Source organism: Gopherus flavomarginatus, chromosome 1 (genome assembly GCF_025201925.1).
Source record: "Gopherus flavomarginatus isolate rGopFla2 chromosome 1, rGopFla2.mat.asm, whole genome shotgun sequence".
In the NCBI taxonomy this organism is placed as follows: domain Eukaryota; kingdom Metazoa; phylum Chordata; order Testudines; family Testudinidae; genus Gopherus; species Gopherus flavomarginatus.
This window is the reverse complement of record NC_066617.1, coordinates 243,114,810-243,691,525: the sequence shown is the minus strand read 5'-3', so window position 1 is coordinate 243,691,525 and position 576,716 is coordinate 243,114,810. Positions and strand designations below refer to the sequence as shown.

The window sequence follows — 576,716 nt, the reverse complement described above, 5'->3', positions numbered from 1 at the left end:
TCGTAGTGTGGACGGGTGTAGCGTTAAATAGGTTTAACGCTGCTAAAATCGGTTTAAACACGTAGTGTAGACCAGGCCATAGGTTTATATAAAATTACATCTGAGGTTTTGAATTGGAAGCCAACAAACCTTCGTCATTACTAGTTTTTTAAATGTACTATGCTGTATATAAATGGGGAATTATGGTTTATGTTGATGTCATGGTCATGAGAGAATTTTTGAGAAAATCTGTTGTTATAACAAGGCTATGGTTGAGGTGCTTTGGGTATACAGTATATAAAAAATTCTACACAGATTAGAGTTTGCTACACACATTTCTGAGACAAATTGGATGCTGGAATATTTTAATTAAAATGAATGCAAATCACATTTTATTTTAGGGACGTTCTATGGCCTGTGTTGTAAGGAGGTCAGACTAAATGATCACAATGGTTCCTTCTGGCCTTGGAATCTATGAAACATATTTATAAATAATAATCAAAATAACTAGAAAGGGGGAAGGGATAGGTGAAACAGTGATTTAAAGCATTAGCCTTTAATCTTTGCATCACCTGTGCAAAGTGAGTATAAAACGTTACGGTTGTGGTTTGGCAGTGCTTGTAGGCACTCTGCACTCATGTCAGTGACAAAACAAGATGCAAGTGGATACGTAGGCCTATTTTGTTAATCATTTATAGTTCACTATCACCATCAGGCCCCTACTCAGAATTGGAGCCCCATTGTACTGGGTAATATGCAAACATAGAGTAAGAAAAAGTCTCTGTCCCAAAGAGTTGGTGACAGACAGGAAAAAGGATTATTATCTCAATTTTGCAAATGGAGGACTGATCTATAGAGAGAGATAGACCCAAATCCACAAAGCGTCACAGTGCTTCACTTTTAGGGGCCTAGCTACCAAGTGGAATCCACAGAGCGTGAGTTAGCCTATACGATGCATGGGAAAAAATAGGTATCTAAGAATGGGATCCACACAAGCCAGCATACTAGGCAGGGAGCCACCTAAGCTAGCCAATAGCAGATGGTGAAGAGAAGGGTTTATCCTAAGTCTGGCCCCTCTCAGGGAGTTAGATGCCTAAGGTTACATCTAGACAACAGCTGGGAGGCGTAATTACCCACTTTAGTAAACACATGCACTAGGTCTGCTTGAGCTAGTGCCTAAAAATATCAGGGTGGCTGCTGCAAGCAGCACAGGTGGCAGTTCGGATCTCTGCCTGAGGTTGGGTGGGATTGTATTCAGGTAGCTAGCCAGATCAGCTGCAGCCACACTACTAACATGCATGTACATCTACGGAGCTGGGAATTACACCTCCCAGCTGCTGTGGAGACATATATTTTATCCAGGCTGGAGGTCGGTATTTTATGTTTGCTTAGGATCTACAGCCATGAGCCCTCTTCTGGAGTCTGGGACCTAAACTGTCTTTTTGCAAGAATGGCGGCGGTGCCTGCCTAACTCCACACAAAATGGCTAAGGAGGGAGGGGCAGGGAGCCTCTCTTATATCTTGTAGCCCAGCAGCTGGCAGGCAGGACACTCCAGTTCGGTTTTCCCCTCTACTCGATGAGAAGGGATTTAAACAGGGGTTTTTCCATCTCCGAGGTGAGTTCCCTTAACTACTGAATTATAGAATCATTCTTACTCACTCTTTGACATCATGGATATCATTCTTACTCACTCTTTGACATCATGGATATGTACCCAGAGTGGAACAGTTTCAACTGGAGATATTGAGAGAGGCCCACATCAGAATATCCCATAGACCAGTGGTTAGGGCACTCACAGGAAAGATGGAAGACCCCTGCTAGAATTCCTTCTCATCAGGCAGAATGGAGGTCTCTCACATCTCAGCCGAGTTCCTTATCTACTAGACTAAAGGATATAAGGGGTGATAGTTGCTGCTTCTTGCTCTGAGAACACCTACCAGATTTGGCCCACCAGTGTGAGGATCCTGCTGGGTTTGAGTGTGCGATAGGGGCCCAGGTTCCTAAACTGAGGTAGCAGAACACATGCCCTGAAGTAGAAACCTAGGGGACTTTGACAGCAGAAACTTAATTAGGCAGCAGCATAGCCAGGATTTTAAGGAGCTCAGTGGTGCCTAAATTTTGGACTTAGACATCTAACTCCCAGTTTAGGTGGCTAAGTCCTTTTGTGTATCTAAGTGACTTGCTACGGTAGTCTGTGATGTACCTGAGAACTCAACATGGGTCTCCTGAGTCCCAGGTTGGTGTTTAAGCACAAGACTTCTTCTCTTAAAACACAGAATCTGGACAGCCCATGTAAATTTATATGAAGGGCACTTAAGTAAATAATACTTAAATTCATGCTCATGGGAATTTCTCCTTCACATATTGGCTGTCTTGACACTTTCACGTCAGTTGTCTTTTATTTTTGTACTTCCTCTACCCCATTTTCAGTCAGCATTCTCTGCTGATGTACTTACTAGCTTCTGTTATTGTATATTTAAACAGCCTGTATTAGTGATATTGGCTTGTTTTAAGTTACAAGAGAAAGCAGTATTGTATGGCTGAACCAGGGCTTACACGAGACAGGAGTAATTGATGAGTAAGGCCCATAAGACTGTAATGAAAATGATTTGTAATCTTTATCCTGAGGATGGATTGTCAGAATTTGATTAGCCTGTACACAGTATGTAAATCAGAGTCTGAAGTGCTACTTTTAACAGTCTCAGTATTATATGTGGGGATTAGCGAGCCCTAGTCGTTTCATTTTTCTCACTGGTTGCCATGGCTTTATAATGGAGAATATTAATGTCCACTCAATCAAATTAGATTGTAGGAACAGTGAAAATATCAGACTGCTGATTTTCAAAAATGTAAAAGGAATTAAAAACCTCTTTCTTGAAATGACTATAAAGAGAATAGAAAAAGGGACTGCATAATAATCCATTCTTAGGCTAATAAGTGGAAGCAGAATAAGAAATGTTAGCAGCTGACCTGCCTACCTAGATTTTATACCAAACCCTTCTCTAAAATATCTGAGTACACAAATCTCATGCTGACAAGCATCTTCAAATACTCAGAGATTATAATGTAAACAGAACTCAGTTTTGTCAGGCTAAACTATATTATTGGGCAGATAGAAGATAAAGGAAAATATCTCAGTGGGACATATATATATAAAGAGGTGTCCCCTAGAAAAGGCCACATCTTGAACTCCTTTTTCAGGCAATACTCCTGTGGAAGTGAAGGTGAGTTTTACTTACCTGCATAAGGAGGTCACAGTCAAGCACAACACTCAGAAAAGAAAAGAAAATTCAGCTGTATTGTTTTTGTAATTCAAACACAGGAAGGCATAACACTAATCCAGAAGGAATCTACACAGGCCGTGGAGTACATTTCCTGATATCATGTTTACATTGTGCCTGAAGGACAAACCATTTCGAAGCAAACCATGGTTGTCTCATTGCATGGAAGAACTAGAGCACCGCACTTGTAGGGTGTGGAGGAAATTGGAAGAACAGGAAAAATTATTTTATTGATTTCTATAGCACTTGATGCTGTGGCAGCCAAACCAAAGGAAAGTGTCCTCAATTTAAAAAGCCAAACTGCAGTCCATGGAGTGTTTATATTTTAAAGTTCTGAAAGCAAACACTTGCAGGCTAACTTTTAACTCGTGCAAAAAGAGGTTGAGCGGGTAGCGGTCAGATGTCTTTCATATGATACAGGGCTTTATTAGATCATCACCAACACCTTGAATTGAACTCAGAAGTGAACAGGAAACTGATGCATGACTTTCATTCAGATGGTTTAGGATCATTTCCTAAGTCGTGTGGGCATCTGTGTTTTTGCATTACCTCAGGGGTGGCCAACCTGTGGCTCCAGAGCCATATGCGGCTCTTTAGAAGTTAATATGTGGCTCCTTGTATAGGCACCGACTCTGGGGCTGCAGCTACAGGCGCCAACTTTCCAATGTGCCGGGGGGTGCTCACTGCTCAACCCCTGGCTCTGCCACAGACCCTGCGCCCGCACCCCTTCCTGACCCCTCCCCTGAGCCTGCCATGCCCTTGCTTCTCCACCCGCCCCCAGAGCCTCCTGCACACCACGAAACAGCGGATTGGCAGGGCTGCTGGTGGGTGGGAGGATCTGTGAGTGGGGCAAGAGAGAGCTGATGAGGAGCTGCTGATGTATTGCTGCGACTCTTTGGCAATGTACATTGGTAAATTCTGGCTTCTTCTCAGGCTCAGGTTGGCCACTCCTGCATTAGCTAGAGTTTCCTGAATGACTGCAATGGTGGCTGCTGGAATATGATCTATTTAGAACTTAGGCTGCTAGTGTCATAGGAATGGACGCATGTTACATAGTCTGCATTTCAAAGACATGGCCACAGTCTCCTGGCCAGATGTAAATGTTGAAAATACTCTAGCTAGGAATCCAGAACCTGCATTGTATCCAGAACCTGCAAACCATTTTGGCAAATGTAGGATATGCATACATGGTACAGGAAAGCTTCTATCAACCCCTAAATACGTTCTTCCTACTAAAAAGTTATATTTCTGGGGGGTTTTTTTGTTTTGATTTTGGTTTTTTTTTTTTAGTTGAGTCACAGCTAGTTGGTTTTCATCAAGATCTCATCCTTATCATATTGGGAAACTAAAATGATCTTATACATATATTATCTTTTAAGATAAATCTAGCTGTGTTGCACAATTTGAAATCTCCCTCTAAAGACTCAGGAATGGGGAAAAATAAAAGTAGACTGTTCTGCACTTCCTTGAAATTCAATCAAAATTCAGTTGTAACTTTATCAGATGTTAGTTTAAGATTCATTATAGATTACATGGTACCATCTTATTTTAAGTGTGTATCAAGAAGCTTGCTGAACGACAGAACACCTATGGGAATGGATGTGAATTCCACATGGATACCAGATGAGTTTATGATCACTACTATTATGCCGAACATGAAATAAATTCATAATGGCCAGTCATTTGAAGCATGCCTGGATAAAGACTGCCCAATACAACAGAGTGAGGCTTTTGTCAGCGCAACCAGAACAAAATATATACTCTATGTTAAGTAAAGACTAATTCATACAGAATGGAACTTGTAACAAACTGTCTTTTTTTTTGTTATTCTTCTGACTTTTACACTGCTTAGCAAGATTTTCACAATTTTAGTACAATTTAAAGTAAATTCTAAAGTGTTGATTGTAATCTGTAAGATAGTCCTCATCATTGACCCTCTATTGCAGACAGCAAAGAGCCAAAGGAGTGAGATGGGAAACAACGAAAGGGATACTAGCTTCCCTGAATAGCAAAATATACTCAAGTCTGGGTGTACTATGGGGTCACTCCAACTCAATCCTGGTTTTAAATTTTCCCACCTGAAATATATGTCCAGTACTGTCCAGCCATCTCCTCGACCATACAAATATAGAATCAAAGAATCATAGAATATCAGGGTTGGAAGGGACCTCAGGAGCTCATCTAGTCCAGCCCCCTGCACAAAGCAGGATCAATCCGCAACTAAATCATCCCAGCCAGGGCTTTGTCAAGCCTGAACTTAAAAACCTCTAAGGAAGGAGATTCCACCACCTCCCTAGGTAAGCCATTCCAGTGCTTCATCACCCTCCTAATGAAAAAGTTTTTCCTAATATCCAACCTAACCCTCCCTACTGCAACTTGAGACTATTACTCCTTGTTCTGTCATCTGGTACCACTGAGAACAGTCTAGACCCAGCCTCTTTGGAACCCCCTTTCAGGTAGTTGAAAGCAGTTATCAAATCCCTCCATATTTTTCTCTTCTGCAGACTAAATAATCCCAGTTCCCTCAGCCTCTCCTCATAAGTCACGTACTCCAGCCCCCTAATCAATTTTGTTGATCTCTGCTGGACTTTTTCCAATTTTTCCACATCCTTCTTGTAGTGTGGGGCCCAAAACTGGACACAGTACTTCAGATGAGTCCTCACCAATGTCGAATAGTGGGAAATGATCATGTCCCTCGATCTGCTGGCAATGCTCCCACTTATACAGCCCATAATGCTGTTAAGCCTTTTTGGCAACAAGGGCACACTGTTGACTCATATCCAGCTTCTCATCTACTGTAACCCCTAGGTCTTTTTCTGCAGAACTCCTGCCTAGCCACTTGGTCCCTAGTCTGTAGCAGTGCATGCGATTCTTCCATCGTAAGTGCAGGACTCTGCACTTGTCCTTGTTGAATCTCCTCAAATTTCTTTTGGCCCAATCATCTAATTTGTCTAGGCCCCTCTGTATCCTATCCATACCCTCCAGCATATCTACCACTTCTCCCAGTTTAGTGTCATCTGCAAACTTGCCGAGAGTGCAGTCCACGCCATCCTCCAGATCATTAATAAAGATATTGAACAAAACCGGCCCCAGGACCGACCCTTAGGGCACTTCACTTGATACCGGCTGCCAGCTAGACATGGAGCCATTGATCACTACCTGTTGAGCCCAATGATCTAGCCAGATTTCTATCCAGCCTATAGTCTGTTCATCAAGCCCATACTTCTTTATCTTGCTAGCAAGAATACTGTGGGAGACTGTATCAAAAGCTTTGCTAAAGTCAAGGAATAACATGTCCCCTGCTTTCCCCTCATCCACAGAGCCAGTTACCTCATCATAGAAGGCAATTCGGTTAGTCAGGCACGACTTGCCCTTGGTGAATCCATGCTAACTGTTCCTGATCACTTTCCTCTCCTTGAAGTGCTTCAAAATTGATTCCTTGAGAACCTGCTCCATGATTTTTCCAGGAACTGAGGTGAGGCTGACTGGCCTGTAGTTCCCCGGATCCTTCTCTTTCCCTTTTTAAACTATGTTAAGTACATTTAAGTATGTTAAGTCCATTATTTCTTTAAGATAATAATATGCCAGCTTATTATTTCAAATAGTTCTTTAGACTCTTCAATTTAAAAACACCAGATTACATAAAACAGTAGAACAAGTTTATGAACTACAAAGAGAGAGAATTTAAGTGAATACAAGCAATGAGGCATAAAAGTAAAAATGGTTATAAGAAAAATAAAGATAAAACACAACTAGTGCCCAATTTAACAAACTATATTAAATTCAAAGCAAAGTTTTTTCTCACCGCATCACATGCTCTCAACAGTCTTACTGGCCAAACGCCTTAGTACAGGACCTCGTCTTCTGTTTAGTGGCTACTTTCTTTGTCCATTCTCATGAAGGAGAGAGAGAGGGAGAGGGAGATACTGATTTGCAGCTGAAATTCAGAAGACAGAGTGTCTATATGTAAGGATATTCCCTGCTGGTTTTCCTCACCTGTTTGAGATTTCTTTGTCTACCCGTCCTGCTTGATGACTGTTTACTACTTAAATGAAAATTAAGCAGAGCACACATTCCTTTGTTTGAGACAGAGCTGTTTGCCAACCTCTGTTTGGAACATGTGTTAATAACATCCTACAGGAAACTCTTATAACATCACATACAATGCTGCCACACATATTTGATCAGGACAATACTGACCAGCAAATTATGAGTCTTCCAATGATACCTTACAAGACAAAACTTGTCCAAATATTATTACAATAGTGTGTAGGGTATGGATATGGGTATATTCTGTCACAGTGAGATATCTCTTAAATGATAGGATTTGCTGCCTAAAATTCAGATGCTATAATTACAATTTATGACAATGCCTAATGAGCTTACTCCAGTGTAATTCAATTGACATCAACAGAATTACATCTGTGTCAATTTTTGTGGAATCAGAATCAGTACAAAGCTGTATAATATTATGTACAAGAAGAGAAAAGAAACATGAACCACATTTGAGAACTGTTATACATAAGTAGAAAAATATGCGTGTGTATAAGTGAAGCAGCTAAGTGATATTTGCTGTCTCTCCACTTTTATTTTCCTTTTTTCCCTTAAAGTTTGATTATATTGGTTCTTAGAACTGAGCAACTAATTTGATTAAATCATTATTTAAATGATCAAATTAAACCTCTTTTGTGGACTGCCCATGAGCAAATTGTGATTTCCTCAGATGTATCCATTATTCAATTAATACATTTGATTTTGCTTACTCTGGGGTTAATCACAAAATTTGAGTTATGGTGCTTAATTATGGTGGATCAGATAGGTCATCTGGTATTTATTCCTTGATTGGATGAGCAGGCTAAAACTTCTGCAGCATAAACTTGAATGTGTGCATGTAAAATTTGATTTCAGTGGATACACGCAAATGTGACACTAAATTAATTTTCTGCAAACATTTTTGATAATAAAAAAATTGATTGAACATTTAATCCTATCTGGTTCTTTCAGTTCTTATTTAGCTTCCTTAGTCCTTGTCAGTGAAAAAACCTGTCCAGGCTTTATGTGACACACATAAGGTATCAAATACATCACTATGGTGCATCCACAGACACGCTGACAGAACAGGTATCCTCTACTTGCACTGACAGATGTCAGTACTTGAACGATGGCTAATTACCAGTGAGAAACCCAAGACTAAAGTTGAGGGCTGGTGCTGGGAAGAATGAAGGATCATGAAAAGAGATGTGCAGTGTCAGAGTACAACACTCAAGGCAGCATCGATTGCAAGTTTAGATACATGCTACTACTTGGACAAAAAAATGTGTAAATAAGCCCTGGGTTTTCTCCCTCCAGGAAGTATGATATCGGTATGTCCAATGCTGGTTCATAGTTTGTGGTTGGGAAATTTTTTGACAAGAGGAGAGAAATGCTCTCTATTCTTTCCCATCTAGCTGGCAGTAATTAGCCACAGCTGAGTAAGAGACATTTATTACTGAAGGCACTGGTACTCAGAAAACTTGATATAGTTTTTTCCTCTTATGACAGAGGAGTTATGCCTTCTAGTCCTAGAAATGTATTAAGGTTTATTAATTTTGACAATGTTTGCAGTATAAATGTCTTCTTTAAACATGAACATGAGCAATAACCACTGTATAGAAGAGAAAGATTTCCTGTGAATCTGTGATCAGGTACCTGTTTCTGTTAACTGGTGTAACAGTGACTCAGACCTGCAAAGGAGCAGGCATTTACACGTCATCTGCTGAAACAAAATGCTGAAGAAAGGTTTAAGGAATTGTTGCTAATTGACTTTGAGCCAAACAAATAATCTGGCTAGAATGGACAGTGGTGATTACAAATACTTTTAGTTTCTTTGGTTGTACATATTTAAATGAGGTGTACTGAAAACTGTGTTAAAATTGTAAAAAGCCACTTTAAATATCAGGGGTTTTCCTGGCCTTGCTTGCAGGCTGTGGGGCTCTGTAGGAAGTGTGGGCTCTGGGACCAGAAGCAGACAGTCTGCAGACAGACTACCTCAGTAAAACAGGGTGGGTGGTGGATCTCTGTTTGAGGGAGCAGCCCGCTTTGCGTATCTCTATTTTTTGGGTTCTTGTTGCATTTTCATTCTGAATGCTAAGAAATAAAGTAATGTTACACTGCAACCTTCCAGCCAGAGTATGTATGTTTGTATCATGTTTGTATCTAACTTTTCTCTATGTGTGCTGAGAACATAACATTAAACAAGCAGGGGCTGGTTAATCAGATGGGCTACTTGGTCCTGTGCAGATGGGGAGGTGGGATAGACCTAGAAGGCACAAGAAAAGCTCTTTCTTCCACCCGGTCCCCAGCATAGTTGCTGGGCATGATGCTACTGGGGAGCAGAGACAATGCTCCCAGCAAGTATGGCTCATGGAAGTAGAATTCCGCCACTGTGTGCACCATTTGGCAGAGCTGAGCTGATGTTGAAGGAGGCACACACCTCACTTTGATGGACTGAAGGAGCTGCTAATGCAGCATGTGCTCCCCTGGAACCCCAGAAGGAATTTTCATGGTCAGTCAGCATTGCTCCTGGGGACTCCTGTGCACCCTCACCCCCATACATGCAATCTGTTATGTGGTGTTATACGTTATGTTTTATTTCCAGTGTGACAGAAGGACTTCAATAGCAGTGAATTGTCTCCAGAGAACAAACATACATTGTTACTGCCTGGAGCTAAAGGGAGAACCAAGCCAATGAAAACATAAGAAAGGAGCAAACAATTTAAAAACTCCAGGAACTATAAAGCTTTTCTTCAGACAAGTAGTTCCACACACATCAGGAACTAGTTGAATGAATAAAGATAACAGGATTTAACTTCAAAACAGTAGCAACATTTTGAAACTTGGAATGCAGATTTGCAAGCTTCCCTTCCTGCTAGAAGAGTGCAAGGTGAAATAATTCTTGATTATGAATTTTTATCCAAAGAGAGTAGGCTCTTTAGAAAGCAATACATAGTCCCAAAATCTAAAACCCAGATTCTACAGCACTTACTCATGCTGAGCAGAATCTATGACAGACTGAAAATATCCTGCCATATCATGGACAAACCTTATGGAATTAAGACAAACTTTACTGGATTATGTTAAACCTTATTGAATTAGGTTTAATACCTATGGGGGCCATTGTATTAAAAATACAATTATCATGGAATCATAGAACTGTCAGACTGGAAGGTACCTCAAAAGGTCATCTAGTCCAGTCCCCTGCACTCAAAGCTGGGATAAGTATTATGTAGTACAGTAGAACCTCAAAGATATGAGCACCAGAATTATGGACTGACTGGTCAACCGGACACCGTGGGGAACCAGAAGTAATCAGGCAGCAGTGGAGACAAAAAACCTAAATAAACAGCAAATACAATACAGTAATATACTGCAGGCAGAAAGTGATGGGAAAAAAAATCGTGATCGGCAGCAGCTCCACCGCGCCGCTTTCTTCTTCTGTGTCAATTCGGCGACAGGTCCTTTCCTTCGAGAGGGACTGAGGGACCTGCCGCCAAATTGCCGCCAAAGAGCCCGACATGCCACCCCTTCCCCTTGACCAACCCAAGCACCTGCTTGTTCAGCTGGTGCCTGGAGCTGACCCTGACTGCAGGGGTTCTCACTCTTTTTCAGTCATGGATGATTGGGACTGCAGCCACAGGGGGTTGGGGGGTCATGGTTTTGGGTGGGGGTGGGGGCAAGGGGCTTCTGACCCTCAAGATGCCGGGACTCTGGTGGTGGGAGTTGTTCAAGGCTTCTGCTTCACAGGAGCACTCGGGCTCCGGGCTTTAGACCGGGGGCAGGGCTGGGGCTTGGGGCTTTAGGTATAGGGGGAGCGCTAGGGCTCCCTGCGGTTCTGCTCCTGGTTTCAGTCTTGACGCTCCCCCCCATAGCTCAAGTCCTGAGCCCCAGCACGCACACATCCCAGCTGAAACCGGGAGCAGAGCCATGGGGAGTCCCAAGCCCCGGCACCCTCTGTGGGGCTGAAGCCAGGAAGGGAGCCACAGGGATGAAGTCCTGAGCCCTGGTGCCCCCCATGAGCCTGAGACTGGGAGCAGAGCCATGGGGAGCCCCGAGCCCTTGCACCCCCATAAGGCTGAAGCCAGGAGGGAAGCCATGGGGCTCAAGCCCCAAATCCCAGCGCTCCCTCTGGGCTTAAAGACCTGACCCCCGGTGCTCCCATGGGGCAGAATCCCTGAGCCCCAAACCTAGAGCCTTGAGCCCTGAGGGTCAGAAGCACCTGCCCCTCCCCCAAGGTCTGGAACTCTGACCTGCCCATGGTTGCAGTCCTAACCTCCCTGTGGCTGAAGTCGGTGACTTTTTGTTCAGAGTTACAGACAATCTCCATTCCCGAGCTGTCCCTAACTCTGAGGTTCTACTGTATGTGTTATGTGTTCTCTGTGTAACTCCTCTAGGAGGAGGGGGATGCTAATGTACTACTTCCATTATTAGCCCTTTGAAGCCACCCTGCTGGAGTGGTGCACATAGACTAGTTCAAATTGCATTTTCCAGGGACCAACAGACAATGAAAGGATTTTTGGATAAATAGCCTGGTTTTAAACAGGTTCAGGGCTTTCTTCTTGATCCAGCAAACGGATGGAATCTCTGGTCCACGGAAGTCTAGGTTTACTTGGTCCTGCCTTCATGCAGGGGGCTGAATTTGATGACTTCTCAAGGTCCCTTCCATTCTCACATCTCTGTGATATTGAGGCCCTATAAAACTACGTGCTTGAAACCACAAGGAAACCCCTTGGATGGGGTACTGAAGGACTGCTTCTGCCAGAGCCCATGTTAGGGTTGGAGTTGTCACCAGTAAGCTTATTACCATGCATGTAGGTTCTTTTATTGGTTTTAATATGTTTTCTTCTAAATCCTTTTTATTTTTAGGGAGAACTGTGTGGTAATTTACAACTGTGTGCCATCACAAGTAACTGTCTTTGCAAGAAAGCAAGCAGAGGTGCTTGGAAAGCCTGTTTCTGTTGGGAATAACATAGTGAAGGCAGGGAACTGTTCAGCCTGGACATACTCTGGTCAAAAGAAAGAGAGACACAGGTCTCCACCCAAGAGAGGTGACCAGGGAGCTGGATGCCTGGGGGTGGGTGCCTGGCTGTGCCACAGTGGGGAAATACAGGTGCAGTTGCCCTGGACTGTGGCATTATCTATCTCCACAAACAGTTCAGGGAGACTGTTTGCCAGGGCAGGCTCTAGGCGCCAGCCCTCCAAGCATGTGCTTGGGGCGGCACTTTCTAAGGGGCAGCACTCCACCCCCCCCTTTTTTTTTTTTTTGCTTGGGGCGGCATTGCCGGGAGCCGGCCCTGGTGCAGCCACTCGCCCTGTCAGCGCGCAAGCCGGGATCTGCGCCCCCTGCCTGGCCCGGTGGCGCTCTGAAAGCCCACTCGGGGAAACGCCGCGCCGCCCTGGGGAGACTCGGAGTGGCAGCGGCAGCAGGACCCCTCCTCCCTCCCCAGCTTGGTGGCGAGAGGGGCTCCCAGAGTTTGTGAGGAGCCGGGGAGGCGGTGTCCCCTGCAGCTGAGCCCGAGCTGCGGCGGCAGCGAGAAGGGCTCCCAGAGTCAGGGCCGCCAGGAGGGGGAGCAAGTGGGGCAATTTTCCCCAGGTCCCGGGCTCCGCAGGGGCCCCCAAGAGTATGTCGGAAGCTCCCCCAGCCGCCATCTTCCCTCATCCTCCGGGGTCCCAGCTGGCAAGGGGGCGGGGCTGTGAGCTGCAGCCGAGCGGCGGGAACTCAGGCCCCCCGGAAGAGGGGGTAAGCGGCATGGTAAGGGGCCAGAGCTGGGCACCCCCCCGACCCCATCCTCCTCAGCCCCTCTGAGCTGGGCACCCCCCCGACCCCATCCCCCTCACAACCCAGACCCCCAGCTCTGAGACCAGCCCCTCTGAGCCAGATTCCCCTCAACTCCATTCCCCACAGCCCTGACCCCCAGTTCCGAGCCCAGCCCCTCTGAGCTGGAAACCCCCCGACCCCATCTCCCCACAGCGCTGAGTCTAGTCCCTGTGAGCCGGGCACCCCCCAACCCAGAGCCCAGCTCCCCACCCAGCCCTGGGCAATGGCAGCACCACCCCCAGGCAACGACAGCCCATTGGCACCAACCAGCACCATCACCCAGCAACAGCCCATTATGTAATTGCAAATGTATACATACTATTAAAGCTTTTAATGTTTTTAAATAATGTATTTAGTGTATTTTCAAATTATTACAAATTAATTTTTAAATGTATTTCACTAGTTATTTTTTACATTTCCAAATACATGTTACTATAGTATTGCAACTTTTTTTTATGGAAGGGCTCCCCGAAATTGCTTTGCCACAGGCCTCCTGAATCCTCTGGGCGGCACTGCCCAGAGTGTGTGAGGAGCAGGGGAGGAAGGGAAGCAGGGTCCCCTGGAGCTGAGCCCAGGCTGCGGTGGCGGCGAGAGGGGCTCCCGGAGTGTGTGAGGAGGTGAGTGGCCGGCTGGGCTCGTCGATGCTGAGCAGGTAGCCCCGCAGCCAGAGATCCTCGCCTTCCCACCCGCCGGGGCTGGGTCAGGGCACTGTGAGGCTGAAGAGCAGCAGGTCTGGGGGGCTCTCCAGGTCCTCAGCCACCAGCAGCGCTGCAAAGCCCAGGGAGGGAGCTCTGTTCTCCGCGCCGCCCCGCAGCCTCACCACCACCTGGAAGTACTCCCGCCCCACGCCGCCCAGAAGCTCCACCCGCATGGGGACGGAGTTGCAGCTGGGCCAGGGCTCGACTGCCATGTGTTGGTAGCAGATCCCATGTTTGGGGGGGGATCCCAGTGCTGGGGTGGCAGGGGGTGTGGGTGCGGGGTGGAAGAGAGAGCCCAGTGCTGGGGCGGCAGCATAGCTCAGGGTTGGAGGGGGCAGCCAAAAATTTTTCTTGCTTGGGCGGCAAAAAATCTAGAGCCGGCCCTGGGTAGAGGCTATTTAAATTTTGGACCTGGATTCAGACCCAGAATCCTGCGAAACTAGGTAATTTGTTAATCTGTTCCATCTCCACAGTACACCATTCTGTTGTGGAAGTTCTCCATCTGTTCATTTTGAAAATACTGCTACAAAAGTGATTTTCTTTTTTATTCTGCATTTCAGATCATCCCACTTCTATTAACTATGGCCCCTATTATTCTCCCTATGCCGGTCTCCTCTGCACCCTCCAGAGGCCATTCTGTGAGGCTGCTCAAGAATGAAAGCAATCAGCTTGACTTTCATATCCCTTTTAGGATTTGCAGTACTTGCAGTTAGAAAAAAATATATATCATTTTACTTGTAAACTGATCACATTTGATCCAGAAATCACTGAGATGCAATAAGCATGTAATCCTGTGTTACCATTTTTTACTGAATCACTTTTCAGAGGAGACCACAGTTTAAGTCCTAAAGACACCCAGCAACATTTATGGTTTAATGAAATTTTGGGCGTATGAGTCTTATTAATTTTAACTTAAACCCTTACAGATGCATTCAATTTTTATTATAATTCATATGGATTTGACAGCCTATTAACAATATTGTGATTGACAGACAATTTCATCAATGAGTAACATTATAAATAATACGTATATAATATACTGCATACAAATTGAACCTTTAAAGGCTGAAAAGCCAAAAAGAAAAAAAAACCACACACACAAAACCTTCACTGCTTCTATTTGATATATAAAGTTGGCCTCAGAGTTTTCTAATAGTTTCTTTCCATCTGCACCCCATTAGAAATATCTCACACTAGCTTCCCTGTTGTGTTTTAGTGGGGCTTCACTTGAATAATTAACCTCCAATTTTTCCCCATTGAAATATATCTGAAAATAGCCTTTAAAGGCTCCTGCAGTTTCCACTCATTGAAGTGTTGAGTGAATTTCCCTTTGTTCCACTGTGTCTTTCTGCCAAAATGGCAGCCTCTAAGTGCTTTGATATGTTTCAGTTATGAAATTAATTACAATGAAATATATAAGATGATGATGTAGTTACTTTTAAACACAAAGTTAAATTAACCTGGGAGTTCTGAAAAACACAGGCAAGTTCTAATACTTTCATTGGCAGTAAAATTGGAGGGTAGTGTTTGCTGTAGTATTATTTTAAGTGGAGAAAAGCCCCAAGGAGCTGTCTTCTGAAATGTTTCAGCACTCCCTTAGTACCTGGCCCGTCTTGTAATCACTGAGATAGGGTTCTTTCTCTATAGTGTTCTCTCTATATTTTTCTACAATTCTGAATTAGCTATATGTATGTACAGGGCATGTTGCATAGTGGATTGACTAGTCGAGTAGCAGTATTATCTAGTCAATAAAGAACTGGACTGGGACTTAGGAGACTTGGGCTCTGGGCCTGGCTCAACCACTAGCCTGCTGGGTGACCCCTATGTGCCTCAGTTTTCCCATCTGTAAAATGGGGTGCTGGTACTTACCTCATCTGTAAAATGCTTTGAGATCTACTGATAAAAACCACTATATAAGAGCTAGATTTTATTATTATTTTCTTTACAACAGTGAGAGCTAGTTATTAAAAAGTGCCATCATTGCTAAACCATTACTGCATGTTTCTGAACTAGTAGTTTCAGAACTTCGTAAACTAGAAAAATAAAAAAACAATTTTCATTGTTACACTGAAAGGCGCATTTTTCAGAGTTAGTTCCCAGCAAGATTTGAACTTTCTAATTCCACATACTTGGTGTGATGCCATCTCCAAAAACCATTACAGAAAACTTTTTGAAGCAGTGCATTTTTTCCATACTCTTCATTCTCCCAAATGTCTATTATGCTATTATGCTTTTTCCTTAAACTATAAGGAAAAAAACATGCAAAAACCAAGCCTAGAAAATCTTGCATTAGAAAAAGGGGATTAGAATTGAAACATTTAGTCAACCTTAACTACAGCTGTTACTTAGGCACTGTTGTAATAATTGGGCCTACAAATTTACCCTAATTTTAAGTTCAACTTTAAAAAGTACTTGAAAGTTCATAACATGTCATAATGATGGGAAAAGATACAAAAGGGAGACAGACTAAATTAGTCCAAATAAAAAGGCCTAATGATATAACTCAAGGACTGTGTTAAGTAACACAAGAAAACAAGAAAAGTGTGGACCGAGAAACCAGTGAACCAAAATTGGCATGTTGGAAACTAAGCCTAAATGGTGGACAAAATATTGAGGGGATGGGCTATTCCAACCACTACTCCCTTTTGGGGCCCTTAAAGGAAGAGAGTTTGGGGAGAAAAATTGGCTACTGAAGAGAATTTCACTATCATGCAAAAAGAACAGGAGTACTTGTGGCACCTTAGAGACTAACAAATTTACAAAGCCCATGAAAGCTTATGGTCAAATAAATTTGTTAGTCTCTAAGGCACCACAAGTACTTCTGTTCTTTTTGCGGATACAAACTAACACGACTCCTCTGAAACCGTTCACTATCATGGTTTCCACCACACCAGAACAGGCCAGAGAGAGGGGCCCAGATGACACTGACACTTCCACTGGCTCCACCTGGGTTGAAACAGGATTGGACTTTAACAGCAACAACAGCTCCATCCCATCTCAACTAACCTCTTTTCCCTAAAAAGGATAGTTACTGCCATCTTAGATACTATCAAAAAGACTGTCATACAAGTGTTTTTTCCTTCTAAAAACACTCTCCAGCTACCAGGAAAGGTGGAACAAGGGACATTGTTAAAATGAAAGCCTTATTTAATACTTTACCTTTCTAATGCTTTAACTGTTTTCTTTCTTTTCTTTAATAGAAGGTTAAAGGACTTTTAATGGTGTGTTTGCCATGGTACTAAGCAGGCTGTATATTAAACCTCTAATCTTGTTTAACATTGTTTAATGCTGGACAACGACTGGATTATGTTAATACCTTTGGCCTTTTTATTTCATCTAAATTATTACAACAGCACTTGCTATATTAAACTGTCCTTTCTTATTTTTTCTGCAGATGCTGTTTTTTTAAATGAGGAGCCTAATTCAGCTGTTTTGTAAGCAGGCACAGCAGCTTTCTCTTCAGTAAGAGATACCACCTACTTAGACCAGGGCTGAATTTGGTCCAATGACTGCAATACAGAGGCCAGGATTAAAATTACAGAATGATTTCTTCATTCTATTATTTCACTTTTCAGCTGGAAGACAGCAGACTATTTGTGATGAATTATTCTTCCAGTGAATTTGACATTTTGTTTCTAGTTGTGAATTATCCATGCATAGACTTTGATTTTTATTAATTTACTCCTTATTTATAATTGCTGGGCAAACATATTTCAAGCTATAGATTATTTGCTTGGATTGTATAAAACTTGCTCCTTGCACAACTACCTCATCCTCCCCATCTACCAGACACCTCTCCCAGTCAGTGTTTGTTTTGTCCGCTTCATCCAAACAAAGATTGCAAATTCTTTTAGGTCATTTAGGTCATTTAGGTCACAGGGATCAAATGTCCCGATTTTATAGGGACAGTCACGATATTTGGGGCTCTCTCTTATATAGGCACGCATAGCCTCCCACCCCCTATTCCTAATTTTCATACTTGCTATCTGGTCACCCTAGACCTTACACAAGGGAACCTCGAGCCCTGATCTTATGCATGTGAATCACATGAAATATGAAGCACATGAAATAAGAAACTGATTTATTATAACATTGTAGAATACATCTGTTATAATCTTAATCACATTTCTTATATTGTATTCATATTCAGTTAAAATTACAAAAAGGTAGATAAAAAGCAATTCTGGCTTTCTTGAGTTAACAGTTTTGATCTTATCTTCTTTATTGGAAAATTTCATTCAAAAACATAATGTAGTTCCTTTCAAATACACCTCTACGCCGATATAACACGAATTCGGATATAATGCAGTAAAGCAGCACTCCGGCGGATCAAAGCAAGTTCGATATAATGCAGTTTCACCAATAACATGGTAAGATTTTTTGGCTCCCAAGGACAGCGTTATATCGGGGTAGAAGTGTACCATAGCTTTTTCTGCATAATCTCTTAGTGCACTAGTATATATTTCTGTCCTGTATAGTATAGTGCACTAGTATATATTTCATTTCAACATTTGCCAAAAACACTTGTTTAATGATTTCAGTTACTGTTAGCTTTCTGTAAGGGCTCATATTGAGCGAGATGCCTTAATCAATAATTTATTATCTCTTGGTATGAAGTTTGCTTTCCTTTAGTGCAAGCATGTCTGATTATCCAGAAAGGATGCAGCAAGCAAAACGCAAATGTATGGACACAATCATGTTAATTTCAATTAAATTGTGTTGTGCTGACACAAACAAAGGCTCAGACATGCAGCTAAATATTCCCATGTCAGTTCAAAGGGTTATTTTATAAATGAATAAATACCATAGGGTTGCATTCTGTGAAGTTAGTGTTCTCTTTGGGATAGTCTTGACATAAGAACTACGAAACAAAGATTTGTGATTTTTAGTACCTAAATGCACAAAGAGAAGACTCTCTTGGCAGTCTTTTCTGCCTTCCATACATTCATGTAACTTCCACTCTCGTTAATGCTAATGGGACTTAGTCAATCCAGGAGAAAATAGATGAAAATTATGGCTTTGTGAACTCTGGGGACACTGGTTGTGCATCAGAGTGCCCTAATATGACGAAAGGACAAAAATCCTTTAACCCAGTAGCACAAAACTTGGAGAAAGAAAGTGCATGTAAATTAAAACAAAAAGTGTAATTGAATTCAAGATGCTTAACTGCTTTGGTGGATCGGGGCCGGAGTGCTTAGAACCTTGCACAATTGATTCCTAAAAGACAATAACCAAGGAATCCCAAAATGTCATTTTTTACAGCTTCCTTTTTTTCCTGAGAAGAATTTAAAGTTCTGCCTCGGTTGACTCAGCATCAGTCATTCAGGAAAATACTCACCTCCTCCTCTGCCCTCAGTGCTGGGATGTTGAGGGGGATTCATCAAGTATGAATGAGACCTCCAATTTGCTTGCCATGAGCTATGAGATTGGAGACAATAACACCTGCTCCTGGAAGGAATAATCTCATTCTCTTGCTCTCTCTCCATATATTTTGAGGGCATTTTTTAATAATGAAGAGTCGAGATGTAGTTAAAAATTGAGCTGAAAATGAATATCAATATCAATTCTCGAGGTCAATTCTTGGATTACACTGCTGAAGCCTTCTCTGGGCATAATAACAGCATTTACACATGTGACAGACTGAATATATCTGTCAATAAAGTAATATTTACCAACCAAGAGAAGTGAGCAAGTGAGAGTCAGCTATAGAAATATCCCACCCAGCCAGGAAAAACGACCTTCCTGCAGTATGTATATGTAATGTTTAAGGCCATGTCTATTCTAGATGCACTTTACCAGTGTAGGAATCTTGGTATATGCTGCCAAAGTGCTATGAGTGTGGGGATGCAGCTCTACTGGCAAAATTGTACTTTGCACCTGTATAATACATCCACTGCAAAAGAAGCTATACGTGTAAAAGCTTAGTTTTGGCTGTATAGCTGCATCTAGAGTAGGGACTTCTGCTGGCACAGCAATGTTGGTGAGGGATCATGCTTTGACACTTCCCAACAGACATAGCTGTGCCAGCAGAAGTCTGCAGAAGACATGACCCAAGGGTCTCTGAAATGAAGTCATTAAGCCTTTGAAAGGCATCATTTAAAAGTTGTTATGTATTCAGTGGGTCAACTTGAAGACCTAGACCAGACAAAGCCATAGGACAGGTCTTTGCTACAGACATCTGCAAGCACAGCTATGTCACTTAGGTATGTAAAAAGGTGTGATTCCCTGACCAACTCAGCTGTGCTGGCAGAAGCTCCTAGTCTAGATGCAGTTATACTGACAAAGCTATGCTTTTGCTTATATAGCTTGGTTTTCTTGTGGGGGGTGGTTTTACTTGCCAGTGCAAAGCCCAGCGTTAGCAGTATAGCTGTGTCCACACTAGGAAGTCTGTGCAGTTATAGTATATGGTATTCCTACCTCACAGAGCCCTCCTAATGTAGACATTTCTTTAGAGAAAGCAATAAGATCCGAACTATAGTGTGTGTGTGTGTGTGTGTGTGTGTATATATATATATGGGGAAACCTTTTTATGAAAATAGGGGAGGATGCATTAAATGATGATGTCTGGACTGGCAAATGGACCTAAAGTGATGTCTGTTGGGGAGTGAGAACTCTGAGGTCTGCGAAGGGAGGCTCCCTGTCTCTGGGAATAGAGTAGAGTTTAGAACTCCAGTGTGGCTGGAGATTTTGTTATGGAACATACGAGCATTTGCATTTCCTTTCTGTAGCAGAGACTTCCTTGTCTTGTGCAAAGTGTAAATGTAGGTATGTTTAGCAAACTTTCTTTTTGGTTTTATTCAGTTTTCTCCCTTCCTCATAAACATAAGAATATAACGTAAGAATGGCCCTACTAGGTTAGATCAAATGGCCATCTAGCCCAGTATCCTATCTTCTGACAGGAAGATCCTATCTTCTGACTTCTATCCTATCTTCTGATCAATGCCAGGTGACCCAGAGGGAATGAACAAAACAGGTAATCATCAAATGATCCATCCCCTGTCATTCATTCCCAGCTTGTGGCAAACAGAGGCTAGGGACACCATTCCTGCCCATCCTGGCTAATAGCCATTGATGGACCTATCCTCCATTAATTTATCTAGTTCTTTTTTGAACCCTGTTATGGTCATGGTCTTGGCCTTCACCACATCCTGTGGCAAGGAGTTCCACAGGTTGACTGTATGTTGTGTGAAGAAATACTTCCTTTTATTTGTTTTATACCTGCTGCCTATTAATTTCATTTGGTGACCCCTAGTTCTTGTGTTATGAGAAGTGATAAACCACACTCTTTATCTACTTCCTCTACACTAATCATGATTGTATAGACCTTAATCATATCTCTTTTCCAGTCTTATTTATCTCTCCTCATATGGAAGCTGTTCCATATCACTAATAATTTTTGTTGCCCTTTTCTGAACCTTTTCCAATTCCAATATATCTTTTTTGAGATGGGGCAACCACATCTGCATGCAGTATTCAAGATGTGGGAGTACCATGGATTTATATAGAGGCATCATGATATTTTATGTCTTATTATCTATCCCTTTCTTAATTATTCCCAGCATTCTGTTTGCTTTTTTGACCTCCGTGCACATTGAGTGGATGTTTTCAGAGAACTATCCACAATGGCTCCATGAGCTCTTTCTTGAGTGGTAACAGCTAATTTAGACGCCATCATTTTATATGTATAGTTCGGATTATGCTTTCAATGTGCATTACTTTGTATTTATCAACATTAAATTTCATCTGCCATTTTGTTGCCCAGTCACCCAGTTTTGAGAGATCCTTTTGTAGCTCTTCACAGTCTGCCTGGTCTTAACTATCTTTAGAAATTTTGTATCATCTTCAAATTTTGCTACCTCACTGCTTACCCCTTTTTCCAGATCATTTATAAATATGTTGAATAGGACTGATCCCAGAAGAGACTCCTGGGGGACATCTCTATTTATCTCGCTCCATTCTGAGAACTGACTATTTATACCTACTCTTTGTTTCTCATCTTTTAACCAGTTACCAATCCATGAGAGAACCTTCCCTCTTATCCCGAGACAGCTTACTTTGCATAAGAGCCTTTGAAGGACCTTGTCAAAGGCTTTCTGAAAATCTAAGTACACTATATCCACTGGAACCCTTGGTCCACATGTTTGTTGACTCCCTCAAAGAATTCTAGTAGATTAATAAGGCATGATTTCCCTTTACAAAAAAGATGTTGACTATTCCCTAACAAATTATGTTCATCTATGTGTCTGACAATTTTGTTCATTACTACAGTCTCAACCAGTTTGCCCGGTGCTGAAGTCAGGCTTACAGGCTTGTAATCCTGGGATCCCCTCTGGAGCTCTTTTTAAAAATTGGCATCACATTAGCTATCCTCAAGTCATCTGGTACTGAAGCTGATTTAAATGATAGGTTACAGACTACAGTTAGTAGTTCTGCAATTTCACATTTAAGTTCCTTCAGAACTCTTGGGTTAATACCATCTGATCCTGGTGACTTATTGCTGTTTAGTTTATCAATTTGTTCCGAAACTTCCTCTAATGATACCTCAATCTGGGACAGTTCCTCAGATCTATCACCTAAAAAGAATGGCTCACGTTTGGGATTCTCCCTCACACCCTCAGCCGTGAAGACCGATGCAAAGAATTTATTTAGTTTCTCTGCAATGGCCTTATTGTCCTTGAGTGCTCCTTTAGCACCTCGATTGTCCAGTGGCCCCACTGGTTGTTTAGCATGCTTCCTGCTTCTGATGTACTTAAAAAAATGTTTTGCTATTACTTTTTGAGTCTTTGGCTAACTGTTCCTCAAATTCTTTTTTGGCTTTCCTAATTGTATTTTTATACTTCATATGCTCCTTTCTATTAACCTTTTTCTTATTAAGAAAAGTGTGTGTTTGGTTGTTTGTTTTGTTTCACCCAATCTGTCCCCAAAGAAGGAAAAGCATCCTGCAACCTCAAAAGAGAGGAACAGGAGGGAAAAGTGGTTCTGGAACCCAGCCCTCATTCTCATCTTAGTCAATAAGTCATGGCTGAAGGGCTCCTTTCCCCATCAGATGTGTTGCAAACAACTGTGGTGGGCAAACACCCAGGCAGCTGCCCACAGGACCAAGAAGGAGATGAGAGTTAGAGGTGCGGGTCAAGCAACAGGTTTTAAAAAAAATCTTACTGATAAATTAATTCACACAAATCTCAGGTACATTTTAGTTTCTTTAAATATCACAGTGGTGCATTTATTTTAAAATACCTGGCAAAGTATCTTCCTAGAACAGGAGCAAAAGAATTTTCTCCCTATGAGCCAATCATTGCTATGGATATCCCGCCATTCTGAAAGCAGCATGAGATGGGTCATGTTCAAATAAGAAAACTCTGGGGAGCCGCAATAAAATAAGAGCAGATTATCAGTTGGAAAGAAGGCAATAATTCAGCCTATACATTATGTCTCCAGTCGTTATCTTCTGTGTTTGATTTGCTCCTGGGGACAGTGACTGTGTTTGTATGATACAGAGCTCACTGACAGCACTCAGGAAATCAGAAGTGACAATAACAAAATATTGTAATTAAAGTATTAGACAGTTAATGCAATTTGAATACAATTTACAAATTCCAGACACACACAAGTATGATGGTAGAGTAGATATCCCACAGCCCCACAGTATCTGAAAATAAAGCCCCTTATCTGAATGAACCATAACATTGTTCTAAAGGTCAAATGCAAAACTTAAGAGGCAAAAATACTCCAAATGTATTCACATATTAGCTATTGAGAATTTGTGTTGCACAGCAGTTGCCTAAGGATATCTTGCAGTCCTTGGAAAGTCAAGAAGCAAACAGTTTGAAAATGATTAATATTGATTTTGTGGAATACTCTGCAGTTCTGTTGGAATTTTTTCAGTCTACAACAGAAAAATATGTTCATTGTTTTGGACACAGGACAATTAATATAGTAAAAGAGACCCCAGAAATATTGATCTAGACTGTTTCCCTTTCTGAAATTACTCCAGATATTAGTGCTCAATTGGTATTACGAGTGTAGCTGAGAATAACTATTACACTTGGCAATCTCATTATTGATTCAGTAAAGGTTCAGTCAGCTACACGAACTCATCAAGGAACAATATGGAGGAAATAGCATAGATTCCTTAGTTCGATAGTGAAGATTCCATCTGTTCCTTCTGTTAGATTAAACTTTCCATTGCAGAGATTCAGAACGCAGGTCAGATTACCTATTAGACTATTCCAGTCTTTTATACATTATTAAGAGCTCTTTATCAGAAAATGGGTATTAATTTAGGTCAAGTTGCTCGCTTCTGCTTTCGAGAAGAGAGAAGTGCAAAATAGTGGATCCAGGTGGATGGACCAGGTCTACAAAATGCTGTCGTCTTCCCCTCAACCTGTCCTTAGAGGGTCCTATCACAAGTTTACACTGTTGGGATCAGCACTAATTTGTGCCAGTCTCCCACCTGCAAAGGCAAGCCTCCACAAAGAGAAATGTGGACGCACTGGCAAGCAGGGTGGGTTTGGCAGCAAGCCATGCTGTTAGAGAAATGAAGGGGAGGCAAGGACTCCATTAGATTTCAGGAGAACATAGATTTTATCAGGCCAAATCCTTATTGGTTGGGGGCTGTGATGGGATGTACAGATCAGTACTGTATTTTGGGACCCCAGTGCCAGAACTTGCCTTTTCCCAGCGATCCTTTTAGTAGGAGACACCACTGAGCCAGATAGGAGCCCGAAGTTTGGGGTGATCAGTTCCCAAGCAAGGTTCATATTAGTCCAGGAAGATGCTCTCAAATAGGAATTAATTATGTGTAGCTCTTCTTACAATGAATCTCGTGCAGGCTCTTGGTCTTGTTTACTACTGTTGGGGGTCTGATGCAATGGTCTACTCTGTAGGGCTGGGCTCTTACTGAAGTTGCCACTGTCCAACCTCCTGACTTGCCTGGGACACAACCGTTACTCCTGCCATCTTGATTCTGATGGCAGTCACAGAGTTGTAGTTGCTGGTTCAGTACTGAGGCAGAGGGAAGAGGGCAATCCACTGAATTAATCAAAACCTCTATATGCTTTTTTAATCTTGGAGGTTTCCCATCCAAATTCTGATTTAACCTAAGAGTGCTTAGTTTGTCCTAGCTAATAGGATCACAGCTTAACGTGTTATGCTTTGAGACAAACATAGCCCCATTATACATTTCTCATTAACAATCTTACTTTCTAGGGGGAAAGGTCTCCATCTCTCTTGGCTTCTTCAGTACTTCTATTTCTTTGTAGCTGTGTTTGAACTGATTTCTACAGGACAGATGCACAGATGACAATCTCATTAAAATAACTTAAATTATGTTTTCACAGTTGCAACACACAAGGTAACAACTTTTTGAGTTCTTTGCTTGAAATACCAGAAATGAAAGACTTTTCACAGGTAGAAAATCTGGTTTTCACACAAAGCAAAAATTGCTAGTTTCACACAGCTCTGCTCTGGGATAGATGGAGCAAATATTTTCCAGTGATTGACATCATTCTTGCTTGCACGTTGCAGTAGAAGTAACATTTTCAATGTTGTTTTGCAAATGTCCAGAGGAACCATGCATGATACCTTGTCATTATTTTTTATGTTTATTGTAATTAATTGATAGTTTATAATAATAGCTTGACAGCCCTAAAAACACACACACATACACATAGACATATATATAAGGGCTGTCAAGCCATTAAAAAATAATCACAATCACGTGATTAAAAAAATTAATCATGATTAATCGCACTGTTAAACAATAATAGAATGCCATTTATTTAAATATTTTTGGATATTTTCTACATTTTCAAATATATTGATTTCAATTACAACACAACATGCAAAGTGTACAATTTGCAGGAGATAATATGGTCTGCTTCTTGTTTACAAGGTCACTTGAAAGTGAGAACAGGTGTTCACGTGGTACTGTTGTAGCTGGCTTTGCAAGAGATTTATGTGCCAGATGTGCTAAAGATTCATATGTCTCTTCATGCTTCAACTACCATTCAGGGGGCATGTGTCCATGCTGATGATGGGTTCTGCTCGACAATGATCCAAAGCAGAGCGAACCAACGCATGTTCATTTTCATTATCTGAGTCAGATGCCACCAGCGGAAAGTTGATTTTCTTTTTTGGTGGTTCAGGTTCTGTAATTTCTACATCTGAGTGTTGCTCTTTTAAGACTTCTGAAAGTATGCTCCACACCTCGTCCCTCTCAGATTTTGGACAACACTTCAGATTCTTAAACCTTGGGTCGAGTGCTGTAGCTATATTAGAAATCTCACATTAGTACCTTCTTTGTGTTTTGTCAAATCTGCTGTGAAAGTGTTCTTAAAATGAACAGGTGCTGGCTCATCATCCGAGACTGCTATAACATGACATATATGGCAGAATATGGGTAAAACAGAAGAAGAGACATACAATTCTCCCCTCAGGAGTTCAGTCACAAATTTAATTAATGCATTTTTTTTTAATGAGCATCATCAGCATAGAAGCATGTCCTCTAGAATGGTGGCCGAAGCATGAAGGGGCATACTAATGTTTAGCATATCTGGCATGAAAATACCTTACAATGCCAGCTGCTAAAGTGCCATGTGAATGTCTGTTGTCAATTTCAGGTGACACTGTAAATAAGAAGCAGCCAGCCATAGCTCCCGTCAATGTAAACAAACTTGTTTGTCTTAGCAATTGGCTGAACAAGAAGTAGGACTGAGTGGACTTGTAGGCGCTAAAGTTTTACATTGTTTTGTTTTTGAGTGCAGTTATTTTTGTACATAATTCTACATTTGTAAGTTCAACTTTCACGATAAAGAGATTGCACTACAGTACTTGTATAAGGTGAATTGAAAAATACTATTTCTTTTATCATTTATACAGTGCACATATTTGTAATCAAAATAAATAAAGTGAGCACTGCACACCTTGTATTCTGTGTTGTTCTAGAAATCAACATATTTGAAAAAGTATAAAAACAGCCAAAAATATTTAATACATTCCAATTGGTAGTCTCTTGTTTAACAGACTGATTAATCACAATAATTTTTTTGAATTGCAATTAATTTTTTTGTTAATCATGTGAGTTAACTGTGATTAATTGACAGCCCTAATATATATATATATATACACACACACACACATGCTGTCATATATATTTATACATACACACACACACACACACACACACACACACACACATGCTGTCATAAAGAGATAGTTAAGGGTTAATGCCTCTTTTACCTGTAAAGGATTAAGAAGCTCAGTAAACCTGGCTGACACCTGACCAGAGGACCAATAAGGGGACAAGATACTTTCAGATCTTGGTGGAGGGAAGTCTTTTGTTTGTGCTCTTTGTTTTTGGGGGTTGTTCGTTCTTGGGACTAAGAGGGACCAGACGTCAATCCAGGCTCTCCAAACCTTTCTGAATCAGTCTCTCATGTTTCAAACTTGTAAGTAACAGCCAGGCAAGGCATGTTAGTCTTATTTTTGTTTTCTCAACTTGTAGATGTTCCTTTTTGCTGAGAGGAGTTTACCTCTGTTTGCTGTAACTTTGAACCTAAGGCTAGATGGGGTTCCTCTAGGCTATATGAATCTGATTACCCTGTAAAGTATTTTCCATCCTGATCTTACAGAGATGATTTTTACCTTTCTTTCTTTTTAAAAACCTGATTGATTTTTCCTTGTTTTAAGATCTAAGGGGATTGGATCTAGACTCACCAGGAATTGCTGGGGGAAAGGAGGGGAGGAATGGTTAAATTCGCCTTGTGTTAAGATCCAAGGGGTTGAATCGGTGTTCACCAGGAACTTGGTAAAAAAGCCTCTCAAGGCTGCCCAGGGAGGGGAAGGTTTTGGGGAGACAGGAAGTGTTCCAGACACTGAAATTTCTGGATGGTGTCAGCGTTACCAGATCTAAGCTAGTAATTAAGCTTAGAAGTGTCCATGAAAGTCCCCACATCTGTACCCTAAAGTTCAGAGTGGGGGAGGAACCTTGACACACGCACACGCTTACTTTCTCCCCCCCTCATTTTTCAGCTAAACTTGTAATCTCATCAATTTTCCATAAACACATGTTAATTAGCGTCCTAAGATCTCATCTTAATGTTGCTGCTGTAAGTTAAAATAGTAAGTCATGTGTTAATATTGTATTATTTTTCTGATCATGTTTTAAGAAAAGGGAAAATAAGCTACTAAGTAATATTAAAATAATCACTTTAAAAAGGCGATCAAGAAGTGCTGTGGACTTCTTGCCAAGTGAATTATTTTTGCAGATGGATAACAGTGGAAGTTTGAACATGGGAACATTTAGCAACTCATAGCACTGCAGCAGCAATTTTTGGAATGTAACGGTGTATAGTACTTCATTTGCTGAGAAAAGGCATTACAAATTAAACAGCAATAGGGTATTATTAGAGAAGGTATCACCAGGTGGCACTATTACTCATGATGTTCCAAGTTTGTTTTTTTTCCTTAGTGCCTGAACAAATGTTGAGTCTTGGAAATACCTGCTGGGTGATGGTGGTAGTTTTTACTATGCAAAAATCTGGATAAAGGCAATGGTCCTTGGACAGACATCTGTGCAAGCAGCAGGAGATTCTGCTCTCGAATTAGAGTCAATTCTTGAGGAAGAGTTTCTCTCTGGGAACCAATCATTTGAGTAGTGCTGAGATTCCTGAAAGAAGGGATTGCCCTGCAGGCTGTTTAACCATCTCTGTTCCAATGGTATATATGTGTAAACAAACAAAAAATTAGGATATACCAAGACCCTGCTCCATGATTTTTTTTCCTCTGGGAAGTCAACATAAATGGCCCTGGACTATTTCTCGACAGAGGGGAGATGCAGGTTTCAGAATAGGGCAATGGTGTCATAAGAAGGGGTAGCAGAACTTTATTGCAAGTATTTCCGTGTGCAACTCCCACTAATAGTGAGGAGAGCTGCATGCATAAATTTCCACAACCTGATATGAGGTTATCCTCCCTGGCTTGTGTGATCTCTATTATGAAACCTATTTGAAAGTAAATGGGAGTGTTCATCCAATGTATTCTGTATTTTAAGCCCTTACAGCCAAACTGAAACTAGCATGCAACTGAGAGAGTGACAACAGTGTGTATTATTGCATGAGTAAGTGAATAGAACAGCTTCAGCTTTCTGATCATCCAAGACAAGCTGTTTATCATTCCTTTCCCTGAGTCTGAGTAATTCATCACTGCAGTAGTGAATGGCTTACTCTGTTCCAAGAAACTCATTTGTTTCCTCATTATTTTGCTGTTTCCCAAAAGGAAATCTTCACTGTGATACCAAACTTTGCTAATGGCCAATAAGTGATATTGTCTGAAACATAAATTTAGTCTACATTGAGGCTGCCAAGCAGATTTTGCCTAAAGAATAGGGAACCTAAACTCTCCTCTGTAGGTGATGATCTTTGCTTAGTTCATGCATATTTAGTATGAAACTGCGGAATTGTACTGTTAAATCCTGTGCATTTTAGGATGATCTTTCCAAGGAATAAAATGAGTTTTAGAAAATCTAATCTGAGGTAAATATGGCAGTGTAACATGAAGTCTCATCCAGAAAAGAGATGACTTTTTGTAGGCTTTACAGTTTTCTGTTTGGTAACTTTCACTTTAACTCTGTTGTATTTTCTGTGCCTTTAAGAGATGCAGCATGGAACTTGCACTCTAGGCGAGTGATTTAAGACACCTTTGTGCCCTTCCAATCCTGGGCTGCTTCAGGGGCTGGAGAAGCCCCTAGCATAAGACAGTCTCTTCTTCCAATGGATACAAGTTTCCCTGAAGGCAAGCTCAACCCCGAAGTTTTCCATCATTTCTTTGGCAGCAGTGATAGCAGCTTCAAATCCATTGTCTCCGTAGACCTCAATGAAATCAATACAGCTTCTCATGAAAGTACTAGTAGTCATGATGTCCACCGACTGAGTTTGTAATGCCTTGCTTACAACATTTACTTGGAACAAGATATTGTGACAAACCACAATTGAGATCGGAAATTTGCAGTCAGTGATCTGGTTTGCCAAGTTTGCGATTTCGGCCTCTGCTTTACTCAACTGTGCCAGTTCCATCACAGTGTCATAAACCCCAGTCACTTAGTATCTCACTGGCCTAACATTGCCAATACCGCACTCCCAGCAAGTGTCATTTAGTGGCTTTATGGTCAGATTTGTAACACTGACCATGAGGCTCTTCCACCTGATAGCTGATGCTGAAAACAGGATGTATTTCCTTAGCAATACTCTGAAGAGAGATACTGAATCTAAAGAAGATGACACTGCACCTGACACAACCAGGTTGAGGGGATTGCACCCACAAGGCATGAAGAAAGCTCTTGGATTCAGCGCAAGGATCCTTGCCAGGACATCACTGTTTCTTCCCTTCCCATTGTCATAGCCTTGGCTTCAGCAGTCTTGAAGCTTTATTTTATTCTCATTCAAAACGTTCATAAACACTTCTGTTAGCTTTTTCCAGTAGAGTTGTCCACAGAATAGAAACAGATTAAGTGCTCCTTTATGTGGATACAGGCATCCTTGTCATCAACAAATCTTACTGTAAATGACATCTTTTCACTGTGACTAATGTTGGGTGTGCAATCCATTATTACAGCGTAGTACTTCGCTTTGCCAAGATGCATCAATATGTTATCAAGTACTAGGGTCAGCTCCAAGTTTTTTACCGCCCCAAGCAAAAAAGTTTTCCCTTGCCCACCCCGCTCTCCCCAACTTCACCCCTTCCTGCCCCATTCCAACCCCTTCCCCAAATCCCCAGCCCCACCTCCTCCCCCGGGCGCGCCACATTTTTCCTCCTGCCCCTCCCTCCCAGGCTTGCCGCAAAACAGCTGATTCATGTGGCAAGCCTGGGAGGGAGTGGGGAGAAGCAGAATGGCAGCACGCTCAGGGAAGCAGGCGGAGCGGAGGTGAGCTGCGGTGGTGGAGGGCACGGGGAGGGCCACAGGAAGTAACCCTGGGGGGAAGTAGAGGAACCACTCACCCCACCCCCAGCTCACCTCCGCCTCCTGAAACATTTTACTTCAAACATTCTATTTCCCCTTTTGTTGCTAACAACAAAAACAGCACCCTGAGCCTGGCACCCCCCAAACCCGGCACCTTAGGCAGTTGCCTGGGTCACTTGCCCCTAAATCCAGCCCTGCCTGGGGCTGCCCTATGGCCTGCAGTGCTGCCAGAATCAACCTACCAGTGTGTGCTGTGACCTGCTTCTGACACACACCTCCAAGCCTCAGCCCTACCCCCGCCAACTCCCTACATCAGGGCTAGCAAAGGGGTCCTTGGGGGACAGACTTAACGCTTTGTTCCACAGTACCTGCACTCTCAGATACAGTGCTTTTAAGGCCCCTTCATGCTGCTCCAGCCCTTTTACCTGCCATAGTGGGCATTCCCCTCTATTCGACATTGGTGAGGCCTCATCTGGAGTACTCATCTGGAGTACTGTGTCCAGTTTTGGGCCCCACACTACAAGAAGGATGTGGAAAAATTGGAAAAAGTCCAGAGGGCAACAAAAATGATTAGGGGGCTGGAGCACATGACTTATGAGGAGAGGCTGAGGGAACTGGGATTGCTTAGTCTGCAGAAGAGAAGAATGAGGGGGGATTTGATAGCTGCTTTCAACTATCTGAGAGGAGATTCCAAAGAGAATGGATCTAGCATGGAGTGAGAATCTATCCCTTGGTATTTTTGAGCCAAAGTGGGATGCATTGGAAGTCACGAGAGAGACCACAGATTGCTTCATAGGTAACTGACTTCGTAATCCATTACATGGATACAGCCTTCTCCATCTTTAGAGGTAGCTGTAATTCCTGTGCCAGCTTTTTGGTGGGGAAAGAGTTAATTTTAGGAATGATGGAAAATTTAAGGTGTTTTGTCCTTAGGAACTCTGTAAACACAGCTTGCTTGTCTATATCTTATTTTCTGCATGCAGTCACTCTGAGTCAGTTCTTTTATATATATTGTGATAAAGTTCCTCTTCTACCTTGGTGGGTCCTGCGCTTATTGGCAGATTTGCTCACCTCAGTGATCTTCCCCTCTTGTGGAACCCACAGTCTGGGTCAGCTCCTCCTGTGTCTGATCAGGAGTTGGGAGGTTTGGGGGGAACCCGAGCCCACCCTCTACTTTGGGTTCCAGCCCAGGGCCCTGTGGATTGCAGCTGTCTATAGTGCCTCCTGTAACAGCTACATGACAGCTACAACTTCCTCAGCTACTTCCCCATGGCCTTCTCCAAACACCTTCTTTATCCTCACCACAGCACCTTCCTCCTGGTGTCTGATAATGCTTGTCCTCCTCAATCCTCCAGCAGTACTCTCTCTCACTCTCAGCTCCTTGCCCTCTTGCTCCCAGCTCCTCACACACGCTCCTTCTCCTCTGGCTCCTCCCTGCCTGACTGGAGTGAGCTCCTTTTTAAACCCAGGTGCCCTGATTAGCCTGCCTTGATTGGCTGCAGGTGTTCTAATTAAAGTAGCTATCTCCACTGCCTTCTAGAAAGATCTTAATTGGCCGCAGGTGCCTTGATTAACCTGGAGCAACTGCCATTTGGTTACCAGGGAACTAGGGATTTGTTTAGCCTGGGGCTAACATACCTGTTTCTCAGTACTTTATTGTAGCCATCTGGCCTTGCCCCATCACAATATATATAAAATTGAGAGGGCCCTTTTTAGTGGCTTCAGGAAATTTAGCTTGAGACTCTTCCATTTCAGTAGATAGTGCTTTAACCTTAGAGACCTGATATCCCAGGAAGGACAGGACCAGTGCAAGGATATTTCATGCCCTAGGAGAAACTTCCACCTTGCACCCTCCCCCATCCCCGAGCCCCCGCCCTGAGGCACCCCCCTCTGCAGCTTCCCCCCTCCGCCCTGAAGCACGACCCCTGTGGCAACTCCTCACCCCCCACCCTCCACCCTGAGGAACCTCCCTGCACCCCAGCTCACCCCTGCTCCACCTCCACCCCGAGCACACCGTGGCTGCTTCACTTCTCCTGCCTCCCAGGCTTGCAGCACCTAAGCTGATTGGCTCTGCAAGCCTGGGAGGCGGGAGAAGTGAAGCAGCCACAGTGTGCTCGGGGTGGAGGCGGGGCAGGGGTGAGCTGGGGCGGGGAGTTCCCCTGAGTGCCGCCTCCCCGCCTACTTGCTATAGGTGGCCCTCCCCGTGCTCCCCTGCCCCAGCTTCCTCCACCTAAATGCCGGCGGCGACCGCGGCGGCCGAAGATCCGGCCACCACAGTCACTGCCAAAGAAAATGGAGCCCCCCAAATCCTAGTGCTCTAGGTCACCTAAATGGTTGCACGAGCCCTGTGGAAGGATATTCTGACCAAAGAAGATCCTGCTTGCCTCACTTACTTTCTGTATTTCTCACCCTATTTTACTTTTTCCTAGGTACACTTACATGAAAAGTATCTTTGATGCTTAGGACTTCATGATCCTTGTCTGAAATCCCAGTTAATTGCAATTGAGATGGTATGATGTCATTAATCAAGGCTTATGGCTTCATCTGTTTCTGCTGTTTATCCCTTGTTCAAAGTTGTTCTCCTTTGTTTCTGACATTGCAATCATAGGAACTAATTGTGATCTCAAACAAAGGCTTATTAGTTCCTAAGCAACAAAGTTGCTATTTCATGCAAATTTTCTTTTTAATAAAAAACGAAGACAGATGATCAGGATATAATACATCAGCAGATTTTTTTCAAAAAAGAATGTATTCCAAAGTTTCCCATGGGGCATTGGCATAGCAGTAAATGTGGCATGTATAGTTTTAAGACCCCCATAAAAGGCAAAGACTATACAATAGAACAGTAATAAAGTTAGAATCCAATCCTGAGTGCTGCTGAGACCCTCTCATGATATATCTTTTAGCCAACTTCAAATGTGAATCTTGCTGCTTTTCCCAGATCATTTTAAGATACTGCCTAACTCAGTGTTAGCGTGTAAGAAAGAGATCCTGGGGTCTTTGTGGCTAGTTCTCTGAAAACATCCACTCAGTTTGCAGTGGCAGTCAAAAAAGCTTACCATATATTAGGAACCTTTAGGAAGGGATAGATAATAAGACAGAAAAGACACCCATACCGTGAATACTGCATACAGTTCTGGTTGCTCCATCTCCAAAAAGGATATATTAGACTTGGAAAAGGTACAGAGGAGGGCAACAAAATGATTAATGATAGGAACAGTTTTCATTTGAGAAGAGATTTAAAAAACTGGGACTGTTCACCTTGGAAAAGAAACAACTAAGGGGGAATATGATAGAGAGTTATAAAATCATGAATGGTATAGAGAAAGTGAATAAGGAAGTGGCACTTACCCCATCACATAACACAAGAACCAGGGGATACCTAATGAAATTAATAGGCAACAGGTTTAAAAGAAACAAAAGGAAGTGCTTCTTCAAATAATGCAAAGTCAACCTGTGGAACTCATTGCTAGGGGATGTTGTGAAGATCAAAACTATAAATGGGTTAAAAAAAGAATTAGATAAGTTCATGCAGGATAATTCAATCAATGGCTGTTAGCCAAGATGATCAGGGCTGCAACCCCATGTTCTGGGTGCCCTAAGTCTCTGACTGCCAGAAGCTGGGAGTGGACGGCAGGGGATGGATTACTTGATGAATACTTGTTCTGTTCATTCCCTCGGAAGCACCTGGCATTGGCCGCTGTCGGAAGACAGGATACTGGGCTAGGTGGACCATTAGTCTGACCCACTGTGTCTGTTCTTATGATAAGAGGCTGGTTGCTGTTTCATGGCTCATGACATGGGTCATGGTTATAATAAAGCGGCAAAGAGTTCTGTGGCATCTTATAGACCAGGGCCAGCAACCTCTGGCACGCGACTCACCAGGGTAAGCACCCTGGTGGGCCAAGCCAGTTTGTTTAGCTGCCACATCGGCTGGTTCGGCTGATTGTGGCTCCCATTGGCCGCAGTTCGCAGTCCCAGGCCAATGGGGGCGGCGAGAAGTGCCGCGGGTCATGGGAAGTGCTGGTTATAATAAACTAATTCCCATATCAGTTTAATAGGTTAATTCTCCTATTAGTATCCACTGATTCCAGGTGGGCATCTTTGCTATTTTTATTTGTTCCTGTAAATATTGTTGCCCTGTCCTGACATCAGCATTTCACCTCTGCTGAAAGGCAGTAGATGTTCAGGGCCTTGCACATTGGCTTTCTAGGAGAGACAAAATCAGTGATGTTGTGTTCTACATGTACTGAGTGCAACCAGCTCTGGAAACAAAGATGGTCAAATAGCATGCAGGTAATCCCTTCTGTCAGGAATGTCAGCCCAACACCAATACCAGATTCCCACAGAGCAACTCTGCCTTGAGAAATTAATCTAATCAGAGACCAAGGCAGAAAGAAAACTCTCCTGCTGCTTGCACAGCTGCATGTCCAGAAGTTGCTTCTACAGATAACCTTGTATACAAAAAGGTAACAATAATACAGTATGTCTTCCCAATACTGAACATTTGCTCACATGCTAAAAATTGTTTTACATATCTATGTGTTACACTATCCAGTGATATCTGCCATAAAAATATTATGCAGTAGGGACAGAAACATGATTTTTTTTTAAAGATATAGGACTTCTTATTCAAAACACAACCATCACTGGAAGTTTCAATTGAGTATGCAGAGCAACATCATGCCCTTATTATTATTATTTTATTTATTTACTTACTTATTGTAGCACAATATATAGGGTCACCCATCCTGGACTAGCATCCCATTATTATAGGCACATTACAAACACAGAACAAAAAGATTGTCTCTGCCGCAAGAATCTTATAATCTAAGTATAAGACAACAGACAACAACTGGATACAGACAGACCAACGAGCAAAAGTAAACAATAAGACAAGATAAGTCAGCAACATAGGCAATGGTCTCTGTACACCAGCAACCTGTTACCACATTGCAAAGACAAACCGTTTTATATACAACAGATGTTGTTCAATTATGTGAGATGACTTAAAAAAAATAACTAATTACAAAAATAGTTTCTTGTCATTAGTGGGGCTCTTAAGTCAATTCAGTTAGTTAAATGAAAATCTTAGTTGTATGTAAACTTCTGATAATTAAAACTCCAGTTTTTTCTCATGTACAGTGATGTGTACCGTCCTTCTATAGTAGAAAACATATAGTACTTGATGACTTTAGAAAAGATTAACAAACATACATTGGCAAGCTCAAGCCAAAGGATTCAACAAAAATTGAGTGAGCTTAAAAGGGAGAACTACTACTTGACCCTCAGCTGAATTTCAAGCAATGATGGACTTCATCATTCATTTCCATTGCTTTTTATGGACCTGCTTTTTGGGCCTAACTCCTGTGAGCTAGGGTGAAAGTCTGCCACAATGTGTCTGATACCAAGCAAATGTGTTTGCTTTTTAATACTAACGTAATATCTTTCTTGTTTTGTAATGAAAACTCCCTTAGACCAAAGTTTCTGTCCTCTTGATTTCATTGTGAATGTTCTGTTTTCCCAGGAAGATATGTCCCAGTTCTGACAGCTGCTCATTTTCATTCCCTCCATTCTAGTATGTTTTTTTAAATACACGTATCTATTATTTTTGCAAGCTGCATGTTTAGCACTAGGAATCTTAATGTTAGAATGGTATGTTCCCTTTAGAGATAGATAAAGCAATTTAGATAAAATAGGAACTTTGTCTGTATTTGAAACCTGAGCTTTTGAGTTTGAAAAAAATTGATTACTTTTTTATCATGGCATTTTCACATGTCTTAGTGCTTCCAGAAATATCAAAATATAGGGAGGGAGATGAATTTTCTGGAGCTGCACCAGACATGATTTTAGCATATGGTATTTCTAATTCAATGAAACCACAAAGTCACTTAACTCTCAGCAGAAATGTTGTCTAGCAGGATTTGAGGTTAATTACCTCCAATTTGTCCAATAACAGCTAATAGGACTCACTTTTGTGAAGCAATTAACACTTTAAAATTCCTCTGATAGAAAACCGTGGATGGAATTACTCTGTAAATCCATGAAGTTACCATGGAGCTGTTTCCCAAAATTTCCCAAATTTGTTTCTCAAAATAGTCTTAAGAAAAAGATCCTATGGCCTATTTATTCTACAAATAAACTACCTCAAAAATAGTCAAGAAATTCAGACTAAACTATATATCCTATCTTTATTTGTGATTCAAATGTGCTTCTACAGGATCGCCCCACTGAGCCACCATAGCTCATGCAGCCAATCTTGTCATAATCCTTTTAAAGTATGAAGCTGTGTTGCATGCTATCCTTTCATCACCCTTTTGTCTAAAGATTTTTTTTAGTGGAGCAGTTCTAGCCAAATCAAGTATAATGCTAGCAAATGGAAACATTATATGTCTGTAAACCCTGATATGCAGCAAATAGCCAAACATTTATTCAGAGTTAGTTAATAAATAGAACTAAAAGATCTTCAATTTATAATTTGTGAACCTATTCCCCACACTCAGGAAAGAGCATTCTTAAATAACACAGTATAATTTTTTTGCCCATAAATCATTAAAATCCGCATATCAATGAGCCACTGCAGCATGTCTGTTGAGAATCAAGATGATTTCTCTTAAGAAGCAGGGCAACTTTTTTTGCAGTATTACCATCACATAGTCACTTTAAAATTCTTTCTGTCAAATCAAATGCTGAGGAGAAAATCAGTGTACTCTTCTTTGTAAATGCTGCTGGCACCTGAAGTATGACTCACTAAAATGTCCCCACCAAAACTGAGAACATTCTATTTCCAAAGGAAGAAGAAATATGTACAAAGATGATTCACTAACAGTTCCTGAGGGAGCAAACAATTGCTTCCGACTATTTCATCCTTGCTCAGTAAATTTAAGCAAAAGTAAACTAAGAAATAGCTCAAGCTCACAAGTGATTTTTCCAAAGTAGCAAAAATAAGCATTTTTTATAAAACAGGGATGTTTTTATGTTTTGGAGAAAGAAAAGTAAATTTAGCACTTGTGAAAGTTCCTGAATTGACAACTCTGGAGAATAAAGAGCTTTGTATAATCACAACATAGGCAAAACATAGACTGGGGAAGTGCACGCTGTCCTATTCTGCTCAGCCCTGTCCCTTCATCTGAGTGGCAACAACTAGGAATGAGAGCATAGTATGATGTCCAGGTTAGTCCTTGGTTTCTGTGCTGAAAGTCTTGGGATGCCAATTGTGCTGTTTTTGTGATGCTGATACCTGCCTGCCTATTCATGAATAATTGACCTGAGACCCATCAACCAATTTCACATAAACTACCAAATATCAGATGGCAACAACTTTCACTTTGGCCTACAATGTCTATTGACTCCATCTCCCTCTTATTTAAATTTGGGAGTGGGGAAGCAGTTTGCTAGCTGTAACTATGGAAACTAAACTGTTGGAAGGCTTCTATTCAAGAAATCGTCTCTTGATGTGGACAGTCTTGTTAATGACTGAGCTGTATTCAGACTCCTGTTGTTTTCTGTGGAAAGGAGGAAGAGACAGTGGTAACGGTTGGAGTACAAAGATTTCCTTGAGCCCACTCAAGTTTTAATCCTGAGTATGGGACACAAATTGCACTAGTATTGACTAGTTACCTCATCATGGCAGCTGTGAATAAAGTCTCTAAGCTAATTGTTTTAGACCTGTATGTTGCCTTACCATTGTGTATGAGGTGGTGTTGATGGCCCCAAACAGGAGGAAGGAGTCACTGTTGAGTGGCTCCTTTCTTTTCTTTGTGAGAAACCCTGAGAGTAGCTCTGGGTAACTACTCCTACAACATTCTAAGTTGTCAAAACTCATGTTCTACCTAGGCAAAAGCCTATTATAAAGGTCAGTAAAGAGACATTGGCTTCAATGTCTTCTGTATGCTAATGATATCATTTGGTACAGTGGAACAAGTGACCCAAAGTCTGGATGGGACTGAATCTGGTTAGCTGTCTTCAGTTTATTTCAGATAGGCCTGATCATAAGTATGCGGGAAAGGTTTTCAGTTTGAATGATCTTAGCTGTGGAGTTCATGTCTCTCGTTTGTATTTTAATATTTTTATTTCTGTTTGCATTTTGTACTTTAAAACTATTTCTAAAGGCATCCGTGGCTAGACATCTTTTATAAATAAAACACCTAAATGAATAGATAAAAATAATATATCACTATTACTCTATGTCAACATTAATTAATCCTTAAAGCATAATGATTATATGGTAGGCCAGGCCCTGTTCTTACTGAAGTCATTTAACATCTTACTGAAGTTCTTTCTGAAGTCATAATTCAATGTTGCTTATGTAAAGGCCCAGTAAGTCTTTACAAGGATCTCTTGACAGCATAAAACACTCACCTGAGACAGAAAGAGCTAAAAAGCTATCTACAGGGAAAAGCCCAGTGGATGAAAAATGCAGAACTAAGGCAAGGGCAAACATATCCATGAATTACTTAACTGATTTATTGTTAGCACTAAGAGGAGTTAGCATCACTAACTTTAGTGACCAAATACAGTATGTCCCTGAAGGGCTTACTGTAAGCAATGCAACTGAAGTCTCTGAGCAACACTGTGCTCATTGCCAAAGTCATTTAAATGTTTTTAGAAATAAACACTGGCTCTTCCTTGTCAGTGTCATCAGGAGAGAGGAGGACATGAGGCTTGTAGCTTTATCATCTCAGTTAGACTGCAAATGGTAGTGTAAGACAAAGCTTTATCATCAGCTATTTCACTTACAGTCCACAGGGGAATGGGGTATGCAGTACACAAGTTGCTAGGAGAACAAAGTGCTAGAATTTTTAACCCCATCTCCCTGTCACTATCAATTTGGATATTTTTCCTGAGCTCAGATGACACTTCGATTATTGTGACTGAAATAGGTGATCTGAGTTTACCAGATTGTATAATCTACCTTAATGGCTCAAAAGAAAGCACTCAGGTACCACAGTGATGGATATGGTATAAAAACCTGTATAGATACAAGCAGGGGGTGCTGACCTCCATTTTTAAAACTGCCTCTGAATTTCCCAAAATATATAGAGATGTTCCAAAATTTGGGCTTTAATAATGATAAAATTGTACTATTTTTATGAACTGAATGAACCAACTCAACCAATTCAATGTACTAAGCTGATTTGTGATGATATGCAAGTGAGTCATACAGCACGCATTCCCATTACACCATCTCTCTCCTCCGCTTTCCAGCCCAATTTTTATAAAACAGGCAGATTGACACTTTAACACTACACAAATCTCAACAATGCCGCTATCTTAAATAGCATCCTTTAAAGAGACTTATAGATCCATTCCTACCAAGTGTCACTCAACTGGCATGTCCATTTGCCCTTGGTGTCACACTCACTCATCCATCACTTATAAGGAGGGCTGCAAGTGGTAAACAAGGTGTAGCCCTCAGCATACATAACTTGACATAAGTAACCTGCCTCATTTTTTAGTGGGCATGAATGGGAAGGTAAGTGGATCAGTAAACTAGAGACAGGATGTCAGTACTTGCTGAGATAAAGGGGAACACCTTGGTACCGTTTACAATGGGTAAGATAACAATGGATAAAATAAACCTGGAAAGCAAGATAAGGTGAAGAGTGAGTTGTGTGTGCAGTGTGTGGACAGAGCGTACTGTACAGAGGTTGGTTCCTGCAGACTAACCGAGCCAATCCAGAAGCATGAGATGCAATGTATAGTTAAAAATGCATAATAAGCAATGTATATAAGGAAAAGTTTTGCTGTGTGTTGTGGTTGTGGGTATGCCCAATATCCATTCCTGTGCTTGAGTGTGATGAACTCAGAGTAGCTTTGTTCTATGTAAAATAAGGGAATCTGACTGACGCGGCTGGAACTGAGCTAAGCTCTTGGGGAACTAAGTGGATGAGGTCTCAGGGGAACCACAACAAAAGGTCCTCTTCAGTTTTTTCTCCCAATTATTATATCCTGCTGCTGGGGCTCCTATTGAGTTCCACACATCTAAAGGCCCCTCCCTAAGCCGATAGGGAGGAGTTGCCAGAGCCAGGTCTCAAATAAATACAGGGGGCAACACATGAGAAAACAGGAAAGGAGTGAGATCATAGCGTCAAAAACGGGGATCCAGACAGGGACACCAAGCAGATAACTCCAGACAGTGCCCGCTGCTCCTCGAAGGCATCCAGGGAGCCAGTGGATGCAGCCCAGAGGAACTGGCTTCAGATGTGACTTCAGGGAGGAGCAGAAATAGACCTCACAGTTGCAAAGCGCCTTCCCATCCAGCTTCCTTCTCCAGGTTTGGTGAATGGCCACCTTGGCCAGTGCCAGGAGGAGGTTGACAAGGAGGTCTCATGGATTCATGGGGCCATGGATGTGGTCCGAATATCAGGCGGTGTGGGAAAAAGTGCAGCCAGAACCTGAGGAGAATTTTCTGGAGGAGTCGGAAAAGGGCTGCAACCTGGCGCACTCGAGGTAGATGTGCACCAGGGTCTCCCTCATGCTGCAGAAGGGGTCAGTTTTGTGGAGGGGAGTAAACCGTGCCAGGTACATGCCCATGCTCACGGCTCCATGAAGGAGCTGCCGACTAATATCCCCAGAAGACCAGGGTAGAATATGGACTAGCCCACCGGGGCCCCTCACCCTCCATGACTGGTATCGCGCCACACAGTGTCAGGTCAGGACATGAGGGTGAGGAAACAAAGGGTATGGAGCACTAGTGCATATGGTTGTTTCCTAGGCACGGTTCAGAACTGGGCTAGCTGCAAGTCACACAGATGTCTCAGGTGTTTGGGAGGGGACAGCTGGGGGGGCTCATGGGGAAGGTGCCCAATAGCAAGGTCCAGAGGGCCAGGGGTGAGGGGCAGGCAGGGACTACCTTCCCAAGGGGCCTGCTCGAGGAAGGTCCAAGAGGCAGCAGTAAGGCTGCCTTCACATCCTGGAGTATGCAATGGAGGACACCTGCTGCTGGGGCTGCTGAACAGGCAACTATAAGGTGATGGGTAAGGAGGAGAGAAGAAAGAAGGAGAATGAAAGAGCAAAGAAAAAACAATGAAGGAAAAACAGGGGAAGGATAGTCTTGTAGGCAATACACAGGACTGGGAAACAGTAGAGGTGGATTCTATTTTTAGCTGTGTTACTGCCTTTCTATGTGACATGGAGCAAGTTGCATAACTTTGTTTTGCCTTAGTTTCTCCATTTGTGAAATAGGGATGAAAACATTTCCCTTTCTCACAGAGAAGCGAAAACACTTAAGATCCTTGGATGGAAGTAATATAAATGCCAAGATCTTTGGATCAAAGTAATATAAATGTCATGTGGAGCTGATTAAAATGTTTTTAATTTTTTTCTAAGCTATTCAACATTTTCCCACGAGTTTACAGAGTGATTGATTGATTCTTTTTGACAATTCAAAATCTGAAAGAAAAATATCCACAGCATGTTTTAAAAGTTTTCTTCCCACCCCCTTTAAAATCTGCATTTTTGTACCTTCTCTAGAGCCACGTATACTCACTGTCATATTCTTACTGTATTTATTTATTATAAAATGTGTAGACACACAGAGGCAGAACTCAGTTCACTTGCATTCCTGAAAACTCAGCAGCTATGTGCATTGGGGGTTCTCACTTTACAGAGAGATTCTATTGGATGTTGTCTGCTCCGATTTGTAATAGCACAGACTACCTTCTCTCCCATTTATGATCAGTGCATAATACCCCAGGGGCCACTACTGTAATTGTTTACAATTGAATTGCAATTGAAAATATTAGGGAAACATATAATGCATTTTTAGCTGTCTTTTAAGGAGAGTTAGCATCTGGAAACAAGAAGGAAAACCAGCATCATAGACCTGATATTCAGCAGAGATCATTACCAGCCACTACCATTGTTCTCCAATGGTTGGAAGCTGCTAGATGCTGAGGCTATCTGAAAATGTGACTACTTCATTGAGGTATCTATATGGAGAATGAGCACTTTTGTTTTTAGATTAGTTTGTTACTGATTTTCAAAAACAGACCAAAAAAAGTACAATAAAGTAAATGACTTACAGTTTGTATTGTTTCCAAGTACCACACACCTCACAGGATCTCCAAAAGGATTATGGAATTACGCAATTGTACAACTTGTCAAAGCTGCAGGACCAGACAGCACAAAAGCAGACAGTACTACATAGACATAATGTCTTAGGGTTGGGGTAATGGTAGAAGAAATACATTAATAGTAAGAGTAGGGAAAGAGGTGGGGAGAGGAGGGGAAAAATGTGGGGTTAGGTGGAATGAAGATCTGGCATTCTTTCAGACATCTCAACATTTTTTCTCCAAATGTTTGTAGAAATGGGGTTCAAATCTCCAAATCCACACAATTGCTCTCTCCAGCTCTTTCACTGCTAACTCAGGTCAGAATACCACTCCTCCATTCTGGGCATAAGCCTACTCTGCCCATTGTTGTAAAATCACACACTTGGGCCTGGATGCACAAAAAATGTTAGCTGCCTAAATTCCTGTTTTAGGCTCCTAAGTCTCATTTTTGATCCACTATGATCAGGCCTGCCAACAGGAGGGGGCAAAGGGGGGAACTGCCTAGGGGCTTGGGTCATTTAAAAGGGTCCAGGGGCCTCCAGCCGCTGCTACTGCTGCAGTAGCAGCAGTGGCCAGGAGCACTGGGCCCTTTTAAATCACCCAAGCGGGCCGCAGGGAGCCTAGAGATTCAAGAGCACTCCGGGCCCTGTGCTTTGGGGGGCCCTGTGGACCAGTGTGGGCAGTCCCTGGCCCTGGGGCCCAGAATTTCTGTCAGCAGGCCTGACTGTGATGCACAGAACTGCTGCTGGAATCTTGTATGCTCCTAAACTCATTCAGAGCCTAAGTTTATGCAGAAAAAGTTTCCTCTGCGCCTATATCTCTGACACTGAGCATGTGCACTGCGGCCTCCTTATGCGCCTTTTGATCAGGCAGTCCTTGGCGTTCATTGAAGCCCTCAAGAACCAAAGTGGTTGGTAAACCCAGTTGAAAACCTGACCACAAGTGACTAGCCCAGTCTCTGTCAACCACTCACAAGTGCTCCACAGACTACCAGTGGTCTGTACATCTCAGTATGAGAACCTCTGATGGAAAGCATAAAATAGAATAGACAATTTCATTGTAACTCAGATGTCCTCAGATGTACGTTGTGCAAATGAATTCAACGCAAAGATTCTTCCAAACAATAGCAGGGGCAGACGTACAAGGGTTAGAGTTTTTTATGGCTGGAGTAAAAAGTTTTGATTCCATTAAAGTGATTCTTGCAGAAACTAATTTTAAAAACAAACAGATATATTCCAAAACTTTAAAAATACTTGGAACACCCAGCTGTGAAAGTCTCTCATGGTATTTGATTTTGAAAATAAGTGACGATGACAGTAGCAAAGTATAAATCCAAATCCACCTTCCAAAAGTTAGTCTGCAATCTGTCCCAAAAGATATTCTTAAAGGAGAGCAAACTTCTCACTATTGGACAGACTCACATATATACTTTGCACTAATATAAGATTAGGAAGGCAGAACTGTCAACATCACCAGTTTGGCTATTCCTATCCTGGCTTTTGAAATCTATTCTTGTTGTTCAGTCCTTATGAATTTTGAATTTTTAGGAAGTTCTAACTTTGAATTTCTAAGGACAAACCCTCGTGTGCGTTTTTACAGACCTAATAGTCACAAAAGCATTCCATATGATTTCTCTTCTACCTACTAATTTAGCAAATCAGTTTTTAATCAAGATCAGAGAATGCCCAAGTAGCTTCTTCTGCCTAAGTGTGTTAATGTCAGAAGTTAATGTAATATCAGTGATACTCTGTGGTCCTCAGTGTCTAGTGCAACATGAAATATGCAGAGGGCAGAATGCTCAATCAAAAAAGCCTGAGACTTTTTCCAGAATCTTGATTAAAAAGTAGATGTAACCATTCCAGAGTCAAATTTACTGGAATTCAATACATACCAGATTTTACTTAGCTTTTCATTTACTTAGTTTTTCATTTATACCCATTTTCTTGGTGCTTTGAAGGAAATTTCTCATCAGTTTCTTAGCTCAAATCTCCATTACTGAATAGTAGGAATTTTGCATGTTTGTCTTTCAGAACATCTGGCAGAAGCCTGAGTTCAATATAGTTAAAGCGTATGCAGAAAAGTTAAATGAGTTTTAGACTGTATATTGTGAATACTGAATGACATGACTTTGCTTCTTCTTTATTAATTATGTTTTGTTATATGTTAATGCCTAGATACCTATTTTTAATTACATTCCTATGAGTATGAAAAGTATGGATAGGAAATGTAATTAAAAATAGGTATCAGCCAGTCTGTGAGTGACCTGTTACAATTAATTTTCATGTTTCTATGGAGCTAGCATCTTGAAATTTGGAATTATCATTCACCATTGAGGGGGTTTTTTTAAGTGGCACATGGGAAACTTGACTCATCTTGATTTTTATCAGATACTTGAAGTACCCTTACATGCATATTAAGGGTTTATGAGTTACACACTTTTTTTTTTGTATATGGTGGTCTTGTTGGGCGTGAGACATCCAATACAGGGAAATGAAAGTTGTCTGAGCTCAGCTATTCTTATTGACTTATTGGCTTCGAAGGCTGTGTTATGGAAATCAGCACCATGTGAAGGGGTGGTGGAGGAGGCTTCTCCCTTAGTCCCATGTCTCTGTTGTTTAGGGGCTCCCACATGCTTCTGCTTCAGTTAACCAGGCAATGCTGTACAATGAAGCAGCAGCGATATCGTAGCTGTGCTCTGGAGAGCGTCTCAAGCACTGATACACAAGGCAGTATGCAGCCATGGAGCTTTTAAAGAGGTTTGACAACTGAGCCAAGGAATCTTTGTGTCCAGTCCACTGACCCATAACAATCAACAGAATTGTTACATGCAGATTAGCTGCAGGTAGCTGGTGATTGGTTGAGTTACCTCTGAAATCACATTGGTCCAACTTCAGACTTACCTGACCTGTTGACATGATCTTTCCTGTTGTCTACATTATCAATACAATTGTTAACAACTTCCTTAATTACAATCTTTTTTTTCAAATATAGCATATGCACAAAATGTTAATTAACTTTAATTATAGGGAAAGTTAGAGTCTGTGTTATTCCATTGTTAAGATCATTCAGGGCAAAAAAGACTTGACACAAACATGACATTTCTGAAAGGACCAATTTTTAAATGAATTTTAATTCATAAACAAATTCATAAATTGGCTTTAAAGTACCAGAAAATGTATTTCATACACAGAGAAAAAGTTCTCTAATTTGAGGAGATATGTGGTATTTTTGATACATAATTAAGGGACTGAATCCATGCTTTAAGTGCAAAACAGAATTCTGCCTTAACTATAAAACCAAAACTGGTGCCTTCATAATATATATGTGTATATAAGATCAATAAGTCATGAAACAAATACGCCAGACCCCGTAGTTTTTCATTATTTTTGAATATTTCAAACCAAATTTGAATTTCTCCTCCTGGAGAGAAAACAAGCTTTGGGGTTTGTTTGTTTTGTGTGTGTATGTGTGTGTGTTTGTTTGTTTTAAATTGAACTCTGTTGCATGATTTCCAGTCCTTGAAACCTAAGACTTGTTTTATTTGTTTGTCTATTGTTGTGATTATTAATTTTCCTAAATATACAAGTATCCTTTTACAACTTTGCAATTCAAATGCATTGTAACTAGTTCTCTTTGCAGACAACTTTGGTAGTTCAGTTTAATGAGGCTTCAGATTTATAATGGTTTATTTTCAAGCAATAAAATTTTAATGATTGGGTTCATTACACTGAATTTTGAAATATGGCATGTTCCTAGGGCCTAAAGCCTAGCCAGAGTGCTTCAGCTTCATCTCTGACTTTCCAGAAGCAGACATGATAGATCTTTTGATGTGAAACCAGAGGGAAATGACTATCTAGGTCACTTGAAAAACTTAAATGGGCAGTATACACAAGGAATATCAATACTTTACAAGTATCAGAGGGGTAGCCGTGTTAGTCTGGATCTGTAAAAGCAGCAAAGAATTCTGTGGCACCTTATAGACTAACAGACGTTTTGGAGCATGAGCTTTCGTGGGTGAATACCCACTTCTTCAGATGCATGTGGTGGAAATTTCCAGGGGCAGGTATATATATGCTAGCAAGCAAGCTAGAGATAAGGAGGTCAGTTCAATCAGGGAGGATGAGGCCCTGTTCTAGCAGTAGAACTGCTAGTTCAGTAGAACTAGTTCAGTAGTAGAACTGCTAGAACAGGGCCTCATCCTCCCTGATTGAACTGACCTTGTTATCTCTAGCTTGCTTGCTAGCATATATATACCTGCCCCTGGAAATTTCCACCACATGCATCTGAAGAAGTGGGTATTCACCCACGAAAGCTCATGCTCCAAAACGTCTGTTAGTCTATAAGGTGCCACAGAATTCTTTGCTGCCAATACTTTACAGTTAGATCAGGAGCTCACATAAGAGTGCACTGGAAAAAAATTACTTTATACCACTAAAAGCTACAATGCACTCTTTGCATCGTGTTATCTAATTACAGCTGTACATTCCTTATGCTGGCACACAATAAAAAGTTCATTTGTTTCAGAGACGTGTAACATATTCAGTATCTGCAGCTTGCATCTAGCCCACACACTGCTTTTTTCCCACTCTTCTGACCTATCATTCTTATGGCTTCCTGCCTGGAAAAGGACCATATAAAGTGATACTTTTAAAAATCACTTTGCACAGGCAGTGAGTCATAATTTGTATTGCTGTATTATTTTTACAAGGAACATAGCAACTATGAATGTATAACGCTGATAGACCTGGGTCATTGGCAGGTAGGATCAAACCTGGGACTTCTAGAGTTTAGTGCTTGAGTCTCTACCACACGAGCTAAAAGCCTGCTAGCTTGGAGCATAGGCTATAGCGCAGACTCATTTAACTCTCTCTAAGTGGTATTGGTGCCATTAGATGGAACAGAACACCACACCCAGAAAGTATGTGGGTTATATATGCATATGGTGCTATAGTTCCAAAAATGGCAGTCAGAGCAGTGAGATGCATGCTGTTGCTTCTTCAGGAAACAGTAGGGTAAACAGAAAAGTTTCCCCCCAACTTACAGGTCAGTGAGAACCCCCTATATTAAGGCTTGATCTGCACACAGTGTTTTTACAGGTTAAGGATGTGATTTTGGGGGGTAGGGGTTGTTTAACCAATATAACAATACCCGTACAAGTGCTAGTACGAATACAGTTATAAAAGATATAAAGGTGCTGAATACTGGTCTGTCTTAAACCCATATGGGAATACATTTTACTCATAAAGGAAATTTATACTGATATAATAACATGCTTACTGAGGGGGGTGGGAGGGACGGGGGTAGTGCTTTGTCGTATGGCAGTAAAACTTGTATGAGTAGACAAGGCCTTTGTCTGTCTGTAAGACTTCAAATACTGGTGGTGAGAGCGACAAGCACTTCTTGTCTGAACTGCAGAAGAGCTCTGTATAGCTCAAAAGCTTGTCTCTCTCACCAACAGAAGTTTGTCCAATAAAAGATATTACCTCACTCACCTTATCTTGCTAATATCCTGGGACCAATGTGGCTACAGCAATACTGCATGTAAGACCCTAACACATTTTAATTACTCCAGCAGTATAATGATCATTTAAGCTGCTTCACAGCTGTCCCCAAATCATTTAGAAAACCTGGTGCAATGCAAAAAATTCCCTTGTAAGTAACTGATAGAGGCATATGATTAATATTTCATGATTCATTTCTTAAGCTGTAAGATATACTTTCAAGAACCCTTAAACTCAGCTGTAATTAATTATAAATTGGAATATGAGTGCCTTATAGTTGCCAAGTATTGGGCATATTCCATTTTCTTCATTATATGGAGTAATAGACTGCACTTAGACAAGTCAGAATGCATGCTTGGGATAGATTTTTAACGTCTTTTAAAATCATGGATTAGGAGATTGTCTGACAAATACGAAAATCTGAGGTTCTAGAAAACAATGTGAGTTAGTCAATAATCAAATGGAAACAAGTACTGTGGGAAGATTAGTGGCACGAGAAGAAGTGAGAAAGAAAAGAAAATTTCTATGGTACTAGTTCAGATTTGACCCTAATCAGTGCTAGTGACAGAAAGTTGTTACCATCTGACAGGTGTTTATGATCTGTGTGAAATGAGCCAGTGAGCACAGTACCTAATGTGCCCACATCACAAAAATCATCACTGCTACAGTTAGCACTAATTGGTAGCATCTTTGCCAGCAATCTTGGCAAAGAAGTCCAGCACTGAATGTATCTGGAGACTGCCTATATCCTCTCTCCCAAAAGGTGGTTCTTCCAGTTTAGAACAGAGGCAGCTTGCATAGTACATATTATGTGGATCAAAAGAGTACCTCATTTTTAATGCTGTTAGACTGATGCCTTTGTAGACCCTTAAAAATTAAAATGAGGTAATAAACATAAAGGCCTGGAGCTGAAAGAGTTGCTCAGAACACAGGGCTATGAAGTAGAGGCGCGATAAGACATTATTGCTGGAAGTCAATGGAGAAGAGTCCCAATGTTTAATATTAATGAAAGGATAAAATTGAGTAAGTCCAGTTAGAGACTGGAAGGGGTATTGCAAGTTAGTTTAATCATTTGAGCTGTTCAGGGATGGGTTTTTATGACCACTAGAACAGGTCAAAAATTGGAAAAACAATTTTATGAAAAATATTGAAGTTGTTCCTATTTCTCATGGCTTCAAAATATAACAATTTCACTTAATTTTTATGTTTTTATTAAATACTGTTTTGAAAATTTTTGAATTTTCTCAACCCCCATCTTGATATTTTTTTATTTCCCTGCCCCCCTTTTAGCCTCTGAGTGCAATAAAAGGAATGATGTCTAGGCTTTCCCCTCCCCACTTTTCCTTTGGCTACTCTGTCACTTTCAAATACTCATGCAATATTGAAAAAGTTGCAGAGTGGCAAAGGGAATAATAATTTTGCCAAATTTTGATTGATTGAGCAGAAAATTTCCAAATTTAATGTAAGCCTTACACTGAAAAATTTAGAAAGTTTCTGGGCAAATGGTTTAACCACTTCCAAGAACGAAGCTAATGAAAACTAGGAGGTTTTCAAATGTTAATTTCCTCCAGCTGTTTTTTTGAGAACTCTGATGTCTTCATGCTCTGACATAAGAACTTGAAATGTGGAAGGGAAAGTGCTCCTGGAGTCAGATGTGTGCCTATTGCTGTCTCCATAAAAGTGCACTGAGATCTGGCTGAATTATAAGCCTCTGAAAATTGCCATTTGAACATGCTCAGTGGCACTTGTCTACAAAGGAAACCAGCACAGTTCTGCTACCAGTTACTGCTTTATCTCAAGTGGCAGAGGTGCTATGGATTTAAAAGTCTGGGATTTCACACCTGCTGATCATCCATGTTGGGGATATATGAGTCCACATAGTGGGATTTTGATTATTTGTGTTTGTTTGTTTTACAAAACATCTGGGAAATTAGTTTGCACGGTCAAAAATTCAAAAGGTAAGGAACTCCAGAACTGCTTGCTCTAGTTCCTGACCTCTGGCTTGGTCTGTGACTTTTGGCTTTGGCTTGAACCTCAGCTCCAGTATCCTGTCCTGCTCTCTGGTTTTACCCTTGGCTCCAGTTTCTAACTACTGACTCTGGTTTTGACCCCAGTCCTTGGTTCCTGATGCCCACTCCAACCATTGAGCTAGACCACCCTCCTCCCAGTCAGCTGACAATGGGGCCGAGACTTGAAAGAAGAGAGAATGTTGTGTTTAAGGCCCTGAAATGGATTCTATCTCTGTCTCTGCCATAGACTTTCTATCTGATGTTGAGCAAGATTTCATAATGGGCCAAATTAGCACTACAAGCACAATCTTAATTCTGGAATTTCCTAACTTTTGAATGCTTGACCTTGCAACCTTAATGTTCTTTTATCATAGGGTTTTTTTGTAGGTAATGTTTTATATGAGAGATTATACTGTATTTTTTAATAAAGCTGCAGCTTTTCAAGTTTGGGAATGTTTCTATTTTTGATATTACTGAGTTTACAATGATAACTTTCTATGTAGAATTTGATTATTATTTTTCTTCATATACCTTATATGATGGGGGGATAGCTTAGTGGTTTGAGCATTGGCCTGTTAAACCCAGGGTTGTGAGTTCAGTCTTTGAGGGGGCCAGTTAGGGATCTGGGGCAAAAATCTGTCTGGGGATTAGTCCTGCTTTGAGCTGGGGGTTGGACTACATGACCTCCTGAGGTCCCTTCCAACACTGATATTGTATGATATAGTTATGCTTACAGAGTCTGATACACAGTTATTATATGACAGAGAAGTATTTTTAAGGCTCAGATTAGAAACTGAAAGATTCCATGTCTTCCATAGGGCCATTTTTTTCTCATCTGTTGGAAAAGAACAAGATCATTTTCAATCTCTGGTAACAAGTGACAAGTGCATCCCATTTGTGTCAAGATATGCCATGGGAACTGACAGTCTGCATCCCAACTTAAGCTTACTGTCTTGTGATGTTCCTGCCCCACTGTGTCAAAGATTCAATGCATGTGTTCCTTTTTATAGTTCAAGTGCACCTTGATGGAGAAGAGTAATTTTTAAAAAAAAATTACGGGGGAGGTTTATGTTATCAATTGCCTGGATTTTGTAAAATGCTAAACTGAGGTTTTGATACTCAGAAACGTGAATTTGTTTCAGTATAAAACTAAGTATTAATAAAGCATAAATAAATCAAGAATGTTAGCTACATTAATTTCATATGCCACAGAACAGAACATAAGTATTCCATATGTCATGTGAACTTTATTTTCCTGGGTAGTACAGGAAAATATTTCCCTATTTTTATGGTGACACTGGAGTTAACACTTACAAATGCCATTATTTAAATATTGGATTTAGTTCATTGTAGGCCAGTGTGGCTTGGAATGGAAAATCACATTGCATTATACTAGCTCGATAAAACTTGTCACCATAATAGGAAGTGGTAGTTACTTTTCAGTAATCTCAAGGTGTTAACAAGATGTCTGCCAGGGCTGTGATAAGATGTTCACATCCAATAAAGCCTCACATCTGGGGTGTAAGGATTATATGGGCTACACAGTGTTACACTAACAGCTTTTGCTGTGATTGAAGATACATCACCTTTACCGTGGCTAGGAGTATCGCTGATAAACTGTCACCAAAAGTTGTTCTGACCAACACCTTGTAGCATAAATTACCTGGGAAGTTTCAGAATGTTCTGGTGTGTGAAAAACAGGACACCATAGATAACTTTTCTTCCTTCTGAAAGTATATCACTTCTGCAAAGCATTTGCACCCAGTTGTAATTTCCACTAAGGTCCCTTTACACCACTCTGACCTTGTTAGTGACAGTTATGCTCACTTTAAAGTCCTCTATGCTGCCAGAGTGGAGTAAGGAGCTTTTTGTGTCAGAGCTATTTCATCATCTGCCTGAGGCCTAAGACAACAGATATGTTTATAGTCTTAGTGTGATACTAAAATTTTTCAGATGTGCAAGATCCCACTGTTTGTCAGTGAGGGGGAGCAGAGAAGAAAGGGATGGTGCAAGGAGGCTTCTGCTCTGCTACATATCTCTCCATTCCTGTGCATGATCATGATTCTGATGCTACCTTGAGCACAATGTCAACGGTAATCTAGTGGCAATGAACTTTCAGAACAAACTATTGCTCTGTCCTCTCCCCCATTCATCAGCAGGATAAGGCAGAGAGTTAGAGTATGTGCTGCATTCTCTTCAAAGTTGGTGCCACTTCCTGCTCCCTACTGTTCCCTACCTCAGTCTGTAACTTAATGTCACAATCAAACCCAAATAATTCCAGTGGCAAACAGGATTCAGTCAACATGCTGTCTCAGGCTTGGCAGTTCAATGGTGAAAGCTTATTAGAGTCATAGACTTTAAGGTCAGAAGGGACCATTATAATCATCTAGTCTGACCTCCTGCACAGCGCAGGCCACAGAATCTCACCAACCCACTCCTGCAACAAACCCATGCCCCACGCTGCAGAGGACAGCAAAAAAAACCCCAGGTCCTCTGCCAATCTGCCCTGGAGGAAAATTCCTTCCCACCCCCAAATATGGTGATCAGCTAAACCCTGAGCATATGGTCAAGATTCACCAGCTAGACTCCCAGGAAAGAATTCTCTGTAGTAACTTAGATCCCAACCCATCTAACATGTCACTACAGGCCATATTTACCAGTAATAGTCAAACACCAATTAATTGCCAAAATTAGGCTATCCCATCATACTATCTCCTTCATAAACTTATCAATCTTAGTCTTGAAGCCAGATATGTCTTTTTCCCCCACTACTCCCCTTGGAAGGCTGTTCCAGAACTTCACTCCTCTGATGGTTAGAAACTTCCATATAATTTTAAGTCTAAACTTCCTGATGGCCAGTTTATATCCATTTGTTCTTGTGTCCACATTGGTACTGAGCTTAAATAATTCCTCTCCCTCCCTGGTATTTATCCCTCTGATATATTTATAGAGAGCAATCATATCTCTCCTCAGCCTTCTTTTGGTTAGGCCAAACAAGCCACGCTCTTTGAGTCTCTTTTCATAAGACAGGTTTTCCATTCCTCAGAACATCCTAATAGCCCTTCTCTGTACCTGTTCCAGTTTGAAGTCATCCTTCTTAAACATAGGAGACCAGAACTGCACACAATATTCCAGATGCAGTCTCACCAGTGCCTTGTATAACAGTACTAACACCTCCTTATCTCTGCTGGAAATACTTCGTCTGATGCATCCCAAGACCGCATTATCTTTTTTCATGGTTATATCACATTGGCAGCTCATAGTCATCCTGTGATCCACCAATACTCTGAGGTCCTTCTCCTCCTCTGTTACTTCCAACAGATGAGTCCCCAACTTATAACAAAAATTCTTGTTATTAATCAATAAATGCATGACCTTGCACTTTTCACTATTAAATTTAATCCTATTACTATTACTCCAGTTTACAAGGTCATCCAGATCTTCCTGTATGATATCCCAGTCTCTCTCTGTATTGGCAATACCTCCCAGCTTTGTGTCATCCACAAACTTTATTAGCACACTCCCACTTTTTGTGCCAAGGTCAGTAATAAAAAGGTTAAATAAGATTGGTCCCAAAACCGATCCCTGAGGAACTCCAGTAGTAACCTCCCTCCAGCCTGACAGTTCGCCTTTCAGTATGACCCATTGTAGACCCCCTTATTATTATTTAGTATGACCCGTTATTAGTACTCCTGAAGGGTCTTCCTAACCATAGGTGCTGGAACTAGGGTGGGGGAGGAAGGTAGGGGGCACAGCTGTCCTAGTCCTCCATCCTTGGCTCCATGTCTCAATTCCAGTTTTCCCAACGCTCACCCTCCTTGTTTCTTTGGCCCAGTCTTCCACTCACCCCCTCCAAGCTCAGCTTTTCACTAGTCTCCCTTCAAGCCATCTCCTCCTGCACGCTACCTAGGCACCAGCCAGGGGAGCATTGAGAGCACAGGAGAATCAATCCCCCTGTGCACAGTTCCTGTAGGTGGCACCACAGCCACCCTGTGCTGCTGAGAGCAGCAATTCCAGAGAAAGTCCTGCTCACATCCCCTGCAGAGCCAAGCTGGAGCATGCTCAGTACAGATAGAATCTTCAGAACATTTAGCTGCTAACCTGAGTTTTTTCGTAGGTTTATAACTTAATCAAATTTGGGTGTGGTTTTTTACCCTCACAAAAATAGCAAAAGACACATTCCTGATGACAGAGAGACCTTCCCTCCCCAAGCCAAATTTCAAGGCCCTGCTCCAATCACACAGGCACAAGAATATTTCAACTACACAGTTTTAAGTGTTTTTTTTTAATAAGGACAAACTAATGCATTTTCCAACCTCATTCTGGGGAATGGCTGAACCATTTTTATTAAAAATTTCTAAAAATATTCAACCTGAGTCAGACACCCAGCATGGGAAATTTCAGCTGACATGGTACAAGTTTTGCAGAGTAATAAACAACTGAAAGTCAGGTTTTTACAATGGCAGATGACAGGCAACCTTAACTATAGGTGTTGCTACCTGCACCATCATAATTAGTTTATAGATCAACTGTTGATAATATAGAATCAGTACTGCTTGCTGAAAATGGCTTCCTCTTTGCAGCTCTTAACAGTAGATTACCTTACTAACATGGGCAATTAAATTCTGCCTGCCCACTGCAGTTTCAACTGAATTTGGAAAGCTAACTTCAGATCCTGATTGGTTGATAAAATTAATAGTATTGACATAAATACTTAGATTTCTGTAAGGCATTTGACTTGGTCCCGTGACATTTTGATTAAAAAGCTTAAATAATATAAAATTAACCTGACATATATTAAATAGATTAAAAGCTTACTAACTGATAGGTCTCGAAATGTAACTGCAAAGCGGGAAATCATCATGGAGTGGATCTTTTTCCAGAAGGGTCCCACAGGGATCAGTTCTTGGGCCTATGCTATTTAACATTTATATCAATGACCTGGAAGAAACCATAAAATACCACTGATGAAGTTTACAAATGACCCAAAAATTGGGGAAATGTAAATAATGAAGAGTATAGTTCACTGATTTAGAGCAATTTGGATAGTTTGGTAAACTGAGTGCAAGCAAACAATATGCATTTTAATATGGCTAAATACAAATGTATATATCTAAGAAAAAAGCAATTAGGCCACACTCACACAGTGGGGGACTCTGAAAAAGGTTGACAGATAATCAGCTGAACATGAGCTCCCAGTGTGATACTGTGGCCAAAACAGCTAATGTAATCCTGGATGCATAAAGAGGGGAATCTCACAGAGATGTAGAGAGGTTATTTTACCTCTGTATTTGGCACCTGTGTGACCACTGCTGGAATACTGTGTCCAGTTCTGGTGCCCATAATTCAAGAAGTATGTTGATAAATTGAAGAGGGTTCAGAGAAGAGCTGTGAGAATGATTAAAGGATTAGAAAACAGGCTTCATAGTGATAGACTCAAGGAGCCCAGTCTATTTATCTTAACAAAGAGAAGGTTAAGGGTTACGTGATTACAGTCCATAAGTGTCTACATGAGGAACAAATATTTAATAATGAGCTCTTTAATTTAGCAGAGAAAGATATAAGATGTTCCAATGACTGGAAGCTGAAGCTAGACAAATTCAGACTAGAAATAAGGTGTACATTTTTAAAGAATAAGAGTAAGTAACCATTGGAATAATTTACCAAGAGTTATGGTGGATTCTCCATCACTGACAATTTTTAAATCAAGACTAGATTTGTTAAAAAAAGACATGCTCTAGGAATTATTTTGGAGAAATTCTATTGTCTGTATTATACAGGAGGCCAGACTAGGTGATCACGGTGTTCCCTTCTGACTTGAAATCTGTGAATCCTACACAGTTGTATAGTGCTGCTATACATTGTTTAACAGTTATCGCTTTTCACCCCAGAGTTTGTAGCAGCATGGCTGAAGTAGCATCCCCTTGTGGACCTTCCAGGCACCCTGATACAGCTATAATTCCTGCCCTGGGGCAGGGGAGGGTATGAGTCTCTATTTCCAGTATTCACTCAGGATGAAGTTCAATAAAGACAGGATGAAGTTCAATAAAGATAAATGCAAAGTGCTCCACTTAGGAAGGAACAATCAGTTTCACACATACAGAATGGGAAGAGACTGTCTAGGAAGGAGTATGGCAGAAAGAGATCTAGGGGTCATAGTGGACCACAAGCTTAATATGAGTCAACAGTGTGATACTGTTGCAAAAAAAGCAAATATGATTCTGGGATGCATTAACAGGTGTGTTGTAAACAAGACACGAGAAGTCATTCTTCCGCTTTACTCTGCGCTGGTTAGGCCTCAACTGGAGTATTGTGTCCAGTTCTGGGCACCGCATTTCAAGAAAGATGTGGAGAAATTGGAGAGGGTCCAGAGAAGAGCAACAAGAATGATTAAAGGTCTTGAGAACATGACCTATGAAGGAAGGCTGAAGGAATTGGGTTTGTTTAGTTTGGAAAAGAGAAGACTGAGAGGGGACATGATAGCAGTTTTCAGGTATCTAAAAGGGTGTCATCAGGAGGAGGGAGAAAACTTGTTCACCTTAGCCTCCAATGATAGAACAAGAAGCAATGGGCTTAAACTGCAGCAAGGGAGATTTAGGTTGGACATTAGGAAAAAGTTCCTAACTGTCAGGGTAGTTAAAAACTGGAATAGATTGCCTAGGGAAGTTGTGGAATCTCCATCTCTGGAGATATTTAAGAGTAGGTTAGATAAATGTCTCTCTGGGATGGTCTAGACAGTATTTGGTCCTGCCATGAGGGCAGGGGACTGGACTCGATGACCTCTCGAGGTCCCTTCCAGTCCTAGAGTCTATGAGTCTATGAGTCTATGCTGTGGCCCACCGGCTAATTGACCCTTCAGTCTTGTCCTCTTCTGAGTGGGATCGAGGACTCAGCCCCAAAATGTTCTATAACAAAAAGTAAAAACATAAATCAATATTGGGACATCCCTCAGTCTTCCAGGGGGCATTCCTGCCCTTTCCTTCAGGTTTTGCTTGGATCCCTAACAGTCTTTTATTCATGCATTGCTCACTCTTTGGGGTCTAAGGGCTGCTTCAATGAGTAGGCCCATCTATCCACAACACTGCAGGTGAGGGTTCCTTCAGGAAGAAAGGCAAAGCTCCACCCTCCTTCCTGGCCAGTCAGCCCTGAACAAAGCCAGGGTCCTCCCCTTGTATTCTCTCTCGAGGCTTGGCATTGGCTGCAGGTATAGAAGTGTGAGCCTAGGTAGGCCCACTGGCTCTCCTTACCCCCTTCTTTGCTGGTGGGGACTTCTCTGCCCCATCACAATGTTATTTACCTACCTATAGATGCTGTTGGGAATTAAGTATAGTGAAGTCCTGTACAGCATTTCAACAATATTTGCAAATATATGGGGCTTCAATATACCGGTTATTATGGAGGATGTTGTCTTAAATCACTGTCTCATCTCTGAATTACTGCAGGCATAAAAGTTGATTGCTAGATGAGCTATTTGTATGGAAACCAATTTCAGAACCCCAAATTGATGCAAGTGAAACACTAGGATTATTACAGGTTCAGGTTTCTAATAAACCACATTTTACTAAGTGCTGTGCTACAGTGTAATTGTCTTTTTCAGTGAATGTTGCATAATATTTATAGAACTATCTTAGTTGTGCAATAGGTCTGACTGTGCCTTGTCCTAGTCACAGAAAAAGAGCATGCCTGAGGGCGTTGCAATTACCATTCTTAGTATTCTGCCAGATCCGTCACTTTAAATACAAGTGCATTTTCCCTTGTATTTCATTTACGTTTTGTTTACGAGATGTTATTCTGATAGTACTTTAACTAGCGTTGGGCTCAAAATGGAACATTGAATCAAGTGATTACATGAAGGACGAGGGAACAACTATGCTGGGCTAGACTACAGAAGTAACTGTGGGGCAGGGATCAGCTCTTCCTTTGGTTTTGTGTTGCACCTAGCACAAAAACATTCCAATTCTGACCAGGGCCTCAAGGAGCTATTGTAATATAACGATTAAATAATACCTGTCTTAAGCATTGGGTATGCCTAGTGTGACCTAGAAGTGTCCAGGTGCCAGGACTGATTCAGACTGAGCCAGGTGGTTAGGCTGTTGAAGTGCCTTCTGACATACCTGACTCCTGAGTGCTTATTAGACATTTCAGGGCCTTTCACTGGTTTTGTTAAGTTGTACATGTTGGTCAGCTAAAGACAACTAAAAGAATTCAGTACAATACTGGCACCCAATTCTGCCATGAAGATACAGATGAAACTCAGTGACTTCAGTGGGGATCTTGCATGTGTAATGATTTCAGATTTGGACCTTGGAATGATAATGGAAAAATATACCTTCCCTTTAGTTCTCATCTTTCTTCCTCTGGCACTGATGTCAGCAGCACTCAGACAAAAACATAGGCCACAGGTGACTCTTTGTCTGAATGTCTGTCATCACACAGTTTTCTTTTAGTGCTGCCATCTGGATCCTTTGACAGTTCCACAGGCAATCATGTTGTTGGCTCTAGGGATGCCTCTGGGGCTCTCAAGTGGCTAAGATGCCTTGTCAGCTCAGATGTCATTTATCTTTTGACTTGACTTTGATTTTTAGGAGTTTGTGCAAAATTATCTGCTGGAGGAAAAAAATGTTTTTGTAACTTTCCACATTGATATGTGCATGAAGGATTTTTAAAGGAAGAAAATGAGGCTCAGTCTCTCTATCTACACATAGTTATATTGTACATATTGTATTGCGTTCGATAAATATGTTTTTAACGTATAAATAAGACAACACATCCATCCTCAATCTCTGTGTACAGATTTCTAGCCCCTTGTTTGTTGCATGATACAGAATATTTTATGTTGTTTTTACATTGTTTAACAGGTGCCAGGACTGGCACCCTGCAGAAATACTGAAATGTTACTCCACTCCCATTAGTTTTTAATAGGGCATTCACATTTTTCCAATAAGGAGAAAATTGTATCATTCCCACTGGCAAACATCAGTGTTCCTGATATGTCTAATGCTATCTCTAATTTGTTTTTGTGAAGCAAACTCAAATTTTCCCCTTTATATCTTCAAAGTCACGTGTGAGGTTTTAGCATGCTATTCCCTTAAAGTGGATGGAAATCATATTGCTAAACACCAGCTTAGTGCTTTAAGTATTTGAAAGGCAAAATTAGAAGGTAAGTTTAGGTTAGAACAAACAAAATGGTATGATTCTTTGTAAGCCAATGTTTAAACCAAACTATTTGTATGTATTAATTTTCTTGTCACTTTAGTTTACTAAGCTGTGTGTGTGTGTGTGTGTGTGTGTGTGTGTAGGTAGCCCATCTTGGGTTTACACCATTGAGTTTCTGGGGGCTATGGTTTACTGCACCTTTCTGCTTACCACTCCCACTGGATGATCCTACCTGTAACAAAGATGATACTGGAAAAGGAAGTACTGTGAGTTTTCCCCAAGTTAAACTTGTTCCTTTTCTTGAGAGCAGGAAATGCAAGTGATAGAAACATGCTAAATTTTGAGCTGGTATAAGGGACTGGTTTCTAACCTAAGTTCATTGAAGCAGATCCTCAGCCAGTCGTGTTGAAACAATTTGGATAGTGGGGGTGCTGAAAGCCATTGAACAAAATTGTAAATTCTGAATATGATGGAAACTACTTCAAGCCAGCACCCTTAGTTCTAGCATCCCTTTCCTCAGTTGATGTACATTGTCATAATTCCATTGACTTCAATGAAGGTATGACAATTTACATCTGCTGAGGATCTGCCTCAGTTTTAGAGAGACAAGGTAGGTGAGGTAATATATTTTATTTGACTAACTTCTGTTGGTGAGAGAGGCAAGCTTTCAAGCTTACACAGAGCTCTTCTTCAGGTCTGGGAAATGTATGCATTATTTTGTACATTAATCATATCTTTTTATTTTTCTACTGTAATGCAGCACCTAGAGTTCAAAGGGGCGGTCAAGCTGTCTTAAATGGCTTCAACAGACGCATGATGTCAGCTAGCCAGAGTTGGGTTATGTAGTCATTGATTTGGCATCTGATCTTGGTTATTCCCAGGACATCTTCACAGATAGCCTGTAGACATGTGGACTCACCCCTGCGGCTCCTCCTGCTGGTTACTTCTGGGAATTAGCTCAGTTCCAGCTCTGGAGTGCCCTCGCAGGCCGGTGATCCACCTATTCTCTGGCCCCATGTCCCTCCCTGGACCCGGTGCCCTTTTATGTGGGGTGCTGCCCCCAAGCAGTCACCCCTTTCTCTGAGGGTTTCCCCTTCTCCACCCTCTATCCCCACTTTGCCTCAGTATAGGCTACTGCCCAGTCTCCACCTAGCCCCTGTTCACTGGGGCAGACTGCAGTATCAGCCACTCATCATAGGCAAAGGGCTTTGGACCTGCTGCCTTTGCCTATCCCTGGGTTGCTCCCTGCAACCCTCGGTATCTCTTGGCCTAATGCTAGGAGGCAGCCTGGGGCTTTCCAGGCAGGAGCTCCCCAGCTCCTCTGCCTGTCCCCAGCCCTGCTCCCCTCAGGTACTTTGTCTCTAGCTCCCGGTAGCCAGGCCCATCTCCCTCTACAGCTAGAGAGACACTGTCTGCTTCTAGCTCCCCCTGGCCTCTTTATGAGGACCCGTTGCTCAGTTTGGGGCATGGCCCCAGCTGCAGCCACTTCCCCAATCAGCCCAGCCTAAAGGCTGCCTTCTCCAGCCACAGCCCCTTCCCAGGGCTGTTTTCACCCCTTCAGGGCAGGAGCAGGGTCAGCACTCTGCTACCGGGAGCGCTCTCTACGCTTGGGCTGCCCTGCTGGCTGGAGTGCTCCCCCTTCTCTGGCTGCCTTGCTGGCTAGAGCCCCTTCTCCCTTCCTGGGCTGCTGCTGCTGGCTGGAGTGCTTCTTTGCTGGACTGCTGCTGCTGCTGCTGCTTGCTGCCACTGCTGCTGGGCGAGGCGGGGTGGGGGGGCCTTGCTGGCCAGCCCCCACTCCTCCACCTCCGGGGGGAGAAGCCAGGACCCCATCATCACCACCACCACCGCTGCTACCACCTACGTGGGGTCCTTCCTGCCTGGCCACCAGGGTTGCTGGAGAAGGAGCTGCTGCTGCTGCTGGAGCTGTGTTTGCCTGGGAGCTGCTGGAGCCTGGAGGAAGGTGAGGACTGAGAAGACCAACGGCGGCCGGGGGAGCGCACAGGAAGACTCTGGAGACCACTGTGGAGGGGGCCCTCAGGAACTGAGTAACTCTTTGACTGTGCTCTAGTGGGGGGGGTGTAGACTGTGTTTGTGGGGGGCACGGGGGGTGTGGTGTGGAGCCTGCCCCCTGGTCCGTCTGTGCCCCCCCCCAACCCCCCCCCCACCACCGTTGCCCCCTCCACCGCCCCCACGGACTGCTTACCATCTGCCTCGGTCCCCACCTCTGGGACTCAGCTGCTTGCCTGGCCAGCCACGCCCTTTTGCCAGCGTTTGGGCCTCCAGCAGCAGCCAGCCACCCCTATTGACTTTGCACAAGTGTTCGTGGGTGCATGCACCCCCCCCTCCCCTGGACTGACCCCTTCCCCTCTGCAACAGGCCCCCTAGCTTTGCCCCTTGTTGCCTGCCCCATTGCCCCTTGTAGCATTTCCCCCCCCCAGCTTCAGTTTGTTTGCCTGCCCCGCCCGTCTCCCTTTGCAGCTTTGTTTGTCCTGCCCCAGCCCTGAAGCTAGCCCCTTGGTCCCTCTGCCCCACTCCCGGCCTGGTTGCTCCCCTTCCCTACGGCCCCTTGGTCCTGATCTGCCCCTCCCCTTGTGCGCCCAAGCCCCTTTAGTGCGCTTGTGCTCCCCCCGTTTGAGTTTGCCCCTCTTGCACTGCACCCCCCAATTGCTGTTGTATCCCTCCCCTCCCCTAGTGCAGCTAGAGGAGCCGGATTTCAATCTTGTATCGGTGCCTGACCCCACCCCCAAAGTCCTTGATAGTCCCCTTCTCTGCCCCCCTCCCCCATTTTGGCACCCTCTTCCCCTGCCTACAGCCTAGCAGGGAGGAGTGGTTGACCTGCTTTCCCTCCCCTCCCCTTCTCGGGTCTTTCCCCCTCCCTCCCTACTCACCATGGCGGGAGATGCGGCGGGTGGGATTCCTGGGACAACCCCTGTCGCCCCTCCCCCGCCTGCTCTGCCCCCAAACCCCCCAGTCTCAGCCTCAACCGCCGCTGCCGGACCGCTTGCCACCTCTCCCGCTACAGCGCCAGCAGCGCCTGGCACTGGGGTGACCTCCACTGCTGCCACGTCCCTCGCCCCCTCCGATTCTGGGGAATCCCCCCCAGCTGGCAGAAAGGGCCAGGGCAAGAAGAAGGGGAAGGGTCCCGCTCGGAAGACTAAGCCCTCCATGGCAGTGGCTGCCACCGCTGCCGCGGCTCCGCCATCGGCCGCGGCGCCCCTCCCCGCTGTTCCCTCCACCAGCTCTGCGGGTGCCCCTCCTCCGGCCCCCAGGGCATACGCCCAGGTGGCTGCGGCCCCCCAGCCCGCCGCTACGTCATCTCCCCCTACCACCTACGGCGGCCGGGGCCCGTTCCCCACCTTGACCAGGAAGCACGGCGTCCGTTGCCTCCTGGTGCCCGCCTCGCCCCACGTGGAGACCTACGTGCGGGCGTTGGCAAGGGTGGTGGGGCCCACGGCCATTGTGGCAGCCTCCAAGATGTATGGCAAGGTGGTCTTCTTCCTTGCCTCGGAGGCTGCCGCCCAGGAGGCGGTGGAGAAGGGCCTGGCGTTGGGGGGCGTGTTCGTCCCCCTAGAGCCGCTGGAGGACCTGGGTGTCCGTGTTGTTCTGACGTCCGTCCCTCCCTTCCTTCCCAATGCCGCCCTGCTACCCGCCCTCTCGACTCTGGGGAAGCCCATCTCTATCGTGAGCCCTCTCCCCTTGGGCTGCAAGGACCCCGCCCTCCGTCACGTCCTCTCATTCCGCCGGCAGGTGCAGCTTCAACTGCCGCCGGCGGCGCGTGGCGGAGAGGCGCTCGAGGGGTCCTTCCTGGTCCCCTATCAGGGGGCCCATTACCGGGTGCACTATTCTACGGGGGAGGCCCGGTGTTACCTCTGCCGGGCAACGGGGCACGTCCGGAGGGACTGCCCCTTGGCCCAGCTCGGAGTAGCACCCGGGACCCCCGAGCCCCGGCAGACTGCCGGCCCCGTCATCGCCGGCGTGCCTGGCCGCCCGGAGCCCAGAGCCGCCCCTCCTCCTCTTCAATCCATCACTGCTCCCGCTCGGGCTGCAGGGGTACCTCCCTCAGCATGCCCAGACGAGCGGGAGAGCCCCGCCTCCGATGCCTGCGCCCTGGCGGGGCCTGTGGAGGAGGCTGCAGTAGGGGTACCGCCGGCCGTGGGAGAGGGCCCTCCCCAGGGGGTATCTTCCCTTCCTCCAGCTGTCCCACCAGTGCCCCTCCAAGTCCGCGAACCAACATCCCTGCCCTCCGACCCAACCCCTGTCGACCAGCCCGCAGGTGACGCCATGGAGGGCTGGACCCTAGTACAGGGTAGGCGGGGAAAGCGGAAGGCTCGGGCTCCGCTCGCGCCATCTAATGCAGAAGCCCCCCGTAAGACTAGGAAGGAGGCCGCAGACACCGAGCCTTCCGCCATGCCCACGGGATCGGACCATATGCCAGTCCCAGCTGGGGAAGACGTGGCAGCACTGGAGAGTACCACTGTCCCTCCTCCGCAGTCCCTCCCAGCGGAGGCCCCTGATGAGTCCTCTCCTATCCCCGTGCCGCCTGTGCCCCCTACAACACCCCTGGTGAGCGTCACCTCGGGTGCGAGTGGGGACGACCCCGGGGTGGTGAGCGGTGAGCTCCCCTCCCTCTTTGAGGAGATCGAGGCCCTGGGTCTGACCCCGGTTACCCTGGGGGAGATCGACCCTCTGTCAGCGGGCCCCGACCTAGCCAACCTCACCCCGGATTCCCCCTCCCTGTGCCCTATCGCCCCGACTGCTGCGTCCACTCCCGCCTCCGGGGGCCCCCTGGACTCTTCTGCCTGCCCAGCCGCGGAGGGCACCCCGCTGACGGCCGCCGAGCCTGTTGAGGCGAGGGCCGGTGCCTCACGGCCGGGAGGCGAGCCACCAGGGGGATCCCTCGGTGGCGCGGGGCAACCGGTTTCCTTCCTGGGCGGGGGCCCCACTGAGGGTTCTGCATCCCTCGCCGCTGAGGCTGCCCTGCCAGCGGTTGAGCCTGAACCCGGTGTCCCCGGGGACCCCCTCCCTACCCCTCAAACCCCTGCGCCTGGCTGTGAGGAGCCGCCTCCTGACGTTTCAGCTCTTGCGGCCCAGAGTCCCATGTCTGCTCCTCCTCCCGACCCTGCTCCTGACCCCAGCCCTGCCCTTACTCCTGACCCCGTCCCTGTCTCCTCCACCTCCCACGCTGTTATTGCCGCCCCTGGGGCTGTCTCCTTCCCTTTCCCGCAGGGAGACCCCCAGGGAGCGGCCTTTACGTTTCACAGCCCCGACCCCCTTGGGACTGCACTCTTCCCCCCGCCGCCCCCCATCGAGCCGGGGTCTGGGGCGGAGCGCGTGGCGTCGGCCCATCGGGCGCCACGTCGGGGGTCCGCCCCTTGCCTCCCCGTCCCCGTGGGCCACGAGGCTGTCCCAGAGGCCCCACTGGTGGGTCGCCAGGGGCCAGTGACCCCACCCCCCCACGTGCTGCGAGAGGAGCTGCGGGAGTTCCTGGAAGACGTCAGGGGCTCCCGCAACAAGGTGGCGATAGCTCTCCAGCGCTGGGGGGATTTTCATCAGATCCTCCGGGCCGCAAGGGCCCTCATGGGGGAGGGCAAGAGGACCGGGAAGCAGGGTGCCGCGACTTACTACCGGGTCCGCAGCTTCCGTGACTCCTTGCTCACCTTCGGGGTGGGTCACGGATTGCTGCGCGGCCCACTGGGAGCCGTGGGCGTCCCTGCCGGCGAGGATCCCCCCCAGCCCTCTTCATGGCGCCCATCATCTTTGCCACGTTGAACACCCGGAGCTGTAGGGTGGGTTTCCGCAGGAGCCAGGTGCTCTCCTTCCTTCGGGAGGGGGGGTACTCTGTGATTTTCCTGCAGGAGACCCACACGGATCCGGCCGCCGAAGCCAGCTGGCGGCTGGAGTGGGGGGACGGGGTCTACTTCAGCCACCTTACCACCCATAGTGCTGGAGTGGCTACCCTGTTCTCCCCCGACCTACGGCCGGAGGTGCTGGGGGTTGCCGAGGCTGTGCCGGGTCGCCTGCTGCACCTCCGGGTCCGCTTGGAGGGGCTCGTGGTGAACCTCGTGAACGTCTATGCCCCGACATCGGCCCCGGAGCGGTTGCCGTTCTATCAGCAGGCGTCCGCCTTCCTCGGCTCCCTGGATCCTCGTGAGTGCCTGGTCCTGGGCGGGGATTTTAACGTCATCCTGGAGGAGCGGGACCGCTCCGGGATGGAGCAGAGCCAGGCCGCCGCGGACGTCCTCCGGGAGATCGTCAACCATCACTCCCTAGTTGACGTCTGGCGCGACCACCACCCAGACGATGTCTCTACTTTCACCTATGTCCGGGTGGGGGCCCATCGGTCATGCCACTCCCGGTTGGACCGCATCTACATGTCGCGATTCCACCTTTCACGGGCCCAGTCCTCCAGCGTCCGGCCGGCCCCCTTTTCCGATCACCACCTCATCACCGTAACGGCCTCCCTCAGTGCAGAGAGGCCGGGGCCGGCCTATTGGCACTTCAACAACAGCTTGCTGGAGGATGCGGGCTTCGTGGCGTCCTTCCGGGAGTTCTGGCTGGCCTGGCGAGGGCAGCGGTGCGCCTTTCCCTCGGCATGGCGCTGGTGGGATGTGGGGAAGGTGCGCGCCCGGCTCTTCTGCCGTGACTACACCCGGGGCGTCAGCCGACGGAGGGATGCGGCGATAGGGCAGTTGGAACGGGAGGTCTTAGAGCTGGAGAGGCGTCTGGCCGCCAGCCCCGAGGATCCATCCCTTTGCGGAGTGTGCCAGGAGAAGCGGGAGGAGCTCCGGGTCCTCGAGGACCATCGGGCTCGGGGCGCCTTTGTTCGCTCCCGCATCCGCCTCCTGCGGGAGATGGATCGCGGCTCCTGCTTCTTCTACGCCCTGGAGAAACGGAGGGGGGCCAAGAAGCACGTCACCTGCCTTCTGGCGGAGGACGGCACCCCCCTCACGGATCCGGCGGAGATGTGCGAGAGGGCCCGGACCTTCTACGCGCACCTTTTCTCTCCGGATCCTACCGATCCTGCCGCTCGCAGAGTGCTTTGGGACGGGCTCCCGACGCTCAGCGCGGGCGCCCGGGACCGGCTAGAGCTGCCTCTCTCTCTGGCCGAGTTCTCGGACGCCCTCCGTCGCATGCCCACCAACAAGTCTCCGGGCATGGACGGGCTGACCGTGGTGTTCTACCGCGTGTTCTGGGACGTCCTCGGCCCAGACCTGGCCAGCGTCTGGGCCGAGTCCTTGCGGGGCGGGGTCCTCCCTCTCTCGTGCAGGCGAGCTGTGCTCGCCTTATTGCCGAAGAAGGGGGACCTCCGCGATTTACGGAATTGGCGTCCCGTCTCGCTCCTCAGCACGGACTACAAAATCATCGCCAAGGCCATCTCGCTGCGGCTGGGGTCCGTGCTGGAGGACGTGATCCACCCAGACCAGACCTACACCGTCCCGGGCCGTAGCATCTTCGATAACCTCTATCTGGTCCGGGATCTCTTGGAGCTTGGGTGCAGGGATGGTCTGTCGTTCGGCCTCCTGTCCCTGGATCAGGAGAAGGCGTTCGACAGGGTGGACCACGGGTATCTCCTGGGCACTCTGCGAGCGTTGGGCTTCGGGTCCCAGTTTGTGGGTTTTCTCCAGGTGCTGTACGCTTCCGCAGAGTGTCTGGTCAGGCTCAACTGGACCCTGACCGAGCCGGTCAGCTTCGGGCGGGGAGTGCGGCAGGGGTGCCCCCTCTCGGGCCAGCTGTACGCCCTGGCCATCGAGCCCTTCCTCTGTCTCCTCCGCAGGAGGTTGACGGGGTTGGTGCTTCGGGAGCCGGAGCTGCGGCTGGTCCTGTCGGCGTACGCCGACGATGTGCTCCTCGTGGTCCAGGACCCGGGCGACTTGGCGCGGGTGGAGGCTTGCCAGGCGGTGTACTCGGCGGCCTCCTCCGCCCGGGTCAACTGGGTCAAGAGCTCTGGCCTGGTGGTCGGGGACGGGTGGCAGGCAGGCTCCCTCCCACCCGCGCTTCAGGCCATCCGGTGGAGCGCGGGTCCGCTGCTCTATCTCGGCGTTTACCTTTCCGCCACGCATCCGTCTCCGCCGGAGAACTGGCACAGTTTGCAGGGCAGGGTGGCGGAGCGGCTCCGGAAATGGACAGGACTCCTCCAGTGCCTTTCCCTTCGAGGGAGGGCACTGGTGCTCAACCAACTGGTCCTGTCCATGCTCTGGTACCGGCTCAACACCCTGGTCCCGGCCCCGGGTCTCCTGGCCGACCTCCGGAGGGTGGTTCTGGAGTTCTTTTGGCCAGGACTGCACTGGGTCCCTGCAGGGGTACTCCACCTGCCCCTGGAGGAGGGAGGGCAGGGCCTGAAGTGCCTGCGCACTCAGGTCCACGTCTTCCGCCTCCAGGCACTGCAGAGGCTCCTTTATGGTGCGGGTAGTCCAGCGTGGAGAGCCCTGGCGCACGCCTTCCTGCGCCGCTTCCGAGGGCTCCGATACGACCGGCAGCTCCTTTATCTCGAACCGAGGGGTCTTCCGCGAGACCTCTCCGGGCTGCCGGTCTTCTACCAGGACCTCCTCCGGACCTGGAAGCTGTTCTCTGCGACCAGGTCCGTGGCGGCCACTGAGGGGGCCGACCTCCTCGCGGAGCCCCTGCTACACAATCCCCAGCTTCGTGTGCAGGTGGCGGAGTCCCCCGCGGTGCGCCGGAGGTTGGTCCTGGCGGAAGCTACCAGGGTCGGAGATCTCCTGGACTATGACCGGGGAGGCTGGCTGGATCCCCTGACGCTCGCTCAACGCATGGGGCTCTCCAGACCTTGCACTCCCCGGCGCATACTCCAGGAGGTGGAGGCCGCTTTGCCGCCCGCTGCTCGGGCCTACCTCGACCGGGTCCTGCGGGAGGGCACGCCCCGCCCAGCCCCTACCCCAAGCCCTCCGGACCTTTTCATCGGGCCCCTGCCCCGTAGGCCAGACTGGCCCCCCTGCCCCTTCTCCGCAAGCCGGCTGCACGATCTGCAGCCAGTCCGTTTCCAAACCGCGCCTCGGAAGCAGCTCTACGCGCTCGTGCTCCACACCCTTCACTTCCTCACCCTCGTGTCCCGCCCCGATACAAAGTGGAGGGACCTCCTGCCACCTCTGGAGGGTGAGGAGCCCCGGTGGGTCAGCCTCTACTCCACCTTGGTCCCAAGGCCCACTGGGGATATCAGTTGGCGGCTCCTTCATGGGGCCGTGAGCACGGGCGTGTACTTGGCGCGGTTTACCCCTGTCCCGGACACCTGCCCCTTCTGTGGCTTGAGGGAGACCCTGGCGCACATTTACTTAGAGTGCGCCCGGTTGCAGCCCCTACACCGGCTCCTCATTAACATCCTTTTACGTTTCTGGTTACACTTTTCCCCTCACCTCCTTCTCTACGCACTCCCTATCCGTGGCCCCACGAAGTCCCGGGACCTCCTGGTCAACTTCCTCCTTGCCCTGGCAAAAAAGGCCATCCACGCGACCAGAGAGAGGAGGTTGGCCGATGGAGACCCCGGCGACTGTGGGGCTTGTTTCGATCCATGGTCCGTTCACGCATCCGGGCGGAGTTCCTCTGGGCGGCGTCCACTGGCTCCCTTGACGCCTTCGAGGAGCAGTGGGCGCTGTCCGGGGTTCTCTGCTCGGTGTCCCCGTCAGGTTCCCTTCTTATGACCCTTTGACCTCACTCCTGTCCCTGTTCTTTTATTAGTTGTCCCCCGAACTCAGTGGGTTCTGTGGTCCTGTGGGTCCTCCCTTTAGGCTGAGGGGGGATCCTTTAGCAGTGGGCGGGCTTCGCCCGCCCACTTCCCAGACACCCAATAGATACATAGCCATGGTGTCCTGTAGAATTCTGGGATCCACAGGATTGTAAAGGTGGAACTACTGCTCATTGCAAGCCAGTCCCAAGCAAAATAATGTAGGGAGAATGTCCATGGGATCTAAACAGATTTTTTTCCCTTTCATGTGTATGATTGTGGGAGGGGATAAGCTGAGGTCCACTGAAACAAAGGTAATTTTATTATCTACCCAATAAACATATTTATTGAAAATTCTGCAAAATACAATGGATAAAACTGTTGTTGTCTGATGATCCTTTCTCTCATTGGAGGTTTCATACCTAACTAGATCACCATACAGAACAAATTAATATATTTTTGTAAATTGTAACCCTCTCATGCTGTACCAAGGTTGAAATCTGATAAAAACAAAGAGAGAGGTCAAAATTAGACCATGTTTAACGTTCTTTTTTTATTCAGTGGCTCTTTAACAAGGTTTTGTCTGATCTGGCATCAGACTTCATTGCTGCCTCAATTTCCCCAAGCTGGTTGTCTCTTGGTTTTTTAAACAATTTAGCCTTTCAGCCCTTTCAGGGGGTAGACAAAAAATCTAACAAAACAAAACAGATATCCAGCCGCCTCATATTATGTCTTCCCCTGTTTGATCAGAGTGTTCCTCCTCAGGGACACACAATATTTTCATTCTTGCTGGTCCATGATTCCTCCTCTTACCCCTCCCGGGTTGAACAGTCTATTTGTATGTTGGTGCAGGGGCCACAGAAGGGGAATTTCCTCCCACCCTTGCTGGACCCAGCCTAGACCATTAGCAACCATGAGTGTCAATTCCCTTCAACACCCATCAGCATATCCTGTTCAGGCTACTTTCTTCTAGAAATACCCTTCTAATTTCTTTTGAATCAGGGCTCTTTCAACCACTCTGATATCACTCTTGGTGAGGGGAGCCGATGTATCATGGGGAATGGAGTACAACTGGGGAGTATGGCACATGGAGCTGAATGGAGATGTGAGACAAATGAACTATGACTCCCAGGATGCACCATAGTGGCTTCTTGACCAACATATTTCTGTTTTCTTCTGCGAAAAAAAAGGTTTTGTGGTGTTTGGGTTATTAATGAAAAATTAAACATTTCCACAGAGAGCACATGTTTAGTTGCAAACCCAATTTTTCCACTGAAAAATGGTTTTAATGGTAAATGTTCAACCAGCCCTAATTCTAACTCAGAAGGAACATAGAAATCAATTGCCAGTCATTGAAAAATGGCAAGAAACACTATAATGTAGGGAAAAAAACAAGGATTCCTTGTGGTACCTTAGGGACAAACAAATTTATTTGGGCATAAGCTTTTGTGGCTAGAACCCACTTCATATATCTGATGAAGTGGGTTCAAGCCCATGATAGCTTATGCCCAAATAAATGTTAGTCTCCACAAGTACTCCTCTATTTTTTTTTCTGATACAGACTAAGACGGCTACCACTGAAAACTATACTGTAGATTGTCTATCTATACACACACACATATTCACCCACTCACCCAAGTGAGTGTATTCCTGTGCATGTATGTGTAAACTGCATATATAAAATACAAAGATTAAAGTTATGACAACCTTGCAATAATTTTTATGCTTTATTATTTACATACAAAATAAGCACAGTAAATTTGGATTGGGATCTGTGTTGAGAAATCTTTTTTATCCTAGGTACTTTGCACACTTTCTAATCAAACTTAGTAAAAACTTTAATACCAAAACAAACAAAAAAAGAACAAAAGAAAATCTTCCAGAATGTTTGAATTGAATAATGATGGTACTAATATATCATACCAAAGTGAACTAATTATTTCTATGGGGGAGGAAGGAGACCCTCATTTAGAGGAGTAATTTGCAAGTCATATGGGAGCGTTTGATCTCTTCATGTGAAAACGTTAGGACTGTGTTAATTTCAAGCAGAGACTATCACAATTAATTTTCCCAGCAGGAAAACAAGGTTCATAGTACAAGTCTGTGTGAAGTGTTAGTGCTAAACAATAACCTCTCACATCTGAATTTACACTATTATAATTACAGGGTCAGCTCAGAAATGCTCTGCAGTTGCTAAGTAAAACTTAAAGAGATAGCACTTCTTCATTTTTCCAAGTGCTATTCAATACAATGGTTCCTGATCTTAGGTTCTGTTCTTTCCATCCAGACAACATTTGCATCTATCACTGCACATACAGCCTTTGTTAGAGCATAAGTGCTAAAATTTTACAAAAATTTTACAGAATTGTCCCAGAAGCTGCCCAGGAAGAGGGAGGCATTTGCCTAGGGAATTTAGATTATTATAAAAAGCTATCTCCACTCTCAGGGTTACAAAATGTTGAGGGCTCAGCTAAAAATTAGAACTAATTGAAGAGGGACAAACATTTCTTTCCTAATAGCCTCACCTCCAATAAATGACTCCCACTTACCTGCAGTTGCCTTCTTTTGGGAAACCCAGATGTCTGCAGTTCTCACACAAGTACAACATATTTGGGGAGAAGCAGCAGGCCTATTATCCTTTATTTCTTCATTTCCCCCCATTTTCTCCTTGTGTGTTCCCAATTAATGAGAAATCACTTCCCCAAAATTAATTCTTCCCCAAAATGGTTATTCTCCTCAAAGTCCCCATTTATTTAGTACAATAACTGCCCTGCTACAGCAGGAATTCTGAGTATTAATAAAGCTGCTACCCTCCACTGAAATTCCCACCAACCTCTTAGGACCCTGCCATAGCTACTGCTGACTGCACAATGCCCCCAGGGACAGAGACTCAGTTAGTCTCTCTCTCATGCCCTTGGGTATCAGGCCCATTTGTGAAAAGCTTCCACACTGGGACTGTTTGCAGCTATGCCCTAGCTGTGGCAATGTTAGATTGGCCATGTCGAATTTCCAGCTATACTTTTTTCAGTTATTAGTTTTGAGGTGGTTCACATGATCCATAGCAGTAGACTCAGCAATGTCATATTATTTTTGTATGTGCTGTTTTCTGAGCAAGAGTTCTTTTTTGCATTTTCAAAATTGCACATCTGAGACTTCTTTGAAGACTGAATCCTTTCCTCAAATCCCCAACCTGGCCTAAATGAAAGGACTGCAAAGTGTAAACAAAGAGATAAGTAAAGGTGCTTATTTTCTGAGGAACAAAGCTGTGAGGCAATTCAAGCTGGAGGATGTTACAATTTGAGGGACATTCTGTATTCTCTCTCTTGTGCAGACAGTTTAATATTTGTTCTTCATTTGTTTTGCCATAATCTAAACTGTAAGGGAAAGACCTGTTTTTCTGTAGGGAACAAATAAAAGTTCAGAACCGATACTATTGTGTAGCTCTGACTGGCCAGATTTTCAAAAGAGCTCCTCTGCCATTTGGGCACTTAAATGGAATGAGCAGATTTTAACAAGCTTTTAGTGCTCAGCATCCCTCATTGAGAACAATAGGCATTTTTGAGTGCTAAGCACTTGTGAAAATTTGGCTGCTTCTTTCAAATACCTAAGGGTACATCTACAGTGAAAAAACCCTGTGATAGTGAGTCTGAGCCTTGGTCAATGGACTTGGGCTCATGCTGTGGGGTGAAAAATAGCTATATATCTATTCCCACTCAGGCTGGAGCCTGGCCTCAGAGACCTGGTGAGGCAGGAGGGTCTCAGAGACCAGGCTGCAGCCCCAGCAGGAACATCTACACTGCTATTTTTCATACCTGATAGCACAAGCCCCACAAGCCTGAGTCAGTTGACCTGGGCTCTGAGTCTTTCTATTGACTGTAATTGAACCTGAGCTCTTCTGAAAATCTAGCCCAGTTTTTACATCTACCAGCTGACCATCAGCAATTGGATACTGGGAGGATTCCTCCCAGATGCTGCACCAACAGACACACAAAGAGCTATTCACCCATCTCGCTAAGTTTGCTCATTGTCTCCCTTCTACCAAACACTAAGTGACCACAGGCCTGACACAAACCCAGTTTAAGTAATTGAAAATACTCCCAATGCCTTCAATAGGCTCTGGACCAGCCTCTGAGATAGCCTTATGTAAACTACTCTGTGTTATTTACAATAGTACCGACACACAGAAAAAACAAAAGGAAGGCTAAGATGTTCAGCTTGGAATTTGATTGGAAAATCAGACGGCATAGTGCTGAGTGACTTCTACATGTTATAAGAGACTCGGTTCTTCATTATATCTACATCAAGCCTAATGACGGTCGAGTTTAGTAGAAGTTGAGAAGAATGAAGAAATGACCCTTTGTTGCTATTCTATATCTTCATGCTATAGGGTGTTCTTTTGCTGGAGAGTGCCAGTAGTTAGCAGTAACAGCAGACAGTGAGTAGGGCAAAAGCATGCCCCTTTAACTCAGCACTGGGTGGAGTTACACAGCCTGAAGGAACGGGATCCATGTCAATGCTCATTAACTTTGTCCTTTGTGATCATACCTTTTTCCATATGTATTAGCAGGCTAAGTCATTGGGTTGAGAAGATAAGACTTCACTGAGATAGCAGCCACATAAAAATCATGACAAACTGCAGTGACAAGAGAGTATTGGTAGCTTGGAAAAGAGTAACATAAAATCTTACAGAAAACAGTTCAAAGAGCAGCTCTACTTAAAGCTGTTAGCACCACAGAACGACCTCACACATCTGATTTTTATACCAGCAAATGCAGACAGGGCTATGTTCTGTGCTGTAGGCATTGGGCAGGTTGTCAAGCTGAATCAGGAAGGAGCAGAGGGGAAAGAGGGAAGACTGAGGCAGATTATCACTGCTACATCTGCTGTCTGATCTCAGGCTCCCAAATAACTGACCCATTTTATGAAAAAAAAGGTATAATCAAAATGGAAATGGGAAACATGACAGTATTTGACAAATTAATGGTGCTGTAGCTTTGGAATGGTGGAGAAAAGGAAAAACTCACAAGTGACAGAGCCAGTGTTGGCCTGTGCTTGCGAGGGTGGTTCAATACATTACTTTAAAATTATAACTGGCATCCAACAACCAACCACCTGCCACTCCCTAAGCCCCCCACCCATAACTCAGCAGCTGTGTTAGTGGAATTGCTTTTAATGTCTCTTTCTTCTTCTCCATCCAAGACACTTTGAAACAATCATTTTAGTCAAATTTAAAAATAAATGACACCACAGATAGCCCAGTAATACTTCTCTCTTCATCAGGGAAAATAAAATGGAAAGTGGCATAAACAAACTGTGGAGGAACTGGAGTGGTTGACTGCAGTGCTGCTTTAATTAATAAATGCTTTGCCTTTCCAGGCACAATGTGATAGGTATTGACCCTGGAAAGAAATAGAACTGTCCTGTGAGTAATACAGTGCTCATTAGTGCTGCAGACATGTCTAAGATAGCACTTAGCTGGGCGAGGGAAGGGGGGAGGTTTGGAAGGGGACAGGTGGTTGTGTTTTGTTTACGGCTTTTATTCTGGTCATCGTTTGCTGTGAATTATACTGTCTAAAACAGAAGGCTGGTTAATGGGGAGGTTTCTGTGTCTGTTACAGCGATGCAGGGGTTACAGTATTTCTGCCCTATCTACAGTGCATTCAGCAACCAGGCTCACTCACTTTGAGTAAAGGTCAGCCTAGTACAGACAGTCCACATAGAGCCCTGTGTGCCAATTAAGCAAGTCTAAAGCCTGAGTAAAGGATTTAAGGGAGCTTCAAGTGGTGCACTGGGCCTTGCCCAAACTCTTTACTTTAGACCAGGGGTTGGCAACCTCTGGCACGCGGCTTGCCAGGGTAAGAACCTTGGCAGGCCGGACCAGTTTGTTTACCTGCCACGTCCGCAGGTTCAGCCGATCATGGCTCCCACTGGCCGCGGATAGCTGCTCCAGGCCAATGGGGGCTGCAGGAAGCAGCATGGGCCATGTGCCAGAGGTTGCTGACCACTGCTTCAGAGTGAATTTCATTATTACATGGGGCTTAACTGGTACGTATTATGGTCTTGTGCAGCTCTCCCTTTACTGAGGGTTAAATTGGGTCCTCACAAGGTCCTATACACTTCAGTTCTTTTCTAGTGCATACCATATAGGTCTTCATACTGCCCTCCTTACTGTGTTATCTGAACATCTTCCAACAGTGCATTAACTGATCTGATTGGAACTGGATGGGAAACAGGTTTCCCATCTCATGAATATTTTTGAGAGCTTGACATTTTTTTCCATTTAGAATCAGTATGAAAAATCAAAATCTTGAAAATATTTGCACACAGAAAAGCTGAAAAAATAGTTTGGGTCAATCAAAACATATTTAATAATTTAAAAACATTTCAGGTTAATTTCAACCTTTTTCCTGTAACCTTTTCTTTGTTGGTTTAATTGGCTTAAATTGCTAAATGAACAGTCAATTTGAACTGGCATGCCAGAATTTTCGATTTTGAACATATTAAAACAAAATATTTTGACAATTTCAAAATGTTTTTCCCAATTTTTTTTGAGTTAGGAAGTTTGTTGAACCCCTCTCTGCTTGGCAAATAGTTTTGGTTTTGACAAATCGGCATTTTTCAATGAAGAAACAAAGGGAAATTACCAACCAGCTCCTATCTGTAACTAATATCTGTCAGATATGGTTTGTTCTCTCTCATGTTGAAGACTTACGTGGTGCATATGGCCTCATGCATATGGCAGTGAAGGAGGTTTAGGTTTATTAGGAAAAACTTTTTCACTAGGAGGGTGGCGAAGCACTGGAATGGGTTACCTAAGGAGGTGATGGAATCTCCTTCCTTAGAGGTTTTTAAGGTCAGGCTTGACAAAGCCCTGGCTGGGATGATTTAGTTGGGGATTGGTCCTGCTTTGAGCAGGGGAATTGGACTAGATGACCTCCTGAGGTCTCTTCCAACCCTGATATTCTACTGTTGCTTTATAAAAACAAATTGTTTTATTCAAAATTAAAGATTCAATTGTGCAGCTCTTACTCACAACTTGTGTGAAGATTGCTATTTGTGAGGGTTAAGGTCACAGAACTAAGACCCAGGTTCCAAAGGTCCTTAGGCACTGAACTCCCATTGATTTCACTGGGAATTAAGCATCTAAATCCCTATGAGGGTCTGGACCTACACCCTTAAAATGTGTATTACTGAAACTTTAGAACTGCACAATTTTAGTCACATAGTGAGGTAGGGGAATCAATATTTTCATGGTGTAATTTCACTGAAATCATCAACATGGATTAATTTGGACCAAGAACTGCAAAAACTGAAGTGCAGTTCTGCCCTAAAAATTAATTCTGTTAAACGGTGTTGTGGTTTTCCATAATCAATGTGTCACTGATTTTTCCATGTTGCATTTGCTCTTTTTAGAAAGGAAAAAGGTGCTTTCTAACTCCCAGCCCCATAAACTCACCCTGGCCTCCAACAGTTATGCTGAGTTCTTTCCAGTTCACACATCTGTTGTACTCAAATTTTGAGAAGGACCAAATTTCACCCTCCACCATCGCTGACAACCACCCATTGTCTGCAGATTGTGTCATAATTCCTGTGAAAATCCTCACTCAGCTAGTAGGAGGATGGGAGTTCTACTCAGGGATCACCGGAGGTATAATGGGAAGACAATGTTTGCATACATGTAATAAGACATAATTTGACCTATAGATGATGCACGAGATAGAAAGAACCCAGCTTGACAATCAAAGGCCAGGATGAAGCTGTGAGGTAGAAAAAAAGCATCTTTTTACTTCCAAACTGAGCAAGTGGGATAGGGAAATCAGTGAAACACACAAAGGTGAAGTATGTGTTACTGAAATTTTCCACTTGGTATGCTCAGTTCCCCATTTTCAAACATTCATAATATTGTTAATTTTCAATCACATTTCCCTGAGGAACAGTCCCCTCCTTGAGGAATATCATTTTGTCTAATTCTGAGGTTTAACTGTTGTTGAGTTATCGCGGTTAAATAAAAAATATATTTCTTTTCACACTTAAAAAATAAATGACTGCACAAAATTTTCCTCAAACTTACAGTTGTTTGGAAAATTAGGAATGATTACAAACAGGGAGATTGAAACCAATTTGTAAAAGCAGCAAAGAATCCTGTGGCACCTTATAGACTAACAGACGTATTGGAGCATGACCTTTTGTGGGTGAATACCCACTTCGTCAGATGCATGTAGTGGAAATTTCCAGGGTCAGGTATATATATGCAAGCAAGCTAGAGATAATGAAGTTAGTTCAATCAGGGAGGATGAGGCCCTGTTCTAGCAGTTGAGGTGTGAAAGCCAAGGAAGGAGAAACTGGTTCTGTAGTTGGCAAGCCATTCACAGTCTTTGTTTAATCCTGAGCTGATGGTGTCAAATTTGCAGATGAACTGAAGCTCAGCAGTTTCTCTTTGAAGTCTGGTCCTGAAGTTTTTTTGCTGCAGGATGGCCACCTTAAGGTCTGCTATAGTGTGGCCAGGGAGGTTGAAGTGTTCTCCTACATCTGCAAATTTGACGAAATAGGTATTCACCTACGAAAGCTCATGCTCCAAAACCTCTGTTAGTCTATAAGGTGCCACAGGATTCTTTGTTAGAGTGATATTTCAGCAAACACTTGACTACTGTTGATTGTAACAGGCATCTTGATGCTTCTTTGCTATCAAAGGAAGGCAGCAATAGTGCAGTTAGAGTAGAGGGTCAGCAGCAAAACAGTTAATTGTAATATTGAATCTTAGGAAAAACACTGTAAATCAAACTTTATTCCCTAGACAAAAGCATGTCAAACAATGAGAACAAACAAACAATTTTAATATTTTCACAAATTAACAGTTAATTAGTGATTGTTATGCCAATGAGCCACTTCTCATCATGTGTCATGCCTCCCTTTGGTTTTAGTAGGAATGTCTGCGGAGAAAAAACAATTTGCTTGAAGGCTGGCATACTGATTTCCAAATGACAGATTACTTGATACACATTCATTCAAATCCCTGCAAAGGACCTCAAATGAGAGGAGGTGTCCAAAGCCCAGTCCACTCCCGCAGTAAGCTGTGCCTGGCTTCAAGTATGTAGTGGGGGGCATGGATCAGCTTACATGTCACGCTGCTAGTCCGCACCCAGCCCAGGCCTGGGAAAGCTAGTGATCCAACCAGTAGACTGAATTCAGTGATGAATCCTGGTCATATGTCACTTGAGGCATGTTACACATCTGCTAAGAAGAAGTATGTAGTCAGATATATTCTTCCTTGTGGAAGAGAGGAAAGGAAAGTACTTAAAGTGTCAAAAATGTCCTAGGCCAGCTTTACTCCAGCTATCTGTCTTTGTCTAAAATGCTACCCAGTTCTCCCTAATCAGAATCAAAGCTCCAATGGTTTCTTTGGGAGCCTCCTGTTTATAAAAGTTAGGACATCTAATCAGAGAACAGAAACAATACCATGTGGCATAGGTGGCCATTCATAAAGTCAGCATATAAATTCCAAATAGCCTAATAAATAAATAAATAACATGAACAAAGTATCCATTTTTTTTGGAATAACACACTAATTTATAAACTGCAATCCATTTACAGACAATCTGAGAACAGGAAAAATGGTAAAAGTTGATGGATAAATTGCATGCAACTAATACTTCTACCATCTCTAAGTAAAAATGTGTATTTAACCCCCCATTTGCAATTATAAAATTCCATATGAGGAAGCATGTTTAAATCTTGTTGGAACCAATGTTTATTCTGAATTGGTGATGGCAGTAGGAGTTGTAGAATGGAAAGTGGCTTTTTACCCCTTGTGGGTATAGATATAGTAGATTCAATGTAACATTACACTTTGGGTTTTGGCAGAAATAATAGCAGAGCAGGTCATTTAATAGTTCAAGCAAAATATATTTCTGCGAGGATGGACCTACAATTGCCAAGCTGTATGAAAACTCTGTTTTGTGTTACCAGTTAAGAAAGGCTGGGCATTGCAGGAAGGTGGTAAGGTAGTCAGGACAGGAAAGAACAAAATGAAATAGAAAATAATGTAAGAAGCAGGAAGAATGCAACAGAAAGAGAAGGAAGAAAAGAGGCACTAAAGAGGGAAAGAGTTGAGGGTAGAATCAATGACACAAGGGTAATTCTCCTCAATGACTGGGAGGGAAATGCTGAAACACAAAAGCAGTTTCTCCTCCCTTGGTGTTCACACCTCAACTGCTAGAAGAGGGCCTCATCCTCTCTGATTGAACTAACTTCGTTATCTCCAGCCTGATACTTGCTTGCATATATATATATATATATACCTGCCTCTGGAAATTTCCACTACATGCATCCGACGAAGTGGGTATTCACTCACGAAAGCTCATGCTCCAATAAGTCTGTTAGTCTATAAGGTGCCACAGGATTCTTTGCTGCTTTTACAGATCCAGACTAACGTGGCTTCCACTCTGATACTAAACATAGTGTAGTTACCCTTGGGAGGTAGAAGACTTAGGTTTTATTCCTGATTTTGCCACTCAAGGCTCCAATCCAGCAAAGCACTTAAGCATGTAATTAACTTTATGCATGTGAATTGGACCATTGATTCAGTGAAACCACTTGTGTACTTAAAGATAAGCATGTGCTTAAGTGCTGTTCTGGATAAGTGTCTGTGTGACCTTGGGCAAATCATTAAGCATTAGATTAGTATGCTTAAGGCACAGTCCTGAAGACAGGACTGTGCAAACCCACACAGCTCCAGAAGAAGCTCAGGAAGGCTCAATCCTTCCCTAAGCTTGCAGTCCATAGAGACTGTAATCTGCACCATCTAATTCCATTTGGTGCACTAGGCCTGGTCTGTGGCCTGATAAGACATGGGCCATGCTCACCTTTTCCCTACTCTTAACGCACTGTGTGCCCCGCAGAAATACAAGTATTGAGCAGTCCCTATGCCTCTGCTTATGTAGTGCTTGTTTTGTGACTGGCCCTTGCAGAGGAGTTGAAGGTTTCTTGTGCCCTATCCTACTTGCTGTGCATTCATGCAAGGACCAGTCACAGTCTGTACTAAACCTGGTTGAATTTTTTTTTTAGACAGAATCGTTTTCTCTCAGAAAATGCTGTTTTGTCAAAAGCAAAACTCTTTGACGTAACGTGTCAATTTCAACATTTATGGTTGAAAAATATCAAACATTTTCTTTCGACTTGTCATTTCAATTCATTCTATTTACTTTTATATTACAATATAAATGTTAATATATTACATTTATACATGCTGTTTAATATATATTACATTTAATATTATAGTATTTGGATATTAACAAAACAATTTACTCAGGGAAATTAAAAAGGTCAAAGTTTCCAAATGTTATTGTTGTTTTTACTAATTTATGTTCTACAAAAAAATTTGAAATTTGGACTTTTCATTCTGATTGAGGATGACATTTCAATATGTTGGAATTTGCCGCTGACCAGAAATTCAATTTTCTGAACAGGTTTATGCTATAAATAAGTTAATATGTTATAATAATCCGTTAATAAGTTTTTCTACCTGTGAAATGTGGATAACAGAATTTTCCTATCTTTGTAAAGTGCTTTCAGATCCAAAGTATATTGCAATATGTCCCATTGTGTGGTATCCATCCCTCTTTCCTTTGGCTGTACGTTGTCTGACTTTGAATCTGATCCAGCATCCACCAAAGTCAACAGTGAAATGCCTATTGACTTTGATGAGAGCAAGATCAAGGTCCAAGGGCCCAGAACTACAACTGATAACATGTGAGCTGGCTTCTGTACCTAAAGAATACACCACTAGCTTCAAGGGCTCTCCACTCACACATATCAGTCCACCTATGTGCTATCAATTACAGAATCATGGCTGTAAAGCTCTCTGTGAGTTCCTTGTGGCTGGAACTTGTCTTCCTGTATTTGTCTGTAAAGCAGCATAAACACTTATGATTGTATAGAAATAAAATCATCATAATGTTGGGTTTTAACCTGTGTGCACACATTTAGTTTTTCCCAATGTATTATTTATTGCATGTTTTCAACTGAGTTATGTATACTTGAATTCAAGACTCTAAGATCTACGCTGTAGTAGGGCGGACTGCCCCACTCCCTGTGAGAGTGGGCTGCGGCAGGTCAGGGGGCCTGCGCAGACCGGGGAGCCAATGCGAGAAGGGCTTGTTGTGAGCCAATCAGGGCCCAGTTTGGAGGGAACCAATCAGGGCCAGGCTCACTCATATATAAAGGCTGCCCAGAGCAGGAGCAGTCAGTCTGTCCCAGGCCTTTGACAGGGGAAGGTCAGTCTCCAAGGGGGAGACTAGCACTGTGGACAGCGCAGTGCTGGGCAGGCTCGGGGAGGCTAGAAGGCTCTAGCCCATAGCTGCCAGGCTGCAGGCCCTGAAGGGAAGGGCCTAGCGGGTGCAAGGGACCGTAGGGGAAGCGGCCGGGGCAACAGACAGAGGAGGCGAAAGAAAGAGGACAGTGAGGCTGATGCCAGAAGGTCCCTGGGCTGGGACCCAGAGTAGAGGGCAGGCCTGGGTCCCCTCCTTGCAGTACACCCAGCCATTAGCTGTAGGGAGTGGCCATTATAGACTATGCCCGATCCCTGACAAGTGGGATTAGACTTTAGGGTGTGTGGTTGCATATGGTGGCTGGAATGTCAGACTGCTGATCATCAACCCCTGGAAGGGGGTCCAGATGGATTAAGGGACACTGCCGGAGGGCAGTGGCCTCGAAGAGGATGTTGCTGAGCAGGGAGCAATGCGGGTCCAGCGACAGCAGCGGACAGCAGAGGGCAGAACAACGGACGGGAAACCACCAGGAGGGGGCGCTCCACTGGAATCAAGTTAATTCCTGAAATCACCAGCAGGAACCGCTGTGGTTGGTGAGTCCCAACCCGTTTACAGCGCCAGGAAAGATCTGCAAATTATGTCTCATTTGATCTAAATTACCTGTGCAAAGTACATACCATAAAGCTATCACATTTTAAAGCATTCAAATCCCAATGTACAATTCAATTACAATGCACTTGCTGTTAAAGTATTGGCTTATTTCATTCTGTCATTGTACGATATTGACCAGAAATTGATTTGAGAGTAGCAGTCGCTGTTCTTACATGGTTATTTACACTTTCATATTATAGTACGTGGTAATTTATTTTAAAATTGGCAATAAAATGACTGTCTTGCTCCAAAATCAAAGAATTTGTCTGGAACACAACTTGACTATGCAATCAAACTCTACTAGCATTGTTTCAATTCACAGTAAAGCTTTCCTGCCCTCTCTGTAGACCATGTAGATGCAGCCACTTTAAGAGGGATTGAATTATTGAAACAATACCCAAATCACTTTCATGCTTGGTCTGAGCCCATACCCCCACATTTTCTGATTCTAACTAATAGAAGAATCACGATTTGGGCTATTCAGTCAGGCATGCAGATACTAAAATGCACTAGAGTCCATTTTACGCAGCATAAATTGCAGAACTGGACCTTAATCTCTATACATCAAAAATGGTATCCAGCAACCATTCCAAAGCTTGGGAAAAGTGGTCTCTTAAGGAAGCTGATCTTTTAGTATAGATGGCTGTGTTTCTTAAACTGTAGATTGCCATAATTATCTCATAACAAAATTGTTTTTGATTAATACAGAATATTTTTATTTTAATTCTTGCATAAACACTTAGAATACTTAATAGATTTTATTGCATTCTGAAGATTACTTGTAAATGAAACATTTGTCTTACATTAGACATGGGTAAAAAAGATGTAATACAGAGGTCGGCAACCTTTTGCACGTGGCCCGCCAGAGTAAGCATCCTGGCAGGAAGGGCCAGTTTGTTTACCTGCCACCTCCACAGGTTTGGCCGATCATGGCTCCCGCTGGCCGTGGTTCATCACTCTGGGCCAATGGGGGCGGCAGGAAGCGGCTTGGGCCTAGAAATGTGCTGGCCGTGGCTTCCTGCTGCCCCCATTGGCCCAGAGCAGTGAACCGCAGCCAGTGGGAGCTGCTATCAGCCAAACCTGCAGACGTGGCAGGTAAACAAACTGGCCTGGCCCACCAGGGGGCTTACCCTGGCAAGCCGTGTTCCAGAGACTGCCAACCTCTGGCCTAAGCCATGCCTGTTCCAGTTAAAAACATGGATCCACCTGCTTCAGTGTGTCTCCAATGTAAATTAGAGAAGATCTGACCAAACAAAGCCATCAGGAGAGCAAGTGGGAAAAGATGAACACTTAATCTCAAGGAATGGAGACTGCACCCCCAGGGAGCCTTCCAGTCTCTTGACACAGAGTCAATGAAACTTTGGGAAGACAGCATGGCATCCACACCTTAGCAGGAGAAAGAAGGTTTGTCTGGGCTTGCCTTTCAAAGAATACATTTCAAAAGTTTACTGAGATATAAAGATGGAGGGAGAGGGGGAAAGAGGTGATCTAAACTTCAAATGATAAGTAATTGAATCAACTGATTTTATACCATATTATAAAAGTACATCAAGTAAGACCTTTTGTGAAAGCCCATGATACACTGGTGATTAATAGCATTATGAAATGTATGTATTACCTCTGTATAAGGAATTATGTATACTCACTGATATTGTGCTTTAAAATCTCTGACCAAACACAGAAAGGAAACAGGTTTTCTCCCAGTCAGGAGGGAAGGTAGCTCTATTTACCTGTCTCCAATGTAAATTAACAATTATGGAATCAAAACAATCAATCCCATGTATATACAAACCAGCAGGGGGATGGGAGCGCACAAGAAAATAAGAACAGCAGGAAGCCTTCCTGGTTCTTGAAAAAGAGAATTGACTTTGGGGTGATATAAGGGGGCAATAAGGCATTTGAGTTGTCTATCACTTGGGGAGTTCAAGAGGCCACAGCTCTTGGAATCACAGAATGTTGGATCCTTCAGCCAAGGGAGTAAAAGCCTTTGGGAACTGAATATAAGTGAAAACCCTGCTTGGGCAAAGATTGTAACTTAAGATTTAGCCTTAGACATGTAATTTTACTTTTGCTTGTTTGTTACCACTTCTGTCTTTACGCCTTATGGTTGATGTCACTTAGACCTTGTAGAAGGATGGGACCGGGGCTCAACCCTCCCTGGGGGCGAGGGGGAGCCACGCCGGCTCACCACACTCTGTCGGCCTGGGCCCGCCCTTGCTTCAGGGCTGTGCGGCGGCGGACCGTCACTGGTGGGGCTCAGACGCTCTGTTGCAGGGCTGAGCAAACAAACAGTTATTAGGTGGCTCAGGCCCTCGGGTGCAGGGCGGAGCAAACAACCACCATAAATGGCCTCATCAGGCCAGGGGAGGGGGAGTCTGCCACCCTTGAAGGGGTGGCAGGGGGAACGCAGGCCCTCCCACTCCACTGCGTTCCAGCCCGGGGCCCTAGCAGCAGTTAACACCGCTGACGGTCCGTGGGGGGATCCTGACCGAAACACACTGACATCGGCTCAGGTGACTCAGCAGCCTGACTGGAGCCGGCTGCCCCCGGGTCACTTCCAACCTCCCCCTCACTGGTACCTGCCATCCGCCGGTGTCATCCGGTGGGTCCCAGACCATGGGTTCCTCAGGATACCAGGCATCGGGAGGTCCAGCCCACTCCTCTGGGTACCGGGCGTCGGGAAGTCCCGGCCCCACTTTGGGGTACCGGGCGTCGGGAAGCTCAGGCAGTTCCTCTGGGTACTGGGCATGGAGTAGGTCAGGCCAGCCCTCCTCTGGGCACGGGGTAGGTCAGGCCAGACCTCCTCTGGGTACCGGGCATGGGGTAGGCTGGGTCCAGCAGGAGCTCAGGCACCAGCGTCTGTCTTCTCTGGCAGCCTCCTCCTAACTGAGTGCTGGGGCCAGGCTTTTATACTTCCTGTCCTGCCTCTTGACTTCTGGGGGGCAGGGACAGGCAGCATTGGCCCAGTACTTCCTGTTCCACCCATTGACTTCCGGGGGCCGGGACAGGCGGTGGTGGCTCCGCCCATTGCCACGCCTGTTTTGGCTTGTTCCTCTCAGGGGTGGCGGGGAGTGAGGCCTCCTCGCTACAGACCTATGACTCTTTGTTTAATACACTTGTTTTACTTTTACTATAAACCAATTCAGTGCTGTGATTGAAATTAGTGTTTGTCAAGTGAATTAGCTCAAAGTATTGTCTCTAAGGGCTTGTCTACACTAGGGGGGGATCGAACTAAGATACGAAACTTCAGCTATGCTATTCGCGTAGCTGAAATCGAACTATCTTAGTTCGACTTACCTGGCCGTCCTCATGGCGGCGAGTCGACTGCTGCAGCTCCCCCATCAACGCTGCTTACTCCTCCTGCTGAGATGGAGTATGGGTGTCAATTCATGGATCAATTTATCAAGTCTAGATGAGATGCAATAAATCAATCCCTGATGGATTGATTACTACCCGCCGATCTGACGGGTTGTATAGTCGTACCCTAAAGGAGTGATGAACTTAACTTCTGTGAGTGTTCCAGGAGTGTGCTGGACACTAGAGGGAGACATATCTGGGGAGCTTGAGAGTTGAGGTTCACTTTTTGTTCCCTGGAAGGCAAGATTTGGACTGGCAGAGTCCTGAAGCAAGGCAAACAAGCTGGTGTGTCAGGGACTTTAGCAGCAGCAAAGCTCTCACTTGCTGAAGCTGAGAGGGGTTACACAGGAATGCACATTTCTGGAAACCTCAGCAAATTGTGACAAAACAAGTGATTTGGGGGAAATTCAGAACTGGGAGGATGTTGGGGTCAATGTGCAGGAAGTAACAAAGTCTGATGCAAGCCAGGGTGTGAGCTGAATGCTTGTATGCTGGCTGTTGGTGTCAGGGATGAGAGCCACAGCTGCATAGCATTTAAGACACAGAATTGCAGGGCAGGAGTAACACAATCCCTTACTGGTCTGGGCTGAACCCTAAAACATCACAGAGTCTCAAAGGAAATAAGATGGCAACTATATGGAGTCAGAAAGGCTTGCAGGCAAGAAGTGTTCCTTGAAGTGCTTCTCAAGGACCCTTCATCATTGAAGTCAATGGGAGCTTTTACCATCGACTTTAGTGGTTTCAGGATCAGGCCCTAAATGCTTTACTGCAATATATATTTCTGTAAAGGTTATGTAAAAAAACAGTGTTAACTTTCCAGGATCTAATTAATTGATTCATCATGAATCCACAAGAGACTATTTCCCCAGCTGATCCATTTTCCCTCTCAGTCCTGAACCCTCTTCAGTGTTTATTTGCAAGGGTTCTTTGTACTTTCAAAATGTTTGTTAGCAATGATTTAAAAAAGATGTCATTTATCCCTCCAATTGCCTTTGACCCGTTCTACATTCTCATTGGCACCAATTATTTGTATTTTAACTTACAAAATGTCAAAGACATCTGTGTTTCTTCGTACTTTTAAAAGCAGATTTTACTCTGTGTTCTCTCAGGAATGTTCAGTAGGTTACAACTTCGTCCCTCAGATCTTTCCAAATTTACCCTATTCTGACATTCTCTTGCAAGCAAGCAACAAACTTGCTTCAAATAGCCCAAAGATTTGTCATCCTGAATTATTGTAAGCGCTTAGCTGCTGAATATTTCATTTGCCCTCTATAAGCAATAAGATCACTGATCCTTCCTAGCACTTCAAAGGATTATTCTGGGCTGGAATCAGAACCCCAAAATAAAGTATATACATGGTTGAAGGCAGACTGGCAGTCAAGAAGCTACTTGTAGTTGAGCAGGAAAGCTGGGATCAGTCAGTTAATGAGCATAGAAAAATCCCCATACTTGATAATCACTGTCATGATATTACTGAATGCAAGTTGCTATCAGTTACCAAAAACAAAGCATGATGAAGTAATATTTTTCGTGTATTATTTCACGCAATGTATTTATCAGATGTATCATTTTACCAAAATAAGGAAGTATTAACAATAGGAATTGCCATATAGACAAGGATCCACCTAATCCAGTATTATGTCTCTGACAGTGGCCAGTAATAGATGCATCACAGGAAGGTGCAACAACCCTACAATGGACATGTAGGGAATATCTTGCCCTTAGGGGAAGTTTCTTCTTAACACTCATCAGTTAGTGTTTTGCTTGTGCTCTGAATGAAGCATGAGAATTTATGATTTGAAAGTTTTGGTTAAATACTTAGCATGTATGACGTGTAGCTGTTTACACCTTCACGGTACTGCACAAATTCATAAGGCCAAATCCCTCTCATGTTAGCTTTCCTAGTGACTTCAATAGAAATTAGACAAAAAGCAAAGATGATGCATGGGAGGGCACTTAAGGTCACACGCCCTCCCCAGATTTCTGTCAGCAGCAGCCTTTTGGCACTGTGGGGGTAGGCAGGGATGGGAGCTACTTCCAGCCACAGAGGGAAGGTGGGGGAAGGGATGACCTGGCCAGTGTCTTTGCAGAGCTCATGCCCTCCTCCCACCTGTTGCTGGAAGCAGCTCCTGTCCCTTCCTGCCCACATAGCCCCAAAAAGCAGCTAACACCTCCAGGCTGCTGCTAGCCACTGACATAACCCAGTCTCCTCCTGTCCCCCAGCGGCAGAGCAGGCAGGAAAGGGTTAAGCCTTAAGGAGGCATTGTGCACCGGAGTCCTAGGAAACCTGACTGCAGGAGCTCCAGGGGCCATGGAGTCTTGCCAGAGTTGGCTCAACAGGGGAGGATACCTAGGGGACTGAGCAGCCCTGCACTCCCTGGAGCCAACAGGACCCAGAATGGCGCAGGGAGGAGTGTGAAGAGGACAAAAACGAAGTATGATGAAGTAACATTTTGCTTGTATTACTTCATGCAATCTATTTGTCAAATGTATCATTTTACCAAACTAAGGCAGTATAAAAATTGGAATTGCCATAAAGGTGCCGACCAGTGCTCTACCTAATCCAGTATCATGTCTCTGACAGTGTGGCTGTCAACCTGGAGGGCTGCTGAGGAGCCTGCAGCTTGGGCTGGAAATCACTTCCCCTCCATACTCCAGTGCTTATCTGAAGGGAAGAGAGGCTCCCTTGCCTGGTTTAGTGTCCACCTAGTGCTGCACCGGGCGGCTTTGGCACATGCAGGGCTTGGCTCCTTCTGGGCAGCACCCTGTGTAGGAGGGTCTTGGGCTTTCCCAGGGACATGCCCTGCGGGGGGGTTATGGAGGACCAGCGGGGCTGGTGGCGGGTGAAGGGGTAAAGTGGGAAGAGGACCTTGAAGAGGGGAACATGTATAGGTCTGATAAGTAGGCAGCAGAGGTGCCATGTCACATGACCCCCAACCTTTAAATTGTGTCCCTCCCCCCAATATCGACAATAAGAATATAAGAACTTAGGGCTAGGTAATCCTTAGGACTAATTCAGAGCCCTGAACTGAGGGTGGTGCGGAGTCACACCGCATGAAAGAGGATTTAAGGTGAGGATTGTGCCTAAAAGATGCTACTGAATGCTCTTTCTGGTGTGAATAGTTCACTCCACAGAGCAGTGTAGGGCATCATGGTTCTTCCTCCTCCATACCCACTTACATTCCCTTTGAGGAATGTGTGCTCTGGTTGGTGCTTGGAGGAGAAGTCCCGGTGCTCCACTGAAGGTAAGGACTGTGATTGTCCTTGGGCTGGCTGCATGAAGAGAGTGACATTCCCTTCTCCTGCCTTCCCTACACAAGGACTAGACCAATCTGGACAGTGCTATAGCAGTAATATTTTCATCTAGTTCACTTAAGGGTGAATAGATTCCCTTCTTAATGCTGGGCATCCATCACTGAACACACACAAGTTCAGCTCCTGAACAGACAGTACCAAAGCACCGTTAACATCTAGTCACTCTTGTCCTATAACAGCAATCGTATGGGGCTGATTCTATTACTCACCTTGAGTAGCACCTCACTCTGCAAGTAGTCTTTGTATGTCTATAATCCATTGCATGCATATTGATATTGAATCTACGAACAACCTGTTTAAATTAATAACAGTCAGGATCTGGGGTTTGTCACAAGTGTATCCAGAAAACAGGTCGGTAATTTAGCTTTAGTCCCTTCATGACAATTTAGCAACAGAGGAGCAAAAGCAGCAGTTGAGTAATCCCAGATGATACAGTGTGCACAGAGATAATATGAGTTGCAATATTCATTGAAGTACTGTGAACCGTCACACAGCCTTTTTCATTAACTACTTGGCAGTTCCATTGGAAGCAATGATATCTTCATGTTGACTCATGGTAACTTGACAAATACTTTCTGTCACCACTGTAAGTCAGGTTTCTGCTTAGTTGTCATTCAAGAAACAGAAGAAACATCATTATAAACTTCACCGAGCCATTCATCTCCACTACTTCATTAATATGCTGCATCATTGCCACTTCTCCAATCAACCAAAAAAACCTTGAACAGTAATAAGAGGATCAGCCTTTTCTAAAATAATTGTTTGACCAGGTCTAGAGCATCTTTTTCACCAAATGTCATTAAATTAGTTATTGGGTATAATTAAACTGGTTAGAAGTCAGAAAGAAGCAAAGCATTCCTGGAATAATAGCCTGCTAATTACCAAGTGCACAAATAAGTGGATAAATAAGAGTTTTGGTATTAAAGGACATAACAGAGCAACCTTTATTCCTCTCCAGCGTCTTGCATTTATAGAAAACAATTGCAGGACTTTTTTTTTCCAGACCTTATTGCATTCTGTATTTCATTTATACAACTATGAAGTTAGTGAACAATTTTAGTGTCACCAGTGCCTCTTCCTTTACAGTGATTGCATAGGGTGATTTTAAACAAGCATATTATGACCTGAGTTTACAGACCTGGTACTGAAATATTAGACACATAAAAACCATACTGTCAGCTGACGAGTTTTCTACTTTGCCCTTAGCATGAGTTCTGTTTCCCATGGGGAAAGCTGGGAATGCTGCTCTAATCTCTCAAATACTTTGTGAGCTGAGTTATAAGCATAGCTTATGATTTTCTCCTGTTTACCCATTCTGAGCTGCAAACTTCAGTGATAAAATCCTGACCCTATATGAATCAGTGAGAGTGTTTCCGCTGACTTCAACAGGACAAGGATTTTACCCCAAAGATTTAAAGAATGTGCCTGAAATTAGAGCAGAACTGAAGGATGGTGGGGCTTGTAAAATTTTGGTTCTAGAATGCTGGGACAGAAGGCCATGAATACATTCCCCCAATAGTTTTGAATTGTGTTTTGTCAGCTTGTTGCAGGACATGTGATCACTCAGGGTTGATCTGTGGAGGATTTGGATGTGTATCTTATGAAGAACAAAGTTACTGAAATTAGAAACCCTTTCTTCTTTTCCAATTCACAATCTGCCACTGAGTTTCTGTTCACAGTGAATTACTACTGCCCTGTAGCAGTTCTGAGTGCTTTCCCTACCATAATTTCCTGCAACTTACCGTTGTCATAAACAGATAGCTAAGGGTTAATGTCTCTTTCACCTATAAAAGGGGTAACAAACAGTGACCTGAAACACCTGACCAGAGGACCAATCAGGAGACAAAATACTTTCAAAACTGGGTGGAGGGAAGTTTGGGTCTGAGTTCTTTGTCTTGGTTCGGTGGCCCTCTCAGCTCTGAGAGTGATCTCTCTATCTCCAGGTTTTCTAATCTTCTGTTTCCAAGTTGTAAGTACAAGGATAGTAAGACAATAGGTTTATATTGTTTTTTTTGTATTTACATGTGTGTAGTTGCTGGAATGTTTTAAATTGTATTCTTTTTGGATAAGGCTGTTCATTTTTTCTTTTAAGCAATTGACCCTGTATATTGTCACCTTGATATAGAGACCATTTTTATGTCTTTTTCTTTCTTTTTATATAAAGCTTTCTTTTTAAGATCTGTTTGAGTTTTTTCACTGGTTAAGACTAAGTAACGAAGGGAGGGGGAAAATCTCTTTGTGTTAGATTTACTAAGCCTGACTTTGCATACCCTCTGGGTGAGGGGAGAGAGAGATTTGATTTCTCCATACTTGCTTCAAGTCCTTGAAACACAGGGAAATCTGAGAGGAGGTAAAGAGGAGGAAGGGAAGTGGTTTATTTCCCTTTGTAGTGAGACTCAGGGCATCTGAGTCTTGGGGTCCCCCAGGGAAGGTTTTGGGGAGACCAGAGTGAGCCAGACACTGGAATTTTCTGGCTGGTGGCAGCGATATCAGATCCAAGCTGGTAATTAAGTTTGGAGGTTTCATGCTAGCTTCTCATGTTCTGAACTCTAAGGTTCAGATCTGAGTAGGAGAGTTATGACAACCGTAAGGAGGTGAAATCTTAGTTTCTCCTCTTGGGAAAGGGTTGCACTTAGGTGGCCACTTCTGAGAGGAAAGACCTCACAGATTCCAAGGCCAGAAGGGAGCACTGTGATCATCTGGTTTGAACTCCTGTAGAACAAAGTCCATAGAATAATTGCTAGAGCATATCTTCTAGAAAAACATCGAATCTTGATTTACAATTGTCAGAGATGGAGAACCTATCATGACCCTTGTTAAGATGTCCCAATGGCAAACTGTTCCATGACCTCATGGCCCATCTTTCTTGGAATAGAGAATATATTCGAGGGGTGTTGCATCTCAGAGTTTTTTCAGGCTCTGTATCTGTACAGATTCTTATAGATTAGATGAAGCATCAGTTAGGTAGTATCTTTAATAATATTTCAATATTTGGATTTTTTTTCAGAATTCCTGATTTTAAAGTTTTGCTTAAAAAAGTGACAACATATCCAGGACAGAAAACCCCAAAAGAGACAATGTATGTAAACCATAGTTTTTAAATTAAATCATAGCATTTGCAGGATAATTTCTATACCATATACCTCTTAAGATCTCAGCATTTGATAGGGCACGTTACTGAAAACCATGACTTCCGTTGGAAAGAATAGTGTGTGGCCATAGATAAAGGCAGTTAGATGTAGACATCAAGTCACATATTTTCTTCATGCTAAAAGCCTCCTGAATGTCTGTTACTATAATTTATCTTTTTTTCCTCAGGTGTCCATGCACAGTACAATGAGTTTGACCCATACCACAAATACAAGACTTTGAAATATCTATCCATTCAAAAAAGCATGATGGATGTAGAAGCACAATTGCTTTTTTTCATTAGCTTAGATTAATTACTTTGTTCCTGCTTATTGTTTGCCTAGGAGTTCAGGTAAAAGGCAGCTCTAGAGTGTGCCAGATAAATACATCACTTTTGAAAACCCATTATTAATGCTGGCACAGAAAGAAACAACATTTTGAGTTGCAAAGAACTTTACATAAAGGCCCACATCATCTGTCCTGTCAGAGCTAGACTCAGCACACTGGGGAGGGAGAAGGGCTCAAACATAGTTTTAAAGACACTTTTTTGCCGTCACATGATTCTAGGGCCTGGTAGAACCCCTGGCATGAATTAGAGCAGCCTCAGGGTTGGTCTAACTTTTACTGGCTTGTGCAAAAATCACTAGACTGGCAGGATCGCTAGAGTTATGACATCTCCTGCCACAATTTCTCCTTCCTCCAACCTGTTCCCTATTCCAAGGAAGTGTCTTAAGGGGGATAATTCCCTTAAGGAAGCAGAATCCCCAGGTGTCCCTTTAAGGACAAGTTTATGGTCCATTTACACCACAGCACCAACACCAAGAAGCAGCATCTGGCCCATATGTTTTTCTCAACTTTCTCTCATTCTCCAGATTTTTGCATCTTGTTGCTGAGGAATCATTTTGACGACTAAAACAACCAGGTCTCTTAATGACAATGCTTTGTGTCCACTTGAATCCTTGGCACTGAATTTTACTGAATTGTTTATGTTCATAGTAGTTTAGAACTCACCATTTGCTCCCATCATCTAATTCATATTTGAAATAGTTGAAGAGTGGAAGATATGAAATACAATTCAGTCAGCAATTTCCAGATTGAACAGGTCTTGTTTACAAACTACTTTCATCATTTTGACATTATTAGTGTACTATATTATTTAACATGTAGCATATTTGGTTCAGCTGTCAGTACTCTAGGGACAACAGCAAAAAGAAACAAACAAACCCTCCTGGCAACTAGTTTTGTTTGTTCCCACTGACACACAGTATATGGTCACTAAGGAACTCCATAAACAAATTGCAGGGTGTAAATGCCCATCTCCCACATGCCATGTTACAACATCTGGCACTTTGTGGCTTGAAGTAACAATTAGCAAGGCCTAGGATGAAGAACAAGATGGCACTGAAGACTAGGAAAAATTCAAATCATATGCATGTTGACCAGGTGCATGCAAAAGCTTTACTGCCCATAGCACCGTAATGACACCATCCACAAGCTGTTGTAGTGTTTCTCCTCCTGGAGCAGTACCAAATGACCACCACAGAAAATAGTATCCTTATTTTTAACTCTCTTGCTTTTGGATTCTGACATGGAAAGCCATTTTCCGTGTAAACAGACAAGCCCTCATAACACTGAATATGTAAGAGTAAGAGCAAGTGTTCAGAGTGCACTATGGAGAAGCCACTGCGCAAGCAAACAGATGTTATGCCATCCAGCTAGGGAGCCTTACTAGTTACACTGGTCAAAGAAGGGATGTTGAAATCAAAAAACATTCTGCTCCGCTCAAATGTAACCAGATGCTCACTTCTTGTACAAACTTTAAAACAATAAATGACAGATTTGGCAGGTCTCAGAGAACTGGTTTTGACTCAAAATAGTCACCACATAATGTGTAGTGATGAAACAACAAATGCTGCATATGTACAGTATTTCTCACTGAACCAGCTGTTCAGATAATAAATGTAATAATTTAATGATTAATATTTGTTTATCACTTCACCGGCCAAATAATGGAGTTATGCCCATTTTTTAATTTAATCTCACCTCTTCAAAGCACAGTCTAGATATAACTAATGAGTCCTTCACTACATTTATGTCATAGCTACTACCAAGCTTCTCCATCCACTCCAATAGCACTGTCACAGGATGAGGAAAGTTGGCAGCAAAAATCAGGAGAGAACATTGCTAAAGTCTTGTGCCACCATAGGCAGGTGAAGGTTCTAAACGCACTTCTTGACAGGCAGACTACCACGTCTGACCGGTTTTACTCATAGACAGTGTATAGATGCTTGGGCACTGCTTGGACTACGTTGGCCAGATTCATTAAGGGAGAGCAGACAGATTTTTTTTATATATACATATTTATTTTTATTTCAGTTTATTCCTTGGATTAAATATATCTTTAAAATATTGTGTTAAGATTGTGAGGTGGTACTGTTCTTAGCCTGCCCTAAAACAAAGTCCATGCGCACACGGTGTATAGTCAAAAACTAACCTCTTTTCTAGGGTTTAGCTTTGTGAAGTAAGAAATTAATACTAAAATTCAGCTCAATCTTTCTTCACATGTTTGACGCCTCATAGAGTTTCTGCTGCAGAATTGCTCAGCCCACGCCCTAGAGCCTTTCTCTCTCTAGAACAGTGGTTCTCAAATTTTTTGTACTAGTGACCCCTTTCACACAGCAAGCCCCTGAGTGCAACCCCCCTTTTAAATTAAAAACATTTTTTAAAATATTTACTACTATTTTAAATGCTGGTGGCAAAGCAGGGTTGGGGATGGAGCTGGGGGCTCAGGCTAACAGCCCCCCCATGTCCAGGGCTGATAGCTAATGACCCCCTGTAATAACCTCATGACCTTATCAGAGGGCTGTGACCCACAGTTTGAGAACCCCTGCTCTAGAAAGTCACAACAACCTCCCTCATAGCCAGGTAAGACATGAGCCACCTGTCATCACGAGTCAGGTGAATCAATACCTGTTACCAGATTGATTTGTTCCAAGCAAACATTGCCAAATCTGTAACATCTTATAAAATAAAAAAGGCTATTTCATTGGTCTTTGGTTCATGAACAATATGCACTGTACTTTATCAAAATATAAAAATGTTTGTTATTGAAGTAAGCAGGGTCTGATTGAGCTCTCATCTGACATCTAGTGATGAGCTTGGGAAGAAGGCTTCAGAAACTGACCTTGTTTGCATAGACACACCCACTCTGCCTAGGTGCACACTGTGATGGAGCTGCTTTGCCCAAATGACTACCATTGGCTGGTATTGGGTTACAAGTCACTTTGTTATTGGGTGCACGGGTAATAAAGTGCCATCCTTGTGTGAACAGAGGGAAGCAGAACTGTGCTTGGCATGCCCTGATTGAGGGCAGTCACCCTCAACTGAAGTGCACTCACTAAGCAGAGGCTAAGGGTATCAAAGCCCACTGGAGATGAGTGAGAGTAGAAGGACAAGTGTTTGTTTTTAGTGGTATGGGCTCTACTTAAGGATCCTAGAGACCATTTGATGCTTTCTTCTACACTGTTTAAGACTCAATTAAAAGTCCTTTTTTGTAGCTCAATAGAGCTCAAATCACTGATAACCAGGTCTAACTGATAAGAGTTAGGCCTGCTTAGGGGACAGTGTGTCTGGTGAAAGAGACTGCCCAGCCTGCATTAGTAGTGAGGCTTCCTCACTAACAGCTGAAATCAGTGGAGGGCTGTATAAAGTATGGGGGGATCTCAAAACATCCTAGCCACTGTAGTAGAGAGGCAAGTGGTGGAGTGAGGCAGTGGAGCAGCCGGTGGCATAGTGAGTGATGCAGAGTGAATGATGCAGAAGCTGAGGCCTCGCTCATGGTCATATGTTGTTGAACCATGATTGTGGTTGTTTTTCCAAATTAATGCCGGGTTCCTTTCCCCTTTTAATAAAAGTTTTCTTTTCTTTTCCATACACAGACTCTGTGCTTGTGAGTGGGGAAGTATTGCCTCTTGGAGGTGTTCAGGGTGGTGTGTAGTTTTCCCAGATTATTGGGTGTGGGCTCAAGTCAATTTTGTGTTGTGTTGTCAAAAGAAACCCCTAGATAATTAATCTGGTACTTGTTGCTGAAGACTCCACCTGGCAGAAAGGTTATATTAATTATATAGTGTAAAATAATCAAAAATATGACTATAATCATATTTATTATGAACTAGACACAGAGTAGACAACATCTGGAATGAGACAAACATAACAGGAAGGAAAGTGCATGCCAGAGAAATGACTACATTTGCCAAATGGCATTGTATGCAAGAGAGACAGGATGGGTGAGGTAATATCTTTCATTGGACCAACTTCTATTGGAGAGAGAGACAAGCTTTTGAGCTACACAGAGCTCTTCCTCAGGCTCAGCACCAGCAAGCAGACTGGTCAAATCTTTCCAACCCTTCCCAGACATCCCATCTGGTTTTTGGATCAGAAAAAAGGCCCTGAGTCAGTTTCAACTCAAAGTCCATTCCTTGTCTATTGGTGAGTGAATTTGCTAACCGACCCCCACTGATCTCAGTTCCTGGAGGGCTGTGGTTCCCCCTTCCCCACAGAATTACATAAAATCCCTGACCCATAATGATACATAAGTGTTAACTTAATTCAAGTGAGGTTCATCCAGGATATTGCAGGAAATTGACATCTGTCATGAATACCACAAATTTTCAATTTGCCACATCATTTGATACTGGTAGTCTTTCCATTAACTTGAATGGGCTTTGGATCAGGCTTATTGTTCTCAGAGGACAAAGGCTCCATTTTTAGCCAGCACCTAATCAGGAACTGACAGCAATCTGGCCCACAGTGTGATGTTCTCCCAAACTGGCTGTTACTGTTTTCATTTAAATTGTTTTGCATTAGAGACATGTTTAATGTTGTATACCCTAGTTACTCTAGTTGAAATTTTGTTGAGCACAGTATGAGGCTTATTATTTTAATCATGTTAGGCTTCATTCAGAAACTGAATTGTGCACAGTTATCAAGGGCTATTTATCTCTCAGATTCAATTCCTGCACCCTTTAGGAGGATGAAAAGTTTTAATGGAACAGACTGTGAGGAATGTGTTGCAGTGGGAACTAGTAGAACGCAATTGTTTCATTTTATTGTAAAGGCCAGGTGATAATCTAATTTTCATCTCAAGAAGCACAATTATGGACCTGATTTATAGGACTTTTGTATACATGCGACCATCTCATTTGAAGTAGGAGGTCTAATCAAATTATCTTTAAAAAGCATTCAAAATGCTTGTGCTCCAGAATGGTGTAGTGATGAGGGCTGGTTGGGAAAATGTTCAGCAAAACGCTTTTCATTAGAAAATGACAACTTTGTCAAAATCCTATTGGTTTTGACAAAAACTCTCAGTTTCCAGAATGGTTTCTGGCCAAAACTGGAGAATAAGACCCAGCACACAGCCTGCTGGTTGAGGCACTAACCTGGGATGTGGGAGTCTCAGGTTCAAATTCCTACATCAAATCAAACAAAGGAGGGACTTGAGCTCAGGTCTCCTACATCCTCAGTCTGTACCTTACCCACTGGGCTATTTTGGGGTGGGTGTCCTGCTTATGTTTCTCCACAAAAAAATCTTGAAAGATCTAGTTTTTGTTCCAGCGGGGAATGAAAAAAACCATCAGTCTCAATTTTTCATGAAACAAAATTCATGTTTTCTGTCCAGCTCTAGTTGTGATTTGCAGGGCACATATGGAGCAGTCCATTGAGATTAAGAAATAATAAACAAAATAGATTAGAACCATTTATTTTCACCCAACTATCGGACCATATCATACTATAGCATTTTAAAGAAAAGTCCCCATAGTTAACTCTTCTTTAAAATCAGTGGCACAGTATAGCCCATTGAGATTTTCTCCAGTGTGCTTTGAACTGAGCATGAGTCTTTACAAAAGCACTGCCTTTGCAGAAGAGGGCTACGCTATACTCTTGTTACTCCAGTCTCAATAAAGCCAACAAAGTTGCTCCTAACTTATACTGATGAAACTTACCCTAAAGACTGTACTAGAGGAGAAGGATACAGAAGTCCAAAAAACTAATAAATATTCTCCTTCAACTGGCAAACCAATAAAATGTTAAAGAGAGAGAGATTGAGATTCTATTGAGTAGGAAGCGTTTATGTATAAGGCTGTGGGTTTGTCATGGAAGTCGTGGATTCCATGACTTTCAATGATCTCTGACTTCTGCAGCGACTGGTGTGCCTGTCTCAGGGGCTGTTCAGGCAGCCCCTACGCCAGGCACACCGGCTGCTGCTGGGGCAGTCTCAGGCCACCAGGCCCCCTTCCATAACCTCCATAATGTCCTTCTGCTCCTCCATCTCCCCTTCCTGGTATATTTTATATTCTCTCTTTCTCTGTCATGTCCCAAAGTTAAGGTGTGAACTCTTAGGGGCAGTCTGACATATTTCCCATGAAGATATTTAAGGGTATTATAAAATAAATAATAGAGTGAGAAAGGGCCACATTGGCAGTGTTCAGACCATAATGCACTGGCTTTGAGTATGAATGAATGTATGGCAGTGCCTCCTCGTGGCTGGTCCCAGAATTGAATCACACCGTACTTGAAATATGAAGAAGTTCAAATGTGCAATTCAGATTTTTACCACAGTACCAAAACTTAAAGTCACAGGGTCACAGATGACTCAAACAGAATTTCTGGCTAGAATATGTGCATGTCAGTGAGAAGGCAGTTTATATGTTGTGTAGTTTCAAATTTTGCACTAAAGCAAGAACCTAGTTAGACTCTCATACCCCAGGCTGAGGTTACATAAAGCAAGAGACTAGCTAATTGTAAGGTTCAAGGTGACTTTGAAAAACGTTCAAAAACGTGTTTAATATTTGACTATTTATTTTATTTTGCTGTTGCTATGATATCCACACCCCTTTGCTAAGTTTCTAAAATGATATTAGTAACAAAATTGGTGACAACCCACCATGGCTCTCCCAAAAAGAGTTTTAAAACATTGCATTCAAAACAGCAGAATGAGGATCCCCAATACTTTAAAAACTAGGGTACTTTGGCCTGACTGTCATTAGGAAACCAGGAGACTCATTAAAAACTAGCCACGTTTCCCAAGACTTTTGTCAAATAAATCAATCTGAAAAAGCAAACAGGCAATCTTAAAAACAATGCATTTTAAGATCATCACAGGCATTGATAATTCAACAAATTCTAGCTTCTCTGGGTCAGATTTTCAAAGTGAGGCACACACAATTGTATTTGCCTAATTTATGCATGCAAATATCTGCATGCATACACATAGATCAGATGTTTACCTCAGCATATGTCCACTAGGGCATCATGCACATGGTGAGTTATGCACTGATGGCAAAACAGACACTTCTAAGCTAAGAGACTTCAGAGAACAGGTTGGTTCCTTGGTACAGGTGATTTTCTTAATCCTGATTGGATGGATTTCTTGAATCTGGCTGTGATAAGAAAGTTTGGTCCACCGGTAGTCTGGCTGAACTATGCCTCAAGCCTCATGGGAAGATGGATTTTTAAGTCAGAGAATAGCTATTTTTGAATGGCCTTCATCAGAATTTTCTTTTCTTGGTGCTTGTTATTGAAGGGGCTAGCTGTGAGAGCCAGAGGAAAGCTGCATCCAGAAAGGCAAGATTAGGCTTTTGAGATGGCGACTTACATTTCAGCTCAGGAATGATGGCAGTCATAAATCACACCTAAAAATAAAACAGAACTACAGTGCTGTATATAAAGGAGCATAACACTGATTTATGATGCCCTACGTGAGTTACAATCACACAAAGGTGGCTGTGCTTTTCCATATATGTACCCAAACAGCAGGCCCAAAGTCAGTCAGAGAGGCTGGAATGTGACTTAGGTGACCAGTCACACACTGCATATAGCAAGTAGCCAAAATGAACAGTTTGTGTGTAAGACACAGGGGCTGAAAATTGTCCAGAAAGTTTGGATCTTTCTCACTCCTTATGTCTCAAATTTGGGGCTTGGCAGGTCAAGAGGTCTGGTGGGACAGCGTCAGTTAGCAATGGGATTAGGAGCCAGAGAAAATAGAAATGATTGTCTATTTCACATATTAGCTTGAAAAGCACATACTGGGGTTCATCTTTCCAGACAGTCCCTGGCCTTTGTACAGTAATTTACCACCTCCCTCTGGTTTTTAATGCCATGAATACCAAGCAGAGTGCCATGTATTTTAAATAAATATTTCATATCAATCCTTAAATTATTCTCCATAATATTAGCTCCTAGTTTATATGATGGATTATAAGTAACCTTCTGTCTATTTTTGGCTTTCCTCCATATTTCAAGAGATTAATATCTTGACATGTATCTGTTCTCCACAACTAAAACCTGCAATTAAAGAAGACGCAGTGATTTCTTTCTTAGATATTTTACAATCCTGGGAACTTGTTGAGAAAGTCCTGTGTTCTCAAAGCATGAATAGCTCCTGTTTTTTGCTCTGTGAGAAGATTTGGCACCAAGGATAAAGGAATTGTGATTTAGTGCTTGCAACATTAAGAAAAATCTTTTTTTAAAAGGCAGAGTAGAGGAATGTGTCATGCTTCCAACCTGGTAATGAAAAGGCCTTTATTGCTCATTTAATTTAAGGACAAGATTATGGGACAACACTGAGTGGCTTGAACTGGCATGTGTTCTAATGCCACTGGAGCATGACATTTCTAATTAAAAGACACTGGCTCTGATAAGACAATGCAATGGAACATTAGTTGGTGCACTTTGCAAAAATGAGGCTCTGTTGCTGGAGTACTTATTAACTTTCTTTTTTGTCTGCTTAATATGTAAGTCTAGGAAGAGAAGACACTAGAAAAGAGCCAAAAGTCTTTTGTAAATTATCAGGAGTAAACCAAGGGAGGGTTACAGTGATTTGAAAAAAAACTAAGACAAAAAACCCCAGGAGTTTACATAAAAGATATGGGCTTTTTACAGCAAACTTTAACCTGGATTTTCTGTAAGCATCAGTTGTGTCAGTTCCAGGCTACCGCTCATCAGTGTCTGCTGCAAATTCTGTAGATCATAGAGCTTGGAATAAAGAGCAGTTAGTGCTGCATCACAAGCTCCTGGCAACTGTTCACATTCTGACTTCAGTAGCATGCATTTTAAGGGGCAAAAACCAATCTTTTATTTTTTGTTGTTGATTGTGCTAACCTACACTTGCAATGTCCAGACTAATTTTAATCACCTAGGGAGAATCAAATCTGCATGTTTAGAGATAAAAAAAAATGTATCTCCTTGGCTTTTTGTCTGACCCTCTATTTTTGTTCCCATTTATATTCACACAGCAGCATTATCATGAAGGGTATACTAATGTTTATCTTTTATATTGGTCCACTAGAACAATTTGTCCATGTCTATTGTACAAAAATCAGACTCCATTCTCCCTGAAGAGCTTCTTTTACACCATATTCCTGAGCAATACCTAATATTGGTTTCAACTACTGTCAGGGCCGTCCTTAGGATTTGTGGTGCCCTAGGCGGGATTATTAAACTGGTGCCCCTGTGCCTGTCTTGCTCTTAGCAACACGAACATAAGTTTACATTATTGGAAAACTTGCCACATGCATGTTACTAAAACCAGTTTAACTTAATTAAGCACACTGTAATGCTGATGAACTAGCACTAAAAAGTAGCACTATAGAAAAAATTCTGATTTGACAGAATGATGCAAATAATATAATTTTTTAAATTTGTCAACATTTTATTGGAAATTTATATGAAGAGGTATTGAAACAAGGATTAGTTTTTAATTAAAAGCAATCTTTCTGGCTTTTTTAGCTGCAAAACCAGTAATAATGTCATCGTATGACAAAGACAAAGAATAGCAAGACCAGTTAAGCGTTCCTGACTCATTGTAGAGTGGAGATAGTTTTTAATGAGCTTTAGTTTTAAGAAATTCCATTCTCCTGAAGCTACTGTTACAGGAATTGTCAGTAGAATATGAGTGGCAAGTTTGCTGGTATGAATAAACTGTACAATGTCCATAATTGATTTTGCATGTAGCAACAACTCAATTCTTCATACAGTTCAAGTCCATTTAAATCAAAATGATCACCATGCTTCAGGAGGCTCTCTAGGTCAGGGGTCCCCAACGTGGTGCCCGCGGACACCATGGCGCCCACAGGGGCCTCTCAGTGCACCCGCATACTGGCAGGAGGAGGAGCATCTGCTGAAATGTCATTGAAATTCGGCAGCATTTCAGCGCAGACGCCTCTGGATGACACTGCTTGCCGCTGAATTTCGGCAGCATTTTGGCAGATGCTCGTCCGCCACCACGGTCCTTCGTCTGGCGCCCACCAGACAAAAAAGGTTGGGGACCACTGCTCTAGGTTCTTGCACTTTGTCATTAGTTGCTCTTGTTTTCCTATTTCGTTGAATTTAGTCCTGCTCAGCCCATTGCCAGCTGAGTGAATGGAACCCCAGGCTGATAGCGGGTTGAATGGCTCAGCCAGGGTCTCAGCTGCTGGCCTGCTCAGCCTGCTGCCAGCCTGGGGTTCCTTGGGGGTCTCCAGGCCACCAGCGGGTGCTGAGTGGGGCTAGCAGCTGGGACCCCGAGTGGCAATGGGGCGGCAGCCAGAACCCCAGAGCAGCGGTGGGCTGAGCCGTTCAGCCCACCGCTGCGTGTCATCAAAAATCAGCTCGCGTGCCGCCTTTGGCATATATGCCGTAGGTTGCCGACACTTGCTCTATACACTAGTAAGGAGATGAGCATATTACAGTTGTTGGAGGGCTCTATTTAGCAGTAACAGGGCTATAGGAAAGTCAGTCAACATTTTTTGTTTCTCTGATGAAAACTGGCCCACTCCCTTCCCCATACCAAACTTGCCACAAATAACTTAATTTTCTGTTTTTGGCTAAGATATTGATTTTTTAAATATATATATATATATATAAATTGAATTAAGTATTGTTAGCAAGCATTTTTGGCAAACAAATTTGCTCAATGACAATCAAAATGGCAACACAATACTGCTGTCATGCTTGGCTCACCCCCCTTGCCTGCTGGTTCAACAGCTGCAGTAGAAGAGGAGATAGGTGGAAAACTGAAGGACCCCAAAATCCACCTCTTGGGGTGCAGAGTGGCAACCGCAGCAGCAAACCCTCAGGTACGATCACACGCCAATGGGCACCACCACCAGCCCAATGGACCATGGTGAAGTTAGCACAGCATCTGATCTCAGGGACGGGGCACCCATGGAGCCACAGCAGCTCATCCTGCCCTGTGCAGCTCCACCCAGATGAGATGGATCACTGCCAGTCCGGGGGAGAGACGCGCTCCCCAGCTAGGGTGACCAGATCCAGACATCCTGATTTTATATGGCCAGTCCTGACATCTGGGGCTTTGTCTTATATAGGCACCAATTACCCCCACCTAGGGTGACCAGACAGCAAGTGTGAAAAATCAGGACAGGAAGTGGGGGGCAATAGGAGTCTATATAAGAAAAAGACCCAAAAATTGGGACTGTCCCTATAAAGGTGGGACATCTGCTCGCCGTACGCCAACTCCCTGTCCTGATTTTTCTCACATGCTATCTGGCTATTCCCAGCCCAACTGTGTGTGACCATTCCAATCCTGGCTGCCTGTGAGGAAGTAAGTTACTTTCACTGTCATTTCTCAGCAGGTAGGCAGCTAGCCTCACCTCCCCCCCAGCACCTCACCCAACACAGCCCTGACAGCCCTCACGCCGGGGGAAAGAGTCACGCTCACAGGTGAGTTCCTTCCCCCACCCCTCCCCAGAGACTTCCTAGCAGCCAATCCCTTCCCTCAGACTGTGCTGCATTCGGCTCTCTCTAGGACCCAGCAGCTCTACTCTTACATTCTCCACTGCTTCCCATCTGTCCGGGCTCCCGGCAGAGTGGTGCCCCCAGACCTAGTGGTGCCCTAGGTGGCTGCCTGTTCTGCCTGTGGCTAAGGACGGCCCTGACTACTGTCCTATTTAAAAATATAGACATGGTATAATAAGCCATACCTCACTAACCTGGCTGAGGACACTGAGGAATAAAGGTCATGGAGAACTGATACATTCTTTACATGATAGCAATTCTGAGTAGACCAGAGAAGATAATACTCTTGGGGCAAATCCTCAGCTGATGTAAATTATCTAATGAAAATTTACACCAGCTGAGGATCTGGAAGAAGGAGGCAAGTTTTACAAAAGGGAAAGGATGTAATTTACTGACCCACCAGCTATCTATTAAAGTACAAATAGCAAAAAGGGCCATGTTTTGGCAACCACCCAAAGTATCCTCAAGAGAGAAAATTCAGCTTCAGTAAAAGATTTAGGTTGGCAACATATAAGGCAGGAACTAATGTGATAATTTTCTTCAAAATGTCAGAAAATTGAGTCTTCTACTTAGTTTGGAAATGATGCCAAAGCATAAATATGCATCAGTTGTGTCATTTCATGCTCTTAGGGGAGCTAAAGGCAGCAAGCAAGGAGAGTACTTTTCCCCAGGTCGTTTTGCCCTAACAGAAGCACTATAGTGTCTTTGTGCTGTAATACACTGGCATCGACTTTACTATTCAAACAACCTATATATTAGAAATCCTACAGTTTCTCTTAATTTATCTACATGTTAATCAAAAAGAAGATTCAGGCCAGCCTATGTACTGTATGTGTCCCAGATTTCACAAGGCAAATACACATCTGTGCCTGTGTGTCTCAGAGCAGGACTCTCAACTGCCAAAGAAAGTTATGACCCTACCTATCATATTTTTCGTATTCTCTTCTTGCTTCAGTTCCTTCCCCAGACTAGATATATTCTGATTTGCCTACCTCTTCACTCTCCACCTGCAAACGGCATTAATCAGCATTACCCTAATTTACAGGACTACACAGTCTGATGTGTTCATTGCTTAAAATTGATTGCTACCCATTTGGGAACTCACTCTAGTCTTCTGCCTGGTTAGCTCCAAAGGAGTATCAGAGAATCATTATGGACAGACAACATGTGTCTTTAGTCCATCAAACCACTTCCTCTTTTTCTGAGTGAAGTCCCTCTGCCAGCCTTTAATTTTTCACATCCACTCCTTTTAATGACCATCTACACAACCAATGCAGCATTCGCAAATAATGTCATCTGATTCTTTCCAACGCAGACTGGCCAGGATTTATGTGCCATGACCAAGTCTTTCAAAAATGACTAGTGATTTTAGGTGTCTTAGTTTTGGGGGGCTCAAAATTGAGGCATCATGAAGGGGCCCAATTTTAAGCTTACACGTACTTAGAATTTTCTGAAAATAAAGCACCTTTTTGGTGTCCAGAAATTGAAGCAACTAAGATAGCGAGGCACTTTTAAAAAGCTTAGCCAGGATATGTTTGGCTTCCCAAGAATGCTCCCAAAGCATTCTCTTCCTATGTATATGGTAATCTTTCAAGAGCCACCAATGCTTTTCGGTCATGCCTAACAAAATTAAGTGCTATATATGGTAGTGATGTCATGCGCTCCTGTCCCATGTATGGGGCAGCATATAGTTTTGTGGCCCCAGGAGCACACAAGGAAGCATATTGTGATGCAAAGTCATTACCTGCCTTTCAATTCCTCCTGTTCTGGGAGAGGAAGGAATGTACACTTAGCCAGCTCTATGGCTTGTGCTGCATATATCCTAGGCAATGCAGCTGCATTGGCCAGCACCTGGGGGCAGTTCCCAGGCAGCACCCATTCCCCATATCCTCCCTATCCACATGTGTGGGAGAGGACATAGTAGCCCCAATGGAGGTTCTGCCCTCCATGTTGATAAAGGTAGCTATCGAATGGGTTTAAAAATTGGGGCATATTATGCCCTCTCATTGAAGCTGCACAGAAACTAGAATTTTTGCTTTAGGGAAATTTCTGGATTTCAACATTTCTTCCTCTCCAAAATGGAACAAAAAATGAAACTTCCAGAAAAAATAATCCAAACAAATTTTAGTTTGATTGAAATGTTTCATTTTGACAAAATTTCAATGTTTCATTCAGATTTTGACAATTCTATTTTATATTATATAACAGATAACATTTAAAAAAAATGAAATTAATAATTGTTTTGAAATAGATAATCAAAACATTCCATTCTGAAAAGTCAAACAGAAAATTTTGACCTTATCAGAATGCTTTTTAAAATTTTTCTTTCTAATATATTTTTCACTGAGGATGATGTGTTTCCATAAAATATTTCACTAGTGACACATCAGCATTTTCTGATGGAAAAATGTTCCAGTCTGGCTTGTAACTTGGAGATGGTGCTGAACAGTGGTTCAGTCAAGTAGGCAAAATACCCAGTTAATATCATAGTGTCAAAATAGTCCCTAAAATTCATCCAGAATAGCTGAGTTCTACTGCATTTTTTTTTAAAATGTGTAAAATGTTATGGCCAAGATTTTCCAAAGTGTGTGCCTTTATTTTTGGATGCTAACTGGAGACTTTAAAGGGACCTGATATTTTTCAGAGTATAATCCTCTGTATTTTCTGAAAATCTGGCCTATAGATGACACCCAAAAATGGAGGTACCCCATACCACTAGTCACTTTTGAAAAATTAGCTTGCATGGTTTTGTAATGAATCTTTCAACTCCATGCACTAAAATCCTGTGGTGGAAAACCTGCAACCAAGCCAGTGTACAGTATAGCAATTAATTAACAAGTCAACATATAATTACTACTCCCCTGCTTTTCTGCCTTGTTTTCAGTTACCATGATGCAATCTAGTAATATACTGATTAAGCAATTAATGTTGGAAGGAAGAGAAATACTGAGAGATGTGCTGAGAAACTAAACTGCAGAAGAACCTCTTGGAGTTTTATGTCTAACACGGCTCACTGCTCAGTCATTCTTACTACAAAAGTTGCCTAAGCAAAGGATGACTGCAAGGGCCTTCCACCATATCTGTGCTCTGATTCCAAAGTTCTTACTTTCTTTTTCAATGTGCATTATAAAAACCAGGACACTGTGCATGCTTTATGTGGAGAATATTGTATGATGACACATTTTGAGCATTCTGGGCCAGATCCCAACCACTGGCTCTGTCCTATTTATGCCACTCTGGGCAGTCCAAAGAGGTTAGAGAGCTGAGCCAATGGAACAACTGGGAATTGTGTTGATGTGAGGGGATTCCCTGGATGGCCACTCATTTCATGTCACCGATGCAATAGGAAATTTTGTGGGAATGGGAAGGGGCTTGTTAGGGGCATGGGGAGTGAAGCCAAAATGTAATATGCTCCAGTGATCCTCACTGCAGGCAGGATTGTATGGAGAAAGCAGCTTTCAACCGCAAAATTTACTTTAATCATTGAAACAATTTGTGTAAAGGGCCCAAACATTTTATATCCAATTTGCCAGTTATGCTTTGGGTGTGAATAACTAAGCCCAGTTCTGCTGTGTGGTTTGTTTTCCTGCCTATATTCATTTTCAGTGGTAAACTTTTTGGTAGTTATGGCCCTAATCCACTAAAGCACTTAAGTACAGCCTTAATGTTAAGTACATGAGAAGTGCCGTTGACTTCAATAGGGCTTTAGTGGGACTTCTCACATGCTTAAAGTTAAGGATGTACTAAAATGAATTGCTGCTTTTGGAGTAGGGGCTGCAAAACCTATTTTCTCAGTTTTTTAGTTTGCCCAAGAAATCTGATCTTTGCGCATTCTGCCAAATAAAATATGGTACATCACAAGAGATGGACTCTTCCTGCAAGCCAAAATAGTAATGAGAAAGCTACGTGAGCAGCTTGAGAGGATCTAGGGGATTTTGCAGTCTGGAGCATCTGGACCCTCAAGTGGAATAATTGAAATCACAGTAAAACACAGAAAAAAAATGTTTGTTTAAATGTCAGATACAATATGGTTCAAAGTCTTCACTGTGTCGCACTGCATCAGCTTCCCTGGTGTTATATAACACCACAGCACCATGCAGAAGGTGATACTTCATGATGCTAAGATGATACTTCACAGTTGCATCAGAATTTGAAAAACAACATATTATTTTCATTCCAAAACCTCTCCCCAAAATGATGAAATGTCATTACTAGCTAGAGGAGGAGGAGCAGGACAAATCTTATATGACTAAGGCAGCACTAGAAAGCATTGTCATTTTCAGATGAATCTGTTCCCAAGGAATAACATTTATTTCATCTACATAAAACCTCAGTAAAACATTTTGTGTGGGTGAAGTGGAAGGAAATCCACCCTTCAACCCAAGACCAGGACAACAACAATCGCAGCCTATAAACTGAAACATTAATAACAATGCCTCCATGCCATTTACACAGAGAGCTAAAGCCAATAGACACCTAATTTTAGTTCCCAACATCACCCTCCATGCTGTCCTATGCAGGGCCAGTACAGAGACCTGTTTATGGTGATATACCTATTGCCTAGAACTGGAAGGGACTTTGAAAGGTCATCAAGTCCCTGCCTTCACTAGCAGGACCAAGTACTGATTTTTGCCACAGATTCCTAAATGACCCATACGTTACGTTCTCTGCAGGCAGTCTACCGCACACCTCCCACCTTCAGGCTGAAATGATTTTAAGGGTTCAATTGATAGATGTGGTACAAAAAAAATTGTGGGATTTTTTTTTGAAGGAGCAGGAGGAAGAGAGGAAGAACAGAAATTTTTGTTGAAAATTATTTTGGAACAAAATCTGTTTTTGACAAAAATATCCATTTTTTAAAAAATAATGGAAACATAAAACCTATGATTTTTCAGTCCCTGAAAATCATTAAACTGAAACATATTTTTGGTTTTGGAAGTTTGGAGTTTTGCCAAAAAAAAATCCCCAAAAGAACCCCTGAAGTCAGACCTAACGAAGAGCTCTGCAAAGCTCTGTGAAGCTTGTACCTTCCACCAACAAAACTTAGTCCAATAAAAGTTATTCCCTCACCCCCCTCATCTAAAAAAAAATAAATCAAAACAAAACAAAAAAAACAAATATTGATACATTTTTATTTCATTTTTGTTGAAAAATTTCATGGGGAGGGAAAATAAGAGTAATTACCCAACCAACTGCACCAGGAAGGGCTCCCTAGGTCTGGGTGAATTTCCCGTTAGGCAAATGAAGTGCTGCAACTTACTTTTTTGATTTCTTTTTTCTTTATTTTTTTTAACTAAGATTCGTTTGATAGCAATACTGCTCAGCTGCAGCACTAAATATACAAAGCCTTAATGATGGCCAAATTACTTACAAAGCCACGGGAAATTTCCGATTACCTTGTGAATATAAGTGTCTCCTGCTGATTAAATGTTCTTCAAACTTTCTTAGACAGTTACTCATGCAGACTGATTGTTTTTCTTAGTCCCCCCCTGTACACCTGCTTGGCTCAGTAAGACATTTTGAAAATAATGTAGTCATTGGGACCTGTAGTAATATTAATGACAAAAATACAGTTCATTTGATAGTGATGTCAGGTGTACTTCTTCCAAAATCTAAGCAATATTTCATTGCACTGCTTCCTCCTAGAGTAATGTCCTTGTAACAAGGCCTGGGTGGCCTGCCTTTAAAGGCTGGAGGGCCTACAGCTAGCCAACCCTGATTACAAAAGAGCAACACAGGGGCTGGATCAGGTGGTCCCAGTATAAAAAGCAGCAGGACAGCATAGCGAAGGGGGTTATGAGACAGCTAGAGGAATGAGGTCTGGCAGCAAGCTGTGGAAGGGCAGACCCCAGAACTCAAGACCAGCAGGGTAATTGTTATGTGGTTGTTTTCAGTTTTGGTTTGCTGCATTGGGAAAATGAAAAAGGATTCACAGTCTAGCCAGAAGGGCCTGGGGCCTGAAGCCTGATCAGAAGGGCTTGCAAACTGTGAGTTTGCTATGAGTGCAAGGGGAGAGCGCTGAAGAGGGGAGGAATTGGAGCAGGGCTCAGCAGAGGCATCGCTGCTCATAAAGAGATGGCAACACAGCTGCAGTCCCCTTCCCCTGATTCCCACCTTTCTAACACAGCTCTCTATCCCACAGCAAAGGGCATTAGCTCTCCTTTTTTGTGAATAACTTGTAGGAATATTTTACTTTCTCTCTTCCTACCGCATCCAATTACCTCACCATCTTACATAATTATAAGGTGCCCATCGCCAGGGAAATTAGGCCCCATGTTACCTGTATCTGCCTCCTGACACAGTTCAGGGCAACTGCACTTCAGTTCCTCCTCTGTGATCCCTTGAGGCAACTCACTGTAGGCTGCCGGCTCCTCAGCCGTCACCTTTCCTGAACAGGATTTTTCCAGGCTGCACAGTTCCCTGCCTACACTGAGAAACTCCTGCAAGTCAGGCTGCCTAACCAGACTGGCGTCTGCACTTTGCTTTCTCTCCAGGGGTTATGAAAAGCCTAATTGCCAGCAGTTATAAGTGACCACACAGCTCTTTATAAACAAGCAAATTACTCTTAAGGTGAAAGCATTACTGCAAAAACGTAGTAAAGCAATAAAAGAACCTACATGCATGCTAGTAAGCTTACCAGCTATCACCCTAACTCCAGCAATGGCTCTGATTGAAGTCGGTCCTTCAAACCCTACCAAGTGGTTTTTCCATGGTTACAGGTTTGAAACAGCCTTAGCTCAGAACTCGCACACCCATGAATAAGTCAGTCTTTCCTTTATACAGCCTGGGTCTCTGGTACTGAGACTCCGGGAGCAGGTAATCAGTAGACAACGGTACCCTTCCCAGGGCATAGCTTCAAAAGGCTGAGTTTCTGCATAAATGAAAGTGGGCACTTTGCATTCACTCCACCTAGAGATTCAATAGGCAAATCACTTGACACTGTCCCAAAAGTTAATCTTTGTCTGAAACATTGTTCAGTATAGTCCTTTGAATTTCAGAGGGTTCACATCCCATCTTCCCCCTAAAGAGAGACATACAATTCATGCCCAGAATAATACTTAAACTACTCATATCATAGGCGCCTACTCCATGGGTTCACCAGGGCTGGAGCACCCAAAGGGAAAAATTGGTGGGTACTCTGCACTCACCAGCAGCTCCCCACCCAGCCCCCTGCCCCAGCTTACCTCCACCTCCGCTCCACCACCACCTCCTCCTGAGCTCACCACCAGGTTCTGCTTCTCCTCCCTCCCTCCCAGCGCTTGGCTTCGCTAAACAGCTGTTTTGCATGGGAAGGGGAACATGGCACGGTTGGAGGAGGAGGCAGGGCCGGGAAGGGGAAAGTTGGCGCCTATGACTCATATAATACAATGGATCCCAAACATGTTTAAACATAATTCAATAAAGTCTTCCAAGTATGTTGCAGGAAATTATCATATCTGTCACACCTATGTTTTCAACAGAGCTAATATTGGCTGTCTTCATTTTTGGGTGCCCATCTTGGGAAAACTAGTTGTTCTAAGTTGGCCACTCAAAAACTTAGTTCCTCCCTCAAAAAAAAAGGGATGCTTTTGAAACAGAAGCCCACACTGTCTAATAAATGTTTCAACAAATAGTATGAATATTACTTGTGCACAAAAATGAGGTATATATGCAGTTCAAGAATTCATGCACTACTTTATAGGGAAATCACACACACCTCTTGGAGTGCATGCGTGACATACCTGAAGGAGTATGAAGATTCAAATGAGGGATGTAAATAAATGAAAAAGAGAACAGAAAGAAAGGAAAGAACTACAGGGATGAAAGTGATACCAGAGGTGATAAATAAGATCCACTGAACCTGGGGTATTTTTTATATCATTGAGTTATAAATAGCTGGCATGCCGTAAGTTCAATGTAAAGTTGATGGGGATCTCTAGTTTTCCCCACCACAGATTGTATCAGCAAAATGCTTATTTTAAATATAACTTTATATACTGGCATCCTACTATTCATGGTTCCAGTGTGAGCTCTCACTGCAGCTGAATTCACCTCAAAGTGCTAGCCCCTCCTCCTTCTCCAGTACACCCGTATCGTACCACTAGCCAGGAAAGCAAATGAAAGGTGACCTCTAAGTCTGAGGCCAATTTGTATTCTATCAACCAGCAGGGAATTCAAGATCATCCATGTCCAGTCTCACAGAGGTCAAGCAGATCCTACCAGCCTGTACACCACTGGTACAGGGGCATGAATCTTTAGTCTGGAGCCTCCAACGAGTTTAGAATAATCCAACTTTTTGGTATTAAACAATTGCACTGTTCACCCAGAGCTTACTTTTGGTCACTTACTCTCACTCTGGCACCGTTTTTCCCCTTGTTCTCAAGCTATCCTCAAGGTGCTACACAGCTAGACTTTTGCATAGATTAGAGCACTTTGTTCCTTTATGATTCATGAAGATGTACTGGCCCATTAACATCAGTGAGGAGAAAATCCACTTTTCTTTAATTTAAATAAATCTCTCATGTCTGTATGACTGCATCAGTCTGACAACCTTAATGTGGATGTACTTTACCTAAGTACATGCAATACCAAGGCCAAAGAATATTCACAAGGACAAAATGTACAGTATAAATAGGGAACTCTGTAATTCCCCTGAATATAGACTAGCAAAATAATAATAATTAATAATAAACATCTGGGTCCACTTGAGATTTCAAGTTTGAAATTCCAATTCTAAAGTTTAGTTGATATTGATGTAATATACTTAGACTTTTGTAAGGCATGTCAGTTGGTACTATACAACCTTTTGCTTTAGAAATTAAAACAATACAAAATAACCACAGCACACATTAAATGGTTTAAAAACTGGCTAACTGATAGGTCCCAAAATGTAATTGTAAATGGAGAGTAATGATTGAGTGTGTGTGTTTCTAATGGAGTTTCACAGTGACTGGTTCTTTGCCCTATACTGTTTCACATTTTTATCAATAATCAATGAACAAAATCATTATGGATAAACTTTGGAGGTGGCAAAAGATCAAAATACTGGTTAATAACAAAGGAGACTGATCACTGATACAGAACTACTAGGATTGCTTGTTAAGTTGAGCAAAAACAATATACTTTTTGGTCATACTGCCTCATCAGGTTCGGACGATCGCAGCTCCCACTGGCTATAGCTCGCCATTCCAGGCCAATGGGGGCTGCAGGAAGTGCTGGCCACCGCTTCCCACAGCCCCCATTGGCCTGAACAAACCTGATGGAATTAAGTTAAACCTTACTGAATTAAGTCTAAATATTTTGGGAATACATTGTATTGAAAATGCAAATGTTTATGCACTATTGTGGGATTGTAAGGAACTTCTTTAGGAAGAAGAACATGATTAATGCAATGTCTGGAAAATATTAGTAACTTCAAAGGACTTTTTGGACAATATGCGGGAAATGGATTTCCTAGGAAATACTTCGGGGTAGGGGATGAGAGAAATGCAAATGACCCAGCTTGAATTCATCCTTTTGAAGCTGCACTTTGAGCAGAGACCCATTGACTGGCTGATTATGTAACCCTGGAAACTGCAGATCCAAACTATATAGAGGATGGACTAAACTTCTTAGGAAGATGCAAAAGTGATCCCTTGGGGGGCGTATGAAGTACTCATTTGCCAGAGCCCATATTGGAGATCAGTGGGGTGATTCCTGATAAGCTGTGCATGTAGGTTTTTTGTTGTTGTTTTAATACGTTTTTTTCTGCAATGAGTTTACCATGAGAATAAATATGCTTGTATAGGAAGTGCTGTGTGATCATTTATAATTTTTGGCAATTACTGTTTTATCCGTCTCTGAAGAGAAAGCAAACAGGCCTGCTTAGGCCTGCTTAGGCAGTCTGTCTTTTGCTGGGAATAACACAATGAAGGCAGGTATCTGGTCAGCCTGGAAATACCCTGATCAGCAGGGAGAGAGATGTGGGTCTCCCCACAAGAAAGGTAACAGCTGAAGATCTGGAAACCTGACAGTGGGTGGCCTGGCTGAACCACTGAGGGAAAACACAGGTGCAGTTGCCCTGAAGTGTGACAGTTCAGGGCAACTCTTCTTTTTACTGACAAAGATGTAACAAGTTCCAATGATTAGAAGTTGAAGCTAGATATTTACACTAGAAGTAAGGTTCATATTTTTAACAGCAAAGGTAATTAAGCATTGGAACAACTTAACAAGGCTTCTGGTGGATTGTTCACTGAAAACTTTTAAATCAAATTTGGATGTTTTCCTAAAATGTATGCAACAATTCAAACAGGAATTAATTCAGGAAAGTTCTAAGGGCTCCTATACAGGGGGTCGGACTAGTTGATCACAGTGGTGGTCCCTCACATCCTTTTAATGTATGAATTTATTCTAGTATGTATGAAAAGAGCCTGAGAAGCAAAGTTTAGATCAGGATCCAACCTTCTCCAAATGGAGAGGAGATATTCAGTTCTGGGATTTATGAGCTTAGGTCTTTGTAGAGCTAAGAGCCAGTTACAATTTACAAATCCAAATATGAACATCGCCTGAATTCAAGGAATTTAGGTTTAGGGGGTTGACTTGGACCTATGTCTACTTATGCAAAGAAAGAAAAAAGAAAATAAGCCTTCCTTATAATCAGGCAAAGATAGTATTTCTGCATTTACCAGGTACTGAGACCTGCGTTTGGGTATTTGGATTTTGCCAATGGCTTCAAGAATCTCCCGAACAACCTTGGGTGTTTTAAGGCCTTTTTTTTGTTTTTACTTTGTGGGTAAATTAGATTCTACAATAAATGAAAAGTCCATGTTTGTGCACAAAGGTCAGGTTCATACTATAATCTTCCTCCACAGACATCACTGGTCGACTCCTTGAAACTAATTGAAATAAGAACATAACAATGGCCATACTGGGTCAGACCAAAGGTCCATCTAGTCCAGTATCCTGTCTTCCGAAACTGGCCAATGCCAGATGCCCCAGTAAGAATGAACAGAACAGGTAATCATCAAGTGATCTATCCTGTTGCCCATTCCCAGCTTCTGTTAGAGACACCATCCTGCCCATCCTGGTCATTGATGGATCTATCCTCCATGAGCTTATCTATTTCTTTTTTGAACCCTGTTATAATCTTGGCCTTCACAGCATCCTCTGGCAAGGAGTATTACAGGTTGACTGTGTGTTGTGTGAAATATTTCCTTCTTTTTCTTTTAAACCTGCTGCCTATTAATTTCATTTTGTGACCCCTACTTCTTGTGTTATGAGAAGGGGTAAATAACACTTCCTTATTTACTTTCTACACACCAGTCATGATTTTATAGACCTCTATCATACCCTCCCTTAGTCATCTCTTTTTCCAAGCTGAAAAGTCCCAGTCTTATTAATCTCTCTCCATACCCCTAATCATTTTTGTTGTCCTTTTCTGAACCTTTTCCAAGTCCAATATATCTTTTTTGAGATGGGGCAACCACATCTGCATGCAGTATTCAAGATGTGGGAGTACCATGGATTTATATAGAGGCAATATATTTTCTGTCTTATCATCTATCCCTTTCTCAATGATTCCCAACATTCTGTTTATTTTTTGGACTGCTGCTGGCAGGGCCGGCCCCAAGATTTTTGATCCCCCCAGCCCTGCCCCAGCTCCACCCCTTCCCCACCCCATTCCATCCCCTTCCCCAAATCCCTGGCCCTGTCTCCTCCCCCAGGAACTCCACATTTCCCCTCCTACCCCTCCCTCCCAGAGGCATGAGAAGCGGAGCAGTGGTGCACTTATGGGCGAAGATGGAGGTGAGCTGGGGGGAGCGGTTCCTCTCCCCCCGGGGTTACTTCCTGCAGCCCTCCCCAGGCCCCCCCCCCCACCGCCGCAGCTCACCTCCATGCCACCTGCTCCCCCGAGCATACCGCCGCTGCTCCGCTTCCCCCAAGTCCCTCCCAGGCTTGCCTCTAAACAGCTGATTTGCACAGCAAGCCTGGGAGGGAGGGGGGAGAAGCAGAGCAGCGGTGCTCTCGGGGAAGCTGGCGGCAGTGGAGCGGAGGTGAGCTAGGGAGGGGAGCGGTTCCTCTGACCCCACCGGGTTACTTCCTGCGGCCCTTCCCGCACCCCCCACCACCGCAGCTCACCTCCACTCAGGGCCGGCTCCCAGCCTCTTGCACCCCAAGTGGGAAAAAAAAAAGGGAGCTGGAGTCCCACCTCTTGGAAAGTGCCGCCCCATGCACATGCTTGGAGCACTGATGCCTAGAGCTGGCCCTGTCTGCTGCACATTCAGTGGATGTTTACAGAGAGCTATTCACAATGACTCCAAGATCTCTTTCTTGAGTGGTAACAGCTAATTTAGACCCCATCATTTTATATGTATAGTTCCGATTATGTTTTTCAATGTTCATTACTTTACATTTATCAACATTGAATTTCATCTGCCATTGTGTTGCTCAGTCACCCAGTTTTGTGAGATCCTTTTGTAGCTCTTTGCGGTCTGCCTGGGACTTAACTCTCTTAAATTCACTCCTGAGATGAGACCTTGTGTGCCTAATTTCAAACTGAAATTAATTGTTACTTCTGAATTGTGGACCTCTTAAAGATCATGCTCTCACTTTGAAGAACTAGAAGTGAGGTCAAAGAGTACTTAGTGCCTATTCTTAAAATTGATTCCAAGGAGGTGAGGTTTAGGAGAATTCCTTGAGCAGGCAAATTTAAAGGAATGATAACAAAAACGTTTCTTCATAGTTTAAACTATTGCTAGTACTTCTGACCTTTCTCTCATCATTGAACTTTCAAGAGAATAAAAGAACGAGTCAGTCCTTGGAGAACGCCAGCCAAGTAGAAAATATTTAGAGGGCAGAATCTATTTGTGGACAACACTTTATATAGGCAGATTGACTTATTCTTAGCACAAGGCTAAAGTTTGTGGGTTATGTAAATGATGATTCACTGTTCTTGAGTTTTGCAGTTCTGCATGGCTGGGTTATATACTGGTTAGTGCTGTCGCTGTGAAATTGCTCTATGGTACCCAGAGGTAAATGAAAGGTAGACTTAGCTGTACCTGGTGTGAGAAAAGGCGGACTACATAAATGGCCTGCCTGGTTACTTGAACATGCAGTCAAAAATACCCATAAGCAGCAAGGTGACTTGCTTTGCCTGGTACTTGGAAAAGTGCAGGGTGGATGTTTAATAATTAATACCTATCTTACATGAAAATGACTGCCTTATGAAAATGCCATTTTGATATAACTTATCAGTACCCTACTTCTCCCACAAAGAACACAAGAAATATACCACAGACACATGAGGGGACTAATTGTACTACAAGTGGGAATGCTTACATGAGTAAATGTTCACTAGGGTGAACAGAGATGGAACAATCAGGTTGAGAGGTAGAAGAGATGAAATGGCACTAGTGAGGAGAATATATTTCTTTATCACAAGGCTGTGGACTCTCTCCTTGATCTCCTTTCCAGACTGCCTTACTAAGTCTATTTTATATTTTCTTTCTTTTAACTTTTCTGTGTATTTACTACTTAGGAAAAGTGCACAGCCTTGGAGACTTTTTTATCCACAGAAGAAAGTAGCATTAATGCAGACTTCCTCACACCACCAGGTTTCTGCCTGAGATTCATGTTGGAAAAACAACATCTAGGGGTGAGGGGAGATTCATTCTCCATTCCACTCAATCTCCAGCTCTCTGCTGAGACTTCCACCAAGGACTCCAATTAGTTTGTGTTGCGGTGTGATTGACATTTGTGTGCTAGAAACAAGGCTGAAACTTTCAGGGCTAGATTTGAACTAATAACTTAGAGATCAAAGAGCCTGCCCTAAGTCGACCGAGTAACAGATTGCTTGCTATGCACATGGATCGCTGAGGGTGACAGACATACAGCATGGCTATTCATATGTGGCATACAAGTGTTCTATAAAAAATTAGTTAACTACTAAGACTTCACAAAGATATTTTCACTGGGGTTTCGGGAAAGAGCTCCGACGTTTCACAGGAAGGGAGGGAGAAAGAATTTCATAACCAATGAATCAGCGTCATCAACTCAACTGCCCCTGCCCCCATCCTATCAGCTTCATCCTCTGAGGTGTAAATTAGGGATATGTGAGTGGTTTGGATAAAATAAGAATGAATGGATACAAACCTTTGGGTATCATTCAAATCAACTAAAAAAAATAGGGGCTTTAAAAAATGCTGTGTAATTTTTCTGTTGTGTGAATTTTCTCACGACTGCATTTTGCATGATTTTGGGAGGACTTAAGCTTAATGTTTTACATATTGAAATTTTTTTTGTTTGTGTGATTTCTGGCCCAGTGAGTGACAGATCACCGTCCAAACATTTGGCTTTTCACAAGAGATGACTAACATTTGGATGCTGATCTTAATCATTTAAAATTCTAGGTTTAGTCATCTCTTGTGAAAATTGGAGGGACAGATGTTTAAACCTGAAAAAAAAATCTAGATACATCATTTTAAAAAGGGAAAGATTTTTCCTAAGTAGTCTTGCCACCCACTGAAGAAATCAGAAGCACCATAATATTCAGAAATGACTTAGTTGCTGCTCCTGCTGTCCACCACTGGCTGGAGTTTCTTCTTGTGATGTCAGTGTCAACGACGTTATTTTAGCACTGTCTTTTGAACTCCATATTCTTCAAGGAGCATGACCTATATGATGAGATGTTGCAGTCTTGGACGTTAGAAAATAGGTTAATGGGGGAGGATGATAAACTGAGCCTCTATGGGAAAAAACACTGATATCAGTCCTGCCCATGTGATTGATTAACCCATGGATTAATATATATACTGGATTTTCATATATTCCACTGATTCATCTCCAGTATAAATATCATAGGTTGCCCTTATTGTATATAAAAGAATAACTAATAATAACCAAACATTAGCTTATATTGTATACTGTTATACTTCTGTTATCATATCATTAGAAAAAGAACTGAAAACATAGCACTTTCGTTTTACATTTGCATACTTCTCCTTTCAATTGAAATTAAGCTTGTAAAAGAGTTTCACAGCAAGAAGACAAATGTTGACAGATAAAATTACTAGATTTATAACTAGGCCATTGTTTCTTATTTTTACTTCTCTAAAATAAGAGAACAGACTTGTATAAATTAAATCTAAGTTACATTACATGTAATAATTAACTACCCTTTCAAGAGAAAGTGTGGGGTTTGGGCTGCTGTCACTTAGGATAAGATTATTATTATTATTATTTTTGTATATCATTCTATTGTACATTGATGTTTCATTTTTCTATAGGAACTTTTATTAAATGAGAACTACCAACTAAAGTCTTTATCAACAAGTGAAATACTTTATATACAAAGATAAATGAGCTAGTACCAAAATGATGGTGTTTGCATTTCATATATGGGATTTTATAAACTTTATGTGGACTATAGCACATAAACCTCAGTTCTGCAAATGCTTACAGATCTGCTTAACCTTAAACACGAGTAATCCCATAGCTACATTTTGAATTATGTCTCTTTCAATACTAGCCTTTCGTTAGATAAGCAAACTCAATCTCTAATCTCAATTTCTTCAGTTTTACATCTATAGAGTTGTCTTTGTGTAAAACAATTCGTGCACACAAACATTTATATAAAGTCAGACTGCAGGTATATAGAACAAAAATAATCTTCAACTGTTTGATCAGCTCTAGTCATATATTGATTTGTTAAGCTCTCCTGCTTCTCTGTTATGTACTGAGATTTAACTTACTTGTCCAGACCAAAATTGTTGTAGTGCTGTACTGATTCCTTTTATAAGGAAAACTTATATTCCATTCTTAATTGACTAGGGTCCACATCTGTCATGGTATAATTCCCCAATCTGAACCTTAGCGTCCAAAAGATGGGGTACCAGCATGAATTCCTCTAAGCTTAATTACCAGCTTAGATCTGATAGGCTGCCACCACCCTAAAATATAGTGTTTTGGGGCACTCTGGTCCCCCTAAAAACCTTCCCTGGGGACCCCAAGATCCAAATTCCTTGAGTCTCACAACAAAAGGAAATAAACCATTTCCCCTCCCCCTCCTTTCTTCCTCCCGGATCTTTCCTGCCCTGGGTACACTAGGAGATCACTGTGATTCAAACTCTTTGAATCACAACACAGAGAAATCAGGTTTTTTAAACAGAAAAACTTTTAATAAAAGAAAGAAAAAGTAAAAAATCACTGTAAAATCCAGATGGAATATTACAGAGTCTTTCAGCTTCTAAACACTAGAAAGAAGTTTCCCCCCAGCACAAAAATACCAATCAAAATCCACATTTGCAAATACAGAAAACAATCAAAAGACTATAATCGCCTTTTCTACTTAATACTCACTATTCTGAATATATAAAAGACTGTAGCAGGGAGATTGGCAAGAAACCTGGCTGCACGTCTGGTCCCTTTCAGGACCCAGAGAGAACAAAGCAAAACCCAAAAAACACAAACAAAGGCTTCCCTCCACCAAGATTTGAAAGTATCTTGTTTCCTGATTGGTCCTCCAGTCAGGTGTTTCAGGTTCCCTGTTTGGTAATCCTTTACAGGTAAAAGAGTCATTAACCCTTAACTATCTGTTTATGACAACATCATAAAAATAACCACTACAACGAGTAGCAATGTTGACAACCTTGTTGGTAACCTCAGCAGGGGGATTAAAGATTGAACTGAATAGGCACTGAGACTAATGACTGTCTCACCCTTAGCCTATGACTATACTTGCGTGCAAACCCGAGTACTGGTTTGTGTAATGCTCTCGTGTTTCCCATACCCATGTCTAAGAGTCCACACATGCTGTGCTAGACATGGGTATGGCACTGTGAACACATGCATACCCCCACCCACAGTGCTGCAGTAGGTGTGTGATGTTAGTGCTACCATTCGTTAGTATTGTTGCTTGCCTTCCCACATTTGCTGAAGGCAGTTCCTAATCATTTTGCCTTTCACTGCTACTTCCTGCAAAACTGGGTTACTTAAAAAATTAAATGTCCCTCTGGGGCTGATACACTCCACAGCACCCACTGCATGTATCTCAGATTAAAACTGGGGAAAACCATGGAGGCGAAAAGAATTTTCTCCTGGAGGCCTCAAGTAATGTCAGAGGAGCCACTCTTCAGAGTTTACTCCAGTGCAATGGCTTGGAGAAGTCTCCACACGCAGCCTTAGAAACTGTGATGATTTGAGAATCTGTACAATTTTTTATTTTTGTGTCAGATTATGAACTCACTCTACCAGAGGCAACCCATGCCTGCCCATAGTGGGGGGGGGAGCAGAGTGTGGGGGGGCAACTCTGCCCTCGACCTTGCCCCCCACGCATCCCCTCTGCACTCTACCAAACTGCAAACTCCATTTTGAATTTGGGGGTTGGTAGCCTTCTCTGTAGCTTCTTTGCTTCCATGTTGGACTCAAATTCCAAGATGTGGTCTGACAATAGAGGGTCGTTAACTTGGGAAGGTCCTCTATTCAAATTCAAACATCCTAGGCAATAGAGAGGCTCCCACTCAGAAGAAATGGTTTGGCAGGGGAGTGGTCACCTGCCAGCAGAGTCACCTAGTAGGAGTCTGGGATCACTTGAAGAGGCTGGGAATCCCCTGACAGAGGAACTGGGCTGGCTGGAGGCTTAAAAAACATATAGGATCTAGTATCAGAGGGGTAGCCGTGTTAGTCTGGATCTGTAAAAGCAGCAAAGAATCCTGTGGCACCTTATAGACTAACAGAGGTTTTGGAGCATGAGCTTTCGTAGGTGAATACCTACTTCGTCAGATGCATGTAGTGGAAATTTCCAGGGGCAGGTATATATATGCAAGCAAGCTAGAGATAATGAGGTTAGTTCAATCAGGGAGGATGAGGCCCTGTTCTAGCAGTTGAGGTATGAAAACCAAGGGAGGAGAAACTGGTTTTGTAGTTAGCAAGCCATTCACAGTCTTTGTTTAATCCTGAGCTGATGGTGTCAAATTTGCAGATGAACTGAAGCTCAGCAGTTTCTCTTTGAAGTCTGGTCCTGAAGTTTTTTTGCTGCAGGATGGCCACCTTAATGTCTGCTATAGTGTGGCCAGGGAGGTTGAAGTGTTCTCCTACAGGTTTTTATATATTGCCATTCCTAATATCTGATTTGTGTTCATTTATCCTTTTCCGTAGAGACTGTCCAGTTTGGCCAATGTACATAGCAGAGGGGCATTGCTGGCATATGATGGCATATATTACATTGGTGGATGTGCAGGTGAATGAACCAGTGATGGTGTGGCTGATCTGGTTAGGTCCTGTGATGGTGTCGCTGGTGTAGATATGTGGGCAGAGTTGGCATCGAGGTTTGTTGCATGGATTGGTTCCTGAGCTGGAGTTACTATGGTGCGGTGTGCAGTTACTGGTGAGAATATGTTTCAAGTTGGCAGGTTGTCTGTGGGCAATATAGAATCTAGTTTCTGGGTTGCCTCACAGCAGTCTCAGTGGTTAAGTTGAAGCACCTGACTGGACCTGTGAGAGAGCCCGCACTGCATGTGATGAATATGCACAGGTATTAGCTTAATAAAAATGCAAACACAGTTGTGTGTGCTCACAAAGGAGCCTGCACACTAATGGAGGCTGAGGTCTGATAACTAGGCTCTCTAGGTCCACATAAACTTCCCTCCTAGATAATCATTAGGATCTTCTTGAGATATTACCACAGAAAGCATGATTACTTCATTATATTATCTCGTTACATCCTGATTTATTGTTATCCAGTAGACTTCACCTTCTGCCCTTGATAACTTTTTCTTTCTACTGTGATCTTTAATGCTGTTCACTCAAGCTAGAACAGCAACATATTGTAAGAGTGACTATTGGAAACCCAGCTTCCCTTAACACAATTATTCCAGAGGTACATATGGGGAAGTGCATGTTTCTCACCAAAGCCTTGGTACTAATCAAAGTTTGAGTTCTAATGACAAACCTTCTGAAAAAAAGTCCATCCTTAGAGATAGTGATGCTATATTAGTGACACATGTGCCTCCTTACACTTGATTGATTACACGTCTGCCATATCAGAACGGCTGAATGCTGGAGGAATAGATGACGCAGCATTTGTGATCACCAGAATGTCAGATTGTATTTCATTGGGTGCCTAGGAAATTTGTTCAGACTCACTGAGTGTTGAAACATATTGTGCAGGCAAGCCTAGAGGCATTGTGCAGGCAAGCCCAGGGCAATCACAGCAGCAGGGGACCAGCTCAGTCTGAAAGGAGTCAAGGTCCAGACTCTGCACCAGGCCTGAGAAGTGCAAGGGATAGCTTAGTGGTTTGAGCATTAGCCTGCTAAACCCAGGGTTGTAAACTCAATTATTGAGGGGGCTACTTAGGGATCTGGGGCAAAAATCAGTGTGTGGTCTTGCTAGTGAAGGCAGGGGGCTGGACTTGATGATCTTTCAATGTCCTTTCCAGTTCTAGGAGATAGGTATATCTCCAATTATTTAAAAAAAAAAAAGTGAGGCACCCCCTGTAGTCTTGACTCATATTGTCTCTGCTTACCTATGATTGGCAGGGGAGAGAGAAGGAGGCAAAATATAAGAACTGGCATTGTTTCTGCATAAAACAGTGGATCATTTTCTCTTGGCTACAGACATCCAAAAATCTCCTGTGGAAATCAATGGGAGTTAGGTACCTAAAGACCTTGGAGAATCTAGGCCTGTTGTTCCTACTCTTTTGCCTGCTGTAGCCAAAAGAAGAGGGGGTTTCAATGGGAGTTAGGCACCAAATACCTTGGAGGAGCTGAACTAAAGAGATTAGAAACTATTGAAACTACAGGATTCAAAGTCTGGAACTGCTTGTTACCATACAAAGGTTGGATTTGTCAGGCCCCTGTACCATTAAACATGGTATCCTGCAGCTAATACTTGAAGCTTCAGAGACAGGGGGAAAGAACAATGATCTCAGCTATTGTTGTAGATTGGGGGAATATATGGGACAAAGTATTCCTGCCTAACCTCTGCGATGATGAACTTGCCCCCCTGAAGCACTGACTTGAATGGAGCTATGAGATGTACGCTAGCTGCAGTATGGGCCTTGATACATAACTATTAATGTTATTATTTGTAATAAATTATCCACCGGACATTTTGGATCAAAGACTATTTACTGTGTGAAGATATATTTCATTTTAGTTCTAAATTTAATGGCCACTAATTTAACTTGAGTGTCCCCATTGTTCTCATTTTGGGACAGTGTGAAATATATACCATTTAAGTTCTTTATGATTCTGAATATCTCAGGAAAATCTCCTTTAAGTCATCTCATTTCAGGTCTAAATTTAATCAGTAAATTGCAACATACATGTAGAAAAGTAAATGATATTGCAGTGATGGTGGATGGGACTAGTGTGCAGATCCTCAAAGGTATGTAGGTGCCCAACTCATAGAACAGAAGAATGGCCATACTGGGTCAGACCAAGGGTCCATCTAGCCTAGTATCCTCTCTTCAGACAGTGGCCAATGCCAGTGCCCCAAAGGGAATGAACAGAACAGGTACTCATCAAGTGATCCATTCCCTGTCGCCCATTCCCAGCTTCTGGCAAACAGAGGCTAGGGACATTATCACTGCCCATCCTGGCTAATAGCCATTGATGGACCTATCCTCCATGAATTTATCTAGCTCTTTTTGGAATCCCTATTAGAGTCTTGGCCTGCACAACATCCTCGGACAAGGAGTTCCACAGGTTGACTGTGCACTGTGTGAAAAAATACTTCCTTCTGTTTGTTTTATACCTGCTGCCAAATAATTTCATTTGGTGACGCCTAGTTCTTATGTTATGAGAAGGGGTAAATAGCACTTCCTTATTTACTTTCTCCACACCAGTCATGATTTTATAGACCTCAATCAGATCCCTCCTTAGTTGTCTCTTTTCCAAGCTGGACAGTCCCAGTCTTATTAATCTCTCCTCATACGGCAGCCATTCCATACCCCTAATCAATTTTGTTGCCCTTTTCTAATAGCCAGCAAGCAATAAGATGAAGTCCTGCATCAAGAAAAACAGTGACATTCTGGTTAACCTCTGATGAGGCATTGACTCAAGAGCACTAGAAATGAGCATGCGTATAAAATGATATCCGAGCAGCTGGCAGTGTTGGGGATTGACAGGACAGCAGATCAATGCAGAGAGCAGATCAAGTGACTGAATACAAACTACCAAAAATAATCAAAGATGCTAACCTCTGGGAACTCCCTGTAGTCCTCCATCTTTTATGAGAAATTCAGTCGGAGGAGAGCCTGCTGGCAGAGCATCTGACCTTGAAAAATGTATTTTTTAACCATGCTCAGACAATAATGTTAGCTGTCTCGCTCCCTTCAAGGCCCTTTCACCTTCATCAGAGCAACATAAGGGACCAGGAGGAACACATGGCAACTGGAGCCTGCATGTTCAGACCACCCTACTGCAGGGGAAGAGAAAGAGCATCTGAGATGAGCTGAGGGGAGCCCTGCTTGATAAAATGAATCAGCAGATCCAAGTCTAACAGGCCCAACTCAATAAGGATGCTCGCAGAGTGGAAAGAGAGACAGAGGCTGCACAACATGAGGAGAGATTTGGCAGATAGATTCATGGAGCATAACTGCTGGTTAACTGTGCAGGGAGGCACCCTTAACAGACAGAGTGCAGAGGAAGGAGCTGTTGCAACACTTACTAGAACTGACTTCCAGACTGCAGGCTCCAATGCAACCTTCAGCTCTTGCTCTCCTTAGTGCTATCAAGTACTGCAGAGCATCCATCCTTTGGACAATTCAGGGAGTGGCTGGACCATGTCACAGGCAAACACTGACACTTGAAATGGATAAATGAACTCTGTGCAGTGATTTATTCCAATCCAGATGCATCCTGCAGGTGCAAAAGATGCTGGAAAGACCAAGGAGAACATGGACCTATGACTGTTGGCATTTGGGGTGCGGGGTTGGACCATGTTGGCTTTTATTCTTGTACTACATGCCCTGGCAGCTTGGGGCATGGGTCACTGACAGGTTTATACTAGTGTAAATGGTGGATTCTCTATAATGTGAAGGCTTTAAATCATGAACTGAGGACTTCAGTAACTTAACCAGAGGTTAGGGGTCTATTACAGAAGTAAGTGGGCGAGGTTCTGTGGCAGCAATGTGCAGGAGGTCAGACTAAATTATCATGATGGTCCCTTCTGGTCTTAAAGTCTGTGAGTCTGGAGACCTTAGGAGTTGGAGATCCTCATTATCCAAGACCAATCCAAGCAGTGACAGAGTAAACACACATCCTACTGATTTATTCTTCTGAGTCTTGTGTCCTACAGGTTTAGAAATTGGATCCCAGCTGAATCTGAGGGAGACTAGATTGCTGGACAAGAGTGAGAGAAAATATTGGTCCTGGGGACTAGATGTCACAAAGGAGTAGTAAACAGTTAGATTTCTCCATCTTTCTAATTTTTCAACTAGACTTGGTCAATTTTTTTTAAAAAATTGACATTTCAACATTTGGTGAAAAGAAAACAATTTAAATGGCATTTTCATTTTTTTTTCCAGTCTTGCTATTTTTCGACCAACTCTAGAACTGGTGAAATGTTTCTAATTTTGAAATTTCATACTTCCAAATTTGAAAAAAAAATCAACCTTTGGAAATTTGGCTTTCAGAAAACATCACAATTCTTCCCTCTCCCCTTGTTTCCCCCTCTCAACAAGCTGTATTGGCTTGAAATTGGCCAAAAAATGTCTACCATTATTCCACCTCATTGAGTGGCACAAGGATTCCAGCACTAACAGATGTGCTAAAGGATTTACCTGATGGTTGATATGTGGTTACTTCATGCATAATCTAACCATAAGAATCTGAAAATTCACCTGGCTTGACCTAGTATTATGTTATTAGATAAACAGGCAATTTGAACATGTAAATAGTCCTAACTGTTTGCTGTAAGTAGAACTTTGAAAATTTTTCATCTGAATGATTTTCCAGTGAAAAATCCTCTAGTTGCAAAAACCAACATTTCTATGGGAAGGGATTTCCATTTTCTGGGCAGCTATATGTTTCAGTTTTGAACTAAGTGGTTTACAAGGACAACAAAGGGTTGCTAAAAAAGGGAGGGGGGATTTTGCAGTTTTGCCTGCCATCATTCAGTCAAGAAGTGTAAGAGGATTTGCTGAAATTGTGAAACCTATCTAGACTAAAGGTTAGAGATAAATTTAGAATTTGTTTTGATTCACTCTATTGAATTGTCATTCTCGTCTTTTCTAGTCTATTTTCCATAATCTGGATAAAAACAATGGCCCCAACTGACACAGCTTGCTGTTTAGCTGTTTTTCCCCTCAAAGCTGATTGAAGATGCAAGCATTCCTCTATCAGTTTTTTATCAGGATACGAAAGATATATTCCTCTGTACTGGGCAAGGGCATCTGTTTGATGGATCTGGTTTCTCATTCAGCAATGAAGTGATTAACAGGGTTAAAATCTGAAAAACATAAATAGTTAGACTCCCATTACTGTAAATTGCAAAACTCCTATTGGCTTTTAGGGGACCAGCAGCAGGCCCTTGATATATAGTTTCCTAGTTAACATTCCTTCAAGATGAGTGTGGGAAATTAATTCTTTTTTTAGTATTCTTGGTTAATTCTGTCAGGATGCAGAAATGCTTACTTTTTGCATTGTCAAGGTGACCTTTGAATATGGAAGGGCTAAAAACTTTGCAAATTTAGTGAACTCAAAAAGCTATGCAGACCTATGGGAAGACCTCAGTTCTGTGGCTTCCATGGCTTTTTGTTCAGCACAGATTTCTTCTTTATCTGTCTGTGAGTGGAGAAAGTTGTTCCCCATATGCAAACTCAATGTTCAAAAGAAACTTTTTTTTTGTATTTTTGTAGTGTCATTTCAATAATATCAAATTGAAGAGGTGAGATTAGTTCTGAAATGAAATATTAAAATCTAATCTGAGTTACTGCAGTGCAAAAACATTTTCCCTGCATTCATTAGCTGTGCACCACAAAAGCCTTGTTGCCCCTAACATTGTAGGACAGACAAAATGAAGACATATTATCAAAGGGTTGGTATAAAGCAGCTGTCTCAAAGCTAAACCATTTGTTTAATTTGTGATTAAAATCCACTGTTTACTTCTTTTATGTTAGATCAGTTTAATAAGAGCAATTTCAAAACCCTTCTTTAATCTCAGCCACCATAAGCAGTTGGATGCATCCATCTCTGCATTGTTCTAGAAATTTGTGTGCTGGGAAAAATCCCTTAGCCTAGAGGTTTTTATTTTTCTTTTCTTAATGAAACAATTTAAAAATCATTTTTGCCATGTGAACTCATGATGAAACATTAGGTCTTTGGTTTTTTATTGTATTGTACTGTATTTTTTCAGAATTGGCAGGGAGCTTCCACCCATGAGTACTTTTAATTGGAGTATCATCAAAGCACTAGAATAACATTAAATGTGCAAGATCACCCTCTTTGTGACATGAACCAAATCTTCCAGTGTGTTAGTACAGTGCCTAGCACAATAGGTCCCTGCTTGTAACTGAAGCATTTGGGTGATATTACAATATTAATACTAAATAGTTATTATTCCTAATTCTGCAGTGCTTTTCTTTTGATGGGATGCACAAAAGCTCAAAATAATCTGATGAACTGGAGTTGGGTATAAATATTGATTGCAAAGTATGTACACTTGGTCCAATATCATGTGACTCCTTGTGTACAATTACCTTGGTTGATAAAATTCATAGCAATGTGTGCCAGTCTAAACCCCACAAAAACAAGCAAATGCCAATCCACATTAATATAAATGAATAATCAAGAAGTGTACATGCCTTAAATGAAAAACCGCATGGTTTTATTATTGTGAACCTTGTCTACTTCTGTCTTACTTTATTGATTACTCTCTCGTGTTTTGGTACATCTGTGTGTAGGCCCTGGTTCTAAAAATGCACACACGTTTAGCTTTACATCTTTGAGTCATTCCATTGACTTCAGTGACACAATTTATAGGCCTAAAGTTAAGAATGTGCATAAGTGTTTAAAAGATAAGGGCCTAAGCCTGAAAGCTATTTGGGGACACAGCCCATCGATCTTTGTGTGTTTGTGAAGCATCTTACACATTTGGAGGAGTATAATAATAAATAAAAGGCCAAAATCAAGGGATGGCCTGTCATAACCTTCCTACTCAGATCTGAACCTTAGAGTTCAGAACATGAGAAGCTAGCATGAAACCTCCAAACTTAATTACCAGCTTGGATCTGATATCGCTGCCACCAGCCAGAATTCCAGTGTCTGGCTCACTCTGGTCTCCCCAAAACCTTCCCTGGGGAACCCCCAAGACTCAGGTGCCCTGAGTCTCACCACAAAGGGAAATAACCCACTTCCCTTCTGTCATAAACAGATAGCTAAGGGTTAATGTTCTTTTACCTGTAAAGGGGTAACACCAGTAACCTGAAACACCTGACCAATCAGGAAACAAGACTTTTTCAAATCTGGGTGGAGGGAAGTTTGTGTGTGAGTTCTTTGTTCTTTGTCTTGGGTCTGACCCTCTCTGCTATGAGAGTGATTTTTCTATCTCCAGCTTTCTAATCTTCTGTTTCCAAGTTGTAAGTACAAAAATAATAAGGCAATAAGGTTTATATTGTTTTCTTTTGTACTTACATGTGTATAGTTGCTGGAATGTGTTAAATTGTATTCTTTTTGGATAAGGCCGTTTATTCATTTTTTTTCTTTTAAGCAAATGACCTGTATTTGTCACCTTAATACAGAGAGACCATTTTTATGTCCTTTTCTTTCTTTGTATATAAAGCTTTCTTTTTAAGACCTGTTGGAGTTTTTCTTTAGTGGGGACTCCAGGGAATTGAGTCTGCAGCTCACCAGGGAATTGGTGGGAGGAAGAAGTCAGGGGGAAAATCTCTTTGTGTTAGATTTACTAGCCTGACTTTGCATACCCTCTGGGTGAGGGAGGAAGAGGAGAGATTAGCTCTCTCTCGGTACTTGTGTTTTCCAGGACTGGAAATAGGGAGGGTGGAGTCCCTCTGTTTAGATTCACGGAGCTTGCGTCTGTATATCTCTCCAGGAACCCAGGGAGGGTGCACCTGGAGGGGAGGAGGGGGAAGGGAGATGGTTTATTCCCCTTTGTTGTGAGACTCAAGGCATCTGAGTCTTGGGGTCCGCCAGGGAGGTTTTGGGGAGACCACAGTGCACCAGGCACTGTATAGATTCCTGGCTAGTGGCAGCTTTGCCAGGTCCATGCTGGTAACTAAGCTTGGAGGTTTTCATGCTAACACCCATATTTTGGACGCTAAGGTCCAGATCTGGGAAAAATGTTATGACACCTTCTCCCTCTTCCCCTCCAGGTGTTCCCTCCCTGGGTTCCTGGAGAGATATACAGATTCAAGCTCCGTGAATCTAAACAAAGGGATTCCACCCTCTTTAGCTCCTCCCAAATTTCCCCGCCCTGGGTACTCTAGGAGATTCCCTGCTTCAAGTCCTTGAAACACAAGTACCGAGAGATCAAATCTCTCTCCCCCCTCACCCAGAGGGTATGCAAAGTCAGGCTTAGTAAATCTAACACAAAGAGATTTTCCCCCTCCCTTCGTTTCTTAGCCTTAACCAGTGAAAAACACTTAAACAGGTCTTAAAAAGAAAGCTTTATATAAAAAGAAAGAAAAAGACATAAAATGGTCTCTGTGTCAAGGTGACAATATACAAGGTCAATTGCTTAAAAGAAAAAATGAATAAACGGCCTTATCCAAACAGAATACAATTTAACCCATTCCAGCAACTACACACATGTAAATACAAAAAAAAAACAATATAAACCTATTGTCTTACTATCCTTGTGCTTACAACTTGGAAACAGAAGATTAGAAAGCCTGGAGATTCCTGTGGTCACTCTCAGAGCCCAGAAAGAGAACAGCCCAAGAACAAAGGACTCACACCCAAAACTTCCCTCCATCCAGATTTGAAAAAGTCTTGTTTCCTGATTGGTCCTCTGGTCAGGTGTTTCAGGTCACTGTTTGTTAACCCTTTTATAGGTGAAAGAGACATTAACCCTTAGCTATCTGTTTATGACACGACCCCCAAATCGCAGACAGTGGGGAATCTCACTGGCGGCGATTTCTTCCTAGAACTCTAAAATAAACAGAGTAATACAACACATGCACCTTTACATATACCACTAAGTATATAACTAACAGACTTTTACATTTTAAGAACACTTGTTAACTACTGGATTCTGGGAAACTTTCACGAGAGAGTGCATCAGCTACTTTGTTAGAAGCTCCTGAAATGTGTTGAATCTCAGAATCAAAATCTTGGAGAGCTAAACTCCATCGAAGAAGTTTTTTGTTGTTCCCCTTGGCAGTATGAAGCCACTTTAGTGCAGCATGGTCGCTCTGTAGCTGGAACCGCCGTCCCCAAACGTATGGGCGTAGCTTTTCCAGGGCATACACAATGGCGTAGCATTCCTTTTTGACTGACTGACCAGTGACTTTCCCTCTCAGACAGTTTCTTGCTGAGAAATACGAAAGGATGGAAGTTATGATTCGTTGCTTCTTGCATGAGAACTGCTCCTATACCACGCTCAGATGCATCCGTGGTTACTAGGAATGGTTTGTCAAAGTCCGGGGCCCTTAGTACCGGGTCCTATATGAGCGTTGCCTTAAGTTGGGTAAAGGCCTTTTGACACTCATCAGTCCACTTAACTGCATTAGGTTGGGTCTTTTTGGTCAGGTCAGTCAGTGGGGCAGCAATTTGGCTGTAGTGTGGTACAAATCACCTGTAGTACCCGGCCAAGCCTAAGAAGGATTGGACCTGTTTCTTTGACTTTGGGACAGGCCACTTTTGGATAGCATCCACCTTGTCTGTAGGGGGTTTATGGTTCCTCGACCCACCTGGTGTCCCAGGTAAGTCACTCTGTTTTGGCCTATTTGACACTTTTTGGCCTTAACCGTTAGTCCTGGCTGTCTGATTCGCTCAAAGACCTTTTCCAGGTGTTCTAGGTGTTCGAGCCAGGAGTCAGAAAAGATGGCCACATCACTGAGGTAGGCAACTGCATATTTGCCCAGTCCTGCTAGTAGACCATCTACCAGCCTCTGGAAAGTGGCGGGTGCATTTCACAGCCTGAAAGGAAGGACATTGAATTCATACACCCCCGCATGGGTGACGAATGCTGACCTCTCTTTGGCAGGTTCATCTAGCGATACTTGCCAGTACCCCTTGGTTAAGTCTATTGTAGAGATGAACTGGGCACGTCCCAACTTTTCCAATAGCTCATCGGTGCGTGGCATTGGATAGTTGTCTGGATGAGTTACCGCATTTAGCTTACGGTAGTCCACCCAAAAGCGTATTTCCCCATCTGGTTTGGGTACCAGAACCACTGGAGATGCCCATGCACTGGTAGATGAGCATATTATACCCATCTGTAGCATGTTCTGGATCTGCTGTTCTATAGCAGCTTGGGCCTGAGGAGACACCAGAAAGAGAACAGCCCAAGAACAAAGGACTCACACCCAAAACTTCCCTCCACCCAGATTTGAAAAAGTCTTGTTTTCTGATTGGTCCTCTGGTCAGGTGTTTCAGGTCACTGTTTGTTATCCCTTTTAAAAGTGAAAGAGACATTAACCCTTAGCTATCTGTTTATGACATGGCCCAATTGGATAAAAAATGTTCCTAATAACATGGATATCAGCAGTTTTTGGCTAGCCAAATATATCCAAACAATTAGCAGAAAAGATTCCATTGCTGAATATTTGAAAGTCGACACATCAAAATATAGTTGGGGGTTAAAGGAAGGTTTCCAAGTCTAATTAGGTCCTATCAGTCAATCAGTGACTTAATTATCATTATTAAGCACATGAGTTATAGTATAGGATAGCTATTTTGTAGTTATTCCTTGCTTGCTTTGAATGCTGTAGGGGATTAAATCAATTTGCTGCTCACAGTCTGATGTTCCTGAGTTTCTAGAATGTGAGCAGAAGCTACTTGAACTGTCAATATGCTGTCAGTCATTTCATGTAATCTTTCTTCTATAACTTTGCAAACCCTGGTTAAGTCACAGGAGAAACAACATGTCCAAAAAAAGGAAAACAACAGCATTATCTAGCAAACTGCTACAAGTTAACGTTCTACCCAGCTTATTTTTTCTAGAGCTTAGAAGGAAGACTGCACAGAAATACTGTTTAAGAAATTTGTGATATAGTAACACTGTACTAAATTCATTTGCATTAAGACAGTATATCTAATTCTCAATCCATTCAAAGCCCAACAGGTGGTGTGTCTTCTGAATTAGTTACCTTGGGTCATATAATATAATGCAAGGAATTCAGATTCTGTAGGCAAGGGGACTAAAAAATTATCTTGTTTTGAAAAGGTTACCTGCTGTGGCAGCAGATACTTAGGCCTGGTCTATACTACAAGTTTATCTCGAATTTAGCAGCGTTAAACCGAATTAACCCTGTACCCGTCCACACAACAAAACCCTTTATTACGATATAAAGGGCTCTTAATATCGATATCTGTACTCCTCCCTGATGAGGGGAGTAGTGCTGAAATCGGTATTGCCATTTCAAATTAGGGTTAGTGTGGCCGCAATTCGACGGTATTGGCCTCCGGGAGCTATCCCATAGTGCACCATTGTGACTGCTCTGGACAGCGATCTGAACTCGGATGCACTGGCCAGGTAGACAGGAAAAGCCCGGCAAACTTTTCAGTTTCATTTCCTGTTTGCCCAGCATGGAGAGCTGATCAGCACAGGTGACCATGCAGTCCCAGAATCAAAAAAGAGCTCCAGCATGAACCATATAGGAGATACAGAATCTGATCTCTGTATGGAGAGATGAATCTGTTCTATCAGAACTCCATTCCAAAAGACGAAATGCCAAAACATTTGAAAAAATCTCCAGGCTATGATAGACAGAGGCCACAACAGCGACTCAACACAGTGCTGTGTGAAACTTAAGGAGCTGAGACAAGCGTACCAGAAAGCCAAAGAATGAAATGGACGGGAGGGGCTCACGGAGGGAGGGGAGACTGACGACTGTAGCTATCCCACAGTTTCCGCACTCTCCAAAAACCATTTGAATTCTTGGCTGAGCTCCCAAAGCCTGAAAGGTCAAAAACATTGTCACGGGTGGTTCAGAGTATATATCGTCAGCCCTCCCCCCCTACCCCCCGTGAAAGCAAAGGGAAAAAAATCGTTTCTCGCCTTTTTTCAATGTCACCATATGTCTACTGGATGCTGCTGGCAGACGCAGTGCTGCAGTGGTACACAGCAGCATCCCCTTCCCTTCCCTTGCCTTGCAGATGGAAGACGGAACAGTAGGACTGACATCTGTCATCGTCGTCCCGTGAGTGCTCCTGGCTGGCCTCGGTGAGGTTGGCTGGGGGCGCCTGGGCAAAAATGGTAATGACTCCCGGTCATTCCCTTCTTTAAGTTTTGTCTAATGGAAATTCAGTCCTGCCTGGAATATCATGGCAGCTGGAGCCTTCTGCCTTAGGCTGCTCTCCCCAGTCAGCAGCACTGCACGGTCGTGCCTACCCCTTGCTACCAGGGATCACAATTAGATACTTAGACCTCTACATTTTGCTGCAAATAAAAAAATTTAAGCTGCCATTTAGAGCTGTCCCCCAACATACATACCCTGGGACATTTTGTATTTTACCAGTGTCAACCAAAGGCCCACACACAAATGGAGATTCAGTCCTGCCTGTGCTTCTATCCTAGTGCTTGTCACAGATTCCCATTTTCAGCTATAGGCTGAGTAAGTGCAGAATGGTGGTTCACTCTACTTTGCTGTAAGCCAACCGCCCTCTCCTCCCCCATTTGATCTCTGCTTGCAGAAGTAATAAAGTCAATGTTATTTCTTATTCATGCATTCTTTATTACTTCATCACACAAATGAGGGGATAACTGCCACGGTAGCCCAGGACAGGTGGGGAAGGAGGGAAGCAACTGGTGGAGTTGTTGCAGGGGCACTCCCAAGAATGGCATGCAGCTCATCATTTCTGCGGTATAGCTGAGGCTCTGATCCGGAGCGGCTGTTTGCCTCTCTGGTTCTTTAGTAGGCTTGCCTGATATTCTAAGCAGGACTGACTCTCCATTAGACAAAACTTAAAGAAGGGAATGACCTGGGGAGTCATTCCCATTTTTGTCCATTCTCCCCCGACCGACCTCACTGAGGCCAGCCAGGAGCACCCATTACAACAGCAGCCGGTACAGTATGACTGGTAACCATCATTGTCAACTTGCAAAGCAGCAGACGGTACAGTAGAGCTGATAACCGTCTTTGCTAACTTGCAAAAGGCAAGGGAATGCTGCTGTGTAGTACTGCAGTACCGCGTCTGTTAACAGCATCCAATAGACATACGGTGACAGTAGTGAAAAAAGGTTGAACAGGCTCCATGGTTGCCGTGCTATGGCGTCTGCCCGGGAAATCCAGGGAAAAGGGCGCGAAATGATTGTCTGCCGTTGCTTTCACAGAGGGAGGATTGACTGACAACATTTACCCATAACCATCTGCGACAAATTTTTGGTCCCATCAGGCATTGGGATTTCAACCCAGAATTCCAATGGGCGGGGAAGGCTGCAGGAACTATGGGATAGCTATGGGATAGCTACCCACAGTACAATGCTCCGGAAGTCGATGCTAGCCTCAGTACATGGACGCACACGGCCAACTTAATGTGCTTAGTGTGGCTGCGTGTCCTCGACTTTGTACAATCTGTTTCCAAAAATCGGTTTCTGTAAAATCGGAATAATCCCGTAGTGTAGACATACCCTTACTGAGAGCATTGCGCCCTGGAGGTGAAAGAACAAGACTCCTCCCGGGAATGTGGCTTGTTTAGATGCACTGCAGGTAGCCACACAGAGGTCACTGGCATCCAAAGGCCCAGTTTCGGAGGTGTGGAGGCCATGGGCCTGCCCTGCAGAACTGTGTAGATGCTTGCGGTCTGCCATATTAAAGGGGTCACACCCCAGGGACTGGTTCATTACAGACTGGGGTATAGACCAGATCCTGTGAATCCATGACAATGGCAAGGACATATTTCTTCCAAATGGGTTGTGGGGAGGGGGGCACTTACTCCTATGAAAGGCCTTGCACAGTCAGTGTCTGTGGAGTAAATTCTTCTGCTCTAGCACAAAGCATTTCCTGAAAATTATTCTTGTGACCTGTTTCTCCTCCTTTTTCCCCCCAGCTAAAACAAAGGGAAGAGTGAACAAGACGGAGTGCAAACAACAAAGGGAGAAAGCTGCATCCGTATAGCTAAGGGTTAATGTCTCTTTCACCTGAAGCACCTGACCAGAGGACCAATCAGGAAACCGGATTTTTTTCAACTCTGGGTGGAGGGAAGTTTGTGTCTGAGTCTTTTGTCTGTCTGCCTGCTTTCTCTGAGCGTTGGAGAAGTAGTTTCTACTTTCTAGTCTTCTGTTTCCAAGTGTAAGGACAAAGAGATCAGCTAGTAAGTTATATGGTTTCTTTTCTTTGATATTTGCATGAATATAAGTGCTGGAGTGCTTTGATTTGTATTCTTTTTGAATAAGGCTGTTTATTCAATATTCTTTTAAGCAATTGACCCTGTATTGTATCATCTTAATACAGAGAGACCATTGTATGTATTTTTCTTTCTTTTTATATAAAGCTTTCTTTTAAGACCTGTTGGAGTTTTTCTTTACTTCAGGGAAATTGAGTCTGTACTCACCAGGGAATTGGTGGGAGGAAGAAATCAGGGGAGATCTGTGTGTTGGATTTGCTAGCCTGATTTTGCATTCCCTCTGGGGGAATAGGAAAGTACTTTTTGTTTCCAGGATTGGGAACAGAGAGGGGGAGTCACTCTGTTTGGATTCACAGAACTTGTGTCTGTGTATCTCTCCAGGAGCACCTGGAGGGGGGAAGGGAAAAAGGATTATTTCCCTCTGTTTTGAGACTCAAGGGATTTGGGTCTTGGGGTCCCCAGGGAAGGTTTTTCAGGGGGACCAGAGTGCCCCAAAACACTCTAATTTTTTGGGTGGTGGCAGCAGGTACCAGGTCCAAGCTGGTAACTAAGCTTGGAGGTTTTCATGCTAACCCCCATATTTTGGATGCTAAGGTCCAAATCTGGGACTAAGGTTATGACACCCCCCAGCTAAAACAAAGGGAAGAGTGAACAAGACGGAGTGCAAACAACAAAGGGAGAAAGCTGCATCCGTTTTAGCATGCAAGGGAGTTTGGAAGGGGAGTAGGAAGGGAGGGGGGGTCCCTTGTCGGTCTCATCTGTGACCCATTGGTCCCTTGAACCCATAACCTGAGCCACATCGAAAACCTTTCTGTTCACAGCAAAGAGGAGCGGACAGAGCTGTAGACAGGAATTTGAGACTTTGACAGAGGGAGGCTTAAAATGGTGAGGAGGACCCGTAACACCTGTGCCAGCACTGCTTCTGTCTCCTCCACCTGCGCCTGTAGCCAGACAGAGCACCAAAGCATGGATGCTTTTACCCAGATTCTGGTGTGGGCTTGCAAAGACTGTAATTTGCAATTTCCACTTACTGATATCCAGGCTGGGGGTGGCATCCAATGTGAAAGGTGCCTACTGGTGGAATCTCTCAGGCAGCAGGTGGGAGAGCTACAGGAGGAGGTGGCCTGGCTGAGGAACATCTATGTCCATGAGCAATTCCTGGACAGTATCCATGTGGAGACAGCTGATGGTGCTGTCCCAGTTGACGGGACTACTGACACTGCAGTGGAAGAGGAGATGCCTCAGGGTGTACCTGACACACCAGTGGAGGAGGAGGCTCAGGGTGGACACAGCCAGCTGGTTACTTCTAGCAGCGGGCAGTGCTCCACCACTGCTGCGAACCCTCCTGTTGTGGTAAAAGATACAGGAGAGAAGAATTCACCCCCAACAGTTAAGGGGGTGAAGCCTCGTACCCCTAAGGCTGGGAGGTCTGCTGCCACCACTGATAAGAAACGTAGGGTAGTGGTGGTTGGAGACTCTCTGCTGAGGGGGACGGAGACACCCATCTGTCGCCCTGACCGTTCATCCCGGGAGGTATGCTGCCTGCCAGGGGCCCGTATCCGAGACGTTACAGAGGCTTTGTCGAGGATTATCCGGCCTTCTGACTACTATCCCATGCTACTCATCCATGTGGGCACAAATGATACTGCGAGGTGTGATGCTGAGCAGATCAAGAGTGACTACAGGGCTCTGGGAGTACGGGTTAAGGAGTTTGGAGCACAGGTGGTATTCTCTTCGATTCTTCCTGTTGAAGGTAGGGGTCCGGGCAGAGACAGATGCATTGTGGAGGTGAATGCCTGGCTGCGAAGATGGTGTCGCCAGGAGGGCTTTGGCTTCCTCGACCACGGGATGCTACTTGAGGAAGGACTGCTAGGAACAGATGGCGTTCACCTTTCGAAGAGAGGAAAGGCCTTATTCGCGCACAGACTGGCTAACCTGGTAAGGAGGGCTTTAAACTAGGTTCGACGGGGACAGGTGAGCAAAGCCCACAGGAAAGTGGGGAACAAGACCTGGGAGATGGGTTGGAAGCAGGAGGGAGCACAGGCTATAATGGCAGAGAGGAAGGAGGGTCAGGACAAAGCTGGGAGGCAAAATCAAACCAGTATCTTAGATGCCTTTATACAAATGCAAGAAGTATGGGTAATAAGCAGGAAGAACTGGAAGTGTTAATAAATAAATACAACTATGACATTGTTGGCATTACTGAAACTTGGTGGGATAATACACACGACTGGAACGTTGGTGTGGATGGGTATAGTTTGCTCAGGAAGGATAGACAGGGGAAAAAGGGAGGAGGTGTTGCCTTATATATTAAAAATGTACACACTTGGACTGAGGTGGAGATGGACATAGGAGACGGAAGGGTGGAGAGTCTCTGGGTTAGGCTTAAAGGGGTAAAAAACACAGGTGATGTCGTGCTGGGAGTCTACTACAGGCCACCTAATCAGGCGGAAGAGGTGGATGAGGCTTTTTTCAAACAACTAACAAAATCATCCAAAGCCCAAGATTTGGTGGTGATGGGGGACTTCAACTATCCAGATATATGTTGGGACAATAACACCGCGGGGCACAGACTATCCAATAAGTTCCTGGACTGCATTGCAGACAACTTTTTATTTCAGAAAGTTGAAAAAGCTACTAGGGGGGAAGCTGTTCTAGACTTGATTTTAACAAATAGGGAGGAACTTGTTGAGAATTTGAAAGTAGAAGGAAGCTTGGGTGAAAGTGATCATGAAATCATAGAATTTGCAATTCTAAGTAAGGGTAGAAGGGAGTACAGCAGAATAGAGACAATGGATTTCAGGAAGGCGGATTTTGGTAAGCTCAGAGAGCTGATAGGCAAGGTCCCATGGGAATTAAGACTGAGGGGAAAAACAACTGAGGAAAGTTGGCAGTTTTTCAAAGGGACGCTATTAAGGGCCCAAAAGCAAGTTATTCCAATGGTTAGGAAAGATAGAAAATGTGGCAAAAGACCACCTTGGCTTACCCTTGAGATCTTGCGTGACCTACAAAATAAAAAGGCGTCATATAAAAAATGGAAACTAGGGCAGATCACGAAGGATGAATATAGGCAAATAACACAGGAATGCAGAGGCAAGATTAGAAAAGCAAAGGCACAAAATGAACTCAAACTAGCTATGGGAATAAAGGGAAACAAGAAGACTTTTTATCAATACATTCGAAGCAAGAGGAAGACTAAGGACAGGGTAGGCCCACTGCTCAATGAGGAGGGGGTAACAGTAACGGGAGACTTGGAAATGGCAGAGATGCTTAATGACTTCTTTGTTTCGGTCTTCACTGAGAAGTCTGAAGGAATGTCTAGTATAGTGAATGCTTACGGGAAGAGGGTAGATTTAGAAGAGAAAATAAGCAAAGAGCAAGTAAAAAATCACTTAGAAAAGTTAGATGCCTGCAAGTCACCAGGGCCTGATGAAATGCATCCTAGAATACTGAAGGAGTTAATAGAAGAGGTATCTGAGCCTCTAGCTATTATCTTTGGGAAATCATGGGAGACGGGGGAGATTCCAGAAGACTGGAAGGGGGCAAATATAGTGCCCACCTATAAAAAGGGAAATAAAAACAACCCAGGAAACTACAGACCAGTTAGTTTAACTTCTGTGCCAGGGAAGGTAATGGAGCAGGTAATCAAAGAAATCATCTGCAAACACTTGGAAGGTGGTAAGGTGATAGGGAATAGCCAGCATGGATTTGTAAAGAACAAATCATGTCAAACTAATCTGATAACATTCTTTGATAGGATAACGAGCCTTGTGGATAAGGGAGAAGCGGTGGATGTGATATATCTAGACTTCAGTAAGGCATTTGATACAGTCTCGCATGATATTCTTATAGATAAGCTAGGAAAGTACAATTTAGATGGGGCTACTATAAGGTGGGTGCATAACTGGCTGGATAACCGTACTCAGAGAGTAGTTGTTAATGGCTCCCAATCCTGCTGGAAAGGTATAACAAGTGGGGTTCGGCAGGGTTCTGTTTTGGGACCGGTTCTGTTCAATATCTTCATCAACGATTTAGATGTTGGCATAGAAAGTACGCTTATTAAGTTTGCAGATGATACCAAACTGGGAGGGATTGCAACTGCTTTGGAGGACAGGGTCAAAATTCAAAATGATCTGGACAAGTTGGACAAATGGTCTGAGGTAAACAGGATGAAGTTCAATAAAGATAAATGCAAAGTGCTCCACTTAGGAAGGAACAATCAGTTTCACACATACAGAATGGGAGGAGACTGTCTAGGAAGGAGTATGGCAGAAAGAGATCTAGGGGTCATAGTGGACCACAAGCTTAATATGAGTCAACAGTGTGATACTGTTGCAAAAAAAGCAAACGTGATTCTGGGATGCATTAACAGGTGTGTTGTAAACAAGACTCGAGAAGTCATTCTTCCGCTTTACTCTGCGCTGGTTAGGCCTCAACTGGAGTATTGTGTCCAGTTCTGGGCACCGCATTTCAAGAAAGATGTGGAGAAATTGGAGAGGGTCCAGAGAAGAGCAACAAGAATGATTAAAGGTCTTGAGAACATGACCTATGAAGGTAGGCTGAAGGAATTGGGTTTGTTTAGTTTGGAAAAGAGAAGACTGAGAGGGGACATGATAGCAGTTTTCAGGTATCTAAAAGGGTGTCATCAGGAGGAGGGAGAAAACTTGTTCACCTTAGCCTCCAATGATAGAACAAGAAGCAATGGGCTTAAACTGCAGCAAGGGAGATTTAGGTTGGACATTAGGAAAAAGTTCCTAACTGTCAGGGTAGTTAAACACTGGAATAGATTGCCTAGGGAAGTTGTGGAATCTCCATCTCTGGAGACATTTAAGAGTAGGTTAGATAAATGTCTATCAGGGATGGTCTTGACAGTATTTGGTCCTGCCATGAGGGCAGGGGACTGGACTCGATGACCTCTCGAGGTCCCTTCCAGTCCTAGAGTCTATGAGTCTATGAGTCTATGCTTCCATTCCAGAAATGCCCATGTAGCTTAGCATATGCACAGTGGCAGCTGTTATGAGAACTTCAAGGGATGTCCCTGCAGCCATTGTGTATCTACACAGGCAGGTTCAGAGAACTCTCGAGGATAGCCTGGTTGCTGGATTTCACCTTTCATTGGACTTAAATGCCCTGGAATTTAGGCACAAGATTGTTGTCTATGTCTTGATAAGAAGCATTCAACTTCTTGTTACTATTGCTGGATTTGAGTTCCTGAAAATTACTGAAAGTCTCTTCTACCTTTTGCACTCTCACTCATCCGCCAGCACTGGGCTTATAGACTAGAGAAGCTCTCAAAACTGCTTAAGCAGGTATGTTTTGGCAGGACTAGTAAAGTCACACTCTGAAGCCTCAGAGCCCTGAGTGGCTGGCCAGAGGGGGATGTAGGGCCTATTGATAGGGTGAAGAGATTGATTTTCTGTGTGTTTTATGGAGTATTTCATTTCCTCTTTTTCTTGGTCCTCTTCCCCGGTATACCTGTCCCCCTTAGTAATTTGCACTAGGAAGTATGAATGCTTATGTGCTGACTGGTTTAATGACTTGTTTGTATCATATATTGATACTATTCTCAGAGGCAGGTGAAACCCATTGCTTACGCATTGGAGCTGAAGATACAATTCTGACACCACTGGCTGATGACTCCAATGCCAGTTCCTATTAAATGGCAATGCCATCAACCAGATCAGCGGCATCCTGATTTCTGAAGTCAGGCCCTTGGTGCACATTCAGCTAGCCTTTCTTAGGGGGTAGAGGCTACATCTCTAATGACCGTTAATGAGTTTCTGCAATAGGATGCTATAATCTGGATGGCCCATATAAATATTACAAGCGGCAGCTTGAATAATGAATGATAAAGAAATTAAGCCAACCTGTTCTTGGCAGTTTGGCCTTTGAATCTCTTAAGATGCTTGCCAACAAATGTTTTATCTAGCAAAGATTTAGAGCAGTAGGAGAAAATTAGCAGACAGAGAAGGTCAAGAATAAATATACTGAATATGCAGGATACGCTGTTTTTTTAAAACATTATTTTACAATTCTTTCTCTTTTTCATGTGCTACGTTTGTTTCCCTTCACTGTGCTATGTAAATCTATTTTTTAAGTAGAGGAAAAGAAGCTCTCTTAAAGTCCTTTACCCCTTTGAATATCATATTTAATAAATCTGCGGACACACTACATTAAACTAGCATGTTGGAGGGTGGTTTTTGATTCTCAATAGCTCAAGTGCAGCTGTGAAATTTTTGGTACTATGCTGAAAATTACCCAGCAGCATGACAGAAAATGGTTTTAACACCTAATCTTAAGACTGAGTGTTCCAAACATTACAGGTCATCTAGACCCAAATTCTACAAAATTAATTATGAAACCGTATTGGGAAATTGTACCTCAAGGTATCCAGCACTGGACGCTTCAGTTTATCAGAGCATACAGACTGTTATAAGGCAAATTCTATGTTCTCATAAAGATATAGCTAAGGAAAAGTGTACATCTTTGATGGATCATTAGCAGAGCTGATTGACTTTGTTTTCCGTGAATATTTTTTTTCATTGAAAAATGGGAATCTGGCCACATTGAAATTTATTAATGGAAAACATTAATTGAAAATATGTTTCATGTGAAATTTCAAAACAAATGATTTCAAAGAGTGTGGGATTTTTCCTACCAAAATGAAACAAAAATATTCAAAAAGAAAAATTTCCAATGAAATGATTTTCCCCCCAACTTTTTTATGAGACTTACCTTTCAACCAACTGTAGTCAGTACTCTGGTAAGATAGGGTTATCTACAAGTAAGTACACAAGTGAAATATATATGTAGTATGTATGAGCAATACACAATGATGGATGCAGGTTTTAGTCATGGCATTGTTATGTACAAGATAGAACACAGGTACTTGGTGCAACATCATTTTATCCAAGTATATGTGTGCAGGTATTTGGGCTGTATATACATCAATGACCAATGGTGTAGAAGGACTCAAACTACAGCCTGTGCTTCTTTGGAGTTCATAAAAGGAGACGTACTCAGAACCAAGCAATGAATAGGATGGAGGGTTTGGGAGGGAAGCTGACCCCCCAGGGCTAGATCCACAAAGGGAATTAGGTGTCTAGCTACCACTTTAGGCAACTAAGTCAAAACACATGTCAGCTGCTGCCTAACCATTTAGGTGCCTAAATTCCTCTGATGCCTATGTTTCCATTTATAACTAGGGTTCCATGTCTGTCACGGAGGTCGCAGAAGTCACAGATTCCATGACTTTCCACAACCTCCATGACTTGTGCAGGGGCCGGTGTGGCTGACCCCAGGGCCACCAAGTAGCTGGCTCCGGGGGCCCCTGCTCAGGAGTCCCCTCTGGACAGCCACACCAGCCACTGCTCCAGCGATCCCCAGCAGTAATCCTGGGATGGCCAGAGCAGCTGTGCTCTGTGGCTCTGGGCAGCAGTCCCCGGCCAGCCAGAGCAGCCATGGTCCACTGGCCCCATCAGTGGTCCCTGGACGGTGGGCTGGAGCAGTTGTGGTCCACTGCTCCTGAACATAAGAAGATAACAACATAAGAACGGCCGTACTGGGTCAGACCAAAGGTCCATCCAGCCCAGTATCCTGTCTACCGACAGTAGCCAATGCCAGGTGCTCCAGAGAGAGTGAACCTAACAGGTAATGATTAAGTGATGTCTCTCCTGCCATCCATCTCCACCCTCTGACAAACAGAAGCTAGAGACACCATTCCTTACCCATCCTGCCTAATAGCCATTAATGGACTTAACCTCCATTAATTTATCCAGTTCTCTTTTAAATGCTGTTATACTCCTAGCCTTCACAACCTCCTCAGGCAAGGAGTTCCACAAGTTGACTGTGCACTGTGTGAAGAAGAACTTCCTTTTATTTGTTTTAAACCTTCTGCCCATTAATTTCTTGTATTATGGGAATAAGTAAATAACTTTTCCTTATCTACTTTCTCCACATCACTCATGATTTTATATACCTCTATCATATCCCCCCTTAGACTCCTCTTTTCCAAGCTGAAAAGCCCTAGCCTCTTTAATCTCTCCTCATATGGGACCCATTCCAAACTCCTAATCATTTTATTTGCCCTTCTCTGAACCTTTTCTAGTACCAGTATATCTTTTTTGAGATGAGGAGACCACATCTGTATGCAGTATTCAAGATGTGGGCATACCATCGATTTATATAAGGGCAATAAGATATTCTCCGCCTTATTCTCTATCCCCTTTTTAATTATTCCTAACATCCTGTTTGCTTTTTTGACTGCCTCTTCACACTGCGTGGACATCTTCAGAGAACTATCCACGATGACTCCAAGATCTTTTTCCTGATTCGTTGTAGCTAAATTAGCCCCCATCATATTGTATGTATAGTTGGAGTTATTTTTTATAATATGCATTACCTTACATTTATCCACATTAAATTTCATTTGCCATTTTGTTGCCCAATCACTTAGTTTTGTGAGATCTTTTTGAAGTTCTTCACAGTCTGCTTTGGTCTTAACTATCTTGAGCATCTTAGTATCATCTGCAAACTTTGACACCTCACTTTTACCCTTTTCTCCAGATCATGTATGAATAAGTTGAATAGGATTGGTCCTAGGACAGACCCTTGAGGAACACCACTAGTTACCCCTCTCCATTCTGAGAATTTACCATTTATTCCTACTCTTTGTTCCTTGTCTTTTAACTAGGTCTCAATCCATGAAAGGACCTTCCCTCTTATCCCATGACAACTTAATTTACGTAAGAGCCTTTGGTGAGGGACCTTGTCAAAAGCTTTCTGGATATCTAAGTATACTATGTCCACTGGGATCCCCCTTGTCCACATGTTTGTTGACCCCTTCAAAGAACTCTAAAAGATTAGTAAGACACGATTTCCCTTTACAGAAAACATGTTGACTTTTGCCCAACCATTTATGTTCTTCTATGTGTCTGACAATTTTATTCTTTACTATTATTTCGACTAATTTGCCCGGTACTGATGTTAGATTTACCGGTCTGTAATTGCCGGGATCACTTCTAGAGCCCTTTTTAAATATTGGCATTACATTAGCTATCTTCCAGACATTGGGTACAGAAGCCAATTTAAAGGACAGGTTACAAACCATGGTTAATAGTTCCGCAACTTCACATTTGAGTTCTTTCAGAACTCTTGGGTGAATGCCATCTGGTCCCAGTGACTTGTTAACATTAAGTTTATCAATTAATTCCAAAATCTTCTCTAGTGACACTTCAATCTGTGACAGTTCCTCAGATTTGTCACCTACAAAAGCCGGCTCGGGTTTGGCAATCTCCCTAACATCCTCAGTCATGAAGACTGAAGTAAAGAATCCATTTAGTTTCTCCACAATGACTTTATCATCTTTGAGCACTCCTTTTGTATCTCGATCATGAAGAGGCACCACTGGTTGTTTAGCAGGCTTCCTGCTTCTGGTATACTTAAAAAACATTTCATTATTACCTTTTGAGTTTTTGGCTAGCTGTTCTTCAAACTCCTCTTTGGCTTTTCTTATTACATTTTTACACTTAATTTGGCGGTGTTTATGCCCTTTCTATTTACCTCACTAGGATTTGACTTCTACTTTTTAAAAGATGCCTTTTTATCTCTCATTGCTTCTTTTACATGGTTGTTAAGCCACGGTGGCTCTTTTTTAGTTCTTTTACTGTGTTTCTTATTTTGTGGTATACATTTAAGTTGAGCCTCTGTTATGGTGTCTTTAAAAAGTGTCCATACAGCTTGCAGAGATTTCACTCTAATCACTGTACCTTTTAATTTCTGTTTAACTAACCCCCTCATTTTTGCATAGTTCCCCTTTCTGAAATTAAATGTCAATGTTGGGCTGTTGAGATTCCCACCACAGGGATGTTAAATGTTATTATATTATGATCACTATTTCCAAGCAGTCCTGGAACTAGCTCCTGCACTCCACTCAGGATTAAATCTAGAGTTGCCTCTCCCCTTGTGGGTTCCCATACCAGCTGCTCCACGAAGCAGTCATTCAAAGTATGGAGAAATTTTGTCTCTGCATTTCGTGCTGAGTTGACATGTTCCCAGTCAATATGGGGATAATTGAAATCCCCCACTATTATTGAGTTCTTTATTTTGATAGCCTCTCTAATTTCCCTTAGCATTTCATTGTCACTATCACTGTCCTGGTCAGGTGGTCAATAATAGATCCCTAATGTTATATTCTTATTAGAGCATGAAATTACTATCCATAGAGATTCTATGGAACATATGGATTCACTTAAGATTTTTACTTCATTTGATTCTACATTTTCTTTCACATGTAGTGCCACTCCCCCTCAGACGACCCTTTCTGTACTTCCAATATATTTTGCAACCCTGAATGATTGTGTCCCATTGATTGCTCTCAGTCCACCAGGTTTCTGTGATGCCTATTATATCAATATCCTCCTTTAACATGTGGCACTTAGTTCACCCATCTTATTATTTAGACTTCTAGCATTTGTGTACTAGCACTTTAAAAACTTGTCACTGTTTATTTGTCTGCCCTTCTGTGATGTGTCCAATTCTTTATGTGAATGTTTATGTTGATGCTGCTGACTCTGCCTAACCTAACCCCGGTGGGATCCTCAAGGTAGGCATTCCCTTGGCTATCTCCCCAATGTGGCCTGACCTGGTAAGTGTTCTCAGAGGCCACCTTAGAGAACATCTCCCAGGCTGGACCCTGATGAAAATACTATACAGGGTGGTACCATGCTATATTTCCTGTTGTCCACTGGGTTAGAGCCCACACCTAGGATTTCAGAGACTCTGGCGCAAATCCCCACTTTTCCTGAGTTGGAGCAATGACTTGAACATAGATCTTCTACTTCATTGGTGAGTGCCCTAACCAGAGGCTATTGAGTAGTCTGGTGCTAGGCTCTCCTATCAAAGCTATTGCACTTTGTACAAAATGCTTAACTATTCCTTGGTGCAGGGACTGGAATCTGGGTCTCCCAGGTGAGTGCTACTCAGATAAATTTGTTAGACTCTAAGGTGCCACAAATACTCCTGTTCTAATCACTAGGCTATAGAGTCATTCTCTCTGGCCCACCAACTCTTCCAGCGTATTGAATAGAAAGCCTGGGTGCCTAACTCAGGGTTGTGAATGCCACTGGATGGCAGGGCTTATAAAGTTAGTTGTTGCAATGCTGTGCTTAGGTCCCTGTTGTGGATTTAGCACCAAGAGGATACTTGTCTCACAAAGTCACTTGCAGAATGAAAAACTGAAGAGCCACTGTTCTATGTCAGCTGCATTCCTAAAGCCTTTCTCCCTGCCTTCAGGGAGAAAGCAATTAATAACAATGAGTTCCAGCAATAAAAACAGAGCTTCTAGCAGAAGAGAGAGCAATGGAAGGCTCCAGCACTGAACTGTGGATATTTATATGTACCGTAGGCTGGACATACATGGGGGCTTGGGGCACAATTGTAATACTAGGGTAAGGCTGCTGGTGTCATTTATTCAGAAGGAGATTTTCAAAGGCACCGAGGGTGGTTAGGAACATAACTCTTACTGGAGATCTGGGACCAGCTCCTCAGCTGGTGTAAATTGTCATTGCATCCTCAGTCTATAAATGACATCTTCCCAGCTAGAGCACTGTGTAATTTACCAAAAGGTCAGTGTTGATTTTCTTTGTTTCTGGCATGCTACAAGCACTGTGTCACTGCTTAAAGCTCAGCACACCTCCAACCATTCTTGGGATTGTCTAGTTCAAACTAGGATTTCTTCCTCCTGTGATATTGTATTTAGCAACATTGTAATTTTAATTTTTCCAAGTGGAAGCCATGGGCAGGAGGGGCGACTGCTTATTACTTACTTATTTGAGTCATAGTTATTAGTACTCTAGCATTAGCCTCGCACTCTATTCCTTGCCAATGCAGTTCATAAATATCTTTGTTGCTTTTCCAAGCTGGGGCATGAACGGGGTTGGAAGCATCTCCCGGAATATAATGGCCTGGGTTCTTTTATTACCATATTGTTATCACGTTATTCATTTAGTACCATCAACACGCATATGAAAGCTTCTCTGCAGGCTGTTTGGGTCCTGGGCAGGCTTTTTGTTCTGTGTTTGTACAGCACCTGGCACAATGGTATCCTGGCCCATGACTGAGGCTCCTAGGCATTATCACAATATAAATAAGAGGAACAATATGTACGTGTGGCCACATATGTTTGGGTCTGTGGGTTGGCCCAGAAAAATATATGCATGGTGACCTCTCCAGCAGAGGTTGGGACTGAATGAGTTCATTTTGCTGCTGATTACTGGGGTGTAGAAAAAAATGTCTGAGTATATGAGTCTGTTCAAGTTCCTTTCCATTCAGATTCTCTTTTTACTGGAAAGGAAGTGGTACTATGTGCATTCTGTCCGCCCAGGAATCATTACCCTTGGTGCTCTGAAATTCTTCGTCTCCCTCCTTCACTTTTTTTAACTGTGCTGTGACTTCTCTATTTCAGTGTTGCAAAGGGAATGGCAGTAGGAAAGGCCTTTCTGAGGGTACAAGATGACTGAAGGCCTACATGTAAACTGAACCCAGCCGTCAAAACCAACACCACCCATTCCACCCATTTACCAAAGTCACTCAGAAAAGTATCAATAAATAGATGGGAGTCGCCAGTCAGGCACTATCATAATAATGGGGGTAACAAATTCCAGCATCAATGCCCCTCTACTGACAATGTCCTGCTGCCAGTTCCCAGCTGAATGCAACTGAGAGCTGTCAGTTCATCCATACTGCTGATCTCAACAGCTGGGATAATATAGGAGAGACCAGCTTTCTAAGATCTTACCTACAGTGGGAGGTGGTTGTTTGGGGTTTTTGGGAGGGAGTTGGTTGGGGGGTGGGAAGGGGGTTGGTCACTGGTGTAAATGCACCAGTGCAAGTCCCCACTGTAAATTATCTCTTGTATCTTGTACAAGTTTACCCCTGCTACATTGGTGTAACTATACCAATGGCTAAAAGCTCAGAGCAGATAAGGTCTAAGATATATAATATCCAAATGACAAGAGCCCAGATCCAGAAATTATCCAGTGCAAAACAGGGAACTACACATTGCAGTTATTGTGGACCTAATGGTGACAAAGGCGTGGATAGATAAGGTAAGGTCAAATTCCCTGTGTTCCACTACCCTTCAGCTTCATCCCACAGCTAGTCCAACGGCCTTTTTCCAGTTGATCAGCTCCCCCTCTGTAGGGAAGGGAAAAGAAGGTCCCCATGTCCTGTTCCCACTAAGTCAGAAAACATCCCAGCAACTCAAATGAAGTTTTCCTAGGGAAATGGAAGAGGAGAGCACAAACGTTTGTTCCTGCTGGGAGTAGAGAAGAGACTCCTGCCTGCTCTCTTTGGCCTCTCTCTAAAGACAGTTTTGCTACTTCACCCTATTCCAGGGGTCAGCAACCTTTCAGAAGTGGTGTGCTGAGTCTTCATTTATTCACTCTAATTTATGGTTTCGCGTGCCAGTCATACAATTTAATGTTTTTAGAAGGTCTCTTTCTATAAGTCTATAATATATAACTAAACTATTGTTGTATGTAAAGTAAATAAGGCTTTTAAAACATTTAAGATGCTTCATTTAAAATTAAATTAAAATGCAGAGCCCCCTGGACTGGTGGCCAGGACCCAGGCAGTGTGAGTGCCACTGAAAATCAGCTCGTGTGCCGCCTTTGGCAACTGTGCCATAGGTTGCCTACACCTGTCCTATTCTATCGAGCTGCTAGGGGAGTCCTTAAAAAACTCCAATGGGCTTAGATGAGTTTCAAAACTTCTCCATGCTGACCTAAACAAGTGAAAATGTTCACAATGTGTAAACTGTGGAGAAGCACAACAAAGTAGGAGACACGCCCGATTTTGGTTCTTGATTTTTCACTATACACTTTAAACTCAACCATGTTCATTGAATGATTAATTAAGATTCACAAATCTTTAGAGTGAACTTAGGCTACTTTGCCAAATCTCAGAACCGCTACTCAATCCTTATCCTCCTTGACCTATCAGCCACCTTTGGCACTGTTAACCATACTCCTCTTGAAGTCATGTCCTCCCCTGGCTTCTGTGATTTTTCCTTTTACCTCTTTAATCTCTCAAGTGTGTCCTTCAGAAGATCCCCCCACACCCATCCTCCAATTTTCTGTAGGGGTTCCACATAGGATGACCAAATGTCCTGATTTTATAGGGACAGTCTCGATTTTGGGGTCTTTTTCTTAGATAGGCTCCTATTACCCCCCACTCCCATCCCGATTTTTCACATTTGCTGTCTGATCACCCTAGTTCCACAGGGCTCTGTTCTTCTCTTCTCCCTCTGCATCTTGTCTCTGGGTAATCTCAGCCATAAACAAAAATGCAACTACTGTCATTATACTGACAACTGACAGCTCTACCTCTGTACTCCAGACCTATCTCCTTCTGTTCAAATTAAAATCTCAGCCTTTCCATGTGACAGCTCCTTGTGGATGTCTAGCCATCAGCTCAAGCTCAACATGGCTAAAACAGAGCTTTTAATCTTCCCCTACCAAGACCTACCCACTAGCTCCTGTCTTGATCACAGTGGATAGCACCACCATCCTGCCTGCTATTTCAGGTCCATAAAACTCTCCTTTGCTGGAAAACTTACAAAAAAACTTGACAACAATTAGACCGCTGGTGTACTGAGACCACTGCCTCTTATGCTAACCAATAATGGCTCATTGTTTCCTTGTACTCCTCCATCTGTCTTTCATTTCCATCTGTTGTCTCCTGTCGTATCCTTTCACTGTAAACTCTCTGGGACAGAGGCTGTCTCTTCTTTCTGTCTTTGTACAGCCCCCCTAGCCTGTTAGTGTCCTGGCTCATAACTAGGACTTGAAGGTGCAGTCATAATGCAATCGATAATAAAAATAATAATTATTTGTGATTATTAATCAAAATCACCTGGAAGCAATGATTTTACATTGTTTTGAATGTGACACCACTAGGTGGAACTTGATGGCTTTTCACAAAGAATGGCAGGGGGGAAATGGTGTCACTAGAACTTTTAGAGTAAGGTAAGACCAATATTGTGGGAATAACCAAGAACAGTTTGGTTGGTCATGATTTTGAATCATAGCCCATATCTGGCATTGAATTCACAATACATGTTAAAGTCTCAAAGCAATCTGAATCATTCTATCATTCACAAATTAAACTTGTAATTATCTTTAATGTTACCAAGTACTAGCTGGTTAAGAGTTATTCATGTGTTTTTAAAATATCCTTGGATTTTTTCTTTTGTCTTGCAGTGCAGAAACTTGTATTAGGATAAGATCTGTGCAGCAATAAACCTTTACCACTGGCAGGAATCTAGCAGTCACAAACAATTAGTTCCTTCTGTGAATAGTGCAAGGTTAATTTTAGCTGCCTAATCTGTCTACTGCCAGTTCTGATAAGTTTTCTCCTTTAGCTCCAGCTGTCTGGTCCCTGATGGGATTTGGCTCCAAGGAAGATGGTATTATCAGCCCATTAACCATCACTAGAAGTGGAATTGTGAGACTGATTAATATTGATCACCTGTTCTAAAGGGTTATCAGATGATGCTGAGTGAATCTGACGCTTAGTTGTTTCTGTGGGCAGCTTTTATTTTTACTAGCTGAGAGCACTTTGCTCTAGAGTTCTGCCCAAAGGGAGGAGAGAAAGAGAGAGAGAGAGAGGGAGAGAGAGATGTGGGAGAATATCTCAATTGTGCCATCAATGGCTATCAGAATGAGAAAAAGAATTTCACATGGATTCTTTGCCCTCTCTGCAGCCAAACTCTAAATATGTATTACACAGTTTTCTTTCCTCTCTGTTACATGGAAATCTTTTCATTAGCGAGAAAGCGAGAGACCCAACCAGTTCAGAAGGATTTGAAAGTGGTCTGTCAGTGGCCCCCCAGGCACTCTACAGTGACAAAACAGCACTCTTTGAATCAAATCCAAGGATGGTTTGGACTGGCACAGTTCAAGGGTGGGAGTGTGTGTGTATGTCAGTTATTCAGATAAAAGGACCATAGGAATGATCATAATAGATCAGCCCAATGATTTATCTAGTCCAGAATCCTATTACAGATGCTTGAGATGAAGTTGTAAAACCCCATCTAAGACAATTGTGCAAACTCATACATGCATACACTATATATATGATTTTCTTCCATGACCCTGAATATCCTTCTTGGCATTGGAAGGGGAAAAAAAGTCTGGCAAAAAAAAAAAAAAAAAGCAACAGGAATATTGAGCCTAGAACCAGGATCAGCTGTGGTCTTATTAGTAATCCAAGTAATAAGACATGATATCTTAAATTCATGTGTCATTTTGGACCAGAGAGCAGCGTGGTTCTACATAGGATGGGCTCATGATATTTATCAAAGGAAGTCCTAATTTATTCATTTTAGGATATTAGTTCTTAATCTGCTTTATTAGTCTAACACACTCGGTGCACTCAGGAGATTTCCTCCCCCTCACAGAAATATGAGACATCCTAGTTTCTTGGAATGATAATTAAACACAATTCTTATTTGCTTGGAACTGGCATAAACCAAGCTATCAAGGGAGACATACGAAATATTAATATCAGGGGAAAAAATGGGTCAGAAAAATTACAGGGGTAAATTCTGTTTGGGATTCAAGCACTTTATTGTTGAACTGCTTGGTTCCCCAATATAAAAACATTTACTGGAGAGGACCATGGGATAAAAGCAACACGATCCTGACACTCAAGTCAAATTAAATATTTGTCTCTTCTTGTTTCACTTTTATCCAGCACCAGTTCCTCCTTAACCTTGAGCAGAGCTACATTTTCTGCCCATCATATTTGTTTCACTTTTTAATTGTAAATTCACGTTACCACTGGATTTAGTATTCTAAAAACAATGTGTCCATCTCTGCTTGTTTGTAGCACTGTAGAGTAGAACATGGGTGATTGTTGAAAAATTCCTAAAACTTTCTGTTTTATTTCAGTGTGTAATTACTGTTTGTTTTTTTCACAGCTGCTTGTCACAATGGAAACTATATTCTCCACAGTAAGGACGATAGACTCATTTTCTCACTTCAAACATGAAAACAAATATCCGCAAAATGCTAAATCAGCAGCCAGAACCTAAAGAGAGCAGGACTCTTAGTTTTATTGTCTGAGGCTCATAAATTCAGTGTACAACAGAGTAATGTTAGAAGAAAGCAGCAAGTTAACTGAAAAATATGGAGGATGGGAAAAAAAGAAATATCAGGGGGAATAAGGGCTTTTTAAGTTCGAGATAAATTGCATTCTTTGTTAGTCAATACAAACTGAGTGGAAATCTTTGATGCATAATAGTGCAAACAGAGAAGATGTGATGGCCAATTACACGTTAACTTTTATGACTCAAAATGATATTTATAACTTGAGGTGTATAACACTGCTTTTAATTCATAGGTGGGTGATGCAAACGTTTTTCTTTGATTTGCATCCCCTTACTTTGGCTTAGAGTTTCAGGCTTAAATGAGCAAAAAAAAAAAAAAAATTATCATCATCATCATCCAAGAGACTGAAAATGAAACTCAGGCAAAATTCCAAAGGCACAAAATTATTCAAGACCAAGGTTTGTGTGGTTTCCACCCAAAATCCTGCTCCCTATCTGCATATCAAGAGGGATTGTCCCTCCAATTGACATGTTCTCCGGTTTCAGAGTGGTAGCTGTGTTAGTCTGTATCAGCAAAAAGAATGAGGAGTCCTTGTGGCACCTTAAAGACTAACAAATTTATTTGGGCACAAGCTTTCATGGGTTAGAATCCACTTCATCAGATGCATGAAGTGAAAAATACAGGAGCAGGTATAAATACATGAAAGGATGGGGGTTGCTTTACCAAGTGTAATGTCAGTCTAATGAGATAAATCAATTAACATCAGGATACCAAGGGAGGAAAAATAATGCTTGAAGAGGTAAGGAAGTGGCCCATTACAGAGAGTTGACAAGAAGGTATGAGTAACAGTAGGGATACATTAATAATGGGGAAATTAAGTTTCAGTTTTGTAATGACCCAGCCACTCCCAGTCTTTATTCAGGTCTAATCTGATGGTATCTGGTTTGCAAATTAATTCCAGTTCTGCAGCTTCATGTTGGAGTCTGTTTTTGAAGGTTTTTTTTTGTTGAAGAATTGCCACTCTTAGGTCTGTTATTGAGTTGAAGTGTTCTCCCACTGGTTTTTGAATGTTATGATTCCTGATGTCAGATTTGTGACAATTTATTCTGTTGCATAGAGACTGTCTGTGTTGGGCAATGTACATGGCAGAGGGGCATTGCTGGCACATGATGGCATATATCACATTGGAAGATGTGCAGGGGAATGAGCCCCGGATGGTGTGGCTGATGTAGTGAGGTCCTATGATGGTGTCCCTTGAATAGATATGTGGACAGAGTTGGCACCAGGGTTTGTTTCAGGGATTGTTTCCTGGGTTAGTGTTTTGTCGTATGGTCTGTGGTTGCTGGTGAGTATTTGCTTCAGGTTGGGAGGCTGTCTGTAAGCAAGGACTGGCCTGTCCCCCAAGGTTTGCGAGAGTGAGGGATCGTCCTTCAGGATAGGTTGTGTAACTCTTGATAGGACTTAGGAATCAAGCAAAGCCTGAAAAAAATATAAACACTTAGACTCTGAGCTTGTCTGAGCAGAAGACATCCTTCTTGAGTGTTTGCAAAGCTCCTGGATCATAGTAGTAGCTGTGTAAATAGAAACTACATGTAGTTTACTGTACACAAGTTTATATAAGAAATTGTATTATACTTTCCATTTCCAGTTTATATGACATTATGCCTTGTACTATTTGGTAGATAATTTAGAGTGAAATCCAGAAAGACCATATTTAAGACACAAGCACAATGGACGAAATATAGGTTCTAGACCGGGGTGGGCAAACTTTTTGGCTCAAGGGCCACATCTGAGTATGGCAGGCCATGAATGCTCACTAAATTGGGGGTTGGGTGCAGGAGGGCATGAGGGCTCTGGCAGGGAATGCGGGCTTTGGGGTAGGGCCAGGAATGAGGAGTTCATGGTGTGATAGGGGGCTCTGGGCTCGGGCAGGGGATTGGGGTGTGTGGGAGTCGGGGGAGGGCTCTGGTTGGGGGTGCGGGCTCTAGGGTGGGGCTGAAGAGTTGGGGGTGCAGGAGGTTGCTGTGGGCTGGAAAGGAGGGCAAGGGGGAGGAGGATCAGGGCTGGGGAAGGGGGTTGATTTGTGGGGCAGGGAGGTCAAGGTGCCAGCTCTGGGCAGTGCATACCTCAAGCAGCTCCCAGAAGCAGTGGCATGTCCCTTCTCCAGCTCCTCCGTGGAGGTACGGCCAGACAACTGCAAGCTGGCCTGTCTGCAGGCACCAACCTTGCAGCTCCCATTGGCCGCAGTTCCCAGCCAAAGGCGGCACACAAGCTGATTTTCAGTGGCACTCACACTGCCCTGGTCCTGGCCACTGGTCGGGGGGGCTCTGCATTTTAATTTAATTTTAAATGAAGCTTCTTAAACATTTTAAGAACTTTGTTTACTTTACATACAACAATAGTTTAGTTATATGTTATAGACTGATAGAAAGAGACCTTCTAAAAACATTAAAATGTATTACTGGCACGCAAAACCTTAAATTAGAGTGAATAAATGAAGACTCAGCACACCACTTCTGAAAGGTTACTGACCCCTGGTGTATAGCATTATATCAAGATATTTCCATATTGTACGCTTTCCAGTGGCAGTAGAAAATAAGCTGGCATCATTTGTTGATTTCTGAAACAAAGGATATGTTAGACCAGAATCTTTTCTGTGTTTGATTCATAGTCATGTTTAGCCCTGTTTTCATACCAAAAAAATGGGATCTTCACAAGTTGAGCACCAGATTTTCGTGATAGTTTTCACATACTCCTCCTCTTCTTTTCATATTTTCAAAATATTCTCTCTTTTTGCCCCCCAAAAAAGCTTTTGTCCTCTATGACATTATTAGTTTAACACTGAATTTACATATATAATATATCTAAATTCAAAAGAAAAATGACTGCTAGAGAAGCTGGGTTTTGGTGCAAGTGAGCTATTTTTGACCTATTTCTTCTCTTCACCAGAAAGGCAGCTAATCATAAGGACTAGGGAAGCCAATTGATCAGAAGTTTATTTTCACGCAAATGCTCCTTGAGCTCTTTTGAATTTTGTGTTTGGAGTCTTTGAAGTTGTCTCCAAGACTCTTGCAGAGCCAGGGGTGACTGCATATAATGACTTTTCCTCCTGTGAATCTTCTTAAATTTCACATATATTGAAGATTTTTAAAAGCTTCCAGATAGCCCAGGAGACACAGTAGCTCAGGGCATGGCAATGGAACATGTTCCTCAACACTGCACAGCACTTCAAAAAGCAATAATAGCTCAGTGCTACAAAAATAATACCAGTGGGCGAAATAGAAGCACAGTTATAAAGTAGCACTAACACTTCAGACTGACCCCAAATGTCACTGAAGTCACTGTTCAAGTCAGGATCAAAAGAAGTTTGAAATATAGGGATGTATGTAAAAAAAAAAAAAACCCACAACAATTCTAGTTCATGAAAAATATTTAGGTTTTGGAATCTGTTTTTGTTCTGATGGGGGAACCTGGGTTTCCCGTGTCTCAAGAATGTGCCCTAAACACCAGGCTATAGAATCACTCCCTCACTTCGTGGCCCAATGAATATTTAATGTTTAATATAAATTCAACTCCCATAGGAGAGACTGACTGTATAGCCCAGTGGTTGGGGCATACAGCTGAAAAATGGGAGACCCAAGTCCCTGGTCTGGAGCAGTGACTTGAATATAGGTCTCCTTAGACAGTGTCCTTGGCTGTTCTCTCTCTCATATGCACAACTGTATCCTAGACCCAAGAAATCTTCCTGACAGAAATTTTGTTGAAATCAGCATGTTTCCATGATAGGTTTCTCTTTTCACAAAACGGCATTTTCTACGAGTTTTGTCAAAAACATTTCCACTGGCTCTAGTATGTAAGTGAAGGGCTGGTGAACCCCACAGAGTTATTGGTTTTGAAAAACTCTCCAGGTATTTTGCTGACCAAGCTCAAGCTCACAAAGACCTTTTCCTGTAAAACTCTATTCACACCTGCTATGCGAGTGGGGGCTGCAGCACTGGACAGGAGAGTGCAGGCCAGAGGCTACCGCTGGAATGGGATGAAATACTATTCACCTGACCACCTCCCAGGTAGCTATTATGACTTATTTGGGTTGTGGTAATACTATGAGGCCCCAAACAGAGATGAAGGCCCCAATGTACTAGATGCTGTATATACAACACATTAAGAAAAGATTTCTTCTCCTGCTCCCCCAAACTGCAAGCCCTGGACAGGTTAAGAATTTCCCCACCCACACTTCCCATGGCCCCGTTGGCCTGACTGGAGCTGCTCCCTGCAACCCCAAATATAGAAATCAAATTACACCTATGATTTCTGACCATTAATGGTCATTATTTTTCACTCTCCATGTGTACTTGTAATAGCTGCCTTTACAAAGGCCCATGACCTTAGCTGGGCTTTCAGTCTCTAATTATATGCCATATATAATTGCATCACTCTCAGACATCCAAGCCGTCATACCTTGCTAAACTACTAAAACGCATACCACGGACATATTAACTCTGAATGTGACTGCAGAGTTGCAATTATGCATTTTACTATGACTAGCTTGCTTCAGATTGAGCACAAATAATGGATAATTTTAGCAACTTAAATGTGAAATGCACTTAATTAAATGTGAAACACAGACTTATGGATTAGCAGAAATAATAATGTTCATGTAGTATCAGAGGGATAGCCGTGTTTGTCTGGCTCTGTAAAAAGCAACAAAGAGTCCTGTGGCACTTTATAGACTAACAGTTGTATTGGAGCATAAGTTTTCGTGGGTAAATACCCACTTCATCAGACACATGCAAAAGTTTATGCTCCAATACGTCTGTTAGACTATATAGTGCCACAGGACTCTTTGTTGCAATGTACATGTAGGATAACTTCTAAAATATTGCAAATTTGAACAATGCAATATAGTCATTATATAGGTTTGATTGTATCCTTCTCCTTGTACCTTTCATCTGTTGCTTGTCTTCTTAGATGTAAGCCCTTCATGGCAGGAACCATGTCTTCATATGAGTTCATACAGTGCCTAGCAAAATGAGGGCCCAATCTCAACTGAGGCTTCTAAGCACTTCTGCAATATAAATGTCAAATTACTATCATCATAAAATGTGATTATTTATACATCACTTTCCAAATCAATACCAGTCTCTGTTTTAGAAATTAGAATTATTTCAGTGTTGTTATCCCCATGCAGTTTTTTCTAAAGTTACAGCAGGGCTTGTGTACAACGTGCCTTCTTAATAGGACACTATTATTTATTTTTATTGTTGTTGCAGCAACTAGGACCTAGCTGCAGTTATGGGGGACTGGCAGCGTAGAAATAAAGAGACAATCCCTGCCCCAAAGAGCTTACAATCTATATGACTATAGATTGCAGGTGGAAATAACAAATGGATGCACAAAGGAACCATGAGACAATACCAGTCAGCATGAAAAGTAGCAAGTACAGCTGCCTAACCACTCTCAAACTGGCATCACAGCAGAGGAGAATTTTATGAAGGGATTTGTAGGAGGCTTTGTGGATTTTACAGGGAGCTCCTCCCATGCAAAAGAGGCAGCATGGGAGAAAACTCATTTAGCTGGTTCACAACTTATGCATCTTCAAAGAGCGTATAGGAAACATCTTTGAAATTACAAAATATGCTGAATTTAAAACAATATAAACTTGAGTTATTCAGCCCAGTTTGTATTCAGTAAATTGGACTACAGTGACTATGTTTTAGAGGCTAAAAAACTGGCATGCTGAGTTAACATGCTTAAGAAGAGGATGCCGAACCTAGCACAGTGGTGACTGGTAGGCTTTGGGGGAACTCTGAACTGAGAGAGAGCTACTGGCACCTGAGATTTACCCTTGCCCATCTTTAAGCTGTGCTCCTAAATTTCATACACAGTAGTGGCTTTTCATCAGCAAGGCTAGACCTATGCTGATTTACACCAGCTGAGGATCTGGCCCCAGCTAACTACACCAAAATAAATGTAAATGCTTCTCATGTTTTTTTGTGTTTCCTCTCCTGTGTAAGGCAGTTGTAATTTGGATTTGGTAGTTAATGTGTATGTAGAGGTGCTAAGTGAATGTCTCAGAAGATGAACTACTCTCCACTCTTTGTAGGAGAGAGAACAAATAGAATAAACTGGTCTGTAGAGACCTAAATTCACAGAAAAGTGCGGGAAAAGGCTGTGACCTCAACCTGTGGAGATGCCACAGGCAGAGGAAAGTGTCCATTCTGGCACAGAATAAGCCTTCAGTAGACAAGGATGTCAAATTAAGTTTACTCACAATTACAACTCATAAATAAATTCTCAGGAAATCATAAGGCTTCCAAATTATTTGCTGGGCTTTTGTATTTTTAACTCTTTCATTACAAAGCAGGAAGAATCTGGCAATTATTGAAGGAATATCTAAGAATGTCTTTATGATTTCTATCTAGGCCTGACTACTAGAGCTGGTTGAGAAATAGCATTTCCTTTTCATGGGCAATTGTGACATTCTAAACCAGGGATCAGCAACCTTTGGCACACAGCTCGCCAGTGTAAGCACCCTGGCGGGCTAGGCCAGTTTGTTTACCTGCCGCCTCTGCAGGTTTGGCCAATCACAGCCCCACTGGGGGCGATTTGCCACTCCAGGCCAATGAGGACAGTGGGAAGCAGTGCAGGCCGAGGGATGTGCTGGCCACGGTTTCCCGACGACCCCATTGGCCTGAAGTGGCCAACCGTGGCCAGTGGGAGCTGTGATCAGCCAAACCTGCAGACACGGCAGGTAAACAAACTCCTTGGCCCACCAGGGTGCTTACCCTGGCAAGCCGCATGCCAAAGGTAACCAATCCCTGTTCTAAATGTTCCTTTTTTCCCGAATCAGAATGAAAAGTCAAAATTGACCATTAAATGAAAAATATATACATACAAATTTCATTTTGGAAACAATCAATACAAAATAGTTGAATAAGGTCAAAATGCTTTGTTGAAATGATTAAGTCTAAAAATAAATCATTTTCAATGATCTCCCATTGAAAATTGCAATGAAATTGGTAAGTTCCCACAAAACAGATCATTGTTGTCAAATGAGCATTTTCTAACATAAAACTGTTCAGCTGGAAAAATTTCAACCAGCTCTACTGACTGTTAAGATTTAATATCCAAATTATATTGAGTGTGTGAATTTAAAAATAAACTTGAGGTAGCAGATGGCAGCAAGAGAACTGTCAAATTCTATTGTCTCTGTGTTTGTTCATTAATGCTTTGCTCTCTTGTTCCTCTCTCTCTGACTGACATACGGGAGACAATTAGAACTCGCATCTAGCAGCTCTGACCCTGAGATGTTTCCGCCATGGCAGGGTTCAGCTGTTGGTAACTTTCTTCTGTATGCACCAGTGTTTCCCTCTTGCCACAAAGCTAAGATTTTTCTGGTTCTCAAAAAGCTTTGCTTTGACTTTGTGGCTTATTGTGTGGCAATTTCTATTTTTAACTGTTCACACAGTATGGGAATAAAGGTGAAGTTCATTCAGCCACTAACATAAGGCCAGATTTTCAAAAGTGTCCAGCACCCTGCAATTCTCACTGGGTGCATTGTTCTTCAAAGGTACTTCTGAGAACTAAGCAGTTCTGAAAATCTGGCCGTTTAATTCAGGGATTAATAGGAGCAGCCATGTGCTGAGCACTTTCTTTTTAAAATCTGGCCCACAGAAAACACTTAGCCTCTTAAGGTTCTTGGGCCCAGATCCATGAAGGGACTTAGGCATTGCAACGCTGAATGTAGCAACACCTGACTTTCCAGTGCCTAGAAAAATCTCTGGAACAACACTGCAATCCCCAAAGCCTGAATTAGGTGCCTACACTCCTTATAGAATGAATACGGAGAAATAGGCACCTTAGAATGGGCCCCAGAAACACCAGCATGCTAGGTGGAGCACTGCCTAGGCTAACCAATGGGCGATACCAATAAGACGAGTCTGTCCCAAGACCCACCTCTTCAGGGAGTTAGGCTTTTAAGTCTGGGCTGCAGGGAGGTGCCTATCTCGGCTAGTGATCCACAGCTGGGCACCCCTGTCCTAGAGTCAGGTGGTTTAGGTGTTTCTTATGAGAATGAGTTAAGTGCCTGCATCTCTCCACAGAAAATGGAGAGAGGAAGAGGAGCCCACTTTACAACCTTCAGCCCAGTGGTTAGAGCAGTTTTCTGGGAGACCCAGGTTAATTCCCCCCTCTCTACCTGATGGATAGAAAGGATTTGATGGGATCTCATGCCTCTCAGAAATGTGCTGTAGTCACTGAGCTATGGGATATTCTAATGTGGGGTTCCCTCAGTCTCCCCTGTTGAAGTTGTTCCACTTTGGATAAATAATGAAAGTGATTGAAGCAGGGGGACTGGACACAGGTGTGACATGTTCCCAGGGTGCAGCCTAGAACTGGGGTACTGCTGAGTCCTCTGTCTCACCAACCAGGGCTCCCTCTCACACTATGATGCTGTGACAAGCTACAACCCCTCCAGAGCTTGCATTTACACAACCATCCACAGGCAGGAACACACCCAGCTGAGTTACATGAATGCTTCTCCTAGCCACTCATGACCCAATAATAGAAAGGCTCCAGCCAATTTCCCACAGCTCCCCAGCCTAGGACCCCAGAGCTGTACTGTCTTGTCCTGGTCAGAAGCCTGACCAGTGTACATTTATTACCCAGTCTGCCACTTCTACAAAGGAAAGTGAACATGCACCAGCTTTTGTACATCAAGCAGGCTCCCCCAAGCACTTCAAGCAAAACACACTGGTTTAGGTAAAATATAAACATTTTATTAACTACAGAAAAAGAGATTTTAAGTGATTAGAAACAGTAAGAATACAGATCAAAGTTGATTACCTAAGAAATAAAAGTAAAATTGCAATCTGAGTTCTATAAACTAGACAGTATTTTAATCAAGCAGTGTTTTACCCTGATGGTATCATTTCTTGATATACAGGCTGGGCTTTTCTTTTCCAGCTTGGGACTACCTCCCCAGTTCAGTCTTTGTCTTCCAGACATGTTTCCAGATGTTGCGTTGTGGGGGGAGTGAGGTCAAATGATGATGATGTCACTTCTCCTCCTTTATAAATTCCTCCAGCTTGCTGGAAGGATCTTTTGCTATAACATGAGTCAAACAATGTCCATTGTTTATGTGCTCTCTCTGAGAGGTATCCATTATATATAATTCCTGGGGTAGTCATTGTGAGTGTGTATTTCCCTTAATGGGCCACCATCAGTGTCTGGCTGCCCCATTGTTGTACCTGAAAGGCTGGTTGGGGGTGTTTCTAACTTCACAACTATGGAGGGGATGGTATGATGGGATGGCCTAATTTTGGCAATTAATTGATCTTTGACTATTAGCGGTAAATATGTCAATGGTCTGTGATGGGATGTTAGATGGGGTGAGATCTGAGTTACTACAGAGAATTCTTTCCTGAGTGTCTGTCTGGTGAGTCTTGCCCACATGCTCAGGGTTTAGCTGATCGCCATATCTGGGGTCAGGAAGGAATTTTCCTCCAGGGCAGATTGGCAGAGGCCCTGGGGCTTTTTCGCCTTCCTCTGCAGCACGGGGCACAGGTCACTTGCTGGAGGATTCTCTGCACCTTGAAGTTTTTAAACCATGATTTGAGGACTTCAGTAGCTCAGACATAGGTTAGGGGTTTGATACAGGAGTGGGTGGGTGAGTTTCTGTGGCCTGTGTTGTGCAGAAGTTCAGACTTGATGATCATAATGGTCCCTTCTGACCTTAAAGTCTATGTCTCTATGATTCTATGAACATGATTCAGTAACATACACATAGCAAAACTTCATAACTCCACATACAATGATAGCAGATACAATCCAACCGGATAATAATATTTAACAGATCAAGACTTTTAAAATGATATCTCACTTTGTACAAAACATGTCAATTATATGACAGTGGTAAATATGGGGGTGACAGGGTGTTGCTTTAGGGTACAGAGTGACACACCAGGGTCTCCCATCCCCAGGTCAATGCCCGTACCACCAGGCTATAGAGTCATTTCCCCCATTCTCTCTCTCACTGACAAAGTTTTTATGCAAAGTATAATAGCTGTAACAGGAGAGACTAAGTGAGGCCCCCACTTCCTGGACTATCCCATAAGTCAGTGATTAGAGCATGTCAGTTAAAAGTAGAAGACTTCTGTTCAAATCCCCTCTTGCCCTCTACTTGAGGGAGGAATTGAACCTGGATCTCCCACATCCCCAGTGGGTGCTCTATTACCACTGGATTAACAGTTATAAAGTGGGCACCATCAGACCTACTCCCAGATAAGATAGAGAGCCTCCACCTATCTTCCCTGGATCGTGGATCATGCTACGGCATAGGTGTGAGATAGGTGCTCAGATGCCTAGAGTGGGATAGCAGTGTGCATGTCCAGAGACACAAAAATAGGTGCCTAGGGAACTTTTACCCTGAAAACTCAGGGCCTGCGTGAGTTTAGGTGCCTAAATCTGGTATTTTAAGCGGCTAACTACCTTTGTGAATCTGAGTCTTGGAGTCTGTTTTCTCCTTCGGTGTCTGGCTGTTACATCTTTCACCACATTTGATTCTAGCTCAAGAAGTCTGCAAAGCAAATCCCTTCCCCAGAAGCAAATAATACTGGCAGCAAAGTTGACTTCTACCAACCACCACCAAAGCAGCTCTGGGTCAGATTCTGACAAAAGACAAAGCAGCAATCAGCCAGTTAAATTATTCGGAGGTTTCAGAGGAGCTACGACAGTTTACACAGATAAGGATGTGGCCCAGGGTATTAATGTTAAACACAAAATAAGGAAAGCTGAAATCTTCATCAAGGAAAATTAAAATTGCTGCAGAAGTAATTACAGTGCAACAACAGAGTTACATAAGTCTACTACTGGGTATCACACTTCAGATATGATCTGTTAGTACTGTTTTTTTCAGAGACCCTCCCTTGTGCTCTCTAAGATTCTTGCAGAGCAATTCTGCAATGGTGAGAAAACAGGATATGACTAGTTAGCTGAGTGATTTCAATTTTAAATTACAATAGTGGGACTGATAAAGCTGTTCCTGGAACTTATACACATTTGCCCGCTCAAGTGACTATGAATCTGCTCCACTTCTACATTTTCTTCAGAACTCCCATTAAAATTTATAAGTAAATGATCAGTAAATTATATCCTGTATAGGTCTTGTCTAGTTATTAACTCGAAAACATTTTCCTCTAGGAGCAAGGCAGAAAAGACAAAGAAAATGCAAGATGATTGATTTACTTTCTGTTCCACTCAGGCCTCTTTCTTCTTCCCCTGTGTGCACATTTTAAACCATACTTTTCTAATAGAAGGTGAGAGATGTGCTGTCCTTTCATGTTAACGGGCTTTTGTTTTGTTTTGATGGCATGGCAAGCAAAGTCACTTTCTTATTAGGTAGCTTCTACCAATTAAAATTAGTTTCTGTGCAAAAGGCTTTCTGCAGCATTATAAAATGAACACAGTAAAAAATAATAAAACCAAGTGAAACAACCACCCTTAGTGTTGTTGTGCATGCATCAAGGTGACAGGACAGTGAATGTTAAAAATGATAGTTACGGTGTTAAAAAACTAAAGTAATGTTAATGGATGCTGTATGGGGTGGGGATGGCTTTAATGCATAGGAGACAGTTTAGCGAGAAGGGGCTACGGCTGACGCAGTGAAATGATGGGTTGTACATTCAGTTGACCAAAGTAGGGGGCAGCAAAGAACGGAAAGGAGGCAGAGATGCAAAGAGAGCAGGAAGGGGATAATAAAAGTAGAAAGGCCTGAGAACAGGTGAAAGTGAGGTAGAGCAGCAGATGCATTGTGATATAGGCAGATGCAATGAGTCCTAAAGGAGAAAAGTCCGCTAGTGGTGAGACTTGCTTTGAACTTGGAGGCTCTCTCCCTATCTGCTTCATAATGGTGGCTGGAACTGGGGTTGGTCTCAGGGTGAGGTACGAGTGGGGACATTAAGGTTTTTCATGGACTACCAGTGTATTCTGCTTTACTCCCTATGGAAAGCCACTGCCCCAAAGCAATTGCTGCCTAATTTGGTGAAGGGAGTAGGACAGGCAGCCCCTTCTATCCCCCTCTGCTTTCAGCGGCCAGGTTGTAGTTGGAGTCTCTAGGAGGACTTTTATGGTGATGTTGGTCAGGATGGCATATGTGCTTTACAGATGTTCCCAGCTCCTACCACTGTGGAGGAGGTGGGGCTTACTATTATCATGTTTCCAAGTGGTCTACAGTAATCTGAAGTAATCAAAGGGACCAAGGCTGAAGGAGACAGAACCACTGACACTGAAGTGTGCAGTGAGGCCTTAAATGAGAGTAAGGGCTACAGAATTTGGCCCTTATAAAATAAAACTGCAAAAAACTTCAAAAAAGGAGGAATAATTGTCATTAATATTAATTGAATATATTGAATATCAGTTAAACAAGACAATACCAGTCAAGTCACAGAGACATGTAGGTAATTTGTCACAAAGATGTAGTATTTCTCAGCAGTGTTCTCAGACAGAAACTTCTTCTGTCATGAGCCATTACTCTCATTATGGAGAAAGTATGAAAATACATATACTGATGGACAAAAGCACATGAAAATCTCTTCCACGGTTCCCACATAGTACAGTGGTTCTCAAACAGGGGTGTGGGGTCCCCTAGGGGGCCACAAACATGTTTCAGGGGGGCTGCCAAGCAGGACTAGTTAGATTTGCTGGGGCTCAGGGAAGAAAGCCAGAGTCCCACTACATGAGACTGAAGCCCAGGGCCCCAAGTCCTGCCACCTGGGGCTGAAGTCGAAGCCTGAGCAATGTAGCATGGAGCCCTGGGCAACTGCCCTACTTACTCCCCCCTAATGCTGGCCCTGGCTTTTATATGCAGAAAACCAGTTGTTGTGGCACAGGTGGGCCGTGGAGTTTTTATAGCATGTTGGGGGGAGAGAGGGCTCAGAAAGAAAAAGATTGGGAACCCCTGTTATAGTAGATGTTTGTACCAGGTTTTCCTATAAGATCCAGAAGTAAATAGAAATCTTAGACTCTGTTCTGCTACTCTGACTCACTCCAAGGCCTGATCTACACTTAAAAATTAGAATGACGAAGCTATGTCATGCAGGGCTGTGAAAAATTTTGCACCTTGAGCACAGTAGCTGCTCAGCCTAACCTCTGGTGTAGATACAGCTTGGTTGGTAGAAGAATTTTTCTGACAATGTAGTTACTGCATTTTGGAGGGATGGATTAACTACACTGAATGAGAAAAAACCTTCCATCAATGTAGGAAATGAATCAAACGACTACTCAATGGCACTACAACAGCACAGCTGCAGCACCATAGCTGTGCTACTGTAGCAGCTCTAACGTAGACATGCCCTAAGTATTAAGTATCTTACTCCTCAGGGACTCCCACTGATAAAGGAAATATCTCTGTGGTTTAAGACAGTATCCCCATGGACATATTTAGCCCATTATAAATTCCTGAGCTCTGACACTCCTCTTTGTGCTTTACAACTGATTAACCCTGTATTTGTTCCTGTAGACTAATGAGACTGCATAGTTAATATTACGCCCAGCTGTAAGTTTTTGCAGGATGAAGTGAAATGGACTTAATTTGCCACTCTCCATCAACCCAGAAGAGTGCCAGTTCCTTGACTGGCAAGTTCCAGTATTACACAGCCTATAATTTCAAAAATAAAATAAATGTACATGTCTGATTTCCAACTAAAAGTGTATACGAAATCCAATCCAAACCAAAAGGTAGATTATAGCCCCATTGCCAGTAGCAACGGGCCCTGAAAAGAGCAGGAATGTTACTCGTGCCCCCATGTATGTTCATTACTCACTTCCTAGCTCCCATCTTCCCCATGTTACAAAAGTTACTTCCACAGTGCCAAAGAACCATCAACCACATCAATTATGGAGGCTTTGTTTTGTGCTGAATGCACAGAGAGTCACAAAACCAGGTGGAAGATGAATAGCTAGTCACTTATTTAAACAGTGGCTGTTCAGAGCCACAACTAACACCACTCCTTGCACACCCATGCAGGGTCTCTAATATTTGGCCCAGTGACATAATCATCAAGGGGTCAACAGGAGCTACACACACCTATGGCTAAGACAACATAACCCGAAAGTTAATGATTCCTTATGGAAAACACTAATGTACCCTAGCCCAACACACTACAGTTTCACTACTGTAAGCAATAGTTTTCCAAGCCACTCCATAAGGTACTACCAACCTTTGTATAACATATGGCATCAGATGAATCCATCCCTTCTTGTTTAGTCTCTTGACATAGATTTTAACAAGATGAAATGGCACAATACTAAACTAATTCAGTGTAATGGTTTTGATTATAACAAAGGTAGTAAATGGTACAAATACAGTCCAATAAAATTAGACTGTAATCTTGTGCTTTTCCCCAAGTGCTATAGACTGTTCCTAGGATGCAGACTCATTTGTGCTTCTAAAAAGCCTACAATTATTTTGTGAGACACAAATCAAAATAATTTTCTCTCTCCTTCTTTTTGGGCATAATGTGTTTTGTGCTTCCATGCAATATTAATATAATTTTATTTATAACGCTTCTTCCATACTACTAAACCCTGCTAATGAATTCAGGGGGCTGTACAAAACAAAATAGCCATATAAAACCACAATTGCAAGCCAACCTCTGCAAACTCAAAGGAATGGACCATATAGCTACTGGAAAGCTGTGCAGGTCCACTGAAATCAACTGAGCTTTGGTGATTTACACCATCTGAGTGTGTGGCCCCAAAGGGTTTAGAACAATAAAAGTGAAAACCTGAAATGAGAGGAAAGAGACAGAACTCTGAGGCCCAACACTAGTAATTTGTATAGGTGCTTTTTAAAAGAGGGAGAGGGGGACTGAGATGAATTTCAGTGGCAACAAATTCTACAACCCAGGGTCTACCAGAAAAAAAAAAGTGTGAATACTGCCATATAAGGCATAAAGTGTAAGGCTGGGATCTGTGGATGGTAGAACTACAGATGGTCAAAATATTTCCATCAGAACTTTTGTTTATGTGACAGAAAATAGCTAGATTGTCATTTTGTGTGCAGGAAAAACCCAACATTTTTTAAGGATTGTCTTTCTGTTTCTCCCCTCCCCCCCATTTATGCTTTCACATTTTTATTCTCCTTTTCCAGTTCCGAGGGAGGGGGTAAGGAGTAGAAGTGTGTGGGCAGGAAACAAGCCCCAAAACAAAAACATCTTTTTATTAAAAAAAGTCCCTGCCCCGCCCAAAAAACTAAAATCAAAATGCAACCAAATTGTTTTTAACACAAAATTTAAAATGTCACCAAAATTTTGAATGAAAAGAAAAATGTTCATTTTTTGTGATTTTCCCTACCAAATATACTTTATTGGGGGAAGGGAGGAAGCCCAATTCTAGATGGATGTTTTTTCAGTGCAGATGCTCATCTGGGGCGCAAAGCAATTTCTGTTGGTATTTGCACTGCAGTTGTGCCTACTGTCCCCAATCAGAGATCGAGGCTCTGTTGTGCTAGGTGCTATACATACAATTATGAAGTTGTTTAATTTGCAAATCAAACAGTAAAACAAAAAGTTCTTTCTCAACTAGTGAGAAAGGACATAAGAAGGGCAAAGCAGAAGTCTGTAGACAGAGAACCTTGGAAAATAATTCAAGGACAACTTGTTCACAGGCTAATCTAATCGTTTAACATCAATCCAATTTAAGCTCTGTTGAATACTAGGGAGCAGCAGTCATTTGCAGTATGTTGAGACAAAAGGCTTCCATCAAAGTTCAATATCAACATTTAAAAACAAGAGGGATAATCTTATGATCTGTCATTTTCTAAAAGATCCTATCAGGTAGCAACAACTTATTGAACTAAGAGATCCTGGCAACAGGTTATTTGTTCTAATCTTGCACCTATTGCAAACAGTTAAGTGTAGTAGTCTTCAAAAAGAGATTTCGTTTATTTTCTTTTTCCATTTGCTTGCATTAAGCCTATAGCTTAACTTACACAGTTTTATGGTATCTACCTGTTCTGTTCTTGGGCAGGAAGTATTCATTAATATAAAGAACTGATATGTATTAGTCGAATGCCATCATACACTGTCCACCTATCTGCAATTGTTTTGGGGTTTTTTGTTGGCATTCTCTAAGTGTTCTCCATTCACGTGTACTAACTTTATGACGAAGAGTTGAATAAAACAGTAATTTAAAAGGAGATTTTCTCCATGCCTTCTCTGAGGGTGAAATTCACTTGTGTGCAGAAAGCCAGTACATCTATATCCTACTTTAGTCCCACTTAAACCTTATTTTGAGGATTTTCATGCAATTTAAATAGTGCACTGGCCTTGTGCTTGCCCTCAGCACAAGGCTCAATTTTACCCTGAGTGTGGCTTTTAAATCACTGATCGTAGTCTCAGGGATCTTAGACAATTCTAAATCATACAGCTACTCTAAATCCTGTTATGCTGCATAACTGTACTGAAGAATCTCTGATCCAGCTGTTCACACCAAGCAATGGTTACTTGCTGAAGAGCCTTACACTCAAGTCACAACCTTACAAAACACTCCAGTAGAATTGTCATGGTATAATTCCCCACTCTGAACCTTAGCGTCCAAAAGATGGGGTACCAGCATGAATTCCTCTAAACTCAGTTACCAGCTTAGTACTTGTAGCATTGCCACCAACCAGGAATTCCAGTGCCTGGTACACTCTGGTCCCCCCAAAACCTTGCCCGGGGACCCCCAAGACCCAGACCCTCTGGATCTTAACACAAGGAAAGTAAACCCTTTCCCTCACTGTTGCCTCTCCCAGGCTTCCCCTCCCTGGATTACCCTGAAGATCACTGTGATTCAAACTCCTTGAATCTCAAAACAGAGAGGAAAATTCACCTTTTCCCCCTCCTTCTCTCTCCTCCTCCCAGACTCTCCCTGAGATAGAAAGTAATCCTAACACAGAGAGAAAATTAACCTTTCTCTCCCCCTTCCCTCCTTTCTCCTCACCAATTCCCTGGTGGATCCAGACCCAGTCCCCTGGGGTCTCACCAGAATAAAAAAAAACAATCAGGTTCTTAAACAAGAAAAGCTTTTAATTAAAGAAAGAAAAAACAGTAAAAATTATTTTTGTAAATTTAAGATGGAATATATTACAGGGTCTTTCAGCTATAGACACTGGGAATACCCTCCCAGCCTAAGTATACAAGTACAAATTAAAATCCTTTCAGCAAAATACAAATTTGAACTCCTTCCAGCCAAATACACATTTGCAAATAAAGAAAACAAACACAAGCCTAACTCGCCTCATCTACCTAGTACTTATTATTTTGAATCTACAAGAACCTGTATCAGGGAGACTGGAGAGAAACCTGGTTGCACGTCTGGTCCCTCTGAGCCCCCAGAGTGAACAACAACCAAAATCTAACAGCACACACAAAAACTTCCCTCCTTCAAGAGTTGAAAGTATCCTGTCCCCTGATTGATCCTCTGGTCAGGTGACAGCCAGGCTCACTGATCTTGTTAACCCTTTACAGGCAAAAGAGATTTGAAGTACTTCTGTTCTATTAACTCTTACTTATCTGTTTATGACAAGCATATATGTCTATATTATGAATACTTTGCTTCTTTAAGACCATACAAAATTATGCATCTTTTGAACCGCTACAAGAAAGAAGTGTTCAGGCAAATAAACTGCCCATTATAGCTACTATATCACAGAGAAACCCTATAGAAAATATACAAATCTGGTAGACTCAGATGGCAGGCACTTGTTATGCAGAAGTTCTGATGAATAAAATCTGGCAGGGTCAGAAATAGATGTGCTAGCTTCTCTTTCTGAATATGCTCTTTACATGTGAGTGTGTGTTTCTGTATATATAAGTCATTAGCATGCCTGCCTCTAGCCTCAAGGAAGTGATACAGGTAGCACCTCGATAATCCTCACAAATAATTTCCTGCCACTGCAAGGGTCTGGGGTTTTTTGGCACCAGAATACTGCTATGAGACCAGCGATTTGTCTTTTCTCTCGATGATTCAGTGACAGACTTTTAAACAGAATTAAATCCCCCTAAGCAGTTTCCTGTGCGCTGGTGATGGGCAGAACAGCAAAGATAATAAAGGGACATGACTGGAATACAGACACAGCTGTACTTGTCTGACATCAGTACAGAGATAGGTGTTGAGCTTTCTCAACAATGCAAGAGCATAATGTGGTCCATGAACTCTCAGTACACTCTATTTTCAAGGCAAAAACAGTAGGCTTGAGAATGCCACCTAAAAGGGGAAACAGGTTTACAAAAGAAACTCTGAATACCTCACTATTTCTAAAGGCTGCGCTTGCTATTCTCCTGAGCTTGGACCTTTAAGGCAGCTCGGCTCTTTCACAAGGCTATTGTTGTTATGTGAGAATACCCCCACTGTGGGAAGTATTTTATCCAGTAGCAGGTCTTACACCTGTGCTGTGAATTCATAATAGAGACAGAATATAGAAATGTGCCTTTATAAAGAACTTTAAAATAGCAGGGTCTAGTCTCACACAGCCTCCACAGAATAACACCAAGGGACTCTCTGATGGCAGAGCACAGATGGGATAAAGGATGGCTCAGATACTGACAAACCACAGGTATTCTATAGATATCTTCATCCAAAATCATTATGTCCATAGATAAGAATAATGGTGCGGCTTTCATGTCATGCATGTATACAAACATTTTTTCCCCAAAGCTGTGAAGGGGAAGAGGAAGAAAAAGCTGGGCTGACAGACATATGGGAAAGCCTCTGACATTTTATTATTTATGGGGTATTGAGGCTGTTGTGTCACATATTCTTAGGATCCCACATGGTTTGTATGTATTAGGCACAGAGTGAAAAAAAATAGGATTTCATTAACACTGGTTTTACACCATTGTAGCTCCATAGATTTCAGTGGAGTATCTCTTCGTTTACATGGTGTAATCAAGGTCAGAATCAAGCCTTAGATCTCTTTCCTCTGAGGTGAAAAACCTTCTTCATCTCCTGGACTAGGCTGAGACAAACTTTCTCTGATGCCTGCTAGCTTAATTTCAAAGAGATCAGTGAGAAATGCAACACAGAGAATTCAAAACCAGCCTCCATGACTTACCAGGCTTTCTTATTATTATCCCTTTAATCATCAAAGAGTGTCTCTGAAGAAATTTGGATTGTGCCCTGGGTGCATGCAGGGAAAGTCTGCTGTTGCTCAGGAGATTTATAATTTTGTGTGTGATTAATTTATTTTCCCTTCTTTTAAGATCTTCAGATTGCAGCAGCAGAAGATTCAATATGTGAACTTGTTTGCTTTATCACTGTATTTAAACACAGAGTATGTGCTGTATTGCCAGAGGGTGGAGATGTCCCAGAGGAATAACAGCAGGTGGGCAGTTAGATTCCTGCCAAGATCTCTCACAGGTGTACAGGATGAAGTAATGAATCAGAACATAATAGGCACTCAGAGGAAAGCTAGCTAGCACTGAATAAGCAACTTCTTTAGGGACAGAAGGGAAAGAACCCTCAGAATAGGTTGAACCTCACACATGCTAGGGCCACATACTCAAATGGAGCACCTAAAATTAGGCACCTAAATATCCACAGCTGATTTAAGTCAAATATCTTACAGCTGATTTAAGTCCCTAAATATCTATTTAGGTACCTCACTTGAGGTTCCCGAGTTAAAAAATGTGGCCCTAGTAGTTGCTACAGTGTCAGGGTGTAGTTTCATTTGCCTGTTTATGCAAAGTAAAACAATGTTGTTTCTTCAGCAAAACCCATGTGGTCCCAAAACCAGGGCCTGCTCCAGGCACCAGCATTCCAAGCTGGTGCTTGGGGCGGCAATCTTCAAGGGGCGGCAGTCCCTGTTCTTTTGCCCCCAAGCAGCGCGCCAAATTGCCGCCGTGGGCAGCAGGGGCAGTCTGTGTGCTCTTAGGGCGGCAGGCGCATTTCTGTGGCGGGGGCAATTCGGTGGCAGCTTCTATGTTTAGCTGTCCAGGGAGGCTTCAGCTAAACATAGAAGCTGCCGCGGAATTGCTGGCACCGCGGAAACGCACCTGCCAGCCTAAGGGCACACAGAATGCCCCCGCCGCCCACGGCAGCAATTGGGCGTGCTGCTTGGGGCAGCGAAAACTGTAGAGCCGGCCCTGCCCAAAACTTCTGGGATACCGTTGTGGGGAGTAAAACTCACTTCAGAGCTCTGCTTTCAAGCCGATGCCTAGACATCCTAGTGGTGGTAATCTTTACTTAACACATGTAAACAGAATGAACACAAAAAGCTTAGGAGTTATATTTCCAAGACAAAGAATAAAGGAAGGAACAAACAGTACCTTTTGCTTCTGCTACTTGAAAATTACAACAGGCAAAATACATCTCTCTCCAGCTAGTGATATGTATCAGGTTGCTGAGCTTTTAAAATTTGGTTTGTGCTTTTTATTTACACCGCCTTCTTCCCATTTGTTTTTTGTTTAATCTTTGTTTTTGTTTCTTCTTTTCCTGCAGCTTCTTTTCTATCCTAACTCACTGCAGATTTCTTTTCTCCCATCTTCCATGAGCCTTGTTTCATATATTTTTCACTGTCTTACATTCTCTATTTGGCACTTATGTATCCTTTTTGTAGCTATCATCTATTGTATTCCTTAGTTTGTTAGTGTCATTCATATTTATTTTCTGGGCTGTATTTCTCCCTTTTCCTGCTGTGTTCTCCCTCTGTTTCCCAGACTCCTCTATTTTCTTTTATTTCTTCTCTTCCTTATTTTTAAACCATTTTCCTCCTTCTCAACCCTCTCCCATTTTTTCTTTCCAGATCCCCTATCTCTTTATCTTTATCTTCTCTTCCTCCTTTTGCAATCCACCTCCATTTAATTGATCTCCAGCTATGGAAACAGCTGTCAAGGATAGTGGAATTGCTGTCACTAAATACACTCAAGGCTAGATCCAAAACCCATCACTTAAGGATTGTGTAGGGATAAGCTAAATTAATACTATCATAATGTAATGGAAAGGACTAGATTTGAGAATAAATCTTTAACACACCAGAGAACTGGTTCACCAGGGAATGGATTAAGATATACACAAAGTTGCAGGGTGATATCCTACTGTGCTTATAATCACAACAGATTGTCATCACTGTTTCAAATTTTGAGTTCTAGGTTAAAATGAGTGGATTCCATGTTTGTAAAACTAAATTGGCAGTTTATTAAGATAACTGTTTACAGAGATAATGCAACTACAGTTAGCATTCCAGCCATGTGCACACAGACTGGCTTCCTGGTAACTCCTCCAAACTCTTCCTTCCTGCAACCTGTGCTCCTCCCTACAAGTTCCGTGCACACTGTTGGAAAATAATAAGAGATAAGATGGAAAATGTTCACACTAGAAGCCTATATGATTTGAAATGACTCCTAACCACAGTAATATGATCCTGACCTGGATCTCATGGGTATTTGTGAAGGATATGTTTTCCACTAACATACTTACCATGGTAAAACGGATGGCAGTTCAGTTGTATTTTCTTCATTACAAGATTTTGGCAGAGTCAATACTGGCCAGTGGAATAGCCAGCACATAAGGCCTGTATAGAGCTGTCAAACTTAAAACCTTTTCCCATTGTCTTCGTAACTAAATATCCTTACATGCATGAATACATACAATAGTTTCTAAGCACCCCTCACAGAAAGCATGGGACCTACTGCAAAGACTGTGGTAACATTATCTAGTTGCAAGAAAAAACTAAATGTTTTTAAGGGCAACCACTGTACCATGCCTGCAGGAAACATTCAAGCATTTAACATCTGGGCATTGCAGCAGTTCCACATAGGTGCCATCTGTAATTACAGTTGTCTAGTATGCCTTTGGAGGAAGAGGAGGAGCAAAGGCTACTAAAATAGCAGGATTAACATTGTCAGCAACAGCAGAAGACACTAATGCCTAGTCAGTCTTTCATATTACTCCCCTGTGGCTCTCTGCTTGATGATAATATTTCTGCTGCTTATGAAGTGTTTGGTATGCGTTCAGAACGCTCTCCTGTGCTCTTTGTGTGTTTAGGGAATATTGTTAATGCACTGGGATGGTAATGAAGATATTTCTCAATCAGACCTCCAACTACAAACTTAGCAGTGCCGCACTGATTTTTCTATAGTGCATGGCAAAATTGACTAACATCCAAATTCTGGCTTCCCCCACAGGGATGTGCGTAGAAGGGAAAGGCAGAACCACGGTGCTGGCATGTGTGCTGAACTGCTTGTGACTACCTTACAGGCTCATCATGCTCACCACAAGTAATAAAGAATACTCGTAGCTTTGGCGGGGGGAGTTAAACTATATTTTTATTGTTTTCAAAATATAAACACATACTGAAACAAAACATGCATAAATACTTACACAAGATGGAAATAACAAAATTCAGCATTCAAGTATTTGTAAAGGCTGAAAACAAACTAACCAACAAACAAATCAAAACAAAAAAAAGCCCTGAACCCACTGCAGTCATGCAGGGCATCAATTGTTAAAGTGACTAAATAGATAAATAAGCGAGACCTTAACCTCTGAACATCAAGGCCTAATAGATGCTAAACTGCAAAAGTTTGCAATAGTTTCATGTGTGACCAGCCATCCTCACATTTTTTCCAAGTGTTTCTATTAGACAGAGTTATTTTTTTTCCATTAATGTAGTAGTAGAGACTTCACTAAGTCTGTGTATGAGGCAGGAATTGCAAATTTCCATTTTCTCACAATAACACTTTTGGCCACTAAAATACTTATTGCAATCCATTTCTCAATGTTAACAGGTAATACCAACTCATCCTGAATCCCTAAAATACACAAGCTTGGAGAAGCAAAAAAAGCAGAACAAAGTTTTTGAGAGAGCACTGAAAGTGGTGATTCAGATTTAAGCATGCACTTTTGACAGGTATAGAGAGGTTGTATGAAAGGATGGCATGGGGCTATGTGCATCTCTAACATTCACTGTGTCTTGCCAGTCTAGTCTTAAACAAATGTTCTGGAGTCCAATAATACCTGTTTAATATCTTGTTCTGGAAGAATAACAAGGATGAAGAACTAGAAATATCTTTCCCAGTAAGCCAGATATCCTCCCAGGTTTCTGTTGGGATAGTAAAAAGATCTTAACTTTACTATTTGTTCTTTGAGGCTGAGTAATAATAATTACTTATTAGCAATTCCTGCAAAGTGACTTTTGTTTCCATATGTTTCTTAACATGTTCTTCTAGAGTGCAAGAGTTGAAACAGACCAATTGTTCCCTATCCTTGCATGAATCCTTGAGCACAACCGTTGAAAGAAGGAACTATGAGACAGTGGTAGCTGATATTTGTTATATATGTAATTGAAGGAGGCCAGTCTATCATCTTGCATTAAATCTTTAATGTTTGTTAATCCTTTTTTTCTGTCCAAGTTATCATAATTGTGGGGTTGTCTTCAGCATTATTAGTGCCTTAAGTGTGTGTAGAAGGTCAAACAATCAACAACAAAAAGCCATGTCTGCAGAGTCCTTTCAAAAGCTGATGAACTTTTCCCGAATGAATGAAATAAACCTACCAGGCTTTTCTCTTCCCCAGCAAAACCCAGGGCCCAACCCAAACATATTTCCCTGCCTCTAGGAAAGACTCTCAGCAGCTACAATTCCTCCCATAGTCTCTTTCCTGAAAGGAAGGAAGCTTCCTTTATATCCTTCCTCCACACCAGTATGTCTTGTCAGCATAGCGTACAAATCTCAGCAGCAGTGAGACTGTCTTCCAGGAATTTCCTATTTACCAGCAGGTGAGGGGAGCTCCAGTTCATTCTACTCTTAGGTGAGTTAGTGCTGGGGCCCTAAAAAAGACAGCAATTTGAGTCTGCCTTTCTAAATCCTCTACTCCTTGCCTTTCTGACACCACTTCCTTCATTATCTTCCAAAACAAGATAATGGAGCTCCAGAGGCTTCCCTCATATTCTTAGATGGACTGGTACAACCTGTGACAGCGTGGGCATGGAGCTATACCTAGAGAATGAAGACATGGGCTCCAAACAAAAGGTGGAAGCAATCTGTATCCGCAAACTGAATCTACTATTAACTCCTGTTGGGAGCATAATCTCTGGAGAGCATCCACTAAGGAAGAATCTCTGAATAGCATACATTAAGGACAGTACCTTCCAGGGGGAGCAGAAAAACTTGTTATTAATTATTACTTATCAGCTGAGTGACAGGAGAGCCTTTAGGCCTCAAGTAACAATGGGACCTCTTTGTGGTAAGCCAGAAGTAGGCAACCTTCAGCATAGGGCCCATCAGGGTAATCTGCTGGTGGGCCACGAGACAATTTGTTTACATTGACCCTCCGCACACACAGTCCCCTGCAGCTCCCATTGGCCAGGAATGGTGAACTGTGACCACTGGGAGTTGCAGGGGGCTGTGCCTGCAGATGGTCAACGTAAACAAAATGTCCTGCGGCCCACCAGTGGATTACCCTGATGGGCCTCATTCCGAATGCTGCTGACCCCTGTGGTAGGCACAGTACAGACACATACTATGACTTTTACAGCACTTTGGGGCAGGGAATTATCCAAATAAATAAGGCAAATTGAGAGGAGGGGGGAAAGTATTATCCCCATTTTACTAAGGAGGAGCCAAAGCAAAAGGAAGTTATGCCCAAGATTTTCAAAAGTGACTAATGATTTTGGGTGTTGAATTCAAGACATTTGAAAGGTGTCTTAGAGGTCAAGTGCTGAGTACTTGTTGGATGCGCCTCACCTTCTGAACATCAGCTCCCTTAATGGTGTCTCTAGCTGGGCACCCAAAATCACTTCTGAAAATCTTGGCCTAAGTGACTTGCTTAAAGTCACACAGAAAACCTGCGGAAGAGCCAGTACCTGAACCCAGGTCTCCTGAGTCCCAGCTCAGTGCTAAAACATAAAATAATCCTTCTGCTCTTCAGCGCTCCTAAACAAACATCGCAGCACAACTTCTGCATGCAGGAGATAGCAGTTAATGAAGGTGGTGCATTTGTAGGTGAAAAATTAGTCTGTGCAAAGTATCAAAATGTTCTTCATTTCCCTCCATAATAAAGTTTGGTCTACCGATTCTTAATTCATTTTCCTTTTAGGTCATTAATAAGCCTTCACTTTTGTTTGGGCCTATTAATATCAAGATATTGGGTGAGTGAGGAGCTCCCATGACTACAGATTTATGGGCTTCACATACAGAATACAGATTTCAAGTCAAGTTAAATGTTTATCCTCAATTGTGGTGTTCCAGAGCCACAGAGAGGAAGTTTGGTGAAACTGAATACTGAAGAGCTAAGTACTAAGAACAGAACTGAAATATAGTGCCATAGGCCAGGAAACAAACTGTATCCTGCAAATAGTTCAGCAAATGCTTTACTTTAAGCCCACGAGTAGTCTCAGAGAAGTCAAAGAGGCTACTCACATGCTTAATACTAAGAATGGTGTTTGCAGGATCAGTGCTTTTAGTGTTTACATCCTTGTGGGTGATTAAGGAAAGAGTTAGTGTTATTGAACGTTAGAAATGTCTCTTCTCAGATTAGGAAGGTATCACTGACATCCAAAAAATCATATAAATAGGTATAAATGAACCCCCTCTATTATAGGTAGGGCCCTACCAAATTCAAGGTCCATTTTGGCCAATTTCACGGTCATAGGATTTAAAATATCATAAATTTCATGATTTTAGCTATTTAAATCTGAAATGTCATGGTGTTGTAGGGGTCCTGACCCAAAAAGAAGTTGTGGGGGGCTCACAGGTTATTGTGGCAGGGGGTGGTGGTACTGCTACCCTAACTTACTGCTGCCTTCAGAGCTGGGCAGCTGGAGAGCGGCAGCTGCTGGCCGGGAGCCCAGCTCTGAAGGCAGCATTGCTGCCAGCAGCAGCGCAGAAGGAAGGATGACATGGTATGGTATTGCCACCCTTACTTCTGTGCTGCTGCCTGTAGAGCTTGGCCCTCAGTCAGCAGCCACCACTCTCCGGCCTCCCAGCTCTGAAGGCAGCACAGAAGTAAGGGTGGCAATACTGCGACACTGCCCTAAAATAACCTTGTGACCCCCTCTGCAACTCCCTTTTGGGTCAGGACCCCCAATTTGAGAAACACTGTTATTCCCCCATGAAATCTGCACAGTATAGGGTAAAAGCACACAAAAGACCAGATTTCATGAGGGGAGACCAGATTTCATGGTCCGTGAAGTGTTTTCATGGGCATGAATTTGATATGGCCCTAATGATAGGGTAAACCAAAAAACCAGCCATAGGAGTCAATCATGCTGTGCACTCTAGCCCACTCCAACAATACACACAACCCATTGTCAGTGGGACTACTCATTCCATTGTCAGTGGGACTACTCACATGTTTAATTTTATTCATTTAAGCATATGCTTAAGTATTTTTTCTGGATCAGGCTACATTGCTTAGTATATTGCCGCATCAAGTCCATAGTGCATTTGGGCCAACATAGAAGGGGCTTTTTGAATTTTACTTGGCCTCAAGAAATAGTAAGACACTTCAATTCTCCCTAAAATACACAAGCAATTAACAAAGATGTCTAATAATTTGTGCTCAGTATTGGAAATACTATATTGAAAATATAACAGTATTAATATAGTGTTATTTTAATAAAAAAAATGAAAGTTAAAAGCCAGCTGTAAGCAATTAGTATTGAATGCCACTGCTATGCCATTTTAAAAGTGGCAATTTGTAATCAGGAGGGAAAAATGTTTCTATTCTGCTAGCTTGAGATTTTTGGAAATGCAGTTATGTTTTTAGAAGGAAAACAAATCCCATTTAAAAAAAAAATAATAAATTATGATTTTCTCTCAAGAGGAGTATTCTAAATCTTCTGTCACTTCAGTGCTGAGCATTCAGTGCAATATATCAGATCTAGTTAACAAAAATCTTATTAAAAATGTAAGAAGAAATAAGAAAAAAATAAAAGAAAATCTAGTCATTTATCTTCATTCAGAAAATGAGCTCCATTTCCAACATCTGAAGTCCAAACAGCCCTGAATTTATTTTCCATTCATGAAAATAAACAATTTTCTATTGACATAGAGTAATTACTCTCTAATCTTCATTCTTGTAAAGTAAATGGGAGTAGATCTTTCAATTTTCTTGTAATACTGTATATAATCAAGTAAATGCAAATAACAATCATCAGTTTATAATACTTTGCCAACAGAAGGCCTTCTCACCACACTCTGTGATCTCTATCCCTAGTAAGCTTGTGTGGTGGTAAAACAGATTTACTAGTGGAGCAGTGCAATTTTTTAAAAGATACTTAAGTGTCCCTGGTGTTTTCATCTGCAAACACTATGCAGACAGCAAGACTTACTGACTGAACTGCAGTAGTGAAGTAAATGGCTGAGGGATAATGTTAAGAAAAACATCTTTTGGCATTTGTGGCAGCCTTTTTCAAGCATGGAGTAGATGTGTGTCCCTTCCAATTGTATATGGATATTGGATGCATCAGTTCCTGTTTCTGCTGTATGTCCTGCCTTCTTGAATGTGATTCTATCCTCTGTCAACCTATCCCTAACTCCAGTGATATGCACTAAAGTCCTGATTCAGCAAAGAACTTAAGCATGCGCTTAACTTTAAGAATATAATTAAAAGTGTTTTGCTGAATAGGAATGGGCTCAAGCTTCTCCTTAAAGATAAGCGCATACTGAACTGGGGCCTTTAGGAAGAGTCTGTGTCTGAATGAGATGCCCAACACATCATATACAGTCACTAGAATTAATCAATGTCATTGGAATTCCCAGGAAATGCGAAATTACAGAAGTCGAGTTAATTTAGGTTGACAAATGAACCAAATCTGTTTTTTGATTTGGGAGAACACAATATCTGCACAGTTTCGCAGGCTCAAAATGTGCATAAAGCCAAAGAGTACGTTATCCGGCTTGAGAGTTTTTGAAATAAAACCAAAACGATGTTCCCTGTATTTGCAAATGAATTAAGCTGATGAAGTTTCAAAAGGGCCATCACTAAGAATCTGACCTTTTCAGCCATGATGAAGATTTCAATCACTTTGTGCTACCATCTATTAGGAAATTATGGTTAGAAGAGTGTAGAAAATGAAAGAAAAATATAAAAGAGTCATTTAAGGCAAATCCCCTATTAGCTGGAACTTAAATTATCTTTCACGTTGCTGACAGCAACTCTTGTGACCTTCAGAGTTATCAAAGGAGGGTATTAGACAGAGTTTCACAGAGCTCTGAAGACCGAACACAGCAGGGATGAGACATGCTTGGTCTGATTAAGATTTGGATCACTGCTTTGCAGGGCCGGTGCAAGGATGTTTCGCGCCCTAGGCAAAACTTCCACCTTGCGCCCTCCCTCATCCCCGAGCCCCTGCCCTGAGCCCCCTCCCCTACAGCAGTTCCCCCCTCCGCCCTGAGGCGCTCCCCCTGTGGCAGCCCCCCACCCGCCGCCCTGAGGCATCCCGCCCCACCCCAGTTCAACCCTGCTCCACCTCCACTCTGAGCACACCGTCGCTGGTTCACTTCTCCCACCTCCCAGGCTTGCGGAGCCTAAGCTGATTGGCTAGGGGAGGAGGTGGGGCAGGGGTGAGCTGGGGTGGGGAGTTCCCCTGCGTGCCACACTCCCTCCCTTACTTGCTGCAGGCGGCCCTCCCCGCACTCCTCTGCCCCAGCCTCCTCCGCCTAAATGCCGGTGGTGGCCGAAGATCCAGCCGCTGCTGAAGAAAATGCCACCCCCCAAATCCTAGCGCCCTAGGCAACTGCCTAGGTCGCCTAAATGGTTGCACTGGCCCTGCTGCTTTGGCTTTTCTCTATATGTGGTATGCACCACTTTCCCTCACAGTAGCCTCTGGAGTCCCCCATCTTGTTTTCTTTCTAGGTTTTGGATGTAGACTTCATAGCGGGAACAACGAGAAAAACATTAACTGCATCCTTCTCCTTATCACGTCTCTGATAGGTTCCAGCAACAGCAGCAGAAGAGATGAGGCCATGGAATTAACTGTTGATAGAAAAATTTCCTCCAACCAAGAATTACAGATGAAGATTTTTATTTTCAGAACAGGAATGAAGGCTATAGCATTGCCTTGCCTTAAATGCTTCAAGCTAGAGCTGGTACATTTTGTTTCAGTACAACAGTTTTCCATAGAAAAATGCAGTTTCATTTAATCTCAATGTTTCATGGAAATGTGTCAATTTCGAACAATTTGAATTGAAATGGAGTGTTGTTTTGACTTTCACAATTGTTTTTTATATTTAATTTTCAAAAACTTTTTTAAAACTGGTAATCAATTTTAATATTATACAACTATTATAATGTAAAGTATTTAATGTATAATATTATATAGTCTAATGTTTTGACATTATCAAAATGAAACATTATTAAACCAAATCAAAATACAGGTATTTCAGAACTGCTGTTCCATGGTAACATTCAAATTTTCAACTTGTCATCCTGCTTTCAGATGAAAGGAAGTTTCAGAATGTTGGAATTTCCCTCAGGATGGCAGCTCTACTTTCAGTGCTCTCTGGAGAATAAGGAGGAGCTGAAATATCAGCAAGGCAGATTTCTGCTGTGTTGCCATGATATGGCAAGGCTTGAATTGAGTTCTGTATTATCTCGATACTGTGGGAAATACGGTACAGAGTCTAAAAATAATTCTCATCCAAAAAAGAAAGGCGGTACCCTTTCAGCCAGAATTTAGCCTTCGAGGAAAAGGACCCAACACAGCAAAGAGTGAATTCTAGTGTCATGCTGAGTGTTGTCATGCCATGCTGATGTACAGTATAAAACCTTGTTTCTGTCAACGTCAGGTGCCACAGGTCTCAAACACAGCCCTGCAGGATTGCAAAGCAAGACCTTTGCCTGCTGCATCAGCACATTGCAAGGTCTGATGAGGAAACTGCAGCTAATGCCCCACCACCAGAGGCTACACCTGCTAACTTAGCAAAGCAGACTGCTGATTGGACACTACCTAGGGTTCTCACCGGTCTGAGTTTTAAATGGACAGTCTTGTTTTTGGCTTCTGTGTCTGGGTGCCATTTAGGGTTGCCAAGTGCCTGGTTTTCAGGAACCTGGCAACCCTAAATAGCAACCAAAACCAAAAGCCTAGTTACTGTGAGGAGAGGGAGGCACCAGATCATTAACCCATGCCAGCACCTGCTCAGCAGGGGTTGCCTCCTACCTATAGGCAGGCTCTTTGAGATGATCCAGTGAGAGACAGTGAGGAGCAAGGCACAGAAACGAGCAATGGGGGTGGGCCTTGGGGGAGAGGCATAGCACGGGCAGAGTCTTGAGGGGAGAGTGATAGCTCAGTGGTTTGATCGTTGGGCTGCTAAACCCAGGGTTGTGAATTCAATCCTTGAGGGGGCCATTTAGGGATCTGGGGCAAAAATCTGTCTGGGGATTGGTCCTGCTTTGAGCAGGGGATTGGACTAGATGACTTCCTGAGGTCTCTTCCAACCCTGACATTCTATGATGATTCTAAGAGGTGGGGCAGGGCAAGGGGTTCGGTTACCATCAATTAGAAAGGTGGCAACCCTAACACCACTGGGTATAAAGCTTCCTGTTTCACCCCCGTCTGAGCAGTTAATTGCTAGGTCTACTGCTGTCTACACTCCTGATATTAAGTCCCTGTTCCTGGCTTCTGCTGACACATCTTGTTCCTGTTACCATGACTCATCCCCACTGCTGCTAGCACACCTTGTTCCTCATCTTAACCCCGCTTCTGACTCTGTCTCTGACTGTTATCATGACTTCTGACTCCAGCTTCATCCTGGCTCCGACTCCAACTCTTGACATGGTTTCTGACGCTGGCTTTCAGTTTTGATGCGACTCCCCGACACAACCCTGACTCCACTCCTGACCACTAGATCAGACTGCCCCTTTATGGGCCTTGACAGTCACCTTTGGAAGAAATCATTCACCTGCGTGCCAGCCCAGACAAGCTGCAAAGGATGGGGAAGAAGGCGAGAGACAAAAAAAGTTAAAAAGTAATAAACAAAGCAATTGTGGCTGAAGAATTAGATTCCATGGAATTTTTCATTTATTTGCTTTCCCATGTCATTAACTGTCCATGTGGACCCTGCTGATGCACGTAACAGTTTGTTAATGTGCTTTGATCTAGTCCTCTTTGAAACTGGACTAGATCAAAGCGCATTAACCAACTGCTAATGTGCATCAGCAGGGCCCACACGAACAGTTAGTCTGTGGCATGCTAGAGTGGGATAGATTCACACTGCAGCTTGCCAGGATGTAAATGTTCACATAGACAAGCCCTTTGATTGCAGATCTTTCAGGTTATAATATCTTTGGGGGAAAGGCAATCATTTAATATATGTGTGTCTAGTCCCAAATACCATGGAGTCTTATGTCACTGAGACCTCTAGGTATTACTAAACCACGTATTACTAATACATATTTTCATGACTTTTTATGCTATTCCAGTAAGGTGCTCACTATTCTAGTTCAGAATTTGTACTATCTCATTGACTTCAGCAGAGGGTGTAGAGGGCAGAGGGCAGAACTTCACAAAAAAAAATCATAATCTAACCTTATAAAACACAATCTTCCGTTCCTTTCTCAGACCAAGCTGTCATTGCCTTGGATGGGAGCTTTGCCTGAATGGGGAATACAGGACATGGCCCATAGCTATCTCAAGAATTTAGATACAATTTTCTTCTTCAGGATTGGTAACCCACACCTTAGGGTGACCAGATAACAAGTGTGAAAAATCAAGACACTTTCTTTGGGTGGGGATATAGTTGCTTATATAAGACAAAACCTCTAATATCGGGATGGTCCCAATAATATCAAGATGTCTGGTCACCCTACCATACCTTAAGGAGTGGAGACAGTCACGGTCCTTGGAGCTACGCAGGCTAGCTCTGCAGAGATCATCATATCGATAAAGCTGGACATCCAGAGATATTACAGATGTCACTAGTAGGCAGACTGAGGTGAGTCAGAATGAATCAGGTGTTTCTGTTACACCCTCTGCGCATGACGCCACTCAAGGCCAACATTTCAGCCAAGGCATAAAGCACTACACAGCTTTTTATGGCAGGAGGAAAATGCCATGCTTCTGAGTCTATACACTTAGAAAGGGAGGTATAAGTACCCTGGCCATCTTTCTATTACTTGCTGTTTATCTTTGAAGAAGTGAGCTTTCAACAAACCACTCACATCTATGAAGGCCTGGTAATTAAATTTAAAAGGACTCAAGTGGCCTGTATAACTTGCAGTCTGGGTTTTGGGATATGGAGACTTTCACCCCTAGGTCACTGGTTTCAAAGCAGCCTGCCTTTGCATAAATGACTGAAAGGCATTACCATCTAGAGGCTGTAAATGACCTGTGTGAAATGAATTGTTGGCTTCAGTCCGTTTCCTGAAGGCCAGATGTCAACACACGTTGGAAGCCTCAGGAGAGAGGTTAAAGACCGCATTGACTTGGACACTATATTACCCTTTTACTCCTTGAGGTGCCCCCTCCTTGGCAATGATTAGGGCGCATGTGCAGAAAATGAGGGGAAGTTTGCAATGGCCCAAGCTTTATCTGCTTTGTGGATACACGGGAAACATTAGCCCTCAAGGATATTATTCTAAGATCTTTCGGGAGCATTTCATTCCCCTAAAAATATTAAAAATTTACAGCACCCAACCATTCCCTTCTGCTCCTTTCACTCATCACCTTAAAATTAATCTATTTCCTTTGCCTAGAAGAAATCTGCTGAGTATTCTTCTGTGAACAATACTTAAAAAGACTTAATAGGTGACATGGAACCTATGTTGCCCTCAACAAGACAGTCTGAGAAGGCCATTCAGCACAAACTTGAGACTTCCTTTTTTTTTGACAGAGTCCATGATGGTCAGCACATTACAAGCGGTGTTATGTTGTGTCCACTAGGCTATATGTTCATTCACCAGAGAATACTACTGCAGCATGGAGCTACTTTGTTTTGTTTTTTTTTAAATATAAATAAATTAAAGTTGGACAATCAAACAATACTGATTTTTTTTTAAAGTGACGTACCTGCCTCCTGTGGGCTGATACCATGCAGTGTGCTTAAGTTCTGCAATGATCATGTGGGTAGCATCAGAAATGTCAATGTGCTGATGCTCTTGTTTTGTCCACCTGTGTCCTTTTAAGAATTATTTATCTGAAATCTCAGACTTTTCTATCCCACCTGAGTTGAAAAGCTCATGCAACAAAGGAATGCTAACTTTGCTGTGTCTCCCATGTAGCTGCTGGAGCATAAGTAATGTCATATAATGAGCAGGAACAATCTAAGGCCAGAACGGTACAAGAGTCATTCCTTGCTTGAAGATGACTGCTTTTTCAGTTCAGGGATTTGTGAAGTGTTACTGTGTTTAAGGCTTGCAGTGCCATACATTAGTACCAGACCTCTATAAACCTGATGCTCAGTCCTAATGACTATCTTTTGTGACTGTAGCATACATAGTTCTGGTCATGTATGAAAGCAATTTGATAGATGCGTAAAATAATTAAAGTATAAAGTACATTCATTAGTTTTATATATATATATAGTTATATATATAGTTCAGTACCTACTCTTTTTCTTCATTAAGGAACAGTAAAACGTTCAGTTATTTACAAAATTACGTTATGGAAATGCTGCTTGAGTTTATATAGCTAAAGTTGATATGAGTTTTGCAATGAAGCAGGGATTAAAACATTTTGTTATATATGAACCACTTTGTTATGCATGAAGAACACAGTGTAGCCTCCCTGAAATGACAGCACTAATTCTTTGAGCATAGAACTATTTTTTTTCTGAGAATTTACTAGTTTCAGAGTTAAAATTAGTTTATAAAGCGGGCTGTTAAGAAATTTAGCACTTTGTGTCAGACCCGTTTTCTTTTGTCCTGAATAATCTCAGTAATTAAATAATAATTCTGACTCTTCAAACTTCAACCTAGTTAAAATTCACTGAAAGCTTGTACAAATGCTAATTTTGTTATAAGGATTAATGGTCATTTTTTGCTGTTATTCTTTATAAGTAAAAGTTTCTTCTTCAATGGGAGCTGACAAATAACAATCTTTTATAGAGAATTCCATGAAGAAATTGCTTTCTTTAAAAAGGGCTGCCATCTCCTATTGTTTTCAATGGGACTGAAGATACAGTTGCCCTCTTCCAAATGGCATCTGCCTCCCATTACCCTTAATAGGAGTGAAGCCAAATTGCCCTCAGTTACTATGGGTGCTCCTAACAGTATAGAGATTATGACATCCGCAGGAAGAAAAAGAAAAGAAAAAAACCTAATGTGTCTTTAAAAATCAGTTTAATGAATCGAGAACTATAAACACTACTGTGAACTAATTATAATTGTATATTTATGGCATGGTGTCATTACAGGGCATAGTTAAGGTTATTTGAGTACCATAGCTCTGCATTTCTATACCTTAATATTTTTAGATTTTTTTAAAACCTGTGCTTAGGTTTGTAATGAGTGTTTGCTGCTGCTGTGCTGAGACCACTGCCTATCATGCTGACCAGTATTAGCTCATTTTTGACTTGTACTCCCCCAACTGTCTGTCTAGATTGTAAGTTCTTTGGAGCATGGACTGTCTTTTAGTTCTATATTTGTACAGCACCTGGCACAATGTGGTCCGGGTCCATGATTGGGACTCCCAGGTTCTACAATACTACTGCTTCTAATAATGATAGATGGTTTTGGAGAGTACATCACTGTTACGTTTTTAAATCACTGACCTGTGATCTCAACTTAACTTCAGTTTAACAAAGTTTTATTTGCAAAAACAGCTTGAAGTACTGCTCAGTCAAACCTCTTGACAGGAGTGAGCTCCTTCAGTTGAACCTGAGGACTAGCAAACCCAGCCTCCAAGCAGATTAAAGGGCTCTGCTGAGTTGCGGTAGGACCAACTGATTGGCCAGCCCACCTGACTGGTTGACAAGAGTCAAGCAAGCCTGCCTTTAAACTCAACAGCAGCAGATTGCTGGCTGCTCAATGTGTATGCCCACAGTTGTGATCACTCTGTGCCTCCCTTGGTCCCAGTCTCATCCCTGTTCTGCTTCAGCCTTGGTTTGCTGTTTGCTCCTGACTTTGGCTTTAAGTTAAGCATGGCTTGACTGCTAGATCCTGACTCTTCCTCTGACTGCTGGCTCTGGTTCCTGGCTCCCAACTCCTGCTCCAACTACTAGGCCTGACTCCTGCTCCAGCCATTAGCTGTGGCCACCTATGCCCCAAACATGACAGCTCTGAGCAAAATTGCAGTTTTGGGGGATGTATATTACAGCTAATGAGGCTAATACAATACTGTATTACACTAAACATAGTCACGTCCACATGAAACTGAAGTAATACAGTGTTGTATCAGATCCACTTTGTTCTAGTCCATCCTAAATTTCTTTCGATCTAGTTTCTTTATTGGTGTCCGTCATTGTGGTATTTGGGTGCCTTATTTAGACATGTCATGGTAAAGTCACTGCCTTTTTCAATTAGACACTGGTAGAAATGGACCAAATAGAAACAGATGTAGTGATCCATGCCTGAACCTGTAGACAGACAAAAACAATAGCTCTAAGAGGTGTGAACCGAACCATTCATCCAAATCAATGCCCTGTGGATTTTGCAATTCTGTGGCCATGGAATCTGAGTCTTTTTCATGATACCATGAAATGGAGAATTTTGCCATGGGATTTATCATTTTGCTGCAGCCAGAGGTTCACCATTATTTTTCTGTGTCCTTGCCCTGCTGGGATTTGCCTGTGGTGGTTTCTTGTTCCCCAGCTTTCTTTTCAAGAGAAGGGCTACTAGGATGATGAGAGGAATGGAGAAATTACCTTATGAGGGGAGACTTTAGGAGCTTGGATTGTTTAGCCTAACAAAATGAAGGCTGAGGGGAGATACAATTGCTACCTATATTATATATCAGAACAATAAACACCAAGGAAGGAGATGACCCATGTTAAGGGTCAATGTTGGCAGAAGAGAAAATGGATATAAACTGGCCCATAATCAAGTTTATAGTTGAAATTAGACAAAGGTTTGTAATCATCAGAGGAGTGACATTCTAGAACAGCCTTCCAAGAGGAGCAGTGGGGGCAAAAAACCTAGCTGGCTTCAAGACTGAGCTTAGTAAGTTTATGGAGTGGATGGTATGATGAAGTTGTCTACAATGGCATATGGCCCATCCATGACTGCTACTAGCAAATACCTCCAATGGCAGGAGCTGGGACACTAGATGGGGAGTCCTCTGAGTTACTACAGAGAATTCTTTCCCAGGTGTCTGGCTGATGGGACCATCAGGATCTAATTGATCGCCATATGTGCAGTCAGGTCAGATTAACAGTGATCCTAGGATTGGTTGGTTGGTTTGTTTTTGGCTTCCTCTGCAGCATGGGGCACATGTCACTTGCTGTTTTGAACTAGAGTAAATGGTAGGTCTTTGTAACTGGAAGTTTTAAAATCATGATTGGAGGACTTCAGTAACTCAGCCAGAGGTCAGGGGCGTGTTACAGGAATGGGTGGGTGAGGTTATGTAGCCTAGAATGTGCAGGTCAGACTAGATGATCGTGGTCCCTTCTGGCCTTAAAGTCTATGAGATAAAGTGCATTGCTCTCTGGAGTCAGGCAGCAGGACATGTCCCTTTCTTCTCTCTTGTGGGTCCATCACTTATGCCCTGACTTTTCTCTTTTCTCAGTCCAAAACATAGGTGTTAGAACTAGGGGTGCTGCAGCACCCCCTGGCTTAAAATGATTTCCATCATATACAGGGTTTACAGTTTAGTTCAATGGTTCTCAGCACCTTCACAGTAAAAATGGCTCCAGCACCCCTGGACCAAATATACCCCAGAGTGTCAGCTACCATACTTTCAAGGAGTTGTCACAGGAGCTGGCAAAGGCGTCTGGGACATGTATAAAAGGAGGGATCACAGCTCTATTTGGAAACCAATCATCCATCTTTATGAACGAAAACATCGAACTCTTCAAGTGAAAGCTTATGGGTTTACACAAGCAGAAGAATGTTTTATCAAAGGCAAAGTTGTAAATGTGAAAGGTCTTTGAGTATCAGACTTGGTTTTACTGCCAATAGCAAAAGCTGCCAAGCTCATTATTTTTTGGAAAACAGTCATTGAACCCTATGTCTAAAACAGCATCAGTGTAACATCCAGATCTGCTGCTACCAGTCAAGTGAAAGCAATTCCCTTCCCTAATGATGATGAAGATGGGGAAGTAGCATCAGAGCACCTCCCAAAGTCCTCAGCTACTCTCTTGCCAAAGACACACAAAGGCAAGAAGTGTTTGGGGATACACCTCCCCAAAATTCACTTACGCTGAGATTGACTGTTCCACTAAGGGTATGTCTACACTGACAAGTTTCTGCACCACAAGTTATACCACTTTTATTAAAACGCTGGAATTAAACTGCTGTTGCGTGTCCACACTGTGCTTCTTGTGATGCTGGAGTGCATCCATATTAGCAGCTCTTGCAACGGCAAAGGGAACAGTGCATTGTGGTAGCTATCCCACTGGCTGCAAAGTGCTTTGGGAAGGGTTTGCAATGCCTCATGGGGCAGGCACAGCATCACATGATGCAGGTTTCTCAATCCCATTGTTCCATGTGCATCCCACTACATTGCCAGCTGCCTTCCAACTGAAGTGGGGGTGGGAGGTGAGGAAGAGTGTGAGACAGGGACTGTGTGTGTGTGTGGAGGGGAGGAGAGAGACAGCGTGTTTTGGGGGACAGAGAGTGTGTCAGCATGCTGTCTTGGAAGTTCAGACAGCAGCAGGAAGCAACCAGTCCTGAGGCAAGGTGGGGGGAAACTCCAACATCAGCCCCCACCTCCCTCCCTGGGCTCTCTGCACAGCAATCTCTCTCTCGCTTTCTCTCTCACACACACACCTGCCTCTGTGTTCAACAGAGTGAGCATTCCACATTAACGGTTTGCTTTGTGTCCCACAGCAGATCAGCACAGCACACAAGGGCTGTCAGAAGCAGTGCTTTGAAAGGGGAGGGACACATGTCTCCAGGGCAGCCGAGTTCAAAACAATGAGTAGAGCGGTCATGGGACATCTCCGGAGGCCAATTACAGCGCACAAAGCAATCAGGTGTCTACCCTGGCAAAAGAGTGCTGGAGCCTCTGCAAACAACCTTATGGTTTTTTGCAGCACTGCAACTGAGGATTTCTGCACACAAAGTGGCCTGGCAGTGTGGACATGTCTGCAGTTTGAGTGTAAAAAGCTGCTTTACTGCGCAGAAACTTGCCAGTGTAGAGAAGTCCTAAATACTTAGTCACTGGGTGACAGACAAAGAGAACAACTCTATTCAGGCAATTGGCAGATCAGCTTGTGACCATGCCCCCACCTTTCCTGTTTGCAGCTGGAAGTCTGCCAGGTCCTTCAGCCTGTGAAATTTGGGGATCCTCTACAGCAGCCAGAGAAAGGGAAGCCCAAAGAAAGAGTCCTATATCATAGGCAAAGTACCTGCCAATCAAGGACTCTGCCCATCGTAGCCCTCTAGGAGCTCCTCTAACTGGAGGAGCCTTCTCCCATCTGAAACAGCAAGTGGAAGCAGGAGCTATTGATTCCCACTACAATATAAACCAAACTTTGAAATTATTTGAGACCAACAATCCCAACTGAAGTTCTATTATTTTAAAGCATCTTAAAATAACTTTAAAATGTGATATGGGGAAAGAATTCCCCTTGAAGATAAATATTTTGCAGTCTCCTGGTCACCCTGGGGCAAACTCCTCTGGCTTCAATGGAATTACAATGGGGATTCATATGGTCCCTTCTGTTCTGTGTAAATTCAGGAAGTACTTCTGCCAACAATGATATTCTATGGGAACAATATTGCAATATAAAATGCTGGCTAGCTAACACCCTCCACTGCATTCTGTGCCTGATCTGTGAATAAAGGGAGGAATTTAGTTCCCAACGTGTCCGTCTGGCACATTTCACAAGCACTACATTCCCTTCCAAAAAAAATCAGCCAGTGACATAGGGAAAATGCTACAGTGACTGGATGATAAATTGCCTGCTGCTAATCATTACAAATAATAAATGCAAACACCCAGGGCTAGATCACACCTCTCACAGCCCAGAGGGAAAATATGATCCTCTTTGGGACCACAGACATTTCTCCTCTCTGCCAGTTTTCTTTTCCCATCCCCCTTTCTCTCAGGAGACTTTTGTGACTCGTCTTTCTTTTTTCTGTAGTTCTTTTCCTGCAGCAACTCTCAATCCCACAGTGTGACCTTCACTCCCTCCCCCTTCTAACATCCCATCCACTAAAAAATTAGCAATGAAATATTGCTGACATTTGAAGTATCATCATTTTGCTTTTGAGATCTGATTCATGAGGTGGGAGTAGGGTAGAGTACACACCACTAAAAGAGTCAGGGTTCAGGCCGTCTGGAGACAATACTCCATTCACATTGAAAAGGTTTTCTTTGTAACCATGAGGGATAAAAACTTTCTTAAAACAAAACGGACAAAATACCCATCCCTTTGAGATTCTGCTGAGTGGATGTATCAGGCAGGCAACATAAATACACTAAGCATTTACCAGCCTCTTGTTAACCAAAGATCACTTACCCTGAAGTTGACTGTTCCACTAAATATTCAGTCATTGGGTGAGAGACAGAGAGAATGACTCTATAGTTCAGTGGTTAGTCCACCCATATAGGAGGTGGGAAACCCTTGGGTCTAGTACCCCCGCTTTAATCAATCACCTATCATTATTATCCACAGTGGAACAGCTTCAACAGGGGAGATTGAGGACATCCCACATCTGAATATCCCACAGCCCAATGTTTAAAGCACCATTGAGAGGTGGAAGACCCCCGTTCAAATTCTTTCTCTCCTTCAGGCAGAGAGGGGAGAATTGAACCAGGCCTTCCACATCCCAGGCAAGTGTTCTAACCATAGGGCTAAAGTTAGAAGATGGGCACCACTGGGTGGCACCACCACTCATCACAGCACCTACCTTCCCTGGGTATGTGGATTACTCTGGGGCTTGGGTGGGCAATAGTCCCCTGGATACCTAGAGAGATGCAGCAGTGGACATGCTTAGATGCAGAAACATAGGCGAGGGGAACTTTTACCCTGAAAATTTAGACACTCAGAGGGTTTGGGCACCTACAGGGTTCAGGAGAAGTTTTGTGGATTGCTGTGGAGCCTAAAACTGGGACTTCGGTGCCTCAGTCTGGGGTTTGTGGCTCAGGGCCCTTGACTCTATCACTATAAGGCATATCGTTTAATCCTTTAAGTATTCTTGTGGCTCTTCTCTGAACCCTCTCCAAGTTTTCAACAATTTTTCAAAGCCTTCTAACCCACCCTCCTATCTTAAAGCCCTTTTCTCTAAACGTGTCTGGTTTCCACTGAAACATCTTGATAAAGGGTGTTGTACTATACTGTAGTTCCAGTGATGGATACACTATGATTATCATGAAGGCCAAAAGAATGAATTATAATGATCTGTCACTTATTATAAAGTGTTGACAGGATTTAAGAAGTTTAAGGAAAGAAACTCTAAATTTTCAGAAGTGATAAAAAGTGGATTAAGTTATATTTGCAAGATTTGCAGAGCTGGTTCTCAGACAAAACAGTCCCACAAGGGACAGTCTCCTCTTGTTACATAAAAAGGGAAAAACACAATTCTGCACAAGGTTAACAATTTTTTTAATCACAGACCAAAACATCATGATTACAAAACTGATGGTTAAATTTAAAACCACCCTATACACATTTCTGTGGAAATATTTCCCCTTGACTCCCTAGCAGACTATGGGTTCAAGTGAAAAGCAGCACTGTTCACATTTGCCTTTGGAACTGAACAGTGAATTTCAGGATGATGGTTCATGCTGCATGGAGTCAGGTAAGGATGCTTGTTGGACACATTTCATTCACCCAGTTGGAAGTGGCTACTTTTAGAGATCTCTGCTACCTACATCAGAAATCCTAGTCATCTTGCAGCTTTCAGTCCAGAGCCTTCGCTGCAGCTCTTCATCATACGATACATCCGTAGATTTTGTCCTTTGCTCATTGTAAAGATAGATGCCACCAACTCCTTCCAGCTCTGGTGAGACAGCTGCATAGATGGATGTAGAGGCTCCTTCCTCTGGAGTCTGCAGCCAGTAGAAAGCAAAGCTAAATGAGACATGTGCATATACAATAAAGAACTTGGTTCATCACTATACACTACCAATATCAAAGAGCTTCCCTTGTCCTGTAGCAAGCTTTGTGGTTTTATTCACACTCTGATGAGGAAGGGGAGGAAAAAGGCTATGTATCCAGCCAGCCCAGTACAGCATTTTACTAACGATCTATTTAGAGACAGCATCAAGCCACAAAACTCTCACATGCACACGGAAAACTATGAGATATTTAGAGCCAGGATTTTGGTCCAGGCCCATCCTTTCCAGCAATAAACCAATACGAAGTTTGTTTTTTAGGGAGGTAGTTAATTCATTTCTAAGAGCAAACAAAAATATTAAAATCGCTTGTGTAATTATTCATTTTATAAGGACAGGTTCTTTAATCTGCTCTAAGCAGATGAAAGTGTAGGCTGTGTGGATAAAGCACACTTTTTAATCATGTGGCATGAGCAAAAGACCAGGACATCTACAACAGCAAATTAAAATTCTGGTGTTTAATCCAACCAGGAAAGGTAAACCAGATTATTATATTTTGCATAGAACATAATGCTGTCAGAAAATAAAATGGTAGAAGTTTTGTAACATTTAGCATGAAATAAATGTTTAAATCAAATTAATACCTTATTTCATGAAACACCTTTTGTCCTGAGGGAACCCAAAACACTCTCCAGACTGCATACAGAGGGATCACACACATTCACCATTGAAATGATGCCAGCTTCTGTTGTTTTTAAACTTGCACTGAAGTACAGATTTATTTTGAATGTTTGCATTTATTAGTGATACAGATTATGATCAAGGCCTCATACATAATCATTTTAATCTTCACAATTTTGCTTCTGTAAGTAATTAACAGTACAGTGGTCATTTCACAGTATTGCTAAAGCTGATTGGATAGCATTTCTCAAAAACTTTTTTGACAAATGTGATAGTATTTTTAGGGCTGTCAAGCGATTAAAAAAATTAATTGTGATTAATCGCACTGTTAAACAACAGTAGAATACCATTTATTTCAAATATTTTTGGATGTTTACTACATTTTAAAATACATTAATTTCAATTACAACACAGAATAAAGTGTACAGTGCTCACTTTATATTTATTTTTATTACAAATACTTGCACTGTAAAAACAAAACAAAAATATTTTTCAATTCACCTCATACAAGTACTGTAGTGCACTCTCTATCATGAAAGTTGAACTTACAAATGTAGAATTATGTACAAAAAAACTGCATTCAAAAATAAAACAATGTAAAACTTTAGAGCCTAAAAGTCCACTCAGTCCTATTTCTTGGTCAGCCAATCACTCAGAAAAACAACGTTGGTTACAATTTGCAGGAGATAATGCTGCCAGTTTCTTATTTACAATGTCAACTGAAAGTGAGAACAGCCGTTCACATGGCACTGTTGTAGTTGGCATTGCAAGATATTGACGTGCCAGATGCACTAAACATTCATATGTCCCTTCATGCTTCAACCACCATTCCAGAGAACATGCTTCCATGCTGATGATGGGTTCTGCCTGATAGTGATCCAAAGCAGTGGGGACTGACTCATGTTCATTTCCTTCATCTGAGTCAGATGCCACCAGCAGAAGGCTGATTTTCTTTTTTGGTGCTTTAGGTTCTGTAGTTTCCACATCAAAGTGCTGCTCTTTTATGACTTCTAAAAGCATGCTCCACACCTTGTCCCTCTCAGATTTTGGACGGCATTTCAGATTCTTAAACCTTGGGTAGAGTGCTGTAGCTATTTTTAGAAATCTCACATCGGTACCTTCTTGTGTTTTGTCAAATCTGCTGTCAAAGTGTTCTTAAAACGAACAGGTGCTGGGTCATCATCCAAGACTGCTATAACATGAAATATATGGCAGAATGTGGGTAAAACAGAACAAGAGATGTACAATTCTCGCCCCAGGAGTTCAGTCACAAATTTAATTGACGCATTATTTTTTTAACAAGCATCATCAGCATGGAAGCATGTCCTCTGGAATGGTGGCCGAAGCATGAAGGGGTATAAGAATGTTTAGCACATCTGGCATATAAATATCTTGCAAAGTTAGCTACAAAAGTGCCATGTGAATGCCTGTTCTCACTTTCAGGTGACATTGTGAATAAGAAGCAGGCAGCAGTATCTCCTGTCAATGTAAACAAACTTGTTTGTCTTAGTGATTGGCAGAATAAAAAGTAGGACTGAGTGGACTTGTAGGCTCTAAAGTTTTACACTGCTTTGTTTTTGAGTGCAGTTATGTAACCGAAAAAAAATCTGCTTTGTAAGTTACACTTTCATGATAAAGAGATTGCATTTCAGTACTTGTATGAGGTGAATTGAAAAATACTATTTATTTTATCATTTTTACAGTACATATATTTGTAATAAAAATAATAATATAATGTGAGCACTTTGCACTCTGTATTCTGTGTTGCAATTGAAATCGATATTAAAAATGTACAAAAAACATCCAAAAATATTTCAATTGGTATTTTATTGTTATAATTGCAATTAATCACTATTCATTTTTTTAGTTAATCACATGAATTAACTGCGATTAATTGACAGCCCTAATATTTTTAAGATCTTATTCAATGAGTATTTTAAACATAAATCAAAATGCTATAGAGCAGGGTGGTTGATTCGTACAAATATATTCACACCTAATTTATTTGAATTTTTTTGTGATTTTTGTTAATAAATAGACACTTTTAAAACAATATTCATTCAACGGCATTCCCACTGTAGCACAAATTCTGCAGTAATGTTACCTGCTTGCAGTGGCAATCTCATAAAGGTTTTAATAGCAACCATTATACTTTTTGATTCATTGGGCATAAATTAGGTGCTGAGGCCCCACTCCCCCAATATATGTGTCAGAGCCATGCTGAATAATGTAGCAAATTGAGATCTACGTGACAGTGTTAGGTGAGCTTGGCAGCTGGCTGGCTATAATACCTGCACAGGTCTCTAATGCAGAGCTGGCAGTAGCAGAAGGGCAGCTGTGGACAAAGCACTATCCTGGGAAGGAGGTGGGAGAAGCCTTAACAGCAGATGGCTGCCATTAGGACTGAAGCTAAGTTTTGCAGAACAAACTGTGTGGCTTAGGAGCTGTCCAGGACCTCTAACCGTGTTCCAGGCACATTCCTCATAATGTGAATAATTGTGAACAGTATACTTTAATTGGAACAAAGCTCAGCAACACAATCATTCACCTACTTGAAGAAGAAATTTAAGCTAATGTTAGAATCTTACATTGTTGAGGATTCTACATATGTGTTACTGTGAACATAAGGCCCAATTTCTCCACTTCAGGCCTGATTCAAAACACACTCAAGTCAACAAGAAAACTCCCATTGACTTCCATGGACTTTGGATCAGGCCATTAGTATACAACATTGCACTGATCACAATTAAAATGTCGACAGTTATTATCAATTATCCCACAAAGACTTGTTATTTAAGGCATCACAGCTATTTCCTAGTCCAAAGATAGCATAGTAAAATATTATGGTAATCATATAACAGACTATTCATAGGTTAAGATATTACTCTACATAAGTAAAAAAAAATCCAGCCCAGGCAAGTAATGGTAAATGTTGATGTTTCAATGAAAACCACTTTGCACTGGGAAGGCATTGGCAACAGTAAAATCAAATAAGGCCCTGATACTGCAAAGATTAATGTGCATGCTGAACTTTACGTACTGTGAGTATTTCCACTGGCTTCAAAGACACTACTGACACTGCTTTAAGTTAAGCATGTACATAATTCTTTGCCAAATAAGGGCTTAACTCTTAGCCAGAACTGCCTCCTAAAAGAGGCTTGTGTCTCAAATAAATTTTCTAATCTTGAATAACTAACAAATCATCGTCACTAATAGCAACAAATTAAATTTCTGAATAGCAGAAGGATAGTAATTAGTTGTAATCATTAATATTTCATTAATATGTTACATCTGTCAGAAGGAAAGCATTGAGTCTTAAGGTATTGTCTGTATTTTAATTATAAAGCTAGTGATACAGTTTGCCTATTACTCATGTGATGGGTCATTGGACATTGTGTTACTGAGTTCAACAAGTGTAAAGGAAAAATGTTAGTGACTCACAAATTCCAGTGATGATAATTCATGACTAAAATAATATGATTTTTTAAAAATAACAAAAAATAATCCTGAAAGCTGCTCGTGATGGAGCTACATGTGCGGGTACCCTTGCACTTGTGTAGAGTTCAATCAACTTCAACAGGCTCTGAACAGACTCAGAGGTCTGCCTGCACGAATCTTTAAAATATTTTAGCCGATGGTGGTCAACCTTAGACTCTTCACCAGGACTTGTTCTGCAGGACCTGCTCTGCAGCTTTCCTAGTGTAGCTACAATGCTCTTTATGCACCTCAAACCCTGGACAGTTTCAGTCCAAAAAGTGAGCATTTCAGAAAATTATGAGTGATTGAAAACACTCATTTGAAAATTTGAATGGAAACTATTGTGTAGCCATAATTACATGTACAGTGGTCACTAAGTAAATAGCTGGGCTCATAACAATGACAACATCTAATGTTAATACAAAATGTCAGATACACAAATAGACAGGACAAGAATCTGTGATACAGCTTTCAAGACCAGAGACTTCATCCTTGACTTAAAAAGCCTTATTCTACTCTTCTCCTTCATGCATTCCTCTTCTCCCTCCTTCCATTTTCTCTCCTCTAATCCACTACTCCTCTGTTTCTACCCTTCTCTTTGTTCTACCTCAATCAGAGACCAAGAAAGATCTGGAGATGTTTCATACACTGTACTATACTGTTCTACATAAAGACTTAGCCAGCACCAGCAAATTAATTTCAGACCACTTGAACTGCTAACCTCGAGCAAAAAGTGAAGACTTTAATAGGTTCATTCAATATTAAAATGGTTTATGTTTCACTTTTTAAAAAGAGAGACAATTAAAACAGAGGAGACAGAGCTGAAAAGTGCTGCCCTTTCCAGGACAATGCTGTGGCAGAGGACAATTTATTCTGGAATTAGAGATATTAATATTAATATATAGTAAAAGATGCAGTACTGGGTTGAACTAGTTGTGAATCTGGTTTCAAAGAAAAAAATTGAAGTGTGGAAGGCACAGCAAGAGAAACACATGTTTTAACTTGGATAATTGATACCTACTGCCGGCTTTTTCCTGGAAATTCTAGTACTAGAAAATTGAGAAAGCTTCTGAAGCCTTCTGATATCTATTCTGTCAGACTCTAGGTTTGTCACTTAAAACAGAAACAAAGCTGAACTATTAAATGAGCAAACATTTACTTAGGAGGAGTATGGCCACAGTTCTGAAACCTACTAAAATCAGTAGGAGCTATATAGGTGCTCAGAAGCTCTGAAAAATCAAGCCGTTTTCATTTAACAGCCTAACTATGGATTGAGAAGGCTAACCTTACACAGTCATGTTTGAAACTTCTGGCCTTAGAGACAGGTTTTCAGAAGTATTTAGGGACTGAAAAATGTCAAAAGGTACTTAGTGGGAGTTTTGAAAGTGCCTAGGTACCTAACTCCCATTGAGTTAAGTGAATTATTAAAAGGATGTATGATGCAATGGTGGCAAATATGTTTTCAGCACAGTGCAATGGTGAGTGTGACACCAAAGAACTTCATATATTTATTAGACTATACAGGGATAGCTCGTGGCATGCGCATTGGCCTGCTAAACTCAGGGTTGTGAGCTTAATCCTTGAGGGGGCCACTTAGGGATCTGGGGTAAAAATCAATACTTGGTCATGCTAGCGAAGGCAGGGGGCTGGACTCAATGACCTTTCAGGGTCCCTTCCAGTTCTAGGAGATAGGTATATCTCCAATTATATTATAACTTTTATCTGAGGCCAGCAACAATAACATGTTATGTGTCTCACACATATGATCTGATGCTGGATCTAGTCTTCTGCACAACAAATTTAGCCATCTGTCACCACAGGATTACAACTTGCTGAGGTATGAGCACTCATTTGATCAGACACATATTGAGTGGAAGCCTGGCAATGCTAACAATTTGTGCTACCAATGCGTATGTTTCATATGGTTGTGTGCAGTGCAAATAGAACTTAAAGATGCCCTAATCATGTAGTTGGGCCCTGAATGATCACAATGGTCCCTTCTGGCCTTGGAATCTATGAATGGCATCAAGCCAGCATAGCCAGTTCTAGTCCAAACCCTTCTAACCTCCCAACATAGGGATTATGTTGGGAGGAAGACTGAAGAATGCTGCACTCTAGAGATCCCTGCCAAAATAACAATCTCTGGAGTGTCATAAACTGAGATAAGGTAGAGCAGCCCTGAGGCTATTCTGAGTTACACTTGGAGCTAACATGGCTCCTCAGATGCCCCCAGGATAGCAGGCCTATGGGAAGCATAAAGTTATTACTGTTAACCGTATCCTATCCCATATCCCTCTTATGGGTCATTATGTTTTGATTTAAATTAGATTATAAATTCTTCAGGGAAGGAAAAGTGTATTCTCATGTATTAATACAACATCTAGTGCAAGGAGGCCTCAAACCTAATTGGAGTTTTGGGGTGTTAGAGAAACACAAATAATAAATAATACTAATAAGTCTCATGGTGAATGTGTCTATCTGGACTATGAGACTCCCTTCATAGTGATACCATTAGAAGGTATATGAATTGTTTCTTCTTGCCCTGTTTCTATAAGTTTGCTCCTTCTACAACACTACATAGACTGAGCCATAATGGTTGATGTTTGCAACCATGTCTGTTCTAGGTGCTAGTCAAACAGGAGCCTAAATCCCTCTCTGTGACAGACTGTATTGTCCCAACTCCATGGGCCTGTCTGGCAACATCCCAGGCTATGTGTAACTCATTGGACTGCAGCATTACAGTTAAAATTATACATCTGTTCATTAGAAATGTTTCTCATGGGGACACAAGGCTATCCAGTGAGAAGTCCTGGTGAAGATGATTCCCAACATAACAACGTTAACCATTAAGCCAAAGGGTCTATTGCTAAGAAAAGGCCTATTGTTAAGTGAACCAAACCCCTTTGAAGTTTTGAGAATAATTTTCAATAATAATATCAAGTGGTGTAACCTTTATGAAGAGGGAAATTTCGTTTAATAAGAATGGAAAGTTTATTTTCTTAATGTTTAATATAATATTCCTTTTTTAACCACAATACATACTAACCACATGAGGATGGAAGTCTGGATATTGCACTATGTGCTTAGAAATTTGCAACCATGTTCCAGACAAAAAGGGGATATGTGTAACTGTCATGTGTAAAAAAGGAAGCTGTGGCTTGTTAACAACCTATCTATAAAAGATTGCAAGTTTGAGTTAATGGCTGGCTCAGACAGGACTGGGATCAGACTGGCATCGGCTGCAAGCTTTGGATTGGGTATTGTATATCTATTCTTATTATGTGCTACTCTTAAATAATAACGGCAACTTTATTAATAAGACAATCAAGCCTGACTACTCCTGTCTCCCTATTTCATTGTTACCATCTCAGACCGAGCCACTAACAATCAAAATGTAATCAATATATATGTAAAGGTAACACAAATTCCTCCAGATTATAATAGTGCCTAGAGGCCCCAGCCCCAAGAACTGCATTGTCCTACTGGACAAAGGTGTAGTTAGAGCCAGTCCTTTCCCAGAAGAACTTACAATCTAAGTATACAAGGGTGGGAGGGGAGATGCAAGCACCTAATTATAAGAGAAAAAGTACAGATCTTTGTTAACCCTCTCCTCACTCCTAAATATAGACTGATCTATCATTAACTAAGAATACTTAATCATAGTTTAGTATTCACACTAGAGACTTTTATGTTATGTTATGTTAAAGAGCAATACTGTTATTCCTATTAATCATGCTATGCCTTAATTCTACAGAGAGTTTTCAGCTATCATTGTTATTATCTGAGTCATATAACTGACAACATAGGACAGCTCCTCCCTCAGTAAACACAACAAAGCTACTTGGAGAGAGATCCTCTTTGATTTCTAATGCTAGAACATCTGCTTCATCTTATGACTTACATCCCCTTCCCTTTGTTGGGAAAGCAATTTAAATATGAAGCAAAGAGTGAATGGATCAAAATTAAAAGAGGAATCAAAACAACCAACTCTTCCTGAAAGCTTTTCATTTATAATTCTGCCATGCATTGTCTCATGCCAATTTACAGTTTATCCCCATTTCAGTGAATTCTTTCAAAGAATGCCAGGCTCTAGGCAACCATAATGATACACCACAGCAAATCAGTAGTCTTTAACTTACATTGATTGCTATACTATTACCAAGCCAAGATGTTATGAGGACAAGCAACGTCCTAACTAATAGAGATGTTTCCCAGTGGATTTGGAATTTATTTTCTTCTTATTAAATGCACACCTGTCATAAACAGATAGCTAAGGGTTAATGTCTCTTTCACCTATAAAGGGTTAACAAACAGTGACCTGCAAACACCTGACAAGAGAACCAATCAGGAGACAAGATACTTTCAAATCTCGTGGAGGGAAGCCTTTGTTTGTGGGTTTTGGTTTTGGCTTTGTTCTCTCTGGGTCCTGGATGGGGCTAGAGGTGCAGTCAGGTTTCTGCCAATCTCCCTGCTACAGTCTCTTATCTATTCAGAATTGTAAGTAAGAAAAGGCGGTCATAGTCTTTTAATTTGTTTTTTTTTCTATTTGCATATGTGTACTTCCTGGAAGTAGCTTAAATTGTGTTTCTGCTGGAGAAAGTTACTTTCTATTGTTTATAAGTTGAAAGACCCTGTAACTTTTTATCATCTAAAGTGCAGAGATAAACCTTCTACTTTTTTCTTTCCTTTTTTATTAAAAGTTTTGCTTTTAAGACCTATTTGATTGTTTTTTCCCAGTTGAGGCTCTAGGAAATTGAGTCTGTATATACCAGGGAATTGGTGGGGAGGAGGGAAAGGTAAATTTCCTCTTTGTGTTAGATTCAGGCAGCTTGAATCTGTATTGCCTCTGGGTGAGGGGGAAAGAGAAACTTGATCTCTCTGTGTTGTGTTTCAAGGAATTGATTCACGGTATCTCCTAGTGTACCCAGGCAGGAAAGATCTGGGAGGAGGTAAAGAGGTGGAAGGGAATGGTTTATTTCCCTTTGTTGTGAGACTCAAGGAATCTGGGTCTTGGGGTCCCCTGGGAAGGTTTTGGGGGGACCAGAGGGTATCAGGCCCTAAATATTCCTGATTGGTGGCAGCGCTACAGAATCTAAGCTGGTAATTAAGCTTAGAAGACTTTATGCTAGTACCCATATCCTGGACGCTAAGGTCCAGATTTGGGAATTATACTATGACATGTTGGCAGCGTGTGGGAAAGATAAGAATCCAAAAGCCAGTAAGATTATTAATTTGCTTCTCTGCTAGCTGGTTATAAGCAGAGGGAAGGGGCTTATCTTTTTAAACTGCAACCAGAGAATTTTTTTTCCTTGCTTTGGTCTGGCTGTGCATAGATATGGCCTCAGGCAAGGGCCATTAAGTTTAACAGGGGTCTTTTGTTAGACAATAGAACTCCAGCTGTGAGTCAACTACACTAGCAGAACACACATTCAAATGAAAGGTTTCTTTTTGTTCTAGTTTTATTCGGGAAGGCTTGTTAGAAAGATTCTGTTGCTTAGCAACAGAGCAGGCAGCAGAGGAACAGTAATTCAGACTGTAAACCAGCAGGGGAAAGCAGGAACCATGACTGCCAAGGATGCCCTGAAACAGGAGCCAGTGAGACTGGAGGCAGAGGAACAAATCAAAGATGCAGAGCACAAGCGAGATATGGAAAAAAAAAACCAAGAACCAGAAATAAAACAAAAAGAGATGGAGCTAACAGAAAGAGAAAGAGAGGCAGCCTACAAAAGAGAGCAAGGAGCCAAAGATGCAGACCACCAAAGACAGCTGGAACTCCAGAGGGAGACCTACCAGCAGGCCCTGGAATTAGAAAAGGCTAAGCAACAGAACCCAGCCAATCCTAACAACCCTTCGCCAATAATTATTCCACAGCACAAGAAATTTCCCACCTACAAGGCAGGTGATGACACCGAGGCCTTCTTAGAAAATTTTGAAAGAGCCTGCCTTGGGTACAGCATCTCTGAAGACCAGTACATGGTAGAATTGAGGCCACTGCTCAGCGGACCCTTAGCAGAGGTGGCGGCTGAAATGCCTAAGGAGAAAATGAATGATTATAAACTTTTTCAAACCAAGGCCAGATACAGAATGGGGATAACACCTGAACATGGCCGTTGGTGGTTCAGAGCCCTAAAATGGAAACCAGATGTGTCATTCCCCCGACACGCCTACCACATTGCAAAGAATTATGAAGCCTGGATATCAGGAACAAAGGTTAACAATCTAGACGAGCTGCACCTCCTGATACAAATGGAGCAGTTCTTAGATGGTGTTCCTGAGGAAATAGAAAGGTACATCCTAGATGGGAAGCCCAAAACGGTAACTGAGGCAGGGGAGATTGGAGCCAAATGGATGGAAGTGGCAGAAAAGAAAAAAACTATTGTCAAGGGGAGCGAATACCCCAGGGGGCACACCGACAATAAACCCTATAACCGAGGGCAGCACAAGACCCCACTGACAACCCAAGGAAAGCCACAGATGCCCTATTCTTCCACCTCACCAGTCTTCAGTAACCCACCTCGACCCAGTGACCAGTCAGCTGGAAGATGCTTTAAGTGTAATGAACCGAGACATATAAAGGCCAACTGCCCAAAGAACCCCACCCGAGTGCAGTTCATTACACCACCATCACACCAAAGATCCCCAGGCCCAGATGCCTCTCAAATACCCTTGGAGTGAAGGGAAACTTTGAGAGTGGGCGGAAAGAAGGTTACTGCGTGGAGAGACACGGGGGCACAAGTGTCAGCTATCCACCAATCCTTTGTCGACCCCAAATTAATCAACCCAAAGGCCCAAGTGACAATTTACTCCTTCATGTCACAAGCTGTAGACTTGCCTACAGCTGAACTGCCTGTCCAGTACAAAGGCTGGTCAGGAATGTGGACTTTTGCAGTCTATGACAATTATTCCATCCCCATGCTACTGGGCGAAGATATGACCAACCAGGTGAAGCAGGCCAAGAGAGTGGGAATGGTTACACGTAGCCAAACCAGGCAAGCTTCCAGACCCATTCCTGTTCCTGAGCCATCCACAGAGGCCCCGTCTGTGTTACAAGAGACCCAGACAGAGGTAGTGGACCCGGATCCCATGCCAACAACGGAAACAGCCACAGTGCTTTCAGTCTCAGACCAGGAACTGGAAAAGCAGCCAGCACCAGAACCAGTACCAGCACTGACGACAGTGCTTGCAAATCCATCTTCAACCCCAATGCCAGAGGGCGCCAGCGAGCCTAAACCGGCAGAAGCAGCAGACCACCACACCCAAGAGGCTCAGCCAGAGCCTGAAATACCCCCTGGTACAGCAGCGGAGAGCGGTTCACCAGCTACGGAAACAACCCCATCACCTACATCGCTTCCAGAGGGATCAAGTCCAAGTCCACAGTCTAAGGAAGAACTGGTGTCTCCAGGTCAAGGGAACAGTTCCAGACTGAGCAGAAAGCAGATGACAGCCTTCAGAAAGCTTGGGCGGCGGCATGGAGCATCCCACCGCCTCTCAGCTCTTCTCACCGATCCCGGTTTGTTGTGGAACAAGGACTTTTATACAAAGGAAACTCCTTCTGGTGGACACCGAAAGACTGGCATCCGCAAAAACAGTTGGTGGTTCCAACTAAGTACCAGGAAAAGCTCTTAAGCTTAGCCCATGATCATCCCAGTGGCCATGCTGGGGTGAACAGAACCAAGGATCGGTTGGGGAAGTCCTTCCACTGGGAGGGGATGGGCAAGGACGTTGCCAAGTATGTCCGGGCTTGTGAGGTGTGCCAAAGAGTGGGAAAACCCCAAGACCAGGTCAAGGCCCCTCTCCAGCCACTCCCCATAATTGAGGTCCCATTTCAGCGAGTAGCTGTGGATATTCTGGGTCCTTTCCCAAAAAAGACACCCAGAGGAAAGCAGTACGTAGTGACTTTCGTGGACTTTGCTACCCGATGGCCGGAAGCAGTAGCTCTAGGCAACACCAGAGCTAAAGCTGTGTGCCTGGCCCTAACAGACATTTTTGCCAGGGTAGGTTGGCCCTCCGACATCCTTACAGATTTAGGATCTAATTTCCTGGCAGGGACCATGAAAGAACTGTGGGAAACTCATGGGGTGAACCACTTGGTTGCCACCCCGTACCGCCATCAAACCAATGGCCTGGTGGAAAGGTTTAATGGAACTTTGAGGGCCATGATACGTAAATTTGTCAATGAACACTCCAATGACTGGGACCTAGTGTTGCAGCAGTTACTTTTTGCCTACAGGGCTGTACCACATCCCAGTTTAGGGTTTTCACCGTTTGAACTTGTGTATGGTCATGAGGTTAAGGGGCCATTACTGTTGGTAAAGCAGCAATGGGAGGGGTTTACGCCTTCTCCAGGGACTAACATTCTGGACTTTGTAAGCAACCTACAAAACACCCTCCGACATTCTTTAGCCCTTGCTAAAGAAAACCTAAAGGATGCTCAGGAAGAGCAAAAGGACTGGTATGACAGACATACCAGAGAGCGTTCCTTCAAGGTAGGAGACCAGGTTATGGTCCTGAAGGCACAACAGGCCCATAAGATGGAAGCATCCTGGGAAGGGCCATTCATGGGCCAAGAGCGCCTGGGAGCTGTTAACTACCTCATAGCCTTTCCCAATTCCTCCCTAAAGCCCCGAGTGTACCATGTTAATTCTCTCAAGCCCTTTTATTCCAGAGACTTACAGGTTTGTCAGTTTACAGTCCAGGGAGGAGATGACGCTGAGTGGCCTGACGATGTCTACTACGAAGGGAAAAAAGACGGTGGCGTGGAAGAGGTGAACCTCTCAACCACCCTGGAATGTCTGCAGCGGCAACAAATCAAGGAGCTGTGCACTAGCTTCGCCCCATTGTTCTCAGCCACCCCAGGACGGACTGAACGGGCATACCACTCCATTGACACAGGTAATGCTCACCCAATTAGAACACCACCCTACCGAGTGTCTCCTCATGCCCAAGCTGCTATAGAATGGGAGATCCAGAACATGCTACAGATGGGTATAATCCGCTCATCTACCAGTGCATGGGCATCTCCAGTGGTTCTGGTACCCAAACCAGATGGGGAAATACGCTTTTGCGTGGACTACCATAAGCTAAATGCGGTAACTCGTCCAGATAACTATCCAATGCCACGCACCGATGAGCTATTGGAAAAGTTGGGACGTGCCCAGTTCATCTCTACAATAGACTTAACCAAGGGGTACTGGCAAGTACCGCTAGATGAATCTGCCAAAGAGAGGTCAGCATTCATCACCCATGCAGGGGCGTATGTATTTAATGTGCTTCCTTTCGGGCTGCGAAATGCACCCGCCACCTTCCAGAGGTTGGTAGATGGTCTACTAGCAGGACTGGGCGAATATGCAGTTGCCTACCTCGATGATGTGGCCATTTTTTCTGACTCCTGGCCCGAACACCTAGAACACCTGGAAAAGGTCTTTGAGTGCATCAGGCAGGCAGGACTAATGGTTAAGGCCAAAAAGTGTCAAATAGGCCTACAGGCCAAGATGGATACTATCCAAAAGTGGCCTGTCCCAAAGTCAAATAAAGAGGTCCAATCCTTCTTAGGCTTGGCTTAAGCCTACAGGCGATTTGTACCACACTACAGCCAAATCGCTGCCCCACTTACCGACCTAACCAAAAAGACCCAGCTGAATGCAGTCAAGTGGACTAATGAGTGTCAGAAGGCCTTTACCCAGCTTAAGGCAACACTCATGTCTGACGCTGTGCTCAGGGCACCGGACTTTGACAAGCCATTCCTGGTAACCACAGATGCATCTGAGCTTGGTATAGGAGCAGTTCTCATGCAGGAAGGACCGGATCACAACTTCCATCCTGTCGTGTTTCTCAGCAAGAAACTGTCTGAGAGGGAAAGTCACTGGTCAGTCAGTGAAAAGGAATGCTATGCCATTGTGTACGCCCTGGAAAAGCTACGCTCATACGTTTGGGGACGGCGGTTCCAGCTACAGACCGACCATGCTGCGCTAAAGTGGCTTCATACTGCCAAGGGAAACAACAAAAAACTGCTTCGATGGAGTTTAGCTCTCCAAAATTTTGATTTTGAAATTCAACACATTTCAGGAGCTTCTAACAAAGTAGCTGATGCACTCTCTCATCAAAGTTTCCCAGAATCCACTGGTTGAAATTTGTCCTTAAAATGTAGAAAGTCTTGTAGTTTACATACTTAGTAGTATATGTAAAGATACATGTATTGTATTAATCTGTTTATTCTAAAGTTATAGGAAGAAATCACCGCCAGTGAGGTTCCCCACTGTCTGCAATTTTGGGGGCGTGTCATAAACAGATAGCTAAGGGTTAATGTCTCTTTCACCTATAAAGGGTTAACAAACAGTGACTTGCAAACACCTGACCAGAGGACCAATCAGGAGACAAGATACTTTCAAATCTCGTGGAGGGAAGCCTTTGTTTGTGGGTTTTGGTTTTGGCTTTGTTCTCTCTGGGTCCTGGATGGGGCTAGAGGTGCAACCAGGTTTCTGCCAATCTCCCTGCTACAGTCTCTTATCTATTCAGAATTGTAAGTAAGAAAATGCGGTCATAGTCTTTTAATTTGTTTTTTTTCTATTTGCATATGTGTACTTCCTGGAAGTAGCTTAAATTGTGTTTCTGCTGGAGAAAGTTTCTTTCTATTGTTTATAAGTTGAAAGACCCTGTAACTTTTTACCATCTAAAGTGCAGAGATAAACCTTCTACTTTTTTCTTTCCTTTTTTATTAAAAGTTTTGCTTTTAAGACCTATTTGATTGTTTTTTCCCAGTTGAGGCTCTAGGAAACTGAGTCTGTATATACCAGGGAATTGGTGGGGAGGAGGGAAAGGTAAATTTCCTCTTTGTGTTAGATTCAGGCAGCTTGAATCTGTATTGCCTCTGGGTGAGGGGGAGAGAGAAACTTGATCTCTCTGTGTTGTGTTTCAAGGAATTGATTCACGGTATCTCCTAGTGTACCCAGGCAAGAAAGATCTGGGAGGAGGTAAAGAGGTGGAAGGGAATGGTTTATTTCCCTTTGTTGTGAGACTCAAGGAATCTGGGTCTTGGGGTCCCCTAGGAAGGTTTTGGGGGGACCAGAGGGTATCAGGCCCTAAAAATTTCTGATTGGTGGCAGTGCTACAGAATCTAAGCTGGTAATTAAGCTTAGAGGACTTTATGCTAGTACCCATATCCTAGACGCTAAGGTCCAGATTTGGGAATTATACTATGACAACACCTATGTAATGTAGAATGACTTTTCACATCACACACAATGATGTAAAATATTTTTCACAAAACAAGCATTCTATATCTGATCTATCTTTAGTGAAGACACCACTACACCAATGGGAGAGCTTCACCCATAGGTGTAGTTAATCCACCTCCCCGAGAGGCAGTAGCTATGTTGATGGGAGAAGTTCTCCTGTTGACATAGCACTGTTTTCACAGGGGGGTTAGGTGTGTATAACTACATCGCTCAGGGGTGTATATTTTTCACACCCTGAGTGACATAGTTATACCAATATAGGTCTGTAATATAGACTTGGCCTAAGGCAAGTCAGTTCACCTTGCTATCTCAGTTTCCCCATCTATAAAATCAGACAACGATAGCTTCTCACATACTTTACAATTAGTTAATCTCTATAGGATGCTCACAACATACAAAGCACTCTAATGTTTTGATAGAACTAGTGTAGGAAATCTTTTGGTAAACCATCACAGGTTGATAAAGCATGAGACAAAAAACATGCAGAGTAATTTATTAACTACTGCAAAGATATAGAGAATATCAGGTATTTCAAGAGCACTACCATTTCCAAGTAAATACCTAGCAGTGTCAGTACTGGAACTGAGTAAGCCTTCTGTCCTAAATACCCAGAAAGTAAACAGATAAACTAACCTCTGAGGTGCCTGGTAAAGGACCTGATCCTGTAGCCCTAGTCCCACTGAAGTCAGTCAGTCAACTCACTTGGATAAGAAAGAACTGGGCTCAAAGTGTGTGTGGCTAGTGTTCACTCAGTAAGATAAGCAAGCTAGCCCCAGATGACTGCATGGTGCTGTAAGTACATCGAAGCATTCTGCACTCCTCTAATAGCATGAAAAAGGAAAAACACCAGGGAAGAGGAAATAAATCAGAAGGAAAAAAAAATTGTTTAAAAAATTTCGTGTGGACTCTCTAATGGATCCTCCTTCCATTCACTCCTCCTGAAGTATAGCAATTGGCATGCAACAACATTCTGCAAATGGATAAGCAGGGGACACATATAGCTGTACATCTGGTGCTCTAGACCAGTGAGATTTTATATCTGACTGCCAGCCAGCCACCTAGACAGCCAGCATTTTTCTTTTTGGATGGCTCTCCAATAGCTGTTACACGAGAGAGACAGAGAGACGGAGAGAGAGAGATTAGTCTATTGGTACTAATCTTTTCCCTTAGGCTCAGCAATTGAGTCTCAGCCATTCTTCTCATTCTCCTTTCGACCGACTCTAAAGAGGCAAGAATTGAGTCTGATAACTGTCTAGGGCAGGGATCGGCAACCTTTAGCACGTGGCTCGTCAGGAAAATCTGCTAGCGGGCTGGGGCGGTTTGATTACGTGCCGTATCCGCAGGTTTGGCCGATCGCAGCTCCGATTGGCTGCGCTTCACCGTTCCATGACAATGGGGGCTGCGGGAAGTGGCGCAGGCCAAGGGATGTGCTGGATTATTAAACCTTTGTTTGCTAGGGAAAATTTCCAATTGAATTCATGAATGAAAATCGTTGTGTGTTGTGATTCAGTAAATGTTTTTAACACATAACAATAAAGGCAGGGACTTGAACTGAGGTTTGAACTGTGATTCTGAATCAGCTGGCACTGTGCTTCAAATCCCTCCACTGTCTCCCCTGCGCTTACTGAACCATGCTTAAAATTCTGATCCTCACCTTGAAGTCTCTGCTCAAATCTGCATCCATTTATTATTTAGTATGTACTGTACAGCAGAACCCAGGGGCTTCAATCAGGGCTGCACTGTAATATCATGCAAACAGGTTCACATGCTAAACTTTCATCTCTTTCTCAGCTCACTCTTAATTATGACCCCCCCATCACCCTTTTGTTTCACCAGAGATGCCAGCCTCACCCCTCCCTTCATTTCCTTTTCATGTCTCCTTCCATGCTGCCACCTGACCCTCACCCATGCTTAGAATAACGTTCCTACCCCAGTGTGCCAAGCACCCACCCTCCCTTCCCTCATATCCTCTGGAAAGCCCACAAGGCCCACAAATGCTAATTCACTGCCATATAGCTCCATTGCCACCGATTGTAAAACAAACAACCCATTTAAGTTATCACTCTCTTCAGGACATTCTCATTTGATAAATACGCTCAGTTCACCTCTGATGGTGGAGTGGGATGGAACTTGAGGTCTCCTCAGTGCTTTAGGAGCCAGGGAGCTTCAATGCCATCCTAGCAACTCCCTTCCTCAGAACACCACTATCACTACTGCAACCCCTCCATCAGTTTGTGCAGGATATGTGGAAGGCTGCAGTAGATCAGCTGTTCTGGCAGACTCCATTCTCCCAGTCTCTGGAGCAGACACAAGTGGCAGCCAACATGCGTGGTGGTGGGGTGTAGTAGCAACGTTTTGGTGGGAAGGAATAAGTTCAACAGAAGGAGGAATAGACCTACATCAAGTGAATGCATGCCAGCACCTTGACCTAGCCAACCCTGCCACGTGTAAGGAAAGGTGTTCACAGCTGGCCCTGAAGGTGGGGAGAGTGCACTAGCTGTCATGCATACAGACTGGGGCAGAAAGTGCAGGTCGTCCTGTGAAAAGCACAAGCCAGCAAGAGTGGAGGTGAAAGTGACTCTAATATGTTGTGCCAGCAAGAGCGGAGATGAAAGTGTTTTGCCTTTTTGTATTCTTGGACTGCTGGGAGCCCCAAGGGCTGCTTTAACTTCTGGCCTGGCTACAACAACCCCAAATTACTGTCGAGTGCCCTAGCATAGACGGAGTGCTAAGTGCTTGAGCCACAAACATTCTTTCCTCAGGCATACTCCTGTGTGGGGGCTACATCGAGGGGTTGCAGAGGGTCTTTCTGCTGGCCTACACAGTTCTGGGGATTGCTGGTGAGGCAATTCAGCTGGTTTTTAGTCCCCAAGTGGCATAAAGAGGCCAAAATACAGCTCAGAATCTGGAGCCAGGCAGTTTTCTGATCAGCACATTTTCATAATAAAATATTTGCTTTTCGCCAATCTAAGACTACCCTTAATGATATGAATGAAAAATAATCGACCTTTTACTTTTAAGTCTGTACTCAGTAAAAGAGGATTACAATTGTTTGTGAACTTTGCAGAGACTGTAACAGACAGAAAAAAAGTTAATTTTTATTTGTGTAATCCCTAACAGCCTCTGACAGTCTGCAAGACAAACAGTTTTAATTATTTCCTCCTTGCTAGATCACTATTCTCATCATTTCATCAGAAAAAGTAATGTATTGTCTACTACACAGAAATCAGCACAACTGGGATTAAGAGGAGACTCATGTACTCTGAGTACCAGCAAATTATATCAGCATCAAACTGACAAATTCATCTTCTTGCAGCTCTGGCCTGAGATAACATGACATTTAAAAAACAAAGACTGTTCTAGTCATTCTGGGATTTGTGGCAATTTAAAAGGTTGACAATTTCTTTTCAATAGTAATTAAAAAGAAATCCAAAGAACCCTGTTGACTATTAATAAACACTGAACAGCTGTTACACGTTGCTGTGAAATAAGTTACTTATTTTTCTTAATATGAACCGCTGGTGCATGAAAATAACTTTAAAGCTAATCATTGATAATGACTATACTTAACGAGTAGGAGCTCCATTTTGAGAAAAAAATTGGCTCTAATTCATAAATAATTACTGAAGCCATGAAGCATGTGAATCTATACCCAGAAGAAATATGCACACTATTTAAGAGTTCTACAGTAATATTTGCTTTCCTTCTTAGACTGAGGTGCATTTTTTCTTTGCCGTGATACTGCGAATATATAACAACTCAACATTAGTTTGAAACATAAACGAACCTGTGTGATTTGCAGTTGATCACTCTCAGTGGCAGGATTGCTTAGAAATATCACTGTGATACTGCGAATTTGGCACGCTGTGTTCTATTGTTTATTCCGAGGGATGTTTAATAACCACAAAATGGTCAGGACTTCAATTTTTACGGGCCTGGCTCATCACTGCATTACTCAAGTTTTATGCTGGTGTTCCTCCTCCGAAGCCAATGGCGTTATTTCAGCATGAACCTGGAGTAACACAGTTTGGGGGAATTTCTATGGCCTGGGTTATATAGGAAGTCAGATGAGGTGATCACAGTGGACACATCTGACTTCAGAATCTATGACTTTATGACTCAGGTCCTACGTCTTTTCCGAAAGACAGCCCTCTCCAGCAAAGCAATATCCCAGATGCACTGGACCACTGCTTGGAATAGCTTGAATAGCACAAAACCGCTGGAGTGTCAGTGAATCTGGTCCAATGGCTCCTAAGAGTATCCTGGAACAGAGGTTTATCACTGCTTAGTAGGTTCATGACCACCACTTCTTAAAGCATAATACGCCTGATTCTCTAATATGACTTCCATCTTGGGTGGTCATTTACACCTATGTGAATCCAGTACAAAGCAGTCATAAAACTGAAAAAGCTTCTAAATTAGAATTCTCTGCTCACTCACATCAGTAGAATTTTTCACATACAGTTCCCAGTTATAACTGACTCCAGGTTCAAGGCAACGTGAGAATCAGGCCCTTCAGGTATTTTCTTGTACGTATTCCATCCAAGTACTCACTAGGACAATCAGGTCTTTATGTATATTATTTAGAACTGTGATAGATCCAGGTCAGTTGGGAACAGCAGAGTAGTCCTTTTGGTATCCAGGAAGTGGGTGGGCGAAGCCCGCCCACTGCTAAATACCTCCCCCCAGCCTAAGGGGAGGATCCACAGGTCTGTGATACCAAATAAGCACAGGGGACAACTAATGAAAAAAACAGGATCGGGAGTGAGGTCATAGGGCTAAATGAAGAGAACCGAATGGGGACACCGAGCAGAGAACCCCGGACAACGTCCACTGCTCCTCGAAGGCGTCAAGGGAGCCAACGGACGCCGCCCAGAGGAACTCTGCCCGGATGTGTGAACGGACAGAGGAATGGAAATAGGCCCCACAGTCGCAGGAAATCCCATCGGCCAAACTCCTCTCCCTGCTTTTGTAGATAGCTAGTTTGGCCAGGGCGAAGAGGAGGTTGATAAGGAGATCTCGCGACTTTGTGAGGCCAAGGATGGGGAGTGCATAGATGAACAGATGAGGGGAAAAGTGCAAACAAAAACATAAGAAGAGATTTAAGAGGAGTCGGAAAAGGGGTTGCAACCTGGCAGACTCTAGATAAATGTGCGCCAGGGTTTCCTTCATGCTGCAAAAAGGGCAGGTGTTTGGGAGAGGGGTAAACCGCGTCAAGTACACGCCCGTGCTCATGGCCCCATGAAGGAGCCGCCAACTGACATCCCTGGTGGGCCTCGGGACCAGGGCAGAGTAGAAGTTGGCCCACCGAGGCGTCTCACCCTCGTGCGGTGGCAGAAGGTCCCGCCACTTTATGTCGGGGCGGAATGCGAGGATGAGGAAATGAAGAGTGTGGAGCATGAGTGTGTACAGATGTTTCCTTGATGTGGTTTGGAACAGAACCGGCTGCAGGTCGTGCAGCCGGCTCGCAGTGAAAGGGTGGGGTGGGGGGGCTGATTGGGTCCACGGGGCAGGGGCCCAATGAAAAGGTCCACAGGGCATGGGGTAGAGGGTGGGCAGGGAGTGCCCTCTCGCAGGACCCGGTTGAGGTAGGCCCGAGCAGCGGGCAGTAAGGCGGCCTTCACCCCCTGAAGTACACGCCGGGGAGTATGAGGTCTGGAGATTCCCATGTGCTGAGCGAGCGTCAGGGGATCCAGCCAGTCTCCCCGGTCGTAGTCCAGGAGGTCTCCGACCCTGGTGACTCTCACCAAGACCCACCTCTGGCACACCGCGGGGGACTCCGCCACCTGCACACGAAGCTGTGGGTTGTGCAGCAGGGGCTCCGCGAGGAGATCGGCCCCCACGGTGGCCGCCACAGACCTGGTCCTTGAAAAGGGCTTCCAGGTCTGGAGGAGGTCTTGGTAGAAGACCGGCAGCCCGGAGAGGTCTCGCGGAAGACCTCTCGACTGGAGGTAAAAGAGCTGCCGGTCGTATCGGAGCCCTCGGAAGCGGCAGAGGAAGGCGTGCGCCAATACGCTCCACGTCGGACTATCTGCACCATACAGGAGGAGGGCCTGGAAGCGGAAGACATGGACCTGAGTGTGTAGGCACTTTAGGCCCTGCCCCCCCTCCTCCAGGGGCAGATGGAGGACCCCTGCAGAGACCCAGTGCATCCCTGGCCAAAAGAATTCCAGAATCGTGGTCCGGAGGTTGGCCAGGAAACCCGGGGCCGGGACCAGGGTGTTGAGCCTGTACCAGAGCATGGACAGGACTAGCTGATTGAGCACCAGCGCACTCCCTCGAAGGGAGAGACATCGGAGTATTCCTGTCCATTTCCGAAGCCGCTCCGTCACCCTGCCCTCTACACCGTGCCAGCTCTCCGGCAGAGACAGATGTGTGGCAGAAAGGTAAACGCCGAGATAGAGCAGCGGACCCGCGCTCCACCAGATGGCCTGAAGCGCGGGTGGAAGGGAGCTCACCTGTCACCTGTCCCTGACCACCAGGCCAGAGCTCTTGACCCAGTTGACCCAGGCAGGGGAGGCCACCGACTAGATGGCCTGGCAAGCCTCCATCCACACCAAGTCACCCCAGTCCTGGACCACAAGGAGCACATCGTCAGCATATGCCGACAGGACCAGCCGCAGCTCTGGCTCCCGAAGCACCAACCCCGTCAACCTCTTGTGGATAAGACAGAGGAAGGGCTCGATCGCCAGAGCATACAGCTGGCCCGAGAGGGGGCACCCCTGCCGCACTCCCTGCCCAAAGCTGACCGGCTCGGTCAGGGTCCAGTTGAGCCTGACCAGACACTCCGCAGAAGTGTACAGCACCTGGAGAAAACCCACAAACTGGGGTTCGAAGCTGAACGCTCGCAGAGTGCTCAGGAGATACCCGTGATCCACCCTGTCGAACGCCTTCTCCTGATCCAGGGACAAAGGGCGAATGACAGACCATCCTTACACTCTAATTCCAGAAGGTCCCAGACCAGATACAAGTTATCAAAGATGGTGCGGACCGGGACGGTGTAGGTCTGGTCTGGATGGACCACGTCCGTCAGCATGGACCCTAGCCGCATCGAGATGGCCTTCGCAACGATTTTGTAGTCCGTGCTGAGGAGCGAGACGGGATGCTAATTCTGTAAGTCGTGGAGGTCCTCCCTCTTCGGTAATAAGGCGAGCACGGCTCGCCTGCACGAGAGAGGGAGGACCCCACTCTGCAAAGACTCGGCCCAGATGGTGACCAGGTCTGGGCTGAGGACATCCCAGAACACGCGGTAGAACTCCACGGTCAGCCCGTCCATGCCTGGAGATTTATTGGTGGGCATGCGACGGAGGGCTTCCGAGAACTTGGCCAGAGTGAGAGGTTGCTCTAGCCAGTCCCGGTTGCCCGTGCTGACCGTCGGGAGTCCGTCCCAGAGCACTCTGCAAGCGTTAGGATCGGCCAGATCTAGGGAGAAAGGAGTTGCGTAGAAGGTCCTGGCCCTCTCGCACATCTCCGCCGGATCCGTGAGGGGGGTGCCGTCCTCCGCCAGGAGGCAGGTGACGTGCTTCTTGGCTCCCCCTCCTTTTCTCCAGGGCGTAGAAGAAGCGGGAGCCACGATCCATCTCCCGAAGGAGGTGGATGTGGGATCGAACAAAAGCACCCCGGGCCCGATGGCCTTCAAGGGCCCAGAGCTCCTCCCGCTTCTCCTGGCACGGTCTGCAGAGGGATGGATCCTCGGGGCTGGTGGCCAGACGCCTCTCCAGCTCCAAGACCTCCCGCTCCAAATGCCCGATTGCCACATCCATCCGTCGGCTGGCGCCCTGGGTGTAGTCATAGCAGAAGAGCCGGGCGCGCACCTTCCCCAGATCCCACCACCGCCGCGCTGAGGAAAAGGCGCGCCTCTGCCTGCGCCAGGCCAGCCAGAACTCCCGGAAGGATGCCACCAAGCCCGCATCCTCCAGCTAACTATTATTAAAGTGCCAATAGGCTGGCCCCAGCCTCTCTGCGCAGAGAGAGGCTGTCACGGTGGCAACGTAGTGATCCGAAAAGGGGGCCGGCCGAACGCTGGAGGAGTGGGCCCATGAAAGGTGGAAACGTGACAGGTAAATACGGTCCAACCGGGAGTGGCACGACCGATGGGCCTCCACCTGGACGAAGGTGAACGTCGAGACATCATCCGGGTGGTGGTCGCGCCAGACGTCCACCAGGGAGTGGCGTTCGACAATCTCCCGGAGGACGTCAGCAGCAGCCGGGCACTGCTCAGTGCCCGAGTGGTCCCGTTCCTCGAGGGTGGTGTTAAAGTCCCCTCCCAGGACCAGGCACTCACGAGGATCCAGGGAGCCGAGGAAGGCGGACGCCTGCTGATAAAAACACAACCTCTCCGGGCCCGATGTTGGGGCGTAAACATTGATGAGATTAACCACAAGCCCCTCCATGCGGACCCGGAGGTGCAGCAGGCGACCCAGCACAGCCTCAGCGAACCCCAGCACCTCAGGCCGTAGGTCTGGGGAGAACAGGGTCGCCACTCCAGCCACGCAAACCAAGAAGTGGCTAAAATAGGCTCCGTCCCCCCACTCCAGCCGCCAGCTAGCTTCAGCGGCCGGATCCATATGGGTCTCCTGCAGGAAAACCACAGAGTACCCCCACTCCCGAAGGAAGGAGAGCCCTGGCTCCTGTGGAGACCCATCCTACAGCCCCGGGTTTTTAAAGTGGCAAAGATGATAGGCACCATGAGGAGGGCTGGGGGGGATCCTCGCCGGCAGACAGGCCCACGGCCTCCGGCAGGCCGCACAGCAATCCGTGACCTACTCCATAGGTGAGTAAAGAGTCACGGAAGGGGTGGACCCGCCGGTAGGCCGCGGCGGCCTGCTTCCCGGTCCTCTTACCCTCCCCCATGAGGGCATCTTCATGGCCCGGAGGACTTGATGGAAATCCCCCCACCGCCGGAGCGCAAGCTGGACTTTGTTCCGGGAGCCACGGATGTCCTCAAGGAACTCCCGCAGCTCCTCCCTCAGCGCATGTGGGGGCAGGGTCACTGATGGATGACCGTCCCCCAGTGGGGCCCCCGTCACAGCCCTGTGGCCCACCGAGGTGGGCAGGCAGGGGGCAGACCCCCGAAGTGGCGTCCGATGGGCCGACGCCACGCGACCTGCCCCGCTCCCTGGTTCAACAAGGGGCGGCGGAAGGAGAACAGCAGGCCCTGGTGGGTTGGGACAAGGAAAAACTAGTGAAGCCGCTCCCTGGGGGGTATTCCCAGGGGCGGCACTGGCAACAAAGGAGGTGGGGGGGACAAGGACAGGGCTAACAGGAGTAGGGCGGGGATCAGGGAGAGAATCGGGAAAGGGAGTAGAGGCAGGATCCTGAGCCTCTATAGTTGAGCCGCTGGACAGTGGGCTCCTCCTGGCCAGGCTCAGGGATCTGGGAAGTAGGAAGGGGACCCCTAACAATGCTGGGCTCAGTCACTGTGACACGTGCAGCAGCCTCGGTATCCAGAGATAGATGTTTGTCAATGGGGTCCCTGCCTAGAAAGGAGGGCGGGTCCTCCACACCCAAGAGGGATACCCCCTGGGAAGCGGGTCTCGGCAACGGGGCACTGGCCGTTGCCCCAAGGGGCTTGGCGGCAGTCAACAGGGTGCCACCCGCAGCTGGGTTGATGGAAGAATCCAGGGGACCCTCAGACATGGGAGCAGAAGCAGCGGTCAGGGGAAGGGAACATGGGGACAGGGGGACTGTGGTGAAGCCACCCAGATCGAGGCCCGCTAGCAGAGGGTCGTCCTCCCCCTGCAGGACTGGAGTCAGACCCAGGGCTTCAATCTCCTCGTAGATGGAAGGGAGATCTCCATCCACAACCCCAGGGCCCTCCCCGCCAGCACCCAAGGCAATACCCACCGCGGCACTCGCAGAGGCGTCGAGTGGGAAGGGGGTGAGAGAGGCTCCCTCGGGGACTTCCACGGGAAGGGACCCTGGAGGAGGGGTGGCGTTACCTTCTGGTGCTGCCACGATGTCCCCAGCTGGCACCACAGAACAGGAGTCATCAAGGGGCAAGGTGGAAGGCTCGCCATCAGTGCCCCCCTTCCTGCTCTTCCGGGGGGCCTCCAAATCTGAAGAATGTAACGAGGTTCGAGCCTTCCGCTTGACCCGCTTCTCCTGCACTAAGGACCAGCCCTCCATGGCATCATCCGGGGGCTGGCTAACAGGGGTCGGGTCGGGGGGCAAGGGCAATGGCTCAGGGACTCGAGAAGGCAGTGGTGGGACAGCAGAAGCGAGGGAGGATTCCCCCTGGGACGAGCCCTCTCCCACGTCCGGCAGTAGCTCCGCCACACCCTCCTCCACAGTGATGGACCGAGAAGGAGGAGGAGGGGCAGCTTTGGGTGCCAGGCAGCCAGGGGTACCGGCGATGACAGGGCCGGCGCCTTGCCGGGGCTCCCGGACACTCCTCCGTGCTGGGCCAAGGGGCAGTCCCTCCGGACGTGCCCCATCGCCCGGTAGAGGTAGCACCGGGCCTCCCCCGTTGAATAATGCACCTGGTAGTGGGCACCATGGTAGGGGAACAGAAAGGACCCCTCGAGTGCCTCTCCGCCATGCGCCACCAGCGGCAGTTGAAGCTGCACTTGCCGGCGGAACGAGAGAACATGACGGAGGGCGGTGTCCTTGCAGCCCAAGGGGAGAGGGCTGATGATGGATATGGGGCGTCCCAGGGCAGAAAGGGCGGGCAGCAGGGCAGCATTGGGCAGGAAGGGAGGGACAGAGGTCAGGATTAAGCGGACCCTCAGGTCTTCCAAGGGCTCCAGGGGGACGAACACGCCGCCCACCGCCAGGCCTGTCTCTATTGCCTCCTGGGCGGCAGCCTCCGATGCCAGGAAGAAGACCACCTTCCTGTACATTTTGGAGGCCGCCACGATGGCTGTGGGCCCCACCACCCTCGCCAATGCCTGCACGTAGGTCTCCAAGTGGGGCGAGGTGGGCACCAGGAGGCAATGGACGCCGTGCTTCCTGGTCAAAGTGGGAAAGGGGCCCCGGCTGCTGTAGATGTTGGCGGAAGCAGCGGTCGGAGGAGCAGCAGCAGCAGGCGGGGGGGGCCGCCGCCACCTGGGCGTACGCCCTGGGGGCCGGGGGAGGGACACCTGCAGAGCTGATGGAGGGAATAGCGGGGAGGGATGCCGTGGCCGGTAGTGGGGCTGAGGCAGTGGGGGCAGCCTCCGCCATGGAGGACCTAGCCTTTCTAGCGGGGCCCTTACCCTTCTTCCTATCCCGACCCTTCCCACCAGCTGGAGAGGCTCCCCCCGAATCGGAAGGGGCGAGGGACGTGGCAGCAGTGGAGGTCTCCCCGGTACTCGCCGCGGGCAGTGCCCCAGCAGAGGCGGTGGTAGGTGGATAAGCAGCGGCGGCCAAGGTAGAGGCTTGAGCAGTGGACACGGGGGCAGGTGGGGGAGGAGCGGTGGGAGCATCATGAGGGGTCTCCCCCGCTGTGTCCCCCGCCATAACGAGAGCGGGAAGGGGGACAAACAGCGAGGGGAGGGGAAAGAGAGGAGGCAACCACCCCTCCCGGCTAGGCTGCAGGCAGGGGAGAAGGGTGTCAGAAAGGGAAGGCTAAAGGGGCGTAGGGAGCAACCAAGGACCTGGAGGTGGGAGGGCTTCAGGGCACCGCCGCAGAGGGGAGTTCCGGCTCCTCTAGTTGCACTAGGGGATCAGGGGGGAAAATGGCAGGGCGGGGGTGCAGTGAACAAGGGGAAACCAAATGGGGAAGGGCACAAATGCATGGGAGGGGGCGTGGGTTTACAAGGGGAGGGACCAATCAGGGCTGGGGGAGCACAGGGTGGGGGGGAAAAGGGTGAGCTGGGAATGGGTAGAGGGACCACGGGGACAGCTGCAGGGCTGGGGCAGGACTATCAGGGCCGCAGAGGGAAATGGGTGGGGCAGACAAATGTGGCAAAGGGGAGGGGGTCAGCCCAGGGTGCGTGTGTGAGGGGGTGCGCTCACGGGCACTTGTGTCAAAAAGTCAATGGGTGGCTGCTGCTGCTGCAGGCCCAAATGATGGAAGAGGGCGTGGTGAGCCAGGCGAGCAGCTCAGTCCCAAAGGCAGGAGGCCGAAGCAGAAGGAAAACAGCCAGCGGGGGTGGTGGAGGGGGCAACAATGGTGGTGGGGGCGAAAGGGAACACGGATGGACTGGGGACTGGCTCTACACCACACCCCCAGTGTCCCAACAGACACAGTCCAAACCCCCACCACAAGAGCACAGTTTGAAAAAGACTCAGTCCAGGAATGCCCCCTCCACAGTGGTCTTCACGCGGTCTCCAGCAGCAGGCGGTCCTCTTCTCCTTCTTCTCCTCCTCTGGGCACCAACAGCTCCCCAGCAACAGCCACAGCAGCCACAGCAGCTCCAGGTGGTGGTGGTCTGGCGTCCAGGCAGGAGGGACCCCGCTCAGATGGCGTCCTCAGCAACAAGAGCCGGGGTCCCGCACTCCCCTCCTCTCTGGGAAGCAGGCCAGCAGCCCCCCCCAAGGGCTGTAGGTGGAGCAACAGCAGTAACTGAGGGGGGGGGAGGGGGATCTTACACCCAGCCAGTAAGCAGAAAGCAGAAAGAGGGGTGGGTGGTGGTGTCTAGTCCAGCCAGGGGAGCAGCAGGAGCAGGAGCAGGAGCAGCAGCAGTGAGGGACCGGTGCTCAGCAGGAACAGCAGCAGCAGCCCTCTCCCTCCTCCCCTTTACAGCAGAGGAATAGAAGGGAGATCTACTGGCCACAGGAGAAGCAGGTTTCTGTTCCCTGAGTGACCAGAGCAGGGGCTGCTCCCGGCTAATGAGAACACCTGACTCCAATTAACTTGCTAAGAGTCAGGTGAGGCTGTTAAGCACCTGACTCTAATTAAGGCCCCTCTGATGCTATCAAAGGGCTCACCCCAAGGGGAAGTCAGGGAGCTGGAGGACAGGAAGTGTGTGTGAGGAACTGGGAATAAGAGGTGCAAGAAGCTGAGAGGGTGAGGGTGAGGGTGTGCTGCTGGAGGACTAAGGAGGACAAGTGTTATCAAATATCAGGAGGAAGATCTGGTGGTGAGGATAAAGAAGGTGCTGGGAGGAGGCCATGGGAAAGTATCCCAGGGAGTTGTAGCTGTTGCGCAACTGTACCAGGAGGCACTCTAGACAGTTGTAGTCCACAGGGCCCCAGGCTGGAACCCGGAGTAGAGGGTGGGCCTGGGTTCCCCCCAAACCTCCCAACTCCTGATCAAACACAGGAGGAATTGACCTGGACTGTGGTTTCTACCAGAGGGGAAGGTCTCCGGGCTGTTTCCCAACCCACAGGGTGAATCTGTGAGGTTAGCAAATCCTCCAATAAGCACCAATAACTGTAAATATAAGATAATAGAGGGCAAAAAGCTATTTGGTCTCTTAAAAAAAGAGGCAAACTGCTCTTCTAGTTTAAACAAATGCTGAGAATATGCTGTAAAAATCCACAAATGATCAAGCATAATGCAGAAACAATATAACCATGCTCAGAAATTTTTAAATATAATCTTTAAGTACAAATGTTTGTATTAAATGTTTCTTTAATTAGTAAACAACCACAGGAAATAGTTGAAACTGTTATGAACTTCTCCATTAAAATATAATCAAATCTAAGTTTGAATTTTGATAATATTTGCCTAATTATAAATGAAAAATGATACCCATGGGTTTGTCAAAACACACATTTCAAACACAGGTCTTGTCTACACACAAAAGCTGTACTTCTTCACTATTTCCGAATGGTATGAAATGTAGCAGGCTAGTGGGTATTAACCTGAGAGAAGAATATCAATAATACTGCAATGCCGTTTGGTTTTTTAAATTTTTTTTTAAATTTTTTGTTCTTTGTTAATTCATTCATAATGTGAAGGGCAGGGCAGGAAGCTACTATACTACCACAGAGCACATATCTGGGCACCTTGCACTGTCTACTCCCAAGCTTCTGGCTTAATTTAAAGAAAAAGTTACTGTCATCTTTCTTATTCTAAGTGTTGTTAGCAGACCTGCCATGACGTGTTTCATCATTAAGAAGCCCCACTGAAGAGCTTTTTTTTTCCCTTGGAATGAAGGTGAGCTGATTGCTTGTCAGACGTACCACAGATCTGCCCTTTCTTTTGATTTGAAAGTACATTAACTGGAGGATAATTGCAAGGTTTCTGCTCCATGATTTGCACTGACAATGACAAATAGTATGTGGAAGTTAAAGGATTGTGTAAGCTGCCAGCATTCTCAAGGTTTTGTCTTCAGTGCAATAACTAAGTTTATACTGGAATATTATTTTTTGGTAGGTGACTTAAATTTAATATACACTGGGGATTACAGTGGATGAGAATCTGGATATGAGTCAGCAGTGTGCCCTTGTTGCCAAGAAGGTCAACAGCATATTGGGCTGTATTAGTAGGAACACTGCCAGCAGATTGAGGGAAGTGATTATTACCCTCTATTCGGCACTGGCGAGGCCACATCTGGAGTATTGTGTCCAGTTTTGGTCCCAGCACTACAGAAGGGATGTGGACAAACTGGAGAGTCCAGCGGAGGGCAACAAAAATGATTAGGGGAGTGGGACACATGACTTACGAGGAGAGGCAATGGGAACTGGGCTTATTTAGTCTGCAGAAGAGAAGAGTGAGGGGGGATTTGATAGCAGCCTTCAACGACCTAAAGGGGAGGTTCCAAAAAAGAGGATGGAGCTAGGCTGTTCTTAAGGGTGGCAGATGACAGAACGAGAAGCAATGATCTCAAGTTGCAGTGGGGGAGGTCTAGGTTGGATATTAGGAAACACTATTTCACTAGGGTGGTGGTGAAGCACTGGAATGGGTTACCTAGGGAGGTGGTAGAATCTCCATCCTTTGAGGTTTTTAAGGCCCAGGTTGAAAAAGCCCTGGCTGGGATGATTTAGTTGGTGTTGGTCCTGCTTTAAGCAGGGGATTGGACTAGATGACCTCCTGAGGTCTCTTCCAACCCTAACATTTTATGATTCGCCACATTAGAATGACAGTTCACCTTCCTGTTTAGCATATGGTAAAAAATATAAATGACTTGGTTCATGGACATAATGTAGTATGTGGAAAATAACAGAATATAACAGTAATATGTGAACATGAAAGCTACCTAGAATCTATTGATAACATGCAGAGTGTCTTAGCCTGCTGAGTTTTAGAATCCCATCTTATTCCATGATAATGGCATTGTATAATTGTTGTAATAAAATGCCTGCAAAGCTCTGTTAATACATATTCACCATCAACCAGAAATACAAGCTGATACTGTGAGTAAGGCAAATAGAGAGCTAGAGCTACATGTATTCCACTGCGATATCTCATGGCTACCATATGTGAAAATAAGGGATTTTTTTACGCAGCAGAAAAATGTACATGAACAAAAATTTCCTGGTGCACATGAGTCTGCAATGCAGCGATGTTTACCAGCGGAACTGTGCTATTTACCTAATACCTTGGAGAACCAATAAGGAAGATGCGTATCTCAGTGACATGATTCGTACACAGCTGTTTCCATCACAAATATAAGAGAAACCCTTCATGCTGCCAACAGCAATGAAAAGTGCATGTAGGGCAGTTTAAGAGACCTATGTTTCAGTGTAGTGCACCATTTGTATCTTGACAGTTCAAATTTTCAATATAATCCAAAGGATTTATCGTTTTTAAATCTAGACATGGATTCACATCAGAAGGCAAACACATAGCTCAGTAATTCTGTGCACTGTTAACACATCTTACCTATCATAAGGGATCAGGGGTCAGTGGTTTACCACAGGCCTATAACTTGGAGTCCAAAAGCACACTAAAGACTATAAACTCACCCTGCGTGCTTTAAATTACAGTATCATGTTTTTAAAACACACACTAAAAAACACGGAAGCAGCACATTTATTTTTCAATTTTTTAAATGTGCCCATTATTAATTCTCCAAGTGTATATAAAAACTACACAAGATTTAGTGTTACAAGCATCAGTTCAAATGAAGCAGACTCACCATACTAAAACAAAAACATAAAAATACCTCTCCCAGCCTCTCATACAAAAGCCTGAACATAACGATGGCATTTGCTCAGTGCTCTGGAGGTTAACAAATTGAGGCTTATTGAGGCCACTAAGAGAAGTGATTCCAGAGTTAAGGATACTGGGCAAACACCTCCCTTTAGCCCTCAGGCAGTCCATTCTAGCGATGGTTAGCCAGAGTTCATCCGCTGACCTCAAGTGTCACAGCAGGATACCAGAAGAGCTACAGTCTTTAAGGGAGCCACAAATCAAACCACATAAGTCTTGAAAGATCAAGATCAGCACTTGACCTACACCTGGTAATGAACAGGAAACCAAGGCAGCCTATGGAAGCACTAATGTACTTCAATCAACCCCTCCACACAGCCTGGCTTCTGAATGATGCACTAGCTGACGTTTCTAAGGAACCTCCAAGGACTGCCAAATCTCCAGGAGCACATTATGGTAATCCAAATAGGAAGCGAAAAAGGCAAAAGTACTTACTGCTGCCACACATCCTATTTTACCTAGACAAATTTGTTCTATGTGATGTCCACGGCTTTCATTACACCTGAATATGAACAATAAGTTCCTGCTTTGGTTGAAAGCTGCTCCACTCAGAGTTCTAGTCACATAGCCCAATACTTTCCGTTATGGTTCTATATCAGCACTGTGGGAATCAGCTCTGCTTGTAAATCGCCAACAGGAAGAACTATTATTCCGAAAAGCACAGCAGAGAGAGATGAGAAAGGCCAATAAGCAGGACATTTGACTGAGGTTTTCAAAAGGAGGAGCTGATTGGTTTGAAAATCAGGGTACTTATTTAGATGCCTAAATATTTACTTGGGGTCTTACTATAAGCACCCTCTCCCCATTTTTGGTCAAAAAGGCATTGAAAGAATGGCACAGAAAACAATGTGAGCATAAAGAAAAGGATTCCCAGCATGAGAGAAGAAAACAAAACTTACCCCTATTTATTTTGGTTTATGACATGTCAATAAACACCTTTGTGCTTGTTGATTCCCCCATTTATGATATATGCTGGCAATAGACACTCTTAAAAAGTCAGCCTTTGCCGACAGCTATCACAGAATGGTTCTTAGAATAGGAAATACAGTAACTAGCACAGGATTTCATTGGTAAATGCTGGCTCTTTATGGCAACTACTGTAGCATTGGCACAATCTTGCTTTATCCCAGCCTTCAAATTCAGAGACATACAAGTTAGTTCCCAGGGGACAGACAGGGAAATAGAAGTCTGTAGAGAGCAGCAGCCAATTAGGAAGGTTTGTTGAAAGTTGTGTTATTTTGAACTTTACGCTAATAAACCAGACTCCCAGAAGGGGAGAGTTACTGAGAAAACACCCACAGTGCAAAGTTTTCTTAATTAGAGAAACTAAGGCTGTGGCAGGTCCCAGAGCCAGACTGGGTAAGCACTACTTCTATAAGAGCCAAAAGAAAGATGAGCATGAGCTGAATTCTATTTTGTTTTGTGCATCATGAGCCTGATTGTTTACTTTACTATCGACTTGTCTGCATGGGGAAGTTAACTGGCGTAGTTATAGCAAAACAGCAACTCCTGGTGTAAACATTCTACTCCCAAATAAAAGTCACTTTTATACCAGAATAGAGCATCCATGCTGGGAGTTATTCTGGCATGGATATAGCGCAATAACTTATTTTGCTATAGCTATGCTGATCAATTTTCCTGTCCAAAATTGTCTTCAGTTACACCTATGCAGAACCACTGAAGTACCCATAGAAGACATCATCTGAAGACAGTGGGGCTGCATATAGGCTGTAGTTTAGCTTTCAGAACCTGTAGTCCTGTTAATAATGTGTGAGAAGATAATATCCAGTTTGTCTCAGAATGCAGGCTGAGTTTACAGGTCTAACATGTTTGTAAAGTGAATACATTGGATATGTACAGTAAACATGGCATCCCACAATGTCATCTTTACAGTCATTCTTCAGAGCAAAGCTTCTCTTTAAAAATTACTTATTTTCAACAGATTAAATTCCAAAAATGAGAGCCTCTCTCTCTGCCTTTAATCATCTCAACACAATATGCTGCAAGTAATATCACAGTTATTTGAGAAAGCAATGTTTCCTAAAAGCTCAGCAGGCAAAGATACTGAATAAGGTTACATTAGAATCAGAGTAATATCATTTTTCAAAACATATGCACCAACCCTGGCTAAACTATTAGTAAAATGAACAAAGGATTCTAGGTCAAAGGTTGCAAGCTCCATAGCTCAAGACAGCAAACCAAAAACATCCCAAACATTTTGGGCAACTCTTAATTTTTAAAAGCACGTCTGAACACTGGACTGGGAGAGCCATCTCCATCTCATCCAGTGACAGAGAACTAGCTCAGTCTGAAAGAGCCCCAATCAGCACAATTGATGGAGGTTAGGTCCATTAATGGCTATTAGCCAGGATGGGTAAGGAATGGTGTCCCTAGTCTCTGTTTGTCAGAGGGTGGAGATGGATGGCAGGAGAGAGATCACTTGATCATTGCCTGTTAGGTTCACTCCCTCTGGGGCACCTGGCATTGGCCACTGTCAGTAGACAGGATACCGGGCTGCATGGACCTTTGATCTGACCCAGTACGGCCATTCTTATGTTCTTCTGTAAATTCCATCCCTGGGAAGTTGTGCAAGCACATTGTGGTTTTATTGCATGTTGTTTAGGACTCATGCACATCCTCTGTCACTGGTGACCTGCATTTCCTCCCACACAGCTGGAACATGGTCATGCAGCTTAGTTATGAGCTTACACGTTCCAACACTAAAACCAGGACTGCCAAATGTAACTATGTGCCCTGTGAAGACTTACAGACTTGATATATTTCGAAGGAAATATTTACACAGTGTAATAATGCATATCAACTGACAAGCTACCACTCACCTGCCGATATGTGTTTTGACTACTTGTAACTATGGGATGCCCAGGATTATGGTACTCTTGGAACACACAGCAAGGGATATTGGGCCAAATTTTGTACTCAATTACACCAGTGAAACTCCATGAGCTTCAGTGAGTTTAACCGAGACCAGAAATTGGCTTCTTATTTGTCATGCCTTTCCAGTGGGACCCAGCAATTGCTGCTCCTCCTTGAGGGCCTGAGATAAAGATTCAGAGTTTTGTCTGTTTATCTATGGAAATGCTGTTTTAGATTACGTATGGAGTTCTTTCTGTCATGCTTTGAGCCCTGTACACTTGGATTCATGGTAACTAAGGCACCTGGCTTTACAGGCACAGAGATTGGGGGGCGGGAGGTGGGAAACAGTGCAAATAGCTCTCCAAAACATTCCAAAAATATTTTTTCTGTCAAATAAATGGCACATGCGGATGGAATAAGTTTTATCAGCATCAATTTGGCATGGCTGCACTGTTTGTAAGTGAGTTATGCAAGTCGTGCCCAAACGAATGCTAGCAAACCTGTAGCTCTATGTAAACTGGCAGGCTTGTCTCTCTCAACAACAGAAGTTGACCTAATAAAAGCTATTATCTCACTCACCTTGTCTCAGCAAACCTGTGTATCGCACCACGCCTTCATGTAGTTTCTATCTGCACACACCCCATTCAAACTATTCCTCTGCATCTTCCCTACTTTTGATGATGATGTCCCATAACTGCTCCTCCACTCAGGGTAGCATGACAGGATTTTTTAGTGAGAGGCCAATGGCTTTTTCCCCTGCCTCACAGTTGTGCCTCCTGATGGGGTGGAGTGAAGGCTCGCTGATACTCTCTCTCTCCTTGGCTGCTGGATGTTTCAATCAGAGGAAATACTGAGTGGCTCACTCTTCCCCTCTAACAGCTCAAGTAGGTGGTGTCCTGGCAGCTGTCCTAATGGGAAAGCCTAGTAGCAACCACTCTCTGCCTTGTGGCCAATGGATTAAAATATAAAACACCTTCTATTACCCCGGAGTTGGAGGCCTGCACTATCTGCAGCTTCCCTGCCTTAGTTAGACTAGGAACTTGGAAACTCCTGCTTTGGAGTATGTAGTACTGCATATGTAGTGTCCCATCAGAATGATGTTGAGTTCCTGTTGGAATGATTATTTTAATGTTGCTGAGATTTTATTGCACTGTATAATTAACTGAAGATGTTAGGGCACATATGCAAGATCCCAGGTGTCTTTTTATAACATTTTAAATAAAAATAAACATGTGAATGCTGCTATTAGGCCACGGGGACAGCATTCTAATAATGTCTTAATGAAACGAAACTTGCCTGAAAAAGATGGTAGCTCTTTATGAGAGCACATTGCATTGCAAAGCGTTAGACACACACAACTATGAGAACATATAATTATAGTATTGTTACCACAATACCTATTGCATTGTTAATGTTTTTGAATGAATAATGTCACAGATCCATAAAATGTAAGCTGTCCTGGTAGTGGAGCAGAAGCATTATCCTTGAGGAGGCTTGGAGTCAGGGATGGCTTTGCATTTTGTTTTGGGGGCTACCTAGTGGAGACCAGACATAATACAGAAAAAAACAACACTTGCTATCTGGAGAATGGCGAGAGGAATTAACACAATAGCAAATAGAAATCCTCTGACTGTTTCACAGAGTGACCCAGAGAAGGGCACTCTGTGTACACACACACAAAGAGGCGGTTAGAACAGGGGTGGGCAAACTTTTTGGCCAGAGGGCCACGTCGGCGTTGCGAAATGTTATGGAGGACCAGGTAGGGAAGGCTGTGTCTCCTCAAACAGCCTGGTCACCACCCCCCTCCCATTTCTCGCCCCCTGACTGCCCCGTTCAGAACCCCCGACCATTCCCCCCTCCACCCCGGGTCCTTGTCGTCTGACTGCCCCCTCCTGGGACCCCACCCCCATGCAACCCCCTCTGCTCCCTGTCCCCTGACTGTCCCGATCTCTATCCACAGCCCCGCCCCCGACAGCCACCCCTCGATTCCCACACCTATCCAACCCCCCTCTCCCTGTCCCCTGACTACCCTGACCCCTATCCACACCCCTACCTCTAACTGCTCCCCAGAACCACATCCCCTATCCACCACCCCTGCGTCCTGTCTCCTGACTGCCCCAACCCCTATCCACATCCCTGCCCCCTGACAGCCTCCCCCCAGGATTCCCACACTTATCCAATCCCCCCATTTCCCATACCCTGACTGTCCCCTGGGATGCCCTTCTCCAAATCCAACCCCCCCTCTCCTGCCCCCTTACCATGCTGCTCAGAGCAGCCGGAGGAACAGTGGACCAGACCACTGGTTGTGCAGCACACTGAGGCTGTGGGGAAGGAGGACAGTGGGGGAGGGGCTGGGGGCTAGCCTCCTGGCCAGGAGCTCACAGGCCGGGCAGGATGGTTCTGTGGGCCAGATGTGGCCCGCGTGCCATAGTTTGCCCACCTCTGACTTAGAAGCTAATACTTCATTTTTGAACCACTTGCTACCAGAAGGGGAAATCATGATGAGATGCATTCCTCAGGGAAAAAATAATTAACTTGCTATATAGACACTCATTTAGATTTAGTAATAGCTGTGGATATTCTTTATTTGTTTTTAAAACTCTCTGTTCCATAGAGCCTTTTTTGTGACTAGATTTTATCTAGATTTACCCCAAGCCCTGTTTTTATCCATGTTGCTAAAATGCTGTATTTTAATTGGAATTTCCAATACAGCATTTCTACACAATCCTTCTTCAGAGAAACAAAGGAAAGTTTAGGATAGTCTCTTCCAAATGCTTATCACCCAGAAGTTTCATTAAAAGATCGTTTTGAGTCCAGTTGCTGAGTTGAAACTACATTTGATCCATTCCAAATGATCTTGCTGCATTAGCTGTAGTTCCACTTTCATCATCAACTCTGGCAGATGCCCCACTGATTGGAACTAGACTGAACACTCACTGGAAAATATATGATTGAAAATAATCCTGCACACGCCCCAGGAGGGTGGACTAAATGATCTAGTAAGTTTTCCCCATCTTCAACTTCTATAATACTGAATATGAAAATGTTTTCACCATCAGAAGAACTTAATGTGTCTTCTCTTCAAAGAGATAATGATCTTTGGCACCTGCTGTAAGGTTTTAAATGTTCTTTATGCCATATCCTGTCCATGCCTTAGGGCACTACAAAGTGTATTTCCTCATTGATTTCTACTGGAATTGTATCTTTTCAGGTATGTTAAAAAACTTGCACGGATGAAAATCAAATGAATTTGAGCATTTATCCTTTACCACACAGAAGTTAACAAAAGATATCTTCTTTTATAAAAGACTAGAGCTTTGTCAATACACTCCTCACTTGTTTATAACTTTCATCCATTGTACAAAAAATGTAGATTTATCCTGGGTTTTCTTAGGCCATATTTCAGAGTAAAACGAGCCATGGGAATTGGTCCTGCTTTGAGCAGGAGGTTCGACTAGATGACCTCCGGAGGTCCCTTCCAACCCTGATATTCTGTGATCTTGTAGGGACAGACACTCATAGAGAGTGGGTTTTGATGCTGATGTATTGTTACTTTCAGCTGTAGAATGTAATTATTCTTATTCTGTACAGCTGCTGTTAATATGTGGTGATGTGCTTGTCTTCTAACACCTCAAGCAGGAAGCTGAAATGCATTTGCTACATTCAAAGTGCCAAAAGGAAAAAGTGCCTCATTCTGAATAGCAAATGTAATACTAAGTCCTGTGCAAAAATTCTGCTGGCATGAAAGATAAATCCGGCTTTTTTGGATTTTGTTTTCCAGCATCACTTGAGCATTTGTAAGATTTCTTTACAACAATCTAAAAATGCAAACAAATGAAGAAAACAAACAAACCCCTAAGGGTAGGTCTACACTACAGGATTATTTTGATTTTACATAAACTGGTTTTGTAAAACAGATTGTATAAAGTCGAGTGCACGCGGCCACACAAAGCACAATAATTCGGCGGTATGTGTCCATGTACCAAGGCTAGCGTCGATTTCTGGAGCGTTGCACTGTGGGTAGCTATCCCATAGTTCCCGCAGTCTCCCACGCCCATTGGAATTCTGGGTTGAAATCCCAATGCATGATGGTGCAAAAACAATGTCGTGAGTGATTCTGGGTAAATGTCGTCACTCATTCCTTCCTCCGTGAAAGCAACGGCAAACAATCATTTCGTGCCCTTTTTCCCTGGATTGCCCTGGCAGACGCCATAGCATGGCAACCATGGAGCCCATTTTGCCTTTTGTCACTGTCACCGTCACCGTATGTGTACTGGATGCCGCTGACAGAGGTGGTATTGCAGTGCTACACAGCAGCATTCATTTGCCTTTGCAAAGTAGCAGAGACTGTTATCAGTCGTTCTGTACTGTCTGCCATGCCATTGTAAATTGGTGATGAGATGACGGTTATCAGTCATTCTGTACCGTCTGTTGCTATCATGGGTGCTCCTGGCTGGCCTTCACTGAGGTCGGCCGGGGGCGCAAAGACAAAAATGGGAATGACTCCCTGGGTCATTCCCTCCTTTATGGTTTATCTAAAAATAGAGTCAATCCTGCCTAGAATATGGGGCAAGTGTACTAGAGAACCAGTGTACCAGAGAGCACAGCCGCTCCCTGTCAGATCCCGCAGAAATGATGAGCTGCATGCCATTCTAGGAGGTGCCCTTGCAACAATCCCACCCATTGCTTTCCTCCTCCCCGAACCCTCCTGGGCTATCGTTGCAGTGTCCCCCCATTTGTGTGATGAAGTAATAAAGAATGCAGGAATAACAAACACTGACTTTTTAGTGAGATAAAATGAGGGGGAGGCAGCCTCCAGCCGCTATGATAGTCCAGGCAGGACATTAAACGGTGGGTGGGGGGAGGAGCCCAGCATCCCAATGCTATGATAGTCCAGGCAGTACAGAATCTTTTCTTTAGACGTGAAAGGAGGGGGGCTGATGGAGCTCAGTGCCCAGTTGCTATGATGAGGACGGTTACCAGCCGTTCTGTACCATCTGCCGGGAATGACGGGGAGTCATTCCCATTTTTACCCAGGCGCTCCCGGCTGACCTCACCTGAGGCCAGTCAGGAGCACTCACGGGATGATGACAAGGACGGCTACCAGTCATTCTGCACTGTATTGTCTGCCACTGGGGAAGGGAGGGGAGAGGATGCTGCTGTTCAGTGCCGCCGCAGCAGCACGTCTACCAGCAGCATGCAGTAGACATACGGTGACATTGAAAAAAGTCAAGAAATGATTTTTTTCCCCTTTTCTTTCACGGGGGGGGAGGGAGGTTAAATTGATAAGATATATCCTGAACCACCCCGGACAACGTATTTGACCCTACAGGCATTGGGAGCTCAGCCAAAAATGCAAATGCTTTTCGGAGACTGCGGGGACTGTGGGATAGCTGGAGTCCTCGGTACCCCCTCCCTCCCTCCATGAGCGTCCATTTGATTCTTTGGCTTTCCGTTAAGCTTGTCACACAGCACTGTGCTGTGGACTCTGTATCATAGCCTGGAGATATTTTTCAAATGCTTTTGGCATTTCGTCTTCTGTAACGGAGCTCTGATAGAACAGATTTGTCTCCCTATACAGCGATTAGATCCAGTATCTCCCGTACGGTCCATGCTGGAGCTCTTTTTGGATTTGGCCACCCGTGCTGATCAGAGCTCCACACTGGGCAAACAGGAAATGAAATTCAAAAGTTCGCGGGGCTTTTCCTGTCTACCTGGACAGTGCATCCAAGTTCAGATTGCTTTCCAGAGCGGTCACAATGGTGCACTGTGGGATACCGCCCGGAGGCCAATACCATCGATTTGCGGCCACACTAACCCTAATCCGACAGGCCAATACCGATTTCAGCGCTACTCCTCTCGTCGGGGAGGCGTACAGAAACCAGTTTAAAGAGCCCTTTGTATCGATATAAAGAGCCTTGTTGTACGGACGGGTGCAGGGTTAAATCGGTTTAACGCCGCTAAATTCGGTTTAAACACGTAGTGTAGACCAGGCCTTAGATTAAGTTTATTTCAAGTGTTGGAAGAAATGGGGTAGTTCACTCTAACTGACTGCTACAGTCCCTATGCCTGACTACACTCCCCTCAACATCCCAAATCCATACAGGTCATGAATTCTTATGTTCAGTCTCTTCTTTGCTTGGATTTAATAGTCAGTAATTCTTATTTATATGGGACAAAATCTATGAATGACAATCAACAGAGGGACAACCTCTTCCTCAATTTCATCCTTACAGGACACCTTGGAATAGACAGATGGTCTGAGACAGATAAAGCATGAGCGAAGACACCTAGAGTTCCAGTGGCAAAGAATGAGTCCAACCAAATGCACCATAAAGAGTTTTGAGAATCTTGCAGCTATGCAGAAAGCAATAAAATTAGTTCCTTTCTTCCACCATAGCACAATGAAGTCCCATGCAGTGGAACTGTTTTTGAAAGTGGATATTATGGAGACTTCTCAGTGATTCCATCCAGTGGTGGAGTATTTCTTTCTGTAAGGAGTTTTTATTATATTAGACTAGGGAATTTGGATTTAGAAAGAACTTTCACATTCTAAAGGGGAAGAGGCAGTTCTGGAGAGGACAAAATGCATCACCTTCTCTGCTTGAGTTTCAGCCAGTATCCTTCCCCGAAGTTCTTGTGTTTGACCACAGAATTGACTATATTTCAGTTGTGGGTTTGATGAGTGTCCTGTTAACTAGTCAATTATTGTTCTATTAATCTGTTATTTTTTACAGTTTGGGGCTGTATTCCTTTAAACTGGAGTCATTATCCATTAAGGATTCCTAAGGGATAACTTCTGACTGAACTCTAGAGAGAGTTCTATCAGCCTTTGTCTACTAGCAAGTCATAAGGGTGAAAATCATTTTACATTTTAAAGAAGGAATACTTGATTTCTCTCACAGGAGTGACAGGGGTAATGACCATGAATTGAAACCTCCTGCAAGGGAAAAAAAAAATCTATAAACTATAACGGAGATAAGGCATTTAAAGAAGAAATTTTACAGTAGGGACTGGTATCCTTGACAGAAAATATGAGTTGCAGATGATCAGCACTTCTCAAGAGCAGCCCCTCAGTCACTACTTGAGAGTGGACATGAGTCTAGCATTTTTTATAAGATTAAAGGAGCTGGTAATACTCACTGATCCATGGTTTTACACTGGGGCGCATCACTGCAGTGTGTTGGAGAGTGATTTTTAATAATGTTAGGGAGATTTTTTCTGAGTTTTATTCAGTAATCAGAAGACATTTCATATGCTGTAAGCAGCTTCAGTTGTCAGTACTTAAAGAAAATTAAACGAACATGCAGTGGCATATTTTTAAACTTGGCTGTTTAAGAGTTAAAATCAGGCACATAAATACCTCTTTTAGGCAGGCCAGGGACTGTAGTTGCAAAGTGCTGAGGATCTCCTGGGAGGTGATTAGCTGAATGTGGCTGGCACCTTACAGGAGATATTTGTCTTTTCAGAAGTTTGGGCTCATAGATGTAAAGGAAATGGACATAATGCTAGTGAAGATAGTAATACAGTAAGCTGGATGTTTTCTATCTGACCTTCTGGGCCCTTAAATGGAATCAAATACAATGGTGACAAACAAAATGAGAGAATGTAAGAGGTGACAAAACCATTCCATAGTTCCTGTCTGGGAACTGGTTGGGCCAGATGTATATCCATCAGTGTCAGGTTACAGAGGGTGAAGGAATTCCTGTACATGTTTACAAAGTGCTCTGAGATCCTTTAGGATGAAAGGCACACCCCGATATTAATAACAAACCTCCCCATGTTCAATGTGTTGTTGCCATGCAACCCTAAAAATCAGACTCACATTCACCAACTCAGAAATGAAATTCTGGGAGAGGGAAGAAAAAACCCACAAAGAAAGAAATAATATCCACTCTCATTAGGTGTAACTAAGGGAGCCAGTTCTGCCATCATTACTCATGTACTTTTTTAGGGGGAAATTCACCCTTAAGTAGAGGACTATCACATACCATTTATTTTAAAGGCTTAAGTGGTATGTTGGCCTTGTCCTGGCTCTCTGCATGGGTGTACATACAGTCCCACTGCAGTGAATTGGACCATATGTGGAATAAGTAGCAACTCAATGTGGGACAGAGTGGCAGAATTGGGCCCCAAATAAGAAAGCATGTTGGCAAAAATTAAGCAATAAAAAGAAGAAGGTAAAGTAAGGTACAATACAGACAGCTAATGGGGGCGGGGAGAGATAAAATTCATAGAGACGGCTTTTATTATTCTGTCCTCCCTCCGCCTCCACTGCTTTAGAGGAAAAGTGCAGCATTGCTACAAACAAACAAAGTACATTCTGACTCAAAAAGGAACCCCTCAGTTGCTGGATTCTCATTTCAGACTCTCAGTACAGAACTTCAAAGCAACTCACGATCTCTCCTTCATCCACTGATATAAGACAGCTTTGCTTTTTTTGGTTAAATATACATAGTGTAGGTGTAGCTGTGTTGGTTTCAGGATATTAGGGCTGGTCCACACTACGGGGGGAAATCGATCTTAGATACGCAACTTCAGCTACGTGAATAACGTAGCTGAAGTCGAATATCTAAGATTGGATTACTCACCCGTCCTCACCATGCGGGATCGATGTCCACGGCTCCCCCTGTCGATTCCGCAACTCCGTTGGGGTTGGTGGAGTTCCGGAATCGATATAAATGCACTTGAGGATCGATATATCACGTCTAGATGAGATGCGATGTATCGATCCCCGAGCAATCGATTTTAACCCGCCGATACGGCGGGTAGTCTACACGTAGCCTTAGAGGGACAAGGTGGGTCAGGTAATATCTTTTATTGGACCAACTTCTATTGGTGAAAGAGAAGCGTTAGAGCTTACACAGAGCTCTTCATAAGGTCTGGGAAACTAACTCAGCGTGCACTGCTAAATACAAAGTGGAACAGCTTTTTTTAAGACTGGAATCTCATAAGGAATAAGAGGGGATGAGGGACTGTAGGAGGCATTACTATTACAGCTGTAAGTACTCGATTCCCTTCTGTGATAAATCCAAACTCACTTTATCTGCGTTCAGTGACATCCTGTTTAGTTTCTAAATATTGTCAGTATAGTACCCAAATGAGTCCCTTGACACACAATAAAGCTGAGCGGCAGTGAGTGCTGCAAACAACAAGATATTTCACTTCCTTTCTGAGAAAGAGAATTTTTGCTGTGGCTGTGCATGGAATGTTGAGCTGTACTTAAACACCCTAAAGAAAATTTATGTTAGCAAGTTAGATAGGAAGGAAACAAACAACGAAACTAGAGTCTGGCACTTTGAAAAGAAATGGCAGACAAGACATGAAATGTAGCAAAATGAGATTCTCTTTCTTTTAGAATGGTGTGTTGCATTTCATACAAGTGTTCTCCTTACAATTTTTGCTAGCAGAATGTAAGTGAAAAAATAAACAAACACTATAAAGTGTTTCTAAAACATGGTTTTATTTGTTTATATTCTGTTTTTACAGCAGTTCCTTCAGACTCCAGGCTCTTTATTAAACATTAAAACTAACACTATTTCCATATCAAAGTTTTAAATTATTTTATTTGGTGGGACTGAGGATCTGTTCCTAGATCATCTAAAGTGGTTCATTTTAATTTGGAAAACAAACTTTTCCATTGGAATCAGACTTAGTTCACTTAATCCAATCCTACCTGCAAAGCCGTGGAATGAGTCACAAGCAGAAAATTCTCTCTTCACAGCTCTTTTGTTTATATTAGAAAATTGGTACCAGTGTAATTAAACCAATGTAAAATTGATGTAATTAAACCAGTGCAACCCCCTAATAAAGATAGGATTTAAGTGACGTTTGAACTGGTTTAAGCGCATCTTCATAAGGGGTTTGTACCAGTGTAACGAGATCGATTTTAAGTAAATTTAGTCACACAGCTGCACTTTTCCAGCATGGAGCAGGCCTAGAATACAACATGGGACTGGAAGCACGCATTCAAAACAGAGCCACATCAGTTGGAGTTTGGGCCACTTTTCACCACTATTTTTCATTTGCCCTGCCTCTCTCCTCCTTCCACTCACGTGTACATAACATATGGTTGTTGCAATATGCCATCCCATGTGACGGACACATCACATAAGCAAGTAAAGCACACACCGCTATTAGAGCTTGCCTCTTGTTCTCAGAATGTGATAGGACGTGGAAGATGCTTTATGAGAGCATTTTCCATATTTGGGCCTCCGTGTTAGCAAGTGATTCCACAAGCTTACACTAATCTATTTTTTTCTTTATTTGTCCACACTAATTATAATTACACCCAATCCATATTACTCCTGGGGGAATTCTACACAATGCAGAATTTGCACAGAATTCCACGTTTTCCCTGCAGAATTGGGGCTGCAGAGCTGCTGGCCGCCACTTGGGGCTGCTGGACTCTTCAGAGCCCAGCTTGCAGTGAGTGTAGCAACCGAGGATAGAGGCTGCATACTCTGGCTGCCTGGCTTGATTCTCATTCTCCTGGGGACTGGAGAGGGCCTTGGAGACCCAGCTCTGGCAAAGGGTGAGAGATGAGCAGGGCCGCACCACACCGTGTCCCACGGTGGGATAGTAAAGAAGCTGGGGGGATTAAAAGCTCTGGAGGTGTAAGTGTCTGGGCCAGAAGGGGTGCCCCACGGCTGGGCTCTGGGGTGAAGGGGACGGGGCTGTGGGTACGTGGGCTCTGGGGGTGCCCCACGGCTGGGCTCTGGGGGGAGAGAGGTGCAGATGTCTGTGCTTTGGGGGCCCCACACAGCTCCCTCCAGCAAACGCCAACTGGAACTGGGTGGTCTTAGGGGTTTATTTAACTCTCTACTCCTGGGGGAATCTTTTCTGTTGTTGTGTGCATTGTTGACATACTTGTTAACATACCTGAAATTATCAAAATAATTGAAACTGGATTGATTATATTGTGTTATTTTGACAAATAAAATACACCTCTACCCTGATATAACACGACCTAATATAACATGAATTCGGACATAACACAGTAAAGCAGAACTCCGGGAGGGGGGAGGGAGATGATGCGGTCCTGGCGGGACCCAACTGAATGTGCCAATTCAGGACAAATCGCTTAAACAGGGCAGTTACAGCCCTAGACCTGGGTTTTTCCACCTCTAAGGAAAACCAAACCAGCCAGACAAAGAGGAATTTGGTCTCACCCCACTCGCTAAAACCGCAAGTCACACAAGCAATTTCCTTAGACACTCCAGTTTCCCAGTATCACCACCAGTCCCACTCGTCCTAGGGATGAATGGTTATGAAAACCAACACCCCAATAAAAGAAGAAGGTTCTCTCGATCCCAAAGAATCAAGCCCCAGACTCAGGTCAATAAACAAATCAGATCTTACCCACAAATCACGCTGTTGTCAATCCTTTAGAATCTAAAATCTAAAGGTTTATTTATAAAAGGAAAAAGATATAGATGAGAGCTAGAATTGGTTAAATGAAATCAATTACATACAGTAATGGCAAAGTTCTTAATTCAGGCTTCTAGCAGTAATAGAATAAACTGCAGGTTCAAATCAAGTCTCTGGAGTACATCCCCCGCTGAGATGGGTCATTCAGTCCTTTGTTCAGAGCTTTAGTTTTTAGCAAAGTTCCTCCAGAGGAAAGAAGCAGGCTTGAAGACAAGATGGAGATGAGGCATCAGCCTTTTACAGTTTTTTTCCAGGTGTAAGAACCTCTTTGTCCTTACTGTGGAAAATTACAGCAAAATGGAGTCTGGAGTCACATGAGCAAGTTCCTGCATACTTTGCTGAGTTACAAGGTGTATCTGCCTTCTCTGAATGGGTCAATTGTATAGCTGATGGTCCTTAATGGGCCATCAAGCAGGCTAGGCAGAGCTAACACCAACCTGTCTGGGATGTTTCCCAGACGCATAGCATAAGTTTGAAGTACAGACAGTATAGAACCAATATTCATAACTTCAACTACAAAATGACACATGCATACAGACAGCATAATCATAACCAGCAACCCATAATCCGGTCTTAGACACCTTATATGACCGCCTTTACATAAGATTTGGTGCCACTACAGGACTTTGGTTGCAACCATGTTCTATATGGTCCCAGCTTATATCAATAATGTCACAGGGAAGTTGCGCACTCTGGCGGATTAAAGCAAGTTCGATATAATGCGGTTTCACCTATAACGCAGTACGATTTTTTGGCTCTCGAGGACAGTGTTATGTCGGGGTAGAGGTGTATGCAGAATTTAAAAATATTGTGTGCAGAATTATAAATGTTTTGGTGCAGAATTCCCCCAGGAGTATCCATACGTGCAACTACAAACAAAGCGATCCCACTCTGTGTCTAGTCCTTTTCTCCATCATCTAAATAAGTTCTCTGGGGCAGAGACTGACTTTATCTGGTCTGTGCACTTTATCAGCACTGAAACTACCATAATAAAACAGAAACACATAATGATAATCCTGAAAGTCTCTGTGGTCCTGCACAGATTGCAGCTCTAGCAATGCAAAAACATGACACTAAAATCATTAAAATAATCATGTACCTTGAAAAAAAGCCAGGCTGTCATCCACTTCACCACTTTTGTAGCCCAACAGACATTTTTATAGAGCTCCGTGTTCACTACTCCAGGGTCCACTACATTAGCAGTCACATGGCTCCCATCTGCGGTCATGAGATGCTGCAGTCGATAGGTAAACAATACAAGGGCAAGTTTGCTTTGGGCATAGGCTCCATGGGGTGAATAAGAACATCTGCATAGAAAAGAGAGACAGGAAAATAATCAGAAGAAAAAGGTTGTAGCACAGATATCACATGCATTGCCAGTTTGCTAAATTATGCAGTAGACAGCAACACAGTAAGTAGGCATATGAAAGCCTTATCACTCGAAAGCAGATTGCTTGTTGCAGTTCTGGTGACTATTTCACTAGATTCAATGACTGCTTTAGGGAAAATATCTTAGATAAGCATACATGTGATCAGAATCCATGCTGCAAATAATTTATGGTAGGTATTGTTTTTCCTGGAAAGGCTGAAATATCAAGCCACAGAATGGTCCAGTCTCATTCCCCCTATTATTATTTATTTATACTACTGCAGCACCTATTGGGCCCTGATCACAATTGCATTATGTTGCCCCAGATCACAGTCTAGGATTATGACAAGATATAATAGGTGGATAAGCAGGCAAAAGTGTGATGGTTAGCATGGTGACAAGCTAATTAAAAGTTGCACTACAGAAGTCATAAAACCTTTAACATTGGAAGATAACTGGTTAGAACAACAGTTTAACTGGAGACCATTACAAACGTCATATGTAATGCAAACATAAAAATGATAGAATCTATGTCAAAACATTTATGTTAAGAACCCATGTGCTTGTTCTGTGACTCAGATGTTGGAAGTTCTGGTCTTCAAATTCCTCAAAGTCAACCTTCTTAGTTAGCAGTTGCTGATTAGTCATGTTTCACTTCATTTTTTTAAATTCTGTCTGAATGAAGAATGCTGCTGTCAAGCAAATTATTAGGTATGTCACTGAAAATACTCCCCCAGATTGGTGTTTCAACATCACTTCCATGAACTCCACTTCCATGACAACTCTGCTTCTGTAATTACTGCAGACCTTTCATTTAATCTCTCTGCGCTTCACAGAGCCAAGGGTAATGCCTAGGAAGATTTTCTGTGTTTTGTTATGCACAGAAGAGTATGTGCTGACTGAATGGTAATGGTTTCTCAGAATTCTGTTTTTTCTTAATTTCCCATGTAATACTTGGCTTTTAATGTTCTGTACACTTGACTATTCAGCCTTGAGGTGGAAGAATAGGCCTCTGGCAAGCACTCTCATTTCATGCAGATCTAGAAGTCTACTGAAGCTATCTAACTGTTAGCAGTGCCTGGATGCCGACAATGTGGACAATCAGGTACTTTCAGAAGCAATGGTTACTCTAATAGCCAAGTCCCTTTGTTTTCAGTATTTACCAATTTTTCTCAGACAAAATCTCCAGCTATTGGAAAAAGCTAGTATTTGGATTTTACAGTTTTCACCTGAATTTTGGCTTTTGCAGGACCTGGGAATTTCTTGAAGACAGACAGGAAGGGAATCAGGTCCCGGCACTCAAGACCACCTGACCGCTGCAGTGACGGGCCCTCATGGAGTGGAACAGTACATCCCATGAGTACTGGCCCCCCTTGACAGACAGAACACTCTCCTGATCCCAGGGCCGGGGAGAAAAGGGGGTTCTCTCTGACAAGGCTATCAGCACTCACGGGGTGCAGCCTTCTGCTCCCTTCCTGATGCTGCCCCTTCAGCATGGCTCCTGTCTGCTTCCTCTGCCCAGTGGAGGAGTGAGAAGGGCAGGGAGCCAGGCCCCAGCAGCCAAGACCACCCGACTGCTGCAGGAAGCAGAAGGCTTTCTTGACTGTCACATGGTGAGTAACCTTCCCTACCCTCTCCCCCACACCCCTGTCCCCATGCCAGCTGGCCTTCATTTTTGTTTTTTTACAGATTTTTCACCCTTAAAAATAATTTAACGAATACCGATAAATTCCAGGGAAATTTAAGAAAAGAAATAACAGAAAGCAAAGGGCCTTACTTTCATTCCAGCTGCAGGAAGTAAAGAAGAATAACATTAACTCTCCAGTTCATTTTCTTTAATTGTTTCTATATTTGTCCAAAAGAAAAAATCAAGTAGCAACAAAAACAAAATGACAGTACAACCTTGAGAGATGAGGTGGGTAAGGTAATATCTTTTATTGGACCAACTTCTGTTGGTGAGAGAGACAAGCTTTTGAGGTACACAGAGCTCTTCTTTGGGTCTAGGGAATGTACTGAGAGCCTTACAGCTAAATACAAGATGGAACATAAGCAGTTAACACATATTTCAAAGTAAAGTGGCCACTTAAAATGGTCCCTTGAAATATGCGTTCACTATTTATGCTAAACAAGCTGTTCCACTATGTATTTAGCTGTGAGACAGTAATAAAGAAGATGATATAAAGTGTCAGAACATCAGTCAATTGCCTGAGCTGTAACATAATAGATAAAGTAGCTCAACCATTATAAAGATATCAGCTGACTCTAGGAGTGGACTAGGACTTCTTAATAATGAATAAAAACCACTTTAAGTGTTACTGCATTGGAATAAAAGTGACTGAGTTAGTCAAAGTAGTGCAGTTATAGTTTAGATTTGCTAATGTCTGGTCTAAAATACTCAAAATGTCACCTTATTCTTCACACATATTTTGACATTTTAAACAGTTGCACCAATGTAAAATTGTATTGCAGACCTGTCCTAAGTAACTGTTTTTTCTTTCTTTTGTTTTGGTCTCTTTGAGAGGATATGAGTGCCTCTTCAGGGATGCCTGCTAGTAGCCACTTTAGTGTGTGTGTGTGTGTGTGCGCGCGCATATAAGTCCATAGTACAAGTTACCACTGGGCATCAGTTAACCTAGGTTCAAAGCAGATCACCTAATGTCACTCTGGGTATGAAAAGAAATCTAACCTTAACACATTATTTCCATAAGGGAAAGTATAAGCTGCTAAATCAACTCTACAGAGACAAAAAGACTAAGTACACCACTCAGTCATTGTGTTAACTTTATAATTTGATTATTGATTGTGCTCATGTGCCTGTCTGAACAATTATTGGTTCAAATTATTTTCTGTTTAGTTAACCAATTTTAATTTGTATTATTGTTAACTCCTTGATTTACTAACTTGATTTACATTGTAACCTCAATCTAATTTTCATAGTGTTTAGAACTTTAGAGAAATATAACAAGTTAGTTACCTAATAGTTGTTTATGGTCTTGAATAAATGTAATGAAAACACATTGGATTGGTTTTCTCTAATCAAATGGAAATGAGGTAAAAATAATCTTAATTAAAGGGACTTAAATTAAACATTAATGAAACATTTGACACAGGTCCTGAAAACCCAATTACTACTATTAAATCCATTATTTCTTGTCTTACTTTTGCTAACTAATGAAATTCCTCTCCCTCCTCATAGGTGCTCAAGTATCATAATTGTATCCCTTATATTCCAGGGACTACAGTATATATTTAACTCCCTGAATTTAGCCTGCGAGCCTGTCAATTTCAGTGTAAACCTTTCACTGCCCTAGTTGCTCTTCTGTGCACTTCCCACTGTCTCTTTGTTCTCTCTGTAGTATCTTTTATGAAACTGTGCAAGAAAATTGAACAAATGTTGAGATCCTTCAGCCAGAAGGATCTCAAAATACTTCACAGAGCATCGGGCAACACTGACAGATGCTGCTTCTTGAGATCAAACCCGGGACCTCTGGAGCCTAGTGCATGAGCATCTGTTCCATGAGCCAAAAGCCAGAGAGGCCTCTTAGCTAAGGCTTTAGAGCAGACTCATTAATCTCTAAATGGTCTCGGTGCCACTAGAGGGGACAAAACACCACACTCAGAAGGTGTGTTGGGTTACACCTACACAGTGATTATTTCTCCCACCAGTGAAAAGAAATCCTCTCTAGAAGGAATTCTGCGTCAGCTATACTACATAGTAGTGGAAAGAAAGAACAGTTTACTTAATTGAAACTACAAGGGAAAGTAAGGTAGACAGAATCAAATGAATCAAAGACACTAGAATGAACAAATGTTACTCTTACGAAAATGCTTTGGAATCTCCAGTGAGCACAACTGATCAGCATTAGATCTGTCTGGGTGACAATTTTCTGTTTAAACTGTTTTTCAACAGAAAGTGTAGTTTTTGACTAAACAATTTTGTCACAAAAAGAATCTGTTTTCCATGGACATTTTTGACTTTTCACTGAAAAACTATTTTGTTTTGTTTTTTAGATGGAAACCCAATTTTTTTGCCAAAAGATTTGGGGTAATTAATGAAAGATTTGTTTGGTTTGGTCTAAATTTGCAGTGAAATAAAAAATATTTCCAATTAATTATAACAAATTATCCATATGGGGCTATCTCCAACAGCTGCCTCCTTAGCATCAGGTAAGTCATTGTTTCTGTACAAATCCAGGTTTCCCTCCACACACCCCTCCTGGTGAATGTCCTAAACATAAGGCTATAGGGTCACAGTCAGAGAGAGAGAGAGAGAGAGAGAGAGAGAGAGAGAGAGAGACTGACTGACTGACTTTCTGGCTCAATGAATATTTAATTATTTCATACAAAGTGGAACAACTTCAACAGGAGATGTTAAGAAAGTCCCACCACTACCATCATCTCCTCCTCCAGCTATGTTTTCTGACTCTAGTCCTTAGTTTCCTTTGGTTTTATTAAAAGTACCCAAAGCAAAATGTTTAATTACAGGTTGAATGAAATGTTTTGTTCAACCCAAACCAATTTTTTTTGGAACTACCAGTGAAACAAAAAAATCAGTGTTTTGCCCAGTTCTAGTTAGAATAACATATTAAATGTCCTCTCAGTGTCATTTCTAAGATCCTGAATGCTTTCTTTCCCACTCCCTCTTGCTTAAGCAAAAGCCTCAGAGAGGCACATGAGTATAGCTATATTTAACCTCATTCGTGCAGGAAGTTCAGATTTTCTGACCTAACCATTGTATTGTTTTACAGGTCAAACCCCTGATGCCTTCTCCCTCTCCTATCATGCTCCTTCAATTCCCAGTGTGTTTAATTGGCTACAGGGCACAGTGCCCTAAGATCAAACTGCAGTACAGCCAGATAGCTGTGTCCTCTGTCAAAACCTGGGGACTGCTGCACAATGTGGGTAACATGCTGTGGTTTTTAATGAAAGACCATATGCACAATTGCAATGCATGTCTTCGGTAGAATCAGTTTATACAGCAAAAGCAGGCACGATCTATTAAAATGACTGAACTTCTTAAATGATTTATGTTTTAGCCTTGAATACATCACTGTTGCTTAGTCAAGAATCTAAGAGACACCGACAGTGCTATCAGATATTTTGATTTTGTGCCCCACAAAGAATGGTATGCAAGAGTTTAAAGTATTCTTGTGTTCACTACTGTGCAGCTGCACCGATGTAGCACATCTGGTGAATACTCACTATGTTGACAGGAGAGTGCTTTCCCGTCGATGTAATTACTCCACCTCAATGCGGTGTAGACACTGCTTTAAGTTGATGTAACTTATGTTGTTCAGAGGGTGGGTCTTTCACATCCCTGAGCAACATAAGTTACATTGACTTAAGCAGCACCGTAGACAAGCCCTAAGACTTTTAAAAGACTTTACAATTTGTTTATTTTTTAACAAAGCTACATAGATGCTTTGCAGAACCTAGGTGCATCTTTTCTGGCTATTTATTATAAATATTTCATTTCCCTTTTTATGATAAACCGAAGTCAGAGTCCAAAATATTGCTCATTATATTTATGGAAGTTACTTGTCTGTGCTACATCTCTTTATTCTGTATAATCACTTCTTAGAAACTGATGAGTCATTTTCCATTGATGTAAGTAAAGGAAACCACAAACCAAGAAAGGGCGGAATGGGAGGATCTGAGAGAATGTGTACATTCCGGCTGAAAAAAAGTCTTAGTAATTGAAAAAACAAACATATAGGAAAGATGTGAACAAACTGGGAACAGTCCAGGGGGGAATAAAAATGTTAAAAGGTTCTGAAAACCTGACCTATGAGGAAAGGTTAAAAAAAAATAGCATAAGAAAAGGAGACTTATGGGGGAAACCTGATAATGGTCTTCTAATATGTCAACGATTGTTATATAGACTAGACAACAGTGATCAGTTGTTCTCCATGTCCACTGGAGGTAGGATAAGAAGTAATGGGCTTAATCTGCAGCAAAGATGATTTAGGTTAGATATTAGGAAACGATTTCTACTATCGGGGTAGTTAAGCTCTGGAATAGGCTTCTAAGAGAGGTTCTAGAATCCCCGTCATTGGAGGTTTTTAAAAACAGCTTGGACAAACACCTGTCAGAGGTGGTCAACTTTTACACAGTCCTTCTTCAGGGCAGGGGGCTGGGCTTGATGACCTCTTGAGGTCCCTTCCAGCCCTACATTTCTATGATTCCATGATATACAATAGTGAAAAAGAACTAAATCCAAAGGAACTGATACACCAAATTACCTATATTTCATCACAGAGATGTGTACTGTACCTGTCCTGCTACTGACTGCATCTACCACACACATGGAATTGCACAGTTATCCATTTTGCATGCATGAGCACAATGAGTGCTCAGCCTGCACTTTCTTGTGCAAATGTTATATACACACTTAATATTTTGAAAATGTGGTTGTAGGTGCCTATGTTCAGATACCAGAATTTGAAAATATTGATGTTAGTTTGGTTAGAGAAGTCAATGGAGCTACATCAATTTATACCAGCTGAAAACCTAGTCCTGCATGGCCAGGATTTCTTGAACTGCCAGAGGCAGAGTATATTTCGTAAACCAGTCCAGTCAGAGCCCTTGTTCTGATCTGCAGTAGAAAGAAAGGAAGGAATTAAATGATCAAGTTTCAGAGCTTGTCCCACTCTCTGAAATCAGTCACTCCATGCCTTGTGTTGCTCATACACAGATTCATTTATAATATGTGGGAAATGAAGAGTGAATTCCTCTCTCTCTTTTCGTAAACCTGCAGGCTGGAAATAAATGTTAAGGCACCATATTACAACCAGTATTAATAACAAAATAAATCAGAATGGGCCTTGCCAGCATGGAAAGGACACATCGTTGTAATATGGCCTGGGTCCTCCTTTTAAAGTACCACAGCAAGATACTGAGAGGCTTCCTTCCACTCTCCCACTTCCATAATCATGGGCTGAAGTCTGAAATCTATGCAACTTGACAACAAAGGCCAGATCCCTCAAAGGGACTGTAGAGTTGTCGCTTTTAGAAAGGTAGTTATGAATGTATACCCTTTCCTCATCTACTTTTGAACAGTAATGAGCAGTTTTTGGAGTAACTACAGGACACCCATATTCACAGGAAACAAAACCACATCTAGATATTGACACAAGTCAGTATTTACAAAATACCCATTTTCTACAAAAAACAGAAGCTCAGAAATAATTACTTGAACTATTTGTTACCATCTGAAGTAGCTCAATGAGAAACATGAACAGTACTCATTTGTTCAATTCAAAATCCACACAATCAATAGTATGCTTAGTCATGGCAAGCCCTTTGTAAAGGGCAGCGCACAGCCGCACTGTCCCAGGAGCAGACCAGGACTCTGAGGGTCACAATCTAGTTCCTGGTTTCCCCTTCACCTCAGGGAATGTAATCTGCTTAATCCTTATGCATGGTACAGACTTCTTCCCCTGGTGTACTGCCAAGGTTCTGCCCACTCCCTGTCCATATGGAGGGGAGAACAAGGCCTCTGTGGAAGTTCCTTCACACTTCAGCAGTGCTGGTTGTGCACCAGGGAGCAAGGGAGTTCCTAACAGCTGCTTCATCATAGCCAGGATGTAGGGTTACCACCTGGCCGGTATTTGACCAGCCTTGTTGAATTTTTTAAGGATTTGTCAGTTGCAGAAAAATAATTTAATCGGCCCGTTTCTTTTTACATGGGTCTAAAGATTTGCATTTTTATCACAACACACTGGGATATCTAATGTTAAAAATGTCTGTCAAGCTAAAGATGCTGCAGTGTTCCAACTTCTGTAGCTTAAGCAATAACAGATCAAAGCTGTTGAAAATACAGCAGTCTCCCCGTCCACTACTAAACCTTTGGATTGACAAGAGGAATCGCCCAAGTGTTGAAGTGGTCAAAAGTAGCTTTGCATTATATGCAACCTCAGCTATTCCTGTTTCGAATTCTACGACATTGCCATTAAAAATAAGAAATTGCTGGAAAAGGCAAAATTAAATGGCAAATACAAATTCAAGAAATAGACTCTGGATTTTCTTTATGTATAAAGTTCCAAAATGTTCACATTCAAATATATATTTAAAATATAGAATCAAGGCAGTTTGGGAAAATATAATCTCAGTGAAGATGGACACAAAAAAGCAGCTTGGGTAAAAATGACACAGGTGAGACAATGATGGTATCAGTCTTACCTATTTGTGTGTTCTCTCTCTAAATCAGTGATAGGCAACCTGCGGCTCGTGGGCCACATGTGGCCCGTCAGGGTAATCTGCCTGTAGGCCACAAGACAGTGTTTACATTGACCATCCACAGGCATGGCCTCCCACAGCTCCCAGTGGCCACGGTTCATTGTTCCTGGTCAACAGGAGCTTCAGGAAGCACCGTCCAACACATCCCTGCAGCCTGTGCCACTTCCCACAGCTCCTATTGTCTCGGAACGGTGAACTGCAGCCCCTGGGAGCTGCGGGCAGCCATGTCTGCAGATGGTCAATGTAAACACTGTCTCATGGTCACCAGCAGATTACCCTGACGGGCCGTGTGTGGTCCGCGGGCTGCAGGTTGCCCATCACTGCTCTAGGTACTATAAGTAACTGTTGAAGGGGGGCGTTGCAGAGTTGCCTTGTAGTTGAGGTTGCCACAGGCTAGTCTTGTGGGGAGGGGTGCCAGGTTTTCTTTTTGCATTTCAAAGATAGCAACTCTACTAGGGTACAGGCTAGGCCAATAATAATAACAACAACAATACCTAACCTCTTGTATATGGTCATTTTCCATTTAGTAAAACCATATTAAAATTAACTCACTTCTTGAGTTATTTGCACTGCCTAATACAGATCCTGAACTTAAATATATTATTTCTTTTCTTATTGGGATCTGGAAGGCAATGGAGATTGGTGATGAACAATATGCTGTTGCCAGTTCAAATCCAGCCAGCTTAATAATGACCAAGAGTTATCACCAGGGGCAGCTCCAGGCACCAGCGTTGCCAGTCTCTGTGAGGGGTGTCAGAGAGGCAGCCTTCGGTGGCATGCCTGCGGAAGGTCTGCCGGTCCCGTGACTTTGGCAGTAGATCACCCACAGAAACGCCACCGAATCTGCGTTGGCAGCGGACCACCTGCAGGTGTGCTGCCAAAGGCCGCCTGACTGTTCTGCTTCGGGCGGCAAAAAACATAGAGCCACCCCTGGTTATTACCTTTGGATGGTCCATGTGAGCTGCTGAGCATCCTCAGCTCCCATTGACTTAACCAGGCTGTCTTAGCAGAAAGGTCAAGGCTTGAATGGCATTAAGACTGAATGACTCTCCATCCACAGAGCTATTTCCAAAAAAAGCACTGAGGACCATTGGCAGGACTGAGAGGAAACACTTGCACTATCACTATCAATAAAAACTTCAGTCTCTAAGAGTAGCAGTTAAAAAAAAAAACCCTGCTCTTTTCTTTTTAATTATCTCTGCTTTTTCAAAGTTTGTTTTTACATACCCTGGGTAAGAATACAGCTGAGGACTCAAAGAGGTACACAGCCACCAAACCTATTAAGTTTATTTAGTAACAGAATAAGATAATGGCCAGAGGAGAAAATGATTTACTAAAAACACTCAAGAAATCTCATGAAAATCCCACTTCCTCTTAGGACATAGGTGGCTGAAGGAGGGAATACAGCTGAAACAGGCACAGACACAACTCAAATGCCTGAGATTTTTGGACCTCAAGGATGATCCACTTCCCAGATGCAATGCCTTTATGAAGGCCTTAATTATATAAAGCTGCAGGTCACCAGAGGTCCCCCATCCAGCTGTCAGAAAAGATATGGGATTAATAAAAGTATGGAAAATGGAAAATAGCTTGTGCAGAGGGGATTTTTATTTATCCAGTCTAAAATGGCAAAGTTCAGCAGACAGTAAAAGCAAAAAATAAAATGTTTCCCTTTCCGTCTTACTCAGAATGATATTTGAGTTGAGTCTTGTTTAGCGCAGTCTTTTCTATCAAATAATTTTGGCTCGACTTTAAACTATTTGTGGCACACTAACATTCTCTTCAAACTCCAGCCTCACCAAAATCTTAAAAATATCATTTATGTTTCATATATCTGTCTTGAGAGCCTGGGCCATGCAGTGCAGCTCAAGTGGTCTATAACCAGCATTTCAAAAACTGCTGCCACAGGAGACAGGGGGAAAGAAGTATTGTTGTCATCTTCCTCCCATCCAGTAAGTTTTACATTTCCAAAATACTTTGTCACACTGAATCACAGTAAACTGATCCCTGCATGATTTGTGATGAAAAACCAATTATTTCCAAAAACAGCGGCAAGGTGGAAAGTGGAGATAGAATGTGCAATTACACATGAGCATTTCAATCAAAGCCAGGACCAACAAGGTATATATGAAGTAGGCAGAGTAACTCCTCAAAGCTTATAAATGCTTCCAAACAATATTTTAAAAGTTTCTTGTCCAAATCTTGAAAATCAATATATAGAACACGTACCTGGGCTGTGAAACATGATGCTCCACAAGTGCTGGGGAGAAAAGACCCTTCTCTCTGGCCATGTAGCCACTTCATGGCCGCCGCTGCTGCAAATTTTTGCAGCTTCAGTAGCCCACATTGCTCTTAAGCTCATTTTCATGTAAGACAATGGCTGATCAGGCAACTTAGTGATGGATCCACTGGTCTGGGCCTTCCTCCTCCCTTGTTACCAAACCTCTCTATATTAGAGCACTCAAGGAAACCACATGGAATCTCTGTGTCCTACTTCCAACATGGTGTCTCCAAATCCCACCTCCTTCACCCTCAATGTACAAATGCACCTTTTCTATTGTGCTTGGGGAATCTCACTATCTAGACGCAGGGTGGGTGGGCAGCATGATTTGTTCCTTTATGGGGAAAAACATTTGAGTAGACAACGCACAGTCAACCTCTGTCAAGTATCAGAGGGGTAGCCGTGTTAGTCTGGATCTGTAAAAGCAGCAAAGAATCCTGTGGCACCTTATAGACTAACAGACATTTTGGAGCATGAGCTTTCGTGGGTGAATACCCACTTCGTCAGATGCATGTCAACCTGTGGAACTCCTTGCCAGAGGATGTTGTGAAGGCCAAGACTACAAGAGGGTTCCAAAAGGAACTAGATAAATTCATGGAGGATAGTCCATCAATGGCTTTTAGCCAGGATGAGTAATGATGGTGTTCCTAGCCTCCATTTGCCAGAAGCTGGGAATGAGTGACAGGGGATGGATTACTTGATTACCTGTTCTGTTCATTCCTTTTGGGGCACCTGGCATTATCCACTGTTGGAAGACAGGATACTGGGCTAGATGGACCTTCGGTCTGACCCAGTATAGCCGCTCTTATGTTCTTATAACATGTAGCTGGTCAAAAATGGGGCTTTTATCTGTGGAAAATTTTGATTTTCAGTGGTAATTTGAAAACTGAAAATTTTCAGCTGAAAACCAAAATAGATCATCCAAAATAGATCATCCAAAATATTTTGAGTTGGAAATGCTGCTGTAATGTCTCATAGGAACTGTAGTTCCAGTGCCTCAAGCTCCCATTCTCCTCCGTAGACTGGGCTCCCTGGTTGGATTATATCTCCAATGATGCACAAAAGTCAACCCCCTCAGAGAACTGTGATGGTGCATTATGGGGGATGTAGTCTGGCCAGGGAGCCCATCCCATGAAGGAGAATAGGGACATGAAGCAACCAAACTACAATTCACAGGAGGCATTATGGCAGCATTTCCAAATAAAAATATTACAGTTCTCTGCGAAAATAGCTTATTTTTCTGGCATCTGGGTTTTCAATTAAAATTTGAAATTTTTTTGTTGAAAACAGACGCCTTTTACAAAAAATATTTATTTAGTAAAAAACACAAGAGGCTTGGCAGAGAAATGTTTCTACCAGTCTTATATGAGCAATTAAAAATATACACTAGTCCCAGTTATTCTGAGAGAGATAACCTTAGGTGCCTTTTCTGGTTTAATTTAGAACTTCACAGGCAGATGGTTTGGATAAAATAAGAAATTAGTCCAGTCTTCCCCCCTATACCTTCACCAAATCTTCTCCAGTATTTTTTAACTGAACTAAAACCAAACTATTTTAAGATATGAATAAATTGGCACAGTGTGAGTGGTGTCAGGGGCTAGACATCCCAAGTATGACCCCATCTGAGGCAGATACTTGGGCAGTTGGCCCATTCCACCATTCGCATCATCACAGCTACACTATGTTTAGTGTGCTAACTTGATCAGAACTAGTGTGCGTATGCCTCCTCAAGCTGTAAAAGCAGCAAAAAGTCCTGTGGCACCTTATAGACTAACAGACGTTTTGGAGCATGAGCTTTCGCGGGTGAATACCCACTCCGTCAGACAAAGTGGGTATTCACCCACGAAAGCTCATGCTCCAAAACGTTTGTTAGTCTATAAGGTGCCACAGGACTCTCTGCTGCTTTTACAGATCCAGACTAACACGGCTACCCTTCTAATACTCCTCAAGCTGGGAACTACATCTTCAGCTCCGAGTGTAGATGTACACTGAAACATTTTGATTGACCCAATTTAATGGTTTTGCTCATATTATTAGCCTGTCTTTCTTTCTAGCAATTTTTCATCCCATTTGGGATGGGGAAAAATTCAAAATCGCAACAATTCTCGTGGGGCAAGTAAACTGTTTCCCACCCACCCCCAGGCACAACTTTGTTTTCTGACATGCAGCGAATACATTCATGGAGTACACTACTCTTTAAAGAAGTATTACTCAAAAAGTGGATGATGGAGTATGATTCACCTTAGGGATCCCTATGTTGGCTCACGTGAGATCTGTTGAAAACGGACTGGATCTGAAAGACCACATACACATTTGATATTCTTCAGTATGTTCTTCAGCAAAAGGATTGTGAGAACAGTCATTGCTCTTGTGAGTTTACCTTTCCAAAAAGCCACATGAAACAAGCTATGCTTTGTCAACGTGGAACAAGCTGTGTCTTCTCATAGTGTACCCAGACAGCGTGCCCAGTTAGTGGGAAATAAACATTCAGAAGAGAGGAATCGGGTTGGGGGGAGGGTGGAAGGGCAAGAGGCTGAGAAGCAAACAGATAGAGAGGAGGTAAAAATGGAGAAGAGAGCAGAGAGGAGAAGCAGAACAAGCAGACAGGGAAAACAAAGGCAAGGACAGAAATAGAGAGGCAGAAGCTAAAAGACCAAGAAGACAGAGAAATAAATATACAAATGAACAAAAGAAAAGAAGATGAAAATGTAAAATTAGAAATCAAGTAAACAGATTAAAGAGAGAAAATAAAGGAGGAAAAAGGAATGTAATACAACAAAGAAATCAAAAGAAAAAAGATGCAAATTAATAGATACTGTATATAAGAGGGGGAAAGGAACAGGAGAAAAACATGGAGAAGTCAGAGCACTAGAAGTGCAAAGATGAGGAAGAGAAACATAACAAGGACCACTGTATATATTTTCTGTAACTTTATACACAGGAAAGAGACTGTTTTAAAATCATTTCTCCTCCCGATGTTCTGTGTCCAGTGTATTGGATGTGGTTTGTGACGTCAAACCAGAATTTTGGGCAGTTGGAGCAAGAGAACAGAGGTATAGAGCAGATAAAACAGAGTATATCCAACTAGCATGGCCCCTGCACCAGAACGACATGCAAATCCATAAAGTGTTCCATTTAAAAAAAAGGAAGAAACAGAAGAAAAATTCAGCAAGGAGTCCACAGAGTATGGAAAAGGTGACAGAGGAAGTCTGGTGGAGCAGAGAATTTAACACAGGTCAGCTCCCTGGCTAGTTCCCTACCTGGTGTTTGTGCACCAAAGTAGTGATGGCCTTCTACCTTTCTCTCTCTGGTGTCTCAAATGGAGGGATGGGTCTCTCCTCTGGTGTTATTAATGGGTCACCAGGTTGGGCACTACCAATTTAAAATCCCAGAGATATCTTCAGAAGGATGAGTGCATAATAAACAGTTATCCCTGCTTCTATCGACATTTCTAACAGACTGTCTCAGAGACAGCACACAGAATAGATCATCTCCCTTTGAGTAAATTGCTAACTCTCCTGATAATATGGGGTATGTTCAGCCAATCAGAAAAGCAGAACCAATATCACATGACCAATCAGAACCAACTAAAGGCAGCTCAAAATTACCAAAAGGTATGTGAAAAATAATCTCACAGATTTCTCAGTCATCTTAACTGCAAAAACAAGAGGTGATTTTGGCACGGTCTCTTGGAAAATGTGCCAGTTCAGCAGAACAAGAGGACAGAGAAACACAGTGCCATAAAACTAACTTGCTTCCCTGGGGCATATATATACATACACATACATAGACTAAAAAAACCACAAAGTATTTGCATCTTTAAAAACACTATGGGGACTCACTCCTCATCAGGTTAAGGCCAAGACAGTGGTCCTAAGTAGTGTGCTTTGGAGCTTTAAGAGTCCTGTGATGTGAAATCTCCCAAGAGCCATGAATGTTACTGCAACATGTAGGCAGGAAAGGGTGAGGTAAAGGTGGTATGACTACTTTAACCTTGATTCTATGCATTTAGGTCATTATATTACATTAGAAAAGTAGCCATAATCTGTGAAGTTAGTATTTTAAAAAACTTTTAAAAGAAAGAAATGGGGGAAATCATTAGGAATTAGCACAATGAACGATATCGTAATGATTATTCTGGGATTTATTTATTATAGCTGTGAAAGTGGTCATATCCTACTCTGAATCAATGCATTTCAGGTCATGTAGTATAGTCAATTTCTGTGTATTTATGATATTTCTCCATGCTGGCATAGGGCCAGGTTATTGAACTCCCTTACATTGGTGAGCAGTTTCTCTCTCTCTCTCTCTCATACACAACTAAGTTCACTGATTTTAGTGGGGCAATTTGTGTGAGTAACTATTCATCTGGCACTTGAAAAATAAGTGGAGATCCTCTCCTATCTGGGGAGACGGTTGTCTTTTCACAGATGTAGGTATGGAGTTCAAATTGCAATTCACTTCTTGAAATCATTGCTGGGCATATTATATATATATATATATATATATATATATATATATATATATATATATATATATATATATATATATATATAATATGCCCAGCAATGATTTCAAGAAGTGAATTGTGATTTCAAGAAGTGAATTGCAATTTGAACTCCATACCTACATCTGTGAAAAGACAACCGTCTCCCCAGATAGGAGAGGATCTCCACTTATTTTTCAAGTTGTAAATGAGGACATAATCTGGCCAGTTGTGTGCATTTCTATCGCAGTGGGGGTTCTGCCTGAATAGAGAGTTCTGACCTACTATATATATACTATATATATATATAGTAGGTCAGAACTCTCTATTCAGGCAGAACCCCCACTGCGATAGAAATGCACACAACTGGCCAGATTATGTCCTCATTTACAACCGTGCAACACCAAGACAGCATACTAAAACTCACTGGCACTATTGTTGCAAGATTTCTCATACACACATTAAGCCACAGCTTTTCTAAATTAAACAATTATGCTCATATCTCCCTGAAAAAAAGAGTTAATAACAATGAGCTACTGGTAAAATACATCCTAAACTAAAGAGGCAACGTACATGTCATAACCTAGTCCCAGATTTGGACCTTAGCGTCCAAAATATGGAGGTTAGCATGAAAACCTCCAAGCTTAGTTACCAGCTTGGACCTGGTAAAGCTGCCACAACCCAAAAAATTAGAGTGTTTTGGGGCACTTTGGTCCCCCCAAACCTTCCCTGGGGACCCCAAGACCCAAATCCCTTGAGTCTCACAACAAAGGGAAATAAACCTTTTCCCTTCCCCCCTCCAGGTGTTCCTGGAGAGATGCACAGAAGCAACCTCCGTGAATCTAAAGAGAGGGATTCCACCCTCCCCGTTTCCAGCCTTGGAAAACAGAAGTACCGAGAGCTAATCTCTTTTCCCCCCCTCACCCAGAGGGAATGCAAAGTTAGGCTAGTAAATCTAACACACACAGATTTCCCCCTGACTTCTTCCTCCCACCAATTCCCTGGTGAGCACAGACTCAATTTCCTGGAGTTCCCCCCTAAAGAAAAACTCCAACAGGTCTTAAAAAGAAAGCTTTATGTAAAAAGAAAGAAAAATACATAAAAATGGTCTCTCTGTATCAAGGTGACAAATACAGGGTCATTTGCTTAAAAGAAATATGAATAAACAGCCTTATTCAAAAGGAATACAATTCAAAACATGTCAGCAACTATACCCATGTAAATACAAAAGAAAACAATAGAAACCTTACTGCCTTACTATATTTGTACTTACAACTTGGAAACAGAGGATTAGAAAGCAGGAAACAGAAATCCTCTCATAGCCGAGAGAGAGACAGGCAGAAAACCAAAGAACAAAGGATTTACACGCAAACTTCCCTCCACCCAGATCTGAAAAAGTCTGGTTTCCTGATTGGTCCTTTGGTCAGGTGTTTCAGGTACTTCTTTCCAGGTGTAAGAGACATTAACCCTTAGCTATCTGTTTATGACATGCCCCCCAAATTGCAGACAGTGGGGAAATTCACTGGCGGCGATTTTCTTTTAGAACTTTAAAATAAACAGATTAATACAACACATGCACCTTTACATATAGCACTAAGTATATAACTAACAGACTTTTACATTTTAAGAACACTTTTTAACTACTGGATCCTGGGAAACTTTTACGGAAGAGTGCATTCGCTACTTTGTTAGAAGCTTCTGAGATGTGCTGAATTTTAAAATTACAATTTTGGAGAGCTAAACTTTAACGAAGAAGTTTTTTGTTGTTCCCCTTGGCAGTATGAAGCCACTTTAGCGCAGCATGGTCAGTTTGTAGCTGGAACCGCCGTTCCCAAACATATGGGCGTAGCTTTTCCAGAGCGTACACAATGGCATAGCATTTTTTTTTACTGACTGACCAGTGACTTTCCCTTTCAGACAGTTTTTTGCTGAGAAACACGACAGGATGGAAGTTGTGATTCATTGCTTCCTGAATGAGAACTGCTCCGATACCACGCTCAGATGCATCCGTGGTTACTAGGAATGGCTTGTTAAAGTCCAGGGCCCTGAGCACAGGGTTAGACATGAGCGTCACCTTAAGTTGGGTAAAGGCCTTTTGACACTCATTAGTTCACTTAACTGCATTTGGCTGGGTCTTTTTGGTCAGGTTGGTCAGTGGGGCAGCGATTTGGCTGTAGTGTGGTACAAATCGCCTGTAGTACCCGGCCAAGCCTAAGAAGGATTGGACCTGTTTTTTTGACCTTGGGACAGGCCACTTTTGGATAGCATCCACCTTGGCCTGTAGGGGGTTTATGGTTTCTCGACCCACCTGGTGCCCCAGGTAAGTCACTTTGTTTTGGTCTATTTGACATTTTTTGGCCTTAACAGTTAGTTCGGCCTGCCTGATGCGCTTAAAGACCTTTTCCAGGTGTAGTAGGTGTTCGGGCCAGGAGTCCGAAAAAATGGCCACATTTTCGAGGTAGGCAACTGCATATTCGCCCAGTCCTGCTAATAGACCATCTACCAGCCTCTGGAAGGTGGCGGGTGCATTTCGAAGGCCGAAAGGAAGGACATTAAATTCATACACCCCCGCATGGGTGATGAATGCTGACCTCTCCTTGGCAGGTTCATCTAGCGGTACTTGCCAGTACCCCTTGGTTAAGTCTATTGTACAGATGAACTGGGCCCGTCCCAACTTTTCCAATAGCTCATTGGTGCGGGGCATTGGATAGTTGTCCGGACGAGTTACCACATTTAGCTTACGGTAGTTCACGCAAAAGCGTATTTCCCCATCTGGTTTGGGTACCAGAATCACTGGAGATGCCCACGCACTGGTAGAGGAGCAGATTATACCCATCTGTAGCATGTTTTGGATCTCCCGTTTTATAGCAGCTTGGGCATGAGGAGACACCTGGTAGGGTGGGGTTCTGATTGGGTGAGCATTACCTGTGTCAATGGAGTGGTATGCCCGTTCAGTCCGTCCTGGGGTGGCTGAGAACAATGGGGCAAAGCTAGTGCACAGCTCCTTGATTTCTCGCCGCTGCAGACGTTCCAGGGTGGTTGAGAGGTTCACCTCTTCCACGCCACCGTCTTTTTTTCCTTCGTAGTAGACACCGTCAGGCCACTTAGCATCATCTTCCTGGACTGTAAACTGATAAACCTGTAAGTCTCTGGAATAGAAAGGCTTGAGAGAATTAACATGGTACACTTTGGGCTTTAGTGAGGAATTGGGAAATGCTATGAGGTAGTTTACAGTTCCCAGGCGCTTTTGGACCGTGAATGGCCCTTCCCATAATGCTTCAATCTTATGGGCCTGTTGCGCCTTCAAGACCATAACCTGGTTTCCTACCTTGAAGGAACGTTCTCTGGTATGTTTGTCATACCAGGCCTTTTGCTCTTTCTTAGCATCCTTTAGGTTTTCTCTAGCAAGGGCTAAAGAGTGTCGGAGGGTGCTTTGTAGGTTGCTTACAAAGTCCAGAATGTTAGTTCCTGGAGAAGGCGTAAACCCTTTCCATTGCTGCTTCACCAACTGTAATGGCCCCTTAACCTCGTGACCATACACAAGTTCAAACGGTGAAAACCCTAAACTGGGATGTGGTACAGCCCTGTAGGCAAACAGCAACTGCTGCAACACTAGGTCCCAATTATTGGAGTATTTGTTGATGAATTTACGTATTATGGCCCCCAAAGTTCCATTAAACCTTTCCATCAGGCCATTGGTTTGATGGTGGTACGGGGTGGCAACCAAGTGATTCACCCCATGAGTTTCCCACAGTTTTTGCATGGTCCCTGCCAGGAAATTAGATCCTGAATCTGTAAGGATGTCGGAGGGCCAACCTACCCTGGCAAAAATGTCTGTTAGGGCCAGGCACACAGTGTTAGCCCTGGTGTTGCCTAGAGCTACTGATTCCGGCCATCGGGTAGCAAAGTCCACGAAAGTCAGTACGTACTGCTTTCCTCTGGGTGTCTTTTTTGGGAAAGGTCCCAGAATATCCACAGCTACTCGCTGAAATGGGACCTTAATTATGAGGAGTGGCTGGAGAGGGGCCTTGACCTGGTCTTGAGGCTTTCCCACTCTTTGGCATACCTCACAAGACTGGACATACTTGGCAACGTCCTTGCCCATCCCCTCCCAGTGGAAGGACTTCCCTAACCGGTCCTTGGTTCTGTTCACCCCAGCATGGCCACTGGGATGATCATGGGCTAAGCTTAAGAGCTTCCCCCGGTACTCAGTTGGAACCACCAACTGTTTTTGCGGCTGCCATTCTTTCCGGTGTCCACCAGAAAGAATTTCCTTGTATAAAAGTCCTTGGTCTATAACAAACCGGGATCGATTAGAAGAGCTGAGAGGCGGTGGGGTGCTCCGTGCCGCCGCCCAAGCGTTCTGAAGGCTGTCATCTGCTTCCTGCTCAGTCAGGAACTGTTCCCTTGAGGCTGGGGTCACCAGTTCTTCCTCAGACTGGGGACTTGGCTTGGTCCCTCTGGAAGCAATGTAGGTGATGGGGTTGTTTCCGTTGCTGGTGAACCGCTCTCTGCTGGTGCACCTGAGGGTATTTCAGGCTCTGGCTGAGCCTTTTGGGTATGGCTGTTTGTTGCTTCTGCCAGTTCTGGCTTGCTGGCGCCCACTGGCGTTGAGTTTGAAGATGTGGTTGCAATTGCTGGTGCTGGTTGCTGTTCCAGTTCCGGGCCTGGGACTGGAGGTGCTGTGGCTGTTTCAGTGGTTGCATGGTATCCGGGTTCACTACCTCTGTCTGGGTCTCTGCTAACACAGACGGGGCGTCTGTGGATGGCTCAGGAACAGGAATGGGTCTGGAAGCTTGCCTGGTTTGGCTACGTGTAACCATTCCCACTCGCTTGGCCCGCTTCACCTGGTTGGCCAAGTCTTCCCCCAGTAGCATGGGGATAGGATAATTGTCATAGACTGCAAAAGTCCACATTCCTGACCAGCCTTTGTACTGGACAGGCAGTTGAGCTGTAGGCAAGTCTACAGCTTGTGACATGAAGGGGTAAATTGTCACTTGGGCCTTTGGGTTGATGAATTTGGGGTCTACGAAGGATTGGTGGATAGCCGACACTTGTGCCCCCGTGTTTCTCCACGCAGTAACCTTCTTTCCGCCCACTCTCAAATTTTCCCTCCGCTCCAAGGGTATTTGAGAGGCATCTGGGCCTGGGGATCTTTTGGGTGATGGTGGTGTAATGAACTGCACTCTGATGGCGTTTTTTGGACAGTTGGCCTTGATATGTCCCAGTTCATTACACTTAAAGCATCTTCCATCTGATGGGTCACTGGGTCGAGGTGGGTTACTGTAGACTGGTGAGGTGGAAGAATAGTGTGTCTGTGACTTTCCTTGGGTTGTAGGTGGGGTCTTTGGTTGTCCTCGGTTGTAGGGTTTATGGTCGGTGTGCCCTCTGGGGTATTCGTTCCCCTTGACAGTAGCTTTCTTGCTTTCTGCCACTTCCATCCATCTGGCTCCAATCTCCCCCACCTCAGCGAGATTTTTGGGTTTTCCATCTTGTATGTACCGTGTTATGTCCTCAGGAACACCATCCAAGAACTGCTCCATTTGTATGAGGTGGTGCAGTTCTTTAAAGGATTTAACATTGTGTCCTGATATCCAGGCCTCATAATTTTTCCCAACGTAGTAGGCGTGTTTGGGAAATGACACATCTGGTTTCCACTTTTGGGTTCTGAAACACCGACGGGCATGATCCGGGATTATCCCCATTCTGTATCTGGCCTTGGTTTGAAAAACTTTATAGTCGTTCATGTTCTCCTTAGGCATTTCAGCTGCCACCTCTGCTAAAGGTCCACTGAGCTGTGGCCTCAATTCTACCATGTACTGGTTTTCAGGGATGCTGTACCCAAGATAGGCTCTTTCAAAATTTTCCAAGAAGGCCTCAGTGTCATCACTTGCCCTGTAGGTGGGAAATTTCCTGTGATGTGGAACCATAATTGGCGAAGGGTTGTTAGGATTGGCCGGCGCATGCAGCCTAGCTTGCGCTAAATCCAGTTCACGTTTTCTCTGTTTTTCCTTCTCTTCACTTTCTTTTTGTTGTTTTTTCCATTTCTCGGCGGTGGGCCATGTCTTCTTCTTCTTGTTTCCTTCTGTGGGCCACCTCCTCTTCTTCTAGTTTTCTTTTGTGGGCTGCCTCTTTGGCTGCTTGTTCTCTTTTGTAGGCTGCCAGTTTGATGCTTTCTTCCTTTTCTTTCATCTCCAGTTGTCGCCTGTGTTCAGCTTCTTTGATTTGTTCTTCTGCCTCCCTTTTTTCCCTTGGAAGTCATGGTTCCTGTTTTCTTGTGTTGGGGTGCCCTCCGGCGTTTATCTTCTGAACTGCAGGTTCTGTTGCCTCCTGGGGTCTGCTTACCAACAGTGCCTTTTTCCCTGTCTTCCTCTAACTAATCTTTTCAATGTAAAGTAAACCACAAAAACCACTTTATTTGCATGTGTATTGTGCTGGTAATTGCCCCCTAATGGGAGTGCTATTGTGTCACAAAAGACCCTTTTGTCACAGATTAATGGTTCCTTGCTTAATATGCAAGCCAGAAACTGCAAGAGAGAGCAGAGAAAAAAAAATTCTCTCTGGTTCCTTTTAAAACCAAACCGTTCCTCTCTGCTTAAAAGCCCCTAGCAGAGAAAAGAAAAATATAATATTCCTACTGGCTTCTGGATTCTGTCTATCTCACCACTGCCACTCATGTCATAACCTAGTCCCAGATTTGGACCTTAGCGTCCAAAATATGGGGGTTAGCATGAAAACCTCCAAGCTTAGTTACCAGCTTGGACCCGGTAAAGCTGCCACCACCCAAAAAATTAGAGTGTTTTGGGGCACTCTGGTCCCCCCCAAACCTTCCCTGGGGACCCCAAGACCCAAATCCCTTGAGTCTCACAACAAAGGGAAATAAACCTTTTCCCTTCCCCCCTCCAGGTGTTCCTGGAGAGACACACAGAAGCAAGCTCCGTGAATCTAAACAGAGGGATTCCACCCTCCCCGTTTCCAGCCTTGGAAAACAGAAGTACCGAGAGCTAATCTCTTTTCCCCCTCACCCAGAGGGAATGCAAAGTCAGGCTAGTAAATCTAACACACACAGATTTCCCCCTGACTTCTTCCTCCCACCAATTCCCTGGTGAGCACAGACTCAATTTCCTGGAGTTCCCCCCTAAAGAAAAACTCCAACAGGTCTTAAAAAGAAAGCTTTATGTAAAAAGAAAGAAAAATACATAAAAATGGTCTCTCTGTATCAAGGTGACAAATACAAGGTCATTTGCTTAAAAGAAATATGAATAAACAGCCTTATTCAAAAAGAATACAATTCAAAACATTTCAGCAACTATACCCATGTAAATACAAAAGAAAACAATAGAAACCTTACTGCCTTACTATATTTGTACTTACAACTTGGAAACAGAAGATTAGAAAGCAGGAAACAGAAATCCTCTCATAGCCGAGAGAGAGACAGGCAGAAAACCAAAGAACAAAGGATTTACACGCAAACTTCCCTCCACCCAGATCTGAAAAAGTCTGGTTTCCTGATTGGTCCTTTGGTCAGGTGTTTCAGGTACTTCTTTCCAGGTGTAAGAGACATTAACCCTTAGCTATGTGTTTATGACAGTACAAGGTTTGTTTGTAATAAAGGAAGCTGTTGTTATCTAGACACATAGTAGAGCTGCATTAAATGGCATCATCCAGATCATAGACAATGAATTACAATTGCTCCGCAGAGATTATGCAATATACTTCTGATGAAATGAACAGCCTAGAATAAAATCAGAAATCAGATAGGAAGTCTTGACAAGTTTAATGTGGTGTTCACATGTGAACTAGTCCAATAAAAGACATAAGCCTTCTGAATTAAGGTTTCATTCTAAAATGAAAACTCAGATCAGGTGCCTCAAGGGCCACAGGGAATGAAATCTGACTTGGTGGAAATTGTGTGAAATGCTTGGTTTCATACTGAAACTAGCTGAAACTCTATGACTTTGACTGCAAGGTTAAAGCCATTTGAATTAGTTAGTAAATCGTGCTTGGAAACACAGTTCTCTCTTTCTCAAAATTAATTAAACAATTTTAGGCAGTTACTTATGATACAAGCAGCCCTGTTTCACTTAGCATAAAGATTTGTATTTGCTTGCACAAAAGAGAAAACAGAGTCACATTGTCGACTATTTGGAAAAATGCTCCTATGCAGCACATTTGCCCAGCTTAAAAAAAGGCATTAATATACTTTTGGATTCTGTTAACCCCTTAATCAGTCAACATTTTTTGAAAGGTCAGAAGACATGGGGGTAACAAAGCTAGGAGGCAGGCAAAGGGGCATAGCCGGTATTTTGGGGTATGGGTAGATGGTTGCAGTCAGTAAAAGGGGCTGATCAGTAAGGCTGCAAGCAGAACAGGGAAAGCTGGCACAGTGTGCGGAGTGGGAGTACTGTGTAGCTGGAGGACAATGGAGAGAGAACAGGAGCAGCCGGGCAGCAGCTGTAGATGTACCCTTAGGGAAAAGGCAAACAGGCAGGGTGGACAAAAGACTTAGCAGGGATATAGTACGCTAGCTGTGGTGGAAAGCAGGAGAAGCAGGCAGAGGGCTGGATTATGGTACCTGAGCAGGAGGAATGCCATCTGCAACATGATGCAGTGGCAGCCAGCTGGCAGGGTTTCTGAGGAGAAGCTTATACAGAGTGCTTCTGGCTAGTTAGAGAAGACCTGTGTGCCAGCCAGTGGAGCTGCCAAGGAAGAAGAGGCAGACAGTGTGTGGGTGGAGGAGAAGCTAAAAGCCAGCCAGCCAGCCAGGAGTGGCTGGCTTTGGCAGATCACAAAGTTTCAGTAGTCCAGAAGCACTGAAACCCTTAAAGCTAAGAATGGCTCTGGCATACCACAACAGTGGTGCGTTACACTGGAGGGGAATTACGATGGGGCTCTGTGCCGGCATCTGCCTGTGGATCTGGTTGCAGGACAATTACCTGAATCCAGAATCCATTAGTATTTATCTATGCCATTTTACAACGCCCCAGTTACACAGAATTTTGTATGCCCTGGTTATGGAGTCAGTCTAATGTTGTTTATATCACATTCATCACAATTATATAACAACTGAAATGGGCCCAAAAATTTTCAAGGCCTAATGTAAAACAGGCTTAATCTATAAATGTGTTTATATGCTATTTTTCTTTCTGGTACATGACTGGAAGGGTTGCACAAGAGTTGCACAAGCCAAAAACTATCACAGTATTATGCAAGTTAATGGTATCAGCAATTATTTGAGCCTCTGGTTAACGAAAATCACAGTTGACATTAAATGACAATTTACACTGACTCTAATCTATGCAGTCTTATGGCAGGCCAGTGCAAACAGAAAAAAGATATTTGTACCTGCTTTGTAAATCATTAAGGTGCAATCTCCCTACATAATGCGTGGCTGATGAGACAGTGATGACTCTAGCATTGCGACTGCGAGTTCCTGATTGCTTCAATGTTTCCAAGAGAAGGTTAGTCAACAGGAAATGTCCCAAGTAGTTCAAGCCAAAGTGCTCCTCAAATCCATCCTCTGTTTTCCTTTCAGGGACCAGCATCACCCCCGCTAAAGAAGAAAGTGCAGAAAAAGTGTGATAACTTCAGAGACTGAATGAGAATTCCTGACACAAAAGCAACACAAGACTCCTGCTACACATCTTAAACACAACTTTCAGCATGCCGGATGATTGGTGATTGCAATTGTGAACTGTAAAACTGACATTGATTGACTCCCTGGAGAAAAATGACAAACTCCAGACCTCAGTTTATCGATCTAGAAAATGGATAGAATCATCCCTCCCTTCCTCCGGCATTGTAAGGATGAATTAGTTAATTTTTGTAAGCTGTTTTGAAAATGATGGGGTCAATTTAACCTTTGGGTTTGCACCAGCTCTCAACACTGTGGGCCCCTGGCAGTGGTAAGTCCATCTGGAGTGGGAACGCAGAAATGCAAACTGTTCCCTGCCACCCTACCAGTAGGCAGGGCCAGGCTAATCAGCAGATGTGCTCTTCCAGGCAACTTTTCTATTGAATCCTGGCTGGAGTTTTAAAAGCTCCCTTCCCCTAGGGGCAAACCCCCATCCCAACAGCTGTCTCCATGTGGGGGGGGGGAGCTGGAGCAGAAATAAATCTACCCTGATAAGTATTAACAAAACAGTGTATACGCACAAAGAGTTTTATTAGGAATCATTAGGGTAATACATACTGTGTATATCTATATACACAGTATTTTCAAACTTGGATGCCTAAAGTTGGGCTCCTAAATCCATAGTTAGGTCCCTATATAAAAGTGGTCTAATTTTCAAGCAGCTGCAGCTCTTATTAACTTCTCTGGAAGCAGGTTGTTCAACACCTTGGAAAAATCGGCCTAAAGCTTCTATTTAAGTGCCTAATTATGGATTTAGGAGCATAACTTGAAGCACCCAACTTCAAAAATGCTACATTTATCAGGGTGATATGGAAGGAGTATGTATAAAAACAATAAAAAAATTGAATTCAAAAGTTATGAAATACATTTCATTTTTTTTAATTCCTGCACAACTGGATTTCACTGTTGAGAGAATCAGAGATGCATATTGTTCATGTGGTTAATAGTTTTGAAGGTTTTCTGCTTTTTCACTGAAACACTAAGTACCATATGATGGGAAGGTTAACTGTGCTCTCTGACATGAAAGAATATCAGCTTCCTCTCAACGATGTTTCACGTTTCCATTAAAAATCTTTTACCAAGAGACAGACTGATGATGGCATACGAACCTCCCAGTCTGACTTGCTCCTACTGTGCTTTTGTATCACTGCTTCCTTTTTGGGATCCAATTGCCAAACAATGTCATTATGGTACAGGATGCTTAGAAATAATGGAGCACTTTTTTTTTTCTTTGTATGGCAAGCTCCTGTAGCAATTTTTTCTAATACATATGTAATTCCTACTCCTTAATGGGCGTATACAGTGAAAAATAGATGGCTGTGTGTGACAGTCTGGAATGGGGCATGAGCATTCTGTAAGAGCAGAGATAAATAATTGTACTATTTCTATGTACAACTCTTTTACACAGTTAGGAAGAGAGAGAGGAGGAGGAAGAGGAGGGGAGTAGAGCAATAGTGGAAGGGAAAAGAAAAATGCAGAGGAAAGGAAAGCAGAGCTGAGGAAGCAAGAGAAAGGTGGAAAGAGGAGTAGAGGGAAGGGATGAAAGAAGACACAGCATGGGTAGGGGGGAAAAGGACAAAGTGGAAGGAGTGAGTAGCTCAAAAGCAATGTAACATGCTACTATATGGAAGACATAGGCTGAACCTCAGTAAAGTCCCTCTCACTTTGCAGGCTGATGGCATAAGGAAACCAGATAGAAGTGATCTGTTTGGGCTCTATGAAGACCCTGTTTAGCAGGTTATTCTGATATTTTTATGACTCTCTGCGATCCCCCAAATGGGAGGAGCACTCCATAGCCAGTTCATTGCAGTTCATCTGCAAGTCAATTCATATTTTTTATAACTGCGGTGTCCAGACCGCGGGGCTTCTGTTATACTCTTCTATTTCCTCAGCTCCACTGAAGCATTGTTATTCAGGGCTGGTGTCCTCCATGGAGCAGCTGTGGAGACGCCCTGAAGCTGGAGAAGGGAGGAGGATTCCCCCTTCCCTACCCCATAAACCAGTCCAGCCATTTGGGCTGGGCACTGGCAGGAAGGTTAGAGCAACTTCAAGCTGAGACAAGCTTCCTGCAGAATCCATTGGCTCAGTTGGGGAAAGCTTAATTTTGGGCCAACCTGGTAAAGCTGGGGTCCCAATCTGAGTCCCAGCCGCAGGAAAGTGTCAGGAATGGCGAGTCCCATCACATGGGAGCAGTGGAGCTCAGACACATGCTTGGGTTGGAGAAGAGAGAGAAGTGACAGTCCTGCTAACTAGTGATAGTTTTGTTTCCAGCAATGTTGACAACAGTTAAAGTGGATCAGAAGGCAGGAGGTTGATCACAGAGGGCCTTGCACATCCAAAATGAAGTAAATGTGAAACTCCAAGCACTCCTTTTGAACTGAACTGGATTATTCTGTTCCCCATTCAGCATGTAGGAATCATACACAGCCCACAGGGCCAGGGAAAAGTATCATGGCACAGACATAAGTAGCTTTGCCAGGTGTCCTATTTTTTACTGTAACGTCTGGTAGAAAAGGGACCCTAGTGGGTCCAGCCAGTACTACTGACTGGGCCATTAAAAGCCTGGTTGGCAGGGCAGCCGGGCTAAGGCAGGCTCCCTGCCTGCTGTGGCTCTGCACAGCTCCCGGAAGTAGCGGCATGTCCCACCCTCCAGCTCCTACGCTGCCCCAAGCGATGGCTCTGCAGCTCCCATTGGCCTGGCCACACCTCTGTGTAGGAGCCGGAGAGGGGAAACGCTGCTGCTTCCGTGAGCTGCTTGAGGTAAGCGCTGGCCAGAGCCTGCACCCCTGACGCCCTCCCATGCCACAGCTCCCTGCCCTAGCTTGGAATCCCCTTCTGCACCCAAACTCCCTCCTGGAGCCTGCACCCCATGCCCCCTTCCGCCTGCCCTGGTCCTGAATCCCACTCCAGCCCTCCAAACCCCTCAATCCCAGCCCAGACACCCTCCTACACCCCAAACTCCTCTTCCTCAGCCCCACCCTACAGTCTGCAACCCAAGCCAGCGCATTCATACACTCCCCGCACTCCTGCCTCAACCCTGATCCCCTTCCCGCCCACCAAACCTCTCAGCCCCAGCCCGGATCCCCCTCCTGCACCCCACATACCTCATCACCGGCCCCACACCTGAGCCCATACCCCCAGCTCATACCCCCTCCCGCACCCCAACCCCTTGCCTCAGCCCGAAGCTGCCTCCCGCATGCTGAACCCCTCATTTCTGGCCCCACCCTGGAGCCCGCACCTCCAGCCCAGAATCCGTAGCCCCTCCCACACCTTCAACCCATTGTCTCAGCTTGAAGCCCCCTCCCACAACCTGAACTCCTCATTTCTGGCCCCACCCCAGAGCCCACACTCTCAGCTGGAGCCCTCACCACCTCCCACACCCCAACCCCCTGAGCCAGTCTGGTGAAAATGAACAAGTGACTGAGTTTGGGAAGAGCGAGCAACAGAGGGATGGAGTGAGTGGAGAGCGTGGCCTCAGAGAAGGGGCATGACGGGGCGTGGATCAGAGGAGCGGCAGGGCAGGGCAGGGGGTGGGACAAGGGTGTTCAGTTTTGTGCAAGTAGAAAGTTGACAACCCTAATCAGTGGGCTACTGTAGGCAGCTGTATGTTGTCCTCCTGCCAGCCCAGACATAAGGGTGTGTGTGAAGGTAGAAGAAGACAGAGCTGTGACGCTTGCTCCTATAGACATTCTTGCTTCTGTCACAAGCTATAGGCAGGCCCGGGGAGGCTGTCATAACTTAGAGCTAGAGCTGTTCAAATAATGGATTTTTCAGTTCACCAGCAATTCTGAAAACTCGGGGAAAAAATGTGTTTTGTGTCAACCCAAAACATCACATTGTGATATTTTCAGCAAATCAAAAAGTCAAAAATATTTTTCCTGAATAAAACATTTCATTTGATGAAAAAGGAAATTTTTCATTTAGATTCTGAGCTTTTAACATTTTTGAATTTTTAAAAATAAATCTGAGGAAATTTCTAAATGAAAACTGGTTAGAACTGAAAAATGGAAATGCCTTCATTAGAAAGTGTCAAAATGAAACATCTGACTTTGTCAGAGATTTTCTTTTTTCTACACACACAATTCAGGGAAACCAACAGGCGTTCGCGAAATGTTTCAGTGTTGCTGAATTTGCATTTTTTGCCAAAAAATGTTTCGGATGAAAATTTCAACCAGCTCAATTAGAGCAGCTCCAGGGCTGCACCAGGAGATGTTTTGAGCTCAGGAAATACATTGAATTTGGTGAGTGCAAAGGGGGCTTAGAGATGCCTTTGCATTCCACCCCCACACTGGGGTCCACCTTTCGGGCTGCACCTCCAGGAGGCACAGCACCAAATCTGAGCCTATGCCTGTGATCCTGAGGAGGAGGAAGAGCGCTCAGACCCACTGAAGGGTGTAATTTCTAAAGTATAAATTCCATCCAACTATTTTGGTCACTGTTTAAGAGCTTCCTCTTTGCAGAAATTCTTGTTCAGTCCTTGAGCAGGCAGTCATTTCTGCTAGAATGTCTTCCTCCTCCACCTTTTTTTTTTTTTTAAAGAATTGGTTAACTAATATTAATCCAACAAGTTTGACAAACTGAGATTTTATCAGTATTCAACAAATATTTTCCCCCATTCTCCTAAAGGCTTTGAAGAGATTCACATCAAGCTTAGTGAAAAACCTTTCCTGCAATTTGAGGAAGAGCAGTTTTAATGTCCATAGCTACAGGAAGACAGAGCATAAGTACAGCGAACAACTGACCCAGGTCGTTTTTCTGACAACAGAGTAAACCTCGCAAGTGTAACAAGCTCTCTTCTTTTAAATTATTAACTACCTAACATTCAGTAGGTATTAAGTGGTACACTATCGATTTTCTTTTGTCCAGACACATCAACTTTAATCATAGGCCCTGAAGGGGTGAAGTAAAAGAACAAAAGCTATTTCTATTTTTTCAATAGCTCAGAGACTATTTGATGCCAAGAACATCCAGCATTTCCTTCTCATATCCTCACTGCAAACTACCTGGAGCTGAGAGGGATATTAGTATTCTTCTGATCCTAACAATATCTTTCAGACTTGTTTCATTACAAATTGCCTTGGGACTAGTAATTCTCCCCAGTGTTTTTAGAGTGGCTTTGAAAATGGATTTAAAGAAGAAATGGCAACATACAGACCATTAGCATTCACAATCTCTGTTTTGATTCAACTGTCTGATATGTTATTTTCTCTGATTCAGCTGGAGTAACTCCAGAAATCTTTGTTTACACAGACATCACCAATAGAAACATGACATTAGAAAATGAATTAATAACTAAGCTGCTAATGGGGCTTTTGCTTTGTGATTGAATAACCATTATTACTGAATCCAAGCAGAGAACTGACAGCATGCATACTGAGAACCGCATAAAATGCCATGCTGCCATGAGATTCTGCAAAATACATAATTAATAATAATAAATTAGCACAAGCAAAAATATTGTACTTCATTAACTGCCCTGAAAGACCATTCTTGTAAAGATCGTTATATTCTACAAAATTGCATTTAGATGTATTGTTGTATACATAAATGTTTTAATTAGCTATACTTAACAAGGAGGCATTTATAATGATTATCTTCTATGAATGGTGAATAATGGAGAGCTTTTGCTAAGTTTTGAGATATACAGTTGCCCAATGAGAAATGGCACTGTGAATTGCCTTGTATTTTTTCTACAGAAACCTCTTCCTTGGCCGGGGGCGGTAGGGGAGAAAGCCAATGCAAAAGAGTCTTATATTAAAAGGCTGGCTTTATCTCATACTAGCCCATAGTGCACATGGCATAACAAGAGGTTCAGGAGTGGCATAATAAGTGTTACAGGTCGGGACCAAGGAAACTTCACAGAACTGTATGCAGAACTTGCACAGTGGCTGGCTGTACTAGAGCTGAGAAATGAAATCTTGTAAGTAAATGTATTTTAGAAGCTTTATATTTTTTAACTACCCTTTAAAGCTTTAAAACAAAGGATTTATTAAAGAAAGATTGTTATTTACAAAGGGTTACTTCAATTTGTTTTGTTTTAAAGATATTTATATTTCTCAATTTTTACTTTAAATAAATCAAGCCTGGCACAAAAACACAAAAGATTTAAACTCTCTCTCTCTCTCCCATGGAGTAATCAACATGTCCCCCTTGGCTTCCTGTTTTCAATTGGCTCAGGGAACAGGAGTCCCAAGGAGAGCTGTGCAAATAACAGGTTTTTTAGTTTGCTGATGGGTGGGGATAATTTCTGGTTGAATCAATACAATTATTTTTATTTGCAAATTGAAAAGTAAAATATTTAATTTAGGACTGAACAAAGTTAAAATGCTTGATTTTTATTTTACCCTTTTTAAACATTTGATTGTTTTGGCTATAAAAATAAAAAGGAAATTATGAAACAAAAAGTTGTTTCACACTGAAAAACTGAAATGTTTAAATTTAAAAAACATCAAAATGAAACATTTTGATTTTTTCAGAATTTTTTTCTCCCTGATTGAAACAAAACCCAACATGAATTCATGAAATGTTTCAGTGTTGCTGAATTTGCATTTGTCATAAAAAAATTAGTGACAAAAAATGTCACCCATCTCTGAGGACATTGTTACTGTACCTAAGTCTCCATCCATGGCAGCACAAGGCAAAGCTGAACATTGAGATGGCTCAGTTATACATATTTACTTGCAAGTCACCTTGCAGAGAAGTTGAATCTCTCTCTCAAAGTATTTTTCTCAGGCTTTATATTATTCCCAGATGGGCTTTTCTCTGGTTTACAAAGGAAGAATATCTTCTAAAAAAGAAATTCTAGGGGGAACAATGAACAGAAGGCTGTTCCACATGAGAGGACAAAGGCATTGTCTACACATAGTTTTTATACCAGTGTAACTATTTCTGTTAAGGATATGATTTTTTTACTAACATGGTCATGCCCACTACACTGCTACAATTTATATAATTCCAAAATAGTTATACCAGTGCAATCCCTATTGTGCATACAATTATACTGGTAAACAGGTATCTTATACTGGTATAGCTTGTTTCCCTTCTGTACAGGAATACCAGCATAAGCACCTTTATGCCAGGATAACTGCATCCACACTATGGGGTTGTACTGCTTTAATTATATTGGCATCTTTATACTGATATTCTACACACAAAATCTATGTTAAAAGAACATTATTAAGGTTTCAAAGTCAAGTCACTCCATAGCTGGGAAATGACAGAATGAAAGTTACCTCTGGAATCATAATTTGGCCTACTTGTGCCTATACATTATGATACATACAGTCTTTAATTAAATTATCACATACCATTTTTTCTACAGGGGGTTGCACAGGCAACCTTAATTCTGTCATTTCCTAACAATTTTTTGCATGTAATTTTCTAGATTGAAAAAACCCAAACTAAATATACAGAAATTCCATTGTGTGGCATCATATTGAGACTCACATGGGTCATTGGCAAGGCTGGAACATTGAGATCCACCATATAGACCTCGGCCACTTGAGCTAACAGTGTAACTGAAAACAGTAGTAGGTTGTTATCCTCTATGTGGGCCAGGATCAGAGCATGATGGGCCACTTTGCCATGGGGTTTCAGAGCTATTTGCCAACAGCAGAAGAATGGTGAATCTCAGGGATGCTTGGAGGAGGAGTATTCTCTAGTGGGCAGTGCCTCTTCTGGCCATTAACTTCAAGCTTGAACCCTTCACCTTCAACCTGTCTCTGTCCCAGTCCTATTTCTTCTCCCCTATTCCTCATCCCTGTCTCATTCTCTTCACTTAGCCAGATCTAGTGTCACCCCTCACCATACCTCCCAGTTTCCTTGCCCAGACAGACCCAGTTTCCCCAGCTCCTGATCTGATCTGTATCATTTCCCCCACTCTTACCTCCAATAACCTTCCTCTCCCCCGCTCATGTTCCCCATCCCCAAACTCTGTTCCTGGGCTCCTCATCCAATCTCATTGTGCCTGCAACTTCTTGTCCCTATTTCTTTGCTCAGCCTCGCACCCCACTACTCCAGCTCCTCAGGGCTGTCTCTCCTCCCCGCTGCTGCACAGTTCCAGTTCCAGTTCCCTTTGCTCAGCCAGTCCTAAACTCCTCCCATCTCAACTCCCATTTTCTCTCCCTCCCACTCCAGTTTCTGCCCACCCAGACTCCTTGTCCTAATCTCTTTCCTCCCTCCCTCTTCCCTCAAAGGGTCTAGCTCTTGTTTCCTTTGTATTTGAATGAGGCAGCTTCCTCTTCCATTCTGCTTTCTCTGCATGGGGGTCAATGAAAACACAGGAGAGACAGGCTCCCTGCTCTCAGTTCAACTGCCCAGATCTGGACCTGGCACAGCCTGCAGTAGACCAGTGGTAATTGCAGGAAAGTCTTGCTTAGCCCTGAGATGGAGCAAGCACAGTGCAGACGGAATCTTCAGGGAGATTAGATGCTAAAATCTAAGATGTCTCTACTGAGCATGGGTGAATTGCCATTTTTCAAAGGCTTATAATTTAGCCAAACTGGGGTAGATTTTCACAAAGATGGCAAAAGGCACATCTGACACAAAGGACACCCCCTGCCAAGTTTCAAGTCCCTGCTCCAAAGCATGGGGACACTGGAGAGATTTTTTTGTTTTTTAAAAAAGGTTGCTAGATTTTTTTACACTGGGCAAAATAATTTTCCCCTCACTTCCTTGTCAGAAACAGCTGAACAATTTTGGCTGAAATTTTCCAATAAAATAAAATAAATAAAAATCCAGCCTGAGGCACAATATCGAAAAATTTCAGCCCAAACAGTTAAGTAAGGCAATGTTATAAACAACTGAAAACAGGGTCTTATAATGAGATGTGTCAGGCAACCTTAATAATAGGTGGTGCGAGCAGTCCTGCCTATAGTAACTGCATCCACAGTAGAGAAGATTAACTTACCTGCATAATTAAAATGGTACAACTTTCTAGCATAGACAAGGCTTAGGTTTATCAGGCGCGGGGGCGGGGGAGAGGGAGACAGAGAGCCCAAATGCAACAAACTGAATGCAATAACTGAAACTCATCAGTTTTTTGAAAAATGAAAAGCCTATAAATATAATATTCTCCTTAAGGGCTGATTTGATTTTTGACACATCTGAATTCTGCCATGGGGCATAACAGAGTGTTGATTTATGGGTATAGTGAAAATACATAAAACCTAACCTGGCTTTCTAGAAAACACAAAAAACAAGTTACAAATTCATATTTAATTTTAATACATTGTTTTATAATGGATTTTTTGTCATAAAAACAAAATAGAGCATTCTTGGTTGGGTCTGGCTGCAGAAAAACATTTTATTCCTGAAAATACATTCCCCCCAGTGCATTATTATTCAAGACAAGCATTCACCATCTCAATCAGAAAACAGATAAAGCAGCCACACCATCCTACTTCAATAAGAAATGCTGCTAGATGGTGAAATTTCTTATTGTGTGATTTGCATTAAAAATAAATTAATGCAGAACAAAATGAAAGGGTTTGGTAAAAAATAAATTATGGACCCAGTCCTGCTCCCACTGAAGTGAATTGCAAAAGTCCCGTAGACTTCAATAGATTAAGATTAAGCAATACAGCACATCTGCAGCTGGGCTTTGCATCTATGTTCTATTGGTCAAGCTGGCATCATTAATTTGCAGCTGAGACATGAAACCAAAGGTGGTGAACTTGTCACCTGTGGAGACAGATATTTACAGTTTCATAGAGTGTTTGACATCATGGGATGAGAAAAATCTGTTAAACTAATTAGGAAAAAACAAGACCGTGCTAAACAAAAGTCAGGATTTCAATGTAGGCGATGTGGATTCTCTGACTGCCAGGACTATCCTGAGTGAGCAAGTTGCCACTGTTACTGACTTGTTATTATAATGAACATATAGACCTTTTAGAATAGTTCTGATATATTTATCAGGTGAAGTTTGTACATATCATTTCATCTGACAACAATACCACTGAAGGATGCAGCTGCTGGATACAGACTACTATTGAAAATCTGGGCACTTAATTTAGATGTCTACATTAAGAGCTGAGCTTGTCTGAAAATCCAACCACTTATGTGGGAGACTGAATGGTAGCTGTTAGATGCAGAGTATGTCTGAAAATCTAGCTCTCCGTGAATATCTCACATTTATACAACAAATTAGTGTTACACAGAAATATCCTTATGCCTCCTTCAGTGCTGCCAATAATACATGGAAGACCCTCTTTGAGCTAATCCAGAAAGTCACTATCTTCTCATCCTTCCAAGTTCTCCCCTAGACCCAGCTCTGCCATGATGCCTGTAAGAAATCAGCTAATTAACCACCATGTGAAAGGCAAGTGGGGCTAGTTGGCTGAGGAAATGTAGGTGGTAATATAGGGCATAGGAGATGAAGGATGGTCTTGTGATTAAGGCATTGGACTAAGATTCAGAAGATCTGGCTTCAATTCCTGAACCATAGACTTTTTGTATAACCTGGGGCAAGTCACTTAGGCAAAATCTGTGCTCATTGAAGTCAATGGCAAAACTCCTCACTGACTTTAATGGGGTTTGGATTTCACCTTAAGTTTCTTTGTTTCTGTTCTCATTTGTAAAATGGGGATAACTATACTTCCTTTCTCCCATACTGTCTATCTTGTATATTTAGATTGTAAACTCTTAGAGGCAGGTGCTGTTTGTTTCTATGTATTTGTACAGCACCTAGCACCATAGGTGCCAACTCCAGGGAAAAATTAGCAGGTGCTCTGCACCCACCAGCAGTCAAGCTCCCGTGCCCCTGCCTCACCTCCTCCTCCCCTGAGCATGCTGCATCCCCGCTCCTCCCCCTCCCAGCGTTTCCGATGCCTAACAGCTGTTTGGCAGTGCTTAGGACTTTCTGGGAGGGAAAAGGAGGGGCGGGGATGCAGTGCGCTTGGGGGAGGAGGCAGAGAAGAAGCAGAGCAGGGACTTGGGGGAAGGGGGTAGAATGGGGGTGGGAAGGGGGCAGGGCTGGGGTGGGAAAAGGTGGGATGGGGCAGCGACTTTGGGGAAGAGGTGGAATGGGGGTGTGGTGAGGGTGGCGCAGGGGCAGGAAGAGGCAGGGAGGGTCGGGTCAGGGGTGAGGGCCGAGCACTCACAGGGCAGAGGGGAAGTCGACGCCTATGACTAGCACCATGGGGCCAGGATCTTTACTCAGGCTGCTTGGTGGCACCATAAATAATACTAAATTACAACTTACTTTAGCTATTAATAATACATTTTAGGTGTATACAAATCATATGTATATTTGATTGAATCTCTTTGTCCCCTACCCATCATATATCAGTTTTCTTCTTAAGGTTTGATCCTGTGAACTACTTAAGCATGTGAGTAACGTTACATAAGTGATTAGTCCCCTTGACTTCCATGGGACTACTCACCTACATAAAGTTATTCAAATGTATAAGTGTTTGCCGAATCAGAGTCTAAGTGTGTATGCATGTAAGTATGTATGTATATATATGTGGTATATACACAAGCACACTTGCATAACTCATAAACATATCTGTCTCTATAATTTTGATTGTATCATACAGCCGTACTCCACAAACAAGCAGGTTTAGAGAGGGTTACATATTATAATAAGAAATAAATTTCTGCACTCACCTACAAAATGTGCAATGATGAATTTCTGAACCAGTCAATAGTTCACAATTATTGTTTGATTTTAAAGTCTTAGAAAGTGTTCAGCCTGAAATTCATTAGCTTAGTGATCTGCCTACAATGGGCTAATATTTTAAAATCTCTCAACCTCCAATTCTACCAAGAAATGGATTCAAGGTCTTGTCGATTTCCCTCCCTCCCCAACCCAGTGCCAAAAAAGACACTCAGGTAGTCTCAAACAGTATTTCATTGTCCCTCAAGACTGGCAATTTGTATCTAATCATCTTTGACCGTATGTGTGGATACTCTGTTTTCACTACGGTTGTTGTAATGTCCCCGTTACTTTTACTGATCAGTGGAATCACTCAACACAGCAAAAGAATAAAATAAAGAAACAAGTGTATTTAAAATATATTGAAAAGCATTTGTAGCATACAAGGAAGACAACTGTCAAGTTGGTATGGAAAAAAAAAAACTCTCTTAAGTGGGAAATAATACCATCAATTTACAGCTCTAGAGATTTCCATACAATGACACTGCCAGCTCCTAAGGTTTTTTAATACATGTCTCTTCTATACGTGATTACTATTAATTTAACATTTATATTGTGGTAGTGCCCATAATGTGCTGCATGTTTTTCAAACATACAAAGGACACAGTCACAGTCCCAAGAAGAGCTTACAGCCTGAAAAGACTGTGGTGTTGATACCCAAGACTGAATTGTAAGTCTGGATGATAAACTGCACTTATTATGCACCTTTAGTTAGTTAATATTTTATTAGATTTTTTTTTAAAATTACAAATTCCTCTTTTAATAACTTTGTAGACTGGCTATTTGAGTTACATGATGTTTTTCATGGAAGTGTAGGAAAAAAACGCACATAGCTCATGTGTTATATGCCAACCCAAATAATTTTTAAAAACTTAAATTGTTTGTTTAAGCAATGTACCATTTGCATTTTTTTTAAAAATATTCTTTCCTTTTGATTCACTTTGAAAATCAACTGCTGAGCATGAATGGCATGGAATAGCAAAGAGGAGCCCGGGAAGCAAAGTAAAAAGCATAGAAATGAAAGGGCCGATGTTTGTTTGCCAAATGAAATCACATATTTTTTCAACAGGCTTTTCCCCCCTTAAATTAACACCAAAATTATGTTATGATAGCATTCAGGTTCTCATTTAAATCAGCTATAGCAAGGAGATGGATGAGATTGCCTCATTGCCCTTATCTCATCCCATTTCGCTTTGGAATGGCTATCCTTTTGGCATGAGATTTCCAAAAGAGCCTAAGAGAGTTAACTGGTCAAATCCTACTGAATTTCAATGGGATTTGGGTACCTAATTCCCTTAGGCTCTTTTGAAACTCCCAACTTTGGTATAATAAATCAAATTTGGATTAGATCTGTGCAATGGGATGAGTTCTAAATGGCAGATCACATTTCTAAAGTACCCACGTAACTTGGCTAGATCCAGAAAGGAGATGTAGGCTCAACATTGTATCACTATGGTAGGTGCTGTGCAGCCTCATGGAATCCATGGCTCAGGTTAAGTGCCCACAATGCATGGGGAGAGTCAGATGCCCAAGAATGGGATTCACAGCCATGACATAGTTAAGAGTGGAAACATAGGTGGGCCCCAACTTCTGGTGGACAGGCAATGATTGACGGTCTGACGTCACAGTAAATCACTGATATTGTGTATATATATAGTATAATATTGTATATTATTATATTATATATTGTTGCATATCTGGCTGCGGCCAGCCCCACCCACCTGGCCAAGGACATGTCAGGGCAGACCGCTGCCAATGGGGAGGCAACAACGAGGGCTGGGTGGTAAAACAGCAGAGCCCCTTTCCTGCTGATATGATGGGGGTGGCCAAGCCAAATCTGAGTAGCATTGTGATCTGGGGCATTGGCTCCTGCTCCCAATCCCAGGCTCCACCTGACATGGCAGACTCTACATCCAGGGGGGAGAAGCAGGACCCCGAGCACCACATCTCAATGTCATTTAAATTTGCCCTGGCAGCCTGGAAGGGGCTCCACCAGTACACCACCAGATCTGGTTGCTGCCTCCTGATTGGGTGTAATGCATCCCAGCCTGCCCATGATCAGGGGTGGGGTGTGTATGGCAGGAGGGTGGTTGGCTATAATCAGATTGGCTGTGAGAGCCAATGGGAAGACAATAACCAGAGCTGCGTGGCGTAACAGTGGAGCCCCTCCCCTGCATCAGTGATGGAGAGGTGGTTGGGCCAATGAGCGGCATTGTAACCCAGTACATGGGCTCCTGCTCCCTGACCCGGGCTCCACTCTGTTCTCCATTGACAAAGGTGCCAACTCCATCTCATGCCATACAGTTGCTTCCTCCCCATAGGGAGAGGTGTGCCCTGCTCCTGCCCACCGCTGAGGAGAGGGGTTGGCCAAAACCAGGTTGTTTGGGAGCGAAGAAATAATCAGCAAAAAGGGAGGCAATACCTGGAGCTGGGGGGGGTGGGAGGAGGGTGCAGGGTTGGAGCCCATGTTGATGGGGAAGCGAAGCTGAGCAGAGCAGTTTGAGGCAGCAGCAACTGCATTAAAAGACTGTGCCCCTCAGTGGCCTGGCTCAATGTTGACATTTTTTTTCAGATTTGGGTGAGCTTAGGTGCTAATTGTGTGGGCCAAGGTTCACCAGTGGCTCTTGTCCCTGGTTCAAATCAAGAGGATTTGCCAAGGAAAGAGGCATGGTCTAAGCCCCAACCCTCAAAGGCCTTAGGGAGGTACCTCTTTCTGCTCTCCTGGAGTTGGACAGCCAAGCCAAGTCAGCCCTTTCTTGTTTAAAACAAAAAAAAAAGAAAAAAAGAAAGAGGAACTGCTCCTCCTCCCCCCACCCAAAAAAAAAAAAAGTGTTCAGTAGTTAAAGGACTCACCCTGGAAGTGAGAGATCCAGGTTCAATTCCCACCTCTGCCCGATCTGAAGCACGGACTTGAACCAAGGTCTTCTCCCTCCCAGATGAGTCCCCTAACCAGTGACTTCTGTGGTGGATCACTCTGAATAAAATATGTATAAAATATTCAGGGACTTGAATCCAAGTCTCCCATCTCTCAGGGGAGTGTCTTTACCACTCAGCTATAGAGTCATTCTCACTGTCTCTCTGGCCCAATAATACATTATTTACTTTAAATAAAAGTTAAGTATGTGTGTATAGATAGATACATGCATAAACCCACTATAAATGTATTGCATAATCATACAATTACATCATGTAAATATGAATAATGTATAATAAATGAAACTATATATTTTAAAAGTTAAATATTTCATTTCAAGCAACTTAACTAACTTAAAGACCTTGTGAGACTGGAATAAATAAACTAAGTAATACTCTGAAGTAATTTATTTTGCATTAAATCTAACAATATTTCCGAGCATTACTCATTCCCCATTTTACGGTCCTTGATCATATAATTCTTAACTCAGTAAGTGCTCTGCGTGCAGAACTCCTATTAAAGTCATTTAGGGCCTGATACAAAGCCCTCTGAGCCCCTCCTATGGCCCTCATGCAAAGCTCAGTTGGAGTCTTTTCTTTATCTCCAAAGGGTGTTGCATTGGACACTTAAAAGTGCACCATAACCCATATATGCATCGGAATTTTGCACAGAGAAAAAACTTTCAGGATCTGGCTCTCAATGCTAAACTAAAAATATTTGACAATATAGATAACTCTACAATTTCACAAATGGGTTATTTTAGATCTGCACATTAACAAAGTTTCCCCAGAGAAAATTAATTTTCCCCAAACTGCTTAATATTCATCTAAAAAGGTCTGTGTTTTGACAATCAAATATTTTAACAAAAAAACATGCTAATACACATCTTTGTAATCTAATCAGAACCAGTCCAAAACAGAATGACAGCCGGCGTTGCCCTTGTTCTAGTGACTGTTATTTTTGTAATTGAATATGGGAGGCAGAAGAACAACAACGTCTGAGCGTGGAGAGAGGTCACAGACTAGGAACATATTGGTCCCTTATTGCCTTGAAATCTATGAATGAATCATGTTCCCTAAACACAGTACAAATCACACTGAATGGATTTTCAGTGAAGACACTGGAATGCAAAATTAAAAAGGAAAATAAAAATCAATTAGCTTCAATGCAAAATTATGCACTCAGCACTAATCCAAGGTCACTGGGAGCCTCTCTCTTGGCGTCAAAGGATCAGATGCTCACTGTGTTGGAATCCACCGACTTTCCCTTTTAATGTCAGCCAAATGCCAGATTATTTACAGGAGCTAAAACAGATGTTGAACAGAATAGGAAAACAAGCCCCCAAAAGCGGAAACTTGGTAATTCACCATGTGATTGTCGGAGGCTAACCTAATTATTAGAAGAGAGCCTTTACAGTGGCTCTGGAGATGATTATTCCTGTGATTCTGTTACAGCCTTCGTAAAAGGCAAAGTTAAGCCATCCATTTCATTACAGCTTCTGAAAGGATTTTCTTAAAGAGATAATTTATCTGGGCAACAGTAACTGAGCATGAATTAAATAAAACGCCTTTCTTGGGGGTCAGGAAAATGTAAATTAGTTCAGGGCATTGTATGTCAAGCCTCTTTAAAGTTTATATTTTGGACTTTGAGGCTTTGTTGTCATATCCCATTTTCTATTAAGCTCATCAAAGAATAACATTTTTAAGATGATGGACTTTGATGTAATAATCAGGCTCCTTGTTTCCCATGTAGTGATACAGCAAAAATGTAACAGCATTGAAAGTCAGATGCTTGTTATCATCTTCCCAAAGCCACTCTTTTAGGGTCCAATCCTTCAAACACAATTATATTACCAAGTGTAGTGATTCGTGCTTTTGGTTGTCCTATAACTCAGTGGGACTACTCAAGGCAGTAATGGAACGACATAAAGTTATGAGCAATATGCTCAGTAGTATTTGCAAGATCCAGCATGTATTTCTTACTTCTCTCCCTACTGTTCCTTTGTCAACCTTGTCTCAGATATCAGTGTGGCCTAGTGATTGTGCTTTGGACTGACTGTGAAGATCTGGATTCTAATCCCCGTTTCACTGCTGTTAGTTGGGTGACATTGAGCAAGTCACTTTTCCTCCTTGTGACTCAGTTTCCCCACCTACAAAAAGGAGATAATGACCCTGACCTCCTTGGTAACAAGCTTTGTGATCTACTGATGAAAAATCACTATTGAAGAGCTAGATATTATTATTAAGATGCCAGAGATCAGTTGAATAATTGCATAGCTTATGGACAAATGCTCAAACTTAGGTGCATTATTTAAGCATCTGAGTAAAAGTGGCCTGATATTCAGAATTTCTGAGCATCCATAAATACCACTGATGTCATTGGGAGCTGGACACCCCTGAAAATCAGGCCATTTTTATTCAGATGCGTAAACAAATAATTACTTAGATGCTTAACTTTAGGCATCTACATTTGAAAAATTGTGCCTATAAATGCTTTTTATCTGCTCTGATGAGCAAGAATGTACAGTTTTCAGAGTAGCAGCCGAGTTAGCCTGTATCCACAACCAGAACAGGAGTACTTGTGGCACCTTAGAGACTAACAAATTTATTTCAGCATGAGCTTTCGTGAGCTACAGCTCACTTCTTCGGATGCATAGAATGGAACACATAGGCCGGAGATATTTATACATACAGAGAACATGAAAAGGTGGAAGTATGCATACCAACAGGAAGAGTCTAATCAATTGAGATGAGCTACCAGCAGGAGAAAAAAAACTTTTGAAGTGATAATTAAGATGACCCCTAGAAGGTGTGAGGAGAACTTAACATAGGGAAATAGATTCAGCTAATGTAATGACCCAACCATTCCCAGTCTCTGTTTAAGCCTGAGTTAATTGTATCTAATTTGCATATTAATTCAAGTTCAGCAGTCTCTCTTTGGAGTCTGTTTTTGAAGTTTTTTTGTTGTAAAATTGCCACCTTCAAGTCTGTTACTGAGTGGTTAGAGAGGCTGAAGTGTTCTCCCACTGGTTTTTGAATGTTATGATTCCTCATGTCAGATTTGTGTCCATTTACATGGTTGGGTCATTACACCAATTGAATCTATTTCCCTATGTTAAGTTCTCCTCACACCTTCTATGGGTCATCTTAATTATCACTTCAAAAGGTTTTTTTTTTCCTCCTGCTGATGATAACTCCTCTCAATTGATTAGACTCTTCCTGTTGGTATGCATACTTCCACCTTTTCAAGTTCTCTGTATGTATAAATATCTCCTGTCTGTGTGTTCCATTCTATGCATCCGATGAAGTGAGCTGTAGCTCACGAAAGCTCATGCTGAAATAAATTTGTTAGTCTCTAAGGTGCCACAAGTACTCTTGTTCTTTTTTCAAGAATGCACAGTTATAGTATGGATGTTCATTTTTACTGCACAGGCTGCAGCTAGGGTGGAAGCTAGCCTTTCAATCCTGAATAGATCTAATAGATCTAATGGCCCCTTCTGGCATACAATTCTATGAAATCCGGAAGTTTTTTCTTCCTTAAAAGAACACCAAGATCCATTCCACTTTAAGAATCCCATCCATTGCTGTCAAAATTTTGTTCTTGTAGATGACCAGCAGGGGGAGAGGGTTGTCTTTATGGACACTTGCAGAAGAGAAGAGCTAAGGAGTTAAGATTTGGCACACGTTTATATTAACTACATGGAATAAAACTCTAAATTTTCATTTTAATACTGTGTGAACTACAGTTTGCTTGCACTATCAAGAGGTCCTATAGTACATTAGTGCATGTAGCAAATCATCTAATGTAATGCAGGCGAAATTATTATTTTGTTTTGCCCTCAGCAGGGCAGGACAGTTGTATGGGAGGAGGAAACAGTGTGGGCCCTTTTGGATTTCTCGGTTTCCTCCCTTGTGTCTTCACTGACAGACAGTTCAGGCAAATAACTGGGGGGAAAGAAGAAAGTGCGTGAGCACTGAAGGGTTTGGACAATAGCCGCAAGTGAGTGGGGAAGAGGCATGGGTTTGTTGATGATTTGTTTCTGGTTAAATGCTTATATGAAAAGTTCCCTTTATAGCAGAGTGCTTAGTACAAAGGGGGCTTTTTTAAAATAAAAATGCCAGAAGAAAAAAATCTCTTTCTGGGCTGGATCCTGAAGACACCATGGTTATAAAAACATTAGATAGTTAGAACAGCTAATTCTAGTGTTCAAAAATATCAAAAGTCAGTCCCCAAAAATCTTGAGATTTAAAAAACAAACAAACACACAAGTTGGGTTTTTTATCTGCCTTTGGATTTTTGAACTTTTAGGGTCACATTTTCCAGTTTTTTTCCACAACCATGAGGCCTAGAAACTTTTAAAAAATGAATGCTGGAATTCTCTTCCGTGTCTCCAGAAGCTTGGGCTTTAATTAAAAAAAACAACATGAGTATCATGACACTTGCACTACAATCAAAAGAGCTGGCAAACTGAGATGTCTCTTAAAATGTACTGAAGTGCTGACAAGGCTGCAAGCAGTAACTGAGTCAATTGCTATCTTGTTGTTTGGTTCAAATAAAGTATCTGAAATGTGAAGCACTGTAAAGAACCCAGTATGTCAAAATCTTACAGTAAGCATTGAGAAGGTGAAAGAGAACTCACCATTATTCACCAAGACGTGGAGTGGACAATTCTTTGCTCTAAACTGTTGCACAAATTGCCGTATGGATTTCATTGAAGCCAAATCACAATGTAAAAACTCCACTGGAAAGAAACAGAAAAAACACTCAGTGAACTCAGTTTACAGTGAAATAAAACAAAATACAAATTTATGTATCACAATCTCACCCATTATGCTTGAGTGTGACCTACAAAGAAAGGGATTTTAAATAAATATTGGCCCATGCCCTTTTAAAAATTCTTTATAATGTATAAGGAGGGCCGAAAATGTTCTCTTTTATTCAGATTCAGAGACTTTAAGGTCAGAAGGGACCATTGTGATCATCGTGACTTCCTACACATTGCAGTGTACAGAACCTCGCCCACCCACTCCTGTAATAGACTCAAACTTTGGCTGAGTTACTGAAGTCCTCAAATCATGGTTTAAAGACTTCAAGTTACAGAGAACCCATCATTTACCCTAGTTTAAACCTGCAAGTGTCCTGTGCCGCAGGCTGCAGAGGAAGGCAAAAAAAAAATAAAAAATCCCAGGATCTCTGCCAATCTTGAGCTGGGTGGAAATTCCTTCCTGCCCCCAAATATGGTGATCAGTTAGGCCCTGAGCATGAGGGTAAGACCCATCAGGCAGATACCTGGAAAATAATTCTCTGTAGTAACTCAGAGCCTTCCCCATCTAGTGTCTCATCATTGGTGATTTTTGCTACTGGCAGTCACTGATGGGCCACATACCATTGTAGGCAGTCCCATCATACCATCCTCTCCATAAAATAATCAAGCTCAATCTTGAAGCCAGTTAGGTTTTTTTCCCCCCTCTGCTCCCCTTTGAAGGCTGATCCAGAACTTCACTCCTCTGATGGTGAGAAACTTTCACCTAATTTTGAACCTAAACTTGTTGATGGCCAGTTTATATACATTTGTTCTTGTGTTAACATTGGCACTTAACTTAAATAACTCCTCTCCCTCCCTGATGTTTATCCCTCTGATGTATTTATAGAGAGCAACCGTATCTCCCTTCAGCCTTCTTTTGGTTAGGCTAAACAAGCCAAGCTTTTTGAGTCTCTTCCTAGGAGCCTTTCTCTGCACCTGTTCCAGTTTGAATTAATCTTTCTTAAACACGGGAGACCAGCAATGCACATACTATTCCAGATGTGGTCTCACCAGTGCCTTGTAAAATAGTACTAACATTTCCCTGTCTCTAATGGAAATACCTCACCTCATGCATCTTAGGCCTGCATTAGCCTTTTTCTTGGCCGTATTATATTGACTGTTCATAGTCATTCTATGATCATATATACCAGGTCTTTCTCCTTCTCTGTCACTTCCAACTGATAAATCCCCAGCTTATAGCAAAAAATCTTGTTGTTAGTCCCCAAATGCATGACCTTGAACTTTGCACTATTAAATTTCATCCCATTTCTATTACTCCAAGGTCATCCAGATCTTCCTGTTATGATATTCTGATCCTACTCTGTATTGGCAATACCTCCCACCTTTGTGTCATCTGCAAAAAACTTGTAGCACACTCCCACTTTTTGTGGCAAGGTCAGTACTAAAAATGTTAAATAAGATCAGTCCCAAGACCAGTCCCTGAGGAACTCCACCAGTAACCTCCCTCCAACCTCACAGTTCAACTTTCAGTATGACTCATTGTGGTCTGCCCTTTAACCAGTTCCTTAGTCACCTTTCAATTCCCATATTAATCCCCATCTTCTCTAATTTAACTAACAATTTGCCATGTGAAACTGTATCAAATGCCTTACTGAAATCTATGTAGATTAGATCTATTGTGTTTCCTTTGTCTAAAAAGTATGTTATCTTCTCAAAGAAGGAGATCAGGTGGGTCTGGTAAGATCTACCTTTTGTAAAACCATGCTGTATTTTATCCCACTCACTATTCACCTCTATGTCCTGAACTACTTTCTCTATCAAAATTTGTTCCAAGACTTCGCATACAACTGAGATCAAACTAACAGGCCTGTAGTTTCCTGGATCACTTTTTCCTTTTCTTAAAATTAGGAACTGTATCAGCAATTCTCTTGTCAAAAAGGTACGACCCTCAAGTTTACAGATTCCTTGCTATTGAACTTGCAATTTCATGTGCCAGTTCTTTTAATATTATTGAATGGAGATTATCCAGGCCCCTGATTTAGTCCCTTTAAGCTGTTTGAGCTTACTTCTACCTCGCCTGTGATAATTTCTACCTCCATATCCTTATTACCCTTAGCCACACTACCACTACCTCTAAGTTCTTCATTAGACTCATTCAAAACTGAGGCAAAGTATTTGTTCAGGTTTTTCCCCTTCTTTCAGCTTTTGTTTTTCAAGTTCTTGGTTTTTCACCCTCTAAATATCAGGAATGTCAAGTATGGTCTTCTCTTGTTTTACTAAGGTATCTGTGGAATTGTTCAGAGCATATTTATTGTGAAATATCATACCTTAATAGAAAGTGTTGAATCTTTAACAAAAATGTCTTTTATTCACTGTTAATCAGTAATTAAATAGGTGTCAACAAAATTAATAAACATTCAAACACAAAAGAACCAAAATCCTCCTATGTGTTTTAGACAGTCTGATTAAAAATTGCTTCCCCTTTCAGTTGTTCAACTCCCACTCTCTTGACTTTTTTGATGTCACCAGTTCTCTTGTCTAGAATATTACAGGGCAGACGAGACCTGGATGTCTTATGTGAAAAACTAATAACTCAGCTCCCCCTTTGCCCCTCACCCATCAAACTTTTATTTATTCATTCATTTTATTTTTAAAGCAAAACTTTCAGATGTTTTTTATACATCAAAAGGAGGCAGAAGAAAAAAGTGCAGCCTCCCTTTTTTGCAGGCTCCCTTTAGAAGAGCTATGAAAACGGCATGCCATTTTAAAAAATGTAGACTGACAAACACATAGAGGGGGGTTCAACTATACTCTCTAAAGTATGTGCTCTTTCTTCTCTCTTTTGGTTTCTTACACATAAAACGACAATTTGTGCCAATGACACAGGACTATTAAGCTAGCCACTTAGAGATTTGAGATTACTATTTATTGTACTGTAACATACTCAGCTTTACTGTAGTCGTTAGATGTTTGGCTGTGTGCATGTGTTTTATTACCTTGTACATGTGGGCCACCAGCGTGGTTAGATGTTCAGTTGTGTGTGTGTGCCCTCTGTGTGCTGTTCCAGCTCTGCGCAGACAGACAGTACAACAGACCTCGAATGAAGTGCCCAATGACCACAAGATCCACTAAAGGGCAAAGGCACCAGGCCAGATTTATTGTTGACAAAACACTGTAATAGCACATGGTAGACGCTACAAGAATACTAAGACATTTATGACCATGACAATGGACGCAGCTCAGTGAATGGTGGGACTTTCCACTGCCCACTTGGCAGGACAAAGACACTCCCCGAGATACATCTTTATATCCTGATACAAACAAGTTATGTTTGTACCCTTTGACATAATCAGTTTCTGCCCCTTGACGTGGCTAGGTATTACCTGGTACATGTTGGTTTAATTAAAGCATTTTTATTACTTACTGTTATTCTGACCTTATCTTTTAGGAGGGGTCAGTATGTTTCTGTTATCCAGGGGGAATGTTTTTGTACTATCCTTGATATCGGGATGTTCTAGTACCACTTGATATCAGGGTGAGTACTCTGTGCCTACCACTTCTTAGGGATTTGTATTTCTGCAATATCAGCTCCCTTCTTGCCAGATTCTGTGAGCAGGTCCTGCCTCATACCAGGACTCTGATATGAGGGCTTATGTTTCAGGCTTTCTTCCTGCCACAACTCATTGTTCCCTTGCCCACTTATTCATCTAATCCACATGTTTGATATGATCATAAGATAGACTGAGAGTTCTTGGGGTATGATTGTGTGTACAGAGTGCATTACAGCTAAGCCCTAACCCCTGACTGGGGCCTCTAGGAACTCCAGCAATCCACATAAAAAAACAGTAATAACACATTCAAATTCATTACAGCAGAATACTTTTCCAGTCTGAAAACAGCTTTACAACTTCAGACACAAATGAAGTTTCCAAGTGGTTGTCAATTATGTTAGACTATTGTCAATAACACTCTATATATGGTTAGGCTACGTCTTCACTACCCACCGTATCGGTGGGTAGCAATCGATTCCTTGGGGATTGATATATCACGTCTCATCTAGACGTGATATATCGATCCCCAAACGCGCTTATATCGATTCCGGAACTCCATCAACCCCAAAGGAGTTGCGGAGTCGACATGGGGAGCCACGGACATCGATCCCGCGCTGTGAGGACGGTGAGTAATTCGATCTTAGATACTTCGACTTCAGCTACGTTATTCACGTAGCTGAAGTTGGGTATCTGAGATCGATTTTCCCCCGTAGTATAGACCAGCCCTTAGATCTGGCTGCTTTCCTTGATTTTATTTGTATACTGTATTTGCAAGTGACAATGAGACACAACAGGCAGCATATTTCTAGGGGATTACTGCACACTGAAAGTGGATACAGCCATTCCTTCTTTGGCCTTCTTGCTGTATAAAGCCACATGAGCAATGCTATAATCTCCCAGGTAGTTACTACCTGTTGTGTTCTGTTGCTTAGTAACTAATAATGTACGATTATAACTCTGAACAGTATTGACTACCATCTCGATCCTTCCTTTATGTGTGCAAACAGAAATATGAAAAAATACTCGGAATCTACCATAGCTTTTTATTTCTCCAATTGGCTCTAGCGCCCCAATAGAAGAGAATTAGGAAAAGAATGGTCACCTCTTCCATGGGAGAGATATGCATGCACCATGAAAGGAGGAGTTCCTTTTAATACAACATAACAACAGACACAAATCACTTGTGACTAGAGCTGAGCAACACTTTTTCGGTGAATAAACTATACACCAAAAACCACTGAGTTCATTGAATGTTTCGACCAGACTGAGAAATTGCAATGGTTCTAAAATGTTAAAACAAAACATTTCATTTTGACCCAATTCAAAATTTTAACAAAAGCAAAGGGGAACTAGATTCACAAAATGGCTTGAGGGCGGTGAGGAAGAAAGAACATCATCATCCTTGTAGTCTTTAGCCCAGTGGGTAGGGTACCCACCTGGGATGTGGGTGTTCAATTTCCCCCTCTTAACTAACGAGGAGAAAGGTGAATGCGTTAACCACTGGACTTTGAAGTATTCTGTCATAGGTGTTTCTCAGTCCTATTGAAGCTGTTTTGATTTTTATAAGTAATTAAATAGTCATTGGAGCAGGAACTTGATTTTGGGTCTTCCACATTCTCAGAAAGGGCACTAACCACCAAGCTATAGAGCCAGTCTCACTCTTTTCCCCTGGACCAATGACTATTCACAGCCATTCATAGCAGCACTTCATAGTCATTCAGAATGACAATGACAAACAAAGTATTTAACACAATGGGGCTCTGATCCATGAATGGGGCCTCTGGGCATTGCCACAAGTACTACTAATATTGTTTTCTTGCTTCAGGCTCATTTCTTGGCAAATGTATAATGGTATTTTGTAACTTCGTCATTTTAAAATTCCTTCCGTCAAAAGATCTCAACACAGTTCACAAATGAATAAACTAATCCTCACAAGGTAGGGAACATTAATCTTAGTTTGCTCATAAGGCAGAGAGATTAAGGACCAGAAGCTGACATTCTTACTCACGTGTAGCAGTACCTTACTCTGATAGTAGTTCTAATGAAATAAATGGAACTTTTTAGAGATTAAAGCGCTATTCCACATGAGAATGTCTGAATATGGCCCTAAGTGACTTGCCCACGGTCTTGCAGTGCATCAGTAGCAGAGCAGAGAATAGAAACCAGATCTCCTTTCTCATAGACTCATAGATTCTAGGACTGGAAAGGACCTCGAGAGGTCATTGAGTCCAGTCCCCTGCCCTCACGGCAGGACCAAATATTGTCTAGACCATCCCTAATAGACATTTATCTAACCTACTCTTAAATATCTCCAGAGATGGAGATTCCACAACTTCCCTAGGCAATCTATTCCAGTGTTTAACTACCCTGACAGTTAGGAACTTTTTCCTAATGTCCAATCTAAATCTCCCTTGCTGCAGTTTAAGCCCATTGCTTCTTGTTCTATTATTGGAGGCTAAGGTGAACAAGTTTTCTCCCTCCTCCTGATGACACCCTTTTAGATACCTGAAAACTGCTATCATGTCCCCTCTCAGTCTTCTCTTTTCCAAACTAAACAAACCCAATTCCTTCAGCCTTCCTTCATAGGTCATGTTCTCGAGACCTTTAATCATTCTTGTTGCTCTTCTCTGGACCCTCTCCAACTTCTCCACATCTTTCTTGAAATGCAGTGCCCAGAACTGGACACAATACTCCAGTTGAGGCCTAACCAGCGCAGAGTAAAGCGGAAGAATGATTTCTTGTGTCTTGTTTACAACACACCTGTTAATGCATCCCAGAATCACGTTTGCTTTTTTTGCAACAGTATCACACTGTTGACTCATATTAAGCTTGTGGTCTACTATGACCCCTAGATCTCTTTCTGCCATACTCCTTCCTAGACAGTCTCTTCCCATTCTGTATGTGTGAAACTGATTGTTCCTTCTTAAGTGGAGCACTTTGCATTTATCTTTATTGAACTTCATCCTGTTTACCTCAGACCATTTCTCCAATTTGTCCAGATCATTTTGAATTTTGACCCTGTCCTCCAAAGCAGTTGCAATGGTTTGTTCTTTTAGCCTGAATAGTAGATTAAAGAATCACATATTAAGAATCTTAATGATACTGCTAGATTATAACAGTTTTAAGTATAGTCAAATTTACCACCCACATATATTTTTTTAACTACCCTTAAGCCAAACACAACATTTAGCAATAAAGATGAGAAAAATGACTGCAGATTAAGGGCTTCTCTACATGGTGGAGTAATGCGCTCTACAGGAGTTGTATTTTCTAAAGTGCACTAATGTGATGCACATTTATTGGTCTGTGTAGAAAAGCCCTTAACCTGCAGTCACGAGTCTTCTACATGTCAGTGCACTCACCCCACTGCGCAGTTAAGCCTTAACTTTGCAATAGCTTGGTTATTTGCCCAATATAATGAGAAACAACAGCTCATGAAGTTTTTCATGTCTAGTAGGTCTGGGCAAAGAAAGCCAACATCAGCTTTGATGGAATACAAACAAAGTCAATGCTTCTCCAAATTAAAGCTGATGCCAATATTAGGCAAAAATTATTTTTAACATTTTCAGTTTATCAGTCCATTAGGCCTCAAATCATTCATGTCCCTAGAATTGTTAGCAAGTGTAATTTTGTTTACGGTCTAAGTTTATTAGCATAATAGGTCTTTAAAACTAATCAGTCCTTGGCTTTGCATGTGGCTTTCAAACTCTCAAACAAAAACAGAGCAAGAACGTAGGATTTGGAATTTAGGAAGAAGAACACTAGCAGCTAATGCTGCTGAATCATCATAATCATTTCTAACACTATTCCATTCAGCAGTTCCTTCTACTATTCTTTCACACACAGACATTCACTTCTAGGATGACACATGAGTCTGTATTTCTTTCCTCTGTGTGGATATGTCTGACACTCTGATCTATGTAATACCTTCACTAAAAGCAAAGCAATTACATCTTTGTCAGATGCTAGCTAAAATATTCACACAGAATGAAAAACAAAAAGATTTGACTATTACTTTGCTGTAATCTGGGGACACCTAACTCAATACTCAGAAAGTTATTAGCTAGTTACATACAAATGGAGTGTAATGGAGCAAAAAGATGACCAGAATTCATTCTGTGCTTATTCACACCCAGACATGCATGTTTGATATTATCAATACTGCTGCTTTGCCCAAAGTGACAAGTTTTTTAACATACATTTATTCTATTGTAGCATTTTGCTTAAGCAGGTACTGCCTGTACCTCAAAATCATAACAATGTCTGCTTTAAATCTTCTGTACATCAAAAAACAAACAAACAAACAAAATGACTAACAACAAACTGCAAAATGTACATAACTGAGGACAGAATGGTCATCACAAATCTGGCAAGCACAATCTCACCTGTATCTGTGGCACATCCACCTTCAAACTTTTATCCAGTACATTTGGATGCTATATGGAAGGTAAGGAGCTTTGAATTTCCCCCATCTCAAGCTAAATGGTCTTAAGGAAACTCTTTGCTCTCCCACCTTTTACAGATCATTAACAAATATAGCTAACCAAAATTGATCCTTGTACAGATCAACTCTTGTTTAAACAGGTTTCTGTAATGTTCAGAGAAGAAAATCCAAACTCACCAAATGTCAAAGTGCACCCTTGTGGTGTCATAATATGCATGCCAAAGTGCATAAGTAGATATTCTGAACTTTCCAAGACAGTATACTGTAAGTCCTTGGTTAAGATCAGTAATAGTGGCATTCTCCAGCCTATTCATTGCAATATGACTTTTGTGGGGAGTGTTTAAGGAATATTGTATTTAGAAATTCTTGGTGGATAATTATTTGCAGATAGTTCTGGAAAAAAGTGTTTGAACATTGTCTGTCCAAAAGAAACAATTGAAAAAGCAGTTTATAGCGTCACTTCTTAACTACATAGCTTTGACTTAATGTACTAAGAGGGAAGGGGGAAAAAAAACTTTCAGGATTTACGTTTCAGGAGTTACTTTAACAAAAATTAAAAGGCTAAAACTGAAAGGAATTTTTTTTTTTTAAAGTGCAGCTTGACTTACCCATTTTTACCTCCTATAACTTAACCTTCTTGGTGACTATATTTATATATAAAAAAAGAGTGTAGCAGAATTAAATGTCATAGTCCACTGACCCTCTTGTGTGTTAAATTCAGCCAGTTCTACTGCAACACTTGGTCCTCAAATAAGCAAAATTTAGAACAAGCTCTGCTTTCAAGTTCCATCACTAGCAACTGCTCCACTTACTGCCAAAATAGTACCTCATCATAACAGAATCTCCAGACTGATTCACAGTTCAGTCACCTTTCCAGAGCACATATCACAGAATGGTGGTGCAAAAAGTAGTTCATGTAGATTGCCACATACTTTTAGGGGTGAAAAAAATGCAGAGCTGTTATTTACCAGGCTGCATGTGGCAATAGACTGTATAGTTAAGGGATGCAAGGAGGGTCTGGGTCACGATGCAAACTGCAGGCATGCACACAACTAAAATTAATTAATTAAAAGTTTTATTGGGGATCGTTACAAGGGGTAGGGGAGCAGCGTATGATTAGCTAATAGGGTTAATGGAACTTAAAATATACAATGGCTAAAGTATTTACTATTAAACAATATTTATAAACAAAGATGCAGTAAACAATATTTATAAACATGGATGCAGCATTTAGTAATAACCAATACTTACGAATACAAACCAACTCATAACGACCGGCAAACGTAGAAACTCTGCTTAAAACACGTTAGCTGATAGAGGCTTCGAGGTGATCAGGCTCGGTTACGGGTGTGTACAAGGTACACAGGATTCGTTTTTCTTTCTCCTCTTCTGCCTGCACATGGCAGACCAGCCTAAAATACCCACTATGACATCATAGAAGTGTCATAGGGGACGGGGCCCAAAAACTGTGTGTTCTTGTTTCTGATTGGTACAAGCAAAGTTTACACCAAGTAGGGGAGCAGGTGCCTGAAAGTCTGGCTTCGCCCCCAAAAGGTGAGGAAATGCATATAGTTCAGAATGCCTTTAACACTGACTGACAAAGGAAGAGGCCAGGGCAATACCGGTATGGGCAAGTCTTTTAGGATGCAGACAGGAACTTATCTTAACAGTTTAGATAACGGCTGAGAACTACTCAAGCATTTTTGCCTCAATCTATTTATACCACAAATTGTGTGTTACTTGAAACAAGCTTTTTTCCTCTCAATATGTATACATTACAAGTACACTATGCATGTGTTTCATAAACACGTGTAAATACACTGTCTTGCTATATGATAGTTGCATATGTTTGCAGCTCAATATGGACAGGGCTTGAAAAACCATGCAGCCACCATCTAATCAGAGGCCTAAACCTACTAGCCAGAGGCAGATACAAAAAATGAGAGGAAGGGATGACACCTGCAAGGTCCAGATGCAGTCCCATGGTGAGAAAGCTGGGGAAGAAGCCTTGCCTCAGCTGCCTGCAAGAGAGAAGGGTTCCTCTAGGGAGGGATTTTTTCCCTGATTAGTCATAACAGCCTATGAGTATTAGAAGTCCATTACATCTGAAGTTCACTCCTATGGCTGCTGGAAAGCCGGAGCTCTCTGTCCCCTCCCCGCATTCCAGAGCCTCCTGGTTGATGGGTATGTCCCCTGCTTTCCTTATACTCAGGTCCCTGCTGCAGTGAAAGGTGCAGGAGGTCTCTGCTATCCTGCCAGACTCTTGCTTACTAGGAGGAGATTTTCTGTAGCTCTGCCCCTTCCCCAGACTGGTTTTGGGGGGTCCCCCTCTCTCCTGGATGTCTTTAGGATCTGTTTCTGACCTTTCTGTAACTCTAGTGTGAAATTGACAAGGCTTTGTCAAATTTGCAGCTGTCCACAGGGTTCTGAATGGCACCAGAGTGAAAATAACGAGACTTAACAGTTTCACTCCGCAGATGTGGTTTGGCAAAAGTAGGTGCAGCAGCAGGGGCACCGGAGTGGCCTGTTAGAAGACTCAGGAAGGTAGCTATGCATCAGTTCACATTTGGAAAATTTTCTCCACAGCCAAAAGGGTTAGAAACAACCTGGACCAAGGATCTGGCATGAAAAGTCCCATTTGCATCACTGGGATGGTACAAAGGGAACTTATAGGTGCTCTAATGAAGCAGCTGAGGATTCCTCTGTCAAAAGGGAATCTCTTGTTGAAAGAAAGAAACTGCAAAAATTGATTGCTTGGAATCTCATCGCCCCTATTACCTGGGAAAGTTTGGTGAATGGGTTTTTGAAACAGTGAGTATGGACACTTTTCATTCCTATAATTAGCAAGCTGCAAATTGCTTTTTTCCCCTCCACAGTTGACATTCCCTCCCCCTGTGCAGAGGGCCAGCACAAGACCTACTCTATGCATGACTTACATTCCACTTATGCCTGAAAAATAGGGCTTAATGTGGGGCATAAGTGGTGCATTGTCCTTGTAGTGCCTCTTCCCCCTAATAAAGGCGTGAATTTCACTTATAAGCAGAACTTTTTCCAAGCAATGCATAGGTATTTGCCACCAAATACAATACAAAAGAAAAGAAATAGTGATCCCTGCTGATTCTTGTTAGTTTGTTCTCATGGCTGTATAAAATTCAAACCAAGTACAATAACTTAAAAGAACAGGTTCTTGTAAATTGAAGGTAAATAAGGTATGAGAAATTCTCTTTTGTTCCTTCCCATCAAACATTTAAAGTGATTATAGGTTTCTCCAACAATGTGCTAAAAGTTTAAAAAACCTGTGGGGAAAAAAGCTCATCTTTACCCCTTGAGAGGTTGAACAGAAAAATCAGCATCCAGCACAGGTATATATTATTAAAGATGGTAAAAATCAGCAGGGCAGAAGCAGGACAAAACGAAACTATACTTCACAGTTAGCTAGGACTGACACAAAATCAGATTGACCAAATAACAGTCAAGCATACCCAGACAAAGGGCCAAATCCTAAAACGGTGTAAATTGCTGAAGTTCAGTGAGTCAATGGTGCTCAGCCCAATGATATCAGGTGAGGTTCTAGCTCAAAAACTTTGAAAACCACAACCTCTATCATCTCTTTTAAATTCCTCAACTCTAGAGTTGCAATTTGCAGTGCATTCTGGGTGCAAAGCCCAAAAACTAAGACATTTTAGATATGTCGACACTGGCTCTGCAGATGTAATTTGCAGTGGGGGTAGACATACCTGTATTAGCTCTGATTGAACTAGCATGCTACAAATAGTTTAGCTGCAGTCCCATGAGAAACATGCCCTAGCACGATCCTATCTGAAATCACAGGCACATACTCAGGGCGGCTAGCTGGTCTTGCCGCTGGCACTTCTACTTTTAGCATGCTAGCTCAATCAGAGCTAGTGCAAATATGTCTACACATGCTGGAAATTACACCTACAGCTCAAGTATAGACTTACCATTTGAATCATATATCATAATCATCCCTCTTGCCTTCCTTGTTCTTTCTTTGGAATAAACACTGTGACAGAATTTGCCATCTGAAGCAGTGGGAAGAATGCGATCCCTTCCATGTACAGGCCAGTTTGACAAGCCACTGCCCCAAGAGGTCATCCAAGAATATCATTTTTCTTTGGAAATACCATTGCATTAATTTAGATCAGTGGTTCTCAACTGGGGTACTCAGAGGCCTTTCAAGGAGGTACGTCAACTCATCTAGCTATTTGCCTAGTTTTATAACAGGCTACATAAAAATATACACTGAAGTTAAGTACAATATTTATATTCCAATTTATTTATTTTATAATCATACAGTAAAAGTGAGAAAGTAAGCAATTTTTCAGTAATAGTGTGCTGTGACACTTGTATTTTTAGGTCTGATTTTGTAAGTTTTTAAGTGAGGAAACTTGGGGGTACACAAGACAAATGAAACTCTTGAAAGGGGTACAGTAGCCTGGAAAGGTTGAGAGACACTGATTTAGACAGAATAAATGAGCAAAAGGTTTTAGCATAACCCAATCACTGTCCCACATTAAACAGTGGTAACTAAGGTTTGGTATACAGAGATCTCAGCCTCTTTGGTACCATGGCACAAACATACATTCTAAAAATCCTTTTAACCCTTTATTCAAGATACAGAAAAGAAGAAAAAGCAGGTAAAGCATTTGAAATGTAAAGTTCAGCTTTCATTTTAATAACGTCCCTTGTTCCCTTTCTGTTTAGCTAGAGACAGTTTTAGGAGCAAAAATCCCTTTTGTTTGTCATGCATCCGACGAAGTGGGTATTCACCCATGAAAGCTCATGCTCTAATACGTCTGTTAGTCTATAAGATGCCACAGGACCCTTTGCTGCTTTTACAGATCCAGACTAACACAGCTACCCCTCTGATACTTTGTTTGACAGTTGTCTTAAATGGTATTAACTGTCCTTTCAGATAAAAGAGAAGTTTACATGAGCTGGAGCTGTTGTTCAACTCCAATCCCATTTCATCTCAGCTGGTGTTTGGAATTGATCTGGAGCCGACAGGGACGGCAATGTCATCTCAATCCCTCTCTCTGACCTTGGTTAGTCAAGACATCTCTTAGGATCTGGATCATAAGGAAACAGTGGGGGTGCAAGTCATGATTGTGAAGCTTGCTCCAGTAACCTCTGCTGTTCTTCCTTTCTTGTCCTCCCAAAGTCTCTCTTTAAGAGCCCACAAAGGGAGTGATGCATGGAATAGTCCATCCCCTCATTATTTTGTCCACCAATCTGAGCTAATATCCAGAACACCAATTTTGGTTCATTGGTTTCTGATTCCACATCTTCTATTCTTACCAAGCATGATTTCAACATAGTCCTTGAATCATAGCAGTGTGGCCTTTTTTTCAGACTAATTTAGTCTCTCAGGTTCTCTTGCACCTGTTTAAAACATTCATTACTGAAAGCAACTTGACCCGCTTTTCATCAACATGTTATTACAAGTTGTTATAACATCTTATGAACTTTCGTGTACTTTTTACAACTGAGCTTACAATTAGGGTAAATTTGTAGGCCCAATTATGACAACACTAAAGGTACGTCTACACTGCATGCTTCCTTCAATGGCATGTAGAGAACATATGCACCTAGCACTCCTAGTACAGGTTAAATGAGTAGAGTAAAGACACAAGTACATACCCTAATGGCGCTATACTCTCCTAAGTCAAGCCTCCCTGTCTACATACTATTTTTAGAAGTGTAGTGTCCCGCTGCTGGAGTCTCTCCCTGCCTCAGGAAGAGACTCCAACAGTGGGAAAAGGCTCTGGTGGGGCAGTAGCAAAAGGCTTTGGCAGCTCTCTGATCCAGAGCCTTCCCCACCACCGGAAAAGACTCCAGCAGCAGGGACACCGTGGGAAAAGGCTCGCCAGCTCCCCACTGCTGGAGCCTTTCCCCGCATCAGGAAAAGATTCTGGCAGCAGGGAAAGGCTTTGGCAGGGGGATTCCCTGCTGCCTCTGCCCTGCCAGAGCCTTTCTTCACCACAGTGAAAGACTCTGGCAGCAGGGAGCTGCTGAACAGTTTCCCCACTGCCTCCCAGCTCCCAGAGTGTTTGACGTGTAACTACATACTGCAGTGGGAACATGGCCTGCTTTTCACTGCAGCATGTAACCACATGTACACTACACACTGCTTACACTGGGGTGGTGACTGCCCACTGACCAGATTTCATGGGGGTCTAAGGGCTCTGTATTTCAATGATGAGGTTGCTGCAAATTGGCTTGGCAAGCTCCACATTCCATAAGAAGTGTAAGACGTAGCCTACTTTAAATGATGATTGCTTAGGAATGAAAATAACAAAGGATATTTTAATTTTCTTCTTAAATTACATGACACGTTTCACAAAAAAAGTTTAAACTATATCAGTCCTTCCAAAAAATATAATTTAAAAATGTTTTGACAAAAAAAATGTTTTGTTTGAAAAATTTCAACCCATTCTAGCTTTGATGTTTGATCTGGACTTATTGGTACCCTCTGCTGATTCATCAAATGAGATTAATTCATGGAGGATAGGTGCACCAATGGCTATTAGCCAAGATCATTAGGGACACAACTCCATGCTCTGGGTGTGCCTAGACCTCTGACTGCCAGAAGCTTGAACTGGATGACAGGGGATGGATCACTCAATTGCTCTGTTCTGTCGATTCTCTCTGAAACATCTGGCACTGGCCACCGTTGGAAGACAGGATATTGGGCTACATGGACTATTGGTCATACCCAGTATGGCTATCCTGATAGTATCTACATGTCCCACTAAGATGTAGATGTGGGTCTGCTGAATGTTTGCCCTGATGGTGAAGACCATTGCCCTGAGTAGCGCTGGTATGAAAACAATTTTTTTCCTGCAAAAAGTCACTGAAAATGACTTTAAATTTTCACCATTTTTTGAGGTTTTCAATGACCCCCCCCCCCCAAGCCTACTCCCCCCCCACACTTTTTTGGTAAAATTTCAAAAGTTTTCAACAAAAACTGCATTTTGTGGGGAAATTTCCATTTAATTGAACACTTCCATCAAAAACAATTAAAAAAACATTTAGATGGAAAATTTTTGACCAGCTCTATCCCTAAGTAAGTTCCACTTTGTTGTAATCTCAGGGAGACAATTTTGTTTGCTCTGAATGTGGGCTTGAGTCAGGATCCCAACACATACAGTCAGGAACAAAAGGTCAGAGTAGGGGCAAACCTGAGACAGAGAGTAGCAAAGGATTTCATAGTCAGGTTCCAGGCCAGAGTCGACACCAAGGGTCAGAGTCCGAATCAGAAGGCGAAGTCCAAATCAAGCCAAGGTCGAAGCCAAGAGTTCAGGAGTTGAGCAAGGAATGGCTGTGGCAGCTACAGGAAATCCACACTACTACCTGGACACTTCCTGGAACACCCCTTAAGTTTATATAGAACAGGGAGCCAATCAGGAGTCATAAGACTGCTGCCTATAGACCCCTTGAGGTGGACCTCCCTTGGTCTGTGTCAATAGTGAGTCATGGGCAGTGAAGCGCAAGCTGATTACAACTGCTGCTAGGTGATAGCAAAGAGATGACAGCCGCCTGGTAGCTGTGCAAGTCTGGGTTCTAGACCTGCAGGGCATTACGGCATGTGTGGCTTCCCATCCTGCCAGACTTCTATCACCCAACAACAACTAAAATATCAACTGTGAAATATTAAGTAGCCTCACTGATAGCAGAACATGACTCATGGAAAGCTGCTAAGTAGTAATCAAAAAAAAAAAAGGGAAAAAATGTGGAAGGATAATCTATTTCAGAAACTATTCAGTTTAGTCTTTGCATCAAAAACACTGTGAGGGTTGGCTGGCTCACAGGAAAGATAAAAACTTCAAAATCTTTTTAGGTCATTGGTTTGAATTTTTCCCAACACAGAAGTGACCAAAAAAGATTCAGAGGGGTAGCCGTGTTAGTCTGGATCTGTAAAAAGCGACCAAGAGTCCTGTGGCACCTTATAGACTAACAGAAGTATTGGAGCATGAGCTTTCGTGGGTGAATACCCACTTCGTCAGATTATCTGATGGCTGTTAGCTGTACATGACATGAGTTGGTGGTGTGAGCCTACTTCTTAAATAGGTTCTGTGAGATCGCGTAAACTTTTCAGAAGCACCTATATCACAGAACCCACTGGCATGCTTGATTGGTAGCAGCCTCAGCAGAGGTATCAAGGACTAAATAGAAATGGGAAAAAAAATGTGCTCTGTCATCTATAGGGACACGGCTCTGTCATCTATATAGGTGGATCTTCCTCCAGAGCTAGCTGAAAGTAAAGTGGCAAGACAGTGTGTGGGAGCCTGAATGGCTCCTGTCATTAATGAACCTGTTTGCTTGAATGGATGAAGGACTTTAGCTTCCAGCAGTGCTGATCTGGCACCTTTCACAAACAATATATTCTATGGATATAGATATAGATTTTATTTAGTGGGAAATGCCCATTCTTGCCTAAATCTTCCCCAGATTAAAATGTACCTTTCTGGGTAAACCTGACTACAGCTATTTTTGTAATCATGAGATCAGCTAAAGTCTGGGCAAAGGGAGAGTGTCTGTAAAATTTCTAATGAAAGTTGTTGTCAGCATGATTTGATACTAGACAATACAGATGATGCATGGTCCTGAAAGCAAGAATTACTCAGAAACTCCATAATGCTCAGTAGAACACTTGCCTCTAAGCAGAAAGAAAATAACCTCAAAATTAAATAACTAGAAGCAGAAGAGAACAGCATATGAATTCCTGCTCCACTGACCTGACTTACACTGTTTGAATTCATGGCTGACATTAGCGGGTACTGTTCTGAGAAAGAATTCCTTTGAAGCCCCTCACTACAAATGGGCACTGCACTAGAATGACCTGGTGAAAAGTAACAGAAAAACAGAGCCGAGGGATGGGAAGAGAAGAAGGAAAGGGGAACAAGTAAAGTAATCATAGAGGAAAGAAGCCACAAAAAACTTATCTTAAAGCTTTGTTCTTCTAAAACTTTAGATGCAATATTAATAAGAAAAAATGGAAAAGAACATAACATTAATATACTGTAATGATAACTATTTATTTGTACTGAAGTATAAGCTGAGAGGTAGCATAGTCCAGTGGGAGTCAGCAGACCTGGATTGCATTCCTGGTTCTGACACTGACTCATTATATGGGCTTGTGCAAGTCACTTCACCTATCAACCCCATGTCACCTGCTCAATGTGTTTGTACAGTGCCAACACAATGGAACCCAAGTCTCACTTGGGGTCTATAGGTGCTACCATAATAATGATAACCAAAGTGTATCTATTGCAAAATTTCCTACAGCTCAGTCACACATATGAAAAAAGACCAATACCAAAATCATCATTTTTACCTTCTCTGACTGCCAGGACACATTAACCAGATGATCTCATGTTGTACAGTGATGACTAAAACTTTATCCTGAGAAGTCACAACTAATTCAGAAACCATGATAATATGACAGTAAATTAAATTCTCGCTCCAAAGTGCCTTGCACTTTTCTATGCTTAATTTTCTTCTGTTGCCCAATTACCTGAAGTTTTCTTCTGCATCCCAACTCTCTCTCTCTTTCCTACCCTCAATAATGTCAGGTCACTTGCAAACATTCCTAACTCACTATTTCGTCCCTGAGTTCACTCACAAATATATTGACCATCATCAGTCCTCCATCCGGCATCGTATGAAAGAGAAACAGATTAGTAGGTGCCAGATCTTGATAGGGGAAAGGAAAAAATCTATGCATTCCCCTAATCATCAGTGATAGGACCTTAGATGATTTATGTGGTACCACCTCCAACTAGAGAGAGGTTACTTAGGGCTTGTCTACACTGGCACGTTACAGCCCTGCAACTTTCTCACTCAGGGGTGTGAAAAAAACCACTCCCCTGAGCGCAGCAGGTTTCATCGCTGTAAAGCACCAGTGTAGACAGAGCCCTTCATGGAGGTGGTATTTTTTAGAGTGCTGTGCCGCGACTACACAGGCCACGTTAATGTTGCCAGTGTAGATTAGCCCTAAGACTTGGAAGGAGCTGGAGCACATCATAGTCTCCTAATAACTATGAAAAGTAGGTGCGAACATATATAATTGTGGCACAATCTGCTTTATCAAGGTCCTCTGATTTCTTCTGTGTGTCAGACTTGCATTCTTTGATCAGGTGATAATTCCATAGCATCTTAAAATGCATTGGAAAACATTCAGATAGTATAGTTTACACAATCTATAGTGTTATTCATTTCATTCAGGAAAAACTCTTATGTGAATGTTTTTCGGGGTATTTCAATTGCTGCAGAGCTCTACCTGCAGAATCAAGGCTCTCCTGCAAATTTTGGGTTCAGTATGCTGCAGAATATACAGGGCCCTGTTAATAAATTACAGAACCATGCTATTTGTTCTTACCTACTGTAGACGCTTCATCATTCTATCTTTAGGACTCTACAGTGAGCCTTGCTGTGTGCCTATGGAGTTGAGTTGACTGAGAGGGCCTAAGAAGGCTCCTTACTTCCTTGGGGGTCTACAGCATCACCAGACCTTGTGTGGGGAGAACAGCTGCTGATAGGCTACTACTTCCCCTCTCACACAGCTGAGCAAGGAAGCACAGCTGACCTGATGTGGAGAGGAGAGTAAACTATGTTCAGAACGGGCTTCTGCAGCTTGCTATCCCATGGAAAAATGTGGAGAAGCAGTGACTGAATTGTGGCTCCATGAAGATTCAATCCCTGCTTTGCATATCATAAACTATCAAGGTTGGAAGGGATCTCAGGAGGTCATCTAGTCCAACCCCCTGCTCAAAGCAAGACCAATCCCCAGACAGATTTTTGCCCCAAATCCCTAAATGGCCCCCTTAAGGATTGAACTCACAACTCTGGGTTTAGCAGGCCAATGCTCAACCTACTGAGCAGTCCCTCCCCCTGCTCCTTCCTTGCACTGAATTGTAAAGTGATAAACCATCTCTTTATGATTTTCTCAGCTACTATTTCTGGTATTACAGTAAATCTCACTGGATTATAATACTTCCCAGGATCAACATTAGCATATTTTACAAGACAGGTAGAAGACACTGGAAAGCTTCTAGGTTAATGATGAATTACATATTTTTGTTAGCAGCTCAGCAGCTTCATCGCTTGGGTCTTCCAGAATGCTTGGATGCCTGTCATCTACTCTTCGTGATTTATTGAAGTCTAATTTCTCTACTTATTACAAAGCCCCATTTGTTGACAATTCAGTCTCCAACAATAGCAGACCTTCACTACTTACAGTAAGATAACCTGAGGTAGGGATTTCACCATAATCTTCTGTGGGAAAGACTAATACAAATCATTATTTATTTTCTCTATAATTTCATAATCTTCTTTGGTTGCTCTTATATACTGCTGGGTAAAAGTATGCAAAGGAGTCAATATTCGAATGGAATTTGTTTGCGGTTCCTGATACGAGAGACATCAGGACCCCAGTACTCACTTTATCCAAGTATCGGCCTCTCAGCAACAGACTTCTCGCACTGGATTCCCCTCTCCATCATGCATCTAGTTCACACCCCCCAGATACCCAGGGCTGCGTTCTGACTGGAAGGAGATGACCAGAAGTTTTTCTACTTTCAACCTCCAAAGTCTTCAAGGTGGTAAGCTAAGTCCCAGCTAACCACCTTACACACACACACACACACACACACACACACACACAGAGAGAGAAAGAACAGAAAATAAATCTTCTTTGGGGGGATGCGTGGCTTGACCCACTTCCTCACTCTAATTTTCTACGACAAGACCAAGAAATATTCCTCCAGTACCTGCTGAAAGAACACCTTCAATACTCTAGAGACAGCGGCACTATACCACATCCCACTGTCCAGAATTAAAGGGCCATTATCTGCAGGACTTGTAGGCAGTGTTTCTTGATCCCACACCGCAGAAGAACTGGGGTGCAGGCTACACTCCTCTCAAAGATCTTCAACTAGAAGACTAAGGGGGATTGTTATCTGCCTACCAGACATCATCAAAAAACCTAAAAACCCAGGAAAGAGAGGACCAAGTTACAGAGCTGGAAGCTAAGAGAAGGGACAGATGCCACTGGGACACTATTTCTAGAACATGGCTCCTAGTAAGGGAAGTGTCTTATCCTGGATGAGTGCTTCATAAATGGATAGATTTTTAATACACTAAGAGACCATTACAATCATCTAGTCCAGAGGTGGGCAAACTACAGTCTGCAGGCCACATCTGGCTCGCGGGACCCTCCTGCCTGGCCCCTGAGCCCTTGGCTCCTCCCTGTATTCCCCCTCCCCCGCAGCCTCAGCTCACTGCACCGCCGGCACAATGCTCTAGGCAGCGGGGCTGCGAGCTCCTGGGGCAGGGCAGCTGCAGAGCTGTGGCTTGACCCAGTGCTCAGTGCTACACGGTGGTGCAGCTGCCTGTCCTGGTGCTCTGGGTGGTGCGTTTGTAGCGTCGCCAGCCATCAGTGCTCCAGGCAGCGTGGTAAGGGGGCAGGGGAGTTCAGGGTCATGGTCTGGGGGAGGGAGTATGGATAGGGGTCAGAGTGGTCAGAGGGTGGGGAACAGGGAGGTTGAATGGGGGCAAGGGTCCCCGGGGGGCAGTCAGGAAAGAAGAGGGGTTGGATGGTGCAGCGGAAGGCAGTCAGGGGCAGGGGTTCCAGGGGTGATCAGGAAGAAGGGGTAGTTGGACGGGGCAGAGGTCCCATGGGGGCAGCCAGGAATGACAGGAGGGGTTGGATGGGGCAGTGAGGGGCAGTCAGGGGTGGGGGGGTCCAGAGGGAGTCAGGGGACAGGGAGCAGTGGGGGTGCATGGGGCAGGAGTCCCAAGGAGGCCATCAGGGGACAGGGGATTGGATGGGGCAGGAGTGCCGGGGTGGGGCCCATCAGGGGGTGAGAAGCGGGAGGATCGGATAGGAGGTGTTGGCTGGGCCACACCTGGCTGTTTGGGGAGGCACACCCTCCCCTAACCGGCCCTCCATACAATTTTGGAAACCCAATGTGGCCCTTAGGCCAAAAAGTTTGCCCACCTCTGATCTAATCTGACCTGCTGCATAACACAGCACAGAACTTTAACCAATAATTCCTGTACTGAAACTATGACTTCTGGTTCAGCTCCATCACATCTTTTAGACAGACATCCACCTTTTGGGAAGTTTTTATCCTTCCTAATGTACAGGGAAGGAGGCAGAATGGCAGGAAAATTGGGCTACTCTCCTCTCTCCAGGGCTTAGGATCTTGAGGTGAGGAGTAACTGGTGAGGGTTGCACTCCCCTTTGTCAGTGAGTATCCTGTGTGGCAACCAGAGGTGAAAGTAAGAGGGTACCAGCCGGTACAGTGAACTGGTAAAAAGGTAGCCACCAATACCGGCCTGTACCATTGAATTTAAAGCGCTGCTGCGGCAGCACTTTAAGAACTCTGCTTAAAGCACCGCTGTGGCAGCGCTTTAATATCGCTGCCCCTTTTGTGCCCCCGCCGGATCCCTACCAACAGGGCTGCCAATGGGGGCGGGGGAAAAGGGGCAACGATGTTAAAGCACTGCCCCTTCTACCCCTGGCTGCTGAAGTGGGGGGGGGGAGGACAAAAGAAGTAGCTGCCCCAGGGCCACGATTTAGAAGGACTCAAGCCTCCGGCCACCTCTGCCACTACCGCAGCAGCACTGGCCAGAGCCCCGGGCCCTTTAAATCGCTGCTGAAGCCCCATTCAGCGCGGGGCAGGGAGCACAGATGGACTGGCTGGGGGACACTGACCCCAGCCCTGCCCCTTCTGCCCATGGCCCCGCCCCTTCTGGGGGAGGGGGCAGAGCAGCCCCGTACCGGTAAGAGCTGCATTTTACTTTCACCTCTGGTTGCAACAGAGAGGGTGTACAGTAGTTCATGACACTAGTGGAGAAACTGGTCTGCACTCCTCTAGCTATTCTTTGCCAATGAGATAACACTACTGGATCAACAATCAGCCTAGGAGGATCTACTGTTGCCCCCTGAGAATGAACGTACTGATTTTAGTCAGGTGATATGCAGCCATCTAGATAGCACCATCATCAATATCACACATTTTCCTATTTGACTTGGCCATCCCTTTGGTGGACCTACTGTCTCTCACCTTTGAGTCAAGCGTCTAGCGTTAATGGGAGCCTAGCCCAATTAATCCTTCACGTTGTAATATACTATATTTTAGTCCATTAAACTGCAGACTGAGGTTGAAATCCTGGCTTTACTGTAGTTAAACGCAAAACTCCCATTGACTTAAATGGCCAGGCTTTTAACCTTAAGGTTTAAATATGTAACAGGACAGGTCCTTCAATTTCAGGTGTTTTGATATGTTGTCTTTAATATGACTAGCTTATAGCTATGAGCCGGAGGTACTGACCTCTAAACAACTGGTTCAATATTGGTGTAATAACATATATCCTAACAGTCTCAGCACTTTACACTGAGCAAATTGTAATTGTAACTGAACGGACACAGTATTGTGCTTCATAAAATACCCTTCACCCTATATATTTTAAGATTGACTTTCAACAGTACCCAGACTTTACATCCATTTCAAAGTTACCGTCCCAGTGACAGAGGTGAACTGGAATGACTGCAAGCTTAGTAACAGCCATTCCCTGTTAAGCTGTTCTGAGTGTAATGAAGGAGATGGTAAGTGGTCACAGATATTTTTCAGAGTGGTAGCTGTGTTAATCCGTATCAGCAAAAACAACAAGCAGTCTTTGTGGCACCTTAGAAACTAACAAATTTATTTGGGCATAAGCTTTTATGGGCTAAAACCCATATGCATCTGATGAAGTGGGTTTTAGCCCACGAAAACTCATGCCCAAATAAATTTGTTAGGTGCCACAAGGACTCCTTGTTGTTTTCACAGAGACTTTGTTTCCTCATTTTGGAAACAATTGCATTCCTCACAGCAAACCTCCTTGATCCTGGCCCTCACTTCTGGCAAACAAACAAAAATGTGAAGCCCAAACTACAGAGGAAGGTTTTAGACATTTGAACAATGTCGAATATTATTTTGTTTGTGTGCCACATCAGTTTTCGGCACCATTTCATTTTGCTGGCAGTAAAGAACTCATTAGGGTTTGGCAATGCTTTTCAGGAACTATACATCTCCCATCAGAAAACAAAAAACTTTAAAATATTTGGCTTGTTCATTCCAAAGGATTACACTCTTCAGCTCTGAATTAACTTTTTCTGACAGCTGTTCTTTAATCCCCCCGCCCCCTTTTCTACAAGGTTCACTTCCTTTTGGAAAATGCAGCTTACTCTGTCACACTCCTATATTTTTATGTTATCCAAATGTAAACATGCCTGCAGAGGGCTTCTGAAAAAGTGAGCGTTCAAATAAGGATGTCAGCAAAGAAAGAAAAGGGACTCTCTTTATTCAAGGGCTCACTTTAATTTTTAAAGCGAGCCCTTGAATAAAGAAAGAGCAAACCAATGTCCTTGAATAAAGAATAAGGAAAATAAGGAAAGCTCAAACCAACATCCTTCATGGGGCAGCTTGAAGCTATATGTTAAACATAGTGCAGGTTACAGTATGGTCTCTTGGGGATGTATCTTCACTGGCTGGCTCCTGGGCCTGAGCACCCAAATTAGCCTAACTTGAGAGCGAGCAGACACATTGAAAGCCATACTCAAGTTACTGTGTCTTTACTGGTGCTGCCCTCCCCTATGCGTGTCACTTAGATTTCTGGGAGCATATTCCATGATCCTTTGTGCTCATGATCAATTGCTCTATGATTCTTTCCCAGTGAATTATGGAAGAACTTGTCTGTCCTTCTGGGCACCTGAGTGGAATTGTGGGAAGGAATTGGAAGACTATCAACATTCGCGTGAGTTAGCCTGCATTGTTATTACAAAGTGGGTGGGGTTACCAGCTTTTGCTAACAGCTCCACTGGGCCAGCTGGCCCAGGTTTAAAGCATCATCAAACCCAGGAGACAGGATTGTGTGTGTGGATGGGAGGCAGGTTAGGAGTAACATCCAAGTAAGAGCCTGAGGTAACTCTGCAGTGATGATATCCTTGGGTTTAATAACTAATCTTTTGTCATGCCCTTTCATTATAACTTGAATCACTGTGGGCCAGATTTTGCTTTTGGATGGATGAGTGGGTCCTTCTTACTCTCTTGTTAGCAGAATTGTCAACCTATGAGATAACAAATGCTCATAATTTGTTCCCTATTTGCAAGCCTTGGTTCCTTAGAAGAGCATTTAGGGATGCAAGAGGTTAAATAAAAAGTGTTCTCCTTACTTCTCACTTAATATGAAGCTACGTGTGTAACAGTAAGATGCCAACCACAGTTACCAGACTCTGAAAACTACAGGCTAGACATGGCTGACAATTTGATTACTCTTTTTAAAGTAACAATTGCCCACCTCAGCCAGAAAGTGGTTTGTGAGTTTTCAAGAGAACTCTGAAGTTATATCTGAAAAAAATTGAAGCTGATCAAAATGAAAGTACAATGCATGGCAACAATTCAGAACACTTCCTCATAGTGGCAGAAGGTGCAAACTGCAAAGAAAACACTGCTAACTTCTGAATTTCTGGAACAAATAAGCTAATACATGGAATTAGGGACAATGCCACTGCATGCACAATACTCCAGTTTCAGTTACTAAAAGGAAAGGGAAACTATGATGTTATCATGGAGGATAACACAAAACTTCCCACTGAACTAAAGAAAGACTTATGAAGGTCTCCAGTTTCACATGTGAAGGCATATCTTCTGTTTCTCCCAAGAATGTTCTGCATATTGTAGCAATTTTAGATGAAGAAACTTATTTTTATCAGATGATGGATTCAAACTCTAAAGATTTTTAGGAATCACTTTATCACCAATAAATGATTAATGTTATCAATTTGCACAATCTTTCATGCACAAGCGTCTCAAAAGCTGCCAAGCTTTGCAAAATCATAATCACACAATAGAAGCTCATAAGTTTTAAGAGACTTGAGAGGCTGGAGGAAGGAGGGGAGGTGGTGGTGAAATAAAACTTGAGCCTAGAATTAAAACTCAAGGAAGGTTAGCAGAACTCAAGAAGAAGAGCATTTTGTCTGTTGTTCTCAACTATATAGACATGACTTATTTAAACTGCTCTATATACTATACACTGAAATGTAAGCACTATATATATATATATATAGTGACAAAGTTCCTCCTCTACCTTGGTGAGTCCTGCGCTTATTGGCAAAATTTGCTCACCTCAGTGATCTACCCCACAGACTGGGTCAACTTCTCCTGTGTCTGATCAGGAGTTGGGAGGTTTAGGGGGGAACCCGGGCCCACCCTCTACACCGGGTTCCAGCCCAGGGCCCTGTGGATTGCAGCTGTCTATAGTACCTCCTGTAACAGCTGCATGACAGTTACAACTCCCTGGGCTACTTCCCCCTGGGCTCCTCCAAACACCTTCTTTATCCTCACCACAGGACCTTCCTCCTGGTGTCTGACAACGCTTGTGCTCCTTAGTCCTCCAGCAGCACACCCTCTCACTCTCAGCTCCTTGCGCCTCTTGCTTCCAGCTCCTCACACACACTTCTTCTCCTCTGGCTCCTCCCCACCTGACTGGAGTGAGCTCCTTTTTAAACCCAGGTGCCCTGATTAGCCTGCCTTGATTGGCTGCAGGTGTTCTAATCAGCCTGTCTGCCTTAATTGGTTCTAGCAAGTTCCTGATTACTCTAGTGCAGCCCTGGTTCTGGTCACTCAGGGAACAGAAAACTACTCACCCAGTGACCAGTATATTTGCCCTCTACCAGACTCCTGTATCCCACTGGTTTGGGTCTATTCTAAATTGATTTATAATTATATGGTAAAAATGAGAAAGTAAGCAGTTGTTTCAGTAATAGTGAGCTGTGATGCTTCTGTATTTTTATGTCTGATTTTGCAAGCAAGTAGTTTTTAAGTGAGGTGAACTTGGGGTGTGCAAGACAAATCAGACTCCTGAAAAGAGTACAGTAGTCTGGAAAGGTTGAGAGCCACTGTTCTAAACCACTGTTGCCTATCCCTGAGCATTGGGAAGGAAAGCATGTAATATAAAGCACTGCAACAGATCAGATTAGCAAAGTCATGAGATCATTAATAACCCTCACTTTAGTAGCCAGGTGAGTCAAAAGAGATTATCTTGCAACATTTCTCATATGGTAAAAATATGACATGATTAGAAAAGGAGCAGAAGAAAACTGCTTTTTCTAAATATGCAGACCCTTCTTAGACTCTTAATGTGCACTTATTATTTAATGGAATTCCTATCAAGCAAGAGGATGAGCTGTTATTTGAAAGATAAGTGAAGTGGCTAAATGACAACAAATGTTTCATCTTTGAGTTATCTGTTCACAGCTCTGCATTTCTCAGCATCAATATAGTATACTAACATGCAGAAGAAGAGATGAGCTGACAAAGACAAATACTTAGCCTATAATGATAAATAACGGTAGGAATATCAGATTCAAAACAGAGCACAGAATCAAATGATGATGCACTAGCTTTAGTGAGAAGAATGTTAAGTGTTTCGAGCAGCTAGACAATACAGTAATAGATACTTTTAAATTCTGATCAAATGCATTTTTAAACTGGCTGAAGACTACCATAATAAGTTAAACAGGCTGGTGCCTAACAAAAATATAGGTTAAAAGCCGTGTAAAAGTCATTCCTGGCTCACTGTGCTAAGTACAGTAGATAGTTCAAATAACAGTTATAATTTCATACAAAAAATACTACATGAAAAGAACATTAAATGTGGCAAAGTAAAATAGTGTACTCAGAAGTCACAAAATAATTAGGTTAATATTGCCCACACTGCCTTCAGAGAGTCTAAGATTTTAAGGCCAGAAGGAACATGAGCTCCCAGTGTGATGCTGTGGCCAAAAGAGCTACTGTAATCCTGGGATGCATAAACAGGAGACTCTTTAATAGGAGTAGGTTATTTTACCTCTGTATTTGGCACCAGTGTCACCACTACTTGAATACTATGTCTAGTTCTATTGGTCACAGTTCAAGAAGGACATTGATATATTGGAAAGGGTTCAGAAAAAAGCCACAAGAATGATTAAAGGATTAGAAAACATGCCTTAGTGATAGACTAAATAGACTGAGCTATTTGAGTTTAACAAAGAGAAGGTTAATGGGTGACTTGATTACAGTCTATACGGGACACAAATATTTTATATATATATATATATATAGAGAGAGAGAGAGAGAGATACCTATTCTCCTAGAACTGGAAGGGGCCCTGAATGGTCATTGAGTCCAGCCCCCTGCCATTGCTAGGAGGACCAAGTACTGATTTTGCCCCAGATCCCTGGGTAGCCCTGTCAAGGATTGAATTCACAACCCTGGGTTTAGCAGACCAATGCTCAAACCACTGAGCTATCCCTCCTCCCACTGTTGTAGAAAAAGGTATAAGATGATCAAAGGGCTGGAAGTTGAAGCTAGACAAATTCAGCCTGGAAATAAGGCACAGATTTTTAATGGTGAGAGTAATCATTGGGATAATTTACCATGGGTCATGATGTATTCTCCATTACTAACTATTTTAAATCAAGACTGGATGTTTCACTAAAATATATGCCCCTGGAATTATTTTAGGGAATTTCTATGGCCTGAGTTAGTCAGGAGGTTAGACTAGATGATACCATCTGGCCTTAGAATCTATGAATGAATCAGACAGTGCCTCATGGATCAGGAGTGAGTGATCCATAGACTTCAGTTTGAGAACCTTAGTATCACACAACCCTCACCTGAATGAAACAGGAAGTCTACAGAAAAAATAGTACACATTGAGCCATAATGCATATACAAAGGGAAGAGGGTGGCTGAGCTGGGGTGCCAAGACACATTGGGATAGGGGCAGATGTGCCTGAAAGAGGCTAGGGGTCAACCAAGGTCTGCATGTGGGAGGCTCCCAACTACCAAACAATCCCTTCCCCCTGCCAAAAAACCTGTTCCATATTCCTCCCACCCACACCCAACAATCATCCAGGTTCCTCCTAGGCTTCTTCCCAGCAATTACTTCCCTCTTCCTCAGCTCCTCCATTACTCTTGACTCCCCCAAGCCTTTGCACTGCTTCTGAGGGGTGCAGGAAACATGTTTCTGTATTGTAGTTTAAATGAATTATTACTCAAAGTTCTGTATTGATTTTCCAAGTAAGGAATCTATTTGTCAAAAAAAAAAAAAAAACCCTGACTCTTTTGTTGTCTGTATTGTTACAGATATACTTGCTGACTAATTACTAATTGAAACTGGCATGATTATATTGTGTTATTTTGACAAATAAAATATGCAAAAATTTTGCAAAATTCAAAATATCGTACACAGAATTTTTAATGTTTTGGTGCAGAATTCTCCCAGGAAGCACTCTAGCCTTATTCCAGGAATACATTTCTGTATCCTGTGGGAAATGGCAGGTCTCCTTTACTTTCTTACACACATAATCTCACTTATCCTATGAACTGAAGCTTTCTGACCTTTGCCAACTTCCAAACTGAAAAACAACTTGCTAAATTTCTGCCAGAAAGATTAAAGAATGTAAAAATATTATAAGCAAATGAAAATAGCCCCTTAGAATGGAAGTAAGTTGTGCAACATAGATATAGCTGTAGCTATATGCTACACCTATAATAAAAATTGTACTAGAAACATTCTGCAATAAATGACTAAAGTGCACATATAAGAGTCAATCACACTACTATGTCAGTATTAGAAATCAGGTGAATACATTGAATGGATGACATACTTTGAGGTAGTGACAGATTGCTTCTTTTCTATTTAAATTCGTTGGAGGCAGGAACCATCTACTACTCTGTTTGTACAGTGCCTAGCATAATGGGTCCCCAGTCCTGGTTGTTTTCTAGGCAGTACTGTACTAAACATGATTATTATTAATAATAATCAATAACAATAAAATGCTACTCAAAGTTTGTGTGTGCCCCGTGTGCATGGAAAGCAGTGCAAAGAAACTGGAAATTCTAGCATATACAATTTACTGTACAGGACTATGCACAAACACCATCTATACAATTAGTTCCTAAGATGACTTTTAGTGGATCTCATGTCAGCCAAGAGGGGAAAGATCATCTCCAGGACTAACATTCTGCAGTTTCTTATCAGCAAACCATAACTTTGCTGAACTGATTGCACTAAATGGGACTGGAGTCTATGTGACAATACCAAAGTACTGTCTGAACCAAACTGGAAAATCTACCGTTACTATTCTTTGAAGTCTCATTATATCAACATGGAGAACAGAAAAATCAACTATGACAGCCTTGAAAAAGTTCACTGTCAATGCTGCCCTTTTCCTCATGCATGAGGCACAGAGGGAAGTCACCACTATAAATCATGGAGACATTCTATAACAGTGCCCCTAACTCTTCCTAGGTCTTTGCAGGAAGATAGGAATATGATGTAGGGAGGAGAAAGTCTGTTGACAGATGTCATGTTTCAGTCGTTCTTCTCTGTTTGAGACATTCAGTGACAAGAATGAAACAAGTAATATAGTCATAGTGAAAAACACACCAGCAGCAGAGGTAACAGAATCTAAGCAGCAGGATGAGTAGAGGGCAGCTAAAATACACAGCAAAGTTCCAAACAAGTTTTCTGAAAAATGCCTTTGATACCATGAAACACCATTAGAACTCACGATAGACTGTCTTTGTGTTCTGTTTGTACCTGGCCAGCACAATGGGGTCCTGGTCCTTGATTGAGGGTGCTCCGCACTACTGCAATACACATGAAATAATACTACTACTCTGACTTTGGACTACCTTGCAGAACCAAGCCAATCTCTCTGTAAATGTTTATGAAGATAGAGTTTAATATTTACATACTTAAAAACTCACACCTAGTCTATAAAAGCTACAATTTTTATTTGTCACCTGCATTCTAACCAATGAAACCAAAGTGTACCAGAGAATACACTACGTTTACAAATGGCCCACTGCATTCATATAATTGTCCTGGTTTGGCTGGGGTAACAGAAGGCAACTCCTAGACAATATCCTGGGACTGTGTAGCAGCCAGGAAAAAGCTTCTCTTCAAATTGAACGCAGGCCTAGTTTTCCAAAGCTATCTTCAGCTATAAACACAGAGATTTGCTATTATCTTTGGTGTCTTAATACTAAATATGTGTAATTATCTTTACTACCTATTAGTCACGTGCAGACAGTTTTCTCAGCCCTCTACAAACATATCCTATACTTTGAATAAAATCTTCCCCGTACTTCCTGCCTTGCCACAATCATACAGCGTCCTCCGGTTGAGTTTGTCACATCACTAACTCTACACTGATCCATTATGATCTCTTCTGATTTGTGTTTCATTCTTCTCATTTCCACATCCTAACATTCTATTGGCTCTCTGTGATGGTCAGAGAGACAGTTGGTGATTGTAAGTTTCTCTCCAGTATCATGTCATAGGTTGAAGTGTCTGATCATTAAAGGCAAAATCCTTTTGTCCATTTTTCAACCCTGTATCTATAACAGACTTTTCCACACTGGGCATCCTGCAGAGACTTACATGTTTTACTTTATGCACCATGTATAGTTCTGACTAGTCTTTACATGATTGGAACCTAAATTTGCACAAGCTATTTGCCAGCCCACACCCTCAGTTTTTCACGTTACCTTTATATTCAGATTGCCTCACCTTTGGCACCGGTCTGCCCTGCAGTTTCATGTCATCTATAAATCTGCACATCTTGCTGCATGTTCTTTCCACTGGGTCTTTCAGATAGTGGGGGAGAGGGATAGCTCAGTGGTTTGAGCATTGGCCTGCTAAACCCAGAGTTATGAGTTCAGCCCTTGGGGGGCGCCACTTAGGGATCTGGGGCAAAAATCAGTACTTGGTCCTGCTAGTGAAGGCAGGGGGTTGGACTCAATGACCCTTCAAGATCCCTTCCAGTTCTAGGAGATTGGTGTATCTCCAATTATTTTATTTTATTTTATTTTTTCACAGTGTGAAAAGGAGTATCCACATCACCAACCTCCACTGTATTTTGCTGGTTATCTGGGCTGCTTTTTTTCAGAAGCAACATTTTCTTACAGCTAATGGGCCCAATTTTGACCTTTTTTTCAGGATATGATATTGGAATGTGAATCTCCTGGGTGTGTCTTTACTCTGATAAAGGTCTCATTGACTTTAATGAAGAATATGTGACACATTTAAACTCATAAATAAGTTGCTGTACATTTGTTTTTTCCTTAACAAAATTCCATTATGTTTGAAAGCATTTTAATGAAATGCATAGAGGAAAGAAGCATGAGTTATTTGAAAATTAGAGATAATTATACATTAGCTGTAAGTGTTGTGCATAATGGCCTGAGTGCATTAAACTAGACATTTATTATCAAAAGTCTGAATAACAAAGTAGCTAACTAAATGTTTTCCTTCATCATTATGGCCTGCTGAAAAACTGTGAATTAATTATGTCATTTTTAGTTAGGCTATGTCTACGCATGTCTACACATATGTCATATGTCTACACATGCTGTGTCGCTACAGCCGTTCCACTAAAAGTCATGCAGTGTAACCGCTGTTTGTCGGCGTTCCTGCCGATGAAATACTTCCACCCCCCACGAGTGGTGTTTGCATTGTCTTTCAGGGAGGGGTTAACACCTCTGAAAGACAGAAGTTTTGTCGTTCAATTGGCAGTGTAGCTATAGCCTTAAAAAGGTCAATGCATAACTGTTTAGTGTTGGATTATTCCCTCCCTATTCCCCTAACACATTGGTGAAATTTTCAAAAATGCTCAGCCTTAGCCTAACTGATCCCATTCAAGTAAACAGGTGTTTCGCCATTAACTTGGATAAAATCAGAGTTCAGCCAATCCTAACAACTTCTGAAAATCCCTAAATGTTTCTATTTTTGAAAACCTCTCTGTTCCATTGGTTTTATTATGAAGATTCTACTGACTTTATTAAGTATATTAAATGTATTAATATAAAAAGAAAATCAATACATTAGCTGTGTTTTAAATGAGTTGAAAGACTCTTGTGGCTTAATAGAAACCAGGATCACACAGTAATAGAAGGCCTCCCATAGAACCGATATTGTTCGTGGCAGAGAGCATGTGCTATGCTTGCAATTCTACTTCTACCACAGGATCTACAAATGTTGATTGTTCCAGGAACAGCTTTAAAATGTGGCTGACTGGCTGGATTATTTTTAAAATATCCCACATTTTTTAGGAAGTGACTGTCAGGCTGTCTGGAGTGTCTCGCAAATGTGGCTGCCAACCTCAGGGCAGATTGTTACAAACCAGGGCACAAAGCCTAAATTGGCTGTATGTTAAGTTCCCCCTAAGCTGTGCTGCTGCGCAGCAACCTATTAAGTGACATGCAGGTGCTCAAGGCTGTGGCGGGAAAAGATGCCTCTCCCCACTGGCCCCAGCATGGCCAGGGTAGAGGCACCCCTCCTGCGGCCCCAACCCAGCCCTAGCTCAGACCTGCTGTGGCCAGGGTGAAAGGCGCCCCTCCCCCCAGTCCCAACCCAGTGCAGCCCTGGACAACCCAGTCCCAGCCTGGACCTGCCACGGCCGGGGTGACAGGCTCCCTCTCCCCTAGCCCAGGCCTAGACCTGCCACAGCCAGGGCCCCCTCCCAACCTCAACCCAGCCCCGGACCTGCTGCAGCTGGGGGAGATGCTCCTATCCCACCCAAGTGCTGCTGCAGAGAGAGAGAGATGCGGGGAGTCCTCTCTCCCCGCTGTAGCCCTGGGGCAGCCTGCACCCCAGACTCCTCATCCCCGGCCTCACTCCAGAGCCCATACCCCTAGTCAGAGTCCTCACCCCACCACACCCCAACTCTCTGCCCCAATCCTGAGCCCCCTCTTGCACCCCAAACCCCTCATTCCCAGCCCCACCCCAGAGCCTACACCCTCAGCTGGACCCCTCAGCCCCCCCATCACTCAAACCCTGTGCGCCAGCCCTGAGCCCCCTCCCACACTCCAACCCCTTGCCCCCGCAACATGAATTTTGTTATGTGCACCAATATGGAGGTGGTGTATCACATATAACAAAATTAATTCTGCACACGTGTGGGAAAAATTAGAGGGAACACTGGTTGTGTGTTCTATAATTACATTTCACCAACCAAATATCAAGTGTGAATTTCTCAAGCACTGCAACAATCTTAATATGGAGCCACATACAGTCCCCCTTGGACACTCTGGTCTATCTTATCACCAAAGCAAACCTGCCTTTGTGGTAGATGGTCCCTACACCAAAAATCACAATAGTATTCAGGATACTCCTAGTCCCAAAAGGACCATTCACTTATCCCAGGTCAACTGAACCTCAGATCACACACTCAAGACAATATCTGTAGCCAATCCTGTAATAAAATAACTAAATATATAAATTAAGAACAAGAAACAAGAGTGATTTACAAGGTTAAAGCCAGTAAACATACACCCACACACACACACACACGTACACACACAGGGGTCCCTCGCTTATACTTAGAAATATTGCACTCTCCAAATTCCAAGCATCACAGTGATCACAATTTCCTCTTGACAGGGATTTTTACTCCCTTCCTCCCAGACTTCAAGCTGTGATGGGATGAGCATTTGTGCACATCTCCTCCTCACAGGTGTCGGGAAAACAATCAACAAAGTCTTTTGTCCACTGTTGATCCACAATGGTTTGTCTGGTGGAGGGATAGACAACTTTTCACACGCGGCTCACCAGGGTAAGCCCCCTGGTGGGCCAGGCCGGTTTGTTTACCTGCCATGTCCACAGGTTCGGCTGATCCAGGCTCCCACTGGCCGCAGTTAGTGCTGAACAGGCCTAGAAGAGAGACTTGTTAGTCTCCTCTCCACCAGAGGAGGGCATGCCCCTTCACAATCAGACATTTCAAAGCCTTACGACTAGACCGTCTAGTCTGACCTCCAGTACATAGACAGGCCACAGAATTTCATCCTATAACTCCTGTGTTGAGCCCAATAACTGCTGTTTGGCAAAACATAGTTCAGAAAGGGGTCCAGTCTTGATTTCATCTCCATTGATGCCATTTCCCTTAGTAGTTTGGTGAAGGGTTAATCCCCTTCACTGGTAAAAATATGTACCTTATTGCTAATTTGAATTCCTCTGTCTTTAACGTCTATCCATTGGTCTTCTTGCTATGCTCTTCTCCACTAGATTAAAGAGCCCTTTGGTACCTAATATTTTCTCCTCTGAAATTACTTGTACACTGTAATCAAGTCACATATTAATTTTCTTATTTGCTTCTGCTATAATGACTATTAAAATGGCCAAACGTGAAGTTGCTGCGTAATGTCATTCTGAGCCCAGTGAACCCAAGCACTGGAATTTAAACAACTCGGGAGAGTAAATTCCCCACTTCCTCCCAACTGTGCAACTCATAAATGGCTGCATAGCCATTTACTTGAACTTTTCAGAATAATTTACCTTGGGATGAGATCAAGCATGCAAATTTCAGCCACAAAGCTCAAGCAATTTGCTCAAGAAAGATATGAGCAATTGAAAAGAGAGGTGGAGAGTGGAGGGAGGTGAGAATGGGAAACAGAAATCTGCCTTAGCCACAGTGGGAGCAGCATGGGAAAGCTGCAATATATCTCCATTACTGGAAAGACTGGATGTAGCAACATAGACAAAAAATTGGTATAATATACTTGGATCTTTTCTTATTATTAGTATAGCAGCAGACACAATTTATTGATGGTTTTTCTCCCCACTGGTGTAGGTGCATGTGTTTGCATGCATACAATGCGTGCATCCGAATTCCCTTCGCTGAGCTACACTCAAGTAGCCCCTGCAATCAGTGCTGGGCTCTGTGGTGCACTGAAAGTGCACAGCCTGTGTGCATGGGCTTTCTAAATCCTGTCCCACTTTTTGCACAGCAGAAATATACTGGTTCTGCTGCAACAGGATCCTTTTGCTTCTGCAGAGGTGGCAGGAGTAAGTATTTGTCTCTGAAAGTCTAAAACTAAGGAAGTGCTGTGAGGACTACTGTAGGATCCAAAATATAGTAAGATTTTGTCTCTCTTTAAAGGAATTCTGAAAGATTATAAAATTATGCAGGAACTAAATTGTGCACTATATTCCCTAGTTTCACGAACAGTAATCATCATTACATGGAAGCTACAAGAAATATTGTTAAATCAACCACAGCTATGAAAATATGTCAGAGCTGTACTGTAGGGTTTTAGTAGCATTTTCCTGGCATTCATTACTGAAATTAATTCATAAGACTTGCCACAATATGCTGATAACTGTAATACTTTAAACTGTTGTTAAGAATTCAAAACATGACAATCAAAACAGCGGCTTCTTTATATATAACCAGAACATTTATTTGCTTGTTCCATACAAAATTAAGTTATACAGGCAACCAGCAACTGGGAAGACAGCCAAGCAATAAAACTGACTGATTGCCAAAGTACATACAAATCATATCCACAGCTTTCAAAAATTGTATCAAAAGAAAAAATTGACTCTTCAAGGTTACCAAAGAACCTGGTTAGGCAGGATGGAGAATCTGCTGTTAAACAGATTTAAATCCTGTCTGTTAGGTGTAGCTAGTACAATCAGTGGCTTGCTCTAATTAGCATAAATATCCATAAGTTTGTTGGTTGTTTAAATTAACAGAAATTATTAAGCAAAAATTTCCCTTTATTCTTAGATTGTATCGCATACATAAACCTTTGCTAAGGAAAGTATATCAATTATATAGCCTGTATTATTTTCTGAAAAAAGTGCATTCTTAGACTCTGAGATTTCATTTTACCATACTATTGTTTGTTATTGTTACAGCTCTCTGATTACACATCAGTTCAGAACCACAGCTGTTATTTTTTTGTAGACAGATTAAAATCTAGTTATGTATTTGTGGTGCTAAATTATTAGAATTTCTCATGCACTACAATTATTGTGTATATACTTCAGAGTTAGTTGGATTGTGTGTTATGAGTATTTGTTTATCAAAATTTAGAAGATCCTGTGTGTAAAACTATAGAAAAGTATAATCAGTTTGGTACATTCATTGACAAACTTTACACTGAATACTCAGTATTTTCATATTTTAAATGGATATCAGATGACACTGATGGAACAACCAGCATAATTTAACAAGATTGTCTGTGTTTGTGTTTTCAAAGAATGCTTTGAAAAAGAAAATATTTTAATTGAAAAAAAATGAGCTACTCTTTCACTGAGAGGAACCATTACTGAGAGAGCTGAAGGATACTTCTATAGGAGTTAATATTCCAGTTGTGATTTTGCCAGACCTATGCCAGGGAAGGAGTCTCCTCCCTAATCCTTGACTTGACGCCACAGTGTGGGCAGCCCATTGTAGCATTTGGGTTGTTTATAACTACAGTATCACATTACAAACTCATCTCTCATTTGTTATCTCATATTGCACTAAAATCTCATCTCCTATTACTCCTTTCCAGATTTTTTTCTTCCCATTTGAAGATCAAGCATTTCAGATTGTTTTTTTCTCAGATGTACACCTCTATCCCGCTATAACGTGGTCGTGGGGAGCCAAAAATCCCTACCGTTATAGCTGAAACCCCGTTATATTGGAGGTAGGGGCGGCAGGGCTCCAGCGGCGATTTAAGAGCTCCGGGCTCCAGCCGCTGTGGGGAGCCCGGGCCCTTTAAATCACCAGTGCGTCCTGCTGCCACAGCCCCGGGATAGCAGCAGCAGGGCTCGAGCGGTGATTTAAAGGGTCTGGAGCTCCGGACCCTTTAAAGCGCTGCCGGAGCCCCGCTGCTACCGCACTATATGCGAACCTGTGTTGTATCGGGTCGTGCTATAGCAGAGTAGAGGTGTATTAGCCTGCTTTTGGCCATTTGGTATAACATTTTGCTATTTTCCGCCCTTATTTATAATTTTTCCATGTCTCTATTTTTTTCTGCTCTCACTGCTGTTCATAATACTTCCTAATTGAGGCCCTGATTCAGGAAGATACTTAATTATGTACTTAACTTTAAACGTATGCTTAAGTGCTTTTCTGAATAGGGATACTTCCCTAAAGGGAGATATTAGGCCCCAGTTCTGCAGACTGGCCCACACACATTTACCCAGTTGAAGTCAAGGGGGCTCAGTGGAGATCCAAGGGTCTGTCATGGACCCTTGGACCCACATGGAGTCAGTTATAGTATAGGCTCTCAGCCTTAGTCAACATGCATTCATGACCCATCATTAAGATGTTAAATCAGATGAATCGTATCACCAACCTGTAATGAACCCCACTACACAAATTCCCCCAACTTAATTGTTTTATTTGTGGCCTTTCAGTCAGTTTTCATTCTGTGCAACAGGATTCAGACCTGGTCTACACTACACGTTTAAACCGATTTTAGCAGCGTTAAACCAATTTAACGCTGTACCCGTCCACACTACGAGGCCCTTTATATAGATATAAAGGGCTCTTTAAATCGGTTTCTGTACTCCTCACCGACGAGAGGAGTAGCGCTAAAATCGGTATTTACCATATCGGATTAGGGTTACTGGGGCCGCAAATCGAAGGTATTGGCCTCCGGGCGGTATCCCACAGTGCACCACTGTGACCGCTCTGGACAGCAATCTGAACTCGGATGCAGTGGCCAGGTAAACAGGAAAAGCCCCGCGAAATTTTGATTTTCATTTCCTGTTTGCCCAGCGTGGAGCTCTGATCAGCATGGGTGGCAATGCAGTCCCAAATCCAAAAAGAGCTCCAGCATGGACCATATGGGAGATACTGGATCTGATCGCTGTATGGGGAAACAAATCTGTTCTATCAGAGCTCCGTTACAGAAGACGAAATGCCAAAGCGTTTGAAAAAAAAATCTACAGGCTACACAGTGCTGCGTGACAAGCGTAACGGGAAGCCAGAGACTCAAATGGACACTCATGGAGGGAGGGAGGGGGTACTGACGACTCCAGCTGTCTCACAGTCCCCAGCAGTCTTCGAAAAGTATTTGCATTCTTGGCTGAGCTCCCAAAGCCTGTAGGTTCAAACACATTGTCCAGCGTGGTTCAGGGTAGAGCTCGTCAATTTACTCCCTTCCCACACCACGTGAAAGAAAAGGGAAAGAAATCGTTTCTTGACTTTTTTCAATGTCACCCTATGTCTATTGAATGCTGGTGGTAGATGCGATGCTGCAGCAGTGAAGAGCAGTATCCGCTCTTCTCCCCTCCCCGGTAGCAGACGGTACAATATGACTGCTATCTGTCGTCACCATCAGCCCGTGCTTGATAACTGCTGAATACCCCTGGCTGGCCTCAGGGGCGCCTGGGTAAAAATAGGAATGATTCCTAGTCATTCCCAGTAGATGGGACAGAACGGCTGGTAACAGTCCTCATCATGGCAACTGGGTGCTGAGCTCCATCAGCCCCCTCCCTTTCCTGTGCAAAAAAAGATTCTGTACTGCCTGGACTATCATAGCAGTGGCATGCTGGGCTCCTCTCCTCTGCACTGCTTAATGTCCTGCCTGGACTGTCATAGCACCAGGAGGCTGTATCCCCCTCATTTTATCTCACTAACAAGTCACTGTTTCATATTCCTGCATTCTTTATAACTTCATGACACAAATGGGGGGGACACTGCCACGGTAGCCCAGGAAGGTTGAGGGAGGAGGGAAGCAATGGGTGGGGTTGTTGCAGGGGCACCCCCGTGAATGGCATGTAGCTCATCATTTCTGCGGGATCTGACACGGAGCAGCTGTGCTCTCTGATACACTGGTTCCCTAGTACACTTGCCCCATATTCTAGGCAGGACTGACTCTATTTTTAGAAACCATAAAGGAGGGATTGACTCGGGGAGTCATTCCCAGTTTTAGTTTTGCGCCCCCGGCCGATCTCAGCCAGGGGCACCCATGATAGCAGCAGACAGCACAGAAGGACAGATAACCATCATCTCATTGCCAAATTACACTGGCAGCAGACGATACAGAACGACTGGTAATCATCTCTGCTATCATGCAAAAGCAAATGAATGCTGCTGTGTAGCGCTGGAGTATTGCCTCTGTCCGCGGCATCCAGTACACATACGGTGACTGTAAAAAAAAAAAAGCTGAACAGGCTCCATGGTTGCCGTGCTATGGTGTCTGCCAGAGCAATCCAGGGAAAAAGGGCGTGAAATGATTGTCTGGCGTTGCTTTCCTGGAGGAAGGAATGAGTGACGACATTTACCCAGAACCACCCGCGACAATGATTTTTGCCCCATCAGCCACTTGGCTCTCAACCCAGAATTCTAAGGGGCGGGGGAGACTGCGGGAACTATGGGATAGCTATGGAATAGCTCCCCACAGTGCAACACTCCGGAAATCAACGCTAGCCTCGGACCATGAACGCACACCACCGAATTAATGTGCTTAGTGTGGCTGCGTGCACTCGACTTTATACAATCTGTTTTATAAAACCGGTTTATGTAAAATCGGAATTATCCCGTAGTGTAGACGTACCCTCAGATTCAAACCAATTTGATATAGTTTAGGGCATCAGCTTTTATGAGAGACACAGAAGTCAATGGTATCTGCTGCCAAACTCCCTTAGGCTCCTTTGAAAATCGCAGCCACAGATGTGCTATTGCCTAGTCAGAAAACAAAACTGCTGACAATGCCAGAAAGTCACAGAAACACTTTTCACAGTAAAAGCTACTCATCTTTGCTTAACCTACAGTAAGGAGATCTAGCAGTTAATCTTCAAAGCCCTTTACAAATATTAACTAATCTAAGTTAATTAAGCTAAATCTCCTACAGGGCTATCTTACATATAAACAGCTGATTCAACTGCGGGCCAAAATAATCACCCTACATGCATGTTTGGAAGTAGTGAAGTTCATTGTTCTGAAATCGGTTGATCCACTTTTGCTAAATATACATATTAAAAAGGACAGTGAATTACACCTACATAAATCAAATGGACAGTGACTGTCCAACCTTTGAATTGCTGGAGTTGCAACAGTCATTTGGGGTTTGAAGCACAATAATGTATAGTTCAGTTTCTCCTAGAGAAGCTCCAACGGCATCAACAAGTTTCTAGGCTCTAGGCTACGACAGCACATTTGAGCAATCACCACAGGATATTAAGTTTTTGCCAAAGGTGAGCCATGTTATATGTGAACAAAAGCTAGCACATATTTAAACAAAGCAATTCTGTTCAAGTCTATTCAATTCTCTTTACTTAACAGACTTGCCTAGTTCATTAAGATGAATGCATATATTTTAATATATAAATATGGAAAATTAGGACTCAGTTGTGCCATTTAGGCAGAGCCCCACCTTCAGAAATAGCGTGGAGCCTCAGTGCTCCGAGGGGAGTTTGGGGAAGAATTCTGCCCCCGTGTTCATGAGGGAGCACACCAGCTACAACATCTCTGCACGATGTATAACTTATCGTCCTCTCCCTCTGGGGCAGGCCTCCTCCACAATTTGGTACAGGAGAGGATTGATCCAGTTACCTCACCATCCCCTTTTGGGCACTGCAAACCCTGGGGAAAATGGGACAGCAATAGTGCCTGACCCTTATGCTGGTTATGCAAGTGAGAAGGCAACACCTTTTACCTTCCCCATTGCAGAGTATAGGAACCGGGCAGTATCCCTTTAAATAACATGACAGTTCTCTAGTGAGCCTCTCTGTCTTCGATTGTAGATGCCACCAGATCCTAATGGAGCAACTGTGCATACATATAGCTAGGCCTTGCATGGTTGTATATATAGTTAGTAAACCTGTTTATTAGGAAGCCAGCTATGTAGTATGGGTTCCCCATATTGTTAGACACATAAGATCTTATGAACCCACATAAGATCCAGGCACAATCTGGCTGTCAGACGGGAAACAAAAATATCAGCATTAGTGCAAGATTTCAGCGTAGATCCTCAGCTGGCATATGTTGTGATTGCTCCACTGACTTCCACCGTGACTCTGTTCCTTCACGTATTACTTTCTCCTATGACTAGTACAATATTAAGTGCCCGCCATTACAAAGACAGCATTAGGCTCATCGCATCTAGTGGCATCTCAGGGGCCACAATGTTTCTCCATATTTAGGGCTTGTCTTCACTATGGGGAGATTGATGCTGCTGCAACTGATGCAGCAGGGGTCAATTTAGCAGGTCTAGTGAAGACCTGCTAAATCGACGGTAGAGTGCTCCCTAGTCAACCCCGATACTCCAGCTCTCTGAGAAGAGTAAGGGAAGTCAACTGGGCAGCACCTCCCATCGATGCAGTGCAGTGAAGACACCGCGGCAAGTGAGCCTAAGCTACATCAACTCCAGCTACATTATTCATGTGGATGGAGCAGCATAACTTAGGTCAACTTACCCCAGTAGTGAAGACAAGCCCTTAGAACTGCTGTAGCCCTGATACTATTTTGTGGTCAGTGTTGTCCAATGATGACTTTTCAATGGAGACTTCTGTGCACTTTCATTCTTTCAACTATAATGATTTTGATACGCAGTAGCAAGTTTTAATTGCACCTACATCAAGATAAGTGTAAATATACAGAAATGGAGGCAATCACTTCGCAGTAGAGAAACACCCCTGGTCTTAGATTATTCAACATTCAGGTATGAATGAGGTAACGGGACAGAATTAGAAAGTGGTATTATTTTTCTGTATCGTATCCTTGCCATAATGTAATGGGCCTGATTCTCTATTGCCTTTCAGCTTCTGCAGTGATTTACACTCATGCAAAGCAACTGCAATGTGGATGTAAAAATACTACCATTTTGATCAGCTATCATTTTATACCTTCTTTGGAGCAGTGTAAATCCCAAGGCCCAGATCACATCCTATAGTTAATAGTTGTGGGAGGAGACCCTGGTGCAGTTGATTAGTTGAGTAGTTCTGTTCCCATCCAGTAGAGAGCATTGGTCTATGGGTCTACATACATACTTTACATACACGTTCATTCATTACATGCTTTTTATAGGTAGCTATAGAATAAGTGGTAAATATTGCTAGATAGTCCAAAGGCCCCTCTTTCTCTAACTGGGGCTTATAAATAAATCCCGTCTAGTGCAAAATTAGGGGAGAATAAGAGGGTGGTGAGGGGAGTAGGGTGGGGGAAGTTGTATGCCGTTGTGGCTTCATGCAGAATCATGCCAGCATTTCAAATGGAATATCCAATTTGTTTCTTTACAAGACTATCTGACATTATCACTTGGTTGCCACAATGCCACCAGCAGTCATTCATATTCTCTCAATGGTTATGACACCACTGATTAATAGGGGAGGTGTGTGTGGGGGGAAATCCTGTGCAAAATGCATACAAATGGGAGAAAATGCTAATAGAAAATGGTTCTGAATGACATTAGAAAGCTTACCAACATTACTGAAGAGATTAAATTAACGTTCTTCCACAGCATTAGGACTGTCACAGAATACTACTCACAATACAAGCAATTCTCTATATTTTATTCAAATTAGCTCAGGGCTTTTTCTTGCTTTGTTGCTTTACTCTAATGGAGAATGAGGATATAGTAGCCTGTAATTGTCCAGGTAATATCACTCACAAGAGTGTTGAACTCCAGCAGGCAATCAAAATGGTCATTGAATAAATAATCTGGTTTCTGCCATGTGAATTGTCTAGCTCCATCCTGCATGGGGAGACTGTTATTTTACTTATTTAATTCATTTATTTTTCTCTTTTCCCTGACGACATGCAGTCTCGAGCTGCAGACTCCTGTGGCTTTTTGGTCTTGTACTCCTGGGGGAATTCTGCACCAAGAATTTTAATATTCTGCAAAATTCTGCATATTTTATTAAAATAATGCAATATAATCAAGCTGGTTTCAATTACTTTGGTAATTTGTTTAAAATACATTACAATGGATGGAGAATGGGAGTGAGGAGCACTGGAGGATATCCCCAAACCCCCTCTGTCTAATAGTAATGTAGGTGTATTGACTCTTCACTTCTAGTTATTAGTCAACAAATATATGCAGCCATATGCTCATTGTTACATTATAAGCAACTGAAGAGCAAGCGAGGGCTGGGGACTCGAACTCACAATTTATATTGGCTACTGACCATCTCCAGAGAGGTCAGTAGCAAACAGTTCATGGAGCACATTTTGATAGGAATTTTTTTTAGTCCAAAAATTTAGACCAGTTCTAATCACTAAAGCAGGGGTCGGCAACCTTTCAGAAGTGCTGTGCCGAGTCTTCATTTATTCATTCTAATTTAAGGTTTCATGTGCCAGTAATACATTTTAATGTTTTTAGAAGGTCCCTTTCTATAAGTCTATAATATATGACTAAACTATTGTTATATGAAAAGTAAATAAGGTTTTTAAAATGTTTAAGAAGCTTCATTTAAAATTAAATTAAAATGCAGAGCCCCCCGGACCAGTGGCCAGGACCCAGGTGGTGTGAGTGCCACTGAAAATCAGCTCGCATGCCGCATTTGGCACACATGCCGTAGGTTGCCTACCCCTTCACTAAAGCATCATAAGCATTTATAAGGCCATACCATCCTTTACCATAAGGCTTCTTTACACCACTCTGGCAATGTAAAGGAGCCTTAAAATTTTTACACCTGTTTTATACTCCGAGGGGAATTCAATAAGAACAAAGTGAATAATTCACTAAGCAGGCAGGCTGCTACATTCAGCTCTGCCTGAAGGGACAGAGCCTGCCTCACACCCACCTCCCCAGAAACACCCCAAAGCCCTGCCCCTCCATGCTGAGCATGCTGCAGTAGCAAGAGAGAGGGACAGAGTGTCTCTCTCTCTCACACACATGACTGCCCAGCCCTCCCTTCCCAATGGTGATTTGTGTCTCTACTGGGTGCTTCAGGTGCTCAAACTGATCTGTCTGCACTGCTGGGGACAGGCACGTGCCCACGCTTGCAGCTGCCCTTTGCTTCCACCAGTTCTTTTGGCAGCATTTCATCATGCTCTACAACAGACAGTATGTCCATAGGCCATGAAAGTGAACTTTTCAAAAACATGCAGAATTCCATGACGAAGTCCAGTGCCACAAATTCATGAGCAGTCAGAGTAACAACCGATACACATAGCACTTTTGGTGCTTTGCAGATAATGGGTTCTGCTAGTGTTAATGCTGCAAGTAGCTATGAATTACTGCTTCCATCACTGTCATATAATTATTCTACCCTATTGAAGCAGACACATGATACTGCAGCCCTGTAGAAACCCTATGTGTATCCATATGGAACATCTCTCTCTACTTCTCAGATCCTTCCTTAAGCCCTACATCTTCAAACAACCCTTCTTGCCTTGTTCACATCAGCGATTATCTCTGTACCTCCCTTCATAAAGTGTTGCCCATCAACTTGTTTTTCTCTGCTTTAACTTAGATTATATATTCTTCAAGGGGAGAAATGTAAACTATATAAATTGCTGTGTAATTTACAGTGATTATATATAATTTTGTGAAAATACTATATGTATGTATATATGTATTTTACTGTTACTTCTTCATCTTCTTCTAGAAAAGCAGAGAAAACCAAACCTTTTGATCAACAGACCATCCCTGGGCTCTCTATCCCTTCATGACAAAAGTTACCTCATCCTTCAGGAAGAGCATCACAGGTGGCTGGCCTCTGTAACTGATGCAAGTCCAGCTCCCCTATGCCCTGTGCCAGAACAAGTGCCTCCAGCTGGGCCAATTAAGGGGGGTGGGACTGCACCTGAGGTTATACAGGGGCCGAGAGAGACCCAGTGAGTTAGAACTGGCTGTGATAGCAGTGGCTGCCACTGCCAGAGGAGGCCGTGAGAGTCTGAGACGTAAAAGAGGAGCCAAGGATCCGTTCGGTTTTGTTTGAAAAATAAAGCTGCTTAAAAGAGGCTGTGGTGTGGTAGCGAGTCCTTAACGAGCTGGGGAAAAGCCTTGCCTTGTGACACATGATGGAGAATGTGGGCCCTGGGATCAGCCCTTGATACAAGAGGAGAGAAAGAAGGCTTGTTGGTGCCAAGGAAAAGGAAAGTTGAAGCCCAAACCTTGACTGACTCCACCTAGGCTGCTCAGGTGATTATTAGCATTTCTGCAGCACTGTGGATGGCTCTTAACAATACTAAAGAAAACCAGAACAAAGAGTCTGCTCCTACGAACTTTTACTCATGGAAGTGGTCCTGACTCGTTGGCACTGTCACACTGAAGTTCATGAAGTAGCTCATGTGAGAAAGAGCTCCTACTCCAAAGTGTTAATCTGAAAAGCATGAACAGGCAGAGTATTGCGAACATTAGTTATAGCCAATGGAGTTATATATACAGGGCTTGAGCTTTTTCCACTGAAGTCAATAACAAAACCTCTACTGACTTCAAAGGGAGCAATAAAAACAAGCCCATAGTCTTTAGAAATGATCTGAAGGAGGAAATATAAGGAGCTTGAGCAAATATTAATGGTGAGACTGTTGCAAGCACTGGGAATGATGTGCAGGAAGGCATAGTCTTAGATGTAGACAAAATGACAAGAAGCAGCCAAAAGACTTGTGTGCAGCATACAGCACAGGATAGGTTATAGGCAGAGAAAACTGAACCGAACATGTAAAAGAAGGGGGCCCGTGCAGACTCAGCTTTAAGTATAGGGAGATGTTATTGGAAAACTGAGAGAAGATATACTTGGCAGCTGTGATTTGGACTGACTGTAATTAAGACTAAAAATACAAGAGTTAAGGAACAGATTAAAGAGACTGAGCTATCTATATATGATGGCTTAGCAATGAAATTACCCAGCTCAATCTGCATATTTAACCCAAGGAGGTCAGTACAGGTCCCCATAATCAAATACCTTGCATATTCCTTCCATTGACATCAATGGTTGTTGGCTCAGGCCCCCTGGGATGTTATGTAATACAATGTTTGGATCAAGCAGAAATAGAGCAGAAAAAAAAACCAGATACAAACAGAAACAAGAATAAAACACCAGAACAGAAACACAGAAGCCTCAGGAATGAAGATGCATCCATTGAATGAAATGGGACAGAGCATGAAGAAACATTATCTAGCCAAAAATGGATATTTGCTTTCTGACGCTGATTTGTTGCCAGCAATAGCTAATTTTCAGCAGCCAGGTTTGCTATAAACTAGGGGGAGGGGGGGTGGAGGGGGCAGACAAGACATTTTGCCAGCACATTTTATCAAACAATAGTGTGAGCCTAAATGTCAGGAATCCTATCAATTGGAAGGACGACAGATGCAACAGGACCTTCACAGACAGCAAAAAATTGAGGTCAAAGGAACTGAACAACCCCACAAGATACTTCCCTAAGTCAGAATTGTAACGGTGGGTGAATAGCCACTATGGGGACAAGAGCAAAAGAGAGGGTCTATTAACAACTAACAATGCGAGGAAAATACAGGATGCTGCCAAACAGAAACTTGTTTCCTATAGGAAAGTGACACAACAAGTGAGCAATCAGTCTGCAGAGTTCATGGTTTCATCAAAAGAAAGGCAACACCGATAAAGAGACTGCAATTCCTTTAGCAGGACTATTTTGGAGATCATTTTGAGTACCAAATGTCTTTAGAAGCTGAAAGTTCAGAATTAGAGCTGGCAAAGAAACTTTTTTCCCCCACTAAAATAAAATAAAATAAAAATGCAGATTTGCATTAACTGAAACAATTAGTGAATTCATGCTGAAGTAGCCAAACTGTCAAGGAAAAAAAAACCCAAAATTCCTCAAAAGACAAAATGTTTCATTTTAACATTTTCAAGATGAAATATTGTGACTTTTTTATTTTAATTTTACTTCAATTTTTTAAAAGGTAAAACATCTCTAATTAAAACATTTTGACTTTTTGGTTTGCTGAAGAATTTGAAAAAATGTTCATTTCATGTCAATCTGAAACTATTTTTTTTCTTCGGTTCATCTACTGAAATGTTGGTTATTTGCATCGCTCTTGTCAGAATAGGATGTGACAACATGAACTGATGGTCATGGAAAAGCAGCTGGAGAAAGTCGCACAAGTGAAATGTTATTTGACTGTGCCATTTAACTAGACAATGCAGGAGCTATAAACAGATATAGTGCAGTCACTATAAAAAAAGACATAAGGATAATGCAGCAGCTTTAAAATAAATGATTGTGGAGTTGCCTTTGGTTGCATACTGTGCATTTGCAATCCCTACTGTAAGTCATTTCTGTGTAGCAGTAATATTCACCAGTAGCTCCTCAAAGCATAAGCAGTGTTTCTGGGAAGATGTGATGGGAAAGCGATGAAAAATATATAGCACTTAGCTCATTTTAGCAGCTGTTCTCCAAAGCCTTAGGAAAATAAGCAGTGAGTTAAGCAGAGCCTGGGCATGGTTAGGCCATTTGGATAGCCCCTTTGTCAAATCACAATTTGGGTTGGTCTACACTGGGGAGGGGGAAAAAATCAATCTAAGATACGCAACTTCAGCTACGTGAATAGCGTAGCTAAAGTCGAAGTATCTTAGATCGAGTTACCTACCGTCCTCACAGCGCGGGATTGACATCCGCGGCTCCCCCTGTAGACTCCGCTTCTGCCGTTTGCGTTGGTGGAGTTCTGGAGTCGACACGAGCGCGCTCAGGGATGGATATATCGCGTCTAGATGAGACGCAATATATCGATCCCTGACAAATCAATTGCTACCCGCTGATATGGCCGGTAGTGAAGACGTACCCTTTGAGTACTTCAGTAACTCAGACATAGGTTAGGGGTTTGTTGTAGAGGTGGATGGGTGAGATTCTGTGGCCTGCACTGTGCAGGAGGTCAGACTAGATGATCATAATGGTCCCTTCTGACCTTAAAGTCTATGAGTCTATAAATTTGGAGCAATCTCCTTTTCTTGATGCTGTCAAAGAAGGGAAGGAGTATTATGTTTGTGATAGAGGGCTAATTTCATCACTGGCTCCAATATCTTTTGTCACTGTGATCTACCTGGTGCTGACTCTTCTACATCCAAGAGAGACAAGATGGGTGAGGTAATATTGTTTAATTGGACCAACTTCTGTTGGTGAGAGAGACAAGCTTTCAAGCTATACAGGGTATGTCTACACTGCAGTTAAAAACCTATGGCTGGCCTGTGCCAGCTGACTTGGGCTCCCGGAGTCCAGGCTAAGGGACTGTTTAATTGTAGTGTAGTTGTTCAGGCTTGAGCTGAAGTCTGAGCTCTGGAATCCTTCTCCCTCACAGGGTCCTAAGAACAGTAATTTGTGCAGAGGGGTTGGGGAGCATAATTTAAATTGCTGAGCCAGGAGTCATATATAAATAAATGTGTGGACTACATCCAGACAATCTTTACACGCTCAAATGAACACACACAGGAAAAATTGATAAAAACACCCTATCGCCTGTGAGTGAACACTTTTCACAAAGCGATCACTCAGTCCTCATCCTCAAAGGAAACCTGCACAATGCTTTCAAAAGATGAGATTGGGAGCTTAAATTCTTAACTTTACTAGACACTAAAAATCATGGTCTTAAAAAAGAGACTGTTGTAATAAAGCATAAATCCAATCTACAATCCACTACCCCCAATTTTTGCCCTGTGACAGCAGGCATGTTAATGGGCCACTTCACCTTGAATGGTCCTTTAGAATAGTGTTTCCCAAACTTGGGACGCCACTTGTGTAGGGAAAGCCCCTGCCAGGCTGGGCCGGTTTGTTTACCTGTCCCATCAGCAGGTTCCAGCAATCATGGCTCCCACTGACTGCAGTTCGCTGCTCCAGGCCAATAGGGGCTGCAGACCAAGGGACATACTGGCCGCCGCTTCCAGCAGCTCCCATTGGCCTGGAGCAGTGAACTGTAGCCACTGGGAGCAGCAATCAGCGGGGCAGGTAAACAAACCGGCCTGGCCCGGCAGGGGCTTTCCCTACACAAGCGGCGTCCCAAGTTTGGGAAACACTGCCTTAGAATATGTGTTAACTACTTATGCTAAACTATTTGTTCAACTTTGTATTTAACTGTGACACTCTCTACACCTTTCCCAGACTTAAAGAGCTCTGTGTAGCTTGAAAGCTTGTCTTTCTCACCAACAGAAATCGGTACAATAAAAGATATTACCTCACTCACTCCATCTCTATAATATTCTGGGACTGATATGGCTACAGAATTATTACATATTCTACAACCGGTTATATAAGATGTTGGGACAGCTCCAGGCCTTCAAAGTGCTAGCTGCAGTTCCTTTGTGTGGGTGGAAAGCTGTTTCTCAGGGCAGGTCTAGACTACAGCCGGGATCAACGCTCTGAGATTAATCCACCGGCAGTCGATTTGGCTGGTCTAGTAAAGACCTGCCAAATCGACTGCAGATCGCTCTCCAGTCGACCTCGGTTCTCTACCCCTGATGAGAAGAGTAAGGTAAGTCAACAGGAGTTTCTCTGGTTGATCCCCCGTGGTGTAAACGCCACAGTAACTCGACCTAAGGTACGTCAACTCCAGCTACGTTATTCATGTAGTTGAAGTTGTGTAGCATAGGTTGACTTACTGTGGTAGTGTAGACATAGCCTCAGAATAGTAACCTTTGTTCTCTTTTAAAAACCTAGGGCCATATTCTACCACCAGTGCTCACATTAAGTGATACTTTGCTCCACATAAAGTCAATCAATTTAGCCTAAAAACATTGAGAACTTTATTTTAAAAACAGAACTGAATCCTGTCTGAATTAATATTTCTGCTTTGATTTTCACACAGGACCCCTATCGTCACCAAGTTTCTATATAAACAGAACAAGGAGAGAATAGATTGGGGGCATTCAAGGAAAGGATGCATCCTTAATCTAGTACTATATTGAAAATATTTAATGTTATTTATTAACTGAATGAATTAACTGAATTTATGCATGCAGAATGATACAGTTAAAATTAAACAACACTTTTTGCCTATAATGCTCACACATTTCAAGAGAGATTTACCCAGGGTTGCAGTTCCAACAACATAAAACTGCATATATTTTTGATCAGGAGAAGGAAAGAAAGGAACCGGAGGCTTTTGGAAGGCAAGACAGCTCAGACAAATAATCTGCAATCCGTCTATGTGATACAGTCCAAGTAAATCAAGGAGCATTCACACAGCTGCAGCCTTAGGGATCTGCCGTACAGCCAGCTGCCACTCCTACTTGGCATCTGGGTCCTGTGACTGGCATTTCTAACAGCAACAAAAAAGGAAGAATGGTGCAATGTGATGATCTAAATAAAATCTCAGCAATCCATCGTTTTTATTTAAAACAAACAAATTGTGGCAGAGCAAAAAATAGTTAGAGCACACACATTTGAATGTGAATATGCGTTTGACATCCATTTGTTGTGTCTTACTGTCTATAAAATATTTTCCACTGCCGAACAGTTAGCTAAAACCATTAATCAGCAATGTGTGTGAAGTATGGGCTTGTGAAATATTGTACATCAATAGCAATAAAGGAATTCTCAGAAGACGACCTAGAGGAAATACTAAACCACTGATATATGAGCAGACAGGATGGGACAGGATGAAAATGAGCATGATTAAAACTGAGGTCATGGGGGGTCAGTAGAGGTACCACAAAGAAACTGGACATAGAGAGATTAATGGAGTGAGATTAAACCAGACTGACCAATTGTAGTACCTTGGCAGCTGGGTCCCGGAAGATGTCAAACTTGAGCATGAGATATAGTCTAGATTGGAGAGTGCTGGAACAGTGTGGAATGACCTCCCAGAAGTAGCATATGACAAACATATGCCACTGAGACTAAGAGCCAAACATCATAGAACAATGGTGCACCCTCCAATGATGTGTGCTGCAGAAGCATGGGAAATAAAGAGATGGCAGGATCAATACCTCCAGGTGTTTGAGAGCAGAGGTCTTCATGCCACAGGAGGAGTTACACAGATTTCAAAATGAACGTATTCAGGTGGAAGTCAAAGTCCATGATATGGATGACAAAAATTCATGAAGCACAAACTTTGCTAATTTGGACACATGCAGAGGATGAATGAAGGGGGATCTGGTGAAGATAGTATGGCAGGAAAGGGAAGAAAGAAAGAGACCCCAAAGAAAGCCGAAGAAGAAATAGATGGATTGCATCAAAGATGATGGTAAGCAGGTGGATCTTACTGCTGCCTCAGACAGATGAAGATGCTCGATGCTTGCAGGACCAAACCCCAACTGATGGGATTAGGAGCAAGAAGATGACAAAATAATGTACATCAATAAGGAGATGAAAGAAGCACACATTAGAACCATAATGTGGTTTGGATGCTTTCCAAATCTTAAAAGCAGTGATGTATGCCCACATTCTAAACTGCAGTTTCCCTAATCTCCACTCTACCTCCAAAGATTATCCTGGCTAAAGACAGAAGGGCCAGGGGCAGCATAATTTAAATTGCCAAGCCAGGAGTCATATGTAAACAAATGTGTGGACTATGCCTCCTACACCAAATCCTGCCCGAGTGCCTACTTGTGAATCCAGCCTGAAAAATCTAGATGTTTCATTTAGGAAATGTCAAAATGAGTCGTTTCAGTATTTCCAAATTGTTTTTTTTTTCATTTTGATTGAAACAATTCACTGCAATTTATATGAGTTAATGAAATGCTTCAGTTGACCTGAAATTGCATTTTTTGACAAAAAAAATTGTCAGCTGAAAAATGTCACCCAGCTCTAGATAGAACTCAGGTGTCCTGATTCTGTCCAATGCCCTTTCCGCTAGACCATGCTGCCCCGTGACAAGGGTACCATGTGTTTCTTATTTAGCAATTTAGGTTTGTAGCTTCTAATCTGGATGCTTTCCAAATCTTAAAAATATACATTGGAATAGGTAATGAATACTACTAGGTTTCCACACAGAGCTGTGACTAGTTCCCTTTCTTTGGCTAAGATACTTTATCAACAGCTCCTCCATACACCCAGAAGGCTCCTTCATCACCACATGACATGACTCTCTTTTTCATGACTAAGAGCATTTCAGCTATGAGTGACACAAACTCCCGAAAGGTTTACTAACCATAATTTTACAGAAGCAAACTGTCTGCTTCCCTTGGCTACATTCTATTTTTTCACCTTTAGTCACTCCAGAATGCTAGAGAAGATTAGGATTGTTGAAAGCACTTATCCCAACAGACATTGCTAGGAGCGAATGTGATGGAAAACAGTACATTGTTCCTCTGCACATGTTTCTTATACCAGTTTCTCTATTTATTTAAGTGGAAACTAATTGGGGCCAGATTTTTGCCCTCCTTATTCTCAGTGAATAGTACTTCACTGTGTGAATAGTCCCAATAGGCTAGACTCTGTTCTGGGTCCAGTGGTGTTTAATATCTCTATTAATGTTCTGGATGTAGGAATAGACAGCATACTGATAAAATTTGCAGATGACACAAGACTCGGGGGGGTGGCTGCCAATACTTTGGAGGATAGAGCCCAGATAAATTGGAGAACTGGGCTATAGACAACAAAAAGAAATAAAATAAAAACAAATGTAAGGTGCTACACTTAAGAAAGAAAAACCAAATGCACAAATGCAGAATGGGAAAATAACTGGCTTGGCAGCAGCACTACTGAGAAGGATCTAGGAGTTGTGGTGGATCACAATCTCAACATGTCAGTAATGCGATGCTGTTGCAAAAAAAATGCAGTTTTAGGTTGCTTTAACAGAGGCACAGCATGCAAGTCATGGGAGTGGATAATACTGTTCTACTCAGCACTGGTTAGGCCTCAGCTCAAGTAACTGTGTCCAATTTTGGTCACCAATGTATAGAAAGGATGTAGACACACTGGAAAGACTCCAAAGGCAACCAACAAAGATGATCAAAGGGATGATCAAAGGGATGGAATGCAAGCCATATAAGCAAAGGCTGAAGGAACTGGGTATGTTTTGTTTGGAAAAGAGGAGATTAAGGGGGTTCATGATAGCAGTCTTCAAATACTTGAAAGGCTGCCATAAAGAAGATGGAGAAAAGTTGTTCTCTCTTGCCGCAAAGGGCGGGACAATTCTTTCTAACAGTGTCCATTGGTCCATACCTACACTCTATGTGCTCTGGACCAAAGGTAGGAGAGGTTGTATGGACTGACCACCTCTCCAGTTCCTTCTCTACTGTGAATCATATCTATGATCCAAAGCAGAGAGGAAGGCAGATGGGCAGCAGAATACATATAAGGATCACCGGATGTGGTGGGTACACCCTCACTGTCTGTGGTAGGGAAGTCTCCAACCACTGGTGACACAGCAAGATACTACCCTAGATCAACTTAGACAGTCTGCAACAAGACCACTTGCCTTTCATGCGTTGCACAAGGGCAACCAAGAGCCTGGGTGTCACACTGGCATAGTCAAACAGGATTTATCTTAGGGTCATGCTGGGCAACCTCTGAAAGGGTTTTGTTCTGAAGATAGAATGCCCATGCTCCAAGGAATGGAGTCTCTGTTACTCATTAGTGGTATAGGAAAAAAACAGGTAATTATATGGACTGATTCACATGGAAAACAAAGACTACTGTGGGGAGAAAATTAGGGTGAACTTTTAAGGAAATCTTATCCTTATGGAATACAGTATAAAGGTAGGTCAGCTATCAGGGCCACCAATTTGCCTCCACTTCTAGCCAAAGTGATAGCCACTAGGAAGGCAACCTTGAGGCCCTTTCTCTAGGCATCCAGAAATGTAAGTCACCTTGCTACCCCTCTGCCTCCATGTGAGAGATTTGCTGATGCTAAACTGTGTATCGGATCCAACACTCCAGTCTGTTTAGCCAGCCCAACAAACTCCTCAAGACCCTGCCAGCCCTATTTCACCTTGCAAGTAACCATAGGTGCATTTCAGTTCCTGAACTCCCTAGAAAAGTATTGACCTGCCCAGCCCGGCCATATGCAGCCCATGTCACTGAACACTCTCAGAAATTACCAAGTCCACTGTCTCCAAAGAGACATAATACTCATCAGTATTAGCTCAGCTGAGGATGCACACTTTAACATATTGCAATGACATGAGTTTATAGAAAAACCTAGAATTCGTTTATTAATAAAGAACAGATTTAAGTGATACTAAGCCAAGATAATAGAAACAGAAAATGGTTACAAAAATAAAACAAAAGGATAAACACATTTTCTAGTGACTAAACTTAACAAGCTATAATTCTTTGGTCAAAGCAGTTCTCTCACCTTCAAAGTTCTTCTCTGCAGAGATTGAATCCTGATTTAACTGAAAATCAACAGCTTTTTCTGAATCATTCCTCTCTGCCAGGAGTGTTCCTCAATGAAATGAATAACAAACTGATTCTTTTTCTTCTCCTTGTATTTCTCAAAATCTATTGTGTTTGTTTCCAGAGTCAGGATGAATCCATGGGGTTCAGACTCCAGTGTTTTTGCATCTTGGCTCATTTACTTTTCCTGTTGACTCAATATGCAAACATAATTACCATTGTCTTTGCCTATGCCTGGTTAATTCCCATTAGAGAGAAGGAGGTAACTACCTTTCTAAAAAAATACCTTATTTCTCCCTTTGTTTGGTTACAGATTTTAAAACATAGTATCAGTAAGTGTTCATAATCCCTCATATAGTGTCAATACACACATTTCACAAAGATATTAATTACTGGTACGTTATCAGTTTTCATTTGATACCTGACATGACGTTTTTTATAGATAACTACCATGACAGCAGTGTGTTATATATAGTGAGTTTTTCAGGTCTCAGATGAGTTGCTGTTATATGAAAGTGAGCCCTTTACCAGTAGGCACTGAGAGGTTCTTAGCATCAGAGACCTTCACAGATAAATGAGACAGTGAGCATGTCTCTGCTCATTCAAACGGTAGCTTAGGTAGTGCTGAAAGGACCAGGTTAGGATCCTAAACTGGAGTATGTTTAGCTACTGGAGGAAAGATTCTGTGTAAACCTTCAGAGACTGCATAATCACTAGATGCACGAAAGTGGAGGTGGTGGGGTGAAGGGAAAGGAACTCCCAGGCACATCTGTTCTTTGTCCTGCCACCAAGCTAGAGCGTCTCATAACTGGGCAGGGATCAGAACTCAACTTGTTCATACTGTGCATGCTTGGCATGTAAACCTTCCAAAGCCAGCTTGTAGGCAGCAGAGTTAAGTCCTGCAAATGGGGTCATGTAGGTGCAAGACACCATGTGATCCAAGAGGGTGAGGCATTTCTGAACCAATGATTGTGGACTCTTTCTGAGCTGATTAATCAGATGGTTCATTGATTGAAACATCCATGGGGAGGCAGGCTCTGGATCTGAGTCTAGAGTTGCTCCAATGAAAACTATGGCCTGTGTTGAAGCTGGAGTGGATTTATCTAAATTTATGCAGATTCCTAGTGACATTAGGAGAGTGAGTAAGGGTGACGTTGATGTCATTATTTCTCCTCCCTATGAGAAGCCAAGCATTTAGATATGGAAAGACTATTGAGCCAGGGCAATGGAAGTGAGCTGCCACTACTGCAAGCACATTTGTGAATGCTCTGGGGAGTGTTACCAGTCCAGAGGGAAGCACCATCTACTGATTATGACTTGTACCGATCACGAACTTCAGGAGCCTCCTGCGAGAGAAAAGGGTATCTATGTAGAACTATCAAAGGAGTAGCCGTGTTAGTCTGGATCTGTAAAAAGCAACGAAGAGTCCTGTGGCACCTTACAGACTAACAGACGTGTTGGAGCATAAGCTTTTATGGGTGAATACCCACTTCATCAGATGCATGTAATGGAAATTTCCAAAGGCAGGTATAAATATGCAGGCAAGAATCAGGCTAGAGATAACGAGGTTAGTTCAACCAGGGAGGATGAGGCCCTTTTCTAGCAGTTGAGGGGTAAACACAAAGGGAGGAGAAACTGCTTTTGTAGTTGGCTAGCCATTCACAGTCTTTGTTTAATCCTGAGCTGATGGTGTCAAATTTTCAAATGAATTGAAGCTCAGCAGTTTCTCTTTGAAGTCTGGTCCTGAAGTATTTTTTGCTACAGGATGGCTACTTTTAAATCTGCTATTTTGTGGCTAGGGAGGTTGAAGTGTTCTCCTACAGGCTTTTGTATATTGCCATTCCTAATATCTGACTTGTGTCCATTTATCCTTTTACATAGGGGCTGTCCAGTTTGGCCAATGTAAAAATAGGCATCCTTCATGTCGAGAGCTGTGAACTATTCCTTTCTGTTTAGAGGTAGGATTCTCAATGCCAGAGTAACCATTCTGAATCTTAGTTTTGGCATAAAAATATTGAAGTGATGAAAGTTTAAGATGGGTCCCTTTTTTTTTCTTAGGGATCAGGAAGTATTTGGAATAAAATCCCTTTCTCTGGTAATGGGGTGGTATCTGTTGTGTGGTCCCTCATTAAAGTGTACTTCCTATAAGAGTATCCCTTCTGAGAGTTGTCCCTGAATGGAAGAGGATCTTGGAGAGAAAAGGGAGAGAAATTCTATGGGGTAACCAAAGGGAACCCTTTTGTCCATTGTTATTTTTTGCCATATATGGAGAAACTGGGCCATCTGGCCACAAAATTGAATATTGAGACTGGAAGAACATGACATTTGGCTTGATTCACAACTCTCAGAAATCCCATCAAAAGTATTTCTTCCCTGGTGATGGAGGATGAAAAGAGGAAGAACCATTTTCTTTTTAGGCATTTGTACCCTCTCTGATGGTAAAAAGGCTGGGTTAGCATCCTAGGTCTGCTATTTCCTCTTGGGAGCTCAATTGTACTTACTCAAGGTAAAGAGAACCACCCTTAAGTCTTTTAATGAGTCTAATGACTCAAAAAAAGGTCCCCTTCAAAGGGTAAGTCCTCCACAGTCACTTGTACTTCTCTGGGGAACTCTGAGGCATGATGCCAAGACTCCTGTCACATCACAATGGCAGTTGCCATTGATCTTGATCTTGTATCAGCTGCATCTCCTGCTGCCTGAAGAGATGATTGACCACCAGCCTACCTTCCTCAATAAGAACCTGGAATTATGCTGTCTTCCTGCGGGAGCTTGCCTCTAAATTCCAAAAACTTGGACTAGTTGACAAAAATCATACTTTAGCAGTAAAGCTTGATAACTAGCTACTCGGAAGTGCAAGTTGATTGATGAAAATAGCTTCCTCCCCAGAAGATCCAGGTGTTATGCTTCCTTAGCTGAAGGGGTAGATCTGCTTTGCTGTTGTCTTCTCCTTTCCATGGTGGCTTGCACCACCAAGAAGTTTGGGGCAGGATGAATAAACACTACCAGGTCCAGCACTCTGTAGAATGTCCAGGAGTTTGTAGGGTGGCTCCTGGACTTCCTCCACAGGTTCCCAAACCACACCCTATTGCAGAGTGTTTGTGTAAATACCATAAAGCAAACCTTGTGAACACTTCTGAGCCCTTGCCCGTGTGTTCTGCCATGGGAGAGTATGATATGGCTTTTAAACTTGCTTTAATATTGTGAAAACAAGGTTATCAATGTCAGCATGAGAACTGGCACTCTCCATTAAGATTGTATCAACTCAGAAATGAGTCAATACTATTTTTTCTCCTGCCAACTCTTAATTAAAAAAGGTAAATAAGGCAGCAAAAACTGGATTTGGAAAGGTCAATAAAAGCTTATCTTTGGGAATCTTGACATGTTCCTGAAGAAATAAAACAATGCTTATCAATTTAGTGAACATCTCTTTTCAGTTAACTGGAGAAAAATTCCACAGCCATAATTAATCTTAATTTATGTTTTTGTCTGCTTCATTTAACGAAATGTAGCTTTCAGACACTGTCACAAAGTTAAATGTAAACATTACAAAAAAAGAAAAATGTCTAGCATAGAATGAGCACAAGAAAAAGAGACTCATTCTTTTCACTTTCCGAGTTTTATCATTTGGATCAGTGGTTTTCAACCTGTGGGCCACGGACCCCTGGGAGTCCGCAGACTATGGCCTGGTCTACACTACGCATTTAAACCGATTTTAGCAGCGTTAAACCGATTTAATGGTGCACCCGTCCACATTACGAGGCCCTTTATATCGATATAAAGGGCTCTTTAAATCAGTTTCTGTACTCCTCCCCGACGAGAGAAGTAGCGCTAAAAATCGGTATTATCATATCAGATTAGGGTTAGTGTGGCCGTAAATCGACGGTATTGGCCTCCGGGCGGTATCCCACAGTGCACCACTGTGACCGCTCTGGACAGCAATCTGAACTCGGATGCAGTGGCCAAGTAAACAGGAAAAGCCCCGCAAAACTTTGAATTACATTTCCTGTTTGCCCAGCGTGGAGCTCTGATCAGCATGGGTGGCGATGCAGTCCCAAATCCAAAAAGAGCTCCACATGGACCGTACGGGAGATACTGGACCTGATCGCTGTATGAGGAGACAAATCTGTTCTATCAGAGCTCCGTTACAGAAGACGAAATGCCAAAGCGTTTGAAAAAATATCTCCAGACTACACAGTGCTGCGTGACAAGCGTAACAGAAAGCCAAAGAATCAAATGGATGCTCATGGAGGGAGGGAGGAGGTACTGACGACTCCAGCTATCCCACAGTCCACAGCAGTCTCCGAAAAGTATTTGCATTCTTGGCTGAGCTCCCAGTGCCTGTAGGTTCAAACACATTGTCCGGGGTGGTTCAGGGTATAGCTTGTCAATTTACTCCCTCCCCCCACTATGTGAAAGAAAAGGGAAAGAAATCGTTTCATGACTTTTTTCCAATGTCACCCTATGTCTACTGAATGCTGGTTGTAGACACGATGCTGCAGCAGTGAAGAGCAGTATCCGCTCTTCTCCCCTCCCCGGTGGCAGACAGTACAATTTAACTGCTATCCATCGTCACCATCAGCCCGTGAGTGCTCCTGGCTGGCCTCGGGTGAGGCTGGCCGGGGGCGCCTGGGTAAAAATAGGAATGATTCCTGGTCATTCCCAGTAGATGGGACAGAATGGCTGGTAACCGTCCTCATCATAGCAACTGGGGGCTGAGCTCCATCAGCCCCCTCCCTTTCATGTGTAAAGAAAAGATTCTGTACTGCCTGGACTATCATAGCAGCGGAATGCTGGGCTCCTCTCCCCCACACCGCTTAATGTCCTGCCCGGACTGTCATAGCAGTGGGAGGCTGCCTCCCCCTCATTTTATCTCACTAACAAGTCACTGTTTCTTATTCCTGCATTCTTTATAATTTCATGACACAAATGGGGGGGACACTGCCAAGGTAGTCCAGGAAGGTTGGGAGAGGAGGGAAGCAATGGGTGGGGATGTTGCAGGGGCACCCCGCATGAATGGCATGCAGCTCATCATTTCTGCAGGATCTGACACGGAGCAGCTGTGCTCTCTGATACACTGGTTCTCTAGTACACTTGCCCCATATTCTAGGCAGGACTGACTATTTTTAGAAACCATAAAGGAGGGATTGACTCAGGGAGTCATTCCCAGCTTTGCCTTTGCGCCCCCGGCCGACCTCAGCCAGGGGCACCCATGATAGCAGCAGACAGTACAGAACGACAGATAACCATCATCTTATTGCCAATTTATAATGGCAGCAGACGGTACAGAACGACGGATAACCGTCTCTGCTCTCCTGCAAAAGCAAACGAATGCTGCTGTGTAGTGCTGCAGTAATGCCTCTGTCAGCGCCATCCAATATACATACGGTGACAGTAAAAAAAAAAGCTGAACAGGCTCCATGGTTGCCGTGCTTTGGTGTCTGCCAGAGCAATCCAGGGAAAAAGGGTGCGAAATGATTGTCTGCCTTTGTTTTCCCGGAGGAAGGAATGAGTGATGACATTTACCCAGAACCACCCACGACAATGATTTTTGCCCCATCAGGCACTGGGATCTGAACCCAGAATTCCAAGGGGTCGGGGAGACTGCGGGAACTATGGGATAGCTACAGAATAGCTACCCACAGTGCAATGCTCCGGAAATCGACGCTAGCCTCGGATCATGGACGCACATGGCCGAATTAATGTGCTTAGTGTGGCTGCATGCACTCGACTTTATACAATCTGTTTTACAAAACCGGTTTATGTAAAATCAGACTAATCCCATAGTGTAGACATACCCTATGTCTAAGATTTCCAAAAGGGTCTAGCATTTCCGTTTGAAATTTTTTAGGGATCTGCAAATGAAACAAGGTTGAAAACCACTGATTTAGATAGGCCAACCTCTCTCAACCCTACAAGGTGTTCCCAGTGTTTCATTTCCCCATTCCTATCCCTCTCCTGATGCTTCCAACCAATTCATTGGACATGAAAGTGTCCTTTTGAATCAGTGACTCTACCTTAGAGATGTCAGCTTTTTATATTATAATCCATGGTGTTCGGATTAGGAGTAATAGGATGAAATTAAAGGAGAGAAATTCTAGGCCGAATTTGAGGAAAAATTACCTGAAAACTGTGATCTTTTAAGTTGTGCAAGACAGAAGACAAGTAGTAAAGCTCTATTTTTTGTGACTTTTAAGATTAGTCTGGACAAATCTTGAGAAAATGTACTGTGGGCCACAATCCTGAATTTCAGTGGAAGGCCCTACATGATCAAATTTTGTTCTATCCCTAACATGCATAGCCAACATTTTAAATCCTTGGTGCCTAAAGTTAGATTGCTACATGTACAGGTTGGCTCCTAAAAGTAAGAGGAGCAAAGCTGACTTCAATGAATTTGTGGGTGCTCAGCATTTCTGAAAGTCAGTCCTCTATTTAGGAACCTATATATGTACATCCAGGGCTGAAAATGTTCATCTATGATTCTAAAGGCCTGATTGGGCACCACTGAATTCAATTAGAATTTTGCAATTGAGTTCAATAGCAAGAGCAAGGGCCAAGGCCAAAATTTTCACAAGGAGGAGCCTGCGATTAAAAGCAAAAGCTGATCTGAGACAGACAAATTGGTCTTGTTGGGGTTGCATTTGGTTTATTTGAATATTCTGTATGCACATAACTAAAAAGTCAGGTTTTGAAAGTTTCACTGAATGTTTGTGTGGGCCCTGAGGGGAGCTGCAGCTGCCTTTCAGTCTGCACGCGAGTCTCAAGAAAGACTAATGATGATGTTCATCGGGAATGGACCAATTTCCTGTCTGCTGCTACTCCTGAATGGCTTGACACTCTCTAGGGAAATGGTGCTTTAGCTGCTTTGTACCTAAGCAAGTGGATCTCTGCCAAAAATATATATATATATATATAATATGAATTATCTGTAAAATGGGCTAAATAGATAAGTAGTGAAAGTTGATGACAATTTACAAAATGTGCAGTTTAGTCAATACTGGGGAGGATTGTCAGGCACTTCTGAAGGACCAAACAAAACCAGGTTGTTGGGCAACGCATGGCAGATAAAATTCAAGGCAGACAAGTGCAAAGTATTTCACAGTTGAAGGAACAAATTAAACAACCAAAGTTCTGGATTAGTGTCATTTTCAGGGTAGAGATCTAAACAGCTCATCTAAAGATGTTGACTGCCAAAATGCAGAAGACAGGGTGGGGGTGGGGATAAAAGTACTGTAAAAAAGGAAATGTTATTAAAAATGTGAATCTGTGCTCAAGTATAAATAGGGCAGAAGTATAAATAGTCCCAAGCAAGAGAAGGTCACAAAAATCATTGCAGGCATGAGGGAAGGGAGACTTCCATAAGAGCCCTTGGAGGGGATTGGGGGGGGGGGGCGTGGCAGTGCCTAGCACCATGGTGCTTGAACCATGATATGGTTCCTTAGGTACTAGGCCAATGCAGCTAACAAGAATAGGACTTATTTTAAAAGTGCTGAGGCTGAATTCAGCCGCAGAACATAAGGCACAACTCTGATAGACTCCAGTCTGCTTATGCCCGTGCTGAAGAGAGAAAACATTAACATAGTTGAGGGTCAAGCACTCGGTCCAATACTACAAGAACATGAGGTGATTCAAATAAATTAAAAGGTAACATCACTGGCCACGAGTTTTGAAAATAAAAACTCTAATTAAGCTCTTAAGTCTTTATTTAGACACCAGTATAAGGGGCCTGATTTTCAACAGTGCTGAAAAAGCAGATCCCATTGAAGCAGATTAGATTTACTGGGTGTTTAGGACATCTGAAAAATCACACCACTTATTTTGGAGCCTAAAAAGGATTTAGGAGCCTAACTTCAGGTTTCTATTAGAGCTGTCAAGTGATTAAAAATTAATCACATTTTCTTAAATAATAATAGTACAATACTGTACAATTTATTTAAATATTTTGTGATTTTTTTTATATTTTCAAATATATTGATTTCAGTTACAACATAGAATACAAAGTGTACAGTGTTCACTTTATTTTTATTACAAATATTTGCACTGTAAAACAAAATAAATAGTATTTTTCAGTTCACCTAATACAAATACTATAGTGCAATCTCTTTATCATGAAAGTAGAACTTACAAATGTAGAATTACATACAAAAAATGCATTAAAAAACAAAACAATGTAACATTTTAGAGCCTGCAAGTCCACTCAGTCCTACTTCTTGTTCAGCCAATCGCTCAAACAAGTTTGTTTACACTTGCAGGAGATAAAAAAAAAAAAAAAAGTTGAATAGGAGCCATACCTATCTCCTAGAACTGGAAGGGACCTTGAAAGGTCATTGAGTCCAGCCCCCTCCTTCACTACCAGGACCAAGTACTGATTTTTGCCCCAGATCCCTAAGTGGCCCCCTCAAGGATTGAACTCACAACCGTGGGTTTAACAGGCCAACGCTCAAACCATTGAGCTATCCCGCTGCCTGCTTCTTGTTTACAATGTCACCTGAAAGTGAGAACAGGTGTTCTCATGGCACTGCTGTAGCTGGCATCATTTTCATCCTCTGAGTCAGCTGCTACCAGTAGAAGGTTGATTTTCTTTTTTCCTGGTTCAGGTTCTGTAGTTTCCGCATCGGAGTGTTGCTCTTTTCAGATTTCTGAAAGCATGCTCCACCTAGGGGCGGCTCCAGGCCCCAGCATGCCAAGCGCGTACTTGGGGCGGCATGCCACGGGGGGCGCTCTTCCGGTCGCCGGGAGGGTGGCAGACGGCTCCGGTGGACCTCCTGCAGGCGTGCCTGCGGAGGGTTCGCTGGTCCCGCGGCTCCTGTGGACCAGCGGACCCTCAGCAGACACACCTGCGGGAGGTCCACCGGAGCAGCAGGACCAGCGGGCCGCAGAACCAGTGGACCCTCCGCAGGCACACCTGCAGGAGGTCCACTAGAGCTGCCTGCCGCATTCCCAGCAACCGGCAAAGCACCCCCCGCGGCATGCTGCCATGCTTGGGGCGGCGAAATGTCTAGTGCCGCCTCTGGCTCCACACCTCATCCCTCTCAAATTCTGGAAGGCACTTCAGATTCTTAAACCTTGGGTCAAGTGCTGCAGCTCTCTTTAGAAATCTTACATTAGTACCTTTCACATTTTGTCAAATCTGCAGGAAAAGTGGTCTTAAAACGAACAACAATTGCAAAATATTTACATGCCAGATGTGCTAAAGATTTATATGTCCCTTCATGCTTCAACCATCATTGCAGGGGACATGCATCAATGCTGATGACAGGTTCTGCTCAATAACAATCCAAAGCAGTGCATACCAACGTATGTTCGTTTTCATTATCTGAGTCAGATGCCACCGGCAGAAGGTTGATTTTCTTTTTTGGTGGTTTGGTCTCTGCAGTTTAGTCACAGATTTAGTTAACACATTATTTTTTTAATGAGCATCATCAGCATGGAAGCATGTCCTCTGGAATGGTGGCTGAAACATGAAGAGGCATACGAATGTTTAGCATATCTGGCACGTAAATACCTTGCAATACTGGCTACAAAAGTGCCATGCAAATGCCTGTTCTCACTTTCTGGTGACATTGTAAATAACAAGAGGACAATATTATTTCCTGTAAATGTAAACAAACTTGTTTGTCTTAGTGATTGGCTGAACAAGACTTAGGACTGAGTGGACTTGTAGGCTCTGAAGTTTTATTTCTGAGTGCAGTTATGTAATAAAAAAAACTCTACATTTGTAAATTACACTTTCACAACACAGAGATTGCACTACAGTACTTGTATGAGGTCAACTGAAAAATCTCAGTGCAAATATTTGTAATCAAGAATATACACTTTGATTTCAATTACAACGTAGACTACAATATACATGAAAATGTAGAAAAACATCCAAAATATTTAATAAATTTCAATTGGTTTTCTATTGTTAAGCAGTGCAATTAAAACTGTGATTAATCGTGATTAATGTTTGAGTTAATCACATGAGTTAACTATGATTAATCGACAGCCCTAGTTTCGATTTTTCAAAAATCTTGCAATTTCTGTAAATTGTTTTAACATTGAAAATATAAAAAAAAGTCATACAATGTACAGTTGAAATGGAAATCTCACTGCCTCAGAAAATAGACATTTAGGTTTGTAATTTTTTTAAGTGATAATTATGTACTTTAATAAGGATAACATCTGCATGTACTTGTACTATGATTCAAATTATAAAGGCCATCAGACTTCATGCTTCACAGCATAAATTAATAGCCAGCTGGGATCAGAAATTCTATCCTTTCCGATATAGGATTGAATAATTGTCCAGATAAATTATTAAAGTTTTTTTTTTCTCTAATAAACCTGGCATAACTGCCTGATAATGACAAGATCCTGGATGACCTGGAGATGCATTGTACCTTCCTAAATTATGGCAGTGAAATCCTGGCTCCATTGAAGTCAATGAGAGTTTTGCCATGGATTTGAGTGAAGCTGGGATTGCACCTGAAAAGCTGTAATTTACTAAAGTAAAATGCAAGACGCTCGTCTTCCAAAAGGTTAGTAACTATTTAGATGTAATAATCTAATAGTTAAATTATCCATTGTAATCATAGTTTTCTGGATGCAAAAGCCATAAGAAGATTTCCTCCTGGCAATGGATGAAGGTCAGGTGCCCCTGGACACGTTATTAGATATATCAGTTGCCTGAGGCCATTGATTATGAAGGAGGTGATTTTGACTTGCCTGAGCCCTGCTAGTGAGGAATAGAGCTACACTCTTTATTTTCTCTCAAGAAAGAAACTGGAAGATACTTCTGGTCAACCTCAGCCTACCTTGGAACTTTTAGAAGGCAGTCACAGTTTCCACTCTTTCACCTTTCCTATTCAATGTGGAAATGAGGTAATTACAAGGGGTAGTAAGGAGATACAGTTTGAAGTGTTTTAAGTATGCTGATGAGACTCTACAGAACTGTTTTGATGAGTAAGTGTTTAGGGAAAGGGGATTCTTGGGGAAACTGAGGGATAGAGATTTTAAGTTACGTTTTCTGAGTAAGGCTTCGGTTTTGTAAGCTCAGCTACTGGTTTTCTGAGGTCTTTGTTATAGCTTATGTTATTGTTAGGAATTGCAGTTTTAATATTGTTGCCTCTTTAGGCTGAACGGAAAACTGAAATTCAGTGCATTGTGAGGTGGTTCTGACTGGATGAGAGATTGGTGACACTAATCTGATTCTTCACAAGTACAGACACAAAGTCTCATTTTCCCAAGCAACAATAGCAATGTACAGACAGCTTCTTTTCTCAGAAACTCCAAGTGGGTCCCTCCAGCTTCTACTGTACACAAGGAAAGGTTGCCTCTCTGACTTTGCTTTCTTTCAGGGTCACACAACTGCTTCTCCTGGCTTAATCACTCAAATCCACACTGCCTGTAACCAGGCCATAGCCTCTATGTTTTGAATTTCTAGGGACACACTGTAGTTCCACATCACATGCTCAGATAAGGTGTCTTGGGCCCTTACCCTCACAACATCCCTTTGAGTGGTTACCTGACTGTATCTCCATTTCACTAGTGTGTGTTTTTTCCCCCTCCCATCTTAATGTTTTGTAAAGGTGGCCACATTACAAGAAAATAAAAACGAATAAAATACAATATTATGAGTTCACCGATAGAGCCAGAAGAGGAACTTGCTAGTCTCAAGCACATTCCTGCAGATTGCCTGGCTACTACAGAAACTCAGCAGGCCAGATTCTCTGCTGGTATAAGTCTAATGAAATCAACTGAATTACACCAACAGAGAATTTGTCTCATGGTGAAGAGGCCAGGTTGGAGCTTTGGAAAGGATGGTTATTTGCCATAAGCTAACAAGGTCACCATTTGCAGAGTAGAACTGTCCCGCCACATTGGGGGTCCCCCTAAAATGTACGTATGTTTTTCATACTGTTAAGCTTTTTCACTTGCTGCATGCTGCTCTGCAGCATTAATAATATCTCCAGAGCATCTGAAATCACCTGAAGAGGCACTAAGCTACAGTGAAAACAGCACTCAAAAATTTCTGGTGAGTATCACTGCCACTGCTGTAGTAAATGAGAACAAGAGCTCTGAGGACAAAACATGGGAGGATCCAGGTTTACAGGGAACTGGTGAAGGGCACTGCCAAAAACATAGGGATTAATAACTGTATCTGGAAGGGCAGGTTTATGAGTCCAAGTGCTGGCTCATTATTTCTTCCTGATATTGGCCTTCTGGATGCACACTCTACTTTAGAAGTGGCCTCTAGAATACACCATTTTAAGAACCTTTTTTAATGAACAAGATTCCCTCTTGATCCATTTCTACCTTATTTTTGGCAATGTCACTCAGTTTTTTGACCTGTAAATAAGAAGATGGCATCACCCGGAACAATCTAGAAGCACAAATAGAGATAAGAGGAAGGTGAGAGCTGAGCACTAGGAAGGAGCAGCAGAAGATGACTGGCATGAGCAGACAAGCAGAGACTGTGGAATTGAAAGTAGAGATAATGGAGAAGATGTTAGGCGGGAATGGGATCTGAACAATGGAAATGATCCTAAGCCCATTGAAGGCAAGGGGCAACTTTCCATGAACTTCAATAGGAAAGAGATCAGGACCAAAGGAGACAAAAAGACAGGGCAAATAAGAAAGGAAAACATGCCAGAGAGCATTTCAGAGGATGAATCCCAACACACTTTAAAGGGTGTTGTTATATGAAGTGAGGCTGAGGAAAATCCATGAATATGCAAAGACTTAAGACGACTCAAGATACAGACAGGAAAAAAGTGGAGGATAGGAAAGAGAAACACAGCAACATAATAAATTATTGCCTTCCATTTCAGGGAAAGTTTGTTTCTTTCAGCATGTTGAAGCTGTGATTTAATCAGAGGTTGGTGGTTTCCAATTAAAACCTAATTGAAGTTATTTCTGCCTCTTGGCCACCAAAGGAATAACATTCCTTGCCAGGACAAACATATCCTTTGGACATGATATGTCTCTCCCTTATTTTCTTTTTTGAAATGTGACAGCTACAAAATTAACTGATAGAATAGATGCCAAAGCAAAGACTATCGTGGGACTCATCTCTTCAGTGTGTTACCACAAAAATCCTGTGGAAATGATCAAGGAGTCTCTTTCTAATGGCTAGTTTATATATTCATGCCTCCATTTGAGAATCCAGTGGAACAGCAGCTAAATAAAAACTAAGAAATTGGAAGTGACATGCAGAGTGGCAAACCACATAGTTCTCATATCAAAAGAATGTATAATTTTCTGACCATGAAATTGTGATCAATTTTGCATTGGAAATGAATGAGTGAAATAAAGTACAGGCTGTTTCCGGCAATATTTGCTGTATGCTGGCATTAAATAAAAACAGAGTATGTACAGGACTCTTTCTTGTAAGTGTGTTGATAGGTAACTTACCATCATTTAAAAAAAATGCTGTAAGATATGTATTAGAAAGAACAGATTTCTCATTCACAAATAAATAATAAAAGAGGAATGGACACATTATGATGATGCAAGGGATGCAAAACAATTTAGAATACAGAAAAATTACAGTATGTGAAACAAGAGGCAGTGGAAAGAAAGATGTAAAATTAGTCTTATTTAAATTGGGTATGATATTAAAGGAGAGGGCTAGAACAAAGTCTTAAATGTTCCCCTGAGGGCTTACGTAGGATTTATACAGAGCTTTGTGCTAGTTCTCTGAATTGAGTGAATTTCATCCAGCACATAAAAGTACAATTTTAAAAATGTGTCCAATACCTGCTAGTTCAAATTGCTCTGCCATCCCTCCCACCCACCCACTCACACGCATACTCCTTGCTGTCTGCTCCTCCATCCACTCTGGAACAAAACACAATGGGCCTCCTCAAATTTCAGAAATTGTGCATGTTAAATTACCAACACATATTCTTTCCTCTCTGTTAAGTAGCTATTTGCTCCAGCCTCCTCCCATGTGTCTCCCTCACGGTCTTGCCACAAGTTCCCTCCCTCAACTCACATGCTCTTTCCCTCCTTCTTTACCCTTCTCATCTTGTACCCTCTTCCCTATCTCTTCTTTAATCCTTTGCTCCTACCAGTTCAGTCCCTCCCCACCTTCCCCATTCCCTCATCCTGCCTGGATTTAAAAATACAATCTAAAAAATGACCAATGAATGAACATAGGATTAACATGGTGTTTTTTACCCTTCATTCTGAGTACTCTGTTTGCATGCTGTGCTCCTTTCCTCTCATTTTCAGCCCATTTTGTCTCTTTACATTGTGAGGTCTTTAGGGCAAGGACCATGGACCAGAGATTTATAAAGGCAACACCATTTTAAATCTGGCCCCTTGTCTTCTTTTTAGAGATGGAGTGCAATGGGCCCCCAATCCTGACTTTGTGCACTACCATAATATGAATAAAATACATAAATAACTTTAATTCATCTACTGATCAAGGAAATCGATTTATAGTATTACAATAATAAACCTAGTAAAACTAATCACTTTTTAAATAGTGGAAATATATTATCACAGGACACAAATTTACATCACCCCAATGATACAGGATACCTTTGACATCACCAATCACTCATCATCCTATCTGGTGGTTACATGTGGTCAAACAGAAAGAAACAATATTATGGGTTAGAAGCGGCCTTTTCTCACTGTGCTAGGCAATGATCACTGCAGTTAACTATTAAAAGGCCTAATTTCTTTAGATAATACCGAGGGACACACTTAACCTGAAATCAAGCTGATTAAAAAAAAAAAGAAAGAGAGAGAGTTAGAAGATCTTTCAGACACTACATCTGCCTCTGATCCTGCCCCCTCTCCCCTGCCAGTTTTTATGGGTTTTCCATCATTTCCTATTTTAAACATTTTTTCCCTCTACTTCTCCTTTGTGAAAGACTGACATAAACTGAAAGAATTGTATCAATTCTACAAGTTGTTTAGTGTGGTTGGATGCCAGCCCCTGCTTGGACCCAATGAAGTCAACTGAGTTATATCAGGAGAGAATCTGGCCAGAATGAAGAGCTCAATTTGGAAAGGATGGTCGATGGGTTATAGACAAATAAGGACATTTTCATAGAACAACTGTCCCCTAGATTTGAGTTTCTCCCCATAAAGTATTCAAATAAGCCAATGTATATATGTTTTTCACACTATTAAGCTGTTTTCATTGGCTGCATGCTGGACTGCTGTGCCAATAATGCCTAAAGAGCTTCTGAAGTTGCCTGGAGAGGCACTAGAACAGTGAAGACAATCTGCAGAATCAAAACAACTTGCATCTTCACTGACTAGCTGGATGGGGATATGGTGAAGCTGTACAAAATGCACAAATTCTAGTTCGCAGGTTCCTGCCTACTTCCTATGTTATCTTCCTCTCAGACTCATCATGCCAGACTGAGCCTGAACTCTCCACAGCGTGTGCCTTTTATTGTGTGCTGAAGGAAATTAATTCCCTATAGCAAGCCCAGCCCTACTGCTTTGCAAATCACCGGGCTCAGAGCAGGCAGCAGTTCTTCCAGCTGAAGGAAAGGGGTTAATTCATTACCTGCCAACTTCAGGACATGGTCTATACATATTATAATTTGAAGGTGGGAAATTTGAAAGTGGTGTTTTGTTTCAAAATATTATCCCCATAAATGTGTGTGTGTGGGGGGGTGGGAATAAAACTGAAGAGATTGTATTTTGAATGTAGCCTTTACAGGCTAGACTTTCACACAACTGTATTCACGCAGAATTCATAAAAATGGACCAGATCCTCATAAATTCAATGGAACTCTAAAGAATGTGGCTGTTCGGCATTCAGATGGGAATACAAATAGAGAAAGATGACTAAGAGCGCTAGTTCTCCCAGTGGGATTCATCTCACTGCAGAGAACAGCTAGGTTTGGGAGGGATCTGAAGGACCCAGAAGAGAGGAAACTCCTTTACACAGACCACTGATCCTGTTCTGTTCTCCAGGCCACAATGATCTCTAACCCACTTACATCAAATCCCCAATACACTTGTGCAAGGAGAATGGCCAGAAAGTCTTTTCCCCTACCCGAGAATTCCCCACTGCCTTGGGGAACAGGAAAACCCCTTTACAGCTGTGCAACACACAGAAGATGCAACCTGCCATGAACAGATGCCTTAAGTCCCATACCTGTTCCTCTTCAATGTGGGCTATCAAATAGCTGAAAGTAAATCCCTTTCTGCTCCGTAATGAGTAAATGACATTTTCAACACTCCAAAACATGAGGCCTACAGATTTAGTCAAAACATATTCACATTCTCAAACTTGGTAGTATAAAAGCATCCCATTTGAAACCTAGATTTCATCATTTTATATATCACTGTCTTGAGATAATTAGCTAGTGTAGGTCTGTGGCTGTTAGCTTACATTGTTCTCTTTGATGAAGAAAGTCTGATGGGGGCATTATAACCTAAAAATAGGGTACACAGAGGAAAAGATGCTCAACATTAATGGTATGAGAGGATTTTCTGCCATCTTTCACCTTCCATTTGCCCATTTTCTTTGGTTTCAACATACATGGGTTCACAACACTCAAGATTTCCTTTGAACTTTGGGTTCAGACAGAAAATCTCAAAGGGAAAGTCTGTGAAAGCACAGGGATTTCCCTAGTTTTCCTTCGAAGCTATGCAAAATCATGAATTTTCCATGATTTCAATGCAAGAGCCATAAAATATGGCCAGGTTTGACTGAAACTGGGCTTAGCCTCACTTGAAGGTAGTGCTGTCCAGAGGAGAACACCTCCATTTCTCAATAAATTTTGAAAAAAAGCTTTCAGACGTGTTTGAGAAAATGGAATTGCATTGATATACCCATTTCTGGATCTAACATGAGCTTTTCAGGGGTCCAGGCCTCTATAGTGTGAGAGAGAGCGCGAGAGAGAGACTGACTCTATAGCTACTGTGACATTCCCCAGGGTGCATCCTGAACTGCTGTGTCCCCTTAACTCCAGGCTTGGATGCTTTTTACATTGTGTTGCTAGTGAACAGCAAACCCCTCCAGGCTCTGCTCACTCTCAGCCACCAGCACGCAAAGTCACTCCCAGCTAAGTACACAAATGCTATGCCCAGCCATTCATGAATTACATATAGGGCAACACCCACATGTCGCTCAGTTCCAGCCTTGCCCCCTAGAAATGTGCATCTTGTACCATGCAGTAGCCCACTGAACTGTCCAAGCTCATAAATAGTCCATCATTCCAAAAATGGTAACGAATATGTACCAGCCCTGTTGACCTGAGTAGAAATTTCCCAAACATTTCAAACGCACTGGTTTAGTTAAAATAATAAAATAATAAAACAAGTTATCAACTAGAGAAAGATAGGCATAAAAGTCAGAATTGGTTACAAAAGAAATAAAGGGATAAACACATGCAAGCTAATTCCTAAACTTCATCAGGCTAAATAGACTTAAAAGCAAGAGGTTTGTCTCAGCATGAGCTGCAATATATTTCACAGGCTGGGTCCCTTTCCAGCCTGGGACCACTCCCTCCTTTGTTCAGTTCTTTGAGATCTGTTGTTCTCATAAGTAGAGAGATGGAAGGAGGAGAAAAGGGTCCTGTGGAGGTTACTGTCCTTTATTTTTATATCCTTCTCCTCTCTGAGGATTACTCCTCTCTTCACCAGGGTATAGACAAATAGTCCCCTGTGTACATGAGATTTGCACTGTTTCTGGATACGAAGTCTATAGATTTCTGTACTGGGGAGATAAAAAACTGACAAGAATTATTTTTCAACTAGGTCAAACTAAATGTTTGAAAAATGATTTGATTCATTTTGTCACCTTGAGTCAGGTCAGTACTGAAGAGCTACTCTTGTCAAGCAGCATGAAATCAATAGTAATCTTGGTTAGAGTACATAGAATGTTAAATAAATGACTGTCTGCCAGCAAGATATGGATGAAGGGTATGAAATCAAAATAAATCAGGCCCTGGTGACTGTTGACATCAACCCCGCACCCCCAGAAACATCACACAATGAAACAGCAAAAATGCAAATCCAGACATTAGAATTAGGAATCCAATGCAACTCATGTTACATCACAAGGTTTCTTCTGCTTCATTAAAGGAAATATCATTAGCAGGATTTTCTCTTCCAACTCAGTTTTATAGTAAAGGGGTTCACAAAACACTGCAAAATGGAGGCTCAGTTATTATGGATTTCCTGAAACTCTTTAGATAGCCTGTGAGGGATTTAGAAGTGCAAATGAATACCCCAGTTGCCATTAGGAATGTAGAACTAGAGCAAAGGTTCTATGCTTCATGTAATCCTAATCTTCTTCTCCAAAGTCCTTTCACCTTCTCCAAAGTCTGCTTTCAAAGGCTGTATTATAGTCAAAATGTACTATTTGTATTGTGGTCAGGGGCGGCTCTAGGATTTTGCCACCCCAAGCACGGCAGGCAGGCTGCCTCCAGCAGTTTGCCTGCGGTGGGTCCGCTGGTCCCAGGGCTTCAGCGGACTTCCCGCAGGCACGCCTGCGGGAGGTCCTCCGAAACTGCGGGACCAGCAGACCATCCGCAGGCATGCCTGTGGGAGGTCCACCAAAGCCGCAGGACCAGCGGACCCTCCGCAGGCACACAGACAAAGGCAGCCTACCTGCCACCCTCACGGGGCCGGCAGATCACCCCCCGCAGCTTGCCACCCCAAGCATGCGCTTGGCGTGCTGGGGCCTGGAGCCACCCCTGATTATGGTGGTGCCTAAGAGCCCCAGTCATGGACCAGACCCCATGGTGCTAGGTACTGTACTAACACAGGACTAAAGGAGGGTCCCTGCCCCAAACAACTTACAATCTAAGAACTTGTATATATAGTCAGGGCTTCAAAAACCTCAATATTCATTGAAATTGAGAGAGAAAGACACTATAGCCCAATGGCAAGGGCACCCCCCGCGGCTTGCCGCCCCAAGCATGCGCTTGGCGTGGTGGGGCCTGGAGCCACCCCTGATTATGGTGGTGCCTAAGAGCCCCAGTCATGGACCAGATCCCATTGTGCTAGGTACTGTACTAACACAGGACTAAAGGAGGGTCCCTGCCCCAAACAACTTACAATCTAAGAACTTGTATATATAGTCAGGGCTTCAAAAACCTCAATATTCATTGAAATTGAGAGAGAAAGATGCTATAGCCCAATGGCAAGGACACTAATATGGTATGTGAGAAAGTCAGGTTCAAGTCCCTGCTCCAATGACTGGCTATTTATGCCATGTGGAAGAGTTTCAACAAGAGAAATTGAGAGCGACCCCATAAAATAGCAATAGCCTTGGGGTTAGAGCATTCTCCTGGGCAGGCCTAGGGTCAACTCCCTGCTCCAAATCAGGCAGAGTGGTGATTCAAGCCTGGGTTTCCCAAATCCCAGGGGAGTACCCTAATCACTGTGCTATTGGGTGTTCTGGAACATATACATTGCAACCAGATAGCTCACCCAAAAAATTCCCAGCCTACTTACCCCTACATCTATATTCTGTGTGGGTTACATGTGCTCTCATCACACCTGCTTGCAGGGACTGATCTGGTAAGATAGGTGGGAGAGAGCTTAATTTGAAAATCCTGCTGTGGTTTAGGTGTGAGCAAGCAGCTCATTAGCTGTGGTGTGGCATCAGGACTTAGGTGCCTTGGCAATTGCTCATCAGTGGAAACCTAGGCACCTATGGGGATTTAGGCACCTATGGAGTTAGGCAATAGCTGAGGAGTGATTTTGTGAATGTCAGTGGTGCCTAAATGTTGAAATTAGGTGCCTAATGAGGCAGACACCTAAATCTCTATGCAAACCTAGCTTTTAGCTCACATTTGGAATATTATCTTTACAACCACTAGTGCTAGTGTAGGAAGATCTGATTTTCAGAGGTCTGGGTACCAGTGGCTTCCACTGACTTCACTTAGACTTGTGAATGCTCAACACTTCTGAAACTCAGGTTCTTAATATTTAAAAAAATGAAAGCTTGGATTCTGCAGAAGTTGAAGGCATTTGCTCAGGAAAGCTTCCTATTTCTATGGACAAGCGAACTTTTCAAAACCTGTGTATAACCCATGGAAGACAGGACTATATAAAACAGCCTTTGGAAGAGACCTGGAAGGAAAAAACCAAAACAAAATTGCCTTTTTTCTCTCTCGGTCTTTCAGGACCCTACTAAGATCTCCTTCTGAACTGGTAGGTCTGGAGTATCTCACATTGTTTTCTTGTGATAGGTTCCAGGGCTTCCAAAAAGAGTGACAAACTTTGGAGGGTATGAAATCCAGCACCATTTCCATCAGCGGGAAGGTCACCTGCATGACACCAGGTCTCTTGAGATGGAAAAGAGGACCAAAATGTTTGAAGAGTGAAACAGAAGAATTCTCAAGTCTTCCAGAGGTGATTTCATTTTTAAATTACTTTTCCCTAGTCCATCTCTAAAAGAACAGTGTGATCAGTGAAATTCTAAACACCAGAGTCTGGTTCCATTAGGACATTATTAGCCCCTAATATCTACACAAAGATGTATGTGATTGCAACAACATTGGCACCCACCTCTTGCGAGGCCCCCCCCCCCCCAATGGTTCTTTCGGCAGGTCTTTAGTGACTCAGTTCTCTGGCCGAGTCACAAACACTTCCCCCCTTCCGGGGTATACAGTCTCTAGTTCTTTCTCACAGCTCTGCTATGGGGCCGTAGCAGCAAGGCTTTCCCCTGGAGACACTGCCTTCTTTGACAGCCCACCAGGGGCCCATCTTGGTACCCTCAGTTGGTGTCCTTTCGGCAGCCTTCCATGGGCTCAGTCTTCAACCAGACCAGCAGGGCCCATCATGGTACTGTTGCCTGGTCAGGCTAGGGTCTGGGCTTAGTCCCCTGGGATCAGCCTGCCTGCACTGACCTGTCTATGGTCCTGCTGCTCTTCCAGCCAGCCAGGCACCTGATCTTCAGCAGCGTTTTCTGGGTTCAGTCCTGCCTGAGCTGTCCTTGGTCCTGCTGCTCTTCCAGCAAGTCATGCATCCCGTTCTCCCTCTGCAAGCTCCAGGCAGCAACTGATTTCTCTGCTTCTGCTGCTTCTTTTTATATGGCCCTTATGGCCCTTGATTGGTCACTCCAGCACCCACTCTGATTGGTTACTTCTCTGCAGACACTCTAGGCTACCTGGAGGACTTCTCCTCTGCTCTTTTCTGGGGCAGGGTGAGGAAGGGCCATGAGGCCTGCAGCAGGGGAAATCCAAACCTAGTCCACCCCATCACAATGATTTAGGATATGAAAATAATTTCTATATATCTTAAAGAACTTTGTTTCTCTGCCTAAAACTATAACTGTTTGTTATGGGTTTGTTTTGTTATTTCCAAGTATCAGTTAGGAAAAAATACATAAAAGAAAATCAGGTTTCTTTACAGCATAGCTTGATAATGAATTCCATTTCACATTTCCAATGGAAATGGGAATTATAGAAACTGATGGCTATAGCTGGTGTCTGCATTATGAATACATTTTATATTTGAAAGATGTTGCCTTTATCTCTCCAGATTTATAGCTTGTTTTTCTCTCTATGAACCATATGTGTAATTCTATTAGTGTTTGAACTGCCATCCTATTAACATCACATCTTAATTTCTAAGAAGTTAAAAGGCTCATGGAAAAAACAAAAAATTCTAAGTTTTTTAAATGGTTTCAAACACTCCCTAAAAAACTGATGAGTTTAAAATTAAAAGGCAAGCAACAAACACATACAAACAGACATACTTGTTGACGGTGAACATGTTTTCATGTTACAGTATTATGTAAAATGGAAGAAAGGCATGGAAAATTGATTTGTTTGTCATTCGGTCCATCAGAAGTTCTTTTTATTTGCTTAAAATATTCCCTGCCTGACAGATCAAGGGCTCTTCAATTGTAGGGTGAGTGGCATCAGGGGTCAAATGCAGAGCCCCATCCATAGTTCTTTCAACTTTACAGGGGTTCTAACCATCATACATTTTTTGGTCAAGCTTCTACAAAGACTTACATATAAGCTTACCCTGTTAGAGGTTTTGCTGAATCAGAATATTTCATAGTAGCTAATTGGACATGTTTGCTAAAATGTTTACTTGTATTGTTAATATTAGTAGTTATATGGTTGAAAAAATCCAGCACTAGGCTAGAAATCACCACAATGATGTTCTAATTGTGTGAGAATGCAAATATATTGATTCATATTTACATGCAGTTACCAGCACTGAATGAAATGTAAAGACATATCAACACTTGGAGCTAGGGATAGGATTCTCTCACCAGCTTTCATTGAAATAGCATGCTAAAAATAATAGTGTAGCATGGCAGCAGTGAGTGTTGGCACAGGGTATCCACCCCGACCACATGCCCACAGGATTCAGGGGTGTGCGTACACAGCGCGGCTAGCCTGTACCATTTCCCATGCTACCACATCGCAGTAGCTCAATGAGATCTCGCAAGAGGGAATCACTCCTTTAGCTCCAAGTGTAGACATAGCCTAAATGCACATACTTGAGAGATCTGTGGGAATTTAGAAGTCTTTGGCACAAATTCTGCTCTTGGTGATGCCAGCAAAAATATAGAGCAACTCTACTAACCCAGTCTCTCTGGGTTTATATCTGTGTAAATGAAATGGGCTTTGACCTGTTGAGTACAAAGATACATAAGAATTAAATTAATATATAAATATCAACAAAATCTCTTTTCATGCTCCATTTGTATTCATGAATGAAGATGGAATTGTAAATTATCAAAAGTTTATGCATAAACATGAATTCTTTTACTTAGCATAATACCAAGGGAAGGCCTTCATAAACACAGTGTGGGACCTGGAGTTAAAACAACTAAGCTCAAGGGGACAAACGTAAAAGTTAAGGGGAAAATTAGGCGTAAACCACGTTAATCACAAACAGCTTAAAAAGGAGAGGTTTGAGATTAATCTTTCCCAACATTTACTGTGACAACTAATTCAAATTAAAATATGATCATAACACATGGCACACTAAATCCACAGAATTAATTGGACTGCTATTTGAAACACAGATTATAAACAGAATTTATGAGTAGTAAGAAAACCGCAGCAGAGATAGAGAAGAGGTGCTCTCTATCACTGTCGAAAGATGCAGTAGACTGCTAAGTAATAGCCATGCACCAGATTGCATCATTCACAATCAGAGCCAGTCGGGGCTGGGTGAACATGTACCACATTAGCAGGAGCTCTGTATCTTCAGAGGCACGATCCTTACTTCATCTCTCCTTAAGATGTTGTGATCTGCATGCATCTGTCCAGCCTCTCCTCATCTTTGGTATGACATGCACTCCTAAAATGCTAGGAGACAGCAGTCTCTGTGGCTGTACACAGTGGGTAGAACGGACAGGAGAAGGCTCCTGGCTCCCTCCTTACACCATTCAATTGCCAGAGGCAAATTTTTCCCTGTATTAATAGATTAGACTCATGATAAAATTTTATTTAGGAAAGGAATTTCCACAACAGAGAATTTCTTTGATTAATTCCAGTCACATCTCTTACTACCCCAACCTCTTCCACTATTTCAGAGGAGAAATCCCTTAAGATCGCCTGCTAATGACAGAGAAATATTTCCTAGTCATTCGAATTTGACATCTAGGAAAGCAAATAGATGGCATTCATGCATATTATTGGCTGAAATTAAGACGTTCCCAACCTACGAGTCCTAATTCACGGTCATGTCGCTACAATGTGCCTTTTGTTCAAACATCTTCTTTATCTGTTTAGCAATAAATCTTGAAATGTTCTTCCTTGAAAGTCATTATAAATTATCCTAAATGGGAACAGCTCCCTTTTAATGAAACTTTTTTTCTAAGCAATACATTCATTAGACTTTATCTGCTTAGTGCATATATGCCACTAAAAGTGCTTGAAAGTTAATTATGTAGAAGATTATCAGGATAGTAACAATTATCATTACGGAGTGGATAAATAGGTCTCAAATTTCATCTTTTGAAAAACGGCATACTAATAGGATCGAATTCTGCTCACAGAATAGTTCAGTTGAAATCAAATGGCCAAATTCACAGATAGCATAAACAGCAAAGTGATTGAGTCAAATTCTGTGCTCACCTGCACTCAGGGGCATCTCCAGACCCCAGCACGCCAAGAGCGTGCTTGGGGCAGCAAGCCGCAGGAGGCGCTCTGCCGGTGCCACGAGTGCGGCAGGCAGGCTGCCCTTGGCAGCTTGCCTGAGGAGGGTCTGCTGGTCCCGCGGCGTCAGTGGACCTCCCACAGGCGTGCCTGCGGAGGGTCCGCTGGTCCCATGCTTGGGGCGGCAAAATTCATAGAGCCGCCCCTGCTTGCAATCAAGTAAATCTAAGATAACTTCACTGACATCAAGTGAGTTACTCTGGATTTACATCAGATCTTGAAAAATCTAATTGCCCGTGTAACCCACTTGTGAGTGTGTGTTGTGTGTTACAGATGCCTCTGTGCCCAACCTGCAAAGGATCTGAGACTTTTACAGTCCTGTCTAGAGAGCCTTAGCTTATGAGTCAAACCGTAGAGACTTCTGTTTTTAGCTTGGAGGTCCCCAGCTCAGTTTCTGGTGTGCTGGCCAAGATGGTGCTGTCACATCAGTTCATATGGGAACTTTTCCCTGAAAAATGGGATGGTGGGGATGAGGGGAAAAGGGGAGGCCGAAGACATCAGTGTCTGATGACAGAAAGCTTTCCTTAGTTCCTGATCTTAGCTTTTTGGAGCAAGGACCATATCTTTGTATGTGTTTTTACAGCACCCAGCAGAATGGAGCCCAAGTACTGATTGTGAGCTTTGGATGCTGCTGCAATATAAATTTTTTTTTACAATAATACAAAATCAATTTTTAAAAATTCCAGCCTTATAGGAAAGATAAACTTCCCACTATGAACTGAACATAAATCAATAAAATGTTGTCTTCCTGAAGCAGCAGACAGACTGCTCGAGTGACTCAGATGCTGAGCATACTGTCAATGTAGTACAAACCAGGTGGAGCAAACTGTGCCTGAGAGACCATCACCCCCCACACACACATTCTGGGGACACTAGGATCCACATGCTGCCTTCCCTTCCCTCCTCTCCCCTCCAACATGTGGTGTTAGGACAAAGCCACAATGATGAGCCAGCCAGGGATTCCAGCCGGTAGAGGCAGGAGCAGCCAAAGCAGGGACCTTTGTCCTTAGGAGAATGTTCTACCATTTTGCCTGGACTTTCTCTGCCCTATGCTGATTGGAAGTTTGCTTCAACACTTGCCCCTACCTCACAATCTCTTCACCTCAGTGCCATTCCACAGCTGCTCTTCTTACCCTCTTCTCCCCTGCCCTGCTACGTTCTTTCTGCCACCCTTCCCAGCAATGTCTGCCATCCCTTCCCTTTTCTTTCCTGTTAGCTTACCCTTCCTTCATATACCCACCTAAAGAGGGAAAAAAAGTTAAAAAAAATACATGGAATGACATGTTGTTTGCTGCCATCACATTGTCACTCTGCTTGCTTATTAAGACACCGACCCCTACAATGTCTAGCACAATGGGGTCCTGGTCCATCACAGGTGCTCCTAGGCTGTACAATAATATAAAGAATAAATAAGAAGAATACTCAGTCACCTGCTACAACTTTGACATAATTCTGGCTTCTACAGTAAACATCCTTGAGCCTTCCCAGAAGTCTCCCAGCAACACCAAAGAAGATTGGACTTGACCTTTTTGGTATTTCTAACTTTAAAAAATATCATTCTTTATCATGAAGAGGAAAAATAAGCACAAGTCCAAGAAAACATTTTCAATATATATTTCAAGTGAAATCCTGACCCAACTGAAGTCAATGGGAGTTTTACCACTGATTTCACTGGGGCCAGGATTTCTCTCTTTCCATTCATCTTCAATCCTAATGGTGTTCCCCCTGCCCCCTTCACCAGGAACAGGATTCTACCTTTTGTTCCTTGTACTTGTACAACTTAGAGTAGCTATACATAAAAATCCTCTCCAAACTAGGTCGTATTTTCAAAATTAAATTAATAATTTTCTATAGTCTGTTCGGATACTGACCAGTTAGGATCTAAATTTACTGATGACTCTTAATCATGTATGTAGGCCAGACTTGAAATATTTATCATCTGTAGGTACAGCCTCAGCTTACTGAAACTATTGGTTCTATCAATTGTAGGTTGAAACAGTTTATCACCCAAAATCAGAGCTTCCTTAGTTCAGAAGGTTAGGTGAGCCCAAGGCCCTAGGAATTTCTAGGATTGCATAAATGGGATAAGAGATCTGGATTCTTCAAATGGGGTGTAAATTTACCAATATAACTTAGTCAAAATGATTTGGTCTTTCTCAGAAATGAAACATCCAGGAAAATGTTTAGAGAAGATAGCAATTACCCTATTTCTTTAATGATTCTGACTGTTAATTTATGATGCATTCTGAGGCAATGATGGGTGCCCTTTTTTAAAAAAATCAAAAGATAAACCTTAATGAAAGTTTTTGTTTTTTTCAGTTATCACACAGTAAATATTAAAGACGCATCAAAAGCAGAATCAGCTTTTAGAAGAAGCCATGAAGGTCCTCAATAGGGTGGAGTTCAACACTCCAGTATCTGTGCAGCATTTTTGGCCATGAGATTATACATCGAAGTAGTTATAGTGAGTCACCACAAATTACTTTGGAAGAACTACACCCAGTGGTTTCAGAACATAAAACTAACTGAGAGAATGGCCTAGAGAATAAATTGCAAACTAGAATTGCCAGGAAGCAGAGTTTGCTATACAACTTTTCTCAGAAATAAAGCCACTTTCCTTTTCTTACAGCCTTACTTCATCACTCATTCAACAGATTCAAAAGCACATGGCTAAAGTAATCATAAATTTCATGGTGAAGCAGTTAGACTTTGCTTCCAGCTGTAATAAAGCTGTGTCCACACAAATCCAGTCTTCTCTTTTTTAAACAGACTAGTGCTCAGACTATATCAGGGTCTTCTTTGGGTACAGTAGAACTTAATTCAACCAGTTGATGAAGGTTTGAAAACTAAGAGGTCTTTTTTAAGAGGTTTAAAAAATTATAATGAATCAACACTATCAAGTTCTACCAGCCAAACAATTAGATTGTGTGTTGGAATGTAGAAAAATTGTTTCTACTTGTGAAGTTTCAAGGATTCTGACTTGTACAGATCAAACACTTTGCATAAGATGGATTTATTATGGTTCAAACTGCTGTATTAAAGCAACCCAGGGCACAACTGACAAACTCTCTTTTCTTTGACATATCTAGGCATTTTAAAGGTACACAGTTGTTGAAATCAGAGGATCAACATTCTCTCAGGCTAGAGCTCTAAGTTTAAATTCTCCTCTAGTGCTAGCTGCTACTTTTCACTGCATCGCCTGGCAGTTTTTGTTGCTTACCTTGAAAGTTTTTTTTTAAAACAGAATTTTGTTACTAATGTCTGTAAGCTCTAGTCATGTGCCAAGTGAGCAGGGCTGACAGGAACCCACATATCTTATATCTCTGCACTGTTAGCACTCTCTTCCCAAACACACCTTTCTGCTGTGATTTCCCGCACCACACACACACACACACACACACACACACACACACACACACACACACACACAGAGTGAAGTACTGCAGTCCACACAGGCTCTGCATTACCTACAGCCAGTTCTGTTGTATCTTTACATAAAATCAGACAGGATGATTCAGGAACTCATTTCCCAAAATGCAACACTTCAAGAGCACACGATCACACATGCTCATTTGTTTGCACATAAATACCATGGAAAAGGATTAATCTGTAACTCAGGAAGAAAATTGCCATGAAGTATAACAGCAGCTGTTTTACAAATGCATACAGTATCGTACCTTTTCCATTCACAGTTTCTTCTTTTATCTTCCTCACCGCTTCTTGGCCTTCACTTTCATCGTTTCCAGCTGTCATCATCAAGAAAATGCAAAATTAATAATGCAATCATCTTAAAGACTGTTGAGTACCCAGTCATCCCACAAGTATAGGTTAACCACAATGTAAAATGCCACAGTCAGAAAGCAAACAACAAGCTTGGAGTGAAAGAGAATTATTTATCGCAATCACACTAACAGAGGTTTCAAAAAGCACCATACAAACACATTTCTATTCACACATGACTGGACTGTTTTGTCTCTTCTAGTTATTGCATGAAGGCTGGACAGCCACATGCTTGAGCAGCTGCAGCTAAAACCAGATCTGGTGATTCAAGTGAAGCACATTTCAGAAACAGAGTCTGAAACAGTCATAAAGCAATAAGCTTGGACTGCATAGCATTTCTTTTTCCAAAACGAAAAAGAACTGATGGGATTTCACTGAGTATTTTGGTGGATACTCACTAAAATGTCCAGTCCATCTGACTCAGTGCATTGGCACAGTTCTTACTAGCATTAATAGAAAATAAGTGTTAGACATCAAAGATAGAGAAGAGACTCTGCCCTCATGTTATTGAAGTACAGGAGACAATCTAGATAACAATTGGATAGTATTCATTGTTTGGCAGTTGCTTTGTAACAATGCTGGCTTTGGAACAAAAAAAAATACTGTGCTTCATAACAGTTTAATTTTGAAAGCCGAATTTACCATTCTGTCTATCCATCAACAGATACAGAGGTTTTCCCTAGCACCCATCACCACAGCATCTGAGTTCTTCCTAGGTAAATTAGATGCACATAGGAAGCCCCCTAATGAACGATAAAAAGTCTTCTGCCGCCTCTAGTTATAGAAAGACTGCTTGCATTTTTATAAACCTGGGTGATAAGGAAGGTTTTATTTTTCTTCCCCCTTTTTTGATTTGTTATTGTTTATTAGGCTATTTATGTATTTATTTTGCTTATTTATTTTCCATTTATTTGTTCCTTTCTCTTTCTGGTTACGGAGGGAGAGATCTTTCACAGAGGAGTTTACCGTGGCATGCTGAACAGTTCAATCAGACAGGATTAGTCTGACTTCATCTGGGAACTCCCTGTACGCCCTTGAGAGAGAACATTTTATCTTTGGGACCTCATTACACTTCATTCTGGATTGTATAAACGGCACAGTCCAAGAGTGAGTGGAGGGATCAGACCAGCACAGGGGTGATGTCTCCCAGGCCACTGCGGGTGTAGGCTAATGCATTCTGCAGAAGCTGGAGCCTCTGCGTTGCTTCCACATTTAGCCCCAGGTACAGGGAGTTACAATATTCTGTCTGGAGGTGACAAATGGAGGGCCTCATGAAATGGAAGGAGAAGACTCACTCTTTATATGAAAGCAGTTGAAACAGGCAATTTTGCCAGTTAAAACTGTTAATGGGAAAACGGCTTGCCTCTAAACACCCACAAGCATACTGGTCTATAATGGTATGTTCAGATTAGATCAGCTTTTCAATTCGTTTTTGACCTCCTCTTATGAACCATTTTGAAACAAAGCAAAGAAACACTCATTTGTAGTATTTGTTTTTTGCAAAATCCATCTGGGGTTTTATGACACACAAACATTCAGCTTGATCCTAATTTCTGGAAATAGATGCAGTGTCAAAGAACAAAGCCTACAGTGAAATTGCCATGTCTGTGGAACTCCACACAAAGCCGCTATGGGCAAGGAATCAACTCTCCTCACTCTTTCAGCTTAAGTGATTTCCTATAGTGAGGTTTCAAAAATCAGTGTGTCACAGTGCAAGATACAGTTATGTTAAAAGCTGACTTCTGTGGCAAGCCCTGTGAGGGTTCCATCTGATCCTCCTTTCATTCAGCATTTATCACACAGTGAACATGCATATTAAAACCTCCAGTGACTTGATTTAACTCTCAGTATGTTCATTTATTTTTCAAAGAACTTGCATTGCACAACAAATTTTAATGCACATTATTTTCACTGTTATATTAATGGTTCCTCATTAAAGCTCAGGACCCTCCAAAGGAGCTCAGTTTATCTTATTTGAATATTTTAATTCAAGACCATTGAGACAAAAGAATCATTCTACTAAATAGCTGCTTCAAAACTGCTTCCATATTAGCATAAGAGGGAGTTTTGAAAACATGAGTCTAGGAGCTAGGAACATCATAAAATTAAAAATTGCCTTGACCAAAGCTGTTTGTGTGCTGGAGGCTTTTGAAATGAATTTTGCAAAGCAAATGCTTTAGGGATGAATAAAGAGACTGAATAAGTGACAAAATCCTTATGAAAAGTTCAAAGTAACGTATCATAAAAAGATACAGTAATATGATAAGAGTAATCTACACCTCTGATTTTATTTAAAGAGATGAGTGATTCCTTACTTATTAGGGGCAAAGCAATAGCAACATTTATAGTCAAAGTTGATAAACACATTCCATTATAATCCCTTGTTTCAGTTGCTTTTACTGTAACAAACTAACCATTTGCTCTGAAATTTTCCATGCTTGATCTCTGCCTTAGCATCATCAAGTGATCCATCCCCTGTCACTCATGCCCAGCTTCTGGCAAACAGAGACTAGGGACACCATCCCTGCCCATCCTAGCTAGTAGCCAGTGATACTCCTTCATTGTCACCAAACAACTACAAAGGATTAAAGACAGGAAGCAGCAGCTCCACTGAAATACTGTTTGGAAGATCCACTGGGGTGGGAACCAGACCATGAATTCTCGTCTCACTTTTTCCATGGACTAGTTTCAATATTCCACTCACTTATAACCCTTATTACTGAGGAAGGCCTCATACTTCTACCTTAACACACAAGAAGATAAAATGCTCTCTCATTTAAAAACTGTTAACAAGATTTTGAAAGGTTTCATATGATCACTTTGGGCAGAACTGGGAGTAGACTTCATGTGTAGCTGAATCTCATCTACTTAAACATGCTGCCACCTAGAATGAACATGCCAAATCTACGTGCTTGGCTATTGTGTTCGCAAAACAGATCTACTCCTGCATGCTCACCTTTAAAAAGCTCGTTAAAATCCACAATTGAATGAGTCCTATATGTAAATGCAAAGCATCATTATCAAATAATTCGTAGCTAAGAGTCCTAACTTTCAGTCTCCTGCTTTAAACATTGGACCACAGTTCCCTTCCAGAGCCAGGAACACATCCCAGTTCCTTGTATTGCACTGCTGTCTAGCAAGTAGTTCTGTAACCCACAAGTAAAGTGAGCAGTGCACACAAAGGAGAACAGCTCCTACTGAGAGCAAATTTAAAATGTTCCAATGTGATAGTAAATTCTGATTTTATTTTTCAAAGTCACCAAGTAATATTTAAGAATCATATGCACAAAGTCTATCATCTGTTTTATGTAGAACCTAGACAAAAACACAAAATATGTTGCATCCTCTCATTGCAGACTCTTCAAACAAAGCTGTGCTGAAGTCACCAGGAATGTTGATACTCAAAGAAAGGAAAGGTCATAACACTCTTAAGCACCATTTGAAATATCCTTACTGAAATGTCCTATAAAATGTAATGAGGATGAAAACAAAAAAAAATTCTAAATTTTAAAGGGTTCCATAGAAATCAAGATAAACAACCACAGAATATAATGGAGTATAATATCCTTTCAACAGAATTTTAAAAACACTCCATACAATTTCAGAGAAACATGTATGTCTGCAAAATAATAGCTTTGGTTTTAAATGTCTAACTAGAAGTTAATCTGCATTAAAATTCTATATGACCGTAAAATGTCAATGTTTATTATTTTTATTTGTATTACGGTAGACTCTAAATGGGAGAGATACGATCGGGGCCCCATTGCATTAGAAACTGTACAGTCTCCTAGTAAGAGACAGGCCCTAATCTGAAGAGTTTACAATCTAAATAGACTTGACAGACAAAGGGTACGTACAGACTACCCATCAGATCGGCAGGTAGCAATCGATCTGTCGGGGATCGATATATTGCATCTCATCTAGACTCGATATATCAATCCCCAAATGCGCTACTGTCGACTCTGGAACTCCACCAGGGCGAGCAGCGGAAGCGGAGTCGACAGAGGAGCCATGGCCATTGATCCTGTGCCGTGAGGATGGGAGGTAAGTCGAAATAAGATACGTCAACTTCAGCTACGCTATTCCCATAGCTGAAGTTGGGTATCTTACATTGACCCCACCCAGTGTAGACCAGGCCAAAGAGTAGGTGGCGATTCAGGGAACCACGGGCACAGAGAGGCAAAGTGACTTGCCCAAAGTCAGTGACAGAGCCAAAAATTGAGCTGCCACAAGGAGAAGGATAAAATGACAAGTGTCTAAGTGGTCTCCAAAAAACAAAGAATGCAAAAGATAAAACTATTAAAAACAAAAGCTAAAAAAAGGACTTAGCACTGTGCTTTGTGTTAATAAACAAACAAACAAACCCAAAGCTGATTCAAAAGGTCTATAATTTTTCCACAGCAATATCTTGTCAGTCACTCCAACTATTGAGCCTTTGAGGTAGAAAACTGAGGACAATTTAGACCACTCAACAACAAGGAATTCTCTCAGTATGTGCCTGATCCTGCTTCTGTTGCTGTCAATGGCAAAATTTTCATGGAACTTTAATGGGAGCAGCATCTGGCCCTAAATCTATATATTCCAGAATGAATCAATATATACTGTATCTGACTGATACTGTAAAAGGTTACAGAAAGGAAGGAAAGCAGCAGTGTAGCCGACATCATACAGATAGCTGAAGTGAAAAATTGGAGTGAAAACATATCTAAAAGATGCTGTTCAAGGTTTTGTTTTACCAACCAAGAGCCCAATCCAAAGTCCTCTGAAGTCAAGACAAAGCTTTCCACTGATTTCAATGGGCTTTGGATCAGGCCTTAAAAGATGGTGCCCAACAAAGAAACTGAAGAAGTATAGTTATTTTAGCAGAGTCAGGTTATTGAAAATCCAAACAGGAGAGAATGTTGTGTATCACAAACAGGGCCGGCAGTCAAATACAGAAAGATGCACATTGCTAAAACAGATGTAGTATTCTAAACTAGAGAGTGAGACGTTTAAGACCTGAGAGAGTATATGGTATGAGGACTAAATTCAGACATGGTATAAACAGCCACAATGTTGTGTTTTAACATGTTTGTAAATGACCTCTTCGAACTTTTGTGACCCACAGTAGAGTCCCCTTCCTGGATTTTTTTTCCCCATTGACTCAATGAAATTGTGCTCACTTTCACCACTTCTGAATTTCGCCATGAGAATTTGGAGGTGAGCAGCCTTCACTTGATAAGAACTGCCTACCCTAGATTCAAAAAGCTTGGGAGAGTTTGGCATGTTCATATCCATTAAAAGAACTTTGAGAAAAGTTGCTCAGAAGAAATAACTGTCTTGGGAACTTAGACTACTAAGCTACTTAAACACTTTCCCACTTCTCCTTTCTCTGCTAAATGCATAATATTTAGAGGGAATAAAAAAAATACAGCTGGTCATGGAATAATGTATGCGAAGCTGGTCTGTCTCTTTTCTGACTTATTTCTTCTACTGTGCGCCATGTAAATAATGAAATAAATGCAGGTGAGACTGATTTTGCAAAGATACTTTCAGCAATCAAGTCCAAAAAATAAAGCTAGTCATGCAAATTTGACTGAATAAATGCATAAAATAAGGCATAATTGAAGTGGGATGAAAAATTCTATTTCTCAGTGAAACACTACAGCTAATAATGTATAAAGCAAATAATAAAGCTAGAGTATAAACTTAGTTAAAAATATTGCCCTAGTCTTCATTTACATATATAAACACTGCATGTCAAACCATTTGGTTACATGACCCAATGGGCTTTGGATCTGATTCTGCCATCTTACATTGAGGAGAAACTCACTCTGAAGGTCGTTTCAGTGGGACTTACCACAGAGCAACACATTATTCCGTTTAATTAAGTAAAACAAAATCTGGTCTTAGTAATTCAACACAGTTGAATGATTGTATGCATTATTGGTACTCCAGATGCGTTATCCAGGTATTTCAGAGGATTCTGAACTAATGTTTTATTTATTATTATTAAAACACATTTATCATGGTAGTGCCTTAGGGCCAAGCAAGAGTGGGACCCCATGGTGCTAGGCACTACACAAATACAGAGTACTAGATCAGGGGTCGGCAACCTCTGGCACGTGGCTCACCAGGATAAGCACCCTGGAGGGCCGGGCCAGTTTGTTTACCTGCCGCATCCACAGGTTTGGCCAATCATAGCTCCCACTGGCTGCAGTTCGCTGCTCCTACCTCCTCCCCACCAGTTGACTCAATTGGAAAAACAGCTAAAAGGCTCTTACATAAGGCAGTTTCTTCTGGTTAAGATGCCTTGTTAACATTTTTGGCACACAGGATTACCCCATCAGAAGGGTCCCAAAACAGTCAGGGACAGGCACTGATGGGATGAAGAACTAAAATCCTACTGTCAATGAGAGGAGGTCTGTTGCAATCAGAAGGATGGACACACCACTGAGAAGAGATGTCCAACAATCAGAGAATGTAGGCACTAGAGCACGACAGGTCAGCTAAGGACCTACTGGCCCTAGAAACAGGCATTCCTGTGAGGATCCAGTCACTAGAGAGACACCAGAAAGAGTCAGCTAAAAGATCCTGAAGGGCTGCAGTGGCATCAGATCATATAAGATAAGTAAGAGGGACAAGTGATTCAAAGGAACAGGAGGCTGTTACAAGCCAGTAGACACAACAGCCAGAGAGCCTAGAGAGATCATCACAGAACAGAGAATAATTCAGAGACCAGCCCCACAAGGAAGGAGGAGATGGGTAATTCCCAGGGTGGTCACCTGTTGAGGAGACCAAATTATCTTTAAGAAAATGTAAACAACTAAGTTTGTGGTAAAGATGAGACTCCAATTTGGCTATATGTTAGCAACTTCTGGACGAAGGAAAACAGATTGGGGTCTGGGCATCAATAATTTGTTTTAAATGTTTATATTAAAATGTTTTTAAATAGGGATGATGTATCATGATCAGTGGAACTGAAGTCAGGGGGCCCATGTTCCTTGAAGGGCCTGTTAGTGATGGCACACCAGTGGACACAGGGAATGCTATGGAGTTAGGCTGAAAGCAACTCAGCCACATGGAGAGACCAGTGCACAGGGTTTAATAAAGCTCCACTTCTTCAATTTAACCTGCATTCAGCATCACTCTTTGCAAATTAATCATTTCCTACTGGCTGGAATCTCATGTATGAATGTATGCTTTTCAGAATTTTTTAAAATGGATTTGGAATCTCTCAGAAAGGATAATTTTAATCATGTTCACCATTTACAGACAGGATTGACTGATCCACATGAAAGACTGGGATATTTTCTAGCTAGATTTGTGCTTTGTAAACATAGGGAATTAATTATTCACCTGGCTGTAGAAAAAAGTAACCAAAATAAAAAATTAGGGCTGTCAAGTGATTAAAAAAATTAATCACACTGGTACACAATAATAGGATACCATTTATTAAAATATTTGTGGATGTTTTCTACATTTTCAAATCTATTGATTTCAATTACAACACAGAATACAAAGTGTACGGTGGTCACTTTATTTTTAATTTCAAGAATTTGCACTGTAAAAAAAAAAAAAACAAACAGTATTTTTCAATTCACCTAATACAAATACTGTAGTGCAATCTCTTTATCATGAAAGTTGAACTTACAAATGTAGAATTATGTAAAAAAAAAAACTGCATTCAAAAAGAAAAAAACGTAAAAGTTTAGCGCCTGCAAGTCCACTCAGTCCTATTTCTTGTTCAGCCAATCACACTCAGACAAGCAAGTTTATTTACATTTGCAGGAGATAATGCTGCCCACTTCTTGTTTACAATGTCACCTTAAAGTGAGAACAGCAGTCTCATGGCACTGCTGTAGCCAGCATCACAAGATATTTATGTGCCAGATGCGCTAAAGATTCATATGTCCCTTCATGCTTCAACCACCATTCCAGGGGACATGCGTCCATGCAGATGACGGGTTCTGCTCAATAACAATCTAAAGCTGTGTGGACTGATGCATGTTCATTTTCATTATCTGAGTCAGATGCCATCAGCAGAAGGTTGATTTTCTTTTTTGGTGGTTTGAGTTCTGTAGTTTCTGTGATTAATTTGAACAAGAGTGTTGTCAGGCTTAAAATGAACAATAGTATTGACAGTATTAGGCCTAAAACTTCCAGAAACTTCATAAAGTGAGCATTGTAGTATTAGCTTTAAGCAGCAAGCTTTGCAAAAGAAAACAGACTTGTGGTCAAGACACTCTGCTACCAGTTACCACATTATGCTAACTCCTGTAAAGTGAGATAAGTTGTACCCCCCCGGGCACAGTTTGTCTAGCCCACATTGACCATATTTAGAACATTTGGCTATTAGACAAACCACAGTTGAGACAATGGGCTATATGGATACAAGTTATCTCCTTGTGCATAACTTATAAAACTAAAACGACAATTGGCTACAAGAAAATAAGCATGAATTATACAGCCAACTCTAATCACATTAAAGATTTGGCCTAACCCGATTGGTTGACCTGCTTCAAAACACAGCGGGCAGATAAGAATAAATGTTTAGAGCCTCAGGTGAGCGTGCGTGTGTGTCTTGGTCTAGGATGTGGTTCTCCTTGACCGTCTGACCCACACCCCCTGAACCGAGGAAATCTGAATCACACCGACTATCTGTACCTGGCCAATGCAAAGAGCGGTCGACTAAAGGGTAACATATTCTCGGCAAGGTAAGGTTTTAAAGTAAAATAGTGTGGCTGCATGAAGAATAAGGTAACAGAGTAAAGAAGTCTGGGTTGCTCAAGCTCTTTTGATCTCAAGTTGTACTGACACTATAGTATTAAGAATGGTAGTGTCAGGATAACTTGATCTCAGATTATATTAACACTGCAGTATTGAATAGTAGTAAAAGTTTTACTTGTACTTGTGCTGGTTTTCTGAGTTGCATTTATAGCCATAAGTCATTAAAAGCCTTTCTTGAGGAATAATCAGTAGTTTTAATTTCTTTATATGGACACCACTTAACCTCATTACATCTCTGTTGGGTGGTGGGAAGTAGTGATCACCCAAAGCCCCATTTGGGCCCTGATGTGTGTCCCCTTCTTCCTATATCTCCGCAGTTTCCACATAGTAATTTTGCTCTTTTAAGACTTTTTAAAGCATGCTCCAAACCTCGTCCTCCTCAGATTTTGGAAAGCACTTCAGGTTCTTAAACCTTGGGTCAAGTGCTGTAGCTATCTTTAGAAATCGCACATTGGTACCTTCTTTGCGTTTTGTCAAATCTGCAGTAAAAGTGTTCTTAAAATAAACAACATGTGCTGGGTCATCATCCGAGACTGCTATAACATGAAATATATGGCAGAATGTGGGTAAAACAGAGCAGGGGACATACAATTCTCCCCCAAAGAGTTCAATCACAAGATTAATTAAAGCATGGAAGCATGTCCTCTGGAATGGTGGCTGAAGCATGAAGGGGCATAGGAACGTTTAGCATATCTGGCACATAAATACCTTGTAATGCCAGCTACAAAAGTGCTATGCACACTTTCTGGTGATATTGTAAATAAGAAGAGGGCAGCATTATCTCCTGTAAATGTAAACAAACTTGTTTGTCTTAGAGATTGGCTAAACCAGAAGCAGGACTGAGTGGACTTGTAGGCTGTAAAGTTTTACATTGTTTTGTTTTTTATTGCAGTTACGTAACACAAAAACAAAATCTACATTTGTAAGTTGCACTTTCATGACAAAGAGATGGCACTATAGTACTTGTATGAAGGGAATTGAAAAATACTATTTCTTTTGTTTATCATTTTTATAGAGCAAATATTCATAATAAAAAATAATATACATTGATTTCAGTTGCAACATAGAATACAATATATATGAAAATGTTGAAGAACATCCAAAATATTTAATGAATTTCAATTGGCATTCTATTGTTTAACAGTGCAATTAAAACTGCGATTAATTTTGATTAATTTTTTAATCGTGTCATGGTTCCTTCCCCACTCTGAACTCTAGGGTGCAGATGTAGGGACCTCTAAGCTTAATGACCAGCTTAGATCTGGTTTTACTGCCACCACCCAAATCATTTAAGAATTATTTGGGAAACTATGTCTGCCTTCCCCACAGACTATCTCCCTCCCAGTAGCCTCGAGAGACTTCTCCACCAAGTTCCTGGTGAACACAGATCCAAACCCTTGGGTCTTAAAACAAGGAGAAATTAACCATTCCTCTTCCTTTCCCCCCACCAATTCCTGGTGAGTGTAGATCCAACCCCCTTGGATCTTTAAACAAGGAAAAATCAATTAGGTTCTTAAAAAGAAGGCTTTTAATTAAAGAAAGAAAGGTAAAAATCATCTCTGTAAAATCAAGATGGAAAATAATTTTACAGGGTTATCAGACTCATGGAGCCCAGAGGAACCCCCTCTAGCCTTAGGTTCAAAGTTACAGCAAACAGAGATAAATCCTCTTAGCAAAAAAGAACATTTACAAGTTGAGAAAACAAAGATAAAACTAACACACTTTGCCTGGCTGTTACTTACAAGTTTGAAATAGGAGAGACTGGTTCAGAAAGATTTGGAGAGCCTGGATTGATGTCCGGTCCCTCTTAGTCCCAAGAGCGAACAACCCCAAAACAAAGAGCACAAACAAAACCCTTCCCCCCACCAAGATTTGAAAGTATCTTGTCCCCTTATTGGTCCTTTGGGTCAGGTGTCAGCCAGGTTACCTGAGCTCTTAACTCTTTGCAGGTAAAAGGATTTTGGTGTCTCTGGCCAGGAGGGATTTTATAGTATTGTACACAGGAGGGCTGTTCCCTTCCCTTTACAGTTATGACAAATCGCGATTAATTTTTTGTAGTTAACTGTGAATATTTGACAGCCCTATAAAAATATTTTCTTTCTTGAACAGCTCTCACAATGGGAGAAACTATTTCTGGGTGAAAAAAGGAAACTTAAAATATTTCAGATATGATGTCACAACCTGCAAAGCTTAAGATTGCCTAGAATAAAAAAGAAATGTTGTTACCAAAGTTGGCAACTTGGAAAATTTCCTAACTACTGACAAAAAGAAATGCAGAAATGAAATGAAACCAGGAAGTTCCAAAAAAAGTATACCAGCTACACTTAAAATGACTAGAACAGGGCAGTGCAGAGAAGACATTCCACCTCTTGACTTGTAATACACACAATTGATGGTTTTACACTCAGTTCACGTTCTGCTCTGTTTGACTAGGGACAAAACAATAGAGCGATCCCTAACCAAACAAGGAAATGGGGCCTTTGTTCAGGTTTTACTTTTTAATTGTCTTTAAACAGACTAAGCTGGGGAAATTTCAGCAAACGTGAATGATTTGGAAGGCTGTGTGTGTGTAAAAATAGAGGGTGATAGCTGAACCTCTTGTAGCCTTCACTGTAGTGCAATCACTGTAGTAAAATATTAGTGAGATCATTACTAGGCAATCAACTATATGTTTTTTGGCGCTCATAAGAGAATAAGAAAACAAGCTCTCAAGTATGAAATACTGCTCAACTCTAACTCTACCATGCATACCATCCTAACAAAATATGCCTCACTTAGGAAGAGAAATGCTTTCCTGCAGATATTAGAACTCAAATATCTCTCAGCAACAATCTAGAGTGAGAGGAGACTTAGCTCTGGTCTACACTGGGGCGAGTGGGAATCAATCTAAGTTATGCAACTTCAGCTATGTGAATAACGTAGCTGAAGTCGATGTACTTAGATCGTCTTACCATGGTGTCTTCACCGTGGTGAGTCGACTGCTGCCACTCCCCCATCAACTCTGCTTGCGCCTCTCGCGGCACTGGAGTACAGGACTTGATGGGAGAGGACTTGGAGGTCGATTTATCGCGTCTAGACTAGACACGATAAATCAATCCCTGCTGGATCGATCGCTGCCCGCCAATCATCCGACAGGCAGTGTAGACATACTCACAGTGTCGTACATAAATTTTCTGTAATTAAAATTAAATCAAAACTATCTTTGAAAATGAAAAACTGCACCCTCGATAGGATTTAATTATCCTTCTAAAGTCACCTTTGTGCTTTTAACATACTGTATTAAAATGGACCGATTTAGAGCATAAGGAGTCTAACTTAAAAATTGGAAACCAGACAAAACAGAAAGAGTTGACAAAGATACACCTCTACCCCGCTATAACGCGGTCATGGGGAGCCAAAATTCCCTACCACGTTATAGCTGAAACCCCGTTATATCAGGGTAGGGGCCACAGGGCTCCGGTGGTGATTTAAAGAGCTCTGGGCTCCAGCTGCTGAGGGGAGCCCCAGGCCCTTTAAAACGCCAGTGGAGCACCACTGCCATAGCCCCGGGGTAGGAGTGGCAGGGCTCCAGCAGTGATTTAAAGGGCCTGGGACTCCCCACAGCAGCCAGAGGCCCAGGTCCTTTAAATCGCTGGCAAACCCTGCTGCCGCAGCCCCGGAGTAGCAGCTGCGGGGCTCCAGTACTGATTTAAAGAGCTCCGGGCTCCAGCTGCTGTGGGGAGCCTGGGCCCTTTAAATTGCCAGCAAGCCCCACTGCCGCAGCCCCAGGGTAGCAGCGGCAAGGCTCCAGCAGAATTTAAAGGGCCCGGAGCTCCCTGTAGCAGCCGGAGCTCCGGACCCTTTAAAGCGCTGCCAGAACCCCGCCCCTACCACACTATACACAAACCCATGTTATATCAGGTAGCATTATAACAGGGTTGTCATAAACAGATAAGTAAGAGTTAATAGAACAAAAGCTTCATATCTCTTTTGCCTGGAAAGGGTTAACAAGAACAGTGAGCCTGGCTGTCACCTGACCAGAGGACCAATCAGGGGACAGGATACTTTCAAATCTTGAGGGATGGAAGTTTTGTGTGTGCTGTTAGTGTTTGGTGGTTGTTCTCTCTGGGTTCTGAGAGTGACCAGACGTGCAACCAGGTTTCTCTCCAATCTCTCTGATACAGTCTCTTATATGTCCAGAATAGTAAGTACTAGGTAGATAAAGTGAGTTAGGCTTATGTTTGTTTTCTTTATTTGCAAATGTGTATTTGGCTGGAAGGAGTTTAAATTTGTATTTTGCTGAAAGGATTTTAATTTGTACTTGTATACTTAGGCTGGGAGGGTATTCCCAGTGTCTATAGCTGAAAGACCCTGTACCTACTTCATCTTAAATTTACAAAGATAATTTTTACCTTTGTTCTTTCTTTAATTAAAAGCTTTTCTTGTTTAAGAACGTGATTGTTTTTTTTTTTTTAATCTGGTGAGACCCCAGGGGACTGGGTCTGGATTCACCAGGCAATTGGTGGGGAAAAAGGAGGAAAGGGGGAGAGAAAGGTTAATTTTCTCTCTGTGTTAGGATTACTTGCTCTGTCAGGGAGAGTCTGGGAGGGAGAGAGAGAAGGAGGAGGGGAGGTAAATTTTCCTCTCTGTTTAAAGATTCAAGGAGTTTGAACCACAGTGATCTTCCAGGGTAACCCAGGGAGGGGAAGCCTGGGAGAGGCAATGGTGAGGGAAAGGGTTTACTTGTGTTAAGATCCAGAGGGACTCGGCCTTGGGGGTTCCCAGGCAAGGTTTTGGGGAGACCAGAGCGTACCAGGCACTGGAATTCCTGGTTCGTGGCAGCGCTACGAGTACTAAGCTGGTAATTGAGCTTAGAGGAATTCATGCTGGTACCCCATCTTTTGGACGCTAAGGTTCAGAGTGGGGAATTATACCATGACAAGGGTAGAGGTCTATTTGCTTTCTCGGTCGCAGCTGGACTTGAAGGGCTTTCAAGTAAGTGATGGGTTTCTCAGTGGAATTTTATTAATCTGAAACAAAATTTGAGGCTCCAATAGATTAAGTGTACTTATAGTATGATTACGCTTCAAAAGAAGCACAGTATGGGCCTGATTTTCCACTACTTTGTGTTTTCAGCTGTGCCCAGCATGCACAGAATGCTGCCAAATCAGAACTTCTGTGTTTTATGCTCACTTTTCACTGACGGTGCAAAGCTGTGAAGAATGAGAGCTTTCATATTAGATACTGCCACTCAAATCAAAATTTGCCACTTCCTTTAGTACCCCCAGGCCTTACAAAGGGGGAAGTTCAAAAGTAGATATGTGTGGAATTACAAAGTAGAACAGCAAATCTATATTACGACAGTTATTCAGTAACTAGTGCCTGTCACAGGTAAGGCGAGTTCTAACTTCCGTTCTAAAACCTCTTTTTTCAGATGTTCATAATTTTTGGATACAAATTTTTTTTTAGCTAAAGTTTTCCATGCTTGGACTCAGTGAATGGAATGTTCTGCAAGTTTGAACCTGGGCTAAGATTGAGCTGATCTGTGGCATCCTGGCGCTTCTCTGAAACTGGTCTCATGATCCAGAATCTCAGCTTCCATTAAATAGTTCAGTTTACAGATGTAATGGTTATGAAGAAAACTTAAAAAATGTGACTCATGTAACTGATGAAAAGATGTTTACAGAGAATCTGGAACAATAGCTCTGAGTAGTGTGAACTGCCCAATTCCTGTCAGTAAAGAGCTAACTCAGAAGCCTAGGGCTAATTCAAGTGTCAGAACTGGTAACTGCTTGCTCCTCATGTAAGAAAGGGGAGGGGAATCACAGAGCTACACAATTTACTGCATGTGATGTCTCATTTAAGTGCTACAAGGGGTGGTGTTTTAGAGTTACCGCTACTTATGCCCTGGTTTGAACAAAGTTGGTTCAGTTTTGTCTTGAATTATGGGTGTGAACGCGTATATGAGTTGGATGGAAGGACAAGGGTGGGGAAGAACACCCAACTGTTCCCCACATACGCTAAATGGACTTTTTTTCACATAAGTAACAGCTCAAATTAGAATCACTATGCTAGGCTTGTTTTATTAACTCACTGAGATTTAAGGAAGAGACCAACTTAAAGTTCTAAGTATTTAAAGTCAGAATTTTTAACACATGTACAGCAAAATATTTTATTAATTCCTAAGTTGGAACACCCAGGGGGCATGGCAGATCTTAAAGCACACAAGCTTTGAATCAGTCTAAACTCCAGCTCACAATTTGAGGTGACCTAATTTCTAACAATAGTAAGGAAGCCACAGCAGCATAAGTGGCTGCTCAAGCTAACCCCACCCACCTGGAACCCTGGGTACATGGTCCAGCAGCTGCCATGCGATGAAAGCTAGTTCAGGTATGTGAACCCCAGCTTCCATCACACCTCTCGACTGCAGAGTAGACATACTCACAATGTGGTTCTGCCTCCTAGTGTCTGGATCACATAGAGGTTTATGAATCCCTACAACCTTTGAGGTGACAAAATTGGCAGCAGAGGCTCATGCTTTTAGATCCAGAGATGTAATTCCTGCTGCAGATAACCCTCTCAATGGTGTCATATTACATTATATTGAGTTTTCACATGAGATGAACTACACCACTATAGTTATACCAGTATAACTCACTGTGTAGACACTCTTACTCAGAATTACAGCAACCTTTTTTTTCAGTGTAGCTGAATTTGTGCATTAACAGTATTATTTCAAATAATGTCCAAATTGGGAGTTATACCAGTATAGTAATGCTGGTAATATAGATATGCCCAAAGTCTGCTCCATGGAAGGCATTAGGACTTTTGCTATTTACTTTAATGGGAGCAGATGGCAGCCCATAATAAGGCCATGACATACATGACAGCTGTTCCAGACAGCAGGAACTACAGAAGAGGGGAAGGCTCTTGCATCAACAGCGGAAGTATGTGGAAAAGCTTCTTTGTGGTCACAGATATATTGAGAATAAGATCTAATAATTAAGCATTTTAATATCAAAGTCTGGGGTGAAATCCTGGAGTCATTGATGCCAATGGCGAAACCCTTATTGACTACACAGGGGTCAAGTTTTTCCCCGCACTGTCTAGTGTTCATGTCTCTCTTTTAACCCCTACAGATTTCTCTATGCCCAAAAGAAATTAACAAATTGTGCAGAATTCCAGTTTGCTGCAGAAGGTGAAGAAGCCGTTATAGATCAAAATTGGTGAATAAAGACATGAAATCAGAATAGGAATTTGCTTTAAATCTCCTGATGAGGAGGGACAACAGGATAAGAGAAAATGACAGTGACAAGAGCCATACCTCTCCATCTCCCTTGTGCAGGGAACCTGAGGGCTCAGAAGGCATATCTGGTGAATGGAAGCATCCAGAGGTCACTACTGTGTTCCCGCACTGATTGCCCCAGAGGCAGGGCCGGCTCCAGGCACCAGCTCAGCAAGCAGGTGCTTGGGGCAGCCAAGGGGAAGGGGCAGCATGTCAAGCTCTTCGGCAGCAGGTCCCTCGGTCCCTCTCAGAGGGAAGGACCTGCCGCCAAAGAAGAAAGTGGTGCGGTTGAGCTGCTACTGATCGCGGCTTTTATTTTTCCCCACTGCCTGAGGGGGGCAAAAACCCTGGAGCCGGCCCTGCCCGGGGGGTAGGGGTGCTGGAACAATTTGTATAGTGGGGGTGCTGAAAGCCATTGAACCAAACTGTAAACCCTGGATATGATGGAAACCACTTCAGGCCAGGTGGAGCAGCAGCACTCCCAGCACCCGTAGTTCCAGCACCGACTCCTGGGATTCTGTTGAGGTTCTTATATTGCCCCATCACCATGGTAAATCAGCACATGATGGGCTCCACTGTTACCAGTCAATAGCTTCCTTTGCAGCTGTCATACATTTCTGTGAGGGGATCTATTAGTCCTCTAACTCTTTCTCTGGCCAAACACCAGGGGTAGATGCATTGCCCCCTCTCCTCCTGCCTCTGTGCAGAAATGTCGGTGCACTGCCAAACAGGGCAGGGCTCGCCTGCCAGAGTGACTGCTGAGTTTGCTGAGGGGGCCTCTCCCTTCTGGAGGGCTCCATGGATGCAGAACCCATCCAGGCTGTGAAGCTCTGATTGGGCTCCCTGCCTAGGTCAGGGTTTGGCTCAGATATTGCACTTGATTGAAATAATTCTCACCATTTCTACCTTAAATGATATAAAATTATTTTGAAAACAAAACCAAAAGTTTGTTTGTATGTTTCCTAAAGAAAGGGGAGAAAAAATGACACAGGAACTGGGTTTTTTTTTTTGAGTAAAGTTTTTGCAATTCACCTTAGAAATATATAAAGATACTTTGAGCACAATAGCAATAGTGACAACATTAGCTAGAATACAGTAGCACCTAGTTGTGTTTTCAGATGCTTGATTTTGATGTGACTTTTAAAACATGTACACCTAGGTTCTTCTCTGCATTACACCTGTACTAAGACAGAGTAACTCCCTTAATGTTAATGGAGGTACTCTGCATTCCCACCCACATGACTGAGAACAGACTGATCCACCACTGCTAGTAGCTTTTCACTCTTAATATAGGCATATTTTCCATCTGAATAAAGTTAAATTTCTGGATTGCTGAAGTATAATTAAACACAGATAGAGTAATCTTGGAATAGCTCTAAATTACATTATTTTAAATTAAAAGCTAGTGGGTTAGCAACAGGAAAAGATTAGGTAATATATTGTAGTGTTTTAAACATTATATAATTTGAAAAAAAATCCAAGAAAATCCCAGAATTGGAGTGAAAAATGACTCAAAATCTTCACTAATCTTTTTGTGTGTGGATAATTCAATGTTTGCTTTACGTAGAACAATTTTCCTAACTTCTTTTGAGTTACATTATATGGGACAAAACATGAAATACACCAAAAAATACCTTTACATTTTTCATAATATTTCCTCTTAATGTAGAATGGACACCTTAAAAAAGTTTTACTGTCTCCCACATCCTAAGTAGGAGGAATACCTTCTCATAACAGTAGCACTTTGCCTAAAAATCAGTAAAAAGAACATTTTAAAAGTGTGCCCAGTGTACAATGTATTTCAAATTACCATGGTCAAGTGTGTGTTTTATATATGTGCTCACACTGACTGCTTTTTGCATGAAAGGATTCCAGTACTAGTTCATAAAAACGCTTGCAACATAAACTATGGGCCAAATATTCAGAGGGGCTAAACATTAGAACTTGTACAAAAGAGATTTGTGTAAGCTCTTTGGAACGGAGACCATCTACCACTCTGTGTTTGTACAGGGCCTAGCACCATGGGGCCCCACTCTTGGTCGGCCCAAGGCACTGCCGTAATAAACATTTTAAATAACATAAGGCTTGGCAGGATTTGGCTCCGTAACAACCAGGCATATTTTTAGTTATACTGCTGGACAGATATTTCTTTAAGATTTTAGTTCCGGAGGCACAATATACATTTGTATTGACAAAATAATGACAGTACCTAGTATAACATGCATGCCAAGTCTTGCCAAATGCTTCACAGTATGATAACCAATTCCTTTAGCACCTCCAGTCACTATAGCGACATTTCCATTTTGTGTAGGGAAAACTACATGAAGAGAAAAAAATAATGCATTAATTCACAGTAGCAATACAGATAAGGATATAAGGTACATATTATAAATACATACATACACTCAACTTTGGCCAATAAAAAATGCAACAACAAACCTGGTAGGCAATTAAAGGAACATAATACTTACGTTTATCAACCACAGTATAATTTTCTAGTATTAATAGTTCACAAAAGACTGAGGCTGATGACACACAAATGATAGATGTCCAATTAGAAAAATGTAGTCGTTTCTATTTGCATGCATTCTGTTGTTATTGTTGTTGTCCTGCAACAATCTGTCCTTTACGATTTTCGGCTTAACTATTTCTATTGTCTAAAGACACATGGCAGCTGTTGCAAGTCAATTTACAGGTTGTTTATTTAGTCAAACATGCATACAGAGATAATATAAGAATTTTTCAGTAAGCAGCATGATATCCTTCAGACCTTTTGGAAAGGGGTTCTGTATTTGCTTCCCCAATAATAGGGAGCAAAATCACAATAAGCTGAAAAAGAAAAAACGTAAAAACAAAATTCCTGGTGTCCACTTCCCAACATTTCTGTACTCTAGTCTATAGAATATAAAAATATTAAAAACATATAAAAACATATGTCACTTTAAATATTTGAGGGTTTATCTGCTTTAGTCTATATTTTGTTCATTAGGAGCAGAACTGTGCAACTCCTACTCGCATAAGTACATAAGAACGGCTACAGTGGGTCAGACCTTGGTCCATCTTGCCCAGCATCCTGTCTCCAACAGTGGCCCATACCAGAGCTTCAGGGGGAGTGTACACAACATGACAATTATGGACTGATCCACTTCTGTCTTCTACTTTTGGCTTCTGGCAGTCAGAGGTTTAGGGTCACTCCAAGCATGGGGTTGTGTCCCTGACCATCTTGGCTAATACCCATTGATGGACCTATCCTCCATTAATGCATCCAGTTTGAACCCAGTTATACTTCTGACCATCACAGCATCCCATGACAATGAGTTCCACAGGTTAGTTGTGTGACAAAAGAAATTCCTGCTGTTTGTATTAAACTTGCTGCCTATTAATTTCATCAGGTAACCTCTGTTTTTTGTTTTGTTTGAGAGGGTAAATAATACTTCTCTAATAATTTTTTCTACGCGTTCATGATTTTATATACCGCTATAATGTCATCGTCCCCCTTAGTCATCTCTCTTCTAAGCTGAACAGCACTAATCTTTTGAATCTCTTCTTATATGGAACTGTTCCATACCCTTAATTGTCTTTGTTCCCCTTCTCTGAAACTTTTTCCACTTCCATTATATCCTTTTTGAGATGCGGCAACCAGAACTGGACACAATATTCAAGGTGTGGGCGTACCATGGATATAGTGTAGGCATGTTTTCTGTCTTATTTTCTATCATTTTCCTAATAGTTCCTAATATACTGTTAGCATTTTTGATCACTGCTGGGCATTCAGCGGAAGTTTTCAGAGAACTATCCATAGTAACACCAAGATCTCTTTCTTGAATGGTTAAAGCTCATTTAGAACCTATCGTTGCACATCTATAGCTGGGTTTTTTTTTTTCCAATGTGCATTACTTTGCACCTATCAATGTTGAATTTCATCTGTCATTTTGTTGCCCAGTCACCCAATTTTGTGATATCTCTCTGTAACTTCTCACAGGTTGCTTTGGACTTACATATCTTCAATAATTTTTACTGTCTGCAAACTTTGCCACCTCATTTTTCACTGTTTCCAGATCATTAATGAACATGTCAAATAGCAGAGGTCTCAGTACAGATCCTTGGAGGACCCCGTTGTTCACCTCTCTACTGTGAAAACTGACAGTTCATTCTTACTCTTGTTTCTTATCTTTCAACCAGTTACTGATCCATAAGATGACCTTTCCTCTTATCCCAGGGTTACTTAGATTCCTTAATAGCCTTTGGTGAGAGACCCTGTCAAAGGCTTTCTGAAAGTCCAAGTACACTTGATCGACTGGATCCCCCTTATCCACATGCTTGTTGATTCCCTCAAAGAATTCTAACAGGCTGTGAGGCATGATTTCCCTTTATAAAAACCAGGTTGACTTTTCCTCAACACACCATGTTTATCTGTGTGTCTGATAATTCTGTTCTTTGCTATCGTTTCTGCCAATTCATCTGGTACTGAAGTTAGACTCACTGCCCTGCAACTGTCAGGATCCCCTCCGGAGCCCTTTTTTTAGAAAATAAGCATTTAGCTACCTTCCAGTCATCTGCTACAGAGGCTGATTTCAGCAACAGGTTATGTAGTACAGTTAATAGTTCTGCAATTCTATATTTGAGTTCCTTTGGAATTCTTGGGCAAATACCATCTAGGCTTGGTGACTTATTTCTGTTCAGTTTACCAGTTTGCTCTAAAGCCTCTTCTATTGACACATCAATTTGGGACAGTACCTTGGCTTAATTAAAGGGACTTTTTATGTGGATAGGGATTACATCAATGTGGTTTAAAGGTTGCACAATCAAGCCTTATATGAAAAAACCCCAACAGCAGCAACAGAAAAGAAATTCCAGCTAAACAAGAAGAAAGGTTGAACAAGCCATGACTTCAATTTAATTGCTTTGGGGGAAAAAAATAAATTACAGCAATAAAATAAAATCAGAGGTGTGAGGAGCCTTTCAGGGTAAGAAAATGCGGCATTTGTAAAGTTAATAGGGTTTTTCTCTCTTTTGAGAGTAAACTACTGGATGCTCAGGAAGAAAAATTGTGTTGAATATTTTAGTCTGCAGCAGTCGTGTCCCTACGGAGTGGAGTAGATACCACCACCTTCACAGTCAGTCCCTGCCCTACCAGTCATTTCTCAATTCCTACTGAGCTGTGAGTGCTCACCTTCAATCAGCCTGTCATGCCAGCCTCCACTACCCCATTTTCAAACAAATATATGTGCACTTTTCCCCGTGCTGCCCCACATGGTTTGGAGGCACTCTCCATAAACATTGACAAAGCTACCTCATTATCCACCTTCAAATTCCTCCTGAAAACTCCTTTGCGGTCAGGTCTATAAAAAACTTGACAACAGTGAGGCTGCAAGTGTGCCAAGACCACCACATACCATGCTGACCAATACGGTCTCATTAATTGTACTTCCCCATCTGTCTGTCTCCATCTGCTGTCTTTTATCTTATTCTTAGCTTGTAAGGCCCTGTTTGTACAGCAGCTAGCTCCAGGGAATCCTGTTCCATGACTCGTGCTGCAAGGCACTAGTATAATACAAAGAACAAATAAACAATAGTCTCACACTAGCTCAAAAAGCAGCAGGCTTTGATCTGTCCAACAGTTATCTAACTTTGTGTTACCTAAAAAGGAACCCCCTAAAATGTAGTAACAGTCCCATATTTTTAAGTAGTCTTTAAACACACTACTTGTGCTGCTCCCATGAGTTCTCTCTTCCCGTACACATATTGGGTAAACCCTGGCTTCACTGAAGTCCATTGCAAAACTTCCATTAACTTCAACAAGGCCAGGAGTTCCACCCTTGGTATCTTAAATTCACAATTTTCCTTGTAACTGAAAGGACATCCTTTTTAAAAAGGTTTTTTTTTAAAATGAGAGTTGTGTGTCTACCTGCTCCAATAAATATATTCTCCAATAACTAAAAGCTAGATTATGCTGCCTCCCCCATCTTAACTGGGGGAGGAGTTATTCACAGGAGCAGCCCCACTGACTACCTATCTGAATAACTGCAAATAAGGGGCCCACAAGCAGGTCCTAAGAGCTAAGGTTGAAATTACAGCTGGAGTGAGCACTCAGTAGTCAACTAAATTTTCTATTCCAAAGGCCTTTTTCAGGCGTTTATTACTTTGCGAAGCTTCTACCTTTTTGGCTGATGTTCTCCAGGTCTGCTCTCTTCATGAGGACACTTGAAAATAAATGTTGAGCAAAAATGCCCCTGCAGTTTTTGAAAATGAAGGAAGTTTATAAAAAAAGATTTTTTTTTCCAGAATGAAATAAGAAATTCCAACTTTTCTAGGAACAGCTCTTGTGCCTAAACAAGACAAGGCAGAAATTTGTAATTTGGCAAAGAAATAGTCTCTAGGCCACATGTGTTCCTTTCAGCCATCCAGTGAAAATAGTTTGACTTTGCAGAATTGTTAGAGTTGCTAAAAAGGAATAACAATAACCGTTTATAAATATCAGGCTTATCACATTATGTAGGCACTGTAACTTGTGTGGCATTTTGGACTCTATCAAAATACTATGGTAAATTCTGTCTCATTCAATGTACAGGTGCATATGGTAGAAGGTAGTATGATCACTGAAGGTGCAAACGAAAGGAGGAAGGTCACCAAAGCAGCAACTGGATGATTTCTTTGTAACATGACACAGCACTGACAAGTGCCAATCTGAAACAATGGATGAAACGGCTGAGGACAACAATTTGGAGGTGGACTACAGCATAATGGATCAAGGGAACAAGAAGGGACCCAGTGCTGATGGGACTTTGACAAGCAGGAAGAATACAGCAAATGCATGAACAACAAAAAGGTCCTGCCACAAAGCAGCTTTCAGCACAGAATCAAGGGGCCTGATTCTCCAGTGTATTGTTCCAATTTCATACCAGTGACTTTAGTGAGGCCATTCGTATACTTAAAGTTAAGCATATGTTTAAGCACTTTGCTAGATCAGGGCCTGAGTTCCTTAAAAGTAATTCCAGTTGAAGAATTTTGGAAATCTTTTAGTTCCAACATTTCAAAACATTCACAAAGAAACAATAACTAACTCTTTCTAAGCTAATATTCCTTAGCCCAAATGAGCCTGTACTTCAAGATCAATTCCTTAGGATTTTCCCCAGGGGTTTGGTATGAGTTGAGATAAGAAGTATTAGGATTTTATTGATGATGGGGGCAGGATGATCCATTTGTAGATAATGCTACAATTTATATGCATGTGTAAAGACAAATTACAGGGCACAAACATATGTATGTGCCTACTTAATGGACACATCTGACAAAGTTAGATAAATAAGAATTCATTAAATAGGAACGTACATTGAAAATAGCCCCCAGCAGAGGTAAATCCATCCCAATCCAACACAACTTCTATGAAGAGTGATGAGGAAGCCTACACAAGTACAATTTCTTTTTATTCCACAACCGTCTGTTCAGTATATTCAGGTTTATTCCATTTTCATTCATTCTCTGTACTGATATTTGCAGTTTCAACTGTAGTGATGCTCCAAAAAAAAAAAAAATTCCTTAGATGGGACTCCTTTCCATTAGCCCCAAGTATATAATCTTCCACCTCCTCTGACTCTAAATATGCCTCCTGCTTCCTTCCCCTTCTCCTCATGTCCTCCATTTCAACCTACCACTCTTTTTTTAATATCTCGGATACACATCCCCATCACTTATTTCAATGACCTACATCAGTGTTTCTCAAACTGGAGTCACCACTTGTGTAGGGAAAGCCCCTGGCAGGCTGGGCCAGTTTGTTTACCTGCCTCGTCCGCAGGTCCAGCTGATCGCGGCTCCCACTGGCTGCTCTAGGCCAATGGGAGCTGCTGGAAGCAGCATGGGCCAAGGGACTTACTGGTCGCTGCTTCCAGCAGCCCCCATTGGCCTGCAGCGGCAAACCGCGGCCAGTGGGAGCGGACGGGGCAGGTAAACAAACCAGCCCAGCCTGCCAGGGGCTTTCCCTACACAAGCAGCAACGCCAGTTTGAGAAACACTGAACTACATTATTAGTTTTGTTCACTGAACTAACTTTGCTACAATTTTAGTAGATGTGGAAGTCACTGAGAATGAGGTGATTGTGAGGAGAGAAAAATGGAGGGGCAGAGAGAGAGGGAAGGATAGATGGGAAGAAGTCAGAAAAGTGATAGACGCTGGACACATGATGAGCAAGAGAAGCTGATGGAGTGGTGTTTAATGCTGGAGGAATGGGAAAGGGAAAACCCAACTCTCTCACCAGAACTGGGTTTATAAAGTTGACAGGCCAGTCATCAGGCCCAGTCATCACTCAATCCACAAAGGTACTTAGATACTTACACCCCAGACTTAGGTGCCTAAATCTCAGGTTTAGGCACGTAAGGCACAGTTTTAGGCTCCACTGCTATCCACAAAACTCCTGCTGAACCCCGTAGATATCTCAACTCACTCAGTGCCTAAGTTTTCAGGGCAAAAGTTCCCTCAGCGCCTATGTTTCTATATGTGTACTGCTGCCTCCCTCTAGGTGTCTGGACACCTGTCTCCCACCTAGGCCCCAAAGCAATCCATGATGTCTCTTCTCTGTCCTGTCCCAATGACCGTTCCAGTGTGAATAAATACTTAAATAGTCACTGGGCCTGAAGAGGCAGGAGGTGATTCTCTACCCTAATGTTTAGGGTACAGTGGATACTGTCCCCTTGCTTCAATTTCTCTTTCATTATTTAATCCACAGTGGAACAGCTAGAACAGGATAGACTGAGGAAGCCCTACATCAGAACATCGCATAGCTCAGTGGTTAGAGAACGCTCCTGAGTGGTGGGAGACCCCTGTTCAAATCCTTTCTCCCTTGCAGGGAGGGAGGGAAACAACCTCTTCCATATCCCAGATGAGTACTCTAACTACTGATCTAAAAGTTATAAGGTGGGCACCACCATCTCCTCCTCCAGCTGTTTTGCGTGGAGTGCAGCAGGCACCTAAGGCATTCCTGCAAGAAAGGCCATAAGTGCCTGAGGATATGTCTACATTACAGTTACACACCCGTGGTTGGCCCACTGCAGATGACTCAAACTCACGGGGCTCAGACTAAGGGGCTGTTTAATTGTGTAGACATTCAGGCTTGGCTGCAGCCTCAGCTCAAAACATCTACACTGCAATTAAACAGCCCCTCAGTTTGAGAACTGAGAGCCTGAATCAGCTGGCACAGGCCACCTATGGGTTTTTAATTGCAGTGTAGACATACCCTGAGCCTCCTGACTGCAGATGGGTTCCTTTTCATGGATGGCTAGCAGAGATAAGCACCTAAGTCCAGACTGCAGGAAGGTACCTATGTCAAAGAGAGAGGAGGGGCATAGGACATGCTCCTCTCATTGGTATCCCCCATTGCCTAGCATAGACAGCTGCCTGCCTAGTCTGCTGGCTTTTGTGGTTTGCTTTATTACCTAATTGCTCCACTTGTGTCACAAACCTTAGATGTAAGAGCATAGGCCTTGACTAGTAGAGACACAAAAGAAAGGTGAATATTTAGCTTGATGACAGGATGACAAGTATCGAGTTCAGAGTTGTTTTCGTACAGCAATATTCAGGTTGAAAGGAAGGTGAACGTTGGGTGATGAGTGTTGTTGCCAGACACAATATAATTCACTGTGACACAGCACAACACAATCATGTTTTTCAAGTTGGGTAAAGGAAATAGTATAGTGAGCTCAGGCGACTACAACATTATTCTCTAGCTTTTCTCATCCTAAACATTCAAATACTTTTCCTACATTTTTATTTACAGGGGTAAGTTAACAATGCAGAGCTTTAAAGCATTTTCACCAACTTTAAAATGATATATTACAAAAGAATTCTTCTGCACTGCTATTCCTGATTGTAATCACCTGGCTACTGGATAATTCTGTCCAAATGACAGTTCTCAGAAAGGAAGCTAAGGTAGATATCTACTTAGGTTGTGTGATAACAAGGTCCCAATAGTTTTTTAGCCCTTGTGGAAAGCTAGTAAATAGAACCAAGGAAGAAAATAATTATTCCAAGTGCAAATCACTCCATGGCAAGTGTGGGGGCTTGAGCCTTCAGCTTCTACACAATTTAAACTTTCATTAAAAGAAAAAAAAGTTCCTAGCCCTCCTGGTTGTGAGGAGAACATTCCAAATGTAATCTTCCAGACTGAGTCTTCAGACAGTTCTTATACCTCTTCTGCCTGTCACCACTTTGCCAAGCAACAACAAAGTAAAGTCCATAAGATTTGGAGTGGCTTTACTCCCACTATTTAGAAACCTGTGGGCAAGCTGTGAATCATGCACAGAATGGTGAGCAGCAGAGGTTGGCACTAAGATTTTTATGGCAGAAGAGGCAAAGAAATGTAGGCTGAGGGCTAGTAGAATAGCAGAAACTTCTTTCTTCCTCTCTCTTGTAGCAACCAAGAGGCTGTGGCAGAAGCTGATGGAGATGTGTCCCCCCCAATCCCATAACACCCAAAGGCGCTTCTAAAAGAGCCGTAACAGCCAGAGGGCTCCCAAAATGAGTGAACAGAGAAAAAAACACTTGCCCTTCTTCCAGCAGCTTGAGGGGGCTAGACTTTGAATTTATCCAATACCTACTACACAAAGGTTGATATAAAAGATGGATCCAGGGATAGGGCCTCAGTAGAAATCACAGCACCTTTTGCCAGCAGGAGACTGGGGCTTCTCACTAGAGCCTCGCACTGGACCCAGAGGATACCTCCCTGTGTGTGGATGATAATCTGGGACAGAAATAGTAACTGGAAAAGCCCTGTGCTCTCATAAACAAAGCAGTCAATCTTACAAAGTGCTGAGCACTCCCAACTCTTACTGATCCTACTGACTGAGAAAGAAATGGCACCCATAAAAATTTAGAAGACCTAAACATGGTAAAACTAGCTATTCTGAACTAGTGGCTTATGACACCTTCAAAATGCCAATAAAAATGAACAAACAAAGCAACCACTGCTGTATTTCTACAATATTTCTGTGTGCCCTTCTAATATACATTCCAGCATGAGTATTAGGAGAGAGAGGTGTTTGCATAGAGCCTAGCATGGTGGTGTCCTGGTCCATGCCTAAGGTTCCTTGGCACTAGTCATGGAAATAATAAATAAAAATAATAATAGGTAACATTTGCAGAGGGGACTCAAGCTACTCACAGGAGCCAGAATTAGAAATTCCTGTGTTCTATCCCAGTTCTGCAACTTTGGGCAAGTCGCTTAACCGCTTTCTCAGTTTCCCCACATTTACAAAGAAATACTTCTCACCTACCTTATGAGAATGTTGGGAGACATCTGTAGGACACTTTGTAAAGCATGATATGAGTGATGATAAACATCGTTAGTGCTAAATTTTAATTTAATTTTAAGATTATACTAGAGGCCTCCAGATAAAAATCAGATGAACACCTTACCATGTTAAGAGATCAACATGTTAGAAATGAAGTTATAAAATAATTTGCTACAATGGTAATAATAATGGGTGATTTAGCTACCCAATTATTAACTGACTGAATGGAACATCAAAATACCCTTTGCAGGAGGAATATATTGATAACATAAATGACAGCTTTTGAGAGAAACTTCTTTTGATACTTACAGATGTAAGTCCTATGACTAGAAGCCAAAGGGAAAAGCCCTCTCAATTCCATTTATTGGTGAAATGTGCTGCCACAGAGATGTTCATTTGCATAGGCTATTTATCCACAATTCCCCTAGCGACACTTAGGAGGTCACCATAAGTATATATAAACTTGGATTTTGGTGGGATATTCTCACCAGCAGGTGTGAAGGGAGTGAGACTATTGTGAAAGTTACCAGAAGGACGGTATTTACCTGTAACTTGCACATATATTCTGTTGCTGTGTTTTCCCAAGGCTATGACTGTGTTCCCTTTCCCTTAATAGAGATCCCCTTGTTTGTACACAGTCTCATATGTGTTTAGTTTTCCCAGGTTTCTGGAGCAGGCATCAATCCAGCTTAATTATGTTTTAAGAGAGACCCTAGGTATATTAAACCCTGCTCTTTTCACTGCTGTTAACCACCTGGCAGAAGGCTTAAACAGAAAATGATAACGAAAAATTAGGACCCCATTTTCAAACAATTTAAATAGGACCTCCACATCTGTCTTCATGCCCTTTCTCCTGTATCTCTGTGCAGATTCTCCACAGGCTGCCTCCCTTCCTCACCCCTCCCGCACTGTAGAGCCACAATGGACTCACTGCAATCAAGGCCAACCGTGATGATGCAGAAAGATAGGATATGTTTCAAAAGGAACAAAGCATCTGCATGCATGCTTTGAGACCACCAAGAGGGAAGACATAGGAGGCAATTAATGAGAATGTTTAAATAGTAGAAAAGTTAAATTCACTTTCTACTTCAGTCTTCTAAGGGCGCGTCTTCACCGGCAGCGCTTTAATGTGGCTTGTGTAGTCGCAGCATAGCGCTGGAGAGAACTTTCCCAGCGCTTTAAAAAAAACACCTCCATGAGGGGCATAGCTACTAGCGCTGGGAGCACGACTGCCAGCACTGGTGCACTGTCTACACTGGTGCTTTACAGCTCTGAAACTTGCAACGCTGAGGGGAGTGTTTTTTCACACCCCTGAGCGAGACAGTTGCAGCACTGTAAAGTGCCAGTGTAGACAAGCCCTTACACAACAGCATTAGAGGCTTGATGGAACAATGGTCTGATCCAGCATCATAGATCCCATCTTTTCAAAATGCAAATCCACAGTGACTTTGACTGAGACTAAACTACTAAGGAAGAGAATTTGGCCCAGCAAATATGGAGAGGCCTCGAAAAAAAGGGAGCAAACATTAAGATGCAGTTGTACACTCCTAAAGCTGTAATACAGCCTTAAACCTTAACTCCATTTTACTTCTTCCTTTAGCCGAGGCTTGTATGGTGCTTGGAGAGTCTAACCTGTATGTTTAGAATTGCCCAAAAGAGAAACAGAATATACTATTAAAGAAATCAGACAAATGGGAAAAATGTTAACAGCTCCACAGGACAACAGGTGATCCCATGCTCATTACTGTTATGGTGTCAATGCGAGTTTTGCCTGCATGAGAGTGATAGGGGTAGGCCCTCAGAAGCAGTCAAAGAATAACAGGAGAAGGGACAAATTGTTTTATACTCTAATCCTGTGAGTGAAGTTAGTGTTTCTGAAAGCTAGGTATAGTGCAGGCAGACACTGTGCAACCTCTCCCACTGCCCTCCAGTCTTAAACATCTCTGCTATTCCACTCTTCAGCTAGTTTTTGCTTAAGAGAGGCTGGAGAAAAAAGGATGTCTCAGATAAGGACTGAGGTTGAAGGGAGGCTTGCATAGCACTATGCTCGCATTATGCCAGAGATGGGAAATTTTGCTGAACAGTAATGTTTTTGTCATGTGGACAAATGCCAACTAACTCCTTTACAGCTGTAAGAGAATGAAGGACTTTGTAGCCATGCCTCCAGATGTGACAGGCTTGCAGAGCACAGACACCACTGCACCATCTTGCTCCTGAGAAGTAACTGAAGACCACTGTACTAAAGGGATTCCTGGAGGTATCTGCAGCCATAGGTTGGCACAGGAAAAGCACTTGACAAAAACTAACACCCAGCCAAGTGAAATAAGGACAAGGAGTAGGAGGTGTTGCTAAAAGTGTGAAGAAAGCCTGGTAATTACCTACCGTACACAGCAAATCAACACCTTATATGCTAAAAGTTTTCAGAAATTTGCTGAAAAGGTGAAGAAAGAAAATTTGATACTAACACCAACAAGTAACCACTCCCTTCATAAGCATTTATCGAAACAGTGCATTTAACAGTCTTTTTTTTCCCTTACATGAGAAAATACAATCTCAAGTACACAGAAAGAGACACAGGCTCTATGTGCCTTCTATTCATTGTCCCGCTTACTTTTCATCCTTCTTTTTATTTATCTATGATATCTGCACTCTGTGGGCCTGGTTCTTTTCCACCTTACCCTGATATATATCAGGAGTAACTCTACTGAGGTTAGTGATGTTATACAGGTGTATCTTTCAATCAGAAATATCATGTAGTTTTCTCTTGAACATATCATACTGTTGCTCTCTCTCACAACCAGACCCTTTTCCTAGAATATCAGGGTTAGAAAGGACCTCAGGAGGTCATCAAGTCCAACCCCTGCTCAAAGCAGAACCAATCCCGAGACAGATTTTTGCCCCAGATCCCTAAATGGCCCCCTTCAAGGATTGAACTCACAACCCTGGGTTCAGCAGGCCAATGCTCAAACCACTGAGCTACCCCATGTATTGTACATATTAAATGAAATTATTTTATGTAAAACTTCTCTCTGCTCTGCAAGTCATGTCCTCTTGTAATTATGTCTTTCCCATTGTAAAATCAGGAGCTGAAGAGCGGGCTTGATCCCAGGTGATATAACATGGGGTAATGGGATCATCTCTGCCAAGAAACCCCAGCAATTGCCACATTTTACAAATCAAACAACAAATACAATAAAATGTATCATCAGTATCAGGAAATGCTGTCTTTCTCTGAGATCCATTATGACTGAGGGTATGTCTATACTGCAGCTGGGAAAGGGCCTCCCAGCCTAGGCAGACAGACACACACTAGCTCAACTTGAACTAGCACACTGTAAATAGCAATGTGAATGCTGGGGCAGCGGCATGGGCTAGCTATCAGACTACAGACCCAGGGGGTCAGATGGGCTTGTGCCGCCAGCAATGCTGCAGTGTCCATATTGCTATTTTTAGAATACTAGCTCAAGCAGATCTAACACGGCTGTCTACCTGAACTAGGAGGCATGCTCCCAGATGTAGTGCAGACAAACCGTGATAACACAGTAAGCTGCACTAAGCTAAAATACAACACTTTCCTAGCTCTTTTTCTCAGAAATTTCATAGCGCTTTACAAACGTTAAGACTCATAATACTTCTGAGGTAAATACTATCACTGCCATTTTTCAGGCGTGGAAATTGAGGCACAGAATGATTAAATGACTTGTCTAATGTTGCACAGTAGAAATCCATGACAGAACCAGGAATACAGCTGGATGGATATCTATGCTTTAGCATTATTACTACAGTGATTTAAAACAGAACTGGACAAAACACTATAAATTATACTTTAGGAAATAATCCTGCACTAAAGATCTAACAGAAGCTAACAGATTTTCTCTAATTTCCATGGCTCTATTACCACATTTGTCGACAGTTTAAAATATATTACAAACTCTAAATATTCCACAAAATATCCTCTCTTCAGCTGTTTTATTGCCTTTACTTTTGAAACCTTTCCTTTTTCTGCTCACTAGCTATTAAAATTTAAAAGGTTCCAGTAGTGAATCAATCGTTTTTCACTCTGAATGTGGAGGGAGATATACAGATTACCAACCAATGCATATGAGAAATAAGTGTCAAGTAAAATGTATACAGAAACAGCAGAATGTTAGTGGAGGATATGTAATGTTAGTGGATGTGTACCTTTAAAGTTCTGGGTAAAAGTGTTTCAATGAGGCTGAGAGGGAGAGAGTAATTGGAAGAATTTATATATGATGGATCAGGTTTTTTTAAAAAATGTGTCCAACTTTAGCTGATACTCACTTGAAATTTCAGTCGGTTCAGATACTAATCTCACAAAGTTCATTTGTAAATCAAGGTGACAAGAGGTAAGTGGGAAGATGTAAGGAAACACCATATATCAGGAGTTCTTAAACTGGGGATTGGGACCCCTCAGGGGGTTGTGAGGTTATTACATGGAGGAGCATGGCGGGGGAGGGCAGGAGCTGTCAGCCTCCACCCCAACCCTGCTTTTCCTCCAGCATTTATAATGGTGTTAAATATATAAAAGTGTTTTTAATTTATAAGGGGGTTGGGGGCCGCACTCAGAGGTTTGCTATGTGAATGGGGTCACCCGTACAAAAGTTTGAGAATCACTGCCATACATTCCCATTCAAGCCAACTGATTTCAGTTCCAGGAATGGGTGTGGCAGATAAAATTTTATTCAAGCTGAATCTAGCTCCCAATAAAATAAATTGAAAGACTCTCGCAGATTTCAACTGTACCAGGGCTTTTTAACCTTAAGCCTTCCTCCTTTACTTACGGTATTTCTACCAATTACATGCACAACCATGTTCTTTCTACTCCCACCGAATTCAGTGTCAGTTTTGCCATTTAATTCAACTGAAAACCAGTTTGGACTCAAAGACAGGTCACAAACTAGTGTTTTCTGCAACTTCCTCAGTTCAGAAAACCCTTTACTGTAATAGATTTATCTGAATACTTGCAATATGCCACAGACTGAGTTCCTTAATATAAGGAATTGTGCTTGCCAGTTGTCTCCAACTCAGGAGCCCTGTAACCTAAGAGTCTGTTTTTTGATCTCCTTTGTTTTCACATATCAGTGGTCTCCCTGTGTTTGTAGTTATTACTCTACCGTAGCCATACCATGGCTTAGTAGGCTGTTTCAGCCGAATCTGTAAGGTATTTCGGCACCGAGTACTTATATTGATTGGTGTAACAGATGAGACTGAGAATAAAAATCAGACCCTATAGCTAAATCCACCCTTCTCAAAGAGTGCTTGCACAAAACCCACCTAGCAGTGTTATAACCATTCAGAGGAAGCAAAAGCCTGCAAAGCCCCTTTCATTTAGGAAGCTGTGGCTAAAATTCCATTCCGATCTGAAACGTGGGCAAGATTGTTTTCGATCAGTGTAAATTGCATCCTCTCTCTTCACAGAGATGGGGAAATTGCACTTCCATACTCCAATCAGACCAAGAGCATCCTGTTTCTGCTAAAGAGCAGAACATTCTGTTATCACTCAATCTGTCTAAAGCAAACCTTGTTAAGAGTGAAACTATTTTCATTTTTACAAAGTTACAATTTAGGAATCCAACCTTAAGTGATTGAAAGTTGCTGGAGTACTTCACTTTACAAGATTGGGGCAATCACTTCTGAACTGAAGTGCATGTTGAAATATACACAACTCCAATAATTAGTCAGTATAAACGGTGCAAAATGATTCAATATTCTTGGGAAAAGTAAGATAAGTGGAAATTTAGTATAGGAAACAATCAGTATTCAAAAGTGAGGGGGAGATATTTTGACATCAAATTCATCTTTAAACACCAGAAAGGCCTTATGTTATTAAAAGCATCAAAAGGTTAATAAGTCCAAACTTGCCACAATATAAAACATTGGTAGAAGTTAGATACCAGATTGTCAGAAGATGAAACTGGAATCCCATCACCTCCTCCCACCTTCCCCTTTGTCCTCCTTCCCCACAATCTTTTCAACTATATTGCTCCTCAGCCTTACTACCCTATCCTTCAAATTTATCTCTGGCTAATAAATTTAGCTCTCGAGCAAGCAGGTTTCTGGTAAAATGTTCAAACGGTGCTTTATAACATTCTCTTCTATTTAACAGCTCATCTCATTTAGAGCTCAATTGTCTCTTAGCCTACCCACCCGTATATCGGTGCCCAGGAATGTAAGCCTCTCCCTTCTCTCTACATGGGCTACCCAAATCTTGGATTCAGGTGCACATAACAAGCAAGCAGTGTGTGAGAAAGGAAGGAATGATCATGTGAGTTTGACATTGCACTGGGATTGATGAGATCTGTAGCAGAGCCAAGAATTCAATAAAGAATTCTTATGAGACCTTCAGAAGTTATTGAATCTGTGTGCCCCATTTCCCCATCATTAAAACAGAAATAATACTCTGATCGTTCACAGGGGTGTTGTGAGGATAAATTCATTAACATTTGTGAGGTGCTCAGATACCACAATGAACCCTGATAAGCAGACAACGTGGTGTGAAAAAAAAAAGGACAAAATAATCATAAATAGCTTAGCCATTGTTAACTGCACAGAAAACAGGTTTAAGAATCCCTCTGTCAATACATTTTAGAAAATAAAATACATTTGCTCATTTCCAATTGCATACTGTCTCTCCAAGATTAAACCCACCCATATCACAGTCACATCTTTCATCCCATCAGCAAGAAGGAAGTTTCAGCTGCCTAATTTGAGATTTAGCTTTAGAAAGCTTCCTTTTTCTTTTGTATTTGGTAAAATACTAATAAAATAAATAGAATGAGTGCTAGTTCCTATATAACAGTTTCTGTTCAAAACTGAACATCTCAGCTTTGCCTAAATACTTTTTTGTATATGTATATGACAGATGGAGAGAATTACTGAAGGACCAACTTGAATCTTGATAACATTATGCAATGATTATTTGCTGTTGTACCTTTCGACATAATAATGGAAAAACTGGATATTTGATATCGATATAGTGGGAGTTTATTTAAGTGGATTCATGTTTTGGGGGCATTTAAGTGGATTAACGTAAACTGTGCTCACACTGATTAGTGAAAATGCAAAACAAGGACAATTAAGAATTAGAATTAGTCATGGAATTTGGACTTGCTATTCTCTCATTTACAGTGGTCGTCAGTGCTTTAACTATTAGTGGAAATTCTCCTGTAAAATTTCACCAAGCTGGAATCTGGCACAAAAGCTCTGATGAGTAAAAGTGATTTGTTTGGGTGAGCTACATGAAACTTAAAAATATCCATCTAAATTATGACTAAAAAAATTGTTTTCTAAAAATAGATACCAATTTCTTCTTTGTTTCCTTCACTTGAGGTGATAGTCCTCTAATGTGAGAAGTCATGGTCTCTTAGAACATTCTTAAACATTTATTTTAAGACTTGTTGAAGCTATCCTGGAATCCAATACTCCTTCCACTTTTCTTCTATCTTCCTTGGCCATTTGAGGACATGCATTTAGTTTTCAATGAAGACTGTTCTTCCTTCACAAGGTTGTGGTGCAAGTAGTTTTTGGAGGCTTTAAAAATTAGACATTTGTATCACTTTAATAAAATGAACATTCACTTGTATGATGAAATGCTATAGGCCATTAGTCTAATGTGGATTCATTGGGTTTGATGAATTGTTTAGCTTATAAAAACAACTATTGTGCATGCCCTGTAATTACTTTTCATCAAAATTGTAAAAGATTTTTAATATGCAGAATTACTATGCAGATTAAAAGCTCCTCAGCTGTGTCTTGACCAGGGCCGGCTCTAGGTTTTTTGCCACCCCAAGCAAAAAAAAAAGTTGGCTGCCCCGACCTCAGCCCTGGGATCTCTCTCCCACCCCTAACTTGCACCTTCTGCAGCCCCAGCCCTGAGCTCTCCCCCGACACATACCCCGTGCTGCCCCAGCTCTGCGATTTCCCCTTCCCCTCACCTGCCCACCCACCCACACTCTGTCGCCCCATCCCTGGTCTCTGCCCCCTCCACCTGCACCCCCCGCCACCCCAGCCCTGGGCTTCCCCACTACACACACACACACCTGCACCCTCCTTCCGCCCCAGCCATGGGTCACTGGTAACTTGCTCCCATGGCAGGTCATTCAGCGGAAATTTTGGATGTGCACAGAACACAGACAGGATTGGTTCCCATATGGTTACAGAACTGCAGTAAAGTGGAACAATTTTCAGCTTGTGTGATTGGAGGATATCTGGATGCATATTATAAGACTGTCCTCCATAAATGAGGAAAAGTTGAGGTGCTTTTATTATTCTTTTGTTCCACCCTTTGTTTCTATGGGGAATTTGCCAATGCAATACCACTGGCTTCCTTTTAAACAAATAAAACTAAAAAAAAAAAAATAGGCAATAGCTGTTGAAAATAGCAATTCCAGTCCTAAAAACCATTTCTTATATTTCTTTTTCAATTTTATCCTACTTTTTCTACAGCAAATTACAGTGGATCAGTATGTTTGATTTGGGACAAATGAAGTAACAGCCGCTCAAACTGAGCTTGAGCACTTCTGAATTTTGAGGTGTTCAAATCTGGAAGGCAGGTTCTAGATTTCCTTTCTGAATATTAGCTAAATCTGGAATGGAAAAGTCAATTTCTGCTTTCTTGGCTCAGAAGTGGAAATCCTCCTACATGCCTGGTACTGTATCTAAAGCTGCCCAGGTCCAGTAGAGCCTCCTCTCCCTTATTTTCATTTTAAATGCTAGTGGGATCCACATACCTCCCTTGCTAGTGGGATCCACATACCTCAGATAGAAAGTGGCACTGTCCATTTAGTCCACCCAATTCCTTCTTTGAGGGCTACAAGGTGAGGTCACACCAGTATCCCTAATCCAGTCTGGGGATGTCTTTTGAAAGGGATATCTGGGCCAAAGCCTTCTACTCCATAGGCACACTTGTTCCCCATTCACAGTGCCATCCCGCTCTAGTGGTGAGCTCTCCATTCACAGCAAGCTGCACGATGAGGTTTGAGCTACCCTACTCCCTCCCACTCCCTTTCCTGTTGATAGTGACCACGGGAATGCTGGGAAATGTAGTTATTTCCCTGCTCCAGGGCTGGCTTTTTGGCAGTGAGCTAACCAAGGAACTACAGCTCCCAGGGCCCCCTGTTGGTTCTCAGCTCCCAGGCTGGATCCTTGCTGGCTGCCACCCCTACAAATCGGCTGCCCCAAGCACCTGCTTGCTTTGCTGGTGGCTAGAGCCGCCCCTGGTCTTGACACGAGAGGCTATCAGTCTATAGTAACATTTACCTCCTATTAATGCTTCAATTAGAATGTATCACTCTGATCTGAAGAAATTTAACTGTTTACTAAATGAAACCCAAAGACTGCACTAAGAGCAATGCTCTCAAGGAATATGACAATCTCCATTCCTGTCTTTATTCCTCATTCTAAATCTCTCCAATAAACATCTTTCCAAAGTTTAAAGACCTGATTAATTTTCTAAATAATACATCATTTTCTTGACAAATGGAATCTAATACCCCTTCCATACTTTAGAACACAAATGCAAGGGGTGAAATTCTGGCCTCAAAAATATACTGGAGTTTTGTCCAGCCAGAGGCTAGTATTTCAGCCCAGATGTTTTTGATCAAACCCATAACAGATGACTCTGTTGTAGGTAACTACATTTGAAACTATCCTTCCTGCAACACAATCTTTACAATACCCTTCTCCATTCAAGAAATGATTTCTTTTGAGCCTTTTTTGTAGCACAATCTTTATTTTACCAGAATCAGTCCTTGAAGACCAATTTTTAAAATACATCAAACTCATGACCAACTTCCCATGCAGTCTAGATATCCAAGAACACTTCTTAGAGGAGAGCATATGCAAACCTGATGCAGTGCATGCTTGCCTACAATATTTATATAAAAATACACACAACTTCTGTTTGATGCTAAATAATTAGCCTGATTTGAATGACGCTTTCTGGTAGGCAACATAAAGCAATTTAATTTTAGCAAGAAAACAAGCATAATAAAGCTTGAGGAAACGAGGCTGAGAGCTTGTACTGGCTTGTACGCTACAGTATCTCTCTGCTGTTCACAATATTTCTCTCTTCAGGGCTTTTTCCATGAATGTCATGTGGCTGCATTTCAAATGTATGCCTTGCATCACACATTGAGTTTTCCCTGATAATTTGAAAGATGTCACCCAAAGATGTAATGCCTTAGACCTGACTTTTAGATTCACTTACAATTCAAACTCTACTTTAATCATTTGCAAAGTGATGTGCAATGAATATTTAATTCAATTATACTTTATTTGATATCCAGTCAGGAAGCTTGGGCATTGTTTTATCACGCTTCAATGTATTACCTCTCAGCAAGATGACAGGCATTTTTAGAGCTCTGGTATAGTGGCACAAGAGATGTATTTTCATGGTGGGTGCAAATTTTGAGCACCTCCAAGCTATGGTAGTAGTTATTAGAATCTGTAAACAGGTACATTTTTGGACCTTTCCCGTCCTCCCGCACTGTCCCTGATCAGGGACAAGTTCTGAAACTTATACAGCGTTTGGAGTTTTGAAGAATCTTGAGTTCTGCCAGTTAGTTTGACTCAAATTTAAATAAATAGTGAAAGAAATCAAATATTGGGGAGGGAATAGAAGGAAGGAAGGGGTGCAGAAGAGAATAAGGAAAGGATCTGGCTCTGGGCGTTGTGCTGTGAGCAAGAGAGAAGGAAAGGAGCAAGGAGGAATGAAGAGGCATCTTTGGAATCATGAAAGAGGAAGGACAGGAAGGGATCAAATGTCACAGCACCACTTCACAGCTGTCCCAGTGCCTAAGCCAGAGCAGTGTTTAGTAGCTGAAAAGTAGCTGGCTAAAGCCAAAGCCAGGCAAGATGGAAGTGATGCTAGTATGAGGAGAGAAACTGAAGAACTAGCCAAACCCATGCAATCACTATCACGTGAGAAGGGGAGGTCTGTCTTCAGGTTGTCAAGACAGCTCAAAGTCTCGGGTTCCTCCTGAACTCTTTGTAGGGTGACCAGATGTCCTGATTTTATAGGGACAGTCCCGATTTTGGGGTGTTTTTCTGATATAGACTCCTATTACCTCCCACCTCCTGTCCCGATTTTTCACACTTGTTATCTGGTCACCCTAACTCTTTGCTGCTATGACATGGACGAGTAGCTCCTAGTGTCCCTTCTTCCAAATCCCACCTAGCCACAGGAATACTTTTCCTCCAAGTGTATGCAGATTATGACACTGACACTCACGCTTTTGTGCCCTTCAAATTATTACTGCAATACATTGCAACTGGAATGATATTGCCTGCCCCAAAAAAGCTCCAGCTGGTTCAGAATGCAGCAACCTGACTGTGCACAGCAGCTCAGCACTCCAGCCATCACACAATCTTCCCAGTGACTACAAGGTCAAATTGATTGTTCCATTCCATAGCAAGTATACTCCTCAAGAAGAATAAAATGGCCAACGGCAAGCATGAGGCCAGTGGGAGCAGGGTTGGAAACACCTCTCCCCCTCACTCTGGTTGCAGTCTGACCTTAAAAACAAACCGATATTCAAGGAAAATCCCTTCAGATTTTTTTTTTTTTAAGGATGGGAGGGAGGAGGTGGAAAAAACACATTACTCTACAAAAATATATTTCGCATTCTTGTTTGACCCAGAGCCATTCAAGGAAAGTCATCAACTACTGGCATAAGGATTCTTATGATTGGGTAATCATAACTCATTACGTTGTTTAAGAGCCAGCGCCGACTTGAAATGTAGTCTGTTAAAAAAGTTAAGTAATTTTAGGTATATCTGCCAGACACTCCCCATCTGTTTTAACAATAATCTTTTTCTGTGTTTTAAAATAATTCTTTCCTCCTTGTTGCTGGACGGACACACACATACACGAAACTGACTTTGCAAATGTACCAGAGAACCAGACTTGAGATAAAGTGCTGTCGAATGCACATATAAACTGCTACGAGAATGTTTCTTATGACTTCCCATGTTATAGTAGGTACAAAATTTGCAGAGAGAAGTGTGATTTCCCTTTAAAGATCAAAATCAACAATTTGTCCAATGTGACTGAGTCAATGTATCTGTAGAAAACTTACCTTTTTCCTTTATTGACCTTTTCTCTATTAATTTTAACATTGAATTCACAGAGTTTGCTAATTTAACAAAGACAGCTATATGACTGTTAGCTAGCTATAAAAGATTAGGTAGAGTAAATGCCTCGGAGCAGTCTGAGGGCACTTTTCTTCGGCAAGGAGCTGACATCGAAACGCCCCATCAGCTTGATGGAAAGAGGGTCCCTGGAAGCCCAGATGATGATCACTCGAAACCATCTCAGACTGTGGGTAACTATATCTGGGAATGTCCTAAACCTATTGCCTGTGTGTGCGCGTGTGGTTACCATCTAATAAATAGTAGTTTTAGATAAGAGCACACTTGCTTGTATCTATTCTTTATCAGACAGACGTGCCATGTTTCCACTGATTTATTCATGACACCACCTGGAGAGAAACAGTTAAGTTATCATTGCTTTGGGTTCTGGAACACCCCGGGTAACATTTCCATATGTTACTTGAAAAAGTTTGCACTCACATTGTCCAAATGTTTCACTTCTAGTTAGGCAAGGTATAATAATACTTAGTCATATATATATTCTCATAGCAAAATGACTAAGTATTATTATTTTATCAACTACAATTGGTTCATAACATAGAGAAAGCATCCTGATTGGTTAATAATTAAATCGAAGTGTTTTAATATCATGTGCTGCTAACAGTCGTAGGAGACACATTAAACAGCCACTTGCAGCTCAGGAGCCTCAGTCTGAGTATCACTAAATTATAATTTGAGAGGGAGAGAGAAAGAAAGAAAGAAAGAAAGAAAGAAAGAAAGAAAGAAAGAACAAGAAAACGAAAAAAATGAATTCACACTACTGTGGTTCTTTTGGGTAATGCACATTGCTAATTTGGCTCTTGAACCACTGAAGTCTAATTAGTGCATGGCAGTCAGAAGAGAGTTGAGGGCTCTTCAAGTTTAGACTGACAGCAAGGATGAAGGGGAAAATCTGATCAGGCTTGGGCAAATCACAGGAACAGAGGTGATTCATCCTATGTTGAGGAAGGAGAACACCTGGATGGAGAGGAGAAGAGAGGATATAACTGGAAAGTACTGCATAGGGAAAGCAGCAACTACAGGAGGGAGTGCAGCAAGGACAGGAGCAGCTTTATGGTTGTCTGTATCATTCACTGAGCTATACAGGCTGGCAGGGCTGGCCCTGCATCAGCATGCTCCACTGGCATAGGACAAGAAAGATAGGATTGAGGCTTGCCCACAAAGGGTGTAATCCTGAGCTCTGAAGTGAATTAATGATTTAGTTGCACAAGTTCTAATGAAAAACTAGAGTTCCTAACCACCATATTAGGCACTCGCTACCCCTTCTGTTTGTGCATGGGCAGCCTTCTGAATAAGCACTGCTGCACTTCCAAAGACTGCAAACAAACCAAGAGAAAAAAGGGCTTGGAGATAGGCCAGTAGCATAGCCCATGGTCTGCAGTACAAATTAAACAACTCCTCTCAAAGGGAGCATACCATGCTGCGGCTGCTAATATACCTCAGAGGCTCTGAGCTAGGGAAGAATCTCCCATCAACCCTAATGCAGATCCTCACAAAGCCTAATTTTGCACCAAGAACCATGAAAGCATATGTAAAACTAAAGATTAAAATTTACCCAATAGTTAATATTTTGTCAACTTGCATTTTAAAAAAAAAAGTCTTGTTTAAAATGTCAGCAAACTTTGACAGAGTTTCTGGTATATTTCCAGAGGGGTTAATTACAGGGGGAGAGTGTAGGGGAGTCGGTTTGGTTTTTTTTGTTCTTTTTTAAAACTTTCTTTCAGTTTTTGACCACTACTGAGGACAGGATGCCTGATCTCATTCACCAAAGGAGCTCCTCCTATGTTCTTATGCTGGCTCAGATGCATTATTTTTTCCTCTCAGCAGACACCTAAATACGTACTAGCAGAATTGTCAACAGTACATTCATTAGTTGTGCCTGGTAATAAATATCAACCCTAACTCATACACATTTAATCAGCAAGTGTAAATATCTTTAGATAAATATATACAGTAAATTTGAATTTCTGACTTGTAAACCATGAAAAACTGAATTATTTCCTCAGCAGCTCAGGTATTTCCATATTGTTTCAATAGTAAATATATTAACAAGAGAAATAGCTTTTTCAGGGAAGAGGGATGGAAAAATTGCAGAGCTCAAATAAAAAAAATTTAGAAATAGCATACTAATTTCATCTGTACTCATTTGCTCCAGAATTTTTACCCCCCAGTGATTTTTCTTCACTCTGGCATTCATAACTAATGTTCTGTAGTCAGAAACTACAAAAATTTGTCAATGAAGCTTGTTCTAGCTACTATACATGTGCACAGTAACACAGGTACATACACAAGATTCAGAAAGGCCCCTTTGAAAGCCAGTAAAGGAAATACAATACTCAACAAATGAAAGAACCAGTACACAGACCTGTGCGTGTGCCCTGATAACCCTTTTCAATAGCACCCAAAATACCTAATGATTTCTGCAATTGTACAGGTGAAGTATGCAAGTTATCGCATCAGAAAGTTGGTTAGACTGAGAGGCCATCACGATCAGTTGGTCATGAGAGGCAGCTGTAGTCTAGTGACATTTTGTCTTTGTGGTGGTTCTATTTCTGGTTCAGCCATGGACCTGCTATGTGGCCTTGGGTACATCACTTCACCTCTCTGTGCCTCTGTTTCCCCTCACTTCTCTGCATCTCTTTCCCCCTCTGCTGTCTTGTCTATATAGAGTGCAAGCTCTTCGTGGCAGGGACTCTCTCTTACTGTGTGGCCATACAGTGCCTATTGCAGTGGTGCTCTGATCTGATCTGGGGCTTATCAGTGCTAATATCACTAAAATAATAATTGAGCCCAGTTGCTCGGGGAGCGGGGGTGGGGGGGATGGGGGAAATTGAAAATACATTTTCACTTAGCAAATAATACTGATTAACAGGTTTATTCAGGTCAGTTTTCTTAAAGCAGAAATATTAGTCCTTATGCATGCAATGTTGTATAGAAACATTTTTGTAAACAAGAATATGCTAACAAATCTAGATATCAAATGAATTAGAGCTTCAATTTTTTTCTTCCACAGTGGTTGGTTTTAATCTTACTTCAGTGACACAGCCATCTTCCCTATTCATAAATTAATTGTCATGAAGAAAAATCAGTGACAATTAGCCATGGCTCACACATTTTTCTACCACACAAGTTTCTGGTGTCATTACACAGCTTTCGGACCATACCACAACTAATCAGCAACTGTATAAAATGAATCTCACTGCCCTGACACATGGCAGATGCTGAAAAATAGTGCACCTCATAAATAATGTTTTGATCTATAAAGTGTCAAGTATGCATATTGTATTGCTATGTCAGAATTACAGTAAACAGTTATCCAATAATAAAAACATATCAGACTGTTTTATGGGCACAGTGTGTGTAACATTAAAGCCATCACTATCAGGCACTGAGACTGTGGTCTTCCAACAGAAACATAAATGTATTCTGGACAGGAACATTCCTACTTTACGGTGACAATCAGTGTATTTGCAGGTGGGAAAAAATGAGAGAACCCAGTTTGCATTCTGCAGAAAGAACAGGGCAAAAGAAGGGATAAAGTAGACAATATATTGTGGTAACGACTGAATGAAAGTGTGTTTTAGAAGTACTAACCACTTCCTGCAAGCCCAATCTATTTAAGCATGCAAATATAAAAGCACATGTTAATGCCCTGTCAGCATACAGCATGACACTTACCTGTTGATAGAAATTATTTTTTTTTAAAAAAGCTCTACAGAACTCAGGAAAAGAGCTGATGGGATTCCCATCCAAAGAATCTTAAAAACAATCACTGTTTAAACAGAAGTTTTACTTTAATTCCTCACTTATAACACTTTATATTATGAAAACTGAAGAAACTTTTTAAAATATAATTTTACTTTCAATATTTTTGCTGGTTTTTACATTTCACTCAGCTTGCATAGAGAAACTAGACTTTTTAATTTCACATTTTGTTCTAATTAACAAAGCACTATATTTGTAACTATTTCTACATTAGGGTTTGTAGCATCGTATGTTTACTGAATTTAAGTACTGGGCCTAAACTCCTTAATTGTGCTCCTTTACAAGAATTTTTAGTAGCCTACTTAAATCACCCACAAAACAGAATTATCCATTGTTTAGAAATTCTTATTTATCCTTTAAAAAAAATATATGCACCTTTTTTAATTTAAGGTGCAGATGCATTGTGAATACGAAAAAATTGAGCTTGCAAATGGGCCATCTTGCTTAAGGTACGGAATAAAGCTGTCTGTGGAGTGAGTGTTTCTGACATCTTACCCTTGTAAAAGTGTTATGTTGTTATAAAAACACTACTGTTGACTCTCATATAGCAAGAAAAAAGAAAAAATACTGTCAATCCTGTTTTCCACCAGTCAGGATATATATATATTCACAAATAGAATTCAAACAAAAGGCCTATAATAATATTTTTTAGAATAAAAACAAGCAAGATGTGGAATTTTTTTTAATTAATTGCACCAACCCATAAAATAAAATGACAAAATGAATTTATGGTTCAAGACAGTAAATATTTTGACCAATTACATAATGTGAAATTATGAACTTAGTAAAGCTGCTTAATTATAGAGGACACTTTTTTAAAAAACACATTTTGCAGTCTGGGGAATTACTGTTACACATACACAACTAAGATAACATTACTGGGTTTATTTCATGTTTAATTAAAAGCACCTATCTCCAGCTCCAGGGATGACTAAAAATTGAAAAAAGGTTAGCCTAACCTGGTTCCGAAAACCCTTTCTATGTATTAAAGTCCATGGTACCGCTACAAGCAAAATGCTTGCAATATCATGCATCAAAATAGTAAATGTCATGGCAGTGAGCAGAGTGGAAGTTACAGTACCTACTTAGTGTCTACACATCAAGTGTCACAGAAAGCTGCCTGTCATGTGAAATCGAAAATATAAAAGCAATTATGCAAGCACCAAGTTTCTGGATGAGAGACTTCAGCAAGAGGGCAGGTTAAGGAGTACTTGTAAAAATTATTTTAACATAAAACAATTGTATGAAGAATGATCAACTTGCCTTATGAATTTATTTACTGTTGTTTTGTTTCCTACTCTCAGTATTGCCTTTGTGTAGTAATTTGGGCCCAGGTCAGGGAAGCACTAGAGCATGTGCTTTTTAACTCCTTGGGTGAGATTCTGTGATGTGCCTTTAAGAGGTACAGCACAGAATGTATAGCCCAGTTGGAGTAGGCATGAGGGAAGATGTACTGCGGTGGCTTTAAGCCACCACTGCACTCTGCTACAGTGGCTGGAGAGGCCCACCATGTAATAAAGCACTTGTTTATAAGGTGGGGTATTACACTCCATGGAGGTGCGATTTTTGAAGTGCATAACACGTTGCAGATTAACTGGTCTGTGTAGACCCTACGTTCTTTAGTGTGCTTTTACATAGTACTCCTTCCAAGAGTACTAGTTTAAGTGCACTCATAGGACCAATCGATGTGCACCACATTAGTGCACTTTAGAAATCACACCCCAGTAGAGCGTACTACCCCACCATGTAGACAAGCTCTTAGACGAGGGTTGCCATCTCTGAGGTACAAAATAAAACAGGACATGCAGGATGATCCTGAGCCCATAAAACTGGACAGCTGGCAGCATGTACTGATCACCCTTACAGATTCCCCAGGAGAAGCTATGTCAAAAAAGGGATGATCCTGGGAAAACCTGGACAGGTGGCAACCTTACTTTAGAAAGCATAGGGGGTATAGAAAGCATAGAAAGCATAAATTACAACAGTGTCCCAGTGGGTTACAGCTCTAGCAGGAATTACTGCATGGTGCAGCCCTACCCAGATACACACACACATCCTGCTCCAATGCCAAGGCTCTCGAGGGGGTCCTTGTAACAGTCTTATATCTGTTTCCCACAGTGTTTGTGTCAGGCTAATCCTGCCCAGGCCAGATACAGGGCTTTTGGGGTCCTTTTTACTTGGCTTAAAGGGACCAGAGGCGGGATGAGAATCTCATCCCTTCACTTGAAGCACATGCTTGCATCTCATTGAAATGAATGTGCTTAAGCACCATTCCCCAGACTAAGGCCATGTCTACATCTAAAATTTTGCAGCGCTGGTTGTTACAGCTGTATTAGTACAGCTGTATAGGGCCAGCGCTGCAGAGTGGCCACACTTACAGCAACCAGCGCTGCAAGTGGTGTTAGATGTGGCCACACTGCAGCGCTGTTGGGCGGCTTCAAGCGGGGTTCGGGGAACGCGAGAGCAAACCGCGGGGAATCAGGTCTCCTTCCCCGGTTTGCTCCAGTGTTCCCCGAACCCCCGAACAAGCAGGTCTCCTTCCCTGCGGTTTGCTGGGTGGTTCGGGGAACGCGAGAGCAAACCCAGGAAAGGAGACCAGCTTCGCCGCGGTTTGCTCTCGCGTTCCCCGAACAAGCAGGTCTCCTTCCCTGCGGTTTGCAGGGTGGTTCCGGGAAACGCGAGAGCAAACCGCGGCGAAGCTGGTCTCCTTTCCCGGTTTGCTCTCGCGTTCCCGGAACCACCCAGCAAACCTCAGGGAAGGAGACCTGCTTGCTCGGGGTTCGGGGAACGCGAGAGCAAACCGCGGCGAAGCTGGTCTCCTTTCCCGGTTTGCTCTCGCGTTCCCGGAACCACCCAGCAAACCTCAGGGAAGGAGACCTGCTTGCTCGGGGTTCGGGGAACGCGAGAGCAAACCGCGGCGAAGCTGGTCTCCTTTCCCGGTTTGCTCTCGCGTTCCAGGAACCACCCAGCAAACCTCAGGGAAGGAGACCTGCTTGCTCGGGGTTCGGGGAACGCGAGAGCAAACCGCGGCGAAGCTGGTCTCCTTTCCCGGTTTGCTCTCGCGTTCCAGGAACCACCCAGCAAACCTCAGGGAAGGAGACCTGCTTGCTCGGGGTTCGGGGAACGCGAGAGCAAACCGGGGAAGGAGACCAGCTTGATTACCAGAGGCTTCCTCAGGTATGCTGGGATACCTGCTTATTCCACGGAGGTCAAGAAAAGCGCTGGTAAGTGTCTACATTTGATTACCAGCGCTGGATCACCAGCGCTGGATCCTCTACACCCGAGACAAAACGGGAGTACGGCCAGCGCTGCAAACAGGGAGTTGCAGCGCTGGTGGTGCCCTGCAGATGTGTACACCTCCTAAGTTGCAGCGCTGTAACTCCCTCACCAGCGCTGCAACTTTCTGATGTAGACAAGCCCTAAGAATATGTTCTTTAATCAGGGCCTTGCACTTGAGCAAAGTAGGTGTAAAACTGTTACCAAATCAGAACAGTGCTGTTTTGCATCTACTTTGCACAAGTGTAAATAACTACACAAGATGCAAAGCAGTGCAGGTTTGGACTCTTTAACCTCAATGGAAACAAAAAAGGATTGGAAGAGCAATGGGAAATAACATACCCAAGGATCTTTGCTAGCCCTCTCAAAGAGACAAGGAAAATAGGCCAGATTATCGCATCGAAATGCTACAGAAAGCAGTGTCCTCATTTCTGAACACTGACCTTTACGTATGACAGGGAGATAAGATATTACATCCTAAAAGGAAACACAGGAATGAGAAGCAGGAATACTGTGCTCAAAATCGTCATTTTGACATTTCAGACTCTGAATAAACCTTGCTTGAAAAAAATCTCTGTAGTTTCCTTTCTATTTATGACAACTCATATTTTACTCATAGTAATTTTTAAAACATGTATTTAAACCTCCAAGATCAATGGAAATATTTCCATATTTTTTGCAATTACAGTGGACATTGTTTTAAAATTCCCTGTTGTATTAGTAATCCAATCACATGAGTACTGAGAGCCTGAAAATGACAAGACCTAAATCAAAAGCAAAGATTATTTAGCTGATTTTTATTCTCCATGCTGAAGCAAGTGCTTACTTGTGTCAACTAACCACAACATAGTGAATGTATAAATACTGAAAAAAAATTAAAAATAATCTAAGTAGCTATTAGTATTCCAGGTAAAGAACTGTGTTTTCAATATAAAATATTTAAAATGACATTGTACCTTTAAAATAATTTAAAATGTGCACTAGTAATATTATTTATATTAGAGGAGGAACTATTTTATAATTTCCCCCATTTCCATCACATAAAGTAAATTTTAACCTTAGCAGAAAAGCAGTTGTCCAGAGGTAATAAGACGAGACACCAAACTATATCTTAGTTGACCAAAAAAAAAAAAAAAAAACCATCCCAGGAAAGAGAGCCAGATGCACTGAGCCTTCTCAATGTAACAAAAAAATCCATGCTTGGTTTGTATATATAGCCTTGTAGTAACTTGAAAAGCCAGATCACAAGATCTTCTGAAAGGAAATATTAAAATGGAAAGAATAGCAGGGAGGGAGTAAAACATGTGGAGCTTGCATAAGGATATTATTCTCTTTCCAATACACATATAACTTAACATGTACAGGTATACCTTAACACGTGTTACACCTGTTTAAAAAGTGTCACTATGTACTGTACTTTAAATCATTCTCTAAAGAGATGAGAAAACTTATGAACTCTAATCTAGAACTAAAGTCTTCTAAATCTCTATGATTCCGTCATTAAAATTATTCAGACACCCTGTTACCATTATCCTACTAGCATAAGAAGTTATGTCAAACTGGACCTAAAATGTAGGTCTGCAAAAGAAGTATTTTACAAAGCAAATATCAATACAATTTGTCCACCTTTGTTCAATTTGTACAGCCCCTCACACAATAGGGTCCAGGTCCATGCCAGGGGTTCCCTAGATGGTACAGGAATACACATAAATAATAATATGATGCCTAATGATGTAAACTTTCCTCTGTGTAACTCACAGCTCCAGTCATTATATTAATGAACACAAGATGGTTGAAGGAGACACTAACAAGCCAAAGGTTATGTCTGCACTACAGCCTATGTCAGTATAAAATATGTCGCTCAGGGGTGTGAATAAACCATCCTCCAAGCAACATAAATTACAGCAACATAAGCGCTTGTGTGCACAGCTCTATGTTAGTGGGAGAGCGTCTTCACCAGATACAGTGCATCAGGGCAGCTACACTGGTACAGCTGTGCTGCTGTACGTGTAGACGTGCCCTAAGGTGAGTAAACTGAGAACACAAGGAAAAGTAAACCAGAATACTATTTTCTTCAATTTTAATAACCTAAGATATTAAACACATGGGTAATGGTTTTTTTTTGAGGAGAGGGTTAATATTTGGGACCTCATTCTGCCTCAGTGAAAATCAATAGATCTGATTCTCCATTGCTTTGCACTTTAGTATTCATAAGGTACCATGTGTTTGAATGAACTATTCCAGTGGTTCCCAAACTTGTTCTGCCGCTTCCAGCAGCTCCCATTGGCCTGGAGCAGTGAACTGCGGCCAGTGGGAGCCGCGATCGGCGAAACCTGCGGACGTGGCAGGTAAACAAACCGGCCTGGCCCGCCAGGGTCTTTCCTTGCACAAGTGGCAGAACAAGTCTGGGAACCACTGAACTATTCAGATTTGGTAGCATTGTACAATCTCTTTACCCGGGTACAACTGACTACTTCCATCTTGTCTACAGTTGAGAAACAGACAAAAAAATTCCCACTCGTGTTATCACCTCTTCAGCTGAATCAGCGAATGCCATAACATAAAACCAAGTCCCACAGCAAAACCATTTTTATCACTGCATAAATCAGACTTACTTTTAGCAGGTTTAACTAATACAGTGGTAAAACCAGGGTGTGTCACAGCAGCCTTGTCTATACTAAGGCTCTCATCATCCAAACTGATGGGAAATATTTTTTTTTAAGTTTATCTTTGGGTGCACCAAGACACAAGGTGCAAGACAGTACAGTCTCAAGACCAGTGGAATTACCAGTGGAAGTGATATGGTACCATGTGGTCTATATATAGAGTACTTTGTTCTGCAGTACTTTTATGGGCCGCATTACTGCAGTATCAGAGCAACTCACAATTTTTAATGTACTTAGCCTCACAACGCCTCTCAGGAGTAGGAAAAAACTATTAACCTCATGTTATAGATCAAAACAGAGGCACAGAACATTAAGGCCCAGATCCTTAAAGGTATTTAGGCTGCTAACTTCCACTGAAATCAGTGGAAGTTAGCAGCCTAAATATCTTTGTGGATTCATGCCTCAGTGACTTGCCTGAAGTCACACAGGAAGTCTGTCGCAGAGCAAGAAACAGAATCCATGACTATGGAGTCCAAAGTTAACTCCCTAACCACTAGACCATCCTTTTTCTAATTATGTTTTGTATCTTAAAGACAAGTGAGACATTGTGCAACCTAAAGACTAAATCAACACTCCTTTTACTAATGTGAAACTTTTAAAAAAAACGTAAAACATGTAAAAGCTAAACAGAAAAACTACAGTGGCTGCCCATACAAAGATCCACTGGCTTGAAAGAGTATTTAAAGTCTAAGCTTTCCAGGGCAGGGAATGTCTCTTACTTTGTTTGTGGAGGGGCCCTCATTTTAGTTGAGCCCTCTAGACCCTATAGTAATACAAAGTAATAATACGATTTTCAGAGGTGTTCTATGCTTTCAAAATGGGGAATTCTATTACATCTTACATAGAGTAGTTTTTTCTAATCTGTAAGTGGGACTTTTAAAACTAGGAAACAAATATATTCTGTTAAAAATGTAAACGGTTTTCTACTTGTGGGTTCTTCATAGTGCCCTTTACCCTTCTAGGTCATAACATGTGTTTAAATATGGGTTGTCCCCAAAAGCACTTAAATTATCAGTTGCCTTCTCAATCCTGATTCCTACCATGACGTCTTAATGTTGAGTTTAGGACATGTAGATGTGTAATTTCAAGGTAATTTGTCTTCTTTTATCATAAATATAATTTTTAAGGAAGTTAAAATTAAAATCATTTTCCAGACAAGAAGCAAAATCCAAAGTTGCATCCCTGCTCGTCACCCTCCCGCATCACCATTTCTTCATGTGTCACAAAACATAAACAATTCCAGATTTTACATTCATATAGAATTTAAGAGACTTAAGTTCATATAGCTAAGGCTATAGCACAATTCAGTAACAAACTCTAGTCCCACCACAGTAATAATGAACCGTTTACTCATGTTGTGGCAGCATGCTGGACAGTGTTGCAACTTGGCTCACCCACATGGCAGTACTGTTGCCTGAAAATGGCATGTAATTCTCATGAAGAGAAATTGTCTAAGCTTTTCAATAAGAGAGGTATTATTGATCTCAATATATTTTTATCAGAACAATTTGTATAGTATACTTCAGTAAGTTACAGAGGGGTTATACATAGTTTGAAAAACTTGAAATATAAATGTGGCCTTGGTGCTGGAGAGTTCAATGTCATAAAGTGCTGAAGATATGAATACACATCAGACAAATAAATTAGTAGCTAATTTATTTCTCTGGTTTATTTAACAATATTCTAAGCTTAGCACATTAAATAAAAACTCACAGACAATGGGTAGGATTAACAACGGCTTTGTCTTAGAACAATGAGACATGTCAACTGAACCAATTACCATTTTATTTTGGATACCAAAAATTAAAAGACCAGAAGGAACAAAACAGTGCATTGCACTGGTATTGGTGAAAGCGATTTGGGGAGAAAACAGGTTGCATTGCATGATAATTTTAGCCTTCAGATGGTCTACATGGAAACAGGGGTCGGAGAAGTTGAATTCAGACCTGGGGGGGAGAAGAGGGGCTGATTTTTTTTTTTTTAACATTGGTGTAACTCCACTGATTTCAGTTAAGCTACTCCTAATTACAGTAGTGTAAGAGGAGATTCAAACCTCTGGTGTTAACACAGTGCTTAGTTTTTAATGAAAGAAGTGCCAGGTCTCAAGAAATTTTTTTTTACTTTCATTCCTCACGTGGCAAGCCCAGAGGTGCTGGGGCTCAACCCTGGCACAAATTAAGCTCTATGTTAACAGCTTCAGCTCCTTTAGGGACAAATTCATTAGGTGACAAATTGTGGTAAAAGTTACTCTTAAAATTGATGTGGTAGTGTAAGTTACATCAGCTTGGCAATCAATGTGTAAAATAAGTGTAACTTATACACTGAGCAGGTGTAAAAAGAAAATCAGCTAAGAGGCCTGCTTTAACTTTCTCCCTCCAGTTAATTAATTATTCTACTATGCTTCCTACACATGTAAGCTACACTTGTTTTGCACATTCTCTGGGCCCAATCTCCTACAGCCTTGCACATTCTGTAGTCACGTACATCTGTGCAAAATGGATGTACAGTGATATCATATCAGAATGGTGCATTTTACATGCACTTTCCGGGAGTATAAATAATGACACAAGATTCAAGGTAGTGAAGAATTGCGCCCTCTGAATGCTAAGTCTGTACAAGTTAGACCACCATTTACAGTCATTTTTCATTAACTAAAGGCTGCCGGATAATTTACACCATTTGATTTGTTTCATGATTCTAATCTCACTCCCCACCTACTGCCAAATGATCATACTGTGCATCGGTTGGTGAGAACTATAAAAACAAAATGTAAACATACACAGCTTGATAGTACAAGTGACACAGCATATTAAATATCACTGTAAATCTCACTTTTGTGTTACTTTTGACCAGCCCCTTTATAAAACCATCTATGATTATGAATTCCAAATAATGATCCCATAATAATACACTGAACTGTCTCTGGTGAACATCTCTCCAAATCAATGTTGCGTAAGACAATCACAGACACACACATATACATGTTGTGTTAGCATTTTATACTGCTGTCCATCATCGCAGTATCTGAGTGCTATATGTACACACGCATTTTATAGCATAGTCAGTGAGACTAAGACAACAGAGTGAATGTCTCTGATCTCTGCAAAAGCTGAATGATTTCCAAGATCACATGATACACAGACTTTCAGGGGAAATCCCACCTATACCTTCATGCTACATTGTAGACCAGGGATCAGCAACCTTTGGCACACGGCTCACCAGGGTAAGCGCACTGGTGGGCCAGGCCAGTTTGTTTACCTGCCGCGTCCAAAAGTTCGGCCGATCACGGCTGCCACTGGATGCAGCAGGCCAGTGGTAGCTGCAGGAAGCGGCACGGGGTGCGGGATGTGTTGGCCTGCACTTCCCACCGCCCCCATTGGCACGGAGCAGCGAACCACGACCAGTGGGAGCTGCGATCAGCCGAACTTGTGGACGCGGCAAGTAAACAAACCGGCCCGGCCTGCCAGGGCATGCCAAAGGTTGCCGATCCCTGTTATAGACTAATGACAATATGTCTTCTATTCGGTAAGAGCGATATTCCCAGAAGATTTCCAATTGGGAAATGAAAAAAGAAAAAAAAACTTTGCCTATAATATGGTAGTTCCAAAAGTCCCCCTGTGCATAAGCAAAATATGCTGGCTGCCTCCCCACTCTCAGGCAAAAAGTGGACTATAGACTTGTTTTAGACCTGCAGCTCTTCCTAAGAGATGCATTTTATTATTTTATTTTGCTAAGTACTCAAAAAGAGTTAAAATATTTAGGCATAGAGACACAGGGGGAGCTACTGCAGTACACATAATGATTAATCAGAACTAGTATTGAGGTGGGCCAGACCAAAGCCCTCTACAAACTGACTCTAAAGGGAAGAAGGGGAAAAGGAAGTTTTAAGTGCTGACATAACAGGAAACATTATCAAAGTCTAACAACTTGTGTGAGGGTTGTTTTCCCTGCTTAAATATATTTACACAAAATTAAAGCTTACTTTTTTGAAAGGCTTTTTCTACCAAAGATCTTTCTAATCCCCTGGTCAAAGTCCATTAAAACAATTTGTATAAAAACAAATAAAAACAACTATGATCCTTGCCATTTTCCAATCTCCCTACTTCCCCCATTCTTCAGGGGCCTGATTCTTTGCTGCTTTACACCTTGTGCAGCCACCACTTAGACCAGGTGTTCTCAAACTGGGGATTGTGACCCCTCAGGGGGACACAAGTTTATTTCATGGAGAGTTTGAGCTGTCAGCCTCCACTCCAAATCCTGCTTTGCCTTCAGCATTTATATTGGTGTTAAATATTTTTTGAAGTGTTTTTAATTTACAAGGAGGGTCGCACTCAGAGGCTTGCTGTGTGAAAGGGGTCCCCAGTACAAAAGTTTGAGAACCACTGACTTAGACTCACACGAAGTGAGTGTAAAATGCCACAATTCTGATGTGACTGTGATTTCCATCTACTTAGTATAAATGTAAGGGTGACATCAGGGCTTGTCTACACTAGAAAGTTTTACCACTTTAACTATACTAATATGACTAAGTGACAAAATGTCCCTCGGTGTGGATGCAGTTATACTGGCATAAAAGTGCTTATACCAATATAGCTTATTGGGTTTGGGAAGCAAAAAAGCTATATCGGTATAATTGCATCCACACTAGAGCCTATACCTGTATGTCAATACAAAAATCACATCCCTAATTGATGTAGTTATACCAGTAGAACTTGCAGTGTAGACGAGGCCAAAAGTATGAGGTAGTGACAAAATCAGGCTCAAAGTTATTTATTGTCTAGTTTCTTCCTAATATTTTTGTAAGAGTCTTTGAAGATCTGACTTACGGATTTTTAAATCAACTTTAAATTTAGGAATTTAAACTTTGAAATCCTAACCCATGTTGGCTTCAGAAGTGGATTTGTACATCTTTAAAACTTCTCTGTTTAGGGTCTAAATTCAGAACACATTCCTATTACAGAAAGCACTTAAGCACATTCAAGTCCTACTGAAGTACACAGGAACTAAACACATGCACAAGTGCTTTCCTGAAATTGGGGCCAGAGTCAGGAGTTATGGTCTTTGCAGAATTACTTCCTTGTTCATTTCAGTGCTATATAATCACACCTTATTCATGTTTTAAGATAGTGGGCAAGACATATACAATAAAAGCTTAAACCAAAGTCTTTACGCTTGTTCAATATTTACAGTATTCATAGCATCAAACAGAACAATTTTGGTAACTTAAGACAAATACCTTTTCTTTGTTATTTAATGTACCATAGTATTCCTGTTAAATGAACCCACTGTCTCGGATATTAAAGAAATTGCTGCTTACATTTACTGTGTCATTTAAATTAAAAATCTGTTCCTGTTCCAAGCCCCACTCGCCTTCATCCTCATCTTCAGGTTCTGCTTCAGACACATTGCGAGTGTTTTCGTACAAAAAGATCTGCTCATCAACATGAGCTGGGGCTAACCGGTTTCTCTTAGCACTTACAACATTAGCAGAGGAACCAAAAAGGCGTTCAGGGAAGACTCTTGTGGCTAGAATACACCAATATTTCTGAAGTACCTTTGGTAAAACAGGAAATAATGCTAGTCTGTCAGACCACCACTTAAGTGGGTCTTCATTTAGACCAAGAACCTTTTGTGACTTAAAGTTGCTCAATTCCTCAACAATCTGAGCATGCCATTCCTCTTGGTCTTCCACCCCTCCTGTTTGGCAAAAGATTTCCGCAAGCATGTTATTGATTGCGCTAGTAGGGGGAGGAGTAGAGGAGATGATTATTTTTTTCACAGGTGGCTCTTCTGACACTGTAAAGAACTTTTCTTCAGGCCTGAAAGTGTTTTCTTTTACTTTTTCCAAAAGGCTTTTTGCTTCCTCCACCACTCTGTTTTCTACCTGTTGCCGTTCAAATGCTGAAAGGAAAGGTAGTTTTTTGTACCTAGGGTCCAGAAAAGTTGCAACATTGAGAAACATGTCTATCTCAGGTGTATGCTGGTATGTTGTTGATAACTCTTTGGCTATCACTTCCTTGGCCATGCTAATTTCTTTCAAATCATTCTCTTTGATGTTCAATGTGGTATTTAGAAGCATGTGGAGGAGGGGTTTCACCATACTTATAGTTGGATATTTTGAAGCAGACATCATCTCAGCAACCTGTTTAAAGGGTTGAAGTAGGTCCACCAGGCCTTCAATTGTATTCCATTCACTGGCTTCCAGCATCAGATGGTGGTTATTGCTGTCCTCCACAAGAACTGCTGCAATTACAAACTGCTGTTCCTTAAGACGTTGCAACATGGCAAGTGTGCTTCCCCACCAGGAAACACGATCACTTACAAGCATACAGTGGAGAATATTTTGTTGCTTCTGCTTCTCACTTAACATGTACATTGCGACTGTGGATTGCTGAAAATATTCCACCAGTTTTCGGCACCTGGCAAGGAGGCTGCACAGTTTTGGAAGCTGAAAAGCTTGTTGTATTCCCGCATTAAAAGTCTGCCCCAAACAAGGCATTTGTACTGGAATATCTAGGAGAGAGCAAGCTTTCACAATGTCTTTACCATAATCTGTTGTAGCACCAAAGACTTTTGTATTGATCCCCCATTCAATAAAGATTTCATAGAGGACTCGTGTAATAGTTTCTGCAGTATTTTCCTCTGGCACTTCAAATGTTTTTAAACAACGGGAGTTAACAGCCAGACAGTTAGAAGGGCTACTGTTCAGAAAATGAACTGCAAGTGTTACATACGATCTATTCTGGTTTTCACTTCTCCACATATCAGTGGATATGCCACACCATAGAATTTCAGTAAGTTCTTTTAACACAATTTCTCTAATAGCATTGTATTTTTCAGGAATTGCTTTTGTGCAGAAATATTTCCTGCTAGGAAGTTCATATCTAGGATCTGCTGTTCTCAAAAGTGCCTTGAATGTGGGTTCATCAACAATGGAGGAAGGATACATGCCCTCACAAATTAGGCTAATCACAGCAGCAGTCAATTCCTGATGCTTTTTGTTTTCATAATTGTGGCTGGTCTTCATAATTAAAGTGTCTTGAACAACCTGCTGTGATGATTCTGGCTTCAGTTTTGAAAATGCAGTAGCAAACGCTTCCCTCATTTGCTCAGTGTTACTTTTCACAAATTCACAGAACTCATCAGGATGATTTTTCTCAAGGTGGTATGAAAGGTTGGACGTGTTTCCTGAATAGGCAATTTGGGCCATGCAGATGCGGCAATAGATTTTCTTCCACTGTAATATGCATCCTTCTGCATTGGTATCAAACCCAAAGTACTTCCATACTTTACTCTTTGCTCTTGGATGAGCCACTAACTTTAGATCTGATGGCGAGCCTTCTAAGCTTTTATTCTCCATTGCTTCTTGGCCACCGTCCCACCTTTTGATCCTTCACTCATTAATGAGTACCTGATAAAGGCAGTAAGATAAAGATACAATGAGAAAGCACACGTCGAGCACACTCAAGTATGTGATATCAGTGCTTTTGTGAATACACCAAGAAACCTACCTTACTAATTACATTTGAAAAATAAAAGATGAAGTTTACAGGAAGTGTGACCTATAGGAAGACCCATTAGAATGTCAAAAATAAAAGTGTTTTAATATGTGAAGCGATGCTGTGACTGAGCTAGTACAACCAAGAAAAACTGAGTTTCTTGAGTAACATGAAAATTCTTGGTAGAGAAAGTATAACAATCACTGTAGAGTTTAAGAACGTTGTCGTCATGTACATTAGACATTTGTTATAGTAGTCTCCTATCCTGAAATTATACTTAAGCTTGAGTCAACATCCCTTTGCACAAGAATTATTGAACTCTGCTGTTTCTGCTATTTCAGCAGAAATTTGATACACAAGGAATAAATTTGCTGAAACCAATTTTGTTAAATTGGTTTGACTTTGTTAGAGATTAATTTTTTAAGTTATACATCACAACTATGGAACTGATCCTGCTCTGCTCAAATCAAAAGGACATTTTCCAACTGGATTCAGTTAAAGTAGGATCAGAGCCCTCATGCACAGCAACAATATACATTTGAAGACTTTCCTGCCTGCCTCTTTGTGGAATTACTGTTCAGAGCTCTTGGCTCCTGGAAAATCAGCACCTTATAATTGCAGGAAGAGAGGCATGCAGGGGAACTTCTATCAATGCATTGAAATATGTCAGTTTGAACATTCTTTTTAGCTGTTCAGAAGAACAAATGTAAGAGTTTTCTACAGAGTGTGCTCTGGAAAATTATAGCTACAGATTTGCATGGGGCAAAATATTTTTCCCAGAAAAGTATAATAAAGCCACCAGTCTCCCTTCAAGCAACTACCTGCCAGAGCTCATTTCTCTGCACCAGTGCACCACTACACATGGCTGAGACTGCATTTGTAGATGTTGCTTTGTCTACCTCTACCATGGCTGCAAGCTAGCCAGATCATTGCCAACAGACCCTCAGAACAACAAATAGCCCCATTCTTGAAATGCCTAGTAAATGGGTAACAAAAAGATCAGTAAGGAGAGGGTACGGGAGCCATCAGGGAACAGTGGTGCAGGCACATACAAAAATTTGAGAAGACCAGAGTTGAGAATACATTCATGATGCATTCTACTGAGAATGGCACGTCAACAAATCAGTAAGTTGGGGGAAGAGGACATGTCCCCATCTTTCCCTGTCAGTGGCAGCACCATGCCAGGAAACAGAAAAAGAAAGCCTTGGATAAGTAAAACAAGCTAGTAGGCTTTTCATGACATTGTTGCAGACCTACAGGAATGTTTGTGCATATCTTTTCAGTGCAGTTGCTCCTGTGGGCTTACTCTATGGAGAAAAGCAACAAAGAGTCCTGTTGCACCTTACAGACTAACAGATGAATTGGAGCATGAGCTTTCGTGGGTGAATACCCACTTTGTCGGATGCATGTCACATGCATCCGACAAAGTGGGTATTCACCCACGAAAGCGCATGCTCCAATACAACAAAGTGGGTATTCTCCCAGGAGAGCTCATGCTCCAATACTTCTGTTAGTCTATAAGGTGGTGCCACAGGACTCTTTGCTGTTTTTACAGATCCAGACTAACATGGCTACCCCTCTGATACTTGACTTTATGGAGTAAGGGACTTTTGTTCCTTTTAACTATTCTAGTTATTTTTTAATATTTTGGGTTTTTTTAATAAAATAGTAAGACAAGGTTACTGAAGGTTACAGATGAGGGGGAGTTGCAGATTTTTCTGGTTTGGTTGATTTCTTTAAATATTTACATCTGAAGATTCTGCATCAGGAGATAAAACTATTCTGTTTTTTAAAATGTGCTCTGAATTTAGGTATGTCCTTTGCTATGACTATTTTCAGTGCTTCCGTCATCAATATGAAATACTGACCCAACATGATTGTGCTGTATCATTCCAAAGATCCATATTAATAACTCCATGTTATGCATTCTCATTGTATGAAAATATAACTTTGAAAGAGAGGTATATACAGTATAATGTTACAGATGATGGTTTTAATAGCTTCATCTTATGCACTGGCATGATGTACCATATCAGTATTTGCTGTTGTTATTGCTTCAGATACCTCTATTTCAAGCCATGTCACAGTGTTTCTGATACACATACAGACTCAACAAATTTCATTTTATCCCATAGTATCCCTTACTGTAACACAGAGGTTCCTGGATGCAAAGAGGAAATAGCGTAATAAAACAGGTGGTGTGCCTTTAATATTTAAAATTAAGGAGGGAAATTCTACAACCTACAGATCCTGTCCTAGAACAAGAAAACACACATTCATTCAAAGTGAATGAGTGTCCCAGGCTCACTCCACCTGATTTTATGACTGTAAGATCTTTTCTATCATTTGTATATAGACTCAACGTTTAACTAGAGCGGTACACCGTAGCATTGCCACAGTTAAAGATACATCAGCATACCACCACCTTAATTATAATACTGAACCACACATAACTTTTCTATCTAAATTGCTCTCTTTTAAATGTAGACTTTTTCTGAATATAATTTAATAATATCTTACGTGTACATTATATATAGTTCCTTTCATCTTGATGGATCCCAGATATTGTTCCTCTCATATATGTGAATCACTTCACCAGCAATGGATCACAAACTGTCTCTGGAGTGAAACCATTTTAACAACTGGGAAACATACGTTTAAGACAGGAAGTACAGCATCCTCTATCTATTATAATACGTTCTCCATATGAAATAAAAGATATTAATACTTGAATCAAAACTGAGGGGGACCCAAGTTCTCTATTATTAATAGTTTTGTAAATTATAATGAAAGCCAGAAGAAAATAATTTCATTTAGATTAATTAGAAAGAGAAAATTGGGCACATTTAAAGTCTATCTCAGGTTAAGAGATGTTTTTAAAAACATGAATGAGTAATATTAGCACTCAGTTCTAAGTCACTTTCTACATCTCTCAAGTACCATATATAAACATTAACAAGTCTTCTCTACAAGTACAAAACATGCAGCATCGAGTATGTCTGAAGCCAAATTTCAGTGAAACGATTTATGCAATAAAAGATCAAATGCAGCATGAGAAAAAACAAAAATTTTCTGACAACTCTTCAACATGATCACAGAAAATCGTATTCTGTGAAACAATTAGTGTCAGACAGAGCATTATTTTAAAAAGATAAAAAACAATTAGATGACTTTCAATGGGCTGGAACCACATTTGCTGTATTAACTTCCTGGTGTCACAATTAGCTAGCTCATCTTTTGTAAATTCACTGATTAGATTTTTGTTTTTAAAACTTGATTTTGAGGCAAAGTCACACCTTACATTAAAATATCAGTAAGAGCATTTATTTTAATTATTAAAGTTAAGCAGTAGGAGAAGAATATGCATGCAGTGCATCTATTTGAATAATTAATTATTTTTGTACACACAGCACTAACAGATATATATTACCATACTGATCTTTAATTATACTATTTTATACAATTAGTATTGAGAAATGTTTAAATAATAATTCATATTATTCCTCTTCCTCCTTTACTATCCAGCACTGCACTTAATTGTGAAGTCTACATTAAATTCACAACCTGCATTGAAATTCCTCCTTCTGTGTTTCAGTTTCAGAGTCTGAAGCAAACTTCCTGATATTCTACCCTGGAATGCTGTGAAATTTACACCTTCATGTCTGCACCTTCATGTTATATACCTTTGTGTTTTCAATTCACAAATCAAAACTACTGCAATATATTTTGCCCCTGGAGCCGCTCATCTGTACAGTTCAAACTGTCCTTTCCATACACACCATCCTAAACAATATCTCTAAAATTAGACAAATATTAGCAGGATGTAGTAGGAGAGGAGTTAGTTTTTAGAAAGACAAGTTAAATTGTGGAGTGAAAACAGCATACAACCTTGATTAATTCAGGAAAAGAGGACTAATTTAATTTAGTTTACTTTAGACTGCAGCTTCTGAATATTTCTGTGAAATAGTATAACAAACTTTTTTTAAATGAATGCAGCTTCTGATGATATAAGGGCTACAGCTACACTAGTACACTTCAAACCTTAATTCAACACAGGGCAGATCAATCACTGGATGCCATATGGCTTTCTATAATATAGCTTCCACCATGGAGCTGCACCAATGCTGAATTATGGATATGTGGCTTGCCAGCGTAGATAAGGTCAAGTAGGTTTGAGGTCCAAATTCCAGAACATGGAGACCTGAGGAGCTAAACTACAAATCTTTGGCTCTCTCCTATTCCCCCCAATGTTTTTTTAAATGTTTCTCATTGATACCTGATTTATGCACCTTTTATTCCAGTAACCATATCTTTTTGAGAATTGAGGACTACAAGGGTTAAAAAAAGCTTTCAGCTTCTGTATTTTAAAATATTTTTAGTTTACTAACTTCTTGACACAATTGTTGCATCTTTATTCCAATAAAAGTAGCAGATTACTGATCCAAGATTAACTATGTCCATTCTAAAACACATATAATTACTTTCACATTTTAAAGTGTTGTTTTTGTCATACTGTGATCACTACTTTGAAATCTTACCTAGACTAGGCTAACGTCCATATCAAAACACCCCTGTTCACAAGCTGGTTTGTTTTTTAATCACACTGTTTCAAATACATTCTTGATATTTTCTGATTTGTTAATTATATTTAAGATTACAACAAAATAAAATGTTTGGGTCAATCTTTGTCATAATATTTCTGTTCAGTTTTAAACTATTTTGACAGCATTACACACCCTAGGCATAATCCACAATTTTACCCTGCCAAGAAAAACTAATGCTAGAAGAATGCTCAGCTGACATAAAATTGTAGGCACACATCTGCTTTTTTTTTCTTTTTGGCATGTTATATGTTTTTGGGAATGAGAGCAAAACTCAAATCTGCATTAGAATTATTAGTATGGAAGAACATTACCCAATGAATCCATGTGTGAAAATCTGTGCTGTCCAGTCTTTGCATTAATTTTACAAAAATTAATGGTTGACACAGAAATTTATTTCACTCCTCCCTAGTACCTCAACTATACAGTAAGTTGATTCGGGCCTCATATTTTAAATAATCTCACTGAACTGCATCCCTATACCTGCAGTTCTGTTGTTATTCTTGTTAAAGCCGTCATCACTTCCATAAGAGCCACATTTGAAGCTAGTTAGAGAAAATAAACAGAACCAGTGAGCTGCAGTGATGCTGTCACTCACATGGTTTTCAGGCCCTCCCAAGTTGCAGGGAGCTGTTAGAAGCACCAACAAATTAAGAAGTGTTTTTAAAAATTTGTGTCCTTCTAAATTTAAGATTCCTGCTGTGTTGCTGTCTGGCCTGAAGAGATTCTCAGACTAATCATTTTTTAAAACCTCAAGCTTCCTTCATAGACACCTAATGTGGGGAAACAGAACATCATTAAGTTTTCTGTTGACCACAAAAATCATTTAAAAATGTAACACAAATGAACTGTCACCTGAAATACTGGCAATTAATAACAATATATATTCAGCATATAGAATGTGTCCACCAACTCTCCCCCCAGTGGCTGCGTGGGAAGAAAAGACTAGCAGTCTATGAGTTGGATTCAGTGAAGAAGTTCATCACTATCAATACTGGAAGAGTGATTTTAGAGAGGATGTAATCAAGTGGCCAAGAGTGTGGAAGAATCAAGTCCAGTGCCCAAGTTTAGCAGAGATGGAGGAATTTACTTGAGTTGCAGAATTCAAAAGCAGGCAAGGAGAACAGGGAGGATTCTAGCCTAGTATCTAGGTGCAGGATCAGGACAGAGGAAGGTAGCCAGGCAAAGCAGACAGTTCTTGTTCAGCAGGAGAAGTAGGGGGATTGATTTCTTATAGATTTATCACCACAGTATCTGAGCACATCACAAACACTGATCAATCCTCAACACTCACATGAGGCTGGGACCTGAGGCACAAACAGATCAAAACTCACGCCTGAATCTGAGGCAATGCGGGGAGCTGAAACCAGCTTTCCGGAGTCTGTCCAGCAACTGAAGCACAAGGCCACTCGGGTCCAGCAACAGAGAGGGATGCAAGGGCCTAACGCAGCGGCCTGGGGCAAGTGCAGAAACTGGTGGGGGGAGAGAGGGAGACTATGCCCCTAGCACGGGAATGGAGGCAGTTCAAGCAGCGAGGGGCCGTGTGCAGGTGTCTCCCAGTAACCGAGTATGCCAGCACTAACCAGGCAGGCTCAAGCCCACGAACTGCCTGCGAAGCCAGCAGGGGAAAGGGCCCAGCAGCCCGGAGCGGACCCAGCCCAGCAGCCAGGCGCGGGCAGAGGGCGCCAGCGCAGCGGGCCGCGGGGAGGCTGGAGCGCGCAGCTCGGTGGCCCGGCGCAGCAGCAGCAGCCGCGGCGTGTGCAGCTCCCGGGGGAGGAGCGCCAGGGCCAGGCCCTGTGGTACTGCAGCCCTGGCAGGGAGCGGCGCCCCCCGTGCGGCCGAAGGGCAGGCTGCGCACACGCAGGAGCCGGAGCCCGGGGGCGGCGCTGCAGAGCCTCGCTGTGCGCAGGGGCCAAGGTCACGGCCCAGCCCCCCCGGGGAGAGCGGGGCCCGGGTGGGGGAGGAAGGGAAGGCGACAAAGAGGCAGCGGCCGCCGGCCTCCTGCTCTCCCCCCTTGCCCCGTTAGGAGAGCAGGCTCAGTGCCCGGCGGTCCGCGCCTGGTGCCACTGCGCGGCTTCCCTGGCCTGCCAGCAGCGCTCCGCACGGGGCGGCTCCGAGCGCCGCTGGGCAGCAGCGGGCGCGGGGCGCGATGCTCTCACCTGGCGCGGGGGGCCCGCCGGGGCGGAGGCGGCGCAGCAGCTGGTGCAGGGCGACGGCGAGGCCGATGCAATAGAGCCGCAGCGCGGGCAGCGCCCGGGACAATAGCGACATGGCTGCCTCCCGCCCCTCGGCGCGGGGAGAAGCGGGGACGGGGCCCCGGCGCGCCTCCGTGTGTGTGTGTGTGTCCGCTCCCGGGCTGGGCGGGCGCGGCGCTGCTGCAGAGCTCACACCCAGCGGAACGGAGAGCGCCGCCGCTGTCACAGGCTGCACGGCCCGGACGCTCCGCCGCTCGCTTCTGGGCATGTGCGCCGCCACCCAGCGTCAGGGCGGGGGAAGGGGAGAGCGGCCCCTGAGCCCCATGTCTCCAGCAGCGCCCTAGGCGCCGGGGGGGGGGCGGGGGGAGACGGTGCAACCCTAGTTGGGGAAGAGATGCAGCCAAGGCTGCGCCAGCTGCCACGGAGGCGGGAGGTGCCAGGCCCAGCTGGCCGGGGACCGGGTTGTTTTTGAATTTGCTGAAGAGTCAGGCTGGAGAACTGAGCAGCTGGAAAGTAATGGGGCCCTGTGGGTGCCTCCTGAAAGGGAGCGCTGATCCTGGGCCCCCACAGCCATGAAAATGAGGCCAGGGCCCGCTGCCCTTAAATTATAAACTGCGCAGACTGGCAATGAGACACATATTTTTAACAAGCAGGGAAATAAACCCTAGGAGCAATATTACCAAGGATTGTGGTGGAGTCTCCATCACAGGCAACTTTTAAACCAAGATTGGATTTAAAAAAAAATGCTCTAGGAATTATTTTGGGTACGTTCCAAGGCCTGTGTTCCGCAGGGTGTCAGACCAGGTGATCACAATGGTCCCTTCTACCCTTGGATGTGTGATAATACAGTAACACCTCGCTTAACGTTGTAGTTATTTTCCTGAAAAATGCTGCTTTAAGCGAAACAATGTTAAGCAAATCTAATTTCCCCATAAGAATCAAATGGGGGAGGTTCTAAGGAAATTTTTTCACCATCCAAGATACTATTTTTTACATATATAGTATAAGTTTTAAACAAACAATTTAATACTGTACACAGCAATGATTGTGAAGCTTGGTTGAGGTGGTGAAATCAGAGGGTGGGATATTTCCCAGAAAATGCCTTTCAGCTAAATGATGGACTAGCACTGGGCTGAGCCATCAAGGGTTAACACGTTTATGTAGCCTCACATGCTACAAGGTAGCACAAATGGAGGGTGGAAGCCAGCATCTCAGAGACACACACCCTTTGTGTGAGAGAAACAGAGAGAGACATGCATTGCCCCTTTTAAGTACGCTGATCCCACTCTAAGTGTATTGCCTTTTTAAGTAGATCAGCAAGTTGAGATAGCAGCTACTGTCAGCAAGCTCCTTCCGTCCTGAGCCCTGTCGTGTCCCGCCCCCCCCCCCGCACTTTGTGAAGATGGGGTAAGCATGGGTCATGAGCAGGGGGGAGGGGGACACCCTGACATTAGTCCCCCCCTCCTCGCCCCCCACAGCAAGCAGGAGGCTTCTGGGAGCAGCTCCAAGGCAGAGGACAGGAGCAGCACATGGCAGTGCGGAAAGGGACAGCTGAACTGCTGGCAATTGATAGCCTGCTGGGCAGCTGCTGCACAGGGAACTTAAGGGGGTGGGGGCTGATAGGGGGGCTGCCAGTCCACCCTAGTTTCAAACCGCCACCAGCTAGCTGGAATGGGCTGCTCTTCCTGCAAGCAGTGGACAAAGCAGCCAGCTGCCAAACAACGTTATAAATGATCATTGTGCAACTTTAAACGAGCATGTTCTCAAATACATCAGCAACATCATAGGCGCCAACTTTCTCCAGTGCACATGGGTGCCCATGCCCCCGCACCCCGACTCCACCCTGTCCCCATCCATGGCCCTACCACCATTTCAACCTCATCCCCAAAGTCCCTGCCCTAACTCTGCCCCCTCCCTGCCCTGTCATACACAGATTGTTAAGGGTTAATGTCTCTTGTACCTGTAAAGGGTTACAAGCAGGGAACGGGACCCCAACCAGAAGACCAATCAGATGACAAGATACTTTTAAATTTGGGTGGAGGGAAGTTTTTGTGTGTGTTCTTTGTCCGTTATGTGTTCTTCTCTCAGAGGGTGTGAGAGAGACCAGACATTACTACAGGCTCTCTAAGTTTCTTTTCAAATAGTAAGTAAAAACAGGCCGTTTAGGCTTTTTGATTGTTTTACTCTATTTGCATTTGTGGATCTGGCTGGTTAACGTTTATATGTGTAGTTGCTGGGAATTTTTGATTTGTATTGGTACTGGGGGGAAGTCCCTCTGGTGTCTGTAAGCTATAGGACCCTGTAATATTTACATCTTGAAGTTACAGAGATAATTCTTTACTTTTTCCTTTCTTTTATTAAAAGATTTCTTTTTAGAGAACCTGATTGATTTTTTTTTCCTGTTTCCCTTGTTTTATTCCAGGGGATTGGGATAACTCACCAGGACGGGTGGGGGAGACGGGAGGGGGGACAGATAGAATCTCTCTCTGTTTTCCTTGAATCTGTTTGCCTCTTGGTGGAAGGGAAGGGAGATGCTTCTCTGTATGGTGATTTAAGAGGTTGGATCAGTATCTCTCAGGATAGCCCAGGGAGGGAAATTCTGGGAGGGGGAAAGGTGGGGGAATGGTTTATTTCTCCTTGTTTTAAGAACCCAAGGGGTCTGGGTTCTTGGGGTCCCCAGGGAAGGTTGTGAGGTCAGAGTGCCCCAAAGCACTATATTTTTGGGTGGTGGCGGTGCTATCAGATCTAAGCTGGTAATTAAGCTTAGAGGATTCAGGTGCTAGTATCTCATTTTCTGAACTCTAAGGTTCAGATCTGAGAGGGAATGCTATGACATGCCCCTATTGGATCCCTTCCCAAAATCCCGGCCCTGCCTCTTCCCACAGCACGCCGCATTCCCCTTTCTCACCACTCCCTTCCTGCCCCGCAAATCAGCTGTTTTGCGGTGCAAGCGCTGGGAGGGAGGGGGGAGAAGCAGGACCCGGCGGCAGGCTTGCAGAGGAGATGGAGGTGAGCTGGAGCAGGGAGGCGGGGTAGGGCCACAGGGAGCTGCCACCCACCAGTTTTTTTCCATGGATGCTCCAGGGCTGGAGCATGCACAGAGTTGGCACCTATGAGCAACATAACAATGAAACAACGTTAACTGGAACGACTTTAAGTGAGGAGTTACTGTATAGAATTTAGGTGTTATGTGACCCAGTGAAACTGAACAATGCTGCCCCCATCAACTTATCCATGCACCTCCCCCATCTGCGCCTTCCTTTTTGCCTCTATTTGTGACCGTATGTTCCATCATGACATATTATAATGTTGGAGTTTATGATCTTATACATCATACTCACGAAAACAAGATTGTCAAGGACTTTCAGGATCATCTAGTCCAGAGGTCAAACTCAAATGACTACAAGGGCCACATGAGGTCTAGAGCATTGGCCTGAGGGCCACATCACTGACACTCTCACCCTCACTGCCCCGGCCCTGCCCCCACTCCACCCCTTCCATGAGGCCCTGCCCTGTCCCGTCTCTTCCTACCCCTTCTCTGCCCCTTTCCATCCCTTTCCCCAAAGTCCCCACCCCAACGCTGCCCCTTCCCTGTCACCAGGGGGTGCAGGAGGGATGCAGGATATGGCAGGGCTCAGGGCAGGGAGTTGAGGTGCAGGAGATGTGCAGGGTGCAGCAGGGGGCTCAGGACAGGGAATTGGTGTGTGGGGTGCAAGAGGGGTGAGGGGTGTGGCAGCGGGTCCGTGCAGCAGGTGGCTCAGGGCAGGGAGTGCAAGAGGAGCGCAGGATGCGGCATGGGGGCTCAGGGAAGGGAGTTGGGTGCAGGAGGGGTGTGGGATGTGGCAGGGGGCTCAGGGCAGGGAGTTGGGTACAGGAGCGGTGTGGGGTGTGGCAGGGGGCTCAGGGCAGGGAGTTGGGTACAGGAGGGGTGTGGGGTGTGGCAGGGGGCTCAGGGCAGGGAGTTGGGATGCAAGAGAGGTGTGGGGTGAAACAGGGGGCTCAGGGCAGGGAGTTGGGATGCAAGAGAGGTGTGGGGTGCAACAGGGGGCTCAGGGCAGGGAGTTGGGATGCAAGAGAGGTGTGGGGTGCAACAGGGGGCTCAGGGCAGGGAGTTGGGTATAGGAGGGGTGTGGAGTGCAGCGGGGGGAGGAGGTGCGGCAGGGGGCTCAGGGCGGGGAGTTCGGTATAGGAGGGGTGTGGAGTGCAGCAGGGGCTCAGGGCAGGGAGTTGGAGTGCAGCAGGGGTGTGAGGTGCGGCAGGGGGCTCAGGGCAGGGAGTTGGGGTGCGAGGTGCGAGCTCTGGCCCAGTGCTGCTCACCTAGAGCAGCTCTGGGGTGGCAGCGGCACGCATCGGGGCCAGGGCAGGCTCCTGGCCCCATGTCATGCTGCTCCGTTCTAGGAAGCGGCCAGAACCACTGGCCCCGGGGGAGCGGGGGTGAGAACAGGGCTCTGCTGCTGCTGCTCCAGGTACCTCCCACGAAGCTCCCATTGGCCACGGTTCCCTGTTCCTGGGCAATAGGAGCTGCGAGGGGCGGTACCTTGAAGCAAGGCAATGCAAGAGCCTTCTGCCTCCTCTCCCCTCCCCTCCGGCCCAAAGGGATGTACTGCCAGCCACTTAAGGGAGCAGTGCAGGGCTTGCAGCGCCATGGGGGGCAATCCCATGGGCCGGATTCGGCCCGCGGGCTGTATTTTGCCCACCCCTGGCCTGGAGGAGGACAGGGAGGTGTGGGGAGCTTGGCAGGCTACACAGAAGAGCCCCACGGGCCGTGTGTTTAAGACCCCTGATCTAGTCCAAGCAGTTGCTATTTAAAAGGATTGGAGAGCTCAGGGGACCAGAGTCAGGGTGTTCAGAGATGGAGACGTTACAGTAATCAAGACAGAAAATGAAGAGCGTCTGGACAAGAGGTCCTGCTGTGTGGACAGCAAGAAGAGGTCCATTGTAGAAGTGTTTTGGAGGAAGAAGTGGCAAGAACTGAACACAGTCTGGCTTTTTAGGATAAGGTACAGGTAGGCATCAAAGATGATTCTCACATTACAAGCCTCAGTTACAGAAAGCATAGCAGTTTTGTCAGCAGTGACAGAGAGAAGAGTAGAGAACATTTGGGAGGAAAGAGTAAGACTTAAGTTTTTGCCATGTTAAGTTTAACATCAGTTCTGCTCCCAATCTCACCTAATGGAATTTCTGTAAATCATGTAAGCCAAACAGCAACATCAGTGACTCAGCAACAAGAGTTCTCAGTATCTGAAATAGGAGCTTTTTTTGAATCAATCCAATGATCTGGGGTTTTTTGTTTGTTTTGTTTTGTTTTTAATACAGTGTCCATCACTGTGGAATCTACTGTAAATATCTACCTGATAGAATGAATGGGCATAGCTTATGCTAAGCTAAACCAACATCTTCATGATAAATCTGCTGCTTGATTAAAAACAGTTTACCAAGTTCTCATTAGTAACCAACTCTGAAACACAAGTTAGTGGCTTTGTCCAAATAAAAAAAACATTGGTCGTTTCAGGCAAAATTTGGATGAGTAAAACTATTTCTCCATGCTAATTTTCCCCTACTGTTACTCACACTTTCTTGTCAACTGTTGGAAATGGGCCATCCTGATTATCACTACAAAAGTTTTTTTTTTCTCCTGGTGATAATAGCCCACCTTAATTGATTAATCTCGTTATAGTTGGTATGGCAAAACCCATGTTTTCATGTTCTCTGTGTATATATATCTTCCTACTGTATTTTCCACTGCATGCATCCGATGAAGTGGGTTTTAGCCCGCGAAAGCTTATGCCCAAATAAATTTATTAGTCTCTAAGGTGCCACAAGAACTCCTCATTCATTTTGCTGATACAGACTAACACGGCTACCACTCTGAAACCAGACACCCTTGAGTTAGCTTTCTTACTGCAGCAGCCCAAGTAGTCATATAAATCTGTTAATTTATTTTGCCTTCTAATTTGAGTACTACATAGCTTTGAATCACTACCCACAAGTTTCTGTCACAACAGATGACTAAATTTCATTGCAGCCATGTGACCAGAAAATCTCATTATGACCACATTTCATAGAAGCAAGCTGCAAGTTGTCCTCAGTTTTCAATTTTAAATCTTCTATTAATTTTTTTACATGATCATCACTTGAGACAGAATGACAAGGCCTATGTTCCTATCATTCTAAGTTCCAGGGAGCAGCTAATCAGAAGTCTTAAATTAATAATAATAATTAGGGCTGTCAGGCAATTAAAAAAATCATGATTAATCACACGATTAAACAATAATAGAATACTGTATCATTTATTTAAATATTTTTATGTTTTCTACATTTTCAAATATATTGATTTTGATTACAACACAGAATACAAAGTGTACAGTGCTCACTGTATATTTATTTCTGATTACAAATATTTGCACTGTAAAAAACAAAATAAACTACTGCAATCTCTTTATCATGAAAGTTGAACTTACAAATGTAGAATTATGTACAACAAATAACTGTACACTGTATTCAAATAACTTTAGAGCCTACAAATCCACTCAGTCCTATTTTTTGTTCAGCCAATCACTCAGACAAATTTGTTTACATTTGTAGGAGATAATGCTGCCTGCTACTTGTTGACAATGTCACCTGAAAGTGAGAACAGGCATTTGCACGGCACTGTTGTAGCTGGTGTTGCAAGACATTTACATGCAAGATGCACAAAAGATTCGTATGTCCCTTCATGCTTCAACCATCATTCCAGAGGACATGCGTCCATGCTGATGACAGGTTCTGCTCAATAACAATCCAAAGCAGCACAGACCGATACATGTTCATTTTCATCCTCTGAGTCAGATACTACCAGCAGAAAGTTGATTTTCTTTTTTGGTGGTTCCGGTTCTGTAGTTTCCGCATCAGAATGTTGCTCTTTTCAGACTTCTGAAAGCATGTTCCACACCTCGTCCCTCTCAAATTATGGAAGGCACTTCAGATTCTTAAACCTTGGGTGAAGTGCTGTAGCTATCTTTAGAAATCTCACATTGGTACCTTTTTTTGCATTTTGTCAAATCTGCAGCGAAAGTGTTCTTAAAACAAACGTGCTGAGTTATAGAATATCAGGGTTAGAAGGGACCTCAGAAGGTCATCTAGTCCAGCCTCCTACTCAAAGCGGGACTAATCCCCAGGCAGATTTTTGCCCCATATCCCTAAATGGCCCCCTCAAAGATTGAGCTCACAACACTGGGTTTGGGAGGCCAGTATGCAAACCACTGAGCTATCACCTTCTGAGACTACTATAAAATGAAATATATGGCAGAATGCAGGTAAAACAGAGCAGGGGACATACAATTCTCCCCAAAGGAGTTCAGTCACAAATTTAATTAATGCATTATTTTTTTTTAACTAACATCATCAGCATGGAAGCATGTCCTCTGGAATGGTGGCCAAAGCATGAAGTGGCATATGAATGTTTAGCATATCTGGCACATAAATACCTTGCAATGCCGGCTACAGAAGTCTTATGTGAATGCCTGTTCTCACTTTCTAGTGACATTGTAAATAAGAAGTGAGCAGTATTATCTATCATAAATGTAAACAAACTTATTTGTCTTAGCAATTGGCTGAACAAGAAGGAGGACTGAGTGGACTTGTAAGCTCTGAAGTTTTACATTGTTTTGTTTCTGAGTGTAGTTTTGTAACAAAAAAATTGACATTTGTAAGTTGCACTTTCATGATAGATTGCTCTACAGTACTTGTATGAGGTGAATTGAAAAATACTATTTCTTTTGTTTATCATTTTTACAGTGCAAATATTTGTAATAAAAAATAATTACATAAAGCAGTGTACACTTTGTATTATGTGTTGTAATAGCAATTAATATATTTGAAAATGTAGAAAAACATCCAAAAATATTTAATAAATTTAAATTGGTATTCTATAGTTTGACAGTGCAATTAAAACTGCGATTCATCTCATTAATTTTTTCAATCATGATTAATTTTTTTTAGTTAATCACAGTTAACTCAAGCAATTAATTGACAGCCCTAATAATAATACTTAGCATTTTTCATCCACAGATCTCAAGTTGCTTTAGAAATATAGGGGTCATTCCCGGTATACATAACAAGAAATTATGGCATGAGGAATTAAGATCGCAATAATTTCAATAGAGATAGACTTTTAGCAGTGTATTTAACTAAGAAGTCTTTAAATTTTTTTTTCCTTTCTTGTTTTTTCTTTTAAGAAAGAGATCTTGGAGTCATCATGGATAGCTCTCTGAAAACATCTGCTTAATATGCAGCAGCAGTCAAAAAAACTAACAAGATGTTAGGAGCCATTTGGAAAGAGATAGATAATAAGACAGAAAATATCATAATGCCATTATATAAATCCATGTTACACCACCACCTTAAATATTGCAATCAGTTCTGGTCTTCTCATCTCAAAAAAAGATGTCTTGAAATCAGAAAAAAGTACAAAGAAAGGCAACAAAAATGGTTAGGAATATGGAACAGCTTCCATATGAGCAGAGATTAAGAAGACTGGGATTGTTCAGTTTAGAAAAGAGACAACTAAGAGCTTGTGTACACTTATAGGGTTGCAGCGGTGCAGCTGCAGTACTTAGTAAAGATACTACCTACTCCTTTTGGTGTAGGCACTCTGTCTCCCTGAGATGTAGTAGCTGTGACAACAAGAAAAGCCCTCATGTTGACATAGCATTTTCTACACCAGGAGTTAGATCAATATAACTGCATCGCTCAGAGGCAATGTAGTTATACCAACATACATTTGTAGTGTGGACCAGGGCTAAGGAGGGATATGATAGAGGTCTATAAAATCATGAATCGTTTGGAGAAAGTGAACAAGGAAGTATTATTTACCCCTACACATAACACAAGAAATAAGCGTCACCCAATGGAATTAACAGGCAGCAAGTTTAAAACAAACTTAGGGAAATACTTCTTCACACAGCACACAGTCAGCATGTGGAACTCTTTGCCATGGGATGTTGTAAAGGCCAAAAGTATAACTGGGTTCAAAAAAGAATTAGATAAATTCATGGAGGTTAGGTCCATCTGACTGCCAGAAGCTGGGATTGGACAATAGGGGATGGATCAATCAATATGTAGGGGATTATAGATAGATGTGTTTTACACCTGGGAAACTGGCTGAAATGATCATTTAAAACAGAATAATGAAACACCTGAAGATCACTATATGAAAGGGATTAACAACTTGAACTATGGCTGAACAAAAAAATCCACAAAAACATTTGTTTCAAGTTGACCCAAACAGATTTTTGATGTTTTTTCTGCCGATATGAAAAAGTGGGGAAAAAAATGTGTATTTATTTATTTATTTATTAAAGATATTTATATATTTTTTTCATTTAGTTTTCAGGTGTCTTTTATCCTTTTTGTTTGTTTCTTTAAATAAATAAATTGTTTCTTTCTTTCTATAAATCTAACTAAATTTCTAAATGAAATGTCATTTTGAAATGAAAGGTAAAAATATTTTGTTTTGAAAATGTTAAAACACACAGGGGGATTTTTCTGGAAAAAAAATATTTTTTCCATCCAAACCTGTTTGCAGAATTCACAAATAGTTTTGGTCGACTGGAAACCACATTTTTCAGTGAGTAAAATATTTGTCCGAAAAATTTTGCCCAGCTGTACTAACCAGCACCATTTCAGCAAAGGAAAATCATGTCTCACTAATCTCTTAGAATGGAAACAGGGAATGAGAACAGGTACACAGGCAAGGCTCTGTGGTGTCAAAGCTGGGAAGGGGGACACTAAGGAAGGAAACTGGAATCATGCTTGCTGGAAGTTCACCCCAATAAACATCGAATTGTTTGCACCTTCAAAAAAAAAAGTTTCAAAGTGAAAAATGACAGGGTTTGCAGGAGCAGATAACAACCCCCATTCTTCTCCCAGAGCCAGGATGAGAACCTGGGGGTAAGGGTTCCCAACTGTTTCAACCCAGGGAGCTTACTCTTAGTTCAGAGCTAATTATATCCTTTTCTTCTTTTCCTTCTTCTTTTTCCTCATTTTTCTTAATTTGCTGCTGGTAGGCTCTACTTTAAACTGACCTGGCAGGCTTAATTTGGTTTCTTTCCACCTCTTCCCATTCTGATCCCCCAGCCTTTCCACACTTTTATTTTTCTGAAGTTTTAATGGAGGATACTTTGGATACTTATGTGAAATGTTTCTGGTTTTTGTTTTGTTTTTTGTTTTGTTTGGAACGATGGATGATGAAGGTCTGTTGTATTCCACTGGAATTTTTGGAGTAAAAGATCCATGGGTAACCATGGAGACAAATGTTTTACTGCCTTTTGAACAGTCTCAAGGTAAAGACAGCACAGGTTAAGGCAGCTGAGTGGCAATAATTGTACTTGGTGGCTAAGTTGTTACAGACAAATTGCACTACCTTGAACTAAATGTAGGAGTCAGTGATTTAAAAAAGCAAGTGAAAAGTTACAAATACCTTCTGCAAAAATTAATAATACAGGGTTTGGAGGAAAGTAAACATTTGGGAGTTGTGGAAATGTTAAAAGGTAACAATTGTGGTGTTCTAAGAAGCAAGTTTTTGGTTTGATAATAAAACCCACTTATATAAATGTAACTGTATGTGCAACTCTGTGCAGTTACATTGGATGGAAGATTGGTAATTAAATTATACCAGGAGGTCAGGTACAGTGGTCACTACCACCACTATCCCCAGAAGCCTTTACAGCTATTCTGAGGGAAAATGGGCCCTTTTCCCACAAAAATGGTCTATAAGGGACTGCTGCAGGCAGCAGGCAGAGAAATAATCTGATCAAAATTATTTGACTGCTGGGTAGTGTAATCAAAATCACTAAAGGAATGTCAGGGGTTTCTATTGTAACTTAACTTGGTGGTCCCTGGCTGTCTCTGGTTGTACAAGATGGGAGTGTAATCGGGATACAGTTGTGTAAAAAAGAGTAATCACAGTGCAAGGGATGTTAGGCAAAAGAGTAATCACAGTGCAAGGGATGTTTTGTGTGTGTGCACAGGAAAAAAAAAGGAAAAGAGGAGCAATGATGGGAACACTGAGCCTTGGGGTGGCTCTGGGGGATCGGACTGTCACTTTGGCGGGGGTGCATGAAAACTGTGGGCATGGGGGAGGCAGTTACACCTTGTGTAGAATTAATATGGCTAATATGATGTTATGGAGGTTAAACTGTTTTCCAGGACATGTGCAGTGTATATTGGAAAAAGGGTAAATGAAATGCAAAAAATAGATATTGGCATAGAAAGTACGCTTATTACGTTTGCACATGATACCAAACTGGGAGGGATTGCAACTGCTTTGAAGGACAGGGTCAAAATTCAAAATGAACTGGACAAATTGGAGAAATGGTCTGAGGTAAACAGGATGAAGTTTAACGAAGACAAATGCAAAGTGCTCCACTTAGGAAGGAAAAATCAGTTTCACACATACAAAATGGGAAAAGACTGTCTAGGAAGGAGTACGGCAGAAAGGGATCTAGGGGTTATAGTCGACCACAAGCTAAATATGAGTCAAAAGTGTGATGCTGTTGCAAAAAAAGCAAACGTGATTCTGGGATGCATTAACAGGTGTGTTGTAAACAAGAGACGAGAAGTCATTCTTCCGCTTTACTCTGCACTGGTTAGGCCTCAACTGGAGTATTGTGTCCAGGTCTGGGCACCGCATTTCAAGAAAGATGTGGAGAAATTGGAGAGGGTTCAGAGAAGAGCAACAGAGAATGATTAAAGGTCTAGAGAACATGACCTATGAAGGAAGGCTGAAAGAATGGGGTTTGTTTAGTTTGGAAAAGAGAAAACTGAGAGGGGACATGATAGCAGTTTTCAGGTATCTAAAAGGGTGTTATCAGGAGGAGGAAGAAAACTTGTTCAGCTTAGCCTCTAAGAAGCAATGGGCTTAAACTGAAGCAAGGAAGGTTTAGGTTGGACATTAGGAAAAACTTCCTAACTGTCAGGGTGGTTAAACACTGGAATAAATTGTCTCGGGAGGTTGTGAAATCTCCATCTCTGGAGATATTTAAGAGTAGGTTAGATAAATGTCTATCAGGGATGGTCTAGACAGTATTTGGTCCTGCCATAAGGGCAGGGGACTGGACTTGATGACCTCTCAAGGTCCCTTCCAGTCCTAGAATCTATGAATCTATGGTACTTAATTAAAATCCTAATAGGGCTCCAAAAAGAGCTACAATAGATTGTGCTTTCTTTTTCAGAGCTCTGTGTGTTTTGGATCAGGAGATGAAAATGAAAAGTAAACAGAACTCTGGTGAAAGTGAAATGTGTCCCTTTTAAGACAGTCTCTGAGCTGCTGATAACTTTGGATCCAAAAGCAAGCCAAGAAAGCCTCTGTGTGGATGCAAATTACCTAGCTAACGGGGGAAGGAGGAAACTACTCATAAGTAGCAGCACAAAGAACCTGCAAATAATGAATACATCTGGTCTGCAGACAAGCTACCAGAAGACTCAGATTATGGCCCTCCGGAAAAGGGAGGTGAAAAAACAAGTCAAGCCTGAAAATAAGGAGGACAGGTTAACCCTAAGTGTGAGAGTACACAGAACAGAAATCTAAAGCAGTCTCTGAGCTATTACCTGAGAATAAACTTAAAGCTTGGTGTCATAATATAATTCCCAATTCTGGACCTTAGTGTCCAAAATATGGGTATTAGCATGAAATTCCCTAAGCTTAATTACCAGCTTAGATTTGCTAGGCTGCCACCAATCAGGACTTATTTAGAGTGCCTGATAAACTCTGGTCTCCCCAAACCGTTCCCTGGGGACCCCCAAGACTCAGATTCCCTGAGTCTCACAACAAAGGGGAATAAACCATTTCCCTTCCCCCACTCCTTTCTTCCTCCCAGCTTTTTCCCGCCCTGGGAACACTAGAAGATCGCCTGATTCAACTCCTTGAATCACCACTCCCCCTCCCTTCTTCCCCGGAGAGAGATACACAGATAAATGCTGAGAGCAGGTTTCCCTTCCCTCCTCCCCTTTCCTTTCTCCCACCAATTCCCTGGTGAGTGCAGACTCCCTTCTCTGGAGTTTTACAAAAGATAATCAGAAACAATCAATTAGATTCTAAAAAAGAGGAAACTTTAATAAAAGAAGAAAAACATAAAACTTGTCTCTGCACTTAGATGGTAAAAAGTTACAGGGTCTTTCAACTTATAAACAATAGAAAGAAACTTTCTCCAGCAGAAACACAATTTAAGCTACTTCCAGCAAGTACACATATGCAAATGAAAAAGAAAACAAATTAAAAGACTATGACCGCCTTTTCTACTTACAATTCTGAACAGATAAGAGACTGTAGCAGGGAGATTGGCAGAAACCTGGTTACACCTCTAGCCCATCCAGGACTCAGAGAGAACAAAGCCAAACCCAAAACCCACAAACAAAGTCTTCCCTCCCCGAGAGATTTGAAAGTAGCTTGTCTTCTGATTGATCCTCTGGTTAGGTATTTGGGGTCCCTGTTTGTTAACCCTTTACAGGTAAGAGAGACATTAACCCTTAACTATCTGTTTATGACACTTGGTACAGCGGAGAAACTATTGCAAACCTGGTCTGTTGTACAAGAGGAGAAACTGAGGCACACCACCTCATGAATTTCATAAACGACCAGTGAGTGGAGTAATTCACTAGCCTGACTATAGAACAAAATAAGGACAGCCTGGAGGTAATGCTTCCATTTTTCTTGCAATTAGCAAGGAAAGTTGTAAAAGAAATTGGTATTATTATTAAGCAATAATCTGTCTAGGGGCTGGAAATTGTTTCTTTTGTTTTTCAGACACTCTACAAGCATGCTGGTGCCAGCAGAAGAATAACCCAGAATACCATGGATCTATGTTTTGTGGTGTTTGTCTGTGGTGTTTGTCTTGTTGCTAGCATTGTTGTGTTTCAATGAACAAAAAACCTCATGACGTGGGTGCAGGATGGCTTCAAAAGGCTGACCTGGGGAGGAGGGGGAGATGTGTATGGGAATGCAAAATGCTCAACTGGGAGGCCAGTACCTGTGTAATAGCTACCATGGTGTATGGAAATAGAACGGCAACTAAGATGGGCCCCAAAAACCCTATGGGAATAATGAGAAGGAGAGGAGCTCACTGGGAAGCAATGGAGGGGTGTGTGAAATGGTGAATATCCAGAGAAGATGTTTGGATGTGCCCCTCTCCTATGACTGTGAAGGAGCAGGATCAATGGCCTATGGGTGAACAGTTGGGTGTACTGTGTACGAGGTGTTTTGCTGAAAATGTTCATATTACTAGGGGGCACAATTACACCAGCCCATAACCAAACTACACACATCTACATGCTGCTATCTGGACATTAGTGCACAAATGGATCTGTAAATCTTATTGCTGTGAATAATTGAACCAGGGCATATGGCCTGATTCCATACCAAGTGGTTAAGTTGGTTTGGACAATAACCCATTTCTCTGTGGACATTCAATGGACTTATGATATGGACAGAAGCATGTAAAACCTACAGGGGCAGCTTGTTGCAACTGCCAGCAACTGGACACATTAAGATCTTAACCCTGTCAAAGGGGGACAGGCAGCGTTTTAGTGGTGGCTTGGATGTTGGACAATACTGCAGTGGTCAGGACTCGGTGTTGCTGTGGATTGTGAATTGTTAACTGTACTTGTGTTACGTTGCATATGGAGATAACCTATAAGTAATGTGGTAAGCCCTCTCCACCCCGCAGTGTGCAAGACAACTCGGATCTAACCTTCTCGGGCCCAATATAATGGGAAGTCTGGTGTGGTACAAGAGAAGGTGCAGGACACTATAATACACAAGAGGCAGTGGGACAAATGGAATATCGACACCTTCCACCTTGATGCCTGGCCCTATTGAGAAATGTGTTGCCATATGTCCTATGCTTTTCCAGGGATACCTGGGCAGGAAGATCCCAAAAGAAAAAGAAAAGGGTGGAGTGTTAGGATATAGATATTCAGGCCTGTCTGCAAAGGCCTATACTTTAAGAATGTAGGTGTATTCTTATCACTTAGCTAGTTATAGAAGTATAAAAGAAAGAATCAAAATCACTGTCTGCCGGTGTAAGCGCCTTCTCTTACTGTGACAGTCTGAGGCCTTGTTCTTAGGCTAAGCCTTCGGCTAAGTAGCAGAGGCCAGCCATAAACTGGGAAATGTACAGTCACATCCTTACATTCCAAACTAGTCACATTGCAAAAAGGTGCTATTGGGCTGTTAAGAATACAATCCTGTCCTGATATTCCTATCACCTCCAGAGAAAGCCAAGAGCTTAGAAGATATAAAAGGAAACTTAGTTTGATAGCATCCTGTCTGGAAAGAACTCACTCATCAATAGCTGGAATGTGAAATCCTCATTTCCGTATTGTTCTATCATTGTAGTCTTCACTTCCCTATTGTTTGCCTGTAAAATCTCTGTCTGGTTCTGTGATTGTTTCTGTCTGCTGTATAATTAATTTTGTTGGGTGTAAACCAATTAAGGCGGTGGGATATAACTGGTTAAATAATCATGTTACAATATGGTAGGATTGGTTAGTTAAATTGTAGTAAAATGATTGGTTAAGGTACATCTAATCAGAACTCAAGTTTTATATAGTCTGCAGTCAATCAGGAAGTAAGTCGGGGTGGAGAATGGGAACAGGGAATGAGGGTGGGGGAACTGAAATCATGTTTTGCTAAGGGGGGGATGGGAACAGGGAATGGGAACAGGGACACAGGCAAGGCTCTGTGGTGTCAGAGCTGGGAAGAGGGACACTGAGGAAGGAAACTGGAATCATGCTTGCTGGTAGTTGACCCCAATAAACATCGAATTGTTTGCACCTTTGGACTTTGGGTATTGTTACTCTCTGTTCATGTGAGAAGGACCAGGGAAGTGCAAGGGTGAAGGAATAAGCCCCCTAACACAATGGATAAAGGAGAACCAGTCAACATAATTTATTTTATTAACATAAGGCCTTTGATGAGGTCCCGCACAAGGCACTACTGAAGAAGCTAAGTAGTCATGCATGACAGCCAAAATATTGTCATGGATCAAAAACTGGCTAGGAAACAGGGTTAACTGGTCAATTTTCATCATGGCTAAAGGTTAACAGTGGGATACTTCTAGGTTTTGTACTAAGTCCTGTGTTGTTAATATATTAATGCCCTGAAAAGCCAGGTGACTAGTGAGATAGCAAAATTTGCATATGGCAAAATTATTTAGATTAATATAAGTAATGTATACCCTGTCTAGTGGAAGACTGAGGAACTTCAGAGAGACCTAAACAAGTTAGGTGAATAGGAAACATGATGGCAAATGAAATTCCATGTTGATTAACTCAAAATTATGCACTTTGGAGGGAAAAATTTAAATTACTTATACCCCTTACAGAGTTCTATATTAACGATATAAACTCAGTGACACTGTCGACAGCTCAGTGAAGATTTCTGCCAATTATGTGCAGCTGTGGTCATAAAAGCTAACATGGAATGTGATGGTGAATAATACAAAGAATATTACAATGCCTTTATATAAATGAGTGGGGTACCCTCATCACTAATACAGTCACCCCTTATGCCAAAGGATACTGCTGAATAAGAACAGGATCAGAGAAAAGCCAAGAGGATTATCAAGGGCTTGGAAGAACTTTCATATTAAGAGAGATTGAAAAGAATGGGGTTGTTTATCTTAAAATAAGACTGAAGGTACCAGATAAAAATATGTAAATGCAATGACTGATCAAGGGAAGGTAGATTTCCTCTCTCTCATAATAATACAAGAACAAGAAGACATTTAAAAGTTATGACGTTCCAAACCAATACAAGGAAATACTTTTTCACACAATGTGTAATTAGATATGGAACTCACTGCCAATGGAAGCTGTTGAGGCCAAGAATATAGCAAGATTTAAAAGGGAGGGTTAGATTTTTTTATATAAAAATATCCACTTTTGTCAATATTAACAATAACAAAAATATTTGTAAGAGATATTAAATCTCATGCTTCAGAGTTTAAGCTAATCAATAACTATTAGAGATCTGGATGAGATCTAATATGGGTTGATACTGGAAAAATTCCCCAGACTCCTTCAGACTCCAATTTGTGTTCCTAGCTTTCATTTCAAATAAGCAGGAGTCACTTCACCAATTGAAAGCTGTAGGTCACTTACCATTGCATGTTGTAGGTCACGTGACCAGAGCTGAGAGTAAAATGAGGTATGGCCATGACGCATTTCTGGGCTGAGCATGCCCAATGGAATGTAGGTTACTAAATGAAGTATGGCTAAGAAGTAGGCTACATCTGGAGCATAGGCAGTAAAGTTGGATGAGGTATTCATGAGTCTGAGGTAAAAACAATGGCAGTGAGCATGTGCAGAATGAGGTAATGCTTGAAATGAGCATGTGTGATACAAGGATAGAGAGAGGTCAAACAGCTCTACACTGGACTGGTTTGAGGCTGCTTTTTCTGGTAGCATGAGATAAACTGGAATGAGCATGTGCGATAAACTGGAATGAGGTATGCTGAGCATGCTGGACAGCATGCTCAATAGAGGTCTGATAGCATAAAAGACAAACAGTCAGCATGCAGTTTTCAGTTAGGAGCCAGCAAGAAGAACTGCTGGAGATAGAGGGAGTTCCAAGAGGACAGAAGAAGTGTACAGCTGCTGAAGAGATCTGACCAAGCTGATAGTTTAAGAAGCAACAGTAATAGCAGTGGCAGACCTGAAGAAGCAGCAACGGCAGCATCAGTGGCAGTGACTAAGTGGTAGCAACTGGGGGAGTCCTGGAGCAAAGTCAACGGACAGAGTAAGCGAGCCTGCCAGTTATTATTTAATTATAGTATTAATATAGGATAGTGTAGTATAGTATTAGTATGTGTATCTGTGTGATGTATGAGTGTATTAATGTTAGTTGTAATTTATTTATCTGAAACTTAAAAGTACAATTTAAGAACTCCTTTCAGCGATCTGTTAGAGACCGGCCATCTGTGACAGAGTGCACACACTTAAAATCATTTAAACTGTATGTTATTGTGGTTTGAATGCTCTTCAACTTGCAATAAGGAATTTGCACCTGATTCATGTTCTTAGATTATGTTGTATTAGGAATTTATTAGTTACATTAATAAAAAGATACTTTGTTTTGGGGAAAAATACTGCCTGTGTCAATCTTTTTATTGGAAGGTTATATATATGTCCTTTAAGTGTTTCCTTAACTACCCTGGAGACCCATACCTCAGGAAAAACAGATTAAGGTGGCGATAGGCAGGTTATTCTAGGGGTCCCCCAAAAACCTATTTTTTGGGATAACAGGGTGGCTGATTATCCCTGCCTACTGGAGGGTTCTTACACCTTCCTCTGAAGCATATGGTATTGGCCACTTAAGAGACAGGATACTAGACTAGATAGATCTCGGGTCTGATCCAGACTAGCAATTCCTGTGTTCCATACTTTGATCTCCAGTAGCACATACATATTTAAATAACTTTTTTAATTCATCAAAGTTTCCCCTCACTATATAGCTTAGTTAAAACTGAAACAATAAATGAGTCTGACCAATTCTTAGCCATGTTTTGTGGGTCAGCACCTTGGTATGACTTGTACTTGTAATCAGAGTCATACTCAAGTATTTCCAAGTCAAGTATATTTCATGTGGGTATTTTGGTATTTTAAACATCACAGTAGGATGTTACAGAGAAAAGTCATGTCCACTTGGATGTTAAATTGAAGGAGGTTGGGGGAAGTGAAATCTGTACTCTTTAGAGCCTAGTTAAACTCTTTTTTTTCACTTTTGGAAGTAACAATACAGTAGTAGAGAGACAAGGTGGTTGAGGCAGTATCTTTACCAACTTCTGTTGATGAAAGAAACAAGCTTTTGGCTTACACAGAGCACTTCTTGGTCTAGGATAGGTACTCAAGAGTGTCACAGCTAAATAAAAGGTGGAACAGATTGTTTAGCATAAGTAGTTAACACACAGTTTAAGGGACCCTTCCAGGGGAAGTGGGCCGTTAACACCTCTGCAGGAATAGGACAAAAAACGGGGATAAATGGGTTACGGATTGTTGTAATAAAACATAAATCCAGTGTTTTTATTAAGACCACGATTTTTAGTGTCTATTAAAATTATGAATTTAAGCTTTCAGGCTCATCTTTTGAAAATGTACAGGTTTTCTTTGAGGATGAGGACTGAGATGTCAGATAGGGAGTGATCATTTTGTGGAAAGTGTTCACCTGCAGGTAATATAGTGTTTCTGTCTTTTATCATTTTTCTGTGACAGTTCATTTGAGAGCATAGTGATCATCTGGTTTCACCTGCATAGTTGTTATTAGAGCACTCAACGCACTGGATGTACACCACCTGTTGTGATAGGCATGTGTAAGACCCCTGAATCTGGAAAGGTGTGTTGGGCAGGCTGCACTGATCATTGTAGCAGTGATAATATGTCTTCATGTTTTGCATCTATTGTTCTGGCAGGATCTGGTACTGCTTTGATCTGGTGTGTCCTGGTCTGTGAGGAGCTTGCTTCTGATAAAGAGCTTGGTGAGACTGGGGGTTATTTCAAGGCCAAAAGAGGGGATTCAGGAAAGATTTCTTTCAGGAGGGGGTCCCCATTAAGTATGGGTTGTAGTTGTTTAATGATACCCCATATGGGTTCCAATAGGGGTTTTAAGGTCAGGCTTGACAAAGCCCTGGCTGGGATGATTTAGTTGGGGATTGGTCCTACTTTGAGCAGGGGATTGGGCTAGATGACCTCCTGAGGTCTCTTCCAACCCTGATATTCTATGATTCTATGATTCAACGTGGGATTGTAGGTGACAACTTGAAAGCTTGTCTCTTTCACCAACAGAAGTTGGTCCAATAAAAAATATTACCTTTCCTACCTTGTCTCTCTAATATCCTGGGACCAACACAGCCATAACAATACAGCAAACTACAGTAATAGATCATACAAGAAAAACAGGACATCTTCATTTTTAGAGTAGAAGTGACAGTATGACACAAACCCTATTAAACTCTTCCATAATGAGCCTCAAAAATAGAGAATGAATGAGCAGCATAAAAGGAATTTAACAGGTATTTCCACCCTAATCTCCATATACTGTAGAGTTTCAAAATTTTAACTAATTTTGACAGCACTACGCTGTCAATGTGTAAATTTGTTTTGACCCTGTTCTTTTTTCATTAAAATGAGTTAGGTTGTGCTATAGTTGCTTACCATTTAGGTCCTAGATAAATCTGCTTTGAAGTGTACTCAGGGGATGGAGAAAGCATCTTCTGTTTGGGTTTGTGGGATAAAATGTTCTGCAGCAGTAAAGAAGCTTATCTAGAAAAAGCCCTTTTTCCAAAATAGAAAACACTGAATCATTATAGGATTGCTCATTTGCAACTCTCAAGACAAAATGGCCTAGTTTTAAAAAACTAACTTTACTTAGAGTTATTGATTAATGTGGACTAAGGCCTTTTTCAATATGAAAAATACTTGTTTAAGCAGACTGGATTTTTAATATTGAAAGCTTTTTAGTTACATGCACTCCCTGTGCTTTTTTATAATATTTTTAATTATGACATATCAATGATGAAAAAAATACATAGCAACACTAAAAACTATGTCCATTGTGTAATTAACTTTGCTATCTCCTGTTCAGCTGCTTGAGGGTTAGCATCACCAAATTAAAAGTCACTAAATGTAACTATTTGATATTGATGTACACAGCTCTGAAACCAAGGACATAGTATAGTATCTTTAACTTACCATTTTCTGCCCAGACCAGTTGGGCCTGGGCATGACAGTTGCTATACTCTGCCTATTTGGTGCTGAGTACCTTCTATTTCCAATGCAGCCAGTGGGAATTGAAGGCATTAAGAACAGATCAAGTTCACCACCCTATTATATATTATATGGGCTTGTAGCTTGAGATTTAAAATAAACAATGATCTTTCATTCTACAATATCTAAACATAGTGGGATACGATCATGACATTGGATCAGAATTAAACTATTGTCTTTTAATTGCTTTTGTAATTAAATAAGCATAAGCAGTAATACAGGTGTAATACTTAATTGCCAATTTAATCACTGCACCTTTGAAAAAAATAAAGACAAATATCACATACTTCAACTTGGATTCAAAAGTCTTTAAGGATCTTAGAGAATCATGTTCTAGCAACAGTCCTAGTTTGCTGCCACTTTTCTCCAGTGTTTGCAGCCATTCTATATGAATCTATCCAGTGAACTGAATATTCTTCAATTATTTGTACTGCAGATATTTGAAAGGTCAAACTATATTCTCTGAACACTTCTTGGTTCCTCATAGTCAAGTGTCAGAGCGAAGACATTCATATCTGAGTCTTGCTGAAGCTTCCTTGCTGTTATTTTTAAGGCTCTTTGGGAACTGTGATTACATTATGATTTCTCTTTATACTGACAGAAGTAGCATAACAAATGAAAAGACCAGTGTCCAGAGAGACCTACTTCTCCCTGAGGCCAGTAAGGAAGCTACAGATTCTCAAATTTCTTTCCTTACCATTATCATGTCATGTGATTTTTGGCTGGCCAGCCTCCTCTTTCCTCTTGGTTGCCCATGGGTTTTACAGTAAATTTTTTTAATCCAGGCATTCTTATTCTATTCATTCATCCCTCAGTCTTCCATTTTTGCACAGTTGTTTTGCATTTAATTTATGAATGGAAAGATATAGGAGGCCTCAAATCCAAATCACTAGCTATGTAATCCAAAACACAACCAAGTTATATAACAGGGCAACCATTCATTTATTAAAGTAATGAGACATCAAGTTAAGACTTAATTCAAAATTCAATGTATATATAATCTTCTTAGAGAACTGACAACCAGATATGATCAGAAGAATGGGGCATTAACTGATTGTATTCAGATGGTGAGAAACAGGGATTGGCGGAGTCTGAAGGAAAGGAAGATGAGATTGGCAGGAATGGAGAAAAAGCTGGCTATCCTGGGGCAAAGTGAAGTGACAATGAAGAGACAATCACAAACTTTAAAAAGGCTTCCAAACATGTTGGAACTTGTTTGAAATGATCCACCAGATTTTAGAAGGCTTGTCCATCACTGCATCAACATACTTTGCACCAGCTACTATGAGATACTACAGCAAAACAGTGAACTGGTATCTGGGATAAATATGGAACCAAGTCTGAAGGCACTAAAATACACAGTGATTGTAATGGAAAGATGCTACAAAGACCCTTGGGGTAAGTTTGTTGTCTGTAGTGTGTGTGTTTGTGGTGTGCTTGTTGCTTGACTGAAATATACCGTGTGGTCTGTTTGTTTGGGGAACCATGTGCTGAACCTAGCAGCCTGCCAGGCAAGGCTGTGAGCTTCTTAATGAGGCTTTGATCCCTAAGCCCTTTAGCACCATGAACCCTTAACCAGGGGGTGGGGCTACTCAGGAAGACCAGAGCTTTAAAAAGCCTGCTCCTAAGTGACCAAAGGAGCTAGTGAACAGCAGTGGCTAACAGGTGAGTTTTGTGAAGAAGTTGATACACTTAACATTCTTTAAATTTAAAGCCAAAAACGCCCCCTGATAAAAAAACAACAACAAAGGAATGAGCTTCAGGAATAAAAAAAAATGCAGGCAGCAGTCCAGCAGCAGAGTGGGAGTAATCCAGTTTATTGCACCCAATGCGGCATGTATGATTACCTGCCCTATGGGCAGGTGGCATATGTGTGCATTCAATGAAAGATGCTCCTGGCCCTCTGAGACCACGTATGGGTTTTGGAGAACAGGGTTGCTGAGCTGGACGAGCTAAGGGAGACACCAAGGTACATAGATGAGACTTTCCGACACAGTAGAAAGGTCTCACCCCCAGTCTGACATCCTTTGTGCTATTGAGAAGGATGAAAGTCTCAGGGAAGAACATCCAACTGGAGCAGAGGGAAATGATCCCATAGTTGGATGTGGTACATGTTGGTATTAGTGACATAGGGAAGGATAGGAGAAAGGTCCTGGAGGCCAAATTTAGGCTGCTAGGTAAGAGATTGACGTCCAGGACCTCAATGGTAGCATTCTCTGAAATACTTTCAGTTCCACGCGCAGGACCTGTTAGACAGGCAGAATTGCAGGGTCTCAATCCATGAATGAGATGATGGTGTAGGGAGGAAGAGTTTAGATTTATTAGGAACTGAGGAAACTTTTGGGAAAGGGGGACCCTATACAGGAAGGATGGGCTCCACCTAAACCAAAATGGAACCAGATTACCGGCACTTAAAATTAAAAATCGTAGAGCTGTTTTTAAACTAAGAGTTGGGAGAAAGCCAAGAGGTGTAGAGGAGCACATGGTTTGGACAGAGACTTCCCTTAGGGGAGGATCTATTAATGGATATTCTTTATGTCCTAGTAAGGAGAAGATGATGGACAATGATGAAATACAGGTAGGATCTGATGAGAAACAGTCAAATGAAAAAAAGTCCCATTCAATTACATTATGGTGGCAGACAGCAAAAAAGTGACAAGTTTTTAAAGTGCTTATATACAAATGCTAGAAGTCTAAATAATAAAATGGGTGAACTAGAGTGTCTTGTATTAAATGAGGATATTGGTATAATACACATCAAGAAACCTGGTGGAATGAGGAGAATCAATGGGACACAGTAATACCAGGGTACAAAATATATCAGAAGGACAGAACAGATCGTCCTGGTAAGAGACTGGTACTGTATGTGAAAGAAAGCATAGAATCAAATAAGTAAAAATCTTAAATGAACCAAACTCTACCATATAATCTCTATAGACAGTAATTCCATGCTCTAATAATAACAATATAGCAGTAAGGATGTATTACCGACCACCTGACCAGGATGGTGATAGTGACTGTGAAATGCTCAGGGAGCATAGAGAGGCTATTAAATTAAAAAGCTCAGTAATAATGGGGGATTTCAACTATTCCCATATTGACTGGGTACATATCACCTCAGGACGGGATGCAGAGATAACGTTTTCTGACACCTTAAATGACTGCTTCTTGGAACAGCTAGTCCTGGAACCAAAAAGAGGAGAGGCAATTCTTGATTTAGTCCCAAGTAAAACACAGAATCTGGTCCAAGAGGTGAATATAGCTGGACTGTTTGGTAATAGTGACCATAATATAATTATATTTGACATCCCTGTGGGAGGGAAAACATCACACCAGAGTCCAACACTGTAGCATTTAATTTCAGAAAGGGACACTGCACAAGAATGATGAAGTTAGTTAAACAGAAATTAAAAGGTACAGCGCAAAAAGTGAAATCCCTGCATGCTGCATGGAAACTTTTAAAAGACACCATAATAGAGGCTCAACTTAAATGTATAGCCCAAATTAAAAAAAAAACATAGTAAGAGAACCAAAAAAGAGCAACCAGGGCTAAACAACAAAGTAAAAGAAGCAGTGAGAGGCAAAAAGGCATCCTTTAAACTCTGGCAAATGAAGTGTAAAAAATTAGGAAGGTCAAACAAGAATTTGAAGAACAGTGAGTCAAAGACTCAAAAAGTAATAGCAAAAAATGTTTTAAGTACATCAGAAGCAGGAAGTCTGCTAAACAGCTAGTGGGGCCAATGGATGATTGAGATGCTAAAGGAGCACTCAGGGGTGTTCTTTGCATCAGCCGTCATGGCGGAGGATGTGAGGGAGATTCCCAAACCTGAGCCATTCTTTTTAGGTGACAAATCTGAGGAACTGTCCCAGATTGAGGTGCCATTAGAGGAGGTTTTGGAACAAATTGATAAACTAAACAGTAACAAGTCACCAGGACCAGATGGTATTCACCCAAGAGTTCTGAGGGAACTCAAATGTGAAATTGCAGAACAAGTAACTGTAGTCTATAAACTATCATTCAAATCAGCTTCTGAGCCAAATGACTGGAGGATAGCTAATGTGATGCCAATTTTTAAAAAGGACTCCAGAGGTGATCTTGCAATTACCGGCTGGTAAGCCCGACTTCAGTACCAGGCAAACTAGTTGAAAATACAGTAAAAAAACAAAATTGTCCAGAAAAATAGATTAACATAATTTCTTGGGGAAGAGTCAATGTGGTTTTTGTAAAGAAAAATCATGCCTCATCAATCTACTACACTTCTTTGAGGAGGTCAACAAGCATATGGACAAATGGGATCCAGCAGATAACAGTATACTGAGATTTTCAGAAAGCCTTTAACAAGGTCTCTCACCGAAGGCTCTTAAGCAAAGTAAACTGTCATGGGATAAAAAGGAAGGTCATCTCATGCATTGGTAACTGGTTAAAAGATTGGAAACAAAGGGTAAGCATAAATAGTCAGTTTTCAGAATGGAGTAAGGTAAGTAGTGGTGTCTCCCAGGAGTCTGTACTGAGACCAGTCCTATTCAACATATTCATAAAAGATCAGGAAAAGGGGGTAAAAAGTGAGATGGCAAAATTTGCAGATAATACAAAACTTCTCAAGATAGTTAAGTCCCAGACAGACTGCGAAGAGCTACAAAAGGATCTCTCAAAACTGAGTGACTGGGCAACAAAATGGCAGATGAAATTCAATGTTGATAAATGCAAAATGATGCACACTGGAAAACATAATCCCAACCACGGCTGCTGATTAATCGCAATTAACTCATGATTAAATAAAAAATAATAATCATATTAATCACACTGTTAAACAATAGAATACCAATTGAAATGTATTAAATATTTCTGGATGTTTTTCTACATTTTCAAATATATTGATTTCTATTACAATACAGAATACAAAGTGTACAGTGCTCACTTTATATTATTTTATTACAAATATTTGCACTGTAAAAATGATTAACAAAATAAATTGTATTTTTCAGTACCTCTCAGGCAAGTGCTGTAGTGCAATCTTTATCGTGAAAGTGTAACTTTAAAATGTAATTTTTTTTGTTATATAACTGCACTCAAACAAAACAATGTAAAACTTTAGGACCTACAAGTCTACTCAATACTACTTCTTGTTCAGCCAATCACTAAGACAAACAAGTTTGTTTACATTTACGGGAGAAACTGCTGCCTGCTTCTTATTTACGTCACCTGAAAGTGAGAACAGGCATTTGCATGGCACTTTTGTAGACAGGGTTGCATGGTATTTACATGCCAGATATGCTAAACTTTTGCATGTCCCTTCATGCTTTGGCCACCATTCCAGAGGACATGCTTCCATGCTGATGATGCTCATTAAAAAAAGAATGCATTAATTAAATTTGTAACTGAACTCCTTGGGGGAGAACTGCATGTCTCCTGTTCTGTTTTACCCGCATTCTGCCATATATTTCATGTTATAGCAGTCTCAGATGATGACCCAGCACACGTTCGTTTTAAGAGCATTTTCACAGCAAAAAAGAAAATCAGCCTTCTGCTGGTGGCATCTGACTCAGATGATGAAAATGAATATACATCGGTCCACTCTGCTTTGGCTCATTATCAAGCAGATAATGTCCATCATCAGCATGGACATATGTCCTCTGGAATGGTGGTTGAAGCATGAAGGGACATATGAATCTTTAGTGCATCTGGCATGTAAATATCTTGTGATGTCAGTTACAACAGTGCCCTGTGAATGTCTGTTCTCACTCTCAGGTGACATTGTAAACAAGAAGCAGGCAGCATTATCTCCTGCAAATTGTTGCCAAACTTGTTCGTCTGAGTGACTGGCCAAACAAGAAGTAGGACTGAGTGGACTTGTAGGTGCTAAAGTTTTACATTGTTTTATTTTTGAATATAATTCTACATTTGTAAGTTCAACTTTCATGATAAAGAGATTGCTCTACAGTACTTGTAATAGGTGAATTGAAAAATACCATTTCTTTTGCTTTTTACAGTGCAAATATTTGTAATAAATCCATTGTACGCCCACATCTTCAATACTGCATGCAGATGTCGTGGCTCCATCTCAAAAAAGATATATTGGAACTGGAAAAGGTTCAGAAATGGGAAACAAAAATGATTAGGGGTACGGAACGGCTTCCATATAAGGAGAGATTAATAAAACTGGGACTTTTCAGCTTGGAAAACAGACGACTAAGGGGAGAAATGACTGAGGTCTCTAAAATCATGACTGGTGTGGAGAAAGTAAATAAGGAAGTGTTATTTACTCCTTCTCATAACACAAGAACTAGGGGTCACAAATGATATTAATAGGCAGCGGGTTTAAAACAAATAAAAGGACATATTTCTTCACACAATGCACAGTCAACTTGTGGAACTCTTTGCCAGAGGACGTTGTGAAGACCAAGACTACAACAGGGTTCAGAAAAGAACTAGATAAATTTCTTCAGGATAGGTCCATCGATGGCACAAGGAAACAAGATCAGACCAAAGCACAGTGTAAACACTGAGAGGCAAGGAAGAGGTGCAGATGGAAGAAAACAGGGTTATGACAAATGCTGGAGATGGAGTGGCTTGGGTAGGAGGAGATTGCTGAATGTGTGACTGGGATATTGTTAATTCAGATCAGTATCTTAGGGGAGGTCCATCAATGGCTATTAGCCAGGATGAACAGGGGTGGTGCCCCTAGCCTCTGTTTGCCAGAAGCTGGGAATGGGTGACGGGGAATGCATCACTTGATTACCTGTTCTGTTCATTCTCTCTGGGGCATTGGCATTGGCCACTGTTGGAAAACAGAATACTTGGCTATATGGACCTTTGGTTTGACCCAGTATGTCCACTCTTATGTTCTTATGAAGAGACAGAGTAAGCACCACTGAAAAGCTATCTTATGAAGCCAAGGACCTACCTACCTTTTTTTTTTTTTTTTTTTTTTGAGTAAGAGCAGCCACACAGCTGCTCTAACTTATGGTCTACCCAGGGCCATAGTGGTGTGTTCTCGCCTTTCCTCTAACACATCCTATGCTGGGGATGGAAGCAGCACAGATGCAGTGCCCTTACACTGGCTCGCCAGTGGCTACAGAGGTTCCCCGCATTGGGAGTATTCTGAAGGGGCCAATTTAGCCCCCTTTAAGCCTCTTTACACTATCAAAGCTGAACAGCTTAAACGGGGCTTAATGTAATTGAAAATCAGCTCCCCTAAGATACTGATCTGAATTAACAATATCCCAGTCACACATTCAGCAACCTCCTCCTACCCAAGCCACTCCATCTCCAGCATTTGTCACAACCCTGTTTTCTTCCATCTGCACCTCTTCCTTGCCTCTCAGTGTTTACACTGTGCTTTGGTCTGATCTTGTTTCCTTGTGCTGGTTCAGCACCTCTCTTTACCCATCACTATGGTCCATCTCTCATATGCAGCACCCTGGAGCCAGTGTTTGTATCCTTCCATGATTTACTCTGCCTTCAGTCTGAAGCCCCCCAGAATGCCTTTCACAGGAAAAATACTGCTACAGTGCTCAAGCTTTGGAACAATTTGACAGCATTCCAAGTAGCCAGGGCAGTTTGGGCACTGGTCTGATGGAAACATGGGCCATAAGCTCCACACTAATACTAACTCCAATCTGCAGGTAGAGAATGAGTAAGGTACAAAGCAAGGATGGATGGGGAAAGGTTTCTTTCATATTAGACACATACAAAAATGCTGGAGCACCAGCCCTGACCACTGTGGTTTCACTACATTGTCGACTATAAGTATTGTATATGTTCTATTCAGTTTAGGAGGCGTGCTGGTCATTTCAAGCACTGTGCACTGCTCCTTTGTCTTCTTAAAATTGTACTATGAGCCAGTATATTATAAGCCAGAAGAAGCAGCTGGTTCATTTCGGAAGCAGCTGTGATCCTAGATACTGACTGTTCTGAAGCTCCAGCACAGCATCCACCAGTAAAAATGTTTAGATCTCAAAAATATAGATGTGGCAGAATTCTTTGAAATCTGTTACTAAATCTATAATACAAATATATACCGTGTTACAGTATTCTTATAAATCATAAGGTATAAGGGCAGATCAATTTGTGCTGTCCAATACATGGCTTTTTGTTCTGCTCTTCATTTCCTTCCTTCCAGTTTAGGTTGGTTAATAACTTGGAGGGTGCTAATCAAGTCTCTGGTAAAAGCCATGGTAATCAGCATTCATGTCGTACTCCCTGTCAGTGCCTGACCCGGGCTGGGGAAACTAATGATCCAACCAGTGGATCAAATTCGATGATGAATCCTGGCCACGTGCCACCTGAGCCACGCTGTGCATGTTAAGAAGATCTTAAAGTGTTGCGGGTAGATATTCTTGCATTGTATATCTGACACAAGAATCTACATGCTACCTAGTCTTAATTAGACAGCTTATATTTAAGCCTACTGTATAATGTTTATTAACCTGGAAAATAAATTTGAAATAGGTATAGATAGATAGTGGCTGGTATAAATATTTTTTTGCATATTTTCAGTACCAAACTCTGCCTTGATTCTAAGTACAGGCTAGGACTAAGTTAAAATATTTAGTGTTAAGTAAAATCAGACATTCTTAAGCTGTGATCCATGGGCTACTGGTGTTCTTCTTAGTCTCTGCAGAGAGCTCACTAGCCACATAGTGCTGGCCCACGTCCTTGTTTCACCTTAAGAGACAGATACAATACAATAAGTATTTTCCTAATATTATTTTTCCTTTAAAGAATCTGTTAGCTCTCACTTGATAGCATGTGTATACTATTTCCAGCCATCCAGCTAATGATACTAGAGGGTGAGGCCAGTCCATGTGGTGACTAATAACAACACGAACAGTATTCCAGATGGAGTCTAACAAGTGCTTTATTTAATTTTACAAAATGGCTTGGATACCATCTGCCATCTGATGAGTGGGAAAGGGTTCTGAACTCATGTTATTTTCTATTCACACCTTGGGACTACATACTCTCTTCACCTGTTAAATCACTGTATCACTAAGCATATTTTTCCAATAATTTTTCTTTACACTTTGAAGTTTCAGATTTATTTATTTTGCTACTTGAGGGAGAGAGGCTTTACAATTAATTCATGAAACATTTTAAATGTAAGGCTTGTTCTCAGCCCAGACCTTTCCCCTTTAATTATCTTCTACTGCTACATGGAATTTTCAGAGCAGTAGGAGCTCTGTAATAACTTGTTTTGATTTATGGTTTAAAAGATTTATTCCTGCTGGAGGAAGGAAACTTGCTGATTACTTCAGTCTGATTTCTGCCAAGTCACTCCACCAGCCGATAATATGCATCTCAATCCATTTTTCTTTAGGGAAAAAAAGCAAATTTTTTAAAAGAAAACATTTGATAAGTACAATGTAACACACTCCAGGAACAGCATCATCAGTGAAAATGCACAGACCTCTTGCGTATTCAATCATTTGAGCTTTTGCAGCAGCACACCGAAAGTGTTCCTACTACTGTGTATTAAGAGGCAAATGCATAGTCTTGTGTTCTTGATCACAGAGTATCACCTCTTTATTTTGTATTCTATCCCTCTGCTATTGCAACCTATTATCTTGTTTGCCTTTTTATTGCTGCTATGCACTCAGCTGATGGTTTCAATGATTTTCCCTTAATAGCCTTCAGCTCCTTTTCCCGATCAGTGCACTGTATGATGGTACCACTTAGTACATATTCCCTCACTTAGTTTGGTGCTCCCAGACTATTTTCCATTTGTATACACACTGATGTGTATCTGCCATAGCAACTCCAATCTTTTTATATGTTGTTGCTTTGTTCCTTATTGTGAATGAAATTCACCCCTAAACGGAGGGTCAATACTTAGCGTCTAAGTGGGACTTTTGTGGTCTATACAGGCCTTTTGCACAGAGTTGAATATGCTGTCCTTTCAGCATTATCATTGTGTATAAATATACATTATTTCCCCTTTATTTAAGCTGGTTATGCATCAATGGAACACTATTGACTTCAATGGAGTTGTGTTCCTGATTTACAAATGAGGAGAGCATCCTCCTCCTTGTTTTCAATGTTCTCAACTAAGTCTGTATAAAAGCCATCAATCAAAACCCTGTCCAAATTATTGGTTACCTAAAATCATTGCTATCTATAGCTGATATTTGTTAAGTGGTTTATGTGAAGTGAGTTAGTCATCTGAGTCCTGTGACTAAAGCACATGTCCACATTACATAAACTGTCCTCCAACTGACACCTTTCTCAGAAAGCTCATCCGAAAGGTCAAGGACTGGATTTGCATGGAGACTGCACTATCCTCTCATTTAAGATGGTCTTCCAGTCAAGTCTGAGGCACATTAGCAGAGAGGCTTGCACTTCTACTCCCCATATTGTAACTATTCTCTAACTAGTAGTAGAAAATGCTTTCCCCTGTCACGCACTTCACATTTTTCACAAATATTAATTTTGTTTGAAAAAATTGATGGCAAATAGTATAAGGATTGCATGAAATATCACATACATTGCATACAATATACACAGACTCCCTCAGTAAGATTTGCTATCTTTCCTTATGCATACGTTAAACTCCTTCAAGACTTTCACACTAAACTGCCAAATATCTTCTCTGTGGAGAGTCACTCAAGAGATTGACTAGTTTTGTTTAATAAAATTCACTTTGCTGTGGTTCAGTTTTTGAAAATCACCAACAAAAGGTGAGCGTTTTAAAGTTCACTTGGTCAATTTATATAGCGTCTCCTTATTTTGATCCTCAAAGCATGTGTTTATCCTTTCTCTCTGTCTTCTACTTCTTCCACAGCCATGAGCCTCCTATCTGTAACACATACTGTAGGAAGATCTGAATTCTAGCCATTGGTTTTTCACATAAGAAGTCTGCTTTTTCTTCAGGAAAACAGACTCTGTAGAAACATAACTGTCAGAATAAAGAACAGTTTGAATTACCAACACTGCTCTGGCAATAGTATTTGTTAGTCAAGACAGCAGAGGGAGTCCTCACATTGTTATTTTGTGGTGTTCTTAGGTATAGTAAAATTGTGAGCTGTAACGAACTGGCAATATTCCTTTGTTTTCATTTAGTTAGTGTGGCAACTCACTAAAGAGTTCCAAGTACCTGTGTATTAAAGGGTAAGCATCAAAAGGGCATTGACAAATATCCACCAATATCAATGGGAATCATGTGACAAAATTCCCGTGCACTGCTTTGAAAAGCTCTAAATAATAATGGCAAGTGCAAACCAATCCTGGTTCTGTGAGAAAGCGATTTTTCTTTGAGATTCTCCCTCTTACTTCCTTCTCTCCCTACATGGATTTCTTCAGTGCTCACTGCAACAGGGTGTGTTACAGTCCTCTTCCCTCTGGTCAAAGAGGGCTGGGCATAGGTCACTGTGGAAGCCATCACTACCAGTCTGAATAATAACAGTGCAGTTTGACACCAATATGAGACACTCCTCTCTCTCTCTCTCTCTCTCTCCCCCAGCACAGCAAGGGACCAAGACAATGACCATACTCATTATGGTATGTTGGACTGACACAGGAAATAATGGGTTTAAAATGATGCTTCAACCTTACCAATCATGCTGTCCCTCAGTATAGCAGTGCCATTTGTAACAAGTCCATGAATAAGGTGAAACTGAGCCTTTCCATCAGCTACTCACTTAGGGTCTGAACCAAAGCCCATTAATACCATGAAAAGATTCCCACTGACTTCAGTGAGCTTTGGATCAGACCCTTCTTGCACATATGCAGAGATGTGACTGAGTAATGATCCTGCTGAGGTAGCTCTGAGAATGCAGTTGGGGTTTAGCTGGAGCTAATTGACCTCCTGGTGGGCTCAACAGTGATGGGTGAGGAGGAGAAAATAAACAGGAGCAATGAGATCATATTCCACTGATGAAACAATATGATTTTCAGAGGAGAAGGGCTAGTGCTGTTTCTCTACGCTGTTTGTTTGTTTTGTTTTTTGGTAGGATTTGGAGTTGGGTCTCCTTTCTCTTAAATTCTGAGGATTTTTTCCATTGTCCCCACTTCTGACTAGCTCAGTCCCTCTCAAGGCAGGTGTTATAATTCTAACAATGGAAAGAACAAAAAAAGGCATTATGTGGGAATGCTTTTGGGGTCTCTTCTCCCTGAACTGGGGTTGTTTTGACTATGTCAGTAAAGTGCAGCAGCATTGACGTATGTCCCAAATCCATTTCACAATATATCTGTTTAACTGTTTATAGTTAAACAGTGGTTCTACTTTGAAAAGTGACTTTGGAAAAAATGGCATCATGTGGTTCCCTATTACCGCAGGCCACATTATATTCTCAATTACACTTGTACAACCCCATTAAGTATCAGTGGGGATGCACAGGTGTAACAGAGGGAATGATTTGGCCTGCAGAATCTTAAATATTGGTGAGGATACAGGGGCTAGGGAAAAAAAATCCAGTTGACTTTCAGAGACCAGATTGAGTTGCTAGGATGGCAAATAGATCAAAATACCTTTTTATCAATAAGCTGAGCAAGTTTGTCAGATGTCATGTCTGTCTCGTGATGGGGCACCCCACACTAGCCCTGGAGGAGTTAATATAGGCGAGAGAGGCCAATTAGCCATAGGCTGCTCCTGGAGGGGAGCTAGGATGCAGGGAGGCTTAATTGGGGATGAAACTCACTTGGGCAGAAACACACAGGGCTTCTATAAAATGGTGAGACTCATATCACAGCACGTTGCTCAGTCTGTAAGTCGTTCCTGCCTTGGGCCCAGGAAGCTAAAGAGTTCTGCCTCTGTAATTTCGTTATGAAGGAAGCAATGTGGCTGCATGCACATTCGGATTGGAGGCTGTCAGAACTTCCGGTAAAGCAACCATCACTGGTGGTGAGTGCCTCTTTGACCACTTCCTGTGCCTTGGATTTGGTGATACCAGCAGTTAAAGACACATCCTGACATGAGAGCAAGAAGCACTCTCATAGTCACAAAAGCAGGTCCTTCAGTGGACTGCTAGTAAGCACAATGTTTCCGCCCCGAGCCATGACAGATTGGGTAAGATGTTGTGCAGGGAGATGACCACACCAGCACCCAAGCTTCCCTGGGTGGAGGGAAAGAATTTACGCAAAATAGATCCGGTGGTACTGGCAGTCACCTCGGTACCCAGCCCATCTGGTGAGCTCACTAGCACGTGCACCACCCATCCCACCGCTACCACCTCACCATTTGGACCAGCCAGTCTTGCAGATGGCACCTGGACTCAGGTGTTTCCACAGGCACCCCTCATATTCCCAGACGCTTGGAGCCTCGTCTCTGGGTAGCAGAACTGGTGCTCCCCTAACCACTCTCTCTGATCCTCTCTGGACCTCCAGTCACCCACAAGGTCCCCACTCTGGCAGATGAATAGGTCTTGCTACTGCCAGACAGGTCCCTGCTGGCACCTGCCAATTCTGCCAGTTCCCCTGCTACTGGAACCATCCTCGGAGTTGGAAGAGTTCTCTGAGCCAGAACCCTCCTTCTCCCCAGTGTCTTGGCAAAGGTCAGACACACATCCTCGACCACAGTACCTGCCAACATATGACCCAGTGGAATGCATCTGCTAACAGTAACCCTGGGGCCCACTGAACCCCCAGGAACCCTCCCTTTATCTGTGCTGGGAGACCTGGGATCCCTATTGACAATGCTACCAGCCCTCCCAGTCACACTTTCAAATCATCCAGGCTCCTTCTCCAGCACTGTCAGTCTCAGAGGGAGAGGATGAACTTGAGTCGGTACTGCCGGCTCTGCCAGTCCTTACAGCTGCTTCCTCCTCACCAGACAAGGTGCTCATTCCTCCCTCCCTATCTCTGCCAGACAATCACTGCCAGTACCCAGACCGCTCCAGAGGGTGGCAGTGGACCTGGGGATACCACTGGACAAGGTTCAGGACCAGCAACACCAACTTCTGGATATTCTCCGGCCTCAGGAACCATGAAGGGTGGTGCTCCCCATTAACGAGGCCATCCTCCATCCAGCGTGGACAGTGTGGCACGCCCCAGCCTCCTGTGCCCTCATATAGTTGAATGGGCATGCCAACAGCTGCAGAAATCGGACTGGGAGGTGAAACACTTGGACCTGCTGGAGAGGAAGGTGTATTCCTCAGCAGCACTACAATTTCACATAGTGAATTATCAGGCTCTGCTAGCCAAATATGATTTCAACGACTATGTGCGGCTAGCAGAGTTCTGAGACAAACTGCCACTAGACCAGCAGCAGCAGTTTCAGACGCTGATGGATGAGGGATGCCTGGACACCAAGGTGGGCCCCCAAGCGGCTGTGAATGCGGCTGACACAGAATCATCTTGCCACAGAAATTGTCTGGCACCGGGACTCATGGTTCCAGTCCTCCAGTTTCCTAGGGAGATCCAAACTACGATTGAGGACCTCCCCTTTGATGGAGAGAAGCCACTTTCCAGTTAGACTGATGAGTCCCCTCATTTTCTAAAGGACTCCAAGGCCACATTATGGTCCCTGGGGATATATACCCAGCCTCACACTGCAGACATCCGGGCAGCAGTTATATCCTCACTCACATGCACCCTACCGGGCCTATTATCAATGCCAGCAGGAACCCCACGCCATTGCCATCGTTCCCAGCAACCACATGTCCCCACTTCTGTTATACTCATCTCCTCTGCCCCCTCACACCAAAACCTGAAGCCTCAGTTTTGATGCAACTAGCAAGACCTATAACCTCGCCTGATGTCACCCATGGTACCCCATGTCATCTTTGGGGGCTGTCTTGACCAATTCACAATTGAGGCGAGATGACCATGGATAGTTGGGTACTGCAGATCATTCATCACAGACTCCATAGAATTTCTCTCCTTTCCCTCAAGTCAGCCCTCCTGTCCCCAGACAGCTCCAGGGGATCCGTCCCATCAATGTATTCTCCAAGAACAAGCAAATGCCCTTCTTGCAAAGCGTGCCATACAGCAGGTACCACCTTTCTACGGGGAAACAGACTTCTATTCCCTATACTTCCTCATCTCGAAAAATGGCGGAACTGCCCCATCCTTGACCCTCAGCTGTTAAACACATTTATCAGGAAAGCCAAATTCCACATAGTCATTCTGGCATTGATTACCCCCTTTCTCCCCTGTGGGGCCTGATTTGCAGCGCTCGACATGAAGAACGCCTACTTCCACATTGACATTCACCCAGTCCACCGAAAATTTCTCCATTTCTGCCTAGGACACTACCACTACCAATTCCAGGTCCTCCCTTTCAGCATAGGGACAACTCCATGAGTCTTCACAAAGGTCTTCACCATTGTCTTGGTGCAAATACGCCACCTCGGCCACATGGTGTACGCTTATGTGGATGACTGGCTTCTTGTGGCGTTATCCCAGCAAGAATTCATCTCCATCATCCTGGCCTTTCGCATACTCCTAATGTCTTTAGGTATTTTCATCAACAAGGAGAAGTTGGTACTCATACCTACACAGATAATCAACTTTATTGGGACATGACTCAACTCTATTGTGGCGTGAGCCTTTCTTCCAGCAGACTACTTCACAATGCTGATGGCTGTAATGGCAGCCCTACACCACAACCCGGCACCACTGTCAGCCATTGTATTTCCCTCCTTGGCCATACACAGCCTGTACTTCTGCGATACTGCACATCTATCTGCACATGCGCTGCCTCCAAATCTGGCTCCTCTCTGTCTATACACACAAGAGGGACCACTTGGAGATTTGACTTGTCCTTCAGATGGGTGGCTACAGATGCTGCAGTGGGCCGCACCCTACTACAGACTGCACTTCTTCTCGCATCGTCGCACTCACCTCCACACTGATCACAGCTCGTTACTCAACCACATTTGGAATACATATAGGGACCATCACTTGAAGAAGAGGATGTTACTTACCTATTACTGGAGGTTCTTCAAGATGTGTGCTCGCTATTTGTATTCCAATACCCATACTCCATCCCCTCTGCTGCAGACTGGACTACTCAGTAGTAAGAGGGTCACTGGAGAGGCATCAACCCACATAGCCTATTATACCCTCAGTTGTGAGCACAAGGGGATACATGGTGCACATGCAGATCAACAGATACTTCTAGAAAAACCTTCCAGTTCAGGCACCTGGTGGACATGCACATCTATGTTTGGAATACAAATAGGGACCACACATCAAAAAGAATCTTCAGTTACAGGTAAGTAATCTCCTCTTATGATATATTAGTCCACATGGCAACCTTCCAGTTAAGTGGTCATGCCATTTGTCTGGCTTTTTATTCCCCAGCACCTGATAGTAATACTGTATAGCATTTCTTTAAAGTACTGTACAAAGAATAATTCATTAATCCTTACAACACCTTTGTGCAGTAGGTAAGTATTACGAGCCTCAATTCTACAAAGAAGGAAATGAGACACAGAGAAGTTTGGTCCACGATCAAACACTGAGAAAGTGGAAGAGCTAGAATTAGAGGTTATGAGTGTCAAAGACTGGGATGTGGGCTGTGCTGCTGTAGCATTAGAGTGTAGATGCTTCCTACATCGATAAAAGGGGTTTGTCCATCAAAATAGGTAATGCACGTCTCCAAGAAGAGGTAGTTGGGAGAATTCTTCTGTTGACCTAGCTACATTTACAGTGGGGGCTAGGCTGACCTGAGTATATCACATGGGGCACAAAATTTTTCACAATCCTGAGGTCAGCCTAAAACCAGGCTTGAAGAGATTAGGCCTGTTAAAACAGGAAAAAATAGGAGGGGAGATGAAAGATATAATCAAATGATGAATGGTATAGCAAAAGTGAATTGGTCACTCCTATTTGCCTCTTCTCCTAATCCAAAAACAAAGTTACATTAAATTAAACTGGGAAAACACACCACCAACAAGACATATAAAAGAAAGGCGGTCCACAGACGAATTATATGTTGCGTAAAAAACTCATTGCCACTGCATATCATCGAGGCCAAGGGTATAACCTTGGGAGTTTTGCCATTGACTTCAGTGAACCCTGGATTTCTCTCCAAGAGCTTTTTATGATTTCAAAAAGGATTGGAAGTGTATATGAGTATTAAGAACATTGACAGTTACAAATATAGAATATTTATAAGGGAAATAAACCTTCATGTTTATTAACCTAAGTCACTAACTAAAGGCCTACTTTTCAGAGGTACTGAATACCTACAGCTCCCACTGGCCCAAACTGGAGCTTTGGGCACCTAGTACTGTAGGCCTGATGTAGTCTTTTTAGAAATAATAAGCAGAACTGACACAGTATTCCAGGAAAGGGCATGCTATCCATTTATATAATGGTATTATAGTATTGTCAGTATTATGATCTATATTATTACTATCAAAAGTAAATATATCATAAATACAGTATTTTCAAGTAGCTAGCTAAGGGAAGGTTCAATGTTGCTCCAACTAATGTCAATAGACATTTTGCCATTGAGCTCAATGTCAGTAGGAGGTAGCCCAAAATAATCAGCAATAGGGATGATTATATGAAAAGCTCTTAATTATAGCATAATGATGAACTATTATTACAGTAAGGAGAGAGTTCATCTACTGGAACCAAAACTAAAAAAAAAAAGGGCATTGGGCCTATTCCAATCTTGAGATATGGTTCTGTGACAGCTGGCTAATGTCAGATGACTTTTCACATGTTAGTAGAGTACGGTAGTTTTGACCACAATCTGACACAATGAACATTTCCTGCTCCACAGTTTCTCTATGTTAGTATTCACTGAGCATTAAAAGGTTGTGCAGTTTGGTAGGAAAAAAGGATGGCTTAGGCAAAACGTACTCCACATTCTACTACCTGTTTGCAGGTAAAGTTCTGCTGCAAGTAAGGCTCCTCTCCCTTTGACGGTAGAGGAGAACAAGTTTCTAATGATCTTGTGTGATGGCTGCATCTTGACCAACACACTGAGGATTGAAACATGAGTCTCTATAACTTGAGGTGGGCTTTCAAGCTAAAGCTATAACCAGGGCCAACTCCAGGCACCAGCAAAGGAAGCAGGTGCTTGGGGCGGCTAAAAGAAAGGGGCAGCACGTCCGGGTCAGCGGCGGGAATTCGGCGGCAGGTCCCTCAGTCCCTCTCTTCCTCTTTAAGCTTCCGCTGAACTGCCGCCAAATAGGAAGAGAGGGATTGAAGGACCAGCCGCTGAATTGCCACCGAAGAATGGAGCAGCACGATGAGCTGCAGCTGACGTACCGCCGATTGCAGCTTTTTTTTTCCCCTCTGCTTCGCTGCTTGGGGTGGCAAAAAACCTGGAGCCGGCCCTGGCTATAACAGACCCATATCCTCTGTAGATAAGGGACACATAGCACACTGACCGCGGGTTACACACTTCTGGACAGAGGAAACTCATCACCTGCCTTGGAGGCTCTCAGCAGTTCAAATCCTAGATATGTCCCTACTTATATGACAGTCTCCATCTTGGGCAACAAACCAAAGGCTGGACTGTGGACCTCTGGATCTTAAACTAATCAGGCACTACATCTTAAGCCAAAAAGCCAGCCTTTCAAGCTTAGAGCTGTAACAGCCTAATATTCTTCTTTCATGAAAGCTCATGCTGAAATAAATTTGTTAGTCTCTAAGGTGCCACAAGTACTCTTGTTCTTTTTGTGGATACAGACTAACACAGCTGCTACTCTGAAACCTAATATTTTTCTGTGGATATGGTACAGAGGGGGACATGTAATACATGCTGATCAGTGGAATACACTTGCAAAAAATATCTTGCCCTTTAAACTTTCACATTGCCCACTGAGGGTTCACTACTAGGCAGATGTACAGATACATAGCTTTGCATACGTAAATCTGCTAATGTGAACCTCTCAGAGCAAGTATCACCCCAAGAGTTCATTACATGTGGAGTCAGGAACATATCTTGATTTTGTATGAATGGAGGTTGGGGAAATTTTATTTAATTTGAGAGATTTTATTTCCTTCCTGTCTTAGGCCTCATTTATACCGAATTTAGCAGCGTAAAACCGATTTAACCTGCACCCGTCCACACAATGAAGCCCTTTATATTGATATAAAGGGCTCTTAAAACCGATTTCTGTACTCCTCCCAGACCAGGGGAGTAGCACTGAAATCAGTATTGCCATGTCGGATTAGGGTTAGTGTGGCCGCAATTCGACGGTATTGACCTCCGGGAGGTATCCCACAGTGCACCATTGTGACCGCTCTGGAAAGTCATCTGAACTCGGATGCACTGGCCAGGTAGATAGGAAAAGCCCCGCAAACTTTTGAATTTCATTTCCTGTTTGGCTAGAGTGGAGAGCTCACCAGCACAGGTGACCACACGGAGCTCATCAGCACAGGTAACAGTGCAGTCTCCAGAGAATCGAAAAAGAGCTCTAGCATGGACTGTACGGGAGGTACTGGATCTGATCGCTATATGGGGAGAGGATTCCGTGCTAACACAACTCTGTTTCAAAAGACAAAATGAAAAAACATTTGAAAACATTTCCAAGGCCATGATGCAGACAGGCCACACCAGGGACTCAGTACAGTGCCATGTGAAAGTTAAGGATCTTAGACAAACCTACCAGAAAACCAAAGAAGCAAACGGAAGGTCCGGGGCATGGCCTAAAACATGCCGCTTCTACGCTGAGCTGCATGCAATTCTAGGGGGGTCCGCTACCACTACCCCACCCCTGTCCGTGGATTCCGAGGTGGGTGTAATCTCAGCCATGCCTGAGGATTCTGTGCCCGCGAAGAGGAGGAGGAGGACGAGCTTGCAGAGAGCACACAGCACGCCGTTCTCCCCAACAGCCAGGAGCTTTTTCTCACCTTGACAGAATTACCTTCCCAGCCCTCCCAAGCCACTAGCCCAGACAATGAAGCCATGGAAGCGACCTCTGGTGAGTGTACCTTTGTAAATATAAAACATGGTTTAAAAGCAAGTATTTTTTAATGATTAATTTGCCCTGAGGACTTGGGATGCATTCGCGGACAGTACAGTTACTGGAAAAGTCTGTTAACATGTCTGAGGATGGAGTGGAAATCCTCCAGGGACATCTCCATGAAGCTCTCCTGGAGGTACTCCAAAAGCCTTTGCAGAAGGTTTCTGGGCAGGGCAGCCTTATTTCGTCCTCCATGGTAGGACACTTGACCATGCTATGCATGTAGCAAGTAATCTGATATCATTGCATGACAAAGACTAGCTGCATATGGTCCCGGTGTTTGCTGGCATTCAAGCAACATCCGTTCTTTATCTCGCTGTGTTATCCTCAGGAGAGTGATATTGTTCATGGTAACCTGGCTGAAATTCAGGAATTTAATTAAGGGGACAGAGATGGCCATTCCTACTGGGCTGTTTGCCTGTGGCTTAAAAGAAATCCTTCCCTGCAGGTAGCCAAGCAGGGGGAACGGGAGGGGGAGTGATTGGCACTGAGCTTTTTCGCGTTTGGCTAGCAGGGATCTTCCCTGCTATCAGCCACGCAGTGGGGGGGGGGGGAAAGGGGTTGATTAGCAGTGATCTTCCATGATACCAGCCACGTGGTGGGGGAGGGGTAAAGCAATCATCCCAGAGAATTGGATGGGGAGTGGTTTCTGCTGCTGCGCGTTAACAGGAAAGAAGCAGCACTCCTTGGGTTTTGCTTGCTATTTGGGAAATGAGGGCACTGGATATATGAAGGCTGCAGAAGACGAAAGACAATGGCTTACCATGGCCGCATGCAACCCAAATTCTACTGCCCGGACCTGTGTCTGTGAGATCTCTAAGACCAGAGCCACAGGCACTCAATATTAAGATGCAAAATATGACCTTGTAGTGAAATCACATGTGCTATGTAAGGTGAATAGTATTGTTCACTGTGAAAAAGTATAACCATTGTTCTGTAAAATGTATCTTTTTAAATACTTCTCTCCCTTTTTTCCCTCCCTCATGGAGCTGCAAATTTTTCAAGCCTCCCTACTCCGTCCTGAAGGCTATCTCAGACAAGGCGGCGGAAAAAAAAGACGCGAGACGAAATGTTCTTGGAAATCATGGAAGTGACCCACAATGAAAGAGCTCATCTGAATGAGTGGAAGGACGTGGTAGGAAATTACAGGAAAGATGCCAGTGACCGTGAGGACAGGAGGGATGAACATGAGGACAGGAGGGACGAACGTGAAGAGAGGAGAGACGCTCAAGATGAGAGGTGGCGGCAGGAAGATCAGCGGTGGCAAGATGCAATGCTGGGGCTGCTGCGTGATCAAACTGACATGCTCCGGCGTATGCTGGAGCTTCAGAAATGGCAGCAGGATCTTAGAGTGCCACTGCAGCCCCTGTATAACCACCCTCCCCCCTCACCATGTTCCTTAGCCTCCTCACCCACCAGATGAGTAAGAACGCGTGGGGGGAGGCTCCGTGCAGCTGCCCACTCCAACCCAGTGGACAGCCCAACCAAAAGGCTGTCATTATTATGAAATTTTTTTAGTGGCCTTTTCCTTCCCTCCTATCCTCCTCCCAAACCCCACCTGGGCTACCTTGTCAGTTCTCTCCCTCTTTTTATAATTAATTAATAAAGAATACATGATTTTTAAACAAGAGTGACTTTATTTCCTTAGAAAGCAAGCTGTGTTCAAAGGGGGGGGTGGCTTACAAGAAATGAGTCAATCAAGGGATGGTGGGTTTCATCAAGGAGCAACAAACACAACAGTCATACTGTACCCTGGCCAGCGATGAAACTGGTTTTCAAAGCTTCTCTAATGCGCACCGCTTCCTGGTGTGCTCTTCTAATCGCCCCGGTGTCTGGCTGCGCGTAATCAGCGGCCAGGTGTTTTGCCTCAGCCTCCCACCCCATCATAAAGGTCTCCCCCTTACTCTCACAGAGATTGTGGAGCACACAGCAGGCAGCAATAACAATGGGGACGTTGGTTTGGCTGAGGTCTGAGCGAGTCTGTAATGTGTGCCAGCGCGCCTTTAAACGGCCAAATGCACATTCTACCACCATTCTGCACTTGCTCAGCCTGTAGTTGAACAGCTCCTGACTACTGTCCAGGCTGCCTGTGTATGGCTTCATGAGCCATGGAATCAAGGGGTAGGCTGGGTCTCCCAGGATAACTACAGGCATTTCAACATCCCCAGCTGTTATTTTCTGGTCTGGGAAGTAATTCCCTTGCTGCAGCCGTTTAAACAGAGTAGTGTTCCTCAAGACGCGAGCGTCATGAACCCTTCTCGGCCATCCCACGTTGATGTTAGTGAAACGTCCCTTGTGAACCACCAGTGCTTGCAGCACCATTGAAAAGTATCCCTTGTGATTTACGTACTGGGTGCCCTGGTGCTCCGGTGCCAAGATAGGGATATGGGTTCCATCTACTGCCCCCCCACAGTTAGGGAATCCCATTGCAGCAAAGCCATCCACTATGACCTGCACGTTTCCCAGAGGCACAACCTTTCGTAGCAGCAGCTTAGTGATTGCTTTGGCTACTTGCATCACAGCAGCCCCCACAGTAGATTTTCCCACTCCAAATTGATTCCCGACTGACCGGTTGCTGTCTGGTATTGCAAGCTTCCACAGGGCTATTGCCACTCGCTTCTCAGCTGTGAGGGATGCTCTTATCTTGGTATTCTGGCATTTTAGGGCAGGGGAAAGCAAGTCACAAAGTTCCATGAAAGTGCCCTTACTCATGCAAAAGTTTCGCAGCCACTGGGAATCGTCCCACACTTGCAACACTATGCGGTCCCACCAGTCTGTGCTTGTTTCCCAGGCTCAAAATCGGTGTTCCATGGTGTAAGGAGGCACCCTGGCTCCCCGCCGCGCCTGAGAGGGACGAGCCAGAGCAGGTGCCTCAGTGGGCGGAGCCAGCACGGCCTGTCCCCGCTCCCCGGAAGTCAAGGGGCGGGACAGGAAGTATAAAAGCCCAGCCCCAGCACTCAGTTGAGAGCAGGCTGCCGGAGAAGACAGACGCCGGTGCCCGGGCTCCTGCCGGGCCCAGCCTGCCCCGCGCCCACTACCCAGAGGAACGCTGGCCTGACCTGCCCCGCGCCCACTACCCAGAGGAGCGCTGGCCTGACCTGCCCCGCGCCCACTACCCAGAGGAGCGCTGGCCTGACCTGCCCCGCGCCCACTACCCAGAGGAGCGCTGGCCTGACCTGCCCCGCACCCACTACCCAGAGGAGCGCTGGCCGGACCTGCCCCGCGCCCACTACCCAGAGGAGCGCTGCCCGGACTTGCCTCAGACCCGGTACCCAGAGGACCGTCGGCCTGACCTACTGTGTGCCCAATATCCCGAGGAGTGGCCTGAGCTTCCCCATGACCGGTACCCAGAGGAGCCCATGGTCTGGGACCCCCCAGACGATGCTGGCAAGGACCAGGTACCCGGAGAGGGGGAGGCTGGAAGTGGCCCGGGGGTAGCCGACCCTGGTTTGGCTCCTGAAGAGCCCGAACCCATGTCAGTGTGTTGCGGCCAGGATCCCCACTGACCGCAGCGGGTCTTGACTGCTGCTAGGGCCCCGGGCTGGAACGCAGTGGAGTGGGAGGGCCTGCGTTCTCCCTGCCACCTCCCCCTCTTCCCGCCTATTGCCACTGCTCTGCCCTGATCCAGAGGGCCAGAGCTAACTAGACTTGTGTTTGGTGCCCCGCCCGAACCAAGGGCTGGGCCCCTTTGACTTTGCCACTGCTCTGTCCTGATCCAGAGGGCCAGAGCTAATTAGACTTGTGTTTGGTGCCCTGCCCGAACCAAGGGCTGGGCCCCTTTTTACTTTGCCACTGCTCTGTCCTGATCCAGAGGGCCAGAGCTAATTAGACTAGTGTTTGGTGCCCCGCTCAAGCCAAGGGCCCGGGCTGATACTGTGTTTGCTCAGCCCCTGCTAGAGGTCTGAGCTTGAACTGCTGGTGCCCCGCCCAAGCCAAGGGCCTGGGCTGATACTGTGTTTGCTCAGCCCCTGCTAGAGGTCTGAGCCTGAACTGTTACTGCCCGCCCTGTCCAAGGGCTGGGGCTTATTTACTTTGAGAGCCCCGACCCCGGCTAGAGGGCCGGGGCTCTACCTTGTTTGCAGACCCTGTTCCCCCTCAACACCTGCGGAGGGGCTAAGCCTACCCGGACTGCAGCGTGCTAGGAGGCGCCCTGGCTCCCCACCGCGCCTGAGAGGGACGAGCCCCGACACGACCGGCTTACACATGGCTAGAACCTGCCCAATTACCAGCAGGATCTCCAACGTGCCGAGGCCCACAGTTTGAGATAATTCTATGTCCATGTCCTCATCACTCTCATCGCCGCTGTGCCATAGCCACCTTCTCCTCGCCTGGCTTTTCAGGTCCCGGTTCAGAATAGACTGCACGAGAATGCGTGAGGTGTTTAAAACATCCATGATTGCTGTCTTGAGCTCAGCAGAGTCCATGCTTGCCATGGTATGGCGTCTGCACAGTTCACCCAGGAAAAAAGGCGCGAAACCGTGGTTTGCCACTTCTTTCACAGAGGGAGGGGTGAGGCTGTATCCAGAAGCACCAGCGACAATGTTTTTTGCCCCATCAGGCACTAGGATCTCAACCCAGAATTCCAATGGGTGGAGGAGATTGCGAGAACTATGGGATAGCTATGGGATAGCTACCCACAGTGCAATGCTCCGGAAATCGACGCTAGCCTCTGTACATGGACGCACACCACCGAATTACTGTGCTTAGTGTGGCCGCGTGCACTCGACTTTAATCTGTTTTAAAAAACCGGTTTCTGTAAAATCCAAATAATCCCGTAGTGTAGACATACCCTTAGAGCAGGCTTGCACAACTTGTAAAGTGGCGAGAACCACATTACTCCAAAGAAAACAGCTGAGGGCCGAAACCCCCCAGCCCCGCAGAAACACCCCGACCCAGCACCGCCCAGCCCTGCAGAAACAAACCCTCCTTCCCCAGTGCCACCCCACCCAAACAGCTGTGGGCCAAAAAGGAAGGTTGGAGGTGGGGAGGTGATACTTGATTTTAAATCAACCAGGGGTTCCCAGCTGAAGAGGTGGCTGGGAGCCCTCCGGGGCAAATTAAAGGGCCCAGGGCTCCGGCGGCTGGGGAAACCAGAGCTTTGCGGGGCTGGGGCAGGGATTTAAAGGGCCCAGAGCTCCTGCCACTGAGGGGAGCCCGATCCCTTTAAATCCCAGCCCCAGCCCATCCGCTGGCGCCGCGGCTGGGATTCAAAAGGCTCTGGGCTGCCTGCAGCCGAGGGGAGCCCTGAGCCCTTTAAATGTCAGCCACCGACGGGAATCTCTGCGTGCAGCCCAGAGCCCTTTGAATCCCAGCCGCAACTGGGATTAAAAGGGCTCTGGGCTCCCCGCCACTGCGGGCAGCCCAGAGCCCCTTAATTCCTGGCCACGGCTGAGATTTAAAGGGCTCAGGGCTCCCTGCAGCTGCGGGCAGCTCAGAGCCTTTTGAATCCCGGCCGGGGCTGAGATTTAAAGGGCTCTGGGCTCCCCGCGGCTGCGGGCAGCCCAAAGTCCTATGAATCCCGGCCGCGGCTGAGATTTAAAGAGTTCTGGGCTCCCCGCGGCTGCGGGTAGCTCAGAGCCTTTTGAATCCCAGCCGTGGGCCGCACAGTGAGCCTCCGTATGTTGTGCAGGCCTGCCTTAGAGAGTCTTGAAATGGGGGCCTACTCCTGCTCCTGTTGAAATCAATGGAAGTTTTGTCATTGATTTCAATGACAGTTGAAGCAGCGCTTAGCAAAATTGGCTATAATAAAGGCAAAATGCAATTATTTAGAAAGACACTTGCTATCACTTCATCCAGTGTAACTAAAAAGTATTTTTTTTAAATGCCAGTGATGCAGGAAGCTGCAGCTCGTGACACAGGAGTATCATATTTCCACAGCTTATTCAGGGGACGGGGGGTTGGTGGGAGTTTTGTTTGGCCAGGGTTTTATTTGTTTATGTATCCATATGCTACTTATGTTTCGTATATAAATGGAACTGTGAAAATCTCCTGCTGCTTCCTGCCTGCAGTTTGCTGTCTGTCTCTGTCTGCAACTCTGATCTTCCTGTCCTGATACATATCAGGCTGTTTCCTGTTAAAATTATTGTTCAAATGGTAGCCTCAAGGGAACACACAGCTATCCAGTTCATATCGGGGGGATTCTCAAATGTTTTCAGATATATATTTTTTTTACTACTGCTTGGTAATTTCTTGAAGCTATGTGTTCTGATTACTTATTTTTCTTTCTGCAATCATCTAAAGCAGTAGTAAAAATCACTGCTGTTGCCTATTAACATCCCAAGAGTCTAGCAAAAATCAGTGGCCCAGCAAGCAGAAGTCCTGTAGTCTTTAACAAAAGGTCAAACTACAGTGTATTGGAAAGGTTGGGGATACTTATATAAAGTGATGATATATGACTAGGTGGTTGCTTATTGTACAAAGGCTCTTTATTTGCCCTTGTTGGTTTCATTGTGCTGCTCCCATATGGTAATGCTGTTTTCCTCAGGTAAGGAGTCTGACATTTCAGAAAGATAACAGGTACCTCTCAGCTTGAATAAACTCTGAAATGTGTCTGGAAAAGCATTTGGCATCAGCCTTTAGAAATGTCAGATTTCTGGATTAAGCAGTATGGTACTAAAATCCTTTCACTCTTAGACCACCTTATGTTAAAGCATTCAACCAAATAAAAGCTTCTGTGCTCATTTGGGAAAGGCAACTACAGTGCTTGGTAGTATGCTGCATGGAAATTCATAATGTGTCCAGCATATCACAAACCTGCTTGTGTATTGCTGCATGCCACCTAGCCTGACCAATGCTGTGCTCCAGTTGGCACGTCACAGGCAACACTAAGGTTATCATAGAATAGTAGGGTTGGAAGGGACCTCAGGAGGTCATCTAGTTCAACCCCCTGCTCAAAGCAGAACCAATCCCCAGACAAATTTTTACCCCAGTTCCCTAAATGGCCCCCTCAAGGTTTAGACTCACAACCCTGGGTTTAGCAGGCCAATGCTCAACCACTGAGCTATCCCGCCCCCTTCACCTTTCACTCTGATAAAAGTATTTATAGGATGTGACAAGCTAAACCTGCCAAATGCAACACTGACTTCACACTAAAATCTTAGTACAATAAAGGTGAAATTGTGTGTGGTCATTACACAAAGGTGGGGATGGAGGAGAATGCAAGAAGTTTATCTCCCCTATAGCACTCTCACAAAGTGTTCAGGCATAGTCTCAGTCCTTGTGGTCCACAAGTACAAAGAATACTCCTCTCCTAGTGGTTGTCAGGACATAAGCTACATCAAACTGGGTAGGCAGAAGATGGAGCTCTGTCTACATTCCCCATCAGACATAATAGGCAGGATAGCACCAGGCACAGAGAGGACAGCACCTTTATTTTGTACAGCGGAGATATTCCTTTTGGAGGCCTTGGGGTTCCAAGACACATTGTTCCATTCTCCCCATCCTACAGTTCTATGCAGACAAAACGTTCTTGTTTCTCACTCATAACACACAATGAGAGTTTTAGCTGATAAGATAGCAAGATCAGGCCCTTGAATCAAACTTTGCAGCAGCCCCTGTATCTCGTACTATTCAATGATGAGACATGGACCATATAGCAGTGTGTGTATGGGGAGAAAGGATCTCCCCAGGCCCTGTAAATTAGAGGTTCTCAGGGCCTTTTTGGGCTCAAAACCCATCTGTAAATGTTATGGCCTGTCACGACCCAGTAAATAGTCTGAGGGTAGAGGCCCTGGGGTGGCTTCAATCAGAGCCTCCTCCCGGTGAGCTTGAGTCCTGCCTGGCACTCACCCCACAGTGGCGGCTCCTGCAGTTCCTGTGCTGTGGGGCTGGCTTGGCGTGGCTCTCCACTCCGGGCGTTGCAACCTCTGGGGTTACAGTCTGCTCAGGTTTGCCACCACCACCCTGACTTTGTGTGAGTGGAGTTGTGACCTGGCTCATGAGGTTGCAGTGCTACTCACTCAGTTGGCCTACCTGGACTCTCGCCATCATGATGACTGGGCCACAGGCACCAACTTTCCAATGTGCCAGCGGGTGCTTGATCCTCGGCTCTGCCCCAGGCCCCACTCCCACTCCCACTCCACCTCTTCCCCCAAGGCTCCACCCTTGCTCCACCTTTTCCTGCCCCCCCGTACCACCTTGCTCTTCTCGTCCCTGCTCCACCATCACCCCTTCCCGCCATCTCCTCCAAGCGTGCTGCACCCTCGCTCCTCTCCCCTTCCCCCCTAGAGCCTCCCACGTGCTGCAAAACAGCTGATCAAAGAGAGGCGCAGGGAGATAGGGGGAAGTGCTGATCAGTGGGGCCCACCCCTTCTGCCCAAGGTCCCGCCCCTTCTGCCCAAGGCCCCGCCCCTTCCAGGGGCCAGAGTCGGCCCCCATACCAGTAAGAATTTATTATTACTTTCAGCCCTGGCACCAGCCCTGGAGCACTCACAGAGTCAGAACCTGTGAGCTGAGCCAAACCTGAGTGCTGCTGGGACCCCAGAGGTTGCAGTGCCTGGAGCAGGGAGGTGAGCACAGCTAGCCCTGGGGAAGAGGAGCATTCTTTTTGCTGAAATATTCTGGTGACCCTATTTTGGGTCCCAACCCATGGGTTGAGAAACCTGCTCTAAACACCTTCCTCCAAAGGTCCAAAATCTGCATATCTCTACTTCAGCAATGATAGGATGACACATGAGCTCCACACTTCTCTTGGACTGTGGGCTTTCCCTGTGGAGTGAGATTTTGCCCAAACTGTTTGTTTGACCATGCAGTGAGTTCCATGTGGACAAACCTCTACAATGAAAGTCAACTGGGCTCCACGTGGGGTCAATGTTCAGAGCTCACAGCAAGATCCGGGTCTGAATGATACATCCAGAATTCTGAGCATCTAGAATGCCTTTCAGATGGTATTAGAATAACCCTTCCTTTGCATTTACCTTTTTCAAAAAAGGTTATATCCTAGAGGAAACAAATTAACTGAATGCATTGAAGACAAAATAACTCACCTGTTTACAGACTTTGAACAGATGATTCCAGTTTCATGTGTTACAAAGTGTTAGGGCAAAAAAAGAGGTGTTGTAAATTAATATAATTCCTAATCACAACAGAAAACTAGAACCTTCTGGTGCAAATTAGCATTTTGTTTTCTTCTTGTGTAAATCATTCTTACCCACATTTGGGTTGTATGTGATAGTGCGGGATTGCTAGGCAACATCACACATCCAGGTCAGCTGCCACTTCGTGACTATGCCAATGTCAGTTCTTTGAGACACATACTGAACTTTTGGCTGTTTGAAGATTATTTTGCCAGTTAAGATTAAAACATGTATGGTTACAGTTTCAAATATTTATATAGCTAAGCCTCCTACTGAAATGCAAGCTGTTACTTAGTCCAAAGCAATTTTGCCACTGCTGAGCATTGCTGACTGCGCTTAAGCATCAGGAGGCAATAAATGCCATTTCTTTCACAACTGCCAAGTAACATGGTATCAGATCTAGTTTGATTTACAGTATCATGGTGTCCTTTCTCTCAGTCTGCCTGCCTTCCCTGTTCTCCATGACAAATGCAACGTTTGGTTTTGATTTGAAATAGAACTGAACTGCTGTCCTGAAGTAGCAGATGAATCTCTCTAATACCTGATAACTTTCTAAAAGAGCGAATGTCAGTCTCCATAGCTTAATGAGCTTATCTGAGAGAGTGTAGTTAGCTGAGACATGCTCACACAGAGAAGTTGATTGCTCGTGGTGGAATTTTCCGTGTTTTACTGAACAGCCAAATATCAAGTGACATTCACACCTCTCTACAGAGCCTAAATAAATGGACTGCCTGTGGGGAAGCTACTGCACAGCAGCAGCTGTAACCCCTCTATAACCCCTTTCTTTATGTGGATACAGCAGTTGGGAACACTTGCAAAAATCCACTGGCTCCAAAACAGCCCAATCCTGGCCAATAAGCCAGACAGAAGCCCATCCTGTGGCACTCAGTTAATGCAAATTCCTCTCATATAGAGATATTCCACGAACTACCCTATTTTAAAAGTCTCAGGAAGTCTTGCACAGGCCTGCAGTACCTGAATCAGTTTTATCACAAATGAATACAAATTAAAAACAGATTTTTTTAAAAATTAAACTCTTGGATGCATGGCAGAAAGCTTACTGATTTAATGAAAGCCATTAAAATGTCAAGAAATCTATGTAAACAGCACCTGAAGTGGCAAACACACAAATGTGAAAAAGGTAACCTAAAATGTATATAAATACATCAGTAGTGCCAACCCCAAATGTTCAAAAATCATGAGTCAGGTCCCAAAATACCATGAGATTGTCTTAAAATCATGAGATTATTTAAAAAATATATACGTTTTAGGTCCTTTGTATTTGTCTTCAGGGTTTTGATCCCCTTAGGTGGAATTGGTTCATGTTTTCATGCTTTTTTTCTGCAATCATGAAGGCTAGAAACTTGCTTTCCTTAAAGTGAAAGCTGTGTGTCTGGTGCTATGATGAATCCAGAAGCTGGGGCTTTAAGAAAAACACCAAATATTGTAAGATAAAATCATAAAAGTTAGCCGTGGTTTTCACTAACATTTTATCTTTCACTGTCATCCCACTTAAATTTTTATTGACTCACGTTTCCTGTTTAATCTCTTTGGATATCGAAGTGTACTTCTTGGTGAAGTCAAATTTTTAGGTCCTGATCCTGTAATTTGATCCATGTGTACAGAGCCTTGCACCCATACAGAGCCCCTTTGAAGTTCTGACTGCAGAATCCAGGCCTTAACATTGGATCCTCCCAAGATTCATAGATTCTAAGGCCAGAAAGGACCATTATGATCATCTGTCTCCTGTGTAATTCCTAGAGCATGTCTTTTAGACAAGCGTTCAATCTTGATTTCAAAATTGTCGGTGATGGAGAATCCACCACAACCCAGGGTAAATTGTTCCCATGGTTAATTACTCTCACCGTTAAAAATTTATGCTTTATTTCCAGTCTGAATTTGTCTAGCTTCAACTTCCAGCCATTGGATTGACTTATACCTCTGCTAGATTGAAGAGCCCATTATAAGAATCTACATAGGAAGCAAATATTTAATAGTCTCACCCTTTAATTTTCTGTTCATTAAACTACATAGATTGAACTCCTTGAGTCTATCACTAGAAGGCATGCTTTCTAATCCCTTAATCCAGTGGTTCCCAAACTTGTTCCACCACTTGTGCAGAGAAAGCCCCTGGCGAGCCGGGCTGGTTTGTTTACCTGCCGCGTCTGCAGGTTCAGCCGATCGCAGCTCCCATGGGCCGCGGTTCACTGCTCCAGATCAATGGGGGCTGCTGGAAGCGGCGGCCAGTAAGTCCCTTGCCCCAGGCCGCTTCCAGTAGCCCTCATTGGCCTGGAGCAGCGAACTGCAGCCACTGGGAGCTGCAATTGGCTGAACCTATGGACACGGAAGGTAAACAAACTGGCCCGGCTGGCCAGGGGCTTTCTCTGCACAAGTGGCGGAACCAGTTTGGGAACCACTGCCTTAATCATTCTCATGGCTCATCTCTGAACCCTCTCCAATTTTTCAATATTCTTTTTGAATTGTGGGCACCAGAACTGGATATGGTATTCCAGCATTAATTGCACCAGTGCCAAATACAGTGGTAAAATAATCTCTCTACTCCTACTTGAGAGTCCCCTGTTTATGCATCTCTGGATCATTTTAGCTTTTTTGGCTTTGGCATCACACTAGGAGCTCACGTTCAGCTGATTATCCACCACAACCCCTAAATCTTTTTCAGAGTGACTGTTTCCCACGATAGAGTCCCCCATTGTGTAAGTGTAGCCTACATTCTTTGTTCCTAGATGTATACATTTACCTTTACCCATATTAAAATGTATATTGTTTGCTTGTGCCCATACTGTTTACTACTGAATCCAAATCACTCTGAATCTAAGAGCTGTCCTCTTCATTATTTACAACTTTCTCAATTTTTGAGTAATTTGCCAACTTTATCAGTGATATTTTTATGTTTTCTTCCAAGTCATTAATAAAGATTTTAAACAGCATAAGGCCAAAAACTGATCCCTGTGGAATGCCACCAGAAACAGACTCTCTCAATAACTATTCCTTGTTTACAGTTACATTTTGAGACCTATCAGTTAGAGAGTTTTTAATCCATTTAATGTGTGTCATGTTAATTTTATACCATTCTGTTTTTTTGTTTTTGTTTTTAATAAAAATGTTGTTTGGTACCAAGTCAAACACCTTACATAAGTCTTAAGTATTTCACATCAACACTATTCCCTTTATCAACCAACCTTGTAATCTCATGAAAATAAGATATCAAGTTTGTTTTACAGGATCTATTCTCCATAAAACCCATGTTGATTTGCATTAATTACATTGCCCTCCTTTAATGCATTATTAATTGAGTCCTATATTGGTGGCTCCATTATTTTGCCCAGGATCAATGTCAGGCTGACAGGCCTATAATTACCCAGGTCATTCCTTTATTTAAAAATTTGACACAACATTAGATTTCTTCCAGTCTTCTGCAACTTCCCCAGTGCTCTAGACTTATTGAAAATACAGCAAGCTTCCCATCAGCTCTTTTAAAACTCTTGGATGCAAGTTATTTGGACTTCCTAATTTTAAAATGGCTAACTTTAGTATCTTCTTTTTACCAATCTCCAGAGCTATTAGTGGAATGGAAAGAGTGTTATCACCCTATGATGAGACTATATAATCTGTTTTTTCCCCAAATACAGAAGAGAAATATTTAAAGAGAACTGCAGAGGAAGACTCCTCTGTCTGCACAGAACCCTACTAACTTCAGTGGATCTCCACAGAGGCACAGGGTTCCCCCAGCACAATTCTCATCACAAGATCAGAGCTACTGTTATTAACTTTTTTATGGAAAATCACAGAACATTGGTATGCATTTACAGTCAGAACAGGCCTAGGGTAAAGGATCTCTTAAGTTGTTGTGAAATGGCAGCTAAAATGTCAAGTACCATTGTAACAGAGAAGCAAAACACTATGTAAAACAAGTATCAGAGGGATAGCCGTGTTAGTCTGGATCTGTAAAAGCAGCAAAGAGTCCTGGGGCACCTTATAGACTAACAGATGTATTGGAGCATGAGCTTTCATAGGTGAATACCCACTTCGTCAGATGCATGTCAAAACAAGAATCCTCTGACTGGCATATTGCCATTTAATGAATCTTAGACATTCTAAGAAATCACCTTAAAACCACTGACTCATGTAGCTAACTAGAGAAAAAAGTCACTACAGCCCATCATTCATACTATTGATAGCACCACTATGTGGATGTCTCAAGCTGAGAAAGGAGCTTTAATCAATCATTTCTTAGGGTCAAAATCTGTCATCAGATGGTGGATGTGCAATTCTCACTAAAGTCAATGAGACCTGTGTGCATCTGAGAACAGAATTTGGCCTTTATAGGAAGAGACAAGCGTTATATTTTAATGAATATCAAATATAAGTGGATGTTTTAGCTATGGAAGAAATTAAAGACAGAGACAAGAAGCAGGTAATTATAAATTGTGGTTGCCTTTTTTAAATGTTTAGGATTTTTTTATTAAATTAGCCCAATTAGTGCTACGTGGTATGTTAAAGTTATATAATCATAGAAATGAATGGCTGGGTTGGGGAGGGTACCAAAGCTATTGACTCGTATAGTATTTAGAATTCAGGATAATTACCTTAAGTACATTCTGAATTATTTGATCAGTCCAGTTTTAAATCTCTCAGGTTCAGATGAGATTTTCAGCACTTTCTACAAGATGATTTCTCAGTTTAATGGATCTCGCAGGACCTGATCCTGCAAGCTTTACTCCAGGAGAGTTTTGGAGACACATCTCATCATTAGGCAATCCTGCCTGATATTCAGCTATAGCTTTTCTGTACCATTAGAGGTTGGGACAAAAAAGGACCAACAGTTTTCTCCCACCTCACCATTTACTGTACAACGCTTGAGTTTTTATTCTGAAAATAGAGAGGGAGATGGAGAGGGAGCAATATATCATTCAACCCAGCTCACAACAGCCTGGTAGCCCTGACTACCTCTAACCTAACTGCTCACCTGTTCAACTCCTCTCTGGGGTCAGGTGTCCTGTTTTTCAGTTTATAAATTTGATCCTCTGTCCTAAAAGCACCCTGAATAATTCCTTTCCCTCTGTGCTCTTTATACTCCCCATGGTAGGCTGTTTGGGAAGCACATTTTCCCTTTGGTGTCAGTTAGCCAAAATACAGACATTCATATTTCAATTCACTCAATGTTGTTTACTGCTTCTCTAGATTCTTAATTAAGATATTAAAGCAGAGCCTAATACTGATCTCTGTGGTACACCACTGGAAACCCCCCTCAGCCTAGTACTTTGGGTTTTTTTATTACTCGCTATCCTTTCTTTACAGTCCATCTGCAAGTCATTAGTCCATGTGACAATCAGTTCCAATCATTATGTTTTCAAGTTAAGGTTCTAGGAGATGATATTGAATGCTTTACTATCAAGTCCAGCTATGTTACATCTACAGCACTCCGTAATTTTGTAATTTTATCCCAATAAAGTGATCAGGTTTATCTGACTTGAATTTGTTTTTATAAAGTCATGTTTTTATCATTTACCCTTTTATAAATATATGATGATAAATTATCCATATCTAGATAGACAGAACATATATTTCTCTTTGGGTACATTCCCAACTTGTGATAACTTTTCCAAGTTTATTAACTGATTCTTTTAACACTCTGAATGCATATCATTTGGTCCTGCAGATTTTATTCCCTTTTTTCCCTTACTTGCTTTTTCTAAATAACTCTGTTTATAAGATCTTTGCTGTCTTCAGTCTCTATCTTATTTCCTTATCCTTCTAAATTTAAAAGAAAAAGCAGATCAGTGTTATAGTCTTGTTAAAGTCATCATTAATTTATTCTCCCTCATCATTATTTTAGAATTTTGCACTATAGGCTGGAATTTTCAAAGGCGCCTAAGGTTGTTAAGTGTGCAACTCCCATTGAAATTCAATGGGATTTGAGTCCTAATTCTCTTCTGCTCCTTTGATCATACCAAGCATAAACTGTACATTTGTAGGAGTATAATAAGTTCACATGATGGAATAAAAAAACCCAATGGGATACTGTAATAGCTGACTATAAATTATACAGAAAAGAGTTAGATTGGAGAGGTGGAGGGATAATGCTATGTACATACAAGACTCCATTGCATCTCGTGAAATAAAAATTGAAAGAGAAATCTTGGGCCCATTCAAGTCAATAGCAGAATTCCAAATGATTTGAATGGGGCCAGGATTTTACCCTCTGAAGGGAGAGGATCACACAACAAAATGTGTATGGGCACAAGTCCCATATCATAAGAAAACAAATATACCAATAGGCTTGTATTGTACTATTAGATTCCAGATCAATAAAATGATACTACGTGTAGACTGCTGAGAGAAATCAAACAGGTAACAAGAGATAATAAAACAGTAATAATGGGGAACATCAACTACCCTCATATAAACTGGCCAAATGTTACAATGGGATAGGGTTTAGACAAGCAGTTTCTCATCACCTTAAGTGATTGCTTTTTGGAACAGCTAGTTCTGCAGCATTCAGAGAAGGACACTTTTGTCTCCTAAAGAAAATGTAAAGTAGGTTCAAAAAATATTAAAATTTGAGCCACTAAATAAAAGACTTTAGGAGCAGGAGCATGTGATAGTACTCTGGAAGGTTTGCATGACTGGCACAGTTAATGCGTGATTTTACTTCAAATACATTTTGTTCCCATGAAAATTGGAGAAAAGTTTTACTACCTTACAAATATTCGCAGAAAGTGAATTTCAAAGAGACTTGCAAATTTGTAGGAACCAAATTTTGAATTTGTATGCATCAATATTTTCCCTGTCACATGACCAACATGACTAAACAAATCTAAGCAACACATCTGGAATGGGTATTTGTGATCAATCCATAAAGTAAAACAGTGAAAATAACATTAATTGTATAACTAATAGATTCAAGAGCACAACAATTTGACCACAGATATTTTGTCATCAGGACAAGGGGCTAAATTAAATGTATAAATTATTTGCTATGAATTCTATGTTTTTGGTTTCCTCAACATATTTTGGTTTCACTAGGAACACAAGTATCATCTGTCTTTCATGAGACATGCTCACATTAGGCAGCCAGCTCTGTCATACCTGCTTGCTGCCCATGTACAATACCATGCTGTCAGCTGGACTGCAACTGTAGTTCCGCCTCCCAGCCACCATGGCTATGCTGTGGTCCTGGATTCTCTGGCCTTTCCTCTCTGCCACCTCCCTCTGCCCCCATGATCTCTTCTCAATTGTCCCTATGCCAGTATGAAGCCTCAGCAATTAGGAGGTGGCAGCTCCTGCCCTGTGCATTGCTGATAGGGAAGCGAAAGACTCAATAGAGAGGGATCAGAGTGCAGAGGCAGAAAGGGGACAGAATGAAAGAGGTGACCCCAAAACTCCTCACATCTCCAAAAGCCTTGCAGGCTCCCACTGCCCCCACAAGCCACCCCCTCTTGCTCTGCCTCCCTCTCACAACTCCCCCAGGCTGCGTCTCACTCTTTTGCCACCTAGCAATCTTCTAGGCTTCCTCCATCTAACTATTTCTCTCCCAGACTCCTCATCCCTTAAGTTATCCCCTGAATTCCCAGATGTTGCTGAATACTTGAGTTCCTCCTTGCTCTTCAAACTAACTTCCACCCCTTCCATCTGACCCTTGGTTCTCCTCAAGTCCTCTTGCTTCTACATGGCTTTTCTTCCCGCATCCTGCCCCACATGCTTTCTCTTTCTTACTCAAGACATTTTTCCACTGGGAGTACATAAAGGGATTTGCATTACGCCACGTTTGTTTTGATGTTTTATCATCTAGGGAAGGCCATCTCTACAACAAGTCTGCTATGTCGTGTGATATGGTCTCTTGCTGTCTACATCTGAATAAACCAACACCCTTCAGATCTGAACATGCGAGTGTATAGGAGGTACTGATGGCATAAAGGAAGTTTTGAACAATGGATTGTAATCATGAGAGCTCTGTAACAGAAATGCACAGTGGGCTGCACTCTTTTTCAGCCATGTCACAGAGACGTGAAACACTGGTCATCAATTTCAAAGCACATGTGTGCATATATTATTTTGCAAAAAGAACAGGAGTATTTGTGGCACCTTAGAGACTAACAAATTTATTTAAGTATAAGCTTTCGTGGGCTTCAGCCCACATCTTCGGATGCATAGGCTGTAGCCCACGAAAGCTTATGCTCAAATAAATTTGTTAGTCTCTAAGGTGCCACAAGTACTCCTGTTCTTTTTGCAGATACAGACTAACATGGCTGCTACACTGAAACCTATATTATTTTGGAGAAGGATAGGATAAAGATGTTACATGTTTGTATCCAGATGGCTCCCTATTGTTTGCACACTTCTGCAGGCTCATACACTTAAGGTAAGATTGATGTCGTCAGCATCTTAGGCTCACTTTATTTGCTCCTTATCTGACACATTCAGATGAGTACAGCACAACACAACTTTATGAATTTAGCTACATTTGGTTAAACTGTGCCCCTTTTTGGAGTTCTACCTGCACAATGCGGATCTGGTGATTCACACTATATGGTGGACAGAAAAATCTGGATACATCAACAGGATGGCAGGGAGATTGCAAACAGCCGCCAGGGGTGAACATTGTTCCATATTGTGAAGATCTGCAGTACAATAACAACAGCAAAATTGAATGACTTGAAACTTTAAAATGTCATCTATGCTTCCAGGAAACATACCTTCATATTCTATAAGATGAACACTGAGGTCTTGGGTTAGCTTTGGTATATTTCTTTCTCAGCCTACAACTTGTTCATTATAACATCTCATTTAATAATAGGTGCATTCTATTTTCATCGTACTTGTATCAAATCTCTGGCTATGCAATATTGTTGAGATCAGCAGAAGTGCTTGAGTTGTAGTGTTCAGGGCAAAGAGAGGGAGCTTATGAGGAGCTGCTGTCAACGAGGGCCCCTCCACTTTGGAATTAACTCTTTCCCACCATCTGAAATAATCCAACTTTATTAACCATTAGGGCAGTGGTTCTCAACCTTTCCAGACTACTGTACCCCTTTCAGGAGTCTGATTTTTCCTGTGCACCCCCAAGTTTCACCTCACTTAAAAACTACTTGCTTACAAAATCAGACATAAAAATACAAAAGTGTCACAGCACACTATTATTGAAAAATTGCTTACTTTCTCATTTTTACCATATAATTATAAAATAAATCATTTGTAATATAAATGTTGTACTTACATTTCAGTATATAGTATATAGAGCAGTATAAACAAGTCATTGTCTGTATGAAATTTTAGTTTGTACTGACTTTGCTAGTGCTTTTTATGTAGCCTGTTGTAAAACTAGACAAATATCTAGATGAGTTGATGTACCCCCTGGAAGACCTCTGCGTACCCCCATGGATACATGTACTCGTGGTTGAGAACCACTGTTTTATGGCACACTGTAAAGTCCATCTATTTGGGCTGGCATGTAGGAATCTATCTCGGAGTGTGGATTATTTAATTGTAGTGATCTGTGTTCTGCAGGAGCTAAGGAGAAGGGAAGTTTGGATTGTCTGTGTAGGCTGTTGTTTTTTGCGTTGAGAGAGATGGTTGCAACTGCCAGTTGACAGGTTTAGTTTTGTATTTTTGATTATATGTTAGTGCCTGAACTAGGCATTCTTGGTAATGTTTGTATGTTGAAAACCAAAATAAATAAATACATTGGGTGAACTCTTGGCCCTACTGAAGTTTTGCAATTAACTTCGATGGCATCAGGATTTTACCCATTGAGTCTGTGACCCTCAGCTGAATGGAATATGATATAGTACTGCTCGGATCTTTTAACTATTTTTATTCTCTACTCTGTGATTTGCATCAGATTAAACTGTCTGACTTTGGTTACTTCAATATCGTAAATAAATTGGTGGCTACCTACAACAGCAGAAAAAGACCTCTGATCCATTTGCTCCAAAAGATTGGGTCTCTACAACATGAGCTAAAAGAGAATCTCTGTTAGCTGTCAGAAGTCAGGTCTTATGGTACACAGTCTAGTGGTTTCAATTCCATTCAGTAAAATAGCAGTGATACACAGGCATGATAAAATATGTACCATCTAGACTTGATTATATTGTCTACGTTTATTACTATTATTTGTATTATCAGAGTGCTTCAGAGTCCTAGTCATGGACCAGGACCCCATTACATTAGGGGCTGTATGTATATTTTTAAATAGAAAAATACATAAGCCTTTCCCTCCCCCCCAAAAAAAACAAATCAATAAAATGCAAGAGATGTCATGCCTATAAAAACACAGTGGGCCAAATTCATCGATGGGGTATCACCAATTGAATTAGCCGAGGGATGCATTTGTACCCTTATTTTGTATTCACTCTGCCAACTTTGCAGGAACCCTTCACTAATGCATACTATTCTGAGAGCTATGTTTTCATCATCAGTGATACTCGTGCATAAACAAAGATATTCTGGCTAGGTAATAAGGCACAATCATAAGCTAAAGTTGTAAATGTTGATGTAAATTTCCATGGCAAAATTGGTAGGGAAAACAATCATTTTCAAGTTTCCTAGAGGTATAACAGAAAATGGAGCTTCTACAAAGAGGTATAAAAATAATCACTTAATTGTGTCCTTTTAACAAACAGGGAAATTTCGAAGATCTAGCAAACAGGTTTCCAAATATGATTTTGTCGGATAGGCAAGATGGAATGAAATGAAAACACTTTAAAGGCATTTTTCCCATTTAGAAAATAATTTACATATACAGTACCGACAAGGCTAGTTTTTTGCACTCCTTTGTAATAGAGTGCATGCTGGTGGCAAGCCTGGATGTAATTTTAATTTTTATCGCTTAAGGATTCCAGCTATAGTTCTTTTAGCAATAGTTTCTGAATAAATGCACTGGCGGGGTGGGGGGGGAGCAAATCCTGACTATATTATTCTTGCAAAATTCACTGGAACTTTTGCATGAGTAAGGCAAGAAGGATTGTTCTTATCAATTCAGGGCCTTTCATTATTTAAAAGATGAGGCAATATTTTCAGTACTTTAGATTTCTACAGCAAATAGACCATTTCTAAATATAGGTAGATTTTTTTAAAATATTAATAACTCCTAATCCCTGTTAAACCTTTTATTTACATTCTTCTGTCCCAATAAATAAAATAGTACATAAAACCATGTTGCTTACATGATGATGGACTATTAATATCTGTATGGATGAAACACAGGATTCCTAGAGCTTTCATTGAAATGTCTTTTTTTTCTAATAGACCATTTAAATTGATTATAGCCCTTCTCATGTCACATATGTTATCTTCCAAATTTCTCAGCAAGAAGAGTTAGTGTACAATAGCCACATCATTCCATTTAGGTCATGTTTTTTACATCCAGTCCAGGTGATTGGAGATCCTTTATGTAACAGGGTGCTCCAAGAGTAAAAGGGCAAATAATTAGCTTAGCACTACTGACACGGGAGGGGGGTTAAATTGATGTTGCTTTTATATTGTATCACTAATAAGGACCTGTGTGTTTATCTTTGCCAACATGCCATGGTTGATCATTGCCTTTGTTGGGCAGCTCCTTAATTTATTAGGCAGCTCTGCCATCTGAACCCAACAAGAATGTTTCTAGACTTCGTTAGCACTCCATCCATTTCTAAATTTGTTCGTTCATGCAATTTTAAACATTCACAATCCCCATCTGTTGTTCCCATATTTCAGAAAAGAGCTTGAAGGTCAGAGATATCTTCAAACATTTCTGGCTTTCACATTTTAATAAAATATAATCTGCAGTTTGGCTTTTGATTTGGGTTTTTTAAAACTGAGTCGAAAGACACTGTCTTCTTTCATTGAAAAGACTGGCTCTCACTTTTACATTAAAAAAAAAGAATGAGATATTATTTAAGAGGCATGCCACTTACATTGGTCACAGCAAGGAGACTAACCTCGCTGCCCAACAACATACTTTTCTCCTGTTAGCAATTGCCTTTATTCTTCTTTAAAAATGAAAAGGTTTTCAGTATCAGTAAACTCCTCTAAGTGCTATTAGTCATTTTATTAGCTGTGCTTTTACTTTGACATTATGAGACAAAGAATAGTACTCAAATATCATTCACTTTCAAAAATATTTTATTTTCTTGAATTACTATAATATCTTAGCATGGTTGTTATTGCTTTCTTGCATGTGGAGAGATAAGGAGATGTGATAAGATAACTTTGAGGTGCCACATCCAACCTGAAAGACAGAATTATTTATAGATGTTTAGAAAATGACATCAAATGGGACAGGCACCATGGTTTAGCAGTATGCACACCTGTTACTACTACATTCTCAGTTATAGACATAAGCATCACCATCATCTTTATTTTACTATTTGTTTCTGGTACTACTCACAATGGATGCTACCCAGTACAGCTTACACCATAAAATATATCACAAATATCATTTCAAAATTTTCATGCCGGCATTACTTATTCCAAGCTATCCTACAATCCTGACTCAGGCAAAATTCCTATTAAAGTATTAGTAGTTTGCTCTGAGCACTGAGTAGGGCCTCATTTAATTGGCCCTAACATTGTAAACAAAAAGCTGAAAAAAGGCAAATCCTACAAGACTGTTAAATCGAAGTATGCAATTGTCTGTGCCAGTGAGATGCTTGTTAGGAAGGATCTTGTGCTTTCACAAGTTGTGATATGAACAAGACATAGAAACTCTTAATACATTTTCACCTTTGCTTGTTCTTTACCTTTGTTACTCTGAGAGTGCATTTTTTGTCCATAGATTTTCTTGGCCTTTCATGTTTCTGTGATATAATGTCCCTTTAGCACAGCTAAACAATAAAACAGAGGGATATTTCAGGGAAACATCTGGAAAACAAGCTACAGTAAACGAAATAATTTCCCCTTTTCTTTAAATATTTTCTACATTTATTCGACAAGGTTTTAAGTGATGATTTCAGAAAGATTTAGTCCACAATTCTTTGTCATCTAAAACCATATATTGGTATAAAAATGAAAGTGTTCGACATGTCTAAAATTAGGACACTTCACTGAAATGTCTGTCCCATCTGAGGACTCCCCAACATTAAGGCTTTCCTCAGCTACTGACATCTTAAGGCAGTTTTAGTCATCATTGTGCTACAGCAGTGCTAAAGGGTCTTAAAACTGCCTTAAGGCAGCAGCTGAGGATTCCCCTGGTGTAGGGGAATCTTATGCTAGTTATTCCTACTTTGCTCCTCCCCCCTTTCCCAGTGTACGGGTTTTTTTAGCAAGGGATTGGGTCGGGGAGGGACGTAGTCAGATATGAGAGATAATGAGAATTGTATGATGTGTTCTAGTGATTTTTGCCAATGGAGCAACCTTTCTAGAACATTATCCAGCAGCAGAATTAGAGCAACTCTGAGGCTGCTCTAATTTGTGACAGAGATTGTTTCAGCTTCTAGCAGTGTCCCTGGAGGAGACAGAAGGAAGAGTGAATAGGTGGTATAAAGCTACCTATGTTTCATATCATCAGGTGCACTAACTATTGCTTTGAAATAGCTGGGGAATCTAACCTTTCCTTTTTCAGCACTGTCAATCTATATTCCCTTTTAGAAACACTATAATGAAAGGCAGAAAAACAGATAATATAACAGGGGAAAATCTAGGCTTTTTTAATGGAGATAGAAAAATGGGGAGAGAAATGTATAATAGACAATTGACAATATCTCCTTTCGACTTTTAAAAATACTTTTTGATAAGTACATTGGGTGATAAACCTTTAAAATGTATCACATAAACATTTTTAAAAACAAACAAAAAAAGGAAATAAACAGCCATATAAATGTCTGGGAGGGTCGCTTATTTTGAGATTTGCTGCTGCTATTGCATAAATTCTCTAACTTTTTACAGCTGAAACAGCAAGGTTCAGCATTCCTCTACTAGAGTTCTCCATCTAGCAAAAGAAGGCATTCAGGTCTGCGAACTACACTGACTAGTGACAGCAAGAGAACGGGAACTATTGGTACATTGAGTTAATGCATTTATCTTTTAAATCCAAAGACTCATTTTCAAATCAAGATTAGACTGTGAATTAAAATAATTTTGGGAAGTTTAACCTATCCCCTAGCAGAGATCAGTCTATTCCACAGCACAAAACCACTTTATGGTTCTCTACAAACATAAGTACAGGCTTCAGGCCTGATCATGTTTCCACTGAAACAGTTTCAAAGGGAGCAGGACGAGGCTGTTAGATAGCTGGGGTGGCGGGGGTACGGCTGCATATTAGAATTAAGTTGTACAAGTAAGATTGCCAAAATCCTGTCTAAACTGTGAAGTCCATCCCACATGCATTCCATATATGGAACTCCCATTGACTCAAATGAGAATTCTGTGCACAAAGACTTTACAGGATTCAACCCAGCTACCAGTCGTCCTAACTAGCACAATTGTCCTAACATTTCAGGGCAAATTCTGCTTATCTTCCTCACACAAGTAGTCCCACTGATTTTGTGAGGAAAGTGAACAGGGTTTTCTTCTTACATGAATATATCAATTCAACCAATTGATAAAATAAAGGATTATGTGATTCAAACACCTGTTCCAGAACTGTATTTCTAAGGAACTCTATATCTCTTCAGAACTGTATCTAAGGCAACTTTAGTGTTACTATACTAGTACATCACAGAAACAGGAGTTACAGTGTATGCACAAGCTTGAGTCACCCAACATCTGCCCTAAATCTGACTAACAATGCTGTACAGCACACCATTCTAAAAGTTAAAACCGAGTAGTAAGAAGCACTTCTCTCTATCTGTAAGCTACAGATGTTATTTGAATTAAATATGCAATATGTATACATATATGCATACTTCTACACAAAGGACAAGATCTTCACCTGGTGTAACTTTGCATAGCTCCATTGACTTCAGTGGAGCTATTCTGACTTACATCAGCTAAAGAGCTGTCCAAAAGTGGGCAAAATTCTAGTCTCAGCTATACCAGTGCAAACTCATTTAATTCAATGGCCTTTTTACCAGTGTGACTGGGAACAGAATTTGTCATGAAAGACACATATAACTTTAAGTATTTGAAGTAATCTTTTCAGAATTTGTTACCTGATTCCTGCTTGCAATTGCCAAAAATGTTTCTACTCTGCATCTGACCTCATTGGTAACATTGAGAGCTTTTCGAAGCAAAATGGCAACAGTTGTTTGTAATTTATATATACTATCCTTTGATCTCTGGATCCCATATTCAGTCCCACTGGCAGAATCAGGTTAAATGAATTTGGTCTCAACTTGGTGTCTGGAACAGGATAGTCCAAGGAGATAGAAACTTGATTCCTCACAGTCTGGTAAATTCACATAAATTCTTGAACACAGCTTACAAATCTGTATTATTCATAGCTGATCCACTTATTTTATCACACTGTAAAATGTAAAAAAAAGACCTTTATATAATTCTATAGTGCAATATATGTTCTTGCTAGCTGAGGTATGACTTGTTTTTAGAGCTGGGATGGTTGATACAAATCCACCTAGCAGCCTCACATTCTCTTTTCTTACTCCTTTTATTTAAAAGCTCTCCAGGCTTGCAAGCCTGTATGGGGATAAATTAGAGTCAACTTCCAAGAAAACAATGTAAGCATTCAAATATGGAAAAGTCATTTTGTTCCAGGCTCAAAACAGTTTTCATTGTGATCTGACATAACTGCAAATAAAATAAATTGAATAAGAAATATAAATATTGTCATCTCTGCCTTGCTTTTCTTGAGTCTAATGGGTGAATGACAGTGAGTCTGTGAACTATTCCGAGAGAATCAGAGTTTGAATAGCTCATGATTAGTTCACTGCAGCTCTAATTTACGGTATTTTGGTGTTGTATTGAAAATGACTACCATTTTTAGCTTGATATTGCAATTTCTGAGTAAATAGTAATGTAGGCAGAGAAGTATAAGGTTCCCCCGCTAAAAGCTTAGTAATCCACTCTATTCTGACTCCCATCTTCATTAAAGTCCACTCTTGGCTCAGTGCAGGAAGGGAACAGCACAACAGAGAAAGTTACACCATTCCCAACATTCCATCTACATAAGGGAGTAAAACACTGCAGTCGTTTGCACTGGTTTCTCATGGTAACTCCCATGTAATTGCTCCTCTTCTCAAAGCAGGTCAGATTTGAGTGCTACCTGCTTGCAAACCCTACAGTACAAATGGTTACACATACTGTACTGCCCAAATGACCTGGGAACTATAGTATGTGTAATGTATTTTGAGAAGTAATGTGCACCTTTAATAGAATGCAGTAATGATGCAAGAACACTAGGTACACTAAAGAAAACTCATAGTAATACACAGGAGTATGCCCAACACAAAATATAATGATCTGAGTTATTATGATTTATTGTTCTGTAGTGTCAAAAGTGTGTTAGCTGTTGCACTGGAGGTATAGGAGATGTACAAAATATACAGGCCTAGTGATTCTAGATCCTATACTCCAGAACTAGTATTGTATTTGGAGCCAGCTTTCTCCCTCCATATCTCATTATAGTGGTTCAGGTTTTCCAGTGATACACTTCTATATATTTAGATCACTTCAGCTCTAGATTCAGGCATGGCAGAGGTGAGGAGTTATGTAGGTGGTAGGCATGTGTGAATTGCTGAACAGAGTAAGCTCTCAGGATGATTAAGGCTGCTGCATAGCTGTTTGATCAAGTATGGGTTAGGAAGTCCTGTCACTGGGTCCAGACCCACACTCTTTTGAAAGCTGACATCTCTCCTGTTTGGGCTATTTGGCCTGGAACAGGTTGAGGGTATGTCTACACTACGGAATTATTCTGATTTTACAAAAACTGGTTTTGTAAAACAGATTGTATACAGTCAAGTGCACGTGGCCACACTAAGCACATTAATTCGGCGGTGTGCGTCCATGGTCCAAGGCTAGCATCGATTTCTGGAGCGTTGCACTGTGGGTAGCTATTCCATAGCTATCCCATAGTTCCCGCAGTCTCCTCCGCCCCTTGGAATTCTGGACTGAGATCCCAGTGCCTGATGGGGCAAAAATCATTGTCGTGGGTGGTTCTGGGTAAATGTCGTCACTCATTCCTTCCTCCGGGAAAGCAACGGCAGACAATCATTTCGCGCCCTTTTTCCCTGGATTGCCCTGGCAGATGCCATAGCATGGCAACCATGGAGCCTGTTTTGCCTTTTGTCACTGTCACCGTATGTGTACTGGATGCCGCTGACAGAGGCGGTACTGCAGCGCTACACAGCAGCATTTATTTGTCTTTGCATGATAGCAGAGACGGTTATCAGTCGTTCTGTACCATCTGCTGTGGCATCGTAAATTGGTAATGAAATGACGGTTATCAGTCATTCTGTACTGTCTGCTGCTGCCATGGGTGCCCCCAGCTGAGGTTGGCCAGGGGCGCAAAGACAAAAATGGGAATGACTCCCCGGGTCATTCCCTCCTTTATGTTGTATCTAAAAATAGAGTCAGTTCTGCCTAGAATATGGGGCAAGTGTACTAGAGAACCAGAGAGCACAGCTGCTCCATGTCAGATCCCGCAGAAATGATGAACTACATGCCATTCTAGGGGATGCCCCTGCAACAACCGCACTCGTTGCTTCCCTGCTCCCCCAACCCTCCTGGGCTACCATTGTCCCCCCATTTGTGTGATGAAGTAATAAAGAATGCAGGAATAAGAAACACTGATTTGTTAGTGAGACAAAATGAGGGGGAAGCAGCCTCCAGCTGCTATTAGTCCAGGCAGGACATTAAGTGGTGCGGGGAAGAGGAGCCCAGCATCCCGCTGCTATAATAGTCCAGGCAGTACGGAATCTTTTCTTTACACAGGAAAGGGAGGGGGCTGATGGAGCTCAGCCTCCAGTTGCTATGATGAAGACGGTTACCAGCCGTTCTGTACCATCTACTGGGAGTGACCAGGAATCATTCCTATTTTTACCCAGGCACCCTCGGCCAGCCTCACCTGAGGCCAGCCAGGAGCACTCATGGGCTGACGGATAGCAGTCATATTGTACCGTCTGCCACCAGGGAAGGGAGAGGAGCTGATACTGCTCTTCACTGCCGCAGCATCGCATCTACCAGCAGCATTCAGTAGACATAGGGTGACACTGAAAAAAGTCAAGAAACGATTTTTTTCTCTTTTCTTTCACGGGGGGGGAGAGGGGGTAAATTGACGAGCTATACCCTGAACCACCCCGGATAATGTGTTTGACCCTACAGGCATTGGGAGCTCAGCCAAGAATGCAAATGCTTTTCGGAGACTGCTGGGGACTGTGGGATAGCTGGATCCTCAGTACCCCCTCCCTTCCTCCATGAGTGTCCATTTGATTCTTTGGCTTTCCATTACGCTTGTCACACAGCACTGTGCTGTGGACTTTGTATCATAGCCTGGAGATTTTTTTCAAATGCTTTGGCATTTTGTCTTCTGTAACGGAGCTCTGATAGAACAGATTTGTCTCCCCATACAGCGATCAGATCCAGTATCTCCCGTACGGTCCACGCTGGAGCTCTTTTTGGATTTGGGACTGCATCGCCACCCATGCTGATCAGAGCTCCAAGCTGGGCAAACAGGAAATGAAATTCAAAAGTTTGTGGGGCTTTTCCTATCTACCTGGCCACTGCATCCGAGTTCGGATTGCTGTCCAGAGCGGTCACAATGGTGCACTGTGGGATACCGCCCGGAGGCCGATACCGTCGATTTGCGGCCACATTAACCCTAATCCGATATGGTAATACCAATTTTAGTGCTACTCCTCTCGTTGGGGAGGAGTACAGAAACCGATTTAAAGAGCCTTTTATATCGATATAAAGGGCCTCGTTGTGTGGACGGGTACAGCGTTAAATCGGTTTAACACTGCTAAAATCGGTTTAAATGCGTAGTGTAGACCAGGCCTGAGCGCCGACAGAGGGACATTAAGGCCAGCTAGTATTCTAGTAGGAGAATCTAAAGCCAGTGTGTCCTAGTGAAAAGTGTACCGGATCCCAAGTCGGGTGAACTTAGTTCTAGTCCCAGGTACTGCCTCTTGTTTGCTGTGTGAACTTGGGGCAAGTCCTTAACCACCCTATGCCTCAGTTTCCCCATCTGTAAAATGATACTGACCTCCTTTGTAAAGTGTTTTGACATCTATGGACTAAAGATGCTATATAAGAGCAAAGAATTATTATTTTCCTCACTGAATACAACTGATTGCTCACTAGAAGTAGCTCATGTGTGCTCCTAGGAATTCACAGGAAGTAATCTAGCATTTGTAAGATTTGGCCATATAAACCTCACCTTCATCACACATCATGACATGCCAAGTCCTTGATTTCCAACAACAGTCTTTTCTTTCTCTCCAGCATAATCTTTATATTACAGAGTGATTTTTTTTGGGAGGGGGGGTTAGATTTGGTCTAGCAATACCTCATCCTTCTGTGTCTCCATTTTCAGTGGGTAAATGTACATTCCTCAGTTCCTAATTCTTACTCCAGATCATTTACACTTTTTCAGCCACTTATACCAATGTGTGTCTTTCTGTATGCTCACAGAGTCTTTATTTTATCTTCACTGATACCAACATTCCATTAATCTTCCACTTAGTTGTAATCCCTAGTAGGCTTGCCAGAATGGTATTACAGTATGAAATAAAAAAAAGTAATTAGAACAGAGATTGATTATCATTTTAGTTAGTTTTAATCCCTGCTAGATACACATATCTCACAAGGGTGATGATGTTAATCTTCAGAAATGCATTAACTGAAATAAATGTTTTTAAGAAATGTGTCCTACAAGTCAGCTGTGTCAATATATTTTCCCTGAAGACCTTACTTAATTATTACTATAGGCATTATAAGTCTATTTTCCAAGTGGTTTGTCAAGTACTCATTTAACAGAGTTCACAGTACATATAACCTACAACAGAAATGGATACTGAATTAGCAGATAAAGTTTATCATCATCTACTGGATTATTATCCTGGAATACAATCAATCTGAAAGATGCTACTGAACAAAAGATAATGTATTTTTCTGCACTTAGCACATATGTTCTCTTGTTCCAATCACATCAAACCATTTTGTCAGACAGATTTTATAGGAATCATATCCAAACAGTTTGTTCTTTTTAGAGATATAACCATACACCAAGTACAATAATTGTACAACAGGCCTCATTATGTATAACCTTAATCTCTCATGTCTTCTAGGAGATTTCCTTCTTTTTCACCATAAACATACGATGTAGAAAATATGAAAAGTATGTTCCTTTGTGTGCAGACTTTGATTTTTTTAGGATAAATATTAAGATTCCGTTACTCCCTCCTTCCTACTTTCTGTACATATGTTTATTTCATGGTCATACTAAGTTAACTATCTAATACCTTTTCCCCCAGCACCCTAGGGTCTACCCCTTCTCTCACTGAAATCAGTGGCAAAGCTCCCATTGAATTTATTGGGAACAAGATCAAGCATAAAAATCTGTTTGATATCAATATACTTTTCCATGGATGCACCCGTGGACCATACAATGACACCTGATAGACTCTGGTATCACCCACCAATGAGATATCTGCAATGTCAGAATTACCAGAGCCATGTGTGGCACAGAATGCTGGACAGACCACAGATTGGTAAGAGCAATGCACAACCTGCGTATTATCCCCTCACATCGCAAGCACCCCAGGCTCAACAAAACAGCTTTCAACATAGCAAAGCACAAGCACATCGACTATCAGGTGCAGTTTCAGCAGTCACTTGATAACAAGCTTTTTTCATGCCCACCAATCACTGGCAACCCAACAGAAAATGGAATCAGTTTAAAGATGTGATTATTGACACAGCTTAACCAGTGCTGGGGCCAAAGAAAAGTGTACACCAGGACTGCTTCGATGAGAACAATAAGGACATTTCCAAACTCCTAAGTGACAATCAGAAAGCATTTGTTGAATGGCAGAATGATCTCACTTCCATCTCAAAGAAATATAGGTTTAAATACCTACAGAGCAAGGCCCAGTTTGAACTGAGGAGAATGCAGGATGAGTGGTGGGAGAGGAAGGCTGCAGAAGTTCAGCATTACACAGATACGACCAACGCAAAGATGTTCTTTAACTCTCTCAAAGCAGCCTACGGACCATCTAACTCTGGCACAGTTCCCCTGAAGTTGGCAGATGGCATAACCCTCATCAAAGACAAGGAGGGAATCATACAAAGCTAGGCTGAACACTTCAATAGTCTACTCAATAGAGACCATCCACAATCAATCAGCATGTCCTTGATCAATTACCTGAGAAAACCTTCAAAGAGGATCTCAATCTCCCTCCATCAGTTGAAGAGGTCATGAAAGCCATCAAACAACTGAACTCTGTCAAAGTGTCCAGAAAGAACTGTACAAAGTAGCAGACCCAAAGGCTATTGAGGTGTTCCATGACATCTTGAATAGCATTTGGGAGGAAGAAAAAATGCTGTTATTGTATCACTGTTCAAAAACAAAGGCAGTAAAGCTGACTACAGAAATTACAGAGGTATTTCTCTCCTCTGTACAGCAGGGAAAATACTAACTCACATTCTACTGAAAAGACTCATTACAAACATACTTGAGGAGAATCTGCCAGAAGCGCAGTGTGGTTTCAGACCAGGTCATAATACTACAGACATGATTTTTGTCATAAGGCAGGTCCATAAAAAAGTTTGGAGCAGAACATGGACTTGTATGCAATCTTCATCAACTTGACCAAAGCTTTCGATACAGTCAACAGAGAGGGTCTATGGGCTATTCTATATAAACTGGACTGCCAAGGAAGGTTCCATGACCACATAACAGTGCAAGTGCTCTCAAATGGTGACTCTTCTGATGCATTCAAAATCTCGAATTGAGTGAAGCAAGGCTGTGTACTTGCTCCAGTGCTGTTCAATTTGTTCTTTGCCTGTTTCCTCAGCTATGCCACAAGGGACTTGGATCAAGAGATATACATCTGCTACCAGCTCAATGGCTACCTCTTTGAACTTCAAAGGCCCCATGCTAAGACCAAGATTCTGGAGAGACTTCTCATTGAGGTACTTTTGGCAGATGATTGCGCCTTGGTGGCTCATAAACATGATGACCTTCAGGTCATCCTTGATAGATTTTCTGAAGCATCTCAGCTCTTTGGTCTCACCATCAGTCTCGGTAAAACAGAGTTCTTGTTCCAACCAGCTCCTCATTCCAATGTCCCAGTGCCAGCCATCTTCAACTAAGGCAAACAGTGAAAAATGTGGATCAGTTCAAGTATTTGGGCAGCATCATCTCAAGTGACAGTTCCCTTGATAAGGAAATTGCCTCCAGAATCAGTAAGGCCAGCCAGGCGACTCCAAACAAAAGTCTTTAACCAACACAACATATGTCTCTCCATCAAATTGAATATCTTCAGTGCAGTGGTTCTAACATCTCTCCTGTATGGATCTAAGACATGGACTCTTTATAGACAGCACATTAAATAGCTTGAGTAATTTCACATGCAGCTCCTCTTCTCAATAATGAGCATTCACTGGCAGGACAGAGTGAACAATATTAAGGTCCTAAAGAGAGTAAATAAAATCAGAATTGAGGAAATGCTATTGAGAGTATAACTTAGGTGGACTAGACAGGTCATCAGAATGGAAGACTGCCGTCTCCTAAAACAGATCTTGTATGGGGAGCTGAGGCAGGGCAAAAGAAAAATGAGTCGTCCCTATAAGCACTTAAAAGATCATCAGAAAAGCAGTCTCCAGTGGGCTGGCATCAATCTCAAAGAATTCAAGCAAATGGCTCAGAACAGGAATCACTGGCAGTCTCTGATAAGATCAGCATGTTTGAGTGGGATCGATTAAATTGTCTTCGGGCTGCATGTGAAAGGTGCTACAAAGCTGCATCGTCAAACATCATAGATATGGACTTCCCATGTCCTCAGTGAGACCAGCTCTGCATTAGGGTTTGGACTTCAGAGTCATATGAATAGTTATAGATGAGAATTGTTACAATATCATCACCAGCAGCAGCGATGGACTACCAACCAATGTTCTTCTGTAGCAAATGGAATCTATACTCATTTTTAAAGAAAGAGGATAGTATGTTTACAATGTATGTCCTCCCTTTATGAGTGTATTTCATTTAAAATGCCATTGTATAATATCATCTTTCTTTTATTCTCTATGAAGTAGCTGAAAAACTGCCAATGTTAACTTCATTTATGTATATGAGAGCTAAAACAGACATGAATTTCAAGCCTAAATGAACAAAGGCATTCATATAAAAAATCTCAGGTAGCTGTAGTGATATGGGTTTCTATCTCAATCCCATAGTTATCTAAAAATACTTTTTTAAACAGAAGTTACAATTCATGTCCGTTGAGACCAGCACTCTGCTCAACATTCAATGCACTTTTCAGAATTTGAATTCTCTAAAGTCTCTCTACTTTCCTCTTGATGGTATATTCTTCTCTGCTCTCTCTTTCCATTTCTTTCTCTCTCTTGTACAAACACACAATCAGGCAATCTTTTCCACCCGTGTCTCACTAATCCAAACCTCAACCATGATTCAAATTCATTATACTTTTATATTTTTAAAAAACCACTCTACTGATATATGCCCCTTTTGTATCTAAATGTGTTAACAATAACATGCTGTAACACCAAAGAGTATTTCCAGGATTCCACAATACCATAACAAAGTATCCGAATTAGAGATATAATTCTCAACCACAGAAAATGTATGCAGGACTAAACTCAAATCTTTTCACTTAGGACCAGATTTTTTAATGTTTTTAGGTGGCTACTGGAATTTTCAAAAGCACCTAAGTGCCTAACACTCATTGAATTAAATGAGTTTTAAACACCTGGATACTAGGCACTTAAATATCTTTAAAAATCTGGGCCCTAGTGCACATTAAAACAGAGACAAAAAGCAGAATGCTAAAACAAGAAAGCTATTTTTACTTTAAACGATCTCTATTTGAACAAGGAAAAGCAGTTTACTATGAATAAAAATATAAAGTTATCTACTACAAATGTTGTAGTGCAGATTTGTATGGAAAGCTCTCTAATACTCTTATCACTTTATCAGCACACTTCAGGAAAATCAATTTGTGCAGTTTGTCTTCAAACTATGTCCTAAGCAGTCAAATCTCAAAATATTATATCTTAGGAGAAAAAGCAGAAAACAAACAAACAAACAAAAAGTCATCAAAGAAACTGAAAATGTAGCTATTCTTTACCTGCTGAGAAATGGCAGTACAACTTTTCAACATACTTCTTATCAAATGTTCCTCTGTGGAGCAGTATAGAACTATTTGGTGTATAGAGAACACACCAGAAAAGTAAGCAGTGGTATGTAACTGATCTGGGACTTCAGTAAGATGTGGTCTAACTTATAGATGCATTTTAGAACGCTGTGTAGCCATGTGGGATTTTTACTAACATTATTAGGGCGGCATCATTATTCGTGTTGGAGAAGGAGAAAAGGATGCAGATACAATGTGCCATAGATATATCTAAGCATGTAGCACTCTACTCCCATGAATAATAAGAAGAATATTTGATATTTAGATGGCCCTTTTGCATTTTCAAATTGCTCTGCAAGCATTAGCTAATTAATACTCACAATCCCCCATGAGCCAGGTTATAAATATATAAAGCCAGATCCTCAAATAAAACTAAATGCTTGTCAGAATGCATGTGTTTGTAGATTTTAAAGCCACAAGGGGCCCTTATGGTCATATTGTCTGACCTGCATAACACAGACCATAGAATTTCACTAAATGGTTCCTGTATCAAACCCATAAATAAATTCTGGGCTGGAACTGTGCAAAGGTAGCTTTACGTTCACTTTTGCGGTCTTCCAATTTGCACATGACTGCAATGGCCACAGGGGGCCAAAAACACAGCTGAGGATCGGTATGATAGAGGTACCCTGGCCATACACTGTTTCTTCTGGTCTTGGCTCCTTTTCCCTGCTCTGCCAGATCAGGGAGAGGAATGGCATTAAAGCCCCTAAGCTAATGCTTCCAGCCTGATCACTTTACACTTGTATGATCCTTAATGGGTTTGTTAAAACAGCTATAGAACCGGATTATGCAGGCAATGCTAAATGGGCACACCACAGAGAATCTGGCCTACGTTAACCCCATTTTACAGAAAAGGAAACCAAGAGCTGGCAAAACTGAAAGGTTAAGGCCCATTCATTTTCAAGCAAAATTCCCACAGACTTGAACTGGGTTTTTCTTGGATAAGGAGTGAGTAAAGCATGTTGTATAGGATCCTAAGCCATTTGTCCAAGGATATACAGCAAGCCTGAGTGACAGTTGAGATTAGAACTCTGGCATTCCCGGGACATACCACTCATGCTATCCTGTCATAATAGTTAAACGGTAAAATTCAGTAACATTTGTACTTTCACTGTAAAATATATGATAATTTTCAAAATATTTTTATACTAACTAGGCAATGTATCAAAATATTTTCTTTTAAAAACTTGTTTCTATAGCATATTACACTTCTGTTTAGATAATGACACAGTTCTAACATATTACACTACAGCTTTTGTAATACAGTAACATTTCCTTTGGCTTCAGTGGGAACATAATCAGAATTTTAGCCAACCATCAGAGGAGGTGTTCTTTGGTACTAATCATGAAGTTGTAAGAGCTGTTTTATGAGCTTGATAAATATGGAGTTACCCCCAGATCCTCCCACATATTTAGACAGCTAATTGCCCCATTGAAATGGATGGAAGTTAGATGCCTAGATACTTTTGAAGGTCTGTGCCTTACTTCTTATCCATCTCATTTCAATATACTTAATACTTCAGTCAGTAACAAATTAATTTTTAGATGTCAGTTTGGGGGGAAATAGGAAAACACAGGGAGAGAATAATTGGGTAATGACTGCTGGGTTGGGCGAATGGAAAAAGGAAGTCCGGGGTACTTTTTGCTAGCAAAAAACTAAAATGGAAATCAAACTTTCTCCAGACTTTTCAGCAAAAAAATAAATCCCTCTTAGGTTTTCCACTACAACTGACATTTTTTCCCCACCTTTTTGACAGTTCTCTCAGTTGTAGTTATTCCTTCCTATTACAAACTTATATTTGGGGTGAATTTCTGGTTCCATTGAAGTCAACGGTCAAACTCCCAATGACTTCAGTGAGGCCAGAATTTCACTCTCTGTCAGACTGTAGAAATAGCAAGGGTGACTTTCATGTTCTTAGGATGTTGCTTGTAATCTGTCATTAGTTAATACATTATAATAGACAACAAGCATAGCTCTTAAATGTAGCTAGTGATTTTGAATAATGCAACTATAAATCTAAGACAATGATGCTTTACCAGAGCATCTATAAACATGAGGCTGATTAACACTGGTTACGAGCAGACCTATGAAACATGGTAAATGAATAATTAATGGTGTTTGAACTCAATATTTATTATTTATGCACACATATATTCATGTTTAACACAGATGTCACTAAAGTTTTTAATCTGCCCCACTCCATCCTACCCTGCATGTGATGATTTAGACATTGATTTGCTGTAAAATAATTAACACTAAATGACAGAGTTATTATAATTGGATTGAATTATTTTTTCTCCATTGTGGTTTAGGCAGAATGTGTGCATTGCTGTCATTTGGAGACGATATGTAATATGGTTTGGCATGTTAAAGTATGAAAAGCTCTTTGCTATTTAGGTAGGAATTAATTTATTAGTAGTGAAACTGCAATATTTAAATGAGGAGAGTTTTGAGGGGAGACAGTGGGGATTGTTTTATTTCTAAATAATTAGATGCATTTGAAAAACATACCCATCACCATTTAAAATGCATTTATGATCTTTTTGCTGTTCAGAATTGTTACGCAACAGACATTTCACTGTGTATGTGAACGAAGTAAACAAATGCATTGCTACTGTAGTTGCAGAGTAAGTAAACACTGATGTCACTGCTGCTATAATCACATTAGTAGGATCTGTTAACGGTAATGTCCAGACAGATCCAGTACCCAGATCAGGAGATCTTTGAGATGCAATTTCAATTTGAGCACAACTGAAAATGAGAAACGAATCTACTTTAAAATAGGATCTTTGCAACAGATTGCCTTTCAAATAAAAACTCTGTTGTAAGAGTATGGTGTCCCTAGCCTCTGTTTGCCAGAAGCTGGGAATGAGTGACAGGGGATGGATCAGTTGATAATTACCTGTTCTGTTCATTCCCTTTGGGGCACCTGGCACTAGCCACTGTCGGAAGACAGGATACTGGGCTAGATGGACCGTTGGTCTGACCCAGTAGGGCTATTTTTAATGTTCTTATGTTCTTATGAGTAATCTTGCCATCACAGACATACAGCATCAAATCACCTTGAATTGCACAGTTACATTTAACTACACTTGTGTATCTTTTCTTTAAGAACAAATTCAGTTTTCTCTTACTCCCCAGCACACACAGACATAGATACACTCAGAGCCAGACTATATCCCAGTCAGAAGAAACACATACTGTAGTTAGCAGTGTATTCGCATTCTTCAACGCTATTTGGTCAAGGACAGAAACATCACAGTCTGAACGTTTAGTACCGTTTTCATTTCTAAAGGGCTTCTCATTTTAAAGATAATGTATCTATGCCTTTAAATATGCTGATACCCCAGTATGATAGTACCTTGTAGCAAAACAAAATACAACAATAATAGCAATAGCAATCAATGGATGAAAATCACTCAGGTGTGGATAATAATAGCGCAGGATGTGTTTCCTGGAGTGTTCTCCGTGCACCTCAAATATACGCTCACCGATTCTGCAATTACACACTTTATCAACATATGCTGAGACTGCTGGGTTTGCTTGGTTTTTAACCCTTAGCCATTGACCCTCATGCGCAGGGTAACGCGGGGAAACCAAATCAAATGCTTTTGCCATTCAGAATTTACAGTGCACATTTTTTTCTTTTGGTAAATCTTTTACAAAAGGAAAAAAGAAGGAAAAAAATAAAGAAAAAAAGAGAAAAAAAAACTTGTTTTCGCCATGAAAAGTGTGTACTTTTGCCCTGTGAATCATATATATTTTCTCCCTAATTTTCAATTACTTCCTTGATTTTCTCCTTCAAATTGATGAAGCGTTTGCTTTTCAATCGCATGGACTCACCTTTATGGTCTGTTTAGCACTGCAGCTACCTCCTGCATACCAATGTGGGGCTGCAAAAGGCACCACCACATCCGTCTTACTTTCCTTCCAGCCTTTTCCCTACTACCAACAACCAGACGCATTTTTAAAAGTAGTTCTCGCCGCAAAGATAAAGAAATGGATCCCATTATAGTTCGGTACTATTGTATATATCTACAGTGCCCCACGATCAAACAGAAACGGTGGACCTAGCAAGAACAGGCTGAGCGGAAAGACACCGCGAATAAAAAATGTTTTCTAAATAAAAATGACAGAAAACATTGTCCGCACAAGCGGGAAAAAACAAAGGGACAGTTTCTTTTTGGTAACTGTACCCACCCATGGAACAGCTGTGGAAGCCAGTCCAGGCAACCTGACATTGCAGTACTTTCTGAGATCAGAAGTGCAGCTGGAAGGTTTTGTTGTACAATCATTGCTTAATTAAGCACAAGAAGTTCTCTCTTCTCTCCCTCCCGCCCCCTCCCGCGTTTGTACACAAGATCTGGGGAGACTCACCGGGTCACCCTGATCTCTGAAGGTCAATCTCAGGTTGTGCCTCGGCTGTGGCTCTCTCCCCTGGGCTCTTTTGGCTGGCTTCGATTTTGGTTTGGCTTGTGTGTCTGTCACTTGCTATGTTAAGCCGCTGCCCAGCATCCCAGCTCAGATTCCGTGATCGCAATCCACATCTCGGCAGATGTACCAGAGAATCACATAGAGGATCAGGAGGATGGCAAAGATGAACAAAGCTACCAGAATAGCCTTGGTCACAGGAGAAATGAGGGACTGCATGTCACCCAGCAGGAGCCGCAGCCGGAGAGGAGTTAGTAATTGCAACGATCCTGATGGTCTCTGGCAGAAGCCCCCCACCCACCCTGCCAGGCAAGCAGTAGCCCCCACTAAAACCGGTGGTGCATCTGCATTGGTTCGTGCCGAGTTGCCAGCGCTTTAGCAACGGGCTTCTTCTTCTTGTTGTGTGCGTGTGAGTGTGGCGAAGGAGACACTCACTCCACGGGGCACAGTGAGGCGCTCACATGCCCCCGCTGCGGCTCTCCGGCAGGGAAGATCAGCGCTCCGCTGGGAAGAAGAGGGGCCAGAGCGGGCGAATGGAGCGACGCTGATAATCCTGCCATGGGCGCCGCAGGGGCTCCAGCTGCACTCGCTTCTTTCTTCAAGCCCGCGCGGAGGAGGAGGCGGGAGCGCTGCACCCGGGGCGTTCAAACTTAGGCGCGGAGACAGCCCGGAGGGGGCAGGGGTGAAAAGCCCGGCTCCTGGGAAGGTCCCTAATGAAAGCCATCAAAGGGCAGTGGGGAAGGGAGGAGAGGAGGGGGAGAGGCGAGCCTGGGGGTGCAAGTGACGGGAGCCCTGTCTGCCTGCCGGGAGCACGGTGCTTTCCCCCGGCGCTGTGCGTGCGAGAGCCGGAGCGCGCGGTGTGTGTGTGTGTGTGTGTGTGTCTGCAGCGCCGGCCGCGGGGCTGCTGCAGACTGGGAACCCAGCTGATCAGTATTCCGCCCAGCAGAGCCTTCCCGCCCCTCGCTGCATCGCCCCTCGCTCCCTCCTCCTGCTCCCCAAGGGAAACCTCGGCCGCGGCTGTGCCTATAACGAGAGGGTGGCGTGCAGTGGGATTTTCCCCCCATACCCTCCTCCCTTTAATTGACGTCCCCGCCGCCCTTGCGCTTCATTGGCGACCTGCTGCTGTGACTAGCGGAGGGGCTGGCGGAGGGTTGCCCCTGCTGCTTGCCACCGAACAGGGCAAAGAAGGGAAGGGAAGCTGGGAGGTCCTGAGGGGTTGTGGCAAAAACCCCGCCCCGCAGCCCTGGCAATAATAAGGCGGGAAGCTGAACATCAGGTGAGGCGGATGGACCCTCTTCGCCGGCCCGCGTCAAATGACCCCCGATTTGTGGGGAGGGGAAGGGGTCACAGTGGGGTGTGAAGCGAGGGAGGGGTATTAGGTGCTGCTCAGCAGCTGAACTGAGACAAGGGGGCTCTGTGGTTCCCTGGGCTATGCCATGGGACCGTGTCTCTTGGGGGATTTGTTAGAGGCCCTCAAGAAAAAAGCCCCCACCAAAACAGGGAGCAGACAAGCGCGCCCTGCCTCAGCCAGTCTGCTGACCAGCCAAGGGTGACCACGCCACACACACCCACCCACCCACGCAGGAATGCGGTTGCCCTCTGTGGCCATCCAGCGAGGTCAGAACCGGAGAGACCCTCCCCGGAAGGGATTAGCAGTTGTCCAGTTCTGTCCACCACAGGTTGGCATTAGAAATATCCTGCCAAAGGGGAGGCATTCACAGAAGAGCAACACAAGTTATCAAGGGGGAGAAGGGAAGCTTAAAAGCCAAATATGTGTAATTGGATAAAGGAAAAACTGGGGAGACATCAGAATACTCTACAGATATTTGATGGGTGCAAACAGCAAGGATACTTGGAATTTTTAAAACTTCCCGTTTTGTATCTAGGAAGGATGGTTTTGTGAGAGAGGCGACTCAGGCCATCTGGGAATACCCACAATTCCTGCCTCTGCCATATAGTTCCTGTGTCACCTGGGGCAAGTCACTTAATTTGTCTGTGCCTCAGTTCCCCACCTGCAACATGTGGATGACAATAATACTTCCTTTCTCCCATTCTCAGTCTTGTCTCTTCAGAGTGTAAACTTTTCAAGGTAGGGATTGGATATTCATAAAGTTCTTTGCAAAATGAACTGCTTGGCACTTCCAGGTGCGACTGTGATACAAATAATATATGTGTTCATGAAATCCAGCACAGATTCCATGCTCACCATGACTCATTACTTTATCACAGATAACTCTGGCAGTAGATGCTATTTAAAAAAACAGGTATATTCTAGAGATTTAGGACATACAGCTATTAATACCAACAAGGCATCTTTAAAACTCATCTTGGCCTTGTAATAGTTTGTTTAGTGGAAGATTCCACTATAAGAAGAAAATTAGTTGTTCCATAGAATGGCTGTTTTTCACAGTCTGGCATTCAGCACTTATTCTATGTTGTCCTTGGAGAAGCCTTTCTTAACTTGACAGCACTCCAGCAAGTAGTACCAAACTTAGCAGCATTTGACATAGTAGTAACAAGACAGTTTGTTTAATACTACAGAACTTGTCAGAGGGGGAACCAGAGCAGTGCATATAGTTTTAAAAGAGACACCATCACCCTGTTTATCCTCCATATGTAACTTGAACAGTCTGGGTAGGAATAGCTTTTGAATTCTACACATATAATTCACATTTATATATATATATATATATATATATATATATATATATATATATATATATATATATATATATATGTATATTAGAGCATCACTGAAAAATTAAAAATCTAGCTTGTCTGTGTTTTATGTGCTGTCATTGGTGGAGAGTGAGCAAATAGAGAAAGCACAAGTTGACTAACAAACTCGTTGCCCAAACTATCCTGATTTATGTTGACAAAGCTGGTTTACAAGTAAGGAAGTAAACAGAAAAGTCATCTCAGAGCCCTTATAAGTAAGAGAGAGTGGCAAGAGAAATCAATATTTGCTCATTAGAAAAAGTCAACATTGATAGGAAAAGTTTTAATTTCCATCTTGTAAGATGATATTAAATTAAAGGAGAGTAGTGATGTAAACTATTGATCATTCTCCTTTTAATTTTCTCTTTTGTTATGTTTGAGAATGAGACTGAGCTACAGCAAATAAAAGTTTACAGTTTACCCATACAAAAACGTGTGGATAAATTGCAAATGATGTGGTAGTGTTGGTAGTTTTAGGTGTGCTGAAATTAAATCCAAACAAAATGTGCGTACAGAAGACAGCCATTTGATATAGGCTCCTTGAAATATCTCTTGATGTCACAGTGAGTCTTAGCCAAAACAACACAATCCAAACTCTATTCCTGCTCTATCTCTACTACACTTCTTATCCAATGTCCTAAGGCGTAAATGGCATCAGTTACAAAAAACAAAACAAAAATATTTCTTGAGTGCGTTATAAAGCCAGTGGATCTAATACAAACCTGGGTTTTGCTGGTCTACATCACCACAATAAAGGATATATTCAGGTGGAAAGTACCTCCAAAGCAGATGCAACCCCCTCTCTGCTGGGCAGCCTGAAGTCAGTACATCCTCAAAATTGGGCTGTGCTGTGTGATGAAAGGTGTGGTGAATGTCTGCAGTCATTGTTTTAAAATAACATTCAAAGAGCCTGATTCCTCTGTTGCTTACAAAGTCTGCACATGTATAACTCCAGTGACAGCAGTGAAGTTACCCGAGTGTAAATGAGACGAAGATCAGGTCCAGGGAATCAAATAAGAACTGATCAGGTCCAATTTGCTTTGGTTACAGGCTTTCCATATATATAGTATCCACCTCAGTTATTTTCTGTTTTCCTCCGTTTCAATGAGATTGTGTGGAGAAGAAATATAACAGATATCTATTTCATTAAAATGATTTTGAGACTAACAGAATTCCAGATAGGGTGTTATCACTTGTGTATTATAACCATGTCTAAGGTACTCAATGAACGTACATGTCATATGTTCCTATATTTCTTTTCATAACAACAATAAGACTAAAAGTAAAATCCTGGCCTCGTTGAAGTCAATGAGAGTTTTACTATTGACTTCAGCAGAGCCAGGATTTTACCCTATAACGAAGTAATGCACAGTAAACTCAGGGAAAAGTGAAATACTGTCTTGAAGATAATCCAATAAAAGATATAAATAACTGACTGTGAAAAGGAAACAATGGGGAAGTAGCAGTAGATGGCTTAAAGGATTGGTAATGAGCTCTGGAACCTTTGACCACCACCCCATTGGTTAATATCAATCGCAAACCAGTAGTGACCAAAAGCTGTTAGTGAAGTTTAAAGAAGTGTAAGATAATACAATTAGGAAAGATTTATCCACTTGGCCTGGAAAACATGAATTAAATTTAGCAAGGTTAGATGCTAAGGAAAGAGGAAGAGTGATGTTTTGCCAAGTTTATTTTAATGCTTTGGACTTCATACTTTTTGGCACAGTGGCTGAGAGGAGAGAACAAAATTGCTTGAGTTAGTATGGAGATAAAGAGCCCTTCAGATGGACTTCTACACACCCAACTCTTCATCACCATTAGATTTCAAAAAGGAATTATTGTTAGCCTCTTCTCTCTCCTATTTGGCACAATTTTCAGAATGTGGCAACTCTAAATAAGAGAGAAATTTATCTTTTGACTTTTAATATGCTAATCAGATTTTCCTCCTTTAGTGTAGGAAAGGGAAATCAAATCATGAGCTAATAAGGATCCATTAGTCATTTTTCGGAGGTATGGGGGATTGTTTGTTCATTTGTTTTAAGACAAAGAGCTTCTCACACTGGAGGAACCAAATAGTAAATTCACCCTAGATACAGACTCCTGAGTATCAGTACTTCCTGCTATTGGTATTTATGTTTATGAATTTTAGATCTACACTGAGAACTACAGATTATTTGCCTAGACCATTCTTTTGGACAAAAAATCTCTGTTGGAAGTAAACATCAGGGCTGAGCTGGTTTCTAAACTTTTTGGAGCCTGGTGGAGTACACAGGTGATAAATACAAGACAGGAGTGGAAAGAAAAAATGGTTATGGACCTGGATGCACAAGATAATTCTCAAAGTAAGGCAGATTCTTACAAGATTATACATTACTGATTAGAATCCTGCATAGCACAGTTCAATTCCTTCTTTTCTACAGAAAGTATAATCTGTGTTTTCCAACCCAATGCTAGAAGGGATGTGAGTGAGAAGTGTTCTCATTTGTGTGTGTTGGGAATGTCCCCAGCACAGCATTTGAGATCAGATTTTGGATATTGTGGACATCAACACAGGCCCCATTCAACTGAAGGTATTTTTTTTCCTTTAGACACCAATCAAGTAATAAATCTTTAGGGTTAAGAGCTCCACTCGCACGCATATCTGGATAAACAGCTGTGCTCTGATGGAAACTGGAATCAACAATCAAGCTGTCATTTAAACAGTTGAAAAAAATTCCTGCTAATGTACAAGGGAACATTCAAGGTGAAGTGGCCCAGTAATACCTCCCCAGTTTTGTGGTCACAGGGGGAGAAACACTATTGCTATTGGGGCATTTGATGCACTGGATGAGATACGGCACACCACATGTTGTGATAGGCATGTTTGGATCCTGAAAGATGTGTTTTGGGGTAGGGGATTGTTTATCATCATAGTAATGGTGTTATGTCCACAGGTTTTGCAGCTGTTGTGCTGCTTTGTGTTGGTGTGTCCTGGTCTGTGGGGAGATTGTTGCTGATGATGAGCTTGATGAGGTTGGGGGGTTGTTTGAAGGCCAGAAGAGGGGGTTAGAGAAAGATTTGTTTCAGAATGTGGTCCCCATCAACTATGGGTTTAATTGTTTGATGATACCCCATATGGGTTACAGTGTGAGGTGGTAGGTGTCAACTAGGAGTGTGTGATTGGAGGGAGATTTATTTCTGTTTTGAGGCAGGTTATCTCGGGGTATTTGCATGACCTATTATATGATGTGTTCTACTTCTCCAGTAGAATGTCCTTGTTTGGTAAAGGCAGTTTTAAATGTGTTAAGATGTATATCCAAGACTTTCTCCTTGGAGCATATTCTGTTTTATCTACAGGCTTAGCTGTGGATAAAAGATTTCTTTGTGTGTCTGTGGTGGTTACTGGATCTTTGAAGGTAGGTGTGGCGATCCATAGTTTTTTTTGTATGTAGTTGTTCGTAGGGTTCCATTGTTGAAGCTGATTCTGGTGTCCAGGAAGATGCTAATATAGTAGTGTTCTAGAAAGATTTTAATGGTTGGGTGGTGGTTGTTGAAGTTCTGGTGGAAATCTATGATGGAGTTTAAGTCAACTGTCCAGAGGATTAAAATATCAGAAATGTGTCTTATTTGATGATACCCCATTTGATGATACCCCCAAGGTATATAATTGATTTTGAGGTGCCTTTGTCTAGAAATTCTTCCTCAAGGTGGCCCAGGAAGATGGTGGCATATTGGGGAGGCATCCGAGTACCCATAGGTGTTCCCATGGTTTGGACAAAGTGTTTGTTGTTGAATGTAAGATTTTTATGGGTAAGGATGAAGTGGATGTGTTTGGGGATGTGGTGGGTGGATATCTGAGTATTAATATCTATGAATCTTGATATTCCTTCAGTAACAGTTGCATGTCCAGATATGGTGGGTCTGCCTGGGTTCCCTTGTTTGTGTATTTTAGGAAGCATGTAGAAGGTCCCTGGGAGGGGTTCATGTGGGATTAAGTTGTAGAGTTTCTCTTGGAGTTGTTTGGGGAAAGGATTTGATTATATCCTTAAATTCATGGGTAAATAGTGGTTTGGAGTCTTCTTTGTGTTCTTTATAGTTGGTGGTGTTGGAGAGCTGGCCTAATTAACTTAGTCATTACAGTTGAGAACTATTGTGATCCTTTCTTTGACCACTATCTGATAGTTAGATTTCGGGAACTATTTAATTGTCCTCTTGGTGGTGGAGAAATTGTGATGGATGCAATGTTTGTTAAGGGTTTCACAGTCAATTTTTTTCCTGAACCAATCAATTTAATGATCAAAAGTCTGGTTTTGTGCACTGTGGGATTATCCAGTCAGATGCCTCTTTTTTCTTATGACTGTTGTTGGGGATGTGGTAATTGTTGGTTGTGTTGCCATTGTTGTGAAATGATTTCTTGAGGCGGAGTTGGCAGAAGAATTCTTCTCGTTCTCCACATGTCAGTATGGTATCAGGTTCTGTGGTGGGCCAGAACTTCAGTCCCTAGGAAATAATAGCTTATTCAGCTCTGGTTAGGAGCAGTCTTGATAAAATGATGATGTTGAAGTGTCATGTAGTATCCATGTGGTGGAACCCGGTGCCATGGTTTCCCTAGAGCTGGTGTTCTGTGGGTGGTAGAATTGCTGTAGTTGGTTCCAGTTTTTGTTTTTGTGTTGGACGGCTGTCATCAGGTTTTTTTGATAGTTATTTTGGGTTTCTTGCATGATTTCTAGGTAAGTTTCCTAATATTTTTCTTCCGGAGTGTGGCAGCATGTGGTGATTTCTTGTTTGAGGTGGCCCTTCTGGAGGTGCAGTAAGTGGTTCCTCAGATTTTCCAAAGTCCTTCTGTAGATCTGATGTTTTTATTTATTTATTTTCTCCATTTCATGTTGTTTTTTTCTTGTGGGTCATGAGACCTTGTGTTCACCTTCTTTCTAGGGTCTTCCTGTTAGGAGTCTGCTCACTGCTGGTTTGATGCAAACTAGGAAAATATGGCTAAAAAGTTTGTGTTCATACAGCAGTTAGATTTCCAAAACTTTACTATGCCTTTCCACTATACTGTGAAACAAGCAAAAAATGACAAATTTCACCTGTTTTTCTTCACATCAAAGCTTTTCATCCACTTCTCATAAGCCTAGTCATGATAACTTGATGAATTTTAGTGAAAAATGTGGAAACTGAGGCAAAGGCTGGTTTTCTGTCTTTAAACCACTCTGTATTTTACCTAAATATTGAAGCTCATGTAGAAGTGAAATTCATCCCATTCAGAAGGCCAACACAAGATGCACACACCACAAAAGCCACAAAATAAGACTTATGTGGAACTTCAAGGTGCCTGGGCCCTGTGCTACCACTCTGCTCAGGGGTGAATTTCACTCATAAGATAGTATGCAATACAAAGTGAATTCCCCAGAAGAGGGTTATAGCAGCTGCAGTAGATAAAGAAGGATAGATTAAGACTGAGACATAACCTTCAGTTAATTTTTTGAGGCTTTCAATGGACCTGTATTAATTCTGTGATGTTAACATGCATTAGAAAGGAAAGCTGATGCAATAGTTAAAGTGCTAACTTGAGATTAACAAAACCCAAGTTTAGTTCTGTGCTCTGTCACAGACTTCCTGTGTAACCTTGGGCAAGGCATTTAGCCTCTCAGTGCCTCAGCTCTCCATCTGTAAAATGGAGATAATCACATTTCCCTACCTCAGTGGGGTGTTGTGAGGATACATACATCAAAGATTAGTAACAGGGGCCATATAAGTACCTTGGGTAGATATTATAATTAGGAAAGAGAAATGACTCTGGAGAAGGAAATTTGAAAGGAAAACTGAGTACACAGCATAGTCACTCATATCGTCCTGAGAATAACTCAGGTGGATACTACAGATCAGATTTAATTTGAAAACAGCTCTTGCTCCCATTGGCCTCAGTTGTCTAAACAGTGGGTGGAAGATGAAGTAGCAGTCTGCTATGTGACAAGAGTAAACCTGACTTACGCTCATATGAGCCAGGAAATAGAGCTCAGCCTTTACACTTTTGTCTGTCACACCTGTATTAGAACAGCAGGTAAGGAAGAGGCATTGCTAGGTGTCATAAACAGATAAGTAAGAGTTAATAGAACAGAAGTACTTTATATCTCTTTGACTGTAAAGGGTTAACAAGTTCAGTAAGCCTGGCTGTCACCTGACCAGAGGACCAATCAGAGGACAGGATACTTTCAAAACTTGAGGGAGGGAAGTTTTTGTGCTGTGCTGTTAGTTTTGGTAGTTGTTCACTCTGGGGGCTCAGAGGGACCAGACGTGCAACCAGGTTTCTCTCCAATCTCTCCAATACAGGCTCTTATAAGTTCAGACTAGTGAGTACTAGGTAGATAAAGCGAGTTAGGCTTCTGTTTGTTCTCTTTATTTGCAAATGTGTATTTGGTTGGAAGGAGTTCAAATGTGCATTTGGCTGAAATGAGTGCAAATTGGTATTTTGCTGAAAAGATTTTAATTTGTACTTGTATACTTAGGCTGGGAGAGTATTCCCAGTGTCTATAGCTGAAAGACCCTGTACCTATTCCATTTTTTTAAAATTTACAAAGATAATTTTTACTGTTTTTTCTTTCTTTAATTAAAAACTTTTCTTGTTTAAGAACCTGATTGTTTTTTATTCTGGTGAGACCCTAGGGGACTGGGTCTGGATTCACCAGGGAATTGGTGGGGAAAAAGGAGGGAAGAGGGAGAGAGACGCTGATTTCTCTCTGTGTCAGGATTACTTTCTCTCTCAGGAAGAGTCTGGGAGGGGGAAAGAGAAGGAAGGAGGAAGGTGAATTGTCCTCTCTGTTTAAAGATTCAAGGAGCTTTGAATCACAGTGATCTTCCAGGGTAACCCAGGGAGGGGAAGCCTGGGAGAGGCAATGGTAGGGGAAAGAGTTTTCTTTCCTTGTGTTAAGATCCAGAGGGTCTGGGTCTTGGGGTTCCCCGGGCAAGGTTTTGGGGGGACCAGAGTGTACCAGACACTGGAATTCCTGGTTGGTGGCAGCGCTACAGGTCCTAAGCTGGTAGTTGAGCTTAGAGGAATTCATGCTGTTACCCCATCTTTTGGACGCTAAGGTTCAGAGTGGGGAATTGTACCATGATACTAGGGATGAGCCTTTGGGGAAATTTAAAGCGGCTCTTGACCACAAAAAACTCTGAAGGAGGTTAGTAAAACAGATTGCTTGTTCCTAAGGTGGGGGAAGGGAATTCCCCTTGCAGTGTCCCAGCCCCAACTGATAGAAGAAATTGTCATCTCCTCATGTTAATGAGGGCAAATCCAACCCTGTGTACAAATCGAAGTCCCCCTGGTAATAAGGGCAGCTGATTTCAACACACAACCAAAATTGCCAGTTCTCATGTCTCACAACTGCTGGATAAGTCTTCTCTTAACACAAAGCTTAAATAGTGTTTACTTTGGGTGCAAAGCAATGCAAACTAAAAGCAAGTGCAAAAACTGGAATAAGCCAGATTCTATTCATATAAATAACAATAATTCCAAACATAACAGACCAATGGTCATGAAATGATCAGATTTTCTTACCCAGGAGAAATTAAATCCTGATGAGTGGCTAAACTCCATTGAAAAATGGTCCATTATGAAAGTGTTACATTTGCATAAGGCAAAGATAAACTAATAGACTTTCCTCACACTTGAAGTGATTAATTTAAGTTAGTCATTCCCCTTAAATAAGGCATCGAGTCTTCTAGGAACCAATGCAGATTTTTTTTTCTGCCATACATATCTGTACAATCTGCAAATCACTCGTTGCCTCACTAGTCAACTATATATTTGCCCCCTTAGTAGACTACAGCTATTTAGCTGACAAAAATACTGAAAACTACCTATTTATTGTAGAAAAATGAGCGATCAATTTAACCACCAATAAGCTTCAAGATACAAAACATACACAGGTATAAAACAATACTTCTATTGCAAGATCTTTGGGGCAGGGACAGTCTTTTTGGTCCGTGTTAGTACAGCGCTAGTACAATGGAATCCTGATCCATGACTAGAGCTCATCGGTGCTACTGCAATACAAATAATAAATCAAATAATACTTTGACTCAGTGGGTTTTCACGTTCAGTCATGTAGGAAGCTAGAATTTAAAAGCAGGAAATGTTCAGAATTTTTTTCTCATTTTCATTTTTTAAACATCTTATTTAAAATTGCTATTATGGATAACTTGTTTATGACCATGTTGGCATTACCCCTTTTCAGCCTGATCCTTCACTGTTAATGTGCGTGGGACTTTTTTAACTTCAGTAGGAGCAAGATCTTGCCCTTACTGAGATTCTGGTTTTTTTTTCTTCTCTTTAATTCTTTGTGTGCTAGTTCTCTGTTTCTATGTCTATTTCTCTATTTGTCTAGGTACTTATATCACCCCTATTGCTGGAGTATCTGAACACCTCAGTCTCAATAGTGTGTTAAGCTAATGAAAACTTAGCTGTACGGGAAGGTTAAAGAACAATAATAATATCAGTTGTATGTGATAAGCTTTTACTGGGATAAGAATGGACCATATCATAAGGAGAAAACTCTTAGCAGAGAAAAATATGTGAATAACACAGGACTAATATTTCCAAACAATGCCTGCTGTGCTGACTTTTACTCCATTTCCTCTTGTCTGATGGCTCCACCTAATGGGATTAAAAGGAATAAATCTGCCATTAAGGTTTTTCACCAACAGCCACTATGTACCTGTTTCTTTTTATTTTGGGTGATGTGTGTCATGGGGATGGTGTAGACAGAAGCGAATCCCTAGGTTTTTTGAATATAGAACAGCCACTACAGAGGTTTTCTGTATTATGACTCAGCTTCCTCTTATTTTATTACAGCCCCAAACAACATGAGTGCAATGTTATTTCACTAAGGTCTACTCGTGTTAGCTCTCCATGAACGCTGAAGTGAACTAAATGTGAGATGTTTTACCCAATTTTACATTTGCATCCTCCTATTCACAGTCAGTTTGTTTAAACTTCAAGGCCCTATTCATTTTGCAAGCAGCTGTGCATGGACAGACTATAAGGCTCCGCATAGGCACAGGGGTTTGCCCATATGGATCAGTTTACAGGATCAGGGACCACATTTTGGATAGACTGTTCTTAAAGGAGGTCAAATTCCATGCAGCATTCCTGGACATGCAACATTTTCATATAAGCAATGTGACTGTAGTGGGGTCAATTTACTTAATACTCTAGGCTGTGAGGGCAATGGAAGCAAAACATTCCCAAAGGAGCAAATAGCTCCTGAAATTATGCACTACCATGCATGAGACTGGCTTTAAATTAATAGATCTGGGTTTCTTTTTAATTGCGATTTGGTATTTGAGTTGTTCAGATCATGTTTTCAAGCTTTGCTATGCAACCTTGAAGGCTAGAAATGTACTTATTTTTCTAATGAAAGCTGAGATTCTTCCCTAATCCCAGACCTCCAACAGCTGGGGCTTTAAGAAAAAACATCAAACATCATAAGACTTGAAATAAAATGGCAAGAATTGGCAAAACTACTCTGTGGAATTTCTTTTTTAAATCTAAGAGAAAATTTTTAAACAGCTATGGTGCTCCAAACTGAACGGCATTTGTTTTATTAAAATCTGAGGATTGTTTTCTCTCCTCTCCTCTCCTCCCCTTCCTCCCCCACCCCTAGTAGGGAAATCTCTTTCCCCTTGTCAGGAGCCATAATTAAGAGAGACTTGGTAGTATCTGGAACCTCTTCCATTGATGGGAACAGCTTTTCAAAGTGGGAGAAGTTTTAAGTCCCGTGTGTAGTAGCAGGCTTTATGAGAGGAATTTTTTTTTTGTACTTGAGGTGAGTGTGAGTGCCTCTGCGCCCCTTTAGGAGAAGAAGTATTTGGGAAGTGAAAAGTTTCAAGGGCTTATACAAACTTTGAGTCCTTTTCTGTCACCACCACCCCTAAAGTAGGAGCAGAGTCAGGTGAGAGGAAGAGAAGGATTAGGGACACTGTCTCATATGGAGACATCCCAGTCACTACTGTGTGTCCCCAGTAACTCTCATTTTGAAACCAGAGAAAGAAGGAGCTGCAGCTGATGTCACTTATCACAGTCACCCTCCAGCTTCCACAGTCAGCTCCAGTTTCTCTCCGTCTGTCTGGCTCTCTCTCATCCACACATGAACAAACACACCAACCAATAGTAATGAAGACAGATACCAAATATTCTTAACAATATGGACTATTTCCTGAATAGTCATGCACCTCTGGTGATATAGGGCCAAAGTTTTCAGTCTGGCTTTTATCCTGGCTTCTGGTTTCACCTGCAATGATTTATGTGCAGAATTTCTGCTAATATTTTAGTACCTAATAGTCCCCACAAAACAAGTACACCTCTACCCCAATATAACGCTGTCCTCAGGAGCCAAAAAATCTTACCGCGTTATAGGTGAAACTGCATTATATGGAACTTGCTTTAATCTTCCAGAGCGCGCAGCCCCGCCCCTCCGGAGCACTGCTTTACCGCATTATATTCGAATTCATGTTATATCGGGTCACATTATATCAGGGTAGAGGTGTACTTAGATATCTAGGTGACATATATTGCAGGTATAAAATAAGGTCAATATTTAAAAATGTGCTTATAGTCTTAACCCATGGGAACTGTCAGAAAAATAACCATGGTAAAGACAAAATCTGTATTATATATAGTGTATATATTTTGTGTATTGTTTGACTCTTTAGCAGCTCAAGCATAACATTTAGCATCCATAAGTGATGCTTATAGGCCTAAACAGATTGTCATTGTCCCTTTAAATAGATGATGGTAAAATGTAGTTGAAGTGCAATCTATATTGTCTATCCCATGATCTTATAGAATGTAGTATACTCTGGTCTGTCAAACAAAAAAAGGTGTCTATAAATAAATTTAATGTATGCTAGTATTTAATCCAATACTATTTAATCCACTCTGAAACACTCTTTCTACATAATATTCTATGTTTATTTTCCCAATTGGCTCTTATTCCCCCTACCCCTTCTAAAACTTCGGTTTAATATAGACTGAGGACTAATTCAGCTACACCCACATCTTTTTGGACAAAGAAATACTAATTTCTGGATTAATCTTTCTCTTTGAAGAACAAGGAATCTAAATTTAGACTGGCATATGCATTTAGAGGATTAATATTATTCAACATGATGACTACAGCTACCGTCCTTACAATGCAGAATAAAAAAGAAATACAATTCTCTCTCTTGGGGAAAACAAATGAAAGCTACCCTGATGAAAGAAAAAGGAGCATGATACTGTGAGGTTCACCACAGAGTTTTCCTCAAATCATTCTGTTGGGGGTAGGATTTGACCCACATGGAACAAACAGAAGATCCTGCTTTCAAAGCCTACAGATTCTTCAAGACCCTCGGCAGTCCTAGTTTTGTGTGCATAGATTTCACATTTCTGCACTTGCACTGGGGATTTCTGCCCCTGGAACTTCCTGTAAATGGGGGCTTTTAAGATGAGAAGGTCTGTGGAAAAGTCAGCAAAGCTGAGACTGCATTAAGGGTCTGATTCGATGCTCATTTGAAGGCAGTGGGAATCTTTCCATTGACTGAACCCACACCTCAACTTTTTACTTACTTACTGTCTGTGGCTGAGGAAATACATTTAGCTTTTGCTCTGCCTTGCATCCATCCTTCCCTCCCCGCACCAAATCTTGTACCTTCCTTCCCAGTGGTTTCCCCCAGACATGCTGTGCTCCCTCCCCATAGAGGCAGCACCTTCTCAATGCACTAAAATAGGATTAGATTTGTGCACTGATCTAGAGAGCACAATCTGGAGCTAGGCTGTGTCTGCTGCTTTGAAGCCATGCAGCCACAAAATGGATACATTAGAAAAGGAGGACAATCGTGTTTATTCTGATACTCTACTAAATTCCCTAGGAATTGAAATATTTTGTTTCCTGGAAAGAACCAATTAGCCTCAGAGAGCTACCCCAAGGGAAATACAGTACCTTCAAAAAAGAAATAAAAGTAATTTTAGGATGTTTTTATGTGTGCTGCAACCGTCTTCTAATTCTACCTGCTATATCTGCTGTGGTGCCTACAGCAGCCCCTTTTCCAGCTTTTCTGAATTTTACCATGTATTATGCCTTGCTTTTCATCCATTTTCCCTGCTGGGCTTTTTTCTCCTTATGCTTTGCTTAGTTTAGGTGTGTTGCAGCACCTGGCTAGTCTGCGTGCAGTTTGCGTGGTATCCTTTGGGGGTTGCATTAAAGCAGAGGCATGCAACTTTTGAATTCAGGTCAAATGAGAAGTGTGGGCCATTAAATCACAAATATGTAATTATAAGATTCAGTTTCTTGTACATCTTTGCACAGAGAACAGGTGTGTTGTGGTGTGCTGATCTTTGTGTATGTTTGTTTACTATTAAGGCTCTAAAAACCATTTGGGTTGTAATAGTGACCTAATGATGATCAAATTAATTCAAGAGTGAAACAGATAAGACCAAATAAATTGCAGAGTAGTCTTGTTCCTTCATGTTCACACAAACTGTTCTTGCATGATGTCCGTTTAAACTGCACTTTTGCCATTGAGCGCCTGGTCCAGTGGCAGTTTTGCCAAAGTAACTGACTGCAGGATTAAGTGCTAAAATAGTAACCATTAGTGCTGAGCAAGCACTGTGGAGGGGCGGGGGGGTCTGCAAATATTTGTTGAAATTTAAAAGAAGGTTTCAATTCAGCTGCATTCTTAATCATTGAAATCATATTCTGAAAATTTTGGAAGGCTCAGGCTCTACCAGCCAGGTACTCACACTAACAACATTTTAACTTGAATGATCAAATGCAAATTTTGAACTGTAGATTCAACTGTAAAATTCACAATTCATGCTGTGTTGGTTAATTACATAAATCATCCTGTTATAGAACAGAAACAATGCCACATAATCTACATGAATTATGAATATTTGCAATGATCTGTTTTCATTTGCAGATTGTTCACAGAATTATTCATGGAAGAGGGTGGTGAATTTTGAATAAAACAAATTTAAGAATTTTTTAACATTATAAAAAAAGCAGAATTCATTGCGTAAGTTATTTGTTGTGCATTATTTGCTCCTCTCTTGTAAGTAGTCATTTTCATGTTTATTCATTGTGGATTAATATTGTACTAGATGATCTCTTTATTTGATATGGTAGCTACTGTGCTGAACTGAAGACAAAAACTTCCAGTGACGTGGAGCCAGATCATCTCATGTGGTTTTGTCCATGAAGGATTCCCTAATCTGGTAGATGTACAGATGGGTTGATGAGTGCTGTGCACCATCCCTGTTTCCTTGCTCCCTGTGAAGTCACTGGTTAGGCTCCATAGGGTTTTGGTAGTTAGTACCAGGGTCAGAAGGGCTGGAGCAGATGGCTAGCTGGTCTCCATGGCACCATCTCCTGCAGACTAGATGGATTTCAGTGGAGCTGTATTAATTCAGTCTGGATCTCCTCTCCAACAGTCACTATGCAGCTGTAAGGTGACTCAGCAGAAGCTATACTGCTAAGGAACGGAAGAAGCAGTGGAGCTGTACACAGGGACAGCCATCTACATTTGTGTCTCCTTACTCCATGGATCAGGTGGTGCTTCTCACTGTGGATCATTAAGACCCAGAGGACTGGAAGACCCTTTGCAAATTCCAGCGGCCCTAAAGCCCCTCCGTGCTGTGCAGGCTACTCTACAAGGGGAGTTTTCCCTAATTCTCATGACCACTCACATGGATTTCTCTGCCAGAGGCATGATCTATCCCTTGACATGGACCTGAGTGATTCCTGAAATTGGTGTCCCTTCTCCAGAAGCTGCAACATATTCTGAAATACCATGCAGGGGTCTGATTTTGCCATCAGTAAACTCGATAAAGCTCAAATTGACTTCAGTGAAAGTCTGATCAGACATTGCTGCTCAATCCCATATTTTCTTGCTCAGGCAAAACTCTCATTGATATAAATGGAAAATTTTCCTGCTAATGGCTCATGAGATTGAACCAATTAAGATGATGCAAGAGTATATTGTATCACCCTGATGAAAGCCACCTTGCAGAAATGATAGAATAGCTTTCCTCAGTTGTCATCTGTGAATGTATTTCCTACATTACAATGGTGTAATGATTATAAATTACTTTTGGAAGTGCATTTTAGCTTTAGTAATTCAGAAAACATGAAATGTAAGCATTCAAATCAGATTAGATTATTTACTCTGAATTAAAGACAATAATTGCCTAAGATTAAGATGCTACCATGTTCTAAATACGTCAGCAGTTTTGATGCAGATGTTTATTCTTTAAAGTAACAGAAACAAATCCTATCGTGCTAGGGATTAAATACCAGTTTCTGGATAATTCTAATATAACCTTCATAAGGCCATTTGTCCCCCTCTTGGCTCTGGAATAGAAGATCATGGGTTCATATTCCACACCATTGCATATGTTTTTACCCAATAATGACACTACTGTGCAGCACTAAGGTGGTGCTGAACTATTAGAGCATTTCTGAAGAAGGTGCTAGATGGAGTTCCCACGTACCCAACTCTGATCAAAGTTAAATAGTCCAGCACAATGTCATGACCCATAGGTCTTGAACCTGGGCCCAGAGGAGCAGCTGTACTCCAATGGCTTACCTGGGACCCATGAAGCCCAGCCCCTCTGTGAGATTCCGTTCCTGAGGGCTGATTGGCAGATCCCTTTAGCCAACAGCAGGAACAGGAAATTATCTGAATAAATGGTGAAACTTACATTTTCAGGAAATTATCTGAATAACTGGGTTCCACCCTGCCTTTGACTGTGTACCTTGAGCTTCCTGCATTTCCTGGATTTCCTGACATTCTGACCTAGCGTGACTCCTGGCATCTGACATGTGGTTCTAAGCTTCAGTTTGTCTCCTGCCTCTGACCCCATGGTGTCCTGCCCCAGTTGACTCCTATCTCGTGACTGTGGACTCTGCCTCTAACTACTAGGTCTGACCACCCACAACCTGGCCATGACCGGCAGTTTCTGAGAGTGGCAGGATCCTGGTTGATATTTACTCTTCGAGTTAAAAAAGCTCTGAGTGCTCACAAGTGCTCAGCATCAGCCTAACTCTGCTTGTATGGAGCCAGTGGGAATTTTATCACTGAATCCAGCAGAAGCGGAATTAGGCCAATGCTGAGTATTTTTTAAAACCCACCCCCTGACCAAAGCAGCCATCAGTGAACTGTTCTGCATTGTAGAATGGCTGCTGCATTTGTTTATCTGCAATCACACCCATACTGGTATGCCACTCATTACTCTGGAATAGTTTGACTATGAATTGTGCTATTAGGGCCAATGTGGAATAAAGCCAGGACATTATTGATGCATCATGTGATGTCTGTGAACACACAGAAATGTTAGTATTTCTAGATCTGCATTCCACTGTCACAACTGTTCAACTACCAACAGGCTGGGCATTCCAATTTGAATGTAAAAGCACTGTGCATTCAATTAGGCTAAAATATTGAAAATCATTAACAACTTTAAGATCTCTAAATTAGATCTAGCCCAAGGGTGAAATTTACATTTTCACAGAGCAGGAATACTAGTTGCCATGATGTGTACTTGCTAAGTTACTAATAGTAACTTCCTTTGACAAGAACAAAATTAACAAATTTGAATGATTATATAAGACCAAAAATGGGGTTAGAATGGAAATTACAGTTACAAAGTGATAATTAAAGCAAAGATACCAGTGATTGCTAAAGTTAATTAGCAGCGGACACAATGACCACATATCAGTTTTACACAGAGGGTAAAATTCACTCTTGTACAGAGGCCAAGTGTGAGGCCTAATCATCACTTGAGACCCACTCAGATCAGGTATTAAAAGGCACAAAGGCTTTGTGTTAGTGCCCAGCACAGGGACAAATTCACATTCTCAGAGGGCAGTCAGACAGCTATTTTTCAGGGATGGCAAATGTTAGGGATAGATATGAATATGAAGTTCTTCCATGTTGATCTTAGATTATCACAAGTAAAAACATGGTTTGGTAGCAACTCAGTGTGAGCTAATAAGATGATATGATCTAGAGCTGCATAAGTGCATATACTATGATTTATACTGAAATTTGAATTCTTCCAAGATAGACATGAGGCAAAACATATATTATTTATCCTATAACTAGTGTTTAATATTGATTTCAGCCAGGAGCACAAGAAGCTACTAAAAGTGGAGAGGCCACCGGTGCCTGAACTATGGCCCTGCCCCCGTGCCAGCCCTTCCCCCCAAAATCCCCCTCTCACACCACCCCTTCTCCTCAAAGTCCTGCTTTCACACTGCTCCTTTCCCCTGAGGCTCTGCCTTCATGCCGCCTCTTTCTCCCAGGGTCTTCCTCCCAAGACCCTGCTCACTCCTCTCTTCCCCCGCCTCCCCTTGTTGCTCGCCCTTATGGCCAGTAAGAAGTTATGGGGTCCTGGCCCCCTGATACGCCCTCCCCTGTTCCAGTGTCCCGATCTCAGCTATGTCTATATCCAAAGAGTACACGATAACCCACCTTATGGTTCTCTCCATACATATGCATATGTATACTTGTCTGCACTGAAAGACATTGTTTTCTATATTGATCTTTTAGCTGTTGCTGGATCTGTTTTCTGCAAATAAGTTTTATCTGCTACATTTAAACTTAGAACAAAAATAAATATCTTCAAAATAATTTTGTATCCCTGTATAAAAAACTATTCTTTATGCTCTTCATTTTCTTATAATTTAGATACTATGCAAGGGATAATAATAAGGATTATAGATTATTTGTTCATGTTTGTGATGTTCTTTAAGAAAATGGAACATGTTGAATATCATTATTACTACTATTTTTGATCACTTAGGGTACGTCTACACTACCTGCCGGATCAGCGGGTAGCGATCGATCTATCGGGGATCGATTTATCTCGTGTAGTGTAGACGCGATAAATCGATCCCCGCAGGCTCTCCCGTTGACTGCTGAATTCCAGCTCGGCAAGAGGTGGAAGCAAAGTTGACGGGGGAATGGTGTCCGTCAATCCCGCGCCTCAAGGACACGAACTAAGTGATTCTATTCTCGTAGCTGAAGTTGCATATTTTAGATCGATCCCCCCACTCTCTACTCAGACCCTATGCCACCAGCACTCCCAGCTATCTCCGCGACACCACTGATTTCCTGAGGAAACTACAATGCATTGGTGACCTCCCAGAAAACACCATCCTAGCCACCATGGATGTAGAGGCTCTCTACACAAACATCCCACACACAGATGGAATACAAGCTGTCAGGAACACTATCCCTGATGATGCCACAGCACAACTGGCTGCTGAGCTCTGTGCCTTTATACTTACACACAACTATTTCAAATTTGATGACAATATATATCTCCAGATCAGTGGCACTGCTATGGGCACCCGCATGGCCCCACAATATGCCAATATCTTCATGGCCGACCTGGAACAACGCTTCCTCAGCTCTCGTCCACTCACACCCCTTCTCTATCTACGCTACATTGATGACATCTTCATCATCTGGACCCATGGGAAGGAGACTCTGGAAAAATTCCACCATGATTTCAACAGCTTCCACCCCACCATCAACCTCAGCCTGGACCAATCTACACGGGAGGACCACTTTCTTGACACCACGGTGCAAATAAGTGATGGTCACATTACCACCACCCTATATCGAAAACCCACCGACCGCTATGCCTACCTTCATGCCTCCAGCTTCCATCCCGGGCACATCACACGATCCATTGTCTACAGCCAAGCACTGAGGTACAACCGCATCTGCTCTAACCCCTCAGACAGAGACCAACACCTACAAAAGCTCCACCAAGCATTCTCAAAACTACAATACCCGCACGAGGAAATAAGGAAACAGATCAACAGAGCCAGACGTGTACCCAGAAGCCTCCTACTGCAAGACAAACCCAAGAGAGAAACCAACAGGACTCCACTGGCCATCACATACAGCCCCCAGCTAAAACCCCTCCAACGCATCATCAAGGATCTACAACCCATCCTGGACAATGATCCCACACTTTCACAGGCCTTGGGTGGCAGGCCAATCCTTGCCCACAGACAACCTGCCAACCTGAAACATATTCTCACCAGCAACTGCACACCACACCATAATAACTCTTGCTCAGGAACCAATCCATGCAACAAACCTCGATGCCAACTCTGCCCACATATCTACACCAGCGACACCATCACAGGACCTAACCAGATCAGCCACACCATCACTGGTTCATTCACCTGCACATCCACCAATGTAATATACGCCATCATATGCCAGCAATGCCCCTCTGCTATGTACATCGGCCAAACTGGACAGTCTCTACGGAAAAGGATAAATGGACACAAATCAGACATTAGGAATGGCAATATACAAAAACCTGTAGGAGAGCACTTCAACCTCCCTGGCCACACTATAGCAGACCTTAAGGTGGCCATCCTGCAGCAAAAAAACTTCAGGACCAGACTTCAAAGAGAAACTGCTGAGCTTCAGTTCATCTGCAAATTTGACACCATCAGCTCAGGATTGAACAAAGACTGTGAATGGCTTGCCAATTACAGAACCAGTTTCTCCTCTCTTGGTTTTCACACCTCAACTGCTAGAACAGGGCCTCATCCTCCCTGATTGAACTGACCTCGTTATCTCTAGCTTGCTTGCTAGCACACATATATATACCTGCCCCTGGATATTTCCATTACATGCATCTGAGGAAGTGGGTATTCACCCACGAAAGCTCATGCTCCAAAACCTCTGTTAGTCTATAAGGTGCCACAGGATTCTTTACATCGTCAAATGTATCCATTTCATCCTCACCAATAACAGATTTACATTCAACAACAAACACTTTTTCTAAACCATGGGAACAGCTACAGGTACTAGGATGGCTCCCCAATACGCCTATCTCTTCATGAATCACCTTAAGAAAGAAATTGTGGATTATATCTTAGATACCTTAATGATATTTTCATACTCTGACAGATAACTAAACTGCCTCTTAGATTTCCACCACAATTTCAGCAACTACCACCCTCCATCAACTCTCTCTGGGACACTCCCACTAGCATCAACTTCCTGGACACCACGATCAGCTTCAGCAAAGGATGCCCACACATCCCTATATACAATAAAGCCATAGATCATCACACCTACCTTCACAGGTTCAGTAACCACCCTAGACATACCAAGAATTCTGTTCTCTACAGCCAGGCACTCAGATACCACAGAATATGCTCCGAGGAGAAAGTCCTGGATATACACCTTAACACATTTAAAACCACCATCACCAAACAAGGATGCTCCACCAGAGAAGCAGATCTCCTCATAGAATGGGCCACTCAAATAACCCAGGAGAATCTGCTTCAAAACAAGAGGGAAAAAAAACACACCAACTTTATGACCCTAGTTGTCACCTACCACCCCACACTAGAACCCTTATACAGTATAATCAAATAATTATAACCCATGCTTGATGGGGACCATATCCTGAAAGAAATCTTTCCTGAAACCCCTCTTCTGGTGCCCATCTTTGCCAAGCTTATTATCAAAAGCCAACTCACCACAGACCAGGACACATTAACTTAAAGCAGCACCAGACCTTTCCATAACAACAGTGGCAAAACCTGCAGACATATCTCCACTGCTACGATGATCAACATCCCCCACAATACACTTTTCAAGATCCACGGGTCCTACATATGCCTATCACAACATGTGGTGTACCTCACCCAGTGCATCAAATGCCCCAACAAAAACTATGTGGGTGAAGTCAGACAATCACTACACTCTATCATGAACTCATACAGGAAAATGATAAAAGACAAAAACACCCTATTTTCGGTGGGTGAACACTTTTCACAGAATGATCACTACATATCTGACCTCTAACTCCTCATCCTCAAAGGAAACCTGCACAACACCTTTAGAAGACGAGCAGGGGAGCTTAAATTCACAACATTGCTAGGCACTAAAAATCATGGACTTGGAGACACTGGCTTTATGTCTTGTTACAACATTCTGTAACCCGCTAACTCTCCTTTGGGTATGTCTACACTACGGAATTATTCCGATTTTACATAAACCAGTTTTGTAAAACAGATTGTATAAAGTTGAGTGCATGCAGCCACACTAAGCACATTAATTCGGCGATGTGCATCCATGTACCAAGGCTAGCATCGATTTCTGGATCGTTGCACTGTGGGTAGCTATCCCGTATCTATCCCATTGTTCCCGCAGTCTCCCCCACCCCTTGGAACTCTGGGTTGAAATCCCAGTGCCTGATGGGGCAAAAAACATTGTTGCAGGTGGTTCTGGGTACAGCCTCACCCCTTTCTCCGTGAAAGCAGCAGACAACCATTTCGCGCCTTTTTTCCTGGATGAACTGTGCAAATGCCTTAGCACAGCAAGCATTGACCCTGCTCAGATCAAGACCGCAGTCGTGGACGTTGTAAACACCTTGCACATTCTCGTGCAGTCTGTGCTGAACCAGGACCTGCAAAGCCAGGCGAGGAGGAGGCGACTACAGCAGAGCGGCGATGAGAGTGATGAGGACATGGACACAGAATTCTCTCAAACCGCGGGCCCCTGCGCTTTGGAGATCCTGCTGGTAATGGGGCAGGTTCTAGCCATTGAAGACTGATTTTGGGCCCGGGAAACAAGCACAGACTGGTGGGACCGCATAGTTTTGCAGGTTTGGGATGATTCGCAGTGGCTGCGAAACTTTCACATTCATAAGGGCACTTTCATGGAACTTTGTGACTTGCTTTCCCTTACCCTGAAACGCCATAATACCAAGATGAGAGCAGCCCTCACAGTTGAGAAGCGAGTGGCAATAGCCCTGTGGAAGCTTGCAATGCCAGACAGCTACTCCGGGAATCAGTTTAGAGTGGGAAAACCTACTGTGGGGGCTGCTGTGATGCAAGTAGCCAAAGCAATCATTAAGCTGCTGCTACGAAAGGTTGTGACTCTGGGAAATGTGCAGGTCATAGTGGATGGCTTTGCTGCAATGGGATTCCCTAACTGTAGTGGGGCGATAGATGGAACCCATATCCCTATCTTGGCACCGGAGCACCAGGGCACCCAGTACGTAAATCACAAGGGATACTTTTCCATGGTGCTGCAAGCACTGGTGGATCACAAGGGACGTTTCACCAACATCCACGCGGGATGGCCAGGAAGGGTTCATGACGCTCGTGTCTTCAGGAACACTACTCTGTTTAAACGGCTGCAGCAAGGGAATTACTTCCCAGACCAGAATATAACAGTTGGGGATGTTGAAATGCCTGTAGTTATCCTGGGTGACCCAGCCTACCCCTTGATGCCATGGCTTATGAAACCATACACAGGCAGCCTGGACAGTAGTCAGGAGCTGTTCAACTACAGGCTGAGAAAGTGCAGAATGGTGGTAGAATGTGCATTTGGCCATTTAAAGGCGCCCTGGCACACATTACTGACTCGCTCAGACCTCAGCCAAATCAATGTCCCCATTGTTACTGCTGCTTGCTGTGTGCTCCACAATCTCTGTGAGAGTAAGGGGGAGACCATTATGGTGGGGCGGGAGGCTGAGGCATATCAGCTGGTCGCTGATTATGTACAGCCAGATACCAGGGCGATTAGAAGAGCACACCACAAAGTGGTGTGCATCACAGAAGCTTTGAAAACGAGTTTCATCCCAGCCCAGGGTACGGTGTGACTGTTGTGTTTGTTTCCCCTTGATGAACCCCCCGTCTTGACTGACTCATTCCCTGTAAGCAACCCACCCTCCCCCTTTGACTACCGCTTGCTTAAGGAAATAAAGTCACTATCGTTTAAAAATCATGTATTCTTTATTAAAAAGTCATTATAAAAAGAGAGAGAGAACTGACAAGGTAGCCCAGATGTGGTTTGGGAGGAGGGTAGGAGGGAAGGAAAAGGCCACTAAAAAATTTTTAAAGTAATGACAGCCTTTTGGTTGGGCTGTCCACGGGGGTGGAGTGGGCGGGTGCACGAAGCCTTCCCCCACGCGTTCTTACACGTCTGGGTGAGGAAGATATACAACATGGTGAGGGGTGAAGGTGGTTACACAGGGGCTGCAGCGACACTCTGTGACCCTGCTGCTGTTCCTGAAGCTCCACCAGACTTCAGAGGATGTCAGTTTGATCACGCAGCAGCCCCAGCATTGCATCCCGCCACCACTGATCTTCCTGCTGCCACCTCTCATCTCAAGCGTCCCTCCTTTCCTCATGTTCATCCCTCCTATCCTCACGTTGGTCCCTCCTATCCTCACGTTGGTCCCTCCTATCCTCACATTCACTGGCATCTTTCCTGTAATTTCCCACCACGTCCTTCCACTCATTCAGATGAGCTCTTTCATTGCGAGTTACTTCCATGATTTCCGAGAACATTTCGTCTCGCGTCTTTTTTTTCCACTGCCTTATCTGAGATAGCCTTCAGGATGGAGTAGGGAAGCTTGAAAAATTTGCAGCTGCATGAGAGAGGGAAAAAAGGGAGAGAAGTATTTAAAAAGATACATTTTACAGAACAATGCTTATCCTCTTTCATGGTGAACAACACTATTCACCTTACATAGCACATGTGATTTCACTACAAGGTCGCTTTTAGCATCTTAATATTGAGTGCCTGCGGCTCTGGTGTTGAAGATCTCACAGACGCAGGTCCGGGCAGCAGAATTCAGCTTGCATGCGGCCATGGTAAGCCATTGTCTTTCAGCTCCTGCAGCCTTCATATACACAGTGCCCTCCTTTCCCAAATACCAAGCAAATCCCGTTCAGTGCTGCTGCTTTCCTGTTAACATGCAGCAGCAGAAACCACCCCCCTATCCAATTCTCTGGGATGATCGCTTTACCCCTCCCCCCACTGCGTGGCTGGTATCATGGAAGATCACTGCTAAATCACCCCCCTTCTCCTCCCCACACATCGTGTGACTGGTAGCAGTGAAGATCCCTGCTAGCCAAACGCGAAAAAGCTCAGCGCCAATCACGCCTCTTCCCCACGCTTGGCTACCTGCAAGGAAGGATTTCTTTTAAGCAACAGGCAAACAACCTGGTAGGAATGGCCATCTCTGTCCCCTTAATTAAATTCCTGAATTTCAACCAGGTTACCATGATATCACTCTCCTGAGGATAACACAGCGAGATAAAGAAAGGATGTTGCTTGAATGCCAGCAATCACCGGGACCATACGCAGCTAGGCTTTGTCATGCAATGATACCAGACTACTTGCTACATGCATGGCGTGGTCAAGTGTCCTACCATGGTGGACGGAATAAGGCTGCCTTGCCCAGAAACCTTCTGCAAAGGCTTTTGGAGTACCTCCAGGAGAGCTTCATGGAGATGTCCCTGGAGGATTTCCGCTCCATCTCCAGACATGTTAACAAACTTTTCCAATAACTGCACTAGCCGCGAATGCATCCCAAGTCCTCAGGGCAAATCAATCATTAAAAAACACTTGCTTTTAAACCATGTTTTATCTTTACAAAGGTACACTCATCAGAGGTCGCTTCCATGGCTTCATTGTCTGGGCTAGTGGCTTGGGAGGGCTAGGAGGATAATTCCGTCTGGGTGAGAAAAAGCTCCTGGCTGTTGGGGAGAACGGAGTGCTGTGTGCTCTCTGCAAGCTCATCCTCCTTTTCCTCCTCCTCCTCTTCCCCATACGCAGAATCCTCAGCCATGGCTGAGATTACCACCCCCACCTCGGAATCCACGGACAGGGGTGGGGTAGTGGTGGCGGACTCCCCTAGAATTGCATGCAGCTCAGCTTAGAAGCGGCATGTTTTTGGCCCTGCCCTGCCCCAGTTTGCTTCTTTGGTTCTCTGATAGGCTTGTCTGAGCTCCTTAACTTTCACACGGCACTGCACTGAGTCCCTGGTGTGGCCTTTCTCCATCATGGCTTTGGAAATTTTTTCAAATGTTTTTTCATTTCATCTTTTGGAACGGAGTTCTGTTAGCACGGAATCCTCTCCCCATACAGTGATCAGATCCAGTACCTTCCATGCCGTCCATGCTGGAGCTCTTTTTCGATTCTCAGGAGACTTCATTGTTACCTGTGTTGATGAGCTCTGCGTGGTCACCTGTGCTCGTGAGCTCTCCACACTGGGCAAACAGGAAATGAAATTCAAAAGTTCGCGGAGCTTTTCCTGTCTACCTGGCCAATGCATCCAAGTTTAGATTGCTGTCCAGAGCTGTCACAGTGGTGCACTGTGGGATACCTCCCGGAGGCCAATACCGTCGATTTGCGGCCACACTAACCCTAATCCGATATGGTAATACCAATTTCAGCGCTACTCCTTTCGTCAGGGAGGAGTACAGAAACCGGTTTAAAGAGCCCTTTATATCGATATAAAGGTCCTTGTTGTGTGGACGGGTGCAGCATGAAATCAGTTTAATGCTGCTAAAATCGGTATAAACGCATGGTGTAGACCAGGTCTTTTTCTTATGGCTGCAGAGGTATTAATTGCCCACTTCATCTTGAATGTGTCCCTTGCAACATGTGTTAACCACTGATGCTTAACAATCTGTTCCACCTTGTATTTAGCTGTGGCACTCTCATTATCTTTCTGAGACCCGATGAAGAGCTCTTTGTAGCTCAAAAGCTTGTCTCTTTTTCCAACTGAAGTTGATCCAATAAAAGCTATCACCTCACCCACCTCGTCTCTTTTAAAATTCAAAAGTAAACACTAGAAGATTGTGGTTAGAGATTATTACATTTTATTATGGATTCTGGTCAGGAGCAGTGGAAGCTCCCTAAAAGTGATGGTGCCACCAGTGCCCGAAATGTAGCCCTGTCCCCATGCCATCCTTTAGTCCCGAGGCCCCATCCTCACATTGCCCATTTCCCTGAGCCTCCTCCATCACACTTCACCTTCCCCCAAGGCCCTCCCTTGCCTCCTCCCCACCCCCCAGACCTCGTCCCCTGCTCACTCCTCTCCACTCCTTTCTTTCCCCCACTCGCCCTTATGGCTATGCCCTCTCACTTTTAAAAGTGATGAGGCCATGGACCACCGCACCCCTCCCCCACAGCCTCCATTCCAGCACCCTTGATTCCAGTCAAACTAATACTATGGCAAGATTGAGTTTGGCTGCAAATAGGAAGTATTTATCTGAAGAAAGTGACCACTGTTTCTAAAAGTCTTCTGAAATCAGGTTACTACTACATTGTAGTGATCTTTTATTGATGGCAATACCAAGGACTGAGAAATTGTTCCTATTCCCCCAGTTTTTCATGACACTCACGTACTTCAGATTTGAATTATACTTGTTTATATAGCTAAGCATCTTGAAAGATCTTGAAGTGAATCTTCCAGTAGAGCTCTGTGTGAACTCAAAAGCTTGTCTCTCTCAACAACAGAAGTTGGTCCAATAAAAGATATCACCTCACCCACCTTGTCTCTCTAATATCCAGAGCAACACAGCTACTACAATACTGCATAGACTCTTATCACAGTTATTCTAGTATTTAGTTCTTAGATTTAGATGCTTAGATGAACTATTCACTGAAATATATAGCTTATTCAGTATCTCTTCTAAGATCAGCAGCATTTTATGGTGACTTATTTTCGGTTTCTAATGTTTTAAAAATAACCACAGCAGTTTCCAGCTTCTAATGTTCCAGCTTTCTAAGCATTTCCCCAATGACCACTGGATGGCACTATACTGGGATGGAACTAAAACAAAATGATGTGTTAACAAATCCCTCTGCCCACAGGTTGTATGCAACCTACTTGTTTAATTCCTCCAGACCGCATGTAAGTTTAAGACTGAACTGCAGGTTGTTTCACTATTGACAGCAGAAGCAATACTTTAGTCCTTTGCATACCAAGTTGACTGGAAAGGAAAACTTAATGGAGCACCAAGATTCTGGCCCCTGCTCTGGCTGTTCATGGTGCTCCACCAACGTAAATCAACCGTTAAGCTGGAAAATTCCCTTTGCATAAGGGGAATCCCTAGGTGGTGTAGACCCTGTGTGGCAGTTCTAGGCTAGCCCCAAATATAGGGGATGTTGCTGGGAAAACAACTTCTGTGCTCTGGCTATTTCTGCCTGACAGAATGGAATCTTGTGGCCACGGGTAACAGGTGTAAGTTATAGCTGCCTTCCATGAAGAAATGCAGATGAGAATATGTACAACCTGGAGATGTATTAATGCCTTCCGGGTGTTCTCCATGCAGAGGGAGGGGGGCCCAGCCAATGGCAACATAAGGCAAGCTGGAACTTTGTTGCCAATAAGGAAGGGTCATCATCAGAACTGCCCCCAAAAAGCCATCCCTTGTGAAAGAATGTTCTTGTGGTTAAGGCACTGGAGTGGGACTCAGGAGATCTAGGTTCAGTTCCCAGCTTTCCTGAGGAGTCTCTGTATGACCTTGTACACGTCACTTAATCTCTGTGTGCTTTAGTTCCCACCTGTAAAATGATTGTGATGTTTTTATATGTGTGAGATGCTTAAATACTACTGTGCTGTGACCCATATCAGTACCTGTGCAGACATGCGGGTTGGCTCCTGTGACGCTGTACCCCATAATGCTTTATGGGAATATGATATAACTGGAATATGTTTTAGGCTACTGGTGCCATATAACATATCTCTGTAAAGGTCATGGTCTACTGTATCTGTTCATCTTATTTGCACACATATATCATTTTTGTACTTGAAGTTAAGAATATTGGCTGTATCTTGCTTGATTTCTAAGTAAACTTTGTGAGGCATTTGGTCAGCTTCTTCAGAAAGGAATTCGCAAAGTTAAGTGCTCAATGGAGAAGCACTTAAGGAACAATAGATCTTGGAATGCTCCAATCCACATAAGAAGTCTACTTGAGGACGTTCAAGGTAGCATGTGAACAATGGCTGCTACCTGTAGTTCTGAGACACGCATGGACATGTGGCTTGCCCATGTGACTCCAAAACTCCATCTTGGAGCTGGACTTTGATAGAAGGGGTCTCTCTCTACCCACAAGAGAACGTCTATTTAAGCCCATGGGAGACCCCTCCATTTTGTCTTGAGCTGGCTAAAGAGAGAGCCTCTCCATCCCCAAAGATACCTGAAAGAAACTGGAACAAAGGACAGTGACTGCAAGGAGTATGAGTGATTGCTGGTCCTAGACTAAAAGGAGATTAGTCTGTAAAAGGAAACTTTCTGGAACTGGTGAGGATTTTATCTGTATTCAGTTGGATTAGACAGACTGGCGTATTTTATTTTATTTGACTTTGTTCTGTCTTTCACTACTTGGGACCACTTAAATCCTACTTTCTGTATTTAATAAAATCCCTTTTTAGTTATTAATTCACCTAGAGTATGTATCAATACCTGGAGGTGGGGCAAACAGCTGTGCATATCTCTCTATCAGTGTTATAGAGGGTGAACAATTTATGAGTCTACCTTCTATAAGCTTTATATAGGTGTAACGCCCCTTTCCACCTGGTTACCTCCTTTAATACCAATCCGCTTACAGGTTTTGATGGACAGGTCTGGGTTTTTTGGATTCCGCCACCCACTTAGCAGGGTGTATCTTCTTTCTGATGGAGGACAAATGGTGCAGCTTCAGGGTTAAGTATTTGAGCTAGAGGAGGCCCAGATTCTCCCTCTTTAACAGTTTCTACCTTACGGAACAGCTCATGAACCATAGGAGGCATTGGATAATAGCTCCCCACGCAGCCAGTCCTGCCCTTGCCCTGGCTGGCTCCAGACTGATTCCAAAATGGCTTCTCCCCTTTCCTGAACTCCCTGGGAGGGGCATCTCATTCCCTACTGGTTGCCAGGCAGACTCTGAGTTTGCCTTGGCTCCCCCTCCCTGAGCTGCCAGCAGACAGAGCTTCAGGAATCTAGGTAATCTCCTTGGGGGTTACACAGGGTAAAATGGATTTATTTGGGTTTTAGACCCCATTGGGAGTTGGGCATCTGAGTGTTAAAGACAAGAACACTTCTATAAGCTGCTTCAGTTAAGTCTGCAGCTGTGGGGCAAGTAATTCAGACCCTGAGTCTGCACTGGAGCAGACTGGCATGTCTGGTTCAGCAAGACGAGGTGCTGGGGTCCCGAGCTGGCAAGGAAAGCAGGGGCAGAAGTAGTCTTGGCACATCAGGTGGCAGCTCCCAAGGGGGGTTCTGTGATTCAACCCATCACAGCTCCTACCTCCAAGATTCTAGAGAGGTCCTGCTCCTGCAGCAGTTCAGAGGCTTCATCAACGCCAAATCCTCCCTCTTGAGAGGATGGTATGCAGGAAACTCTGAGGTGAACATCACGGTGTTTTCATTCTGCCCTGATCCCCTTTGAGGGTTTTTCCATGGAAGGGGCAATCTGGCATAAAGTAATGTTACATTCCGCAAAGAATGAATCTGAGAGCCCTGTTCTAATCTCTATATTGAGCAATTTAAGGTTTGATTTCCAGAATCAGGGTGCAAGTTCAGCAAATGATCTAGTTAATCTCAGAGAATCAGAGTTTACATCCCTTTTGTTGTCATCATTTATTTACAGCTGATGCCTTCTGAGTAACATCTTGCCACCTGCATAAATGTGCAATATTTATTGCTGAGTTGACCTTTCATTGTTGCTGCTATAATCAATCTAGCAACCTACTAATATTTAATCCTATTTTGTTTCCTTTTACTGTTTTTCTGCCTCCCACAAAGTAATAATAATCAAAACCCATGTGTCTAGTCTTGTATTTCTGGTACTTTAGCCAACCCTGGGAAGTCGCTGTCAGATTTCTGAGAATCTTGTCCCTCATTTTTCTTTACCTTAAATATCCGACCTCAAAGTGTCATTATGGTCAACATCTTTCCAGCCGAAGAGGACAGAATGAGATTCTCCTCACAGCTCATTAATAACAGTCTTAATATAGCTGTAGATGCAGAGCTGAACAAAAGAATGTTTCTGTGTATGTATGCATACGTATGCAAAATGTGAAAGCTATGCAGGTGCTAAACTCACTAAGCTTATTTTTAGTATCTGGTGCTATGAGTAAAAGACTAAACTGTTCCCTCCCAGCAATTCCCTATTCCATCTGTATACTATGTAGCACCAATATTCAATAAGAAAAAAATCATCGTTTCTAGGGAGCATCTGCCGAGACTCTTTCCAGACACACCATTCTGGGGATTTGAAAGAACCAGCTTCTATATAATTACCTAAGAAAGACCTATGTATTGCCCCTGAACTGTGAGGGCCTTCATTTTAATTTAGTCCTTGGGATATTAGGTAAATTTTTCAAGTCTTATTGGGAGAGGGAAGGGGCACAAGTGAGTAAATGTATTTACAAGAGAGAAGGTGAAATCCCAGCATCACTGAAATCAATGGAAGTTCTGCCATTGACTTTAATGGGGCTAGAATGTCACCACAGGGGAAGCAGGGGTCAGACAAAATATAAGAGAGGAGGTAGAGAATGTAAGTAAAATTGGAGAGATATAATGGGCAGAGGGAGAGAGAAGGGAAAGAGGAAAGAACAGACAGAAAATAAGGCAGGAAAAGATATACAATAACCTACAAAAAGAAAGAAAGGACTGAAAGAGTGAAGTGAAGTCAGAAAAGAAAAGAAAGTAAAACAAAAGCAAGATATAATAAATTACATTTTGAACATGCATTCAGTAGAAAGCTGACAATGTGACAATATAATATTACGCAATAAGTAGTACTCAACTCTTTATTCTTTTAAGTGACAGGTGGTAGCCTAAATGGTGTGTTATGGGATAAGTCTCTTCTTAACTGGTAGGCTTAGTCCTGGGGCCAATAGGTGTCAGGTATGTCTTTCAAACCCTGCTCTGGCAGACTCTACTGGTGCTGATTTTTCACTATTAAGTCTTCTCCTTATTTAGCAATGACAAAACTCTTCAATTTAGCAAGTAATTGCCAAGCTTCTATTAAACACAATTGGCCCTTGCAGCATTCTCAGAATATGGAAGCATCCCATGCAATTCCCCATTAGTAATTCATTGTACCACTCAAATAATTATAAAAGAGCAAAAGATTGTTTTGTTAAAATGGATTGTTTGGGGGTGAGGGTCAGCAGAGGACCAGATAAAATGCATATGAGAAGACGGCTGATTCAAAAGATTTGCACAATTATACATCCAAATCCAATGAAATAATACAAGTGGAGATGAGAACTTGAACATTATACAATAATGCTATAAATCTGGCAAGCGTTAATCAAGTAAAAGACTGACCCTAACTCATTAAGAGCATAGCCATTGAAAGCTAAGAATAATTTAGTGACATATTCTATATAGATCTTAAATTATTGATGTCCCGTTTTGTCTATTACACTCAACAAGCAATTTAACTTTCTCTTTACAAGACACTGTCTGAATGCTGTCTCATTTAATACAGTGTCCCAAATCTAAACTCCTACATTTGATAGTGTGATGGATCTTCAAAGCAAGGGACTGTAACTCCCATCAGCCCTCTCTCCAATGTACACCCCCTTCCTCTTGGCTAACCAGGGACTACATTCCCACCAGTGCCCTCTCCACAGCACTTCCCCTTGGCAGGTAAGGAGAAAGATCCCGAACCAGAAGGTAGCCAGGTTTTGTTTGGAAGCAGGAGCTGCACGGCAGCAGGGAGTTGGAGAGAATCTGCAAGAATGGTGGATGGAGCTGTGTGTGGAACAGGCTGTGACTGCTGGACATCATTGCTGGTGCACGTATGTGTGGGACTTATGGGGGAGCAGCAGCAACTGGGCAGAAAACCAGAGTGAAGGAGTCCCAGTGAGAGATACCAACTGAGTCTGGCTTCATAACTCACAAATGCCTATTTGCTTGAACAGTGAATGGATTGGAGAGGGCACCCCAACCACTAGGCCTGAAGAGCCTTGGCTTTTGACTGGACTGCCCCAGGGGACCAAACAGGACCACTATTGCTCAGTTTGAACAGTAACTGTTTAAACCTCTGTACCTAAGGTATTTGCAGTCTTCCCACTTTGCTCCCAGTCCTAGTAAAAATCTTTTCCCTTAGCCATGTGTCTGAGTGGTTATTGGGAGCCACCAGAGCTAGTGCCAGCAAGGCCTAGCCACTGAACCACTTTCAGTGCTTGCCTCCAAGACATAATACTCTGGGCAAAATATGAGTGGCTGTGTCCTCGTGAGAGTTGCTAATGTGACAGTGGAACCCCAAGTCACATACCAGGGTATGGGGGTTGGTACCATCCATCCAGAGGTAATTGTATCAGAAATGTTGCCCGAAGTACTAGCAGTACAGCAGGGGTTTGGGAAAAAGAGAGAGTCACTGAGACAGACTGAACAAAGCAGAGCAGAAATACTACACAACTAAGAAAGAGCTGTGGGCTATGCTGACCTTCACCAAACATTTCCAGCACTTCCGTCTGGGGAAAGAATTCCTGTTAAGGACAGATCACCATTCACTCATAGCAGCTGCATAATTTCCATGAACCCCAAGGACAATTGCCCCAAGGACAGTTGACTCCAGAAGAAAGGATCAGTGACAATGGGGTAGAGGCTGTGATGCAAGATGAAGAAGTCACAACTTTGAAGGAGCCACAAGCCACAGACCCAATAGTTTTCCAGTAGTGGTGCTGGCAGAAAGAAGGGCTGTTAGATCTGCCAGAAGAGACAGGTATACACCAATACAGAGAAGCCTGGCCTGGCTTATGCATAGAGCAAGGGCTATTGGTTAAGCACTTAAAGGCAGTGGAGTACATGGGCCATTACACTACCATTACATTATACTAGTGGTCCCAAGGGGACCGGTCCCTGAGATTCTGAAGGTGTTATATAGAAGCAAAACTAGGGGACATCTGGGGGTAGAGAAGCTTACCCAAAGTGTTCAAAGTTGGTATTGCTGGCCTGGATAGCTAAAATCTTTTAAGGAGTGGGTAAAGTCTTGCTATACCTGTGGGGTGCATTAGACAGCTCATATTACACCAAGAGCACCTATGGTTACCACACAGATGAACAGCCCTCTAGAGAGGTAGCTATGGATATTCTAGGACTTCTACCTGGCACTGAGAAAGGCACTCAGTACATCCTCATGACAGCAGACTACTTCTCTAAGTGGGCAGAGACTCATCCACTGCCTGATAGAGAGGCACAGATGGTTGCTGAGGTTTGTTCATCAGTTTATCTGCCAGTATGGCACACCTCATTCCTTGCACGTCGACCAAGGGCAAAACTTGAGTCATAGTTGTTCGGAGAGATGTGTTACCTGCTTGAAATAAATAAGATCTGCACTACATCTTACTACATACAATAATATAGGCTGGTGGAATGTCTAAACCACATACTGACAGCTATGTTATCATTATCATAGATGAAAATCAACAGAACTGGGACAGCTTGCTTCCCTATGTCATGATGGCCTACAGGACCACAGGTACACACCACATACAGTGATGTTTGGGCATAAGACTTCCCCTCGGTAGAATTGCTGTGTGATACAACTGTATGCTAATCCCACAGAGTACCTAACACAGTTGGCAGGCATCCTCAGCACTGTGAGCCAAGCAGTACAGCAGACACCAGAGCAGGGCAACCCAGAGACAGTAGGAACACTATGATGTAAGAGTGTCTGCTCAGATATACAGGAAGAGTGAGCTGTTTTGTGTCAAGGATCACAGGAGGGAGGAGTTTGAGTGCTATGTTACAACAGAAGTACCGGGGGCTGTACAGGGTGCTCAGCTGGATGTTAAAGATGCTTTATGAACTATCCCCTGTCCTGAGTGGGACCAGTTATGTCCTACACTTCAACAGGCTCAAACCCCACCTGGGTCCTGACCCAACTGAGGGTATGCCCAACATGCCACAGCAGGACCTGGACAATGATTGAGAAGACCCTAAGAGGTCAAGTCCCAGGGCAGTGGAAAGCACCAGACCAGGGTGAGCGCTGGTCTGTGTCCCATTGAGCAGGGCCACACCTTGGTACAGCATATCCAGGTGTGCCTTTAGAAGAGAGCTCTTCTAAAGTGATGAGACAGAACAACTAGGGGTCAACCCTAGCAACAGATCCTACTCCACAGATTGGAGGTAACTCTATCAGAGACCCAGAGCGAAGGAGGAACCTGAAGCCACAGAGAGAGAGTGCAGAGTCCCCACGGCACAAAGATTTCCACATGAACTAGTGCTGGATGTGAGGATACATCCTTTTTCAGAGTGGAGGGCAGTGTGAGGAATCTGCAAAACAGGGGACTACAACTTCCATCAGTCCCCTCCCCGCTGTACATCACCTTCCCCTGAATAGGTAAGGGGAAAGGTCTTGAACCAGGAAGTGGCCAGGCTCTGTCCAGGAGCGCAAGCAGCATGGCAGCAGGGAATTGGAACTGTACAGAGCCACGTGTGAAACAGTCTTTGACTGCTGGACATCAGAGCTGGTTGCAGGGCTGTGTGGGACTTATAGGGGAGCAGCAGCTGGGCAGGAAACCAGTGCAAAGGAGTCACAGTGAGAAACGCTGACTGAGCCTAAGCTTGGAGACCTGCAAATGCTTATTTGCTTGAACTGAGACTGGACAGGAGAGGGAACCCTGCAGAGCCCTGACTCTCGATTGAACTGCCCCAGAGACCCGAACAAAAACTGCTATTGCTCAGTTTGAACAGTAACTGTTTAAACCTCTGTACACAGGATATTCGCAATCTTTCCCATTTCCTGCCAGCCCTAGTAAAAACCTTTCCTTTAGCCTGAATAATTATTGGGAGCCACCAGGACTAGCGCCTACAAGGCTTAGCTACTGAAGCACCTATGGTGCTTGCCTTTGAGACATGGTACACTGGGCATGCTGCTGGTACCCTAGTTTTGGGGTACAGAGTAACTCTAATAATTACAATAGCTATGATAAATGTGAGAGCCAGAGGCAGGATTGTATGGGCAAATGGGGCACAAGAGAGAGACCACACAGCTTGATTCTCAGTTTTAAGACTGGTTCTCACTGCAACAGATCTAGAGCAAATTTCTATAAATGTGGTAGGAAGGTTGTAATTTGTTTTTCATACATTATCCTGTGTCATAACAGAGTTGACTGAGTCACTGAATGCACTGTTAGAACAATGCAGTATTTTTACAAAGTATTACCACACTATCATAATCTTTACAAATGTAAGCAAGACATTGTGATTTTTAAATGTATACCAACTTAAAGACAGAATGATACCATCATATTCTCATCCTCAGCACAGGCACCAACTTTCAGCTTTCCCCAGGGGTGCTCCACCTCTACTCAGCCCTGAAGTGCTGCCCCCATTCTTTCCCTTCCCCAAGGCCCAACCTTGCCCCACCTCTTCCTGTTCCTCCCCTCCCCCTGATGCTCTGCCCTCTCATCACCTCTTCCCACTCCAGACCCCCAGTGCCTCCCACCCACCACCGAACAGCTGATCGGTAATGGGAAGGAGGCATTGGGGGATAGGGGGAGGAGGTGATTGGTAGAGCTCTCTGAACAGCTGATCAGTGTGTGGCCCTCTGAACAGCTGATTAGTGTGTGGCTTTCTTTTTCTATGGGTGCTCCAACTTTTAAGTACTTGACTCTGCAACCTTTAATTTTCTTTTGACAGTTTTAAAAATATATATAACAAGCATCATCAGCATGGAAGCATGTCCTCTGGAATGGTGGCCAAACGATGGAGGGGAACAGGAATGTTTAGTATATCTAGCATGTAAATACCTTGCAATGCTGACTACAAAGTGCCATGTGAATGCCTGTTCTCACTTTCAGGAGACATTGTAAATAAGAAACAGGCAGCAGTATCTCCCATCAATGTAAACAAAGTTGTTTGTCTTAGCAATTGGCTGAACAAGAAGTAGGACTGAGTGATCTTGTGGGCCAGGGGTCGGCAACCTATGGCACGCGTGCCAAAGGTGGCACGCGAGCCGATTTTTGATGGCATGCGGGGCGGGCTGAGCCACTCAGCCCACCACTGCTCTGGGGTTCCCACTGCTGGCCTCTTGCCAGCTGGGGTCCCTGTCATAAACAGATAGCTAAGGGTTAATGTTCTTTTACCTGTAAAGGGTTAACAAAGGGAACCAAACACCTGACCAGAGGACCAATCAGAAAACAAGATTTTTCAAATGTCAAGGGAGGGAAGTTTTTGGGTGGGTGTTCTTTGTCTTGGTTCGGTGGCCCTCTTGGCTCTGAGAGTGATCTCTCTATCTCCAGGCTTTCTAATCTTCTGTTTCCAAGTTGTAAGTACAAAGGTAGTAAGACAATAGGTTTATATTGGTTTTTTTTGTATTTACATGTGTGTAGTTGCTGGAATGTTTTAAATTGTATTCTTTTTGGATAAGGCTGTTTATTCATTTTTTCTTTTAAGCAATTGACCCTGCATATTGTCACCTTGTTACAGAGACCATTTTTATGTCTTTTTCTTTCTTTTTATATAAAGCTTTCTTTTTAAGACCTGTTTGAGTTTTTTTTTTCATTGGTTAAGGAGGGGGAAAATCTCTTTGTGTTAGATTTACTAAGCCTGACTTTGTACACTCTCTGGGTGACGGGAGGGAGAGATTTGATCTCTCGGTACTTGTGTTTCAAGGACTTGAAGCAGGGAATATCCTAGAGTACCCAGGGCGGGGAAATCTGGGAGGAGGTAAAGAGGGGGAAGGGAAGTGGGTTATTTCCCTTTGTGGTGAGACTCAGGGCATCTGAGTCTTGGGGTCCCCCAGGGAAGGTTTTGGGGAGACCAGAGTGAGCCAGACACTGGAATTTTCTGGCTGGTGGCAGCGATATCAGATCCAAGCTGGTAATTAAGTTTGGAGGTTTCATGCTAGCTTCTCATGTTCTGAACTCTAAGGTTCAGATCTGAGTAGGAAAGTTATGAGAGTCCCTCCCCGCCACAGCCCCACTCAGCACCCGCTGCTGGCCTGGGGGAAGGAACCCCAGGCTGACAGTGGGCTGAGATCCCAGCTGGCAGGAGCCAGTAGTGGAAACCCCAGAGTGGTGGCGGGCTGAGCGGCTCAGCCTTCTGCTGCTCTGGGGTTCTGGCTGCTGGCCCCTTGCCAGCCGGGGTCCCCGCTACAGCCCCACTCACCTTGCTTCCAGTTGGAGTTACAGTGCAGGCCCCCTGCCAGACAGGGTCCAGGCTTCTGGCCCTGCTCAGCCCTACCAGCCGCCAGCTCCACTCACCTCAGCTGCCAATCTGGGGTTCCAGCAGCTAACCTCCCGCCAGTTGGTTATCAGCTTATAACTCAGAAGCCTGTGTGCAGCTTAAAGTATCCAAATAGGTGCCAGCAGACACTGGAAAAGTCAGCAAGGAAAAGCAAGGGCAAGGATCACACTAAACTAACAAGATCTGCATTTTAATTTAATTTTAAATAAAGCTTCTGAAACATTTTGAAAACCTTGTTTACTTTATATATAACAATAGTTTGGTTATATATTATAGACTTACAGAGAGACCTTTTAAAAAATATTAAAATGTATTACTGGCACGCAAAGCCTTAAATAGGAGTGTATACATGAAGACTCGGGACACCACTGTGAAAGGTTGCTGACCCATGTTGTAAGCTCTAAAGTTTTACATGGTTTTGTTTTTGAGTGCAGTTATGTAACCAAAAAAAAAATCTACTTTTGTAAGTTACAATTTCACAATAAAGAGACTGCACTATAGTACTTGTATGAGGTGAACTGAAAAATACTATTCCTTTCAACATTTTTACAGTGCAAATATTTGTAATAACAATAATGGTATAAAGTGAGGACTGTGCACTTCGTATTCTGTGTTTCAACAGAAATCAATATATTTGAAAATATAGAAAAACATCCAAAAATATTTAATAAATTTAAACTGGTATTCTGTTGTTTAAGAGCGTGATTAATCATGATTAATTTTTTTAATCATGATTAATTTTAGTTAACCGTGTGAGTTAACTACAATTGACAGCCCTAATTTTATATACAAAAAGACTGTGTATTTTCCTCTTGAAACATAAATAAGATTCGTTTGATTAAAATAAACTTTAAAACTTTCATGGCAGTCTCATAGACTTTAAAGTCAGAAGCACTCACTATTTTTCTCCTATGGGTGCTCCAGCCCTGTGCCTGCAAGTGACCTGTGCCCCATGCTGGAGAGGAAGGAGAAAACCCTCTAGGTTCTCTGCTAATCTGACCCAACTTCAAATATGGTGATCAGTTAGACCCTGAGCACGTGGGCAAGATCCACCATCCAGACCCCTGGGAAAGAATTCTCTGTAGTAACTCAGAACCCTCCCTAACGAGTGTCCCATCACCAGCCATTGGAGACATTTGCTGCTAGCAGTCATAAATCGGGCACATGCCATTGTAGACAGTCTCAACATACCACACCCTCCATAACCTTATCAAGCTCAGTCTTGAAGCCAGTTAGGTTTTTTGCCCCCACTGCTCCCTTTAGAAGGCTGTCCACTGATCGAAAAATTAATGTTTTCCCTATCAGGGCTATGCTTCCAGTTGTAGTCAGCACAGCGCTATGTAAGGCTTTTTATGTTCTGTCAGTAATCACAATTGCACTTTTGGGTCATGTCCAAAAGGAAATTAAGATCAGATGCACACTGATTAACTGGCTCCTGGCCCCTATCTGTGAGCATTCCCATGCTCAATGACAGAATGTCCTTTTTTTCCTACATCTAGGACCATTAGGAGAAATTTGCTTATAAACAATTATTTACAGCATTTGGAGAAAAGTACCACCTATCAGGAAGAACAGAAGAAAAATACCTCTTTCATCCAAATATTTTGATTACTAATGAGATTATACTTTAATGTAATTAGAGTCATTTTATTATCCCATTTTATTATACTGCAGGGCGTATTGCAATTTGTAACTTGTTAATGGTGTAGTTATTGGAAAGTCATTCAGAACTTTGACATTGTGCTGAGTACCATCTTACCTTGAGTTCATACCTGAGCTATCTGAATGCAACAGATTTTGATACCACTCGCATAGCGTTATCATACCATTTCACTTATAAATAAGGTCCTACTTAATTTGTGATATTGCAGAAATTGTGGATTCCACAATATTAGGCTTCCACAGCAATTTTGTCAGCCAGGCAGCAGGATCCCTGGCTGCCAACTGTCAGCCCTTGGCGGCTGGGGCTCCCGCTGTCAGCCCCATGCATTAATAACTGTAATACGGTTGTAGCAAAATGTCTGGTTATCAAAAAAATTAGCAGGCATAACATAATACTTGAGTGTTTGTATTGTTCCAGCCAATTTTTCTTAAACAAATAGGTCTTCTCTGACTTTTCCAAATTACTGCAAAGGATAAAGGCCCATTATTACTTTTTTGTGATTTTGCATGTCTTGTCTGCAACTCAGTCACAATTATTTGACTATCATCCTGTGATTCAAGTAGGGCCTCACTTACTAAGTGAATTTTCAAGTCAGGTTCTAATTTCAGTTCTCTATTAATATCAGATATGTTTCTATAGACAAAAATTCAGCCAAGCACAACACTTTTTTTCTAAATGTCCAGTTGTCAGAGGGAAATTACCAATGGAGCAGCTGGGATTTTGAAAGGCCTGTAATGTTATAATAATAGGAGATATACCAATGTCCTAGAACTGGAAGGGACCTTGAAAGGTCATTGAGTCTAGCCCCCTGCCTTCACTAGCAGGACCAAGTGCTGATTTTTGCCCCAAATCCCTAAGTGGCCTCCTTGAGGATTGAGCTCACAACCCTGGGCTTAGCAGGCCAATGCACACACCACTGAGCTAGCTGTCCCCTCCCAATGTTTGCCTAACTATGCCAGATAGGCAGCAATTACCCACTAACTGGGGCCCAATGAAAAGTGAGAATCAGTTGTTTTTTTATTCTTGAAACAACTCTTGGCCTCAAAAGTAATCTTTTTTAGATAGACATTGACTACTTCTGAATGATTGACTCTTAATTATTCATATACTCTTTTTCAGTGTGAAAGTGGGGTTTGTAGGATCAGCACATAAGGAAGTAACAGTTAAGAATAGAAGCATTTCCAAAGTATCAACATCCAGACACAGTAGTTCACTAGGAACATCCTTGATTCATACTGTGGCATCTATTGGATGTTCACATTAGTATATGCGTACAAAAAGGTTGAGATTTTAAAGCCAATTAATGGATTAAGCTACATATACTCCATTGAGTTTAATGTGAGTTTGTAGTTGGGTTTTTCAAAGCCAGTCACACAAGTGCACTATTGGTAAAACTAGGGCAAGAAGCCACACACATGGCATATTTCCTTGGTTCTTTTTCTCTACAGTTTTCCACTGTGGTAAACATGTTTCTGCTGGAAAAGGTACCTCTGCAAATGCTCCACTTCTGTTTTTGTCAGCATGAGAAGCCTATCTTTCTCCTTTCTGGCCCTGTGGAATAAACTGACACAAACTCAGCTAGCGTTTATGTTAATGTTGACTTAATTGGTGATTTCCTGGGTTTTTTTAAGTTATTGCCTTGACAGGAAATTTATTTGAGCAACTTTAACTCTAAAGTCTGGTCTACACTTAAAACTTATACTAGCACAGCGCTGTCTATCGGGGTGTGAAAAAACCTAACCCTCTAGCATCACAGCTATGCAGACAAACCCCCTAGAGTAGCTGCAGTTATGTTGACAGACGGGTGCATCTATCAGTTTAGTTAATGTCATTCTTTCCTGAGCTAGCAGAAAAACTCCTCCTGTTTGTGTACACTATGTCTACAGGGGGCTACGCTGGCATGGCTCTGTCAGTGCTACAGAGCCTAGATCAGTGTTGTTGGGGTTCTTTTTGGGGAGGGTGGGAAATTAACTAATGTTGCATATATACAATAAACTTCTCTTTCAGCATACATACCTTGATTCATATTACAGATGAGAGCATAGGAGGTAATCTGGCAGTTATGATACTGCAGTTAAAAAAGGGGGGATTTATTTATTTGGAAGCAGTAAGTGAGAAATTGTCACCCAAGAGCCATTTCCTGAATGAAAAAGGCTGTTGCTAAAGCTGTAAGGAAAAGACGTGGGTATAAATTACCAGTCTGTAATTTGAATCATGCCTCTGCTGCTGCTCAGGAAGGCTTAGAGTATACAGCTACTGCTGCAGTCTAGGGCCTTGTCTTCACTGAGTTAAGAACATGCCTTTTTTTACAAATTAGCTAACTCAAAATCCTAGTGTAGACAAGTCAATTTGTAGTTTCCCCATGAGTTCATAGGTCGAGTTAAAACTTGTCTGGGAGGGAGAAACTGCTTTGTCTTCATTAGGATTTTTGCTTGAGTTAGCTAACTTGTATTAAGAGCACACCTTGTTTTGCACTGAAGATGAGGAGTAGAAGGTCTGGTAAGAGCCTGATACAATTTCCCTATAAACAATTTCCCTATAAACAATTTCCCTATAAACACAGACAGTTCTACTGAAGCATCTGCCCCATTTGGATAACCATGGGGGCAACTATTTGTCCTATATGGAGCTACAGACTCAAAGATGTATGTTCTATAAGTTGAGAACAGCTGGTTTCCAGCTGTACTACTGTGGTATGTGGTCTATCCATAGTTCTGTACTGTGGAACACTAAAAAAAAAGTGGACTATTAAATGCTTCTTTTGGCAATATACATTCATCATTGCCTTTCAGCAAGTGTACAAATTCTGAATGCAAGCACTCTTGCTCTTTCTGTACTCTCCAAGGAGTTGGAGTTAGTATTAATATGATGTTTCATTCTGGCAAATCTCTCCATAGTGGCTTTTTGAGGGTTCCACTACAGATGAAGACAGATAGGAGGAATTCTGTTATTAAGAGCTGGTTCTCCTGTACTTTCTGGGAAAGACTGTATATCGTCTATTGGATTCACAATGATTCAGTTCAGTATAAAATAATTATATTGTTTTCATGTTCTCTGATTTGGAGGGGATTGCCTCATACTAAGATTTTGCTGTATGAACTCTAACAGTTATTTCCTCCCTCTGTCACTTTGCTTGTGGTTTAAATCTTTCAGCGAGCTAGGTCATTAAAACTATTTGTTGCAGATCCTTACAGAGTTGATCCTTGATATAGTTTTCCCCTTCAGCCAGTGGAGCTGGGATGACTCATAGTGTAAAACAAAAAACCTCAAGATTATTTAGAATTATTCTTTAGTGCATTCTCCAACCAGGTATGAAAAATAACTAAGTACACTACAGTCATTTTGGTGACTCAGAACCCTCATCGTCAAAAACATGGGCCAGCCACTAGAGGGAGAAATATAAGTAGCAGGCTGTTAATCACAGGGTCAGCCACTAGAAGGAGAAATGATCACATACATTAAGGCACTTAAAACAGGACATACATTTTTAGGAGTGCTGCTTAGGGCTCCACCAATCCAGGAGGAAAGAGGAGAATCACATTAATAGGTTTGCTCCTCTGCTTCCTTGTTTGGCAAGGGGAGAATGAAGGCCTAATTCACCATTAACCTGTACCTGATACAATTGTTTAAACTCACTTTGCACTGGTGTTAAGTGCTACTAGATCAGAATAGCAGTATTTTACCAGTACTTTGCATTGGTGTACATGACACCACCAGGTGCAGGGCAGTGATGAATCAGGCCACAAGGGTCCAGCAGGGGCTGAGAGAGTTGCCTAATCACAGTCCTTCCTGCAGAAAGCTGCTTCAGCTCAGGAGTTGCAAAGATTCAGTTTTTCAAGCTGACCTCCTATCCATCTATCCACTCCCACAACAGCTGCTGAAGCAGCACACAGCCCTTTTTATTGTCATGGTGACCTTCAACGAAAACAGAAACCAGTTCCTGGGGCTGGTTGTTCTCCTTTTAAAAAAATTCAGCACAACAGATTCACCCTACCCTTCTCAGTCATGCTCTTGCCAGCAACCAGCAACATCACAGAAGAATTTGGGTGGAGGAAGGGAACAGGTGGTAGGAGTAGACTCACTCGCTGTGTTGTCCCTCATTCAGAACTCTGCTGTCAGCTTCAGCAGGCTCCCCCAGCGGCACCATAGGATACATTATCAGTGTCATAAGACAGTGTCATGCCCTAGTGTGATGGAGTTACTGAGAAGGGGATATAAAGGAAGATGTCTCCTGCAGAAACACAAGGGCACTGAAGAGGTTTATTTATTTATTTAGCATTTGCTTATTCGCCAAGCCAAGTGTGATAAACTCAGGACAGACAGTTGCAAGGGAGGGGTAGGAATCAGTCCCAGAGGGTTAAAAGGCACTCCTCCGTATCAACTGGGAGGCTACTACAGGTCAATCAGGTTCAACTGAGAAAGGGTTACCAAGGTAGCAATTAGAATCAGCTGAGGGGGAGCTACCTGAAGTTAATTAGTATCAGCTGATTCCAACTTAGGGCTGCCTGAGACCTTTTTAAACCCTTCCCTAGGAGGAAGGAGGAGGGCAGAGCAGAGAGAGAAGGAGCCCTGCTGCCAGGAGTGTAGGAGCAGCAAGATAGCGAGCCTCACCAGGAGGAGAGGCAGTACTCTCTCCCACAAGGGAGTAAAAAAATACTCTAAATAGGACTGGTGGAGATACAGGGAGCAGACTTCCCCTGTGTCCCAAGGGGGACCGCATTACCCAAGCCTGTCTCCCCAGGGCTAAAAGCAGCAGAGGCTGGGGAGACTGAGAAGGTGCCTTGCCACACATGGTGTCAGGGATGGGATGTGAGTGAGACGTCGTGGCAAGCTGACTCGGGGCAGGGTAAAACACCCCCTAAATAAAAACAAAAAAAACCCAACCAACCAACCAAACAAACAAAAAACAAAATAGAGGATGTAGTAAAGGCATTGGTGCAGGCCACTGCAGCCCAGCAAGAAGCTAGCAAGGTGCAGATAGCTGCCCAGCAGGAGGCATTGCGAATACAGCAGGAGACAAATCAACTACTGATGAGCCAGGCGGCTCAGGATCGAGCCACCCTGTATGAGGTTGTGTACCAGCTAAAGGCCCTGACCACCCCAACGCACGGCCCCCATGGGACTCGGCCCCTGCGGGCAAGCCACTACTTACAGAAGATGATGATGGATGATGACGTGGAGGCATATCTCCTTGCGTTTGAGAGAACGGCCCAGCGGGAGGCCTGGCCCCAAGACCAGTGGGCCAGTATCCTGGCTCCCTTTCTGTGTGGGGAGGCACAGAAAGCATATTTTGATATGACAACAGAAGCAGCTTCAGATTACTCCCAGCTAAAGGCGGAGATCCTGGCGAGGTCTGGCATGACGACAGCTATAAGGGCACAGCGGTTCCATGAGTGGAAATACCGAATCAACAAAGCCCCAAGGTCCCAGCTGTTTGACCTGATCCATCTAGCCAGGAAGTGGCTGCGCCTCAAGACTCACCGACTGGAGGAAGCTGTGGAAACCATAGTTGTGGACAAGTACATAAGAGGGCTACCACAGGACATACGATGATAGGTCAGTCAAAATGATCCCTCCTCCTATGATGAGCTAGTTGCCCTCGTAGAGAGACACCTAGCAGCTCTGGAACTTTCTCGGACCACCGGGGAAGGGAGGCGTCAGAATAGGAGGCAAGTTTATGTACCAAAGGCCCGAGTCACCGTGGCTCCAGGCCGAACTATGGAGGGGAGGAAGGAGGCTGAAAAGCAGCCCGAGTACTCAGAGGGACTTGGGGACTGGGAGAGAAAGACTCAGGAAGTAAGGCCCCACAGCCCAAAAAATAGGGGGCTGCCCCGAGCAGGGTACCGATGTTATGCATGTGGAGAGATAAGGCATATAGCTGCCCAATGCCCGAACCTAGAGGAGCCCATGCAATGCGACCTGGGAAATCTAGAAGAGCCATGTGACCTGATAAATCTAGCAGGGGTAGCGATGGTCCCTCACAGATATACTAAGCCAGTTAAAATGAATGGTACAAAGACCATCGCATTAGTAGACTCAGGAAGTGCAGTCACGCTGGTCTCGGGAAAGCTGTCGGGTATGATCAACTATCTCGTGCCAAGCGCACAGGGATATCCTGTGTCCATGGGGATGTCAATTACTACTCGACCATCCCAGTAAAAATAGAGGTCCTGGGAAACCCCACCAAGGTGACGGTGGGGGTGGTCCCAAAACTCCCCTACCCAGTCCTCATAGGTCGAGACTTCCCAGGGTTTGGCAGTCTACTTCCTGGAGGGGAGTCAGAGGAAGATAACTACCCAAAGAGCAATGGGATAGCTTCGATAGTTAGCAACCCCCCGGCCTTGCATGAATTTGCCCAGGATTTATTCTCGCCCCCTGGGAAGACCAGGAAGACTCGGCAAGAAAGGAGGGCAGATAAGAGGAGGGGAACGAGAATCCTGACCCAGAACCAGAAGCCTATACTCGTAGAGGAAAGAGTTGGCCCAACTGACAAGGGAACTAGGTAGGAGGTCGGTGAGCCAACAGCCGGACCCAGTTCCCCAGGGACCTCCCTCGAGGGGGAGGAGGAAATAGAACCCCCTGAGTTTGGGCAAATTGGACCTTCACTAGAGAATTTTGGACGGGATCAGGCCAATGATCCAGTATATAATAATATTCGCAAAGAAGTAGTTGAGGTGAATGGGGTCCCTGTGGAAGGAAGAGCCAAGGGCCCAGAGCCATATTAAATGATCAGGAAGGATCTGCTATACAGAGTAGTCCGTATCCAAGAGCAAGTCGTGGAACAGCTCCTAGTACCACAGAAACATCAGAGGAGAGTGATGGAGCTAGCCCACAGCCATCTGTTCGGGGAACATCTAGGGGTAGATAAAACCTGGATTGAATTCTGCAGAGGTTTTTTTGGCCTGGAATCTTTGCGGCAGTCTGGCGATATTGTGTCTCCTGTCCGGAATGCCAATTACATGGGCCCCGACCACGCTTAAGGGCACCTTTGGTACCTCTGCTGACTATTGAAGTCCCCTTTGAGCGAATAGCTATGGACCTAGTAGGGCCCCTAGAAAAATCAGCCCAAGGCCATCAGCACATACTGGTGGTGCTAGATTATGCCACCCAGTACCCCAAGGCCATTCCCCTACAGAACACTACGTCCAGGACCATAGCGAAAGAATTAATCCAAATTTTTGCTAGAGTGGGAATACCCAAAGAGATCCTGACAGACCAAGGAACCCCCTTTATGTCTAAATTAATGAAGAATCTATGTGCAATGCTCCACATACGGACCCTAAGGACATCAGTCTATCATCCGCAGATCGATGGCCTCATCAAGCATTTTAATAGAACATTGAAGAACATGATACGAAAGGTGGTGAGCTGGGATGGGAAGAACTGAGACACTCTGCTACCGTACCTAATGTTTGCGATAAGAGAGGTACCTCAGACTTCAACTGGGTTCTCCCCATTCGAACTGTTATATAGTCGCCACCCCCGCGGCATACTGGACATTGCCAAAGAAAGTTGGGAAGAACAGCTGAACCCAGGGAAAAACCTCATCGAGCATGTGTTGCAGATGAAAGACAGGATAGCCCAAGTCACCTCCATAGTGCAGGAACACATGGAGAGGGCACAAGGGGCCCAACAATCATACTACACTCGCCAGGCGATGATCTGAAAATTCTAGGTGGGAGATCGGGTAATGGTGCTCGTACCCACAGCGGAGAGCAAGCTCCTGGCCAGATGGCAGGGGCCATATGAGATAATAGAAACCATTGGAGAGGTCGATTACAAGATCTGACAGCCTGGACACCGGAAGCTGGAACAAATCTATCATATAAACCTGTTGAAACCTTGGCAAGACAGAGAAGCTCATGTGGTCAGTCTAGGGTCACCTCCTCCCGAGAGCAACCCGCCTGGCCAAGTGGGAATATCCCCAGAATTGACCCCTGACCAACGAACTGAGGTGATCAACATGATCAAACGCAACCAGGACGTGTTCTCAGAAAAGCCAGGCAGGACTACTGAGGTTCACCATCACATCCTCACAGAACCTGGAGTGAAGGTGAATGTCAAGCTATATCAGATCCTGGAGGCGAAAAGAGAAGAGATCAAGACAGAAGTCAGGAAAATGTTGAAGTTAGGAGTCATTGAAGAGTCTCATAGCCAATGGTCAAGCCCCGTGGTCCTAGTACCTAAACTGGATGGCAGTATGAGGTTTTGCAATGACTTCCAGAAACTGAATGAGGTGTCCCAATTTGATGCGTACCCTATACCCGGGGTAGATGAGTTAATTGACCAACTGGGGAATGCACGATTTTTGTCCACCCTTGACCTGACTAAGGGTTATTGGCAAATTCCCTTGGCCAAGGCCGACAAAGAAAAGACGGCCATTTCAATACCAGAAGGATTGTATCAATACACTGTCCTCCCTTTTGGTTTACATGGGACTCCTGCAACTTTCCAACAGCTCATGGACAAACTGTTGCGTCCACATGGCAAGTATGCAGCCGCCGATCTTGATCACGTCATTATACATAGTCCAGATTGGGAGACACACTTGGGGAAGGTGGAAGCAGTCCTGGATACCTTGAGGAAGGCAAGGCTGACTGAAAATCCCTCCAAATGCGCAATTGGGCTAGCAAAAGCCAAATACCTTGGCTAATGAAAGCCCGTGGCCAGGACATAGTAAGATGGTCTAGCACGGTTGAGGAGGCTTTTGCAGATCTGCAGACTGCCCTCTGCACCGATCCAGTGCTGGTAGCTCCAGACTGGAAGAAAGAGTTTATCTTGCAAACGGATGCCTCTGAGGTTGGGTTGGGAGCGGTTCTTTCACGAATGGTTGGAGCAGAAGAACACCCAGTCCTGTTCCTCAGTAGGAAACTCCTGTCCAGAGAATGTAAATATGCTGTAGTAGAGAAGGAATGCCTGGCCGTAAAGTGGGCCGTAGAAAGCCTTCGCTACTACCTACTCGGACGGAGGTTTACCCTTGTCACGGACCATGCACTTCTGAAGCAGATGCACCAAAACAAAGAGAAAAATGCGAGAGTGACAAGGTGGTTCCTGTCGCTACAACCCTTCCACTTCAGAGTACAACATAGGTCCAGAATCAAGCATGGCAACACGGACGGCCTTTCAAGGGTACACTGTTTGCCGACCCAATTAGCCCAACCCTGTAGTGTTGAGCAGTGGCGGGGGGTGGATATGTGATAAACTCAGGACAGACAGCTGCAAGGGAGAGGTAGGAATCAGTCCCAGAGGGTTAAAAGGCCCTCCTCCTTATCAACTGGGAGGCTACTACAGGTCAATCAGGTTCAACTGAGATAGAGTTACCAAGGTAGCAATTAAAATCAGCTGAGGGGGAGCTACCTGAGGTTAATTAATATCAGCTGATTCCAACTTAGGGCTGCCTGAGACCTTTTTAAACCCTTCCCTAGGAGGAAGGAGGAGGGCAGAGCAGAGAGAGAAGGAGCCCTGCTGCCAGGAGAGTAGGAGCAGCAAGACAGCGAGCCTCACCAGGAGGAGAGGCAGTACCCTCTCCCACAAGGGAGTAAAAAAATACTCTAAATAGGACTGGTGGAGATACGGGGAGCAGACTTCTCCTGTGTCCCAAGGGGGACCGCATTACCCAAGCCTGTCTCCCTAGGGCTAAAAGCAGCAGAGGCTGGAGAGACTGAGAAGGTGCCTTGCCACACAAGCAATAGCATTCTCAGTGGCCAAGTGGAGCTCTCAGAGCCCATGGCTGAATTTAGTTAGCAGGCACTCCTCGACAATGTGTATCATTTGATATGTGCCACAGCTGTAGCTTGGATTGTCTCAAAGACCCCAACAGTGCTGATTGTTGCATAGAGGCGTTGCCCAGTCTGAAATAGCTTGAGAAGGGCCCATTGATGATGTGGCAGGTCGAAGCTGGGAGGGCAAGCAGTAGGGTGATGAGGAGCTGATTAGTGGTTGGTGTTACTCACCAGTTTCCCGTCACAGGGAATCCACTGTCACATACTGGTATGGCAGCCTCAACCACAGTGGTTGTCATGATGAAAGACATGTAGCTGGTGGGCTAAAAAAGACTAGATGATGCCTCCAGAAAGGCATGGGACAGGGAGTGGAGAAGCAGCTCTCTCCAGCTTCTGTGAACCTATGTCCTAGCTTCTCCTTCTTGAAATTACTCCTTCCCAAGTGGGAAGATGAGGGGTTTAGTTCAGGATATAGTCTGCAAACTCTGATGTACTGGAGATGAAGAATAAATGCAATAAATGAAGGATGCCTAATCCTATATCCGACTGAGGAGAGCTGTTAACACCCAGATTTCATTGGAAGACTGATCACCTTTCTCAATCTCCACAACATAAGTACAATTATTTTCTTCCACCATCCTACCCTTGTGTTGCTTAGTGTCTTGGCAGCCTCAGAAATGCTTAGGGATGAACTTTTAATACAAGCTTGACAGGACAAAGAGCCAAAAAGGTTAAATATCACTGACAGAAAATCTGATGCCTCAGCCATGCTGTTTACAAGAAATGCCAATTATCAGGTGCTGATGGTACCATGTGACTTCTGTCTTTGGAGAAAACCCCTCTGTATGATGCATCTCCTCCCTGACATTTACAGACACGCTGGGATGCCAGTTAAAGGTTATTAGCTCTACAATATCGTTTTCTGTAAGTGCTAAATGTGTGTGGGAGTGTGTTGTTGTCCTATGTGACCGAAGATGATGCTGATGATGGTATTATGTCTTTTGAGTACAATTGTGTCTAAAAAGACTGATGTGCGACTGGGCATCCTTTCTGCATTGAATGCAGGCCCGCTGATAGGGAAAGGGAGCAATTGCCTAGGAGCCCAGTGATTTAAAAGGGCCTGGGGGCCCCTAGCCTCCACCACTGCCGCAGTAGCAGCAGGAGTGGCTATGAGCTCTGGGCCCATTTAAATCACCCGGGAGGGCTGCAGGGCTCCTAGGTGTGTGCAACCACTCTAGGCCCGATCCTTTGGGGGGCCCCACAGGCTGGTGCGATAGATCAGCACGGTCGTTCCCAGAAGTGACAGATTCATCACTTCTGCCCAGGGCCCCACCCCCTCAGGGATGGCCCTGGGGGCCTAGAATTGCTATTGATGGACCTAATTATTGAATGCATATGTAACTCGATAGCGAGGAAGAAATTACAGTCTGTCCCCACTAAATCTGCTGCTGTTTGTGACTCAGTCTCTGTGCCTCAAGAGCCATAGGGTGATTAATCTCGAACTGAGTAACCCCAATGTCGACTTCTGCTTGCCAGCATGATATGTACTCCCAGCTGTCAATGGCAGGGTTGCACTGTTATGCTTCCGTGAGTTCTTGAAGCATTTCTTCCAGCCTCCTTGTGTTGGTTACTCACTTTCAGTTTGCCAGACAACAACTGCTTTGGCATTCTGGTGGCATCTGTGGTAGAAAGAGACCCTGAGACATAAGGCCTTGTTTTAAGGTGTGAGGCCTAAGGCCTGAACTAAAGTAGTGGGCAAGCTTTGCTGATATAAAGCAAAGTTAGCAAAAGTCAGGCTGTGAGCAGAAGACAGGTCCTGCTATACAACATGCCTGCTTGCAAGCTCACAGAACCTGGCAAGAACAGGGTTGGTATTGCAAAAACACACACATTCCTAGGAAGTATTAGGCACAGGACACTCACACAAACCCATTCCAGGAGGGTGGTACCAGAACACCCCAATACTACGTATGGTACAAACACATTCCCCAAAGATAACAAGAACACACTGACCTCTCTTAAAGATAAGGTCAGAATGACAGTGTGTTGGATGCAGATGTTTTGATCAAACGAACAGGTACAAGGTAATGGATAGTAACAAACCACGTCAGAGGGGCAATACATAACTTGTTTGTATTGGTGTATAAAATGGAGTCTCAGGGGGAGTGTCTTTGGCCAGCCTAGGGGGGAATGGAAAGTCCCACCATTCACTGAGCTGTGTCCATTGTCACGGGCATACATGTATTGAGCGTACTTGTAGCAAGTATAGGACACCAATACCATGCCTTGTTGACATAAACCTGACTGAGTTCCTTTGCTACTGAAATGGGTCTTGTGGTCTCATTGGGCAGTTCGATTGAGGATTGCTGTGCCAAATGTCCGCGCAGAGCTGGGACAGCACACAGAGAGAACATACACACACACACGCTGCCAACATCTGATGATGTCATTCACGCTCAATACATGGCCAGCCCAGCATAACTGTGCTGGGATGAGTATGGCTTCAATCCTTGGGGAGTGGCTGTGTTCCATCTGATGTGCACGCGGATGTCATAAAGGGAACTTGTCTAGAAGCTTGGTGCGATGCTGTAACAGGTCCAGGTCTCACATTCATACCACAAATTGGACAACAGAACCGCTTTATAGACATTTAGCTTTGTTTGAAGCTTAATACTATATTGCTGGCACACTGTCAGATAGTCTGCCAAATGATGAACTGGCTTTGTTGATGCGACCTGTCAGCTCGTTGTCTATAGTAGCAACATTCCACAATGTGCTGCCAATATAGCAGAAATCTGTAACAGCATTCAGCTGTGTTGCTGACAATGATTTTTGGTTTCAGGTAGGGTTTTCTTGGTGCAGGTTGATACATGACGTTTGTCTCTTTTAGATTGATTGTTAGCCTGTACCTTTTTGCAGACTCTGAAAATCTGTCCATAATCAATTGTATCTCTTCTAGAGTATGTGTCTCTAGAGCCCAGTCATCAGCATACAGCAGCTCATGAACAATTGCCTCAAAGATGTGGAAAATCCCAGCCTGTTCAGGTTGAATAATTTTTCAGAGGATTGGATTTTGACATTCAGGACCCTTGCAGAGTCATCAAGCATTGCTGCATAGAAGAAACCGAACAGGACTGGACCAATTACGCAGCCCTACTCAGTATCATTAGTGATAGAAAATGGGTTAGCATTAGGTTACTTGTGCTGAGACTCCTAGTCTGAGACACCTGCTCTTGTTGTGTACTGTGGGGTTTGTATACCCTGTGACAATACCCCAAATTAAAAAAAAAGTAAGAGGATCAAAAAATGCCACCATGGCTAAACAACAGGGTAAAAGAGGTGGTTAGAGACAAAAAGACATCTTTTAAAAACTGGATGTCAAATCCTGCTGAGGAAAATAGAAAGGTACAGAAAAAAGGAGTTCTGAAAGGGAATAGGACCCTGTATAGACCTATGAGGAGCCTTCAGTTAAAGCCTACTGATGACTGGCAATAGTATACAGGAAAGGTCATTCTAGAGGTGAGCTAGAGGTCATTTGTGATGGCCATAGGAACTTCAAAATATTGTCAGCATCCTCAGAAGGGACAAGGTATGTCTGCAGAATAGCTCAAGGGACAATTGGCTTCAGTGGCCTCTGCAGAAAGGATTGGTACCATGCAGACCACTTTGGATTTATCACGGGCTCTTCCAAAAGATATCAACCTCTAGTTTTACCTCTAGTGTGGTGCTGATGGAGACAAGGAAGAGATTGACTCCAAAGGTTAATTATAGGAGACTCTATTCTGTTCAAGATCTCTTTGCCCCATATGTCATCCACAGCATCCTGATCATGGAAGGAGAAGCCAGAATCCTTCATGGAGGACCTGGATTGAGGAATCAAGTGGCGAGTGTAGATGTCCTCTTAAGATGAACGGTAGTCTTTGAGGGTCAGTGGAAGAAAACAGTTGCTAATTATGATACATAAACAGGAGGTGGGTCTAAATCATGAGGGACTAAGAGTGCAGATTATGGAAAAATTGAAGGAAATGAAGATGACCGACTAAGGATTCCCCCCTTTTAGAAGGGGGCAGCAAAGAGTAATTAAGAACAGTAACCGTCTGTACTTACGTCTTCTTCCATCTGAGGATTTCAAAGCTATTAATTTAACTCCCTAAATTATCTTCAGCTCTTTATGTGACCTTCTCCCTAAATGCCATTATGGCAGATGAGAGCATCTGGAGGCACTTCTGCTAACAGTCCCTAGATTTGAACTCTGGGAGCAGAGCACGGGTGGGTTAAGACTGAAGTGTACCATGGAGGTTTCAGGAGCAGTCCTTAATTATAAAATTCATTTCCTCTTACAGTCCAGAAGTTTGTTGATCTTCAGGGAAAAAGTATACAACTCATTTATATATTCAAGCATCTGACTGATTAGTATTCAGTGTTCTCAACTCTCACGATTTTTTCCCAACCCTCACGAGTTTTAAGCTATTGTTATTCTTAAAACCCTAGCTCCTGATTATGGGAGAACCTCAGTTTACTTTTGTTAAATGAACTTTTCTAGCCTTCCTATTTGCAGAGAATTCTTGAAACATGAACCCTTGCAGGCTCAAAAACTAGAACGCAAATAAAACGAAATCCAACTCTATTGCTGTTATAAGTGTCATGATTCTAAACCAGTTTCATGATTTTGGAGGCTCTGTCTGGTGTTGGCAGTCAAATTGTCACAGGCTGGCTAGCGCTTTAAGGTAAGCTGGGCTTAGCCTTTTGGATGATCTGTCAAGCCAGTGATAATTAGTGACCCCAGCTGAAGGTGTGGGCAGTTTAATTATAATAACTGACTCCAGTTGTGCAGAGGGAATTTGGAAGGGCTATATAAACAGAGCTGAGCCTTCAGAAGAACAGTTAGGAGTGGTGCTGGTAGATACAACTAGGATGAACTGGTGTTGAACTCCTGAAAGCACTTGGTATGCCTTCAAGGAGCAGTGTGAAAGTTTAGTGAGACCACAGTCCCAGGCTAGGTAGGATGGATAACTGAGGACTCTAAAGGGGAGAGAGTGGGGGAAGCCACTAGAGAGGTGGAAATTCTGTGTTTGGCTGGGGACAGTTGAAGATAGACCTCCAAAAAAAGGAGCTGTCTGGTGGAAGAGTGGGAAGAGAGAGACTGTGTTTTGAAACTGTGAAGCAGCCAGACCTCAGAGGAAGATCTGTGTCCCTATTGAAAGACTGGGGGGGGGGGAGAGAGAGACTTTTTAAATTAATATATGTATATTAATAAACTAGTCCCTGAGAAGGGTAGTATTATGACTCAGGCCTTGGCTATGTGTTGAAGTCTTTTGGGAAGGAGAGAAGCTGAAGACAGGTGCTACAATACAGATGTACATATCCATGCAGATGTATTAAGATGGTTTTGATGGAGTTGAGTTTAGTTGACATTATAAGATGTACCTATCAGAAATATAACAATATGTTGAATTAAACAGTAAAATAAAGATCTAATACAGAAATATCTATCCTGTTTATTGTTGGTAATACCCACTACATGCTAGGCACCTTCCAAACACAAAAGGAAACTGGTCCTTGCTCCAATCTAGTCTATGCGAATAACGGCTTAGGTATGTTATAAAGAGCAACCTAAATTTTCTGTTAAGTACCTGCCTTAGAAAGATAATGTGAGTCAGTAGATATGTGACATTTCATTAATCTTGCCAAGTCAATGACAAAGGGGAACATTCCTAAGGCATTCTCAGAACTTTCTCAAAACTTCACAAACAGGGAACAAACTTGAAGTGTAGTAAAATATGTGATGTAGGTGTGAAAATGAAGGGAGATGTTTTCTCCAGGTAACTTGTGGGATGCATTCCCTGACACTAATTGACTGTAATAAAATGGAATCTTAGGGCATGTGTGTACAAGGCATTCAGGACAGTTAACTAAAGGGATGAATTTAAAGCACATTACTTCTGAGTGAGAGCATATACACAGGTTTAAAGTGGCCTTAGTTTGCTTTAGCTGAGCTCACTAGGCCCTAGTTTACACTACCAACTTATGGCAGTATAACTCCACTGCTTGGGTGTGGAAAATCCAGTGCCATTATACTGACCTAACTCCTGGTGTAAACAGACCGACGTCAACAGGAGAACTTCTCCTGTTGACATAGCTATCACCTCTCAGAGAGGTGGAGTACCTATGTCTTCACTAAGGCTATGGCTACACTACAGAGCTTACACTGGTGCAGCTGCACCACTGTAGTACTGCAATGCAGAAGGTTTAAGCCAGTGGTGCCCAAACTTTTTCTGTTACGGCTCCCCCTTTACCAGTAATGGAATCTATCTGTGTCCCCATGCCCTACATTACTGCACAGTTGGCTTAGCAGAGGAGCTTGGGCTGAATGTGGAGCTGGGGCAGAACTGGTAAGGGGGCAGAGAGGGAATGAGGGCAAAGTAGGGGGCAGAGTGGAGCTGTGGCTGGGCAGGGCCAGGGGTGGGGTGGGTCAGGGCCACAGCCAAGGCCAGGGGTGGGTGCAGAACCGGGACCGGGAGCCACAGCTCAGAGCCGAGCCACAGTGAGGGGCAGGAGCTGAGCTGGAGCAGAGAGTGTCTAAGTGGCGCTCCCTCTCCACTCCCCCTGGGGGCTGGCCCAGGCCCCACCACTTCCCCCCAAATGTTCTTCAGTGCCCCCCTTGGGGGGCCACCTCACAGTTTGGGGAACACTACTCTAAGCCAATGGGAGAGAGCTCTCCTGTCAAATTACTCTGGCTCCCACAAGCAGCAGTAGCTATGTTGATGGGAGAAGCTCCCTCCAACATAGTGCTGCCCACAGTGGTGCTTAGATCAGTGTAACATACATCACTCAGTGTAATATACACACCCCCGAATGATGTAACTTATACCAATGAAAGCTGTAAATAGCTTAAGTTCTACAGCAGCACAGCTGTACCTGTGCACTTGCACTGATGCAGCACTGTAAGTTTAGACAAGCCACTGCTGATTTAAAGTAAAGCAAACTAAACTAACAAACTAAACTAAGCCCATTTTACTTCCGAATGAGACATCCACACAGTGGCTTAATACAGTTTAAATTCACATGTTCCTGAGTGTCCTTGTCTATACATGCCCTTAGCTGATCAGCTATAGAAATTCAGCTTGAGAGAGCATGACTACACTAAAGCATTGGTGATCATTTCACTGCATCTTCTATAGGATGAAAATCAATAAGTTACCAAAACATTTTTTTCACTGTCTAAATACCATCAACTAATCTGCTTGTATAATAGCCATTATAGCTCTTTAATAGCTAGACTGCTGGATATTGTGGAAAGGCGAGGTATATTTTTATATTTATCCTCACAATTGCTGTTGTGTTCTGGATGCCACTTATCATGGCAATTTTCTGCCAATGTAAATGATGACTCTGCAGCCCACATCCTCTTTAAATCGGCTCTCTACAGTATTTCCTCTATGTGCAGATTGTGATGGAAACAAAAAAAGAACCTAGCAACATTCAACAATTGTGATTGCATAAATTATACTGACACTGGTTCAGATGATGTATTTATTTATTTATTTTAACAATACTATACTTAACCCTGAGAAGTCTTTAGATGTTAAATAGCTTTTATGGAGCATACCTGAGAATGCACAGTACTTGATGGAGGGTAGCAGAAAACAGGAAATCTCATTCAAATGCAATAAACATGTGAGATACCCTCTTGTAAGTGAGCAGACTCACCCCTATAGCACCTCCTGCTGGCTGTCTATGGGAATTAGCTCTTCCAGCATCCTGGAGCACCCTCTGCAGGCTGGTGATCTCCCTCCCAGGACCCCAGTGCACCTTTCTTTGGGTTGCTGCCCCCCTGGTATTACCCTCACACTCTGGGTCCCCCCACCCAGGGGAACCCCCACCCACTAACCCCACCTTGCCTCAGTACAAGGCAACTACCAGTCACTATCTAGACCCACTCCCTGGGGCTGCCCCTCTGCAACCCCATTACTGGTCTTAGGCCCACAGCCTAGGGGTTTTCCAGGCCAGAGCTCCTCAGCTCCTCTAACCTTCCCCCAGCCCTGCTCCACTCTCAGTACCCTGCTCAACTCCCTAGCAGCCAGGCCCTTCTCACACTACAAACAGTTAAGAAACTCCTGAGCTTCTGGCTGTCTTGGCCTTCTTATAAGGCCCAGTTTGTCTGGTTGGGACATGGCCCCAGCTGCAGCCACTTCCCCCAGTCAGCCAGGGCTTTGCTACCTTCCCCAGCCCAAGCCCTCTGCAGGGCTTTTCCAACCCCTTCAGGACTGGAGCAGGTGCTCACCCTGCAACACCTCTCTTTCATGAAAAAGGCACTGCAATCTGCTCTCTACATCACCTCAGTGGTTCTCAAACTTATGTACTAGAGAACTCTTTCACACAGCAAGCCTCTGAGTATGTTCCCTTTCATAAATTAAAAATGCTGTTTTAATGTTTAGCGCGATTATAAATGCTGGAGGCAAAGTGGAGTTAGGAGTGGAGTCTGACAGCTCGCAACCTCCAATGTAATAACCTTGTGACCCTCTGAGGGGTCACAACCTCCAGTTTGAGAACCCCTGTATTACCTGCTGTCAGGAAGCCTGCAGAAAAAAGAAAACAAATCCTAGTCAACAAAATTAATGCTCAAATCTATCAAACTTATGATAAAATGATAAAGAAAATGTTGATAGGGCAAAACACTTATGTAACAGGATAGCTGGTCCCTTAAATGCAACTGGGCCTAGCGCTACTGTCCCATTTCAGGTGTGCCCTAGTTTTGGTGTAATGAGGAGGGTGGGACAGCCTTTGAGACTTATAAATGAAAGATAGCCCAGTAGCAAGAAAGAGCCTAGAACTGGGGAAAAAGAATGAGTGAAAGTATTGGTTGTATGAAAACAAGTGAGTATACTTAGAACAAAGCTGCATTGAAAACTTGAGGGAGGGGATTCCCCAGAAGGAGGGAGTGGTGCCTAGTTGAAGTGTGGAGCCAGATCAAGCTGGTGAAAGCAGAAGGCACTCAGGAGGGTCACTACAAATGTCTGCAAGCCAGAGATAGCTGAAGGTTGAGATAAGTGAGAGAGAAGCCTTTTGGCTCTCTGAGTCAGAAAGGGCTGGGGAATGATGTAGGGGTAAGCCTGTGTTCTCTATGTGAAAGCTAGAACCATACCTGGAAGGAAACAAGCATCCTAGCTAAAAGGGCTGGGATGAGGTGTGGTGCAGGATACTGAAGAGCTGGAGCTGTGTAAGAAGTGCTGTACCTGATGTGTTGATAAGCTGTTGGGAATTGAAAATTTGAATGTACTGTCTGGACTATGCTGGGACATTCTGGATTATGGGGGTGGGATTCTTATAATCAATTAACAATGCAAAAGTATATTTATATTTGGAAAGCTTGTGTGAAGTTCCTGGGATATGAGAAATCAAAGCAGGGAGCACCTTCAGGGCCAGCCTGAGGGTATGCCCAGGTGGCAGCTGGCCTGAGGTAAGAGTTTTGCCAATTCCCTTATAAAAACACAACCAATCATGTTTGTTTGAAAACTCAACTAAGCAGGTGTTTCCTTGCCCAAAAAGGCACAATGTCAAGGACTTATCAATTAAGGATTGCTCTGGTAGAGCCCAAGTACCAAGAGTGAACAGAACAAAGTTAGGAAGGGAGGGCTGATAATTCAAAAAACCTGTAGCACATGTGCAGCGTCAAAGAATTCTCATGCTCTTTGAACAAACAACAGTTTGCTTGTTCATTGGCCTTCATTGCTGCAGATTCCCTCCTTCCCTTCCCTCCTCCTCTTAAAAACAGGGAAACTAAATTCAAATAATCAAGTCCTACTAGCAATAGTAAAATTCTTATTTTGAAATATGTAAGGGAATTTTTAAAAAAAACTAGCCCCAATCCTTCAGTCTTTTATGCAAAGCTGTTATCAATAATAGTTTTGTTTGTTTAAAGTTCCTATACAAAGTTAGCATAATGCCACCTGTGCAATGTGGTTTTCTTTCTATGATAACTGTAAACCTTACTACTGGATGCATGCTACAAAGCAAATGGAAGTGCAACATGATAGTCCTTCCTGAGTGCAAGAGACTGGACTAAATGACCTGTCAAGGTTCCTGTCAGTCTGACGCATCTGTGATTCAATGGCTGAGTTCATGTAGTGAGAGCACCATTCACTTTTGGAATGTCCAGAGTCATGCTGGGATAGTGAGCATGCACATGATCTTATTTTTAATTTCTCTGCAATGCAATACTTAACCATAACCCATATACAACATGAATCCAAATCAGCTGTCACAACAGGCACACATTTACAGGTTTTCTAGCTTTTAAGTGCTGCATTTGTAATGTCATCCAATACCCTTTATGTAATTCAGCATCTTGAATTGCAGCAACCTCATCTTGCTCTATTGATATGTACAATTTTACATTACTGCATTTATACTGCTAGAGTTGTCTTTTAAAAAAAAACTGATCACTTATCAAGAAAAAACTACAACATGACAAGCCTGTTCTGAGTACAAAAATAATTATGTGAATTCTTATCACTCTAAAATTGCCTTCTTTGGTCTACAGTGTAGTAACTTAGCTAGAGTTTTCACATGTTGGAAAAACAATAGAGTTGCAAGGATAATACTACAGTTTAGTTTTAGTGATCATAACAGAAAATTTCAGTGCTTCCTCTTGTAGGAAAGCATCAGTAATATATCTCTAATATAAATGATCAGGAATCAAAATAGTGTATTGAATAGTCAAACTAGCAGTTATCTCACATGCCCTTTCATACATCAGCAGATCAAACATTAGTAATGCATTTACAATAAAGATTATAACAAATATGGAACACTTACTCTTGTTTTTTTGGGAATCTGTTAGCATCTTGAAAAGATTACATTAGCAAATTCTGATCTGGAATAAACCATCAAAATGCTAATGGGTACTTCCAAACTTACACCAATATACTAGTGAGATTTGGTATATAGCAGTAAGGTGCATTAAGTCACTGGCAGTTTTAAAAAAACTATCAAATAACTGAATTAGATCTTCCATGCAGTTTTGCTATACTTTGCTTATAGGTCTGATTCTCTGATCTGCTTGTCCTCTGGGGACACTGGGAGTTGTGGTTCATTTTAGACCAGGGATTAGCAATCTTTGTCAGGTGGCCTGCCAGGGTAAGCACCCTGGTGGGCCAGGCCAGTTTATTTACCTGCTGTGTCTGCAGGTTTGGCCAATCGTGGCTCCAACTGGCTGCAGTTCTCCGCTCCAGGCTAATGGGGGCTGCGGGAAGCAGTGGCCAGCAAATCCCTTGGCCCGCGCTGCTTCCCGCAGCCCCCATTGGCCTGGAGCGGCGAACCATGGCCAGTTGGAGCTGCGATTGACCGGAGCTGCGATTGGCCAAATCTGCGGACATGGTAGGTAAACAACCCCCTCTCGCACCCCAGCCTGCCAGGGGGCTTACCCTGGTGGGCCACATGCCAAAAGTTGCCAATCCCTGTTTTAGACTATTTAGCTTGAGTGCCACTCTCTGCTTAAAAGCTAGTTTCTCCTCATCACTGCACGACATAGACGAAATGCACAACACATAGGGCCAATAAATGTATAAGGAGTGGAAAATGTGCCCTATGGTAGATGATGACTTAATCTATAGCAATAATGTTAAAATTACATATTAAAACTGCTAAATGATTGTAAAGGTTGTAATGTCAAGCACTTAAAAATAAGAAAATACCATAATTTAGTTTTTCTCTGCAACTTTTAATTTAGCCCCCTTTATATACATTAATCCTGCTAGGGTTCTGTGGAAAATATATCTCATTCAGGGCAAAGAATGGACTGTATTTAGGGAATAAATGAGGGTTGTATAGTGAAAGAGGCTGTTGTCTGTAGGACCTCTGCCTGCTTAGCAGGGTTGAGGGACTTGCAGGAAGAGAAAGGATGGTCTCATGGTTAAAGTACTCAAATGCCTTTCTGGAGAACTGGATTCAGTCCATGCCCCTGTCATCACATTCCTGTATGGTGGTGGGCAAGTCATTTAAATGTTCACAGATGGCCACTGATCCCGTTCCTCAGTTTCTGACAACTCAATTTGTGAAACCTGGGGTCTGGCTTGTAAAAGTACTAAGCATTCACAGCTGCAACTGAACTCAATGGGAGCTGAAAAAACAGGTCTTGGGTATCTCAAATTGTGCACCCAAAATTAATGGACACTTTTTTCTTAATCTGTGTTTCAGTTCCTCTTCTGTAAAATGGGGACAATACCATGCCCTTACCTCACAGGGGTGTTGTGAAAATGAGTTCATTAAGATTTGTGAAGTGCTCAGCAACTATGTTGATCGATACCTTATTTTTCTCATGGGATTTTTTAAAAATCTGTACTATGAAGGGTTTGAACAGCGGGCACTACATAAGGCCTGGGGTTGCACACTGAATAATGAGGATATATTGAAGATTAATGGCTTCCCATCATGGGTGGTGTGTAATGGGGGCTAAGCTCCCTCCCTCAAACCTTCGCTAATGCTCCCTGCCACAGCCTCAGGGCCAGCAGGCCAGGACTCAGGGCTTCTCCGGCTGAGGCTTGGGCGAGTGGCCTGGGGCTCCTCTGACCCTAGTGGGCAAGAGTGGGTCAGGGCCTAGGGTAGGGATAGGGCCTGGGGTGGGGCAGGGGGCTAGTCTCCCTGAATGGGTAGTTCACGCGCTGCTTATGCTTTCCATCCAGTGACTACTGTCCATCTTGCAGAATGAGGTAAGGACCTTTTGAAAAACTTAGTCTTTAATTATATGTGCATATGTATCATAATAGTATGTGATCAAGGGGACCTAACTGGGATTGCACAGGCAACCCCATTCTGCCATGTCCTAAATTTTGAGCACTTGACTTTAACAACTGTACTGTTTATTTTAGCCTATGTCATTTTAATGTAATTTTCTACTTTAAAAACATCAACTGTAAAAGAATACCCCAAGTGGAAGCATACTGACCCAATAGGGGTCATTAGCAAGGTTGAAACCTTTGTCTACACCACAGCTGTCTGCTTTTATAGTAACTGATAGCAATTGTAGGTTGCATAGGCACTGACTCTGTGGGTGCTCCTGGGCTCGAGAACCCATAGAAAAAATATAGGGGGTGCTCAGCACCTACAGGGCCAGATTGATCTTTTGTCAGCCCTGGCACCTGGACTGTGGTCTTGCCTCGATGCCCTGCCTCCACTTGGCCTATTTTCCCCCCTCCCCGAGGCCCCACACACAACAGCAGGGGAGGGGGAAGAGAGGAGCACCCATCAGCTAAGACAAAAATCAGCACCAGTGGGAGGTTGTTAACCTTCATGTGGGCCAGCATTGGAGGGGCATAAGATACACATTCTGCCATTGGGCTTCACAACTGTTTGTTTATAGGTGAGGAATGTTGAAACTGAAATGTTAGGTTCAGTTCAAGGTGCTGGAGGGAACTCTCGTTGGTTACAGAGCTGCTCCTCCTGCCATAAAATAAAACTGACCACTTCTAGCTCTTTCTCTGTCTATTCTCCTGCCTGGCTTCTGTTTGTCACATTCTTCCTCCTCTGTCTGTGCTAGAGTCAGGCTATTTCCTTCCTGTCCACACTGACTGACTAGGCACAAATAAGAGAATGGGGGACATTAGGACACAGACACTGTCCCTATGTCAGGGAGGTAGTGTCTTCCTAGTTTCGGTTCCTGTGGTCTCGGGCAGCCTTGAGCAATTTCAGGAAAAGGTCTGCTCAGACCTGGGCTGAAGCATGTGCAGTTGCTATGTGGGATGGCACATGAGTGTTCTGGTCAACAGTAGGAGTTTTGTGGGGCTGGAGCATGCTCACTGGTGGCAGAATCTTCAGAAGATTTAACTTCCAAATGCTAACAAAGTCTTGACTGAAAAATCTCAGTTCACAGATGCTCAAAGGATTATATTTTAGCCAAATTTGGGTGGATTTTCACCATAAAAGGCACAGTCTGACAAATTTCAAGTCCCTTCTCCAAAGCCCAGAGGCTCCAGATCTTCTCAGTGATACAGGTGTAGGAATTTTTAAGAAATTAAGCAAAACAATATTTTTCACCAGTCTCATTCTCAAACAATTTTTTTTACTGAAAACTTAAAAAATTTACTCACTCTGAGGCAGACACTGAGCATGGGGAAATCTCAGCCCAAATGGCAAAGCTATGAGCAACTAAAAACAGGGTTTTGTGGAAGGTATGTGGCAACCTTAAAAGGAGCTTGTTGTGCTGTGGGCATTAGAAGTAAGTAGCCAGTAAATTGCCATATAGGTGCATGACATTCCATGTAGCATTAACAAACTTTCCTTTCCCTCCTCATGCCTCTCATCTGTCTTGGAGAGAAGATTTACTTCATAGGCAAGGAGCCAAGGGCAGTAACACCACCCTGTGGGCAATGCTGCTGGAGGGAGGGATGCCTAGAAGGAGTGAAGAGTAGCAGGATGCCAAATAGATCTCCCAGGTGCCATTGGTGAGATGCAGCATTTTCCATGGTGCCTAAGGCTTCTTATGGTTCCATAGCAATAACTCCTTCCCTGGATCTACACATTCCACCACTCCTCCCATATAGAGAATGCTGCACTAGTTCCTCATGAACAAGCTAGCTTGCTCTTTTGAGTAAGTCTCCCCTTCCGTGAGTTTAGCTCGGGGTTCTCAGGACACATTTTTTGGTGTCCTCAGTGTGCGGCCACCAACTGGCTGGTGGCCGCTCTCACACTGTTTCCTAAAATAATTAATTAACTGTAGGCAAACCAAATAAATATGCACATATACACATCCAAATCATTGTAATTGATTTATTGCTTGCTAGTAAGTCTATTGTGAAAAGTGATATTAACAAACATACAAGTATCACTTTTCATAGCAGACTTTGTCCCCAGGCCTGCCAGGGCTGAATAATTAAGCCCTGGATGGAGGATCTGGAGGAGGCAGCAGGAGCGATGAGGGGGGGCAGTGTGGGACTAGAGCCTGAAGCCCCATGGGCAGAGCCCAAAGCCCTGCAGCTGGAGGATGGGGCCCAGGGACGGAACCCAAAGCCATGTGGCTGGAGCTTGGGGCAGAAGCCCAAAGCCTGAACGCCACCACCCCGGGAAGGTGAGGAACACACCGGCTGCTTGCTCCTCCAGCATTGTGCCCCAGGTGTCTCCAGAGGGGGGCAGGGCCCAACCCCACTGGCAGCCCGAGCAACCGAAACCGAGGTGGTTCGTCTAGGAGCACAGGGGTGGGGCCACTACTTTGCCGCTAATGGCAGCATTTGAGAAACACTGGTTTAGCTGGTAGAAGGAGTGGATTTATCACCAAGATGTTAATGAAAAATGAGTTTTCACCAGTTTGTTTTTGCTCATTGGAAGTACCTTCACTTTCCTCCTCACCCCAAAATTTGGGCAGTATCAGAGACAATTAAACATCTTGCGTTTTCTTAACCACTTCTGAAATGTCTTTGGTAATAGGCTTACTGATACACAATAACAAATGCCCAGCATAGAAGAGTAGTTCAATTAAACTTCTATTACCCTGCTTTGTGGATTTTTTTGTTGAGCAGACATCTGTTGCTTTCTTCAGAACATTCTGCCTGCCCACTGAGCTGCTGAAATGAAATCCAGAGCAGTCTGCATTGTAACTGGAAAAAGCAAGCTGTACCTTTAAGATTTCCATCTCCGTGCAAGCAGGAAACATGAGTGATCATATCAGAGTCATTTTGTACTAATTAAAGCCAAATGGGTATAACTTCTCTTTTTTTTTTTTTGCGCAAGAGTTAGGGCCCATTTCTCTTTTCACAACTGTTGCCTTCAGTGGAGGTTTTCCTGATTTACACTGTTTAACGGAGAGGAGAGACAGCCTATTAAAGTCCTTAGGCCAATGCCAGATTAAGACATTTAGGGTGGTCTAGGACAGGTCATGCTGGTGGGGAAGTGGCATTATATGTCAAAGAAAACATATAATCAAATGAAGTATTGTAAATAAATCCAACTGTACCATAGAATCTCTATGGGTAGAAATTCCATGCTCTAATAATAAGAATATAGTGATAGGGATATATTACTGACCACCTGACCAGAATGGCGAGAGTCACTGTGAAATGCCTAGGGAGATTAGAGAGGCTATTACAATAAAAAACTCAATCATAATAATAATGGGGGATTTCAACTATCCCCATATTGAGTGGGTACATGTTAGTTTCTTGACACCTTAAATGACTGCTTCTTGGAGCAGTTGGTCCTGGAACCCACCAAAGGAGAGGCAATTCTTGATTTAGTCCTAAGTGGAGCACAGGATCTGGTCCAAGAGGTTAATATAGCTGGACTGTTTGGTAATAGTGACCATAATATAATTAAATTTAATATCCCTGTAGCAGGGAAAACACCACAGCAGCCCATCACTGTAGCATTTAATTTCAGAAAGGGGAACTACACAAAAATGATGAGGTTAGTTAAACAGAAATTAAAGCATACAGTGCCAAAAGTGAAATCTCTGCAAGCTGCATAGGAACTTTTAAAAGACACCATAATAGAGGCTCAACTCAAATGTATAGCCCAAATTAAAAAACATAGTAAAAGAGCCATCATGGCTAAACAACAAAGTAAAAGAAGCAATGAGAGGCAAAAAGACATCCTTTAAAAAGTGGAAGTTAAATCCTAGTGAGAGAAATAGAAAGGAGCATAAACACTGGCATATGAAGTGTAAAAATACAATTAGGAAAGCCAAAAAAGAATGAGGAACAGTTAGCCGAAGATTCAAAAAGTAATAGCAATTTTTTTTAAGTACATCAGAAGCAGGAAGCCTGCTAAACAACTAGTGGGGCCACTGGATGATCAAGGTGCTAAAGGAGCACTCAAGGACAGTTAAGACCATTATGGAGAAACTAAATGAATGCTTCACAGCTGAGGATCTGAGGGAGAATCCCAAACCTGAGCCATTCTTTTTAGGTGACAGATCTGAGGAACTGTCTCAGATTGAGGTATCATTAGAGGAGGTTTTGGGACAAACTGATAAATTAAACAGCAATAAGTCACGAGGACCATATGGAATTCACACAAGAGTTCTGAAGGAACTTAAATGTGAAATTGCAGAACTACTAACTGTAGTCTGTAACCTATCATTTAAATCAGCTTCTGTACCAGATAACTGGAGGATAGGTAATGCGACACCAATTTTTAAAAGAGCGCTAGAGGGGATCCCAGCAATTACAGGCCTGTAAGCCTGACTTTGGTATTGGGCAAACCAACTGAAACTATAATGAAGAACAATATCATCAAACATATAGACTAACATAATTTGTTGAGGAAGAGTTAACATTTTAGTAAAGGGAAATCATGCTTCACCAATCTTACTAGAATTCTTTGAGGGGGTCAACAAGCAGGTGGACCAAGGGGATCCAGTAGATATAGTGTACTTAGATTTTCAGAAAGCCTTTGACAAGATCCCTCACCAAAGGCTCTTAAGCA

The 576,716-nt window shown here is 42.7% G+C and overlaps 1 protein-coding gene and 1 long non-coding RNA gene across 11 annotated transcripts; one reads left to right on the top strand and one right to left on the bottom strand.

The window, feature by feature from the left end:
• Nucleotides 1-193,824: 193,824 nt before the first annotated feature.
• On the bottom strand, nucleotides 193,825-447,978 carry ZBED1 (zinc finger BED-type containing 1). 10 transcript variants are annotated; one of them, XM_050933128.1, is made up of 8 exons: nucleotides 399,882-400,080; nucleotides 385,514-385,621; nucleotides 367,169-367,237; nucleotides 319,065-319,127; nucleotides 285,234-285,335; nucleotides 265,733-265,940; nucleotides 241,113-241,320; nucleotides 193,825-194,287 (listed from the first exon to the last, which is right to left on the bottom strand). In XM_050933128.1, exons 1-8 carry the CDS (start codon nucleotides 399,898-399,900, stop codon nucleotides 194,090-194,092), a joined length of 975 nt encoding a protein of 324 aa, XP_050789085.1. In that variant the 5' UTR covers nucleotides 399,901-400,080; the 3' UTR covers nucleotides 193,825-194,089. The 10 variants fall into 10 exon arrangements, 6 of the variants coding, with proteins under 6 accessions (XP_050789085.1, XP_050789076.1, XP_050789050.1 ...); XM_050933119.1 differs by lacking the exons at nucleotides 319,065-319,127; nucleotides 399,882-400,080 and adding an exon at nucleotides 430,724-430,903; XR_007770954.1 differs by lacking the exons at nucleotides 193,825-194,287; nucleotides 241,113-241,320; nucleotides 265,733-265,940; ... (1 more) ...; nucleotides 319,065-319,127; nucleotides 399,882-400,080 and adding exons at nucleotides 361,128-362,744; nucleotides 421,782-423,875; nucleotides 429,859-429,950.
• Nucleotides 447,979-471,004: 23,026 nt separating this feature from the next.
• LOC127039460 (uncharacterized) lies at nucleotides 471,005-473,052 on the top strand. Its single transcript, XR_007770969.1, has 2 exons — nucleotides 471,005-471,382; nucleotides 472,414-473,052. It is a non-coding gene; the product is annotated as an uncharacterized LOC127039460 (long non-coding RNA).
• The last annotated feature ends 103,664 nt before the right edge of the window (nucleotides 473,053-576,716 follow it).

Excerpts from the sequence above, each read along its gene's own strand:
- ZBED1 (XM_050933093.1), bottom strand. The coding sequence starts at position 423,824 with ATGGAGAATAAAAGCTTAGAAGGCTCGCCATCAGATCTAAAGTTAGTG.